Source organism: Chelonia mydas, chromosome 3 (genome assembly GCF_015237465.2).
Source record: "Chelonia mydas isolate rCheMyd1 chromosome 3, rCheMyd1.pri.v2, whole genome shotgun sequence".
Lineage (NCBI taxonomy): Eukaryota > Metazoa > Chordata > Testudines > Cheloniidae > Chelonia > Chelonia mydas.
Genome location: NC_057851.1, coordinates 59,298,845 through 59,836,366, shown reverse-complemented (window position 1 = coordinate 59,836,366; position 537,522 = coordinate 59,298,845). Strand labels below are relative to the sequence as shown.

General features: G+C 42.4%; 4 protein-coding genes across 15 annotated transcripts; 3 read left to right on the top strand and 1 right to left on the bottom strand.

Annotated features, from left to right (window-relative positions):
* Window positions 1–89,060: 89,060 nt before the first annotated feature.
* HMGN3 (high mobility group nucleosomal binding domain 3) lies at window positions 89,061–116,577 on the top strand. Of its 4 annotated transcripts, XM_027822332.2 has the most exons (7): window positions 89,072–89,306; window positions 108,149–108,199; window positions 111,257–111,286; window positions 112,077–112,124; window positions 114,596–114,709; window positions 114,830–114,929; window positions 115,240–116,577. In XM_027822332.2, the coding sequence occupies exons 1-7, from the start codon at window positions 89,292–89,294 to the stop codon at window positions 115,251–115,253; spliced, it is 372 nt and encodes a 123-aa protein (XP_027678133.1). In that variant the 5' UTR covers window positions 89,072–89,291; the 3' UTR covers window positions 115,254–116,577. The 4 variants fall into 4 exon arrangements, with proteins under 4 accessions (XP_037750292.1, XP_007059937.1, XP_027678133.1 ...); XM_007059875.4 differs by lacking the exon at window positions 114,830–114,929 and having other exon boundaries at window positions 89,071–89,306; XM_027822331.3 differs by having other exon boundaries at window positions 114,830–116,577.
* A 14,751-nt stretch (window positions 116,578–131,328) lies between these two features.
* LOC102939288 (pleckstrin homology domain interacting protein) lies at window positions 131,329–441,228 on the top strand. 5 transcript variants are annotated; one of them, XM_037894360.2, is made up of 40 exons: window positions 131,329–138,204; window positions 138,298–138,356; window positions 138,449–138,478; window positions 138,599–138,658; window positions 151,741–151,891; window positions 151,978–152,076; window positions 185,169–185,329; window positions 240,864–241,085; window positions 246,940–247,040; window positions 260,256–260,326; window positions 261,117–261,217; window positions 261,306–261,346; window positions 262,460–262,558; window positions 290,150–290,303; window positions 293,156–293,290; window positions 306,128–306,256; window positions 307,960–308,185; window positions 315,199–315,336; window positions 317,436–317,619; window positions 325,060–325,183; window positions 329,130–329,270; window positions 333,044–333,120; window positions 348,226–348,460; window positions 362,829–362,948; window positions 375,448–375,555; window positions 376,131–376,255; window positions 376,499–376,581; window positions 381,391–381,502; window positions 381,738–381,799; window positions 384,877–385,032; window positions 388,066–388,186; window positions 409,129–409,254; window positions 416,361–416,433; window positions 417,048–417,098; window positions 417,430–417,579; window positions 421,645–421,797; window positions 424,447–424,610; window positions 425,093–425,358; window positions 429,796–429,957; window positions 434,713–441,228. In XM_037894360.2, exons 1-40 carry the CDS (start codon window positions 138,162–138,164, stop codon window positions 435,354–435,356), a joined length of 5,457 nt encoding a protein of 1,818 aa, XP_037750288.1. In that variant the 5' UTR covers window positions 131,329–138,161; the 3' UTR covers window positions 435,357–441,228. The 5 variants fall into 5 exon arrangements, with proteins under 5 accessions (XP_037750288.1, XP_037750287.1, XP_043398490.1 ...); XM_037894359.2 differs by having other exon boundaries at window positions 434,710–441,228; XM_043542555.1 differs by lacking the exons at window positions 425,093–425,358; window positions 429,796–429,957; window positions 434,713–441,228 and adding an exon at window positions 424,724–424,769.
* A 21,786-nt stretch (window positions 441,229–463,014) lies between these two features.
* On the top strand, window positions 463,015–487,030 carry LOC114019506 (F-box only protein 21). 5 transcript variants are annotated; one of them, XM_043542553.1, is made up of 8 exons: window positions 463,278–463,358; window positions 465,399–465,493; window positions 466,843–467,004; window positions 468,297–468,386; window positions 470,765–470,835; window positions 471,674–471,837; window positions 486,013–486,123; window positions 486,791–487,030. In XM_043542553.1, exons 3-8 carry the CDS (start codon window positions 466,880–466,882, stop codon window positions 486,884–486,886), a joined length of 657 nt encoding a protein of 218 aa, XP_043398488.1. In that variant the 5' UTR covers window positions 463,278–463,358; window positions 465,399–465,493; window positions 466,843–466,879; the 3' UTR covers window positions 486,887–487,030. The 5 variants fall into 5 exon arrangements, with proteins under 5 accessions (XP_037750286.1, XP_043398487.1, XP_037750285.1 ...); XM_037894358.2 differs by lacking the exons at window positions 463,278–463,358; window positions 465,399–465,493 and adding an exon at window positions 463,015–463,178; XM_043542552.1 differs by lacking the exons at window positions 463,278–463,358; window positions 465,399–465,493 and adding an exon at window positions 463,019–463,174.
* On the bottom strand, window positions 485,491–513,693 carry IRAK1BP1 (interleukin 1 receptor associated kinase 1 binding protein 1). Its single transcript, XM_037894356.2, has 4 exons — window positions 513,316–513,693; window positions 501,521–501,586; window positions 489,358–489,488; window positions 485,491–488,288 (listed from the first exon to the last, which is right to left on the bottom strand). Exons 1-4 carry the CDS (start codon window positions 513,616–513,618, stop codon window positions 488,018–488,020), a joined length of 771 nt encoding a protein of 256 aa, XP_037750284.1. The 5' UTR covers window positions 513,619–513,693; the 3' UTR covers window positions 485,491–488,017.
* Window positions 513,694–537,522: the final 23,829 nt, after the last annotated feature.

Sequence of the window (537,522 nt, the reverse complement as noted above, 5' to 3'; positions counted from 1 at the left end):
TGAATGGGAGTTGCAAGAAATGGCATTAGAGAGTGAACAGAAGTATCTCTTACCTCTAGGTGAGTACTGACGGTATCTGCATGCTGTTAAAAGGCACTGTGCTGCAGATGTTTGTTTACAACTAAGACCTAAAACAATGATGTAACTGCTGTGATCATTAAAGAGCATATGGAACTTTTTGCTAATCCTTGGTCAATTCTAAATCTGTAATTATATGCTGCTGAACTGAATTTTCCTGTCATTTCAGTGGGACATCTGTGGTTCCTTTTCATGTTGGAGATCACTTCTTAAGATTGTGAACCTTTCATAGACATTCCCCTCTTTATTCTGATACAAAACTGGTGCTTAATTACGTGGAAAAAGTATTTTACATCGGTTTTAAGAAGATGAAAATACTGTACCCAGTACACTAAGGTGAGTCACTTAATAACATTTCCCTTCCTCCTGCCCACTTTTTATCTACAGTTCTTCCTCTTTCCATGCTACACCTTCCAATTTTAGTGTTACCTGCAAACAAATTTGAGTACAGTTGAAAGATCGGAAGCAGCCACTCAGGTGCAGAGCGGGCTTTTATTTTTAATTGACCAAAATGTCTCTGGAAACCCTAAAAGGTGACTTGGCTACCACCAAGCAAGAAGTGTCATTGTTTGAAGACTATCAGATGATCTACTACAGTAACAGAAACAGCTCTGCAGGGTCCGTAGAAGGGCTTTATGGAACATAATATTGTGTACCAGTGGTTCTTATTCTCATCTTCCCTTCATGGCTCATCTGCTGCGTAATGTTGTTGTGCTCTCCTAAGCAGAAACTGGGTGTTACTTTGGAGATGGCTGCATTTCACTGGTGCTGAAGTGATTGTTCTGCATATCATTTAAAGTTTGTAAAGCATTTTGATATATTTTGGGATAAAAAGCACTATATCCATGTAAGTTGTTAGTAGGGCAAGGGATAGCCTTTGTTTAAATAGACAAAAAATAATACGGAGATAAACACACAATGTAAATGATTGTGGACATATTGGAGAGAGTCTAGCGGAGGGCAGCAAAAAGATCAGGGGGCTGGGGCACATAACTTACAAGGAGAGGCTGAGGGAACTGGGCTTGTTTAGTCTGCAGAAGAGAAGAGGGAGGGAGGATTTGATAGCAGTCTTCAGCTACCTGAAGGGGAGTTCCAAAGAGGATGGTGCTCCGCTGTTATGAGTGGTGGCAGATGACAGAGAACAAGGAGCAATGGTCTCAAGTTGCAGTGGGGGAGGTTTAGGTTGGATATTAGGAAATACTGTTTCATTAGGAGGATGGTGAAGCACTGGAATGGGTTACCTAGGGAGGTGGTGGAATCTCCCTCCTTAGAGGTTTTGAAGTCCCAGCTTGACAAAGCCCTGGCTGGGATTTAGTTGGTGTTGGTCCTGCTTTGAGCAGGGGGTTGGACTAGATGACCTCCTGAGGTCTCTTCCAACCCTAATCTTCTATGATTCTTCTATAATTTCAGATAGGGCTTTGGTGGTACCTGTGTTTCAGTGTGTGGCTTGGGTCGTCCTGTGTTTAAAAAATAATAAATTTTAAAAATTACTATCACATATTCTGCAGCAAAGTTCCAAAATGGAGAACTGGCAATATGGAACCACAGAGTTTTGCACAGTACAATTGTGCTGTCTATTTTTAGAACAGGAGGTTTTGTTGCCAGAACTATCTGACCTTTGCTTTGTGCTGTTCCGACCTGTTCGTGTCCTGAGATGACGGCTCTGACCATAAGAAGTGTCTTGGTGATGTTATTCATTTATAAAATTCCCCTTTGTTAGCTCAAATTTAACTCGGTCTCATGTTTCAAATTATCTTCTTGATTAACTGCAAAGTTTTGATGACTGCACAAGTAGAACAATCACATCAGTGTACATTGTCAGCTGGGACTTTCCCTGGCTGTTGGGAAGTTGCTAGGATACTCTTAAAGTTACAATTCACTTGATTAACTGTGAACCAGTTTGTATAAGAAATGCTTTTATATATTGTTTTGTACCAACAGAGCTCAGCTATTTACATTCAGAGCAAGCTACAAGTTAACTTCAAACTAGTTTTGCCCATTTTTGGTATGCTATTCAACTCGCATTCTTTGCAAATATAGCAGCAAAAATTATGGTAACTTATCTGATGAGCACTAGTCCTTGTTTGCAATAGGAAGAGGCTGTTCCCAGTTCTCCACTGTAGCCAAGCTGTGCTTGGATATAGTGGAAAGGAGCAGCAGCAGAGAAGTGGTTGAGTTTCTCTGAACCTTGGCTGCCTACCCCCAGGATTCACTAGAGCAGGAGGGAGACTACGCCAACGTCTGCCACTGGCCTAAGGTTTGTGGAGACGCAGTAGAACTCTGCTTCACTATACCTATGTTCTGCCCCTTGAAGACCACTGACATACTGGCTCCATCCCCTTATGCCGGCCGAGTTTTCTGCCAGTTAAGTTCCCCTGCACAAGGCCATTTTGGGCTACTTGCTCAGCAGAAAGTGCCCTTAATGGAGTGGGGAATCCAGTCCTCTCTTTGGGTCATCTTCTGCTTCATATTCCTCCTTAAAATTAACTTTATCCATAAAACCCCTCCTATGTTTATTTCCTCACCATTAAGCTCTCTATACCCTCCCCCTCCCAGTTTTGCTGTGCTGTGCTTCTTCTCACCCATGTTATATTGTAAGGCTTTTGGGGGAATTTATAATGTGCTCTTCTGTGTTCTGCAAATATCATAAAAACTGGTGGCACTATGTTTGCTTAATAATCAGCCTCATAATTTTACACAAGGACATATAACAGTTGCTGTTCTTCATTAGAGACCAGCTAATTGTTAGTTCTGAGCGTGCAGAAATTGTGTCTGGATTGGCGAGTGTCTGAGCTTCCTATCACCATATAACAACTGCCAGGATCCAAACTCTCAAATGACTTAAATGAGTGCACAACTGATATTAAATTGGCTGAGTAGGGATGGGTCTAACTTCCAGGACTTCAGGTTTAGGCCCTTGGAGGAGTTTTGTTTTGGTTTTTTTTGACTGACAATTGTCACTTTGGTGGCTTCTAATTTTGCTGTTTTGATTATTGTATCCTGGGGACATTTTACATACCTAAATAATCTGTCCCAAAGGTCACCACAACTTTAAATAAATAATAATACTTAGGTTTTATAGAGCCTGTTTCATCTCCAAGTGCTTGATAAACGATCTCCCCATTTTACCGAAGGCTATTTTGAAGCACAGAGCGGTGCAGTGACTTTCCTCATCATCATGAGAGATGTGGGAATAGAAACCTCCTGATTCCTAGTCCAGAGTTCCATCCACTGGACAACATGCTTTCCTGTGCAAATATATCCGACATCACTGTGGGGAATTCATTCAACCAATCTTAAATCCCATAATACACTGCAATTTGCAGTATTGCCTCTAGAGGAGAGAAGCTTCTTAAGAAAAAGCATTCATGAAAACAGTGTGCATTTATCAGTACTTAAAGCAAACCAGACTCTTTTTAGCAGAAAATAAGTACTGTAATTATAAAATACATCCCACATATTTCATCCCAATTTTTTGCAGGTAGAGATTTCATATTAAAATTGATATTACATATCTCCCTAAGAATGCCTTACTATTTCTAACCACTACTTTCTAAAAGCCATGTCTCCTTTTAATTTGTTCAGGTTGATAAACCACATCTAGTTACACTGGCACAGGATCTAACCTTGCTTTGAGCACTATGACACTTTAACTGATAAAAAATGTCATCTTGATGACACTATACTGGCAGTCAGGGAAATATCGAAAGGGTATAGTTTACTAAAACAACATTAAAAATACACCTTTTAGTTAAAGTGTTTTAAATCTTATAAACTTTTGTAAGTGTTCAAGTTCTTTTTGCTTTTTTTTTTTTAACTGTTCTGTCTCTTTCAGAAATCCATATTTCCAAATATCAGTACATAAATTAGACATCAAAATCTAGACCTGATGCAAGCCCCATCTAAGTCAGTGGTAAAACTCCCCATTGGGCCCTCTATACCAAAATAATTGGGCTGAGCAGCACCCACCACAGCTCCTGTCAAGGTTCCTCCCCCACTCTGAACTCTAGGGTACAGATGTGGGGACCTGCATGAAAACCTCCTAACCTTACTTTTACCAGCTTAGGTTAAAACTTCCCCAAGGTACAAATTAATTTTATCCTTTGTCCTTGGAATAACCACTGCCACCACTAAACTCTAACTGGGTTTACTGGGAAACGTAGTTGAGACACGTCTTTCCCCCCAGAATCCTCCCAACCCTTGCACCCCACTTCCTGGGAAAGGTTTGGTAAAAATCCTCACCAATTTGCATAGGTGACCACAGACCCAAACTCTTGGATCTGAGAACAATGAAAAAGCATTCAGTTTTCTTACAAGAAGACTTTTAATAGAAATAAAAGTAAATAGGAGTAAAGGAATCACCCCTGTAAAATCAGGATGGCTGATACCTTACAGGTAATTAGATTCAAAACATAGAGAATCCCTCTAGGCAAAGCCTTAAGTTACAAAAAAAGACACACAGACAGAAATAGTCATTCTATTCAGCACAATTCTTTTCTCAGCCATTTAAAGAAATCATAATCTAACGCATACCTAGCTAGATTACTTACTAAAAGTTCTAAGACTCCATTCCTGTTCTATCCCCGGCAAAAACAGCATACCGACAGACACAGACCCTTTGTTTCTCTTCCTCCTCCCAGCTTTTGAAAGTATCTTGTCTCCTCATTGGTCATTTTGGTCAGGTGCCAGCGAGGTTACCTTTAGCTTCTTAACCCTTTACAGGTGAGAGGATTTTTCCTCTGGCCAGGAGGGATTTTAAAGGGGTTTACCCTTCCCTTTACATTTATGACAGCTCCTATTGAGGTTAGGAGAAGAATAATCTGTATGGATAGCAGAGCTATTTGTAAGACTACTGCTAAAATGAATATACATGCTCATTAGTTCTGCTTTGGTGGGGTAAATGTGCACCTAGTTTTGTGATAAACAGTGTATTTCAAGGATTTGGCCTAGTGTCTGCAATTTGGCGAATAGAATCAATGACAGCTCACACCTTTCGGGAACAGGCTCTTAAGTATATAGGAGTACTTTTAAAACTTGTTAATGTAAGGGTAGATCATTCTATCAATTTTTCAAGCAGAACTCCAACTGAAGTTAATGGGGAGTTCTGCTGAAAAACAAACTGTATGGTTGGAGTCTATGATACCTTAAGTGACATTTCTCAAAAGAAAATATGCTGAAGTCTATTAATGCATTGTGAAGTAACTGCAGCCTTTTGTTATGTCAGAACTGTTCCTTTTGAGACAAAAGAGACAAAATAGTTATAAATAAATTATTAGATTAGTATGTATTCATTCATCCATTATTCTTTTTGTGGCTGATATATTATAATACGCCAATCTATTTATACCTCATACAGTTATGTATTATCTAACTCTGGGATACAGTCTTATGAAAGATGTCATACAAAGTAAGGGCCTAACAATGCAACCCTAATTTATGCATGTAGTCCTTTAGGTTGATAATATTGCAGTTTTCCTATTTTATAATTAAGTATTGAAATGATCTTTCGTGACAAAAATGATGTGTAGCTTGGGGTAGGAATTTTTTATTACCTAACCAATAATCGTTTGACAAAGCCAATGCAGATCTCGGATATTCTTTCTCAAATTTGGATGAAGAGTAAATAGTCTCTATTTTACAAACTAACTGATTATCTAAATGAGTTTCCATAGATCAGGTTCTTTTGAGGATGCTAATTTTAAACAGAACAATCTGGAATAATTTTCCATAATGGAGTCTCTTTTTCAGTATTAGTTTATGGGCTGTACAGTATCTTGGCAGTAGGAACAATAGCTGTCAAGTGTCCTATATAACATACTAGTTTCCTTTAGAGGGCACCATTGATTTCCTTGAAAACTCTTTAACCATTTGATCTTGCTGTAAGGTTCACTATCCACATTTTGCTATTTTAAATGTATTTATTTTATGTTGTGTCAAAAAGCTTACAGTGCTTTGGGCTAATGGGCATTCTATATTGTATGCAGGTACTTCCCATACCTCTTACCCTGTATATGATTTCTTGGGGATTTGTTGCAACGACAATCTTTCCCATCACATGCTCCAAGGGCCAAAACCTTCAGAAAAAGTGGACAGGTCACATCACTGGGCTGTGCACTCAGATAAAAGAGTTCAACAGGATTAGAAGGCTCAACTTCCACCTGTAGAAGTGTTGTGCACCTGGGCCCTCATTTCCACTACAAAATATGGGGGAATTACAGGTTTTTCCACGCTACCTGCTGGGCTAGTGACTCCATACAGTGCACAGACACACTGGACAACCCCTATCACTTCCCCAACCTGTGCACTATGAATACAACTATGGGAGAGGGGTGGAAATAAGGGGATCTGTTCCCCTGCCGTCTCTCTCCCCTCAGCTCCCGCCTTTTTTTTTTTTTTAAGTGTTGCACCACTGCTGATCACACTACTGCCCCATGCACAGAGGGCTGCCATGGATCTTGTGTAAAGTCCTTCTGCATGGACATTCTCTTCTCTGTCTGGGCCCAAATAGAATCATTGAATTGACTGGAAGGGACCTCCAGAGGTCATCTAATCCAGTTCCCTGCACTCATGGCAGGACTGAGTATTATCTAGACCATCCCTCACAGGTGTTTATTTAACCTGCTCTTAAAAATCTCCAATGATGGAGATTTGGCAACCTCCCTAGGCAATAGTGTTTCCCTCAGTGGCCTTGGGTTTGCCTCCAAATTAGATATGAGCAAAATGGTTAGGATGCATTAAAAAGCTTCCCTTATCCTGAGCCCTTGTTCAAAATTCACACTGAGCCTGAGCTCAACCATCTCTGAGATCTGAAAACATTGAATTTTTCTTTTCACTTCTACATGCTGCTGTATTTCCAAGTGCTGGACAGGCCCAGTGGAAATCTTGTGAGAGGTCTAGTCCTGCCTGCAAGATTAATAAGCACCCAACACTTTGAATCTGAACTATCCCAACCTCTTGTTCCCCTGCACACCAAGATTAAGAGCATTTAACGTCACTTTGTCCTTCTAAAAGAGCAGTTTTGGCAGGAGAATGGGCAAAGCAATATTGTTTTCAAAAGTGAGTAGAGCCTCTTTTTGAGTCCCTTAATCTATTTTTTCATTTTTTAAATTTTATTCTTTTCATGTGGTGATGTAACTATTATATTACTGTAGCTATGCACAGTATTCTGTCTGTAAGAAACATGGACCAAGTTTTCAGAAGAGAGTGCACAAAATTGTGTGCCCTGCCCATTTATTAACCTAATTTGTCCATACAGTTATTGCGACTGATGGCTGATAAAATAATGCCCAAGAAAAAGTCCAGTTAGATGTCTGTCACTTACTTCACATTCATCGTGCTCATGCATTTTCCTATGTGCAACTGCATAGACAAAGCCCTGATAATCTGGATTTATATTTTAAACACGTATTTTACTGACTGTAACGTTGTCTTACTAGGTCCAATACTTCATGCAGGGAGGGATAGTTCAGCACATCTGCGCCCCACACCCCACTAGTAGAACCGCTTGTTTGTAATTAAAATGGCATGTTCTATTATTTTCTTTTGAAAAATCCATGCCACATAGAGTTAGGACAGGATGAACAGGGACAGGCAAAGGGGATATGGGACAGGTAGGGAAGGAAGATAGAGATGGGCACAGCCTAGTGAAGGGCTAGGGGAAAGGGATGCAGAATGAAGCAACCAAGAGGAAGCCCTGGGAGGGAGAAACCACAGCTAGAAGGGGAAGAGGCCTAGTGGAAGCTCCCAACTGGGAAGGTGGGAGAACACTGACTCCTACCAAACCAAACCATCAATTATCCCATGCCCCGCCCTTGCTTCCTCATGTCTGCTAACGGAGGTTTTCACCACTCTCAAATTTATCTAAATAGATCTACAATTTTGGCATGGGGGTATCAATAGGCTTTGATTCCCTGAGTACAGCACAGGCTTTTCTCACACTGATGTATGGCCTGGATGTTCCCTTTAGATCCCTGTCCCTAAAAGCTTACATTCTCACTAATGCAATATATTAAGATACCAAATGGCATTTTTTCTAGAGCCTTGCATACAGAAAGTTAACTTGGCTTGATTTTAAAGTCTCAGTTAAAAAAGCCAAGTTTGAAGAAAATTGGTTTAATAGTATTTTAAAGTATAAATGTTTACATTTGTATCACCCTGAACCTCAAGAAGTTGCAAATTTGAGACAATCTCAGTGTTAGCAAGTCTCACAATATTTGTAGTTTGTCTTAAAGCTTCAACCCCTCCAGTCATGGGATTACATAAAACTCTCTGCTTTAATTTTAAAAAGTAAGGTTTTAGGTACTCATGGAAGTGGAGAAAAGCTTGAAAATGTAAAATCTCTAAAGGCTCAAAACTAAGATGGCAAATAAAACCCCCCAAATATATATTTTTTGAATCCTCATGTGTTTTTAAAGCAATCTTGTGATTTTTGTGGGTCCTGTCTCATGATTTTTGAATACCTGGGGTTGGCAGTAATGTGATTCTTAACTTTTAGATAATCATGAGTTTGAGACTGGCCTGTTGGTAAATTGAACACCTTATTTTAATATATAGGGCCTGATTTCTTCAGTCATGCTGAGCATTTCTAGCTCCGAGGGACCTCACTGGGAGTTGGGGGTGCTTAGCTGCTCCGACAACATATCCAGAAGAGATGTAGAGCTGTGCTCTAAGGCATTTGGCATAGGATTAGGAGAGGTGAGTTACAGTCTTAGTTCTGATGCTGACCTGCTGTGTGATCTTGGACAAATGTCTCTGTACCCCAGTTTCTCCATCTGTTGAAGTGGTGATGACACTGACCTACTGCACAGAAGTGTCAGTTAGCTTGTTAATATTTGTTAAGCACTCGGAGATTCTTGAGTGGAAGAAACTAAATGAATATCATTCTTGTTATAAAGACACCTCAGAATTAAGGTAATTCCAGCTGAAGACAAGCCACAATAGAAGAAAATCAGTTCAATTGGACAATTAAGGCCTCGAAGCTGAAATGTTGTCATTCAGTCTGTTTCAGATCCACTTAGTAAAACACGTTGCTCAGAGGCTCTTAGCACTTTCTCAGAGGCTCTTAGCACTTTCTCATCGGAGAAGGGATAGGGCTGGTGGGAGTGGGGCCTGGAACAGGGCACACTTTGGCCACTGATACCATACCCATACTGAATGCTTACCTGACATGTTCATTGCCTGTGGTGCTTCGTCAGGAGAGCAGCGGGAGCCCATGCCTCCTGTAGAGAGCCAAACCCAGCAAAGGAGATGCCAAGGTCAGATGTGAATTAAACTTGCTTCCAGGTTCCTGCTGAGCCTTGGGCTAGTCCCCAGACTGGCTCTGTGTTAATAGCAGAAATGTTATATTCCTGAGCTACAGGTAGGGGACCCAGCACTAAGGAGAGGAAATCCTAGGAACGGGACTTATAGCCACAGCACAAAGGAGAAGAGGGAGGGCTGTAGGCAAGGGCAGCGCTGAGCAGAGGCCTAGCCCAGGCTTATCACCTCATTGCTGACGAGAGAGAGAGAGGCCTTCAGAAGGATGAGGAGCAAACTTTTCTTTACTAGGTGCAGTCATGCTCCGGTCTCTTCTCTTGCTGGAAGGTTTGTCCAAAATATAGTGACACTTCACCCGCTGCAGTCCCCAGGCAACTCCATTCCAATATGTCACAGGCTCTAAGGGACAGTCTGTTCCCTGTCCTTGCTACACATTTTGTCAGCCACTGATGTGTGTTGCTAATACTGTAAATGACAGTCAGTCCTGTGACTGTTGCCTAAGACTCCTGATGTCTTTCTTTTGAAATGCTGGCATTAACCATCAGTGGGCTGTGATCCACTCTGGTTCAATGCTTTGACACTGTTTTCCTGTTACTGCGACCACTGCAAACTCTGGAATATCATAATTTTATTTTTAAAGCTGACTTTCCCTACCCAAAACACAAAATCCCTGCCCTGCAACCATTCAAACACATTTCAGCCTTCATAGGTAAGATTTAGTTGATTCAGCATCAGACATGGCAGAGGGAGTAGATTGAGTGAGCACCTACTGTTATCAATGCCATGCCGGCCCCTGATTAATCCAACTTGGTTTCTGCTTGTTCTAATATTTTTTTAGGTGTTTTTATTGTCATTGTTTATTACAATTATTAAATGTTAACAGTTAGTACAGAGCCCTGACTGCTTATACTGGGGCTTATGTATAATATCATTACTAATAAAAGTGATCTTCTCTTGTCTCAGCCTGCTACTCCACCTGTGATGGCCAATGTATCTTGTTCACCCACACCTGTGTCTGTTGCCTTTTTCCTCCTTGCACTGTACTCGGGGAAAGTCCTCCCCCTCCTGATTCACCAAACCACCAACCTTCCCACTATCAAACACAGAAATAAGTTAGTTCTCTCTACTGCCAGTCTCTCCAGTTGCTGTGGCAGAGTTTAGCTGATGTAGTTAAGCCTGTGCTGAGGAGGGATACTGGGTAGTATTCTGTACACTTTTCTGAGGACTGAAGTTCTTTCCAACACATTTATGTTGCCACGTTTTGCTTCTGGTATATGTAAATATTTATGTTAGGAGATAAACTCCAGTTGAATTTTGTCCTGTACCTTTAAAAGAGTCACCATTTACTTGGTGTATTTCCAGTATCCCATCCTTTTCTCTTTTCAGATTCTTCTTCTCCTTCTCTCTCTTCATCACTCTGGAAATCTTCCGATGAACCTCAGTCCTAATCTGAATCACCCCGCTACTTTAGATTTGAGCCCTCACGCAGCCAAGTAATGCACCTCACTCATGACTTGCAAAACCTCATGATATTCCAGTCCCCTGGCCTTACACAGCTCTTTCAATGCACTTCCCTCTAATCTATTTCTAGGCCCACATATAACTCTCAAATACACTTCAACCCTAACCTGTAACATCCTCTATTATTTCAGTACTTGTACCCTCCCAGGTTGTATGTGGCCTGGTTCAAGCCTCTGTAGCTGCTAAGTCACACAAAGTAAAATGATTTGTTAGAATTGTTCCTAGCAATTGGGCTGAGCTACTGAGTTCAAATACAGATCGGGATCTGAGATCTTCAAAGTTCAGAGGGCTAGGCCACAGTGTTCTGGTTTGTGCCATCTCCATTATTTACTATTGATGACTACCAGTGTGCTCAAAACATACATGAAAATGTGGTCACAGCTCTAAGTAGCTGACAAATTGATTGGGATTGTCCTTAAATTTTTATGACAAATTCGAAAATATTTCAAAATGAAATTTATCAAACTTATAGCTGCTAACTAACAGGACCTATGAGTAAAGATGTGTGCATATATAGGAACTCTCCTAGAATTCCTCACATTCACAAACTAACTTCTCCTGACATTTCTAATCCAAGGTTTTTCCTATTAATTACTTTAAAAATCCTTCAGGTCTACGTAATATGAAAAAAAAAATGAACTGATTTGCAGATGGGACAAATTCCCCTTACCTCTCTTAGTCCAAGTTTGACTCTCAAGCTTGGGAGGTGGATGTGACTGGGTCCTGGCCAAATAAGTAAGAAGTGTTAATTACCTGAGAGAGGTGTGAATTGGTTGTGGGTTCAAGGTATAAACAAACTCAGTGTTGCAGTCAAGGAAGATAGAAGTATTATTACTCCTACCCTCACCACTGGATTATGCTCCTGTACTTGGCAGTGGGTGAGAGCATTTATTTTTAATCCTTGGGATTTCTCTTCCAGTTGGAGTGCAGTTCCTTTGCCAAGGGCATTTAGCCACAGCTACTAATTGAGATATTAAAGCACAGTTCATTTCTGCCCACCCAATGTTTGTTAACTAAGGGGAAGATGCCATGGTCCTCTGGACAAATCAAGGGATAGTCCCAATTTCCTGTCCACCATTCCTGCTTATGTGCAACCAATTTTAATTTCTTCCTGAGAACCATTACTGAGCACACATGGGCTGCTGCCTGCCAAAATGTTCTCTTGGTAGCTAATTCACTGACAAAAGGCACTTCAGAAAACTAAATTCTGACTCTGCCTCAGTTACCAGTGATCCCCAATTCCCAACTATGAGCAGAGTCTGTTTCAGGTGGCTATACCAAAGCTGTGCTCAGACACATCCAGTGTGTCCAAAAGAGGGGCTGCTAAACGTACCCTAATGAGAGGTATTCCACCTCCAATCATTTGAAAAGAAATGGCTGTTGATGCAACTTTCTAACCAGCCAGTATTCCTTCAGGGTCCCCACTGAATAGAAAGGTTTCAGAGTAACAGCCGTGTTAGTCTGTATTCGTAAAAAGAAAAGAAGTACTTGTGGCACCTTAGAGACTAACCAGTTTATTTGAGCATGAGCTTTCGTGAGATACAGCTCACTTCATCGGATGAAGCTATGCATCCGATGAAGTGAGCTGTATCTCACGAAAGCTCATGCTCAAATAAACTGGTTAGTCTCTAAGGTGCCACAAGTACTTCTTTTCTTTTTACTGAATAGAAAGTCATCCATAACTCAAGCTACAAATCAAAAGATGTTTTGTGCCAGTAAAGGCATGTGGCTGCCAAACTACAGCAGAGAGCCTGCAATACGCTGAGGACAGAACAGCCTGATGAATTATGTGTATCAAAAGCTTTAGCAAAGCTTTTGATATGGTCTCCCACAGTATTCTTGCCAGCAAGCTAAAGAAGCATGGATTGGATGAATGGACTGTAAGGTGGATAGAAAGCTGGCTAGATCATTGGGCTCAACGGGTAGTGATCAACGGCTCGATGTCTAGTTGGCAGCCAGTATCAAGTGGAGTGCCCCAGGGGCTGGTCCTGGGACTGGTTTTGTTCAACATCTTCATTAATGATCTGGCTGATGGGATGGATTGCACCATCAGCAAGTTTGCGGATGACACTAAGCTGCGGGGAGAGGTAGATATGCTGGAGGGTAGGGATAGGGTCCAGAGTGACCTACACAAATTGGCGGATTGGGCCAAAAGAATGATGAGGTTCAAGGATAAGTGCAGAGTCGTTCACTTAGGACAGAAGAATCCCATGCATTGCTACAGGCTGGGAACTGACTGGCTAAGCGGTAGTTCTGCAGAAAAGGACCTGGGGATTACATAGGACGAGAAGCTAGATATGAGTCAACAGTGTGCCCTTGTTGCCAAGGAAGCTAATGGCATATTGGGCTGCATTAGTAGGAGCATAATAATCTAATAATCTAATTCCAATAATAATCTAATTCCAAAGCCGGCAGATCGAGGGGAAGTGATTATTCCCCTCTATTCAGCACTAGCGAGGCCACATCTGGAGTATTGCGTCCAGTTTTTAGCCCTCCCACTACAGAGAGGATGTGAACAAATTGGAGAGAGTCCAGTGGAGGGCAACAAAAATGATTAGGGGGCTGGGGCACATGACTTACGAGGAGAGGCTGAGGGAGCGGGCCTTATTTAGTCTGCAGAAGAGAAGACTGAAGGGGGGATTTGACAGCAACCTTCAACTACCTAAAGGGAGGTTCCAAAGAGGATGGAGCTAGGCTGTTATCAATGGTGGCAAATAACAGAACAAGGAGCAATGGTCTCAAGTTGCAGTGGGGGAGGTCTAGGTTGAATATTAGGAAACACTATTTTACTAAGAGGGTGGTGAAGGGTGGAATGGGTTACCTAAGGAAGTGGTGGAATCTCCATCCTTAGAGGTTTTTAAGGCTCAGCTTGACAAAGCCCTGGCTGGGATGATTTAGTTGGGGTTGGTCCTGCTTTGAGTAGGGGGTTGTACTGGATGACCTCCTGAGGTCTCTTCCAACCCTAATCTTCTCTGAGTCTATGTGATCCTGAGAGTGTACAAAAAATGTGAGCACACATTTCCGCACTGAATCCTGGGTACGTTTTGTTCCTTTTGTTTAAGGACCACTGGGCACATTAATCTGTGCAGAAAGGTCTAAAAGAGTGAGACCACATCCTTGTTGCTGGATGGAGAGAGGATCCTCCAGGAACTGAGAGAGGGTGAGGGTTCAACAGCATCTGATATGGCATTTCCACATAAACTCTTCCTCTATAATTCCTCCCTTTTTCTTAACCTTAAGGGTAGGGCTCAGAGAGAGTTCAGACAAAACAAGAACCAACCTGAACCTTCATGCTTTGAAAAGATTTAGTTATAAATTAACTCATGTTATTTGTTGAGGAAGTGCTCAAACATTGTTCCCATGCTATTGCTGGCTGTCCAGAAATTGTATGGAAGCCTGTTTTCAGGAGAGTTCTAACTTTTCCTTTAAAAAAAAAAAAGACGAGGTTTGGACAATCATTTGAAAATGTAGGTATCTATCGCAGCCATTTGAAGCTTTCACCATAATTTCTGTTGGTTACTTTCATAGTCCTGGGTCATAACTTACCATGTGGTCAACTAGTTCATATCTATTCTCAGGGAATCTGCTTGAAATCTCTCAAAGTCTGGATCTATAGGTCTATATTAGATCCCAAGTAACTTGTTGAGGGAGCTGTGCAGCTGAGGATCAGAAGATTCTGGTATGATGTGACAGCCATGGAATTTTGAAGTGTGTATAATGCCTCTGATGATATTTTAAGGCAGTGGTTCCAGTAGTGGCCCATTCAGGAGCTGTAACCTATTCCTGGCACCTATTATACAATGAACCTTCCCTCTCCCTAGGGATATGGTACAGTTCATTATGTGAAGATCAACAGGAAACATGCTCCCACACCTAAATTTGTGTGTTTCCTCATGGTGGGGTCAGGCTTTTCCTCACTTACTCCTCTGCCTGCCTAGTTGGAAGCACATGCCTGAGCTGGGCAGTGTAGGTTAGCATGCTTTGAGCTCTGCTCTAATGAAGCCTATCTCTCTGATTCCATCCCACATCCTTACTTTGGCCTATCAGAAGCTTCCTTTTATTCATGCCCCTCAGTAGACAGAGGCACATTGTCTGAGTCTGTATTACTGTCATGTTTTTAATCACTCAGACTGGGCATAGGAGTGACATGGCCACTAAACCTTTTTCTTCTCTTCCCACTCCTCTTCCTTAAACAGGTCCTCTGAGCTCACGAAAGCAAAGTGATAAAATACAATCTTTATTGCTGTAAATCTGTTTCCTCCCATCCCTCCAGTTTGGATTGGGATGAGATTAGCAAACTCCTATCCTCAAGGGATCCTCAATGGTATTTAGGTGCCTACTTTCCCTTGATTCATTGACTTCAATGGGAGGTAGAAGCCTAAATACTTTTGAGGATCTGGGCTTAGGGTACATCTATACTGCAGTTAGACACTCATAGCCGGCCCATGCCAGCTGACTGAGGCTCCTCGGGCTGAGATTCACTGCACTGTTTAATTGGAGCCCAGGCTCTAAGAACCTGTAAGGCGGGAGGGTCCCAGTGTTTGGGCTGCAGCCAAAACCTGTATGTCTATACCACAATTAAACAGTCCTTTGCCCATGCCTGGCAAGCCTGAGTCAGCTGGCATGGGCCAGCCCTTGGTGTCTAATTGCAGTGTAGGCATACCCTTAGAGGCATCTCTAGCTGGGACTGAACTATTCACATGCACCTGGTTTATCCACTTCCCGAAGTGTCCTTTCAACAATGAGATCACTATCTTATTTTCATTTGGCCACTTCATTATGATCTTTGTGGCCTCCCCCTTGAGCTGATCCTTCCCCATACAGAGGATCTCTTCCTTTTCATTGGTTCTGACTTGCAGATGAGCTCGCCTCCCGAACCAGTTCTCAGCAGGCTTCTCATTCATGACAGAGTGGGAAAGTTGGTTCACTCTGTTGAGGCCTTATTTATTTTCGCAAGATCCATATGGTTTATTTGAGAATAGATTTGGGCTCCCTTTGCTTTTCTCAGTGACCCAAAGTGAGGTTCTGCTAAGGCCCTTAGTGTATAAGTACAACAACCTGATACCCTAGAGCTATTGTAACTTTAGTGTTCTTGGCCTGATGCTGCTCTAACACTGTCTGCACCAGGGAGAGTGCTTTAAGCATCTTCCTTTTCAGCCAGCAACCTAGCTTTGAGGTTGTGAGGTTAATGAGGTAGGTTAACACTCAAACACAAAGCTATATGCTCACAGCTGATGTGGCCCTACATTTGTGTGAAATACTGGCCCAATCTGTCTCGGATTCTAGCCCCTGGAGTTGGGCCAGTTGCTAAGCATGGCCAAGAGCGAGACAGGTCAGTGCTGTCTGAATCCATTATCCATGCCCTTCCATAGAACAGTACTCAGACATGCGCATGCAATAATCAGCACTTAACCTCTCTGAAGAACAGGTGCCTCCAGCTGGGTTTGAGAGTTGAGGTGAGTCTTCTGTGGCATATATATGTGCTGTCAAGGCACTAATGAAGGCTCCCTTTGAATAAGGTTGTCAAACGCCCCACCCAGATGAAGGTTACAGCTACTTGTCTGGAATCTTTCTGCTGCTATATATGGTAAGAAGGATATGTAGCTTCATACCTTTGCTATATGTGAGGACCTCTTTCCTCTGTTTACAGTCAGCTGAGCTTCTCATGGAAATCCCTTCTCTGCTTTCAAATCCTGCTTTATTAACATTATCTCTAAAATTCCAGCCTATGTATACTAGTCTTAAATCTCTTCCATTAACCCTACTAACTACATTTTAAAAAGTCCTCTTTCTACCATGTTTCCTGGCATCATTTTTGGAGATAATCTACTGTTCACTGCCTCTGATTTTAGTTCTTTAAACATAGCGAGGGTATATTAACCTCTTGCTAGGACTAACAGCATTTTTCCTTTAATGCCCTAAAATGCACAAGTGGTCTTAGCCACAGGATCCCCTTTGTGATGATGTCATAAAGTGGCTGCTCTGTTTCCCTATCAACTGATTAAAAACAAACAGAAGAGATCTAGAAGGTTCTGTGCTCTTCCTCCTTAGCACTCCCTCACATCCTGTTGAAGCTGCTTTTGATGTGGGTCTGGTAGGTGAGTTTCCCACATCCTAGCTGTCCTCAGGCCTAGATATTTGTCAGGGTGCACCTTTCTGTCCCTTGAGGCAAAGAAGGGACTTAGGGTAAAAATGTGAAAGATATTTTTATTACCAACTAAGCTAGCTTTGTATGCCCCGCCTACCTGACTGGGAATCACCGCTCTGTCTGAGAAGCTGTTGCCCAAGTCTCTGTTGTTACTGCTGAGCTCCTGCTCTCTATGAAGCACTACTACAGCTCAAGGTTTCATTTTTCAATGTTTGGCATACATTTTTGTTCATCTCTCCATGTCAATGCCCCCAACAAATCCAGAGTTCCTACATTTAAGAGTATTTCCATGAGGATATTGACTCATGAACCTAAGTAATTTCTTATTTATACTAATAATGAATGTTGTGCCATTTATACATTCCCAACTTGGTCCCTTTTCTTCTTTCCTTTATTAAGAATTTTAATTAAAAATTTGGGTCTAAGAAGTCTGTGAGGTAACACCCCAATAACTTACTTACCAAGTAGTAGGTGACTATTAGAGACTCCTAGAAGCCACTGGGTGGGTTGGGTGTACCCGAAAAGGGATTAGGACGGACTTTTCTTCATATGCATATGTGACTTATGAGAATGATTAGAATTAGGGACTCTCTTTTGGCTCAGGGATGCCTACAGCGTAGTAATGTAACTTTGGCATTTTTTCATTTCATTGACACATTGTGTCTGTGGTCTAAGAGCACTGCCTTTGAACTGACACGAGCTGATTTTGTTGCCATTGTTTTCAAGTGTTTCCTGCTCTCATGGCATTTATACTGTGCCCTAAGGGCAACTGCTGTCAGGGTTGTGTTCTGTTTGTGGAGTCTGTATGCTGTGAAAAGAATGCAATAGCAGTCCAGATGCATTGATGAAAGCCAGAGTTGCTGTGTTGTCAGAACAAACACACGTATCAAACGGGCTGTCTTAGCAGCCACAGATCTCCTCAGACTCTCTTCCTGCATCTACTTCTGTCTCTGCGCAGGACCTTGCAGATATTTTCCTAGAGAAAATTGACAAAATATGACATGACCTTCCCCCTCCCCTCATCTCACCTTCTCTTCCCTCTTCCCCTCCTATAGTTCTCTGCTCCTTCTCCCAATCACGGACACAAGTTTGTTTTTTTCTCCTGCTATTCTCCTCCTCTAACCTCTCCACTTGCCCCAGTGACCACATTCCAATCCATCTTCTGATCTCTCTCATACCTACTCTTATGTGCTCCCTTACTTTAACCCCTCAATACAAGCCTGCTTTAGTCTCTCCCATCATTTTTTTTTTTAAAAAAAAGCCACCCTTGATACCATAACCTCCCCAACTACTCCCCAATCCTCCTCTTATCGCTAATATCATTGATTGCATTGTTTACCATCTCTTTCTGGAGTTTCTCTCCTCCAATTCTATCCTATATCCTGTCCAATCCAGCTTCAAATCCATACACTCCACTGAAGCTGCTTTTATCAAAGTCTCTAATGACCTCTGTTATGCGGTTTGGAGTGGCTTCTGACTGTGAATGCCAGCCTCAGGGCAGTCTGTCAAGAAGTAGGGCAAAAGCCCCAAACTGGTTGTATGTTCTAGAATTAGATTTCACCAACCCAATAACAATCCTAAATCCCTATACCAGTCTTATCACGGAGTCACAGACAGTCCCCTTGGCACTCCAGTCTATCTTGCCACCCAGGCAACACGGACTTAGTGATAGTCACTTTACACCAAAGATCACAACCATATTCAGGTTACTCCCAGTCCCAAAGGACCAGTCACTTACCCCATGTCAACTGTATTCAGTTCTCAAACCAAAGACAACACTTCTAGCCAATCCAGTAACCAACTAACTAAAGGTTTATTAAATAGGAAAAAGAAATGAGTTATTTCCAAAGCTAAAGCAGGTAAATATACACACACAAATGAGTTAGGTTTCAAAAGGTAATAGAAACATCTATAGTAAGCAGGCTCTGTATATCCTTTAGGGCTAACCCAGGCAAAACAGTTGGAGACTCCTTGCTTATGCTTCAAGCAGCATAGGAATAATAAATTCTCCTTAACCAGCATTTTTATTCCCTTCCCCCAGCGTTCAAGCTGTGATGAGATGAAGGTTTGGGCACTTCCCTCTTCAGGGATGTGGGGGAAGCAATCAACAAAGTCTTTTGTCCACAATGGCTTGTCTGATGGCTGTAGACTTCTTTAGTTTGGGAGGAGATAACACCTCTGGTGGTGAACTAATATTTCATACCAGGTAATGCTTCTCTCCTGACTATGGGGGATTTACAGCCTTAGCAAACATTTAAACACTACCTTGTAACATGGGGTACAGATATTATAAGTAGGATTAATACATGCAGCATCCTACAAACACATTCTTATAACTCTAATATCTATTTTAACTGTACTAACACACAGGTGAGCCAGACTAGTTTCCAGCTATGTATTTGCCCAAGCTCGGTGAGGCCCAGGACCTTTGGCATCAGCTGGCACCTGGGCTGCCAGCATCATAACCTCTTCCTAGCCATGGTCCAGGACCAGTACACTCTCCTATGCAATGATGCCTACAGAAAAATTGACAATGGTTAGGCTGCTGGTGTGCTGAATCCGATGTCGGTCAAAATATATTGTGCATCTTGCATGGGCAAATTCCTGTATGAGTAGTTACCTTCTGTGAGAATATTTAATGTCTGAATACAATTGGAAAATGCAGTGCAAATGACAGGGTAATAAGCCAAGGAACTTCATTGTCACCTTCTAATTGAAATTAATTAGAAACTGATCCACCATGTGCGTTGCATAACAGAAGAGACTGCTTTCCCTAGCCATTACAGCAATTGGCTCAGGGATGTTTTAATTGAAAACAGGTTTGGGTGGACTCTCATCTTTTCGCACTCCAGACACCCATGTTTATTGCACAAAAATATTCTTTCTTTACCCATACAACAATGCTAGCCTTTCCCCAGCACCACTCCAGAAGTAGTTTTCCTCACTCTGTATCATATCCACAAGCAGGATGTTCTTCAATACTTGTTGAGAAGGAGCATTCAGAACAGATTCCTCCTCCATGACACCATTTCTTGCAGTATGTATTACGACTTGGCATTCATGCATCAAGGAGAGCAGCTCACATAAGGCTTTAACAGCCAAGATGTTGGGTCTCATTTTCAGTTATGCTGAGGCCATTTTATGCCACTCTGACAGCACAGAGGTGAAAATGGCATCATGGGAATTGTCCCTGTGCAATGGGCCTCACACACCAATGTAAAGCTGGTGAAAGGGCTCTGCTCCCAACCACTAGCATGGGAGGAGAATCATGGGCATAGCTAAAGTGAACTACACTATGATTATTCTCTGATATGTGGGGCCATAGGAAGTGAAGCAGAAGTTAGAGCAGCCCTGGAGCTGCTCTGATTTACAACAGGGGCCAGACAGGCCCTTGTCTGACCCCAGAATGTGAGCAGCAGATGGGGGGGCTGTAATGCTTTGTGGTTCACCCAGACCTGTAAGGGGTTCTGTCAATGCCTGCCTGTAGCCCTGGATGCCTCTGTGCTGTGCAGCTTTGTCTCAGAGCCCTGACACCAGCAGCATGCGCACAGCATAATGGTCTCACCTGGGCTTCCTTCAGCCCAGTTACTGCTTCCAGGGTGACCCCAACAACCTTTCCAGTCCCGAGTCTCGCCAAAACCATCTCCCCTGCATTGACCAGCCCCTCTTACTGGACACTCACAGAGGTAATGCGACAGATTTCTGTTACCAATCTGCCGCTGCATCAGGTGATCAGGCTGATGCCGCAGGATTGTTGGGGGGGAGATGACGAAACACACCAGGTGTCCAAATTTTAAAGCTTTATTAATAAATAATAACAGCAGAGTGCTGGGAATGCTCCCACATCACTCGGGGAAGAAAGAAAGCGCTAGCGCCCCAAGCCCTAACCCACTTTCATACTCTCACACGCACTACCCAAGACTGGCCAGGCCTGGATGTAATGTCAGAAGAAGTGGGGGAGAAGGATGGACAGGAATGGTGTCCTGGGCCCAGGTCATCCAAGGATCCGCTGTTGATCTCCGAGTTGCTCCAGCTCTCAGGAGGGTTTTAAGTCCTGGGCTCCTTGGGAGACCGGGGGGGTAATTCCACTCAGGGACCTCTGGTTCTGGTACTCTTTGTGCCAGTCCAAACTGGCTTGCTGTGGCCTCCCCGGTTTCCCAAAATGTCCCGGTTCCGGAGACTTTATTTTCCCTTCTATTGGCCTTCGCTGTCACTGTCTCATTTGCTCTCACTGTTCTCGCTGCTATCTCTGCAGCTCTGCTCAACTTAGTTCTCCTCTTCTCATGGCTGGGCAGCTGCTGACTTTTTGTTGAGCCCATGACCTTGGGCCGGGGCCAGCGTCTTATCTTCACACGAGCTAGCTGAAGTGTTGAGTTAACCCATTCTCTGCTCTTCTTCTTTCTCTCCCTCCCGCCCCCCGGCCTCTCATATTCTGCAAAGGAAACTTCCACTCTCCACTCACACACCTTTGACCCTCTCCAAAATGCTTTGCGATGCTTGCAACAGTGTTAGCCACATACAATGCTGATCTGCCTTCCCCAGAGACTCCCTGAGGGAGGGGGGCCACAGGGGTGTGACAGTAACACCAAGTTCACTGTCTTCAAAGAGTCAGTACACACAACAGTTTGTTAGCTCAGTTGGGGTTAGACATTCCACACACAACACTGAGAAGGTTTGTAGTAAAACTAAGAGTAAGTTTATTAACAAAGCTCATAGCTATAAGTGATTTCAAGCAAGAGGGAAAGAGATATCAAAGGGTTACAAACCAAACAAAAATAACCCACTTTCTATTGTCTAAAACTTAATTGTAGCAAGATATAGCTTGGCCTAATGTAATTTCTTACTCACACTGAGCTGTCAGCATGCTCCAGGTTGTTTGTAGATGATTCATCCTACTAGACTCCAAAACATGATGTCAGAGAGCATCCACAACTTCCCATACAGCGTTGTTACATATATTTCACACTGATATTAGTGACCAGTGTCACGATAGTTTTCCAGTGAGATATTACAAGACACCTTTTAAATAATTATCATGACCACAGTGTGTGAAGTGTATTGAGTTGGTCAGGCCAGCTGAGCTGTACAGTTACGTACCAGGGAGGCCCTTGCCATCTGGCATTGGGGTGCTCTTAGGTTTACAAGGGCTTAACAAGGAGCTTTATTAGATTAATTTTTCAGTTTGATCCTCAAAGGGATGGAATGCTCTTAGAACCCAGCCATTGTGTAACTAACAAGAAAGCCTCCCCTACCCAGGTTGTGGAGTACTTACCTGGGGTGTTGGTGGCTCTTTGTCCTCCATGTATAGATTCCTTCACTGTAAAAGAACGGTCAGCACATAACAGTACCTAGTGACAGATTTTACTTTTATTCTTTTAGATCCAATGACAGCAGTCTTCATCTGAACCAACCACTCTCCACTCCAATATGATGTCATAGACACTGTATGACCACAGTAGAGCATGAATGCCAAACCATAGGGCGTTCGGTAATTTAAAATAGTCTGCATTCCTCAGAGTTTATATCTTATTCTTGCTATTTAACTATAAAATGAGTTAAAGTAAAACTGAACTTTTTTACTATATTATATGGTTTAAAAAAATCTTTAACTTAATTAAAATCTTTGACCTGGCATTTGGGTCATTCAACATGTTATGTTACAGCTCTTTGCATTTAGACTATATATTTGCAGATAATCTTTTAAGAGGAATTGTTATGAAGTACTGTACTTCCCTAAAGGAGACACAAATCAGGAGAATTATATTTTGGAGATATATTGTTAAATGCAGGAAACAGATTTACAGGAGAAATTATTCTTCATATGTGAGATCAGTAAAGCATGACAATGTAGATAAACTATAAAGACCTGAATGAAAAGCCACTTAAGATAAGGCTTAGTATTCTGTTTTTTTCTCTTCCTTTGTCTCTCTTATTTTTCTATTTAATAATTCTTCATTTTTACCATCTTTTGGTTCCAGAATGTGTTTAGTGAGGAAAAACTACTCCCAAGATAGCTGGGGAAATATGATATTTAAATACTGTTAATACTTTGTAGAAATGTACTTCCAAAGATCTCAAAGCACTTGAAACTTTAAAACTACTGTGAGGCAACTGTGTAACTTGGAGTATGTCGTTATGAGCCACCATGATGTTGGGGCTGAAGAATGGATTTCAGTCCTCTCATCTGTTGCTCGTGATCTCATTGTTTTTCATAGCAATTCAGTACAGTATTTCTTGTCACATTGCATCTTCACAGTCTAGTACTGTCCTGGGCTTTCTGTCTATCTTTAGGACCTCCGGTATGCAGGAAGTGAGCCATTTAGTAGGCAGAATTAAAAACAAAGTGGGGTAGAAATTGTGACATTTTCTACATTTTTATCGCCATTTGAGAACATAAAGAATGAGGTTCCCATAAAGATTTTAAGGGCTCTCTTAAGTAAAATTTCTAAAATGTCATGTGCCTTAAATTCCTAGAACTTGACTGGAATGTCCTCAGATATTATGTATTTTTTTCCAAAGTATTTGCCATCTTGGTACTGAAAACTTCGTAGCAAAGGCATCACTTATGAAGCAATTTACTGTACAGTGGAGAAATACAGTTTCTGAGGCAATATGGTGGCATTTCTTTATAATAAGTGTACACGAACTAGGAACTAATCAATTTACATTGTAAGCTTGCTTAAAAATACAGGGGAGACACACGTCAATATCAGCAAACGAAATATTGATGAGAACCCTTTTACTTTACCTGGAGTGATTGGGCAGTTCCCAAAGGACTATTTATACTGCCATGTTTCCCTTTTGCATGACATCTAGTTAGTCTTTAGCCTCCACAGAAATAAGGAAACAATTCTTCTTAAACGGTACTAGATTCACTACTGATGAAACCTCTTTCGCTATATGAAATTCCAAATAGGGAAGGTGGGTTTATTTTCAGCCTTTAACAGACTGTTGCAGTTAATCATGTACATCAGGCAAGAGACTTGGTTGCTAAGAAAATCTTTGGCCTATCTCCATGGGGTTTATGTGTTGTTGACAGAAAAAGTACCAAATGGTGTGAAATGCATCTGTTAAAATGAACAGTGGAACTTTCTGAGTTAAACGTTTTTCTACAGCACTTTTGAGTCACTGCAAGCTTGGGACAAAAATAATGTACTTGCTGTCAGTTTGAAGCAGGGATGTTTCACTTTAGGAAGGCCACAGCCTAAGTAAGGATCAAAAAACTCTTTGGCAAACAAAGTGTAGGGGATTATTTGGTTCTTAACACACAGCTACTGCCAGTATCATTCGTTAGAGAGCTAAGATGGGGGAAGGTACTATCTTTTATTGGACCAACTTCTGTTGGTGAGAGAGACAAGCTTTTGAGTTCAGAGAGCTCTTCTTCAGGTCTGGGAAACGTACTCTGAGCATCATAGCCAAATGCAAAGTGGAACAGATTGTTTAGCATAAGTAGTTAGAATATTGTGCTAAGGGACCATTCCAGGTAGAAGAGCTCTGTGTGGCTTAAAACCTTGTCTTACTCACCAACAGAAGCTGGTTCAATAAAAGATATTACCTCACCTACCTTGTCTCTCTCATATCCTGGGACACAGCGACAACTACACTGCATACTATCCTTACCTGTGACAGATCCTTAAATACAGAAGGAGTTAAAGGCCACAATTTATAACATTGGATGTCTAAAGTCAGGGCCTCCTAAGTCCATATTTAGTGCACTTTTGAAAGTCAGGCCACTTATTTAAGTGCTTAAATATGGTCGTAAGTAGCCTGACTTTCAAAAGTCCTGGGCATCCAGAAACTTTTGGGGGAGCTTATTTAGGTGTCAAAAATTGGACTTAGTATCTCCTAACTTTAGGCAAATCTTGAAAATCTTGGCCAAATTCCAGACAAATAAGTGATTACACTGTCACGATTTTTGAAAATCCAGAGATCCTGCAGGTCTCTAGTCAAAACAGGAGGACATATTACTTACTGAAATTTGCTGTCCAGCTGCAGTGAAATACTGACCAATGAGTCTATGCGTAGCACATACTTTTCAGAACAACTACATGAAAATTTCAATCTACAACTTATATTTCAGAAAATTCCATCGAAAGAGAGTAGTACTTTTCCTGTGAGTGTGAATGACCATTTCAAACCAATTGTTAAATTTTGTTTAGAAGGATGACTACTTCTTCTTAAAAATTATATTTAAGAATCAGACTGGATTATATCTGAAGAAGGAAAATCCGTGTGGGCTCACAATACAGCTGGAGACCATATGTGTATATGGCACACACGTCAAGCAGCAATTGTCTCCTGCAGTGTTTTTCTGTAGCACAAAACTTGGAATTTGGCTTTCTTTCACGCAAATAGTCCTTTACAACTACAACCTTACTATGGGAAAGTCAATAAGTGGTTTCTACAGAAGATCAAATAGTATTTACTAGGAATGAAACAGGGCTCTCAAAGCATATTGGGCATAGCACTAAAATGAAATGCTATTGCATACAAAAAAGTTTAGAACCAGACTATCTTCATATCTTTGCAATGTGAATATGGTACAACATAAGGAAAATATGTTATCAACCTGACAGATGCATCCTCCTATCTAGAGAGTCTGTTCAACCCTAAACTGCTGCTAAATCCCCTTAAGCCTCCCTGAGAGAGGTTTCCTCACCCATTAAAGATGGCTGTGTAAAACTCAGAGCTTGTCTACATACAAAATGGAAGACCAACAAATTATGAAGTGTTTACCAATGAATGCTGCTACATGGCCGGCAATCACATGGTCACCAAAATCTTTGGTGAGGCAATAAGATCGCCAATGATGGACATAAACTGAATATCCAGTCAGACTGCTGTAAGGACCCAGCTAGAGATTGATTCAGGTAGCACTTGATCTGCAAGGAGGCTACATCCATTTGGGATTTGCCATGACAGTAGTAAAGATAGATAGTTAAAGTGGTACAACACCCCACTACTGTGGATGCTGTTATTCTGGTATAAATGTGCTTAAACTGGTATAGTTATGCTCATATGGAAAGGGGAACAAATTCTATCTTTGCAAGGCATGTTTATATCGTATGTCTGGGTCAATGCTAGGAGTTTTCTGGTTATAACAATATCAGTAAAATAATTGCACTGCTAACCAACACAGTTAGACTTTTACAAAATCTGGATAAACCAGCTTGATTTAGCCTCACGTGGCTGACTTTTTGTCTCTGAATAGGCTGGCCTTGTGTGCAGTAGGGTTACAGCTTTCTGTGTCTGCTCCATGCCAAAAAGCCATACAAGTATTCTGTTGAGTAAGACGATAAAGAATTCATAGTAAACTCTAAAGGGATCTCAAAATTTCCTGAAATTAGCCAGCCCTTTGTGGGAGGTTTGATGGCATTCACTCAGCTCCCACGACATCCCATGGAACCCTGTGCCAGGATATGAACTAGATTTGTAGCAATCTGTCACTGCACGTTGAACAGCCAAACCACATTAATCTCAGCTCTGGCATGGATTTGAGTCCAGGAGTACCTGGCTCTCAGTTGCTATCTGTCTGAAACAACAGGACAGCTAGCCTCTGCTGTCATATACAGTAGCCTCTGGATAGTTCTTATGTGGGCTCTTAACAGCAGCAATCATCTGAGCACCTACACCAGAAGCCAGGGCCATCCCTATGGGTATGTGGGGCCCGGGGTGGACGTGACGGACCCGTCACTTCCAGGACTGACTCATCACTTATGGGACAGACAACATGGGCCAATCTCGCCGGCCCATGGGGCCTCCCAAAGGGCAGGGCTCAGAGCAGTTGCCCTGATTTGCTGTACCCTAGGGACGGCTCTGCCAGATGCTAATATGGTCAATGCAAGATCATAGGTAAGAGCAGGTGACCCTGTTTGGATATGTCTACACGGCAACGTAAGCTCAGGGATAGTGGCACTCAAGTCATCTGATTCTGGGTTAGAGAACCCAGGGCTTGAGTGTCCACACTAATTGTTAGCCCCATGTTAAGAATTGTCTAACCCAGGCTTGAGCCTGAGGCTATGATATCCACACTTCAGCATGCAGACCTGAATCAAACCAACTATATCCCAGACTCCCTAGCGCTCAGCTGAAATGTGGCCGCTCTGGACTTTTGGACGTGATGTTCTGTGGGAAAACTTGACTGTCCATCGTGTACATTATAGGAAGTTTGAACAGCCTGCTGAGCAGTCATTTTGGTCAGTGTGCTCCCAGCTTCCAGTGCCAGCCACAGAGGAGGCACTTTAAAGAACTTCTCTTGCTTGCGTTTTCACTCCTGTGTCAGGAAATGAGCAGAGGTTCCATGAGACGCTAGTGAACATTTCAGTGGCATTTTCTGACCCATAAAAGGCAGCTAACACAGCTTAGGATGGAGCAGGAGGAGGAGGAGTACCCAGGCATGGCAGACTCAAACTGGCTGCTGTTTCTCAGTACACTTGGTACAGCCTCTGATGCTCTCTGTGTGGACTGGTGCTTCTGGAGCAGGGCCAAAAGCACAGGCTGATGGGATCACATCTTCATGCAGACCTGAGATGACCAGCAGTGAGGCCAGAACTTTTGCATGAAGAAAGCTATATTTCTGGAGCTTTGTGAGCTCCATTCAAACCTTTGTCCTGACCCTCCAGCATAAAGACAAACACATGAGGCCAGCCCTGCCAGTCAAGAAGTGGTTGCTATAGCTGTCTGCAAGCTGGCTACCCCAAATTGCTACTGGTCTGCTGCAAACCAATTTGGTGTTAGAAAGTCAATTGTGGGTAAAGTGGTGGTGGAGGTATCTGAGGCAATCAGGGATATGATTTACCCCAAAGTGTCAGGCATAAAAGATTCCAGAGGCAATTTCTGGCTTTGAGAGAATGGGGTTTCCACTGTCCTAAGGCTATTGATAGGACTTGTGTCCATAGTTTACCTTTTTCAGGGAGCACATGAGTACATAACCCGCAAAGGGTACTACTCCATTGTTATGCAGGTCCTCGTGGACCACAGAAGGTGATTTCTGAATGTCAACATGGGCTGCACTGGAAAAGTTCACAATGCTAGGGTTTTCCACCGATCAGGAGTCTATATTAATGGACCGGCTGGGACACTATTCCCAACAAATGACATTGTCATAAATGGAGTTACTGTCCCCACCATTATTCTGGGGAAACCTGCCTAAGTCCTTTTGCCTTGGCTTATGACACCATACCCTGATTTTAGAGGCCCTGGCAAAAGACGGTTTAATTACACTCTCAGCATGAATGGTTGTTGAATGTGTTTTTGGCAGATGGAAATCCCATTGGAGATGTTTGTGAATCCGTTTGGTGCCAGTGTCATCAATGCTGTCTGCACTACTGTGGCTTGCTATGTTCTTCATGATCTTTTTGAAGCTGGAGGTGAGCCATTTCTCCCTGACTGGCCCTAGAACAGCGAGGGGCCACTGAATCAGTACCTCAGCCAGAAAGCGCCCTGACCACAGCTGGATGCACCTGGGCAAGAGAAGTGGGAGCACACAGTATCCCTGACATTATGGACTTGCATGACCCAACGGAAAAGAGCAAAGAGCACCTTTATGACTATGCTTAGTGTGGGGGGGGGGGGCGTGATATGGAGGCTCATTGAATGTGGGGAGGGCTGGGGTGCTTGGGGAGGGGTGTGGAATTTTAGTGCCAAGCAATGTACTTATGAATAACATGACTACTTAGGAAATGTGAGGGTTATTCATGGAATGGATTGTTGTAAGGAAGTGACTGCAGTATGAATGGCTGTAGATAACAATACTGAGGGATAGTCTTTTTGCATACTAATTCCTAAGTGTCCCCGATCATGTGTTGTATTATTTTGAATACACTTCGTATGATGTGACGCAATGGTAGAAATAAACTTTCTTGATTAAGTTAAACTGTATTTATAAAGATATATTAGAAAAGTACAACATTCACCCATTCCTAGGCAGGCCAGCTGCCATTACCTCACCAAAACCCCAGTATCAACAGAACCTTCCGGGGGAAAAAAACAATAAAACCAAAGTGCATGAACAAGTGCAGACAATGAAAACCATGTACAAGACAGAAACCCCCTACCATGGCATGTGCCTTGGACACTTGCTCTCTTTTCCCTGTTTGCTGTCTACGTGAGCTGTGGGAGGGAGGTGGAAGCATCCACAGAGAAGGGAATCAATATGGAGGACTGCATGGGGTAAGGTTGCCCTGTCCAACTGCTCATGGAGTCCGATTGCATGGGCCAGCCAGCCACAGAGTCTTCCAAGCTGCTTCTGAACTGCAGCACAGGGTAGCACGCAGGAGACTCAGGCTGTGGAGTGGGTGACACAGCAGGAGCCACTACTCTTGGGTCATTACTGACATAAGCCAAACAAACAGCTCTTTCTGCTGAGCTTTGTCCTCCTCCCTTAGCTGCCATTCCTGTTCCAGGAACTGTGAAGCAGGTGCCTGCTGTCATGTTGAAATCCTGTCCTCAAGCTGTGCAGCCAGCCTGAGCCTTTCCTCTGGCCTCTCTCCATGCCTTTCCTCTGGCCGCAAGTCCCTCTGTCTTTGGAACTGGACCTGCTTGTGGGCCCTCTCCAGAACTTCAATGATAAGTTCATCATGGAAATGCTTCCTCTCAGAATGGTCCGTGATGGTACATTAGGCCAGACTTCTGCTGCAGCGTGGGTGAGCTAGAATCATAGAATAACAGAGTTGGAAGGGACCTCTGGAGGCCATCTAGTCCAACCCCCTGCCCAGAGCAGGACCAATCCCAACTAAATCATCCCAGCCAGGGCTTTGTCAAGCCTGACCTTAAAAACCCCTAAGGAAGGGGATTCCACCACCTCCCTAGGTAACGCATTCCAGTGTTTCACCACCCTCCTAGTGAAAAAGTTTTTCCTAATATCCAACCTAAACCTCCCCTACTGCAACTTGAGACCATTACTCCTTGTCCTGTCATCTGTTCTCACTGAGAATAGTCTAGATCCATCCTCTTTGGATCCACCTTTTAGGTAGTTAAAAGCAGCTATCAAATCCCCCCTCATTCTTCTCTTCTGTAGACTAAACAATCCCAGTTCCCTCAGCCTCTCCTCATAACTCATGTGTTCCAGTCCCCTAATCATTTTTGTTGCCCTTCGCTGGACTCTCTCCAATTTCTCCACATCCTTCTTGTAGTGTGGGGCCCAAAACTGGACACAGTATTCCAGATGAGGCCTCACCAATGTCGAATAGAGGGGAACGGTCACATCCCTCGATCTGCTGGCAATGCCCCTACTTATACACCCCAAAATGCCATTGGCCTTCTTGGCAACAAGGGCACACTGTTGACTCATACCCAGCTTCTCGTCCACTGTAACCCCTAGGTCCTTCTCTGCAGAACTGCTGCCGAGCCATTCGGTCCCTAGTCTGTAGCGGTGCATTGGATTCTTCCGTCCTAAGTGCAGGACTCTGCACTTGTCCTTGTTGAACCTCATCAGATTTCTTTTGGCCCAATCCTCCAATTTGTCTAGGTCCCTCTGTGTCCTATCCCTACCCTCCAGCGTATCTACCACTCCTCCCAGCTGTGGAGGTACTGCAGCCAGTAGTAGCCAAGCGGCCTGAAACAGGACAAGGTACAGAGGGTTAAGCCCAGTGCAGGAGCACAGAAAAAATCCTCGTGGAATTTAAAGGACGTAAAATGTTACTTTTACAAACTGAACTTCAATATATTATAAGAGGGATGCTTCAGACCACAGAACTTCCCCATTTGCCACTACAGGCGCAATGGTAAATTAAAAATATACAACTCCCTGGGTTTGGGTGTGGAGGGGCAGGGCTGCCATCAGCAGCCTTGCTACAAAAGTTTTTTGTCTGATTTCCAGCCTTCCACATTTTGGAGAACATAAGTGTTCTTGTGGTGCCTGACGGACAAAGGAAGATGTTATTCCAAGCTGCTGGTGAGGAAACCTGCAGTTTATGCAACAGACGTATTCATACTATAGTGACTGAACAGCGCATCTTTGAGTGGAGTGGGCTTGTCAACTACTGAGGTATCCCTGGAAAATAACTTCCCTTCAGTGTGACTACCTATCTGGAGTTCCTGCTTCAGGAAGTTTGCAGCTTTCAGCACCTGGGATTGGGTCAGAAATCATGAGGGAATCAACAGGATGCTCCATTAGCTTCCACATGGTTTACTCAGTTCTGCATGTCTGCATGCAGCCAGAACTCCCCACCTCCAGCACATTTTTGGACAAAATTTCAAACTGCAGTCATATTTGGGACAAATGATTTTGTCACCTGTGGACTGAAATGGACTAGATTTGTGAATGGAACACATTTTCCCAAACACATACACAGAGTTCACTGTTTCCAGGCAGCTGGATAGACCATAGAATGGTTACAGAGCAGCATACTTACAGGCATGGCAATGTAAGGTTATTAGTTTTAAGAAACAGGAATGGCCTTAGCAAAAATCTTTGCCTTGCCAGTAAAGATACACTTTAAGGGTGTTCTTTACTGTTTGCATGTCCTGGTCACCAGACACTGCTGGCATACAATCTGCCATGGGTGGATACATGCTGCTAGCTGGGCATCTCAAAACTTTTGCATTGGTTCATAGAGTGGAAATCCCTCCCATTACTGTATTAATAAACATTAAAATGGAACCAGAAACTTAGTGGGCTCAGGGGCAGCTTCTTTCTCATCTGCCTGCTGCAGGCTGCACTGTGGGCTGTTCCTCAGGGGAGCATCAAACAGCTCCTCCAAGTATGGACCCCAAATTTGCTGCTGCTTCTGCTTCAAAGCCTGCTCTGGAACCACTTTCTGCACAGACTGACTTCATTGTCCTCATTCAGTGCCTGCTGCTTGCCCCCATCAGTCCCCATGCTGGACTCTGGGGCCAGCAGGGCACCATCCCAGCTGGCCAGGTCATCATGCACCACCATTGGCTCCATGCTGGGAGCAGTGCCAAGTACCTGGTCAAACTCCTCATAAAATGGGCATGATTTTGGCAAGTTCTTCAAGGTGTGGTTCTGGTCCTTGGTTTTCTGGTACTGAGTCTTGAGCTGTTTAATGCTCTCCCTGAGCTGGTACCTAGTCTGGTAAATTTCAAAAGCTGCCAGCTCCTTCACTATTTGTTGGTATGTGTGGTCATTCCTGGTAAAAAATCCACAGTTTTTCTAGAGATTCACCGACATCTGGGTGTGCTCTCATGGCCATGAAGCTGTACACTTTGCAAAAGGCTTGTTCTGTTCAATCTCCACTGCAAACACAGACGATTCTGTGATGGTGTGTTTGCATCTCAGTGGTCAGAAAACAATGGAAGGATTAATGCTGACTAGCATTCCTGGGCTAGTGAGGACAAAGGAAGCTGACCCATGGGATTGTTTATGGGATACTTTTGGAGGACTCCCAGGACTAGACTCGAGTGGTGTGGGTCTACACTGCAAAGCAATAGGGCTCAAACCGTGGGTCAAGTCTTGACCAGGGCTCAGACCCTGAAGCCCCACGGGGTCTGAGCCCTGGGTTAGCACAATTTGTGTGTGGACATAAGAGGGTTAGGCTTGAGCCTGAGTCTGGGCCCAGGCTTACATTGCAGTGTAGACATACCTTTTGTGTGTTTCATGAAGATGGCTCTTATATAACCATTACAGCAACTCTAACTTGGAATATGGTACTATTCCATACCAACTATTTAAAATAGTTATCAAGCCCAAATTTAACCTATTAGAATTAATTATTTCCTGCTTATTATTCTCAACACTAGAAAATGGTGATCCAATGATAATTCAATATGTTCTCTGCTAGTTTGAAAGGCAAGGGCTGGATCTGATTCCCACTGAAGTCAACGACATACGTCCTATTAACTTAAATGGTGTAGGATCAAGTCCTGGGAGCACTAGGGAACACCTTGCATTGCCTGTATACCTCTGATCAGTTCAGGAGCAGAACCAGTACCCTTCGGAAAGAGCCATGTCCATTCATCCTTAGCCAGAAGGACAGTCGGTCATGGGGAAATGCTATCAGGATCACCTAGACGCATAGAAGATTAGAATTGGAAGAGACCTCAAGAGATCATCTAGTCCAACCCCCTGCTCAAAGCAGGACCAATCCCCAACTAAATCATCCTAGGCAGGGCTTTGTCAAGCCAAGCCTTAAAAACCTCTAAGGATGGAGATTCCAGCACCTCCCTAGATAACCCATTCCAGTGCTTCACCACCCCCCTAGTGAAATAGTTTTTCCTAATATCCAATCTAGACCTCCTCCACTACAACTTGAGGCCATTGCTCCTTGTTCTGTCATCTACCACCACGGAGAACAGCCTAGCTCCACCCTCTTTGGTACCCCCCTTCAGATAGTCGAAGGCTGCTATCAAATCCTCCCTCACTCTTCTCTTCTACAGACTATATAAGCCCAGTTCCCTCAGCCTCTCCTCATAAGTCATGTGCCTCAGCCCCCTAATCGTTTTCATTGCCCTCCGCTGGACTCTCTCCAATTTGTCCACATCCTTTCTGTTGTGGGGGGCCTAAAACTGGACTCAATACTCCAGATATGGCCTCACCAGTGCTGAATAGAGGGAAATAATCACTTCCCTTGACCTGCTGGCAGTGCTCCTACTAATGTCACACTGTATCAGCTAGTGGCATCAACCGCTTCAAAATTCTTTCAGATTTGGTTTTTAAAACAGCACTGCCAAGGTGCAAATTTTGTTAGTTTGTGTATCATTTTAGAGATGTCTGCTATACTTAAAATATATCTATGCTTTCTTTAAAGTTCCATTTACTGTTTTGTTTGGTTACTTGTTCTTTCGGGGGAGAGGGGAGAACCTGTATCTGCAAATATCTCCAACAGGAAATTCAACCCACACTTTTAAATTTGATTCTAGACAGTGTGTCTAATTTAAATAAATTAACCCAAAGCATAAGATAATGTAAAACAATGTATGTTGCTTTTTCATCATCCTTTTTCTGTAGGTGCTAGATTGCTTTTCATTAATATATTTACATGCCACAAGGCCATCATATATCTGGGCAAACTTTTTACATGATTTTGATTAAAGAACATTTAATTAAATGACATTTTCTTCCAAAATAGGAGGCAAAATTACAAAATACTCTAAAGCCCTACTTCTCAACTTTGGGGTTAGGTCCACAAGTTTCAATAGGTCATGAGAGATTGTCAGTGGGGATGCAACCAAAACTTCCATCTGTTCATTTGAAAGCTGCCCATTCCTCACTTTCCTCTGTTATTTTTCCCACACTGAGCTCATAGCCAGGGGAAGATACTATTTAAGTATGATGTTCAGCTTCTTCTTTTTTTAAAGGGTATAATAAAATGCCTAGTCAATAGAGGAATGATTGATGGAACTTTTTAGGTGTATTACAAAAGCAATCTAAGAAGATTTTTCCATCTATCTAAACTACACTTTCCAGTGAGCAGCATTTCTCAATATGATATTCTCTGAGAGGAGAACAAATGTTCTGCTACACTTTGCTACAAGAAAGGATTTCCCACTTGCCTAATTGCGGAACATCCTTGGTTCTGTGGCTTGGTTTAAAGTTAGGTATGGAGATGTTTGATCTGAATACCCCCAAAATGGTGGGAAGGTTTGTATCAAGAGCTAAAGTTACCATCTCAGGCTCCATCGATATTTTAATGCAGTATATTTTTTAATGTATTATTTCTTCCTCACAGTTAGGGTCTTGAGCATTCTTTCTTTCTCCCAGTTATGTCTAGATCCATCCAGAAATATCTGTACACAGGGCTGCAGATGCCCACAGTGACATACAGCCTTGTTCTGGTCCATCTGTTGGACAAAGACAAACATTGCTGGGGAAAAATGGATCCACATGCAGGAATTATGGAGCTCCTTAATAAGGAGAGATGTTGGAAATGAAGGTGCACCACAGCTCCCTCTTCTGGACTCCCAATGAGGCAACTGTATATCAAAATATTAGGAAAGGAGGCAACAGTATAAATGGATGTATCCTGCAGCTAAGGTTGCCAACTTTCTAACTGCAGAAAACTGAACTCCTTTCCTCTGCCCCTTTCATGAGGCCCTGCCCCTCCCCCACCCCTTCTCTGAGGCCCCACCCCCTGCTCACTCCATCCCCCCCTTCTTCCATCGCTCACTCTCCCCCACCTCGCTCCACTCGCTCATTTTCACTGAGCAGGGGTTGGGGGCGGGGGAGGGCTCCGGCTGGAGGTGCGGGCTCTGGGATGGGCCAGGGATGAGGGGGTTGGGAGACAGGAGGGAGCTCTGGGCTGGGGGTTGGAGTGAGGAAGGAGGTGTGGGCTCCGGGAGGGAGTTTGGCTGTGGGAGGGGGTTCTGAGCTGGGGCAGGGGGTAGGAGCGCAAGAGAGGGTTCGGGGTGTGAGCTCCAGGCGTCGCTGAACTCAGGCTCTCTCTTGATTACTTGTCAAAGGAAAGACTCATCTGTGCACTGGACCCCTCCCCTCTCCTGGGCTGAGCTCTGTTTTGGAGCAGTCAGCCAGGCAATCTTCTCCTTGAGGCAACACCACCCTTTTACAATATGTTTCCATTGCTCACCATGACAATTCTGTCTTAATTGTAGCGTTGTTGCCATGTCATTGGTCACTTAAGATCTGGTCCAAGATTTACTGAAGTCAATGAAAAGAAATACTGATTTCAGAGGGCTTTGGATCAGGCACTTAGATTGTAAGCTCTTTAGAAAGGGCATTCCTTTTTTTTTTTATCATGTGTGTTTATAGCATCCAGCACAATCACTAGAGACTTGACAAATACATAATAATACCAGGGAAGAACTTGCCCTCCATGGCTCTGTGCATTCCCTCTGAAGCATCTGGCACCAGCCACTGTCAGAAGACAGGATGCATGGCTAGATGGACCATTGGTCTGAACCAGCATGGCCATTCTTATGGATGGATGGATGGATGGATCTAGACTGTTCTCAGTGGTAGCAGATGATAGAACGAGGAGTAATGGTCTCAAGCTGCAGTGGGGGAGGTTTAGGTTGGATATTAGGAAAAACTTTTTCACTAGGAGGGTGGTGAAACACTGCAATGCGTTACCTAGGGAGGTGGTGGAATCTCCTTCCTTAGAAGTTTTTAAGGTCAGGCTTGACAAAGCCCTGGCTGGGATGATTTAGTTGGGGATTGGCCCTGCTTTGAGCAGGGGGTTGGACTAGATGACTTCCTGAGGTCCCTTCCAACCCTGATATTCTATGATTCTTACGTTCCTCCAAGTAAATGCTTCTATGTTGTCTTTTCTTCAATAAAATAAATATCAGTACCAGTACCATGCACTCATGAGAAACCTTAAAGTAGTAAGCTAGCTATCTACAGTGATGTGGAAGGAAAAATCAGCAAGGAAATGAACTGAAGTCAGTAGAAGTTCTGTGTGCTGATAGCTTGCAGGTTTAAACCGCTAAGCTGTAAATTTCCAACACACTTATAAACAGCTGGTGAAATTACTATTTTAAAAATCTGAATTATATTTTACAATATGTTTTATTTACTTGTTCTGTTAACTGCTTTACGTTTAGAGAATAATCATACAAAGGAATTGCTATACTGGATCAGAGCAATGGTCCACCTGGTCTGGAGTCCTGTCTCTGAGAGTTTGTCAGATATGTCACAGAAAGGTGAAGAATTTCATAAAAACTTCCCCACAGGGAAATTTTTTTCCCTAGCCCTCACCATTTAATAGTTAGGCACTGCCTGCTGTATTGGTGACATGTTACAAGCAAAGCTTCTTCACATGTCTGTTGTCCCACATGTTCCCTCGCCCTCCAAGAAGTTACTTTTTATTTTTCGCAAGCCAAGACTTCATTCCACTGCCCACCTCTACTGTCCTTCTGGTTTTCCTTGGTAACTGTGGGGACTTCAGAGCCCCTGTAAGGGAAACAGTTTATTATTACAGCAGAAAACACTGATGTCTACTGGGAGTTCTAATGCACTATAGTTCTACTCTGCTTAAGCCACCGCACAGAAAGCAGCAAGGGAGTTGGGAACTTAAAAGGGAGAGAAAATGTAATGTGAAATCTTTAGTGTAGCTCTGAGGACCTTAGGTATTTGGGATAATGAGGAATTATTGGTGAGTGTATTAGTTATAGAAGAAAAATGGCCTTAAATTAGTCAAAGCCTCTGTTCACCTACTGCACTATCTCAGTATATTCTCAATGTCTATTTTTGTTTCTTTTGTTTTTGTTTTTTTCTTTTTTTAGTGCAAGATTACTTGGCAAGAGCACAACATCAGTTGAAAATTTTTAAAGCTTTTAAACCTCTGAAAAGGCATCTAGTGTATATTTTGGGCATGTATTTCAGCAGATTTCTTTGATGCATCCTTTTCTCAGCTGGAGAACATGGGAAGTTTAGTTTAATATATAATGCAATTTCATCATCCTCACAATAAATCTATAACATTAATCAAACTATAAAAGGCAATTGCATCATTTAGACATGTGAATGTGATCTTGAAGTCCCTTAATTCTAGTAACGGGAGTCCCCATACTCCTGAAATCTATCTCACAGGAGGGAGAACAGTAGTATTGACTAGTCATTACCTATTCCTGAATATTCAGATACATACATACAACAGTAGAAGGCACTTTAATATTGTTGAACAGAAATAATGATTCTATTCCCTTTTTCTGCAAACCAAACTGATTATTTGTGCCAGGATACTAAAGAAATGCCCATTTTTAATGTTTGTAAAGCAATAATTATTGGCTTTATGCAGGTATTTATTGGGCTTCCATACATCTTGTAATGCTAATTGCTCACTATATCTTCCAGATGTTGCTTTTTCATTTGTTTTCTTGCAAAAGGGTTGTTTATTGGTTACTACTTGATCTGTTTGTGTTCTGAGTGAGTAGAGACCAGGGTCATCTTGGAATGGCTTTTGTCTCACCCTGCCCTGCTCAACAGCGGCAAAGGTGCATGGATTAGTTACTGTTGAAGGCTTTCACCCATATTTATTTCTGTGGGGTATAGGAAGGCTGGTCCTATGATTATAGGAAGGGCCTGGGACTCAGGAGATCCGGGTTCATATCCCAGGGTTGCTGCAGGATTCCTATGTTGTTGGAATTATTAATAACTAAGGCTATGTTTTGGTCACAGGTATTTTTAGTAAAAGTCATGGACAGGTCATGGGCAGTAAACAAAAATTCACAGCTTGTGACCTGTCTGTGACTTTTACTATAAACCCCTGACTAAAACGTGCGGGGGGGGGCCCTGGGGGCACTGCAGGTGCTGGGGGGTGGCCCTGGGGGCACCATGGGTGCTGTGGGGAGGAGTTGGCAGGGCTGGGGCAAACTCCATACCCAGCTTCTGGGAAACGGTGACCTCCAGCTCCTAGCTCCATATGCTGCCTCCGCTCTGCCCCAAGCCCTGGTTCTGCAGCTCCCATTGGTTGGGAACTGCAGCCAATGGGAGCTGCAGGGGCGGTGCCTGCAGGCAGGTGCAGCACATGGAGCTAGGAGCTGACCATTTGGGCAAGCAATCCCATCATGCTGAGCACCTAGGCAGGGTGGGTGTGCCCATGCAAATGAGATCAGCTCCTGAAGTTCTTTTCCACAGCTCACCACTAGAGGTCAAGGGAGAGCTCATCCAGACTCTGCTTACATACAAAATCAAGTATTCAAAAATAAGCATTCAGTGATTATGTTTGTTACTGAACATTGGCTGTGCAAGATATGTAATTGGGTACAGAAGGACCATCTATTGCTAGCAGACATCCCTTAGTTCTGAAAGTGTACTGATATGTATGAGAGAGGAGAGGGAAGGCATTGTGGGGGCATTTGATTAATGTAATTTTAATTGGACTTTCCTGCCTCATTGATTTGATTTTGCTCCATCAAGCTCAAGCTGCTTAAATACAGAAGTAGCCAATGCACCTACTATGACTGGCAAATACACTGTTTGCAAATTACAAGAATTGTCATCATGTGTATCAACAAATAATTATTACACAAATGCTTTTAACTTCTACAAAAATGAAAGCAGACAAGTGAAACCCAATGCTCAGTAATAAAAGCTCATCTTTGCATGCTTGTTTAGGATGCTTGATTTTGTATGGCTCATTTTGTACTGCAATTTTCACTTTGATTTATTCTTAAATTAAAGTTTGTATAATATTCTGCCAGTGATTTTCTAAGTTGGAATTTCAATGCACTGTACTATATTTCTCATGTGATGCCCTCTGGTCATGTAAACATTGTGTGATGCACTATTCGGTTTGAGTAGCAAAACTGAAAAACAACTATCCAGTGTATCAATACGGCCTGGAAGGGAAACAAAACAACAACAAAACTAGCTTATATTACTATTCATAACTTTGCAAAGATTCCAGAATGTTTAAGAATCCCATGATATATACAGGTTTCAGAGTAACAGCCGTGTTAGTCTGTATTCGCAAAAAGAAAAGGAGTACTTATGGCACCTTAGAGACTAACCAATTTATTTGAGCATAAGCTTTCGTGAGCTACAGCTCACTTCATCGGATGCATACTGTGGAAAATACAGAAGATGTTTTTATACACACAAACCATGAAAAAATGGGTGTTTATCACTACAAAAGGTTTTCTCTCCCCCCACCCTACTCTCCTGCTGGTAATAGCTTATCTAAAGCATTGTAAGGAGAGTGATCACTTTAGATAAGCTATTACCAGCAGGAGAGTAGGGTGGGGGGAGAGAAAACCTTTTGTAGTGATAAACACCCATTTTTTCATGGTTTGTGTGTATAAAAACATCTTCTGTATTTTCCACAGTATGCATCCGATGAAGTGGCTCACGAAAGCTTATGCTCAAATAAATTGGTTAGTCTCTAAGGTGCCATAAGTACTCCTTTTCTTTTTATGATATATACAGTAAATATAGAATTTAATTCTAAAAGAACATTGAAAGCTTAGAATGCTTAATAAAACAAATTAAATGTACTTAACTGTAGAAGTAATCATCTTGGTAATTTAGTCCTGATAGCTTTATTTTTAGCAAATATCAGTGAAATCTGGCAGATGTGACATTCTTATAGAATAATTTCATAACCATGCTATGAGTTGGAACTTATTTTCACATATAATTCATCATATGCATATCTGCTAGGGCTGTCAATTAACTGCAGTGAACTCACTCAATTAACTCTAAAAAATTAATCATGATTAAAAAAATTAATGGTGATTAATAACAGTTTTAATCACACTATTAATAATAGAATACCAATTGAAATGTATTATAAATATTTTGGATGTCTTTCTGCACTCAAATATATTGATTTCATTTACAACATAGAATACAAAGTGTACAGTGCTCATTTTATATTTGCACTGTAAAAAAGATAAACAAAAGAAATAGTCGGTTTCAGAGTAGTAGCTGTGTTAGTCTGTATTCGCAAAAAGAAAAGGAGTACTAGTGGCACCTTAGAGACTAACCAATTTATCTGAGCATAAGCTTTCATGAGCTACAGCTCACTTCAAAAGAAATAGTATTTTTCAATTCACCTCATACAAGTACTGTAGTGCAATCTCTTTAACGTGAAAATGCAACTTACAGATGTAGACTTTTTTTGTTACATAACAGCACTCAAAAATAAAACAATGTAAAATTTCATCGCTTACAAGTCCATTCAGTCCTACTTCTTGTTCAGCCAATCGCTAAGGCAAACAAATTCTACATTTGTAAATTCAACTTTCATGATAGAAATTGCACTACAGTATTTGTATTATGTGAATTGAAATACTATTTCTTTTGATTCTTTTTTACACTGCAAGTATTTGTAATCAAAAATAAATTTAAAGTGAGCACTATACACTTTGTAGTCTGTGTTGTAATTGAAATCAATATATTTGAAAATGTAGAAATAATCCAAAAATATTTAAATAAATGGTATTCTATTATTATTTAACAACATGATTAATCACATAATTAATCACGATTAATTTTTTTAATAACTTGACAGCCCTAATATCTGCAAAAATTAAATTTAAGAATTGTGTCTACAGAATACTATGCATGCATGAGTAGGTATGTAACTGTACAACATAAGTGTTACTTTATTGCTTCTTTATAGGCTTTCTTACTTTATGAAGCAGCTACCATACCAAAAACATGCTCAGATCTCCAGTAGCTGACTTTCTCTCTACAATTGGAACTGAATTTGTATGTTAGTTTATCTGAGTTTCTACCCCAGCACCACTACCTACAGGGAGCCCCTACCACTTCCCCACCACTGTCCATGGACACCTGCAAGGGCGGAGTCTCATGCAACAGGGATGAGGATTTTGTGGATGAGGAAGATGAGGAGGAGGAGGTTGAGGATAGCGCACAGCAGACAAGTGGAGAATCCCTTCTCCCCGGCAGCCAGGAACTGTTCATCACCCTGGAGCCAATACCCTCCCAACCCTCCCAAGGTGTGCTCCTGGACCATGAAGCCAGAGAAGGCACCTCTGGTGAGTGTACCTTTGTAAATATAATACAGGGTTTAAAAGCAAGCATGTTTAATGATTAATTTGCCCTGAAGACTTGAGATGCATTTGTGGCCAGTATAGCTACTGGAAAAGTCTGTTAACGTGTCTGGGGATGGAGCGGAAATCCTCCAGGGACATCTCCATGAAGTTCTCCTGGACATACTCTCTGTGTTAGCCTCAGGAGAGTGATATCATTCATGGTCACCTGGTTGAAATACGGGAAATTTTGTTTAAGGGGACATTCAGAGGTGCCCGTTCCTGCTGGGCTGTTTGCCTTTGGCTGAAAATAAATCATCCCCGCTGTTAGCCACACAGTGGGTGGAGGTCTGTTCATGCTGAGCTGTTCACGTTTGGTTGACAGGGATCTTCCCTGATACTAGCCACGCTGGGGGCGGGAGGGGTGAAGCGATCATCCCAGAGAATTGGGTTGTGCTGCACGTTCATCCTAAAACCACAGGCCCTCCTTTTAAATGGCCAACCCAACAGGCTTTGCTTAGTATGGAAAAGGAGGGTGCTGCTGTTTGAAACCGTTCCCACATGTTATGAAGGTTGAAGAAGCCGAAACCCTTTGCCTTACCATGGCTGCCTGCAAGCCGAATTCTGTTGCCCAGCTGAGCATGTGTGATGTCTCACACCAAACCGGCAGGCACTCAATATAAGAGGCAAAATGCGACCTTGTACCAAAAGCACATGTGCTATGTAATGTGAATCGCTTGATTCAGTGTGAAATAGTCTTCGCTTTGTTCTCTAAAATGTATATTTTTAAATACTACTCTCCCTTTTTTACCTCCCACAGCTGAAAATGTTTCTACGCTCTCCCTATCATCTCCGTCCCAGAGGCTAGTGCAGAGTAGAAGGCAAAAAAAATGTACTCATGATGAAATGTTCTCAGAGCTCATGCAATCCTCCCACACTGAAAGAGCTCAGCAGAATGCGTGGAGGCAAACAATGGCAGAGTCCAGGAAAGTGTTAAATGAATGTGATGAGAGGAGGCAGGATGCAATGCTGAGGCTAATAGGGGAGCAAAGTGACATGCTCAGGCATCTGGTGGAGCTGCAGGAAAGGAAGCAGGAGCACAGACCACTGCTGCAGCCCCTGTATAACCAGCTGCTCTCCTCCCCAAGTTCCATATCCTCCTCACCCAGATGCCCAAGAACAAGGGGGGGAGGCTATGGGCACCCAGCCACTCCACCCCAGAAGATTGCCCAAGCAACAGAAGGCTGGCATTCAATAAATTTTGAACTGTAGTGTGGCTTTGTCCCTCCTGCCTCCCCTCATCCACCACCCCACCTGGTGCTTCCCTCCTCACCCACCCCTCCCAGGCTGCCTTGCGAGTTTTCCCCCTATTTGTGTGATGAATTAATAAAGAATGCATGATTTTGAAACAATAATGACTTTATTGCATCTGAAAGCGTGATCGAAGGGGGGAGGACGGTTGGCTTACAGGGAAGTAGAGTCAAGCAAGGGGGCTGGTTTTCATCAAGGAGAAACAAACAGAACTGTCACACCGTAGCCTGGCCAGTCATGAAACTGGTTTTCAAAGCTTCTCTGATGCTCAGGGCATCCAGCTGTGCTCTTCTAATCGCCCTGGTGTCTGGCTGTGCGTAATGGGTCACCAGGTGATTTGCCTCAACCTCCCACCCTGCCATCTCCCCCTTACTCTCACAGATATTGTGGCGCACACAGTAAGCAGCAATAACAATGGGAATATTGGTTTCACTGAGGTCTAATCTAGTCAGTAAACTGCGCCAGCGAGCTTTTAAATGTCCAAATGCACATTCTACCATCATTCTGCACTTGCTCAGCCTATAGTTGAACTGCTCCTTACTACTGTCCAGGGTGCCTGTGTATGGCTTCATGAGCCATGGCATTTAGGGGGAGGCTGGGTCCCCAAGGATAACTATAGGCATTTCAACATCGCCAATGGTAATTTTCTGGTCTGGGAAGTAAGTTCCTTCCTGCAGCTGTTCAAACAGACCAGAGTTCCTGAAGATGCGAGCGTCATGCACCTTTCCCGGCCATCCCACGTTGATGGCGGTGAAATGTCCCTTGTGATCCACCAGTGCTTGCAGCATCATTGAAAGGTACCTCTTGAGGTTTACATACTGGCTGCCAAGGTGGTCCACTCTCAAGATAGGGATATGGGTTCCGTCTATCGCCTCACCACAATTAGGGAACCCCATTGCAGCAAAGCCATCCACTATGACCTGCACATTTCCCAGAGTCACTACCCTTGACAGCAGCAGCTCAGTGATTGCATTGGCTACTTGGATCACAGCAGCCCCCACAGTAGATTTACCCACTCCAAATTGATTCCTGACTGATCGGTAGCTGTCTGGCATTGCAAGCTTCCACAGGGCTATCACCACTCGCTTGTGACCTGGGAGGGCTGCTCTCATCTTGGTATTCTTGCACTTCAGGGCAGGGGAAAGCAAGTCACAAAGTTCCATGAAAGTGCCCTTACGCACGCGAAAGTTTCGCAGCCACTCGGAATCATCCCAGACCAGCAACACTATACAGTCCCACCAGTCTGTGCTTGTTTCCCAGGCCCAGAATCAGCGTTCCATGGCAGGAACCTGCCCCATTACCACCATGATGTCCAAATTGCCAGGGCCCGTGCTTTGAGAGAAGTGTGTGTCCATGTCCTCATCACTATCGTGAGTGCGCTGTCGTCGCCTCCTCGCCTGCTTTTGCAGGTTCTGCACATACTGCAGGATAATGTGCAAGGTGTTTACAATGCTCACAATAGCGGCGGTGAGCTGAGCAGGCTCCATGCTTGCTGTGGTATGTTGTCTGCAGGAGAGCAGAGTTGCAGTGGAAGCAGTGGATGACGACGGATGCCACGAGAATAGATATTTATACAGAACGACGAGAGGACCTGTGGGGTGGATTCATTGCACCAGGAGAGCAGAATTGCAACGGAAGCAGTGCATGATAATGACGGTTAGCAGTCCTACTGCACTGTCTGCTGACAGCAGTATGGCGTCTTCCCAGAAAAAAGGCGCGAAATGATTGTCTGCCGTTGCTTTCACGGAGGAAGGGACGACTGACAATATGTACCCAAAACCACTCGCAACAATTTTTTTGCCCCATCAGGCATTGGGAGCTCAACCCAGAATTCCAATGGGCAGCGGAGACTGAGGAAACTGTGGGATAGCTACCCACAGTGCAAAGCTCCAAAAGTCGATTCTAGCCATGGTACTGTGGATGCACTCCGCTGACTTAATGAGCTTAGTGGGGACACACACAATCAACTGTATAAAATCACTTCCTAAAAATCGACTTCTATAAATTCGACCTAATTTCGTAGTGTAGACATACCCTTAGAGACAGACAAATTTATTTGGGCATAAGCTTTCGTGGGCTAGAACCCACTTCATCAGATGTATAAAGTAAAAGATACAGAAGCAGGTATAAATACGTGAAAGGATGTTGGTTGCTTTACCAAGTCTAACGAGATAAATCAATTAACAGCAGGATACCAAGGGAGGAGAAATAACTTTTGAAGTGGTAAGAGAGTGGCCCATTACAGACAGTTGACAAGAAGGTGTGCGTAACAGTTGGGAGAAATTAGTATTGGGGAAACTAAGTTTAGGTTTTGTAATGACCCAAAGTGGCAATTCTGCAACAAAAAAACTTCAAAAACAGACTCCAACGTGAAGCTGCAGAACTGGAATTAATTTGCAAACTAGATACCATCAGATTAGGCCTGAATAAAGACTGGAAGTGGTTGGGTCATTACAAAACCTAAACTTAATTTCCCCAATACTAATTTCTCCCTACTGTTACTCACATCTTGTCTACTTCATACATCTGATGAAGTGGGTTCTAGCACAAAAGCTTATCCCAAATAAATTTGTTAGTATCTCAGGTGCCACAAGGACTCTTCAGTTTTTTTGCTGATACAGACTAAGACGGCTACCACTGAAACCTGTAGTCAAAAGAGTCCCCAGTTCAGCTCAGTGAGGGTGGCTAAGGCCATTTGAAGTCAGTGGGGTTTGAATTAGTACTGTGGTTCTCAAGCACGTGGCAGACACACAAACTCTTTATTTTTTTAAAAAGTAACAATACCAGCATGCCTTTAACCAGAGTATTTTATAAAGCTATGTTTTTTATTATTTAAAAAGCAAGGCATTTATTTCCATTAACTTTTACAAATATTTCAGCTTTTGTTGTAAAGCAGATCTCTTTTCTCAAAACCCCAGCCCCTCAAAACACTTGATTATTTAAAAGCCATACAAACTTTGACGATGCCATGGGGTCTCTGCAAACACTTCTATTTAAATCCAGGACAGGTCCTGACAACAAGATGGGCTACCCCCAAATGCTGTTTTATGTAAACCCCATGCAGACCAACAGACAGACACAAAGCTCCGTTACTGTTTAATAGCATTCACCCTTTCCCCAGCTATCCCATTTTTCCTCCAGCATTGATCCATGTAAATGTTCTACATGCACAGTATCATTTAATTTTACTCTTTTCACTGTATACAAACTTTTAGGTCATGTGTACACTAGTGGTACTGTACATTATGGTGCTGTAGCTATGCTGACATAACTCAGCCTACAGTGTCAGAAGGGGTTTTTCCATCAGTGTAGGACCATCACCTGCCTGAAAATGGTAGCTAGGTCAATGGGAGCGTTCTTCCTTCGACCTAGCTGCGCTTACACTGGGGGTTAGTTTGGCATAGCTACCATGCTCAGGAATGTGGATTTTTCACAGCCCGGAGTGCTAGACCTGTGTCAACCTAAATTTTAAGTGTAGTGCAGGCTTAGTGTTTGAGGTAGGTTGTCCACAGATTATACATGGTTGTAGAATACTATTGATGAATGTGCTGGACTATGACCTGTCCCAACCATGTTCACGTAACACACCCTCCTCAGACCACTGATCCATAAAAATCACACTTCACACAGAGTCATTATTAATTTGTAAATATATATTTGTAAATATGTAAATATTTGTAAATATTTGTAAAAGCTACCAGATTTATTATATTTTACATTACCAGTAGAGCTGGTTGGGAATTTTCCATCACCCTGATTTTTTTGATGAAATATGGAATTTCTGGAAAACTGAAATTTTCCTTGGGAAAACTGAAACAAAATATTTTGGACTGATGACCTGACCCAAACATACCGTTTGCTGAAATACAGTTTCTCCTCCAACTGAGTTGCATGGTGCCTCATGGGAGTCACAGGACTATGGCTGCATCATGGAAGATGTGGTCCAACCCAGGAGCCCAGCTCATAGGAGGGAATGGGGCATGAGATGCCCAAACTACAGCTCCCATAAGGCGATGCAGCCCCACAGCAAAATTCAGTTAAATGTTGGACTGACTAGAAGGAAAATATTTCAGATCAGTTCAACAAAACAAAATGAAACATCTTTTATTCAGGAATATAGAATTGTTTCATTTGGACCAAAAGTGCCAAAACAAAATGTTTCACTAAATTTTTTGGAACATTTCATTCATTCTGCAAAAATTTTTGGTATTTCAACTTTTTGTCCTGACTTGGGACAAAAACAAATGATGAAATATGGGAATTTTCCATGGGATAGAAATTCTGGTTTCTGCACAGATCTACTAATATTTTGTCAACTCATCATCCTCTTACTAAATCCTTTTAGATATCTGACAAGCAATACTTTTCTGAAGCAAGGTTTTGTAATTTCTTGTGCAGAGCATAGGGTCCACACACAACATTAAGTATTTAGCTTTTGGTCTGATTATCTTATTTAACATCCTAGCAGAATCTTTACAGAAACATTTTTCAAATTATTTATCAACAACAGTCCTTGAGTTAAATTTTCCTGGGTTTAGCACAGGCATTTGAGCACATACCCCATTGTAATAATAGCATTTAATACGCTTTCCATATGCAGTTCAAAACAAATGCCCATGATCTTGCAGATCTCATCCTTTGAAGTCCAGTTCACACTGTCATGATGGCTATGGCCCAGTGCAGCTAAGACACAGCCTTCACACTCCTCAAACATCTTCTCTATAAGCCCATGTCTACGCTACAGTCTTTGACCAAGGCAAGTTATGTTGGCATAAAGCCACTGCTGTTACTATATCACTCATGCATGTTCATACTTGACTATTTGCATTGGTGTTGCATGTATTGACCAGGAGTGCTTGTGTCAATGCACAGTGCTAGGCACTGTGGGTAGGTATCCCAACTCACCATTGTCCAGTGCACTCTTTTGGGAAGTTTTGACACTGGATGGTAGGGCAGAAATGAGTTGCATAGGGGTGACTGGGAGCAAGGGGTAAACTCTCTGCATCCCACAATGTCATCCATATCCCATAATCATAGAATCATAGAACTGGAAGGGACCTCAAGAGGTTATCTAGTCCAGTCCCCTGCACTCATGGCAGGACTAAGTATTATCCAGACCATTCCTGACAGGTGTTTGTCTAACCTGCTCTTAAAAATCTGCAGTGATGGAGATTCCACAACTTCCCTAGGCAATTTATTCCAGTGCTTAACCACCCTGACAGTTAGGAAGTTTTTCCTAATGTCCAACCTAAACCACCCTTGCTTCAATTTAAGCCCATTGCTTCTGTCCTATCCTCAGAGGTTAAGAAGAACAATTTTTCTCCCTCCTCCTTGTAACAACCTTTTCTGTACTTGAAAACTGTTATCATGTCCCCTCTCAGTCTTCTCTTCTCCAAACTAAGCAATCCAGTTTTTTCAATCTTCCCTCATAGGTCATGTTTTCTAGACCTTTAATAATTTTTGTTGTTCTTCTCTGGACTTTCTCCAGTTTATCCACATCTTTCTTGAAATGTGGCACCCAGAACTGGACGCGCTGATTAGGCAGTACTCCAGTTGAGGCCTAATCAGCGCGGAGTAGAGCAGAAGAATTCCTTCCCATGTTTTACTTACAACACTCCTGCTAATACATCCCAGAATGATATTTGCTTTTTTTGCAAGTGTTACACTGTTGACTCATATTTAGCTTGTGGTCCACTATGACCCCCAGATCCCTTTCCTCAGTACTCCTTCCTAGTCAGTCATTTCCCATTTTATATGTGTGCAACTGATTGTTCCTTCCTAAATGGAGTACTTTGCATTTGTCCTTATTGAATTTCATCCTATTTACTTCAGACCATTTCTCCAGTTTGTGCAGATCATTTTGAATTTTAATCTTATCCACCAAAGCACTTGCAACCCCTCTCAGCTTGGTATCATCCGCAAACTGCATAAGTGTACTCTCTATACCATTATCTAAATAATTGATGAAGATATTGAACAGAACCGGACCCAGAATTGATCCCTGCAGGACCCTACTTATTATGCCCTTCCAGCATGACTGTAACCACTTATAACTACTCTCTGGGAATGGTTTTCCAACTAGTTTTGCACCCACCTTATAGTAGCTCCATCTAGGTTGCATTTCCCTAGTTTGTTTATGAGAAGGTCATTTGAGACAATATCAAAAGCTTTCCTAATGTCAAGATATACCACGTCTACCACTTCCCCCCATCCACAAAGCTTGTTACCCTGTCAGAGAAAGCTATCAGGTTGGTTTGACGCGATTTGTTCTTGACTAATCCATGCTGACTGTTACTTATCACCTTATTATCTTCTAGATGTTTGCAAATTGATTGCTTATTTATTTGCTCCATTATCTTTACGGGTACAGAAGTTAAGATGACTGGTCTGCAATTCCCCGGGTTGTCCTTATTTCCCTTTTCATAGATGGGCACTATCCAGCAGCATATGTTGGTAATTGATAAAGATGAATTACTTTTCAAAAATATAGAATTTTATTGAATAACAAAACCAGGGCAAAAAAGATCTGTGCAATTTAAAAGCAAATACATTCAAAACTTCATAAATTAACAGAACAGAACTTAACAGGGGGAAAGAAAATTCATGTCCCTTTTGGCTACACATACAGCACCCATGGCTCTCACAGATCAGTGGATGTGAAGCTGTGGTTGTCCCTCTTGTCCCCTGGTGTGGAGTGGCAGGCAATGTGGCCCCTGAGGCCACATGCAATGTTGAGAGATGGTGTAGGGAAGTGCTAAAATGGAGTTCTCCGTAGACTGCAAAGGGAGGTGAGCCCATGACTGGTGAACTGGTAGGTGTCATGTATTTCTGTACCAGATATGGACTGGCTACAGAGCTTGCTTGTACACATCAGATGAGTTCATCACAAGATCCCTAATGCACTGCCAGGTATGGCTGGTATTTTACACACAGTGCCACCTAGTGGCTGAACACTATAATAATACAGTTTATCATTCCATTACAGTAGGTCAACAAGAGTCTGCAGTATCAGTGTTTGCTGCTGGAGAAACCCCCTTGTGTCCCGGTGCATCTCCCTCGCCTCTGCCTGCTGGGACTCCTGGGCCTTTGTCCTGTCTGCTCTTTCCTTCTCCATACAGTTTGCAGTATTCACCCTCCAGACCTTCTCCTCATGGTCTGATCTTCTTTCTCCACTGTATCTGGCTTAGGCGTTCCATAGGTGTGGAGGGGGAAACCCCTCGAGGCCACAACAGCAGCAGCTACACATAAAACACCCAGAGGTACCATTGTCAGTACAGTCACAATGGAAAGCAGAAGTTAAGGTTCAGAACTCCCTCCCTTGTTCCCCTGAAGTTTTAAACGAGACATGCTTATTGACACTTCTGCTTTGGAGTGCTTGTGCACAGCCCCATTCACAGCACCAGCCATGGTGAGTATGGCCCACCAGGGGTAAGGGAAATGAGGAGGGTTGCATTACTGTATGGGTGTAGGGCAATGGCACCGAATACTGTGAGATGGAACTACCACTATATGACTCACTCACTGTCCACAACGCATACTGCAGGAATTGGACTTGGAGGTGGAACAAGGGGCAAGGCTTCTGAGCTCCTGCCCCTAACAAACTTGCCATGCCTGCGGTCCTACAGCCTGAGTGGTGGTAGCAACATTGAATCAGGCCCATTTCCTGTATTTAAAAACAAAAAAACTTTCCTTTAGAAAATTGTCCAGTGCCACTTGATCTTCATTGCAATATATTTTTTCCCATTTTTGGCATAGATAGTTTTCACCGTATTTTAGCTGTTCACATGTAGAGAAAGTTTTCCTAAATTGGTCTTTTCTGAATCCTTTGATGCTGGGAAGCAAGATTTCAAGGTATAATTCAAAATGTACTTCTCAGTAACTCTTTGTCATCTATCCATTTCTTTCTTTACAGGACAGCATATAACTTAAGAAAATTATTCAAACCTTTCCCACCATATTTCATTTTATTCTAAAATATAAAGGCCAAATCTTGCCAATGTCACCAAATAGTCAGCCCTCTAAATAGAATCACAGAATCGCTGTAAGGTCTAGAGAGGTCATCTAGTCCAGTCCCCTGCACTTATAGCAGGGCTACATTTTACATTTTATTTGTATTATTTTAATGTGAATTTAGTATTTGTGGAGGTTGCTGGACTAACAGCACTGGAGGGAGTAGACTCCTTTTAATCCTCTGAATAAAAGCCAATGTGGCACAAGCTAACCTGGAAGGACAAAGTCCTGGACTGGAGAAGGCACTGGACTCATGAGCACACATTAGCATCTCTCATTCTATCTTTGTCCTTCCTGTTGCATATTTTTGATCTCTTTTTGATCACCCCCCACAAAAGACCTTAAACCTGCAAGTAGCTTCTTGTCCCCACGTGGAGCCCCAATTAAGTCAGTTGCAGAGTTGGGGATCGAAGTGTCTAGGACCTCGTGTTATTTATTCATTGATTTAGATTTATAAAATTCCAATCTATACTCATTCATTCCATGCTGTGCATGCTACTACATAAATACTACATAATGGACGGCCCATTTGAGGTTAATAAATACTAAGTGGCAATAATAAAAATGCAATAAAATAAAATATTCCAAAAGTAGTCTCAGTATGGAGTTTATATAAAGCCAAAGCTATTTATGTTAAAATAACAATGTACACTCTGCATCCTTAAGCGTATGCTGTTTGCATTTGTCTTAGCCATTTTCTTTTCTTATTTTCAAGTATTGCTAAACCTTTCACTATTAGTTTAGAGACATCTGACAACCCTTGTGAATAAACTATGTAAAAATACCCTTATGAGTTGTCCACAAATTTAGATCTTCATCCTGCAAACACTCATGTATATGACTAGTTCCACTGAGTTCAGAACAATTACTCATGTGGCTAAGTGTTTGCAGAATTAGAGTTCTAGGGTGAAATCCTGGCTCCATTGAAGTCAATTTACTTCAGTGGGCCAGCGATTTCACCCAGAGGTGATAAAATAGAGTGGGGTATTGTTATTTTTTCAACTAGTGGTCTAGGTAATTAATTGTCCTGCCCTGCAACGCAGATATGAGGAAAAGTAACATTTTTAACCAAGGAGTTAATTTGTATAATATGAAAGATGCAGAAAAATTGCTGTTTTATTTAATGGATTACAATAGCAATATCACAAGGTGTTAAAATTGCTTGCAATGCAATGCAATGAAATTAACAAAGCATCTCTGATGGAAAATCAATCATTTCCTGGTAGTTAACTGAGCACCCACCAATTAGAATTGTAAGAATGATCCTGTAGGGTTTTGTGTTGTAATGATGATTCATCTTATGCTGTATGCAGCTTTTTCTGTATCCATTGTTTCTTTTTCTGAATACTGTCTAAACATTCTGTCTGCTTCTCAATACAAAATTGCTTTAACATGTCTAAAAATGTCCTAATTTACCTGTCTCTGCTGCTGCTCTCATTCTAGCACTTTAAAACAGTTTTCAGCATAGTAGCTTCTGTAACACATTATATTGTCCCTCATGTCATGTGAGATAGCATTGTAGAACAAAGTATAATAGTTTCAACATTATGGAGTTTTTTAGTCTGAAATATTACAGAATGCTCCAGTCAGCCATATCTAGCCATTATTGTCAGACTCATTTTATCTTTCCTAGAAATGAAAGTTTAATCAATTTCCATGTACAATAAGGGTTGGCTTGTCAATGGGATTTGTAGGTGCTCAGCACCTCTGATAATCAATGAGTGTTGTGGGTACTGAGTACCTCTGAAAATCAGGCCATGAATGACTAGATAAAAGCATACTGTGGTATGAAATCATTTTTATCCAAATCGAAAGCAAAAACGCAGAATCAATAGGGAGTTATAAAATACTAGAGATATTTTAATAAAAAGTAATATTAATTTTTAAATTATGTATGCCCATGCCCAAAATCTGAGTGCAGTGCTAAACACTTAAAGTCATTCAAATTTAAGGGCATAATTCTGTGTTCCCTGTGCACTGTAGACTCCCAGTGATTTCAATGGGGACTTTGGAGTGTGTGATAAATGAAAGTTAAAGCCCTAAATTTACATATTTGCATTAAAAACATAAAGTAACCTGTCTTATTAGAAATCAAATAAGCTAACACTTTATCTAAAATTTATCAGCTATTTTGGCTCAGGGATGGTCATTTATTAGATGTTTGTACGACGCCTAGCACAAAGAGCCCTAACTTGGTTGTGGCTTTTAGATTCTATCACAGTATTAACATTAAATAATACATAAATTCCAGAATGAACAGTGAATTGTACCTTCATTTGTAATATTGTAAACTGGAATGATCTGCAGTCCAGATCACTGCAGACCACTGAAGAAATCTCAGATAGTTTTGAATAATTAATATTTTCAAGAACTTTAATCTCACTATGGATCAATTTTGGTGAAATCTGGTTAAAAAGGTGAAATCTGAAAACTGCATAAATTTTGCCAGGGGAACCTGAGGAATTTATCATTACCACATCCCATATTTCAGTTATAAATAAGTTAAAAGCTCCACTTTCATGCTGATGGCCTATGGGTTTACAAGCTCTGCTGACATGGTACTTTAGTGGTATATAATTTTCCAGCAGAGTTTTAGAGTTTAAAAGGCTTGAAACTTTTCACAATTAAAAATCCAGGGCTCCCAGTAAAACAACGAAGAGTTGCCCTTTTCAGCGTGGGCATGACAATTTGCACTACCCATGTACTCAGAAGAAAAGAGGGTCTGAAAGCAAGTAGGTAAAGCTAATGGTCCCATCCCCATGGGATCCGGTGAACGCTTAACAGGAGACGTTTATCAATTTTAAATATCAGCATGTCTTTGCTATTTTATTAACATTTTTATTATGGGGGCAAACCAGCAACAACTATGTTTAGGTTTCCTAGCATTTTTCATAAAATTATTCAGACCATTTTTTAAAGATCTCTAGTGTATCCTTGGTTTGCAGCCTGAAATGACACTTAGCAAAGGAATAGTCCTTAGGGCAGGAAGGTGCTTCTTTGCCTCTCCATGGACATTTTTTCAGATTTGGACAAGGTATGAGCTGATGAAAACTACATTTCCTGTCTGTGTTTTATTCACTACAGCTTACTCCCGACTTGCTGCTAAAAGTCCTGAATATTCGGTTAGCACCATATATGCACTATTCTGGTGTCTCATGCCCGCATGCCCTCTAAATAGTCCACAGACAAAACTGTGGAGGAGGAAGAGCAGTACATCAAAATATTCATTGTCCTACATGTAAATGCAGCAGGGTGGGAACAAGGATACCATGAGTTCAAGTTCCATGTCTTTTACGGATTGGTATTAATTCTTCACCCTTCACAACCCTCACTGAAAGGGAATCATAGAATTATAGAATATCAGGGTTGGAAGGGACCTCAGGAGGTCATCTAGTCCGACCCCCTGCTCAAAGCAGGACCAATCCCCAATTAAATCATCCCAACCAGGGCTTTGTCAAGCCTGACCTTAAAAACTTCTAAGGAAGGAGATTCTACCACCTCCCTAGGTAATGCATTCCAGTGTTTCACCACCCTCCTAGTGAAAAAGTTTTTCCTAATATCCAACCTAAATCTCCCCCACTGCAACTTGAGACCATTACTCCTTGTTCTGTCATCTGCTACCACTGAGAACAGTCTAGAGCCATCCTCTTTGGAACCCCCTTTCAGGTACTTGAAAGCAGCTATCAAATCGCCCCTCATTCTTCTCTTCCACAGACTAAACAATCCCAGTTCCCTCAGCCTCTCCTCATAAGTCATGTGTTCCAGTCCCCTAATCATTTTTGTTGTCCTCCGCTGGACTCTTTCCAGTTTTTCCACATCCTTCTTGTAGTGTGGGGCCCAAAACTGGACACAGTACTCCAGATGAGGCCTCACCAATGTCGAATAGAGGGGAACGATCACATCCCTCAATCAGCTGGCAATGCCCCTACTTATACATCCCAAAATGCCATTGGTCTTCTTGGCAACAAGGGCACACTGTTGACTCATATCCAGCTTCTCGTCCACTGTAACCCCTAGGTCCTTTTCTGCAGAACTGCTGCCGAGCCATTCGTCCCTAGTCTGTAGCGGTGCATTGGATTCTTCCATCCTAAGTGCAGGACTCTGCACTTGTCCTTGTTGAACCTCATCAGATTTCTTTTGGCCCAATCCTCCAATTTGTCTAGGGCCCTCTGTATCCTATCCCTACCCTCCAGCGTATCTATCTCTCCTCCCAGTTTAGTGTCATCTGCAAACTTGCTGAGGGTACAATCCACACCATCCTCCAAATCATTTATGAAGATATTGAACAAAACTGGCCCGAGGACCAACCCTTGGGGCGCTCCACTTGATACCGGCTGCCAACTAGACATGGAGCCATTGATCACTACCCGTTGAGCTCAACAATCTAGCCAGCTTTCTATCCACCTTATAGTCCATTCATCCAGCCCATACTTCTTTAACTTGCTGGCAAGAATACTGTGGGAGACCGTGTCAAAAGCTTTGCTAAAGTCAAGGAACAACACGTCCACTGCTTTCCCTTCATCCACAGAGCCAGTTATCTCGTCATAAAAGTCAATTAGATTAGTCAGGCATGACTTGCCCTTGGAGAATCCATGCTGACTGGCCTACTGTTTCCCAACTAATAGGGGGTGGGGACCAAACTAAGAAACAAAGGATTCCCGCCAAATGAAAATCCTATTTAAAGTAGGGAAGTGAGTTAATCTTGTTTGGTTCTTCACTGAATCCCCGCCCAAGATGACTGCTGAAAACACCTAAGACAGCTCTGGGGAAGAAAGGACTGGGCCCAGGCTAGAAGGTGTCTGGCCTGTGAAAGGAATATCTGGAGTTCTAAGCTGCAAGCAAGAGCAGTTTGTCTTCAAGAAACTCTGCAACCTGCTTAAAACAACATTTAGGGTGAAAAATTACTACTTGTAGCCAGTTTCTTTAGTCTATTAAGTTTAGTTTGCATGTTTGCTTTATTTGCTCAGTAATCTGCTTTGATCTGTTTGCAATCCCTTATAATCACTTAAAATCTATCTTTTGTAGTTAATAAATTTGTGTTTGTTTTCTCTAGACCAGTCTGTGGAATTCATAATGGGGAGGGGGGCAAAATGCTGTGCATATCTTCCTCCACATTGAGGGAGGGAGTAAATTTCATGAGCTTACACTGTACAGTTTTCTGTGCAGCCCAAGACAATACAGTTTTGGGTTTACACTTCAGAGGGGGTGTGCACTTGTGTGCTAGGCAATTCCCGAGCTGAGTCTTCTCACGCAGAGCTGATCTCAATGTCTGTGTCTTTCTGCAGCTGGGTGTGGCCCTACCTGTGTGTGTGCTGGAGGAGGCTTGAGGGTCTGGCTCAGCAGGGCAATGTAAGGGAACCCAGATTGGTGGAACCGGTGGGCTCAGTGGTACCCTAGTATATCAGGTGGCACACTGCAAATGAGGGGCAACCTGTCACAGTGAGGTAATATCTTTTATTGGATCAACTTCTATTGGTGAAAGAGTCAAGCTTTCAAGCTTATACAGAGCTCTTCTTCAGATCTGGGAAAGATAGAGTGTCACAGCTAAATACAAGGGGGAACAGATTGTTTAGCATAAGTAGTTAACACACATTTCCAGGGATCATTCAAGGTGAATGATCAGGTTAACACCCCCACAGTCACAAGACAAAAAAGGGGGGTTAGTGGGTTACAGATTGTTGTTATAAGCCATAAATCCAATGTCTTTATTAAGACCATGATTTTTAGTGTCTAGTAAAAGTTATGATTTAGCTCCCAGGCTCATCTTTTGAAGGTGTTGTGCAGGTTTCCTTTGAGGATGTGGACTCAGAGGTCAGATATGGAATTATCATTTTGTGAAAAGTGTTCACCCACAATGATATGGTGTTTCTGTCTTTTATCATTTTCCTGTGTGAGTTCATTCTAGAGCACAGTGACTGTCTGGTTTCACCCACATAGTTGTCATTGGGGCATTTACAGTACTAGATGAGGTATACCACATGGGAAAGGCAGGTGTAGGACCAATGGGTCTTGAAAGTTGTGTTGTGGGAGGTACTAATCATTGTACCAGTGAAGATATATCTGCAAGTTTTGCATGTGTTGTTCTGGCGAGGGTCTGGTGCCTCTTTGAGTTGGTGGGTCCTGATCTGTGAGGAAATTGCTTCTGATGATGAGCTTGGCGAGGTTTTGGGGGATTGTTTGAAGGCCCAAAGAGGGAGTTCAGGAAAGATTTCTTTCAGGATGTGGTCCTCATTGAGTATGGCTTGTAATTGTTTGATGATACCCCATATCGGTTTCAGTGTAGGGTTGTAGGTGATAACTAGGCATTGTGACAGGGTCAGGCCAGATGGCTACAGGAGAGTGATAGAAGGCAGATATATTAGCCCCAGATTAAGTAGGTCCCTTTTCCCTGGGTAAGGTAACAGGGAAGGTTCCAGAACAATTAGGAACTTTCTGGAAACAATTAAGGCAGACAGGCTGATTAGAACACCTGCAGCCAATCAAGAAGCTGCCAGAATCAATTAAGACAGGCAGGCTAATCATGGCACCTGGGTTTAAAAAGGAGCTCACTTCAGTTTGTGGTGTGCATGCAAGGAGTTGGGAGCAAGAGGTGCAAGAAGCTGAGAATGAGAAGGCGTACTACTGGAAGACTGAGAAGTACAAGCATTATCAGACATCAGGAGGAAGGTCCTGTGGTGAGAATAAAGAAGGTGTTGGGAGGAGGCCATGGGGAAGTAGCCCAGGGAGTTGTAGCTGTCACACAGCTGTTACAGGATCCACTGTAGATAGCTGCAATCCACAGGGCCCTGGGCTGGAACCCGGAGTAGAGGGCGGGCCCGGGTTCCCTCCATCCCTCCATCTCCCCAACTCCCCACTTGATACCAGAGGAGTTGACCTGGACTGTGGGTTCCACCAGAGGGGAAGGTCTCTGGCCTGTTCCCCGATCCACTAGGTGGATCAGCAGAGACTGCGGGGATTGTTCTTCTTCCTTTTCCCCATGCTGGCCAGGGATGAGGCTAACTGAGTGAACAGCAGATTTGAGCCATGAAAGTGGCCAAACTGAGGGCTGCCGTGAACCTCTGAGGCGAGCAAATCAGCCAATAAGCGCAGGACCCACCAAGGCAGAGGAGGAACTTTATCACAGCATGTACAATTGGTAGGGTGTTTTTTTTCTGTATTGAAGTAGGTTCTCTTGGCCTATTTGGGTGGCACATTCCATGATGCAATCTACTACTCTGGTGGAGTGTCCTTGTTTGGTAAAGACGATTGTAAGTGTGTTAAGGTGTATATCCTGTACTTTTCCTGAGAACATATTCTGCATTTTCTGAGGACTTGGATAACAGATTTCTTGGTGTGTTTGGGGTGGCTACTGGCTTTGTGAAGATAAGTATGGTGATCTGTGGGTTTCTTGTATATAGTTGTCTGGAGGCTTACACTGCTGAAGCTGATTGTGGTGTCCAGGAAGCTGATGCTGGTGCAGGAGTGTTCTCGAGAAAACTTGATGAATGGCTGGTGGTTGTTGATGGAATTTATGATAGCGTTTATGTTGTCTGTCCAGAGGATGAAAATATCATTGATATATCTCAGGTATATCATTTGAAATTGTTATGGAAATCTGAGGGACTTTAGGGTTGTTTGTCCTTTAAGCTTTGCTCACCAGGAATGCCTTGTGCGGTGCAGTGTAATGAGGCAGAGTGGCCTCCCTCTGAGCCTGAGCCCACAGGACAACTACACTTTCCCTGGTCAACAGAGCCAGGGCAGTTTCACACATGCGTGCGCACACACACACACACACACACACACACACACACACACACCCCAGAAGCAGAGGGACATGATGGAAAGAAGAAAAGGTGGACTGTGCAGCTCAGTTGAGCAGGACCCTGGGAAGGAGACAGACGTCTCCACCCTCCTTCAGAACTCCAGAGCTGAATCTGCACTGTGCCGAGCCCTGCCTCCAGAGCAGACTGACCCTGGAGAGAAGTTGCTGGGACTGCTGTCTGCAGTGTACCCCAAGGAGACGGAGTGTCCTTGGACTATGAACACCCCTCCACCCCGCCCAGACTGTGGTAGGAAATAACCCAAGGAAACCAGACTTTAGTCCAGTTTTGTTGCTGGAACACGGGTAAGTGTGTTTCAGTATGATCCCTTGTGGCACCTTAGAGACTAACCAATTTATTTGAGCATAAGCTTTCGTGAGCTACAGCTCACTTCATCGGATGCATACTGTGGAAAGTGTAGAAGATCTTTTATACACACAAAGCATGAAAAAATACCTCCCCCCACCCCACTCTCCTGCTGGTAATAGCTTATCTAAAGTGACCACTCTCCTTACAATGTGTATGATAATCAAGGTGGGCCATTTCCAGCACAAATCCAGGGTTTAACAAGAACGTCTGGGGGAGGGGGGTAGGAAAAAACAAGGGGAAATAGGTTACCTTGCATAATGACTTAGCCACTCCCAGTCTCTATTCAAGCCTAATGAATCAAATCAAATGTCAAGAATTATAACATTCATAAACCAGTCGGAGAACACTTCAATCTCTCTGGTCACGCGATTACAGACATGAAAGTTGCAATTCTTCAACAAAAAAACTTCAAATCCAGACTCCAGCGAGAAACTGTTGAATTGGAATTCATTTGCAAATTGGATACAATTAACTTAGGCTTGAATAGAGACTGGGAGTGGAATAGAGGGCCACAGCAACACAAAGTGGCTTCCCTCTGAGCCTGAGCCCAAGGAACCACTACATACAGCATGTCATTTTCATCAGCATCCTAGAGATCAGCTGGTAAATATTATTAATCATAGTGAAGCATTTGTTACTGACCAGCAATTTTCTCAGTAAGGACTATCTTTTTGTTCTGTGTTTGTATAGCACCTAACACATTCGGATCCTGACCCCTGACTCAGGCTCCTAGGCATTATCACAATACAAGTAATAATTATTATTATGTACACAAGATGGACAGTCCCTGTCCCAAAGAATTCACAATTTAAATATAGACACAATATATAGGACACAGTCCTGTCTAAGCAAAATAATCTTCCTGCATTTGACAATGGATCTACAATTTATCAATAGTAAAGACAAGGTTCTTTCAAATGTTCCCTAAATTGGCTTAATAATTATTATAATTGATATGAGTGTCTATTAGTTTGCTTCAAAAACAACAAGGAGACCTTGTGGAGTTTGCTTCAGTTAGTGGTGAAGAACTCAAATACATGCCTTCCTATGTCCTGCCTAAACTTCAGGAATTCTATAAGACAAGAAGACAGAAAAATCAGGCAAACAGAACAATGGCAATGAAGCAGAAGGTGACTGGAAACTGTACAGGAATTATGACTAAAGGAGATCTTGTGTTTTTAAAATGGAAACTTCATTCTACTAAGATAGAACATTCTCTCTCAGGCAGAAGGAGTAGGGAATGAGCCCCAGTCTGTTACTTCCTAGAATGACTCATTTTGAGGGTTCTTCTGTTTTCCCCCACAACAGTGATCTGAGAAAATCAACTTGATAAAATACTGCCCATCATTACATACTGACTTGTCACATCATATTTTGAAAACAACAGAGAATAATGTACTTCTTGGTGATCTAGTATCTAATGGTAAGTGAACAATTCACGAATAAATTAAAGTCCCACTGAACCCGAATTACTGTGTAAATTGAATGAACCATGAAAATATAATTGTCCTTTGGGAATTCAATAGGGCTTCCCAACAAGCCTAAATACTTATTCCACAAATACACTATCATTTTTTTTAATACTTCAGTTTTGGAAAGTAAAAGACAAATCAGAAGAATGCTATGTAACATCACACATGAAAGGTTGTAGTCTTTTTGTTGATATCTCTAGAAACGACATTCCAACACTTAAGACAATATCAGATCACCATTGCTGAGCATCTGTAATACAGAAGAATCCTGGTTATCTGAACAAGTTAAGTGACACAGAATATGTTTAGCTAATTGGGAACAAATAGAAAAGTGAGACATGCTGGGAGTTCATTAAAAAGGGAGGTTTGGGAGGGAGGGTTCAGATAAGAGGGTTCTATACTATAATTAATCTTTACAGTCCCTATTATAAAGTACACACCTGTGTGAAAAAAGTACTATCCATTTTCTCTTTAAAAAGAAAAGATGGTGAGTCATTAAGAGGTGCTGACAAGGCAGTTCACTGGGCTTTATTCAGAGCATTAAAATTCTTTCTTCTTGTGAAAATAAGAAACTTTTTCAGTTGGGTAACATCTGAGTTTCTAAAAATTTAGGTCCCAATTAAGCAATCTGATCAGCATGGGCAGACCTTTACACTCCCAAAGAGTGCCAGTGAAATCCACAGAGATGAGTTCAGGCACATATGTCCACTTGCATGGATCAGATTACAGGATCTGGGCCTAAATATTTTCTGGAGGGAAGAAGTGATTATGCTTGAGAACACTGTAGTCAGCCCTAAAACTTTAATAGTATTGTTTTTGTTGGTTCAAAAAGCAATGATTTGTAAACAAACAGAGACAATGTTTGAGCTGCTTACAAAAGCTAAGCGAACAGTCAGCGTCTCTCTACTTTTAATGCAGGCAGAGGTGCATTGCAGTTCAGTAGTGAAATACTTGTTTTCCGTTCGTGCCAAATTGATGTGCGGCTAGCGAGTGCTCAACACAAAGATGCGTAGCAGAGTAATAACTGTTACTTGGCAAAAGATGTAATCTCTTTTTCAGCTTCCCATAGAAGGGACACTGAAATACCCAAGAGCTGGAAATTTATCCAAATGAACTCTTTCTGTCTTTCTGTAACTCTCTACTTCAGAAAAGACATTTAAATTTGAATCTCTGTCTCTATTTTGTAGGCTGATTTCACTGTAGAATTTAGACAGTGAATATAATTTTTTCTTCTCACAATTTGCCCACTGATGTATTGGAAGGGGCTCGTGTTGGACCCCGAATTTAACTGAGGCAGACTTTGAGTCCCACACCAACTTTCATGTCTTACAAAAAAAAACAAAACACTTTCTAACTCTTTTCCTTGCACATATATCCTTGTAAATGTGAACTGATTTCTAGGGGTGAGAGATGAAAAGGTGAAGCAGCAGGGAAAAAGCTGGGTGTAGCAGGAGGGTTGGAAGCACCTACAGATTCTTTTTCTCCCCCTCTGACCCACTTTTCTATATCATGTTGCCAACTCTTGCGATTTTATGTGGTTTTTTTCTGAAAGCCCCAGCTGCTGGAATTAAGAGACCTCGTAAGAAACTCAGTTTACATTTAAAAAAAAAAAAAGTAAGTTTCTAGCCCTCATAGTTGTGGAGAAAAGCTAGAAAACATGGCCTGAGTGCATCCTAACAGCATCAGAAACCAGAAGGCAAATAATAAGAACCCAAAATTTATTTTTCTGAAAAAAATATCCTGGTTTTTAAAACCAATCTCATGATTTTGGGAGCTTGACTCATGATTTTTAAATGCTCTGGCTGGAAATGGTATGTATAAAATGAGTTCATTAAGTGTGTCCCAAAGAATCTGTTCACTATTCCACCCAGAAATCCTCAGACCCGCCCTCTCCATAATACTGTGATCGTAGTGGGCATGAACGGGTTAACTGAGTAAGAATTTTTTTCCATGGCCCACACAAAAATGTTAATAATGGCTGTTCTTTATTAAAATTTCCAAGCATCTCCAAAGCTGGGCCTGAACAGCTACTAAAGTGCTGCTGTACTGAGTGAGAGTCCTGTAGCTGCTGCAGCCTGCCTCTTTGCCTGTCAGCCTGTCTAGACTGTCATTTAAAGAGCTGGTACTGGGGCAAGAAGCCTGAAGTCTTATTTTCCTGCATACCAAGCCCTTCACCAGCCAGGGGGAACCCTCTCCCTCCAAGGACCAGCCGCCATCAACATACACAAAGTTAGGGGAATTGACCAACAGACTAGGGACATGCACCCAACCTCCTGGTCCACCAGAGGAGCCACTCCCCGCTCAGTGAACTACTCCACATTGAGAAACCACACAATGACTCACCGGAAACAACTACCTCCACTGCTGAGGAGGGTGCAGATCTACTGCCATAGCATCTGTTGGAAGGAGCAGCTGCCAGTCAAGCAAGTCACCTCGGTGGTCTAAGGAAAGGGAAGCCTGATGGGCTGATAAGGTTTGGAGTGAAAGGACTGATGGATTTGGGTGGTGGAATGGTGGTTGTTTAGGAAGAGGATGGAGTATAGAATGATGGAACACAAAGAGGTTGGAATTGCTGAGGAGTTTGCAACCGATGGGGCATTTTTGGTGGGGAGGAGAGTATATTTACTAAGGAAATATCATGAGTGTCACAGGCTGAGGCAAAATACTTGAGCAAGTCCCATGTTAAAATTTTGGCAGCACATTACTGAATCTGTCATATTGAATGTTTGAGCTACTGTGGGATGCACATCATAAATTCTGCCAGGGATATGCAGGGTTTTGTGACCTTCTTATTAATCTGTGGGCAAACCTTGTCCAATGGGCTGACTTTTCCTTTTCCCCTACTTCTTCAAGAAAGCCAGCCATGAAAGCTGCTTCAGATACTGAGGGAGGGCTAGGCCCTCAGCACCTGAAGCAGCCAGTGTTCCCTTCCCCTTCCCATGCTGTAGGAATGGAGCACTCCAGGGTCCTGCAGCTGGCTAGGGAGCAGCTGCTCCTTTGCTCTGCAGCTCGTGCTCTGGTTCCCAGCAATGAAGGAGGCTCCCATTGCTACCCCTTATTCCCAAGCCTGGGAGGGAGGCAGAGGTTAAAAGAACCTCCAGAAATGGCTCCCCCACTTCCTCCAGCTTACAAAGGTGAGTATACCATACTTTGAGGGGGAGTGGGAGGTTTAAATTGAAATGCCCGAGGGAGAAAAATAATTGAATGCTGGGGTCTCTCCTTCCTCTCAGCTCTTTCTCTCTCCTTTCCCCTCTCTTTCTTTTTCTTTGTATTCTTCTGTAAATCTATCTCCCCAGCTCTCAGTAGGGCACCTTACAGTAAGGAAAAGCCAGAATTAAGGTTGCCTGAGCATTTTTAATTTGGCCCTCTTGTGCATATGTATTTCGAGATAGTCTTTAATTCCATGATCACATGTAGTTTTTCCACAGGACCCCTGTCTCATTTAGTGTGCAAGCTGAATGCACAAGGGGCAGAATTAAGGTTCCACAGGCAGCCTTATATCTGACATTTCCTAACTTTTCGGTGCTCGATTTTGCAACTTAAATAACATTCTGGTAACATAGTGGGGGCGGATGTATGTAACTATATTATTTATATCATGGTAATGGCTACAGGCCCCTATGAGGGACTGAGGCTTCATTATGCTAGTCACTGTACACAGTTACAGACAGGCAGACACACACAGCAAAAAGACAGACTCTACCTCAAAGAGCTTTTACAATCTGAGTATAAGATGATAGACAGCTGGTGGACACAAGAAGACAGTGAGATTGCTCTACACCAAGGCAAAAAACATTAATTTTTTAAACAAAATTGTAGTGCATTTGGTTTCCTAAAGTAATATTTGATATAGCAACACTTTTGTGTACAAAACTGTTCAGTCCTTTCAGCAGATGCATTGTTTGCTCTGAAAATGCAAATGGTGCAGTAATTCTGTCTGATTTTAAAACTGATTATTTACATGATTTTTGGCTTGTACTCAAAACTACCAATACTTTTTCTAAATGTTGGACTCTTATGACAAATCAACAGCTCTAATCATGTGATAATACCTAACTCAAAATCAGGAGAAAGACCTAAATATATTAAATAGGTATTTCTACCCCGATTTACACTGGTACAAGATATCAGGTCAACAGCCATGATTTGTGAGAGTTTACACCTGTTTCTTCTCCTTCTCTGGCAAGGAACAGATTTTATACATATCTATTATATCTGAAATTTCCAACACCAGTAGAATATCCTATGCTATTGCTAATATACCAATGTACTTCAAACAAAAAAACAAGATTAGCATGTCCTCTTATATTGTTGTTTTAAGATTTAAGTACTCTTTGGCTAGTGCCTAGGATTGCCATCTCTGCCATACAATACAACAGAACATCCGGGATGATCCTGAGCCCATAAAACTGTACAGCTAGCAGTGTATGCTGAGCACCTTACAGATTTCCTAGGGCAGCGACCTCAGAAAAGGACAACCTGGGAAAACCTGGACAGGTGGCAATCCTACTAGTTTCTTACTCTGAAAGTAGGCCAATTGCTCAAATGGAGCTACTATGGAGTAAGGTCCTACACAGTGTGAGTAAGGGGATTAGAATCTATCCGTTAAACAATATTCATTCATATTTCAAGTGGCTGGTATTTGACAAAAATATTTTGTATTTAATCTGATAATGAAGTCTCTGCTCCCTTTACACATGGTCCCTGATGATTTACACAGATAAAATTAAGAGTGATAATGTACTTCCATGTCTGAGATTAGAGACAGCATTATTATAGAATTTTTTAATATGCCACAGAAGTTGGGAGAACTATCACAGTTGAATAAGGTTCACTGATTTATACTATTACCACCTCTCTCACTAGAAAGCACCAGATATCACAGGCTCTTTTCCAGCACAACATATGCCACTTACATTTTAGTTCATCAATTAGATACACTTGCAAGATAGTAATTGCTATTATCCCTTGACAGTCTTATGTATTTTGAATACAAAAGCAGCACTAGTTCAAAAAGAGAGGCTGGTGTGAACATTTGGTATTAAGTTATATTGTAGGTTTTGCACAGAGTAATATAAATTCTGTTGATCTATACCTTTGTTGGTACACAGTCTGAAGATGTATTTGCAAAAAGAAAAGGAGTACTTGTGGCACCCTAGAGACTGACCAATTTATTTGAGCATGAGCTTTCGTGAGCTACAGCTCACTTCATCGGATGCATACTGTGGAAACTGCAGAAGACATTATATACACACAGAGACCATGAAACAATACCTCCTCCCACCCCACTCTCCTGCTGGTAATAGCTTATCTAAAGTGATCATCAAGTGCAGGAAATGGCCCACCTTGATTATCATACACATTGTGAAGAGATGGTCACTTTGGATGGGCTATTACCAGCAGGAGAGTGAGTTTGTGGGGTGGGGAGGGGGGGCGGAGGGTGAGAAAACCTGGATTTGTGCGGGAAATGGCCCAACTTGATGATCACTTTAGATAAGCTATTACCAGCAAGAGAGTGGGGTGGGAGGAGGTATTGTTTCATGGTCTCTGTGTGTATATAATGTCTTCTGCAGTTTCCACAGTATGCATCCGATGAAGTGAGCTGTAGCTCACGAAAACTCATGCTCAAATAAATTGGTTAGTCTCTAAGGTGCCATAAGTACTCCTTTTCTTTTAGTCTGAAGATGATTGAAAGATGATCGTAAGAGGCTAATATGATGCTCTTTAATGACCTGAGAATCAAAAAGAAATCCAACAAAAACTAGAAATAAGGACAAATGGCTAAGGATGAGTACTAAAGAATAGTACAAGCATGTAGGGACAAAATCAGAAAAGCTAAGGCACAAAATGAGTTACGCCTAGCAAGGGACATAAAAGGCAATAAGAAGAGGTTCTTTAAATAAATTAGGAACAAGAGAAAGACAAAGGAAATTTTAGGTCCTCTGCTTAGCAGGGCAGGAGAGCTAATAACGGATGACTAAGCTAATAACTGTAAGCTAAAGGGTCGAATGCCTGTTTTGATTCAGGCTTCACTAAAAAAAGGGTGTGTGACCAGCTGCTTAACACAGTTAATATTAACAAGGGAGAAGGAACACAAGCCAGAGCAGGGGAAGCACAGGTGAAAGAATATTTAAATAAATTAGATTTATTCAAGTTGGCAGGGCCTGACAAAATTCATCTTAGGGTAGTTAAGGAACTAGCTGAAACAATCTTGGAACCATTAGTGATTATCTTTGAGAAGTCCTGGAGAACGGGTGAGGTCCCAGAGGACTAAAGAAGGGCAAACACAGTAACTATCTTTGAAAGGGAACAAAGAGGAGCCAGGGAATTATAGAATATCAGGGTTGGAAGGGACCTCAGGAGGTCATCTAGTCCAACCCCCTGGTCAAAGCAGAACCAATCCCTAATTTTTGGCCCAAATCCCTAAATAGCCCCCTCAAGGATTGAACTCACAACGGTAGGTTTAGCAGGCCAGTGGTCAAACCACTGAGCTATCCCTCCCCCCTCAGACCACTCAGCCTAATTTAGAGACCTGGAAAGATACTTGAACAAATTATTAAACAATCAATTGGTAAGCATTTAGAAGGTAATAGGGTGATAAGTAATAGCCAACAGGGATTAGTCAAGAACAAATAATGCGATACCAATTTAATTTTCTTCTTTGACAGGGTTACTGGCCTCGTGGATAGTGAAGAAGCAGTAGGCATGATATATCTTGATTTTAGTAAGGCTTTTGACACAGTCCCACATGACTTTCTCACAAGCAAACTAGGGATATGTGGTCCAGATGAAATTACTATAAGGTGCATGCACAACTGGTTGAAAGACCATACTCAAATTGCTGTCAGATTGGGAGGGCATATCTAGTGGAGTCCCGCAGCAGTCAGTCCTGGGTCTGATACTATTCACTATTTTCATTAATGACTTGATTAATGGAGTAGAGGGTATGCTTTTAAAATTTGAGGATGACATCAAGATGGGAGAGAGTACAAGCACTTTGGAGGACGGGATTAGAATTCAAAATTATCTTGACAAACTGGAGAATTAGTCTGAAATCAACAAGATGAAATTCAATAAAGACAAGTGCAAAGTACTTCACTTAGGAAGGAAAAATCAAATGCACAAATACAAAATGGGGAATAACAGGCTCGGAAGTAGTATTGCTGAAAAGGATCTGGGATATAATGGATCACAAATTGAATGCGAGTCAACAATGTGATGCGGTTGTGAAAAAGGCTCATATAATAATGGGGTGTATTAGCAGGAGTGTCATGCAAGACACAGGAGGTAATTGTTCTGGCACTGGTGAAGCCTCAGTTAGAGTACTGTGTCCAGTTTTGGATTCCACAATTTAAGAAAGACATGAACAAAATGAAGAGAGTCCAGAAGAGAGCAACAAAAACAATCAAAGTTTTTGAAAAGATGACCTGTGAGGAACAGGTTAAAAAACCTGGGCATGTTTAGTCTGGAAAAAAGACGACTGAGGGGGGCCATAAGTCTTCGAATATGTTAAGGGCTGTTCTAAAGAGGACACGATTAGTTGTTCTCTATGTCCACTGAATGTATGAGAAGGAATTGGCTTAATCTGCAGCAAGGGAGATTTAGTTTAGATATTAGGAAAAGCTTTCTAACTATAAGCTAGTTAAGCACTGCAGTAGGCTTCCAGGGGAGATTGTGGAATCACTCTCATTGGAGGTTTTTAAGAACAAAGTTAGATACACACTGTCAGGTATGATCTCGATAGAGTTGGTCCTGCTTCACTGGGGGGATGGACTAGATCAGTGGTCTCCAAACTGGGGTGTGCGCACCCCAGGTGGTGCGTGAGATGATCCCAGGGGGTGTGCGGCAGCAGGAGCCCTGCCGGTCGGCACTCTGCTGGGTTTTTTTCTTTGCCGGCAGCTCTGCACGTCCACGGCTGGTGTTCCCCTCCGGCGGCCCGCCTGCGGTAAGTCTTCCGGTCTTCTTCCGTCTGCGGCGCATCTGTGGCAGGTCTTCCGGTCTTCACCCTGGGGATGCGCGAGCCAAAAAGTTTGGAGACCACTGGACTAGATGACCTGTCTAGGTCCTTTCCGTTCCTATATTTGTATTATTCTAGGATTCTGTAGTGTAAATCAGCTGAAAATCTGATCCACAGTATCTGAATTTAGTCTACAAAAGTCTGGAACTGTCAAATGTATACATGTAGCAATTATGTTGCAGATATTATATGGCATTGGTCTGTGAGTGACCTGTGAAAATCAACCGTTCATGACACATGACAACTAGCCACATAAAGTTCAGTGATCAAATAGTATAGTGACAAGTTCCACAGAAATATCTGTAAAATAATTTTAAAAGAAAACACACTGGCATTGCTCTCATTGACACCATTGTTAATCAAAATAATTCCACTGACATTAATGGAGTTATTCTGGTTTAACATCCGTATAACAGAGAGCAGAATCTGGCCAATTATGGCCATGATTGCTAATCTGAAAAAGAAGCCCAAACACTTCAGAGAGTTTGTGGAACAACAAAGGAAAGACACAGTTTTATATGATATTTATATTTGATTTTATTTTGATTTACACTATATCAGTAATGCCCACACCAGGTTCTGGGGGCACCTTGCCAGTTATTTAAAAATTAAAAAACAAATAGCAAAACAATCAGCTCACACCATCTACCAAGCAGCAGCACATAACCAAATACTAACTCCCCCATACATCAGCCTGTATCTCTACCTTCCTACTGTCCTTCAAAAGCCAGGTGATAAAAACAGGCCCTCCATTTGTGCCATTTGGCCTTTGCCAGCATGCCCAGAAAGTTGGCAAATCTATTCTGCAATAGCCCAGAAGTGGGAGGGCATTCCAGAGAACTTAGGGAGAACATACTGCTAGACTTCTTTCTACAATGTCAAGGGAGATCTAGCATCAGCACCTCTGCCAACCGCAACTTAGACTCTCTTAACTTAATACCCAGTAGGTAAAATCTATGGGACTCTCAGTGCTTTTAATTCATCTTACTACACTAATTCAGTAAAGCTGCAATGAAGCGGCTTCATGGAATTAGCCCCAATAGTTTTAGTATAGGAAGGAATAATTGAATTCATAATTAGATATATGCCAGCTTCATTACTCCTGACCTCAGTATAGTACTTCTTGATAACAGAGCAATCATAGAACATGATAAAACTCCTGTATAAAAATGCATGTAGGGCAGCTCATGGAGGACCCTGGAACAAATTTGGTATACCTTCTTAGAGCCACAATAGTGGGGTGCAATTTATCACAACTGGCAGAACTTGGTAAATGCTACAAAATAACACCTTAAATGAGGGCCAGGAACCAAACTTTGTCTAATAATTGCTTGTTGCTGAAATCTTAACATGGTTCATTGATTCCCTCTCCACAAAAAAACCCTCACTAACATATTTTAAGCAGAGGAAGGGCAGCCTCAATTAGCTAGGAATGAAGCTTTCGAAGCTAGGACAACGTCCTGCATGTAGATTTCCATAAAAGCTTGAAGGACTTGACCCTGGTTAAAAGAGACAGACTTTCACCTGGTCTGGCAGTTTAGATTGGCTAAGATGTACCTACTATTGGTTCTTGGGACTGAACTTTTCAGGACCTGGAACAGGGCTTCTTTCCAAAGCTAGGAACTCTGCTCTGAATCTGCTATTCTTGGCAATCTCTCTGAGCCCAAATATAATGAGCTTTATAACACAAGACACATACATTTGATTTAGGTTTTGTTTGATTTTTAGTTCCTTGATAAAGTGGCTGTTATATATGGACAAGAAGGTCCAGTGTTTTGGGCACTAGCTTGGGACTTGTGAAACTTGGGTTCAATTCCCTGCTCTACCATGGACTTCCTCTGTGACTTTGGGCAGTCATTTAGAGTATATGTACAATGCAATGTAAGCCCAGGGTTAGTTGAACTTGAGTTAGCAGACCCTGGCTTTGTTAACCTGGGGCTTGAGTGTCTACACTCATTTGTAACACCAGATTAGGAATTGTTGAACCCTGGATCCTAACCTGAGGCTCCAGCACCTACAGTGCATTATGTGAGCCCGAGTCGACCCAACCATATCCCAGACTTCCTAGTGCCTTCCCAAAATGTGGCCGCTCTAGCCCTTAGTTTTTAGTACAGTGTGGGACAACTTGACTGTCTGCCAAACTTGGCTGTCCAGAAAATACTTTTGATGGACTCCCAGAGCATAAGTCCAGTGAGGTTGCATCCACACTGCAAACCAATAGGGCTTGAACCCTGGGTCTCAGCTTGACTCAGGTTTGCACTTACCAGCCCATGGGGTCCTGGGACCCTGGATCTGAGCCCTAGGTTAGTGCAATTTGTGTGTAGAGAGAAGGGGGGTTAGGCTTGATCCTGAGTCTGAACTCCGAGCTTACATTGCAGTGCAGATATACTCTCAGTCTCTCTGTGGCTCAATTCCCCATCTGTAAAATGGGAATAACACTGCACTATACCTAATGTAGGTGTTGTGAGGATAAATGTTAAAGATTGTAGTTACATGCTATGGTACTGGAGGCCATAAATACCTTAGACAGATAGAATATGACCACTAATGTTTCTGGTGGCAGGAGAAGAGGTTTCAATTAATATTAACAACTGTGGGGAACACCTAGCATCACAGCTCCTGCAGGACCATCTATAAGGGACCTTCAGCCTGGACTGCAGGTCTATGGGGCAATTGTAGTCCCAGTGTGGAGGTAGCATGTCTGCATTTTTCTTTTCAAAAATCATAGAACCATAGAATATCAGGGTTGGAAGGGACCTCAGGAGGTCATCTAGTCCAACCCCCTGCTCAAAGCAGGACCAATCCCCAATTAAATCATCCCAGCCAGGGCTTTGTCAAGCCTGACCTTAAAAACTTCTAAGGAGGGAGATTCTACCACCTCCCTAGGTAACGCATTCCAGTGTTTCACCACCCTCCTAGTGAAAAAGTTTTTCCTAATATCCAACCTAAACCTCCCCCTCTGCAACTTGAGACCATTACTCCTTGTCCTGTCCTCTTCTACCACTGAGAATAGTCTAGAACCATCCTCTCTGGAACCACCTCTCAGGTAGTTGAAAGCAGCTATCAAATCCCCCCTCATTCTTCTCTTCTGCAGACTAAACAATCCCAGTTCCCTCAGCCTCTCCTCATAAGTCATGTGTTCCAGACCCCTAATCATTTTTGTTGCCCTTCGTTGGACTCCCTCCAATTTATCCACATCCTTCTTGTAGTGTGGGGCCCAAAACTGGACACAGTACTCCAGATGAGGCCTCACCAATGTCGAATAGAGGGGAACGATCACGTCCCTCGATCTGCTCGCTATGCCCCTACTTATACATCCCAAAATGCCATTGGCCTTCTTGGAAACAAGGCACACTGCTGACTCATATCCAGCTTCTCGTCCACTGTCACCCCTAGGTCCTTTTCCGCAGGACTGCTGCCTAGCCATTCGGTCCCTAGTCTGTAGCTGTGCATTGGGTTCTTCTGTCCTAAGTGCAGGACCCTGCACTTATCCTTACTGAACCTCATCAGATTTCTTTTGGCCCAATCCTTCAATTTGTCTAGGTCCCTCTGTATCCTATCCCTGCCCTCCAGCGTATCTACCACTCCTCCCAGTTTAGTATCATCCGCAAATTTGCTGAGGGTGCAATCCACACCATCCTCCAGATCATTTATGAAGTAGTGGGGGCAAAAGATCTATCTTGCTTTAAGATTAAACTCGATAAGTTTATGGAGGAGATGGTATGATGGGATAACATGATTTTGGTAATTAAATATTCATGGTAAATAGGCCCAATGGCCTGTGATGGGTTTTTAGATGGGGTAAGATCCAAGTTACCCGGGAAAGAATTTTCTGTAGTATCTGGCTGATGAATCTTGCCCATATGCTCAGGGTTTAGCTGATTGCCATATTTGGGGTCGGGAAGGAATTTTCCTCCAGGGCAGATTGGAAGGCCCTGGAGGTTTTTCGCCTTACTCTGTAGCATGGGGCACGGGTCACTTGCTGGAGGATTCTCTGCTCCTTGAAGTCTTTAAACTACGATTTGAGGACTTCAATAGCACAGATATAGGTGTGAGGTTTTTTTGTAGGAGTGGTGGGTGAAATTCTGTGGCCTGCATTGTGCAGGAGGTCAGACTAGATGATCATAATGGTCCCTTCTGACCTAAATATCTATGAATCTATATTGAACAAAACCGGCCCCAAGACCGACCCCTGGGGCATTCCACTTGACACCGGCTGCCAACTGGACATGGAGCCATTGATCACTACCCGTTGAGCCCGACAATCTAGCCAACTTTCTACCCACCTTATAGTGCATTCATCCAGCCCATACTTCTTTAACTTACTGACAAGAATACTGTGGGAGACCGTGTCGAAAGCTTTGCTAAAGTCAAGAAACAATACATCCACTGCTTTCCCTTCATCCACAGAACCAGTAATCTCATCATAGAAGGCAATTAGATTAGTCAGGCATGACCTACCCTTGGTGAATCCATGCTGACTGTTCCTGATCACTTTCCTCTCATGTAAGTGCTTCAGGATTGATTCTTTGAGGACCTGCTCCATGATTTTTCCGGGGACTGAGGTGAGGCTGACTGGCCTGTAGTTCCCAGGATCCTCCTTCTTCCCTTTTTTAAAGATTGGCACTACATTAGCCTTTTTCCAGTCATCTGGGACTTCCCCCGTTCGCCACGAGTTTTCAAAGATAATGGCCAATGGCTCTGCAATCACATCCGCCAATTCCTTTAGCACTCTCGGATGCAACTCATCCGGCCCCATGGACTTGTGCACGTCCAGCTTTTCCAAATAGTCCCTAACCACCTCTTTCTCCACAGAGGGCTGGCCATCTACTCCCCATGTTGTGATGCCCAGCGCAGCAGCCTGGGAGCTGTCCTTGTTAGTGAAGACAGAGGCAAAAAAAGCATTGAGCACATTAGCTTTTTGCACATCCTCTGTCACTAGGTTGCCTCCCTCATTCAGTAAGGGGCCCACACTTTCCTTGGCTTTCTTCTTGTTGCCAACATACCTGAAGAAACCCTTCTTGTTACTCTTGACATCTCTTGCTAGCTGCAGTTCCAGGTGCGATTTGGCCCTCCTGATTTCATTCCTACATGCCCGAGCAATATTTTTATACTCTTCCCTGGTCATATTTCCAACCTTCCCAGTATTGTCCACATACTCCCAGTATTTACCATGTAGATGGGGACGCAAGCTTGGGAGCACCACCATCTGTGGTTCCCACACAGGTGCTGTCACTTCTGATCTGTTGCAGGAGCGTGGGACTGAAGGGGTGGGGCTGGCTGTATGCAGGGAGAACCTTTGGCAATGTTCAGAGGGGAAGCTGATCTTTTTCTCTCACCAGGAGTTGCAAGGGTCATGCTGCTCCAGCCAGTTGATGCCAAGAATCAGTGGGTAGTGTGGAGAGTAAATCACACTGAATTGGAGCAGTTCTTGATGAACCTGGAGTACAGACTCTAGGGGCACTGTTTCCTGTGTCACTGGCCCCAAGGACATGGCCCATCTATCATCTCTATGAGAACTGACATAGGGGGATTTGTAGGGCTCAAATGGCTTCAGAGTCTATAAAAATTATCAGCAGCCCAGAACTGATCAGGGCCCACTGAAGGGAAAACCATCTTGGCCCCATCTGTAGTACATAACTTTTATCTGTACTTGGAAGTGTGGAGAGGACCTGCGTGTCCTGGCTCAGGTTTCCCTTGAGGGCTGGGGGGGGAGTAGTTTTGGAGCATAGCACTCTGGTGGTCCAGGCTGTCCCCCCCATACAGCCTGGGCTTGTTTGTTTCCCAATTCCTTTCTGGTTGAGGTCCGCAATAGGCAAGAGGTGAGGGCATGTCCTGGTGCTTGGTAATATAAGCATGTTATTACGCCATCACCATTCCTTTTCCTCCAGGCTCAAGGATCGGTGGCCCAGATCAACCTGCATCAGGTCATGGTTGGGCCCTGGGGTTTTTGGCATGGAATGTGGGTGAGGTGATGGCTTGATTCCCCTCCTCTCCTCTTTTCACTCATGCAGCTGTTTGTTGATGCAGAGAGAGAGGTCAATAAAAGCATCCAAGCTGGTTGGGATCTCGAGGTGGGCTAGCTCATCCTTTATCTCCTCACAAGGTCTGTACCAAAACTGGTGTAGTTGGGCCACCTTGTTCCACTCAACATCAGCTGTGAGTCACCGGGCAGCGTGTGAGGACTTTGGCTCTCACCCTCGCTGGAGCCTTCATAGAGTGGCTTCTGCTGAGTGAGCATGATGAGCGTCAGATGTGATTGCAGAGCCATTGGCCATTATCTTTGAAAACTCATGGCGATCGGGGGAAGTCCCGGACAACTGGAAAAAGGCTAATGTAGTGCCCATCTTTAAAAAAGGGAAGAAGGAGGATCCTGGGAACTACAGGCCAGTCAGCCTCACCTCAGTCCCTGGAAAAATCATGGAGCAGGTCCTCAAGGAATCAATTCTGAAGCACGTAGAGGAGAGGAAAGTGATCAGGAACAGTCAGCATGGATTCGCCAAGGGCAAGTCATGCCTGACTAATCTAATTGCCTTCTATGACGAGATAACTGGCTCTGTGAATGAGGGGAAAGCAGTGGACTTGTTGTTCCTTGACTTTAGCAAAGCTTTTGATACAGTTTCCCACAGTATTCTTGCCAGCAAGTTAAAGAAGTATGGGCTGGATGAATGGACTATAAGGTGGATAGAAAGCTGGCTAGATTGTCAGGCTCAATGGGTAGTGATCAATGGCTCCATGTCTAGTTGGCAGCCGGTATCAAGTTGAGTGCCTCAAGTGTCGGCCCTCGGGCTGGTTTTGTTCAATATCTTCATAAATGATCTGGAGGATGGTGTGGATTGCACCCTCAGCAAGTTTGCAGATGACACTAAACTGGGAGGAGAGGTAGATATGCTGGAGGGTAGGGATAGGATACAGAGGGCCCTAGACAAATTAGAGGATTGGGCCGAAAGAAATCTGATGAGGTTCAACAAGGACAAGTGCAGAGTCCTTCACTTAGGATGGAAGAACCCCATGCACCTCTACAGACAAGGGACCGAATAGCTCGGCAGCAGTTCTGCAGAAAAGGACCTAGGGGTTACAGTGGACGAGAAGCGGGATATGAGTCAACAGTGTGCCCTTGTTTCCAAGAAGGCCAATGGCATTTTGGGATGTATAAGTAGGGGCATTGCCAGCAGATTGAGGGATGTGATCGTTCCCCTCTATTCAACATTGGTGAGGCCTCATCTGGAGTACTATGTCCAGTTTTGGGCCACGCACTACAAGAAGGATGTGGAAAAATTGGAAAGAGTCCAGCGGAGGGCAACAAAAATAATTAGGGGACTGGAACACATGACTTACGAGGAGAGGATGAGGGAACTGGGATTGTTTAGTCTGTGGAAGAGAAGAATGAGGGGGGATTTGATAGCTGCTTTCAACTACCTGAAAGGGGGTTCCAAAGAGGATGGCTCTAGACTGTTCTCAGTGGTAGCAGATGACAGAACAAGGAGTAATGGTCTCAAGTTGCAGAGGGGGAGGTTTAGGTTGCATATTAGGAAAAAATTTTTCACCAGGAGGGTGGTGAATCTCTGGAATGCATTACTTAGGGAGGTGGTGGAATCTCCTTCCTTAGATATTTTTAAGGTCAGGCTTGACAAAGCCCTGGCCAGGATGATTTAGTTGGGGATTGGTCCTGCTTTGAGCAGGGGGTTGGACTAGATGTCCTCCTAAGGTCCCTTCCAACCCTGATATTCTATGATTCTATGATTCTATGTCTCACTACTCTGCTTGACTCTTCTGTATTCTGTAGAACTTCAGTTGTTAACTTGCACATCTGTCATAAATTTACAAAAAAAATCCTGCATGCAATGTGATAATATGAATATGACTCATCTGAAAAGGAAAAACTGTTTTCTGTATCGTTATATAGCTAAAGCACCATACTCCTTATGCAAAAAAATTAAATAGTTAGCTTATTATAAATATAGATTTAAAGCATTTATGCACACAAATAGAGATCAGTCACAAAGTCATCCTAATTTGGATTTTTTTCCACACTGGAGCTCATGCTCTGTTTTTCTATCTTTCACCTCTCAGGGCAGTGTCTGTATATTGTGTACTGAATAGCGCTGAGCACTCTGATACTAAGGGCTCAATCATGCACCAGTGAAGTTAATGGGAGTTTGACCAGTGACTTCAGTGAGAGCTGGATCAGGCCCTAAATAAATAATAATTGCATATTCTGAATTTATTTCATTGAGCATAATGCTTCTGTATTTCCCATGAAATTCTGTGTAATTGATGGAGAGAAGTATATATTTTTGACTGATAATTCTAAAATATTGCTCAACATTTTTTTAAAAATTTAATTTAAATGTTTCTAAAGATACGTACTCTTTTTAGTTCCTGGGTTTGCATAACTGTTTGTATCCTTGTGGCTGTGGTGACTATTTATAAGAAAGTAGATTTTTATATGCTAACAAGCCTAATTTATGAGACAGTAGCTGGTTCATTTCTTTACAACTAGATAATATAGCAAGTTTATTTATGTTTTCCTTTTAAATTATACTGGATATTTAGGGGCCTTAGCTTGACAAGTTTTCTATTACACTGTCTTTTTTCCTTTTCTGTTCAATTAAGTATTTATTGGTGTATTAATCATGAAAATACATATAAATGGAAGGGGGAGAGTTTCAAACTGCAACAAGCAGAAGAAAACATATGCAAGGCTACTGGACAGACTTCATTAGGATATACAGTTTCCAGTTTGTAAGATCAACGAATGACCTGGTTTTCTCATATTGACAATAGTTCCTTACATTTACTTACCACAGTGAAAGATAACTGCCCAACTAACTCCTATATCAGTGGTCTACAATGTTTCATATCATGGACTTTGTGTAGTGGTCATTGTGTTGGTCATCTCCCATCCTAATTCCAACCCCAACATTTCTCTGCAGCAACTATAGCGGTAAATTACACAAAGATGGGATATTAGGATAGTGTTAAGGATGTAAGATGAAAAAAAGCTCACATTGATGTGAAGGGTGTATCCCTTTTTTATACCTGCTGGTTAAGGTCTGACTGTATGATTTAACATTTATTAGAGTGTGATTCCCAGCCAGGTAGACATACACATACTAGCTCTCATCAAGCTAATGTGCTAAAAATAGAAGTGCAGAGGTAGTGGCACAGGCAGAAGCTCAGGCTAGCCACGTGAGTACAACCCCATCCTAGGTACATACTCGACAGTTAACCTGAGCTGCTGCCTGTACTGCTGAAGCCACACTGCTACTGTAAATATGCTAGTATGAACAGAGCTATCATGTGTATATCTACCTGAGCTGGGAATCACACCTCCCAGTGCATATATGTAGCTTTAGATTCTAAGCCTTCAAAGCAGGGACTGTCTGCCTCTGTTGGTATCGTGTCTACCACAGTAGGGCCCCAAATTGGGGGGCCCTGGCAATTTAGCATGACCAGATGTCCCGATTTTATAGGGACAGTCCCAATATGTGAGGCTTTTTCTTACATAGAAGCCTATTACCTCCCACCCCGTCCCAATTTTTCACACTTGCTGTCTGGTCACCCTACCTGGCACTTGCTTTCTGGTCACCCAACCCTGTTTTTATGTATTAATTATTTGTTTCTGGAAGCACCCAAGATGTGCTAGGCACAGATATTACATAAAACAATAATACACCAACATGAACAAATGTACTCTGTGTAAATTTTTTGTGTCAAGAAGGCAAGAACTAGCAAAATAATGTACAGCCATCACTTTGTGGGGATATGTGTACTGGTTCTTTAAATCTGTACTAAAAATCAGAGACTACTGAAGACAGGGATACTTCAAGCAGAAGGGCTGAGGAAAAGACTACCAAGTGCTTGGGGCAGCACCTTTGCAGTGGTAGGTCCCCCACCTGTGGGACACCTTACAAGTGGAGATCAAATATTCCTTCCCTGACCATGTTCAGGCCTCAGTTCAAGATTCACCTTTTTGACAAAATCTTATCCTGGTGATGACATCTTCCCAGGACCAATCTCCATAAGTGGGGAGATTAGAGGAGAAGAAAGCAGCAAGATGGAGAAGAGAAAATACAAACAAACACCCCACATCTAAACATGCACACCAACGACATGGAAAACTGTGAGAATATTGCCAGTTGGAGCACACTTACTTAATATTAATTGTTGTATTAAAGGTATCACAGTGAAAGATGACTTGAGAAAAATCTAAAACAGAGAAAGGCCTTGTCATTCATGTTTACAAGCTATATAACTTGCCCTCAGGTGATAACCATGAGTTCTCGCAGGAATTGAAATGTCCCTAGCCTCTGTTTTCCAGAAACTGGGAATGGGTGACAGGGGATGGATCACTTGATGATTACCTATTTTGTTCATTCCCTCTGAAGCACCTGGCATTGGTCACTGTCAGAAGACAGGATACTGGGCTAGATGGACCATTGGTCTGATCTAGTATGGCTGGCCTTAATTTCTTATGAATTTGTGTAACAGGAAGAAAACCAGAACAGCAGGTGGATTTATGCTGTCCTACTCTGACAATGAACTGGATAACTATTGGGTGATTTTTTTGCTGCTTCCTTACAGTGCAGAGTGGTTTTACAGTATTGTACACTTGCACCATGACTTAGTAGAACTTTTTTGTCATCCTGGAGCCCAATTTCTCTTCATCTTCATTTTAATTACCTTTCTGTAATTTTATGTCAAATTTCATGCTTAAATCACAGTGAGTTTCAGGCAAATCTAACAGAACTGAACCTTCTTTACAGCAGATAGCTGCAGAGAGACAATTATTTAAGTTCTCCCCCCAACCCTTCAAAAATTAATGTGTTATGGTGTTTGTTCATTTTTGTAATTCTCAGGAATCAAAGAGGCTCCAGAAGCCTCTAAGGAACAATCCAAATATTGGGTTTGTATTGCTAGATGTTACCTTGATCACTTTGACCTCAGTTGCACCAGCTGATGATCTGACCATGGTACTGAGAGAGTCCAAGAATACCCCCAGCTCTCCCAATGTACACATTTTCGGCCAAATCCTGTTCTCAATTATATGAGTGTAGCTACAGTTGATTCATTAGCAGTTGGGTCCCTCTTCTTTACAACTAGCTGGGTGAAGGTTATGGCAAACAAACATCCATTAACATGGCAAATTAAATCCCTCTACAATGGGGGATGTGGGACTGATTGTACTTTTGACAAATGGATTGAATCTTTACACAAACTTTCTTCTCTGTAATAGCTACTAGTGCTTTGCCTTACTCCTTTTACTACTGTCCATTGTGGGACTTTTTCCAAGTGCCATTATGTTAATAGTGTCATTATCAGAGTGGAAGCAGGATTTTAAAAGGGTACAATGAAGATTTAGTGTGGCTCTGAGGGCACCTGTATCAATGATCACAGGGGGCCCCAACAAATCTCAGGCCTGTCCTCTCACTTTTAGAACCTGTAACATATTTTTGTATGTTGATCTGTAATCCTGACATTCATTAACACTTTTCCTATTTAGGGAGATACCAGTGCTGCCCTAATACCCATTTCTTTTTAAAAATATCCAAATCCTTATGTAAATTCCTTTATACTAATTGCCCTGTGATGCAGCCTTCTATTATAATGACCAGAACACTAGCAGTTCCTTTATTGTTAATGTTCATTGTTATTTACAGGTTTTGCTGTGTTCTGGACTGGTTAGTTGGAAGTAGAAAAGTGCTAACAATTGCTAGATTGTGGGATATTTGGGGTGAAGGGCCCATGTTTGGTCCATCCACCTGCAAACAGTCAGGGCACACCCTGACCGTTGTGAGGAGCAACACATTGCTCCGTCCAAGGACGAGGACCAGATATGAACCCTGGGAACTTGATTAAAGGTGGGAACTTGATTAAAGGACAGTAATCGTGGGAAGCTTCCTTGGCTTGGCCTTAAGGCCTGAGAATTAAGAATGTAGTAGATAGAGGCTGAAAAACAAGAATATTAATCAATGTCATGCATTCCTTTGCGGTGAAAGTAGGTAATGTGCAGGGGGGAGAAATATAATAAAGGAGAAGGTGGAAAGCTGACAAGCAGCAGCCCATTTTCAGCTGACCAGCTTGCTTGCTTGAATAAATCTGTGTTCTGTCTCATCATTGAACCGCCACAACTGGCGCCCAAACGTGGGGCCCTCAGCACTCACCTCGCCCGGCAAGGGTTTCAGACGCGTCACTCATCCACTTCGTGGATCCCGGTGAGTATTTTTCGTTGTGGTAAGTATGGGAAGTTCCCTCTCTGCTTTGCAAGTGCAACATCGCACTGAGCTACAGTATTTGCTGCGTAAGGCTCAGCATGTCTGCCCCACTCGAGAACTCACTCTCCTGTTACAGGAGGTGAGTGCCCAGTGCCCGTGGTACCCTGAAGCCGGAACCCTTAAGCTAGCGGACTGGGAGCGTTTGGGCCAGACATTGCATGAAGAACCTCGGGCGCCCGTGCAGGCTCTACATGCCTGGCACCTCTGCCGCGATGCGATACAGCGTGTCGCCTCGGACAGGCCCTCCGTCGCGAGGCTGGTGATCTCGCCACGCCCGTCGGCTCCTGCAGTCACCCCCCCTCCTACCGATGCAACACAGTGTGTCGCCTCGGAAGAACCTTCTCTCGCGCCAATAGAGGGACTGCCAATTCCGCCACCGCCGTCGGCTCCTGCAGCCATCCCTCTCCCTGCTTCGCCCCCAGTGCCTTTTTTACCACCGCCTCCCTTACCTTCCCCGCCGGAGCCGGTGTGTGATTACCCTCCCCCCCTAGGACCCCATGCTTCGGGGCCCCCCCACGGGGTCGTCTGCATCTGCTCAGAGGCTTTCGCTGGTGCAACAAATGGTTCACGCAGCGAAGACTCGCTCAGATCTTACAGCAGAGGAGCTGGCTGAGCTGGTCTCAGTTTGTCCGGTGACCTGGCAGAATGACGACCAGGGCAACCCGGTTGGAACCTGGGTTACATTGCCTTACTCGGTGGTTAGAGAGGTAAAGAAGGCGATTCGCGAGTTCGGTCTGACTAGCACGTTTGTGCGTGGTCTCATTGAAGGGCTAGGTAGTGGGTACTCCTTGATCCCTGAAGATTGGAAGGCGCTGTTGCGCATGATGTTGTCACCCAGTCAGTATGTTATTTGGGTCAGTGAGTATCGGCAGGAGGCGGACCGTCAGGCCCAGATTCATAGAGCAGCAGGTGTTAATGTTATTTATGAGCAATTGGCAGGGGAGGGACAGTTTGCTACCGTTGAGCAGCAGACCCAACTCCCTCAGGTCTTCTTCCCTATCATTTCCACCTGCGCCCAGCATGCTTTCCGGAGGGTCCCGGATTCAGGCAAGCCTACAAAAAGCTTTGTCAGTATCCGTCAGGGTGCATCAGAGTCCTTTCTGGATTTTACCAACAGATTGCAGGAGGCTATCCTCCGACAGGTGGATAATGCTGTGGCCGCTCAGGAGATCCTGTTAAAATTGGCGGTTGAGAATGCGAATGAGGATTGCCGCCGTGCTCTCCAGACGGCGCAAGTCTCTGGCATTTTAGAGCTCTCAGACATGCTACGGGCGTGCCAGAACATCGGCACACAAGCCCATAAGGCTGGAGTTCTGGCTGCCGCCCTGAGAAAAACCGGGAGGGCAGGGAAGCGTTGTTACCGCTGTGGTAAGGAGGGTCACTTTCAGCGGGAGTGCCGCTCATCAAAGGCACCCGCTCGACCCTCAAAGAAGTGCCCCAAGTGTGGGAAGGGCTATCACTGGGCTAATCAGTGTCGTAGCGGGTCGGGAAACCGCGCAGCGGGTACCCCCCGAACCCAGGGCCAAACGGGGGTGTTTCCCACTCAGACAACCGTTCCTCTGCCTTAAAATCCATAGACTCTATGAGGGCGGCGACTGCTGGAAGTGCAGGGCTTGATTTGATCATGCAGGAGGACACTGATTTTCGGCTGCCAGGGGAGGTCTGCGCCATACCTACTCAGGTGACGGGACCTCTCCCTGCCGGCTTTGTGGGTCTCGTTCTCCCTCGCTCTCATGCTGGGAAACAGGGCTTTTTTGTCATCCCCGGAGTCATTGATGCCGACTACACCGGCATTATTAAGGTTCAGGTGTGGACTCATCTTCCACAGTCGCTCCCGCGTGGACGGTCAATTGCACAATTGATTTTAGTCCCCTATCAGGTACCAGCTGCCGAGGATCGAGCTCGGGGCGGAGGCGGCTTTGGATCAACGTTGTCTCACTCGCCGTCTCACAGCACGTCCTCTCCACTTGTTGCTCTGACAATGTCAGTCCGCCCCTCGAAACCTCAGTTAACACTTCTCTTAAATGATGTTCCCTTCACAGGGCTGGTGGACACTGGAGCTGACGTTACGGTGATTCGTGATCCGGAGTGGCCGGTTAGTTGGCCTACGGTTCCTTCTAAAGAGTTGTGGGGGATCGGGGGTAGTAAACCCGGGCGACAGAGTTTGTCTTGGGTCACGGTCTCTAAACCGGGAGGCCGTGCCCTTGCTACTATCCGCCCTTTTGTGCTCCCTGTCCACCTCAATATTTGGGGCCGTGATTTACTTACAAAGCTGGACACCACCCTCGATATTAATATCTGATGGCTCAAAACCCTCCCTCACCCACATTGCCCTCCGCATTACCCTTGGTATGGCAATCCTTAGAGCCCGTCTGGATTGACCAGTGGCCCCTCCCTCTAGAAAAACTGAAAGTGCTTCATTCGCTTGTGCAGCAGCATTTGCAGGCACAGCGCTTGGAGTGCTCTACTAGTCCCTGGAACACCCCGGTGTTCGTTATTAAGAAAAAATCTGGTGCTTGGCGGCTGTTACATGATTTAAGGGAAATAAATAAACGCATCCAACCTATGGGCCCCTTGCAGTTTGGCTTGCCAAATCCAAATTTAATTCCTCAAACCGATCAGCTTTGTGTGTTAGATTTAAAAGATTGTTTTTTCACCATCCCCCTTTGCCCGCAAGATCGCGAAAAATTCGCGTTTACGGTGCCACAATATAATAATCAGCAACCCTCTCAAAGATATCAGTGGAAGGTCTTACCCCAGGGAATGCAAAATAGTCCAACCTTGTGTCAGCTTTTTGTGGATCGGGCCCTCGCCCCTTTTCGTGCCCGGTACCCTACGCTAAACGTCTACCATTATATGGATGACATTTTGCTTAGTGGTCCCCAGGTCACGGAACAACAGATTGAATCTTTGTCTCAAATTCTCGGCCAAAATGGCCTGTTGGTGGCACCAGAAAAAATCCAACACTCTTATCCCTACCACTACCTCGGCCATAAGGTTTTACAAACCTATGCTGCTCCGGTTCGTCCGGCACTAACTCTACCTCAACCCCTAACCCTTGTTAAATTACAACAGATTTTGGGTCATTTAAATTGGATTCGGCCCTATTTTCGTCTCCCCACCTCAATGCTGCAGCCGTTGTTCGAGCTCCTACGTGGAGCCCGAGCACCGGGTGCAGTTATTGCCATCACTGAAGAGCACATTGCCTGCATTCGACAAATTAATGCAGCATTGAGTCAGCAGTTTGTGGACAGACCCCCTGAGGTCCGTCCCCTACGGTTGATTCTTCTTGCCACCCCTCATACGCCCACTGCGGCTCTGTTTGTACCCCGTACGAATACAGCCGTCTCTATCATAGAGTGGCTGTACCTCTCCTCCACTCCTCCTCGGAATATTTACCCCTATCTAGATGCCCTGTCTGATCTTGTTCGTAAAGCCCGCCACCGTGCAGTGCAACTCACTGGCACTGATTTAGTTGATATTGTGTTCCCCTTGTCCCGTAGTGAATTTGATTCCTTGTGCCACACCTCTTTGGCTTGGCAGGTTGCTCTTTGTGATTATGTGGGAGAAATTTCTTATAACCCCCCAAAAGATCCTCGGTTGGTAATTACCCAAAAGGTGCCTCTAATTGTTCATCGTCTTAGCCACTCTCAACCCATTGTTTCTGCTGTTACTCTTTTTACTGATGGCTCTTCACATCGAGGTGTTGTCACCTATCAATCCGGTGACCCCCCTCGCTGGCATTCTCGTTTTACACTGCCTCAGCGTTCCGCGCAGCGCTCGGAACTGGCTGCTGTTATTTTGGCCTTTCAACTTTTTGCTGATTGTCCCTTTAATTTAATTGTGGACACCCATTATGTTTATCAAGTGATTGATCATTTACCCCTTGCCCTCATTACCCCTCAGGTCGATGCGGACCTCCTTCGCCTATTTTTGTCTTTGCAATATCTTATCTCCACTCGTAATTTTCCTTATTTTGTTGCTCACATTCGCAGTCATACCCCTTTGCCTGGGTCACTCACTGAGGGCAATGCGCGCGCCGATCGCGCGCTACGTGGTCAGGTAAATTCTCTTTTTTCTGACCCCATTGAAAGCCATGCCTTTTTTCATCAGTCTGCCTCAGTTTTGGCCCGGCAGTTTCACATTCCTACTGATCATGCACGTTCCATTGTTCGTTCCTGCCCCCACTGTGCCGCTGCTGCCCCTACCTTTTCTTATGCCGTTAACCCCAGAGGTACCGCAGCGAATCAGTTGTGGCAAATGGATGTCACTCACGTGCCACAATTCCGCCCCTATTCCTTTTTACATGTTTCTGTTGATACTTATTCAGGATTTCTCTGGGCAACCCCACAGCGTGGGGAAGCCACTGCCAAAGTGATTCACCATTTGCTAGCCTGTTTTTCTGTTATGGGTCGCCCAAGCCAGATTAAAACAGATAATGCCCCAGCCTACTGCTCCACAGCCCTCTCCACCTTTTGTGCCCGATGGGACGTCCGTCTTAAACACGGGATCCCTTATAATTCCACGGGCCAAGCCATTGTTGAACGTGCCAATCGCACGCTCAAAACCTTGCTTGATAAACAATTAAAACAAGGGGAGCTGCGTCTCCGAACCTTAGGAGACATTCAACAACAAATGCATATCCTTTTGTTTACTTTAAATAATTTAACGCTGAACGCAGATCAGCAGACCCCCGCGGATCGGCATTTTCACAAATCTGAGGTACTGGAAAGACCGCGTGTCTTTTACCGTCAGCTGCCTGATCCGCAGTGGCTGGGCCCAGTACCTCTAATCACTTGGGGTCGGGGATATGCTGCGGTGTCTCTCCCTGCAGGACCGTTGTGGGTTCCAGCCCGGTGTGTGCGACCGGCACTGAAACAGCATGGCATGGCGCCAGGGGCTGCCGAACCCCATACCGGAGTTTCAGCTGACCTTGGAGGAGAACGCGGTGCCTCCCGGGTCAACAACGGCGGGACGGAAACGGAAGAGGCGTAGCGCCCCAAGCCAGCCCGTGACATGGGGAGCAGTAAAAGCATTGGTCGCGGCGGCTCAACGAAGACTGGCAGCAAACCAACAGCCAGAGACTCCTGAGACTTTGTTTGTGGCGATTCTCGCCCAAATCACTGCTAATTCTGTACTGATTGTATGCTTTTTGTGCCTGCTGTTTCCTGTGGGGGTTGGCTCGGAAGCGCTTCCCCCGTTACGGGCCCGAATGACATATAACATATGGGAAAGATTGGCTTCAATAGCAAATGTTACCCACTTTTGCTTGTCTAATTTTGTAGAAGCCGGAGAATTGTTAGGTACATGCCTTATTCCAGTATGTCATCACCCTGAGGAGATAGGGAATGAGACGATGCTCGCTGCTTACGCGAATCTCTCTTCCCGGTACTCTGGCATGGCTAATTGGGGCCCGGCCCACTATACCTTGCCTCGCACGGCTATATCCCTCCACACACCGTACCCGGCCGGGGCCAACGATGTCACCTGTGCGCGTGTGGTTAACTGCACTAGTACAAGCCATCTCTAGGCTGGCTGCGACAATTTTTTGGTTATGCTGTGTTTATAATCATTGGGCTTATTTTTTGCTGCTGCTGTGTACAATGTATTCCCTCTTTGCTAAGGCTTTGTAGAGATACGCCCTGGCAAGCTCCCCGAGTTATGTCCTTGTCTGTTTGGGAGTTAAATTGCTCGCAAAAGCAAATTGACGGCTCCCATGAGAGGGCCGAGTATAATTAAACAAAAAGGGGGAGATGAAGGGCCCATGTTTGGTCCATCCACCTGCAAACAGTCAGGGCACACCCTGACCGTTGTGAGGAGCAACACATTGCTCCGTCCAAGGACGAGGACCAGATATGAACCCTGGGAACTTGATTAAAGGTGGGAACTTGATTAAAGGACAGTAATCGTGGGAAGCTTCCTTGGCTTGGCCTTAAGGCCTGAGAATTAAGAATGTAGTAGATAGAGGCTGAAAAACAAGAATATTAATCAATGTCATGCATTCCTTTGCGGTGAAAGTAGGTAATGTGCAGGGGGGAGAAATATAATAAAGGAGAAGGTGGAAAGCTGACAAGCAGCAGCCCATTTTCAGCTGACCAGCTTGCTTGCTTGAATAAATCTGTGTTCTGTCTCATCATTGAACCGCCACATTGGGGCTTAGTCATGTTTGAATATATGGAACTAATAGGATATGTGTTGATCACAACTGTATGTTGTACCCTGTTTCCCTCTGTCTTTTTAGGTTATAAGCTTTCTTTACATTATAAGCTGTTTGGGATAAGGCCTATTTCTACATATGTGTTTTATAAAGGTCTCAGTTAACAGGGCCCCAAGACTGATTGGGATCTTAGGGTTGTACCACAATGTAAATAATATTTAAGATGTACCTGGAACATGGAGGGCAGTGGAGATGTGGGATTGTAATACTTGTCTCTGCCTTCTTCCTAAACATGAAGATCCCCCTAAATATTCCAGAAAAGTGGCAATATAATACAGTTGTACCCCCCACTTCCAACTGCATGACTGATTCCCTATTAATCTCCATATAAATGGAGTATTGGAAACACAATTAATTTTCAGATCAGTGAAAACAATGGTTTTCAAAATGTGGTCAAAATGTGGCCTATGCTATTCTTCGTTGTGGCCAATAAATTGGTTAGTCTCTAAGGTGCCACAAGTACTCCTTTTCTTTTTGCGAATACAGACTAACACGGCTGTTACTCTGAAACTTTCACTTTTGTTTCTACTGCCTGTTCCTCCCTTCTCACATTTATCTCCAGATTTCTCCTTGTCCAGATCTATTCTGCCCCCAACAATCTTCTGTTTATTAAATTTTTTGAAACTTTGCACTTTCAGAGAGAGGTAAGGGATTGACTCTGTGTACACAAATTTGCAGAGGGATAATAGGGTTTAGGTCTGTTATTTCTCACTTCTATATATTATTTATTTATTTATTTATTTTAAACCATTTTTGCTGTTAACAAGCATGTTATCTCTGGAGACACAAATCCACAGTTTGAGAACTGCAAAACTAAGCATCTCTGCTGGTGTCTTCTAGACTGAGCACGGAGTCCCACTGGGTAGATAGAAAGTTTAACCTAAATAATCCATACAGAAGCCCCTGGAACCCCATAAGATTGAGTCCCTAATCCATGACCCATTGGAACTCATTTACAAAACTTTTCTTAAACATTCCATGACTATATTGTCTCATGTTACAGAATTAGAATTTATAATCCCTATTCCATGACGAGATATATTTGAGCTATATTGTATCTATCTTATAATTAGTTTATCTTATAATGTATCTTAAAACTATCTTTAGATAGTTTTTTCCTTAAAAAGCATTTTATCAAAAAAATCTGATTTTTTTTATTTAAAAAAAAATCATTTATTTTTATCCACCCTAGGCTTGCATCTTTAGTACAGTGTTACATACTGTTAGTCTATAAGATGCCACAGGACTCTTTGCCGCTTTTACAGATCCAGACTAACACGGCTACCCCTCTGATACTTGACACCTCCTTAACCCTAATTGAATCCCCCTTTACTTATCCCGTGCTCCTATTGCCCTCCCAGATTTACCCTCCTCTGGTAGCTGAGAATTAAATAGATTGGAGTAAAAGACAAAATGGAATAAATTTGTGGGGAGTAAGAATTGTGCAAAGGGCTGAAGGAAAGCCTGAGAACCAACTGATGAATAAAGAAGGCAAGAATTGAAGCAATTTGGAAGAAGAGGACAAACTGGGAATTGACAAGAGAGGTTATACATTGTTAAATTAATGAGAGGACAGAGAGGTGGGGCAAGTGGAGAATTTATGGGAGAGAATGGACAATTGGTCTATGGTGTGAAGGGCTGGAGACTGACCAACAGATGGATGTACAAAGCAAAAAGTAGGGAATAGAAAGGACAGTGGATATGAGGGGCAAATTTTGGGTGAATATTAGGGGCATGGGAAGGAGAAAAAAAGGAGGGAGAGGCTGAGGGAAGTGGGAGAGAGCAGCATTCAAGGGGAAAAGATAGCAAGGGGGAAGATTTAAAGACCGTCAAAGAAGGGGAACAATTGGAATAGAAGAGGGGAGAACCATTTTGTGTACATTTATGTAGGTGTCTGGCAAATCCAAAGATGCTTTTTTTGTGTGGGGGGTGGGGGTCCCTGTTGTTTGATGGGTGGCATTTGTTACTCGGAAGATAACTTGCCAGATACAGGTATAACTATGCTGTTTGTTGTGAAATGTTTAAAAATCTTATTAAATGTTGGACATAGCTCCAGACGGCTCCCCATGTGCCCCCCAGCCTCCCCACTTCTGTTTGGCTATTTGGGGGCCTGCTACTACCCAGTCAGCGCAGGCTACCTCACCCCAGCGTGCCCTGCATCTGAACCACACGGACGTCCCCTGATTAGTCTATTCCCTTCAGAGGAGGGCGGGGGCTACAGAATTGGGGAGCCAATCAGAAAGAAGAGCTGCCCCATTGTCGCCTCTCGGTAGCCGCGGTGGGCGCCTGTGGGCAGGGGGCTCTCGGGTGTCAGCGGCGCAGGGGCAGTGAGCGTGGAGCGTGCGCAGCGGAGCGGGTTAGAGATTGCCTTGCCACCGCCGCGGCGTTAGGAGGAGGGATCTGCGCTTGTGCAGAAGCCTGCTCGTTGCTTTACTTTTGCAGCCCGGGGCAGGGACATTATGCCGAAGAGAAAGGTAACGCGCCTGTGTTGATTGTGTTGTGGTGCATTCCTTTTGACGCCCGTTTGCAGTTAATAATCTCAGCCTCCGGTTGCCTGCAAGCCTGGGGCAATTTTTTTGGACTGCGCTGATTGAGTCTGGGTATTTGTACTGCCTGTTGCAAAGATCTTCCACCCTTCCCTCCGGTTGCTGATTTGTTGATTTGCTCCTTACTTCCTCTAACCTTGTAGTGAGGGCTGCAGTTGTCACCCCCTCCTCTCGAATGCGAACTCGCTGTCACAACTCCGATCTCCCCCCCCCCCCCCGCCACCGGAAAAAAATGCAGCAGCTGCAGCTTCGCCTTTTACCTCCCCCGGAGGAGTTTCCTGCTTGCAAACTCCAAGCCGTAGCTCATCAATCTCTGGAAAAATCCCCCATGTCCTGGCTGATTCTGCCCTGGGCTGATTCTGCGTTCTGCTTTGCATGGTGCCCCGGTGATGGCTCCAAGGTAAAAGGCGGAAGGGAGAGAAAAGCCATGTTTAAAACAAACTACACCCTTCTCCTTGCCTCCTGTGACAGACCCGTATGTACCAACTCTGGTGTCAATCAGGACAGGAGTCTGCACAGACAGGGCCCCGTGCAGCACAGGGGGGATCTGCTTACACATGGTATCAACAACAGCAGAGAGTTTAAAAACAGCACCATGGGAGACTCCTCTGTGCAACACAGCAGAGCGCTACACACCCCAGAGACGGGCAAGGGGGTGGGGATGGAGGGAGAGGGAGCTGCTTCTGCGGAGCCTCTGCCTTCTTGTGTGGCTTTGAGACTTATACTGAACGAGTGTATTTGCCTCCCTCCTCCCAGTCACTTCGCCTCCTCCCTTGTGCCTCAGTGTTTCCTTCCTTCCTTCCTCTGCAGGGCTGCTACAGCTGGGATTTACTTGCGTCCCTCATTTGCCTCCCTGGCTGTGCTGTACTTTACTTTTCCTTCTCACACACTGTCTCCCTACCCTTCATGGTGGAGGATCTGGTATTTTTGAGGGGGAAGGTGGGGAAATGATGCTTCACTTGCCTACCCGCCCCAGTGATCCCCATGCTGGAAATCAGTCCAGGCAAAAGTGCAATATGTGCTTCACTGATTTTACGCTATTGCCTACTATTTTCTGTCTGCCCACTGAAATACTATTCATAATGTTAACTTCCATAATTGTCTGTTATGGGGCTTCTTGCACCTCCTTTGAGTCATCTGATACTGGCCGCTTTTGGAGGCAGGACACAGGAGTAGATGAACCGCTGGTCTGATCCTGTATGAGAATTCATTTCTTTCTCTTAATTCAGGAAGTAAGGAATGTAAAGGATTACAAGCTTGCAAATTATTTATTACTGGTTGCATCTTTCACAAACTCAGTGCCTGAGCTTCAGGGAACATCTGTAGTATTTTGAAAATGCTCATTTGTTACAACTGTTAACAGACATTTCACTAGGGCTGGGTTTTCTAAGGGGCCTATGGAAGTTAGCCACCCAGATTGGAGTTGGGTAGCTAACATCCTTTGGCCCCCTTGAAAATCCTGGCCTGGAGCACTTTCTTTTTACTGCAATTACTAATGGAGTGTAATTGGAGACTTGACACTAATATACCGTGGTTTAAATAAAACCAACAGACAAACCAATGACCACAACAAAAAACTCGGCAGTCTTTTAATATTAAACTAGGTCAACTGAGGAGACGCAATTTTACTGTAATGGAGATGTCCAGAATGTCTGTCTGCCTATGACCTCCCCATAATGCAGATCATGGTTGAATCTGAAAACTGTTTTAATAGGGTAATCGTTAGATGTTAATTTCCACACACTTATGAGTTCCATTTTTGTCCTGTACTGATTCCTTGCTGCATTATGGGTACAGAAAAAATATTCAGTGCTCCACTGAAATATTTCCATTTTTAATTTTTTTTAACTTGAGTTGATATATTTCTCATGAAATTGAGGGACTAATAGCTCTGTACATAATACTTGGCTTACATTTAAAAGATACTGTATCATTTTCTTCATCATACTCTGTCATTGCATTCTTGTCCAGGCCTAAAATGCTCCTTCTCTTCCACAGCTATGCCTTTCATAAGTGAAGACTGATGGTTAGGCTGTGCTTTGAGGAAGCTCTTTGAAGCTAGGCCTACACAGTCCATTAGGAACCTTGCAGAGCTCTCTCATGCTTCCCTAACATTTTTACATTCTTGCCCTGCATGTAGTCTTCAATACTTCAAAAATATCTTGGTGGGCTGGGAAATTAAATGAGGTCTCTTCCCCCATGATTGAGGAGCACATTGTGGCTAAACAGTGGGCTTAGATTTTTGTTGTTGTGTGTTGTATCAGTTAGCTCTGGTCTACACTAAAACCTTAGGTTGGTATAACTATGTCACCCCGAGCGACGCAGTTATACCGACTGAACTCACAATGTAGACAGCACTAAGTTGACAAGAGGGCTCCTCTTGGGGAGGTGGAGTACCTATGCCGATGGGAGAAACTCACGCATTGGCATAGGTTGTGTCTTCAATAAGCACTACAGTGGCGAAGCTGCAGCGCTGTAAGCATAGATAAGCCCTTAGCCTTTGAGAAGTAAGTCTGTAAAAGGAGAACTTGGGTTTTTTTTCTTTTGTTTTCTGTCATAATTAGTCTTTTAAAATTACATCCACAACTGAAGTACTTAAAGAGAAGCTTATTAAGTAAAGTTAATGTATTTAGCTTTGTGAGTCTTTGTGTGACTTAGTCTTAAAGCTAAGTGTGTTTATTAATTCTGGTTCTTGAAAAGCCCAGAAACTCATAGGAAGTAGAGACTATAGGCTTGTCCACATGGGGAAATTGACTGGCATAACTACGGTGGAATAATTACTTCATCATTATTCTGGAATAAAGTCACTTTTATTCCGGAATAGCGTGTTCATATGGGGAAATTATACTGGCATAGCTATTGCAGAAAAATGATTTCACTGTAGCGTTGCCAGTACATTTCTCTGTGTAGAGAAATCCTACTTGTACATCTGTTACTGAAGTGGGTTTCCTAGTTAAAACAAATATTAACACAGAAAAATGTGATTTAATACTTGTTTAGTTGGGAAATTATAACGGTCTACTAAAAAAAAAAAAAATTACAGATCACCGATACTTCAGTTTGCATGTTTATGGGGCTATGTGTCCAACTAATAAATTTGCAGAAAGGGCGTGTGGGAAATGCAGAAGTAAAAACAGATTCATACCTGTCTTTATGCATGCTTTATTTATCTAACCAGATTGACCAGTCATGCTCCTTTTTCCTTTTGTCCCTTAACTCTTTCTTCTATGTGTAACTCAAGAAGCTATCCCTGGGGGACAGATAGCTCAGTGGTTTGAGCATTGGCCTGAGTTCAATCCTTCAATTGTGAGTTCAATCCTTGAGGGGGCCATTTAGGGATCTGGGCCAAAAACTGGGGATTGGTCCTGCTTTGTGCAGGGGGTTGGAGTAGATGATCTCCTGAGGTTTCTTCCAACCCTGATATTCTATGATGACTCTAAGTCAGCATCTGAATTGCTTCATTATCAAACAAAGGTTGGAAATTACTTTTTAATTTACTTTTCCACAGTATGCATCCGATGAAGTGAGCTGTAGCTCACAAAAGCTTATGCTCAAATAAATTGGTTAGTCTCTAAGGTGCCACAAGTACTCCTTTTCTTTTTGCAAATACAGACTAACACGGCTGTTACTCTGAAACCTTTTTAATTTAGTTTCCCCAACTCTGATGGGCCACTGGTTATGGGCGTGGAAGGGGCAAGTGAAAACATTTGTGCATTGAGATGATGTCAAATACCACCACAAAACAAAAAGAGGCTGAGCACTGGACTCTTCCAGTCAGACCTTCATATGTGTTACTGGTCGTTGTAACACCACATAATGAAGTGAATACAGTACAACCTTTCACAAAGAGACTAGTGTGCATGCATGGGATAAACTAGAACATATGTGTGATATTGTTAGCAGGAAACTTTTTTTGGAGTTTGTCCTTTTTTGTTTTTGTTTTTTGTTCTTCAGCCCCAGTTGAACTTATCTTTCAAAAATACAATATAAGCTGGTTTGGAAGGAGTACATTCTTTTATAGCTATGAAACAGGTACGTTAAAAATATCTTTGCATCAGCCATAGAAAAATGAGGAAGCAAAATCTGTCCTATGACAAACTCACAATAGCATGAAAAGTCTGGTTGCCAAAGAATTTTTTTTAAAATGGTTTTAACAAGATCACCATCAAATTGCAGTATTTGTGGGCCTGAGTATTTGTGCATGATGACTGAGAAATATAAAGAGGTCAGGTAACTTGTCCAAGGTCAGACAGGGAGCCTGTGATTTAGTTGGGATTACATTCCAGAGTGATCCTCTTTGTTCCTTCTGTCTAACCATAAGACAATACTGTCTGAACCTGTTGTCAAAACATTTTTCTGCCTTGGGGTTGAACCAAATGTGAGGACTAATTGCAGCTTGATTTTTTTTTTTAAATCTTTTTAACAACACTGTTGACCACTATAGTACTGTTTCAAAGCAAGAAAAATGACTTAGTGGATACATCTTTAATTAGTCACATGAGTAGGTCATTTGCACACTTATTGCAATCCCAAATCCCAAGTCTTGCAGTAGGGTTGATGGCAGATTGTGGTGTATGCTTAGCAGAGATAACAAGGGATTTTGGGTTAATATCTGTGGTAGGGTACTATAGAATTCTAAAAACTCACTTTAAAAAAAATCTGTGTACGCTGTTTTTTTTAACTATGCTAAAGGAGTATGAAGGTTGCAACATAAAGTATTTAGAAGTTATGAAATGCCTTAATTTGGCCTTATGAATTATGATATTCTGTTTAATAATATGATTACATATTACTCTTTCTACAGGACCTCATCTAGCACACAAGATGCACAGTGCTAGCTGAATGGGTATCTATTAAATATTTTGTTTACTCCTCCTCATTAAATGTGTGGCCCCAGACCTTATTCACTGCACATCATCCAAGCCCTGCACTAAATACAGAACTCGTTTCCTCATGGATTTTTCTGTGGTTCTCTCAGTGCCTCAGTCTCTTCAGGTTTCAGGGTAGCAGCCGTGTTAGTCTGTATCCGTAAAAAGAAAAGGAGAACTTGTGGCACCTTAGAGACTAACAAATTTATTAGAGCATAAGCTTTTGTGAGCTACAGCTGAAGCATCCGATGAAGTGAGCTGTAGCTCACGAAAGCTTATGCTCTAATAAATTTGTTAGTCTCTAAGGTGCCACAAGTACTCCTTTTCTTTTTTCAGTCCCTTCACAGATTCAGGCCATAGAGCTCCCCCTCGTCGCAAGTTACACATGAGCAGAACTTGTTTCGACTCTTCAAAGCTTGACAAGAAAATAATACTTTTTTTTATTTACGCCAAAAATTAAAGTTTACTACATTTAGGAATAGTGCAATGTAGAAGTGTTGAGTGCCAAAGAAACTGGTTGAGTGATGCTTCTTCTATATATATAGTTACAAGAAATTTTGTGTTCAGATGTCCAGATAAAAACAGATTGAAGTTACTTGCTTTATGTTGAAAGTGCAATTGTAAATATTTTATGAAGGGTTAATGATGTTATAAGTGTTTTACAGTCATGGGAATATTACACGTTTATAGGTGGCTGTAAAGACACCAATATAAGGTGCTAGAGGTGGCGATGAGCCAAAGGTACTGAAACAATTTGAATAGTGGGGGTGCTGAAAGCCAAAGTTTACCAAACTGTAAACCCTGCATGTGATGGAAACCACTTCAAGCCAGGGGTTGCGGCATCACCCCCGCTCTCCTACTTCTAACACCTGTGCTATAAGCCATGTTTATAATCAGCCTGTTCACACTAACAATTTGTAGCAATCATTTATTAAAACATGTATTCAGTTTATTAACTCATTGTTCCCCAGTGGTTCACACAGCAAGCTTCTGAGTGTAGCGCCCCTTATAAATTAAAGCACTTTTTAAAATATTTGTATATTTAACACTGTTATAAATGCTGGAGGTAAAGTAGGGTTTGGGGTGGAGGCTTCAGCTCGCGGCCCCCATGTAATAACCTCATGACCCCCAGTTTGAGAACCCCTGCTTTAGCCCATGTCACCCGTCCACTAACTCCAGTTGAATTTTGGCCTGAACACCAGGTGAATTATCAGTGAAAGGCCATTCACAACATTGTTCCATGTAGTAAAGTATAAAGCAAATTGTATTGTTAGCTACAGTTCATCAGGTATCACAAGTGATTATCTCCCAGTATAAAAATTAACAGGTGCAGATAATCCATTTTATAAAGGGATTTTAGAAAAAGAACTGCCTCTTCTCAATTGAGATAAAAATGGATTTGAAAGCAGAGCAGCAAGTCAATTGAAAAATGTTATTTCAGACTGTGGGATATCAGTTTTGTTGATGAGCTTCACAAAATTAGTCTACTGTGTGTAAGTGAAATAGATATGCCAAAAGATGTAGCTAACAAATGCTACACAATTAAAAGTTTGCTTTGATTAATAAATTACTGAGTTCTAATTTCTCCATTAAAATGTATCAGTTGTACCAAAAGCAATAGTTTTGTATAGGTTTGTCGGAGTCTGAGGTCTATGTTAATACCGTTGTAGCAAAGTAGTTTAACATTACATTTTACTGGAAATTGTCATAGTATCATTTGTGTAGGGTGAAGGCAAACCAGGTTATGATCTCTCTTAGAAATTGCATTTTGTAGGATTATATAGCTTCAATAAAATTGTCTTCTTTAATTCAGCATGCCTTCTAAGGTACTAAAGAAGGGTGGCTCATCCACATGCTTATGGTTAGAGAGGATTTTTCAAGTGCTAGACATATACCCCAAGTTGTGATCCTTTCTCCTGCAGACTAAGTGGGCTTTTTACTTCAGTATTCCCTAAAGGCCACTACCCAAGTGCAGCAGGACATAGTGTTGATTCAGTGGGTGACACTCAGATTAAGTCAGTACTGAAAAAGTGCCCTAGCATAATGAAAGAGGGCACTGATGTTTGAGGTGCCTCTTCTAAATGAGATAAAAGCCTACGTCCTATATAAAGATCCATGGCACTTTCCCTGAAGTAGGGGTATTTAATCTCTGTGTCCTGGCTAATGTGTATCTTGATTAATTGTATTCAGTCTTATAAATCATCCTATGACTTGAATTCATTTCCTGTTAGAAACAGTATTGTAATGTTCTGTGCTTCTTAAACAGTTGATGCATTTCTGTGGTCATAACAGTAGAAGATCATAGAACTATAGGACTGGAAGGGACTTCGAGAGGTCTACTAAGTCAGTCCCATGCACTCAAGGCAGGACTAAGTATTATCTAGACCATCCCTGACGGGTGTTTGTCTAACCTGCCCTTAAAATCCTCCAATGACAGATTCCAGAACCTCTCTGGGCAATGTATTGCAGTGCTTAACCGCCCTGACGGTTAGAAAGTTTTTCCTAATGTCCAACCTAAAATACCCTTGCTGCAATTAAAACCCATTGCTTCTTGTCCTATCCTCGGAGGTTAAGGAGAACAATTTTTCTCCCTCCTCCTTGTAACAACCTTTTTCTGTACTTGAAAACTGTTATCATGTCCCATTTCAGTCTTCTGTTCTCCAGACTAAACAAATCCAGTTTTTTCAATCTTTCCTCATAGGTCATGTTTTCTAGACCTTTAATTATTTTTGTTACTCTCCTTTAGACTTTCTCCAATTTGTCCACATCTTTCCTGAAATGTAGTGCTCAGAACTGGACATAACACTCCAATTGAGGCCTGATCAGCATGGAATAAAGTAGAAGAATTACTTCTTGTGTCTTGTTTACAACACTCCTGCTAAAACATCCCAGAATGATGTTTGCTTTTTTTTCCCCCCCCAACAGTTTTATACTGTTGACTCATATTTAGCTTGTGATCCACTATGACCCCCAGATCCCTTTCCGCAGTGCTCCTTCCTAGGCAGTCATTTCCCATTTTGTATGTGTGCAACTGATTGTTTCTTCCTAAGTGGAGTTCTTTGCACTTGTCCTTATTCAGTTTCATCCTGTTTACCTCAGACTATTTCTCCAGTTTATCTAGATCATTTTGAATTTTAATCCTATCCTCCAAAGCACTTGCAACCCCTCTCATCTTGGTCTTGTCCATAAACTCTCTATGCCATTGTCTAAACCACTAATGAAGATATTGAACAGAACCGGGACTGATATCTGTATAGTTTAAAATCTGTAATATTTTGAAAGCACTTTGAGATCCTTCTGGGTGAAAGGTATGATAGAATAGGTTGCATCAAAACTTATCGGGGGACTATTCAACTATGTCTGCTCTAGACTCTTTCCTTCTTCCCTCTCCCCTCTCTCCCTAGTCAGTCTCCCAGCGTTATCCTATCACTGGTGATGGCAGTAAAGGGAGTGCTAATATAGATGGGATTCAGATGGCTGACAGCATTTGTACCATTATATAGTCTAGACCTACTTGAGCAGAGTTTGAAGATGCTGTGAGGAAATATCTCTCTCTCTCGTCTCGAATGGACAGGGTCTTTTGAGAGCCATTTTTAAAGTTGGTTCACACTCAAATGGGTTCTAAAAAACTTTAAAGGCTAGTGTGGACAAGCCAGAACCTTGTTAGAATCATTTTTAAAATCTGCTTTCCAAGATATGAACTTGATATTAATTCTTAGATGGCTTTGGCCCCTCCATACTAGTTCTTTAAACCATGTTAGAACCCAGATTAGCAGGTAACATGTTTAAATGCAATTTGTAACAAGGGTAAATAGAACCAAATAAATGGAAGGTCACATTGTAAGGTAACATTTGGCTCTTAAGTCTTCACACATCAGTGCCTCTCCTCTCTGCCCCTCCCAACAGCCAACTTCAGTTGACAACACAAGAAGCTAGGGTTGGGGATACAGAGGATGTATTACTTGGAAAAATAGGGTTGGGGATACAGAGGATGTATTACTTGGAAAAATAGCCTCTTAAGGATATGTTGTACTCTTAGTCACAAATATAATTTTTAAAATAAGTGTTTCAAATACTAATTATCAGTCAAACTGTTAGAACGCATTTTGGGGACAGGAAAGGAAAGTTAGAGATGGACAGACAAGAGCCTGTGATCGTTGAACAGTCATCAAGGGAGAGACTTTTGAGTCATGGTTATTCTAAAAGGTGTGTGATCTGGTACACTGTACAGCATATCCAGGTGTGGCCCTATCAGAGGGGACAGAATTCCTGGCTGTCACCCCTCCAAGAAGCCTGCCCTACAGAATAAGGGTGAACCTATAACAGAAATAGAAGGGCCAAAACAGGAAATGGAGTCCCGTGTTCTGGGAGGTCTTTATGAGAGAACAGAACACCCCCCAGAGCTAAGGGGTAACCTAAGAGTGCAGAGACCCCACTGGCACAAGGGCTCTGTGTAGATTCATGCTGGATGTGAGGACGTGTCATGTGCCTTTTTCAAAGGGAAGCGGGTAGCATCATGAATCTTCTAAGCGAGAAACTACCATTCCCATAAGCCCATTTCCCACTGGCCTACAACCTTCCAGGGTGGACCTGGTCAGGAGGGGCTGGAAACTCTATGGATCACCCTAGTCCAGGAAGTAACCTTGTTTTGAGGGGAAGTGGTAGCCCCATGGCAAATTGGGAGCAGCAGGGAAGCTAAATGCAGGAGAAACTTTTGGGGAGCCTTATGCAGAGCTGGCTGCAGCAGCAGTGAGGGAACTGTGTGAAAAGGCTGTGACTCGCCGACGTCACAGTCAGGTTCAGGTCTGGGCACAGTCTGTGAGGAAGCAGCAGAGACTGGGCAGGGAACCAGTGTAGAGTGGCCCCAAGGAGAGAGACAACTAACTGATCCTGGCCTGGAAAGCTGCAAGCTCCTATTTCCCTGTAGCATAGACTGGATTGGAGAGGGAACTCCAGGCACTAGGCCTGAGGAACCCTAATTCTCATTGAAGTGTCCCCTGACCCCCGAAAGGGCCCAAATAGGAACCACTATTGTTTTACCTTAAATTGCAACTGTTTAAGCCACTGTTCATACGGTGTTTTGCAATCTTCCCATTTCTGCCAACCCTAGTAAAATACCCTTTCGCTTAGCCACGTGTCCGAGTCATTAGTGGGAGGACCCCAGGGCTAGCACTTTTAGGACCTAGTATCTGAAGTCCTTTCAGTGCTTGCTTCAGAGTCATGGCAGTCTGGTGGAATACTGGTCCAGTAAAGGTTTGGTGTGCCACAGCACTGAATAGCTGTAAGAGTTACAAAAATATAAAACTTTTTCTCACAGAAGAACATTCTTTAATATTACTTATTTGCTTTTTAGTCACAACTGCGTATTCTGTGGGTTTTGCACTCGTCTTTTTTTCTGTCTTTCCATCCCTGAAAGCTACCGTTAGATATTTGCTGGAGTAAATTATTTTCAAAACCAGAGCTAATGTTGTCAAAATGGTCGTCTAGGGTTAAGCGCCTAAATCTATATTTAGATACTGAAAATAGATCTGTCCTGATTTCAGAGAAGCTCATTCACCTTAGTGGGTGCAATGGTCGCTCTGAAAATCAGGCTAATTCTGTTTCATAGAATATCAGGGTTGGAAGGGACCTCAGGAGGTCTTCTAGTCCAACCCCCTGCTCAAAGCAGGACCAATCCCCAATTTTTGCCCCAGATCCCTAAATGGCCCCCTCAACGATTGAACTCACAACCCTGGGTTTAGCAGGCCAATGCTCAAACCACTGAGCTATCCCTCCCCCCGAATAGTTTAAATATGGATTTAAGTACTTTAAATATGGATTTAGGAGCCTCAGGTTTAATTGCTGGAAATGGATCTGCTGAGGTCCTTCTTCATGGTTCAATTTTCAGAACCAGAGCCCAATTTTGAAAAATTTGACTTAAAGGAATAATATTGAACAGTCTTTAGCTTCCACTACAGTTCTACCATGCTGTTTTGACGTTGCTGTTTAATTGTACAATAATAGTAAAACAAAGGAACAAATAATAAGAAAAGAATTTACTAACATCCTGGCTCGCATTTTGAAATGTGGGGTCCTAAAATTATTAGTCTAAGTGAGTTGTCTATTGTAGGTGCTCAGCATGTCTGACATCTCCCATAACTGATCTGTATCCCTGAAAATCAGGCTGTGTTTTTAGATGCCTAAATATGGAATTGGTTTCTAATTTTATACACCAAACCTGAAAATATTGGTTCTAGAAGATAGTGGAAACCTGAGCAACAAGTTTATGTAGGCTTAAACAGAACTGCTTTCAATTCAGGGATCGGTAACCTTTGGCATGCGGCTCGCTAGGGTAAGCTCCCTGAAGGGCCGGGCCGGCTTGTTTACCTGCCACATCTGCACGTTTGGCCGATCGCAGCTCCCACTGGGTGCAATTTGCTGCTCCAGGCCAATGGGGGCTGTGGGAAGTGGCGTGGGCCGAAGGATGTGTTGGCCGCTGCTTCCCGCAGCACCCATTGGCCTGGAGTGGTGAATCGCGGCCAGTGGGATCCGTGATCGACCGAACCTGCGGATGCAGCAGGTAAACAAACCAGCCTGGCCCACCATGAGGCTTACCCTAGCGGGCCATGTGCCAAAGGTTGCCGATCCCTGTTTTAATCCTTCATCCTACTGAATAAGGAAACTATTGTATTTTTAAGTGATTAAAAGGAGAAGCTTTGAATGTTTACCTATATATTCCTATAATGATAAAAACATAGGTTGCTTGTTCCACTCAGAATTGTATAGCGCAGTCAGGTGAACAGCATTAGTTGTAATTCAGAGTTTGTGAAATGCCCCATTAAATGCTCATGTGGCTTAAGTTATGCTGGCCAAACATCTAGATCTTTTCAAGCGGGAATTACAGAACATACATACACAATAAGAGCAGATTTAAATACATATATGGGAAAAACATTTACATGGAAAATAATCACACACTTTTCATTTTTTGATTTGTGGAAATATAATTTATACCAGAGGTATTTTTTTTTTTTTTAAAAAGAGGAAGGAATACAGTTAATGTTCTGAAAGAGTATGAAGCATGTTGGATTTACACGTTACAAACATTAATCTGTTAGGTTTAATAAAGAATTAGACTTTTCTTGTTTTCTGACTCGATGAAATTTCACTGTAATCTTGATATACGTCCCCTCTTTCTTTCTTGTTTGTGTTTATGCACACACGTGCGCGCACACAATCAAAGGACTTTCTTTGGTGGATGATTGGAGGATTTTTTATCTTTTTCATATTAGAACTTTAAGTATACTCTTCCCTTTCATCACATCATGATGTTGACATTATCCCCATAAAGGATTAGAAATTGATATATTCCTCTTCTAATAGATATTTTTAGAATTTAAATCCCTTAATCATTTCTAAGTCTTGCATTGTATTTTATTATCTGTAATTTCAGAAAATCAAAATGTTATATAGGTTTAGTTTAAAGAATAAATATTTCAGAAGCATTTCCTTTTACATTGAAGAATGTATGTGCTTAATGCAGGTAACTCTGTAGCTTCTAATTGATTAGGTAACTGGGAAAGGATAATTGCCTAGGAGATAGAGGGAGTTACTATATTATGCAGTTTTAGCATGTTTGTAAATACTCTTTGAAAAGGCCAAGAAGGTGTGGAAACTGTGGAGCTCTCTCTCCATGCTATCTCATAAGAATTAATGTTGAGATGTTTCTAATCTGTAAGTAAAGTTTAATGGAATACGCTGGATAAAAGTTTAATTAAAAAAGGACATGCCTTAAAACCTGATTATTTTTTTTTCTTGTTTTTGGGTGAGATTTAAAAAATTAGGCTGTGATTCTGCAAATATTTAAGCACATGAGTAACTTCATGTGCTTCAAATGTGAATTCAGTGGAATTGTTCATGTGCATGAAGTTACTGCCATGTTAAACATTTTTCAGGATTGCGTCCTTTGTGGATAAAAGAAATGCAATAGATATGTATCTGGCTTTTAGTAAAGCATTTGATGCAGTATCTGTTTTACTTGCACAGTTAATTCAGATTGGCTCGGCTATGAACACTGTTGCATCTGCTAAAAATTGGTCAAAGAAGCACAAAAAAAAAGTTTTAATGATAAATAAGGTATTGTACTGGGACAGGGTGGGGCAGAGGTGTCGAGAAGAGTGTCAGAGGAGTTGGTTGGTGTTTAAATAACATGGGATTGAATGTCTTTATTAAAAATCTGAAATGGGAAGTAAACAGCACCTTAATTAATTTAAAAAACCCAAAAAACGAGGAGTCCTTATGGCACCTTAGAGACTAACAAATTTATTTGGGCATAAACTTTCGTGGGCTAGAACCCACTTCATCAGATGCATGAAGTAAAAGGTACAGGAGCAGGTTTGCATTTGGAAAGGAAGATGATGTCTGTCTGTATCTGCACAAGTATTTTCATGAAGTTGATGGATTTCCACTTCATGCAAACCTGCTTCTGTATCTTTTACCTCATACATCTGATGAAGTGGGTTCTAGCCCATGAAAGCTTATGCCCAAATAAATTTGTTAGTCTCTAAGGTGCCACAAGGACTCCTTGGTTGGTTGTTTTTTTGTTTTTTTTTTTTTTTTGCTGATACAGACTAACATGGCTACCACTGAAACCTGTCACCATGCAAGGCACTTAATTAATTTAGTATCACTTTGTAAATTTCAGAGCTATTGTGAAGACAGAAATAATTAAAGGGACCTAAAGAAGTAGAAACACTACGGTGAGTTTGGCTCACCATCCATATAGCTCTACTGACTTAAATTTAATGACACTAGCAATGAACTTGGTCTGAGTTTTAGCTTGGGAAAACCTCAAGGTAATACATGTAGGGCAGTGGTTCTCAAACTTTTGTACTGATGACCCCTTTCACATCGCAGGCTTCTGAGTGCAGCCCCCTTATAAATTAACAACACTTTTTTATATATTTAACACCATTATAAATGCTGGAGGCAAAGTGGGGTTTGGGGTGGAGGCTGACAACTCGCAACCCCCCCCCATGTAATAACCTCATGACCCCTTGAGGGTTCCCGACCCCCAGTTTGAGAACTCCTGATGTAGGTGAAAACTGTCTGAGACGTATATATTCAAAGGGAAGAAAAAACCTGGACAGCAGTAATTCTGAAGTAGGCATATGGAATGATATGTCCTTTTGCTGATGGCTGAGTTTTGTTGCAAAGCGTATTTTGTTTGGTTTTTGGTGGAGGGGAAAATGGATTGGGAGTGGGAGGAGTAACAGGCACCAAATCAGGGAGCAGGGAAATGATGGTGAACTCAGAGACTGCACCTAAAATGCTGTGCCAGAATGATGTCTGGAGAAAATTCTTATTGCATGGAAAATTTTAAAATGTGACTAGATAAAACTCTAGAAAAAATACTTTAGCGAGTAATCCATGTACTGGTAGGGGTTTCAACTCAATGTCCTAAAGGGCCTCTTTTCCTCTAACTTCTAATGTAGTAGTTAGAATGAAATCGGTATGTGCTTTTTAAATTCACATGGGTATGATCCTGTAATTTCTGACCATACGGGCCCTTGGTATTTGGCATGATTTAATATTAACATCCTTTACAAGATGTTGTTTAATCAGTTTTACCATATCTTATCTTTCCATATTGGCTTTTTAATACATTGCTTACATTACTAAAACTAATCCATTCACCTGTAAAGATCAATATCTGTGCTGAAGTTGTAGCGCTTGGATACGATAGCCCCCTTCGGCTATCTAAATTGATTGATTGCCATTTGACCGATAAACAGTAACCTTGCTAATGTCGTTGCACTATTTTACTTAAGATACATCTTGTTTATATTTCAGCATTTTAATTACTAAAGTTTTGTCAGTTTGTCAACCTATAGCCACCTCTGTCAGATAACTCTTTAAAAATATGAAAATTATCTTAATTTTTTCAATTTAATGATTTCCCCTGTAGCGTTGGCAACCCAAATGCCATAGTATTGTGCTAATGTATGAGGACTAGAAAGTGAGATCAACCAGGGGGTCGCAGCTCATTCTCCAAAATGAGTGAAATGAAAAAATTAGCACATACAAATAAATAAACTTGGTTTTATAATCCACTGTTAATACAAAAACCTGATTTTTAACCTGTCACTTTTTAAAAAGCTCTTCCTCATCACTGATGGGCACAGGGAGTGTGTGTATAGCCATCCTGGTTAACCCAGAGATATAAAATATGTGGAACTGATTGATCGTCTAAAGTTTAACTGCTGCTTAATTTACAAAACTGTTAGCTCACAAAACTGATGATCCAGACACCAAATCTGCAATGGCACTTAAGGTACAATACATATCTGTGGTCTGCTGAGACTTAAAATGTACCATTAGTTATAATATTGAAAGCATAAGTCTTGCTGGCCAGGCAGCTGGTTTGCTGTGACCATTGCTTATGACACTGATCATAGTCCTCTCATTGTTTGGTGGTGGTTTTTTAAATCACCTGTTGTTGTCGGTCACCTTATTCTTCATGTCTGTCCCAAAGAGAGAACCTCTTTTTATGTGCTTGTACAGCACCTATCACAGTGGGCCTATAGATACTACTGTGATGATGATGATGATGATACAAGTAATCTGAAGAATTGCCGTACAGTTAGAAAGCTTATCTATGCTGGAGCAATGCCTTTTGAACAATTCAGTGCCAACAGTATGCTTGGTGGTATACAAGGCTTGTGATGCTAGTGGTCTCTTCTCTGAAGAGTTTACAATGTAAGCAAGACAGACATAGCAAGGATGCACTGCAACTTGACAGGTGACAGTGTCATGTTAAATACTGTGAGCCATTGCATTACCACATGGAAAAAACCTATGGGAGAGGATGAATTATTTAATAAACTCGGCTACTTTGAAATCAGTTCCTTAGGTGATATGATATCACAGTGGGAAGTCAAGGAATGTTAGCTTTCTGTGGAAGGGGTCAGGAGAAAGTCCTTCAAGCCTGTGAGGACTTCCAGGGGGGAAGTCTTGTGAATCTTGGGATATCCATGTAGAGAACTGCTGCTCATGCCATGTAGTTCACTGGAAATTATGCTCCTGTTGGGTCTATTTATGCCCAAACCTCTCTCCTCTCCACTAGTCCACCTCCTCTTGTGGAGGTAATGCTGCATAAAGCTGTATTCTTCTGCTTGGCTTAATTCTTGCCAGGTACTCTGAACTTGTGTTGCTTTGGGGAGCAGTTGGGTTTGGATGGGGATTATGACACTGAGGCTCCTGTTTCTCCACCACACCTCCAAGTTTATTTGTGTCTATTTCACCCCATCCATGCTAAAAGCAGACTGGATTGTTTGGCCCCTGAAATGTTCTAACTTTATAAAACTATACATTTTAGCGTAACAAGTGGATTATAAACTATTTTAATTGAAGTACACTACTTGCCAAGACACTGTCAGATAAAGACAAAATGGAGTGAGCTTAAAAAAACCTCACACATACAAGTTAAATGTTTTGTCAAGATAAGTCAATATATGGATTGTGATACTGTTAAAAAATATATATGTATTTCATGGCTTCCAAAGCCAGAGAGGACCATTGTGATTACCTAGTCTGACCTAATATATAATACAGACCATAGAATTTACCCAAAATAATGCCTAGGGCATATCTTTTAGAAAAAGTTCTTAGCGGGATTTAAAAATTGTCAGTGATGGAAAATTCCCCATGATCCTTGTTAAATTGGTCCAATGGTTAATTTCTGTCACTGTTTAAAAAAGTACAACTTACGGAAAGCCTGAATTTGTCCAGTTTCAACTTCCAACCATTAGATTGTATTGTACATTTCTCTGTTAGATTGTAGAGCCCATTATTAAGATTTGTTTAGCTTAACAAAAAGAAGGTTAAAGGCTGATGTAACAGTCTATAAGAAATAGAGCAAGGGACATCCCACTTTATCTCCCACACAGTACATAATGGGCCTAATTCTCAATTACACAAAGGCTCATTAGTATAAAGCCTGAGCTATGTGAAACAGCCTTCATGTAAATGAGGATCTGCTGCAAATTGCTTATGCTGTGGTGTTTTGCTTCTGAGCTCTCACCCAAGGAATGGCAGCTGAAACTGTTTTTGTGATTACAGAGATCATCATCCATTTTCTGAAAGTCTTGAAACTATCTCCGAACCCCACTGCCATGGGTTGGTGAGGGCCATAGTTGCTGAGAGAAATAGCCATACTCCATTTTAAAAGTCTAATTGTGTGGGTTTTCCTAGCTGCTTTGCTGTGTTCTGTGTAGTGCTGCCTAATTTCTTGCTAAGTCTCAGTCATTTAAATTACTGGCAGTAGTTATCTTTTTATGACCTGCTATTGTGGCACCTTCCCTTTCTATCAGGAGATTGTATGTTACAACTAGGAAGTCACATTCATTATCCATCCATACCCGGCTGGTAGGGCACAAATTGTTAGCACCCTTTCTATGAGCAATTCACAGTCCAGTGACCCTACAGAGTTACAGAAGAAGGTAACTCTGTGTCAAGGTTCCTTCCCCACTCTGAACTCTAGGATACAGATGTGGGGACCTGCAACGAAAACCCCCTAAGCTTATTTTTACCAGCTTAGGTTAAAACTTCCCCAAGGTACAAACTATTTTACCTTTTGAAAGCCTTTGTTTCTCCCCCACTCCAGCTTTGAAAATATCTTGTCTCCTCATTGGTCATTTTGGTCAGGTGCCAGCGAGATTATCCTAGCTTCTTAACCCGTTACAGGTGAAACGGTTTTTCCTCTGGCCAGGAGGGATTTTAAAGGTGTTTACCCTTCCCTTTATATTTATGACACTCTGTGTAGCAAATTAGCCTGTTTTCTTCTGTGCTCCGAGCAACATTGTTCTACTCTCTCAAATCCCTTCTCAAAATCAGTTTATTTTGGTTACCTTTCCACTGCTGATCTCCACTACATTCTTATCTACTCCTGTTCTTGTACCCGATCAGAAAACACAAAGAAAAAATATGTAAAACTGAACCATCTGCTCTTATTTTTTTTTAAAAAAATGCTCTCCTCAAAGCTGTGTTCTCTTCCCCTTCCATAGACCTCTTCCTTCCTTTCTGACTGAAAATACTGTTAGTCACTTTTCATTAGATTATCTCTTTAGATTGTAAGCACTTCACACTTTGAAGATGAGAGAGTCCCTGTCCTGAAGTGCTGTTGTGTAGGCTGATAAACATAATAGTTAATAATTGACATAACAGAGGCCTGATTTAACTGTAATTGGGATTATAATTAAATCGACTAACCCCTTCTGTACTTTTTAGATGACACAGGTAAGAGTAAGCAGGAGCAAACTTGACTTGAACTATTTTGATGGAGGCTATGAGGGAGGTTAAGCAATAATGAAAGCTGAATCTGAGGCATAAGAAGACTGAATTTAACTTTTTCAACTCATTTCAATATATTTGTGTTTTGTGGCTTGATATTGCTTAATTACTAGTGGAGTGTATGTGTGGGAGGAGAAGAGTTAAATTTCCCAGGGGTTCTCAAAATCCCTGTTAGAGCAAACCTCAGGGCTTCACTTCAAACCATTATCCTACCAACTGTTGACTAGCTGGTACTCCCATTGGAGCCTGTGGATGTTTTTTGTTAATTGGCTGGGATGGTCACTGTGTAATGCAAGGTGTTGTCTACCTGATGTGCTGCTCTGTAGCAGTCCCAGCTTTTTGCTGGTAATCAGTCCTGTGTTTCTTCCTTGAGAAATCTAGAATGATTTTACTTGATAGTGTTTGGTTTGCAAGCCTTAACTTGTAAGTCTGACAAACATCTCTTTTCAAGGGGAATTCAGTTATTGTGGCATATAGACAGGTAACTTTATTTTAATCCATGTCATAACCCCAATGCTTTTTTTTATAGATGCATAATAAAATAGCTGACTTTATTCAATATTTTCTCTTCAGTCTCCAGAGGGTGCTGAGGGCAAGGATGCAGCAAAAATAACTAAACAAGAGGCAAGTATAACTCCTGTTTTTCATCTGTTGTGGTTTTATATTATTAAATTGGAGATTCCCAGTTTTATAAGACTAAATAGTATTTGTTGCTTCATAGAGAGCCACTTATGATGAGGGGTTTTTATGGGAATTATGATATTGGTGTTAAAACTGCAAATGTACCACAGATTTGGTTTACTTGGTAAAATTTAATCCTTTGGTACTGAAGAATCAGAGGATGCATTGCTACATTAGGTATTTTCCAGTAGCACGTTAGTTGATGGGGAAGGATCCTGAATCCTAGTGCCAGGGGAATTTAGCTTGCCCCCCATCCCCCACTTCTTTTTAAATCCAGTAAGGAAGTTCACTGCTTTGATTTCAAAAACTGAGTAAACATTCAGGTGAATTAACAGTGAATTTCCTCTTTTTAAAGTTATGAACATTCTCCAAAGGGCATATTTGAACTGAAAACATGAGTAAGAACATAAATTATAGGTCTTTGGAAAATGTAAAAATTAGTGAGCCAAGACAAGGAAGCTGACTTGAGGCTCAGTCATTTAGGAAAAAATGGTGCAGTGGAAGGGGCAAAACAATAGCAATATTCAGTCATAACCCCTTGAAGGAATAAATGAGCTCTTTGGAAAAGGATGTCTTGGTTTTTGGATTCTTAGTAGCAATGTCTTCCTGTGACATTTCCTAGAAGATCAAGAAAAGAAGCATATGATTGCACAAATTAGTACAGTTGAGAGTTTTATGTAGTTTCTATTATATCTTATAAAATATTATTATTACAAAGGCAGGTTAAAAAGAATACCTTAGGCAAGTATTAAACTTTTAATGTGACTTACTTTGCGTAAAACAATACAGATTCTCCTCCTGTATACATGTTTAAATACTGTTTCCTCAAAATAAAATAATTTTGAAGGAGGGCAGTCCTAAGGTTCCCCCCTATGCCCCCAAAGATTTGACAGACATCACTGATGTCCATTGGTTACCAGTATAAAGAATGAACATTTCTAGCTTCTAACTAGGAGCTTGCAGATGCCTGCAAGGTTTCTAAACTGTTTCAAAAGAGCCTGTTCTCTCTCAAACACAAGAACACCCATCGTGGATGTGGAGTCAAGAATAGATATGATGGCTTTGTTCACAAGGGCATTATAGCTCTCTGTATGTAACTTCTGTTACCTATAAGGACTGAGGTGCAATCAGATAGCAGAGCTTCTAGGCAAAATGGGACAAGAGAATTAAATAACCTACCCTCTCCACTCAGGGATTTTTAAAGAATTGTGTTTAACTCACTGTGCTCCTGATGTTAGTGCAAACCCTTATGTGAAGCAGATCAGTGAGTAAAACCCTCTACTACATGACCAAAGCCGTTGTAGCCTCTTTATATATTTAAAAAAAAATCATTGTGATTTAGATGAGCGCTGTCTTATCTATACCTTCTATTGTTCAAATGCTTTCTGGAGAACCAGGGGATGTAAATGTAGATTTAAGTTGGGACTTGGGGTACAGGGGATCTACAATTCTGTACTTACAAACTAATTGAAATGCTGTCTTTTTAAACTGTTTAACAGTAGTGCTGGGAAAACTGTTAGTGCTCAACAAATAGATATCCCAAATCACTAAGAGAAGAGACATATAGATTTTAGAATGATGTATAAATACTAGAATCTGAAAATCAGTTTTGTTTTGGTTTTTTTTTCTTGGACAAAACCTTCCTCCTGCCAAGAACCGAGTTCAAGATTTTATTTACCCTGTAGGTATTTACTAGTAAGGGACAGTAAAATCATTACACGGAACACCGCTGACTGTACTCCTCCGGTGTTGATGGCCTCATCTGTTGCAGGAGAAATGCAGAACCTTTGACTCAGGTTTTTCAGGTCACCTTTGAAATGTATTTTTTATATATTGTTGGTGGGGTTTTTTTTTTTCTTTAAAGCCTTTCAGTTCATCTTTAGGTTCTGTTTTGTTGGGGGATGGGTTACAAATCAGGTAAGGGACATCTGAATATAAACGTGGTTCCAAAATTGTAGCATAGACCAAATTTTATCTGTTTTTCTTTTAACCAAGACAAAGCCTTGGCCAAATCAAAACAGTACAAATAGAGCTGAGTCAGGGACTAGTTACATGGTTTTGTCTTGACCCTGTTACAACACAATTCCCGTTTTTAATATACATGAGCTCTTTAGTCATGCTCTGTAACCAGCTTCATGAACTCATCTGTTGTTTTAATGAATTCAGGGGCCTGGGAGTGGAGAACAAGATAGTCTGGGAAATATTATTTAAAAACAAGTTTTCTCATCTTCCACACTTGACTTATGAAAAAAAGTAGAGACATTTAATTTTATTTGTGGGTGGGGGAGAGGAGTTCACATCTTTTATTTTTCCCTTAATAATTTTCTTTAAGTGGAAAAACAGTCAAATGCTTACCCTCTGCTCCTGCAACTGGCTCTGTGCAGGTGGACTCCTGTAACCACATGGTATCAGCTGCAGGACTGGTCCTTTAATTTACTTCTTTTAAATATCAGCACTGTACTAAGGGACACCATCAACTTAACTTGCATTTCTGTCAGAAATTCTTTTTACAGTGTTAAAAGTAACAGCTAAGAGATTAAAGAAACACTGTTCTCCTCAATATTTTCAGTTCACTTGCTTTGTGCTTTTGACAGTCCTCTGTAGAATCAGTTTCACTGTTTCCACTGTGTAGACAGTTGGTCTCTCCTATTTGCATAGGCCTTTCACACAGCAATAAGGGTGAGATAAACACTTATAAAATAGGTCACTGTTATTGTAAAACTGCACTTGCTCCCAAATCTGTCAATATTAGTAGTCACTGAAACTTCTGAACTTTGTGTGTGTGTGTGTGTAAGCAACTGGATTTGAAGTTCACTATGTCTCTTTAAAACTCAAAAAATCCAGTGGAGGAGGCACCCTTTATGTGTATTTGGAAGTAAGGACTTTTGTTGTCCTAATGGTATATTTTAAGTTATCATCAAATGAATGAGTGACATATTTTGCCTTGGTTTGACTATGATCTGCTGAAAGCCTACAAACATTTTTTCCCCCTTTTTATAGCCCACAAGACGATCGGCAAGATTGTCAGCTGTAAGTATTCCTAAAGAGCTGTTGGTCTATACCTTCCTAGGCACATGCTTTCTCATGCCAAGCAAACAGGATGTCATATTTTGTTGAATTCATTTATTCTTGAAGACCATTAAAGCTGTCTGGAGGGAAGGATGTTTATATTAATATAACCAAAGGCACACAGACTCCTAAAAAGAAGTGTGTTCTTTTCTTTCACTGGTCTGCCTGTTGCACACGAAATGTGACTTGGCACTTCTGGAAGCTCTGTCTCCTGGTAGGTCAACAGATCCTGGTTGTGAAGATGCAACTTCCTCTGTGAAAGACTGGGGGCCACTGTAGCAGGGCTCGATTTGATACTTTTTGGTTATTTTTCTTTGTTAGATATGGGTAGAAGGACAAGTAGGAGGGGGGAATCTCCCTTTTTCTTCCCAGTAAATTTGCTTAATATATGTGTGTTCATATATTAAAAACAATAATAATTAATAAATAGCCCACTTCAGGAGGAATAGAAGAGGAAGAACCTTCTAGCAATGTCACATTAGATAGGTTAAAGGGGAGGGTGAGTTCTGTTAATGGTTCACCCTAAACTCCCTGTTAAACTCTTAAAATGATTCCAAAACTACTTTCACTCCTGCATATGGTGAGCCAGTAGATACAGGCTAACTTAGTCTGTGGTGTCAGTTGAGGTATATCTGAACATGAAACTTTTCTGGTCTTTTAAGAGGCGCATAGTAGGAAGTAAGGGAAATGTCTGGGTGAGAGGCTAGTGGTGAATTATCTAATATATTGTGTAACTGGAAATGTTTTATAGAAACCTGCTCCACCAAAACCTGAACCCAAACCAAGGAAAACCACAAAGGTAAAATTCCTGTAATTTAAATCACTATAACCAAATAATCATGCATTTTTGTTTTTGCATTGCATATATCATTCTGTTTCAAATGTGCATGGACAACTTGTGAAGCATCCACATTTTTTCATGTTTTATCTTTAAAAGCAAAACAAAGACACACACACTTCTGTCCTAATTTAAATGTATTGCTGTCTGCCTGCAATGCATACTCTGTCAGCTGCATACTCTTGCTTCCTAAGCAGAGCTATTCACTGTAGCAACATCTTTTCCTTCCCCAGAGATGGCGCCCACCTTTCCTGGACTTGCAGGGTTGGTCAAGGTGGCTCCACTACCAACCTGGGGCCTAGCAGTTCCCACACTAGTGTGTCAGTTTATTCAGCATTGCCCTCCCTGCTTGACTAAATGGACAGTACTCCACCCACTAGTGAGACGCTCTTGTCTTATACATATTTTTCTTATGAAAATGCAGCTATTGCCAAGGATGCTGATTATAAATAAAGGTAGAATTAAAGATATGGCTAAATGAGGTGGTGTTGACTTTCTAGGCCAAATACAGTCAAAATAAAAATTCTATGGTACATACATAGGTTAGTAGTTTGACACTATTAAGAGAAGTTCTAGAAAGGTTCTTCAGAAAACAGATTTATTGGGGTCCAAGGAAGATGCAAAATAAGAACAATTGTTGTACCAGAAAAAGCATGTTGGGGGGGAAACTGTTTTAGCCCTCCCCAGTGTATATTTCTGATTGACAAATATTAGAATCTTAAGATCCAGTATATGAGTTTCTAATTCTGTGACTTGGCACATTTTGGGTGTAAACCTATCATATCTGATATTACTGACTAAATAATGTTAAGATTATTATGTTCTCTCAAAAAGTGATTTATAGTTTGGGGGAAACAGGTTTATATAAAAAAGAAGGAGGGAGGAGCTTATTAAAGAAGGGAATGTGGTAGGTTTTATATTTCGGTACAAGTAATGAAAATGTAGCTTCAATATATGTCCTTAACAAAAGAGGACATATTTGAGGCATATTTCCAGGACTTGATTCTTTGATAAGAACTAATTTAATATGCTGTTTTGTTTTTTTTTAACAACCACCTGTTTCCTCAAACTATAATTTGATTACATTTAAGGACAGGATTAAATTTGGTCTAGATACAGTTGAGCAAGTCTTACACAAAATGAGCAAGCTTATACTTTTGATCAACTAATAAGAAATTTCTGATTAACATTATGTTGTAAGTAATTTCAGATATGGTAATTTTTAGTGTTCAAAGCTAACATATAGCAGTTTTACAAACTCAAATATTTAACTGTTCCTTTTTTTATGTGAAAACTTACCTAGAATGTATACATTCTTGCTAAAAGATTAAAACTCAGAAAATAGTTTCTATGTAGATAAATGGAAGGAAGCTTGATCTTAATATATCATTTGACAGTAATAGTTGACTCTTTCTTTTTTGTGGGGGGAGGGAGGAGTAGAGAAGTGGGGAGCATGGAACATCTTCTAAATGTTTATCAGGATTAATCTCAATACTCAATGCCAAATCCTCAACCTTACCTTTGTAACCCCATAAAGACTTTACAAAATTGGGTAGCTAAGCATAGGCCTCTGCTGGCATTGCAGGTTTCAACAGGTACTCTTAAGTGGGTCTAGAACACATGGAGCGGTAGAACAGATACAAAAATAATAGGTCTTAGCCCATTGTTCTGCTATCTAACAACCTTGTTCTGCCCATTGTTCTTCTGTGTAAACCTCCAAATGAAAATGTAACTTCCCCCCCCACCCCCAACTGGGTTCCTGTTCATAGCTTCTTGCCTTTCTGTTACTGCTGACTGGTGAAATTCCCTGTGTGACAATTCTAGAATATTCGTTCATTAACATCTGGGGTGTTCTTTCCAAAGAGAAACATGCAAGCCTAAAATAGCAAAAATTACTTAATTTTTCTTCTCTGATGTAATAAGGATGTTACTAAATCAACCTGATATCCTTCAGACATGGGGGGGCTAGTTTCTCAGCCAGTGTAAGTTGGTGCATTTCTGTTGAATTCAAAAGTGCTGTGCCATCACATCAGCTGTTGTTCTGGTCCAGTTAATGTGCTTGACTGTATAAGACTTTAACAGACAGTACTTGTTCTGATATTTATGTCCATCCTGGTTCGTTTTTGTACAATGTATGGACTGTTTTCTTATTCTACTAGAGTAATAATTTTTTAAATCCCTGAAAATTAAGAGAAACAATAGAGTTTCAGTTAAATTTTGCTAGTGATGACAGCAGTTGCAGGAGAGTTTTAGAACACTCAGCTTTGGCACTTGTAGGTAAAAGCATTCCAGATCCTCTTTACAGAGGTAGCTGACATTTTGTACTAATTTGTCACACACAACTTACTCATACAGTAGATAGTTCATAGAGGGTAACAAGTATCCAACGTCTTCTAATGCACACTTTCTCCATGTTTTTGATCCTCTATCAGAAGGAACCTGGAACAAAGGCTAACAAAGGTGCTAAGGGGAAGAAGGATGAAAAGCAAGAAGCTGCAAAGGAAGGTACTACACCATCTGAAAATGGTGAAAATAAAGCTGAAGAGGTACTTTCCACACAGACCTCCCACTGATTGAAGCAGTATTTTTTTAAAAATTATTCAATCTTTCAGCCATTGATAGCATGTTCATAATGTTTCTTTTTATTGCCCATAATGTTATTGCAGATTCGCATCTCTCGCTCAACTGTTAGTGTTTCAACATCCAGAGGTGCCCCACCCAGCACACTGTCAGTAAAAGGGCAGATTGAAACAGTGAAAGTTAAGGGTACGGTAGAGCATTCTGCATGTGTGCAGTGAATAGAAACAGATAGTAGTGTGGTGCTTTTCATTATGAACAATGGAAGCTGGCAGGTAAGGCTTCTATGGCTTTTGAAAAGCAGGGATCAATAAATGAAGACAAGTGTGTGTGTACCTGTTGTGTCTGTAAACATAATACTAAAATAGTTTGAAATTGAGCCATTGCAAATAATGCATCAAAGGAGAAGGTGCTAGTGTGGGGGCTTTTTTTATGTGTGGAGCAGTAACTTTTTATAGTAATTGTTGTTTTTTTGTTTTTTTCCCCTTCCCCTTCGCAGGCACAGAGAACTGAATCTGTAGGTGACAAGAGCGAATGAATTGTCATGAAAATTTTGGGTTGATTTTATGTACCTCTTGGACAACTTTTAAAAGATATTTTTATCAAGTATTTTGTAAATGCTAATTTTTTTAGGACGATGATAGTTGACATATTAAACTGTATAGGAACATATCCCTTCTCATAACCATGCTCTTAGAAATTCCCACTGCTGCCAAGTAATATAAATATCAACTTAGCATTGGAAGGTGTGTGTCAAATTGGATCAGCATTCCATACACTTGCTTTAAGAAATTAAGTCTTGTGCATATGGTGATGGTTTTTACTGTGTGTATTTGAATTTTTCATGCAGTTTTTCTAGAGCAATAATCAGTGGTGCTTTTGTACTTAGGGTTTATGTGATTTTAATGAAACATGGATAGATGTGGCCACCTGCTGACTATTTTGGGTTCTATTAATGGATTAAAATAAAAGGTCTCCTTGCCTGCAAATCTACAGCCTCCTAATGTTTTCTCTAAATTTGAGGAATGCCTGACTCATTTTTTAACTATTGTGTGGAAGACTAAATGGTTTAGCAGCTATTGTGTTCTGCATGCACTACGTTTGATGCTTTTTGCTGGTCTCTAATAAACATATTTAAATGTCCACATATGAGTAACAGGTCAAGATTTTCAATGGTCCACATATTAATGGACTTCTCAATATGAACCAGTGTATTCGTATTTACTATCACAGCTGAATAGGCTTTGTATTACTGTACCAGTATAACATACAGTGAGATACCAAAACAGAATGAATTGCTTGATTGAAGCAAATGTACAGTAACTGAAAGGCATGCAGGAGTAGCTTTGCTTCCTCTCTCCCTGCCCCCTCACCCCCATCTAATACAGGAGTTTTTAATTTCAGCAGCTTATTACATGGGACTCTTGTTTCTATCTACAGCCCCAAATTTAACATAAAATAGTAATTGCTGTTCTGCTTCAGCAGACAACAGTTGTAAATGTAGTGCAATTGCTGTTAAACAGCACTATACTTGGTATGTGGTGGAGATGGAACAATTAAAGTATTTTTGAGGGGCTTGTGGTGGTGGTAAATTAGCTAATGATCTTTAGTACCTATACATTACACCTCTCCAGCTCATTATAAGCGCCTTTGATAGTTTTCTCTTTATCCTCTTCTGGAACTCTAGTATTTCTATTATTGTTTGTGGGGGGTTGGAAGGTGAGAAAGAAATGTTCCCTGTTCAGTAACATTTATTTGTATTGCTGAAGTGGTGGCCATTATATCTGGGGATACTTTTGTTTGTTTCAGTCAATAAATAAATGACTGTATTGCTTGACCTTAGTGTCTTCTTTATTATTTAGGAAGCAAGTTGTCATCTGCAGTAGCCTGGTGTTAATTTTTTAACCCCCCTCCCTTCAGTTATATTACATTTACATAATAGCATCCAATGCCGCAGTCAGGATCAGTGTTTCTATTCTGATAGGTCCTGTGCAATAGCATAAGGAGTTGCTGTCCCAACACCAAGGAGCTTACCATTTAAGAACAGGTTGAAAATAAGGGTAGTGATAGAAGGGGACACAATAAAGATGACAATCCAATTAGAAGGGAAGCGGTTACTCCTCTTCATAGAATGATTCCTGCACAACACTCTATGATTTGCTTGCTAAAGACAGGCCCTGCTGAGGTGGGTCTATCAATCTAAATACATATGGCCCCCCCATCACCATAATATCTGAGTCACTCCCAAACATTAATGAATTTATGCTTTCCCCACCGCCACGGGTTAGAAAGGTAGCATTACCCCCATTTTATAGATGGTAACCGAGATAGAGATTAAGTGATTTGGCCAGTGTCACACTGTAAGTCTATGGCAGAGCTAGGCTTTGAACCCTGATCTCCTAACTCCCACTAAGACCATCCATTTTCCCAGAAAATTCCACTCAGAAGAACTTCCATAAAATTCTAGATCCCTAAAATTCCTGTTTATTCACTTAAGACTTTTGATTTTCAGAAAAATTGAGACATTTGTGTATATGGTATTTTCTATTTTTTTCCCCTCTCTAGTCACTGACAACCCTTGTGTAAAATTTTCAAAGCACTCCATGGGATTTTAGGACACACTTCTTTTTAACCCTCAAAATGCAGGCACTTTGCATGCCTCTAACCAAACGAGTGCTTTAAAACTGTGGTCTGTAGTCAATTGGTGATCTGCAGACCACCTCCAAGTAATCTGGAGCTACTTCTGAAATTGCTTTAGCTATGAAATTCTAACTTAAAGTTGCCAGGTGTCTTAGAGTTCATGGCAAGTTAAATTTTTTGAACAAAATTAGCTTAGTAGTTTTAAAGCTTAGTTATCAAGCTTAAAATTTTTTACAAGTAGTCTTTTAAACTAATTCAAAGTTAGTGTGGTTTAAAATATTTAAAACTATTAAACAGATTGTCTTCAAATGTGACGTGTTCAGTAGCTATCACTGATTTCAAAATAAAGCCAAAATTGGAAGACTGTAGGTACTTATTGTAGGTCAGGTTACATAAAACCTTCAGTTTATTTTAGATGTTGTATTTCACAAATCCTTTATAATATAAAGAGACCATGTTTTAAGGCATAAGCACAACAGAGCTGAGTTAAGGTTGAACTTTCAACCTTAAATGTAGATTTCTCAATCCAACTGTTGTGTTCATGATGGTTTTACCATATATTAATTTTAAAATATATCACTGTTTATTGTAAATCAAACTCTTCTTCTAAATTATTACTAAATTACTAAAGTATTACTAAATTCCCATGGTCATAACTCTCCTTATTAAGCAGTCAGCCACTTTTATCCAGTGCTTACAATCTATTTAAAATTCTGCTTCTTATCTAATTGTCCCTTCCAAGTTATTCTATCCCTCTGCCAATTCAGTTGCATTGAATTACAACTGAATTTGAGATTCAGATTGAAAATCCTATTGCTGCCATTTTAAGGCTCTTGAAGCACTAATCACCAATATATTTAGAATTTGTAAAAATCTATTCTATTGTGCAGCCTTATGGTGTTTTAAAATTGTGTCATTTGCTTTTTGCACTGGTCTAGTAGAGTTCTGATTTTTTTCTCATATCTGATTTTTGTCATATTACGTTTAAAACCACCTAATTTTCAAAATATTTTTCCTTTTACTGTTAACTTTGTTTTGCTTTTTGCATTTTAAAGTTTACTTTTAAAGACTGTTATAGTAGTCATGAAAACTAAGTTCCAATCAAATGAAATGCAAAATAAAAAGGGAAATTACTTATTGCTATTTTTGTTTTGTAGTTCTCTTTTCTCATCTATGCTAATAATGCTTACACAAGTTATGGCTTTATTTACCAAGAACCAGGCTGGTTCCTATAAAGGGGACAGTTAGCCCATTTCCTGTGTCAGTTTTTCTTTCCCTTGCCTGTGAATACAATCATGTAACACAGTCGTCTAGCTCTAATACAAATACTCACTCACCCGAAATAGCTAGTGAGAAACATCAAGGCTTTCAACCCTTGGAACCACTGGGGATGTGAAGTTTGAGTTCTGTATAAACAGGGGAGTAGTAAGGAGAAAGAGAGTGGTGATTTTTTTTACCTCTGTCTATGGGATTGGTGAGACCAATACTGGAATATTATGTAGCATTCTGGTGTCAACATTTTTTAAAGGATGATGAAAAATTGGAGAGACTGCAGAATCATAGAATATCAGGTTGGAAGGGACTTCAGGAGGTCATCTAGTCCAACCCCCTGCTCAAAGCAGGACCAATCTCCAACTAAATCAAGCCTGACCTTAAAAATATCTAAGGAAGGATATTCCACCACCTCCCTAGGTAATGCATTCCAGTGTTTCACCACCCTCCTAGTGAAAAAGTTTTTCCTAATATCCAACCTAAATCTCCCCCACTGCAACTTGAGACCATTACTCCTTGTTCTGTCATCCGCTACCACTGAGAACAGTCTAGATCCATCCTCTTTGGAACCCCCTTTCAGGTAGTTGAAAGCAGCTATCAAATCCCCCCTCATTCTTCTCTTCCGCAGACTAAACAATCCCAGTTCCCTCAGCCTTTCCTCATAAGTCATGTGTTCCAGTCCCCTAATCATTTTTGTTGCCCTCTGCTGGACTCTTTCCAGTTTTTCCACATCCTTCTTGTAGTGTGGGGCCCAAAACTGGACATAGTACTCCAGATGAGGCCTCACCAATGTCGAACAGAGGGGAACGATCACGTCCCTCAGTCTGCTGGCAATGCCCCTACTTATACATCCCAAAATGCCATTGGCCTTGTTGGCAACAAGGGCACACTGTTGACTCATATCCAGCTTCTCGTCCACTGTAACCCCTAGGTCCTTTTCTGCAGAACTGCTGCCGAGCCATTCGGTCCCTAGTCTGTAGCGGTGCATGGGATTCTTCCGTCCGAAGTGCAGGACTCTGCACTTGTCCTTGTTGAACCTCATCAGATTTCTTTAGGCCCAATCCTCTAATTTGTCTAGGTCCCTCTGTATCCTATCCCTATCCTCCAGCGTATCTACCTCTCCTCCCAGTTTAGTGTCATCTGCAAACTTGCTGAGGGTGCAATCCACACCATCCTCCAGATCATTTATGAAGATACTGAACAAAACGGGCCCGAAGACCGACCCTTGGGGCACTCCACCTGATACCGGCTGCCAACTAGACATGGAGCCATTGATCACTAACCGTTGAGCCCGACAATCTTGCCAACTTCCTATCCACCTTATAGTCCATTCATCCAGCCCATACTTCTTTAACTTGCTGGCAAGAATACTGTGGGAGACGGTGTGAAAAGCTTTGCTAAAGTCAAGGAATTACACATCCACTGCTTTCCCCTGATCCACAGAGCCAGTTATCTTGTCATAGAAGGCAATTAGATTAGTCAGGCATGACTTTCCCTTGGTGAATCCATGCTGACTGTTCCTGATCACTTTCCTCTCTTCTAAGTGCTTCAGAATTGACTCCTTGAGGACCTGCTACATGATTTTTCCAGGGACTGAGGTGAGGCTGACTGGCCTGTAGTTCCCAGGATCCTCCTCCTCCCCTTTTTCCAGTCATCTGGGACTTCCCCCAATCACCATGAGTTTTCAAAGATAATGGCCAATAGCTCTGCAATCACATCCGCCAACTCCTTTAGCACTCTCGGATGCAGCGCATCTGGCCCCGTGGACTTGTGCTCGTCCAGCTTTTCTAAATAGTCCCGAACCACTTCTTTCTCCACAGAGGGCTGGTCACCTCCTCACCATGCTGTGCTGCCTAGTGCAGTAGTCTGGGAGCTGATCTTGTTCGTGAAGACAGAGGCAAAAAAAGCATTGAGTACATTAGCTTTTTCCACATACTCTGTCACTAGGTTGTCTCCCTCATTCAGTAAGGGACCCACACTTTCCTTGACTTTCTTCTTGTTGCCAACATACCTGAAGAAACCCTTCTTGTTACTCTTAACATCTCTTGCTAGCTGCAACTCCAGGTGTGATTTGGCCTTCCTGATTTCACTCCTGCATGCCCGAGCAATATTTTTATACTCTTCTCTGGTCCTCTGGTCATTTGTCCAATCTTCCACTTCTTGTAAGCTTCTTTTTTGTGTTTAAGATCAGCAAGGATTTCGCTGTGAAGCCAAGCTGGTCACCTGCCATATTTACTATTCTTTCTACACTTTGGGATGGTTTGTCCCTGTAACCTCAATAAGGAGTCTTTAAAATACAGCCAGCTCTCCTGGACTCCTTTCCCCCTCGTGTTATTCTCCCAGGGGATCCTGCCCATCAGTTCCCTGAGGGAGTCAAAGTCTGCTTTTCTGAAGTCCAGGGTCTGTATTCTGCTGCTCTCCATTCTTTCCTGTGTCAGGATCCTGAACTCGACCATCTCATGGTCACTGTCTCCCAGGTTCCCATCCACTTTTGCTTCCCCTACTAATTCTTCCTGGTTTGTGAGCAGCAGGTCAAGAAGAGCTCTGCCCCTAGATGGTTCCTCCAGCACTTGCACGAGGAAATTGTCCCCTACACTTTCCAAAAACTTCCTGGATTGTCTGTGCACCGCTGTATTGCTCTCCCAGCAGATATCAGGGTGATTGAAGTCTCCCATGAGAACCAGGGCCTGCGATCTAGTAACTTCCGTTAGTTGCCAGAAGAAAGCCTCGTCCACCTCATCCCCCTGATCCTGTTGTCTATAGCAGACTCCCACCACGACATCACCCATGTTGCTCACACTTCTAAACTTAATCCAGAGACTCTCAGGTTTTTCTGCAGTTTCATACCGGAGATCTGAGCAGTCATACTGCTCTTACATACAGTGCAACTCCCCCACCTTTTCTGCCCTGCCTGTCCTTCCTGAACAGTTTATATCCATCCATGACAGTACTCCAGTCATGTGAGTTATCCCACCAAGTCTCTGTTATTCCAATCACATCATAATTCCTTGACTGTGCCAGGACTTCCAGTTCTCCCTTCTTGTTTCCCAGGCTTCTTGCATTTGTGTATAGGCATTTGAGATAACTCGCTGATCATCCCTCTTTCTCAGTATGAGGCAGGAGCCCTCCCTCTCGTGCTCTCCTGCTCGTGCTTCCTCCCAGTATCCCACTTCCCCACTTACCTCAGGGCTTTGGTCTCTTTCCCCCGGTGAACCTAGTTTAAAGCCCTCCTCACTAGGTTAGCCAGCTTGCTTGCGAAGATGCTCTTCCCTCTCTTCGATAGATGGAGCCCGTCTCTGCCTAGCATTCCTCCTTCTTGGAACACCATCCCATGGTCAAAGAATCCAAAGCCTTCTCTCCGACACCACCTGCGTAGCCATTCGTTGACTTCCACGCTTCGACGTTCTCTACCCAGGCCTTTTCCTTCCACGGGAAGGATGGACAAGAAGACACTTGCGCCTCAAACTCCTTTATCCTTCTTCCCAGAGCCATGTAGTCTGCAGTGATCCGCTCAAGGTCATTCTTGGCAGTATCATTGGTGCCCACCTGGAGAAGCAGTAGGGGGTAGCGAGGGCTTGATGAGTCTCGGCAGTCTCTCCGTCACATCGTGAATCCTAGCTCCTGGCAAGCAGCAGACTTCTCGGTTTTCCCGGTCAGGGCGGCAGATTGATGACTCAGTCCCCCTGAGGAGAGAGTCCCCGACCACCACCACCTGCCTCCTTCTCTTGGGAGCAGTGGTCGTGGAACCCCCAACCCTAGGACAGTGCATCTCTTGCCTTCCAATCGGCGGAGTCTCCTTCTGTTCCCTTCCCTCAGATGTATCATCTAGTCCACTCTCCGCATGGGTACCTGTGGAGAGAACATGAAAACGGTTACTTACCTGTATCTGCGTTGTTGATACATGGACGCTCCTCTTTCTTCTTCTGGAGGTCACATGCTGCCAAATTTCTTCACTGTCCTCCTGTCCCCGCAGTGCGGCCTGCTCTGAATCTTCAGAACGTTGTGTCTGTAGAAGCATATCCTGACGTCTGTCCAGGAAATCTTCAGTTTCTCTTATGCAACACAGGGTCGATAGCTGTTGCTCCAGACCTTCAGTTTTCTCTTCGAATATGGAGACCAGCTTGCACTTTGTACAGACAAAGTCGCTCCTGTCGTGTGGAAGAAAGATAAACATGGCACATCCTGTGCAGGTCACAACAGCTGAACACTCCCCATCCATATTACCTTCCTTCTACGAGCTTCCTCAGGAGTTGTAGTAACTACTCAGTGAAGCCGGCAAGATGTAAGCCTCAGTGGGCTCTCCCCAGGCGAACTCCCAGACAAACTCCCTCTGTTAGCCCCTCTGCTGTTCGCTGCTCAGAAAATAGCCACAAACCTTATGTGAAAGTCTTACAGGGAGGGACTTGAAGAGCTCTATCTGATTCGCTTGTCAAAAAGATCAACAGGTGACTTGACTCTCCTCTTCATGGGGAGAAAAATACTGAGCGCTAAAGAGCTCTTCAGTCTAGAGGAGAAAGCCATAACAAGAACCAATGGCTACAAGCTGAAGCCAAAGTCAAATTAGAAATAAGGCACAATTTTTTTAAACAGTGAGCGTGGTTAACCATTTGAACAAACTACCAAGGAAAGTGGTGGATTCTCCACTCTTTGATGTCTTCAAATCAAGAACGGATGCCGTTCTGGAAGATATGCTTTAGTCACTCACAAGTTACTGAGTTCAGTAGAGGTGAGTGAGTGAAATCTTTGGTCGATGATATGCAGGAGGCCAGATAAGATGAACTAATGGTTCCTCCTGGCCTTACAAATAAATGAAGTACGATATTTCACATATTACTGTATTTGTTTTTTTTCAAGTTTAAAAGTCCACAGGTTGATGCCATAATTGCAGTAGATACAGGATTTCAATAATGAAAAGGAAAATGAAGGTCTAATTGACTGGATTTAGGCTAGAAAGACTAAATACAATTTTAAAGAAGTAACAAGTGAAAAAACAGACATTTGGAGCGGGTGAAATGTGTTTCACAAAAACTAGTAAGTGCAACATACTAAAAGCTGAGTGTTGAAGTTCATAATATATACAATAGAAATTAAAGTATATCCTTAAAGTGGTTCTGCCCTTAAATACAAAAGTAAAAATTCATGAAACAGGAACATAAAATTCTTCACATGTAGTAAGCTAATTATTGAGCAAGATGGCCATCTCAGTGAGAGACGAATGGATGATAGTGCTAGTAGATTTAAATGTCTTTTGTTGAAGAGATCAAAGTGATCTATAACATTTCCATGACAGACTGAAATCTATTTGGAGGGGAGGTAAGTGAATAGCAAGACATTAGCTTTGAATCAGACCACATATGGTTCTAAGTGTCTTGTTGGTTCTGCAGTTACGCAAGATTTTTTTAATTCTTTCAGCAGGGCTAATTGCCCCAACCTTCCTTTTTCCATTGCTCTTCCATCTTTTGCTTTACCAAGTTAGTCCCTTCTCAAAAATAAACCAGCAGTTTCTAACATTGTGTCAAAACCTATGTTGCCAACTTCAGTGATATTTGGTAGTAGTCTTAAATCTTGGTTCCTGTAGTCTTGCGTTTACATGAGAATCTCAGCTTTCATTTGAAAAAAATTCTAGTGCTCATGCTATGGAGAAAAGCTTGAAAATGTGAATCCTAATGACTCAAAAGCCAAAAGAACCCCAAATTTATTATTTCTTAAATCCTCATTAGGTTAGGGGCCTGGCAATATTGTGAAACGGAAAAGGGGGGAGATAACTAATTTCAAAATGAGGCTCATTTTGGGGAAGTAGGAGGGAACAGTCCCTCTTGTACAGCAAAAGTAAGCTAGCTTCCTTGAGTTTTCCCTAATCGCATCTCACTTCTTGTGCTGTTACTTCTCACCTGTTCCTTATTGCCTGTGGGAGCAAAGGGCAACTCTGGATGCTCAACTCTTCTAATGATGGCAGCAACAGTTCCCAAACATTTCTCCTGGACTGGCAAGACCAAAACATTACTGGGACAGCTGGTGGAAGACTTACGCCCTTGCGTTACAACAGTGAAAACTGAGGATGGACAAACTTGTTTTCCTGAACTTTGCACTCAAGTGTCACAGATTTGAAAATCTGACAGACGCTATTGGGTTTGCTTCTTTGGCAGCTGTGCAGAGAAAGTCTAATAGGGAGAGGTAGAGAGAAGTGAAACACCAGGAGAAGTGGAAAGAGACTTCATATTGGAAAAATAAAATACATGAATACACTTGTGAGAGTTTAGGTCTTTTTGGGTTAGGAGGGGTCTTGTATCCCTAATATAACCAGGCTCAGCTTTAGTTTGATTACATTTAAAAAAATCACAGAATCAGTGGGAAAGATGGCTTAAAATTATAAAATGGGGAGAAGGGGCATTGGTTTGCGAACTGAAAACAGTTTTACTGAAACCTGAAAATACAGTTCAAGGGACTTAAAATGTCAAATTCCACAAGTTTTATTCATCCCTGTTAATATTACACATGGAGCTGTGACCCTATCCTGAGGAGCATACAACTAAGGATGCTTTCCCAGAGGAGAATCAAGAAGCAATTTTATATTCTGTTAAGATAAAGGACCAACTTGTAAGAAAAGTTTTTTCTGGATTTTCAGACACTAAGTGTTTCTGCTGACCAATTCTGTTTTGAAGACCTGGCTACATCAGTGGATTTGGACTCTTAGGAAACACGCCTCTTTCAGATGTGCTATTTTAGCTGAAATACTGCTTTAAAGTTGGAACCGAGATCTGATTTTTGATATGTATACACTATGTGGTCTATCAAGGTGTTCTTTCATATTCACAGACAACTTTTTATTTTGTCTCATTTTAGGAAGTTTAGAAATTTATAGATAGTTCTGATGATAAAACATCATCCCTTAATTTGAGAATTTTCTGTATTTGTGTATCCATAAGAGAGGCCCCTGAGGTTTTGAGGGATGCTTTTAATGTTGGTTAAATTACTATGAACTTAACTGTTAAGGTGTTTGTATAACTACTCTTTCCATACCCTGTCCTCCATAATACAGAAGACAGTGCTGAAATATGATTTTTGTAACTCCATTCTTAATACTGAAACTTCTTTTAATTTTTGTTTTGGAGGAAGTATTTTTCTGAAATATGACATTACCTTCCATAACAGTGGTCCCCAAACTTTTCACACTGCCCTGGGAGCTGTGATCAGGAGCGGGCTGTGGTTCCCAGGAGGGCACAGACACGTGTAAGGGGACCAGGGCTGGAGCTGTGGCCGGGCTGGAGCCAGGGCCCAAGGCAGGGGCTGCAGCTGGGAGCGGAGCCACAGTCAGGGTTGGCAGCTGGGCCAGGGGCCAAGGCTAGGGCCAGGGCTGCAGCTGGGGGTGGGGCTGGGGCCAAGAGCTGTAGTAGCAGCTGGGACCGCAGCTGGAGGTGGGGCCAGAGCAGAGCTGGAGGTGGAGGGGGAACTGGCCCGGGCCCTGCCACACGCCCTCCCAAACATTCCTCCATGCTCTCCTAAAGGGGTGCACTGCACAGTTTAGGGATCACTGTTGTATAACCTCCAATTATGGATTTAACAATAGTTTAAAGTAAATAAAAATCAAATAAATTGATTATGACTAAGGCTGCATGTCTATCATGGAAGGCATGGATGCCGTGACTTCTGGGGCAGCTTAGGTGTGGGAGGGGACTCAGGGTTGGGGTGTGGGGTGGTGCTTACCTGGGGCGGGGGGGTTCCCTGGAAGCGGCCAGCATGTCCCTGCAGCTCCTAGATGGAGGGACCAAGGGCCTCTGTGCACTGCCCCCACTTGCAGGCACTACCCTCACAGCTCCCCTTGGCTGCAGTTCCCAGCCAAGGGGAGCTGCGGAGCTGGAGCTCATGGCAGGGGCAGCGCGGAGAGCCCTCCTGGCCTTCCCTTCCCCCTAGGAGCTGCAGGGACACTTGGAGTTGGATAGGGAGCCTACCAGCACTGCCAACTCTCCCCCAAACCAGCAGGGTCCTGGGCCTGCCCTCCCAGCACACGTGGCCTCACAGCCCGAGTTTTAGTTAGGGGTATATAGTACAAGTGACGGACAGGTCACGGGCTGTGAATTTTTGTTTACTGCCCATGATCTGTCCATGACTAAAACATAGCCTTAATTATGACCCGAACATTGAAAATGAACTGGCTAGTAAATATAGTTATTTGGATATTGAGTGTACAGTTTCTCAGCACGGAGTATTTGGAGATAAACCCATAAAAGGGTTATATGGACCCAACTGCCTCAGTTCCATCTGCTAAACCTCAGAACTAGAGGAGAAGAAGAATTCAGAAGAAATTAGGGTGAAAGTGTAGGGATAATCCATTAAAAAGAATGACATTTACTGGCAAGTAACCTTTCATCTTTGACAGGAGCCCCTGCATATTCTCACATGTGGAAATGTATGTGAAGTACACCGCCAGGAAAGTAGACTAAGGTGTTCCACTTAAGCCTACTGAACTGCCCTCCTAAGATGACCATAGGAGCTAAATGTCAAATGGAGAGGGTAACATGTAAACCAGGGGTGGGCAAACTACAGGCCGTATCTGGCCCGTTAGACCTTTTAATCTGGCTCTCAAGCTCCCAGTGGGGAGCGGGGCTGGGGTCTTGCGTGGCTCCTGGAAGCAGAAGCATGTCTCCCCCCGGCTCCTATGCTTAGGGTCAGCCAGGGGCCTCTGCACACTGTCCCTGTTCCAAGTGCCACCTCCACAGCTCCCATTGGCTGGGAACTGTGGCCAATGGGAGCTGCAGGGGTGACACCTGTGGATGAGGCAGTACACAGAGCTGCCTGGCTGGCGCCACGCCTCCACATAGGCTGAAGGGGGGACATGCTGCTGCTTCCAGGAGCTGCGGAGGCGGCGCCTGAGGACGGGGCAGCGTGCAGAGCTGCCTGGCTGCACCTCCACATAGGAGCTGGAAGGAGGCATGCCGCTGTTTCTGGGAGCTGCCTGAGGTAAGCGCCGCCTGGAGCCTGCACCCTTGACCTCCTCCCGCGCCCCTGCCCTGATCCCCCTCCCCGAAGCCGTGTCCCGTCCCCACTCCTCCCCTTTGCCCCCAGCACTTGCACATCTTGGAACAGTTGATCGCAGCGGGTAGGAGGCGCTGGGAGGTAGGAGGGAGCTGGCTGCTGGTGGTGCTAAGCACCCACTAATTTTTTTCCATGGATGCTCCAGGTCTGGAGCACCCATGGAGTTGGCACCTATGTTTCTGACCACCAGTGGAAAAGCCTTAAAAATCATATTTGCTTCAGTCTAACAAGAATGCATCTGTGATTCAATTCATAACAATCTTTGCTTTGGAACAAAACCAAGGATTTGTTGCATTCTTGATAATTGTAAATAGATCTAGCAAGAGACTGCTCCATTTCTTGAACAATAGGATTAGTACTGTTTTTAGAGGCTGTTTATGCTTGTCACATAATCTAAACTTTAGATTGTCTGGCTGCTAGTACTTTCTTTGTGGCCAAATATGGGGCTGAGGGATGTATTCTGTGTCATGGAACCTAATAATTTCAGTTTCTGGATTTTGGAGAGTCTTATTCTCTACAGGTCAGACTATGCCAATCCCTGTCATGACTGCTGCACGAAAAGACGGAATCACTTCTGTTCTCTCTGAGCCATAGAAGAGGCTCCTCTGTAGGTTGTGGGAAAAGGTTTTTATTCCAATTATTCCCTAATACCAAAGAAAAAGGACACTTATTCCCATCTTTTAATACCATCTAAGAGACTCACAAAAGGGTAGTTTTTCCTTCTAAAACACTCTCCAGCTAAAGGGGGAAAGAGAACAAAAAATGTTAAAAGGAAAGCCTTACTTAATACTTTACATTTCAAATGCTTTAATTGTTTTTCCTTCTTCTCTGTATCATTTTAATAAAAGGTTAAAAGGATTTTTAATAGTGTTTGTGCCATGGTACTAAGCAGGCTGACGTCTCTGTATACCAACACTAACCCTGTTTAACACTGTTTAATGTTGGACAGTCACCGGGTTAACACCATGGTCCCATATATTACATCTAAATTAATACAACAGGCAGCACTCTGTAGATGTTTGCAGGATTGTATTCCTTTATTTGTCAAGATCCAAAATTTTAGAGTTTCTCCAGGACTACTTGTATCATTTGCTGAGTGAATCAGACTACCCAAATGGATGTCAGATGTATTAGGGATTGTTATGAGCTAGATAGTTCAGATCCCCCAGCTCATATCAGGGCTCCCTCCACTAGGGCCCAGACAGTTTCTTCAGTTTCCTTGCAAAGCATACCAATTTCAGGCATCTGCAGGGCAGTTACTTGGGGTTCAGTCCACACATTTACTAAGCCTTTTTCTCTAGTGGAATCATCAATATCCACTGCTGCTTTAGCAGAGCGGCACTGCAGTCTTTAAGTAGACTCTTAGCATTCCCCTCCTTAATTTAGGTTACTACTTGCGAGTCACCAAAAGTCAAGAGTAGAATGAAATAAATGTATATGGACAAGCACTCGAAGAAAGAAAAGTTACTTACCTTAAACTGCAGGTCTTTGAGATGTTGTCCATATATATTTCATGACACCCCCTCTCTGCTACCATGGAGTCCTATATATAACAGCTGGATTCTGTGCTTGGAAAGGAACTGAATGGCAGCAGCTGGGCCTGTTTCACCCTTTATGTCCTTGGTACAGGAGGATGAGGACACTCAGCATGCCTGCATGGCCCAACAAACACTGCTGTTCAAAAGAATCCAATCTGTTGTGCATAGGGAGCGTGCACACCAAGAATGGAATATATATGGACAACATCTTGAACTAGTTACTGAAGTTAAGTAACCTTTCTTTTAGTTAAAAGACTTTCAGGACCACCAGTGGTGAATCTTACACCAAGAGGTGAAATTTTGAAATTTTGTTAAGCTTTTGTTCTTTTGGATTTGCTTACCAAAATTAGTTTAGACTGGCAGACCCTCTTGGAAGGACCATAACCCCAGGATAGACTGAGGTAGTTCTGGAATTTTAATTTGAACTTTGAGTTTTCCTTAGGTCTCCTGTTACCCCAGAATGAAAGCACTTTGTTGGATTCATCACAGGGCTAAATTATATTAACATACCAGTAAGAAGAGAAAACTGAGACAGGAGCCACACCCATCAGCAGAGGGGTAAGATGCTGTAATAAGGTCCCCTTTAGAACTTGATTGAAGTACTTTTGTCTGGGCTTACTTAGTCAGCTGAATACTTCCAATTTTTAGAATGTCCACCACTTTTTTTAAATACTGGTTTAAAAAAAAATGGAAAAGGTTTGTCAAGGCTCAATGATCAGATTTCTCCACAGGAGGTGGAGAACTCCCTCTATTCCACAAAAGGAACAAACAATAAGAAAAATTTCTGTGCCTCTGACTTTTTGATCCTCCTGTATCATCATCGTAACACTTTCAGGGGATAAAGATGAGCAGGATAAAGCTGAGTTTGAACTAAGGACATACTTTCTAGACTGCGTGGAGAGCCTGACAAGATGTATGAAAGCCTTCCCACTATCTGATTCCTCAGAGAGTGCTATGCCTTTCTCTTGGTGTGCTTTTTAACCAGAGAGGAAGAGGGGTATGGCTATAAATAAACAATGCTCTGCTGAGACTGGAATGGCTGCTGCAATCTGACTGTTAGTACTAAACAGGAATTTGAAATAGGTAACAACATTGGGCCAGATTTTTAATGTATGTTAGTTGCCTAATGGAATTTACAAAAAAAGCAGCTAGGCACCTAACTCATTGATTTCACACAAAGCACCTAAATATCTTTACAAATCTGGCCCATAGGGTTAATTATCTGATTGAAGATATTTCATTCCCAACAGCCAGAAATATAAATTTTAGAACTTCAGTTGGAAACCCTCTTATACCAAAAGGTATCGATAACTTTGGTATGGATGAAACGTTCCAAGGCTCAGATACTTACCAGAAGTCTTTTGACAGTTGTTATTCTTCTCCATGAATTTGGGGGCTATTTGCAAAGCCCTTTAAAATGGAAGTTTACCTTGTTCTGCGTTTGCTTTGGCAGTGGTCTGGCTTATCTTTGCCTTTAGCTGCTTTTCTGCCTTTTTCTCTCTCCTCCCCTGCATCTCCCCCGCACCTCACTTAATCATACTTAAAAGACAAAATGCAATTGCCAAATGGTCTATGTTCCACATTTAGTCAACTTGGAGCACAAATTAAAAGAGTAAAGTAAGTCTGCAGGCAAGACTTGCATTGTTTTTCCGAGCAGGTGCACCTACCTCCTCTCAGTAAAGGCAGAACAGCTAGTCCTGTGTTCTGAGAGTAGAAATATTGGCCCTCTTGGGTATCCAGCTGGTTTTTAGTTTTTCTTGAACTCTATGTTCACAAATCGCACATCAGTAAGGATTGTTAGCAATAAAAGCTAGTCAAAATGTTGATATTTTTCATGAAAAACTTTCACCATTTTCTGACCAGCTCTACTGCTGATGTATTTGGCAGATAAGACCCATACATTTTAATATAAAAGGGACACAATACTTTTGTCTTAAAAATTAGGTTCTGTTAACCTACTATGAAATAAGTATTCAGTCATTTTTTAAAAAGTCGTAACAATCAACTATTTAGATCAGTGATACTCAGACCTCAGTGGTTCAGGAGCCAAATCAGCAATCAAAATTACCCAAAAAAGCCACCAGTGTGAATTTATTGTTTCATTTACTGTTTTATTTCTATACATAATATTCTCACAGCAAAATAACTGTCCAAGTATTCTATAATTGGTTAATAACATAGTAAAAGCATCCTGATTGGTTAATAGCTTAGATTAGTTAATAATTAAATCACAGTGTTTTAATATCATGTGCTGCAAAGAGCAGCAGGAGACACATTAAAGAGCCACTTGCAGCTCCCAAACCTCAGTCTGAATATCACTAGTCGATATCTATCACTTAAATATCGATCAGGACTACTTCTATCACTTAGATCGAAGTAGTCCTCTGCAGTGTTGGCAATGAACAATAAATATTTCCTACAGGCATAGTGCCTCATGCTCTTTCTTCTGGTGCATCTTGCATAATAAATTGAGTCAGGCCTGGTCAGTATTTGAATGAGGAACATCTGATATTGTACAAAATATTGTTGGTATTCATTAAGCTGGTCTCTTCTCTCTGTTGTACTAAACAAATACTCCAGAATTCTGCTAGTGGTGACTGTGGTGCTTGGGAGCCCATCTTTCATTTGAGACATAAAATTAAGGTTTTGGAGTATTTGATTAATAAGACTCCCACAATTCCACAGCCCTTTTATAAGAGTAAGGATGTCACTCTCGCTGTCTTGTACAAATTTCAATTTGGGTAAAATCTCCTTGTATTTTGAAAAGTTAATTTCTCTTTGACTTGTATTTGTTATGTAGCTGTATTGCTGATTTATGCAATGTCTTGCTTATAGCCCAATTTCTGGAAGACAAGTGATTGTGCAGATCTCAGCTTTCATTAAAAATAAAAAACCCAAAAAAACAACCAACCAACTTCTAGCCTTCATGTTTGTGGATAAAATCCTGAAAATGTAACCTAAATGTAAGCTAAAGGTTCAAACATGAATGCGAATAAAGAACCCCAAATTTTACAAAATCTCATGACTTTTTGGGGCCTGATCATGATTTAACATTTGGAGTTGGCAGTACTGGTAATGTGTGCTGATTGACAATTGTTTCAACCCTGAGGTAGTTGCATATGAATAATGATTAAAATGATCCTTATGTAGACATTTGGGTAACTGTTCGAAAGCACTTTAGAGATAAAAGGGACTAGAAAAAGTTACGCTAGTGTCTGAGAACACTAAAGTGAAACAAACGATCCTAAAGTTGTATTTTTAAAAAAAGCTGCGTTTTTTTAAAGGGTTAGTATTGTTATTGTAAATCTCAAATGTAAAATGTAAAGTCAGGAATGCCCCTTGAACTTAATTACATGCAAGTCTGGACTTGAGCTTGGAGAACAGGTTGGATAAGTAATCATTACAACTGCATAAATATACTATATTAAAATGTTGTGTTCTATTTAAATTTGGCATTGATCTTCAAGTAACTATCAACTTTCAAGTAAAAAATTGCCACTTTAGAGTGTTAAAATATTATTTTTATTAAATGTTAGTTTGAGATCTTTTTTCACTCACCAAAACTTGCAGAAACATATTACACTAAAAGGGTCACTTTCTTACTTGAAGTTGTAACAGAACATACTTTAGAAAAGGTTTCTAGAAGCAATCATTTAAAAAAAGTAACTCCTCTTATAGAGCAATATAGTAACAGGTTTTCTTCTGGTACAATTCTCATTACACAGTAGCTCTGCCTAGAGTATATGGCGTACATAAGTTATCAGAACAATGCTATTAAAAAAACCTTTAAATGGTTAAAATTTACAAATTTGTATTACATTGTAAAGTAACCCTGGTGGCATTAAATGGACATGAAATTGAGTATGGCAGATATCCAAGCTTGTCTGCAAAGAACAATGCAGCAGCAACCAATAAAGCATAGCAGTTAAATTTTTTGCTTAAATTTATTTGGACAATTAGGGAATGTATTCAGCATACAAAGTCTTACTGTCAAGCTGATCCAGTAAACTAAACTGAAGAACATTTATGAAACTGATGGGGACAAATTACATGAATCACAGACAAAGCTTAAATAAAACAGTATTAGTCCTTTATTCTGAGGGAATTAAATAGCTCCAAGTCTTAAACTTTCCTAGTCAAGAAAAATTATATGAATGAGAATATAAGCAAAGATTTAATAGTGAAGCCAAAAATGTAATAGGTACAATTTATATGTGTAAATCTAAAGATGAAGAAGGTCCCCCAAGTGATTGGCTGAATTTGATTCAAACCTAAAACTTTGCAACTCATCGTATACATACGATATAATGGGTTGACTAGTGATGCATTTTATTTTTTATATTTTTACAAGTTAATCAGTTTTCATCGCTCTAGACTTCACTTTACTCTGAGATAACAGAGAACGTGTAGAAATAAATTTGTCAAAACTCAGCCCATTATATATTGTGTTTATTAAACTAGTTTTAGGCAGTATTGTTGGTGGTTTGTGTACTGCAAGCCTCCAGCTGCAGGAGCTAACTCCTACCAGCAGGGGAGAGGAGAGAGAGTGAAAGATGTGATAGAATGCTTCACTATAACAAGTGTTGCTATGAATGGGAAGAAAAAGGCATGTGGTGGAGAGAGTAGAATGATTAAAGGAATATAAATGGAGCACATAAATAGGTGTTCAAATAGTTAAGTATTTTTAAAATCTGATATTGGCATAACACATACTTGCCAGGAACTTGGAGAACAAATGTATACCTGAATGGGCAACTAAGTTACTAATTTAGAGAGTGCAAAAATAACTGATTAATGACCTAAAGTGTGAACAAATGGCTTTTAGCACTTTGACATGAAATTATTTTATCACTTTATAGATTGTTAAAACAACATTTGTCAGTTAGAATTTATTCAAACTAATGTTGTAAAAAAACACATACCCACATTTCACTCTTTCAAATGGTTAAAATACAATAAATAAGATAATGGGTTATTTCAGGAAAAAGAAATTTAATGAATGAAGCTTCTGATAAAAAAAGACAAATCTAGGAAGCTTAAGACTTAAGTTAATGTCTCCCAGCAAGCAGAGTTTGGTGCTTAAAAGAATTCTTCTATAAAAAAAATTTAATTAGACAATTTCATGTGTCATTTGTTAATTTATGAACCTCATTCATAAGGAAATGTTTATCACAGAAAAATAAGGCTGCGGATTAGATGTCACAAAAATAGAAATCACATTGATACAAAAATATAATAAACTACAGCCACCAAAACGTTTGATAATGCAACTGTCAAAAGCAGGAAATTAAGTTAAACCTGAATGAGAGTTAATACAGCTATGAAGCACGAAGGGGAGTAAAAACAAACTCCGCTCCATCAATATAACTAAAACTCATACAGAAATTGCATCACATAAAGACATACGTAAAAAAATGCAGACATGTGAACAAGATGTCCTAAAATATGCCAATATTTTCAAAGTGACTAGTGAGTTTGGGTACCCACATTATGAGGATGTAATTTTCAGAAAGTGTTTTGCTTCCAACCTTTGAAAGTTACACTAGTGTGTGAAGTTGGACACAAAAATTGAGGCTCAAGGGCTCAGAGCATAACTGATGTATGGATTTTACACTATAATTTTGTTAATTGCAACATATATAAACTTTACTCCTGCTTTTAAACAACTATTTCCTTGATGAAAACAGTAATTCATTTAAAAAAAAAGAACGAGAAAAATGGGTACTACAAGGTACAGTTTACATCTTCAAAAAGATATAGTATGTGGGTATAATAAGCTTTGATGTGTTTAAGTCCATCACATTACAAATCATGTTAAAGTAATCAAATTGAGAGTTTTTTTACTTTAATAACAATCTCAAACTGAAAAGGCAATAATCCAGACCTCAAAACAGAAAAAAAACCCAGAGCAGCACAGAATCTCAGTGACATAGCAGAACTAAAATATTTTTTGCTTAAGGATAATGTAAGTTGACAAGAACATACTCTGAAGTAGTCCTTTTTATTTTGCAGGTAAGCCACAGTGTGAAAATTCAGAGATAAGGATTTTTTTCCTCTATAGAAAACAAAAAAAAATCTCTGAGTTTAAGGAGAATGCACTGCAAAATTATCCTTGAAAATAAGTTAATGGAATGTTTATTACCACAGCAGATTTCTTAAAACTCATTCCAACATGCATCAGTAAACAGAAATAATTCCAAATCTTCTCATGACATGTGATTTACATGTGTAAAAAAAACAAAAAGAAAACCCAACTAACCCCCCCTGCATTTTATCTTACTGCATCTGCAATAAGAATTTTAAAATGCAATAGCACAAATGGATCTCGTGTTTATCAGATTGAATCCTTGGAATTTTGATAATAGCAGTAAGAAAATTTTGGTTCTCTGAACTGCATCAGAAAATTTATTACATAAGTTGTCAAAAAGAGGAACACAGTTTTCCTTCCAATATCATCAAAAACTCCCTCAGAATTCAAGTATTAAGATACCTGACATATAGGTACAGCAATATCATACACAAGGTATACTTCAGTATATACAGACATCATAGAATAATCAGAAAATGTTAATCTCATTACTCATGTAATCCTTTGCTGTTAACATCACTTACCATTAGAATTACAATAGATACTTTGCATTTCTAAAAAAGAAAACTCAAATAATTAAAAATAATATTTATTTAGTAGTAAGTGTGATTACACCATCATGACACTTATTTGAAGCGTTGATTAAGAGACAGAGGTTAAAAGGTAGGCCAGTTACTGTCCTAGGAAAATGGTAAAAGGGAGATACAGATATTTGGAAGAAAACATTAGATGACCGGAGTTACAGAAAAACTGATCAGCCCTGTTACAATACCTTTATTTTCAATACTTAGAGAAGTAAATATATAAAGAATTATTAGCTTACTTCATCATTATACTTTACAGTAATACACAGGTTACAATTTTAGTACTTAGGACATGATAAACCAACATACGCAATAATAATAAGTAGAATAGATGTTCAGTTGCCTGTTTAAGTATTTTTATTTATATTCACAGAGAATGTGACATATTAACTTCCTCTCTCATACAGATATTTATATACTAAAGCTAAAGAAAGGGTGGTTGCAACAAGCCTTCTCACCACATTAAGCACAAAGCAGCAGGGCCTAGGCAAGATTCTAGTCTTCCAAAGGCTGAGCTTGTGGGCCTTGGAGACTTATATATAAAACTCCACCTCTAAAGCCCCTTGGGTCAGTTTCACAGAAATATGGTTTAATTTGAAATGTTTAAAAGCTTACAGCAGTTGAAAGCTCCAAATTCTCTGATTACAGAAGACTTTTTTCCTGTCTAATTTTTACATTCTTTTAATTCAAGATGTGCTTTCTGAGGGGTAACATTAATCATTGTGTTTACTTAGAAATGACAATTTTCCTTGTTTACATCCATTGCTGCTGAATTTCATTTTCATTTTCTACAACTCTGTTAATTTTTACAAGGCCCAAACTCGATCTGAAAAGCATAGATACATGACAGATCATAAAGACCGATCATTATTTATCATTTATTTAAATCTGGTAGAAAACACAGTATTTATTAGAGGTCAGTTTGACCACGGCCGAATATTAGCTTTGTTTTTGTGCCCGACTATAAGCAGTAAGTAACAATAAACAAATCTTCTGCTCTAACATATAATCATTACTTAAAGTTAATGCAAGATAAATACACAATTTAAATTATTTAATCGCAAATCACGCTTGCTACTGTATAACAGTCTTTCAAGAACCTTCGCATGTTATTGATCCACCCATAAATTACCTCCAGTTCAGCCATAGGTTGCAAGTATCACCATCTTTCGCATGTCCTCATGTTCACGGCATTCCTCCTCCTCTTGCAAATATTCCTAGAAGCCTGAAGATTCACTGATTCAGGGTCTATGATGCGCCAGCAGCAGGAATAACGACTACAATGCGCATTAAGTAAAAAAAAGCCAGGTCTACGAGCAAAGCACTTTTTAAGATCCTTTCCCCCGGCTCCCAGCGAGGCGGTACCAACGAAGGATGCAGAGCGCTTTGCTCAGCTTTTACAAACCGGGGCATTATTGTTTCCCAAAAAGCAAGACGAGCCAGCCCCGAGCAGGACGTTGCACCGGGTCACGCCGGGCTGGCACATACGCCCCTGGGACATACACCCCGGCGCGCCGGGCGCTGCAACTTACAGACAGACGCGAAATCCGCAGCCTTCGCCCCAGGGAGCGTGCTGGGGCAGCGTCGCCCGGCAGTCCGTGGCCCCGCGGGGGCTGCCGCGCCCGCCTCGCCCAGGGCTCCCGCGGGGCATTTTCGCTTCATTTGCCGACTACCCTGACACTGGTAACTTCCAGCCCAGCCCGCTGCGAGCCGCCGCCGCCGCCCCCTCCCCCCGCGTACGTCGTATCCCTCCGCTGCGGCCTCCTCTCCTCCCAGCCCTCACAGAGAAAGCGCCTTTCAGCCAAGCTCCCCGCCCACCCTGCCTCTGCCGCTCCGACATCTTCTCGGCCGGCCGGGCGGCCGGCCTGCTCGTACCTGTGCCGCGCTCCCGCCTCTCTGGGCGTGTCAGCGGCGGGGGCCGCGGGGCAGGCCGCTGGGGAGCGGGTGTCGGGGCAGGGGGCGCGCGCGCGCTCGGCGCGAGGGGCCGAGGGAGGACGAGGAGGAGGGGGCAGGGACTCTTTCCCCGGGCGGAGGGATCGCGCTCGCTTGCGGTGCTTCGGCGGTGGCGGCAGCAGCGGCGGCGGCGTTGGCGGCGGGCTGCTGCTGCCTGCGAGTTGTTGTTTCCTCCTCCTCCTCCTCCCGGCCGCGGGTTGAATGGTGGAGCCGAGACTCTTCCTGCCGAGCGAACAGTGACAGCTACCGGGCGGGCGGACGCGTTCGCAGGGCCCCGCCGCCGCCGGGGAGCGCGGCCCGAGCGCCGCTCGCCATGTCCGGGGACGGCGGCAGGCACAGCGCGGAGCTGCGAGCGGGTAAGTGGAGGGCTCCGGCTGCTGGGCGCCGCGGAGCCGGAATGGCTGGTGCCCAGCCCGCCGCTCACCGTCTCTCTCTCCCTCCCCCCGCAGAGCTCTACTTCCTCATCGCCCGCTTTCTGGAGGACGGACCCTGCCAGCAAGCGGCTCAGGTAGGGATGGCGCCGCCGGGGCCTGGGGGGCCGGGCAGGGCGGGGTGTTCGCGGCGCACTCACAGCCGTTCCCCCTTTTGTTGTTGCTGCAGGTCCTGATCCGAGAAGTGGCGGAGAAGGAGGTAAGCGGCGCCGCACGCCCCGCGGTCGCCCCGCCTGCGGCCTCTCCCCGGCCCGGGCGCCGGGGGCTTTTCGGGGAGGGGGCGGCCGTGAGTGACTGAAAGGTGCTTTTTCTTCCCTAGCTGCTGCCCAAGCGCACGGACTGGACAGGCAAGGAGCATCCGCGGAGCTACGAGAACCTGGTGAGCCGAGCGGCCGGCCGGCGCGAGGCGGCGGGGAAACTTTCCGAGCAGCCCAATAAAAATTGAATTTCCCGCAAAAAATTTTTTTTTACAACTTAAAAAAAAAAGGGGGAAAAAAAACTTCAGGGAGCTTTGACCCCCCCCCCGTCAGTGACGGGGAGAGGGGGAGGGGAGGCGGCTGCCCCGGGGCAAGCCCCCCGCTGCGGGGGTCCGGGTGTGAGGGTAAATAACAACAATTGTCCTAATGGGAGAGCCCCAGAGTCACTGTGCTAGAAATAAAGGTACGTCATGGATGTTGTGCAGGGAGAGCAGGAGGCAGTGAGGGGAGGAGCGAGCGGAGAGAGCCTGCCGGAGCCAGCCAGGCCGGCAGGAGACGGGGGCGCTGTATTCTGTGCAATCCTGCTTCTCTCACACAAAGGCTCAGAGCTGCTGCATCACAATTCCACAACTTCCGAATATCACCCCACAGCCTCACCTGTGGCACACACATGTGGTGGGGAAGGAGGGTGGTCGCCAGCTGGCTGATTGGCCGGAGCAATACCCCGAGTTCAGAAAGCTTAAGTTTGCTTTCAGTACTGGCCTGGCTGTGTGTGAGACTCTCAGAATGGTATGTTGACTCCTTTTCCTTCCTGGTATGGCAACTTCATTGACAGGTGTCTGCTCTATCTCTTGACTCCATGCAACTTGTGCAACAGAATGTGGGCTTAGGAGCATTTATATTGTTTATAGGGCAACATTGTGTTGCCAGATTCATAGGATAGATCAGATTTTTTTATACTCTGCTCTCCCTGTAAGTTGCTTTCACTCTGATAGTGCATCTACAGTAGAAAAGTTAATAGCTGTAATACAGCTCAAGTGTAGGTGCATTGGTGCTAAGCTGCTATTGTGGATGGGCTCAAGCATTTTTTGCAACATGTCATGATCTGTAGGTTTTCATGAAACAGTAGCCAAAAGGCCTAAGCCTTGCCTGCATTAGCAGTTTATCCAGTAATAGTTGTTTTAATATGGGTCTACATTTCTAGACAACCTGAGAGGAAAACTTTGCCCTATGTGTTCTCATAATATTGTCATTCAGAAAGCAACATTGTCCTGTCAAACCTGTAAATTGATTAGACTAGCTGTAGGTCCCAGTCCTTCTGAGACTTATGTTGCTCATGGTTAACTTTACGTACAAGAATAATACTGTTGATTTGAGTGGGGCTATGGTCATAATGTTGAGCATTTCCATAATATCTCATTGATGCTTGTGGTAGAATAATTTGAAGAGAATAAGTCTTTGCAGGTTTTATTTATAAAAACTCACCCTGGGACAGAGTGAAGCGTTTAAAAAATGCTGTCAAGCTGCAGATTTATAATGTTTAAAAAACATTTTTGCTGTTCACATGTGCCTAGTAAATGTAAAACAAACAGATAATGTTCCTCTTATGCCTCTTTTCAAGGTTTTAAACTGAAACTGTTAGCCATTTAACTAATGTGGACCAGCAACCAGGATATTTTGCTTTTAAGGAAACTGTAAACAATTTATTTAGAAACTGCAGTTACTTGTTGTTTGTAGCTAGCAATTACAAGTTATTTCAACTTAAATTTCATAATGATTTTTAGCACATAGATTTGATGGATGTTTGTGGTAGCTGGAACAATATTGAATTAGTGAGTTTCTTCAGAGCATATATGGCAGTGGTTCCCAAACTGGGGTTCGCGTACCCTTGAGGGGTTTGCAGAACGTTACAGGGGGTTTGCCAGAAAAATTTCTCTAATGGCGGTCAGAGGACCCCTGGGCATTGGAGGCAACAGGTGGGACCCAGTTGCAGGGCAGACAGCCCGAGCCCCAGGGAGAGCGGGGCAGGGCAGTTGGGGCTGGCAGTCCGAGCCCTGTCCTTGTGAGCAGGGAAGCCGGCAGCCCGAACCCCAGTGCTCCGCGCGGGGCTGGCAGCCAAGCCCGAGGGAGAGCAGGGCTGGGCAGTTGGGGCTGGCAGCCCGAGCCCCGGCAGTCAGCAGAACCTGCAGCCTGAGCTCAGTGGAGCTAAGTTGACTGGGGCGGTCAACAGGGTCCAGCAGCAGGAGCCCTGCGGAGTGTGGAGGAAATTTAAACTTAAATCCCTGGAAATACTCATTTTTAGGAGGCGGTTCACGAGATTTCACAATTTAGCGAAAGGGGTTCGCGGGCTGTTAAAGTTTGGGAACCAGTGATCTATGGTATATTGGTCAGTAGTTTGTGTTAAATGTTGTTAGTGGTCATGAAGGAGCTTTTGCTGTTCAACTTATTAAATATATTCTCATACTTATGTGTATAAGCTTTTCCTAATCGTCCATAATGTTTTTTAAAACACGTTGAGAAAAATGTAACAAGGAAATTATGAGACACACAATATTTTAAACTGAGTTCATCACAGTATATAGGTTTTGAAATGCTGGTTCTGAGGTGGCAGGCTAGAGGGATAGGTATGGGGTTATGGAGGGGATAAGAGGACATCCTAAAAGATGTGACAACAGAAAAGAATGGAAAGGACTAGCAGAATTGATAAAGGAGCTAGCATTAGTAGGGCCATTGTAGAATTGCCACTGTAGAGACGTACTGAGGAATATATAGGGGCAGGGTACAGCCCCTGATTCACAGGCATCAGGGACATCTTGCTGTTGGAGTGCAGAGGGTTCCTGCAAAGGGAGATGAGAATAAATAAATACCAACTCAGCATTATTATTTTATAGTATATAATATGCAGTTTTTCATTGGGGAGGTTGAGGAGGAGTGGAATATGGTTCTCCAAAATCCATGAAATCCCAAATGTGTGCAGGACTTCCATGGATATGGAGAAATGCTACTACTTGTCTCTCCCACCTGTACATTCCTTACAGTGCCCTCTTACATTTTTGATAAGTATTTGCATGATTTTCTTTTGCTTTAAAGTAATGGGGGGAGGAGAAAGGAAAATACAGACAACTAATTGTTTGTGGCATTTTTTTCTTACGCTCTTGCTTTAATTAAGGAAGGTATGCCTTAACTGTATTGCTTGATCCTGTTTGTTTCTGAAACGTGGCATTGAGTATCAGCATGGAAGTATTTAAAAAAAAAAAAGAAAAAAAAGGATTTACTGAACTTACAGTTCCATTTAAGATTTTTTAAAAATCTTTTGATTTGTTGTTTGGGATGCTTTCTTTGCTTGCTTAACTCCTAAAATACCTTTAATATAAATATTTAGATTGGACGTCCATCTGTAATGTCAGCTCAGGTGTCTTTCTTTTAGTTTTGGTTCTTAAAAGTCTGAAATCTGAGCCCTGAAAAGGTTACTGATGCAAATGCTGTTGTTGGCATCCTTTGGCATCTGCCAGTTCGTGTCTTACCTGAATACCCTCGGCTCCCACTGAAGTCAGTAAAGGCAGGAGTTGAAAGAAGCTAAATAGGAACCCAAAGTTTCAAAAATATGATAAATTAGTGACTCCAGAAATCAAAGGTAATTGAGGTTACGCAGTACTTCATGGAATTTGACTTTAAACGTTGATTTATGTGGATTTGTAATTGTTAAAAGTTAGTGCAGATTTACCTATCTAAACAAGAATATTATAGCATCTTAATGCATTAGGTGTTCTGGTTTGAGTTTTATCAGATACTTGGATTTATTAAAAACTTTTCTTGGAGAATATGATTCTTTGTTAATTCTTAATTTTATTAAAATAAAATCATAATCTTAAAATATTACATATTTTATTGCTAAAATTTAAGATTATTCAAACAAGTTACAAAATTTAATGTACTGGTCACCATTTGTGCTTTTTATTTATTGTTTGCTCGAACAGTGAAACTACATTTGTCTGTTTCTGATAAACTAACATTGTGCTGTTTGGGTTTTCAACGCTATAGGAGAATATATAAATTCAAAAAACTCAACCTGTGTTCCTTTTTTATAATTCAAACAGATATTTTCCTATAATGCTATCTTTTCAAAAAACCACCTATTTGTGGCCTAAGCTACGTGAGTGTTCCTTGCTTGAGAGTCGCTTCCTTCCAAGTGTCAAACTGACTTTCCTAATATTAATGTTATAACTTTATTTGTATCATGGAAGTACACAAAAGCACATAAGCTTTAAATGAGCAGTTGGGTCCATCATGCCATTTGCTGTACAAACACTAAGGAAGAGAGAAATAGTTTTTCAGGAGAAAAACATCAAGACATGTTTATTAAAGTTCATAGCTCACTTTTGGTTAATATTTATGTTCTCTGTCTTCACTTCCATTTTCTATTGGAAGACTCGGATATTCTGGTGAAAAGAACAGAAACAGCTCTCGGTAAGATGCGCTGCCAGTTCCCCAAAGAATGCACTTGATAAGGAGCAAAAGGACATTGTTTCTTATTTTGTTTGTATGTGTAGCTAGCTGCTCAGCCATGGTAGCTAGCTACATGGTTCCAAGACGTGATTTTGGTCCCCTGTAGTTGAAGGGATACTTCCTTCTCTCTTGCCGCCTCCTGCTATTCTGTAGGTCTCCTCTTGGCAAAGGAGAAAGCAAGACTGTCACCCGCTCTTAGCAGATAGGGAACCTTCTGCTGCAAACTGGTGTGTGTGGAGCTGTGTTCAGTCTGTGACATGAGCATGTCGTTGCTATGTAAATATCAGGTTTTTTTGAATATATTGTGTTCTACAGTTAGACTTTAAAGCCTATTTCTGTTAGAGTCTGTCTTTATGTGGGGCAGGGACAGAACTCTTGGTTGAAGGCTGATTACAAGATCATAGATGTTGCAGCTTGCTCTCTTCACCCTCTAAGAGTGCCGTGAGGAAGCTGTTTAAGGCAAGTTTGGACTCATGGGGAGACTAGCTATCAGAAGGGTGTTAAAGATTCCTATATGCAGCTTACAAGATGTCATAGGAAGGAGACAGAAAGGGAGCTGTGCCACTGCTGCGGATCAGAATCTAGTACCTACCTCCTCATCTCATCTTTGAGACATTCAGGCAATTGTTCTCTCCCTTTCAGCTGCTTTCTTAGATATCTGACTTCCTTTCCCCAAATCAGCAGTGACATTGTGGGGTCCACACCAGCTTTGGGAGAGGATGCAGTAATGTAGCTGGGACTCTTGTGCCTTACTAACAGTCTTTCTGTCCTCAGTATTATCTGTATTGCCCTTGTTTTCAAAGCGAAAATGGGGAGATGTACACCTTAAGGCCCATAGAATAACCTTCTTAGGCACTGGGTCTGCAAAGATTTACCCCATGTGCTTAACTTTACACACTGTATATAATCTCACTTCAAAGGGACTTCTCACATTGCATCAAGTTAACATGTGTCTTGTCTTCATGGGGTGGGTTAGGGCATTAGTGCAATTTACGATCTATCGCGACACCGTATTTGATTTGTGTTTGTACAACACCTAGCACGATGGAGTTTGTCCCAGTGCTTACTGGGGCCTCTGGACAATATTGCAATTATTGTTTAATAACAATTTACCCCTTAATAAATGGCTGAGATGATAGTGGCTCGTTCAGGAAGTCTAGCACTGTACAGGTGTCTGCATGGTGTAAAGTGGACAAAAATGAAATTTTCAGAGAAATGAATCTAGAAGAACAAAAGAAAATATAGTTTGTTGCATCCCAGATAAATGTTGTCTAGGAAATATTATAAAGTTATCATTAATAGTTCTTTGAAGTCTCTATAAAGTTTTGAAAGTGGTTCTGAAAGGTGTAGGGGATTGGTAATAGGTCACTGGTTCAGATATCTCTTATTGATAGTGAGACTAAAAATCATAACCGTCTGGAGCTGCTGTTCAGTGTACGTGAATTTAGATGGCCTCAGTTTAGTTCTGCTAGACAGGTGTTCACATCATACAAATCACTCCCATACAGTCACTTTAGCTGGGGGTGTCAGAGAGTTACAGACTGTTATTTAATTTAGAGTAAATTTAGGACAAGGATATTTCCCATTTAATGACAACAACAGTTAAAGCTCCTAACACCTCTTTGTTGCTATATAAATGCTTAATGTCCATGGAAAGTAAACTACCCTTTTGCTCCTGTTTCCTTCTGGTCATGATTAAGGAGCATTGTTAGGACTTTGAATAAATAGACTTTAGTTTCCAAGATAATCTATCTAGTATTTCTTACCAGGACTTAATTAACTTTAAACATTTTAAAATTCCAAAATGTTTGAATAAGAAAATGTATATCAAAATTTTATAATTGTGGATGAAGCGAATTAAATTTATTTGGGTATCTTAAATAATTGGCTTAATTTGCAGCAGTGGAAATTTTAGGTTAGATATTAGGAAAAACTATCTAACTTTTAAGAAGAGTTAAGCACTGGAATAAGTTACCTTGGGCGGTTGTGAAATCCCTGTCACTGGAGATTTTAAGAACCGGTTAGACAAACATTGATCAGGGATGGTCTGGGTATACTTAATCCTGCCTCAGCACAGGGGGATGGATTAGATAGATGAATGCCTGAGATCCTTTTCAGTTCTACATTTGTATGACCTTTATGTAAACTCTGTATTTCTTGAAAATTTTCCCCAAGGCTGAACTGTAGGTACAGTAGTACCTTTTTTTCTGTTAGCCCCTTTACTGGTGTTTATATTCTTACGTTACAAATTTTTAAATACTCTGACTTTTTGCAAATTTCCTATGTTTGCAATAGGACAAAAATTATGTGATCTCATAACAGTTGGTTCTAGTTAGCTCTGTTTCATTAGCAGTAAAAGTAACCTCAAGTTAAAAGAAAATACATCCCTGTAGTGTCTTATAGCCAAATCCCCATCTTTGTTTAGCCTACATATAAATCAGAAGATACTTCAGATGTGGAAATGAATTCTTATAAAGAAGCATCTCAGAGGGAGAATAAGAACACTTTAAAATTAGGAGTTGCAATAACATGGTTATTTTTCTCTGAAGCAATTAGGCACTGGCCATTGGTTATAAGATACTGATGGTCTGGTCTGTTCCAGAATGACAATTGCTGTAATTCAATTCTTTGCCTTGTGTAACACTTGATACAGTGTGTGGCAATATACATATGGCTCAAAAGGTGGCTAAAGTTGGCTGGATTGAGTATTCCAGACTTTGAATATAGGTAACTGATTTATTTTTAAAAACAGTTTTCTGAGGAAATTCAGTCCACTAGCTCAGTGGTTCTCAAAGCCGGTCCACCGCTTGTTCAGGGAAAGCCCCGGCGCGCCGGGCTGGTTTGTTTACCTGCCGCGTCCGCAGGTTCGGCCGATCGTGGCTCCCACTGGCTGTGGTTCGCTGCTCCAGGCCAATGGGGGCTGCGGGAAGCGGTGCAGGCCAAGGGGCGTGCTGGCTGCCCTTCCCGCAGCCCCCATTGGCCTGGAGCAGCGAACCACGGCCAGTAGGAGCCGCGATCGGCCGAACCTGCGGACGCGGCAGGTAAACAAACCAGCCTGGCGCCCCGGGGCTTTCCCTGAACAAGCAGCAGACTGGCTTTGAGAACCACTGCACTAGATTCTTTCTGTGATGAAGTTCTTGTTGATAAAATTATAGTTAGCTCAGGTCACTGTTAGCATAGAAATAAATAACCCAGTATTTTGGAAAATGTTTCAGTACAGGTATTGCTTTGGAGGATGAGTTTATAATAACTTAATACTAGGGTCCTGGACATTTGAATGTCTGTGTAGCTGCATTTTATATATGTCCACAGTTGGTTCTAGATAGTTATTGGTAAATACAGGGCTGTCAATGGAACACTCTTTGTTTCTAGAAAATATTATTTTATTGTTATGGTCTGAAAACTGACACAAAATAGCTCTTATTACTTAACACCTCTGATTCCTGTTTGTGTTTGAGTCTGCTTAGTTTGGTGTTTAAACAAAACAAAACATGCTCTCTACTTCTACTAGCTTGGCAGAGCCAACACAGGTAAGAGTAAGAGTGCTGTATTCTATTTCTTGTTCATCATTAATATAGTAACATCACTTATATCTGTGCAAATCCTTTGAAAACAATGGGGGTGCAAGCAGGTATCACTGACAATCTAAGATGACTTGCAAGACCCTCTTATTGTGGTGATATGCAAGAAGGAAGGAATCCATCTAGAATCTCGTAATATAGATAGCATTTGTGGACCTGGCAGGAACCCTCCTTGCCCACCCAGATTATTTGTAGACTACATGTATTTTATGTTGAAATCATGATGCCAAATACTGAATCGTGCAATGCTCTCTTTTTAGAGCCATATTGTGTTGCACATCTAAATATTCATCCCTTGTTTTCTTTCCCCTTTTCCCCTCTGCTCTGTCAGACATCGGGATAGAGACAAGTTTCTATCTTCCTATCTCTTTACCTCCTTGTCTTGCTCTAACTTGTTTCTGACTTGGCTTCTTACAGCTAGGGTGACCAAATAATAAGTGTAGAAGAATTTGGACAGGGTGTGAGGGGTAATAGGTGCCTGTATATGAAAAAGCCCCAAATATCGGGACTGTCCCTATAAAATTGGGACATCTGGTCACCCTACTTACAGCTACCCTCTCCTTTAGTGTGGTGTTTTTTTTTCCTCACTTCTGCCTGCCCTGAGAGCAGCTTTACCAGGTTTCTCTTTGCACCTGTTTTTGTTGCTCTCAGCTTTTTGTTTCCCTGTTTGCATACCTTTTCCTTCAGCAGGCCACCTCATAGGCTTTTCTCTCCCTTTCTTTAGCTGTCACTTAGCTGCTCATTCTTCCTGATGTTTGTTTTTTACCCTTATAGTGAATGACTTCACTTCCCATATGGATAATCTGGCTGACTCCATCCAACTTCCCCTTCTTACTAGTTACCCTCACTTAATCTTCACAAATAATTGGTCCATTAAATTCCTCTTTTACTGCTGCCATACTTCATTTAATACTCTTCACTTTCTTGCTGTCTTCTGCACAATCACTTTTTTTTAAACTCCCACTCCATAAACTTCTTTCTCTTAGAAGACAACCCAACCTCTTGTTTCCATCTCTCACCTCCCTTCCATGGTTTTTACTTTCTGATCCACCTACTTCTCTGCGTTTGACTCATTTACTCCCCAAACTGTTAGTCTGTGTCAGATCCCCCCACATCCTGGCTCTGTGGTTGCATTTTTTACTCCTTTTCCCAATTTGCAAAGCAAGGAGTCCCAGTATATGCCTCCACTACAAATTTTGTTCCTTCAGCTACTTTTCCTAAGTAATATTAATTCCTGTAATTATAAGCTTACCACCTGAGGGGAAAGGAAGTGATTACAGTAACTCCCACTTCCATTCTTTTATAAGCTGAGGAGAAGGAAAAAGTAATCCAAAAATAAACAGCATCCCTTTAAGGTCTTTTAGGACAGTGGTTTTCAACCGGGGATCTGCGATTCCTTTCAGGGTTGGCCGTGGGCACCGCGGCTGAAGCTCAGAGTCCAAGCCCTAGTGCCCCCTGTGGGGCTGAAGCCCTGAGCTCTTGTGCTCCTTGCGGGGCAGAAGCCCTGAGCCTATGGGCAGAGTTGGGGACATGGGTGGCATTGCCCTCTCCACCCCCCAAACTGCAGTGCAAGAGCACGGCAATCCCGGGGGCTCCACACCTTCCCTCCCCCCCTCTGCCCTATCTCCTCTCCCCGCCTCCTGGCCAGGTCGGAGACCGGAAACCGGAGCTGGGCAGTGCAGGGCAGCTGCTGTTGTGGCTGGTGCCATGGAGTAGGCAGTGGCAGTGTTCCCTTGTCTCTTTCTGGTGCCCCAGATTGAAGCTGCTCCTCAGCTTTCAGCCCCCTTTGCTCCTGCAGAGGCAGCTAGTAAGAGCCACCTAGGTGGGGAGACCTGGCTCCATGGCTGGCAGACCCCTCTGGGAACAGGGACCGGAGGGGAGCCTTCCCAGCACACAGTCCCTAATGCGTCTCTCCCTGCACCCTGAGCTACAGCCTCTAGCCACCCCCCTCCCTGCACCCTGAGCTATCCCCTTGTCCGCACACAGCCCCTAGTCACCCCCCTCCCTTCACCCTGAGTACCCCCCTGCCTGCACACAGCCCAGTTTACCCCCTCCCTGCACCCTAAGCTGTTTTCAAACTTTCTGAGCTAAGCCCCCCACCTTTGAGTTATAATTTTTGATTGTGCCCCCGCCCCTCCCCCAACCCAGACAGGCTGGGTGGTCTTCTGAGGTGAGTCTGGCGTGGAGGTGGCACTCCCTCCCTGGACCCTGCCATAGGGAGGTGGCTTGAGCCCTGCTGGTCCCTGCCCTCCTTCCCCATAGAAGTCAAACTACTCTTATGCCCAGGCCCCTGCCTCTCTGCCCCTGCTGGGCCCTGGAGTTTTTATAGCATGTTGAGGGGTGCCTCCGAGAGAAACAGGTTGAGAACTCCTGTTTTAGGAGACTTCTGACTTAGTTGGCTAATATTACTAGTTTGTCCGAGAACTAGGTTAATTTACTGTTTTGGTAACCAATACAAATGATTATTCCTTAGCTGACATTTATCTACAGCATGAAACTGCTCCGTAATTTGGCATGATTAGCCATCTTTGCACAAAAGAGGTCTGGGATTTAGAGTAAAAGGCAATTTGCATGGTGGGCATGAGGTGTATTTGAAGAATGTACAGCACCTTCTTGCAGTGACTAGAGCCAAGGTTAATACAAATAGTCTTCATTTTCTAAAGTACTTCTGAAATGTCACTTCTAGAATCAAACATTTATAGACCTTGTTTTTGTTTACAGTTGTTTATAAAACAGATGCAGTTACATGACAAAAATCACAAAAGGAGAGCTGATGCAAGAAGTAGGCTGACTGGAGCTTAGGTATATTTCAAGGCTGACCTTGGACTCCAGGCTTCAATCTTCTATCTACTTCAGTTTTGTTTTGTTTTTATTCAGGCTGTTGAAGTTAAGGAGTTCCCGGGTGCTTAACTGTTTGAGTAAAATAATACTTTTAAACAAACCATATTCTGATGGGAGGAGTTGGCAAATCGGTAATTTAGTATACTGTATTAGTCTTTCTTCTCTGGAGACACAGGTTTAGATTTGACTTTCATTGCCAATGGAAAGTATTTGATTTCAAATACAGCTGCACAGTGGGCATTATTTACTTACAGTCTGGGTACAGTCCCTGGAAGGGAGAAAAGGGAATAAAAAACAAGGGAAACAAGATCGGGTTCCTTAGTTAGAACAAGCTGCACTCACCTCTAAACATTGCTCATAGCCAAGGTTGTGTAGCTTTTAAAAAGCACCCAAATTTATAATTTTCTTTGAGCTTTTACCCTTTTTATTGAAACAAATTCAGAGAGGTCTCAGAATACTAATTTCTTAAAAAGAAAAAAAAAAAAGGGTGGGGGGCGTTAGAATAACGAATCATGGCAAGTAAGTCCTTGAGTTCTCTGGTGTTTTTGCTGTCCTGTTGACACTAACTACGTGTGTCTGAAGTCATTTGTACTTTAAAAAAATGAATTTGAGATGAATTTATACAATGCTTTATTGTGCTTTGTATAACTACTTATATAGCTTTTAAATATGGATTTTTAAATTGCACGTTGTAAGTCATATCTCACCTCAAAGCTAGTCAGAATTCAAGTCATTCACAAGGGTTTTTTATAAATATGTGACAGATGACTCAAATGAGAACAACAAAAGAAAAATTCCTTCCTCCTCCATCAGAAGCTTAAGATGGTAAAAAAACTGTTCTGGTGTAAATAAGGCTTTTCCAGAGTCTCAGTTTTGTAGTTCAGCACCGGTATGTTAATAAATTACTGCAGTGCAAAGTAAGATAACGGCATGTTGGCAAGACAGTAGTACATTTGATGAAGAATAAGGTATGTTCCTCCTAATTGGGTACAGTGTAGGAATATGAGCAATGTTCATCCTCCTTAAAATGTCAGTCATGGCCTTCTGCAGTTATAGTATAACAAAACATCACAAGCTTTCATTGTGAGATAATATAGGATGATTTTTTGTCACAAAATAAATAAAAAACATGTTGCAGGATTAGTATTGAAACAAGGAATAAACCTGTATGCACTAGGTACTCTTATTAGAACGTATATATGCATTCTAATAATGCAAATACAATTGTGAGATTTTTCTTGATTTTTCAGATGCTTTAAGCTAGCAGTAGATTATGTATTGGAAGATATTATTTGTTAATAGCAGGATTAAAGGTTTGTAATAGGGTTTAATTGTGATCACTTATATAAGTATATTTTGAAGTTGATCCCGTAGCACTGAAAAGACCAATCTGACCCGTAACCTAAGCTGTTCAAAAGAATAGATAAGGACTTCGATTTGCCTTTTTTGGACAAAATCCAGTTTTTAACTGGTTTGATGTTAAAATCAAACTGCTGTCATAAAGCATGTGTGATCGATGTTAGAAATCTGCTTTGATGCCAGTGCCACACGGTTAACACGAAGTATAAGTAATCTCCAAATCAACCTGAAAAGGTTTTTTCCCCCTTATTGTACGAAAGGCGTGGATTTATTTGAATAAATAGTGTGTAATAGGGTTTTAAAAATTTATTTGACTCAAACTTTTTTGACTCATGAAAGTTATATTTAAAAGTGTAAATTATGGAGATACTGGTCGTGCCTCCATAGTTAAGGTTGAGTTGTTTTTTTTCACTAAACGTTGAGGTTGGCTCTCTGTTTTATGTATGAAGAATACAGTCAATCATCTCAAAAATTGCAGCACTTACTCTTTGAGTATAGAGTGACTTTTCTAAGAACTATATAAGTATCAGAGTATCTTACCATACTGTTTTCTCATTTTGGTTCAAAGTAATTTAAATTGATCAGAAGCATATTTAAATGTGAGTTTGGACACTTTTTTCTGCATTTTTCTATTAACTAAAATGATTTTAACTAAATCATTTAAGAGCTGCTTTATGCCTTCTGTCATTCATTTAAGTTACAAAATAGTAAACGTGAACTGTGTTTATAATACAGTTGATATACTTTGAACAGAGGAAATTAATTAGGACCAGTTGAAGTAAATTTACCATCTTAAAGGTTTTTATCTGTTTTGATCATTTGTTTAAAGTGATAAACTATTTTTTAGTTTGTTTGCTCATTTCTATTAAGAATTTTGGTAACGAACTTGACAAGAAAATGAGGATTAAAATAATCATTTTTGAAATATTACTGACTTCACCTTTATCACATGGGTTTTTTTTCCTATCACGTAATAGGTGAAGTATTATAGACACTTGGCACCTGATCACTTGCTGCAAATATGCCATCGACTAGGACCACTTCTAGAGCAAGAAATTCCTCAGAGTGTCCCTGGAGTGCAAACCTTATTAGGAGCTGGAAGACAGTCTTTGCTTCGCACAAATAAAAGTATGAAAATTCACAAGGGGGCTTAAAGACATCATTTTTATTATTTCATGCTATATTTTCATATGTTTGTAATTTTTTACAAATAGGTTGCAAACATGTTGTGTGGAAGGGATCTGCTCTTGCTGCATTACATTGTGGTAGGCCTCCAGAGTCACCAATAAACTATGGCAGCCCACCTAGTATAGGTAAGTCAGTTTCGTTATCACACTGAAAAGTATAACATTGCTAGTGCAACATTTGTAAATTCAGCAGAAATTGTTTATTGGCGTGACAGTTGGGTAACAGTGTATTTGTATTTACTTTCTTATGTGCTGTGTACCTTGTGCCTACCATGACTTCTGTTAGGATGGTCAATTATCCTGTTTTGAAAATGACAGGATGTACAATGTATGTCCAAATATTATCAATCCTGTTTTGAAGCTTTTGTTTTATTTGAGCCTTGTGGTATGAATTGGAATAAAATATTTCAAAATGATGAAAACAAGCAAACAATATTTGGCTAGCTGATAACGTGGTTGCAAAAATGAAGCTGCAGGTAGGATAGTCTATCATGTTAATGACTTATTTGGACTCAAGATGCTATAGTCTGCCTCCACTTCTGGAAAATACAATAGAATTCTTTTCTTTTGAAGAGATTGTTTTAGTGTAGGGCTGTCAGGGTTCCTTCCCCACTCTGAACTCTAGGGTACAGATGTGGGGACCCGCATGAAAGACCCCCTAAGCTTATTCTTACCAGCTTAGGTTAAAAACTTCCCCAAGGTAAAACTTTGCCTTGTCCTTGAACAGTATGCTGCCACCACCAAGCGTTTTAAACAAAGAATGGGGAAAGAGACCACTTGGAGAAGTCTTCCCCCCAAAATATCCCCCCAAGCCCTACACACCCCCTTTCCTGGGGAGGCTTGAGAATAATATCCTAATCAATTGGTTACAAAATCATCAAAGACCGAAACCCCTGGATCTTGGAACAATGGAAAAATCTGTCAGGTTCTTGAAGGATTTTATTAAATTATTAATTTAATTAATATAAATTTATTAAAAAAAAAAAGGTAAAAATCATCTCTGTAAAATCAGGATGGAAAATACTTTACAGGGTATTCAGATTCAAAACACAGAGGATCCCCCTCTGGGCAAAACCTTAAAGTTACAGAAAACAGGAATAAACCTTCCTCTTAACATGGGGAAAATTCACATAAAACAAAAGATAAACTAATCCGCCTTGCCTGGTTTACCTATACTGGTTGCAATATTGGATACTTGGATTAGGATGAGTTTGAGAAGATGGATTTCTGTCTGGCCTCTCCCAATCCCAAGAGAGAACAACTACGTAAACAAAGAGCACAAACAAAAGCCTCCCCCCCGCCAAGATTTGAAAGTATCTTGTTCCCTTATTGGTCCTTTGGGTCAGGTGCCAGCCAGGTTAGCTGAGCTTCTTAACCCTTTACAGGTAACAGGATGTTGCCTCTGTCCAGGAGGGATTTTATAGCACTGTATACAGAAAGGTGGTTACCCTTCCCTTTATATTTATGACAAGGACCTTGTAGCAGGGAATATTGTTTCTCTGCTTCAACTGTTTGGTTCCATTTGCTTATTTCTTAGTTTTGTCCAGATTTGCTTTGTGCTATAGCATGGAACATGCACACGTTCTCTCTGTTGGGCTGCAAAATGGCAGAACAACAGAAGTCTATTTCCTCCTCTTTTTTGTTCTTCCATGATTACCTTGAAGTTCTCACTCTGTCCGTGAGGAAGTGTTTCATTAGCCTTCAGCCTGTAATGAGGGACAGTTGTTTTGCTTTCTCTTTACCTCAAAGAGGGTAGTGATGAACATGATTTTGGAGAGAAGTCATTGAGTCTTAATCTCTTCCTGTCGTAGAAAGGATAGCAGTGAGCAGAAATCTCACATTTTGAGCTTCCATCCATGCAGTCCTGCCATAGTTCCCCTTTCCATAAGGACAGTAGCTGAGTGAAAATAGGTATGTCAGCAGTGAGTGAAAACTTACACAGCACCTCTTCAGGTTTAACACTGAGTTAAAAATATTTTAAGTAATTTAATGAGTTTTTGGATTCCTCTTTAAGAAATCAAGTTAGTCTCCTCTTCCTCCATTGTAAACTCTCCAGTAAACGTGATAGATGTCAACATAAGAGCAGTCTTCACATTGATTTTGCAATGATTACATGAATGGAAAGAGACTTGTTTAAATTTAATTTTTTCTTGAGGGAAACTGAATTTAAAACAGAATTTTTTTTCTCTTTTTTGGAACCTGCTGTGGGGAAGGACATGGGAGGCGGGGACAGATCAAAATAAAAATAAATCTGGGAAGCAAGTTCTACCAGATGTCTTCAATAGCTCTTCTTGGACTGAAATGGGGAGCGCTCTCAAATAGGTTTTCAGGCCTTATATATTAAGCAGCAGAAGGGTGGATTGATTTAACACTTATTTTAATTATGATTTAAATCAAGATTTCTTGCTTGCTGAGTTAAATAATTGGTGTTAATCTTGTTTTGGATTTACTTTTTAGTTATTTTCCTAAAGAAAGGTTCATTTTCATTGGTTAGTATAAGTATTAAAACATGCTGATGGAACAAGATATAGCCTATACATTAACTTTGGTACTTTCTGTTAACCAGGAGGATACATTATATTTATACATGCTTATTTAAGGACTCATATAACTTAAGATACATTTATTCAAATTCTTAATTTTTCCCTTTTTTAATTGTTAGAAAATGGTGAATAACAGTTAGCATTTGTGTTAAGTTGTGTGTGGATGCGAATTCAGTTCAATTTAAAATGTACAAAAACAGCACTGAAAAATTGCTTTTATTAAATAAGGCTACCTTAAATGTGTTGGATATTTTTTCTTACGTAAGCTTATCAAAACATGTTTTGCTTTTAAAATTAACTGATTTATTAAAGGAAGTATTAACTGTAGGTAGTGAATTGACAGATTGCTTCTGGTCTCTGTGGACCAGATTTCAAAGGTATTTAGGCACCTAAAGATGCAGTTGGGTGCTTTTGAAAAATTCCACTAGGCACCTAACTGCGCTTTTAGGTGCCTAAATACTTTTAAAAATCTAGCCCCAGGTCCTTAAGTTTTTTAGAATTAGATCTCATCTTCTCCCACCTGGTTTTTATTCATAGACTGGAAAAGGAAAACAAGCTTTCCTGCTTTTTCAACTCAGTTTCTCAGCTTTGAATGAACTAGCCCAAATGAAGAAAATATTTTCTCGACAGTTGCTAGCTAAACTGAAACCAAAAGTTGTTAATGCGACAGCTTTTCTGCACAACAGAAGCTGAATGTTCTTACATTGTAAATAATGTAAATACCAGCATTTGCACCATTGCAAGGACTAATAATGATATAGATCAGTGATTCTGAAACTTTTTTTCACTGACCACTTGAAAATTGCCGAGGGTCTTGATGGACCAATTAATGATCTTTCCAGATGTTTTTTGTACTATTAGCTAACTGTTGTAAAGCACTTTGGCTAAAAGTGCTATATACAAAAAAATTAATAATAATAAACTTTTTTTGTTCTACAAATAAAAACACACAACTCATATTTTAATATGAGTAATTTTACCTTTCTAATGCAATAGATGTGCCCTGTCTCTCCTGCTGCGGCAGCCCCTGAGCTGGGTCTGGGAAGGAGGACGGTCTCTCCCCTGCCCCAGCGGCCCCTGAGCTGGGACTGGGAAGGAGGGAGGTCTGTCCCCCACCACAGCAGCCACATAGCTGAAGCTGGGAAAGAGGGCCATCTCTCCCTGGCAGCCGCAGCCCTGGAGCCGGGGAAAGTCACCTCTTTCTCCGGCCACTGCAGCCCTTCACGTCCCAAATTCCCCCCACCCTTTCTTCTCACCCCACTGCCCCCTACCCCCTATTCCCCCAAGGCCACCACCTCATCTTACATGTGCATCTTCTCCAGGGTCCAGGCACCTAATTAGTGGAGCCATGCCTGTGCGGCTCCACTAATTAGGTGGGTGGCCCTTCGTTCTCTTGTGCTGCTGCCTATCTGCGCACATTAGAGGGAACTATCCGCGGACCACCTGAATGGAGCTCGCGGACCACTGATGGTCCGAGGACCACAGTTTGAGAACCTTTGATATAGATAATGCAGTATATGACATTGTGACATATTTAGAATGTTTGAGTTGACTGTTTTTCCCCTTACCTTGTGTTACTTAATAATTCAGCACCTTTTAAGAACATAAGAATGGCTGTGGTGCGTCAGTCCATCATCCACCTACCCCAGTATCCTATCTTCTGACAGTGGTTAGTGCCAGATGCTTTAGAGGGAGGGAACAGAACAGGGCAGTTACTGAGTGATCCATCCCCTGTTGTCCTGTCCCAGCTTTTGGCAGTCAGAGGCTTTGGGATACCTGGAGCATAGGATTGCATCCCTGACCATCTTGCCTAACAGCCATTGATGGACATGTCCTCCATGACTTTAATTCTTTTTTGAACCCAATTATATTTTGGCCTTCATAACATTCCCTGGCAGTGAGTTGCACAGGGTGACTGTTTGCTGTTTGAAATACATCCTTACGTTTGTTTTAAACCTGTCTATTAATTTCATGGATGACCACTGGTTCTTGTGTTATGTGAAGGGGTAAATAACATTTCCCTATTCATTTTCTCCACACTGTTCATGATTTATAGACCTCTATCATGTCCCCCCTTAGTCGTCTCTTTTCTAAGATGAACAGTCCCAGTCTCTTTAATCTCTTCTTGTATGGAAGCTGTTGCATAGCCCTAATAATTTTTGCTGCCCTTCTCTGTACCTGTTCCAATTCTAATGTATCATTTTTAAGATGGGACAACCAGAACTGGACACAGTATTCAAGGTGTGGGTGCACCCTGGATTTCTGTGGTGGCATTACGATATTTTCTTATGTTTCCTTTTCCTAATGGTTCCTAATATTGGTAGCTTTTTTTGACTGCCACTGTTCATTGGGCAGATGCTCTCAGAGAACTATCCACAGTGACTCCAAGATCTTTCTTGAGTGGTAATAGCTAATTTAGATCCCATTAGTTTGAATGTATAATTGGGATTAATTTCTCCAGTGTTCATTACTTTGCATTTATCAACATTGAATTTTATCTGCCATTTGGTTGCCCAGTTTTATGAGATTCCTTTGTAACTTCTTGTCAGCTTTGGACTGAGCTATCTTAATTAGTTCAGTATGCCACCTCGCTATTAACCCCTTTTCCAGATCATTTATGAATGTGTTGAACAGCAAAGGTCCCACTACAGATGCTTAGGGAACCTCGTTATTTACCTCTTTTTTTTTTTTTTTTTGGGTGAAAACTGACCATTTATTCTGACCTTTTGTGTCCTATTTTTTAACCAGTTACTGATCCTTAAGAGGTCATTCCTTCCTATCCCATGACTGCATGCTTTGCTTAAGAGTCTTTGGTGAGGGACCTGTCAAAGGCTTTCTGAAAGTCCAAGATCATTACATCCACTGGATCACCTTTGTTCACATGCTTGTTGACCCCCTCAAAGAATTCTACTAGATTGGTGAGGCATGGTTTCTGTTTACAGAACATGTGTTGACTCTTCCCCAACAAATTGTGTTAATCTGTGTGTCTGATAATTCTGTTCTTTACTATAGTTTCAACGAGTTTGCCTGGTACTGAAGTTAGGCTTACTGGTTGGCAATTGCCAAGATGGCCTCTGGAGCCTTTTTAAAAATTGATGTTATGTGAGCTATCCTTCAGTCTTCTGATATGGAGACTGATTTAAGTGATAGCTTACGTGCAGTTTCATATTTGAGTTCCTTCAGAACTGTTGGGGAAAAACCATCTGGTCCTGGTGACTTATTACTGTTTAATTTATCAATTTGTTCCAAAACTACCTCTTTTGACACCTCAGTCTGGGACAGTTCCTCAGATTTGTCACTTGGGCCATTCCTTTTAGGTGTGGGAATCTCCCTCACATCCTCTGCAGTGAAGATAGATGCAAAGAATTCATTTAGCTTTTCTGCAATGGCCTTGTCGTCTTTGAGTGCACTTTTAGCACCCTGATCATCCATTGGCCCCACTCATTGTTTGGCAGGCTACCTGCTTCTGATGTACCAGGGGCAGAACCATTTAGAGAGGGCAGGGGTGGCCCCTGCCTCTAGGCCCCCGCATTGGTGGAGATTGAAGGGGTATGGAGGGGGGACAGTGACCCCTGAAATGGATACATAGCAGAAGTGATATGTGGGGAGGGGCACCCAAATTTCTGCCTTCCATTTGGCCCTGCTCCCTCCCCAAGGGAGGAATGTTTGGTGTGGGAGTGGTGAGCTGGGTAATGGCTGCCGCGTCCTCCAGGTTCAGGTTGGTGTAGTCCTCCGTGCCTGGGAACCACTGGGTACTGGTGGCCATGGTGACCGTGTAGGACGGCATGGCCTGCTCCGATGTGCGCACAGCCACAAGGAGTGGAGCTGCCCCCCACTGTGCCAGCTAGGGACTGAGTGCACGGGTGGGCCCCCCAGCAAGCGCCTCCTTAGACATAGCTCCTCCCTGCACCCTGAGCTACACCCCCACCACAGCACACAGCCACTAGCTACCCCCTCCCTGCTTGCTCCCTGAGCTACACCCCTCTCTGCACAAAACCCCTCGCTATCCCTCTGCCAGCACCCTGAGCTACTCCCCTGCTTGCACACAGAGCCTAACTATCCCCTGCCTGGATCCTGAACAGTTTTCAAACTTTTTGAGCTGAGCCCTCCTTTGAGTTATAATTTTTGGTCTCTCTCCCCTCTTCTCCTCCCTCCCTCCTCCCCCCCCCCCCCCCATCTGCAAAAAAGCAAGAGTTTTCAAGTGCCTAAGTAGCCCCTGGAATCATGGTTAAAATTGCGCCCCCTCCTCCCCCACCTGAAATGGCACCCCTGTGATGTTCTTAAACATTTTTTTGCTGTCAGGTTTAGTGTCTTGCTAGTTGCTCTTCAGATTCTTTTTTGGCCTTTAAACTTTTAAACTTGACTTGCCAGAGTTTATTCTCCTTTCTGTTTACCTCAGTTGGATTTGACTTCCAATTTTTAAAGGATTTCTTTTTGCCTCTAGCTGTCTGTTTTTTACTCAGTTGTTTAGCCATGGTGGCATTTTTTTGGTCGTCTGACTAGTTTTAGGGCTTGGGGGGGGTGTGTGTCTAGTTTAGTTTGAGCCTCCATTATGGTGTTTTTAAATAGTTTCAGTGCAGTTTGCAGGCATTTCACTCTTGTGACGGTTTCTTTTGATTTCTGTTTAATTAGCTTCCTCATTTTTGTGTAGTTCCCTGTTTTGAAGTTAAATGCTGCTATGGTGGATTTCTCTAGTATTTTCCTCCCTACCAGGATGTTAAATGTAATTACCTTATGGTTGCTGTTACTGAGGAGTCTGCCACTTGGACCAGATCCTGTGCTCCACTTAGTACTAAATCAAGAGTTGCCTTTCCTCTGGTAGGTTCCAGGACTATCTGTTTCAAGAAGCAGTCATTTATGGTATCTAGATATTTTATCTCTGCATCCTGTCCTGAGGTGACATGTACCCAGTCAGTATGGGGATAGTTGAAATTCCCCATTATCATTGTGTTTTCTGGTAGCCTCTCTAATCTCCCTGAGCATTTTACCGTCTCTGTCAGCATTCAATCCATTTTTTTCCATTTGGGAAAAAAAAAGATTAGAACAATGTGACGTTGATACATATGGCCTAAAACGAAACAATTCAAGGCTATTTGATCTAGACTTTGCTGACGACATCGCTCTTATCAGTGAAGATGCCAACAGACTACAAAAATGCACAAACCAAGTAAAAGAAGTAACGGAGAGGATAGGTTTGAGATACAAAGCAAAGAAATGTAAAGTCATGTTAATGGGGACTATAGGGATAGAAATCAAAATTGAAGAGAAGCTGGAGAAGGTGGACAGTTTTATGTATCTTGGAAGTATCATCCGTCAAGATGGTATTACTTCTGAGGAGATAATAAGAATTGGGAAGGCAAACGCTGCATTTGGAAGACTCAAAAACATCTCCCTCAAGACAAAACTGAGCATGTACAAAGCAATTATCATCACCATCACAACGTATAGCAGTGAGACATGGCAACTTACCAAGAAAGATATGCAAAAGCTGGATGCATTTAATCACAAATGTCTGAGAAGAATATTGGAGAATAATATATAAAGATAGGAAGACGAATGAATATTACGTTTCACATTGATTATCAGGAAGTTTCTGTGATGCCTGTTATATCAATATCCTCATTTAATACCAGGCACTCAAGTTCATCCTTCTTAGTATATACACTTCTTGCATTTGTATATAAGCACTTACAAAATTTGTCAATGTTTAGTTGTCTGCCTTCATGTAATGTAATTAAATGGGACTATGTTTTTGTTTGACTCTTTCTCTTAAGTTCTGAACTGTACTTTATCAGCTTCTGTCTCCTGTCTTTAACTCATTAAAATTTGAAGGCTTGTCGATACAGCATATTTTTATTTAAATGATTATAGTAAGTTTAGGCCTTAATATAGGTTTTCCTAATTTCAAATTTAATTTTAAACACGTTTATTTTTTAAAGAAAAATGTATTTCAGTACACACAATCCAATTAAAATTGAATGTTATTCTTCTTCGAGTGCTTGTTCATGTCCATTCCATAGTGGGTGTATGTGCTCGCCACATGCACCGGTGCCGGATGCTTTTCACTTAGCGGTATCTGTAAGGGACTGGCTCTGGCGACCTTTGGAGTGGTGCCCGTATGGCTTGGTATAAGGGGCGCCGCTCACTGCCCCCTCCCTCAGTTCCTTCTTACCACCAGTGATGGTGCTTTAACATCTTCTTGGTTTGGCAAGCCTTCTCTTTCTCAATCAGCTGATATCTATTTATAGGGAAAAGGTCATAAGTTATTAGTTTCCCTTAATGTAGTTAGTTATTCTCGGATGGGACTCAGACTAGGGATGGAGCATGCCCTGGTCCCCAGGCTTCAAACCTTGCGATCACCGTAAAAAACGGATACCCATCAGCGACCCTCATAGTAATTGTCTGAGGTGCCTGGGCAAGACCCATATCAGCAACAAGTCTCTTATCTGTAAAGGGATCAAACCTTGGACCAAAAAGGAGCGATACATATGTCTCTGGGCGCTCCTGATGGAATCAGCACTGACACTGGCACTGGAGCTGTCCAGGTTGGACTCTGCTCTCAGTACTGCTGTGTTGGTATGGAGCTCTCCACCAGTGCTGTCTTCGGGCCGACGCTGATCCCCCCTCTCCGGCACTGTCCAGAAGGCAAAGAAAGGCTGGGAGGTTATGATCTCCTACATCCTGTAAAGGGAAGGAGAGGGCCGGAGGGGAGCAAGGACCCGAGAAGGGCAGCTCCTCACCCACAAGCAGGAGTCAGGCCCCGGCTCAGGTTGAGTGAGTTAGCCCATCCCAAGACGCGCCTGCCACGCCTGACAGCGACGTGGGTGTCCAGCACCTGGACATGCCATCAATGCCTCAGGCGGCGCAGGACATGTTAGTCTTACCGGTGCTGCTCACACTTGCCAGGGTGGTGTCCCGTTCTAAGGGCAAACCGCCCTGGGACCTTTCCAGCGGCCCCCATCTGTGTTGCCCTGTTCCTCTCCTCAGGAAGTGTCTCGCCAGTGGTCACCCTCACGGAGCTGCCAGACCTCGGTCATGGGGAGGCAGACCTGTCAAAGCCCCCACCTGTCTCGGGGCACCATTCACCAGGCTTGAGACACAGATTGCTGGTGACTTGGCGCAAACCCATGGAGGTGCGTCTGCCCCTACAGCCCCAGTATTGGAATCGACCTAGTGTTCAGCGCCGCTCCAGGAGCCTCGTTGCTGGAGCGCTGGTATGGATTGCCGTCAGGTCAGCGTTCCCCACCTCAGTGGTCGACTCGCTCCTGCTCCGCGGACTGGCACCGCTGAAGAAGCACAAGGTGTAGGTCACCTGGCTGCCATTGACAATCTGCCAAATGCCATCGGTCTCCGGGAGCTCAGCACAGGGACTTGTCACCCTCGGACAGATCCATGTTGCAGCACTGGGATCAGTAGCATCACTACTGGAATGAACAGTTGGCACCATCCTGGTCTCCCAGAAGCAGTCCCTCCTCTTCAGATTCCAGTACTGAGCAGGAGTCCATACCAGCGGGCCAGGGCCCCGCATCGGGGTACCTACGCTACCGGTGGCGCAGCCGTTGCACCGGGCTTCCCCATGGTACTCCCAGAATCCTTGGGGTTTCTGCAGCCCTCACATGGGTTCAGGTCAGACTCGAGGGCCTCGGACAAGCCATCAGCCACTGTCTCCTGCCTGCCCCAGGATGCAGAGGGCTCTGGGGAGAAGCTCCTCCTCCCCCCCCACCCCCCTCGATTCACCCAGCTCCTATGGAGGAACCAGTCGAGCAGCCTGTGGAGGCGTCAGTTCCTTCAGTGCCTGCTTCCTTCTCGTCCTTGCCTGACGAGGCGATTACAGGACTCCCTCATCCAGTCCCGCAGGATGATGCTAAGGCCCGTCAGGAGCCATTAAAGAGGATCGCCTTGAACTTGGAGCTTCATGCTGAGCAGCTGGAAGAACCCTCGGACTCACTATCCGATGTCCTCAGCTCAGCAGCCCCAGCCAGGGTGGCATTGCCCTTACATGAGGGGGTGGCAAAGATCACCAAGTCCTTATTGCAGACTCCCTCATCACTGCCTCCATCTCCAAAAGGGCAGAGTGAAAGTATTATGTGCCCGCTAAGGGATATGAATACCTTTATGTGCACCCTGCCCCAAGCTCCCTGGTGGTCTCGGCCGTTAATGAATGGGAAAGGCAGGGCCAGCCTGCAGCGACCCGCAAGAATAAAGACTTGAAGAGGCTCAATTTATTTGGGAGGGAAATTTATTCTTGAGCCTACAGCTGCGAGTGGCCAATTACCAGGCCCTGCTTGGCTGCTATGATTTCTACATGTGGCAGTCCATGGCCAAGTTCGGGGATTTGCTGCCTGAGGACCCCAAGAAGGAGTTCTATGCAGTCCTTGAAGAGGGCAAAGTGGTAGTCAGAGCGGCCCTCCACATGGCTTCAGATGTGGCGGACTCTGTGGCCAGAACCATGGCCTTGGCATCTCCATGAGGAGGGTATCCTGGCTGCAGTCTTCGGGCCTGTTGACGGAAGTCCAACAGTGAATACAGGACCTTCCGTTTGATGGCCAAGCTCTGTTTGTCGAACAAACAGACACAAAACTGCATGGGCTCAAGGACTCCTGGCCGACCTTACAGACCCTGGACCAGTACACCCTGCGCCCACAGCATTTCCAGGGCTCTGGGAGCCAACCCAGGTCGGAGCCTGCCTGTAAAAAGGGCAGAGGCTACAGATGCCTGCAAAGTTACCAGCCAGTGCCCTCTGCCCAGTCAACCTCCACCCACAACCATCCGGGTGGTAAGTGGGCATTTTGAGGGTGTTCCCGAGGGCGACCTACCAGCTTGTTTCCCGGATCGTGTTTCTTTGCATTTCTCCAACCACCTGTCTCCTTTCCTCCCTCTATGGGCTTCTATAACTTTGGACCGCTGGATCTTCAGCGCCGTGGCCCAGGGTTATACCCTCCAGTTTCTTTCTGTTCCTCCCTCCCACCCCTGTTCCCCGTCCCTCTTCAGAGACCCTTCTCACGAGCAACTGCTCGCCCAAGAGGTTCAGAGGCTTCTGCAAGTGGGGGCCATGGAGGAAATCCCTCAGGAGTACAGGGGCAAGGGATTCTACTCCTGGTACTTTCTGATCCCCAAAGCCAAAGGGAGTCTGAGACCCATTCTGGACGTGTGAGATCTCAATAAACATCTCAAGAAGTTAAAGTTCCGCTGGGCCTCCATCATTCCCGCGCTGGTATGCCTCTATTTGAAAGACGTTTACTTCCACATATCGATATTCCAAGGACACAGGCTATTCCTGCATTTCACGGTTGGCCCTGCTCACTACCAGCTTGTGATGCACCTGTTCGGCCTGGCTACAGTCCTGAGGGTGTTTACCAAATGCATGGTGGTGGCGGCCTACCTCAGGCGTCGAGGTATCCAGGTTTACCTGTACCTCGATGACTGGCTTATCAAGGGCCACTCCACGTCTCAAGTCCTGTGTGACGTCTTGGTGCTGCAGATCACATGCCGTGTCCTGGGCCTGTTGATAAACAAGTCAAAATCAACGTTCGTCGCGGTTCAAAGGATAGAATTAATCAGCGTGGTTCCTGACTTCACCCGTGCTAGAGTGTTTCTGCCGCAGAACAGGTTCAAGATGATGGTGAGTCTCATTGCCAGCGTCTCCATATGTCCCCTAACCATGACCTGGGTCTGCCTCATGTTCTTGGGCCACATGGCGGCGTGCACTTACGTTGTTTGTCATGCGAGGCTCAGGCTGCAACCCCTCCAGTGGTGGCTGTCAACAGTCTACATCCCGTCACGATTCCACCAAAAGTACTTAACTTCCCTGCAGTGGTGGGCCGATCCGAGGACAGTCCTGGAAGGAGTTCCATTCAAGAGTCCTCAGTCCTCGTTTTCTCTGTCGGAGGCCTCTGACCTTGGCTGGGGAGCATATCTCGGCACGTTGTGGACACAAGGGATGTGGTCCCCAGAGGAGCTGACATTGCACATAAACGTCCGGGAGCAGAGGGCAATCCCCCTAGCCTGCGGGGTCTTTCTGCTGCACCTTTCCGGTCTAAGTGTGCAGGTACTCTCGGACAGCACGGCCTCGATGTTTACATCAACAAGCAAGGGGGGGGCCCTGCTCTTTGGCTTTCAGGAAGCATTCCATTTGTGGGTCTTTTGCATCCAGCACAACATCCATCTCAAGGCATTGCACCTCCCTGGTGTCCGGAATGCGCTTGTGGATCGCCTCAGCAGGTCCTTCTCTCCCGACAAGTGGTTCCTCCGACCGGAGGTTGTCCAGATACTTTTCTGATGGTGGGGAGATCCCCGAGTGGACCTGTTCGCCACCAGACAGAACAGGAAGTGCCAGCAGTTCTGCTGTCTCCAGGGCTTAGGCAACAACACACTCTCTGATGCCCCCCTTCTGTTGTGGGAAGGGGATCTAATGTACACATTGCCGCTGATTCTGCTAGCTAGCAGGGTCCTAACAAAAGTCAAAAGAGAAGAGGTGAGAGTCATCGTGATCGCCCTGGGGTGGCCTCGCCAGCACTGGTTTGGCACACTCATGGACCTGGCCGTGGCTCCCTCATGGCTGCTGCCTAGCCGTCCAGATTTCCTCTCTCAAGACCACAGTCTGCTCCTGCACCCAAACCTTCCCTCTCTCCACCTCACGACTTGGTTGCTGAGTGGCTGAACCTGGCGGAAAGGGCCTGCTCCAGACAGGTACAGCAGATCCTTTTGGAAAGCAGAAAACCCTCCACCATGGCAACTTACTTGGCAAAGTGGAGGCGGTTCTCCTGCTGGGCAGAAATGCGTGGCATCTCCACGACACAGTCGTTTGTACAGTCCATCCTCGATTACTTGCTCCACCTTAAGCAGCGAGGCCTCGCATTTTTCTCCATCAAGGTGCACTTGGCAGCCATATTGGCTTTGCACCAGCAGGTTCAGGGCAAATTGGTGTGCCCACATGACATGTCTCTCTGGTTCCTGAAAGGACTAGAATGGCTCTTCCTACCTGTTCAGGACCTGATTCCACAATGGCACCTCAGCCTCGTCCTCTCGAGGATCACAGGGCCTCCCTTTGAGTCACTGACCTCTTGCTCCTTGTCACATCTGTCATGGAAGGTAGCTTTTCTTGTAGCCATTACTTTGGCGAGGTGAGGTTCCGAGATTAAAACTCTCACTTTGGAACCCCCATACACGGTTTTCTACAAGGACAAGGTCCAGCTGCGACCCCACCCGGCGTTCCAGCCTAAGGTGGTGACTCACTTCCATGTTAACCAGGATATCTTTCTCCTGGTTCTCTGTCTGAAGCGGCACTGAATTGTGGCGGAGAGGCAGCTGCACACCTTGAATGTCTGGCACGCCCTGACCTTCTACCTGGAGCACACCAAGGCCTTCTGCAAGTTCACCCAACTCTTTATTGCGACAGTGGACCGGATGAAAGGTTTACCGGTGTTCTTGCAGAGGATCTCTAATTGGATCACATAGTGCATCCGGATCTATTATGAGTTGGCATTGACTGACTCACCACCTATACTAAAGGCCCAGTTGACCAGGGCACAAGCGCCCTCGGCAGCCTTCCTATTGCATGTCCCCACCCACGACATCTGCAGTGCCCCAACGTGGTCATCGGTACACGTTCACGACACGTTACACCATTAACCAGCAGCACAGAGATGATGCTGGATTCGGTAGAGCTGTGTTCCAATAGACACATCCATGAACTCCTACCCGCCTCTGGTGGCACTGCTTGGGAGTCAACTACAATGGAATGGACATGAGCAAGCACTCGAAGAAGAAAAGACAGTTACCTGGTTCATAACTGGTGTTCTTCAAAATGTGTTGCTCATGTCCATTCCATGACCCGTCCTCCTTCCCCACTGTTGGAGTTTCCGGCAAGAAGGAACTGAAGGTCAGGGGGAGCCAGGGTGCCCCTTATACCACGCCATACGGGCACCACTCCATAGGGTGCCAGAGCTGGTCCTTACTGCTGAGGGGAAAACTTCCGGCACTGGTGCATGTGGCGAGCAGACACCACTACAATGGAATGGACATGACCAACACATCTCAAAGAACACCAGTTACAAAACCGGTAACTCTCATGTTCTTTAATCTACCCCGAGAAGTAGTTTCCAGCTAATTTCCTGTTTCAACCCCCCATGGACCCAGTATTGTTTCAAAAGTAACCAAGACACTGAATCCATCCAAAGCAGGAGGAAAAAAACATCCCTGGGAAAAACATTTTTTCTTTTGGATCTAAGGCGAGAAAGCTCATTAATTTGGTACTTTTTATATGGGTGTACTGCAGTCAGGAGTGGGAGCATTCTAGCAACAGCAGGCTATAGAAAAATGCATAGATTAAAAAAAAATTTAATGCACAAACAACAAAGGTAAATGTACAGGCACTATGCTTTCCACAGAAGAGTGAGAGGGGTTTGTTTTGCTAGAATAGCTGGTTGAAGCTGCTTTCTCCAGATGTCCTGTTGGTTTTACCAGAACAATTTTGACAAAATCTATTGAATTCAACTTCTTGATGTGTAAAGATAAAATCCCTATTCTACACAAATCTTTTCTGATTTTCTGATTCAAATCTGACTTCAACACCTGGAGGTTCTTCACTAAATCCTAAATTCTAGTCTTTAAATACATACACTAGATAAGCATTCTGGGGGAACGAAAACTGCACATCCCTTCTTGATGCAGGAAAGATACATATCCAGCTCTTAGTCTGACAACAAAAGGTGGTAATATATCTGTTTATTTCTTTATTCTGTATAGTGCTGTACTAATCTCTGATTAATCTTAGATTAAATCATTTAAATTGAGCCTGTTACTTCAACAGTCTCGAGTCGTTAACTCAGACACGCAACAAGTTTGACCAACATAAATGCTTTTAACACACTTTTAAAAAAACAAAACAAAACTGCACACAGCGTCAGCCAGCCTTCTAGGCAGACATTCGTATGGAATTAAAATACATTGTACAATTCCTGCTTCTCAAGGAAACTATAGAAATATGTACGGCATGTAAAAACCTGTATATTCATATGTACTGATCTAATTGTTGTCATATCACTAATTCCTTTCTATACAATTTAAGACTTTTTGTAAAAGCTGCCTAAAAGCTAGCTTAAGAACAAAAATAATTTAAAAAAATTGTGGGCTTTTAAACTTTTTTTTTTTTTAAAGTACACTTCCTCCAGGGAGGGGAGGATGCTGAAGCAAAAAATGGTGTTCCTTCAAACCTGAATTTCCACAGTTGAAAAGAGCTCTTGCACTTTTAAAGATTCTTGTAGACTCTCCTGAAAACAGTACTGTACTCTGTGCTTGGAGTCTTCGAGGACAGTTGGACCCACAGGCACGAGAACTTGAATTAGCCCTGCTGCCTCTCCTTGTGACCATGAAGAATATTTCTAGACTTTGTGGAGACCACCCACAGAAATAGGTCTCTCTGGAAAATAATAGTGATTATTTACTATGTCTTTTTCAACTGGTCCATTTTTGGCTATGTAAAAGTTTTCAGAGGTCTTGCCTGTTGTCCTGTTTCCCAAAGCCACTAAGGTTAATGGTGCTGCCATCTCAGCTGTGATTGAACCAGCGTTCTCTGGAGGTATAGTGTAACTATCTCCCTTCATAAATTCAGAGCTTTCAGAGGTGTGTGTGTGTGTGTGTGTGAGAGAGAGAGAATTGTACTTTCCAACATGAACAATTTTTTGATTTGGCATTGAATGTCTTGGGCCTTTCAGCATTTTTGAACTAGTTCTGTATGCTTGTCAACCACAGCATGGCCTCAGGGTTCTCTTGTTGAGTGATAGCAAAAAAAGCTTTGGCAATGAGCCAAAAAGATGACTTCTTTAAGTAAAATTTTGTATCGGAGGACCAACATAAAATGATCATCTTCTTCGAGTAGTGTCCACATGTGCTCCACTGTAGGTGTGTCTCTGTCCCTGCGCCTCTGATTGGTGCTCTTTGGTAGCAGTGCCCGTTTGGCCTGCACATACATACTCCCGCTCTTGTGCTCTTCCTCGAGGCTAACTAGTGCTGCCCTGGGGAACCACCCTCAGTTCCTTCTCAGCTGCCTCTGACTTGAGATGGAGTGAATAGCAGTCCACTTTCTCTTACCCTCAGAGTTTAGAATTCGGTTTTGTTCTGTAGCTTCTATTAGAGTTTCTCTTTGATTTTCATAGTCGTATAGGTTTTCTGTTAGTTTTCTTTCCCCTGTTTAAAAACCAACAACAAAAATCCCCCTCTGAGGATTACCCCCAGAAAGGGTTATTCCTGGATCCCCCGGGTTTAAAAGGTGCCTTTCCTGCGGGGAGGCAATACTGGTTACAGAGAGATGCTCCCGCTACGTCCAGTGCCTCTAAGAGGCTCACATTCCACAAAAGTGTACCACCTTCTTCGAGTTGTGTCCCTGCGGGTGCTCCACTTTAGGTGTCGATGCGCCCCTGTGCTTGTAGCCGGAGATTTATGGTAGCAGTGCCCGGTTAGGTCGCACATGCGCTGTCCCTGTCTTGCTCTGCTTCAGGTGGTTAACTGATGCTGTGCGACCGAACCCCCCCGCCCCAGTTCCTTCTCTTCCACTGTTGGCTCAAGTTGGAGCACTCAGCAGCACCTTGTAGCGTAGAAATACCCTTTTTTCCATTAGTCTTAGTTTATAGTTAGAATAAGTTAGTATACTTAACCTTCCTACTTATCCCCGTCCCTTTAAATTTTTTTAAAAATTCTTCCTCATAGGACTCTAAGTTTCTGTTCTGCTCTATCGAAGCAGCATGATAACCCTACCACTCTCCATCTTAGAGAGAATACGCTCTCTAAAGGGCATGCCTGGCTGCCCAGGGTTCAAATGCTGCACTGTCTGCAGGCTCTCGATACCCCTTTCAGACAGGTACTCTCAGTGCGTCAAGTGTCTCAGTGAGGCACATATACCTCAGAAGTGCTTGCACTCTCACAACTTGAAAGCCTGCACCAGAAAGGTAAGAGATCTTCAGCTAAAACTTCTCCTCATGGAAAAATCTCTTTGCCTGGCCTCTGAGCCTGAGGTACGCATCCCTCCCGGCCAGAAATTGTCAACTGCCTTGATCTCAACAACGCGGAACGGCCCTCAAGTGTCTGCCAGAACTTGCCTACGACTCCTAGGCCACATGGCCACCATGACCTTCATCCGACATGCAAGACTACACAGGCAGTGTCTACAAGCCTGGCTCCGGACAAATTACGTCGCACACAAGCACAGCATAAACAAGCTCATCACTATGCCCAGTACAGTCAAGGATTCCCTTTTATGGTGGACCAATCCAGACAACGTCAGCAGGGGGATGCCATTCCGACAGAATCCACCATTACTCACCATCATCACGAACGCATCCCTCCTAGGTTCAGGGGGCACATCTGCAAACACACTTCATACAGGGCCAATGGTCTATGGCGGAGTCCCATCTTTGTATCAACCTGCTGGAACTAAGAGCGGTTTGAAACAGCTGTTTTCACTTCCTACCACTAATCAAAACCAAAATGGTACAGATTCTCACGGGCAGTGTATGTTCTACATACACAGACGAGGGGGAGCACTATCGCACTCCCTATATGTAGAAGCCATGTGTCTTTGGCAATGGTGCATCAAACACAACATCCATGTTACAACATCATACCTACCTGGCTGCCAGAACATCATAACAGATACCCTGAGCAGGAAGTTTTATCAAGACCATGAATGGGAGCTGAATATGCGGGTAATCCTAGATAGTTTTCGGATGTGAGGGTTCCCAACAATAGACCTCTTTACAACCACACAAATCTCCAAATGCCCCCGTTCTGCTCCTGAGCAGGACTCAGTCAACACTCTCTGGGCGATGTCTTCCTCATCAAGTGGAATGTTACTTTCCTATAGGCCTTCTCTCCCAGCCCCCAGGAGTGATTTGACTCGTGGTGCCAATGCAAACAGACTACACCTGTGTCAGCCACCTTGCCTCTCATTTTAGATTACTTAGTGGAACGCAAACAAATGGGCCTTTTCCATGAGTTTGATTGGTGTACATTTGTCATCCATCACAACATTTCATCATAAAGTTGATGAATTTTCTGTTTTCATGCATCCGCTTCCTAAAGGGTTTCTTCAACTCCTATCCAGAAGTTAGGAACCCTTCCCTGCTATGGGACCTCAACTTAATCTTCCATGCCCTCACCGGGCCTCCTTTTGAGCCCATGGCTATAAGCTCATTACTACACCTCTCTATGAAGGTTGCATTCCTAGGGGCCATTACATCTGCCAGGAGGGTGGGGGAGCTAGCAGCTCTCCTGACAAACCCACATTATACAATCTTTTTCAAAGATAAAGTATCTCTCAGACCACATCCTAAGTTTTTACCTAAGGTTGTCTTATTTTTTCACCTTAATCAACTTATATACTTACTGACATTTTTTCCAAAACCACATACGAACAGGCGCTAATCTAGGCTATGCTCCTTGGATGTCTGCAGGGCTATAGCCTTTTACATTGATAGAACAAAATCTTTTCACAAGTCTCCAGAACTGTTGTTTCAATCACCAAATGATCAAAAGACGATGCCATTTCCAAACAGTGGCTATCCAAATGAATATCAGACTGTAGCAAATTGTGTTATCTCCAGCATGAATGACAACCCCCTACAGCAGAGGTGGGCAAACTACGGCCCGTGGGCCACATCTGGCCCGCGGGACCATCCTGCCCGGCCCTTGAGCTCTTGGCTGGGGAGGCTAGCACCCCCACCCCTTGAGCTACGCCACAATGCGGGCAGCAGGGCTGCGAGCTCCTGCTGCTCTGAGTGGCATGGTAAGGGGGCACCGGCACACGCGTGGTGGTGTAGGGGTTGGCTAGGGAGTCCTGGGGGGCAGTCAGGGGACAGGGAGTGGTTGGATGGGGCAGAGGTTCTGGGGCAGTTGGGGACAGGGAATGGGGGGTTGGATGGGAGTCCTGGGTGGCCTGGCAGGGGGCAGTCAGGGTACAGGGTGCGGGGGGGGTTGAATGGGGGTGGGATCCGGGGGGGATGGTTTGGGGCGGGGGGTCCTGGGAGGGGGCGGTCAGGGGACAAGGAGCTGGGGGGTTGGATGGGTTGAGGGTTCTGAGGGGGGCAGTTAGGGGGCAGATAGGGGGCGGGGACCAGACTGTTTGGGGGGCACAGCCTTCCCTACCTGGCCCTCCATACAGTTTTGCACCCCGATGTGGCCCTTGGGTCAAAAAGTTTGCCCACCCCAATACCGAGCACATCTCGATCCCTAAGATCACCGCTGGCACCAGGGCATTCACTTCCAGTCTCCTTGTCGCCTCCACCGCTTTCTAGCAAGGTTTCACATGGTGACCAAGGTGATATCCTCTCACTACCCTCACATCATGGCCCATCTCTATCCCAACCAGGGCCTCCCTAGTCACACACTCAGTTGGAGTCTCAACCTTCTTGGTATGACCACCTGTGGGTACTGCTGCCAATGCCCTTCCCCTCTGCCCCAGTGGCTGTTTTGGGGTCAGTGGGCAGCCTACAGGCACTATGGTTCTTGGGCACCTAGTGTCTCCTACCGAGAGTCAGTAAGACGATCTCCTTCAGTTTCTGTGTCCAGAGTCCCAGAACCTCAAGAGGAGCAGAAGGCCAGACTAGAAAAGGAGGTTACACCACCGACCAATATCTCCTTCTCCTCTCCAGGCAAGGTGGTGATACTCCGTCCACCTTCCATGGCTCACGATTTTAAGCTCTTTCAGGATCTCACAAAAAGGGTGACAGGCACACTGCAGATTCCCCTAGAGGAGGTCAAAGATACCCACCACAAGATGCTATGTATATTGCACACGTTCTTCTCACTAAGAATTATCCTCCCTGTTAACAAGGCGCTTCTGGGTCCTGCTAAGGTCATTTGGCAAACGCCAGCTTCTAACACGCCAGCATGCAAAAGGGCAGATAAAAAGTATTATGCACCTTCCAAGGATGCGGAATTCCTCTTTTAATGCCTGCCACGTAATTCCATCGTGGTGGACGCTGTGAAATCCCGTGGCCGACAGCATCATAGTAGAGCCACCCTTTATGACAGAGACTGGAAAATACTTGATTTATTTGATAGGAAAGCATACTCCATGGCAACTTTGCAATTCAGCAACGTGAATTACTAGGCCTTTTTGGTGAAGTATGACCACATGAACTTTGCCAAATTTCATGCATCTATTGACTGCTTGCCAGAAGCACAACAGGAACAGTTTCAGACCATCATACATGAGGAACGCTGAGTGGCAAGAACAGCTCGCCAGACTGCACTAGATGATGTGGATACAGCGAGCCGCTCTTTATCGATGGCAGTGGTGATGCATTGGGAATTGTGATTACACCTCTCAGGACTGCCAGAAGAAGTACAGATGATGGTCAAAGACCTCTCTTTTGAGGGCTCTAAACTGTTTCCAGGCAAGACCCAGAGCCAGCCGCTGAGGGTGGCCCGCCAAAGAGAGCACTGTGGGCAGGGTTTGCCTGAGTCCCACCAGACCTGCCGAGAGCCAGCTGGGAGAGGGTGGAGGGACCCTAGCTGCAGGGGGCAGTTGGACAATTACCAGCCAGGTGACTCTCCGGAAAAGGGGTTCCCATCCTTCCCCTTGCTCCACTGCCGTGTGCAGCCACTGCTGCTCCTGTTTTCCCCGCCTACCCCAGAGCCACCCCTGGCCATGCTGCTCTGGACAGGGAGCATCCTGTCTGCTGTGCGGGGGGGAATGGGGGAAGGCTGATTTTGGGGTGTCCCTCTTCCCCTGCCCATGTAGCCTGTCTCCACTGGGGTGGGGTGACAGGACGGGGATCTGTGGGTGCTGCTGCCTCTCTGGGTCTGGAGCTGCTGGCAGCTGCTTGTGTTGGAACAATCCTTCAGGCTTCTGATTGTGAGTATTTTCTTAGAGACAGCACACCACCCCCCCCCCCCCCCCCAATACACACAACACCAGTGTCCCTGCATCCAGGTCAGTTTCCCTACATGGGTGTAGGAGACGGACGCAGGGGTTGGGGCTCAGGAGGGAGGCAGGGTTTGGGGTGCAGGACGGGGCAGGGGTTAGGGTGAAGGGGACACTGCAGGGTTGGGGCGGGGGTTGGGGTGCAGGAGGGGGCACAGATTAGGATGAAGGCACAATACAGGGGCTAGGGCTGCTGGAGCAGGCAGGGGTTGGGATACAGGAGGGGGCAGGGATTAGGGTGAAGGGGGCACGGTGCAGGGGATAGAAGAGAAGGGATGCAGGGACTAGGGGCATAGGAGGGGAGTGCAGGGATTAGTGGTGAAAGGGTCACAGTGTAAGTGTTAGGACACAGGATGGGGGGAAGGGGTTAGGAGTGAAGGAGGTGTAGGATATATGGGATGCAGGAGGAGAGTGCAGGCATGAGGGGGCAGGTGTTAGGGGCGCAGGGGGCATAGTGCAGGGGTTAGGGGTGAAGGGAGAGTGTGGAGCCTGGGGAGCTCATGGGGGCCAGGGGCAATGGGGTGGGGGGGCACCACACCCACATTGGCACCAAAATGCAAGTTCGCCCAGGGTGCCATTTTCCCTAAGGCTGGCCCTGACAAGACCAACACATCACTTTACCCTCTTAAGGACTCCAGGACTGTACGACTCTTGCTAGGGATCTATACACAGGACAGAAAAGGAAATTCAGTCCTCAGTCATCCCATACATCCCGACTACCCCAGTATTCACCACTGCAGCATTACTATGAGCCACAGAGAAGGAGACCTAAGATTCAGAGACTTAAACCATTAGCCCCATAATCCCCGATATCCCAGACCTAGACTTGAAACAACAGTTTTGACGCGTGGGTTGAGGCCCTAAGAGACCACTCCCCACAATATAAGCTGCAACCTACAGATCTTCCACATCCCTTTGGATGCTGCCTAGCTCCTTTCTTCCAAAATTGGGAAAGCGTAGCTTCAGACAGATGGGTCCTGGAGATGATCTCTAGCTAGTATTCTATCCACTTCACCTCCCTCCCTCCTCTACACCCTCCCTGTCCCTTTTCAGGAACCTTTCTCACAAGAGTCTTTTAAGACAGGAAGTAGATCACCTGGTAAACCTAGGAGCCATAGAATCCTTTCTTGTCTATCTCAGAGGCAAAGGCTTTTATACCCGATACTTCCTGATCCCCAAGAAAAGTGGAGGGTGGAGACACATCCTAGATCTGAGAGCACTGAACAAATATGCGAAGGCACAAAAGTTCAAGATGGTCACACTAGTAGCAGTTATCCCATCTATAGAGCAGGGGGTTTGTTTCTTGGCCCTTGAGCTCCATAATGCCAACTTCCATATATCAATCCAGCCATCCCACAGATGATTCCTCAGGTGTACCTTTGATCAGGACCATTACCAGTACAGACTACTTCTCTTCGGCCTCTCACTGCACTCAGAGTATTCTCCAAAATCCTCTCCATAGTAGCAGCTCATCCACATAGCCTGGGGATCATGATTTACCCTTACTTGGATGACTGTCTCCTCAGAGCCCACTCCTTTGAAGATGTCCTATGGGCCATCCAGTTGACTGTGGATGTACGCTCGCATTTGGGCTTGCAAATAAATGCTCAAAAATCGACCTTGACTCCAGTATTGCGTTTGGAGTTCATAGGGGCTGATCTCGACTCAGTACAAGTGAGAGCACTCCTCCTGTGACACAGATTTCACACTCTGACCACTCTCATAAACACAGTTCAAGTCAGCCCACAAATGCCAGCCAGATATTGCCTCAAACTTCTCGGGCACATGGCGGAATTCATGTTTGTGAGCTCTCATGCTGGACTACACGTGAGGTGCCTGCGGGCATGGCTTAGGTCTGCCTACACACAGAGACAGATTAGACAAACCTGTCTTTATGCCTTCCAGAGTAAAACACTTCATGGAATGGTGGAAAGACCCTATGAATGTCTGTGCCAACCTCCCTCTCCCCCAACATTGCGTCTCACAACGGATACATCCCTAATAGGTTGGGATCTGAACAACCGCAAGGTTCAGGGCAAATGGTCCCGAATGGAGTCAACTCTCCATATCAACATCTTAGAAGTAAGAGCGGTCAGTAATGTTAGTGCTCATGTACTTCCACTAATCAGGGACGCTCTCACAAAAGTCATGACAGACAAACATAGTATGCATGTTTTATATCATCACGGGAGCGCCAGATCATCCTCCCTGTGCACAGAAGTGCTAAAACTATAGAATTGGTGCATTCACCATAATGTCCTCATATCAGCTACATACCTGCTAGGAGTACAGAATATAACAGTGGACAGCCTCAGCAGGAATTTCTCACATGACCACAAACGGGAAATGAACGCAACAGTACTCCGCTGCATATTCTGTCACTGGGGAACCCCCATGATAGACTTGTTTGGTACTTACCTGAACAGGAGGTGCTCATGCTATTGTTCCAGAGCCTGCCTTGGAAAACGCTCATTAGGGGATGCTTTCCTTCTTCCATGGGACACAGGCCTCCTATATGCTTTCCCTTGTTACCTCTGCTGCTGAAGGTCCTGATAAAAATAAAGAAGGAGAAAGCAAAAGTTGTACTGATTGTTCCCACCTGGCCTAATCCATAACTGACACAGCTAGTGACATGTCCTCCAATCTCTTGTTAGCTCATTCCTTACCTTCTTTCTCAGAACAATGGACAAACTTTCTATCCCAACTTACGGATCCTGTGGCCCAAGGCTTGGCTCCTTCATTATTCCGCCAGATAGAGAACTGCTGCTCTGAGGAGGTATAAGAAGTGTTCTTGCACAGTAGAAAATCAGTTACCCGTCGCATGGAAAAGGTTCCAGGTTTGGTGTATTTCCAAGCAAATTACCTCAATATCTTCCTCCCTCCCTGTCATGCTGGACTACGCACTAGGCTTCAAGAGGGCAGGACTATCTTTTGGCTTGCTCAAAGTACATCTTGCGGCCACAATGGCTTTCCACCAGCAGATAGAGGGGTACTTGGTTTTCACCCATCCAATGACAAAGAGATTTCTCAAGGGCATAGGAAACCTCTTTCCCCAATCCAGACACCCCTCTCTAACATGGGACCTGAATCAAACAGCCTGACTAGGCTGCTGTTTGAACCTATGGCCACCTGTTCCTTATGCATCTGTCAATGAAGACAGTATTCCTGGTAGCCATCACCGTGGCACGAAGAATAGGGGAAATAGCGGCATTAATGGCACACTCTTCCTTTATAATTTCCTTTAAAGACAAGGTTACTCTCAGACAATACCCAGAGTTCATCCCCAAGGTGACCCCGTCTTTTCACATGAACCAGCTTATTCACCTTCCTACCTTTTACCTAAAGCCTCACCATGATAACAGGTAGGCTATACTACATACACTGGATGTAAGGAGAGCCGTGGCCTTTTATTTGGATAAGACCAAGGCCTTTACAGAATCTCCCAACTTCTTCCTCTCAATTGCCGAAAGGTCAAAAGATGCAGGAATATCAGCCCAGAGACTCTCCAGATGGCTCTCAAACTGAATTAACTACTGCTGTCATACTTGTTCTTCGTTACCTCCGCCTGGAATCCCTAGGCATTCCACGAGATCAGTTTCCACCTCTATTGCATCCATTGAAAATGTTCCCATTTCAGAAATCTGCAGGGCAGCGACTTGGGCATGTGCTCATACTTTCGCAGAACACAATGTGGTTACTAGAGACTCTGCTTCCGATGTCAGGTTTGGTTTCACAGTATTGTAATCCATAAGGGACTCAGTTCTTAAGCCCCAACCCTCCTTCAGGGATACTGCTCGGAAGTCACCTACAATGGAGCACCCATAGGGACACTTCTCGAAGAAGAACCATCGTTACAGCACAAGGTGACTAACTTCCTCTTATTAAAAGTTTGAAAAATTTAGTTAAAGCCAAAAGGAATTGCATAAAAAAAGCACAATTAATGCATAATTTCTGATATAAGAAAATACTGTTTTCAAAAAACCATAAAATATCAGCACTTCAGTTTTCGTGTTTGAAATACAAATACTTAAAGTAGTTTTTTAAAAATCCAAAAAGTTCACTTGTAGCTGAAACCTACAGTCTCCTAGTTTTCTTAGATATGTATCTGAAATAAAAATATAAAGTTTTGTTTAACTGCTCTTTGGTATTGCGGTATAAACACTTAAAACCACATGCAGAACAATGCAAGTGCACAGTCTCCTGTGTGTAGTGCAGCCAGTCACTTAGGAATGGATGTTGCTGTATATAGGACAGATTGTAGCTGGTCACTAGTCACATTTGTTGTATACTAATTTAATATAGGTAATGTTGCTGCTGTGAATAATATTTAGCTCTTATAGTGCTTTATCTGTAGATTTCAAAGTATTTTATAAAGGAAGGTAGGTATCCTTACCCACATTTTACAGATTGGAAAACTAAGGCACGGAGATGAAGGGGAAGAGCTGGGAATAGAACTCAGTTTTTTTAACTCCCAGTAAAGCGTCCTAACCACTGGGTGATGCTGACTCTCATTAAGAAAAATACAAATTTTACTGTGAAAAGGAACTTAACTGTAACTGGACAATAGTTATCCAGAAGAGGTGTTTCTAGTGCAGTACTGCAGGGACCTTCTGTTATTGGCCCAATGCTTTTCAATATCTTTATCAATCATCTGTAAGAAAATATAAAATCATTGCTGGTAGAGTTTGCACTTGACATAAAAATTGGACTGGTAAATAATGATGGGGATAGGTCAGTTATACAGACTGACTTGGATCTCTTGTTAAAGTGGGTTTTTTTGAATAGGTGTTTTAACACTGAATGCAACATTATGCATCTAGGAACAAAGTATGACGGTCACTTTTATAAGATGGTGGTGGTGTGCGGGGTCTAGATCCTGAAAAACAGTGACAGTGAAAAGGAGTTAGGGGTAATGGCATATAATCAGTTTAATATGAGCTCTTATTTCGAGGCTTTAGCTAAGAGGGTAAAAGCTATTCTTGGATGCAAAAGCATGAGGATATTTAGAAGCAGTAGGGAGGGTTGTTATATGTGTGGATGGTATTATTGATACCATTATTGGAATACCATGTCGAACTCTATTGTCCACACTTCAAAAAAGATATTGAAAAATTATGTTAAGAAAAGAGCTAGGAGCCTGGATAACGAACAAGAGGAATTGGAATTGCTCGTTTTTTAGCATTAATTCATTCTAATCGATATTACTGAAACTTGGTGGGATGATTTGCATATTTGGAATATTAAAATAAATGTTTATAACCTATTTGGGAAGAATCAAGTGGGCAAAAGGGAAGGAGGAGTTGCACTCTGTCAAAATTGGCATTACCTGTTTCCGAGTCACTAATAACTCAGAAGAAAATGATGGGTTCTCCTGTCAGCGTAGGTAATCCACATCTCCAAGAGGTGGGAGCTATGTTGACTGAAGAATTCTTCCACTGACCTAGTGCTGTCTACACCGGGCATTAGGTTGGTATAGCTACATCTCTCGGGGATGTGGATTTTTCACGCCTCTGAGAGACGTAACTATGCCAATGCAAGTTTCTAGTGTAGACCGAGCCTCAAAGTGTCACAGCTAAATACAAGGTGGAATAGATTGTTTAGCATAAGTATTTCAGGGGACAATTTAAGCTAACTGGCCTGTTAACACCTCTCCAGTCATGTGAGAGTAGGGGGCAGGAGGCAGGTTTAGTGGGTTATAGATTGTTGTAATAAGCTATAAATCCATCTTGTCCATCTCAGTCCATGACATCTCAGTCCATGATGTTTATGCTAGCACTTTTGTCGATATAACTTACGTTACTCAGGAGTCTGAAAAAGTTCCACCGACAGAAGCGCCGGTGTGGACAGCTCTATGTTGGTGGGAGATGCTCTCCCACTTAAATAGCTACTGCTGTTCATTGGGGGTGGTTTAATTATGTCGACGGGAGAGTTCTCTCCCATTGGCATAGAGTGGCTACACGGGAAATCTTACAGTAGCGCAGCTGCAGCGGTACAGCTGTGCCGCTGTAAGGTCTCTAGTGGAGACATGGCCTTAGTGTCAAGCAGAATTTAAGCTCCCAGGTCCATCTTTTGAAGGTGGTGTGCAGCTTTTAGGTTTCCTTTTGAGAATGAGGACTGAGAGGTCAAATATAGAGTGATCACTTTGTGAAAAGTGTTCACCCACAGGTGAGAGGACGTTTTTGTCTTTTATCATTTTTCTGTGTGAATTCATTTGAGAGAGTAGTGATTGTCTGATTTTACCCACATAGATGATGATGGGGCATTTAGTGAACTGGATGAGGTACACCATGTTGATAGGCATGTGTTGGATCCTTGGATCTTGAGAGATGTGTGGAGCATGTTAAGCATCATAGAAGTGGAGCTATGTCTACCGGTTTTGCATCTGTTGTTCTGGTGCCACTTTCAGTTGGTGTGTCCTGGTTTTTGGGGATTTTGCTTCTGGTGGTGGGCTTGGTGAGGTTGGGAGGTTTGTTTGAATGCCAGAAGAGGGGGTTCGGGAAAATTTCTTGCAGGATGTGGTCCCCATTGAATATGGGTTATAATTGTTTGATACCCGGTATGGGTTCCACTGTCGGATAGTAGGGGACAACTAAAGGTGTGCGATCAGAGGGGGTTTTATTTCTGTCCCGAAGCAGGTTCTGTCGGGGTATTTGTGTGGCCTATTTCAATGATGTGATTTACTTCTCTGGTGGAGTGTTCTTGTTTGGTTAAGGCAGTTTTAAGTGTGTTAAGGTGTGTGTCCTGGACTTTCTCCTTGGAGCTTATTCTATGGTATTTGGCTGCCTGGCTATAGATAACCGCTTACTTGGTATGTTTACGGTGGTTATTGGATCTGTGAAGGTAGGTGTGGTGATTGGCTTTCTTAGATATAGTTGTCTGGAGGGTTCCATGGTTGAAGTTGATTGTGGTGTCTAGGAAGTTGATGCTAATGATAATGATAACTGGGAAGCAGTTGAGGCATGTAGTAAAGTATTCTTAAAAGCCCCAGTTCCACAACTGAGGAAGGAGGCTGTACTGGTTAAAAAATTGACCTGGTTTAAAGGGTAAGTGAAGGTAGCTATAAACAATTAAAAATAATATATAAGAAATGGACGTTGATACTAATGAATAAGGAGACGGTTTTGTCATGGAGGTCATGGATTCCACCTCCCATTCCACTAGTATTTCAGGAAGATGTTAAACAGCAGCTATTAAAGTTAGATTTTTTTTTCATTAGCAGGCCCAGATAATTTGCATCCAAGAGTTTTAAAAGAACTGTCTGAGGAGCTCTGGACTGTTAGTGTTGATTTTCAGTAAGTCCTGGAACACTGGGGGAGTTCCAGAAGACTGGAAGAAAGCTAATATTGTGCCAGTTTTTAAAAAGGGTGAACAGGATGACCTGGGTAACCAACGTCAGGACGACAGGCCTATATATGATCTCCGGCAAGATAATGGAGTGGCTGATACAGGACTTGATTCGTAAAGAATTAAAGGAGGGTAACTAATGCAAATTAGTATGGGTTAATAAGAAATATATCCTGTCTAGCTAGATATCTCTTTCTTTGGTGAGCTTATAAATGTGGTTGATAACGGTAATAGTGTTGACTGATGTTGATAAATTGGAGAGGGCTCAGAGAAGAGCCAGGAGCATGATGAAAGGATTGGAAAACACACCTTATAGAGATTGAGCTCCTTGAGTCTGTTTAATTTGACAAAGAGGTTAAAGAGTGTCTTGATTAAAATCTATAAGTATCTACCTTTGGAACAAATATTTAACGATGGGATCTTCAGTCTAGCCTAGCAGAGAATGGTGTAACATGATCCAATGACTGGAAGCTGAAGCTAGAGAAATTCAGACTGGAAATGGAGTGTAAATTTTTAACAGGGAGGGTAATTAACCATTGGAACAAATTAGCAAGGGTGGATTCTCCAGCATGGACAATTTTTAAATCCAGATTGGATGTTTTTCTAAAAAAATGCTCTAGGATTTATTTTGGGGAAGTTCTGTGGCCTGTTAAACAGGAAGTCAGAGTAGATAATCAAAATGGTCCCTTCTGTCCTTGGAATCTATGACTCTGAATGATTAGAGGTTTGGAAAACATGCCTAATAGTGAGAGACTTAAAAAGATCAGTTTATTTAAGATTAAGAGGTGACTTGGTCATGGTCTCCAAGTACTTCCCTGGAAGAGATTTTTGATAGTGGATAGCTCTTTAGTCTAGCGGAAAGGCATAATGAGATGCAATGGTTGGAAGATGAATTTAGGCAAATTCATACTAGAAATAAGATGCAAATTTTTAATAGTGAGGGTAAGTAACTATTGGATCAATTTCCTGGGGATGTGGTGGATCCTCCATCGCTTGAAATCATATCAAGACTGGATATCTTTCTAAAAGATATGCATGCTATAGCTCAAACTGAAGTTATAGATTTTATCCAGAAATTATTGGATGAGGCTCTTTGTCCTGGTTTTTCTTCTGCAGGAGGTCAGCCTAGATGATCAAAGTAGACCCTTAGGGCCTTAAAATCTGTGAAATTAACTTGGCATTCTATTGAGAGCCAATGTAATGCTCAGAACACAAGGATGTTGTGTGCTGGGCAACTGGTATTGCTCAGGATGACAGCTGGTGCATTTTGGATCAGCTGAAATGTTTTTTGTTTGTGTGTCTTTATGTACTCATTCTAAAGTATAGAGAATTGCAGTAACTTAGCCTAGAAATCAAACTAGCATAGATCGCTGTGGTCTGGTCATCGCTAGGAAAGTAGGGGGCACCACCTGCTTGGCAGTTTCAGGTGGAAATTTGTTATTTATTTGAGCGAAACAGCTTGGGAGTACTAAAATTCTCTCTGTATTGACAGACTGCCTCAGCAGTGGATGATGAAATTATGGTGGCTAGCACTTCAAAATTGTTTTCTTTCCCCACCAAGGTAACCTCAGCTTTATTTTTAGCTAGCTACTTTTTCATCTACTTGCTGATCTTTGCCAGACATTGATATAGTTGGGTCATAGCACTACCAGCAGTGCAAGTGAGAGAGACATCAAACTGATTGACATTTGACACTGTGATATCTCACTAGGTTCTCCAGTAGCCTGATACAGATATTGAACAGGATGGATGTAGGAATAGAGCTCTGAGGGACTCCACAGATGAGCAGATTGGTATGAGGGAAGTTGCCCATTGTGTGAGAGCCAAAAGGAAGGATTTCATCTGGCTTAGTACTTTCCTGGTCTTCCTCATCCATGAACACGTGGTCATCCATTTTCATGACTAATGAAACTTCGATTCCATGTTCTAAACCAGGGGTGGGCATATTTTGGCCTGGGGGCCACATCCAGCCCTTCAGATGTTTTAATCTGGCCCTCAAACTCTCGCTGGAGAGCGGGGTCCGGGGCTTGCCCCGCTCCACATGTGCCATGGCTCTGCATGGCTACTGGAAGCAGCGGCATGTCCCCACTTAGGCTTCTACATGTATGGGCATCCGGGGGCTCTGCACATTGCCCCCGCCCCAAGCGCTGTCCCCGCAGTTCTCATTGGCTGGGAACTGTGGCCAATGGGAGCTGCAGGGGCAGCGCCTGTGGACAGGGAAGCACGCAGAGCCGCTTGGCTGTGCCTCCGTGTAGGAGCCAGAGTGGGGACATGCCACTGCTTCCGGTAGCTGCTTAAGGTAATAGCTGCCAGGAGCCTGCATCCCTGGCCCCCCCGCGCCCCAACCCTGATCCCCCTCCCAATGTCTGAACACCTCGGTCCCAGCCTGGAGTACCCTTCTGCACCCCCAACCCCTCATTCCCAGTCCCACCCCAGAGCCTGCACACCTAGCTGGAGCCCCCTCCAACCTGCTGCCCCAGCCCAGAGCCCCCTCTTGCATCCTGAACTCCTCATTTCTAGCTCCACCCCAGAGCCCGCGCCCCCAGCTGGTGCTCTCACCCCCTCTTGCACCCCAATCCCCAATTTCGTGAGCATTCATGGCCCACCATACAGTTTCCATATCCAGATGTGGCTGTCGGTCCAAAAAGTTTGCCCATTTCTGTCCTAAACTGAAACCTGATGGGAGAAGTGCCCAGTATCTTGGTGGTGGATACTTGTATTCGAATGCTGCTCTTTTGCCTGTGTAGTCCTCTGTGTTCTGCTCTGTAGATAAGCGGTATTACATTAAAAGCATGTGCTTCGTATTTAATTTTGTAAAATAATGATCTTACTTATATGTTTTTGTTCTGTAAAACTATTATAAATTCCTAAATATCCTTGTAAGTTACATGTAATTGTAAAGTGAGGATTTTTTTTGGTGGTCTTCCCTTTTTCATATGCTAAATTGCACCGTCTGTTTCTAAGTGTATTGGCAGCGGAGAATCTCCCTGCAAACAAAAAGTTTTACGGTAAACATTTTTTTTCCCCACTGTTGATGGCTTTGGTACGATCAAATTAAAATCTTTCATTTTAAATGGATCAAGGTTTTTATGTAATGCAACTTTGTAGTTGATCTAAAAATGGGAAGTCCTGGATTCTTTTGCTTTAATCTACGTACAGTATTGATTTAATTATGCTTAGTGTAGGATGAATTGTTAAAAGCAGAAGCTTGGTTTTTTCCACTTCCAGGGCTAGAGACACTCTGGGTTAACTCTTGCCAAAAGGAGGCAAAATTGACCCACAACAGCTTTGCATGGAGGTCCATGGGTTCAGCGCAACATAAAAAGTGAAAGACCTGACAGAGAGGTGTAGCTGGGGGTTCAGCTCCTCTAATAAGCAGCTTGAATTAGTGGGACGCCAATGGATCCCTAGTTAAGTTTAAAGCTGCCTCTCCCTGGCAAGTGTGGGCCGTGGAAACACCATCTCTCTTCATGGGCGCAAATTTTGCCTTTTTTTTTTTTTTTTTTTAACTCTGCTCCCACAATCCTGCAGGCTCTGCTGGGGCAGTGAGGTGTAGCCTGTGCTAGCCAGAATGAATTTGAATAATAAATGAATTAAATTTTTAACCAGGAGTGTTCCTATAATGTGAATAATCGTTACTAAAACGTCTAATGTGTTTATGTGCAAATGAAAACGTGATGAAAAATCAGAGGCTGAATAAACTATAATCTGCATTATCACAATTTCAGTGTGTATAAAATACATTGCTCTTATCTTTCCCTTTGCTCTGCAACATAAATATTCTAAACACAGATTGAGAACTATTTGGTTAGTGTTAACCTGGGTGTATGTATGTCAAGTTTCATTATTGCTAAACCTGAGTTTATTGTGGGGTAAGTGATCTAAATATCACTATGCTGAGCTTTATTTACAATCTTTTTATTTTCTTGGAGGTTCTTGATCTAGCACTACTGACTTTTGTAACAAGAATCAAAACAGCAAACAAGGAGCAAACTTATTTCCTCCTCACAAACCTTTTTACCTTTTAACAGGATTGTTTAGAAAGTTTCACTAGTCAAAAATAGAGTTCACCTTAAGCAGACGAGAACTAGACTCATGCCAAACTTGTATGTAACCAGATGATTATTTTTCCTTTTGTATCTTTGAAAAGCAGAACGTAGATTTATGAGCATGTGATGGAAGCGCTAGACAAGATCATCTGAAGTATTTTTGCCCTATGTTTTTTTTTCCTGTTAAGTGTGCTATGGATTTTGATTAAACTGTGTGTTGTTGTTATAAAATTGGAGAATGATTGCAAAAGTTGCACATGCTATAAGTGGTCAAACACTGTGTGTAACTTTCCTTTTTTTGACATGCAGCTTAGCTGTAGTACAAAATATAATCACTGTTAATATTTTTTCCTTTGGTAGCAGACACCCTTTTTTCAAGAAAACTAAATGGAAAATACAGACTTGAACAACTTGTTCCAACTGCTGTGTATCAACATATGAAAATGCACAAACGAATCCTAGGACACTTATCTTCTGTATACTGTGTAACTTTTGATCGGACTGGCAGACGGATATTTACCGTAAGTACAAATTCCTTATTTTCATACTGCTGTTTTAAATATAGCTCAGAACATATGGTCAAATAACCACTGTTCTCAAGAATCCTAAACTGTACTCATTTTATGTACTAAGAGCAGATAAGTGATAACTAAATACATGACTTGTTGACTTTGACATTTAAAGTAGATTTCTTTAAAGAGACTATAACTGAATATCTGTCTTGACAGTCACACTTTTTCAGAATTACCATTTGAGACATATATGCAGGTTTTCCACAGCTACATTTAGAAGGTAATTTGTTTTAAGTAAATTTTGGTTGTTTTAATGAATGGTAAATCTTGGTTGTCCCCCATCTTTCCCCCCAAATTTTTCTGTATAGCATACACACAGGAAAAGTAATTGAATAGTGGTATAGATTAATAAAGAATTTAGAGGGTGTTATAATTAATGCCAATTGACAAGGGTTTATGGAAATAGCTCCTGTCAAACTAATTAGATACTTTTTTTTTTTTATTAAATTATAAATATGGCTGATAAAGTTAATAGTGGTGATGTGATAAACTTCTGTAAGGCATGACATTTTAATTTAAGAAACTGGAAGGATTCAAAATTAACATGGCACATTAAATGGATTAAAAAGTGGCTAACTGATGGGTCTCAGTGTAATCAGGAAATCATTGAGCAAGCATGTTTCAAATGTCCCACAAGGATTGATTTTTGGCCCTATGCTGTTTAATACTTTTGTCAGTGAGCTGGAAGAAAACATTACCTGATAAAGATTGCAGATTCATTGTGGGAGTGGTAAATAATGGAAAAAAGAATTAGCTGACACAGCGATCTGGATCGCTAGGTAAGCTGGCCACAGGCAAACATGTCCATGTCCATACCGTCCAATGTAATGTCATACATCTAGGAACAAAGAATATAGGTCACAGAGGATGAGGAACTCCTTTTGGGAAGCCCTTTTGGGAAGCAGCGACACTGAAAAAGACTTGAGGGTCATGTTGCATAATCAGCTGAATCTTAGCTTGCAGTGTGATGCTGTGGCTAAAAGGGCTAATGCAGATCTTGGGTCTATTAACGGGAATATCAAATAGAAGGGAAGTTTATTTTGCCTCTGTGTTTGGAATACTGTGTCCAGTTCTGGAGTCAACACTTCAAGAAGGATGTTGATAAATTGGAGAGGATTTAGAGAAGATCCATGAGAATGAATGAAGGATTAGAAAACGTGCTTTAATAGTGATAGACTCAAGGAGCTCAATTTGTTTAGATGTCAAAGAGGTGGCTAATATTTATTTGATCAGTCTGTAAGTACCTGTATGGAAAACAGAATTTGATAAGGGCTATTTATTCTAGCAGACAAAGGTATAAAAAGATCAAATAACTGGAAGTTGAAGCTAGACAAATTCAGACAAGAAATAAGGCATGCCTTTTTTAACATTGACAACAATTAATCGTTGGAAAACTTTATTAAAGATTAAAGATTCTGAATCACTGGAAATTTTTAAATCAACGGTGGATGCTTTTATAAAAGATATTTTCTAGTTCAAACGGGAGTTCAGGGAAGTTTTAGGACCTGTGTTAGTCAGGAGGTCAGACTAGATGATCACAATGGTCCTTTCTGGCCTTAGAATTTATCTCCCAATCTGAAACAGCTTGATATTAGTCTCTGAAACTCTGGGGCTTGCTTACATGCCAGGTATTATGGCAATACAAGCAGAGGGATGGGGCAGTGCTCCTGCTTTATCTATTACAATCTTAGCTTGTAAAACTTTTTGGTTTAAAAGCAGTGAACCTTATCTTTTCACTCCACATTCTCCACTTGCTTAGGGGATGAAAGTTTCCAGGTTTCTGACGAAACTTCTGTTCATTTTGCTCACCTGTCAGCTTCATGGCAGAGCAGGCAAAATGGAGAATCTCTTGGTCTTCCTTCAGCTTGCTCTGTTGATGAGCAGGCTCTGTCAGCAGCCACAGAGTTATTTCACAGTTGCTCCCATCCTCCAACCAATGCTCTGGATAGTGGAAGTAGCTCAGTCTGGATGGCTTGTGTTCTTCACATGCCACTCAGCAGACGCAATCCTTACTGATTAGCACTTCTTTAGGGGCAAGTCCCTAAATCCCCCCATGCTGGTCCAGTTCACCTCCAGAAGTGAAAAATGTCTGGTTCACTTTTTCCAGATTTTTAAGTGGGTAATCAAGTGGCAGGGAATCTCTTATTCGTTCTGACCATCTGTGGTGTTCTGGGTTGCAATCCACACCAGTGGAGTTTTTGTCACTGCCTGCCCTATAACCTGAGTGCTTCAAAGTGCTCTTCTGCTATAGCTCCCTCGTCTGGAAAGTTCCAGCCAGCATACAGTCATGTACTGTCTACGTGTTAAGCAGCTCTAACTAAGCAATTCTGATTCCAGAAGCCTGCTTGTTACACCATTGCCACACTCTGACCTCAGTTACCCTTGCAAAATGACTCCAACAATCCCCAGTGCCAGATTTTCCCCAAACCATGTGCTATGCAATGTCCACGCCTCTCCTGGACCATTAAAAGAGATATTAAGGTTCATTCGTTCTTCTAAAGATATAATACCCGACAGCTTGCCATATTAACTGGAGTTAATCAAACACAGCTCAGGGTTGATTTAGACTAAATGTAAAACAAGATTAAAAACAAAAGGAGGTAAGAACTCACTTAAAATCCTGTATAAAGGGTAGAGTTAGAAATGGTTACAAGCAAATAAAAGTGAAAAATGTTTTCTAGAGGCTGACTTAACAAAACAAGTACAAAACAAAACAGCTTTTGTTCAAGATAGTTTGCTTACCAGTCCAATTCCAGCAAGATGGCTTGACCACTCCTCTGATCAGGATCTCCCATAAAGTCCAAAGTGCTGGGTTCCTTTGTCGTCTTAAGTGAAAGATAACATAGGGTTCTTTGCTCCTCTCTTTTACAGTCTAATGCACCTTTGAAATGGATTCTTTTGAATATAATCCAACAATGTAAAGTTAGTTCAAGCTGTGAGGAAGGGGACATGTAGTCTGGTAGTGAAGGAGATTCCATGCTGGTTTCTTCCTCTGCTGATGTTTGTAGGAAACAGAGCAATCTGCATTTTAGCAGTCTCCTCTATCTGCTGTGATAAGGCGTGGTTATCTCATCACCTTGTTGCTTTGATTACCTTTTATGTAAACTGTATTCCCATTGTCTCTTAATGTACGTTGGAAATATCTTCAAGGTGGCAGAAACAATTTCTTTGTCTGGGTGGGGTAATTTCAGCTCTGCTGGGCAGATATATTTTAATGACATAATTTCCAGTATGTTTATAACTTTAAATTTGTCCTCTGTACATACACCACATAGTGTTATTAATGATCAGTATGTTGTTAGCTTTCTATTGCTATCTTACATGATACCTTTTAGATACAAATTATGATCTTATTGAGTTGAGATACACTGAACTGGTCAGGCCAGCTGAAACTTATTACCTGATACTATTGAGTCTCTTGCATTGTGATGCTGCTAGGGTCACACCCTCCATCTTCCAAAAATGAAGACTCAGACTCTTTCAGGGGTTTATCACTACATTTTTTCTCCAAGTACATATTGGATGAAGAATAACAGTGGGGCTCAAAACATCATGCCCTGCAACCCATGGTCCAAGGGGAGCCTCAGTTAATAAAAGGCAGTTCTCCTGCAGCAACCATCTTTTTGCCAAAAGGCAAAAGTAAAACACACAGACCAGAAAACACAAGGAGGAAAAACACCAATTACACAAGAATCCTCCTCATCACTGAGCTCTAGCTTTTCTCCTGATGAAGGGGACTTGGTGCTTTGGGTTATGATACCCTTGAATCTGAGAAGCAGGAGGCATTCTTTTACCCCAGGCTTGTTTGGAACTATTTGCAAATATCTTATTCAAAACCAAAAGTGTATCTACCATTGCCCTTCAGTCCTTCTTTGAGGAAATTGCTGATGAAGGGAAGAGGCTTATTTGTCAAATTTTAAAATTCCATGGGGTCTTAGAGTCAAAGATTCTCTCTTCACACTCCTCAAGGACAATTATAGTAACAATTTCCCTAGCAGCAGACTTTGTCATTTCTGCTGAGAATGTCATTTTCCAAAAAAACTGAACAGACAAGTAGACAGAAACTGCCTTTAGAAGGAACTTCAAAACACCTTTGGAAGCCCTAGAACTTCACTGGCAACCAAGTGCTCTGCTAATGGCAGTATTCTGCTGTGACAACCTGAAAAACTTTAACTATCAGACCATAGTCAATTCAAGTCTATATTAAATAAACTGCCCCTAGAAATGGCACTCTTGGAAGACAGATCCATGGATTTAAACCCTAGAGGTTGAGTGATAATTCAGAAGAAATACTCTGACGAATGTTGTTCTGGAAGAAGCTGTAATAAGTGGTGTCTCACTGATAAGCCAAAATCTTTCCTCTCCACACCAGTAAAACTCAAAGTGCTAGAGATAATGTGATGTGACTGCTGCTTATTACACTAATAACTGTCTCTGTCTTTATCCTGGTTCCTAGATGTTACTATAGTACTAATAATTAGGGCCCTACCAAATTCACAGCCATGAAAAATGCATCATGGACCGTGAAATCTGGTCTCCCCCCATAAAATCTGGTCTTTTGTATGCTTTTACCCTATACTATACAGATTTCATGAGGGAGACTAACGTTTCTCAGGTTGGGGGTCCTGACCCAAAAAGGAGTTGCGGGAGGAGTGGGGGGGGGTCGTCACAAGATTATTTTAGGGGGTCATGGTATTGCCACCCTTATTTCTGTGCTGACTTCAGGGCTGGGCGGCCAGAGAGTGGCAGCTGTTGGCCAGGAACCCAGCTCTGAAGGCAGCGCCGTGCCAGCAGCAATGCAGAAGTAAGGGTGGCAATTCCATAGCAGGCCAGCCTCACTTCTGTGCTGCTGCTGGCGGTGGCTCTGCTTTCAGAGCTGGGCCTCCTGGTCAGCAGCCCCCGCTCTCCAGATGCTCAGCTCTGAATGCAGCACCACCGCAAGCAGCAGCACAGAAATGTCGCAACCTCCCCTACAATAACCTTGCGACCCCCCCCCCCCCAACTCCTTTTTGGGTCAGGACCGTGACAATTACAACACTGTGAAATTTCAGTTTTAAATAGCTGAAATCATGAACTTACAATTTAAAAAATCCTATGACTGTGAAATTGACCAAAATGAACTGTGAGTTTGGTAGGGCCCCACTAGTGATAGAACCACATTGACGAGCAGAAGCTTTTTTTCCTACCCTGAAGCTAAGTTTCAGAAATGTCTCAGCTTTCACCCAGTGTGCAAGGACTTGGGGACTAGAACCTGGATCATCAGAGTCTGGGGCAGCTGATATTTCCACAGTGCCACTGGGAGGCCATGTAGAGTCACGGCAAGGGAGCACTGTTGAGAATAGGTGCCGCAGACGAACCCCCAAGAGATTGAGTGACAGTACCCTGTGGCCCTCTGATTAGCTAACTGTCCATACTCAACCACACAGACTTCAGCTTGCTGCAGTGCCAGACTTCGCCTTGTCTCCTGATCTCCGGTCTCGGTCTCTAGCCTGACTCTGACCCTGACTCTTGTTTTGGAATTAAACCTTGAGATTGCTCCAGTTCTGGCCCAGTGACTTCCATCCCTGCTGGACAGACCTCAGTCCAGCTGTGACTGCTAGACCAGACCACCTTATGCCCGGGTCCCTTACACAGTATCTTTGTTTCGGGTCTACATTATGTTTTAGGTAAGCCCAGACTTGTATACTTGTAACAGACTTGTCTACCATCAGCATAATGACAACTGTGCCTATTCCAAACCTGAAATAGGCCTATGACGCCACTTACATACATGGAGACAATCTGAGAGATGGGTGGGTCATGAAGTTAATGCAGAATACTATTCTTTGGAGTTTCAGGCCTTCCTACATCTTGTCCCTCATCCCCTTTCCTACCTTGAGAGAGACTGAGAAACATCAGATATTTCTAAAAGAAACCTTATACCTCTTAGAGATAGGAACAGTAATCTGTCCCTCAGAATCAAAGGCGCTCCAGGCCTACTTCATTTTCTTCACAGTAAGAAAAAATAACAGAATATTTGGGGTTTTTTAGACACAACAGAGCTGAGTGATCTTGATGGAAACCAGAGTCAGTCAGTCAGGTCTTGGAGACCTTTCAACCAAATGTGGATCTGTCAGAAACTTATCTGCATATTCCCCTCTGGGACTGTTATTAGCAATTTCTTTAATGAGTCTGTGGACAAATTCTTATCTTTTGGTCTGTCTTTTGCCCCTGGTAAAAACTGTCAGATTGAGGAATCTGGGGCTTATCCATAACCATTCTTAGCAAACTTATAATAGTCGTGTCGTTGAGAACCTGACAGGAAGCAACTTGGAAGATCCTCTCCATGCTCCAGGGATACAGATTTGTGATAAACGTAAAGAGCTCCTTGATCGCCTCTCAGATGATCACCCATAGGGGAGTCAAGGTAGAGAAAAAGGACTAGAAACTGTGATGTAGGAAAGGCTCAACAAGACACAAACACTGGTCGCCACGATGTTGCAGAACCAAGAGTCTTTCATCCATCTTTACATGCAGTTTTCCTTCGTTTTCTAGTAGCAGAGAGATTACCTGTGAGATTCAGAGATTTCTGTTATGAGATGGAAACCGTTCCTGCCAAGAGATGCAAAGAAAAGTAGATAGCATGTAGAATGATACAGACTTGATGTTGGTGGGTACAGGAAGTAGCACTTTATGGTATGATCCCATAACAATTCAGGTCCCACAAATCATGACAATGCCAGCACTGTAATAAATGCAGGTTTATCCTAGTTCTTGTGTTGGGAACCAGATGATATGGGTTCCTCTCTGATAACACATCTGTCCAGATCAGTAGTTTGACCTGTCTTTGCAATTTGAGACCTGCCACATGCTTATGTAGTCCATCCATTCAAATGGAAGGCATCAAATCTCCCATATGTTACTCTCTATAAAGACATGCTTTCTGTTCACAATTGCCTTAGAGAGAAGTGTGTCTGAAATCTGTGCTCTTAGAAGGTAGAAATCTGACTGAATAATTCACAAGGACATAGTGATTCTCCTTTAAGTGGCCTTTGCATAATTCCACTCATGAGTTGTGCTGACTGGTACAGCGTTGATGGTGCAACCTTAGCTAGCAGTGCCCTTTTGAGGGCTCATGCACCCCGTCCTGCCCTTCCCTTCTCTATTCCTGAATGTTTTAGGGACAATGCTATAAAAAGGGACATGGTGCTCTAGCCACTGCAATTCATTTTAAACCCCCCCACCCCCACCCCACCCCTTCCCCACAGCCACTGACTAGGAACCTTTTTGGACTTCTTATCTGGATCCTTCATAGATGGAATGCCAACTTTTTAATACTTTTATACTTAGTTGGTTTTTTTATTAGATGGTTCCTGGTATCCTGTTCTGTGGGAGAACATTTATATGGTGGATCTGAAGATCATGGTTTATATATTGTTCTTGCTACCCCACAGTCTCCCCACAGTAGCACCCATAGGATGCCTTGCCTACCTTGAAAAAGGTCATTCACTTTCTAGGTGTGCTGTATTTGTAGCACATTTACTCTAAAAGCAGGGAAAAAGTGGTAGAATAGACTGCAGGTCATTCTTCTTCAGGAGGCATTCTGGATCAATCAAAGCACCTGATTTTCTGAAATACGACACACACCAACCTCAGCTTCAACCATGTCTATAAAGAAGATTAAATAGAAGCATCACAAGATGTGGAAGTGCCTTCTGCATCATCTCCATTAGAGGATGCTTTTGTCTTCCAAGAATTGTTAGAGAGAATCGTGACTACTCTTAAGTTGCCAACTTCTTCCATAAAGGAGACTTCCCATCCAATATTTACCATCTTGGGTTCTTATTCTTGCAGTAAAGTTTCTTAGCTTTTATTGGATTGACTTAAAACCTGCAAAACTCATTTGGATGAATCCAGCCGCTGTCCAGGCAGTATCAAAAAGGTGGACGAATTTATATCATCTTCCTCAAAAAGGATTTTCCTATTTTCACATTCATCCTGCCCCAAATTCTCTATTGGTAGAAGCAGCCATTCAGAAATCAAAGGGAGCATGGACAAGGATGGGAAGAAGATAGAAATATTAGGAGGGAAAATCTTTTTTTCTCAATTCTAGGATTAAGGATAGCAAACTATCAAGTCTTAATGGCTTGCTACCAGTACCATCTGTGAGGGGAAAAAAAATTAAATTTCCCAGACGATCCAAGATAGTTGGCCTGTGTCATCATTGGAAAAATACAGCCAAGTAGAAAGGCATGCCCTAAAGACATCTTTTGATTCCTCAGATTCAGTAGCTAGTTCTGTGGCTTCTTCTATGTTGGTTTAGGTGGTTCAAATCTTCAGGTCTTCCTCAAGATACCAAGGCCTATTTCATGCTAGGACTCATGAGATTTTAGGAAAAATGGAAGAAACAAGAGAAACAGGTCTTTTGATGTATGTATCAACCTCCAAGGAGAAAACCAGGAGTTGCAGGTTTAGATATCAAAAAAACCCCAGTATCCCTCATCTTCTACCTCATATTAGTTTGCAAAAAGGAGACAGCATTGTTATCAACAGTATCTTCCCCAACACTCTTCTCAACAAAAGAGAGGTTTTTAAACAGAGGCTAAGGAGCAAGCAGTGCACCTTCAACATCTGTGGGCCAGGCCCTATATCCCAAGTCTGACAACTTACCCAAGAGCTGCAACCTGATTTTTCTTTAACAACTACTTGGAGACTATCTTGAACCAATTTTCCCACTGTTGGGCTTCTGTTACAACAGACAAGTGGATTCTGGCAATAGTTCAAAACAAGTATCTGGTACAATTCAAGGCTATTCCTTCCTAAACCCTTCTACCCCTTCCTTTCAGGGATCCCTTTTCATGAAAACCTGTTGAAATTAGAAATTGACGGCTCAAAATGAAGGCTATAGAGGAGGTCCCAAGGGAATTAAAAGCTAAAAGGTTTTATTGAAGATCTTTCCTAATTCCCAAGGAAGGTGGTAGTCTCTGTCCTATCTTAGATCTAAGAAGTTCAACGCTTCCATCACGAGGTTTCGCTTTGTATGCTGCAGTTCTTTTTAAATTTACTGGTTCATCTCTAGTAGGGCTGGCCACTTTCAAAATAAAGTTATCTGAAACACAAAAAAACCTTTAATGGCAAAAACCTTCCCCGTGTTTCCTGCCACAGTGGTTTTCCGTTCCTCCTCCCCAACTGGAAAGGAGACTGTCCACCCTTTTCCTCCTGGTGATTTTAAGGCTCACTGGCAAATAGATCCTTTTTATTTCCTCCCCACTTCAAATGGACCTTTTTGTGCTGTTCTTCCCTCCCCACAGATGGTTTTTATTGGTTTGGTGGTTGATTGTCACAAAGGGGACTCTTGCCCTACACTGCTATGCTCCTTGTTCTGGGGTCTTTATGAAACAGTGACCTGTTTATTTTTTTTTTTTTTTCCCCAAAACAGTAACTGTCTCTCCCCAGGAACACGACTCCTCTCCCAACACCTGCCATTTCCCAGGCCTTCATTTGCTTATTTTCATAGTTCCATGAGACATATCACAAATACCTCCAGTTCATAGTGGGAAACAATCATCATCAATAAAAGGTTCTCCCCTTTGATCTCTCTCTCTCTCTCCTCCAGGGTGTTCACAAAATGTCTACTTTTGGTGGCAGAGCACTTAAGAAGAGAAGGCATCTTTCTTTCTCTCCTGCCACTCCCATATGGATGGTTGGCTAATAAAAGCATCATCAAAAGAGAATCTTTTCAATGCCTTTTCTTGAACATGTGTTGTCTTTAAGAAGCTAAGTTTGATGATACACAGAAAGTCACTCTTGGAACCTACAGAGAGAATCCCTTTCATAAGGAACATCTTACATGCTCAAATAAGCAGAACACTTTTCCGTCAGGAAAGATTCGTAAGCATCCAGGCTGCTATAGCCCTGCTACATATTCAGCCTTCTCTAAGAGTGATCTTCTGCCTCAAACTATTGGGTCTTCTGGCTTTGACTTAAGTGACCCTGTATGCCTATCTAAAGATAAGATCCCTACAAAGCTGGCTGTCATCCAGCCACAGGGCATACATTGCATATATCAAAAGTTAACCATTCTTCAGAAGGTGTTAACATCACTGGGGTTGTATACTCAAGGAGTAACATTCAGTCTTCCAATACAATCTGTCACAGTGACAATGGTTGCATCCAGCTTGGGATGGTGAGCTCATTAAGGCAACCTTATAGCTTGGAGTCTGTGGTCCATGTAAGAGTCAAGGTTGCATGTAAACCTTTTGGAACTCAGAATGATTTGTCTAGCATTAAAAGCATTTCTTCAGGTTCGACCCAAAGTAGTCCAGGTAGTTATGGACAACACCGAAGCAACGTTCATGTGAACAAGCAAGGTGTGACACACACATTTCTCAGCTTTGCAGTGAAGCACCATCTCTGTTCTTCCCAACATGGAGTCCTACAGCGCTACATTTTGCAGGGGAAGACAGCAATCTGGTGGATCACCTAAGCAGTTTCATTGATATATGGACAACCGCAAGTCGGCTCAGCAAACAATAGTAGGCAAAATCTTTGCACAGTAGAATCAGCCAGACATAGAATTTTTTGCAACCAAACTGCATGCGAAGTATCAGGAAAACCCAGTCATCAGAACGCTACTCCAGACTTGGTTAATAGACTCTTTACTGATTACAGGTAAAACCCACAAGCCCAGAGAAGGGTTACTAGGATGATCCGAGGAATGAAAAGCCTGTTTTATGAAAGGATGCTCGAAGAACTTGGCTTGTTTAGCCTAACCAAAGAAGGCTGATGGGAGATATGATTGCTCTCTCTAAATATATCAGAGGGATAAATACCAGGGAGGCAGAGGAATTATTTAAGCTCAGTAGCAATGTGGACACAAGAACAAATGGATATAAACTGACCATCAGGAAGTTTAGACTTGAAATTAGACGAAGGTTTCTAACCATCAGAGGAGTGAAGTTCTGGAATAGCCTTCCAAGGGGAGCAGTGGAGGCAAAAGACATATCTGGCTTCAAGACTAAGCTTGGTAAGTTTATGGAGGGGATGGTATGATGCGATTGCTTAATTTTGGTAATTAATTGATCTTTCACTATTAGCGGTAAATATGCCCAATGGCCTGTGATGGGACACTAGATAGGGTGGCATCTGAGTTACTACAGAGAATTCTTTCCTGGGTGTCTGGCTGGTGAGTTTTGCCCACATGCTCAGGGTTTAGCTGATTGCCATATTTGGGGTCGGGAAAGAATTTTCCTCCAGGGCAAATTGGCAGAGGCCTGGGGTTTTTCGCCTTCCTCTGCAGCATGGGGCACGGGTCACTTGGTAGAGGATTCTCTGCATCTTGAAGTCTTTAAACCATGAGTTGAGGACTTCAGTAGCTCAGACATAGGTCAGGGGTTTTTACAGGACTGGATGGGTGAGATTCTGTGGCCTGCGTTGTGCAGGAGGTCAGACTAGATGGTCATAACGGTCCCTTCTCACCTTAAAGTCTATGAGTCTATGAACTCACTTACTGTTTAACTAGATGTGCTTTCTTTGCCTTTTTAAGCACAGGTTAGTCTTATTACAGTTCTCAATTCAGCTGTCATTCTCAGAAGGTGCTGCGTCCTGCGTACTCCGAACTTGGTCTCAGTGCTACCTTCTTGGTAACCCAAACTCCTGCTGTCTTCAGTGGATTAGTCTCTGGCATCTTGAGTCCTTCCAGATGTCCTTGGAAGAGGTGCAGGAACCACAACACAGACTAGTGGATATTCTTGATCATACCACCTCTCTTGGGGTGGGATTGCCTTTCCAATAAATGATGCCTTGCTGGAAACAGCAGTAACAGTATGGCAGGTCTGAGCCACTGTCCCTCCCACTTGCAAAAGAGCTGAAAAAATATTATAGAATTATGGAATCATAGGACTGGGAGGGATCTCGAGAGGTCATCTAGTCCAGTTCGCTGCACTCATGGCAGAACAAAGTATTATCTAGGTAGGACATCCCTGACAGGTGTTTGTCTAACCTGCTCTTAAAAATCTCCAATGACCGAGATTCCACAACTTCCTAGGCAATATATTCCAGTGCTTAACCACCCTGACAGGAAGTTTTTCCTAATGTCCAACCTAAACCTCCTTTGCTGCAATCTAAGCCCATTGCTTCTTGTCTTATCCTCAGTGGTTAAGAAGAACAATTTTTCTCCCTCCTCCTTGTAACAATCTTTTATGTACTTGGAAACTGTTATCATGTCCCCTCTGTCTTCTCTTTTCCAGACTAAACAAACCCAATTTTTTCCCTCATAGGTCATGTTTTCTAAACCTTTAATCATTTTTGTTGCACTTCTCTGGACTATCTCCAATTTGTCCACATCCTTCCTGAAGTGTGGTGCCCAGAACTGGACACACTACGCCAATTGAGGCCTAATCAGCGTGGAGTAGAGCGGAAGAATTACTTCTCGTGTCTTGCTTACAACACTCCTGTTAATATGCCCATCAGGGGTCCAGAATATATGTTCTCCTACGCAGGCCCAGATTCCCAAGTGATTGATATTGTGAATGAAAGGAACAAACAGTACCGTTCTGCACCACACAACAAGGAACTTAAGTGGCTGGACTGCCATGGCCATAAAAGTTATTCTTAGGTTGCTTTATAGTTTAGGGAAGTTAATTACCATGGCTTGATGGCCAAATGTGACTACACAAAGTTCAGCAAACTCACTCAGTACATTGGCTATTTACTACAGGAACAAAAGAATCAATTCCAGGCTCTCTCTACTCAAGACCAACTGGTTGCCAAAGGCTCCTTGCAGGGCTTGCTGGATGCAGGAGATGTGGCTTCCTGCTCTGTGGAAACAACCATGGTAATACACCGTGTATCACATTTGCAATGCTGGGATCCTCAGAGAGGTCCAGAACACAGTGGAGGACCTTTAATTTGAGGGTTCCGAGCTCTTCAGTGATGGAAATTATTTTCGGTTCCTACCTGAATATCATCATTGTTCAGATCTGTTCGGGAATTGGAAGACCAAATCAAGGCTGAATTAATAATCTTGTTCTGAAAGATATGTAAAGGCTACTGAAGAAACTGAAGCATTTGATGATGATAGAAGGGTAGAGTGCATGAGAAACTTGTATGCTCAGTAATTCCTCCATATGAATCTGTTTATTTTAGTAAATGACTCTCCCCTTGTACTCCTGCTTGAAGGAGCACACATACTTGGTTACACTAAGGAAAATTGCAGAAAAGATCATCCAACAGTATCCATCACAAGGGAAACAGATTCACTTGTACCCAGATGGTTCATCAGATAAATCCTTCAAGAATGGTGTCTTTATCCAGTGGCCTAATGATGAAAGTACAAGAAAGAGTATTAATTTGGGATATATCTTCTTAAACTATATGGCTGTAATAAAAGCTATTCTCACTGACCTGCAAGAAGAAAACAGAGCAGAAATAAAGGCAGATGTTGTAATGTTTGTTTACTCACAGGTGGCAATCCTTGGTTCCTTTTTGAAGAAACCAGAACATTATAAACAATGCAATTTGTTAGTAGGTTTGGAGGATCGAAGAGAGAAGCAATAAATAGACTCTTCAGTGGATTCTGTTGTACATTGGTATGTATGGGAATGAGGTAGCTAATGATGCGATTGAAGTTGGAAGATTGCCATCCCCACCTAAATTTTCAATGGTTGAGGATATTGAAGCCCTATCAAGGAAAATACTAGCTGAAGTAAATGGTTAAGATAAAAGATCCCCTGATATCAAAGCATCTTGGAAAATTACATCCACTATCATTTGTTGTTTTCCACTGAATGCATCCGATGAAGTGAGCTGTAGCTCACGAAAGCTTATGCTCAAATAAATTTGTTAGTTTCTAAGGTGCCACAAGTCCTCCTTTTCTTTCTATCCACTATCATGAAATTTTGGACAGGGCACGCTACAGGAATGAAAATCAGTAGAGATGGGATTCATATATCCAACTTTGCAAGTTGTGTTGTGGGGCGGGTTTTGACATCTGCCCATGCTTTTGAATGTAATATTATTGTATGGAAGGCGGTGCTTTTCAGATTTGATACCTTGGATCAAGCCCTTACCCATGACCCTGTGAAAGTCACCAAATTCATTCTTGAACTTCTTGGCCTAATATAATTATTGTGGGACAAAACGACGACAAGAGTGGAATCCATCTTGCAACTGGGGTTGATAGAACCAGTTCCCCCTTCATCATCCAGAAGGGGTTAGATTCCAGATATTTTTGATGCCCAAGAAGAAAGGAGTATGCAGAACTCTGAATGCATTCATCCAAACTCAGAGGTTCATGGTAGTAACCTTAGTGACAATACCATCTCTAGATCCAGGGCACTGGTGTGTGGCCCTTTACCTTCAGGATGTATACTTTCACGTAGTGATGCATCCAGCTCACAAAGGCTTTCTATGGTTTGTGGTCAGCCACAGACAATATCAGTATTGAATGCTTCCTTTTGACCTATTGGCTGTCCTGAGAGTGTTTACAAAGGTCCTTTTTATTGTCTGCCCAGCTAAGCCAATTGGGAGTAGTGGTCTTTCCCTACCTGGACAACTGGCTCATCAAGGATTGATCCTACTGTGACAGAATATACCCATGGACACTATTGCAATAATGTTTGTACAAGGTATGCCTTGTGAGGTATTGTTTTAAAAACTCATAATTTGCTGGTCAATATTATCCAGGCAAAATGTGTGGCAACGTTGTGTGTGAAGTTATAAGATTTCCCTCTGTGATGTTAACACCATGTTCCAAACCCCACAGCCAAGCAGAAGGTGGGTCTGTCCTAAACAAATGAAGGATTGTGTGCTTGCCTTAATTTGCACTTAAGCGGTAAACAGAGTCATCAAGCAGGGAAAGAAAACAAAGAAAGTTCAAATAGGTGGAAAAACCCATCAGGGTATATCGTTCCACATAGACTGTCTCTCCTGGGTCTCTGGTGGAAATGGTTTTCAAGAGGGGGATGGAAATTATAAAAAGGAGGGAGAAACATCCCATGATCCCTCTCTCTCTCCCTGCCCATTGCATTCACTGCACTTGAAAAGATGAAGCAGCTGTTGCACTCCGGGGGAGAGCTCCTGATCTAAAGAGTTTGGTCAGCAAGATTGTTGAAGGGTTGTGGTGAGAACTTTTGCTTTGAATCTAATGTAGTTTGTTAGATTAGACATTAGTAAGCGTTTTATCCTGTAACCATTTCTAACTTTTATGCCTCATTACCTGTACTCACTTAAGATCTCTCTCTTTGTAGTTAATAAACTTGTTTTATTGTTTTATCTAATCCAGTGTGTTCAAGTTGAAGTGTTTAGGTTAGTGGTTCTCAGCCTGCAGCCCGTGGGCCACTTGCAGCCCAATTAGCACACAGCTGTTGCTCAGCTGTGTGCTAAAAAAATTCAAGATTGCTGTGCCGATTACCTTGCTTCTAGGTCCCAGCCGGGTCCGGCTGAGGGGAAGATGGTACCACGGAGCCATACTGGAGCACTCCCTGCCAGCAGGGAAGGCAGGGGAAGAGCTTGGCCTGCAGCCAGCTGGCAGCCTGCTGCTTTCTCCCTCCCCGTGCTGCACAGACACACTGAGAATGCTGCTGCCATGGGGGATGCTGCCTCTTCACTTCTGGGTGTCTGTGCCAGAGGTGTGTGGATAAATGGGGGGGCATGTGACCCTCCCCAGAACCTTTCATTTGTGCCTCCACGCTAGCGACAGCTGCATGTTTCCTCCGGGGGGTGGGGGGATGTGCATGCTCCAGGCTGCAGCGTGCTCTGAGCTGCTACAGCAGACAGCACCCACCTGCCCATCCCCTGCTGGCTATGCCCAGACCCAGAGCTCACAGCCAGAGCAGGAGGCTGCTCTGGAAGTCATTACGTTAAAATTTGTACCATTATTTGTAAGCAACAGCTTATGTGGGGAGGAAATTTGTCTTGTGGGCAGCTTCCCAGCAAGGGTCCCCCCATGGCTTGGTGGGTGGGATCACCTCTGCCCCTGAGTGCATGGGAGCAGGCATGGAAGGACATGTGCCCGACCGGGAAGCCACAGCAGGCAGGGTGTGGAAGAGACCTCTCCACCTCCTGTGCAATCTCTGCTACAGGGTTCTAATGGCCTCTGCAGCAGTGACCCTCTTTGGCCTGGAGAGAGAGGCACTGTTGAGCCCCACATGGGGCTGAGTGCATGCTCCTTGTGCCTGCTGCACTGAGCTGGGCTTGAAGCAATACTTTCTATCCCAGCTGCACCTCCTACACAGTCACTACTTGTCTGTCAAAGGTCAGTGCCTGCTCATTCACTCATAGAGATAGCAGATAGGCAGCCTCCAGCAGGGCTGTGCCCCCTGCCTCAGCCAGTCTCCAGGTGTGAGGTGTCCAGGGCACAAAATTGCTCTGCACCCATATGCTCTCCCCTATACTACAGCACAGCAGCCTGGAGGAGACACTGCTGACACTGCAGCTGTTTTGTGGGCCTAGCTCAGGCAAGGCTTAAAGGGTGCAGAGTCGCAATGGGTCACATTCCTGGCACAAAAGAATTAAAAATGGAGTCTGGACACTGAGGGGTACACTTTAAGCGCTGCCCTACGAAAAGTAGGTATATTTATTTCAGGTGAGATTATCATAGACACCTCTGTCCCCTACCCCCCAAAGCGCGCACATGCGCGTTTTTGCAGTCTTGACTATTGTACAGAAACTGGTTGATTCACAGCCCTCCTGCCCAAATATTGTATATTATGGGCACTGGTATTATATATTCTGTGGATGTGGCCCATGTAACACACCAAGATCTGCATATATGGCCCACAAAGATAAATAGGTCGAGTACCACTGGTCTAGATAACTCCATTTGACATAACAAATTGTGTGCATATTATTTCCTTAAAGAAATAATGGACTCAGTATTTTTGTACTGTCCTAGAGAGGGCTAAACAGTACAGGATATAGGTTTCTGGGGGAAAATCTGGGACTGGGGTGTGTTGTGGTTACCCTGCAGCATAACAAAGGCTGGTAAGAGCCAAGGGCTGGCTGTAGCACACACACAGACATAGCTGGGAATGACCTACATGCTGGAGGCTGTTCGTGACTAACCCCACGTTACTCTTTAGTTTGGATCGTACCCTGGTGTGTCACACCTACCTCAGGGTACAGTTGGCAGTCAACAAGGCCCTATCCATTTTCCACTCACAGGGTCTAAGTCTCAATATAGAAAAAACCTACTCTGACACTCATCCAATGGATCTAATTTATAGAGGTTACCCTGAACTCCATGGCTGCCCGGGCTTACCTGCCGATGGACAGATTTGTCACAGTGTCCAGCCTTATTTCTCACCTTCAGTTAAGCCCCCAAACAATGGGAAGAACCTGCCTACAACTGCTGGGTCACATGATAGCATGTACATCTGTGACACCTCATGCCAGATTATATTCCTGTTGCCTTGAGGCCTGGCTCAGAACTGTCTATATACCCAAAAAGCACAACCCGAACAACTAAAAGGCCCTTAAGTCTCTTAATTGATGGAAGGATCCTCACAAAGCTTGTGTTGGGTGTCCCATTCAATCATCCACTCGCCACAGAGACCATAACAGATGCTTCCTTGATAGGCTGGGGTGCCTTACTACACAGGGCAAATGGACCCATCAAGAATCTGTCCTTCACACTGATCTACTCGACCTTAGAGCACATGTGCAGTCACTTCTTACCGATAATCAAGTGTTGTTAAGTCAGGATCGTGACTGACAAAGCAACTATGTATTTTACTGCGTCTGTACACAAGATAGCTATCCTTTTGCACAGAAGGAATAAAACTGTTACTCCTGAGGGAATTCTGCTTTGAAAAATTAAAATTCTGCACCCAGTATTTTAAAATTCTGCAAATTTTATTTGTCAATAAATGAATGTGGAGGCTCCAGCATGGCAGTGGAGAGCACAGGTGACTGGCTGCATGGAGGTGGGACATCACCTTGTGAATCCCCTGCCCCCGGACACGGACTTGGCAGTGAGGCTGCACCTGACGCTGCGCAAGGGCGGGCCCTGCCGGAGAGGTCTGTGGGGGGCGGGGTGGGGAAAGGCTGCAGGGTGATCTCCCACCTGCATGAAGCCAGTGTCCTGTGCTCCCCACTCCCCATTTATTTATTGACAAATAAAATTTGCAGAATTTTAAAATATTATGCATAGAATTTTTAATTTTTTAGTGCAGAATTCCCTCAGGAGTAGCAAATGAAGCAACTCCCCAGGGTTAGCAGCCCTGTGTCAGATGTGGGAGGACAGGCTCAGACGGGCAGGATCCTAGTGTGGGGGGATCCAGGTGTGGGCTGAGAGGGTTCTGTATGGGGCAGTCTGGATGCAGGCAGCTCAGTAGGGGGATCTAGATGCACAGGGTCTTGGTCGGGGGACAAGTTCCAGGTGCAGGGGCAATGGGACTCTGTATGGGGTTCCAGGTGAAGGTGGTGGTGGCCCATTGGGAGGGTCTGGGTGTGGGGGGATGGGACTAATCAGAGGGGCGTGGGTACTCGGGGAGTAGGGCTTGGTGGGATGGGGCTCTGGGTGCAGCTGGTTAGGGCTTAGTGGGGTGGGGGTCCAGGTGTGGGGGGCGCATGGGGTGGTCCAGGTGCATAGGGGGTAGGGATTGTCAGGGTGGGGGTTTGAGTGCACGGGTCTCAGGGTGGTGGTCTGGGTACAGAGGTGGGGCTCCAGATACAGGATGGTGGTGCTTGGCAGGATGCAGGGGCGGGAGTCCGGATGAAGAGGGAGTGGGGCTCGGCTGGGGGTTCTGGGTATTGTCAGGATGCACAGGGGTTGGGCAAATGGGGGGAGCAGCTCCCCATATAGTGTTGCCCTCTCCTGCAGCTGAGGAGCGATAGGGGCAGGGGTCAGGAAGCAGGGGTCAGGAAGCAGGGGTGGGGCCCCAGCTGTTCCGTGCAGGGGAAGTCCGCTACTTCTCCAGCCAGGACTAGCAGCTGAACCTGGTGCGGGGTAGGAGCCACCGGCTGGGGTGGGGTTGGGGAGGGAATCAGCGCTGGGTGTGTGTGTGTATGTGCTTCGGGTGCAGGGGGTGAGGCTTGACGGGATGGGGGTTTGGGTTTGGGGGGATTCTGCGGGCAGGGGGATAAGGTTTGGTGGGGGTGTCTGGGTATGGGTGGCTACTGATGCATGGGGGTTTGGTGGATGGGGTGCGGGGTAGTTCTGACCCACCCTCCTACAGTGATTTACCTTTCTGCTGATTGCTGTGGGTGCCGGAAATGACTCATTCGTGCTACTGGGGACTGGCGTGTGACCGCTCATAAGAACATAAGAATGGCCATACTGGGTAAGATCAAAGGTCCATCTAGCTCAGTATCCTGTCTTCCGACAGGGGCCAATGGCAGATGCTTCAGAGGGAATGAACAGAGCAGGTACTCATCAAGTGATACATCCCCCATTGCCCATTCCCAGCTTCTGGCAAACCGAGGCTACGGACACTTCAGAGCATGATTTTGTATCCCTGCCCATCCTGGAGAATGATTATTGAGGGTCCTATCCTCCACCAACTTATCCAGTTCTTTTTTGAACCCTATTATAGTCTTGGCCTTCACAACACCCTATGGCAAAGAGTTCCCACAGGTTGACTGTGCATTGTGTAAAGAAATACTTCCTTTTGTTTGTTTTAAACCTGCTGCCTATTAATTTCATTGGGTGGCCTTTTGTGGCTTCCCTTTGCTTCCCATCAGAAAGTCATTTTTCTGTGGGGAAGCAAAGAAATCAGCAGTTGACGTGAATTCTACGCACGCATAGTAGCATGGAATTCCCCCAGGAGTAAACTGTGGAATTTGTGCATACCTCAGTAGATCAACATCTCAGTGGCATACTTGCCTGGTTTACAGAACACTAGCAGAAATGGTGATCAGGCATTTTTGTCAGGGCCATGAATGGGAGCTTAGCAGTCTAATCCTGTGAGAAATATTCTGATCTGGGGCTTCCTGGAGATAAACCTCCTTGCGACAGTGTCCAACAAGAAATGTCGAAGTTCTGCTCTAAGGGAGGTTGCGGTCAGAATTCCCTAAGAGATGTCTTCCTCATTCTTTGGCCATGAACTCTGCTGTATGCATGCTTTCCCTTCCCCCACCCCTCCAGTTGGTTCTCACAGTCCTGCAAAAGATAAAACAGAGCTGGGTGGCTGATAGTGCCAGCCTGGTCGAGACAGATATGGTGCCCAGACCTGATTCGCCTGTCACTTTGCCCACCTTTTCGCTTGCCTCTGACAACAAACTTATTGACTCAAGATTCAGGGAAAACTATTCACCCTAGCCTTCCAACATGTCTTGGATGGTTTTCGGGTGTAGGAATTTGCATTGTAGAACTTACTATTGAGACCATCCACAGGAAAGACTTACCTGCAAAATAGGAAGCATTTCCACTCCTGGTGCATGCTGTGTGGGTTGTAGTCAACAATTTGCAACTAACTCACATACTTTACAACCTGTTGAATTTAAAGGTCTTAGGTTTATCACTGAGCTGTCTGTAACCTGTTATCAGCCTTCCACTCAGTGGAGTTCTCAGCCTACACCATCTTGGGACCTTAATCTAGTCCTCAGGAGACCACCCATTGAGCTCCTAGCAAATTGCTGATTTCTTCATTAGCCTTTTAAAGCATGCTTTCTTATAGCCATCATGTTCACTAGCAGAGTAGAGGAACTGGGAGCCCTACTGGGAGATCCACCCTAGATCATGTTCTTCTGGGACAAAGGGACTCTTCGCCCCCATCCTTGTTTTCTACCCAAGATCTCATCTGTCGTGTGTGTTAATCAAGACATACCATTGCCAATCTTCTACCCTAAACCATACAACTTTAGGGAAGAAGCTGTTCTATACACTCTGGACATTAGAAAGGCTCTCATATTGTACCTGGAAAGAACTAGATCCTTCAGGGCCTCCCCAAGACTTCTTGTTTCCTTTGCCGACAGAATGAAAGGAAACCCCTGTTTTCATCCAAAGACTATATAAATGGGTGTCAGGATGCATTTGTCTTGGTACAAGGTATCTAGTGTGCATCTTCCCTCTAGGGTGACTGCCCATGCTGCCATGACACAGTCCACCTCTATTGCCTTGCTTAAGAACATCCACTTCAAGAACGTTGGTAAAGCTGCCACCTGGTTGGCTTTCTCTATTTCTGCCATTGTATATATTTTCAGGGCAGATGCAGTTTTTGTGACAATAGTTCTTCGATCTATATTAGATATGACTCAGTGCCCAGCCCTGTAATTTGGGCACTACTTGGAAGTCATCTGAAGTGTAACTCCCATAGGGACAATTTCTCAGGGAAGGAGAGGTTACTTACTTGTACAGTAACCAGTGTTCTTTGATGTTTTGTCTGTATGAGTGCTCCACTACCTCGGTTCTTCCCCTCTACTTTGGAGTCTTTGCCTTTTGTGAGATTTCACACATGTCACCTTGAAGTGGAGCAGCCAGAGTGGCAAAACATCTCTAATAACTACAGTTACTGTACAGATAACCTCTCTCTCTTTGAGATGGGCTCTGCATGTTCACACTCCTCTTCCACAAAGTCCTAATTATAAACTCATGAATTTTAGAGTATGTCTACACTGCACATTAAGTCTGGGTCTGTGGGACCTGGGCTTGTGGACTTGGTGTTTCCAAGCTTCTGCTTGAATGTCCACATTACAGTGCGGTTCACATTCATGTTGGAGTGTCCATACTACAGTATGCAGACCCGAGTCAGAACTTCAGTTTCTGTGGGCATATACTATCATATCGCAGGGCTCCAAGCACCCTTGCCAGCTGAAGCTGCTCTAGGGCTTATTTTGTAGTGGGTTGTGGGAGAACTTGTCTGTCAGTTCCAGGGGAGTTGAGTGGAAGTGTTTTAGGTGCGTTTAACCCGTGAACACATCCAGTGGAACCATTTTGTGTCTGCATGCTCCAGCAGCCAGAGACAACATGGGTCCCAACCCTGTGTAAGAACTGCTCTCTGCCTCATGCTCATTCCTGTTTTGGGAATCAGGCGGAGCATCTGCAAGACAGTGGTGGACATTTCATTGGCAGTTTTGCCAAATGCACCTGTCTGAGGGAGATACTGGCATGTCAGCTGTGACCCAGGTGATGTAGCTCATACCTGTTGCCTTAGTGTCAGATTTGCCCTGTGTAGACTGGCACTTCTGGAGCAGGGCCCCAACTATGTACTGGTGAGATCACGTTGTCATGCAGACCTGGGATGACCAACAGTGGGTACTGAACATTTGCATAAATGATGTTCCTGGAGGTTTGTGATCAGCTAGTCCCTGTCCTTTAGCACTAAGCATGCTGGTCCAGAAGTGGGTTGCTATAGCCATCTGAACACTGGCTACCCTATACTGCTACTGGTCCGTGGCTAACCAGTTTGGAGTTGGAAAATAAACTGTGGGAGTTGTCGTAGCAGAGGTTTCTGAGGCAATCAGGACTAGGGTGACCAGATGTCCCAATTTTATAGGGACAGTCCCGATTTTTGGAGCTTTTTCTTACATAGGCACCTATTACTCACCACCCCTTGTCCCGATTTTTCACACTTACTATCTGGTCACCCTAATCAGGACTGTGATTTGCCCCAAAGAAGATAGGCATAAGAAATGTTCTTGAAATAATTGCTGCCTTTCCAAAGTGAATTGGCTTTCCAAACTGCCATGATGGGACTCATGTGCTTATAGATTGCCCACTGCAAGGAGCACATGAGTACATAAACCTTGGTGGATACTGCTCCATTATTATGCAGACCCTGGTCAACTACAGGGGCAGACACATGGATAGAAATGTGGGATGCAGTGGCCGAGTGCGTGATACCAGAGTGTTCCAGAGATCAGGACTATACCTTCATGCACAAGCTGGGACAGTTTTTCCCACTGCATGACATGGTTATAAATGGAGTCACTGTACCTGTACATGCGCATGCATCCGATGAAGTGAGCTGTAGCTCACGAAAGCTTATGCTCAAATAAATTTGTTAGTCTCTAAGGTGCCACAAGTACTCCTTTTCTTTTTACTGTACCTACTGTTCGGCTAAGGGATCCTGCTTACCCTCCGTTGCTATGACTTATGAATGTGAACTCCTGATTTTAGAGGTCCTGGTAAAAGATGCTTCAACTATACCTTCAGTAGCTGTAGGATGTGGTGGTGAAATGTGCATATGGCAGATTGAAATCCGGTTGTTGCTGCCTTCAAAACCATTTGGATGCTAGTGTTGACAGTGCACATTATTGTGGTCTGCTGTGTTCTTCACAATGTCTGTGAGGACAAGGCGAGCTTTTTTTCCAGGAGTGGACTCAGTACACTGCCTGATACCTGAACTGGTACACACAACCAGAAACTGCACCTGTCAAGGCTAGTGCTGGCATGTTGGCATTCAACAGAAGTCAGAGGTGCTTTGTGTGTCCACATAATGGGTTTGCACAGTCTGGTGGGAAGTGGAGGAATTAACTGGTATTTGAGGTTGTGCTGTGTATGGGTATGAGGCAGCTGTGTGAAAATTTTTGTAAATGTGTTGGTGTCATGAATTTTTTAAACACTTCCATGTAATTTATAGAGATGTATTATGCATTTTACAAAACTAGCAATGTACTGCAATTCATGGTTTGTGGATTACTATGATGAAAATTTGTAATTTTTCATTATTACTGTTAAATTATTGAGAATGGGCATATGATGATATTCAGTAAAGTTGGTGTTAATTCAACATGTTGTTTATGCAGGTATTTACCAGCTACTGTAAGAATCAGGCAGACCAGCTGCCATCAAAGCATGCAGTGCAATGAACAAACTCATCATACAGCCAAAGGTCCATGTGCCCAAATGACATGTTCAGCTATTCTTGTGTATCCCCCTGTTCTTCTGTTCTCCTTGATCTTTCTGCTGTGTTTTGCACACGTGGGCTGTGACTCAACTGGAGCAGGTGAATGCACAGGATACTTTTCACCATTCCATGTACTGTGTTTATGCCAGTGACATGGTCCAGCCACCCCCTGAATTGTCCAAAGGATGCATACTCTGCAGGTCACAATTGAGTGGAGGGGATTCAAGCCATGGGGCAGGAGCAGGAGTTGAAGGTGGCAGTGGAGTCTGCAGTCTGGAAGTCATGAGCATAAGTAATTGCCTGAACAGCTCCTTCTCCCCTGCTCTGTCTTGCTCCCTCAACTTGTGGTCATGCTCTCTGAATCTGTTTGCCAGTTTTTACTTGCTCTGTGCAGCCTCTGTCTTTCTTTCCAACCTGTGTGCATATTTATCTTTTGGTAATACATTTGGTCCTTCTGAAACTCTGTCTGCCAATTAGTTTTATCTGGTAGCTCTCCCATGAGCTCATCTCACACACTTTTCTTTCAGTGGGCTGGTCTGCACCCCCAAGCTCCTACTGCCATAGGTTTGCCCTGTGGAGGTGGAAGGCCCTTGAAAGGAGAAACAGAACATTGCTCTTTGAGCATGATAAAAAATTACATTTCCCATTCTATGAAAGGGGGCTGCTTTAAATCAAGGTCAAAAAATTATACTGTTTATCAGTGGGCTGTATTCTAGTCACACAAAAACATTCTTTCAGACATTCTTTGGAGAAAGCACTGAAAATCATCACACATCATGGTAAGGCACACACAAAAGTTTGTGGAAATTATTTCTGCATCCCCTTCATGTTTTCTGGGGGTAGGGAACTTATGACTGCTCTAAGTACTAGCTATGGTTTTTCAATCCTGTCAGGGAGGGCAATCTTTGAAGAACATTGATATTCTGGAGGTCCTAGGGTGGACATGTGAACTTCTGTTTCAAGCCAGTGGAGGACAGCCATCTGTGCATGCCAAGGATATATTTAGGCATCTAGCAACCAAACACATCGCTGAGTGGAGTGGGCTTGTGAGTTTTGGAGATGGCCATAATAAATATTCCCTGCCTTGGAATATAACTGAGCTGCTGGAGTTCCAACTCTGTGAGAAATTTGCTTTCCTCACCAACCATCAGTGGGTGAAAATTAGTGGAAAAATCAATAAGATGCTGATTTATCATGCAGATGCGGTACTGTCTCTTTACAACACCCTGCTTCCATGTATACAACTGAATCAATCAACCATGGGACTTCTAACAGACAGACTGTCATCCTCCGCTGTAATATGGACTCATATATTAAAGCCAGCAATGGACGAAATACACGCTCCGATTTTGTGTGGAATCATAGCAGCCAGGCTTTTGGGGGAGTCAGTCACAGGCAGTCTGGGACAATGTGGGCATCACCGGTGTATAAAGTGTGCTGCATTAGATGACTGGGGCATATGGGGCTCCACAATTAATAGCCTCAACCCAAACTCATATCAATCAGTAAGTAATAAAAAATATCTTGTTAACTTCTTGAACATTTCATGGTATCCATTTTGAATCCCATATTGCGGGAGGAGAGGGAAGGGGTGGTGCTAGGGGAATGGTGTGGGTTCTGCAGTGAACAGAAGCACAGAAAACCTTGGCTTGAATTAATAACTTAATAGCCCATAAGCTGGGAGTCTCTTCCATCCACATACTAATAAACACAAACATGGTGGTTGAAACTTACCAGGCTTAGAAGCTTGTTCTGATGCTGTTTCTTCAGTAGCCCGACCCTCCTCCAGAGCTGTTCCTAAATTGCTCCTTTGAGTATGGACCTAGAATGTGCTTTAGATGCTCCAGTGGCATAGCATCTTGGCTAACTGGCCTCAGTTACAGGATCACTTCTTGCCCTACATCTGGCTGACTCTGATGCCGGTGGAGGGGGAGGGAGGGATGTTTAAGGGCACCATTCCCATTCAGCTAGTTGTCATACACCACTATGGACCCAGCGCCTGCTGCAGTTCCCAGTACCTGGTTGAATTCATCATAAACGAGGCACGAAGATGTGTTGTTCCCCATTAGCACCCTTGATTTTGCAGTGGTCTCTTCAGCCACTTGATTTGCTCTCTGCGTTGTTCTGCTGTCTGGTCAATCCCATGCTTACAGCTGCTTGGATATAGTTTTGTAGGTATGATCATTTCTTATGTGCTTGTTCAAGTCGAACGTCTTGCTTGCCTCCCACCAAAGGTTAACCCGAATCTGTCTATATTCCTTTCATGAGCTAGCAGTACACTTGATGCAGAAGGACTGCTACTTGCTGGCCATAGTTAATACACATGAGCATTGATTGCATATCCAATTGAGCACTCCATGTAGAAGTGAAGGGCTCAATGATGAGAAGCTGCATTTGAACCAGAAGATTATTTCCAGTTCCAGTAGAGTAGATTGTTAGTCTGTTTCTGGACTTTTCTGTGCCTCCTCCCAAGACTCCAACAGGGTCTCTGTGACACTGACAGGCCAGGTGCCAGCTCATGCAAGGTTCCCGTATCTCAGCTGGACACAGACAGATACATAGTTGTAATCTGTCTGGCTCTCAGGAGTTAATATTGATGAAATAGGATTATAATGATAAAGTATTTAGTGTTAATTTAAAGCTTGTGAGTTGCTGCATGCATTAATCTTATTTGTAATATCCATGTTCCATATAGTAATGTAATATTTGCGTGGTTGTAGGGTGAGCCTCTGACTGTATGGATTGCCATATAGGAGAGGGACCTTAATTGTTGTAGAGAGCTGCTCTTCTGCAGAAATTGTTACATCTCTCCTGAAAGAGGAGATCCATTATATCAGACGGGCTCTAGTTGGATCTTACAATTGGAAACCCCCTGCATCTGGATTGAGAAACCATCAGCTGAAGGACTAAAGACTCCTTCTTTTCTGCTCTTGTGAAGACAAGTCATGCAAGTGGAGTGCTCCCATCAGCTGAATTTTCAGCTCAGAGTACTTGGCAGGAAGGGGGATAAAAAACCCCAAACAGAAGGAAATAGGTATCTCTATGCTGCTTGGACTCCAGGGGGAGGTGGGGTGCAAGGTATTTCTAAGCATAAGCAAGAGGTCCCCTAAAGGTCAAACAGAGGTTGCTGAATATGAAAGCCTATATTACCTTTTGAAACCTAAGATAACTCATTCCAGTATCTGTTTGCTTACTCTAACCTTGTAAATAATTCTCTAATCTCCTTTTCCTATTTAATAAATCTTCCTATAGTTTACTGTGGGATTCACAAGTGTTGTCTTTGGTGTGAGACCTAAAGCACAATGACCTAGGGTAAGTGACTGGTCCTTTGGGGTAAGTAGTAACCTGAATATTACTGTGAATTTGGTGTCTGGCACCATCTGTCACAGAGATACTCTCACCTGGATGGCAAGACAGACTGGAGCACTGTCAGTGAATCTGTGTTAAAGCTGTATAACTGCCCAAGGAGTTCGTACGTGGCGCAAATCGAATTTGAGAACTTGGATCCAATTTGGGGTTTGTGCCCTGGTTTTTAACCGTCTGCCCTGAGATTGATATTCATGCTCTTGCATCACCATTGAGAGCTTACAGTCTCCATGAAGATCTTTCTCATCCTTTGTATCTCTCCATTGTCTTCTTTCAAGGTTGTATCTGTCTGCAGAGGATAGAGGAAAAGTCAGGAGACCTATGTCATCCTGGGTTATGCTCTTTGCTGCTCCTCCCATGGATGTATTTTCAGATCCCACCTACTGGAAAGACTAGCAGCCACGGTCTTTGTGACCCTATTGGGTTCAGCCACAACAGTTTTTTGATTCTCCTCTTTATAGATGGAGATATAAAGTTTCCTCTGATAAGGATCTGGTAGATCATCAGTCCTTGGATGTGGTTTCTCTGGATCCATTGGTGCAGACAGTGGTATTGGATACAGTATCTGAGGAAGGCAAGAAAGAACTGGCTCTTCTTTTTGAACAGGAATAACTGGATGCAGATTTCTGTCCAGACTTGTTACCTGATGAGCATGAGGATGTGGCTTCAGCCTCCTCTCCTTCTGAGGATGCGTTACAATTCCGTGGTCTTATGGTAGCTGCACTGAATTTACCTTTGTTGACTCTGGAGGAGACCTCCCACCCTGTGTTTGACTTTTTGGGAGCTACCTCCAGAAATAGAAGTTTACTTCCAACTTTGGATGGACTTTTGCAGCCTGCAAAGGCTGTTTGGTGAACTCCTGCTTCCTGTCAGCCTGTATTGAAGAAAGCAGGCAAACTTTATCAGGTGCCACAGGTTTTTGTATTTTCACATGCATCCTATAATGAATTCATTGATGGTGGCGGCTGCTGCTAGGAGAAAGTTTAGATCTGGCCAGGCTCACTTCTACCCCAACAGATAGAGAATGGGGAAGATTGATGCAGTAGGGAGAAAGGTGTTTTATTCCTCTTCTCTGGGTGAATAATTATCAGGTAGTAATGGCCCATTATCATTTCCATCTGTGGGAGAAGATGGCTGTATTCTTGCAGCATTTGCCAGTGGACAAATGAAGATAAACTAATGCTCTTCTCACAGAAGGGCAGAATGTGTCAAAGTATGCCCTCAGGGTATCATTTGATGCTTCAGACTCTTTTAACAGAGGTTTGGCATCTGCAGTCTCATTGAGTAGGCATGCTTGTATCCTGTTATCTTCATTGGCAGTGGACATGAGAGTTCAAGTAGAGGATGTCCCTGTTGTGGGGGATGTTTTTTTTCAGTTCTAAGACCATTTCTTGGAAAAATTAAAGAAGAATAGATAGGCTTGCTCTCCGGGTCTGTGCTATGGACTGTGATGTAGGTGATCTGGCCTAGTAGTCAGAGCAGGAGTCAGATCTAGTGAGCGGAGTAGGAGTCCAGGTTGGGGAATGAAGCTAAGGGTCAGCAGCAGAGTCAACTGCCAATTACCAGAGCCAGGGATCAAATCAGAGTCAGAACCAGAAATCGAAGCAAAGGGTCAGAGCAGAGGTCAGATACCAAAGGCCACAGCCGAAGGGCAAGTCAGAATCAGGGTCTGAAGTCAGAGGCTGCGGTCGGAGCCAGGATTGGTAACTGATGATTGGGGGCAGGAACTGGAAGAGAGGCAAGGATCAAGCACAGAGCAGGAGCACACTGGGAACAAGAGCAAAGACAGGAGTGAGGCAGAAGTGGAGCAGGATTTCAGAACAGGGTTGTGTGCAGGAGACAGTCACAACAGGAAATCACCTTGTTGCTTGGACAAACTTGCTCTGCCACCTCCTGACTTAAATAGTGTGGTTGAACAAATTGCTAGAGCTGGGCAATTCTCCATTTGGGGCTCCCAATTGGCTGAGGCTACAGTGCTCCGAGCTTCTTGATCCACCAGCTTTCAGCAGATATTGGGTGGAAGCCAGGATAGAGCAGCTGTCTGGGAACTTTCAGGCCTCAGTTCAAGAACTGGGACATCAGAGTCTGTATCCATGGACCAGGAGGAGCCTTCTGCTTCATCCTTTAGATACCAGAGATAGTATTACCTGCAGTTGTCATCATCTGATTTTTCTCTATCCAGAGGCATCTGCAATGACACCAGCAACCGCAGACTTAATTTCAGTATCAACAGAAGAAGAAGTTTTTCAGATCTAGACCTGGGATGAAGCAACCAATTTCCTCTTCGTCTTCAGTGAACACCAGGCCTCAGACTTGATGGCAACGCTCGAGAGTTGTGGACCAATCAGTGAACGCTGTTATTTGAAGACAGGCTACCCCAATTTGTCAGCCCATGGAGGCTAATTACATCAGACACACGGATACTGAAAATTATAGAAAAGGGCTGTGCCATTCAGTTGAAACAATTGCCCTCTTCCAATTCCCCCGTCCTTTTCTTTTCAGGGACTCGTCTTATGAGGTGATTTTTACTTACAGATGTTCACAAGGTACTGCAGATAGGAGCTATCGAGGAGGTACGCTAATATCTTTAGAGTCACGGATTGTATTCAAGATATTTTACAATACAGAAAAAGATGTGGGTGTATGTTCAATATTTCAACTTAAGGAGTTTAAACAAGAACATCCAAAAATTCCAGTTGAGAATGTTAACTCCATAATTTCCTCACTTATATCTCTGTTTGGCACAGTCATTAAAAATACCTGAGGTTCATGGTAGCAGAATGCCATTTCCAGTACAAGGTGGTTACATGTGGTCTGTCAGCTGCATCAAGAGGTTTTTTCAAGTGCCATTCTGTGATAGTGACGCAGCTGAGAAAGTAAGGTATTTTTATTTACCCATACTTGGAGGATTGTCTGCTTAAAGCAGCTTAACACAATGTTCAGTTGTTTCACATCTGATTTACAATCTGCTTCATTTTGGACATGGGATGGTGTGATGGGGCGGCTGTCCCTCACTGGCAGAAAAGGGGTTAAAAACAGCCCTTAAGAGTCTGCACAGGAGGCCAATCAGAGAGGGGCTGCGAGGTGTGACCAGTCAGAGAGGGCTGCAGAGCAGCTTTAATCACTCCCTGGAGCTTGAGGAGGGAGGTGGACAGGCTGCCTTGCAGGCTGAAGGCAGCAAGCACCCTGGATAGAGCAGTGCTGCAGGAAGAGACCTGGGTAGCTAAAAGCTAAAGGATCTGCAAGCTGAGGCCCTGAGGCAAGGGTAAAGAGGGTGCTGGGGCTGCGGGGAAGTGGCCCAGGGCAACCTACTGAAGAGTTGGAGGGGGTGCCACAAGCAGCGGCCTTCTACAGGGTCCCTGGGCTAGGACCTGCAGTAGTGGGCAGGCCTGGGGTCCCCTCCCCCCTTTGCCACTGAGGAAGTGGGCCAGATAGTGGGCTGCAGTTGCCACTGAGGGAAGTGGCTGGATAGCGGACTGCAGGCCCCCTGGAATGGGGGAGCACGGAGTGAAGCACAGTCAGAGGGCTGTGTCACTGAAGAGGATGCTGCGGTTCTGGGAGTGATGTGGGTCCCAGAGCAGAAGTGACGGTGGCGAGGCATCACCAGAAGAGGGCGCACTGGCGAGAAGAGCTAATTCCTATGACAGCTGGCAACAGATGCCAGAGTGAAGAATTACACCCCATCACAGATGGCTTCTCAATCGCAAAAAGTCAAATCTCTGCCTGACTTAGAGGATTCCTTTTATAAGTTCCATACTGGACTCAGTGCAGGAAGAGCTTTTATTCCAGAAGAGAGGTTTCTAAAAATAAAAGAAATGATTTCCCAACTTTGTCTTTCATTACCAGAAGGTGATTCCCCTCTCTGGCATTAATTCAGAAAGTGATTAAGAAGACTCAGCAGGACAGAGCAAAAGTGATTTTGATTGTTCCAGCTTGGCCAAGACAGCAGTGTTACACAGACCTGCTACAGTTGTCATACAGAGCGTGCATCTTCCTCTGTCTCTGGATATTTTGTCACAGCAACAAGGCAAGATTGCCAATCCAGACCTGCAGTCTCTTCATCTGATAGCTTGGGCCGTTGGACTTCGATTAGTCTCAAACGGTCATGTTCTTCCTTGGTAGGGAATGTACAGTTCAGTTCTAGAAAATTATCCACAAGAGAATGGTACCAGTTAAAATGGACTAGATTTGTCACTTGGATGGAGGGAAAATCTGATTCTCCAGTGTCAACTTCTATGCCCTGTATTCTGGAGTATTTAATGTACTTAAAGTTTGAAGGATTGTCTCATTCTGGAAAAGAGAAGACTGAGAGGGGACCTGATAACAGTTTTCAAGTATATAAAAGGTTGTTACAAGGAGGAGAGAGAAAAATTGTTGTTCTTAACCACTGAGGAGAAGACAAGAAGCAATGGGCATAAATTGCAGGAAGGGAGGTTTAGGTTGGACATTAGGAAAAATATCCTAACTGTGAGGGTGGTTAAGCACTGCAATAAATTGCCTAGGGAGGTTGTGGAATCTCCATCATTGGAGATATTTAAGAGCAGGTTAGACAAACACCTGCCAGGAATGGTCTAGATAATACTTAGTTCAGCCATGAGTGCAGGGGACTGGACTAGATGACCTCTCGAGGTCCCTTCCAGTCCTATGATTCTATGATTATTCTTTAAGAGTTCACTTGAGTGCTGTTCAGCTTATCATGATTTGGTTGGGGGTAGGTCACTATTTGTATATGATTATGTCAAAAGGTTTATGAAGAGATTACCTAGCAGAGCATTTCTCAAATGCGGCCACTAGGGGTTTTTCGTGTGGCCACGACTGCTTCATGGGCAGAGATGGGGAGGGGGCAAAGCAGTGGCCCCTCCCTGCAGTGCTCAGGGGCTCTGGAAGAGGGCTTCAGCTGCGGGAGTCCAGGGGCAGGCTTCAGACCCCCCTTCCTGGCTTCAGCCATGGAACTCTGGGGCGGGGGGGGAGGGAGGGAAGGGATGGGGAAGGCATGGGGCTAGAGGGATCCCTGGGGGGCCCAGGGAAGGCAGCAGGACTAGAGGCGATTGGTGGGGGGCGGGGGCCAGAAGTGATGCGTGAGGGGGAGGCAGCAGGGGCCAGGGGCACCATAATACAACTACATTATTTTTATCGAGTCTGCAAAAAAAACCCTACATACATAAATTACAATGATTTGGATGTGTATATATGCATGTTTATTTGTTTTCCTCAAAGTTAATTAAGTATTTTAGGAAAATTTGTCAGAGCGGCGACCAGCAAGAGTTGGTGGCCACACTCTGAGGCCACCAAAAATTTTGTTGTGAGAACCCCTGATCTAACATATATCCTCCTTTTAAGGGATCCTGTCCCTTCTTGAGACCTTAACTTGGTATTGTTGTCTAGGCTTATGGGGTCACCGTTCAAACACATGGCAGACTGTTCATTATTTTATTCAGCTTTTAAAGAGGTCTTCATCACCGTTGTTACATCAGCCAGAAGGATGAGTGAATTGCATGTCCTGATGGCTGATCCTCCATTTAATAATTTTCACAAAGGTAAAGTGGTTCTTAGACCTGATCCCAGGATTTTAACAAAATTAATATCAGTTTCACATGATCATACAGTTAATTTACTGGTTTTCTTTCCCAAACCTCGTGCTTAGTAATGTTGAGTTTGCATTACATACTCTATAGGTGCTAGAAGAGCTCTTGCTTACTACTGAATTAGGAGTTTTAGGAAGTCATCTAGATTGTTTCTTATGCTAAGAATTGTATGGGTTATAGTGAGTCCACTCAGACTGTTTCAAGATGGGTTAAAACAATGCACTGAGTTATGAGTTAACTCAAATTCCTGAGCTGTCTAACGATCTCATTCTGCTGGAGCTGTAGCAATATTTTTTGCTTTATTTAAATGTGTTACTATTAGGGAAACATGCAAGGGTACTACATGGAAGTCAGTGTACGCATTCACTAAACATTATGTGCTGGATCTTGCTTCTAGAGTGGATGCCACATTTGGCAGAGCAGTGTTACAATCACTGTTCAGTTAGGACTCTGACCTCGTCTCCGGGGTTTTCAGCACTGCTTTTCAAACTACCCATGCAGCGCCACTCAAAGAAGAAATAAACATTACTTGTAACCAGAGTTCTTTGAAATGTCTCTGCATATTCACCCTTCCCTCCCGCCTTCTGCTCTTTCTCAGAGATCTATCATGGTCATCTGGGTTGGCAGTGAAAGCAGTTGAGACGGTAGAGGGTGCAGCGCCCCTTTATAGCCTCACCTTAGGAACATTCAGAGACACTGAACGGAGGGTTTAGAGTGTGTGTACGTGTACTCCACTAGGCACTGCTTGGAAAAGGTTCTACTGTAAAGTGCCACCAGGTGGCATAGTGCCTATAAGTGTAAATATGCAGTCATTGCAAAGAACTCTGGTTACAGGTAATCAACCTTCATTTACTAGTAAGTAACCTTTCAGTTCTTTGTACTTTAGGTTTGTTTGTTATCAAGATAAGTTCTTTCATATATCCATAGGAGACCATTCTTCCTTCAATTTTTACTCCAAAGCCTCAAATATGTGAAAGTGTAGCACAACCTAGATGTGAGAAGTGCTCTTAGGATTTATCTTTAGCACTGACCAATTGTAGAAGATGCATCACTGCCATTCTCGCCCCTCCCCCCCCCCTCCCCCCCCCAGTTTCAGTGCCTTAAAAGCATCTAAATCAGTGGTCCTCAACCCACGGCCCAAGCAGCACACAGCTGTGACCCATGTGACATCCTCAGGGCCATACAGGTAGTATCTATATTGTGTGGATGCGGCCCACATAACTCAGAGAGCTGCATATGTGGCCCACAGTGGTAAATAGGTTGAGAACCACTGATGTATATCAACTACTATATCAATGAAACATTCTGCTGCAGATAAACCAATTCTGTAAGTGATCAGAGTCTTCTTAGAACATTCTGCACAGATTAGCTCGTATGAAAGGTATTGCCTTCACCAGGGAAAAAAAGGTGTTCTTAACTCAAGTAAAATCCTAATGAAGATCACACAGTTTGTACTTTTTATATGAGTTAGCAGACTCTTGAGAAGAATAGCCTCAGTTCCTGACTGCTGCTATGTCTCCTGTGCTCACTGTGCTTTTCTCCCTGCCTTCATACATGTTGGGTGGTCCTTCCCAGGGCGTAATTCAGCTGATTGTTTGCTGCTGTTCATAGCTTTCCTAACCAGCAGTTAATTTGATGTTCTTTGCCCATCTCACTGCTGTACCCAGGATTCTGAATAATAGTGAAATGGATCATAATTTCACAATGTTGTAGTTATCATCAGGGCCCTGTTTATTATGCAAATGCTGAATTTGCCTCAGAATTCACTCCTTTTCCCAGAATTGTGTTTTTAAAATTTGTTTTTCTTTTTTAATGTTTCTAGTCTTGAAGGGTTGTGGAAATAATATTGAGAACGTGAACTGATTTGTGAGCCAATACAGTGAAGCCTGAATCTGTTGGCAGAGCCTGAAATAATACCTTAAGAGTTGTGACCTGTCCCATTCATTTCAGTCAGAATCACATGGACTCATTAGGTACTGAATTTGGCGTTTTTCCAAGGTGGCACAGAATTTGCCATTTTGCTGCAGCCAATGCCTGGCCATTTGTTGTGTCTCTCTGCAATGGTGAGACCTGCTTTCACTCCCTGTTGCTCTCTGCCTTTTTCCACAAGAGGTAGTTAATTGTTTTGCCATGTATGTTCCCTGAGCTATTCCACGCTCAAGCAGCCAAGGATCAGGGAGCCAGAGCGAGAGTTCAGCTTGCTGTCAGTAGGTGGAGAGAACCAGAAGCGTATTGTGGTGAGCTAGAGTATCTGGAGAACAGTTTAGCAATTTGAGGCCTACAGAGCCAAGAAGATGAGTATCTGAAGGTAGTTACAAGTTCTTGTCTCCTTCCCCACCTTGGCCCTGTATGATAGGTGAAAGGATTAGCTGGACCACTTGTACAACATTGTACAAATTGAATTGCAGGGTATGGGGCTGGGGTACCTTGAGAGCAAGATAAAAACCCCATTCTTGAAAATGAAGTCAGGTAATTAAACTACCTCCATTGAGTATTTTCAGCTACAAGCCATATTTATGTGGGTGTGGGAGAATTCAGGGTATTGTGTAGTGCTAGAATAAACTAATGCCGCCACTGAACCTAAGGGCAGCTGCTGCACGTTGCAGGGGCTTCTGCCTGTTAGCATCAGCAGAGATGCTAGAGCTGTCTTTTTGAAGAATTAGGAAGACAGCTTTTCATCATTTTACATTGATTCATGTTTAGTAGATTGTCTTCAGAATTTTAAGGGCTAGAAATTCATTTTTCTTTTTTCTATTCACAAGGTACTTGTGCTCTGTGTATTTTTAGAAGAATTTGTTCATAAAATTTATGTTGTTTTAAAGTTGGTTTATATTTTTACTACAAGTCATTTTATTGCAACCTGGTTTTTGGAAAGGTCGTGGTTGCACAGACCAGATGTTCGCTCTATGATACATAATAGAACTGTGCTTAGAATGGCAATGGCAACTCTACATAAATCCCATAGACTTCGAGAAGGCTTTTGATAGCATTCACAGGACCAGCCGGTGGCGCATTCTGTGGGCATATGGAATTCTTTCCCATATAATCAATGTCATCAAAAGCTTCTGTTTCAACTTTACATGCAGTGTTGATCACAGTGAGCTCAGTTTTGAAGTCAAAACAGGAGTATGTCAGGATTGTGTCATGTCTACAATCCTCTTCAACATTGCCATTAACTAGATAATGCGGCGTACAACAGAAGACGTGCCAAGAGGCATTAAATGGACACTCTTTTCATCCCTTGAAGACCTGGACTTCGCAGATGATGTCATTCTCCTATCACATACCTGACACCATATACAAGAAAAAACAACTTGACTCAACACATTCAGCCAGCAAACTGGACTGAAAATCCACCGCAATAAGACAGATATCATGACCTTTAATATTGCCTCACTGTCACCGGTACGGATAGAGGATTATGTTCTCACCAATGTAGAAACATTCACATACTTGGGCAGCACCATCAGCCAGGACAGTGGAACAAGCCAGGACATCCGGAACAAAATCAGTAAAGCCAGGAACACCTTCAGGAGCTTAAATACAGTCTGGAAATCATCAAAATACACCACCAAAAACAAACTTAAGATTTATCAGAGCTGCGTACTTTCAACACTACTTTATAGTGCAGAATGCTGGGGAATGAGAAAGTATGACATGTCCAAGCTATCTTTATTCCATACAACCTGCCTCAGAAAAATCCTCTGTATCTTTTGGCCCAGGACAATCTCAAACCAAGATCTATTGACACAGTGCAGCGAAGAGGATCTGAGCACCATCATTGCCAGGAGGCGTTGGAGATGGGTCGGTCATGTGTTTCAGATGGAAACTGATTCCATCTCCAGAGTAGCAATAACATGGACACCTGAAGGCAAGTGAAAATGAGGGTACCCGAAAACAACATGGCAAAGAGCAGTGGAAGCCGAGCTGAAAAACCTGGGGCACAGCTGGGGAACCATTGAAAGACTAGCCAGAAACAGACAGGAGTGGAGGAGCTTCATCACTGCCCTAAACGCCAGAGGCATAATCGGAACATAATGATAAGTCATTTGGTACTATATTCTTGCCTCTTATAGCACTCAGGGATGCTAATGCCTTTATGGAATGCTTTCAAAATAATTTGGTTTCCTTCTGATACTAAGTGACTTCTGCTCTGTAACTCTTTTGACCTTGGTGGAGCTGTTACTTGTAAACTCTTATTATTAAATATTTTGCGGAATTTTGACCTTGCAAAATTTCAGATGTGAGAGAGTCTGCAACACTGTGTTATCCTCAGCCATCACTATTTTAAATACTGGTACACCGTCTTTATTTAGTCTGTTGTGGATAAAACTGTTCAAGTGCTTGCACATGTCGATTCCATTCTAGGTGTGTCCATGCCCACATGCAGAGTTGTTGGAATTTTTTGCCTTAGCGGTATGCATAGAGCCAACTGTGGCAACCTCTGTAGTGCCATACTCATGCGCTGGTATATGAGGCACTGCTGTCCCTATGCCTCCTTACTGCCTGTGACGGTTGGTTGGAATACCTTCCTCTTGTCTCCCAAGTGGATAGCGGTTTTCTAACAATCTGTTGACTGTCCCTTTGTATATAGTTGCTAGTACTTGGTGTTTAAGTGTTAAGCGTTAGTAGCTGGGCTCCCAACAGGGACTCTGCCCTGGGTGGGGCATATACCAGTTCCTAGGGTTCAAACTGTGTTCACCCTGCAACAGCCTGTGCCTGTTAGAAACCCCCATAGCGGCTGCTTAAGTGCTTGGGAGAGTCGCACATAAAGGAGAAGTGCAGAATCTGTAAAAACTTTGGTCCTGGGACTCAGAAAGAGCGGGACATCTGCCTAAAGGCCGTCCTCAAGGAGGCTTCACTTCGCTTGGCGTCGGAGCCGTCCCGCTCCAATTCAATGCCCAGTACATCGGTATCGGTGTGGAGTGCCCTGTCAGTACTGGGTCCCTCCTGGCACCATTACCCCTTGCCAGTGCCCAAGAAACTCCACAAGAAGCAGCATGATTCCTTGGCACAGAATAAAGAGGGGAAGGAGGTGTTGGACAAAGGATGCAGTTAATGCCATAAGCCCACCCTGGGGCCCCAAAAGGGTATCGCTCTGTCTGGACCCCCCAACCCATCCAGGGATCCGCCTCTGACTCCTGGGAGTGGTAGGGGATCTTGGCACCTATTGGTGCCTTCAACTCCTGAGGGCTTCCAGGTGGCTAGGGATCGAATGACCCTTCTGGTGCTGCCCATGACGTGCCCAGCAGTAGATCTCGCTAAGGCTCCCCAACCCAAGGGCAAGCTGGCCATGGGGCCACCTCAAAGGACAGTGGAGCGCCATCAGTCCCTGGAGCAGAGGCGTAGTTCCCTGGCCACAAACCCCAGCATCGCAACCTCGGTCACCGGCCAGATGGCTCAGTTGGCTGGCACCGCGTTCACGGTCCCCACGAACACAGTGCACATCACCCACATCAAGGCACCGGTCTCTGCATTCCTAGTACCTGGTTGTCTCCCATCAGCTGACGCCCCAGCGTGGTCTATGTCCCTGTCGCCTCAGCGCCATTCCCTGGAAAGGCGTTGGTCGCCACTTTCCAGGCGCTGGTTCCCTGCACCCAAAGTGCGCTGCCAGACGCAAGCCTCCATGGCCCCACCTGGTCTGAGTTGGAATGGGAGTTTATCCCTTTGCTGAGGAAGCACTGGTCTCCTCTGGCATTGGAGGCCAGATCAGCACCCTCGATGACCACGTGGCAGTCGGGCCACTGGTCAGCCCAGTGGTCCTACTGGAACCCTGTGGGGCGTACCTATGATAACGATGCCTTATTCGTACCACTCCTCCTTGGCTGCCTTGGATAAGCAACCCCCTGTACCACTGGTACTGAGTCGGAACATGGCACAGACTTTGACACAGGGTTGGAAGAACAGATGCCGTCACAGAGGGAGCCCTCTCTCATGGTGCCATCATTGTCTTTGTCGCCGGACAAAGTGGTGGCGGGCCCCTCTCACGCCAGCCCTCCTGATGATTTCAAGGAGCACCAAGCCCTGCTTAGAAGATTGGCCTCTAATCTAGGCCTGGAGGACAAGGACCTGGCAAAGCAGTAGGACACACTCTTCGATGTGCTCACGGCAGCAACCCTGGCACAGGTTGTGCTGCCAATTGCTAAGGCCCTGTGGGAGACCTTCATCTATTCCTCCCACCTCCAAAGGAGCCAAAAAGAAATATTATGTCCCCGCTAATGGGTTTGAATACCTCTATACACACTCGCCACCTGGGTTGCTGGTTGTATCAGAAGCCAACGAGAGGGACAGGCAGGGTCAGGCGAGTGCCACACCTAAAAATAAGGATGCAAAAAGGCTAGACTTTTTCGGAAGAAAAGTTTATTCAGCTGCAAGTCTACAGTTTAGGGTGTCCAACCACCAGGCCTTGTTGGGGAGGTATAACTTCAATTTTTAGGACTCTCTCAACAAGGTTAAGGACACCTTGCCACAGGACCTCAGTCAGGAGTTTGCGTCCATCCTGGAGGAGTGCAAGGCGGTGGCAAGATGCTTCCTCCAGATGGCCTGGTACATGGCCGATTCAGCTGCCAGAGTTGTTGCCTCGGCTGTGGTAATGAGGAACAGTTCCTGGCTCCAATCCTCAGGTCTGTCCCAGGAGATGCAGTCCTCCATCCAGGCTTCTGTACAAAGGGAATGGACTGCTCTCAGGGCAGACAGAAGTGAGGCTGAATGGTCTAAAAAAGTCCTGGGCCACTCTGCACTCGCTGGGCTTCCACAAGCAACAAGGAGGCAGTTCAGATCTCCTCCACTGCCCAGGTCCTGGGGGCCTCCTCAGCAAAGCATCTTCAGGAGAAAAGACAGAGACATGGGGTTTAAGTACCATCTCCCTTCTTCCTTTCAGCATGGTTGTGTACTCAGTATAATCTCTTTGGGCTACACCCTGCAGTTCACCTCCTCCCTCCTACCCCCCTTCTCCATCCCTCTTCAGAGATCTTTCTCAGGAGCAACTCCTTGTTCTGGAGTTAGAGAACCTCCTACGACTGGGGGCGGTAGAGGAGGTCCCTCGAGACATGAGGGGGAAAGGTTTCTACTCCTGCTTTTTCTTAATCTTGAAAGCAAAAGGGGGCCTAAGACCCATACTGGATCTGTGCCACCTCAACAAATATCTCAAGAAGTTGACATTTCTCATGTCTCCATAGCCTCCATCGTTTCCTCCCTGGATCCAGGAGACAGGTACACCGCCCTTGATTTGAAGGACGCACGGGTTAACCATCCTCAATTCTTTCTCAGCTGCCCGTGCTAGAGACTGAGCCTTTAGCTGTGCACTTGCGTATAGTTAACTCTTTCATTTACTAAATTTTAGCTTCTTTAGAAGCCTCTCATGTTTCTTTTCCTTTTCCGTTTATTTGGCTGTGCCTTAAAGAAAAAAAGAAGATGAAGAAAGGACTTTGTTCTTTTGTCAAACCCCCTCCTCGAGAAGGGTATGCCCGGCTCTGCGGGTTTTAAGAAGTTTTGCACTTGCAGCAAGGTAATCCCGATCTTGGACAAGCACTCTCAGTGCATCCGCTGTCTCGGCCAGGGCGACACTGAACAGAAGTGTTTCCTTTGCCAAGCAATTCCTACCCACAAGGATAGAGAGCTTAGCCAAAAAGTCATCTTTATGTAGGCGGCTCTCTGACCTCAGCCCACAGGCAGGCATGAGTCTTCCCTTCGACTTTGAAGGCTAATAGATCGAAGAAATGGGCTGGGGACTCCTCTCACAAGTTAAAAAGGAGAGCAGGAAGTTCCCTCAACAAGTCCAGGGATAACCAAAAGCTATCACTATCTTTCTCTGTATCTCTGCACTGCCGGCACTGAGACCACAATCTGGTACGCATGCCTCATGGCGGTCATCAGTATCTGGTACTGTTGATAGGCTCACAGATCCTTTGGGTACAGGTACTGAGAAATAAGGGCAAAAGCCCTAAAATGCCCTTGGTATGTGAGTGGACTTCAGTACGTGAGTTGACATCAGTACCATGAGCTTTAATAGCCCGTTCAGTAATGGAGAGACAAGTACAGACGGGGTCTCCATCTCCCCTGGCACCAATGCTGGGGCACTTGGTATAGTGGAATTCCATCAGATCAGTGACCTAGGCATGACAGAAACACCCGACACCCTGCCCCTCGGTACTGAGATCATGACATCGAGCCATTGCCGGGCACAGGTTATCTCCCCACAGTCATGCCATGCTCCTTCACTATCAAGTGAGGGTTCAGAAAGTGAACTGGAAGGGATTTCACAGTACTCCTCCCAAGCTCCATAAGGGACCCGCTATCAACAGGGTTTGGGAATGTAGCAGCAGATGGGATCACCACCATCTTGGTACAGCCATCCATGGGCACCTCCACCAGGCCCTGTGCCACTGCAGTGGCCATACTGGGATCTCTGGGAGGCACATGGATAGACTGCCTCACAGGCTTCATGCATCACCTGACAACCCTCCAGGCCACATCATCGAGGGCCTCAGAGCCTCAAGAAATGGTGGATCAAGAAGAGGACACGGAGGAGGAGATAACACCAAAAGCTGTATCCCCCTCTTCCCTGAATGAAGCAGTTCTGCCTTCACCACCTTCCATGGCAGATGACTTCCACCTGTTTCAGGAGCTGGCGAAAAGAGTAGTGGACACCCTCCCCATACCATTGGAGGGAGTTCAAAGACACGCACCACCAGCTCATCGACATCCTCCACTCTTTGTCCTCCTCGAAAATGGTCCTCTCAATCAACAAGACTATCCTAGACCCGACTAAGGTGGTGTGACAAACTCTGGCATTGGTAGCCCCCAGGTGCAAGCAGGCAGACAAGAAATATTATGTTCCCCGCAAATGAATCAGAGTTCTTTTTCACTCACCCACCACCCAATTCCATCGTGGTGGGCACTTTAAACTCTCAAGGCTGACAACATCATTCCAGGACTACTCCCTATGACTGAGACTGGAAGTGCCTTGGTCTGTTTGGTAGGAAGGCGTATTCCTCAGGCACTTTACAATTTTATATTGCCAACTACCAGACACTCCTGGCAAAATACGGTTACATAAATTATAAGTTAAGTGACTTTACTGACAATCTGCCAGAGAGTTCTCAAGATTCCTTCAAGGTCATCATCTAGGAGGGGCAACTGGTGGCAAAAACATCATTGAAATCGGTCCTCAATGCCACTGACACGGCTGCCAGATCCATCTCCACTGTTGTGGTCATGAGATGGGAGTCATGGCTCTAACTCTTAGTATTCCCGAAGGAGATGCAGACTGCAGTGGAGGACTTCCACTTCGAGGGTGTGATGCTCTTTGCTGAGAAGACCTGTGCCACTCTCTGCTCCTTGAAGGATTCCAGGGCCACCCTCAGAACTCTGGGAATCTGCACACCACGGCAAAAGAGACATTTTAGCCTCCAATCCGAGCCCAGGCCTTATTCATCCCGATTCCCATCACAACATTGCTGTGCACCCCAAAGGACAACAGGAAAATTCACTAAACGGAAACCTGGTTCTCAATTGTCGAGCCAACCTCCGGCCCCTAAGAACAACTTTTGATGGGTAGGTTGAGGCACCACAAGACTATTCCTCACTACTTTCTGTGATCATGCACCCGTTTGACTGCCATTGTCAGTGCTCCGCAGTGCCTGGGAGCGCATAATGTTGGACAGATGAGTCCTAGAGATCGTTAGATCAGTGTACTCCATCCACTTCACCTCCTTACCCCCTCTGCCACAATCTTCCCTGTCGCTGTTCAGGGACCCTTCTTATGAGAGTCTACTTCGTCAGGAGATAGATCGACTCCTGCAGTTAGGAGCTATAGAACCAGTACCTCAACATCTATGAGGCAAGGGGTTCTACTCTCGTTAATTCCTAATACCAAAAAGGAAGGGAGGTTGGAAACCCATTTTGGACCTCACAACTCTCAAGAAGTTTGTCAAAGCTCAGAAGTTTAAGGTGTCATCTTATTGAATATCATTCCATCGTTGGGAAAGGGAGACTGGTTTTCAGTCTTGGACCTACAGGCTTCCTACTTTCATATTTCAATACTACCGACTCTCAGACAATTTCTCAGGTTTACGCTGGGATGCCACTATTACCAATAAGGAATCCTTCCCTTTGGACTTCCATTGGCCCCGAGAGTATTTTTCAAAGTTCTATAAGTGACAGCCGCTCATCTATGATCACAAAGGATAATGATCTACCTGTACCTGAATGATTGTCTCCTCTGAGCCTGATTGCTTCAGGAGGCTCATTGAGCCACCAAGACCATGATATGCTTCTTCACAGAACTGGGCCTACAGATCAGCATGGAGAAGTCGACTCTCAGACCAGTGCAAAGCCTGGAGTTCATAGGGACCGACCTAGATGTGCTACAGGCCAAAGTTTTCCTACCTCAAGACAGGTTCTTATTCCTGGTCTCACTCAGATGCTGCCCTCAGATACCAGCCAGTCTCTGCCTTCGACTCCTTGGGCATATGGCAGGAAGCACAGCGATGATACTGCACGCCAGACTCCACATGCAATGCCTCCAACTGTGGTTCAGTTCGGTTTACAGACTGAACAGGGACAGTCTGGACAAACCCTGTCACTACCTCCCAGGAGCAAAAACTGCCTGGAATGGTAGAAGAACCCAGCCAAAGCATGCAAAGGGATCCCTTTTTTACAGGTGTCAGCATCATCACTCCTTACCATGGATGCACCGCTCATAGGTTGGTACACACGTTTAAATGGCCTCACACCACAAGGCAAATGGTCATCTGTGGAGATATCCCTACACATCAATCTCCTTAAATTGAGAATGGTCAGGAATGCCTTCACCCATTTCCTCCCACTGATCACATATGAAGATCCTAACAGACAACATAGCCTGCATGTATTACATCAGCTGCCAGGGAGGGGCCAGGTTGCCCTTCCTATGCACAGAGTCTGTGGAGCTGGTGCATCTCTGGTCATCTTGTCCGTGGCTTACCTCCTGGGCACACAGAGTTCGATAACAGACAAGCTCAGTCACAAATTCCACATGATCACGAGTGGGAGCTGCACCCGTCAGTACTCTAAGACTTGGTCACATGGTGGGGAAGACCATCCACAGATCTGTTTGCCACTTACCAGAACAGGAAGTGCCCATGATACTGCTCCTGGGTGGGGATGGGACAGCACTATCTGGGTGTTGCTGTATTCCTCCACTGGGACAAGGACCTTCTTTATGCCTTCTCTCCATTTCCTCTTCTGCTAAAGGTCCTGCTAAAGGTAAAGGTGTACGGAACTTACGTAATCCTGATTGCTCCTACTTGGGCAAGACCGATCTGATACCCTTACCTGATGCAGCTCGTGATGTGCCTTCCAATCTCCCTTCCAGCCACTCCACACCTCCTCTCACAAGACAAAGGGCAAACCATACATCCAAACTTGGGGATTCTCTGCCTCAAAGCATAGCTCCTACGTGGTTCCAGCATCTAGAAAGCTCATGCTCAAAGGAAGTACAAGAGGTTCTACCACACGGTAGAAAGTCCTTCACGCGGCGCACTCACCTGCAGAAATGGTTCGGGTTTCAGATTTGGTGCATGTCCCAACAAATCTCTCCAGTGTTAGCAACTCCTCTACATATTCTGGAATATGTCCTAACCTTTAAAAATTGGGTTTATCCCTGAGCGCTCTCAGGGTCCATCTAGCAGCTGTTACAGCATTTCACCAACCCACAGAGGGGTACTCAGTGCTATCGCACCCAACTATCAAGCAATTCCTTAAAGGTCTAACAAACCTCTTCCCTCAGCCTCTACTTTCTACTCCCTCATTGGACCTAAACCTGGTGCTGAAAGGGCTAACCAGGCCCCTCTTTAAGCCTATGGCCACCTCTTCGCTACATACCTATCAATGAAAATGGCTTTTCTGATCATTAGCTCAGCTAGAAGAATAGGGGAGATAGCAGTTCTGATGGGTGCAACCCCTTACACAGTGTTCTTTCCAGATAAGGTTACGCTCAGGCCGCACCCAAAGTTCATTTCTAAAGTAACCTTCTCTTTTCACATGAACCAGTCAATCCACCTTCCCATCTTCTACACCAGGCCTCACCAAGACAGTAGGGAGGCTATACTACATACCAGAGATGTTAAGAGAGCCCTAGCATTCTACCTCAATAGGACAAAAGCCTTTATGAAGTCCCCTAGACTGTTCCTCTCCATGGTGTAAAGATCTAAGGGCTCAGCAATATCAGCCCAAAGACTCTCTAAGTGGGTCTCGAATTGCATTAGTCAGTGCTACCAGATTCATAACATCACCTCTGCAGACTCCATCTGTGCACATTCCACAAGATTGATCTCATCTGTTACCTTCTTTAAGGATGTTCCTATCTCAGAGATCTGCAGAGTGGTGGCATGGGCATCAGTCCACATCTTCTCAGAACATTATGCCATCACTGGGGACTCTGCCTCTGATGCCATCTTTGGCTCCACAGTACTGTCATCTGTGACTGACCCCAGAATCTGAAGTCCCAGCCCTCCAAAAAGCGTACTGGTCGGGAGTTGCCTACAGTGAAGCACCCAGAAAGTCACTACTCGAAAAAGAAGTTACCTTGTGCAGTAAAGATGGTTCTTTGAGAGGTGTGTCCATATGGGTGCCCCGCTACCTACCCTCCTCTCCTGTACTTTGGAGCTTTTGTCACTGCACAAAGTGAGTTATTTCTTCATAGGAGCTGAATAAAACTGTCCAGTGCGCTGTTAATACTTTTAGTAGGTGTTGGCACTTGGACATGGTGTTGACTGGTCCAATGTGAATTTGTATGCAGATGAGAAGATACTGAAAGATCAACATCATTGTGTTCTCTGCTGCATCATTTGACTGAAGCATTTCCTGTTTAAATCAGAAGGTGATGAACCTCCAGGGGCTTTTTCCCTCAGATTTCTTTTCTTTTTTGTGTTTATCTTCCTCCCTGGAATGGACATTGCTAAATAGACACCTACAGTTTGCGCTGGTGGCAACAAGTCCCAGAAATAATTTTTTCACTTGCTAGTTGTTTCCTGTGATTCAGTTACACCAGTGCAGATGAACCACAAGTTGGAACCTTTGTAAAGGATATTTATAAGTCCCTATACTTGTATTTGTAGAGCTAATTGACAGTTAATAAGTATTTTATTCAAAAGATGGTGGTTTTATAGATAGCTTTTAAAATGTCATATAACACGTAGTAGAAATTCCAATTTATAAGGCAGTCTCCTTAGACAGTAAGATGGGTGCAGTGTCAAACTGTAACTGTGGCAGAAAATGAAATGATAACTGACATCAATCATACACTGTAAGAATGGAAGTGAATACAAATTATATAGAGCACATAAGCTCTTTGGGGCGGGGAACTCTTTTGTGTTTATAGAGTGCCCACTAGCTTAAGGCCTTGGTCTGTGATTGGGATCCCTTTACATTACTGCACTACAAATAATGGTACTTTTCATAAATTTGCTGATAATCACTACTTTGCTTCATAGAAAGCTAGCTGTTGCATTTGTATACAGATGAGTGCATGATTTTCCTTGATTCTTACTATTAATTTGAGTCCAAAGCTCAGCAAAAAATGACAAGGATGCAAGTTTGTCTGATTTTTTTAAACCAGTCATTTTAATCACATTTCTCTTAATAAAAGCATTTAGTTGCATGTCTGTTTGACGAGGCTTGTAGTTTTGAGATCTTGTGAATGTTAGTTGCCTGAAAAGTAAGAAGCTAAACAATATGAAAGAAGAGAGTGTGTCTTACAAAAATTTGTGGTGTTGCTATAGCAACATTTTCATCTTTTTTCAAAAGAGAAAATTGCTAGTGAAGTACATGGTAGTGTAGTGGTAATGTGCGAAGAATGAAGCTCTAGGTTCAGCTATTGAAATATTTTAGGCATGAGACTATAAGTGGGCCTATACAACATGGAGTGGTGATGGAGGCTGGTTACAGCTAAATGGGATCCAATGATGAAGCCTTGTTAATGACCGTGTCTGAAGTCATGCCACGCTTTTAGAGAGAAACTGGTGGTGAGGTAGAAAGAAAGAGACTGAAGGAGGAAGCAAAATTGCTTAAAATGCGATTTTTGTGGTAATGGTTTCAATGTTCATTGTCACACTAATTTTAATATCAATTGCCCAGTTTATAAGTAACTTTTTCCCCAGTTCCATACAATGAAGTTGTTCCTTTCCCGTTGCTCTTTCCCGAGTCTTGCTTGTAATTAACAAGACAATAAAATGGAATGAATTGGTGTTGTATAGGGAATTAGATTATTTGTATGACAGCTACCTCATTTGTTGCAGAAAGTGAATTAGGCAGGGGACTACAAGAAGAGAAAGGATGGGTAGTGGTTAAGGCAACTGAATTCTATCCCTGCCTCTGTCATAGACTTTCTGTGCAATTCTGGGCAAGTCATTTAAACACATGTTCACAGCTGGCCACTATTTGGTGTATTTCATTCTAGGTGTCCAGTGTGAGACCTGGATCCTTATTTTCAGAAGTGCTGAGCATGGAGGACTGCAACTGAAGTTGGTGGGACCTGGAGGAAACATAAAATCATTTTTAATAAAGTTTGCAGGTGACACACAGACTGGGGAAGTTGTGAATAATGAAGAGGGCAGGTCACTTTTAGAGAAATCTGGATCATTTGGGTATACTGGGTACAATAAATGTGTTTTAATACAGCCAAATGTAGCTAGGAAGAAAGAATGCAGTTCATACTTACAGGATGGCAGACCCTTTTCTGGTAAGCAGTGACTCTGCAAGAGACCTTGGGGTCATAGTGGGTAATCATCTGAATGTGAGCTTGAAGTATGACTCTGTGTACATCGACACTGCAAAAACAGACCTGTGGCAGAGAGTCTCAGAGCCAGGATCAACTGATTTGGTGTTGCGGAGCTCGTACTACAGGGCTAAAAATATCAGTGTGGAAGTTTGGGCTCAGGCTTGAGCCTGGGCTCTGAAAACCAAGAATAGGGGAGGATCATGGAGCCCAGGCTCCAGCCCGAGCCCAAATATCTGCACTGCTATTTTTAGTCCTGGAGCTCAAGCCTGACTCAGTTGACCCAGGCTCTTAGACTTGCTGCCATGTGGTGTGTGTTTTTTTCCCTTCCATATATAGGCATATCCTCCATGGCTAAAAGGGCTAATGCAATCTTTGGATGTATAAATCGGAATATCAAGTAAGATACTTTTTAGCAGCCTTTGATTTTACAGCATCTATTATGAAGTTTGACCAAACCAATTTTCATGTGGATAGACCTGCTCAGTTAATACTGAGATGGCTGGAATAGGAGTGCAAATATTTTAAAATTTCCAAAATTTTGAATTCAGCTATCCTGTCTTCCATTATTTTATTTTTACAACATTCCAACATCTTGATGCAATAAGTTAACTGGGACAGAACATCTGTTAAAAACGTAGATTTCAGGTAGAAATCTAGATCTTCAATTCTTAATGCTAGAAAAGGAAGAAAACTGAAGATTATGATTTTTCAGCCTCATGTTGGTGAAGAAATGGGTTCCATAGTACCTCAAACATCTTTTGATTCGACTTGTGTCGATCCAGTTTTTTGTTTGTTTGTTTGTTAGATCAGCCAGACTTCCACTCTGACAGTGGTGTCATTAGTATGTAGTCTGTCATGTTCTCCTAAAAACATCTTCAATTATTCTGGTAAATTCTGAGCCCCTCAGTAGATTTCCTTGTGTAAATCAGGTAGTTTGTTTTAATCAAAGTTCTTCTCAATTCCAGCATATATATATATAGTAGACAGATGCAAGTGTAGAGACATTTCTCTTCCTCAGAATTCTACTGAGTATTGTTGATCTGAAGATGGGGCATCAGATACCCTTTTCAGTCAGCTAACCGGGAGGCAGCTGGTGGCTGCAGAAGAAATTTTGAACTTGTAAGTCACGCTGGAGGACGGTTAGGTCTTCTTTTTTCCCCATGAACTTTTAGTATGCTGAACAACCGTGCATGAGAAATCTGGAACACTTGTACAAAAGAAACTTTAATCTTCTTTTACATTAGTCTGAGCACTTGGCAAAATTTTCCATATGATACTTTTCTCTGCATTTTTGGGTGGTATCTTCAGCAACTTGGATACGGTATTCTGCAGTTATTTTACACTGTTTTTCTGTCACAGCAGCCTCTGGTTGCTGGAAGGAAAAACTACAGGAAAAGTTCTGCTTAGCTCCTGTAGCTCAGGGATGGAGTATGGTTAGTACAGATGGCATCTTTGGCTAAATTTTGCTGCCAAACTCTAACAAGTCTCTACTGAGCCTGTGAAAGCTGAGGTTTCTTAGAGAATTATAATTTGGCCAGATTTGGGTGGTTCTTCGTAGGGATGGAAAAAGGCACATCCCGTGACACCCAGGTGATTCTTCCCCACCACCACCCCCCTCTTGCCAAAATTCAGGCCCCTGCTCCAAATCATGGAGAGGCTAGAGCTTCTCAGCACAATAGTTAAAAAAATCAGTATGGGCAAAACTTGTTTTTCCCTAATTTCATTTCCAGAAGCTGCTGACCTGGTTTTGCTGAAAATTTTTTTTTAAAAAAAATTCAGCTTGAAGCAGATACCTGGCATAGAAAATTTCAGACTGAACAGTTTAATTTTGGGAAAGTTGATAAGAAACTGAAAACAAGGTTTTGTACAGTAACTCCTCACTTAACGTTGTCCCGGTTAATGTTGTTTCTTCATTGCTACGTTGCTGATCAATTAGAGAACATGCTCGTTTAAAGTTGTGCAGTGCTCTCTTATAATCTTGTTTGGCAGCCACCTGCTTTGTCCACTGCTTGCAGGAAGAGCAGCCCGTTGGAGCTAGCTGCTGGAGGCTTGGAACTAGGGTGGACCGGCAGCCCCCCATCAGCTCCCCTAAGTTCCCTGTGTGGCAGTCGCCCAGGAGGCTGTCACTTGCCAGGCAGTTCAGCTGTCCCTCCCCACACTGCCGTTTGCTGCTTTACCATATCTCGGGGCGGGGACCGGACAATAGAGGGCTCAGGATTGAGGGAGCTTGCTAGCAGCAGCTGTTGTCTCAACTTGCTGATTTACTTAAAAAGGCAGTGTACTTAAAGGAGCAATGCCACACACACACACACACACACACACACACACACACACACACACACACACACACACACACACACACACACACACACACAGTCTCTATCTCTCTTTGCCATGCTGTGTCTCCTCCCTCCATTTGTGCTCCCTTGTATTGTGTGAGGCTACATTAACAACAATGTGTTAACGCTTGAGAGCTCAGCCAAGTACTAGTTCATCATTTAGCAGTAAGGCATTCCCTGGGAAATATTCCACCCTCTGACTCCTCCACCTCAACCAAGCTTCACAATCATCATTGCTGTGTACAGTATTAAATTGTTTGTTTAAAACTTATACTGTGTATATATGTTTGTGTGTGTGTATACATATATAGTCTTTTGTCTGGTGAAAAAAATTTCCCTGGAACCTAACCCCCCCCTTTACATTAATTCTTATGGGGAAATCGGATTCGCTTAACATTGTTTCACTTAAAGTAGCATTTTTCAATAACATAACATCAATGTTTAGCGAGGAGTTACTGTAATTGAAAGTGTTAGGCAGCCTTAGCTATAGGCATCACTTCCAGCACTACCATGACACTAACTGTACATGACAGCAACTCTACATTACATAGATAAGAGTTACAAGAGATACCTTATGTGTGTAAATGAGAGGGAGAGACATCTCTGACATATGGTTAAATATTCTGAAAAGTAATTTCTCTATACACAGGCAGTGTTGATTTCAGTGTCTGTAAAGTTTAACAAGAGATAGCTACAAAGGAACAAACAAATGGTTCGAGTAGTATGTTCTCATGTCTTTGGCAGTGACCTATGCTCAGTGTTTCAAAGAAAAGTGAAATGCCCTTTCTTTCTGTTTTTATAATACCTCTAGTGAATTGTGCAGTACTTTCCTATTGGGCAGGGGTGAGTGGGCAATCTTTTCCTGACATTAGCTAAACAATCTGGTTCTTTCCTGAAGCATCAAAACTGATAACTCTAATTTTGTTCTAGCTGTAGTAGTGAACTGGGGATGGTATATTTATTTCATACGTCTAATCTTTTCTGAATATTACTAAGCTATTTACCGGAGTATCCTGTGGCAGTGAATTACTTTTGTTAATTGGGTTGTATTAGAGTTCATGTATTTGAACAGTGCTGCTGTTTCATTTTATAAAGTGCGCACAAGTGTGTATCCAAATGGTTTCTCTACCATTCATTTTTATATTCTTGTCTCCATGTTAAATATTTAGACTTCTTTAAAGATGGAGCCCCCATCACATGCACATCCCTGTGTTTTGTTGACCCTCTTTAGACTTTTCTGTTTGCTGTGGAGCTATAGTATTCTGCAGTAATGGGGGTATGAAACTGTACTGGAAAGACACATAAGTGGGGAAGTTCAGTACTACTGAAGTAAAACTTGAACTGAGGATAAAGCAATAGAATATATTGTGATTCAAATCCCAGTGCATAAAAAAGCAAACGATATGGTATGTTATAGCCCTCCAGATTAAAATACTACACAGTATTTAGAGAGATCACATGCCATCAAACTATTAAAACAGGAATGTACAATTGCAAATATTTACTGCCCTAATTTCACATTGGATCATAGTTTGGAGAAGCAACGCTGTAATAATTGAAAGTTTGTTTTTAAAAATACTTTTTTGTTTGCGCTGCTTTACTCTTTTCTCAGTGATTCATTCAGATTTTGCTACTTGTTTTTAGGTTGTCAGATTCCATCCTATTTAAATACTTTAGAGTGTATTTTGATAGGTTAATATCATCTTCATCTCTTTGTTTTGTTAGGGTAAAATCAAGCAGAGACTGTCTTAAACTTGTGCATGCAGCCTTTTACACTTAAACGTGTGTAACTGTGTTCTGTGACTTTCATTCTTCTTTAATTTAGTCTCGTAACCTCTCGTCTTTATTTTCCGTGTGTGTGTGTGCGTGACCTACATAGAATGTATTATAATAGTAATTTTTGTATTTAATGTACACAAATTCTATTTATAATAATAATTTGTATATACAGAATATGCATATTAGACTGCATCTTAGAATTGGAGCTCTGAGTGATACAAAATTTATATCTGCGGATAGAAAGCTGATATCTGCAGTGCTCTAGTGACAATGAATGAGGCCAGCAGGACTATGGCCAGTGACCGGGCCAGGAAGTGCAGTGGAGAAAGCAGCAGCATGTTGGGCCACCACTCGTAGGAGCCAGTGTCCAGCCTGGGTAGCTGCAGCATGGCTGTGCTTCCCCCAGCCCTGCCCACTGGGCCGGGCACCAGATTCAGTGGCAGCTGTCACTGGTCATGTGTGCAAGCGGCTCACAGACTCCAAGACAGGAATCTCACATCGCTGCGAGTCGCAACCCGACATGCTGCTGCTTTTGCCATTGCGGTTCCTGGCCCGGTCGCTTGCCATGGCCCAACCCTGCTAATCCCGCTCATTGTCTCAAGAGCTCTGTGGATATCCGCTTTATATCCGTGGATATACATTTTTTTATCCGCGCACGGCTTTACTTAGAATTTCACTACAATGCTAATTAGATATAATCAATACTTATAGTATCAGGAGCAATTTTTTTAGTATCTTTTTAATAGAACAACAGTATCTTGCTGGAAAGAAAGAGAAAATAAATATTTTAAGAACAGATATGAAAAGACTGTCTTTGCAAAACTAGTTTTGTAAAGAACAGAGCCTGTATATGTATTGGTTTTTTCAGATATTCTAGATGGCTCAATTCTGCCTTTTATGATAGTTAGAGAACCAGTATCAGACCAGTGTTACCAAATCTGAAGAATTTGTTCCCTCCATTGAAGTATCCTGAAAATCTTTCAGAATATCTTTCTTTATCCTCAAAATTTAGTATGTGACCCCAAGTTTTATTTATTTCACCACCTTCAAACTGGGCTCTGAATACAGAATTATTAATTTCCTTGTTGACATTTTAATGGTGGTCACCACCAGACTTTTTCACAAATGTAATAATTTTATCTTCAAAACACTGTTGTCAGATAAGATGATATAATCCCCATTTCACAGATGGGAAATAGAGGCACAGAGAGACTAACCAAATTTTTGGTGCCCAACTTGAGATATCTAGGGCCTGTTTTTTTCAGAATATTTAGTGTTATAAAACACTTCATATGTTCACAGCAGAGCTATCACTGACTTCATTTTGCTGTGAATGCTTAGTACTTCTGCAAGTCAGACCCCAGGGTCTCAATTTGGGCACCCAGAACATGAGGAATGTGAAAAAATTTGCTTAAATGACTTGTCCAGCATCACTTAGAATACTTTGGTAAAGGCGGAGATGGAATCCAGTTCTCCAAGGTGGCCATTCTTCTCCTGCAATCCCCTTAATTTACTACACGTCTTTCAACTTCTGCAAAGAGCCATCAGTTCCTACAGACAGCCTCATTGACTACAGTGGGATGAAGTTAAACACACTCAGCAGGATTGAAACCTTTAGACTTACAGACAGATGTCTGCCACTAAGCTCATAGTAACTGTTAACAGTTGTAGGTTGTCCACCTTTGTGAGTGGACTAGAGGGGGAGATAAAACCCACATTTTGCCTGCAATTTTTACAGCTATTTGCAGACCGCATCAGAAGAAGTTCAAGATTTTGAGAACCTTGCTTCAATTCCAGGTTCTGAGGGGGAGAGTGGGAGTTGGGTGACGCCAAGAGTCACAGGGCAGACAGCCTGGAGAATAGAATTTGTAGGAGAGCATCAAGTCAGGTTGGGGGTTCTCTGGCTTGAGAACCAGAAGGGAGACTGGTGGGCTGGGGAAGACTGCCTGAATCACAGTACAGCCCAAGGGGGGCTGTGAGGCCCCAGTACCAAGGGAAAGAAGTGCATGAGTTCAAGGACCAAGGGAGGCTGTGTGGAATGGGATTGGAATCTGGATACTGGTGGGGTGGGGAAGTATGCTTGAATCACAGCATGGTCCGATAAAGGAAGGCTGTGGAATCCCTCAAACAAGAAGAAGGAGTTGTGAATTTTAGGACCAGGGTATTCTAGTTATTTACTCATTGTAGACAGAGCTGCTCTCCCTGGTACTGCTGGTCTCTTTTGCACTCTCCTTTTTCTCTTCTTTAATTTTATCTCAGTTCCTTGACTAGATTCTTCTCAGACTTTCCCCTGCCCATATTAAACTTTCCTCCCTTGCCACCACTTCAAGGCCCTCTACTGTTGTTGTTACTGTAGCATCCTCTTTTTCTAAGTGTCAAGGAACTTTCTTACAATATTTCATCCCTTCTCCTCTATCTAGGACATCACCCAAATCATTCCAGTTTCTGCTTTAATAATAATAGAGAGAGAAAAAATCATCCCATATATATTATATTATACTTTGAATATTATTTGGATGGGAAGAGTGAGTAGGTTCTTTCTAGGCTGCTGTCATAAATCTAACTTGTAGGCATGGCACATAACATATGATACCAGGACTCAAGGCCCAGAATCCCCTCTTCTCCTGCAGTCCCTTTTAATTAATGAATTTTATCTATGTGCCAACATAAACCTGGGTCTCATAGTTGTGCTGTAACAAATTGGATTTTTTTTAGCTGAGTTAGAACTGGAACCTGTTCAGTTTTACAGAAAGTGGTGGTGACATATGTCTGACTCTCATCCATGGTCTCTGAATTAGAGCTCATAAAACATAAGTTAACTTTCTGGGGTGAAGTTTTTAACTTGCTGGGGTGTGTATCCCTATGGAGAGGAAGAATGGTCCCAGTGGTAAGGGCCTGTGACTCTGGAAGAATGGGCTCAATTCCCTGGTCTGTCACACGCTTCCTGTGTGACTTTAAGCAAGTCATATACAGTTTTTAAAAGTATTTAGGTTCCCAAATGTGCAGATAGGCACCTAGTGGGATTTTCAAAAGCACTGAGGTGTCTGACACTAGTCACCTATCTACATCTTTGTGCTCTCAGGGGGAACAAAGGACAAGCTACGGACAGACCTTTCACTTGTTCTTCCCAGGGTCTTGGATTTTATTTAAAACAAAACCAAAACATCTGTTATGGTTTCAAAGGAAACCGTCAAAATGTGAATTGACTGTAACTGGGACAGAAATGCCTGCCTGAGTTTGCAGAGAACCTGGAACAGCTCTGAGTGCTGTGAATTGCCCCATTCATCTTAATGGGCATTAATAAAGATTTTTTTTTATGCTTTAAAAGTTATCTGTTTCACTGCTTATTAAAGCATGCCGGAAAGGTGAGGAAATATATTCAGAAGATATATGCTAGCATTTCTTAAGTTGGGAGTGCATGAAGGACTAGCTGATGTGAGGAGAGAATAGAAATACGGGTATAACATAAAATATTAAATTTAACATAAAATAAATACAAGCAAAACTGTACTGATTCATTATTCATTTTCATATTCAATATAAACCTCAGTTTTAAAGTATAAATTAGGCTGTTTGCAGTATCTACAGTTTGTTGCCCTGGAGTTCTGCAGAAACTAAAAGGCCTTGCTAAAGAATTTAGATTCAGCTTGCTGTAGGGCTCGTGTGTACATTTATAGATGCATAATTTGTATATACTGTTGGCACTTAGCATACTTTGTATTCTGCTTGCACACTCTTCTGCAGCTTTCCTCAGTGTATTTAGACTGTAGTGAGAAGTGGTTTACAATGAATGTCACTAATTTTGTTGTTTTAGTTAAATAACATAGGTTTGGGACATCAGAAGAGATAATTATATGGTTGTGATGATTGCTGCCTTGTTTTTAGGGTTCTGATGATTGCCTTGTAAAAATCTGGGCAACAGATGATGGAAGGTTGTTGGCAACTTTAAGAGGACATGCAGCTGAAATATCTGACATGGCTGTGAACTATGAGAACACCATGATTGCTGCAGGGAGCTGTGATAAAATGATCAGAGTTTGGTGTCTTCGAACATGTGCACCCTTAGCAGTTTTGCAGGGTCACAGTGCATCCATAACATCACTACAGGTAACAATCTTTCTGTCTTTTTACATATCACAATAAGTGAGGAAGTGGATTGCAGCAATAACAGTTTTTTTCTGTGAAGTTTGTTTTAATAAGAAATGTGCAACAGGTAACTAAATTGTAAAGCATGAACAAGGAGCTTTTAAAAATTGAATGGTCCCTTTAGGTTCTTTTTAATGTCATAAATGTGTGACAGACTGAAGACATGATTTTTGTCCCGAAGATCTGATCCCGAAGATTCTGTTCTGATTCTGCAAAAACACATGCTTCCCTTTATGCACATGTGTAGTCCTGTTGAAGTCAGTGGGACTATTGTATATAAAGTTAGGTACGTAAGTCTTTGCAGGACCAACAGTTAAGTTATGCACAAATGACGATAAATATTGGGTGTGGTAGAGAGAAGATTGTGAAGCATTAAAAGAACGAATTCATTAGATGATTTGTTTAATATTTCACAACACTTGTCATTTATAAAAGAGAGCTTATTGTAAGGCTGTTTCTATTCCTTACATTTGTAAAGATCTTTCCTTGGGTGTTTGTCCCTATTGATGTTCCACTCTAGGTGTACATGCACCCAGGATTGGAGATTTTTTTGCTAGCAGTGTCTGTTTCATCTGTGCATACTTGGCCTGAGATGTAGTGCTCTCTCTCTTTTTTTTTTTTAATTAGTTTTCAGTTCAGATGGCACTGTATGCACAGTATCTTTGGACTGTATTTTTAAAAGAGAACTTAAATGTGTGTGCAAAATAAAATCCATACCCCTCCTTCTTTTGTTTAGTATTCTGGGAATTGATTATGCTAAAATCTTCCAGCTTCAAATATTGTAAAGTGAGCACTTCCCTCTCAGTGATGACTCTGCTTGCTGCCTTTTTTGTTTGAGGGGACATGAGACTCGCCCAAAGTGCAGTATCTGTAAGTTATTTTCCAGAAGAACAAACAATTGCAGGGAGATGAGGCTAAAAATGTCCCCCCCCATCCCCCGCAATGTGGTCAGCCTCAAATTTGGGCCCACCTGACTCCCCTGTACAATGGACAGAAGAGCCAAAGAGTGCTCCTTTCAGCTTGGCATTGGTTAGCTCCAGAACGCATGCAGTTAAGCTTACCTTGAAGGATAGGAGTATCCAGGGGAAAGTAGCAGCGAAAAGTTAAACACCCTCCCAAGGAAACGAGACAAAGCTCTGCTTATATCTTTTTTTTTTTTTTTAAGTTAAAATTGCCTCTTGATTCCAAGATGAGTGAGGCTCCACAACCTGGTGCAGGTACAGATGGAGCATTGAAGGAGTGTGGAACCAGCACTGCGGCACTGATGTCATAGAATCCTATGATCATGCCCAGTACTAAGTCTCTTATTACAGTACCCACCATCGGCACCAGCAGCCACACCATTGGTACCAATTGATGCATTGTAGAAAGCAGATCAGTACTGAGTGCTTTATCAACAGTAATGAGAATGATCCAGCTTCACAGTACTGATTCAATGCATGGTACTGGGGGACCTGCAAATGTCTGAGCCCAAATCCCCATTGCTGTCAGGAGGCTTACATTTATCTCCAGTACAGGACTCAGTTACTTCCTCAGGACCAGTCTCCTCCCTGCTACTAACTTTAAGAGAGGAACATCTTCATTTCAGTCCCATTCCCACTGTTCCTCCTCTGGAGTCAGATGTATCATATTCATTGTCTGACTCCCAGAACAGAGTAAATGATTCACTTACATATTTCCCTACAACCTGTTCATAAGACCATAAGAACAGCTATACTGGGTCAGACCAATGGTCCGTCTAGCCCAGTATCCTGTCTTCCGACAGTGGCCAGTGCCAGATGAACAGAAGAGGGCAATTCCATTTGATCCATCCCCTGTGGTCCAGTCCCAGCCTCAAATTTTGGCTCAGAAAGGTGGTCTAAGATATCCCATCATTCCAGATACAGGGATTATCAGGCTCCTCATATGAGCTGGTATCCATCTCTCTGAGGCCCTTTTTTATTTACTGGTACAGTGCCGTTCGGTGGCCATATTGGGGACCCAAGCCTTTCAAGGTATCCTCTCAAAGAGAGTGATGAAGAGAAAGAAGCAGAAGTCAGCGAAGCCTCATGGGTGGATCTTCTGTGCATACCCAATATCAGGAGGAGCTCTCTGAAGGGAAAGACCAGCTCAGAGAGGAAGACAGCTCAGCTTCTGTAGTCCTTTCCTTGTCTTCTGTGGATGAGGCAGTGATGCCAGCCTGACTGTTGTGTCCTGACTACTTTGAGCTTTTAAGAGCTCATGAAGAGGATAGTGAATTTGTTCCAAATCCTGTTAGAGGAAGTCCTGAGAGGCTCTTCATAAACTATTAGACATCCTTCATACTACTATGCTGGGGCAAATCATGCTTCTGATTAATGATGCTCACTTGGAGCCTGCAAAGACTGTATGGCATACTCCTGCTATTATTTCTAATTCTTCTAAAAAGACTGAGAAGAAATATTATTTTCTTGCAAAAGAAGCTGAATACTTGTACTTCCACTCAGTGCTATGCTATCTTGTGGTAGCTGCAGCTAATGAGAGAAATAAACAGCACCATTCTAAGAGAGCCCCATTTAATAAGAACGTAAAGCCTTTAGACCTTGTTGGACAAAAACTATTCTGCTGTAAGTCTGGAGTTTCAAATTGCTAATTATCAAGTTCTCATGGCAAAGTATGATTTTCTCAACTATAATAAATTCACAAATTTTGTTCACAAGTTGCCAAAGGAATACAGGGAGCCATCTCAGTCATTGATAACGGAAGTGAGTTAATAGCAAGACCTTCATTACAGGCTTCCTTATATGTGGCAGACACCACTTCATGCTCTTTGGTAACTTCTATTATGATGTGTTGGTCTTTGTGGCTTAAGTCTTTGAGTATTCTGAAAGAAGTCCAAACCATAGTGAATGACCTTCCATTAGGGCACCCTGATCTTTTCAGTGAGAGAACAGATGGGTCCCTCCACCCTTTTAAGGTTTCCCATGCTGCTTTATGTTCTTTAGGCATTTATACTCTAATAATAAAAAGGAAATATGGTAAACTTCAGTCTTACCCTAGACAGAGGACAACTCCGTCCTCCTTTTACTAGCTGAGGCCACCAGAGCCTCCAAGGAAAAGTCAGAAACTACAAAAGAGAAATCTGTCTGCTTTCTCTTTGCAGTCCGTGCTGACCAGCAAACATCCCTTTTGATGGGATTGTGGAGAGTGCAAAATAATCATTTCTCTAGATCTGGCTGCTGCTCCTCCTTCCCAGATTCCAATTGGAAACTTTCTTTTTTCCAGTATGGGAGAGCAAAGAATGCTGTAATAGACAAGGGGATGTTAAAAATATACAATTGTTCTTGCCATTCAATTCCATGCTTTTCCCTTTCTCCACCCACCTTCCGTATTCCTTTTCAGGAACCTCTCTCAAAGGAGACTTCTTGTCCAGAAGGAGGATTCTCTCTTCCCTTTCGGAGCAATAGAAACTGTTCCAAAGCAAAGAATTTTTACTTAAAATATTTTCTTCTACCCAAGAAGATGGGAAGTTGGAGGCCAATCCTGGACCTTAGAATGCTCAACACCTGCATTCACCATTTGAAATTTAAGCATGGTTACCTTTGCTACCATAATACCGTTGTTACATCTGGGAGATGGATTTACAGCTGTTGGCCTCCAGGATGCTTATTTCCACATAAATATATTATCTTGTACACAAGAGATTTGTGATTGGTCCAAATCACTACCTATTTAGGGTTCTTTCCCTTTGGCCTGACACTGGCACCAGGGGTATTTACCAAACGGTGGCTGCTTTCCTAAGATAACAGGGCACGATAGTCTGTTTATAACTGGGCTAGTAGCTTCTCAAGCTAAAGTCCTATCAAGAAGTTCAAAACTCTATGTGAGTGGTTCCCCAGCTTTTCCAGACTCTCAATTTGAGAGTAAAAGAAGAAAAGTCAGTTTTAAAACCAACAGAATGTATAGAATTTATTGGCCTGATACTGTATTCCAGGACAGCAAAAGAGTATTTACCTCACAACTTATTCCAGACTATATCCAGCCTCATCATCCAACTTCAGGTGACTCTGCAAATTACAGTAAGATCTTGTCTCAGTCTAATGGGTCACATGGCCTCTAGCGCTTCCATGACTGCATGTCATACTACATCTACTTTGCATGTAAGCTTGGTTGAGGACAGTGTATGCCCTGAGCAAACACAGTCTGGACATGATTGTATCAGTTCCACAAAAGATTCTCTTCCCTTTCAATTTGTGAAAACCTGAATGCAGTTTGTATAGAAGTTTCCTTTGTTCTACCCCTTCCGACAAGAACGATAGCAACAGATGCAAATGGAGTCTAGAAGGGTCACTGTTACATATATCAATATCCTGGAGCTCAGAAAAGTTTACAGCATATGCATACACTTCTTGCCAAGGTTTCAAGGTCAGCCTAGTCAGATCATGACCAACATGATTACAATATTTTACGTAAACAAGCAGAGAGCACAGTCATCTCTTCTGTGCTCATAGGCAATTCCTTTGAGCTCTAGGATATTGATATATATCAATATATATATAACTGGCCAGGTCTGAAGAGCACATTAACAGATAACCTCAGCAAATACTTTTCCACAGAGCATGAATGGGAGATTCAGAAGTCTGTTGTTCAGTTCATTTTCCACCAGTGGGGATGACCAGCAGTCGATTTGTTTGCAACAGACAGGAACAAGAAATGTCAAAAGTTTTTGTTCCAGAGGGGGTCAGAATCCAAACTCTCTGGTTGATATGTTTTTAATTTCAGGGTCACAGATCCTAATGTATGCTTATCCGCCAATTCTTCTACTTCTGAGGGCCTTAAGGAAAATCAAAAAGGACAAGGCAGTAATTATCTTAGTAGTTCCTACGTGGCTCATACAGTGTTGGTTCCCAGCTCTACTTTGCTTCTCCACTTATCCTCTTATTCAATTATTTCTGCTGTTGGACTTCTTGACTCAGAACATGGGAATCGTTAATAATCCTGATCCATCTCAACCTAACCACATGGTTTTTGGATGGATGTCAGAACTAGAAAAGATATGTTCTTCAGAGGAGCAAACTATTCTGATCAACAGTAGAAAAGATTCTGCAAGAAAAGAGTATAATACAAAAAGTGGTAGAGATTTGTGGCTTAGTGTGAACTTGTGCTTCTGGAGTCCTAAATACGTTGTATTTAGGACTATATCCTTTTGCCAAAGACCTTGGGGAACTCACACAGCTGTCTTGGGTACATCTGAATGCTATTAGTGCCTTCCACCCACATGTAGATAGCTCATTGTTCTTTGAGATGTGTGTATTCCATGATCGGCCTTTCTTCCTATCTGCTTTGGACTCTTCCTGTACTCTTTGGGATCTGTGGTAGAAAAGGTGCTCAAGTGACAGTTGGTCACACACTGAGTATGGGTGGGAGGACAGGATGCATGCACGACCAAACGGACACTGCTAGCAGAAATCTCTGGTGCATGCCCACCTAGAATGGAATACATATAGGACAAAACATCTTGAACTCTAGTTACTGTACAGGTAAGTAACTTTTTTTTATGTTTGGGTTTGCGTGTAGACTTGTAGGCCTAGGGGATTCATCCATGAGGATTGTTTTTGTGGGGGAAGATAATCCTTCTGACAAACTTTGCTATATTTTACCAGTTGGTGTTGTTACCATGTGATTTTCCCCCCCTGCTATGTGACTTTTCCTTTGGTAGTGTTGGGTACTACTTGAGTTTGCAATAAAGACTGAATAATTAGGGTCATTTGTTTCTGTTTGAGAGAATGGGACAGCAGTTGAACAAATATATTTTTTTTAACCTGTGGGGGTTTTTGTTTGTTTGTTTTTCCTCCAGTTTTCTCCATTGTGCAGTGGATCAAAGAGATATCTGTCTTCAACTGGAGCAGATGGAACAATATGTTTTTGGCTGTGGGATGCTGGCACCCTTAAAATAAAGTTAGTTGTATTTTACATGTTCTTAATTATATGTCATGAAAAAGTAGTGGTAATTAGTGTTAGAGAAATTTAGTTGGGTACTAACGTCAGCAAATTGAAAAAAGTTACTCATCAATTAACTTTCTATATGGTTACAGAATATAGTTTTTCTGATTGGTATAAAGTTATAAATTGACTGTCTGCCTCCTTTCAGGGTTAAGTTAATACAGCAATGTACTTAAGGTTTTGTAGGTGAAGCAAATAAAGCATCCAACCTCACTGTTTAATTTAATTTAATACATTTCTGTTCAGGTAGACTTTCTGTGGCCTGGCACAGAAGCTCGATTTTTTGATTGATTGATTGATAGATAGATCAATATCTGGCTCCTAATTCCAAGTGAAATGAGAGTAGTGCTAAAGAAAGCAGTAGGACTAGAAGGTTTTTAATTCCAAATGTTAGGTGGGAGAAGGTATCTGTGACGGGTTGGATCACAGAAACCCTCTGGGAGCTTCCACCTGATGTGCCAAGACTACTTCTGCTCCTGCTTTCCTGTCCTGCTAGCTTAGGACTCCAGCACCCTGCCTGGTTTGAGCCAGACCCACTAGCCTGCCGCAAACCCAGACCCAGGTCTGAACCACATCCCCTAACAGCTGTAGGCTTAACTGAAAGCAGCTTACAGAAGTGTTCTCGTCTTTAACACTCAGATTCCCAACTCCCAATGCGGTCCAAACCCAAAAGAAATCTGTTTTACCCTCTTTAAATGTTATACAGGGTAAACTCATAAATTGTTCGCCCTCTGTAACTGATAGAGAGATATGCACAGCTGTTTGCCCCTCCAAGTGTTAATACATACTCTGGGTTAATTAATAAGTAAAAAGTGATTTTATTAAATACAGAAAGTAGGATTTAAGTGGTTCCAAGTAGTAACAGAACAAAGTGAATTACCAAGCAAAATAAAATAAAACCTGCAAGTCTATGTCTAATAAAACTGAATACAAACAAAACCTCACCAGTTCCAGTAAGCTTCCTTTTACAGACTAATCTCCTTTTAGTCTGGGTCCAGCAATCACTCACACCCCTTGTAGTTACTGTCCTTTGTTCCAGTTTCTTTCAGGAATCCTTGGGGGTGGAGAGGCTATCTCCTTAGCCAGCTGAAGACAAAATGAAGGGGGTTTCCCATGGGCTTAAATAGACTTTCTCTTGTGGGCGGAGACCCGCTCCTCTCTCCTATGCAAAGTCCAGCTCCAAGATGGAGTTCTGGAGTCACCTGGGCAAGTCACATGTCCATGCATGACTCAAATGCTCTACTCAGGTTATTTAGAAATCAAGCCAGCACACGGCCAATATAACTTCAAATACAAAATGATACATGCATACAAATAGGATTAATAGATTCAGTAAATCATAACCGCTACATAGATATGTTACATGGCATATGTAGCATAGAACATATTCCAGTTATGTCATATATATTCATAAGCATATTTCCATAAAGCCTTATAGGGGGCACAGACACAGTATCATCCTACTAAAATTCTGAAATATCTTAAAGCATTTTAATGCTAAAATAAATGAAACTTCTTTCTCTCATCTTCCTCTAGACTTTTTGCCTATCAGAGTTATTTCCCCCCTGTCCCTCCCCCATTTTCCTACTTTAGTGAGGTGAGTTTGAGCTTTCTTTCCCTCCTGCTATGTGTCAGCACACAGGGGTATTTCTGGATGGTTATGTAGGTATGCTGGTGTCTAAAATGAATCTGACGAGTAACTTGAGGTGGGGTACATGACATCTTCTTGGAAGCATTGTCAGGATACAGTGTACACAACAGAATTAAATTTTGTGAAAACATTAATTTAGTCTATAAACATGAAATACTATTCATTCTCATTCTACTATCCTCACTCAAAATCTATGGCTCGGTCTTGAAAATATTCATTAACATAAAATTCATTGGGGTTGTTTTTGAGGATGGTATTTTTTTGCTGTGCTCTCTGGGTGGACTGGCTCCACTTCCGAAGCCTGGGCATTCATTATGTTGTCCAAGCAGTCTGGTTCAGACCCTTCTTTTCTTTTCTGTGTGGTAGGGAGCTTGTAGTCAGCTTCCTCATCTTATCTTCCAGGTGTTCCAGGCCTTGGCTGTTGCACTGTTCTCCAGGCAGTTCATTTTGCCAGTTTACATTTCTGGCTCCCCTGTTTCCTGGCTACAAGATGTACTAGTACAGCTCTCACTCTTGACTCTCTGCTGTGGGAGCATATACTAATCCAATTAACTCTGCCTTAGTAGGAAAACAGAAGAGCAAGAGGCTATCCCAATAGGCTAGAGAGACCAGTTCTTCCAACTTTCATGAAGTTTTTCTTAAAGCGTGAGCTTCTGGAGTCAAGTGTTTAGATGAGAATCTCAGCGTTTTCTTTTAAGAAACAAGGTTTCTAGCCCTCGTTGTGGAGAAAAGCTCAGAAATCTGACCTGAGCATACACTAATGGTTCAAAAACCAGAAGGCAAATAAAAAACTTGGAGAGAGTGTGTGTGTGGGTGGGTCAATAGGTTGAGAGTTACATCTTCTGAATTTTAAGACAATGATATGACGTTGGGGGGGGTCTACCCCATGATTTTTGAACACATTGGATTGCCAATACTGAGAGACAAAATAAAATGTGGGGTAGTTGGCTGCAGCAGAATTGCAGATTACATGGCAAGAATGCCTAATTCTGTGGTCCAGAAGATCCTGATCGAGATGAATTAAGCAATTCACTCCTCTGAGCTATTGTTTCTGGCTGTCTGCAGACTCAAGCAAACTTCTCTACATCAGTTTACAGTTATTCATGGTTTCCAATATGATTTCCTTGGTTACAAGGACTAGAAACATTTTTTTCCCTTATTAAACCTGAGATTATGGAGCTCTGTTTTGAAGCACATTCTGCAGTGACAGAATTGTGGAATATATGGGGCTCTGATTATTACATATATATATATATTAATGGGTGCTAGTAAAGAATCAGTCTTTTGAGGGGATGGAGATGTGGGAATGCTGAGGTAGAGGAACAAGGAGTCTATTGGCTGTAGAATAAAGTGTTAGTGGAGTGGGGATATTGAGGCTACTTAGGATACGGGATGTTTGACTATTTCTCGTTCATTCACATCTGCGGTACATATTGGTTTAGTCAGAATTTTTTTGTGAGATGGCATGGGCCTGGGGACAAGTATTGAAGGGAGTAAGTGTTTTTTTTTTTTTAGTTGGTTTAACTGTTTTTTGGATAGTATAAAGTAGTTATTAGTTGGCATGTCTTTTGGAGAGGAGGTATAAAGTATGTCTTGTAGTATTAGAAATTATGTTGTGGTCATGTCTAGAATACAGAAGTAGTGGGTCTCTGGGAAGAATAAATGGGAAATAGCTGGTAGGCTCATTATTGGGAAAGTCTCAGTGAATAGCCTCAGAGGAAGAAAAATCATAATCTCCTCTCCCATTTAATAGTTGAGATCCTCCATTTTAATTCTTTACATTGGAGATGGAATTGCAAGAATCAGTGGTTTTCCCTGGCCTCTTGTTTTTGTAGAAGATTCCTCTGCAGTACCTAAGCAGCATGATCTCAGCAGCACTCCAGCAGAGTAGAAGGTTTCCAGGGGTAGTTTAAAATAGAAGATATTCATTTACAACATGTAGTGCTGCTGTGGGAGTGTGCTGATCTTCACTTATGGGGAGTGTCACCTAGTGATCAGGGCTTAGGTAGTTCTGCTTGCAGAGGGGGTTTTGGTAGGGGAGCCTGTTCCCTTCCACTGCCCCAGGCTCTGGCCCAGGGCCCTTTGAGGGTAACAAAAGGGTCCAACACCCAAGAGTGCCTCCAGGCTGCTCTCTCTGAACCACTTCCTACCATCCCTCTGTTGTCCACAGTTTGCAGACTGAACAGGAAGGCATGAATGGGGTCAGCTCACCGCATGGCACCTCTTCGTGGTCAGGCATGGTGTGTTAACTCTTTCCCTGGGGCAGCAGCTGGCTCCTTGGCCCGCCAGTCAGTTTAGTTCCAGGTCTCTCCACTTCAGGGGTAGCTCATAAACAGGACAAGGAGAATTAGCACAAATAAACTGAGTACACATGAGAGAGGAGGAGGAATGCTTCCCTCTCACAGTGTACCTGAAGCAGGTCCTCAGGGAGGGATCCTGCTTTCTCTCAGCTCTTTTCTCAGGAGCTGCAAGTTGCAGTTCTAAAAATTCCCTGGTCTACCCCCAAGTGAGCTGTCCTGCTCCCTTTTAACTCCTCCTCCAGCCTGTGCATCTCTTGCATGTGTGGCAGGGCAGGGCTGGCTGAGCCCAGAGCAGCTCCTTAACCCCTTGTTGCTCAGTGTGGGGTTTGTATATTCCATCACAGGGGGAAACACACTACTTTGCAGAACCAACGGCAGGATCCTGCTACTTGGAAATCTATTTCTGCTGAAGGAAAGAGGGAGAGATTAATTAAATCTTCCAAACTTTTTTTCCCCCCTCTATCCCAAATTTGCACTGAGGGAAGAAGGCAGGGAGGATTACTTTGCAAGACAAATGTTATATCAAAAGTTCTAGGGGTATATAGGGCCTTATGGGTGGACATGATGTTGATGCATAGGGATTTTCTGGGTACGTAACAATGTAATCCATAATTATTTGACAAATATCACATTTAAAAACTGGTATATGCCTTGATTCTCTCATAGGGTATGTGTACATGGAGCTGGAGGTGTAATTTTAGACAGACATACCCATGCTTGCTTTGATTGAGCTAGCATGCTAAAAATAGCCATGTAGTTGTAGCTCCATGGTTGGTAGGATGGGCTAGTTGCCTTAACTAGAATCCTGTCTTCAATCCTAGGTATGTATTTGGGGCAGCTAATCCATCCCACTGCCGGTTGAGCCACAGCTATGCTGCTGTTTTTACACGCTAGCTCAATCAGTGCTTATACAGTTATATCAACCTGAGCTGGAAATTACACTTCCAGCTCCAGTAGACATACCTGTGGCTATATTATTGCAGTGGTTGCCTTACAGGTCTACTGTTCTAAATGAGACAAGGTGGTGGGATAATATCTTTTGTTGGACCAACTTCTGTTGGTGAGAGAGACAAGCTTTCAAGCCTGTTCTGAGTAATAGTCTACATAGATCTGTGCAACTTGCCTGATTTAAATTTTTGTTTGTCAATTTTTAAATAAATTTTCAGTCCCAGTTTCTCATGTATTTTAGATATCTGCAGCTAGTAAGCCTCCACCCTCGATATGTGTCAAGTTCAAAATGTCATCTGACATTAAGGTCCTTCCCTCTGATTTATCATTGTACTTGTATGATTTGATATTTATTTATATTGTTATTCACATATTATATTAACTATCTTGGTTATCTTTGGTGCCTTTTTTTCTGCTGTTTGCATTTAATATTGGGCCCTTACTCATGTTCCACTCTGTTGTTCTCTTCTTCCAAACATCCATACTGCTAATTCTTTAGTACAATTCAAAGTATACTCAAAAATCTTACTTTTTTTTCTCTTTTTTATGTATTTACTGTTATGTCTTATGATCTTTTGCTATTATTATGTCCCATGCCTCAACACTTAGAACAAATCGGTAGAAATCTGTTGACGTTATTACAGTGGGCTAAGTTTGCCCTCTAACTATCAAGGGACTAGATACTTGGCTGGCATAAATTGGATCGCTAAGATTCTGGACCCCAAGTAGTTTTTAAAAGCCTTAGTAGATAACATAAATTGATAGGGGTAGAGAGACAGTTGGGAACCCAGAAATGTCTTAATGCAGTTTTTTTCAACATAAGAACTTAAGTTCAAAAACTAATGCCCTTGAATTCTAATGGCTTCCATGAATTCTGGTTGAGGTCAAAGGGTCTTCTAAGCTGAAAAGTTTTTCCACCTTTTAAACTGTTGACTGAAATTGTACTAAGTATTTCCATGAGACTGGGAACTTGCATTGTACTTATTATTTGTACTGAAGTCCACAGATCCATGACATCAGACATATTTGTTTTAGGCAGCCAGATGTCTCTGCTCTAGGCAAGAGGGAGGCAGATCAGCTCCACCTTGTTACAGAGCAAATATATAGAATTTCTTTTCAATTGGCTTCAGACTTCCGGGTTTCTGCTCTCTGTCTTTATTGACATGGGGATTCATTTTCTCCTCATAATTACTGGGACTCTTCCTCTACCTCCCTGCTCAACCACACAGAGTGCAGCGTGGAGGAGACTAAGAAGGGGAAAGCCAGATGCAGTCTCCTGTACCTCCTAACTGATTGAGTGCCTATTCTGGAGATCTGTTCTGGTTCTCTGGAGACTCAGGTCTCTCCCATATGTTCAGATTGGGGCAGGGTTTCCTGCAGCCTCTCTCCCCCAAGTAGGAGAGTTCCCAGAGAGCAGCAAAGTCCTCTTGCTCTGGCACAGACAGCCATTCCCTCCTCCTCCCACCTTAAAGAAGGGAGGTTGAAGTGCAATATTAAAGGACCAGAGAAGCTTCTTGCCTAGCTGCCAAAGCCTGCCCAGCCCCACCCCCCTCATGCTAACCCCACCCATCCTGCTGTTACAGTTGGACAGCACTGACATGGAAACAGAACGCAGTCTGGAACATACATACAAGTAGCAACTTGGCCCAACTTTTAAGAAAATCAAACTGACTCTCAAAGCGTTATCAAACTGTCCAAAATAGAGAGACGGTCCTTGTTGGAGATTCAGAAGAAGCAGAAGAAATTTCTGCACAGGACAGTTGGACAACAGGATGGTACGAGACATCACTCTAAGATTGGATGGGCTTTTAAAGATGATGGGCAAGGATCCAGTGGTGATGGTTCATATTGGCACAAATGACATTGTGTCACGGGATATCTCACAGGTAGTAGATATGTGCTGAAGAAGAAAAATGTCCAAGCCATCTTCTCTGTGATCCTTGCTGTCCCTCAAGCAAAGGAAGACAGAAGGCAGAAGATTCTGGAAGAGAATCACTGGCTAGGTAAGTGATGTAGGATGGAGGGCTTTGGTTTTGTCGAACATGGGTCCATCTTCTATGGGAGAGGAGTTGTATAGTTTGGATGGCTTCCACCTCAGTAGAAGGGGGACCGATCTCCTGGGGGACAGGCTGGCTAGAATAGTCAGAAAGGGGGTAAACTAATAGCAAAAGGGGAGGGTAAAAAGAGGGGTGATATGAGCACTCAGTATAAAATGGAGATATTCAGAAGAAAATTAATCAAGGAACCAAAGGACACAAAGGAAAGAAATTCTTTAATTGCCTGTGCACCAATGCTAGGAGCCTGGGTAAACATGAGGAATTAGAGCTGTTCGTTTATAAGCCTAAATTTGATCTAGTTTGTATTACTGTAACCTGCTGGGATGACTCGCACAACTGGAATGTTAAATGGTTGTAACTTATTTTGGAAGGACTGTGTGAGCAAAAGGGAATGGGGAGCGGCACTGTTAAAAATTGCATTACCTGTTTCCGAGTCCCTAATAACTTGGAAGAAAATGATCTTGAATGCATATGGATCAATGTCCTAACAGATAAAGGACAGATGGGGTACTAGCTGTTGTCTGCTACAGACCACAAAATTACACTAAGGCGCAGTAGGACTGCCTTCTTGTGTGCCTACCTACAACATGTAGGGAAAAAATACTGCATGATCATGGGGGGGCCTTCAATTTGAGTGATGTATGCTGGAGGTCTCATGCTGCCAGTACTAAAACATCCTTGGAGTTTTTAAACATGATAGATGACAGTTTCCTAACTCAATAATTTGCAGCCAACACAGGGAAGTTCTATGTTAGACCTTGTCCTAACAGATAAAGAGGAACTGATCTCAGAACTAAAGCTTGATCACGTTTGTAATACGTAAGCAGAATAAAATCTAGACCAGTAATATATATACTTGGTGCTTTAATGGGGCCAATTTCACAAAGCTGAAAACAGTTATTATCCAAATCAGGTGCGAGAAAGATGAAATCAGAAAAATGTGAATAATAATTGGGAATCATTTAAGAATATCTTACTAGATGCCCCAAAAGTCACAATCCCACAATCAAGGAAGAAGGCTGTGGGGTTAAAAAAAGACCTGGTTTAAAGAGGAAGTGAAGTGAAGGCAGCTGTAAAAATAAAAATATAAGAATGGTGAATTTGTTAATAATGAATATAAATCAGTAGTTAGGAATTGTAGAAAACTGATAAGGGAAGCCGAGAGAGAAGGCGAAATCTTGGCCACCAGAGCTGAGGACAGCAAGGACAAGCTTTTTAAATATCTTAGGAACAAAAAGAATCCTGACAATGGTATTGATCCATTACTATATGGAAATAGTAGAATTGTCAATAATGCTGAAAAGGTAGAAGTGTTGATATATTTCTGTTCTGTATTTGGTGGAAAAACAGATGATACACTCTCATCATGTGGCGATGATAACACTCCTTCCATTCCACTGTTATCTCTGGAGCATGTTAAACAGCAGCTACTGAAGTCAGACATTTTAAAATCAGCAGGGCGAGAACTTGCGTCCAAGAGTGTTACAAGAGTTGGCTGAAGAGCTTACTGGACCATTAATGTTAGTTGTCAATAAGATTTGGAGCACTAGGGGTGTTCCAGAAGACTGAAAAAAAGCTAATGTTATGCTAATTTTTAAAAAGGGTAAATGGGATGACCCAGATAATTCTAGGTCTGTCAGTATGTTGTGGATCTTGGGCAAGTTAATGGGGCAGCTGCTATGTGACTAGATTAATAAAGAATTAAAGGAGAGTAGTGTAATTAATGCAAATCAGCATGGGTTTATGGAAAACGTATCCTGTCAGATTAACTTGATTTTTTGATGAGATTACAAGTTTGGTTGATAAAGGTAATAGTGTTGACATAACATACTTAGACTTCTGTCAGGTGTTTGACTTAGTACCACGCAACATTTTGATTATATTCTTCCAGTTGTTTTTTTTTTTTTTAAATTTAACATGGCACACATTAAATGGATTTGAAAACTGGCTGACTGATTTTAAAATGTAACTGTATATAGGGAGTTGTCATTAAGCAGATCTGTTTCCAGGAGTCTGTTGCAGGGATTTGTTCTTGGCTCTTGGCTATTTTATCAGTGAAGAAAACATAAAATCATCACTGACAAAGTTTGCAAAAAGAAAAGGAGTACTAGTGGCACCTTAGAGACTAACCACTTTGCAGATGACGCAAAAACTGGGGGCGTGGTAAATAATGAAGAGGACAGATCGCTGATTCAGGGTTATCTGGATCTCTTGGTAAAGTGGGCGCTAGCAAACAATATGTGTTTTAATACAGCTAAATGTAAATGTATGCATTTAGGAACAAAGAATGTAGACCATACTTACTGGATGGGGATCCTATCCTGGGGAGCAGTGACTTTCTGAAAAAGATTTGGGAGTCACGGTGAATAATCAGCTGAACACGAGCTCCCAGTGTGATACTGTGGCCAAAAGCTTATGCAATCCTGGGATGCGTAAAGAAGGCACAGATTTACCCCATCTCACTTGTCAAAGGATCCACAAAAGAGATTAAATGTGAAGACAGCCATCCTTCATTTTCCATGAATGGGAGTAACTGACCCTGTCCCTTTTTCCAGTAAAGAGTTGAGGCCTTTACTACATCTTGTTCTTAGTCAAAGCAGGTTACGAGTCAGTTCTTTATGTGTAATAACACAACAGAATAATGAAGAAATTAAAACTCAAGGTGGAGACTTTTAATATTCATATTAGCTTCCATGAGCATGGGACACCTGATGACATTGGTAGATCTGAAGGATTCCCAGCCCCCTATCCCAGTTCAGCAGTGTCACAGTTGCTTTGCTTTAGAAGCACAACAACTACTAGCACAGGTCCTTGTCTTTTTTGGTTTACCAACAGCCCTGCAAGTGTTTATGAAAGTGTTGATAGTGTTAATAGCAGCTCTCAGACAGGAGAGTTTCCATGTCTGTCCCTTCCTTGATAACCACCTTATTCAAGCCCCATCCAGAGGCAGGGCCATAGATGAATGATACTGGAGAGCCAGAGCTTTGATAAATTGTGTGTAGTTAGTTAATATCTCAGCAGTTTCCACACCTCAGAGTAGAGATAAATACGGCTCTCTAAAAAGCTTTCATTTACTAGGAAAGATGGGAGAAGCTGAGGAATCTTATCAAAATGGTCAACCCATGTTCACATGCTTCTGTGATCAGTAGATTCCAGTATAGATGTTCCTCAGTGGGCTTGTGTTCTTATGAAGTCAGTACAGACTTTATTCCTATTCCTCCCTCAGTCGCTTCACTCACTACTCCTGGGGGAATTCTGCACCACTGTGTGCACGCAGAATTCATGTTCCCCGCATATTTCTTTGCTTCCCCTCACAATCCCCATGCATCCAGACCTCCTCTGCACCCAGAACCCCGCACTGAACCCCCCACAACTGAACCCCCACCCCACTGAGCCTCACTTCCTATAGTCAGCCCCCCGAACCCCACCCTCCTTCACCCAGACCAGCCCCCACCCTGATGAGCCCCCTGCACCCAGACCCCCAACCAGTTGCACCTAAACCCCCACCCCACCAGCACCCGGACTCCCCGCTAAGCCCTCCAGACTCCCTGCTGAGTCCCATTCCCCCTCACCCAGATTCTGGAGAATGTGGTCCAAACAACAGCAAAGACAGTAAAAACTGGTTACAAGTCAGTACAATTCAATATGGTATCAAGGCTCAGCTCCTGTATCTAGACCCCCCTTATGTGCTGGTCATGAAAGGCAGTACCTCAGCCATGTCATACATCAACAGACAAGATGGAACAAGATGCACAGCACAGGTCAATAAAGAAAAACTCACTTTCTGATGCCTTGGGCGGAGGAGAGTTCACTGTCAGCCTGCTTCCTTCACATATAAAGGAAAATATTACAGGCGACTGGCTCAGCAGCTAGATAGATTACTCACAATGGAAACTACTTGTAGATTTATTCATTTTTCCTGTTGATCTGTGTTTTCTCCACCTGAATCACAGTGTTCACATGTTCTTCTCTCATTGGCAGGATCACAAAACCAAGGCAACAAGATGTCTTATCACAAAATTGGTCAAGAGGATTCTTGAACCCTTTCTTTCCTTTTCATCTTCCCACTAGAACACTATAAAAGATCATATAAGAACCGACATTGGTGATTTTGGTGGTTCCATTTTGGAGAACTAAATCTCTGCACAGTGCTCTTCCATAGGATCTTATCCTGGTTCTTCATGACCTTACTGGCCTCCACTGGAATCGTTCGTGAGGTTGTCTCAGTACTTCTTCACAACTGAAATGGCTTTTTGATAGCAGTCACTTCTGCTCACAGGGGATATTTCTCCTGGGAACCTTAATACTACGTTTTCCATAAAGATAAAGTGGTACTCAGAACCAATCTTCGCTTCATACCAAAGATTAACTCATAGTTGCATAGAGCACAGGAAATTGTCATTTAATCCTTACATCCAGCTCCCTCTCACCCCAAAAAGAAATTCTGGCATATATTGGATATCTGCATATCTCTCAAAATAAATATTAATTTTACAGACCAGAAATACGCTGTTTTTGCTCTGTGATTCAGTGTCAAAGGGAAAAGAAGATCTTAATCTTCCAATTCCAGCTGGCTAAGCATTGTATCTTGGAGGCCTGCAAGTCAAAGTATAACTTCCTCTTCCAAAATCAGAGTGTGCATGTATGCTTGCACACATGCTTTCTCTTTTTCAGGTCTGTGGTAACTCAATGGACAGAAAGATTCATTTCATATGAGAGAGTCAGTAAAGCTAGCCACCTGGTCCTCTGTGTAAATCTTCTCCAAGTTCTCCAAGCTGGGCATTTAATCATCAGTCGATACCACCTTTAGTAAATGGGTGCTCCATGCTGTAGTGTCCTAATAACAATTAAGAAGGGGTTATCCTATTTTGCATATGTATTTTTCCCACTCTGAGTGGATACTGTTATGAAAATCCCAGTGTCATGGATCTGTGGCCCTCATTACAAACAAGAATAGGAAAACACATACATGTTTTACTTTTGGAATAATGAGGTTCATAGTTTTAGTCCACCTTGAACGGGGTGTTTCTTTGGGAAAGATACAGGATTATTAGTTGGTACTTAAAATCTATTTCTTCATTGCAATCTTTGCTTAGTATGGGGACTGGTAGTATTGATATATAGCAATATATAGTGATTAGAGATTTTCTTGGCTGAGGAAGTGTCGCAGCTGGCATGCTTCTTGGAGGTGGAGCCACTGACTGACAGGTCTGGTTTGCCTCTAAGGCTGCATAAAGCAGAAACTTAATGTCAGAGATCTATGGACCTCATTACTCTTAGAAATGAAAATTTCAGTAAGGTATGAATACATTTTCGTATTTTCTTACGTGAAAGGAAAGCCTACATAATTTTAATGTAAGTATTTTTAGAGTTTAGTATAAATCAACTACAACAAGGACCACATGTATGTGTAAGTGCTGCTCTCCACTGAGCTCTCAGATTGCAGATGGTATAGTATGCAAAACCTACTGTTTTGAGGCTGCCGCAGTATATATGTAAAATCAGAGAGTAAGGATTAAAAGAACAAACATCTGGATTTTCTTGATTTTAATTTTTTTATTTTTATGCCACAGGATTAGACCATTAAAGTTCTAGTTGACATTTCTACTACTCATATCAGATACTGAAATGTCCAAAAGGGAACAAATATATGGAAGTTACATAGGAGATCATGATGCTTTTTGAAATTTTGGGGCAATGTGATGATAATGCTACCTACAAAGAATATAGATTTTCTGCAAAGTCTGGTCTATTTTTAATACCTGTTCCTTTATTCAACATATCTTTTTATTAAACAACTTCTAGCTTTCTTTTTTGTGTGCTGTGTAAAGGGGTTTTTGCTCTTTGAAAGCCGTGGAACAGCTGAGGTCACATGTATTCATTGGTTTAAAACACAGCGCTATTGAGGTCCACCTCTTTTTCTTGAAAGTGCCTTTGGGCATGGTTTTGTGTAAGAATGTAGTGCAACTCATTAAGTGTGCTAGAAATCTGTGATACATGCAGACTGTAGTCCATCTAGAGGTTCTGTAATTTCCACGAGATCAGATCATGAAGCATAGTGACATAAAATTGTTTATAAATGGCTAGCCATCTGTTACTTCATGTTTAATTTTGTTCTTCTGTACTTATTTTTGAGATACAGACTTGCTTCTGATTATGATAATATCCCTAAAGAAAAATATGATTTTTTATTTAATTATTTTCTTATTTGTAGTCAGAGGCCAACAAAGTTTATGGAACGTCCTCGCCCTGGAGTTCAAATGATCTGTTCTTCTTTTAGTGCTGGTAAAGGATTTTATTTTCTACCTCTTTAATATAAGGATTTGTAATAAGGCATTTAAGGAGCTTAGTAAAATATAGTACTACTACAGTGTGTGTACTTAGTTGGATGGGCTCTAATGAAGAAACATGCTATATAAGAGCTCAGAATTATTATTAATAATTTTCATATTGTGTGCATAGACAATTTGCTGTATAGGAATACTTGGGGTATCATTAGGTATAAAATCTAGTTAATGTGTTTTTGTGATTTAGTTTCCTCCAAGTGCAATGTGTACTGAGCATAAGGGAGAGCATCAAAGGATTTGTTTACACATCATGTACAGATGTTTTTATACGGGACTTGGACAAGTAGAGTTAAAAACTGGACCTAAGCTTCTAAGTATTTTTGAAATTCTGCTTCCAATGACCAGAGAGAATTCAAATCTTCTGTTGAGTTTGGAAACCAACTCCCTTTGTCCATGTCCTCTTTAAAAATAAATAAATACATAAAATCCTACATTTGTTTTGCTTATGAAAAGTTACTTTAAAAATAGAATGGCTTAATATTGTTTTGAGAAAAATTAGGAATATCTAATCATTTGTGTACATGTAAAAATTTTATAACATGTTTGGTGTCTCAGATTTTTCATGTAATTTTGAATATTAAATAAACAGACAATTAAAAATGAGTCAACATAGGTATAACTTTTTATGGTAATAAAAATAAACTTTAATACATTTAAGGTCATTGACAACTTCCAAATAATGTTACATTGCCTTTTAGCTATTGCTTATTTGTGCTTATCTTTCTTAGGTGGAATGTTTTTGGCCACTGGAAGTACAGATCACATCATTAGGGTTTATTTCTTTGGATCAGGTCAGCCAGAGAAGATATCAGAGTTGGAGTTTCATACTGTAAATACTATTTTAAAATTACATAAGTATTTGATTAAAATGTGTTGATAGATTGAATTCACTGGTAATTTCTGTATTCTTTATGTAGGACAAAGTTGACAGCATTCAGTTTTCTAACACTAGTAACAGGTAAGCAAGCGAATATTTGTATGTTTTTATTTCAGGACAATTTTTGCAACCTCACGAAAATAATTTCCAAATGTCAGTTGTTTTCTCGAGTTTGTTAGAAATATTTTGCTGTATGTTTTGAAGCATTCTATGTCAACTTATATTTAAAGGTAATCTGCAATATTTAGTAATTTTTATGGGTCATCATTAGATTTATTTAAAATAATTATATGGCTTCCTCTTTATCATCACTTTTGTTACAAGTCCCTAATGCTTAGTTACTTAATGACCAAATTTTTTGTGGATTATGAAGAGATGAAAGGTGCATTGGTACACTTTGGAAATATTTCTAGTATACTTTATCAGTTGTCCTAGAAGGCTATTTAAATAGCATTTTTAGTAAGTGGCAACTTGATTCACAGCAAAAATGATCAGGTAGGGTAAGAAAGAGCATTCTGGACAGTGTTTGCTTAAAATTCATGAGGAGTAGATATTTATTTATAAATACCACAATAATTTGTAAAGCTCTTCTGGATGGTTGACATGAAAGATAAGGAAAGAAATTTAAATTCATTAGGAAGGCAACCTTTTCCCCCACTGACAATTAGTGTTCCAATATGCAATTTTATCATGATATAAACTGCTCTAAACTGAGCTTGGGAGAGTTCCACTAGGTTTTTCCAACTTAAGCCATCAGGGAGAAAAAAGTTCAATTTAGATATCATAGCAACTACGACAAAATACACAGTTCCAAATTACTTCAGGGATAGGTTTTGCTTGTTGAAATAAGGTGTGTCTTTACCTTTAATTTCTGCTTTCCTGGCATCTTGGCCTTTTGTACCACTTAGCTTCTGCACTGGGACTGTATGAAGGGAGGGGGCATTAGTTTAGCATCTGTACAGAGTTACCCTGATGTCTCCACTGTGGTCCCACATTCACCAGAGCAAAGAGTGAAGTGCGTTTCACCCAAAATCAGCAGTGCAGAGTTTTTGAAATAACAGGTATATTGGTTCGTTTGTGTAGTACATTACAGAATAAAAACCTAATGATTAATAGCATTTTCTCTACATAATCAATTTTCATATGAACCGGCTTACCTCTGATTGATATTGAATGGTAATTTTTCTTTTGTAGGTTTGTGAGTGGAAGCCGTGATGGGACAGCACGCATATGGCAATTTAAGCGAAGGGAGTGGAAGAGTATTTTGTTAGATATGGCTACTCGTCCAACAGGGTAAGCAACATCAAATGGTTGGCTTTCAAATGGTCTGCATCAAATGGTGCAAATTTGAAGTGTGTTCAGCCCTAATGCTATTTACTGACATAGCACCTAATCACTTAAGAGGAGTTAAATATAAAGCATATTGTTCTGAAGCAGGGATTTCAACTTTATTTTTTAAATATATTTGTCTACATATTTAGCTGCTCAAGCTAGTTCTTCTTAGATGCACCTTAACTCCTGTTTGCACTACTGTTTCATTAAGAGGTCAAAGGAAAACTGCTCCTAAAATCTTCCAGCCACGGAGCTAGCAAAGCATATGGGTGATTTTCTAGAGACCCATGTTAAAGGACCTACATATGTTTCTGGAGCAAAGAGGCAAAGGCCAGGTCTGCACTTGAAACTTTTGCCGGAATAGTGATGTCAGTTTGGGGAGGGTGATTTTTTTTTAAAGACATTTTTTAAAACACTGTGCAAAAACCCTAGTGCAGATGCATTCATACTGGCAAAAAAGTGCTTTTGCCAGTGTAACTTGTTTTGTTCAGGGAACTGGTATAAGTTATACTGACAAAAAGCACTCTAGGAGGATTTGTTGGTGTAGTAATATCTGTATAGCTATCACTGGTAAACTTTTTGAACTGTAGACTAGGTCAAAGTTTAAGTAAAAGCATGAGATGGTACTACCAGACAGAAAGAAAAACAGGCTTTGTCTGCCTTTGTGACTTAAGATCTGTGACAACTGTGTGTCTGCACTTTGTCTCCAGGGTTATGACCAGGAAATACCAATGGTTCTAAGTAACCAAACAGCTCTTTCAAAACAGAGTACATTTATTTAAGGATAAAAATATACAGAAAAATGCATATAAGACAGTAAAAAGATCTAAATACTTCATCCAGCATCCCCCATCAGTCCTATGGAGATCCTGACAGATTCCAGACCTTTCAGCATGGTTGTGTCCTCCTTTGAACAAAACGCCTTGTTCATTTGTTGAATCAAAAGGAAGAAACCCCTGTTGGGTCAAGCTGGCCCTTTATACCCCAAGTTCTTTCTTTGTCTCCTGTGTTTCTTGAAGCCTAGCCTGAACCAGTATATGCAAATTACCCCAACAAGTGGTACTTCTCTGGTTTTGTTTGTAGTCCCGTGGACTGCAGTAGTTATTCTGCACAGTTTTTAGTTCCTGGAGAACATAGGATAACCCTGTCTCATTAAGTAGAATTCAGTCACTAGCCTACAATGATCCATATAACATTCATGAAGTTAATACTGTAGTCTGCAAAGATAGTGCATGTGGTTGCAATTTCTATCTCTGTCTCCTACCCTTTTGCAAAACTGCCAGCTTCCTCCTGGACATCTTCTAAGCTTTGTCTGTGCTGAGGAAGTTTAGAAATAAATTTTTCATCAGTTCAGCTTCACTGAATGGAGACCTCATGTAGACAAGATTCAGGTGGCTTCCAGTATTTTTACCCCCATAGGTTTAACTAATGCAGTGGTTTAAAAAAAAAAGCGAAAAAAAAAAAAGCCAGAAGCCTCCAGAACCTTGTTTATATTAACATGCCTTTTGGTGGAGCAGAATTAGTGAGATATAGCCTGTGATGCAGTCATACATTAATACAGAAATCAGCTGGACATAGAAAACTGAAAATGTGGGACTGTGAATAAAGCTTATTATCAAAATGCAAGCGTTTATAGTACTCTAGTACTGATTATTTTATTCATTTTCATATTTAATTTAAAAATCTCCATTTGGTAATTTTAAATTAAGTTTCTGCAGTTTTATCACATCTGCTCCACCAGAGTGCTGTAATGAGTCTTGCCACAAAATGTAGATTGTTTACTAGAGTATATAGGGCTTGTTCACTTCTGATTCTTGTTCTGTATATTGTGCTTCTACTTTTATACCAGCTGTCCTAACAAATTTGCAGAATTGTTTCTTTTCAACACACATTAGTACAGATTAGAATGATTGCTTCTCTTCTTGCTACTTCAGCTTCTTCTTTAGCATCCATACAGGCTTTGAGCTGAATGTTACCAGTATTCAGCTCAGCAGCACTATTACTAGGATTAGGTTGAGCAGTGTAATTAGTTTCTTTTCAAAATCACTAAAAGAACTGCAGAATTTCTTTCCTTGATGAAATGATCAGGTACTTCTCTTTGACAAGAGTGTTGGGAGAATTTATTGAAAACATCAAAAGAGATTGTCAGTCAAATTTGTTGAGGGTTTTCACACTTGAACAACTTTCATATTTGACTGAAGGAATATGTCATAGCCCCAGAAGTTGGAGTGCAAGGGACAGAATAAACCCTCTTCAGAACAATTTTCTAGTGGAATAAATCCACCCTCTTGCGTTCTGTAATGCTGGGGTTGTGCACCTGCTAGTGACTACTTGGAGCCAGCTTCTGAAGATTTTTGGGGTTTTTTAGTGGTAGGAAGACATGTCAAGGGTCGGTTGAGTAAAGCCTGAAGTTTTCTATACTCTCCCCATGGGGCCAAAATCTTTCCTTACCTACTGGATGTTTTCTTTCACATCCTTTTTCTCATTCTTTCACCTTCCTGTGTTGTCTTCTTTCGTCCTTAAAATTTTTTAATGTTGTTACTAGGACCCACAATGATGAAGGAAGCAGATCTGTTTAGGCATTTATATTGTACTCAACAGCATAGCATCTGAGCAACACATTGCTGGCATTCCTGAGTCATGGTTTGATTGCTGCCTGCTCTGATCGTACTATAGCCTAAACCATTGCCTTTGCTTTCTAGCTGGCCTTCCCTTGTTCTTTCTCCCACCAAGTCATTCAGTCAAGTTTCCTTCACTCTGACTCTTCCCCCTTTTCAGTCATACAACGGGCAAGACTAAACACATTTAGCCTTACCCCCGACCCCACTCTAGTCCCAAAATGTAGTAAATAAGCCCCTTAGAACAGGTAATAAAAGAAATCCTGACCTCTAAAGCAGTGGTTCTCAATTTTTTTGTTAGGTTTCAGAGTAACAGCCGTGTTAGTCTGTATTTGCAAAAAGAAAAGGAGTACTTATGGCACCTTAAAGACTAACCAATTTATTTGAGCATAAGCTTTCGTGAGCTACAGCTCACTTCATTGGATGCATCCGATGAAGTGAGCTGTAGCTCACGAAAGCTTATGCTCAAATAAATTGGTTAGTCTCTAAGGTGCCACAAGTACTCCTTTTCTTTTTGCGAATTTTTTTGTGATAGCAACTGCTTTCGCACAGTGAGTCTCTGAGTGCTACCCCCCTTATACATTAAAAACACATTTTTTATATTTAACACTATTTTAAATGCTAAATTTATAAGCCTATTGTTTAAAATGAATTTACCTTTTCTCACCGCCTTTAAATTAAGGCTAAAACATATTTTAATTAAATTATTGTTTTAAGCAGAAAAGTTATTTTTTAAAAATAGTTACTGTTTAATATTGTGGGGGGCATGAAGAAACTTTGTCAATATCACTTGATTTGCTAGTTAGCTTGGAAGGCTGTGAAAAGTGATATTAACAAACATACAAATATCACTTTTCACAGCAGACTTGCTAGCTAGTAAGTCTTCTGTGAAAAGTAATATTTGTATGTTTGTTAATACCACTTTTCACAGCCTCCCAGCTCTGAAGGCAGTACCATAGTCAGCAGCAGTGCAGAAGTATGGGTGACAATGGGGTGCTAGTAAGTCTGCTGTGAAAAGTGATATTAACAAACACACAAATATCACTTTTCACAGCAGGCTTACTGGCGCCCCATTGCCACCCTTACCTCTGCGCTGCTGCTGGTGGCAAGTGCTGTGTTCAGAGCTGAGCAGCTGGAGAGCAACGGCTGCGGGCCAGGCGCCCAACTCTGAAGGCAGTGCAGCCACCAACAGCAGTGCAGAACTGCAGAAGTAAGAATGGCAATGACATATGATGCTACCCTTACTTCTGCGTAACATTTGACCTTTGTGCTGGTAGGGGTGGCTACGGGGGGGCTAAGGCAAATTTTGGGGTGGCTATAGCCCCTGCAGACCCCCCTAGTGCCACCCCTGCCTGTGTGTCTGAGTATTGAAATTTTTTTTTTGGCCAGTCTCAGTGTTATGATTGGTCTGCTGTTTAATGCAGCTCTTCAGCTGCTGAACAATCGAGGCCTCTAATGTTGTCTCAGTCCCAGAGCTGTCCTTAGGGAAAATGGCACCCTGGGCAAACTTCTATTTTGGTGCCCTTTCTTTGGAGGTAGAGTGGGATTGGGGGTGGAGCTGGACTGGAGGGGCTTGGGCTGTCAGCCCCGTGCATGGTGGGGCTCGGGCTGTCAGCCATGCGTGGAGCTGTCAGCTCACAACCCCCTACATAATAACCTTGCGACCCCCAGTTTGAGTACCCCTGCTTTAAAGGGATAAATTATCTTCAGAGTAGGGCCAGAATCCTACTCTTATTCATTCTTTTCATCCTGTATGGAATGACTCTGGTTGTCTGATGAAGGCTAACTTGACTGCAATTTCGTAGTCATTAAGACATCAGACACTAAAAAGAAATCAAAATCTTCTATGGTTCTTCTTAAAAAGAAGCAACTTAAATGATACACTATATGTTATCAGTGACAATTTTTTTAAAAGTGGTGCACAGGGTGGATAAAAATCATAGAAAAACTGATCTTATTTTTTAATCTGATTTTTAAAATTTTAATTTTTTTCATTTACATTTTTTATTTATGTGTTGACAATTCTTTATAAAATGGGAATAAAGTAATCTTAAAATGCTAAAGTGGATGTTTTGTACTTGCTTCCTAATTATAAATAGAATTTCAGATTTTACATAGTGATATTTTTCTACTAAATTGCATATTCCGTAAGCTTAACCCATGTGGCAGCAAGTCTCAGAGCTGAATCAACTGACTCAGGCTTGCACTAAGGGGTGAAAAATAGTAGTGTAGATTTTTGTGCGTAGGCTGGAGCCCAGGCTCCAACCCAAGCCCAAACATATATCCTGCTATTTTTATTGCTGTTGTGCAAGGCCACTTCATTTGACCTGAACTCTGAAACTCGCTGCTGCATTGTTGTTTTTTCAGTGTAAACATACTGTTAGACACTTGGGTGCTTTTCAAAATTCTGCCCAACATTTTATTTTTCAATATTTTGTTTTCTATCTCTGGCAGTTTTGTCAAAAGTCAAAGAGGATACTCTGGCAGTGGCATTAAAAAAACAAAACAGAATGTATAACTTAATAACTGTTTATAAAATTTCAATCGCACAGATTTTCAAATTAGTTTTACAAAGCCTCAATCTGATTTAAATCAATTATTTTTTTTTAAATGATCCATTATTGTAAATGCCTTGATTTTTAAATAATTCAACCCTGATGGCTCACTGTTTCCTCCACCTATCCCTGCTTGCCTACAGTCTTAATACATATGTAGTACAAGGTGTAATTTTTAAAACTCCTCTCTTCCTAAGGTGAACCATTCAAGTTTTCAACAGATTAAAACCCAGTAATTCCAGCAAAAGATGCAACTTCCCTCAGGGTCAATGAACAAGCACATATACAACACAATTTGCATAGAGTTTATGAAAAAAGAAAAGGAGTACTTGTGGCACCTTAGAGACTAACCAATTTATTTGAGCATAAGCTTTCGTGAGCTACAGCTCACTTCATCGGATGCATTCAGTGGAAATGTAGCTCACGAAAGCTTATGCTCAGATAAATTGGTTAGTCTCTAAGGTGCCACAAGTACTCCTTTTCTTTTTGCGAATACAGACTAACACGGCTGCTACTCTGAAACCTGTCATTATGCAAGGCATAGCGTTTATGAAGTACCTGTTACTGCCTTTTGGGCCTGTGTCGTGTCAGTATGATTTGTGCATGTTATAAGGCCACAGTAGTTAGATTTGCCAGGACCTTTCTGTCAGTGTGGGTCCCCACACTCCCTGTTTTCTATCTGACTGTACCCCACTCAGTCACAGCTTCCAGAATATCATCATTATCGTCTTTCATTTGACTTACTTATTTCTCACACCTGGTAACAAACATCAAGACTGAGTAAATTGAAACTCATAAAATTGCAATCATTAGCTCCTTCATGTCAAAATATTTCATTCCAGAGGGAAAATCGCTCTCTTCTAATTCAGGAAATTTCTCCAAGATGTTTTTCTATGCTTGATAGATCTCAGAGAAGCATATATCTTTCTCACTTCAGTTATTTTTTGAGTAGATGCAGATGTGTATTCCAAGTAGGTGTGTGTGCGCCCCGCATGACAGAGCTGGAGACTTTCGCCTAGCAGAACCTGTAGATGAACAGCACTAGCGCCTCATGCCTGTAGCCTCTCCTCTGGCTAAATGAGTTGGTGCTGGCGCCGCGCCCCTCCCCCCCGTCCACCCCCAATTTGTTCCCACCACCAGTTGGCTGTAGTTGGAGCTCTGAGCAGTTGTTGCTTCACAGTCTTGCAAATTTATATTTTAGCCTAGTTTTGTTGTATATAGTTCATAGCTAGTTAGTTAGTAGTGGTAGTTAAAAGGTTATAGTGTATAGTATAATGGTAGAGGTAGTGCTCCCTGGTAATGTTCTCAGTAGGGTTCAAGCATTGCCCTTCATGTGGAGTAGTGATTCCTAACAGTGACCCCCAAAAATGGTCCTTATTCTGCCTTGGCGAAGCCCACCTTAAGGAGCACTGTTCAGTCTGCAGATTGTTCAAGAAGCGGACTCAGGTGGTGTGGGACCTTTGCCTTAAGCAGCACCTGCTTGAGCAGGCCATTAGGCTTGACCCCGTACCGAGGCCTTCCTCGGGCTACAGATTGCCCTCCAGCTGAGAAAGTGCTGCTGCTTTCCGTTCTGGGGCAAGGGCCTCTCTGAAGAAGCATGGGAACCTTTCTTCATCGTCAGCACCCAAAAAGAGGTTGCATAAGACAGATTGGGAGCACTCTAGATCCCGGGGTGACTCTTCTGCATCCCCTAAGAAAAATGTAGACTGGCAAGAGAGACCGGCTCCGATGCGCGGTATGGTGCTGGTGCTTGTGCTTCTGATCCTCCCTCAGTACAAGGTAGGGAAGGCATTGAGTCTGGTACTGATAGGAATGGTGCTGGTACTGACAGTATCAGTGGTGTCGCTGTACCAGGCTGTTCTACCTTTCAGTCCCATCCTTGCTGCTGGTTCAGGACTTCACTAGTCTGGTGGCTGTGATGGGTCCCCAGTTGGAGCATGCTGCTGAAGTCTCAGCACTGCACCAGAAAGCACTGCTTCTGGGGATTGGCGTGGATATGGTACTGAAGACAGTACAAGATTCTTTGGTACTGGGCCCTTCCTTGGCACCGACACAGTCAATGCCGCAAATGACATCGACGCACGTGGGTGCTCCAGTACCATTGTTTGCATTTGCCTTTGATGACCTGGCCTGCGACACTGATCTTCCAGTGGTGCTGACTTCAGCGTGGCTCCAATTCCAAACTCGTTCTGGGCTATGAATGAATTAGATCACCTGTTGGCTCCCTCTGGAGTCAACCCTCCCATGTCTCTGAGACTTCTCTTTTTTAGACTCGGGCTCCTCATTCTCCTGCTCCACTTCATCTGAGGGCATCCTGGGGACAACAGTAGACTAATACAGCTAGCATGCTTGGCGTGCACCTCAAGACCAGGATGGAGATCCCTGGCCCGGTGCCTACTGGGTACCAATGCCTTACTAATACCAGAGGCCACCTTGGGCTCAGTGGGAAGCTCCTTGGTCTCAGACATCTTACTTGTCATCAGGGTCGAGATCCTCTGCTTGTGCGCCAATGGTGGCTGAAGACCAGTTGTAAGACCAGATGCCTGCGGTTCCCCTTCCCATGAAGCCACTGGAGTTTCCTTATCCGGAGATGCTGCCCCAGGACAATGCAATGTCTTCCCCTTCCATCCCAGAGGACTTTAGGGTATACCAGGACCTATTATTTCAGGTGGCTTTGTCCGTGGGTATTCAGGCATCATTTCTCCAGAATACCCATAAACACATGGACATTCTCCAACCCTCTGTCCCTGGGAGAGTGGCCCTTCTGATTAACGAGTCACTCCTCAAGCCTGTGAAGGCTCTTTGGTGTACACTAGCCTTGGCTATGCACTTGGAGAAGTGTTGTTTTGTTCCGGTACAGGGATACGAGGGATTTTATTCCCACACATCCCCAAACTCACGACTGTGAATGACAGGGCACAGCAGGACAGATTTATGTCCTGCCCCAAAGACAGAGACTTGAAGTGCCTAGATCTTCTAGGCAGGAAGATACCCACCTCATCATCACTTCAGATGAGTATTGCAAACGAGCAAGCCAAACATGGCTAAATATGACTTCCTTAGCTGGTCGGCTATGGCTGTGTTTGAGCAACTGTTGCCTGAGGTGTTTGTCACTAAGGGCTGCATGGTGGCAAAAATGTTGTTGCAATCTGCCCTTGATGTGGTGGACACTTCAGACAGGGCTGGGGCCTTCGCAATTATTATGAGGATGGCTTCCTGGCTCCAGAACTTGGAGATTATGCTGGCAGTCCAGCAAACAATTGAGGACTTGCCCTTGGAGGTCCGAACCTTGTTTTTGGACAAGACTGATGAAACTCTGCATTCTTTCAAGGATTTGAGGGCTAGCTGGGGGTGTGTATGGCATCTATGAAGAGATACAGGCCACAGCAACCCTTTGTGTGTCCTTCCCCCGAGACAGCAGTGCTACCCAGAAAAGGGATAGATCTCACAAGATGAAGCTTGTGGACCGCAAGCTCAGGACCCAGTTGCTCTGCGCACCCTCCCTTGGCGTCTGCTAAGTGTCCATTTTGACGCATTGATCCAGAGCACAGGTCCAGTTGTTCTTTCTCCCTCGTCATCCCACCAATTCTTTTGTGGACAGACTGGCTTGCCTTTACAATGCCTGAGTCTTGTTAATGTCTGGCAGTTGGGTCCTAGACACTTTCAGATTGGGCTACGCCATCCAATTTCTCTCTATGCCTCCTCCTCATCCCTCTTCAGGGACCCCTCTCATGAAATACTGCTTTTTGAGCAGGTCAGCTCTCTGATAGCATTGGGAGCAGTGGAGGAGGTTCTGCAAGAACACTACGGTTGCAAGTTCAACTCCCGGTATTTCCTGATACTGAACTCCAAGGGCAGGATGAGGTCCATCCTTGACCTCCATGGACTCAATAAGTTAATCAAACATGTGTGGTTCTTCTTCGAGTGCTTGCTCATGTGCATTCTAATATGTGTGTGTGCGCGCACCCCATGCACGATCGCCAGAAGCTTTTCCCGTTGGTTCGGCTGTGGAGACCCCAGAGTGGTACCTTCGTGGCGGTGTATATATGTCCCTGCCGACCCGCCGCTTGCTCAGTTCCTTCTTACCGCCCGTGACGGTCGTTCGAACAGCTTAGTCTCTTGCTTTGCAAGTGCCTTACGTAGTGGTTCCCTTGTTTCTAATGTAAATAGTTTTTTGTTAGTTGTTAATAGTTGTAGATTAGATTAGTTTAGCTTACTTCGGGGGGTTTCCCCTCATTCTACTCTCCCCGGCGCCAGGGCACGCCTCGGTCGGAGGGGTTTAAAGCGTGCAAGAGGCGTGCAAAACCTATGCCAAAAAGTGATCCGCATGCCGCCTGTCTCAAGTGCCTTGGGGAGGGTCATCAGACAGATAAGTGCCCTATTTGCAGGAGCTTCGGACCCAGGACTAAGAGGGAGTGGGACTATCGCCTGAAGCTCCTCTTGATGGAGTCGGTCCTTCAGTAGGACCGCCATCCAGGAAGCCCTGTACACAGCGTACTCTGTGGCTAGAACCATGGCCACTGCCGTCGCTATGAGGCGCAGTGCATGCCTTCAGGTTTCAGGGATTCCACCTGAGGTCCAAAATACAATTCAGGACCTCCTCTTTGACTGTGAGGGCCTGTTTGCTCGAAGTACGGACATGCGCCTGTATAGCCTGAAGGACTCACTGGCAACTCTGAAGTCTCTGGGGCTACACACCCCTCCGCCTCAGAGAAAGCCCTTTAGACCTCAGCCCCCGTCCCGTTTCTACCCGGGGCCCCCTAGGCTGGATCCACCTAGGAGGAGGGGCAGAAATAACAGGAGGCGCCCACCGCAATCCTCCTCGGGCCAAGGCCAGGGTTCAACCAAACAGCCCCCCGACCCCAAGCCCAATTTTTGAAGATGCGCATGAGGACAGCGCACTAGTCGCCTTCTTGGGTCCTGCCCCCACCTTTGTGAATCGACTCTCCTGCTTCTACCGTGCTTGGTCTCAGATCATATCAGACCGCTGGGTCCTCAGCACGGTTGGGGTGGGATAGTCTATCCAATTATGTTCCCTCCCACTCTCCCACCCCCCATGCCTGTCCCTCTTCAGGGACCTCTCTCATGAGCAACTCCTTTTACAAGAGAAACAATCACTCCTAGCTCTAGGGGCGATAGAGGAGGTTCCTCAGGAATTCAGGGGCAAGGGGTTCTACTCCCGCTATTTCCTCATCCCCAAGGCCAAGGGCAGGCTTTGGCCTATCCTGGGCCTACGAGACCTCAACACATACATAAAAAAGGTGAAGTTCCGCATGGTCTCTCTGGCCGCCATCATTCCCTCCCTGGATCCAGGAGACTGGTACGCCGCCCTCGACTTGAAGGGATGCGTATTTTCACATTGCTATTATTCCAGCCCACACACGCTTTCTCAGATTCGTGGTCAGTGGCCAGCACTACCAGTTCAGGGTGCTCCCATTTGGCCCCTCGGGTGTTCACCAAATGTATGGCGGTAGTGGCAACTTTCCTCTGCAGGCACCAGGTGCAGGCATTCCCGTATTTGGGCGACTGGCTCATTGAGGCCAAGTCCCAAGCACAGGTGGTGGAGCACGTATCCCTGGCCTGGGCTAAGTTTCACAGGTTGGGGTTTGTACTGAATGAGCCCAAGTCCACATTGACCCCCACACAAACAATAGAGTTAATTGGCGCTCTCTTGGATTCCACGTGCGCGAGGTCGTTTCTTCTGGAACTGCATTTCAAAGTGCTCACAGACATTATCCAGACCCTCCTCCGCTTCCTCACAACTACGGCCAGGAATTCTATGAGACTACTGGGGCATATGGCGGCCTGTACATACGTGGTACAGCATGCCAGGCTGCACCTCCGGCCCCTCCAGACGTGGTTAGCACAGGTGCACAGACCGGGCAGGGACCCATTGGACTCAGTCGTAACCCTCCTGCCTCAAATTCTCCACTTTCTCCAATGGTGGCTGTAACCACAGGTGGTTTGTGCGGGAGTACCCTTCGCAAAACCCCAACCCACGCTTTCCCTTGTCACAAACGCCTCGGTGCTCGGTTGGGGAGCGCATGTGGGCAATATCAGAACCCAGGGCCTCTGGTCCCATGCAGAGCTATCGCTGCACATCAACGTGAGGGAGCTGAGGGCGGTTTGCGTGGCATGCCAAGCGTTTCAGGCCCATCTGCAGGGCATGTGCGTATCAGTGCTCACGGACAATACTGCAGCGATGTTCTATATAAACGAACAGGGTGGTGCTCGTTCCTCTCCCCTCTGTCGGAAAGCCCTCGCGCTGTGGGACTTTTGTATCGCCCACTCCATACACCTGTAGGCATCACACCTTCCAGCGGTGCAGAACGAGGTGGCACATGGCCTCAGTCACTCTTTCCATGGACATGAGTGGTCCCTCAGACCGGACATCACTTACTCAATTTTCCAGAGGTGGGGCTGTCCCCACATGGACCTGTTTGCGACGCGGAGCAACAGGAACTGTCAGAGGTTCTGCTCCTTCCTGAACCACAGCCCAGGCTCCACTGCGGACGCCTTTCATCTGTCATGGGTGGGTCGCCTGCTGTACGCATTCCTGCCATTCCCCCTCATACACAGAGTGGTCCTCAAGACTCGTCAGGACAGGGCTTCCTTAATCCTCATAGTGCCAGCGTGGCCCCATCAGCACTGGTTCACCATGTGACCAGTAGTGCTCCCTCTCTGTCCAACCAACCTGGAGTCACTCAACGTCATGGCATGGAAGCTCCATGGCTGAACCCTCTTGAGCTTCAGTGCTCGCACTCGGTTAGGGAGGTCCTGCTGGGGAGTAGGAAAACCTCCATTTGAGCCACATTCCTGGCTAAGTGGAAGCGTTTCTCCATTTGGTCTCGACTAAGGGGAACTGAGCTGCAATCAGCTCCAATTCCCCTTATTTTGGACTATCTTTTAGATCTCAGGCACCAAGGGTTAGTGACACCATCCCTAAGGGTACACCTCGCAGCCATTTCGGCCTTCTACCTGGGAACGGTGGGGGGTTCAGTGTTTGGTAATCCCATGGTGAGCAGGTTTCTTAAGGGCCTTGACAGATTTTATCCTCCAGTACGTCAGCCCATTTCCCCCCCCTCTCCCCCCCCGGACCTCAACCTGGTTCTGTCCTCACTCATGGGGCCCCCCTTTGAGCCCATGGCTTCCTGCCTTCTCTCCTACCTTTCCTGGAAGGTGGTTTTCCTGGTGGCTATAACCTCCGCTAGGAGGGTATCCGAACTCAGGGCACTGACCTCCAAACCTCCATACACGGTATTTTATAAAGACAAGGTGCAGGTACGCCCCCACCCTGTGTTCCTGCCCAAGGTTGTCTCCCAGTTTCATGTGAACCAGGACATATTTTTACCTGTGTTCTTCCCTAAACTCCTTGCCACTCGCAGGGAGTGCATGTTCCATTCCTTGGACGTTAGACGGGCCTTAGCATTTTACATTGAATGCACAAAGCCGTTTCGTAAGTCACCACAGCTCTTTATTGCTATTGCAGAAAGAATGAAGGGGCTCTCGATCTCATCACAGCGCATCTCGTCATGGATCACGTCCTGCATCAGGACTTGCTATGACCTAGTTAAAGTTCCAGCCCCGACGATTACAGTGCACTCTACCAGAGCGCAGGCAGTGTCCGCAGTTTTCCTGGTGCAGGTGCCTATCCAGGACATCTGCAAGGTGGCAAGTCCACACCTTCACTTCCCACTACGCCATTACCCAGCAGGCAAGGGATGATGCTGGGTTCGGTAGGGCAGTCCTGCACTCGGCAGTTAGGCGAACTCTGACCCCTTCCCCGGGATAACTGCTTGGAAGTCACGTATTGGAATACACATGAGCAATCACTTGAAGAAGAAAAAATGGTTACTTACCTCTTGTAACTGTTGTTCTTCGAGATGTGTTGCTCATGTCCATTCCAAATCCCGCCTGCCTCCCCACTTTCAGAGTATTCCGACAAGAGGGAACTGAGCAGGCGGTGGGTTGGCAGGTACATATATACATCGCCATGAAAGCACCACTCTAGGGGTCTCCACAGCTGACCGAACGGGTACCGTTAGGGAAAAGCTTCCGGCGATTGTGCATGTGCCGTGCGCGTACACACCTATTGGAATGGACATGAGCAACACATCTTGAAGAACAACAGTTACGAGAGGTAAGTAACCGTTTTTTCTGTATGATCACTCTGTCAGCTAGCCTCCCTGCTTTGTCTCAGAACGACTGGTTCTTCGAGTGCTTGCACATGACTACTCTACTTCAGGTGTCTGTGCACCATGGGCACAGTTGCTGGAAATTTTTCCCTCAGTCATACCCATTGGGTGGGCACTAGCACCCTACGGTGCCACTTGCTTAAGCTTCCATATAAGGAGTCTGGCCAACTCTGCATCTTCTCAGTTCCTTCTTTCCTACTATGACAGTTGTTGGAATTGCTCCTCTTGCTTCATCAAGCTCCCCTCCGTGGAAGACCCTTCTCTGTGGTCTTAGTTTACTACCTTCCTTTTGTTTCTTATGTCCCAGATCTTTATTTCTGATTTGGACAGAAGTGAAATTGTTGTACGTAGTAAGTTGCTGTTTTCGCTGTGTTAGCAGAGTCTTCATCCGCTCCCGGTACTGGACATGCCCGAGTCTCCATGTTTCAAGCCCTGTGCGTCCTGTGGCAACCGTATGCCGATGAGTGACCCAGAACTCCAGTTGTCTGAACTTCCTGGGAGAGACTCATATCAGGGATCACTGTCAGATCTGCTGGGACTTCAAGCCCCATACTCAGAAGTACCTGGAGACCAGGTTGAAGTCACACCTGACAGAGGCAGTACTCTGACCCTAGTTGGAGCTGAGCCAGTCAGACTTGGTATCGAGTACCTTGGAGTCGGTGCGGAGTGCTGCTCCCACCGTGAGAGTCTCTCAGCACCATTTCCTGTCATTGCTGCCAAAGAAAAGACATACGCAGCTGGCTTAGAGGGGGCATTCCGTGCCTGAAGAAAGCCAAGCAGGGGAGCACAGCAGAATGCGACCTGAGTCTGGCTACTCCTCAGTCACTGCTCCAAGGACAGTACAATTGACCATTGATGACAGTACCATCCTGTATACAGACTTTGCTGAGTCTGGTCCCGGGTCAACCTTCAGTACTGGAGGGACAATTGCAGGACCAGCGGGATCATGGTGCCGTCTACCCCGGAGGGTTCGGTGCAGTCAGGGACTTACTGGTGCTTTCGGTACCACCATTGGCGGTACAAGAGTTGGCAATGTCCGTGCTGGTGAGCAGAAGGGAGTCTGTTGCTCCAAGCTCCTGTTTGGTACCATTGAGAGAGAATCCAACCCTGCTGGCCACGACACAAGTCTCCCCACTGTGGCACCATTCCCCGGCACTGGGTGGTACCGCCCCTCCATTGTCCCCAGAGGAAGGCTCGTTGTCAGACTCGGAATTGGAATCATATCCCCAGCTGATGAACTGTTCCCAATACCCCCCTCCCCAGTCACCCTTATTTGGCAGTGGATCCAGGCATAGCAGTACCACCGAGCGCTTGGCACAGTGGGCATCATAGGTACTGGAGCTGGGGGTGCTGCTGCATCCCCTAGCTTGAAGTCATTTCCATTATATACAGGATTTACAGTTTGACTCAATGGCTCTCAGCACCCCCACTATCAAAATAGTTCCAGCACCCTTGGTGGGCACTGACCTATGCAGATGCAATGACCATTTTGGAACTCCTGGGGTTTTTCGCCGGATGCTGGGCCCCCTTCCAGGCTCTCATACTCGGTGGTCTTGGAGAGGAGAGCACCTCCGTCCCATTGAGCAGAATCCGATCCAGACTGCGGTACCAACCATGGTAGCGGTCCTCAGGACCGGATTGGTGCAGAAGGAGAAGAGGAGGACCCCCTGCCAGTGCAGGTCTCCTAGTCATCTTCCCTGGATGAAGCTGTGGCAGGGGCAGGCTTGTCACCTCCCCATGACGACTTCATAGCTCATCAGTAGCTGTTGAAAAGAGTGACCTTGAACCTTGGGCTGGAAGTGGATGTAGTTAAAGAATCCTCCCAGAGCCTGGTCGATATTTTGGCCCTGTTGAAGGTGGCTTTCTCTCTCTCAATGAGGCAATCATGGGACTGGTTAAAGCCCTGTAGCAAATTGCATCCTCCCTATCTCCCACATCAAAGAGAGCCAAAAAGCAGTATTTTGTTCGTACTCAAGAGTATAAGTACTTGTACTCCCAACCCCCTCCTGGGTCCCTGATGGTTTCAGTGGCCAACAAGAGGGACAGACAAGGGCAACAAGCAGTGACACCCCCCCCCCCCAAGGCAAAAGATTCAGTGACTAGAACTTTTCGGTAAAAAGGTTTATTCTACAGGGCGTCAACAGCTCTGCATCTCCAACCATCAGGCATTGCTGGGGACATAGGACTTAAACGTCTGGGACTTGATGTTGAAATTCAAGAACTTGCTTCCCCAGGAGTCCAGACAGGAGTTCTCTGCTCTGGTAGCTGAGGGGAAGTCTGTAGCCAGGGCTTCCCTGCAGGCCACCCTGGACGAGGCAGATTCAGCAGATAGATCCATGGCTTCTGTGGAGGTCATACACAGATGCTCTTGGCTCCAGTCCTCAGGACTGCCAACAGAGGTCCAGCAGTCCATTCCGAACCTTCCGTTCGAAGGCACTTTGCTCTCCTTAGAGCAAATGGATGGAAAGCTCCATGGCCTGAAAACTCCAGAGCCACCCCCAAGTGCTTGGGTCTTTATGCCCCAGCATTCCACGTGTTTCTCAGCTCTGATGCCCCATCGGGACCTGCAAAAGAAAAGAAACAGGAGTTCTAGATGCAGGCAGCTGCCTCCATCCACCTTAGCATCCCTACCTGGCCCACCCAAATACATGGAGGCAGCCAAGCAGAACTTTTGACATCCAAGGAATTGTACCAGTTCGTGTACCACAGCATCCTGTCCCCCTTTTGTTTTTGGACTGCCTGTTCCATTTCAGTTCAGTATCGTTTCTTACAATCACAGACTGCTGGGTGCTGACCACTGTGGAAAGGGGTTATACACTCCAGTTTATTTTCACCACCCCACAACTCCTCCCTCCACATCCCTCTTCCGGGACCCTTCTCAGGAGAAGCTTCTGGCCCAGGAGGTGCAAGCCCTCCTCCGAGTGGGACTCAAAAGGGAAGGGATTTTACTTATGGTATTTCCTAATTCTAAAGGCCAAGAGAGGCTCTCTGATCCATTTTAGACCCATTCCAGCTCAATGGCTGCCTCAAAAATTTGAAGTTCCACATGGTGTCCCTGGCCTCCATCATCTCCCTTGTACTGGTATGCCGCTCTCAACTTGTCAGATGCTTTCTTCCACATCTCAATTTTCCAAGGGACAGAAGGTTTCTCAAGTTCATTGTAAACCAGACTTGCTACCAATTTATGGTTCTTCTGTACAGCCTTTTGGCAGCACTGAGGGTTTTCATGAGAAGAAGGTTAAAAGTCTACCCGTACCTCCATGACTGGCTGGTCAAAGACTGGGCCTGGGCCCAGGTGGAGGCAAGTATCCACCTCATACAGTCAACCTTTCAGTCACTGGACCTGCTTATAAACGAGCATAAGTCTACCCATGTCCCTGTACAGAGGCCAGAGTTTATCGGGGTGATGTTTGATTCCTCTCAGGCCAGGGCTTTCCTCCAGAAGCTTATTTCCAGATAATGGTGTGATTAGTAGCACAGGTCAAGGCCCACCTGGTCATGATGGCCCATTTCTGCCTCATACTGTTAGGCCACGTGGCCGCATGCGTATAAGTGCATGCAGTATGTGAGGCTATGCCTCAGACCCCTTTAAGCATGGCTGGCCTGGGTGTTGCCATTAAAGAATCCGCCCAAAGAATCCATCAGGTCGCCTTTACCTGGATTCAGGGCAGGAACCGTGAGCACCGGTCTTTGACTCCCTCAACTGGTGGAGGGATTCTCTGTCGGTTTGCTCAGGCGTCCCCTTTGCCAGACCCCAACTCTCATTATCCCTAGTTTGCATTTGACAGATCTAAGGTTGCGGGGGTGGGGACTCTCCTAGGGCACCTCAGGATGCAGGGCCTGTGGTCTCAAGAGGAACTCTCCATACGTATAACTGTCAGGGAGCTAAGAGCGTTTCTCTTGGCCTATCAGGTGTTCTTGTCCCACATCATGAACAAGAATGTGCCTAGTGTGCATAGACAATACAGCAGCCATGTTCTACCTCAGTAGGAGGGAGGAGCTCACTCTTTCCCCTGTGTCAGAAAGCTGTCCATTTGTGGGAGTTCTGCATAATGCACTCGATCGACCTTAAAGCATCTCACTGTCCGGGACCTCAGACCGAGCTGGCAGATCACCTCAGCAGGTCTTTCTCCAGTCACCATGAGTGCTCCCTTTGGGCCGACATAGTAAAGGCAGTTTGCCAGCAGTGGGGGACTGCCTAGGTAGACCTGTTTGCGGCCAGGCAGAACAGGAAATGTCACCAGTTCTGCTCCCTGCGAGGCCACAGACCAGGCTCACTCACAGGCTCTTTTCCTACTCCCTTGGATTGGATACCTGCTCTATGCCTCCCCCCAGATTCCTCTAGTGCACAAGGTCCCACTGAAGATCAAGCAAGATGGAGTGAGGGTCATTCTTGTAGTCCCAGCCTATCCCTGCCAACACTGGTTCACCACACTACAAGGCTTTTCAGTAGCAACTCTGATGCCACTACCTCTCCTCCCCGGACCTGATACTGCAGACCACGGTCGAATACTCTACCCAAACCTGAACATACTCCACCTGACAGTTTGGAGGCTCTATGGCTAAATCCTGAGGAGCTGGCTTGTTCAGAGAAGTCTGCCAGGTTCTGCTAGGTAGTAGGAAGCGCTCTACCAGAGTTACATACCTTGTCAAGTGGAAGTGTTTTCCATTTATCTTCCCAGCAAGGTCTCTCGCCCACACAGTCATCTGTGCAGGCTGTTCTGGAGTATTTGCTGCATCTGAAACAGGAGTGTCTGGCAATTTCATCAGTTCAAGTACACCTGTCAGCGATTTCAACGTTCCATGCCCTGGTGGATGGCCAATCGGTTTTCTCCCATGAGATGACCATTCGTTTTCTCAAGGGCCTAGAAGAACGATACCCTCAGATTCGGGAGCTGGTTCTCCCATGGGACTTGAACCTCGTCTTGTCAAAACTCATGGGCCCCCCAGTTTGAGCCACTGGCAACATGCCCTATGCTGTATCTTTCTGGGAAGGTCGCCTTTCTGGAGGCTATCACTTCAGCCAGGAGAGTCTCAGTGATCAGGGCTCTTATGTCAGAACCCCCATACACTGTCTTCTTTAAGGACAAGGTATAGCTTCGCTCTCACCCTGTGTTCCCCCTGAAGGTGGTTTTGCAATTTCACAGTAATCAGGCTATTTTTCTGCAGTTTTCTTCCCGAAATCCCACGCAAACAGGGAGAAGCAACATCTCCACACCCTGGGTGTTAGATTCACCCTGGCATTCTACATTGAGAGGATAAAACCATTCCATAGATCCACACAGATCTTTGTGGCAATCGCAGACAGGATGAAAGGCCTTCCTGTTTCGGCTCAGAGGATCTCATCCTGGATCACATCATGCATTCGCATGTGCTATAAACAGGTGGGGGTCCTGTCACCGGCTATAGTGATGTCATGTTCTACTATGGTGCAAGCTTCCTCAGCAGTGTTCCTGGCCCAGGTGCTGATCTAGGACATCTGCAGAGTGTCAACTTGGTCATGGGTACATATATTTTCTTCCCACTACGCCATCAGCCAGCAAGCTAGAGATGATGCCGGGTTTGGTCAAGTCATGTTGCTGTAAGCATGTCCATGAACTCCGATCTCCCCTCCTGTAGTACTGCTTTGAAGTCACTTAATGTGGAATGGACATATGCAAGTACTCAAAGAAGGAAAAAACGATTACTAACCTTTCTGTAACTGTTGTTCTTCAAGATGTGTTGACATGTCCATTCCATGACCTACCCTCCTACCCCTCTGTTAGAGTTGGCTGGCAAGAAGGAACTTACAGGGTGTGGGGCTGGCCGGATCTCTTATACCAGTGCTTGAGTGTGTGGCACCAGAGGGCACTGGAGCTGACCCGACAGGTACCACTGAGGGAAAAATTTCCGCCAGCTGTGCTTGCGGTGCACACATACCTAACATGGCATGGACATGTGCAACACATCTCGAAGAACAACAGTTACTGAAAAGTTAGTAACTGTTTTTTCACTTCTCTGGTCTGTCAACATGCGTACGTCCATGTGGCCATTCTGCTGAGTCACAGGAATTATCTTCAGAGGCAGGAGATCACCACTTTTAGTACACAGTACTCCTGTTCGGCCTCTGTTATGCCCTCTGGGTCATCACGAAATGCATGGTGGTGGTCATGGCATACCTCAGGAAGAAGAGAATCCACATTTTTCCCTACCTTGATGACTGGTTGCTGACTGGTGGCTCCAGAGAGGAGGTGCTTGCCCACATTGACACAACAATACACTTACTCGAGCATTTGGGACTCATTCTAAAAACTGTCAAGTCGATGTTGGCCCCACTCACAAAATAGAGTTCATTATGGCCCAGTTAGATTCCACAACGTTGGGGGCGTTCCTGCCGACTGACCGCTTCCAGGCAATTTGACAACTGTGCCTCATTTTTCAATCACAAGTATCCAGAACAGTCTGCATGTGCTTGAGCCTGTTGGGCCACATGTCCGTGTGAACACTGGTGGTCCATCTTGCCAGGTTATGCGTTCGTTCTCTTCAGATGTGGCTCAGGATGGTTTACCTCCCTGCCCTACATTCTCTAGACAGATAGGTTCACCTCCTCCATCAGTCCTAGAGTCCTTGTTCTGGTGGGAGCCCCCACGCAACGTGTGCTGAAGTGTCCCCTTTGTTCCCTATCTCCGACCAACTTAGTGGTTACCAGTGTGTCCCTCCTGGGTTGGGGAGTGCATCTGGACTTGCTACGGGTGTAGGGTCTGTGGTCGGAACAGTAGGCCAAGCTCCATATCAACATGTTGGCGCTTCGGGGCCTCCACAACTTGTGTCATGCCTTCAGGACTGCAGACAGCGGTTTACATACTCACCAGCAATACTGTTTGTTCAATACTGTGAACAAACAAGGAGAGCTCACTCCAGAGCACTCTGCCTGGAAGCAATCAACCAGTAGCAGTTTCGAATTGAAGAGGGCATCACCACGGTAGCTGTCCACTTACCAGGGCACCCAGAACCGTCTTGCGGATCATCTCAGCAGGGTTTTCTCTCCAAGCCATGGGTGGTCCCTAAAGACAGAGGTCCTTTGGATGGTATTCACAACATGGGCATCCCCACGATAGCCCTTTTTCTGACAAAGGAAAACAGAAAGTGTCACTATTTTGCTCTGGGGAGCGGTCAGTCCAGGCTCCCTCTCTGACTTTCCACTGTAGCTGGATGTCACCTCTTCTGTATGCCTTCCTTCCTAAACCAGTCCTTTCCCAAGTCATTGCCAGACTCGAGGTGGATTGAGCTGGACTCATCCTCGTTGCCCCAGCATAGAATCATAGAAGATTAGGGTTGGAAGAGACCTCAGGAGGTCATATATTCCAACCCCGTGCTCAAAGCAGGACCAGCCAGGGCTTTGTCAAGCCGGGTCTTAAAAACCTCTAAGGATGGAGATTCCACCACCTCCCTAAGTAACCCATTCTAGTGCTTCACCACCTCCTAGTGAAATAGCTATTCCTAATATCAAACCTAGACCTCCTCTACTGCAACGAGAGACCATTGCTTCTTGTACTGTCATCTGCCACCACTAAGAACAACCTAGCTCCATCCTCTTTGGAACCCCCGTTCAGGTAGTTGAAGGCTGTTATCAAATCCCCCCTCACTCTTATTTTCTGCAGACTAAATAAGCCCAGTTCCCTCAGCCCCTCCTCATAAGTCATGTGCCCGAGGCCTCCCCCCAATCGTTACCTAAGCATGGCTGAGGCAGCACTGGTTCTCGGATCTCCCTACTCGGTCGGTTCAGCCTCTCATACCGCTTCCACTCTGTCTCGTCGTCCTCACACAGGACCATGGCTGCGCCCTGCATTCAGCGACCAGCTCCATACACCTTACGGTGTGACTGCTGCAAGGCTGAACAAGGAGGAAGGTCATTTGCCGGAGGCTGTCGAACAGGTCCTATTTAACAGTAGGAAGCCTTCCACTAGAATGGCCTAATTGGGGCCCATCTGGCAGAGGCATCCTGGAATACCTATTGCACCTTCAAGTCTCAGGCCTAGATCAGTTCTGATATCGCTGCCAAGTACATTCTCAGAGGATTTCATCCATCAATCCCAGGGAAATTGCTTTTATCCAACGCCATATTGATGAGATTTCTGAAAGGGCTCCTCTGCCTGCATGCCCCAGTCCGAGAGCTGGCCCTCTTGTTGGACCTGAACACAGTTTTAGCGGCTCTGATGGGGCCTTCATTTGAGCCCCTTGCTTTTTCTGTCTGCCACTCCTCCTGTCTCAGAAAACTGCATACTAGATAGCCATTACCTTTGCCAGGAGGATGTGAGAGTTGCAGGCTCTGATGGCTGGGCCTCTTTACACACAATTCTTCAGGGACAAGGTGACGCTTCGGCCACACCCGAAATCTGTATTCAAGGTGTTCTCAGTTTCATTTGAACCAGGCTGTTTGTTTGTCTGTATTTTTCTGCAAGCAGCATTCCTCCCTGGAGGAGCAATGCCTCCATACACTGGATGTTAGACTTTGTCTAATCTTCTATCAGAACTGAACAGTTTTGTGCTTTGCCTTGCCTGTTTGTATCATATACAGACCGCATGAAGGGACAAGTGGTCTCTGCCCAGACCATCTCTATATGGATAACGTCTTGCATCAAGATTGCTTATGAGATAGTGTCAGCCATACCTCCTCAGCACATATGGGTGCATTTGATGAGAGCACAGGCAACATCAGTGGCGTTTCTCAATGACATTTCCATATTGGACATTTGTAGGGTGGCCATGTGGTCGTCTGTACATACTTTTACAGATCATTATGCGATCCTTGCTTCTTCCAGAGCGGACGATAATGTCAGAAGAGCGGTCCTGCAGTCCTTACTCAAGTCGACTCCGAGCCCTACCTCTGAGTGGGAATACTGATTGCTAGTCACCTACTTGAAATACACGTCTGCATCTACTCGAGGAAAAAGAAATGGTTACTTACTGTAAATGTGGTTCTTTGAGATGTGATGCAGATCTGTCCCCTCTGCATCAGAGTCTTGCCCTGGATGTTCAGTGCAAAGGAACTGAGAGGGGGTTGGGGCAGCGCTGCCTCATATAGCTAGGGGAGGGGCAACAGGCTCAAGACATGAGCACCACCCCTCTCTAGGTACTGCTAGGCAAAAGCCTCCGGTTCCGGCACCCTCCCTTCCTCCCCCCCCCCACACACTTGGAATATAGTCTGCATCACATCTTGAAGAACCACAGTTAAAGTAACCGTTTCTTTCCTCTTATTACGTGTCTTAAAAACACTTTCTGTTCTTGGCACTTCCTTTTGACCTTCAGAGTACTTTCTGAGATTATTCTAGTGTTTTTTGGGTTTTTTTAATGGTCTGGCTACCATTTTTGTTCTCTGATCTGGATGGCTGATTTAAAAACATCCTATCACCAAACTTCAAAGGATAATCTCCATTTTACAGTTTCTTGACAGCATAATTTTGTAATTATTAAACAAACACCTTAATCTGCCACGCAGGACCAAGTTTATTTCTGATCCCCAGTTTTTGACCTGTTAAAGGGTAGTACTGTTAGCAGAGGGAGAGATGCTTGAAGATCAAAGCCTTCAAACTTAAAATATTCCAGGATCCAGTTAAATGAATCTGGTTCAGTTTATACCGCATACGTTTTGTGCTGACAGAGCACAGTTATGTTTTCTTCATGTGAAAAATCTGCAGGTATGGCCTGGTAATTTTACCCAGTGGGCAGCAATCCTTTCTAAATTCTGTCTAATCTGGTACTTGGCTTTTTCCAGTCATGGAAAAACATAACATTGTTAGGTGCATCCCTGGGTGGTAGCTTACCAACCAGGTTCATGATAGACCATAAGTCTTGTTCAGCTTGAAGAGTATATATGTGAAGAATTTCTCAGGTTGGGGAAACAGTAACAGATTGAAAGCTTGACTGTCCATTAGTCTTCTGGAACTGAGAGTAACAGGCCAAGCCATTCAAGTCTGTCTTAGTCCCACATTCTATCTAGCATGAGACAGCCAACTGCAATAGCATATATCAACATCCAGAGGGCCCAAAGAGCACCAGTTTTCAACCAAAAGCTCTAAATTTTCTACTTAACCTAGATAAATGTGATCACACATTACCTGAAACATATGTTTGAGGAAGACTCAACAGTCGGATGGACTGGCCGAGTTGTTAGTGTCTTCAGCCAGGAAAGATCAAAATTCCAGTGCTACAACAGACTTTCCTCATGTGACTTACTCCCAAGTTGGATGTCTTTGCACCAGCCATGAACAGATTTCCAAGCTTGTGCTCCAGACGCCCTATAAATACATGTACAGCTGGCTGTATTTAGTGGATTGGACTCTGGATTTACCTATTTTTTTCCTGCCACTAATAGCTGAGTTTAACCATTAAAATAGAGGACCAAGATAAGATAATTCTTATAACTCCTTCCTGGCTTAGGTGTCTTTCCTTACCTCATCTTCGAAGGTAACTATGTTATGGGATCATTAAGCAATTTTTGGACTTACTGTATCAAGGTATCCTCTGGGTGTGTTTCACTTAATCCTGCCATTGCAAGGGCCTTGGGCATTGATGGAACTTGGTGCCTCCTGTTCTCTGCCTGTGGGGCACACAATAATTTTGTCTCCTGAGGGCTGTAATCCTGTGGTCTAATTCTGATTGTTGGGTTTAGTGTGTGTGTGGCTGGATGGTGTTAGTGGCCTGTAATAAGCAGGGGGGCGGACTAGATGATATGGTGGTCCCTTCTGGCATTAGAGGCACAGAGTTTAAGGTCAGATTTAAACCCAAACCCATTTTGCCTCAAACTCACTGGAAGCTGAGTGGCTAAAGCTTGGGTTTGTTGCTACTCACCGGATCTTATACATGTATTTTTTAAATCTAGAAAAGAATCTACATCTAACAGTAGAATGCCCTGAAGGCAATCTCTTCCTGATGCCAAGCACTCAATCTTGATCTTCAGCAGGGATCCTAGAAATCCAATGCCACAGAAAAACACAGAATTTGCTTTTTTACAGAGAATCTTTAGTTTTTACATTTTGTGAAAAAATAAAAACACATATTAACAATTAACTAAATTTTACTGCCTATTCCTAACAAGAGATGCCATCAGGTATTCTGGACTCAAAATTGGTTAATATGCTTCTAAGAGAAGGTCACTTTATATAGTGTTTACTACATAAAATGTTGAAAGGCCTATGGAGCTTTCTACTTTCCATAGTTCTTTTGTGGCGTGGAATCCTAGGAGGAAAGACTAAGCTCTTCAAGGTCGGGGGCTGTCTTTTTGTAATGTTTACACAGTATCCCGATATGAGTAGGTCCTCTGGATGTTGTAATAAAGATTAAAAAATAAGTGTGAATCAATATTTGGAAGAACTCTTGCCAAATCCACTCAAGGTAAATTCTTAGAGTCACACTGCAAGAAATTTCTAAATAATAGGTAGCTGCCTAAAATTGGGAAAAAATAATAATTTGGTAAGGCTGTGAATTTATTACTTTAATATATCTGCCCCAGAGCTGTTGTTGGGGCAGGTGGAAAGATTCTAGTAATATTTTAAATTTTCTTCTCTGAGATGTAAATTTTTTTATGACCCAATTGGGTGGCTGGAACAGAGATGCTAGTACTATTTCCACAGCTTAAGGGTCTTTTAGAATTTTTTCCCATAATTCATTGGAAGGTAAAGAGATCTCAGTCTGTTTCATGAAACACATTTGAAAACTTGGCCCTGAGAGATTCTTAAGGTTTTTGTTGACTATGATTTTTCCAATAATTATCAAAAATACTGATTAAACTCCCCAGAGAAACTTCTAGCTAGAGCACCTGGTAAGAGCATGTGTTGCGTGACAAAATGAAAATCCAGGTAACTCTCCGTTTTTAATGCAAGTCCAAATTCAGCCCTAGTTACACCTGAGCAATCCTACTGAAGAAAATGGGATTATACAGTTGAAAAAGAGAGAATAATTAGGCCTGGAGAGCCTTTTTGCAAGGAATAAAGCACATTCTACTAGGAATCCAGTTTGACAGGCTCTCAAGTTGTCTGTACTAAATGAGTTGGTGATCCTTCTCTGTTCATTTTTTTTCATGGAGACGTATATGAATCATGCAAATATAATCACAAATGCTCAGTAGTTGACAGAGAAGCTAGTGATCAAATAGGCATGGTTTTGAGATAAATTGATGCAAGCCAAGAGTGCGCTACAGATTGTCAGGACGTTATTTGTCACATGAATACATATAGAAAATTTGTTTTCAAGATTCAGCACCTTTCACTATCACTGAAATCATTGTATTTTTATAAGGAAAGCTTAATAGGGCCAAAGTGCATCCTTCTCTTTTGAGTCCGCATAATGTCTTGTGACCTGTTGTAAACAAGAGTGATAGAGTTTAAGGCTAAACTCTCCAGAACAAAAACTTCAATGCTGAGTTTTTAAAAAATGGCCTTAACACTCCACTCGTAAGCTACTCTATAGTAATAAAGTATTGTGTGTACAATGAAGAAAGTGTTTTGTTGAGAAAACAGATTTCACTTTATTTAAGCTATTCTCTGGGAGTAGACAACATGATAGATCACTCAATAATTGCCTGTTCTATTCATTTCCTCTGATGCACCTGGCATTGGCCGCTGTCGGAAGACAGGATACTGGGCTAGATGGACTACTGGTCTGACCCAGTATGGCTGTTCTTACATGGAGTAAAGCATTAACAAATTGTGTGGCGTGATTAGATGTCACGTTATCAAGGGTAAGTTCTAGAGCTACAACTATGTGTTCCATTTTTTTTAAAGCTTGTTGTAAAAAATACTGAGGTATGGAGCACTTTTTACTTACTGAGGCATAATTTAATATTCTTAATTCATAGATGAAATATCCAGGGTGATGGCTTCAAAATTGGTCAAACCCGAAATATTAAGAAACTCATGCAAATCAAAATCATAAATGCTTAATAAATGTATTTCAGATCACAACATGACAGAATGTGTCTTCCCCCCCCTCCCCAGGAAGGGATTCGGGGGAAGGGGCATGTATTCTGGCAGGGTTTTTTTAATCTGCTTCCTATGAAGCATCAGGGATGCCCACGGCTGCGGATGTGACTTTGGGCGGAGTGAGCAAGGGCTCTGAGGTGGCACCAAGCAATCTCTCTCTGAGGTGCTTGGCTGGCTAATTCTTGCTTCTGGAATTGGGGTCTAATTGATAGCCATATGTGGGGTCCAGGAGGAATTTCCCCCCAAGTCAGATTGGCAGTATCCTTGAGTGTTTATTGCCTTTGTGATGTTTGGGTGCGGGTCACCAGGTGTATCTGGTATATATCTTAATTAATCATTTTCCTGCCGTTGTGGAGAGTGTTGGCAACTTGTCCTTCCTATTCTCTGCCTGTGGTACATAGTAGTCTCCTGTGGGCTGTAATATTTTGGTCTCATTTTGGTTCTTGGGTGTAGTGTGCAGGTGCTGGGTGGTGGTGGTGTCCTTGTGATACACAGGAAGTCAGTCTGAATGATCTACTGGTTCGTTCTAGCCTTAAACTCTGAACCTTTTTACAAGAAAAATTAGACAAGGCTCTCAACAGTGGGCAAAATCCTGGCCCCATTGAAGTCAATGTGCGTTTTGCCTTTGACATCAGGAGACTTTGGATTTCACCCATTGCCTTTAAAGTGAGGTTCTGTCCTAAAAATTACTCTATAAAAATGGTGTTACAGAGTACCATGTCTATTATCTCATAGATTTTCATATCAAATGGGCTCATTTGGAATAAGTTGTCTTTTTCCTAGCATCAGCCCTACAGTCTCACCCTAAAGTGTTGACGATCAGGCTATGTTCTTTCTGTATTCGTAACCAATAACATAGGCTCTGCAGGCCAGACTGTTTGTTGTCTACCTGTGCAACCACTTTGTCTTCATATTTTGCTGTCTGATATATGTGTTGCTCCATTAACCTTAAATGGGTTTGCACCAGTATCAGAGGTCATCTGAAGATGCAAATTGCCCAGGTGGGCTATGTATATAACATTTCCATCATGTACGTCTGATCTCTCATTTGTCCGTAGTATTGAAGAAACACATTACTTTTGATGATAAACCAAAACACAAAACACATTTTAAAATCTTTGATGAGTGAACCCTCTTTTTATCAGACAAGTTTCTTGATACACCAAAGATTTTGGCTAACTCAGACTCATTATTTTGAAAACTCTGTTTTTCTGTTTACTTTTAGACAAAGTGTACAAGGAGTAGAAGACAAAATCACAAAACTGAAAGTAACTATGGTGGCATGGGACCGCCATGACAATTCTGTTATAACTGCAGTTAATAACATGACTCTGAAGGTTTGGAATTCTTTCACTGGCCAGCTTATTCATGTCCTTATGGTAAGAAAAATAAGAGTGGCAGTTTTACTCAGTATACTGTAACTCACATATCCATCATAGATTTTTTTATAATATCTTTATAGATTTGCATAACAAGGCAGAAAGTTAAGGAAATAATTACATACAGAAAAATTTAAAGCTAGTTGAATTTCTTGTGACTGTCAACCTAAAGTAACATTGTCAATGAGGATGGAGCCAAAGTAGTTCTTCACGTGCCCTCCTTGCAGAGACATTGTTTGTTTTTGAAATGATAGTTTATAAATTTAAAATTTTAAATCTCTGTTATGTTTCTTTAAAATCATCTTTTGTAGGCAAGTATTAGCAGGCATCTGTTTGGATTAGATTTTAATTTGTGTAGACAGAGTGCCATTGGTTGTGTGTGTGTAGGTTTTTTTGTTTTTTGTTCTAAATTGGCAAGGCTTTTTATGGTGGCCTTTAAGTAGAAGGAAGATATGGGTGAGCTTTTGCTGACCTCCAGATATAGCATTCACTTCCAGGTTGAAAAATAAGATGGAAGACCCAGATATTCCTTGAATAGAAGATGCATAATTGAATTATTAATTAAGTACATTTTCATAGTAATGTACTTTTGTCTATATACAAATACAAGTTGTATAGGAAATCAAGGGGAGTTGCAAGTGATACTAAATTACAGATTAAAATGAATATAATTGAAACTTTGATAGGATGATTCCCATCATTAGAATGTCAGCATTAACCAGAATGTCTTCCTGAGGGTATGTGGGAAACCCCACAATCATGGCAACATTTTAGAAACTTAAGTTTTTTTTATTGAAGTAGTAGGAATGGCACCTACATAGAGAAATATTATATACCTTTAAATATAATTATTGAATTTAGACTTAAAATTCTGCAGTTATGTGGACACTTGTGGTTGAAGAATGAAGAAGATTGATAAATTTTAAGATTAAAATGAATGGTGCCTAATGCATTTTAGTCACAGGGTAACGTTAAGCAGGGGAAAAAAATGGGGACAATATGGGCTTTTCAGTTGCAAAAATACATGCGATTTGTGAACAGTGATATTTCCCTAGTCTGGTTGTAGGAGATTCAGAATAATAATCCAGATTAGGATCTCTGCTGCAGGGAGCCTTAACATTTTTGTTTGACCACATTTTTACTAGATTCTCTCATGGACCATCTGCTTTTCCAGCTATATTTGTATAACGTCCCTGTGGTAACTACAGCAATTGTGTATTTGAAAAACTATTAAGTAGTGTATTTATAGTTGTCTTTTAATGCATCTTTTTATCAGAAAATAAGGGGAGGTGAATACCATTGCTAGCTCTCCACTCACCACCAGTTACTAATATCTAAATACATACATAAAATATATATATGGGTATACAGACACATTCATAGAGACCATCAGAGCGCCTTCTATGTCAGCTGAACGAGCTTGCAGAACAACACAAGTTTGTTTCTCTCACCTAGAGTACTTGGGGCATCTGCTGTCCAAAGAGACTCTTGGACCCAGAAATTGAACCTGGGTTTCTAATGCAGTATTTCAGGGCACCAGTCACAGAGCCACCAATTTCCGTCTTTTCCTGCAGTGAAACATATCTTTTTCAGGTTCTAGACACCATTTGCCATAAAATAAAAAGTAGTTATGTAAAACACTGGGTCAACAGCTGCTCCTCAACCCAAAATTAAAAAATACAAAATTGAAATTCAAGATCAGTACCCCTATCTTAACACAAATATCAGTTCTTATCATGATCTTATCATTCCTTAGGCATGAAAAAATATGCATATATTTAATTTTACTACCTTCCTGTTCTGCATTAAAATTAGAGATTTTTAAAAAAATCTTAATTACAAAAGAAGTAGCTCCTGCATATAATTTCATGCCATTGTTGAAAGGAAATGCTTGGCACTTGTTAAATGGATTTCTACTTTTAGGGTAGGTTTCAGAGTAACAGCCGTGTTAGTCTGTATTCGCAAAAAGAAAAGGAGTACTTGTGGCACCTTAGAGACTAACCAATTTATTTGAGCATAAGCTTTCGTGAGCTACAGCTCACTTCATCGGATGCATACTGTGGAAAGTGTAGAAGATCTTTTTATATACACACAAAGCATGAAAAAATACCTCCTCCCACCCCACTCTCCTGCTGGTAATAGCTTATCTAAAGTGATCACTCTCCTTACACTTTAGATAAGCTATTACCAGCAGGAGAGTGGTGTGGGAGGAGGTATTTTTTCATGCTTTGTGTGTATATAAAAAGATCTTCTACACTTTCCACAGTATGCATCCGATGAAGTGAGCTGTAGCTCACGAAAGCTTATGCTCAAATAAATTGGTTAGTCTCTAAGGTGCCACAAGTACTCCTTTTCTTTTTACTTTTAGGGTACTAATTCTTTACATAGCCTAAAATCTTATCCTAATTACTGAACTAGTTCTTTACTAGATGTTTTTGGAGCAGTTGCACATATAATGTAGAATGAACCCTCAAAAGGTTAAAATTGCTAAAATATGAGTCAGAGTTTTTAAGAATGTCATTTCCAGCCCTCTGGGCTTCTAAATTCATTACAAAAATGTTGATAGTGATTTAACTGATAGTTACACATTTCTATTTAAAATTGTCACTGGAGAAAGAGAAGCATATAATATAAAGATACAACAAATTTATGAAAAGCCACCCAAGAGAGTTGCCAAAACTGCTGTTGTACATGAGACATTTGTACAGTTTCTCATCATTATATCATTATTCAGATGTGTATACTGCAGATAGTGTAATAGTAGTAAGTATTTCTGTATGTATTTGTGTAACAGTCTTCTCTAAACTCTCCTACCAAATCTTTTAAAAAAAGATATATATTTTTTATTTCAGGGACACGAGGATGAAGTGTTTGTACTTGAGCCTCACCCATTTGATCCTAGAGTTCTCTTCTCTGCTGGCCATGATGGAAATGTCATAGTTTGGGATTTGGCCAGAGGGGTCAAAATTCGGTCTTACTTCAACATGGTAATTTTTCTATGGTTATTTGCTATTCCTGCACAAATATAAAGTACATTGCATTTTGGTGGGTGTGTGGCCAGGAGAGGAGGGAGCAATCCTGGCTCCATTGATGTCAGTGGCCAAACTCCCATGGACTTCAGTAGGGTCAGGATTTCACTCATAACTTTTATATGAAGTTGCTTGAAATGATGATTACATTAACTGATGATTTTTCTTTGCATATATCAATGTGGATCCCACTGTATGTATGCATGTGCCTCGTGCACACAAGATCAGAGTCTTTTTGAATGCCAGTGTCTGTTGGTGCTGCACATGCAACCTGTGACTCCCAATGCTCCTGTATTGGGGCATAAAGGGGAGTATGGCTGTGACCTTCCCTCAGTTCCCTCTTACTATTCATGGCAGTGAGATGGAAACTGGGAAGCTTCCAACTCACTAGTTTTTAGCTCTAGCTAAATCTCTCAAAACTTTTCAAAATTCTTCAGAATGCTTCTGATATATGACCACCATGAACATCTTTGATCCATCTGGATTGAGTACTGATGATCAGAACTACCTGTATTCCCCACCCCCAGTACTGAACCACCTCAATATGGTAGATTCAAAACCTGTGGGCTTCAAGCCCTACAGGTCCTGTGATGGACTAATTACTTAGAAACATGGACACAGCAGTCTTCTCTTCTATTTAGGAGAGTCCCACATGTTCAGTACACCTCTCTTTCATCGCAAGAACAAGTCAGTCATGTGATGCGTGGCTAAAGCTTCCCCTCCTGGGGTAATCTGTGAAGGTCTCCTCAGATCCGAAGGAAATGGGCACCAGAGCACCAACAGCAGACAAACCAACTTAATCCAGTGCCCCATCCAGTAGACAAGCAACCCAAAAGGTCAGCGTAGAGAAGACAATGCTGAGAAAAGACCTAGCATTGGCAACAGCACAAGTGCTCTAGTTTTAAAGCATGCTCCACTAGTTCCGTAGCCAACCCCATGTTCTGAGTGTCCCTAAGATTCTGACTAACAGAAACCGGGACTGGATGATGGGATGGATTACTCAAAAATGGCCCTCTTCTGTTTATTTCCTCAGAAAATATCTGGCCCCATCCACTATCAGTAAGAAAGGTTACTAGGCTAGATCACTGGTCTGACCCAGTATGGCCACTCTTATGTCGGGGGCAACATTAAAAGCTCTGTCTTAGCCATGTTAAACTTGAACTAATGGCTGTACATTCACAAGGAGAAGTTGGAGAAAAACAGGCTGAGATTTTAATTTGGACAGGAGGAGACAGGTCAGAAGTAGAGAAGTAGATCTGGAAGTTGTCAGCATAGAGATGGTGGTTGAATTTATGTTTGTGGACAGGATTATCCAGAGACAAGGTGTAGAGGGAGACGAGAAGAGGACCAAGGAGTAAGTCCTGTGGAACTCCCACAGAAAGTTGAAGAAGGGATGAGGTGGATTTTCAGGACACACTGAAGAAGCGATTAGAGAGATAGGAGAAGAACCGGGAGAGGACAGTCATGGAAGACAAGATTTGAAGAAGAAAAGCATAGACAGCTGTGTTGAAGGAGGCTCACAGGTCAAGAAAATGAGGATGGAGTTACTGGTTCTGAGCTTTGGCTAAGCGGGAGAGATTATTATAAACTTTGGCAAGAGTGGTTTGGGTGGAGTTCAAGGGACAGAAGTACTGGAGAGGGTCTAGGTTGGTACTGGAACTCCAAATAGTGATTGTAGATATCATATTCAAAGGAAGAAGAGAGGTGGGGAAGTAGTGGAGGAGTAAATGGGGTCAAGGGTGGGTATTTTAAGATGGGAGAGACTAAACCATGCTTTTTTTGTGAGGAGAAAGAATAAGGGATGGAATGGGAATGGACCCAATGGAGATCAGGAGATGGGTTGGGATGAGGTCACGGCAGCAATTGAAAGGGTTAGATGAGAAGAATAGCTGAGACACTTCTGCATCTGTGACAGGGGAAAAGGCAGAGAGAGTTGCTGGTGGAAAGTGGAAAGTTCACGTTGTATTTTGTCACTTTTTTCTTGGAAGAAGTCTGTGAGGTCCTGTACGGAGAGAGAAGCAGAGGCAGGAGCAGGGAAGATTTGAGGAGTCAGTCAGTAATCAGATGAGAAGTAGTCAATGCTGAAGGACTGGAAGTCGTGGGAAGTCTGAGTGACGGGTGAAGGAGGTGATGGGTGATGCTGAAAGGAGCTAGGTGATTGGAGAGGGGGATTTCAGCAACAGAGGTTAGAGAGAGCACAGAGCTTGGTGGAGATCAAATTGAATGGGCCTTCTCATAAATGGAAGAGTTGAACCAGGGCTGCAGGTTGAATGAAGAGGTGAGAGTGAGGAAATGTGCAGCGAAGGGGTTGCATGGCTCATCAACATGAAAGTTGAACTCACTGGTGATGAGAATGGGAGTTTGTGAGGTGAGGAATCAAGAGAGCCAGGAGTTGAAATCAGAGAGGCTGAAACAGGTAGAGAAGCAGTAGTAAGTACCTCAAACAGGATTTGAGTACTTTTCACCTACCACCATCTGGGCTCCTTGCTTGTGATGACAATACAGAAAAAATTTAAATCCAGTAAGAGTAGCTCTAACGGCAATAATCCCAAAAGGCTCAAACTATTTGGGAAAAAATTGTTCTCCTCTGCTCCTTACAGCTGTGAGTGGCATATTGCCAGACTACTGGCCAAGTATGACTTTTTAACCTGGGACAGGGTTACTCCCTTTCTATTAAAGCTCCCACATGACAGCTGATGTTTCTTGCCAGAGATCACCTGCAGTCCTAATCGACCATGGCTGAGGTCAGTGTACTCCCCATCCAAGCCACAGTTCTGCCCCAGGACCTGCAAAAGCTCAGTGGCTGGACCAGGAGAATACAAGACCCCTTTCTTTCTCCCCTCCCCATTGGTGATGCTTATCACAGATGACTTAGGGACAGGTTGGGACTGCCCACCTGAACCATTTGTAGATGCAGATGATCTGGTTCCAGGATGATCTGAAACTGCATATGAACGTCTTGGGCTCAGGGCCATCTGTCTGGCTTGTGTGGCATAAATGCCTGTCCTGCAGGACTCTACAATGCAGATCTTGGTGGACAGTAAGTGCACAGCGCACTATATAAACAAGCAAGGAAGTGCTTGGTCATCTTCTCTGCCAGGAAGCCATCAAGGCTGTGGACTTGATGTCATCACCATGGGGTAACCCCACTCTCTCTACACCTTCTAGGAACCAGCAGCAACCTGAAACTTCTTAAGCATGTGCACTATAACCAACCACAAATGGCAGACATCTGTCATGGAGGTGATATTTTGCTAGTAGGGGACTCTCCCAATAAATCTGTTTGCTACAGAGGAGAAAACCAAGTTCCTGAACTTTTGCTCCAGTGGGGGTGTGTGTATGTGTGTGTATCTGAATTTCTTACCAGACTCCTTCCTGCTGCAGTGGTCTCCAGGCCTCCTACATGCCTTTCTTCTGATTCTCCTCCCTGGAGTGATCTCCAAATTCAGATGGGACAAGGCCACATTGATTCCAGTAGCTCCCTACTGGCTGAGACATTTCTGATTCTGAGACTTATTGCACATGTCTATTCAATCTCCAATCCATCTCCTTGTGTGGTTGTACTTGATATCTTAGTATCATGGTTAGATATTGCAGCCAGACTCAGACATTGCACTTGACAACTTGAATGTTGGATGTATGAAAGCTACTGTCAGAGATTGTTCTCAACAGATGCAAGAAATCCTCATACAAAACAGGGAACTGTCTCCTAGGATGATCTAGCTATTCCTCCAAATGGAAATGGCTCTCCTTATGGGCAATCCAGCCTTATCTGGGCGCAAATGAGGCCATGTGCCCAATGATCCTTGACTATATGCTGCACTTCCGTCAGGCTGGGTTGGCTCTTAGTTCTCTCAAGGTTCACCTTGCAGCTGTTTCATACTCGGTCTTTTCACATCCAATGGTATCCAGATTCCTCAATGGTCTCTGTAAAGCTGCAGCCTGGAGCCAACACACTGACATTAGTTGAACATTACACCTTTGACATGGCAGTTGGTTTGGGAGAATTTGTGTGCCAAGTCTGGGGGAGTTGTACTTTAATCTCTGTTCTGCTCATATGGCTCTTTCCCACTCTCCAGAGTGGACACTGCTTGATAGTCATCTAGAGTGAGATAAGCACTGACACACACTTGAAGAAAGAACTTTTACCCTTCAGTAATTGAAGTTCTTTGACATGTTGTAATCAGTGTGGATCCCACCACCCACCCTCTCATTCTTGCTTTTTGGCATCCTTAGCTACAATTGTCTTTGAATTGTGAGGAAACTGATAGAGGATCACAGCTGCCATGTCTTTATGTCATCATAGAGGGGCAAGAGGAGGTACAAGGTGCGTGGGCATCCCTGACAGATGCTACTATTCAGAAGACTCTGATCTTGCATGCGTGAGGTGCCTGTGCACCTATAGTAGGATCCACACTGACTACAATATTTCAAAGAACCTCAGTTACTGTAGAGTAAGTAACTTCTTTAATTTTCTAGGGCCTATGAAAATACATCCATAAGTATCCAAGAAATTGTTTGTGAGCACTTTCTGTGGTTTATAGTTTGAGTAAACAGTGATTGTGCCCACCACTTGGCAGTCTCCCACCGAACTGCATATATCCTAAGCAGAGCAATTAAGCTAGCTTCTGAAGATGAACCTGAGCTAGTGTTGTACCAAGAAGAGGGACACACTTTTGATATGCTGTGCATATGTTGAAAGAGGTTAAACCCTCTTCCTTCAAGGTATGGCTAGTCTGATAGATAAAAAGAAAACATCTATCATCATTAGATCTCACAGGAAATTCCTTATGTACACAGTTGAAGATGAAGTCAAACAAAACTACAGAAATTACATTGATGTAACATACAAGGTCACAAATATAAATGGTGGAAAGTTAAATTTATGCTTCTTACCATAAGATTAAAATTCAGCCCTGTTATACATTCTGTATTTTATCATTTGAATTTATTTCTCATAAGACGTAGGAAAAATTATATACATAAGCATTATTTCATAGGAAACATTGCATAAATCAAATAATGCTGCATGTTTGATTCTATATACCAAAAGACAGATATCAGTTCTGTATTTTTTAAGTCTAAGTTTAATGGCATAAATATGAATATATTGATAGATTCATGTATAAAGAAAAGTAATAGAAAATACAAAATACTTGTGACATGCCTCAGTTAATTTTGCTCTGTACATCTTAATGTTTTCATCCTCGCACTTAAGTGTTATAAGGGCCCGATCCTGTAAATGAGATTCATACTGGCTCAGACCTCTCCATCCTAATGGAACCTCATTGGCTTCTTCTTTACATTGCATTGCAAGATCAAGGCCTGCATTTGCTATTAAAGTTACATTAATGTAATGTTCAATTCTGTTTTTCTAGTTTATTCTGAGGGAAAAAAAATCTAGAGCTCTTGTCCGGAGGAACTTCGAAGGTCCTTAAATTTGAGCGGTTAAACGTGGAGAATTTACAAACGTAGTTACCTTTGCTAGTGGTGCTTGAGAGCATCTCATTTTTGCCTTTCAGTGATTATAAATGCTACAACAAGGAAGATGCTGCAGAGATTGTACCCTCCTCAGACAGGAATCCAACTTTGGAAGAGCATAAAGATTTCAATAGAAAATCTTTCTATGCTGAAATATGTCCATTAGTGTTGTCACTATCGGCATCAACAAATGTTATTGCTGTTTTTGCACAGCACTGGGTGTTTAATCACTTTATTTCTACTATCTTTCCAAATATTGCAAAGAGGCTAATACTAATTGTGGACTGGCATCTTTTTAACTATGGACTCAATTTTGATGCAGCAATATTTTTTTAGTTGAAATGTAAAATTAAACTAACTCAGCTATGTTAAAGGATTTTTGACTCCTAAACATAACTGAAAATCAGTCAGAAAATTAAAGGAAATAAAAAGTGGCAGTAGTTTATTCATACAACTTTTAGCCACACATTATAGGTAATATACCCTCCTTCCCCAGTCACTGCTCTTCTTTTGCAGAGAGGACCGCAATATTTTATAATGTATTCCAAATCTCCTTTTTAAAGTTTATAGTCTAATGACAGTAACTACATTTCAAGCAGGTAAATTTAGGACACTCAAATAAAAGGTGTAGACGTGTTACTGTATTGCTGTGGGTAGTACTATCTGGGTATTCCTTAAGTACTGTGTGAGAGTAAAGGAAAGATTTACTGCAGTAGGAGGCCCTCTTCTGGAAAAGATAAAAGGTTCCTCAGCATGCATTTTCACTCTTCTGTGAGGAATAGAGTCTGTGCGCATAATGAGTAGTTCCCTCTAAAGTTCAGATTAAAGTAAAGGCAGTGGAAGGGTCTAGTGTAGTGAAGAGAGCAGTGACAGTAGGGACTCCAGGGTGACAGTGACTCCAACTTATTTCCTTTCCAGAATGCTGGTGGAAATAGTATTTGTTAGAATATGTCTGTGGAGTGAAAAATATAATTACATTTTTGTTATGTAATTGACAGAATAAAACTTGATTGTGCAGATTCTTATATTTTAATTTATCTTCTTTCATGGTCAGCCTTGAAAAAGATTAGACTTCAGCTTTTTTGAATATGGTGTAGTAAAGAAAAAATATGAATTCTTTTGGTTCTTAGTTTGCTTTTTCTAGGATAAATTCTGTTACCAGACTCAAAAGTGGTAAAATACTTTCTGAGGCCAGGAGAAACAAATACAAAAAAACAGATCTGACACTGTTTTGAGCGGCTTTTTTAATAAAATGAGTACTTATTAAAGTGAGACTGGAGAACACTGATTGGATGGTAAGCAGATATTATTGTTCTCTGGAAAACTGCCCCATTCTAGATATGTAACTGCCATATTGTTTTATGCCTCTCTGTAGTTGAGGTAAATAATGTCAACTGTGTTGACATCTTAAACCAATAAGGCTTGACTTTTCAGAAAAATAGGTGCCAACAGCAGGTAATTCAGTGATATGTATTTTAAAAATGAACGAATATTTTAATCAAACATTTTAATTTAAAATACAGCTGACAATTTATGGAGTATGAGAAATGCATACCACCACAAGAACTTTCAAAAGATGTGCTGAATAAAATAAATACAGCTTTCTTTTCAATTTTGATTTATATTCACTATATGAAAGTTAGTGTGGAAAAACATTTTAAACCAGCTGTTTAATTAGCTGACTGCTTGCTAGTTTTTGTAAACACGTTAATGCAAATTACTAGTTTACATCTAATTCCATACAAAAATGATGTTAAATTAATGTCAGGTTGGCAGATCAAACAATCAAAGTCAGAATGCAGGCTAAGATTTTCAAAAGTGGGTGTGCAAAATTTGGCTCCTACATCCATATTTAGGCAACTAAACATGTGACGTGATTCTTGAAGGTGTTGGGCTCCCAAAGTCAATGTAATTGCCTGGTAGGCAGCATTTTTGAAAATCAGGCCAAATCTGTAAGTATCTATAGCTGGCTTTAGGAGCCTACCTTTAGGCACCCATTTTTGAAAATGTTACTTACAATAGTCAACAGTGAACACAAAATCTTCAGTATTTCCCATATACATTATCATTATGATAGCCTGTGTGTGCTCACATGCTATTTATAAAATAAAAATACATTATGCAGTTTTTTCTATAACCTTGATCACATAGCATCGTTATAGAGATTAATGCCATCTCTGTGAAGGTACTTCTTATACAAAGTAAATAGAGCATACTTAACCTATTTTAGGGAAAATGCAATAACATATGGAATTATGGGCTGGTATGTGTGTAATGTTAGTTTGTTTGCAGTAAAATCTCTCTCTCTCTCTCTCTCTCATATTAAATTATTTCAATAAATATGCTAGGATCTGTTGTACTTTAATACATCTTGCTATAATAAACAATTGGTATGTAAGACAGTTTAAATATTTAGTATCTGGAAATAAGTTTTTGTTCGCTAATAGAACGTCAGTTTTAAATTTACTTGTACTTCAATGAGAAGTATATGGATCAAAACAGTGGTGAACAAAGCTAAACTTCTGTACTCAAATTTGTACATGAATTTAAATTTTTTTAGAAATTTTATACAATACTTTGAGAAGGTGGTATCTGAAATATAAAACAGTTTCAGACTGTCACATGGAAAATACAATTAGCCACATCCCAATGATCAAAAGGACACTGTTAATATAATATTTAGTCAGTGTGTGAGAAAAAATGAGATAAGTGGTGAAGATACTACTCCTGTCCCTGGGCATCCCAAATTAATTTTTGAAGGTCTAAAATCTTTGTGTAGTTTTTTTAATGGCATTTATCTCCCCTTTTGTTCTGTTAAAAATCCACATACTCAGGACTAAGTATGATGCAGTTTCTATAGCAAAACAAATGAAACTGTACAAAAAGAAAACAAACTGGAAAAAATACATGATCAGTTAAAGTACTATAATTGTAACAATAGGATGGAAAAATTCCAGACAGCATAATTGTTAACGGTGTCCTTTTATACATTTTTTAAAATGTTTTTTAAATTAGAGTCCTTTCTGTGTCATAGGATGTCCCTTTGGTCTTGTATTTTTAATGGAGGTAATTAGGAGTGCTCAACTTAAATATATCTGTTCAGTGCCCCTAAATGCACGCACCAGCACCTAGAGGAAATGCACCATTTACTTTCATAGGTTGTGTGATGATTTTAATGCAGTTTTAAGTTTCAGTTTGTATCATTCTCCACCTCCTTGACTCCTCTTCCCCTTTTTTAATATTTAGAGTCAGATAAAATTTTTAAACCCCCACCCATATAAGATTAAGAATTTAAACATAAAAGTGAAGAAATTCAAACATTTTCTCAAAACTTCGTGAACTTGGTTGAACACATTAGATATATATTAGACATTAATTAACTGCATAAACAGCAACTGGCAATTTGCAAAATGTGGCCAAACTATGGATCTTATGGAAAACTTTAATGCTTGAATTTGGACTTCTTGATCTCTGCATGATATTTACATTTCAGAAAAAATTTCAGTTACATTTGCAGATGTTGTCCCTGATCATGCAACTGGAACTACATGGGTGGACCCCTGCTCCCACACAGAACCCCCATGAAGTCAGTGGGGCTCTACACAGGAGTAAGGTTCTGCCTGCACAGATGCAGTTGCAGAGTCATGGCTTTTGGGGGGATCTTTTCTCCCTCTTCCTTTTTCTTGTTACACCATTCAGAACAAAAGATTGGGAATTGACTTGGAGGTATTCTCCTTTATGGAATGTGATAAAAGTGGTTCTGCTAAAGCTGGTTCTGTTCAGTCATTTTCTCCTGGATGAATTAAAAAAAAAAATTACTCTGTTTAAAAATGATTATTTAAGAATTGTCTGACCCTTATTTTGCTTAGAAGAATCTACTTTGTCAGTGTTCTAACATCCACTAATTCAAATTAAATGGGTTTCTTCCTGGAAATTGTCAATCAAGCAGGGGCTGCCAGTTGCACTTGAGAATTTCTTCACTCTCGTTGTCCTTCAAGGAATCTGTTGTGGTTTCCAATCTTTCCTTATCCTTAGCAGCAACTGGACACTGCTGTATCACTGTACAGAAAATAGAAGTGAAGAGCACAGATGCATCCTTTCATCCCCTTATAGTATTATGCTGCTCTATCTATCTCCAGAAGTCCATCCATAGAACTGGAGGTATACCAGGCAACTTCACCTTTTTTGCAAAAACTCTGTTCCTTTAACAATCCTCTCAACATGACTCCCGGACTTTTAATGTTGCACTCTAGTATATCCTGTTTAATCTGATAAATTCTGCAGTTTCTCCAGTATCATCACTCCTATTTAATGCCTTTTGTTAATTAGGCATACCTTTTAATGGGAAGTCTATCCACTACCTGTTCTACTGAATTGTTCACTTGGATCTTTTCCTCTTTGCCTAGTAGCATTGATGATAAACTCTGAGAAGAATATTCTGAGCCCATGTGCAACACATCAACCATTATCAGACACAGAGATTTGAGTCCTTTTTAGAAGAAAGGTTGCAAAAAATCTGAGTCCATCTGGGACATCTCAGTGAGATTCTATATGCTTCTTATTTATGTCATATCTGAAGTAGTTCCTGTGGACCAAACTTTATGGGAGCTCACGCCAGTTGTTATCCGGACACTTGGATTTATACTGGAGCTTTAGAAAGCAAGGTTTTCTTTCCTCCCCAGTTGGGGTCACTTTTGTGGTAGTTGCACCGTAACTAAATTTTTCCTGGATTCTGCAGTCTAGGATCACACTGGACTGTTGTGACTTTGGATGCAGGTTTCGAAGTGCAGAATGACTTGGGATAAAGGTTTCAAAGAGAAACTGTATTTTTCATCAGTCCAGAGCAGGGTGGTCCTTCTTATCCTGGTTTTAAGTTTCAGGAAGTTCCTCCTCAGTCAACTGTGTAAGTGGATAAAGGCAGACATTCCTTTGTTGCTTTTAGAAACAGACAAGGGATCGTGGTGAGCAAGACTCTCCTAATGGCAGTCATAATAGTGCTCAGTTGGCTCAAGATAAAGCTAAAGCTGCACTTGGAAAAACTTACATTGACTAAACTGACTAGCTGAGAAGATGTGTCACATCCCAAAAAAATGGTGTTTGAATATCTTGCCATTAAAAGATCACATCCAAGCCTGAGGCCTCTCCTCTGTGGATCTGTTCATCTCTGAGAAGAACTGCAGCTTTCCCAAATATTACAGATGATATCCAGGCTAGCAAGCAAGCTTATTTTCAGTCCTGTTTTCCTTCCCCATTTCTTTCATTTCTTTGCCTCCTTTCCTTCACTTCAGCTTTTGTTAGGATCCTAGCAAACAGTTCAAACAAGACTGTAGTAACGTACAAATGGCCCAGGAAATGGCGTTTAATTGGTGCAATCAGATTAAGTGATGGTTCTCATAAACCTCCAAACTCACAGTTCACCAAACCTGACTTAGATGCAGGTCAGTCACAGTAGTCCAGAAAGAAGAGTATTGTATTTTCTTTGGGAGGGCAGGGGGAGGCTTGTAAGCAAAGCATTTTGAATAAATTATGCTGGCCAAAGACTGTCTGGAAACTCATTCAGGACAAACCTGGCCACATCTAGAGACTAAGCACTGGTACATATTGATCACCGGAGAAGCTGAGCATCTACAAGATAGGATCAGTGTTCTTTTTGTGGTGCATCCAGAAAAGAATGTCTTCAGCTATTGTATTCTGTTCTATAACTTTTGTAAGAGTTTCTTGAGAAGAATCCATCCAAGCTATTTTTCTACTAGAGTGGAAAACCTTAATCTAAGATTTCCTCTGAATTTCACCAGAGCCAGGAAATAATTCTGCCCAGTTACTGCCTTTCTCCAACAAGAAAAAAATCTTTAATGTGTTAGGCTGTAGGAGGACCCTGGAGTTGTATTTAAGGACTCTGCAAGGCTTATTTCTGTGCAGAAGTTACCTGCCTACTTTACCGGAATCATGACTTCCTCATCGAACAAAAAGGTGAGCCTCCTCAAAAGATACCAGTAAAGCTGACTGCTTTGTTGCATCTACACATTCACTAAGCTTAAATTAATTCTGCCTTCCTCAGTCAATTTGATGTTAGGATGGCTCTCTTGAAGGACTAATCTGTTTTATTTTCTGTCTTTTCTGTGGGATACTTCTATTAAGAGCCCTTTCATTGTGGAATAGCAAATGCCAAAAACAGAGAACATAATAACATAATTGTTTTCTGTGTTCCATTTTACTAATCCAGAAACCTGCCTCACTTTTCTTTGAAACCTCTGTAGTGAGAGGGAGTGTAAACTAGTGATTTAAAGGGACTGGGAGTAAAGAAGAGGTTTTGCCACTGATATATGTGACCCTGTGCCTCAGCTTCCTAATTGGTAATATGGATATATTAGTGCCTACCTTATAGGAATTTTGAGGCTTACTTCAGTAATGTTTGTAAAACACATTGATAGCCTTTGTTGGAAGGTACTGTGGAAGTGCAAATTATTATTGTGTGGAGTGAATTCCATTTTTTTTTGTAAGTTTACAGGCCTGCCATGGTTAAGGAAAGAATTTTTTTGTGTCTTTAAAAGACAATGCAAAAAGTTCTTGACTGGGGAGTGTAGAAAGGGACTATCTGAAGAGGTGCTAAAGACATGAAAACTCAGCGTGGTGATTGGTCACCTCTGCTTGATTGACAGGTTTCAGGGAAAAACAAAAACCCATTTGTTCTGGCTTAATGGAACTGGAGAACAGAAAATGAGTATCAGGTAAAAATTACTTTTTTAAAATCTTTGCAGTTCTCCTTTTAAAAACTGGAGTTAAGACCACACAAATCTAAATTCTCCGAAAAAAATATGGGTAGGAATTTTAGAAGAAAGCAATATATGGGTTGATTTATTCAGTGCATATCCTAGTGGATAAGTGGTGAAATCACAAAAATACCATTGCAGTTGATGCTGATTGACAAGTTTAACAGGCAGAAGATAGAATCAGTGTAGCGACTGAAACCCTGAACTGGATGCAGCTCTTTGTTTAATTTATCATCAGGACATCAAGGGGGAAGGTTTTGTTGTCTCTTCCTGTATTGTGCTTGCTCTGCGATTAAAGTCAGTCAGTTTCTACTGCTATTAATCTGGCATATTTCATGAGTACTACAGCAAAATTCACTGATAAGTAAATGGCTAAAAAGTAAAAGACATACTGGGTCTGTCATCTAACAGTATGCTGTCTTTGGATGTTTTATGTACATTTCAGCATCACAGTGTTGAGATTGTAATTTAGTATGATATGTCTCCCTAGTTTTTGATTACCGTTTTTTTGTTTGTTGGGGTTTTTTGCCTTAATGTATTTCAGATTGAAGGACAAGGACATGGGGCAGTTTTTGACTGCAAGTGCTCTCCTGATGGCCAGCATTTTGCATGTACAGACTCTCACGGGCACCTTCTCATTTTTGGCTTTGGCTCCAGTAGCAAATATGATAAGGTACAGTGCAAGGCATAAATCAAAATATCCTTTTCACTGTTTAAGTAAAAGTGTTTGTGCATGCATTTTGTTGGAAAAAAACATTGATGTTGAATTTATTTCACAGCTTTTAAAGCTTTTTGTCTTTTCAGTCATGTAAGGTATAGCTTTTATATTTGTATTGTTAGATTCCATTCTCCTTCCCTTTATTTTCTGTCTTTTTTTTCCAGCTCATACAATATGGTATGTTTCTGTAAGTTGCTACTGCTTTCTACCTCCTGTTCAGCTGCAGTCACTCCAAGTTTCCCTGCTTAAAACACAAGGAGTAGAAATACCTTTAATAATAAAAATAGATTGAAATGCATAGTACTTGTTAAGTAGGTGACATTAATATACTACAGTGAAATTCGTTCTAGATTTAACCCTGGCTTTCAGACATAATTTTGCAGGTTCCTGATTAATTCTAATTAATTGAAATCGATCTTTTTAAAAGATATTTTTGGATTATCACATTTATGGCTCTCCGTGTTTATATCGCTTGCTCCGGAAGTTATTTGGAGACAAATTCATTCTGTAAATTCATACTGTGGGGGCATCCCCCTAGGGGGGTGTTGAGGAACAGTTGGGGCGGGGGGACACGGCAGGGCCTGAGCCAACTCCCGCGGGGGTGGGGAGGGAGTTCGCACCATGCTTCTAGCCATGTTTCGCCCCCAGACCAGCTCCACTCCCAACCTTGCTCCTCCCCCAACCCCATTCAGCTCCCAGATCTGTTCTGCCTCCAGGCCAGATCCACCCCCATCCCACTCCACTCCCAAACCTGCTTTGCCTCCCGTTCCACTCAGCCCCCTCTTCTGCTCCCACCTCAGCTCTGTCCTCATTCCCTCTCTGCCCCCAGACCAGCTCTGCCTCTGGCCCCAGCTCCTCTCCCATCCCCAGCTCTGCCTCAGCCCAAGCTCTGCTGCTGAGGAAGCCTTGGCTGTACAACAATGGAGGGGGAGTTAATGGGGAGGGGGGTTGGCGTGGTTGGAGAAGTTTGTGCACCACTGCTGTAAATGTACTGTATGTTATATTAATGTAATTTTAAGTAGGGTAGGTTCATTTTGGTGATCCTAGATACTTCCTTATGCTTATACAGGCTCCCAGTAATGCTATATTGGCATTAAAACTTGACTCTAATATGGTGGAAATCAGTGTTTGTTTAATTACTTTTATAACAGACTTTTGGAAGTATCTGCTGTAATAGATAAAGATTTTTAAAATTTAGTTGTGTGTATTAACAGATAGTCCTAACAAAATATTAATACTAAAATGATATAAATGATTTCATGCTTATTTCCATTTCACCCCATATCTCCTAAAAATGCAGTAACATAACTGTAATAGTCAGATGTACAATACATCAGAGTTTGTAAATTACTTAACCCAAGCACAGTTGCTTTCTGCGAAGCAACTGTGTTTTTAGGGGGTAGTTATGGGTTTTATTCCCCAGTACAGTACAAAAATGACTATTAGATAGGAAAAACATTAGCCCATTATATACTTCTCTGGAAAGGAGGTAAAGTAGCTCATCTATGACCACCTCATTTTTACATAAGTGTCCATCAGTACAAATCACTTACTTGCTAGGAAAAGACATTAAATACTTACTACAGACATATTTCTTTGAATGTTTCTATTTTTAATCAGTTGCTTGTAATTAATCAAAAATTGGCTTTACGTTACAGATAGCAGATCAGATGTTCTTTCACAGTGATTATCGACCTCTTATCCGGGATGCCAACAACTTTGTCTTAGATGAACAGACACAGCAGGCTCCACATCTCATGCCTCCCCCTTTTTTGGTTGATGTTGATGGCAACCCTCATCCATCAAGATACCAGAGATTAGTTCCAGGTCGTGAGAACTGCAGGGATGAGCAGCTTATTCCACAGATGGGGGTGACTTCCTCAGGTACATAGAACTTAGGTCCGGTATGCTATAGTGCACATAGGCTTGAATATTAAATTCATCAGATGGAAAGTATAGTGCAGTGGTTCGTGTGTGGTCTAATACAATTGGAGTTAATAGGACTCTAGAATATTGCCACTATGTTTATCAGATTAATTAAGAAAAACCCCTTTTTTGTGTGTAATAAATCTTTATCTTAACTGGCAGCTAACAAGAGGAGCAGCAATGATGAGAGAAGATGTGATTTTGGCTTTGAGGGGAACTGCCTCTAGGAGCTGGGAGTCTAAACTTATATTCAGTTGAGGAGAGAAATATCAGATGAGATTAGGGATTTGACTTGCTTAGGAAAACGTCAGCTGGAAGCAAGGAAACAGCAGCTAGACATTCAGTAAAACTAATTCTTGATCTAACATAACTGCTACGTGCCATAATTGAAATGCATGTTTCTAAAAATTAAGAGGGTAATTTGCAGTGCTGATCTTGTACAATTTAGTAGGAGCCCCATTAGAATACAGTTTTTTTCCCCCCTGAGTGATTGTCTGTACAGATTCCACTGTTGGTGCACATGCATGTGACTCTTTTTAACTAGTGTGTGTCCAGTGGACTCTCACCAGCACCTGCAGCATGCCCTCCTCAACACCCCTCCTTCTCCAGATAAATTTGATGGAATAAAAGGTGTGGAACAGGCTAAACTGCCACTCACTTCCTTCTTGCCACCTGTGACTGTGATACAGTGCCATTTGCAGTGTTCACATCTCTGGCACTGTGCAAATTAGATCTTTAGGTTTACAATTAATGGTATTGTTTAATGTAGTTTAGTGTTAGCTAGTTTAGTTAAGTTTCCTTTGCCGGTGGCTTTAAACAAATAATCAAAAAGACAATATTCCTTTTTTCATAGTTTAGCCCACTATGTTTCCTTTCGTCTCGGTAGCCCCCAACACATGCACACTTGTACAGGAGTACTAAGAATATGGCAGACACCAAGTTACCAGGGTTTAAGATCTGTTCCTTATGTAACATCACTATGCCCATTAATGATGGGCATTCTCAATGCCTCATCTGTCTCTGAGAGACACATTTTGGAACATTTTTCCACGGGCCATTCCTTCTCGAATCTCACCCAGAAGGCGAGGGAGGCCTATACAAGCTTGCTCAGGCTCTGGGAGATCAGAGAAGCGTCAGCAGGCAGGTCAGTTTGTTATTGCTAGTGCCCTGCTGAGCCATGATTCCACTCCATGCTCCCAGGCTGATGCTGCTCACATGCCTTGTTTGTCTGCCACTGCAGGGTCAAGAAGGTGCATCTCTCCAGTGAAGAAACTAGGTGTAGGTTACATTCACCAATGCCGAGCAGGAGACCCAAGGGCCACATTTCTTCTTGGCCATCTTCTCTTAAGGGCCATAAAACTGAGTCTGGTTCTGGTACTTTGATATTGTAGACGAAGGCTGCATCAGTTCCTCCAGAATCTAATGACTGAGTTGCCCTGAGTACAGAACCTTGGCATTGAGCTTGGTACATTGAGCTTCAGTGGAGAGTGGTTCACTGACTGCAGAAGTATCAGCCACCAACATCTGAGACTACAGCACTGGATACTTCAGTGCTCTCCAGCTCAGCACTGAAGCAGTTCACAGTACTGAATGACTTTTCCATTGGCCCTATGTAGGAGTCACCCTTGCTAGAATGTAGATTGAGACATTATTGCTAACTCCTCAGCCGCCATGTCTTTCCAGAGGTGTCTCATTGGTACCAACGTCTTAAATAAGATACACCAGACAGGATCCTCCCTTAGAGGAGGTTTGCTCCTGCTCTTCCTCATCAGCAGAGATTCTTCCCTACTGATGGCCCATTACTCCCATGGGTGGCATAGTGAGACTCTGGAGCTTAGTCTATTAGAGGAGCTAGAAGATGATCAAGGTTGCATTGGGAACATCTCAGTGGGTATCCCCCCTTTGTCCTGTCCCCCATGATACCCATACCAGTCATCGCTGTATTGGTCCCCCTGGGATATGAATCCTTATTTCAGGAAACCAGCATTCTTCTTCTCTGTATCGAGGGATGGATCTCTCTCAGCCAGGAAGGAGAGTCATTCTCCCCAAACTTCTCAGTAGGTCCAGCCACAGCTACTAGAAGGTTAGAGGGAGAATGAGGGGATGACCTTCACTCTGCTGAGCAGAAGTACCCATCTCCTCTTCTTCCCCAGATAAGCCTATCAACCCTCCAACTACAGCCTCGATGGATCAGTTTAAGATCTTTCAAGAGCTAATGATAAGGATGATAGAAACAGTAGACATTCCTTTAGAGGTTATCCAGGAACAAAAGCATTAAGTTCTGAATATCTGGAAGGCCAATTATGCCTACAAATGATGCTTAGTTGAACCTGCCAAGTCAATTTGGCATATGCTTACATCAGTACCATCCAGCTCCAAGAGATTTGATGGAAGGTAGAAGGTCCGTGCCAAGTGGTTTGAGTTCTTTTACTGTCATCCTGCACCTGGCTCTCTGGTGGTGCAAGCTGTCCAAGAGAGGACAAAAACATCATGGTTCTCCAAAGTCCACACCTTACGGAAAGGACCCTAAAAACCTTGATTTTTTGGTCAAAAGGGCTATTCATTAGCCAGTCTGCAAATGAGGATAGCAAACTACCAAGTACTGCTCTCAAGTACAGTTTTTTTTTTAATTGGGACAAGCTTTCAGTGTTGTAGACAAACTATCCAACAGGCATCAGGAGGAGATGAAATCCCTCATGGCCCAGGGCTAGCTGACTGCCAGAGCCTCACTTTAGTCTGTGATTGGATTTCCTGGAAGGAAGAACAATAGCCACTGCAGTTATCACGAGGAGATACGTTATGGGGTCAGGCATTTGGAATTCAAAGGGAGGTCCAGGTAACAATTGAGATCCTACCACTTGAGGGCGGATAGCAATTGAGGAGCTCTCATTTGAGAGCATTAATGTGTTTAATAGTGGCACAGATGAAACATTCCATGCCCTGAAAGATTCCAGGGCAACCTTGCACTCCTTGGGACTCCGTCTTCTCTATGAAGAGAGAGCAGCAGAGACCATGGCCTCACTACAGGCAGTGGTCTCCATCCCGATGATATCCGCATCATTGGAGACTCCAAGGGAGAGGCAGAGATTTCACCAGGGGTGATTCTGCCTTCCCTTCAACTGCCTCCCAGTCTGGGGCTCCAAATACACAATAAATTTGATGCCATTGACATCTTGATTGTTGCACCACAAAACTCTTTCTGTTCAACTTGCCCCTCTCCCCATTTGGTAACCACTTGTTTTATTTTCAAGAATTGAGCTGGGATAACATTGGATAGGTGGGCCCCTGGGTTAATAAACAAGGGTATCCATTCCAGTTTCAGTCTCCTTCAACGTCCTCCCCCTTTTCAGGAGCCCTTTGATGAGAGACGTTTGAAGTAAGAGAGAGACCCCTTTTTACAAGTGGGAGCAATGGAGGAAGTGCCCTTAGAATTCAGGGACAAGAGTGTTTTGTTCCCACTACTACTTAATCCCAAAGAAGAAATGGAGTTGGAGACCCTTCCTCAATCTTTGATGTCTCAACACCTTCATCCATCATTTCAAATTCCTCATGGTGACCCTGACTTTTGTAATCAATTTTTTTTTTTGATCCTGTGGACTGGTTCATAGCTCTTGATTTGCAAGACACACATTTTCACATTTTGATACACCCAGTACACAGAAAGTACCTGAGATTCCTGGTAGGAACATCATACTCCCAATACAGAGTCCTACCCTTTGGCCACTCCACAACTCCCTGGGTCTTTACCCAAGTTCTGGCTGTAGTGGCAGCTAATCTTAAGGAGGCAGAATTCAGGTAGATCCCTATCTAGATAACTAGCTAGTTCGAGGAAGATCTCCACAGCAAGTTACTGGTTAACTTCATGTAATTCTAAAATTATTTGCTTCACTAGGACTCAGAATCCATATTGACTCTAACTCAGAGCATAGAATTCATAGGGGCAGTGTTAGACTGCAGGTCAGTGAGGGCATATCTTCCTCAATAGAGATTTTGGAGAATAATGGACTTCCTCATTCAACTTCAAACCCACACAAGAACACTGGTGAGGATGTGCCTGCGGCTCATGGGACATATGACTGCATACACTTACGTTACACAGCATGCCAGACTTCACCTTAGAAGTGGCAAGGGTGGATTAAATCAGTATATTTACTAAACAGGCATAGCATGGATTTGGTGATCACAGTCCCACAGGAAATCCTCTCCTTGTTAAACTGAGGGATAGAACCATTTAGGGTGACCAGATGTCCTGATTTTATAGGGACAGTCCCGATATTTGGTGCTTTGTCTTTTTTGGCACCTATTACCCCCTAGAACCATTTCAGGTGTGCAACAGAGTTTCTTCCTCCATGCCTTTACTTATAAAGCTTCTGGTAAAAGATGCCTCTAGTCTGGGTTTGTGCTGGTGCATCTTGAGCAGGTGAAAATTCAGGGGGCTACAGTTCCTCAGCAGGCCTGTATACACATAAAAATTTTAGGTCTCCACGTCATACACCTGGCATGTAAGGCTTTCTTACCTCTTCTGCAGTGCTCAGCAATCCAAGTACTGGCAGACAACCAGTGTTGCATAGACAACCAGCGTTATATAGTGTTGCACTATATAAACAGATAAGTGTGAGAGAGATTCTCTCCACTCTGCTAAGAAGCTGTACATCTATGGGAATGGTGCATCCGATATCGCTCCATCTGCCCAGTCTCCAGAACACCCTAGCAGACCAGCTCACCTGGAATTATTCTGAAAACTGAGTGGCCTCAAATACTCAATCCTGCTGAGCGTTTGCAGATGGGGACTCTCAAAAGTGCACTTGTTTGCAACATGTCACAACAAGTGTTGGATGCTTTGCACCAGAGGGAATACTAGGCCAGGCTCCCTAACAGATGTGTTCCTCATCCAGTGTACACTGGGATTAATGTATGCCTTTCCCCAGTACCCTTGATACCAAGGGTTCTGTAGAAACTGAGACCATATGCTGGTCAGATCCTCTTGATAGGCTCAGCATGGGCCAAGAGTTCTCCAAGTCTGAATACATCAGCACAGACGTCTTACCAGCTCTGCCTGACATAATCACTCAGATTCTGAACCTGGACCCAGCATCATTACACCTGACAGGCTGAATGGTATGCAAAGAGATAAGCTGTTCAGCTGAGATTCAGAACATTTTGCTTTAAAGCAAGGAGCCTTTGACCAGACTGACATACAAGACCAAATGGAAGAGGTTTTTTCTGAGCATGTCCGCACTGGCTTTCACCAGTGACCTCTCCAATTCCAGCAATAGTGGAGTATTTGTTAGCCTGGAGACCAGCCTGAACTTTCTGTCAGTTCAGTAAGAGTCCATTTAGCAGCAGTATCTGCACATTATTGTCCTATCCCAGGTGACGACGTGTTTTTTTCACACAGAGTGGCAAAATTATTGAAAATACATATTTATGTTTTCCACCTAGTTACAATACCCCCTTCTCCCTGGAATCTTAATATGGTACTAGCTGGATTTATTGGGGCTCCCCTTTCACCCTTGCCACCTCCTACTTTTCTCACCTGTCAGTGACAACAGCTTTCAGTGATCCTTAAGTAATCTAGGCGAGCAGGGGAAATTTGGACACTCATGACTGGTCCCCCATATGCAGTATTTCACAATGACACGATTACCCTTAGACTTCACCTGAAGTTCCTGCCTAAAATTATTTCAGAATCCCATATAAATTAGTTCACTTACCTTCTGGTTTTCTTTTCCAAGCTTCATATTAATCCAGGGGAAGTGAAGCTTTACACAATAGCCATAGTGAGAGATTTATTAGATAGGACAAGATCTTTAAAGAGCACATCTAGGCTATTTATAGCATTTGCAGACAGACTCAGAGGGCAACCTATATCCACATGGATCTCCGATTGCATAATGACATATCATCTACCTCAAAAGATCATATTAGAACTTTATTTCACTATGGCTCAAGCAGCCTTTATTGACTGTTTGGCTAATATTCCCTCTGAGATATGTAAAGTAGCTACATGGATCTCAATCCACACACTTATCACTCACTATTCCCTAGTGTAAGCTGCCAGATCAGATGCTAATTTTCAGTAGGGCTATTCCGCTGTCCTAATTCAAGTAGGACTCCTTTTATCCATCTCCAAGCAATTAAACAATTGTTTGTTAGTCCCCAAGAGTGAAATCTGTGTGGACAATCACTTGAAGAAAGAATGATTACTTTCCCTCTAGTATCTGGTTCTTTAAAATATGTTGTTCACGTAAATTCCACAACCTGTCCTCCATCCCCCACTAATTCACAATCCTGTTCCTGTGGCTTTCTGTATTGGTGGATAAGCCCACTCCACCCTTTATGCTTTCAGCTGGGGAGGCTTGGTGTGCTCCAGGGCTCCCAGGGTGCACGTGTGGCCCTAATGGATGCTACAAGTCAAAAAGGATCTGATCAAGGGTGCATGTGCGCCACAAGTGGAATCTGTGTGGATATGACATATTGAAGAACCATAGTTTCTGTAGAGTAAGTAATCATTCTTTTTGTGTTTGTCCAAGAAATGTTTACTACTGATTAAGCTGTGGCCTTAATCAAATACATAATTAAACTCCAATACAGGTATAAACTAAATGGAAACTACTATAATTGAATGCAGTTAGACTACAAAGTGTTATGTTTTGCTGATAATAGTTCTGTAACAAGATATTTACTTCTCTAAGAACTACCCAAGGTTATTTTGCATTACTTGTTGTGGCACTCATACAAGTTTGAGTATATGGTTCTGGCACTATGGAATTGACAATCTAATTAGTAGCAGGAAATCTAACAAAAAGTGGGTTAGATTTTTAAAACTAGAATTTCTGTGCTAACACTTACAAGACATGCAGTAACTTACATTGCACTTCGCAAATTTTACAGGTAGAACTTAGATAGTTTAGAATACTTGGCTTATCTTGTCAAGATGTAGTTTTGTTTCTTGTTTTTTTTCCCCACAGGACTGAACCAAGTACTGAGTCAACAAGCAAATCAGGAAGTTAGTCCTTTGGACAGTATGATACAAAGACTTCAGCAAGAACAAGATCAGAGACGTTCTGGGGAGGCAGGCACCAGCAATCCTAGCCGAATAGGAAGAAGTAAACAAACTTTTTTGTTTCTTTTCAAACAATTTACAATGAGGGTATGTCTACACTGCAGTTAGGCACCCACAGATGGCCCATGCCAGCTGACTTGGGCTCCCGGGGCTCAAGCTAAGGTACTGTTTAATTGCAGTGTGGACCTTTAAGCTCAGGCTGCAGCCCAAACTCTGGGACCTACCCACCTTGCATGCTCCTAGAGTCCAGGCTCCAATTAAACAGCTCATTAGCACAGGGCAGATGTGGATTTTTAATTGCAGTGTAGAAAGAATATGTGAAATGGAAAACAAATGGATATAATGAGATTGAGGAGGTATGAGAGTGGTGGAAAAGACAAACTTGGGGATAAATATTACTGCTGCTTTCCAGCCTTTTTATGAAATTTAATGAATTATTTAACTGAAAGGAATATAGATTGTAACTGTACAGTAGCTGTACAGCAAAGCTCAAAAAATTGTGCTGCAACCACATGATCTTTAGAAGAGAGCATTAACTTAATACTGTTGTGTAATCTGGAAACAGCTACCTGACTGATAAAATACTATAGGTGCCACAAAGGATGTGGGAGATATGAGGCAATACCTGAAAAAGGATGGCTCTGGAGCAGCTTTAGTAAGGACCTATGCAGTTAGCTTGCTGCACATCTGGTAATCTGCAGGTGAATAAAAAACAGATTAAAATAGTGAAGGTAAATCTGAAGAAGGAGCAAGACCCAGAACTGTCAGACCAAAGATAGCGATATTAAAATCTTACTGGGTGGAAATTTCTACGTGAAAGGTCCTTGAGGGGATGCCTAAGCTGTCAGCTCCTATTTGAGTGTTTGGAATATGTATGTTTGTTTGTTTGTTTATTTATTTGCATATTTGTTTTGTTTCCCCTTCATATACTATCAAAACCACTTTTATGAACTGGAAACCTAATCTCAAAGACTCCATCACTCCCCAAATTCTATGAATGTCACAATGGATCTGATTTTTTGAGGGTACTAGCTTTTTCACATTTCTTAAGGAGTGACTGGGTACAGTAGGAGATCCAGGTTCCTCATATGTTGTGGCTGCTATGGGTAGAGAAAGAGAGGGATACTTTGGGGTGTCTGTTCCCCATTCTTATACTTTTTCCTCTTCTTTGAGAATTATCTCCAGCTGTGGTTCAAGAGACAGAAAGTCTGTGGGGACAGGAATCTCCAGCTACAGTGAACCTAGAACCTGAGATCAGTGACAAGAGCCTACTTACCGTATACACTCGTTCATTAGCCCATTCGTTTATAAGCTGACCCCCTAAGATGGATAGATAAAAATAGTAAAAACTATATGACCTTTTCATAAGCTGACAGTACATTTCAGGGGTTGGCAAACTTTGGCTCCTGGCCCGTCAGGGTAAGCCCCTGGCGGGTCGCAACGTTTTGTTTACCTGGAGCTTTTGTAGGCACGGAGCCCCTTGGCTCCCTGTGGCCGCAGTTTGCCATTCCCAGCCAATGTGGAACTTCCCGCAGCTCCCATTGGCTGGGATTGGCGAACCGCGGCCAAAGGGAACTGAGGGGCTCCATGCCTGCAGACATTCCAGGTAAACAAAATGACAATGTATTAGATATTCAATTCAATGATTTCATAGAGTTTAAAATCATCAAATTTTGGTGTAGACCCGTTTATAAGCCAACCCCCGCTCTTTGATGTGTCACTTTTTTACCAAAAATATTCGGCTTATGAACGAGTATATACGGTAATTACTGTTAGCTTAAGGTAAGATATAACCCTTAATGTGCAAATGTTTTCAGAAGGTGGTTTTAAAGACCAACAGTTAACATATATTATATGGATTGAGAGAACCTACAGTAATGTTTTATCAGCTTGTCTTAAATTATTGAGATCTTTATACCTTTACTGCTTGTTGCCTGTGAACTGCATTCTTGTGCAGGAGAAATGTGCCTCTGGATAATATGGACATACAGCTGCACTTGGACATTTTCAATTAATGCTTTAATTTTCTTCTGAAGCAATAGATCAAGTAATGTATGTATTAAAATTGCTACTCTTGCTCTTTGTTTTTGCACGCCTTCCCTTAGAATTTAGATGACTACAATGACTATTTTAATTTCTCAGGCTCTGTAAGCTCTACCTCAGAAGTACATTCACCACCAAATATAGGATTAAGGCGCAGTGGCCAAATTGAGGGTGTGCGACAGATGCATAGCAACGCACCACGAAGTGAAATAGCCACTGAGCGGGACCTCGTGGCTTGGAGTCGAAGGGTTGTGGTACCTGAGCTGTCACTGGGGGTAGCCAGGTAAGAAATCTCCTCTGAAAGCTGATGGATTAATTCTCTTAAATTGTTACGTTTGAATTTGTGTCTTGTTGAAATAAGGTAACTCAGCTTTGGTATGTGTATATCTTGATGGATTTATAGTTTTTATAAACTGTACTTTTAAAAAATATCAACTTGCTATTTTTGCATCTTTTGGAAGAAATGGCATTTAGGTAGGAGCTGATTTGGAAAGTCGTAGTTTGGCAAATGGGGGATTAGGTTTTCATACTGTGCTGAGGGGACATAAATGCCTAGGATCAGTAGCCTACTTCATAAACACTACAACAGTATTGTTTGGCTGTTGGGAGCAATCATTTGGCTATGGCACCTTATTTTTACATCTTGATTTCTTTTTTGGTAGGGGTGGGACACTGACCCAGTTCATCATTTTTCTGAAATGAACCCAACATCTGGGTTCATTTCAGAAAAATGAAGAACTGGCTTAGTGTCCCACTGTGACATTACCCAGGGTACAATCTGGACTGTTGAACAGCTGTCCTCTCTCAATTTTCCAGCCTGCGAAAATTCTCTTTTACACTGCTTTGCTGTGAGAGCAACCACTCCTGGTCTACTTACCCACAGCCTCCATCATGTAAATTACTCCCAGCTACACTGCATGAGTGCTCTGGTCAGCCACTCTTGAATTATACTGCAGAGCAACACCAGCAAATTCATGATCCCAAACTTTCCCCCAGAAATGTGTATATTGTACTGCCCGCCCTTTCCTGGACAACACAACCTCTCATAAAGTCCATCATTTTATTTATAGAAAATTATATTCACAAATCCTGTTATCCCAAATGAAGTTTCCCAAACACTTAAATCCAAACATACAGGTTTAGATAAAACGATAAAAAAAGTTTATTAACTACGGAAGGATAGATTTTAACTGATTACAAGCAGTGAGACATAAAAGTCAGAATTGGTTACACAGAAATAAATGGTAAAACCCAACTAATACTTAACAACCTGAGTGAATGCAAAGCAAAAGTATCTCAGCATATACTCCAGCAGTCTCACTGTTTGATTTCCTTTCAGACAGGGTCCTCTCCCTCCGTCCAAAGCTGTTTTTTTTGTTCCTCGGGTGTTGTGGCTGCTGTGGGTAGAGAGAAAGGGAGGAATAACTGGGTGCATCTGTTCCCCATTCTTACTACTTACTTTTTCTCTTCTTCGAGAATCATCTCCTGCTTGGCTTCAAGAGACAAAGTCTGTGCAGACGGGAACCTCCAGCTATTTCTTTGGCAAGATGTAAATTTCTCACTCTAAAGCTTTTTCCTGCCAAAGAATGGCCACTTAGTTAGGTGGTAGTCCAGTTGATTTCGTTGATGCCTGCCTGTGGACTCAGTTTGCCTTTTGTCTCTGAAGAACTGGTTTGTGGCTGCTTCCCAAGATTTGGAATATGTCTAAGTAACATCAGACAGTGGAATCTTATAACTTTGCATACAATGTTGCCATACATATTTTACCAGGACAGTAATGATCAGCAAATTATGAGTTTTGAAATGATACCCCTTACAAGGCATAGTTTGTACAGAATTTATCATAGTCTTGAAAAAGGGGTGAACATAGTGTTACAGACTCTCACACCCACCTCTGCCAAAAAAGGGGTCAGGATGTTACAGTCGGTAGTAATTTTATTTCTGTGAATGGTAAAACTCCCGTAAGAAACAGATGTTGAGAATAAATATACTCAGGATTTTTGCCTTATTGATAAATATAAGTAAATTTACTATATGTCATTTCACAAATAAGTGAAATCCTATACTCATATCCACACAAGTGTCTCTGAAAATTGTTTTAACCTTTAGAAATATTAAGCCTGGATAACTAATATGTGGTTTCCAGCCCTAAAGCTCTGTTCCTGAGCAAACACCCAAGCTTTTGAGTGTATTTACCAACCTACAGCTGACTGCTTCTTGAAAATACCTACTTTCAAATATGTTTTACTCAGTTGCCTTAGATGCCATGTGGGTTCTTCTGAAGAATCTGTGACTCTTAAATCAAAATTAAAATCTTGGGGCTAGAAACTGGCTTAGTGCTTGTAATCAGATAAAAGCTCTTTTTATGAACTGAGCATACTTTAGAGTAGCCACAAATGCAAGGTACCTGCTGTTTGAACCCTGACTGTATCCAGGAAGTGCACTCATGAGTTCAGGTTCTCACTAGAATGAGAGAGAAATTAATGTTCTTTCAGTATATATCAGTGTGGATCTTTCTGTGGGTATGTGTACCTCTCATGTGCGCAAGCTTTGAATCTTTTGAGTAGCAGTGTCTGGTGGGCTTATGCATGTGCACCCTGTGCTGCCTCATTCTTCCAAGTGAGCGCATAAAGAGTAGAGTGGTCCTAACCTTCCCGCAGTTCCCACTGACTGTCTATGGCAGCCTGATAGAACCTGGACTGTTTGACCAGCTTTTTATTTTTCAGAAGTCTGTTACAATGAATCCTTCCCTTCTCCTTTTTTATAAGTTCCTTTAAAAAAAAAAAGAAAAGAAAGCAATTAGGATAGGCAGGAGGAGACCTCCCCGTACTGTGGGGTGAGGTGCTTAGCACAAATTATTATCACTGGGGTTAAACCCGCTCCTTCCTGTGATGGCTTAATGCATCTTATAGATAGACACAGAAGATGCCTGTTCTTCCTTGGGGAAGAACAGGCATCTTGCCCATGGCTGCATGAATCAGTTCACTTCCCTTCCCTCTTTAAGGATTCTTCTTGCGAAAGCCTTTTGCAATCAGAAGCAGCCTTGTTATTTCGTCTAGGAGCTGTAGAAGAGGTTCCACAAAAGTACAGGGGAAGAGGTTTCTGAAGAAGAAGAAGACGGGGGTCTTCAATTATCAAGACATGAGGAGACTAAACAAATACTTACATGGCTTCAGATTCAAGATTGTTAGGTTTGCCTCCATTATTCCCTTCCTCCAAGCTCTGGACTGATTTGTAGCTCTTAACTTACAGAGTAGGTACTTCCACGTTGCAATCCACCCAGCACACAGGAAATGCCTGTGATTCATAGAATCATAGAATATCAGGGTTGGAAGGGATCTCAGGAAGTCATCTAGTCCAACCCCCTGCTCAAAGCAGGACCAATCCCCAATTTTTGCCCCCGATCCCTAAATGGCCTCCTCAAGGATTGAACTCACAACCCTGGGTTTAGCCCGCCAGTGCTCAAACCACTGAGCTATCCCTCCCCCCAGTGCGGCCAAATCACTATCAGTACAAGGTACTGCTCTTAAGATGTTCCATGGCACTCAGAGTCTCTATGAAATACCTAGTTGTCAAGATGGCGTACCTAAGGAAGAAGGTGTCACACTGTCTTGAGTGGCTCACAACTGAGAGTGCCAAAATTCAGGGCAGAGACTCCACACTGGTTGCATGTTCTACAGTTAGATTTCACCAACCCAGTAGTCATATGGCACATGACTGAGATTTGTTGCTGAATTTTGTCACTGACTTACTTGGACAATGGACTACTGGCTCTTCACCTGGCTGATGATGATGCTATCAAAGGCTGAGCACACTGCGCATGCACTGAGAGAAGACCAACCCAGTAACAAATGTGAACTCCTGAAGCATCTAACATTCTTACCATGGAGTTACAGACAGTCCCCTTGGTCATTCCAGTCTGTCTTGCCACCCAGGCAAAATGGACTTAGGTCTGGTCTACACTACAGAGCTAGGTCAATGCAAGGCAGCTAGTGACCTAACTACACTTAAATTTTGTAGCTGCTGATGTAACTGCCCTGCTACGCTGACTTAATAACACTACCTGCTTGAGTGGCGTAGAGTCAAGTTTGATGTTGTTAGTTCAGCGCAGTGTTGGTGTAGACATTGCGTTGCTTACATCAACTGTTACTGGCTTTCACGAGCCATCCAGCAATGCCCCACACTGATAGTACTATCGATACAAGCACTTCTGATGAGGATGCACACCGCTGACACAAGGAGCAAAGTATAGACATACGCAAGGGATACAATTACTGCAGTGGCTGTATGCCAATGTAAGTCCCTGCAGCCTGCCGCTTCCCACAGCTTCCATTGGTTGGGAACTGCGAACCGCGGCGACTGGGAGCTGTGAAGGGCCATGCTTGCGGATGGTCAACATTCGCAAAATGTCTCATGGCCCGCGATCAACTTACCCTGATGGGCCGCATGTGGCCCGCGGGCCGCAGGTTGCCCACCACTGATCTAGAGCATTAGTATCAAACACATCTGCCTTGGATTGAGTACCCCTCCTGGACCATCTGGTGAAATTACACGGAAACATTTTAGGACTTACAGTCATCAGAGTGCTGATATCTGTGGCGTTGTTCCCAGTCCTGTGACACTCAGTAGCACAGATACTGAGAGACAATAAGTCTGAAGTGTACTACATAAAGAAACAAGGGGGAGCCTCCTTCCCCCCCCCCTCCCCCCGGCGCCTTAGCAAGAAAGTGATCGTGCTATGGAAGTGTTGCTCCCTGGATAGCATAACTTGAACAGCCCTGCGTCTTCCAAGAAACAACAACAACCAGACAGATTTCTAAACCATGCAGTCACCAACCACAAGTACTCACTGCTGAAATCTGGAATCCAGTGATAGACCTGTTAGCTACAAAGGACAGACTTCTGTTCTAGTGGAGGCATGGACACAGGATCTTTGTCAGGCACCTTCCACAGTGACTGGGAAAGATCTTGGGCTTCTTTATGTCTTTCCTCTAATCCCCAGAGCAATTGCCAAAGCCAGATATGATCAAGTGAGCCTCACCCTCATAGCTCTGTGCTGGCCAAAACAATTGTGGATGATGGACTTCCTGCAGATGTCCATGCAATACAGATCAGGTTCCCAGACCTGTTTTCTCAATATCAGAGTCAGGTATTCCATCCGTACGTGAAGTCACTGCAACTGACAGCCTGGATATTGGCTGGCTGAATGCCATGGAAAGGAAGTTCTCCTCACACGTTCAGGTGATCCTGTCACAGAGCAGGAAACTATCCAGGAGGAAAAATTATTCCTCTAGATGAAAAAGGTTCTCAATATAGGCAGCCCAACGTGGCTTAGACCCAGTGCAAGACCCGATCAGGAAGATTGTAGACTACTGTTGTATTAATTTGAATGTAATAAATAGGCCAAAATTGTTTAAGTTAACCCAACCACTGTCTTATATTAAATAGTGTCAAACATAAACAAGGTCCGGAGTTTGGTAACCAGAAACCTCATCCTGCTTAGCACTATGGCAAACACACCATTGCAAATTCTTTTAATCTTTTATTAAACATACAGAAAAGAAGGAAAAACAGTTAAGTCATTTGAAATGTAAAGTATTAAGGATTTTATTTTAACAACATTTCTTCTTCGCTTTTAGAAGGACAAACCCTCTTCTTTGACAGTCTTTTAGATGGTATCAAAGATGGTAACTGTCCTTTTGAGGAAAAGAGAAGTTAGTTGAGATGAACTGGAGCTCTTGTTGATTCTGTTAAAGTTTGATCCTGCTTCATCTCAGGTGATGTCTGGGATTCAGCTGGAGCTGGTAGGGGAGGTGTTGTTATTTGAGTCCCTCTCTGTTTAGCTTGGTCTGATCAGGTCATTTCTCAAGATCAAGGTGAAAAAGGGTAGATCTCAGTAAATGGTAGCTAGGGATTGCAGCCATAATGGTGAAGCTCGCTCTAGTAGCTTCCATTTGTTCTTTCATCTTTTCCCCCCAAAGTATTTTTTGTTAAGGACATAAAAAGAGAATGATTAGTGTTGTTTGTCCACCAGTTAGGCCTAACATATGTTCATCTGGTTCGTTCATTTTTGGTTCCACATCTCTGTTTTTACCAAGCATGATTTCAGGAAAGTCCTTGAGTTATAGTAGTAGGTGTTTTTGTTTAGACTAATTCAGTCTGTCTCCCTTTCCTACTTTTCCCCATCATCATTTATGTGTTGTTATAGGTTATTGTGGCATTTCTTGAACTTTTACATACTTTTTACAGTTGAGCTCATAATTAGAGTAAAGTTGTAGCCCCAGCTATCACAATGCTACTTACTGCAATTTTGCACTCTAAGCTCTCATTCAGTTTGATTTAAGGTTCATCTGGCAGCAATATCGGTGTATCACCCACTGATTCCGTTGGTTTTGGTCTTCTCTTAACCAGTGGTATCTAGATTTCTTAAACAAGCTTATACGTTGGTCAGAGGCCCTGCTCCAGAATGGGATCTCAATGTCATCTTTCACAAAATTAAGGAGCACCTCCTCTGAGCACTTCTTGGAGTGCTCCAGCCACTATTTTATTCTTAAATGTTATGCTTGGTCACCACCACTTCAGCCAGAAAAGTCAGCGAGCTTCAGGTACTCATGGCAGAACCTTCATGTATTTCATTTGATAGAGATAAAATGGTAGGGAGAGCTCATGCAATTTTCCCAAGGTGGTTTCGGAATTCCATTTGAATCAGTCAGTTTACTCTGTGTTCTTTGCAAAGCCATGTTATACGCAAGGGGAGAAGAAACTCCACACCTTCGATGTATCCAGAGCCTTTGATACTATATTGACAGGACCAAATCTTTCAGATAGTCCTCATGTCTCTTTGTAGCTATAGGTGGCTGCTCCAAAGGTGAAGCCATTTCATCCCCAAGACTTTCAAAATGGATAACTGTGTCTCTCACTGTGCTACCAACTGCTTGATGTTCCTCTCTGACCTACAGTTATGGCTCATTCTGCTAGAGTTCAAGCAGCATCCTCAGCATGTTTCTGGAACATACCAGTATCTAAAATCTGCAAGCCTGCTTTGTGGAGCCAGCCCACTCACTTTTGTCAAACAGCCCACTCACATTTGTCAAACTTGACTTGGCTGCTAGATCAAATGCAAAATTTGGGAGATCTGTACTCCAGTCTCTTTTTGACTGATGCAGTTGATATACTCCTCATGCCCATCATACTGAAGAGGATACTGCTTGCCAGTCACCTACAGTAGGAGCCATACTAACAGATACTTGAAGAAGAGAGCATGTATTTACCGTACAGTAACTATGGTTCTTATAGGTGATGTAGTCAATGTGGACCCTATGACCCACTCTCCACCCACACTTTGGAGTCCTAAGCTATCACTGGCTTTGAATTGTGAGGAAGCTGAGGAAGGGTTAGGGCCGCTCCACCCTCTGTGTCCTTGCATGGGACCTCAAGGAAGCACAAGGTGTATGTGTGGCCCTGCCAGACACTACTATTAAAAATATTCCAAGCTTGTGCAAGTGAGACACACATGCACCTATAATTGGATCCACACTGACAACAACATCTTGAAGAACTGCAGTTACTATAGGGTACGTAACCATTGTTTAATACAAGAATGTGATAAACATTCTATACTACTTCACACATAGAAATCATCAAGAAAAGGATCTCTGACTACAGGACTTTGACCTAAGCCCAGAAACTCTAAAATTAACATTTCTTAATTTCTCTCTTCCAGTAGACAGGAGGAATGGAGAACAGCAAAGGGAGAAGAAGAAATAAAGATTTATAGATCGGAAGAGAAAAGGAAGCACATTACAAGTCATGTTCCAAGAGAGAACAAAATACCTTCTTTTTCTAAGGTAAATAGTCATCCATATTTTATTACAGAAATTGCCATAAAACTTACTGTGGTATATTGAACCCACAGATGTCTCTAAACTTCTCACTTCAGTTTAAATTAAAACAGGAAACGGGGCATATTATGTTTTTTATTTATTTATAGCTATTGAGAGAGCTCCTGCCTATTCATGTTATATTATTAAATGGCAAATAACTTTAACACAGAGTTAGTACTGCCCAGTGATAGCTTATTGACCTTTCAGAATGCCTATGTCAGCAAAACTCAGAGATGTGAAAACTAGGAAATAGAGTTAAGGTGCTTAAAACAGAAATCTAGTCTTAACTATAGCAGAGCTGTCACTCTGCTATGATGTTCTTAACAAGCAATGAGTTGTGTTTCTGGAAGTCCTGTCAAGTGGAAATTACTGTAATTTTACATCTTGGTCATGAGGGGATGTATTGCTGTTTGAGGTTGTCACAGATGAATAAGAGTGCATATTGCTTAAGTTGCACAAGTGGAAGAAAACTTTGTCTAACATGTACATCACATGGCTTTTTGTGTTCAAAAGTTATGCCAAGATTAACTTCCAATCACATCCGCTATACAAACAGGGACACTAAATGTGACAAAATATTTTCCATAATAGTACCTCTCATAGCAGTTCTTTGAGGAATTTTTTAAAATATAGGTCTGATGGATCTGGCAATATCAAAACATCCTTCAGAGTAGACATGAGCAGCAGCAGGACTGTGGGAGGGGGAGTGGGCAGTGGTCTGAGACCCATACACACTGGGGACATACCATTGCTGGCCCCTTATGCCTTTTTAAAAAATATGTTTGTGAAATAGAGAGCTTGAAGGGGTGCTTGTATTTTTGAAGAGGCTGTGCGACTCTTTAAATGAGACTTTCTGGTCTTGTCAATCCTGGAACACGTTGGCTGGAGAAATAAAAATTGTGATAGCACAGGAGCCAAAAGTGCTGTCCCTTAGGGATTTGGAGGCAGTTAGAGCTAGGCAAGGGCCCATCAATGGTTTATCAGAACTCCAAACAGGGAATCAGTTGTTTTGAATGCTCCTGTTTTGTTTTCTACCAGGGTAATAGTGGAGTATCTTCACAAAATCAGAGTTTTTACAAAATGTCTTTCCTTACTAGAGGGGTAACTTTTTGTTCCCCTTTTACAGGCTTCATTTAATTTGCTTGGCTATCACAACACTGGGGCCCTTTCCGCTCCTTGAGTGCTGAGTAGCAGCTCAGAAAGCAGTCAAAGGATTCCTGCGTACGTGAGACCCTCCTCCAGTCATGTCCACTGTCCCTGCCTCCTTATACTTTTTGTTCATCCCACCAGGAGAGTGCAACTGTCTCTGCGCATATTGTTTTAACAAGAGATTTCCCATGGCCAAGCTGGATAGAATAGGGCTTATCTCCAATATTAGCCTCAAGGGATGGGAAACTCTCATAGTAAATTCAGTACAGGGCACTTAAACCAAACATGAGAGGAAACAGTATAAACTGATTAAGCGCTCAGGGCAATTCACTGTGGTCCCAAGGTATGCTCGTGTGTACTAATCATGACAGACACCACCAGTGCAATGGACTATATGAACAAACAGAATGCACTCATCATCCCTGCACAATGAGGTCTACCTTCTGATGTCCTGAGTGGAACAAAATCTCTAGTTCATCCAAACTCTACATAGTCAAATAAAAATAAAACATTGCTCCCAAATGGCTAAGCAGGGAAAAGCTAGATCATGCATAGTGGAATCTTCACACAAGTGTTTCAGTTCCTGCTGAGGAAATTTGGGGTTCTTCTGATGAAACCGTTTGCATCACACACAAATGGCAAAGTCCCCTCCTTTTTCTCTCAATGAGGAGGAATCCAAGGGCAATAGGATACAAATGCTCTTTCCCAGCACGGTGGTCAGTAGGCCTTCTGTATGTATCTCCTTTTTCTCTGTTACATAGAGCTAACCAGAATATAAAGAGGGAGAGGGCATTGATTGGTAATATTAGTGGCTTTGTATTGGCCCTAGTTCTCTGATCTCCTCAGTATGGTTCAGTTCAACTCCATTGTCCTTCCTTAAGATAGGACTGGCGTCCCACGGACCAATTTGTCACTGAAGTCAAGAGTACTTAAGACTAACTTGCCTGAATTCTGACCACTCTCCCATGAGAGAGAGGATACTCAGAAAGTATCCTCCACTCTTCTGATGTCTAGAAAAGTTTCCACAAATTCTTTATTCTAGGCCAGGTGGAAGTTCAAGCTGTGGTGCAAGAAACTTAGCTTCTCTCCTCCTTTGGCATCTATATCACAGATCTTGGGATAGTTACAGGAGGATCTGATCAAAGATCTTACAGTTTCAGCATTAAAAGATAAGTGGCTGCATTATCTAGGATACTTTTTTCCACAGGCAGGAAGAAATCTCTTTTTGCTGTGATGTCAGGCATTTCCTAGGATTAATTGAGCTCCCTCAAGGTCCCCCTCAGTTTAGCTCTTTATACCCTGATTCTGTGTCCTTCTGATCCCTTCAGGAAGGACTGCATATATTTCCTCCCCAGGAATATGGCTTTCCTAGTAGCCATCATCTCTGCCTGGAGGGTGTTGGAGCTTGGGGTTTAAAACTTTTTTCTGTTGAGGTACAGTACAGCATAGTCCACTATTATAAGGTGGTTCTTCGAACAGATCATCCTTTATCCCCAAAATTAACTCAGATTTTCACAGAACCCCCCAAATTGTATTTCCCTGTTTTTTCAAAACCATCTGACCCAAGAGAACTCTGACAGATGTTGGGTGTTCATAGAGGCCTCAAGATCTACATCTCTCACGCACAGATTATTCGTAAGTCCAGTGCTCTAATATTCTCTATTATTTGGCATCTAAAGGAAAGAGGGCATACAAATCTACTAATTCAAGATGGCTGAGTTTGAGGCTTAATGGATGCATTGTCTCTCTCCAGAAAACAGCAGCAAAGCTCACTTGCTGTGAATAGTAGCAGCTTCCTGGGCTGAAAGATCTTACAAACCATATGATGGAATCTGCAAAGCAGCTGCTTGATTGTCCATCCATACCTTCTCAAAAATGTATAAGCTAAATATTGAGGCATTGGTGGACGCTGACTTTGATAGGAGGGTACCCCAGGCTGTGATCTTCTAGAAGTAGAGGAGGAATTTTTAGCCCTGTGTGTAGTTCTGCTTGATGGCCAGCCTGAAGACACTGTGATAAAATCCCATTAGATTAACAGATCTGTGGACCTTATAAACAAAAAGAATAGGAAAATTTCTTGACTTACCAAAAATTTCCTTTCTCTGAGTTACAAGCTCCACAGATACTCCAAACAAGGAATGGTGGAATTTCATTGGCCAAATGAATACATCTTACTCTTTCAGTTCATTCAGATTGGTTCATAAAGAAATGCTCTGCAGTAGGAACTTACAGTTTGTTTTAGTGCATATAAGCTCATTAATACATTTCAGTCCACAAGGGATATCAGTTGCAATGGAACCTGTTTCAGTGGCAGGTTCTTCGGTGTAGCTGGTGGCACCCCCTTCTGTCAGTGGCTGACAGGTCTGACATAGATGTATGCAGGCTTAGAGGCCATTCTTTGGACTTTGTAATTAAAATCGAGGAAATTTTTGGTAAGTCAAGATACATTTTATTTTATGTCTATGAGAGAAATACAGTGGTCCAGGGATGTACTGAATGACAGTTACAGCCCTTAAGCGCATGTGCATAGGTTTTCATTGAGTTTCCGTTTATTAGCATTTGACTTTCTTGACCCTTGCTCTCAATTTTATGATTTTTGAACTGTTTGTAAAATATACATTTTTGCCACGACAAAATTCCAGAAAAAATCTAAGCCGTACTAGAACTTTATTCATTAACAGAACACTAATCTAAGGTTTTACAGAAAATCATTTGTGTTCAAGTATATATTGATTCTTATATAATTTTCATATCCTTATAGAACCATTCTCATGATCATATATTAGATACTGGAGACTCAAGAAAGCAACAGGCAAACCAGCACAATTACCGTACCAGATATGCATTGGAAGAAACTGCCAGGCCTGCTGAAGAGTTAGAAAATGGAAACAGTTCTTCAGATGTAAGACTCTGAATCAGTAGGCTGCATTATAAATTGTTTATGTTATGCTAAATATTGTTGCTCAAGTTCAAAAGCAAACGTTTATTGTTGATTACTTTTTATGGTTAAATTAGATACTGAGCTAACTTTTCACAAGTGTACAGGTAATAACAAGTGCATTGGCAATCTTTCAACAAAGCCAACAAATTTACTATAAAAAAGTGGAAAGGTGTTAATTTATATAAACTATTTGTATATATATTTGGAATGCTTATTTTCAAAAGAAATTTAAATTACACCTGCAAATGCTACTTCACATGTAACATGTACTTCATTCTCCACAGTGTATAGTGGATCAAATTGGGTCAAAATCTGTATTTAAAAAAATGCCCAGAGATGAAAACATTGACATAAACACAAAAGGTATTAATTTTAAGCATCTCAGCATACATTTCAGTCTACACAGGTCAGACTTTTTTTTTGTATATGGAGTTTACAAGTTTAGCAAGGTTTACATGGAAGGATTGAAGCATGAATAGCAGATTTCTGTAGGTTTCATACAACTGTAAATGAAACAGCAAAAACACAGGTGGAATCATATTATACACATTTTATATATAATAAAATAAAATGAAAGAGGTCTGAAATAAAAGCTTATCTGTAAGTGGGATAAGCTTCAGTAAGGGTAGAATTAATTATTTATAGCCAGAAGGATGTAATTTCTATCATTTCTAATATAAAAAGTTTTACTTTTGGCAAGGTTTAAATGAAAAAAAAACCATTAAAATGCATGCATCATTTAAATTTATGCCGATCAAAATTATAACTATATGTAAATTTTTATATTGCATTTTGGTAAAGACACCTCTTCCATATACAAATATTGTGTCTAAATAGATTTCCTAAAAATGCAGGTTCAGATTTCTAAGTGTGCACAAACATCTTTATGTGCCCAACCTGGACTCTCAAACCCAGATTTGGATATGCATAAATTATGTGTGTAGAGAGTTTTAAAAATATGTCCCTTGGTCATGGCACAAAAAGCTGACTGTTTAGGGAAAGGCATGCAAAATTGAGGGGAAATTACTTGTTTAGACATGCATATTGAGCTTGAATGTTTAAATTTTATCTTGGGTCTGTAGTGTTTTATAGGTAAGAATATGACCAAGTTCTTACACAAATTCAGAGACAAACCATCCCAGTATTAGCATGTGAGATTTACATGGCATAATAAAATTGTTTCAACATACCCAGGTAGTTAATCAGGGACCAGCATTATCAGTAGTTAAGGGAACTCTGCTCATAATTTTCCAACACAGAAGAAAGTTACTTTGCCTATGATAACATAAATGATTTAAAGAGAGATATTGTGGAAGGGGAAGGAGAAACAAGTGCAAAACTAAGGATATTCTTATTCATTGAACTAGTGTAACAAGGCACTTGCAATCTGCCTTGTTTTGTACTGCCATTGTGCCCACAATTTGTTCTAGAGGGGGCATCTTTGGAGAAAGAGTAGATTAGATATCACAGTGTTAGGTGCAATTCTAAGAACCAAGATGTGTGGACAGATAGCTGAACATTCAGTTGTGGGTCACTTAGTTGGTGTTGCAAACAAGTGGACCGGTGTTGTTTTTGTCTTAGATGTCCCTTGATCTTTGTTAAACCCTTTAAAATGACCTGCTCTGAAAGGTCACTGTGTAACAATGGCACCTTTTTACGGAGCAGTTCTTGTAAATGTTAGTCATATCAACTTACTTCAGTGACAGAAAAAAGGCTTTTGACTCATTACCACTGCAGATTCAGTGCAATGATGGGACATAAATCTGGATTTAATTTCTTCTCAAATTGTTAACCAAGTTCCAGTTGCAGGTTTTAAATCTCTTCTGTTACACCTGTGCAATACCCCTGAATACAAAGAGGTTGCACAAGTGTAACTTATGACAGAATGTGGTCTGCATGGGCTTTATTGCTAATAGTGTGTGAGAATGAAAGTATCCAGATTGTCTTACAAAACCCTATGGGAATGTACAGATCTGGCATTTTAAAAGACAAATCTTGTTTGTTCAGCATATTTTAACTGAAAATTAATGCAGCAAACACTGAACTCCACAGTGTATTTTAGCCACTTCATAGTAGAAACAAACTGAAAACATGATTAATATTTGTATACATTCTTATACTTCTTGTTCTTCATCTTTGAAATATTTCATCTACATAATTATGATACAGCATTAGAATTGGCTTTAATGGATTTAAGTCTCTTTTAAACTTTTCTTACCCAACATTCCAATTTAATTTAAAGTTCCCCAGCATGCTTGTATTTGTAATTTTTTTTAAACAATAGAATTGTATTTCCCTTCCAAAAAAGCCTTTTTGTAAATGAGCTATTCCAATATCGTGCACTGTTCTTGCGAATAGACAAGATATATTTTAGCTATTTCTGTGGGATTCAGTGTTTGCTTTCAATATGTGGTATGAATTTTATGCAGTGCATTATTTATGGTATACCTAAGCATTAAAGAAAAGTAGTTACGGTGGATGCTATGTAGCTAATTTCTACCTTAGGTCAGTAGACCATTAACTGGAAATATTTTTTTTTTAAATTAAAAACCAAGATATTTGGGTCCATAGTACAGACTAAAACTAAATGGATGCATATATTTTAGTTACAGAAACACAGAAACATTTGACAGAAAGCATTTATGCCACTGTTGTATATTAGCATTATAGTTGTGCATAGATGCCCCAACTGAGATCAGAGCTCCATTGTAGCAGGTACTGTCCATATGCAAAGTAAGAGATAGTCATTGCCCCAAAGAGCTAACAATCTAAATAGACAGAACAAAGTGTTAGAGGGGAAACAGAGACATAAAGAGAAGGGTTTGTCTACATGGGGACACTCAGGAAGAGTAATCCAAATTAACTAAAGGTGTGAATTTAAAGTGGATTAGTTACTCTGTGTTAAACCCTGTGTGGACACTCAGGGCTTGTCTACACTTACATTTTATATCGCTCTAACTTGCTGGCTCAGGTGGCCCCCCTGAGCTGAGCAAGTCCAAGCACTTTAAAGCGCTAGTGTGGACAGGCTCCGAGCTAATCCCCTTGTGGAGGTGGATTACCAGGAGCGCTGGGAGAGCTGTCTCCCAGTGCTCGCTCGCGACCACACTCGCACTTCAAAGCGCTGCCGTGGGAGCGGTCCCGCGGCAGCGCTTTGAAGTTTCCAGTGTAGCCATGCCCTCACATTCAGAATTGAAGTGGCTGTATTAACTGAATTAAGATAAACGAAATTATGGCCACTTCAATTCTGAATGAGTGTGTTCACACAAGGGTTTAATGCGTTTTAATTAATCCACTTTACATTCACACCTTTTGTTAATTCGGATTAATTTTCTTGATTGTTCCAAGGTAGAAAACCCTTAGTGACTTCTGAAGGTCACAGGAAATCAGTACCAGAACCAAGGACCTAAGTTTGGTCACAGGAAATCAATACCAGAACTAAGGACCTGGGTCACAGTCCAGTCCTCCATCCACTAGATGTCTGCCTTCCGTACATTATACATTTGTTGTTGTTGCTCTTATTTAAATAGCAAAGAATTCAACTAAATCATCTTAAAGAAAATAAGTACTTAAGTTGAAAATTTGTATTTAATGGTTGACTTATAAGCCCCTGAAAGATACAACTTCTAATGGAAAACTTCACAGACTTTGAATTATAATGATTCTGTCAAGTATTAACTGTAATTATAGTTTTCAGTTTAACACCACAAAGTAAATATCTATCATTTCCTTGTTAGGAAGGAGAAGCAGTTGTTGCCAGTGGTGGAACATCAGAAGATGAAGAGAAAGCATGGCACAGTGATGGCAGTTCTAGGTAAGTGACAGAATACAGTATTAAGTAAAATATTATAAGTTTTAAGGATTCTGTCCTCTCTGCATGTTTCATTATCATTAATGAGCATTATGCACATAGAAGAGAGAAAATGCTTAAGAACTTAAAAGATATGAAAACAGGGTCTCGCAGCTTTTGAGTGTTAAACAAATTCAGAGGAATCTGTGAAACTTAATTTTTCAGGACGTGTTTCCTAACCTTTTTGGGGCGGGTGGGAGGTATAATTTCAGGAGGCATTAGACCAGCGGTTCTCAAATTGTGGGTCGGGACCCCAAAATGGATCGTAGTCTCCTTTGAATGGGGTCGCTAGGGCTGGCTTAGATTTGCTGGGGCCCAGGGTCGAAGCCCAAGCCACACCGCCCAGGGCCGAAGCCAAAGCCTGAGGGTTTCAGCCCTGAGTGGCTGGGCTCAGGTTGCAGGTCCCTGGGGGTTGTAGGCCCTTGAGCTTCAGCTTTGGCCTCCCTGCCCAGAGCAGTGAGGCTTGGGCTTTGGTGTCCCCCCTCCCCCCCCCCCCGGCAGTGGGGCTGGGGCGGGCTCAGGCTTCGGTCTCCCTCCTGGGGTCGTTAAGTAATTTTTGTTGTCAGAAGGGGGTTGCGGTGCAATGAAGTTTGAGAACCCCTGCATTAGACTAATCTGAGGTGGCAGCTGGGGATGTGGAAAGGTGAAAAGGAACTGCTAATAGAAAGCTACCTAGTCGTCAGGTAAAGTTTTTGGCAGTTCCTTGAAAATTGCCTGCTTTCTCTCTCTATTCTGGCAGTAGCACATAATGCAGCCAGCTTTGTGAGCAGCTTTTTTATATATATTTTTATATATATATATATATAATTTACAGGTGTAGACAGTAGCCAACTGGTCAAAGATGGTCTACTCAGCCATGCAACTTAGTCCTATGAAACTTGAAATGGGCACTCGCTCCATGGCAGACAGCTTTCAGGTCTTTAGGGAAGTGAAGAGGAAGGAGTTAGCAGGGGAGATGGACCAGAAAAGCAAGAGAGCAAAACAGAGTTTAAGCCAAAAAAAAAAACAAAAAGGAGAAAAAACTAGAAGAAAGAGAAGACTGAAATGGATAACAAGAGAAAGTATAACTAATAATTTATATGAGAGAAAAGGTGGATCTTTTATTGGACCAACTTCTTTTGGTGAGAGAGACAAGCTTTTGACTTACCCAGAACTCTTCTTCGGGTCTAGGAAAGGTACTCTCAGCATGATAGCAAAATGCAAGGTGGAACAGATTGTTTAGCATATGTACAGTACTTAGCACATATTGTAAGGGACAGTTCAAGGTAATAGCCCAGGGGTTCTCAAACTGAGGGTTGGGACCCCTCAGGGGATCGCGAGGCTATTATATGGCGGGTTGCAAGCTGTCAGCCTCCACCCCAAATCCAGCTTTGCCTCCAACATTTATAATGGTGTTAAATATATAAAAGAATGTTTTTAATGTATAAGGGGGGGTCGCGCTCAGAGGCTTTCTGTGTGAAAGGGGTCACCAGTACAAAAGTCTGAGAACCCCTGCTGTACACAGACTCACTACCCTTACGAGTCTCATAGAGACAGTTCAGGCCAGCCGTTAAACATCAGCCAGGAACTGCCTTCAGCTAGGTCATATGGCAGCCTGCACCTTCGTCACCCCAAACACCTGGATATTCATGAGGTGTCTTCTGACGTGGGTCACTTCTGTCTATTCCTTGAACGGGGATAGACTAACCAAACTGATATCACTGCCCTCTATAGTAAAGCACTCCTGGGACTGGTGAAAAGACCCATCCAATATCCGAGCAGGCATTTCATTCGTGCAGCCACCACCGCCGCTGTCTCTAATGCTGTATGCCTCCCTAATAGGCTGGGGAGCTCACTTACACAACCGCAAGGTTCAAGGCAAGTGGTCTTCCACAAAAGTGACCCTCCATATCAGTGTTTTGGAGCTAAAGGCCATCAAGAACGCCTGGGCACACTTTTTGCCTTTCATCAAGAATATCCATTCAAAGATCATGATGGACAATCTGACCTGTATGTTTTATGTAAGTTGCCAGGGTGGCGCTAGATTTCCCTCCCTCTGCATGGAAGCACTCAAACTTTGGAACTGGTGCATCTGTCACAACATGCTCATCTCAGCTCTCTATCTACCAGGGATACAGAATGTGACAGCCAACAGTCTGTCGGAACTTTTCTCACAACCACAAATGGGAACTGAATTCAAAGATGCTTTGAGTCATATTCTCCCTTTGGGGAACCCCAACTACAGATCTCTTTGCTACTTACTGGGACAAGAAATGTTGTTGTTACTGCTTTAGGGCCGACCTGGGGAAACATTCACTGGGAGACGCCCTCATCCTCCCCTGGGACAGGGACCTCTTGTATGTCTTTCCCCCATTTCCTTTTCTATGCAAGGTCCTGTTGAAAATTCGATGAGACAAAGCAAGTTATTCTGAGTGCCCCCTCCTGGCCAGACAAGTCTGGTTCCCTTATCTGACACAGATGGCAATATGTTCTCTGGTTTCTCTGAGTCCCATTCTTCACCTTCTCTCTCAAAGCAATGGGCTGATCCTTCATTCCAACCTGCAGGTCCTCCACTTCCAGACTTGGCTCCTTCTGGTTCCAAGACATAGAGTTAGAATACTCTGATGAGGTGAAAGACGTGTTGCTGCACAGCCAGAATTCAACCACTCAATGTACTTTCCAACAAAAATGGAAAGGATTCCAAGTTTGGTGTCTTTGTAAGCACACAGACTCAATCTTGTCTTCCCTCCCGCTGATTTTAGACTACATTTTAGACTTCAAGAGATCAAAACTCTCACTCAGCTCCCTTAAGTTCCATATTGTATCCATAACGGCTTTTCACCATCAGGTAGACAGATAATCAGTGTTTGCTCATCCACTGACGCATAGATTCCTTAAGTGCGTTGGGAATCTCTTCCTGCATTTGATACCACCCACTCCGCCCTGGGATCTTAATCTGGTTCTCAAAGCTTTGACTAGACTTCCTTTTGAGCCCATGGCAACTTACTCTCTCTTACACCTGTCCGTGAAGACATCGTATCTAATTGCCATCATCTTAGCTAGGTGCATAGGAGAAATAGCTGACACACCCACCATACATGGTCTTTATTTTAAAGACAAAGTAACTCTGAGGCCGCATCCCAAGTTTCTCCCTAAAGTTGCCTCCTCTTTCCAAAACAGCAGATCCATCTTCCTGTTTTTTCCCCAAAACCATGTTGTGACTACAGGGAGGCAATTCTGCATATGCTAGATATTAGAAGAGCACTAGCCTTCTACTTGAACTGGACTAAGGACTTATTTTCATTCGTGGAAAGATCCAAAGGCTCCATAATATCGTCTCAAAGACTATGCAGATGGGTCTCTGGTTGCATTAATCACTGCTATCAAGGGCACAACTTGTTGCCTCCCTCTGGAATCTGTATACACTCCACGAGGTCAGTTTCTACCTCAGTCACATTTCTTAAAGATGTCCCTATCTCAGAAATCTGCAGAGCAGTGACATGGGCCTCTGCCCACACTTAAGCAGAATATTATGCGATCACTGGAGATTTGGCCTCTGGTGCCATCTTCAGCTACACAGTACTCTCTGTAGTAACAGACTCCAATCCAAAGCCCCAGCCCTCCATGAGGGATACTACTGTGAAGTCACCTATAGTGGAGCACCCATAGGGACGCTACTCAAAGAAGGGGAAGTTACTCACATTGGTTCTTTGAGATGTGTGTCCCTATGGATGCTCCACAAACCACCTTTCTCTCCTCTACTTTGGAGTTCTCCATAAGGGGCTCTGCGTTAGAGAATAAACGGAGTGAGGTTTGCCCATGTAGTGCTAAATAATCTCGAGGCAGACCACAAGGGAGGGAAAGTACGTGTGCGGGCTGAATGGACACTGCTAGTTAAAATCTCCATTAGAGGCGCAGGAGCACAGATACACCTATGGTGGAGCACCCATAGGGCATGTATCTCAAAGAACCCCCATTACTGCACAAGGTGAAGTCATTTCCTCATATGAAGAGAAGAAATATTTTAATTGCTAACTCTAGAAGCCTGGGTAACAAACAAGAGAAATTGGAATTGCTTGTTTGAGCATAAATTTGATCTAGTTGGCATAACTGAAACCTGGCATGATTTGAATGTTACAATAAATGGTTATAACTTATTTAGAAAGGATCAAGTGGGCAAAAGGGGAAGGGGAGTGGCACTCTGTCAAAAATGGCATTACCTATTTCTGAGTCAAATGTAACTTGAAAGAAAGTGATCCTGAATGCTTATGGATCTGTGCCCCAACAGATAAAGCACAATATGGGGTATTAGTTGGCGTCTGCTACAGACCACACTAGGGAACAGGATGGCCACCTCGTTATGCATCTATTTATATTGCATAGGGGAAAAAGTTGCATTATAATGGGGGACTTCAATTTGATTAGCATATGCTGGAGGTCTCATACTGCCAATACTAAAATATCCTTGGAATTTCTAAATATTACTGTTGACAATATCCTAATTTAAAAAGTATGGCAGCAAACACAAGGAAATTCTATATTAGAATTCATCTTGACAGATAAAGAGGAATTGACCACAGAACAAAAAATTAATGGTCGCTTAGGTACAAGTGATCACAACTTGGTCATAGTTATAATGTGCAAACTAAATAAAATCCAGACCAGTAATATATATATATACTTGGTGCTTTAATAGGGCCAGTTTCACAATGCTGAAAACAATTATGAGCCAAATCAGGAGGAAGAATGTAACCAGAAAAATGTCAGTGATAATTTGGAATTGTTTAAGAATGCTTCATTAGATGCTCCAAAAGTCAAAATCAAAAAAGGCCATATTGGTTAAAAAACTGACCTAATTTAGAGGGGAAGTGGAAGTAGCTATAAAATATGTACATATAACAAATGGAAGAAAGGGGAAGTTGGTAGTTATGAATATAAATCAGAAGCTAAGAATTGTGGAAAATTGGTAGGGGAAGTAAAGAGAGACAAAGAGAAAACTGTCCAGCAAAGATAAGGATAATAAGGAGGAGCATAAATATCTTAGGAACAAAACAAATCCTGACAATGGTTTTGGTCTATTACGAGATAGAAATGGTAGAATTATCGATGATAATGCAGAAAAGGCAGAAGTGTTCAATAAATATTTCTGCTCTGTATTTGGGAAAAAACCAGATTATGTAGTCTCTTCATATGATGATAACTTTTTCAATTCCACAAGTATCTCAGGAGGAAGTTAAACAGCAGCTACTAAAGTTGGAGATTTTTAAATCAGCAGATTGAGATAGTTTGCATCTACGAGTTTTAAAAGAGCTAGCTGAGGAGCTCACTGGACTGTTAATGTTAATTTTCAATAAGTCTTGGAGCACTAGGGAAGTTCCAGAAGACTGAAAGAAAGCTAATGTTGTGCCAATTTTTAAAAAGGGTCAATGGGATGACCCAGGTAAGGCCTGTCAGTATGTTGTGGATCCTAGGCCCGGTAATGGAGTGGCTGATATGGGACTGGAATAATAATGAATTAAAGGAGGATGATATGATTAATGCAAATCAATATTAATTTGTGGAAAATAGATCCTGACAAACTAACTTGATATCTTTTTTTAAATTAGATTACAAGCTTGGTTGATTAAGGTAATAGTGTTGATATAATACACTTAAACTTTTGAAAGACATTTGACTTGGTACTATGAGACATTTTGATTAAAGAAATTAGAATGATATAAAATTAACGTGGCACAAATTAAATAGATTAAAAACTGGCTAATTGATAGTTCTCAAAATGTAATTGTAAATATGGAATCATCATTGAGCAGGTATGTTTCTAGAGGGGTCCTGCAGAGATTTGTTCTTGGCCCTACTCTAGTTAACATTTTCATGAATGACTTGGAATAAAACATAAAGTAATCACTGATAAAGTTTGCAGATAACAGAAAATTGAGAGAGTGGTAAACAATGAAGAGGACAGGTCATTAATAGAAAGTGATCTTTTGGTAAGCTGAGTGCAAGCAAAAAATATACTTTTTAATATGGCTAAATATACATATCTAGAAATAAAGACTGTAGGCTGTACAGGATGGGGGATTCTATCCTGGGAAGTAGTGACTCTGGAAAAAGATTTGGGGAGGGTAGGTGGATAATCTGGTGAACATGAGCTCCCAATATGATGCTGAGGCCAAAAAGGCTAATGCGATCCTTAGATGCATACACAGGGGAATCGAGTAGTAGAGAGATTATTTTGCCTCTGCATTTGACACTGGTGCAACTGCTGCTGGAATACTGCATCCAGTTCTGGTGTCCACAATTCAAAAAAGAAGTTGATAAATTGGAGAGGGTTCAGAGAGGAGTCATGAGAATGATTAAAGGAGTAGACAACCTACCTTATAGACTAAAGGAGTTCAATCTATTTATTTTGATAAAGAGAAGGTTAAGGGCTGACTTGATTTCAACCTGTAAGTGCCTACATGGGAGACAAATATTTAATAATGGACTTTTCAGTCTTGTAGTAGAGTGGGGTATAACATGATCCAACGGCTGAAAGTTGAAGCTAGACAAATTCAGCCTGGAAGTGGGGTAAATTTTTAACAGTGAGTGTAATTAACCATTGGAAAAACTCAGTAAGGGTCGTTGTAGTGGATTCTTCATCACTGACAATTTTTAAATCAAAGTGAATGACGAATCTAAAGTATTGTCTGATGGAATACACCCCATGTTCACACCCTACACCCTATTGTAATAATCTTTGTACAAAGTATGCTTTGTAAGGTACCATTTGAAAACTCATAATTTGCAGGTCAGTATTGTCCTGGTAAAATATGTGTGGCAATACTTCATGTAAAGTTATAAGATTCCCCTGTATGATTTTATTAAAACATGTTCCAAACACCACAGCCCTGCCAAGGCAGAAATCAAAGGGGTGTCCTGCACAAAGGAAGGTATGTGTGCTTGCCTTTGGCCTTGTCTACACTGCAGAGTTTTGTTGGCATGTTCACGCTACACTCCCTTTGTTGGCAGAGCATGTCCACACTTGGGGCACTAGCATCGACAGTGAGAGCAGTGCACTGTGGGTAGCTATCCCACAATTCAACTTGCCACCTTCTGCTGCTAGATTTTGTGAGAAGGCGGATTGGATCACAGCACATCATGGGTCCTGGCTCAACCTCCCATGATGCATTGCTTTCCATCCCAGCATTCCATGTGATTCAATTTTTGGTTCATGGCATTTATCAACGGCCCTTGTTTGCTGTTCACCCTGCCATCTCTGTGTGAAAGGATGGATTCTGCACTGTTCTCCAATGCTCTGCTAGCTATCAGTAACACATCGCGAATGGCAGTGCAGGTAATCGTGAAGTTCCTAACTCAACAGGATTCACACTTGCCTGACGTGCTGTCTGACATGGATAGGAACAACATTAGATTACTTTTGGCATTCAAGGAACAGCTGAACACGGTGGACCGTTGCTTTTGGTCTCAGGAAACTAGCACTGAGTGGTGGGATCATAGTCCCATGAAGGTCTGGGATGACAAACAGTGGCTACAGAATTTTCAGATGAGGAAAGCAACTTTCCTGGAACTGCGTGCAGAGCTTGCCTTAGCCCTGTGGCACAAGGATACCTAAATAAGAGCTTCCCTCTCAGCAGAGAAGAGCATGGTGATTGCTGTATGGAAGCTGGCAACTCCAGACTGCTACCAGTCAGTCGCGAATCAGTTTGGAGTCAGGAAGTCTACCATAGGGTCTGCATTAACGCAAGTCTGCAGGACCATTAATCGCATCCTGCTATGAAGGACCATGACTCTTGGCAATGTGCATGAAATAGTGGATGGCTTTGAATAAATGGGTTTCCCTAACTGTGGAGGGACAATAGATGGCATGCATATTCCAATTTTGGAACCGGACCACCTTGCAATAGGAAGTGGTAGTTCTCCATATTGTTGCAGGGACTTCTGGATCACCGCAGGTGTTTGACTGGCATCAATGCGGGGTGGTCTGGAAAGGTGCATGATGCATGTATAATAAAATCATAGAAGATTAGGGTTGGAAGAGACCTCAAGAGGTCATCTAGTCCAACCCCCTGCTCAAAGCAGGACCAATCCCCAACTAAATCATCCCAGCCAGAGCTTTGTGAAGCTGGGCCTTATAAACCTTTAAGAATGGAGATTCCACCACTTCCCTAGGTAACCTATTCCAGTGCTTCACCACCCTCCTAGTGAAATAGTTTTTCCTAATATCCAACCTAGACTTCCTGCACTGCAACTTGAGTCCATTGCTCCTTGTTCTGTCATCTGCCACCATTGAGAACAGCCTAGCTCCATCTTCTTTGTGTTGGTAAGGGTGAAAAGTTTGCTCAGGGGTGCACTGCTGAGGCACGCTGCCGGAATGCTGATTTTGAGCAGCCAGATACCAGGGCTATTTGAAGGGCACAACAGGGGGCAGTTCGAATCAGGGAGGCTTTGAGGGAATACTTTGAAATTGAGAATTAGTGATGTATATTACTAAGCTTGGGACTGCAATGCTTAAGGAAATCGAGTTTTGCTAGGAAGCACTTGTGATTTTTGTGGCCTAGGATTCTATCTAAGCAAATAATTAAACTGTGTGTGTATGTGTTGCTGCCACCTGCTGTCACAATTTGCAGGAAACAAATAAAGATTACTTATCATTCAAAAACTTGGCTTTTATTACTTATCATTCAAAAACTTGGCTTTTATTGCACCGAAACCAACACACACACACACACACACACACACACACACACACACACACACACACACACACACACACACACACACACACACACACACACACACACACACACACACACACACACACACACACGCTTGGTGGGAGAGGAGACACCAGGGGAGGCTGACTTTCCGAGCTGAGTATGTTTCAGGTTGAGGGGCTGACTGGAAGTGAGGACAGCCAAGCCCTAAGATACAACCGCATTTGCTCCAATCCCTCAGACAGAGACAAACACCTACAGGATCTTTATCAATCATTTTCTAAACTACAATACCCACCTGGGGAAGTGAGGAAACAGATTGACAGAGCAAGATGGGTACCCATAAGTCACCTACTACAGGACAGGTCCAACAAGGAAAAAACAGAACACCACTGGCCATCACATACAGCCCGCAGCTAAAACCTCTCCAGCACATCAGCAACAATCTACAGCCTAACCTGGAAAACAATCCCTCACTCTCACAGACCTTGGGAGGCAGGCCAGTCCTCGCTTACAGACAGCCCCCCAACCTGAAACAAATACTCACCAGTGACTACACACCACACCACAGAAACACTAACCCAGGAACCAATCCCTGTAACAAACCCCATTGCCTTCTCTGTCCCCATATCTACTCTAGCGACACCATCATAGGACCCAACCACATCAGCCACACCATCAGGGGCTCATTCATCTGCACATCTACTAATGTGATATATGCCATTATGTGCCAGCAATGCCCCTCTGCCATGTACATTGGCCAAACCAGACAGTCTCTATGTAAAAGAATAAATGGACACAAATCAGACATCAGGAATGGTTACATACAAAAGCCAGTAGGAGAACACTTCAGTCTCGCTGGACATTCAATAACAGATTTAAAAGTAGCCATCCTTCAACAACAAAAACTTCATAAACAGACTTCAAACAGAAACTGCAGAGCTACAATTCATTTACAAACTTAACTCCATTAATTTGGGTTTGACTAGGGACTGGGAGTGGCTGGCTCACTACAAAAGCAATTTTCCCTTTCTTGGTATTGACACCTCCTCATCAGTTATTGGGAGTGGACCACATCCACCCTGACTGAATTGGCCTTCTCAACATTGGTTCTCCACTTGTAAGGAAACTCCCTTCTGCTCATGTGCCAGTATATTTATGCCTGTATCTGTAATTTTCACTCCATGCATCTGTAGAAGTGGGGTTTTCAACCCATGAAAGCTTATGCCCAAATAAATCTGTTAATCTTTAATGTTCCACTGGACTCCTCGTTGTTTTTGTAGAAAGTGGAAAGTAATGCACAGGCAGAGTTTGGGGAGGGCATGAGAAAGAGTTTTGAATCTGCTGAAGGGGAAGGCCACATCTGCAGAAGCACAAGGAACAAAACACAGAAGCATGATTGTTAAGTACACGCACACCTTTGAACCAGTCTATTAAAATACACCTTTAGTAACATATCAGTCACTTTCTCACTGACCCTTGACAAGCACACATGTTGGCGAACACCCCAAGCATGGTGAGTTTACTCCTGGGTGGGGGGCATTTTCCATGGGTAGAAAAGCAATATGAAAGGGCCACAGTGCAGTCAACTAGGAACAATATTCTAAATTTTCCTACCCTTTTCCACAGGCAAAACTTGTAGCAGATATCTCATTCTTGAGAGGAAACAACGAAGCAAGGGTGCATCTACTGCACTCTTGCAGCTTCCAACCGAGTCCCTATGCTTCTCACCTGTATGCCACTTTGGTCCCTGCTCAAATGATTGCAGAATGGCATGGGAAAGTTTCCTTCAATGAGGGAAGAAACAAAGGAGCTCTGCTAAGGAACCTTTGGCAGAGGATTGCCGAGTACCTCTAGGAAAGTTTCCTAGAGATCTCTCTAGAGGATTCCCATGAATTCTTGGTGTACATCAACACCCTGTTATGCCATACTGCTTAACTGCACAGGGAAATGTCCAGCACACAGAAACAGCCTGCCTTGTACATTTCTATGCCCTCAATCCACTTCCACCCTACACAAAGCAAAACAGCTTTTGTAAAGGGAAGTTATGCGTCACCAATGTATTAACGTTCTTTGAGGGTATCAGCAACTACGTGGATAGGGTGATCTAACCAGTTTAGTGTACTTGGCTTGATAAGGTCCCTCATCAAAGGCTGTTAAGAAAACTAAGTAGTCATGGGATTAGAAGGGAAGGTTCTCTCAGTGATCAGTAACTGGTTAAAAGATAGGAAACAAAGGGCAGGAATAAATGGTTATTGTTCACAATGGAAAGAGATGAGCAGTAGGCTCCCCTAAGGATCTGTACTGGGACCTGTGCTGTTCAGCCTATTCATGAATGATCTGGAAAAGGGAGTGAATAGTGAAGTGGCAAAGTTTGCAGATGATACAGAGTTTTTCAAGATAGTTAAGTCGAAATCTGACTGTGAAGAGCTACAGGGAGATCTCACAAAACTGGGTGCCTAGATAACAAAATGGCAGATGAAATTCAGCATTGATAAGTGCAGAGTAATGCGTATTAGAAAAAAATAATCCCAACTACACATATATAATGATAGGTTCTAAATTAGCTGTTACCCCTCAAGAAAGAGATCTAGTAGTTATCATGGATAGTTCTCTGAAAACTTCAGCTTAATGTGCTGCAACGATCACAAAAGCTAACATTGTGTTAGGAACTATTAGGAAAGGGATAGAAAAGACAGAAAATATCATTATGCCACTTAATAAATCCATGGTGCATGTATACCTTGAATACTGTGTCCAGTTTTGGTCATCCTATGTAAAAAAAGAATATACTGGGACTGGGAAAGTTTAGAGATGATCAAGAGTATGGAACGGCTTCCATATGAGGAAAAACTAAAAAGATTAGGGCCATTCAGTTTGAGTGGTGTGGAAAAACTGAAAAGAGAAGTTTTATTTACCCTTTCCCTCAGTACAAAAACCAGGGGTCATCTGGTGAAATTAATAGGCAGCAGATTACATACAAAGAATAAGAAGTTTATTTTTTCACACAATGCACAGTTAACCTGTGGAACTTGTTGCCCTATGATGTTGTGGTGGCCACAACTGTGACGGGGTTCAAAAAAGAATGGGGTAAGTTCATGGAGGATAGGTCCATCAGTGGCTATTAGCCAAGATGGTCAGGGATTCAACCCCATTCTCAGGATGAACCTAAACTTCTGATTGCCAGAAGGTGGGAGAGGAAGACGAGGTGGATCACTCCCAAATGCCCTGTTCTGTATACTCCCCCAACGTTGTGGTACTGGCTACTGTTGAAGACAGGATACTGGGCTAGATGGACCATCGGTCTGACCTAGTTTGGCAGTTCTTATGTTTGAAGATTGGATGTTTTTCTAAAAGATATGCTTCAGATATTCTGTTGGGGAAGTTCTATGGCCTGTGTCAGACTAGATGATCACAGTTGGTCCCTTCTGGCCTTGGAATCTCTGCATATATAGAGTCATCTTGAAGAACTCTGGTTACAAGTAAATATCTGTCATGTACTGGTGTACCTGATACATTCCAGGAGGATAGGTTCATGTTATGTAATTTATTTAACAAAATAGCAAGTTGTGTAATTCACATACACAACAGGGAGAAGTTCATGTAGCAACTACAAAATCAGCGAAGCACATATTAAATGAATTTTAAAAAGCTGGTTAACTTATAGGTTATAAAAAGGAATTTTAAATGGGGGGAGTCATCCAGTTTGGGTATGTCTGGTGGGGTCCACTGGGTATTATTTTTGGCGCAGTGCTATTACTTTATCATTGATCTGGAAGAAAAAATAAAATCCACTACTAGTAAAATTTGCAGATGACAAACAAATTGATGGGGTGGGGAATAATGATGGGACTATGTCAGTTATACAGACCAACCTGCATTGATTGGTGAGATGGGCTCATTTGAACCACGTGCATTTTGTCACAGCCAAATGTAAGGTTATGACATTCCAGGGTGCAGTGCAGACCGGTGAGGGGCTGTGTCACCCTTGCCCTGCAACCTGAAGTGCCTCACAATGCTTAGGTGCTGTAGCTCCCTCCTGGATTGGCCTGAGAATTTGGTCAGCAATGTTGCTTGGAACCTGTGGTAAGGGACCTCACCTTGAACCAAGTCTAATTTGTTAAATGTTAGTACTAGGAAGTGTTTTGTCTTTATTTCTCTTGTAACTATTTCTAACTTTGATGCATTATATGTGTACTTACTTAAAACTTCTCTCTGTAGTTAAATAAACTTGTTTTATTCTTTAATCAAAACTAATCCAGTATTGTGAACTGTGCGGGTAACTCCATTTAGGGCAGAAAACTGTTGTATATTGATCCCCTTAGAGGGGCAATGGACCTAATATATTTGGACTGTCCAGGAGAACACATTTGGCGGGGGGGGGGAATCTGGGACCGGGAATGTTGTGGGGTCATCCTGCAAGTAGTAACGAAGGCTACTGAAAGCCAGAGTGTGGCTGGTGTTTGCTGACAGGCTGCTGGGGTCAGAGTTGCTGGACAAGGGCTGTGGCTATACACAGACACTCAGGGTGTGATCTGCATGCTGTTTGGCTCCTCCTCCTTGCTGAAGAATGGCCACTTGACAGGTGATGCCCTTCAGCTTTGATGATACCTGGCTAGAGGCATCAGCTTGTCCTTCATCTTTGAGAAACAGATTTACCCACTCCCCAGACTTGTCTGGTAAATACATTTCAGTCATCATTTAATCTTATATTCATAATTTTGTGTATAGTGTTGCTACATTCATTTCACCATGATATTATTTACCAGCAAGTTATTAGTTTTCAAATGATACCCTACAAGGCATATTTTGCACACCAATTACTACAGTGGTGTGTAAGGTGTGAATACAGGAGTGCATTCTATCACAGAAGTATCGGAACAAAGAATGTAAGTCATATTTATGAGTTCATAGACTGTATACTGGAAAGGAGTGACTCTGAAAATAACTTAGGAGTCACGGTACTTCCCCATTTGTCTGTATCCATTTTTTGTCTCTTTTCTTAGACTATAAGACGCTTGGGGAGGGCTCTGGTTGGGGGTGTAGGCTCTGGGGTGGGGCCAGGGATGAGGGGTTTGGGGTGCAGAAAGGTTCTCTTGGGCTACAGCGGGGAGAGAGGACTTCCCCCAGTTTTCTCTCTCCGGGGCTGGGGCTGCAGGATAGTTGCCCCTTCCCCAGCCCCAGCAGGTCCAGGCTGGGGCTGGATTCAGGCCAGGGGAGGGGTGCCCTGACCATGCCTGGTGCTGGGCTAGGTGAGGGCTGGGGGAGAAGCGCCCCTCCCCCAGCCAGTCCCCGGGCACTAAATAAGCTGTTACGCAGCTGCACAGCTTACAGGGAACTTAAGTCCTCATCCAAAACTAAGGCTCAAAGGCTTTACTGTACTACTACTTCTAAAAATAATAATAAATAATGGTAGATAACCAATTGAACATTAGCTCCCAGTAATGATGTAGCTATAAGGTCAAATAGAATCCTTGGATATATAAACAGGCAAATATCAAGTAGGATTATGGAGGTGTATATGGCATTAATGATACCATTACTGGAATACTGTGTCCACTTCTGATGTCCAGTCTTTGGAAAGGATGTCAAAAAATTAGAAAGAGTTTAGAAAATGATTAGATGTCTGGAAAACATGCCTAATAGTGAGACTTAAGACGCTCAATCTATTTAGTTTATCTATGAAAAGCTTGAGAGGTGACTTGATTATAGTTTGTAAGTACCTGCGGGGAGATTTCGGACAGCAGACAACTCTTTAGTCTAGCAGAAAAAGACATAATGAGATGCACTAGTTGTAAACTGAAGCTAGTGAAGGTGATCAACCACTGAAATAATTTACGTAGGGATATGGTGGATTATCAGTCACTTGAAGTGCTTAAATCAAGAGTACAGATCTTTCTGAAAGATACGTTCTTCCTCATACTGTAGTTTTGGGCTTGATGTAGAAACTGAGTGAGGTTCTTTGTCTTGGGTTGTATGCCGTAGGTAAAACTAGATGATCAGTGATCCCTGTGACTTTAAAATCTGTGAATTTATGGGCAGTCCCACTGGTAAAAGAGGCTAAAAACCAGTAAAGGAACGGAGTTAAAATTGTTGGCAGAACCATAAATATGAATTTCCAGACATCCTAGAATGTTTTAAATTGCAGTCCTAATTTACGGTCTCTTAAAATATTATGGGTTTATATTCCTTTTTTAACTACAACTTTTTAATAGTGTTACTATTACAGCCTTAACTCCAATCTTAACGATCTTGTCTGGGTTTATATTAATATTGTATAAAGCAGTTTACTCTGAATTTGCTTTGCGAAGCAATTTGCTCTTTGCTTGATTTTTAATTCCCTTCCTTCCTTTGTCCCTTCATTCACCAACTCTAGTGAATACTCCAGTGATTACTCGGACTGGACCGCAGATGCAGGAATTAATCTGCAGCCACCAAAGAAAATTCCTAAACTTAAAACCAAGAAAGCAGAGAGCAGTTCAGAGGATGAAGAGGGGATTGAGAAACAGAAACAGAAGCAAATTAAAAAGGAAAGGAAAAAAGGGAATGAAGATAAAGATGGACCGACAACATCACCAAAGAAAAGGAAACCCAAAGAAAGGAAAAAAAAGGTTGGGTACATTTTATAGCTTATAGGGCACTTATTCCTAGTATTGTGAGAGGCATGAGTAGATTTGAACATGAGTTTATGCAAACCTAAAATACCTTTTAATAATTTGAGAACACATCTTACATTTTATTTATGCAAATATTGATTATCCCGAATGTTATCCCGAATTGATTATCCCAAATAGCCATTGTAAGGTCTCCACATAATGCTTTTTCTTTGCCTGAATTGGTTCTGTAATGGTTATTTTTATTATGATCTGAATTTGAGGTGTTTCACCTCTTGAATATATTGGTGTCCCTACAACCAGGAGTACAGTCTTTGCTGTGACTGTGCCACTTTATGACCATTTTATGATGCTCAAGAAGATAAAGCAGTGTTGCTATTAACTGGGAGTATAGAGGCCTTGTAGGACGGCGCTTAAGGAGCCTGGCAAGAAAATAGTATTAAGTGTGGATCCAGGTATAAAATGTTGAAGATCATTCTCAACAGGAGTCTGTGCTAGGGAGTGCAAGATATTAGGTGGCAGTCTCCTTGCTCTGCAGCAAGTTTGCATTAATCAGAATAAACCAATTTCTGTTGCTGATTTATCTAGGTATTTATATCACACTCCTCTTCTTGGCATAAAAACACATCTATGATATGATTGTGGATGAGACCTTGACTTCGCATATATTTGGGAAACTTGGCTGGATAACATTTTAACCAGGTATCTCCTATTGGGTACTCAGTTGAGTATGAATCAAAAGAGGGATAGAGAGATATAGCCACATTAGTTATATCTGGCTGCATGTAGGAGGGCTTCCATTCCAAAAGTATGTCCATCTGGTGTGTGACTCTTGGATGGAGTTAAGATAGGACTTGTGTTGCTGTATAAATTACCCCATTGCATCTCTGAGTTCTTTGTTGAGCTGACTGAGTTCCTCTCTGTGGTGATGGTGGAATTGTCAGAATTTTTTTTTAGGGTGACTAGTCTTCATATGGATAATGACTTTTCTCTGTTAGTTCAGGATTTCAGGACTTCTATGATTATGGGACTCTTAAGTAGCTTCTGGCATACATATGGCTGGTCACCTTCTGGATCTCAGTTTTGGGCTTGGGGAGGAGGGGAGTAAAGGCTATACATTTATCATGGACTAAACATTCTTCCATTTTGGGGCAAAGGACGTGTTTTATAGGTCACTCTTTAAATATTAACGGAACCAGTTCAGCTCTCTGACTGGAGCATACACTAAATAAGAGAGAACACTACACTGAGGGTTTGGTATAACACTGTAGTTTTTTTTTGTCCTCAGCTATTGGTTCAGTGGCCCTTTCCTCACCCTCTTTCCTGGCTTCATTTTCACAAGTTACCATGATGTATAGAAAATCTGTTACAAATGAAAAGGGTAAAGGACTAGTAGTTAGTAGTATTGTTCTGAATCGGACTGTGGTATAAAAGTATTTCTAATCTTACACCACAATTATTCAGGAGATGAGGAAATCTTCATTTCCACTGTAGTTTCTGTAAAGTTACAGTTGCAGGTCAATGGAACTGTTGCAGGGGCGAGCAGACTTGTTAATTCAGGTGATGTCATCTTGTTTACAGAGTGGAGCATTTTGGACAGTGAGGATTTTCACAATGGTTAGAAAATATCACTTAGACAACTCAGTCAGAATCTGCATTGGAAACATACCAAGTTGGGGATGAGGGACAGATGAAACTATTCTTCTCTGCTTGAATTTCAGACACTGTAGTTTATTGAGGTTCTGTTGGATGTTGCGTCCAAAACCCAGGTTATACACTGATATTTCTTGTCCGATGCAGGCTAGCAAAGGTGGAATGAATTATGATGCCCATTATTAGAGGAGATTGTCAGTGTCTCATAGGAGGGGAAAGTACTAGCATCTCTTAAAGAACCTAATGTTAAAATCATTTTTAAGAAACCATCTCCCAGCATGGCCAATCTCTCCAATTATTTTCCTCTCTCACATCTCCCTTTTATGAAGAGAAAGGATTGTTAAGGATACGTGGCTGATTTCACTGTTTGCTTTATCTTTGCTGATTGTTCAGTGATATTAGTCAGTTATTGCATCCAGGCAGATTCTTAGGCATGTTGACCCACCTTTCATACTGTTTACTGCACGTTGTGAAACCTAGCAGCAGTAGATGGAGTTGCTTGAGTGGCTCTAATACTTGGTTTTGAGGTCTCAGAAGGTAGTTTTCGTCATCTGACCCAAGAGCTCTCTCATATGCACGCACACACACATGCTGTTCATTGTGAGTAGAGACCCTTACGAGGAATTGGGTAGGTGGAGTGCGCAGTGCTGCTTTATATACAGAAGAGACAAAACTTAGTTTCCATTTTATCAGATTAGGTTATGGAGCTGTCATTTACCCAGTCTAGATAGAATTTGGGGCTTGCAGGAGAACTAACTTGGCTAGGACATGACCCAAATAAGACAATGAGGGTACATCTATGTGGCAAGCAGAATCCGCAGCAGCAAGTCTTAGAGCCTAGGTCTACAGAATTGGGCTTGAGCTATGGCACCAAAAATAGCTGTGTAGAAGTCCACCCCTCTAGGCTTTGGAGCCTAACCTCCAGCCTGAGTTTGAACCTCTACACAACTATTTTAGGTGCCGTATCACGAACCTGAGTCTGTAGAGCCAGGTTCTGGGACTCTCTGCCACAGGTTTCTGCTTGCCATGTAGACATATGCAGAGAAACTAAAATCTATCCTTATGCATATATAGTTTATTCAAGAAGTGGCTATCAGCAGGGCATATTCATTGAGGTGTCCTAACCTCTGGAATTTACTCCCTCTTCATCACCATCTTTTGTTTCTCAGAGCTGGGTTTTGTTAACTCTCAGAACCTGCTGCAAGACCTATATTTTCTCTGAAGCCTTTTCTGTGTGGGTTAGAGTAAACTGGATTAAATTTTCATATTTGATAGTAGGTTGAAAGGATCCTTATGTGAATATTGTTCTAATGCACGTGTTAATATAAATAACTTCAAGTTCATGGGCTTTATCAGATAAGTGCTTTTTTGAAAATTAAGTAGACATAAATTCTTCGATTATGGTCAATGTGTCTGTTAATCTGGGTGCACATGGACCCCATGCGTGCTAGACTGGATTTTTTTTTAATGTATTTTATTTTATAGAAATGTCCATTGAGGCCATGTATGCACCCTATATTGCCTTTTGCTCTCATATGAGGGCAAAAATGGCAGGGCACCTATGACCTTCCTGTAGCGAGGTTGAAGACTCACTGGCATGGCGCCTCCTGCTGGTCATCCTGGGAATTAGCTCTTTTCCAGCTCTGGAGCACCTTCTGTTCGCTGGTGTGTCGCCTGCCTCAGGCCCCCGTTCCCCTCGCGGACCCTGGTGCCCTTTACCTTGGTGTTCTTCCCCAGCAGTACCCCTTGCTCTAGGTCTCCCCTCCCAGGGGAACCCCCAGCCCTCTAAACCCACCTTACTTCAGTGGCTACTGCCAGTCGTCATCTAGGCCCCAGTCACTGGGGCAAACTGCAGTCTGTAAAGGCCACTCATCATGGGCAAAGGAGTCGGACCAGCTGCCCCTGCCTAACCTCAGGCTGCACCTCTGCAAGCCCAGTACCTGCTTTGGCCTTTAGCCAGGCCCACAGCCTGGGGATTTGCCAGGCTGGAGCTCCCCAGCTCCTCTTGCCTTTCCCCAGCACTGCTCTACTCCCGGTACCCTGAGCTCCCAGGCAGCTAGGCCCTTCCCACTCCAGGGCTGCAGTGAGACTCCACCAGCTTCTGGCCCACAGCCCTCTTATCAGGGCCAGCTGAGCCCTAATTAAGCTGGCCACAGCTGTGGCTGCTTCCCCAATCAGCCTAGCTTGGCTGCTTTTAACCCCTGCTTATTGGAGTGGGGCAGGCGCCCCACTACACTTCCCTCAGTTCTGTCTTGCTGTCCTTGGCATCAAGAAGGAATCTAGCTGGCGTTCAACCCATAGACTTAGCTTCAGCGAACTATCTCAAAATCGTATACAGATCTTCTGAGGTTCTTCAGTACCACGTTCTTTCTTTTATTTTTATTTCCCTACTCTGTTGTAGTGCTTGTCACACTGAAAGCTGTTTGCAGACTCCCCTGAACAGTGCTCCATCTCACATACAGACCCTCGTAAAAAGGTACTTATAATAGTGAGCTCAAAACCCACAGGCTTCAACCTTATCCATCTTATGATGGGCTAATTACATTAAAAGACATACGTAGCAGATGCCTGTTCTGCTTGGGAAAGTCTTGCCTCCTAAGCAGATGCTTGGTCTGCTGCTCCTTCTCTGCAAGAACCCAGAAGTAGAGGGATATGAGGCTGAAGCTCCACCTTCTGGAGAAGTCTATGAGAGTGGCATCCGATCCAGAAGAGCCGAGCTTGAAGACTTCTGCAGAGGAAGTGGCACAGAAGCCACACTTAATGTTGACATCAGCATTGGTGCCACCCCCAGCACTGAAACCGTTGACAGGCCAGAAGTTGAAGCCAGGTGCTAAAAAGGGCTGCCCCAAACACTGGGGCAAGAGCTCAAGAAGGTACCCTGGCACCTCCTGAGGCTATTGTGGGGACCATCTTTTCAGGCCTTAGAGTTGGTTCCAACCTTTGCAGAAGAGGAGTTTCACTAGCGAAACCTCAGTTGCTGAAATACAGAGAGGAACGAGATCCAAAGGCCAAAGATCCCTCTCACTGCTAGGTTTCACAACACTGTGTGTTAAACAGCATCACAGGCAGGTCAATATACATAAGAATCTACCAGGATGCAAAAATTGATCAATATCATCTAACAATCAGCAACCAACCCCAGATGAGACTGTAATCTCCACACCAGTACCAGCTCTGGAAAATTTCAGGGCCTTTCAAGAGCTGCTGGTGCAGATTGCGGACACCTAGGACACTGAGACTTTGGTCATCTGTGAGAAGACTCACAAGCTATTTAAAGTTTTGTCAGCCATTGGTCTCTCCAGGATTGCTCCTCCCCATAAATGTAGACCTCCTAGATCTGGCAAGAACTTTTGTGGCAAACACGAGCCACTATAAGACCCACAAAGCATGCTGAAAAACAGTACCAGGTACCAGGGTGGATTTGATTTAAATCAAATTGATAGTCAGGAAGACTCGATTTAATCATGGATTTCTACATAAAAGTGCATTCTTGTTGGTTGTTATAACCTTAATACATATTCTTCACAACTCAGAGTCAGATGTAGGTTTCATTTTTAGAAGGTACACACCATACATTTTTAAACAGTGGTTTATTCTGAAAACTTTTCAGATTAGTTTTACAGCTATATCAGAAAATGAATGATTGTTTGGTTATTTTATTTACCAAAGGTAATTGAAGCAGATATTTAGGAAGTCTTTGGGAGGTGAACTATCTCCTGTTCAACAGGCTAATCATTAATATTTGGAGGATTTTCTTGCCATGCTGTATTAGGAGAACATCACCAGCCAGACATTTAAATTGTTTTGTTTAACTAAAACAACAACGTTATGTATTCTGGATTTTTTTCAACAGAAAACATATAATATTTTAACAAAACAAGCATATGAATTTTTGCATTTAGTTAAATATTCAGGTGTTTTAAAATCAGGTTTGTTTTTGTTAAAATTGTTTTTAACTAATATAGTTAAATGAAATATTTTTCTTAAAAAAAAAAACAACAAAAATTAAATCAACTATGTTAGCCAGGTCAACATGAGAAACTTAAAATATTGGCTTTTGCAGCTAACTCAGTCGTCTTCAGCTTCATTTTCCTGTTTGTTCATAATCTGGAAAAGAAAAACAAGTCCCAAACGATTTCTCAGTTTGGAATGAATTAGTCCAAAGGAAGAAAATATTCTGTCTACACCAGCAGAAGAAGCTACTGCTGTTAAGTGAGATTATCATTTCAACAGTCTCTGAATCCAAGTGGTTAAGTGACTTCCACCAGTTCACTGGTGTGATGTTCTTTAAAACATCATCAGCAAACATATATTTCTTGAATGGTTCACCCTTAGCTCTGAAGTTTTTTATAATTGGCATTATGGAGAGGAGGGATAATTGCTGGATGTCCGTGTCATAGCCAGCTCCTCTTCTTCAGTAGTTAAGGTTTGACCCTGGTACAGAGTATTGAGAATATTTGCAAGAAAATTACCTGGAGATAGTGCTTGTCCCATTTGGTTTTTTAATGCTTGTAATTTAACTCTGTCATTGTATATTTCTCTTTTTAAGATCTCCCTCAGTTCCTTCCAAATTTCAACAGCATCAGCAATAAAACAGCTATTTCTCTGCATTTTGTTCAAGGCTTCAGGGTACTCAGCATGTGTTCAACATTTCTTTTAAGCCCAATGTTGAGAACTTTGGCTGTGACAGTGCCATCTATTTTTTCATGATTTTGTTTACAAACTGTTGTCAGATTAGGCCAGTTTTTGATATAGTGCACAGAACAGTCCACTACGTCTTGTGGGAGTTAACTTGGTTCCTCCCACTTTTTTCAGAGCCGCTGCTGCAAAGTGGTTGTTACGGAAGTATTTTGCAGTTTCAACAACATTAGTCTTTATTTCTGGAACACTGAAGTCTTTGGCTAGAAGGTGCATCAAATGAGCACTGCAACCGTTTGTTATTAGTTTGGGACTCTCTTTGCTCTTTTCTAAATAATTTCTTCTCATCTTGGATACATTTGCAACATTGTCTGTGACCAAGCTGCGTACTAAATATTTGAATTTTTTTTCACAGTTTATTATAACTTTTACTGCTGCTTCTTGTAAGTATTCTGCTATGTGTACATTTCCTGATGCAATTGTTTCTGTAAGGAAGACACTCCCTTCTTCTGTTGTCACACGAGCACAACACATACAACAGGATCATTGCGAACATTGCTCCACCCATCAAGACTCAGGTTAACAATTTTACCCTCTAGAACTTTTGCACACTGCTCAATTTCTCTTTCATACACTTTGTCCAGCAATTTGCCTGTGACATCTGCTCTGTTGGGTGGACTGTATCCTGGTCTTAATGACTGAACCATGTTAATGAAGTGTGGGTTCTCAGTCATACAGAAAGGAGAGCTTGTTGCGTAATCAAACCATTACCTCTTTTTTGTAATCTGCTGGTTCTTATCACAAACTTTTCTATGGTTGTTTCTGGATGATGGAGTTTTTTTTTTTCTTTTTGCAACAGGTGAGATATACTGTGGCTATGTGACATACATGATGTGACCGAAACACTGTCATTGGCAGATAACTCTGAAACTATGGAAAATGATGGTGATCTTGAAGGTGGATAGTTTTCAGAATCCTGTATGTTGAGGATGGATTCTCCTAAACAAAATAACTCAATGCAGTTATTTAATTATTATTACCATACTGCTTATTTAGTATTACTCATTGCATTCACTGCCACTCAGTACTACTTTAAAGGTGAAATTGTATAAGGAAGATCTGCCTATTTCAGCTATTTATTTTTTACCACAACTGCATCTAAAATGATAGTACCATAGAGTAACAACTATATTTTTTGCTCAAACATGAGAATTCAAGAATAGTCCAGAAGGAAGACAGGCAGTCCTTAAGAAAGAAGTATGAAATAAAAAAGTTTACCAGTCTGAAGATCCTGCATGTTCAGATGTTTCATCATTTTCAGCGCAGCTTCCTTCTGACAAGGAACACTTCTCATGATGTTGTTTCATTCGGGCTACCAGGCCTTGTATTTCTTTGTTGCACTGTTTGCATTTTGCACGCATGCCTCTTACCCACAGGTAGAGGAACTTCATTAAAATATTCTCAAACTGGGTCTCTTTTACGGCCTGCTGCCATTATGGGTTTTCCCTTCTAGTGAGAGAATGGCATGGTAGATCTCAAATCAATGAAGGCTGCACTTAAAAAGACCTCAAGACTTCTGGAATATGCTGCTCAGACAGTTTCACTTTTGTTTCTACTGCCTGTTCCTCCCTTCTCACATTTATCTCCGGACTTCTTCTCCTTGTCCAGATCTATTCTGCCCGCAACAATCTTCTATTCATTGAACTTTTTGAAACTTTGCACTTTTAGAGAGAGGTAAGGGATTGACTCTGTGTACAAAAATGTTCAGAGGGACAATAGGGGTGAGGTCTGTTATTTCTCACCTCTATATTTTATTTATTTATTTATTTATTTTTTCATTCATTCATTCATTTTAAAAACATTTTTGCTGTTAGCAAGCATGTTATCTCTGGAGACACATATCCAGTTGGAGAACTGTAAAACTAAGCATCTCTGATGGTATCTTCTAGACTGAGCACTGAGTCCCATTGGTAGATAGAAAGATTAACCTAAATAATCTATACAGAGGCCCCTGGAGCCCCATAAATTTGGGTCCCTAATCCATGAACTGTTGGAACACATTTACAAAACTTTTCTTAAATATTACATGAATATATTATCTCATACAATAGAATTAGAATTTATAATCCCTATTCCATGATGAGAGATGTATCTGAATTAAAACGATCTTTAGATAGGTTTTTTTAAAAAAACCTGATTTAAATAAAAAAATCTGTTTGTTTTTTTAATTAAAAAAAAAATCATTGATTTTTATCCACCCTGTCAGGTACCCCTCTCAGGATTCAAGCACTTTTTAACACCCATCCCAACTCTGGCTCCCTGCTGGTCTTGTTTGTCCAGGAGACATTGAGATCCACCTAGAACACACCTAACAACAAGGATCCCAAACACTTAGATCTGTTTGGAAGAAATGCATACTCATTGGCCTTGCTACAATTGAGGGTGGCCAAGTGCCAGGCATTTCTGGCCAAATGCAACTTTTTAACATGGGACAAGATTACACCTTTCCTGGCCAATGTCCATCATGAAAGCAGAGAGGAGCTGAAAGACATTATAATAGCAGGCCGACTTGTGGCCATAATGGCTCTACAGCAGTGGTTCCCAAACTTGGTCTGCCACTTGTGCAGGGAAAGCCCCTGCCGAGCCGGGCCGGTTTGTTTACCTGGCGCATCTGCAGGTTCGGCCGATCGCGACTCCCACTGGCCGCAATTCGCTGCTACAGGCCAGTGGGAGCTGCTGGAAGTGGCGCGGGCTGAGGGATGTAGTGGCCGCCACTTCCAGCAGCTCCATTGGCCTGGAGCATCGAATCGCAGCCAGTGGGAGCCACGATTGGCCGAACCTGCGGACGCGGCAGGTAAACAAACCAGCCCGGCCCGGCAGGGGTTTTCCCTGCAGAAGTGGCAGGACAAGTTTGGGAACCACTGCTCTACATGTAATGAATATGTCTGACATCACTGGCAGGTCTATGGCCACTGCAGTGACCATGCAGAGTGTGGCGTGACTCCAAGCCTCGGGTATCCCTCACAGGCACAAGCAATGGATTAGGACTTGCCCTTTTAGTGCTTGGAGCTGTTCAGCGAACTAACGATAGTTCCTTACACTTGCTGAAAGATTCCAAAGCAACTTTACACTTTCTGGGAATCTACATTCCCCCTCCCTATTGAAAGGCATCAACTATCACACCAGCAGAGACTGCATACTATATCTAAACACAGACACCTAGAGTACTTGTACTACAACATGGGGCGTCAGCTCCCCTCGACTTTAGCCCCACACTCTGCCGTAATGACCTGTCAGCATAATTGAGAGGATGGTCAAGAGCTGCATAAAGAAAAGGAGTACTTGTGGCACCTTAGAGACTAACCAATTTATTTGAGCATGCATAAGAACCAGTCCTCAGAGCATGATCTGCCTTGCCCCTCCACTGGACATGGTCTTGTTATAACCTCAGACAGATGGGTGCTGGAGATCATAGTCCATGGCTACCATATCTAATCCTTTTTGTCTGCCCCCTACCAACTCCCCTTCTTTGTCCCTCTTCAGGGACCTTCTTGTGAGAGCCTATTGCAAATTTAAGTGACCTCATGGCTTTGTCTAGGAGCCAAAGTGCAAGTAACTAGGCTGCTGGTGTACTGAGACCACAGCCTATTGTGCTGACCCATACTGAACCTCACTGGGCTTATTGTTTCTGTGTATTGGTCTGCTGTCTCTTAGATTGTGAGCTCTTTGGGGCAGGGATTGTCCGTTTTTTGTTCTGCACTTGTATAGCACCTAGCACTGTAGGGTCCTGATCCATGACAGGGGCTTTTAAATGCTACGATAATAATGAAATAATAATAATACAGAGAGAGATTCTTCTGCTCCTTTTATTTCCTTGTTCTGAAGAAGAAAAAAGGAGTTCTTTGTCCTATTCTATACTTAAGGAGACTCAACAAACATGCATGCAGTCTCAGATTCTATTCCTGGGGGAATTCTGCACCAAAAAATCTGCATATTTTATTTGTCAAAATAATGCGATATAATCACTCCCATTTCATTTAAATAAATTACCAAAATAAACTACCATACAGAAAAAAAAATCATCATAACTGTTCAGCATTTCCTAAACAAATGAAAGTTAAGTTCCAAATACTTGGTAGCCAAGACCCTGCATTCCAGTTATAATCCTGGATTTTCATTTAAATGACATTACTTTTATTTTGATGTTTGGTATTCTGTAAAGTAGACTGTTGCTTTAAATTGCTGAGACTTTCACACATGAAAGTCGTACAGTTTTGCTAATCATTGTCCTGTATTTTTTTAAATGGATAAGTAAAATAGATCCTGAGCTGTAATCTAACTCCATTGTGCCTCTTTGGCATAGGAAAAAAGGGAGAAAGCAGATAGACTTTCCTAGCTGAGGATTCCGTTACTGTCATTTACAATAAGGCTCCTTTACATCACTCTGGCAACGTAAAGGAGCCTTAATCGACTAAGAATGGGAACAATTAACTAACAATGGGAACATTAGCAGCCTGCCTGTTTAGTTGTTACAGGAGTAAGGTTTAGGAGGGTAATGCTTGCCTCTGTCAAGTTCATAACTGGTTTGCAGTTCTCAGCTTCCACCCCTGAGGAAATACCTAAGATTCACAGTGCGGCCTTACCATTACCCATACAGGGTTTTGCTTTTCAGATTCTCTCTGATGCTGACTGTTAACCAAGTTTCTGGCCTTAGTCTCTAAGGTGCCACAAATACTCCTTTTCTTTCTAAGGAAGGAACGAATCCCTGTCTGCCCCTGTCTAAATGACTGGCTGATCAGAGGCAGGTCCCAAGAAGAGACAGCCCTGGATTGCATTTTCTCCCTATTCTTTCCCTTAAAACTCCTGGTGAAGTATGTGAAATAATCTCTTGTACTAGCTCAGACAGTAGAGTTCATAGGCGCGGTGCTTAACTCCAGTTTGGTGAAAGCTTTTATGCCAGAGTACAGGTTCTGGTCCCTTCAGTCAACAGTGTATGATCTGCAGAACAGTGTGTGTGTGTGTTTGGGCCATTTTTGTCCTTGTGCACATACGTGTGATGCAGCTTGCCAGGCTTTGCCTGCAGCCATTACAATGGTGGCTGAGGATGGAGTATATCCCGTCCACGCACCTTATGACCAAACAAATCACAGCCTTCCTCCCCCCGCCCCCCCCCCATATTCTGCAGGAACTCAAGTGATGGCTATATCTTTTGAATGTAAGAAAAGGGATATCCTTCTTGTTCCCCTTCGCAATGGTGATGCTGGAGAGGTGCATCAGGGACAGACTGGGGTGCCCACTGGAGCCATCTGAAAATGCAAGGTTCAGGGTCTCAAGATGATCTAAAACTTCACATGAACAACTTGGAACTGAGAGCTATCAGACTGGCTTATATGGCATTCCTTCTCAGACTCTGAAACACCCACAGTGCAGATTGTGACAGGCAACACGTCGTCGATGCACTAAACAAACAGGGAGGCGCTTGATCATCTCCTCTCTGCCTGGAGGTGTTCAAGTTCCAAGAACAGTCCCATTGGCAAGGAGTGACTCTGATAGCTCTACACCTACCAGGGCTCAGCAATGACCTGGTGGACTTTCTGGGCAGGAATGTGGTAACCAGCCACAACTGTTCACTGTGGAAATATTTTGTTGATGGGAACTCCCACCATAGACCTCTTCACCATGGCAGATAATGCCAAATGCAGGGATTTCTGCTCCATGGGCAGTATAAGCCCCAGCTCCCTTTCTAGCACCTTTCTACTTCAGTGGTCTTGTATGCCTTCCCACTGATCACTCTGATCCCTAAGAGCATATCCAAGATCAAATGGGACAGAGCTACAGTCATCATGATATTGCCCTGCTGGCTGAGACGATTTTGGCTGTTGGATCTCCTGTATTTGTCCAGCCAGTCCCCCACCCCCACCCCCAATATGACTTCCCACCTGCCTTGAAATGCTGTCTCAGAACTAGGGACAAATTTTGCATCTGGACCCAGGGTCGTGCTTGGTGGCCTGAATGTTGGCTTATTGAGCAAGACACACAAAGACTGCTCCCGGCAGGTCCAGAAGATTCTTTTACAGAATGGCAAATATTTTCCATATGAGCAGCTCAAACAATGTGAATCCAACTCAGATCCTATACCAAAGATTCTGGACTATATGCTGCCTTTATCTTCCTTAAAATTCATCTGGAAGTCATATCAGCATGTCTTGCTCTGATACAGTCATACTCAGTCTTTTCATACCCTACAGTGTTGAAATTCCTCAAGGACCTTCTCCCTACCTTCCCTCAGACTAAGGACCCTACTCCCACATTGTAGTGTAGCGAAGCCTGGAGTCGCCATTTGTGCCATCAGTAGAATGTTCATTATACCACCTCACCATCAAGATGGTCTTTCTGATAGCCATCACATCAGCATGGAGAGTCAGTGAACTGCAAGTTCTCATGGCTGGACTGGGATATATATCCTTCCACAGGAACAAAGTGGTGATGAAACCAGACCCTAAATTCATCCCCACAGTGGTCTCAGAATTCACCTAAGCCAGTCTGTCACCTTACCATTCTTCTCAAAGCCGCACTCATCACCAGGAGAAAAGAAGCTTTATATTCTGGATGTTACTGGGGCCCTGCTATATGACATAAACAAGACTTTCAGACTTTCTCCCTGTCTCTTTGTGGCCATATCCAGTACATCAAAAGGCCAAGCTATGTCACCCCTGAGAATCTCAAAGAGAATTATTCAGTGCATTTTTACCTTCTTACTATCTGTTGTATGGCAAAGCTCTCCCTGCAAACACTCCACCTGGGGCATAGGCAGCATCTTCAGCCTGCTTTAGAACTATACTGGTAGCTGAGATCTGTAAGGTAGCCACATGGAGCAACTCAGTGACCTTGGTGAAATGCTGTGCATTTGACATGGCTGCCAGAGCAGATGTTGCATATGGAAGAGCAGTACTTCAATCCATGTTTGACTAATACAACTGAGACTCTTCACTCGCATCCAGGGAGGATTCTTCTTGACTGTCACCTAGAGTGGGACTTATACTAACACCATACTCGAACAAGAAAGTACAGTTATTTACCCTACAATAATTGAGGTTCTTCAAGATGTTGTAGCCCCACGACCCACCTTCCATCCTTATTTTTCGGAGTCCTCAGCTACATAGGCTTTAAAACGTGAGAGAATTGAGGGGAAGGTCATAGCCACTCCACGCTCTATGCCCTCGTATGGGAGGCTTTGCTGGACATTACTTGTAAAATAAAAAAAATGAAAAATTCAGTCTCCCAATGCATGGATCACATTCACACCTAGAGTAGGATCCACACTTACTACAACATTTCAAAGAACCACAGTTACTGTAGGTTTCAGAGTAGCAGCCGTGTTAGTCTGTAACTAACTGAACTTCCTAATGTGTATACATTATAGACAGGGCTGGTTGCACTGTCTATTATTCTGGCAACCTTTTCTTTGAGAAGCTCTAACACCTCCGTACTTTGACGTGGGCACTTAAAATTGGCAGGGGGAGTGGTATTTGTGTCAGGGATGTGTTTTTTGCTATTCCCATGAAAATGTATCCTAATTTGGCCTGCTTAGTAAAGACTTGCTAGAGCTTCACCTTTAAAATCTCCAAAGATCAGTCAGCACTGGATCTTTAATAATGTTCTTTTAACATAGGGTTTTTTTGCAATAGAATATAGAATTTGGGAAATTTCAATTGCTTATCTCTCAACCCTCAAAACTTGTCATATGGCTGGACGCTAATAAATTCATACTTTATGTACATCAGTCAAATGTTATTTGGTAAAAGAAAGTACCTGTATTAAATTCAAGTTTCATTGTTTTGATTATAAAAAGTCTCATTTTGCTGCTGCACTATAAAATTACCCTAAACTTTTCAATAGCATTTCTAATCTGGTTATGTCATTTATTTTCCTTTTTATGATAAAAATCAATCATTTTCACAAAAATCCAGTTGAGACTTTGACAAAAATAATAATATATTTTGGGGACAAATTGTGAGTTTTGGTAAAGGGTGAATTATTCTTATTAATATATTATTGTGTGCATTTTCTTTAGAGGTTGGCTGTAGGAGTTTTGGCAGAAAATGGCTTGACGTTGGAAGAATGGCTGCCTTCAGCATGGATTACAGATACTATTCCTCGTCGGTGTCCGTTTGTGCCACAAATGGGTGATGAGGTATTCTTGTTTTTCTCAAGATTCTTGCTTTCCATTTCCAGTTTTTCAACTTTTTTACATAACTTTTTTAGAAATGTATGTTAATTATTTTCGTCATTATTTTTCTGAACATTTTGGATTGATTAAAACACCCTTTATAGCTTAATTTTAATCAAGCCAAGATTACTTTCTTCCAGAATGAAAGTTTCTCTGTCAGCACGTTCTACCTTTCCACTGCGACCTTCAAAATCTTCTAAATGCTGTGTCACATTTGGGCTATCCCTTTTCTTTTTCCACACTATTGTGATGGGTTTTTTTATTGCACTGTATTTCTCCTGTGCCTTTCCTCATCTCTGTTACTTCAGTGGGGTATATGCCCCGTATACTAAAGTGAGAAGTAAAGCAGGAAGAACGGGAAATACTAGTTAATACACACAACTATGACATAGTTGGCATCACTGAGACTTGGTGGGATTATACACACGACTGGAATATTGGTATAGAAACGTACAGCTTGTTCAGGTAGGGGAAAAGGGAGGAGACGTTGCCTTATATATCAAAAATGTATAAACTTGGACTGAGGTTAGCTGGAAATAGGAGACAGACTTGTTGAAAGTCTCTGGGTAAGGATAAAAGAGGTAAAAAAGCAAGGGTGATATCATGGTAGGGGTCTACTACACCTAACCAGGAAGAAGAGGTGGATGAGGTTTTTTAAATAACTAACAAAACCATCCAAAGCACAGGATTTGGTGGTGATGGGGAACTTCAACTACCCAGATATCTGTTGGGAAAATAACACAGCAGGGCACAGATTATCCAACAAATTCTTGGAATATATTGGAGACAATTTTTTATTTTAGAAGATGGAGAAAGCTTCTAGGGGAGAGGCTGTGCTAGATTTAATTTTGACAAATAGGGAGGAATTGGTTAAGAATTTGAAAGTGGATCATGAAGTGATAGAGTTCATGATTCTAAGGAATGGTAAGAGGGTAAACAGCACAATAAAGATAATGGATTTCAAAAAGGCAGAGTTTAGCAAACTCAAGAGCTCAGGAGAGTTGGCAGTCTTTCAAAGAGACGTAATTAAGGACACAAGAGCAAACTATCATTGCATAGAAAGATAGGAAGTATGGCAAGAGACCGCCCTGGCTTAACCAGGAAATCTTCAGTGATCTCAAATTCACAAAAGTCCTCCGAAAAATGGAAACTCGGTCAAATTAGAAAAGATGAATGTACACAAATTACACAAGTATATAGAGACAAAATTAGAAAGGCCAAGGCACAAAACGAGATCAAACTAGCTGGAGATGTAAAGGATAACAAGAAAACATTCTATGAATACATTAGAAGTAAGAGGAGGACTAAGGACAGAGTATGCCCATTACTCAATGAGGGGGGAAAAACAATAACAGAAAATGTGGAAATGGCAGAAGTGCTAAATGACTTCTTTGTTTCAGTTTTCACCAAACAGGATAGTAGCGATTGGATGTCTAACATAGTGAATGATAGTGAAAATGAGGTAGAATCAGAGGCTAAAATAGGGAAAGAACAAGTAAAAAATTACTTTGACAAGTTAGATGTCTTGGTCACCAGGTCCTGATGAAATAAATTCTAGATTACTCAAGGAGCTGACTGAGGAGATATCTGAGCCATTAGCAATTATCTTCGAAAAGTCGTGGAAGATGGGATAGATTCCAGAGCATTGGAAAAGGGCATATAGTGCCAATCTATAAAAAGGGAAATAAGGACAACCTGGGGAATTACAGACCAGTCAGCTTGGCATCAGTACCCAGAAAGATAATGGAGCAAATAAGTAAGCAATCAATTTGCATAAACATCTAGAAGATAATAAGGTGATGACATATCCATGCTGACTGATACTTAAGAGAAAATCGTTCTCAGACCAGCCTAATAGCGATCTTTGACAGGGTAACAAGCCTTGTGGATAGGGGGGAAGTGGTAGATGTCCTATATCTTGACTTTAGTAAGGCTTTTGATACGGTCTTGCATGACCTTCTCATAAAAAGCTAGGGAGATGCAAGCTAGATGGAGCTACTATAAGGTGGGTGCATAACTGGTGGGAAAACCATTCCCAGGGAGTAGTTACTAGTAGTTCACAGTCAAGTGGGGTCCCACAGGCATCAGTTTGGGTCCAGTTTTGTTGAATATCTTCATCAAATGATTTAGATAATGGCATAGAGAGTACACTTATATGGTTTGCGGATGATACCAAGCTGGGAGGAGTTGCAAGTGCTTTAGAGAATAGATTTTAAATTGAAAATGATCTGGACAAACTGGAGAAATGGTCTGAAGTCAATAAGATAAAATTCAATAAGGACAAATGCAATGTATTCCTCTTATGAAGAACAATCAGTTGCACACATACATAATGGGAAATGACTGCCTGGGAAGGAGTAGTGGAGTAAGGTAGAGGGGGTCATAATGGATCACAAGCTAAATATGAGTGAACAGTGTAATACTGTTGCAAAAAAGCAAATGTCATTCTGGCATGGAGTGTTGTAAGCAAGCCATGAGAAGTAATTCTTCCACTGTACTCCGTGCTGATTAGGCCTGAACTGGAGTAGTGTCCAATTCTGGGTGCCACATTTCAGGAAAGATGTGGACAAATTGGAGAAAGTTCAGAGAAGAGCAACTAACATGATTAAAGGTCTAGAAAACATGACCTGTGAGGGAAGATTGAATAAATTGGGTTGTTTAGTCTGGAGAAGAGAAGACCAAGAGGGGACATGATAACAGTTTTCAAGTACACAAAATGTTGTTACAAGGAGGAGGGAGAAAAATTGTTTACCTTAACCTCTGAGGATAGGACAAAAAGCAATGGGCTTAAATTGCAGCAAGGGCGGTTTAGGTTGGACATTGGGAAAAACTTCCTGACTGTCAGAGTGGTTAAGCACTGGAATAAATTGCCCAGGAAGATTATGGAATCTCCATCATTGGAGATTTGTAGACAAAAACCTGTCAGGAATGGTCTAGATAATACTTAGTCCTACCATGAGTTCAGGAGACTGAACTAGATGACCTCTCGAGGTTCCTTCCAGTCCTACAATTCTGTGATTCAGTAGTTCAATTCCAGAAATGACAGATACATAAAACAATTTGTTTTTTAATTTATAAAATGTGCTTAGTACAATATATTGGGTGCATGAACAATACTTAAGATAATGTATGGCTTGAAAATCCAAGTCAAAAACAAGATTTTATGTACCCCGTCTTCCACAATCAATGACACACAAATTCACCCCTCAGGAAAAAGCCACAGGAAATAGTTGGGCCATACACTATAATCTGTACAGGCCTGAATCTTCAAAGAGCTGAGCATTTTTGGAGAGGTGTTGAGCACCCAGAGTGCTGAACTGAGTTCCCACATAGATTATCAACTTCAGCTTTCATTGAGAGCCTCTGTGGAGGTGCTCTGCTCCTCACAGAATCAAATCCAAGATGAACAAGTCTGGTCACTGGTGCCGTCTAGGTATTGTAGGGTTGTCAGTGATATGCCTGTACCATACTCTGAAGAGTCTTTAGCACCTTCTAGTATTGACATGTTTCACAAAAATCTCACATTTGGCCAGACAAAGCAGATGTTGCACTGTATACAGGGAATACTTAGGCATGCTCTCATCAGTCTGTTGTTCAGAAGAACCTTGACATTAATGAAGTTGACAATGCCACCTAGTCTGTACCTGGAAACATACGAATTGAGAAGTACAAGTAATACATCTAGTCCAGAAGCATATCGCTGACAGTGATTGTTCCCATATGTGTCCGAGAGGGTGCAAGAAATTCCACAGCTGGATAATTATTTTATTATAAGCACGGCTGGTAACATCACCTATTAAGGTTGCTCAGCACTTCCCTAAGGCTCCATTTTCTGTTGCTTATGACTTTGACATACGTTAATTATTTGGGCTGAAATTTTCCATACTGGGTGTCTGCCTTAGGCTGTGTTTTGGAAAATTTCAGCCAAAACAATTTAGGATGTGTCTACACTGCAGTGCAAGCTTGGGCTCATATCCACCTTTCATCTACACATAATTATGTCTGACTCAGGCCAGCAAGCCCTCCATGCGCAGGCCCCAGGACCCCATCAGTATGGGGAGAGATTTGAGCCTGAGTCCGACAGGCTCAAATTTTGCAGCATGGATGCAGCTCTGGCCATGCCTCCCATACTGGGGCCTGAGAGTTCACCAATGCTGTCCCACAATCCCATGGGCCTTTCTATCCCAAGGCCAGATGACTCCCAAGAAATGGAAATGGTCCCTCTGGTTCAAGTACAGCTGCTCAGAATTTAGCCCTTCCTTTTTATTCTGACTACTGAGCTGTAAGCAGTGTGAACCTTCTCTTATGTTTATAATGGCCACCAACAAAAAGAAATCCTTTGCCAAGTGCACTGCTAGCTGGTCATGAGAGCACAATCAGATTTTAGTTAAACTCTCGTGTGAGGCAAGCAAATAATTTGACTTCAGCAAGAGTTCCAGTAATGACCATGCATACAAAGCATGCCAGCTTTGTGGATGTACCAGACCAGTGCAGAGAGTGGATTAAGCATCCCAAGAACAACTACTGGAAAACTAAGGATGAGAACCACACCTCTGGAAACTCACCATCATCCTGTCCATTTTATGAGGAGTTTGACCATGTGCTGGGAATGGCACCAAATACTGAGCCATCAGCACTTCATGACAGTCTGGTTAGAAGAGATGGTGACCTTCTGACCCTGGAATCCAGTTTGATACTGGAGGGGAGCAAGCACCCGATGAGGCTGCTGAAGTGACTCTCGTGCTCAGACCAGTCTCCCAGGATGCTTTGCTACTGGAGCAGCTGCAGCACATCTTAGGTCTCTACTCAGAGGACCTTTCTGATGGCTTTTTGGAGGAGCAGCCCCTTGCAGAACTAGCAACAGACACACACGAAGCAGAAGTAGCCCCTCAACCTGGTGAGTTTCTGGTTCCATGTTTGTTGTTGTTATACGGATCGGAGGAATTTCTGCTTTATGATCCAGTGCAAAATTTATTACAAGCTGAGGGCAGCAGCGTGTATCTGCCAGTGGCAAACAGAATGCCAGCACCTTAGCAGCACCACCACGTGGAATTCAAAATGGAAACCAGGAAGCACAAACATCAATGAAACAAGCATTTAAAATTTAATTTTTACTAGAAACTTGCACATTCTTACCTTTACCTCTCCAGCACATCTTTGTAAGAACCATATATTGCCTTCCCTTTTAGTATGCCATGCAATACAAATTAGTCCCCCCACAGTGTAATGAGCTGCATGTAAATGGTAAACTATCTGGTGGGGAAGTTAAATGTAGTCCATGGGCAATGGACTCCACATCCAAAGTACAGCTGGGGGAATGTATATACACCAGAAATGTGTCGGGGGTGGGGGAAATGGTTGTGTAGTTTTTTGAGAGTCTGTGTTGTTGTATGTTTGCAAGTGGGCACTGGGTAGTTGAGGTCAGAGCAGCACGCATCGGACGCTGCAGGGAAGCAGTAATCCATGTGGATGCTAACACAGCATCCTGTTGATTTTCCCCCCATGAATTTTGGCTCAATCCCAGTGCTGTTAGCTGTAAACTTTTCCCATAGTAGGGAATTCAAGAGAGGTAGTCAAATTTCAGGAAAATGAGTACTTTCCAGTTCCAGCTCTATAGATCACCAGCCCACTCCATAGATGTGCATTCAGTCACCATAACTTTGAAAACCTCTGTGGCATACACAGCTGGCTTGCTGCTGGCAGCTTGGAATAAAATGTCCCTTTGACATTTTGGAACCTTTAGATTTGTGATGTCCTCCAGAAGGTGGAATCCCTGAAAGGATAGAGAGGGCTTAGTTAGTAAGCTGTCACTTCCCTGCCCACAAACCAAGCAGGTCTGCAATTTTTAAACAGAAAAATTTTAAATTTTAACTTACCATTGTTTCTGCATCGTTTCACTGTGATTCAGTTGTGTTAACACAGCTTTTGGGAACTGAAACGTTCCTCTCAGAACGTTCAGTTTTGAAAAGTATCATTTCTGGGCCTTGAGATTCCACAAGCCACTTTTGCCTGCAGAGGCCTGTTTTAAAGTACTGACACAATAATGCACTGTTCTATTCTACTCTTAGGCCTTTCTGCCTCTTCTGGTCCCTTCACCTTGACAGTGTGAGTATAGTCAAGCAGACCCCTGGGATGCAGAACTGTCACAGTCCAGTCCCAGCAGAAGTGTTTCTGTGATGAACTTATGGTGAACGTTCTGGACAGGGACAACAAGCAGGTGCAATACCAGAAGGAGAAGGATTCACGGCAAGTGGAAAGGCACAGATAGGCTACAGAGTAAGAGGACAGAATTGCAGTGTAGTGCAGTTTCTAGAGCAGGAACATTGGCTGAGAGAGGAAGATAGAGCACAGCAGAAAGACCTGTTTGAGAGGCTGTTTATGCTTATGACCCCAAGAGTACAGGCTCCTGCTGCGCCTGCACCGTGCCCTAAGTCCCCTCCACGGGACCATGGGCTGCAAAGCAGAAACAGTTTGGACAGTTGCATAGTTTGGGTGGCCCATGCAACCAAATCTTAACAGCAGCTGGGCAGGGCAAATCTACTACATACGATCCTCTAATTTTGTGCTGAGCCATCCCCTGTGCAGGCCTCCCACCCCTGTGCAGCGATGCCAAGAGCATACTAAACATGAAAGAAAGGGAAAGGAGGCCACAGGACATGCAACCTAAGGGGATTTATTTGTTGTCACTGTGTTCCCTGTTTAATGTTTGGTTTATGCACTTCGTTTTATTAATGGTTTTGGAGTTGGGTTATTATTGGTGTGTCAGTGGTAGCTGGCCTCCGTGGCAGTGGTTTAATCTATTTTTGTGTTTATTTTATTAAGAATGTCTATTACTATCACTGCATCACATCATATAATGTGTATTTTAAATAATAAAGATAAACGCATGATAAGGAACAGCTGGGAAGTTGTATTCGAACATAAGTATTCAATAATTTTCTCTACGTCAATCCCTACTGTAAATCCACAGTTCTTGCCACACTTCCCTGCCCCCAGTTCATAATCAGTCATGTCACCTGTAAGTACAGCACACAGCAGTCAACCTCCTACCCAGTTCATAATCAGTTATGTCACCTATAAGTTACAATGCTTGGCAATCAGCCCTCCCCATTTTGTTGCATGATATGGCAGTATCTCATTTACTGTAAACATTGTACAAGCACATTCATAAATATACTATTCTCCCTCTTCCATTGGCCTGTGCAAGCCCATAACGTGGGAGCACAGAGCATCCCTGATTTGTATTGCCCAGATGCATCCTGCTCCAGCTGTGATAGGCACACTTTCTGGTATAGTGTACCGATTCAGCGATCCATTACTGTTTTGGGTCCATTTGGGGAAAATGGCTCACCTTTGGCTTCACAGTAATGCAGACAGCATTGATGACACTGGAATCCTAACAGGTCTTCAGACTGCGCCAGCTGAATTTCAGTTTGCTGAACCCACCTTCAGCAACCATTCTGCACCTTCTGACAGTGTGATTAAACATTGTTTTGCCAGGTATTCTGGTATGGTTTCATAAGGCAAGGCAAAAGGGGGGTATATAGAGTCCTCCAAAATCACAGTGGGGACAGAAACTTCATTTATGACAGTGTCATTTGGTGGCAATAGTGTTGCATCTTGTCCATGGATGTAGACTCCCAATAGTTGGAAAACCCTGGCATCATGAACTTTCCTGGTGCAGCCAATGTTGGCATCCATAAAGTGGCCTCTGGGGTCCACAAGAGTCTGCATAACGGTGGAGTAGTAACCTTTGCTGTTTATGTTCTCATGCTCCTTGAGGAGGGCAAACTGTGGGCACATGAGTCACATCAGTGCCCCCAGCGTAGTTTGGAAACTCCATTCTCTCAAAAGTAGTAATTACTTTAGGGATATTGTATGCCAGGGATCAGCAACCTTTGGCACACGGCCCATCAGGGAAATCTGCTGGCGGGTCGGGATGATTTGTTTACCTGCAGCGTCCGCAGGTTCGGCCAGTTGCAGCTCCCACTGGCCACAGTTCGCTGTTCCCGGCCAGTGGGGGCTCCAGGAAGCAGCATGGGCCGAGGGATGTGCTGGCTGCCGAGGGATTTGCAAAGAGTCTGTGACAAGGAGCTGGGGGAGGTGAGGACACTGAGACTGGGTGGGAAACCCAGGAACTAAGACTGGGAATGGGAGCCAGTGGGCTCAGGGGAAGGGGGAAACAGGAAGCCAAGCAAGGGGAGGATATTGATATTGGCTAGGCAAGGAGATTGGGAACAAGGGAGTGGGGAAGATTAGGAGTGGCTGAAAGTGGGGGAGACTGGGCCTGGAATGGGGAGTCTAAAGAGGAGACAGTGGAACTCCCTGGGAAAGGGGACTGGGATCAGAAGCCTGAGACATGGGACTGGCTAGGTGAGTAGAGTGGGGCTGGGGCTGAGGAGCGAGTGGTGGGGTAGAGACAGGACTGGGACAGGTACAGGTTGTAGAGGATGAGGCAGAAAGAGTCAAACTTGGGGTGGGGGGAGGTCTGGGCAGAAGAGTCTGTGAGTACACTAGAGTACACTTCTCTCCAGAACCTGTAATGGCCAAAGATCCTAGGGTTTTATCATTCCTCTGCTGTCAGCCAATGTCAGCTCAAGTGGCAGAGTTATGTGCGGTGTATGTAAAGGTTCCAGCCCTGCAGATAACCCATGTGGATGTCAGTAAAATATCACATTATGGAATTTGTTTTTTTCACTTTGCTTAAAAACAAACAAACAAAAAACCCTAGAATTGCACACAAAAAACTACACTAAAATAATATTAAAGTTGTAAATTCAAGGGCTCAAAAGTTAAGAAATGCACAAGCAACCTTAATTCAGCCACCTTGTATGTAAGCATTATGATACAGTCGTTAATTACATGATCACATGCTATTTTTTCCACCCTGCTTTGGAAATGAATCAGGGTTGTGTACTGAAGAAGGCTGTTGTCTGTAGGACTCCTGCCTCATTTGTTACAGAAGTTGAAAGGTTGTGGTGAGTGAGGCAGAGGTTTGCAGGAAATAGAGGATGGTCTCATAGTTAAAGCAGTTGAATGCCACTCTGGGTAATTGGATTCTATCCCCGCCGCTGCACAGAGTTCCTTTGTGATTGTAAGTAACTCATATCCACCAAATTTTTCACATGCAGTCACTGTGTGTTCCATATTTTCTGGGTGCTCAACTTGAGACCCTGGGGTCTGATTTGCAAAAGTGCTAAGCACTCAGAACTACAATTGAAGTCAGTGGGAGCTGTGCTGTAAACATAAGTGCTATAATGCTGAAAAATCAGGCTCTGAGTGTCTAAAATTGGGCATCCAAAATTAGAGGATACTTTTCACCTTAATCTCTGCCTCAGTTTGCCATCTGTAAAATGGGGATAGTACCTACGTATTTCACAGAGGTGTTGTGAAAATACATTCATTAATGTTTGCTAAGCACTTGGATAGTGATGATCATCATAGCAAAAGGGTTTGAATAGTATGTAATAAATAAAGCATGAGCCACACTTTGAACAATAAGAAAAGGAGTACTTTTGGCACCTTAGAGACTAACAAATTTATTTGAGCATAACCTTTCGAAATATAGAATGGCTGGCTTATTAAGTGAACATTGTCCATTCTGTGCACTGAATGACATTGGGGTCTTGTGGAAATAATAGTATGTGATCGTGTAATTGATGACGGTATCATAATACATACATACAAGGAGGCCGAATTAAGGTTGCCTTAAGTCTGTTATTTCATGACTCCTAAGTGTTTGACTTTGCAACCACAATAATCTTCTTCATTACATGCAAAAAATCTCTAAGACTTACAGAGTAAAACTATTTGTGTAGTGGGAGATACATTTTGAGAGGGAGATATCTCATACTATTTTTGAATTATTTGGGGGGGAGATGGTATTAATGTAGTTTACAGCATTTGCCAGGAGAGGTTGATAACCCAAATAGGTCTATTTATTGTTTTGTGACTTGTTCTCCTAAAGCTGGCCAATTTCCTCTTTAGTTAAGCTAACCATATAAATAGCACTTAACTTTATTTCTTATTAGCACCACTTGCAAATCTTTGTTATATATTTTAAAGAAATGTAACTAAGAGAAATGACTGCCTGTTTATCTGCCTGAAGAGAACATTCTATAGTTTAGACTGCTTAAGTGTTCTTTAGTATGGTATCAGTAATATAGTATTGATACCACCCTGAAATTGTAGAATCTGTGAAATTTTCAAAAGACTAAAGTATATTTTTCTGTGAATAGGCATACTGTTTTTTCTAATGTTACTGTGCTCAGTCTTTTGATGGAAATCACATGAGATTTTTCCTTATTTGTAAAATGAAATATTTTATTAGTGTGTATAAATGGTTTCATTTCCATAGAGAAAGTTGGTAGGAGTGGCTGGTAAGTATGGAAGGATTTATCTGTAGTTTGTTCCAGTAGTTTGGATTTTGTTTCTGTTGCAAAAATATGGTGTAGTAGTAAATGGTTGTCACTAAATTTAAATAAGAATCTTTCAAAAATGTAGTTTAGCTCCAGCATTTAGTAGCATCTGCTACTCTTCCTACCAATTAGGTCATCATAATGTCTGGCAAAATCTCACAACTTCCACCTGATTCTGTAGCCCCAAAGATCACAGACACAAAATGGGGATTTAAGGGCTATGTCTCTAATATAATATTCTGCAAGGTTAGTTACTGGATGTTTCATTCTGTGACATAAATTAAATTAAATTAAATCTTCTGTAATATGGCATTAATTGCCTATAGGTTTTTCCTAACGTATCAGCTCAACAGGCAAAGACTTCACTGGGGTTATATATGTTTGTTGGTTCTTTTAGTTTTCCAAAATAAAAAGAGACTCTGGAGTTCCATACCTAACTTCCCATGTGTTACATGGGAATGGATAGTAAAACGTTTTTGATGGAAATAGTTGTTCTTTCATCTGAATTTGCAGAGCCACAGATTGCTGTCTTGGTCATTTCATAAAGAAAATTATTCTTTTAAAATTGGTATACATATATACAGTATGCTGTCTTAGTTGTTTATTCAAGCCTTGTGTTCTGATTAACTTGAGGGGGTCAGTTTTAATTTTATTACATATCCCTTGAGTACATTAAAGGTTTCTAGTAAGTTTGTTTCATCATTATGCCAGCAATGTTCATCAGCTGATAGTAAAAACTTCAGCACTCCCACAGAAATGTCTGTGTTAAGGAGTTCAAATCCCAGGTGTACAAGTTTGCTCTGATCTTAACTTTGTCATACGGGATGTCAGTGGAAGGAAATATTCTTTTAATAAAAAATTGTCTATTATAAAGTTACCTAAATGTTTTTTAAATAGTCTGTGTTTATTAATATATTCAGTCGCATGGAAGATATTATTTAGACCTTGTCCATCCCACATCTAATTATTTAATTTGCTCTATGACATTTGTGTTACTTAAAGAAAAATGATTAGCAATATAAGTAAATCGTTAATCTCTGTGATGTTCTAGCCACCCACTTGTACCCACCTGTGTAGTGTTGTGTTGATTGGGAGGGCCAGTGAAATTTGCTGCAGTGTGGAATTGTTTTAAACTATTGTGTGGACAGCGTGTGCAATTTTTTAAAATCCATGGAAGTTGTTTTGAACATGCAGGTGCATAATGTAAGATAAATAACTTCCAATGGGATGTGTGCTTCTAAATCACTTGGATGCTTTTGAAAATCCCACCCTTTGTCTTTTCACACTTTCCTTTTTCCTATGGCATAAATTGAGCAGAAAGTGTCTGCTTGAATTGTGAATTACCTGTCTTTGGCTAGTTAGTATTAAATTAGAGTAAACATTGCTAGTACGTTTGTAAACACCCATTACAGTTGTTTTATGGGAAACATAAGGTAAGAGTCAGACAATTATTTTAGTTCTCCCTTATTTTCACAACTGATTGTGCTAGAATATATTCATGCCATGCTGAGAGAAGCCATACGAGCCATACTCAGTCCACCAGGCCATATGCCTTCTTTAAGAGAGGAGGAATCTATTTTCTCAGAATATTAGTATAAAACTTGTATTTATGCATAAAGTTATTCTCCAGTTTCTTCTAATACACAAGCATGTGTGTTAGTATTATTTCCTCTAAATAAAAAAGTAGCAGATTCCCAATGCTGTAAAATGGAGTAATAGCTGTACTTTGTGCATTTGATTAATCTCTTTTATACAAACTAACAATTTATTCCTACTACAAACAATTGAACCAATACTTGATCCACTGTAATATTCAGTGTACCCATTGAGTGGTGCATTATCTTGATAACTTGGGAGTTCCTACTCTGACTAGTGCAGCTTATCACTATTTAAAATTAAAATAATAGTTTATAGATACTTTGAAAGACCTTATCTGCATGTACCTGTACCATCTTGGTTTGAAAGGGAACACACTGTGTATCAGCAATGTGCTAACATTTTGGGATTTTAAAATGTTGCTTAATTAATTTTTGTTTCATTCTTAGGTTTACTATTTCCGACAAGGTCATGAAGCGTATATTGTAATGGCTAAAAAGAATAAAATATATAGCATTAATCCAAAAAAACAGCCATGGCATAAAATGGAACTACGGGTATGATATTTCTTGCTTTTCCCATTTTTGTTGTCTTTAAAGTAAGTCATAGCAAATAACTTTTATGTACGTTATTTGACATAAAGTGTCCATAGTTTTGTTGACAGAATCTTTTTAAAACATATTTTTAACTTTGTTTTTAAAATGATTTATTAAGATTTAGAAATGTAATGATTGCACAGAAGTTTTAAACATTAATAAATAAATGTTTAAAAGTTATGATTGCAATAACTTAATTGATTACTGAGAAGGATGAAACAAAAAATCCTAGACCTGTGATTGATGTTCATGTATCAATCTGATTTTTTTTTTAAGCCTTGTTAAAAGTGTGTTGCAGTGAACAGTTAAGTTTTCAAACAATTCAATACAATGAGGTTATATGGGGAATTGCAACTTCTTGGTTTCAGGGAGTAAATTTGAAAGGTCTGTATTTGACCTATTAATTTTGTTTACACAGTTCACCACTGAAATCTGTTGTTCAACAGAAGTATATTCACTTTTTTCATTTCATACTTCTGTTACAGTCCTCTTATATTCAACCACCTTAAATAAGATTGTTGTTTTATTTACTTCAGGAACAAGAGCTGATGAAAATAGTTGGGATTAAATATGAAGTGGGATTGCCTACTCTCTGCTGTCTTAAACTTGCTTTTCTTGACCCAGATACTGGTAAACTGACTGGAGGATCATTCACCATGAAGTAAGGGAAGCATTATTTCGGTTCCAATAGGGAAACTGTTTTTTGTAATATTTAAAACCTTTTAAATTTGCTAAATTTTAAAGATAAGTTTTATTTTTAAACAGAAATTGCTGTGACATAAATTTAAGATGTTTATATTGAATTCAGATGCATTAAATGCATTTTGATATCTAACAATGTTTTCTGTATTCTCTTGCTGGTTTTTCACCTTAATCATTCTTGTTCCATTTTGATTGCAACTAGGTACCATGATATGCCAGATGTTATAGATTTCCTAGTCTTGCGGCAGCAGTTTGATGATGCAAAACATAGACGATGGAATATAGGTAGGTGGTGGGTTTTGTAAAAAGTTTAATAAATGCATCTGGTTTCATTCATGTTGCCTTATTTCATTAGGAAACGTGGCAAAGTGGGTGAAAATAAAGTATTATGCTGGAATCGGAGAGCAAGATCTGCTGATCTTCAGAGAGATGCAGTGCTTACTGCTCCTGCAGAATTAAACTTTGCCACTGAACACAATTACATGTGAGAAAAAATAAGAGTTTTTAAGGTGACCTGCAAAAGAAGATAACGTTTTCCTTTTATCTTATAAATATCATGAATATCACATCTTGTCTTCCCTTACTTGCTCAAGGACCCTTTGTAGGACTAAAGAACTAAGCTAGAGCTCTCTTCTCTCAATTGAAATTTTGACTTTCACAAAGAGAACTTTTGTTAGAAGTTTGAATTAAATAGGTATTTTAAGAAAATCAGACTTTTTAAAAGTATATAGCAAAAAGTCCCATCCTGCCTCAATTGCTCAGGTTTGAGTCTCTAGTGATGTCATAGTTCTACTAGTGTTTTAAGGAATCCTCCAGTAAAAATAGGGAAGACAAAATCTAATACTTGTTCGGTTTGGTTTGGTTTAGTTTTTAAAGCATGAAAAAGGGCTATTCCTGGTCTTTCCTTCTTTGAGGGCTTCTGTTCCGAGTTGTGAGATGGCACTCCCTGGCAGCAAGCTTGGGGGATTCTCTTCATAGAGGAGTCATTTGGGGGATGTGAACACACCTTGTAGTGTTGAATGTTGAGTGTTCGAGATTACATAAAGGAAGTGCACCCTCTTCCCCCAATCATTTCAGTTTCCTTCACCGTTGACACAGCGAGGAGAAGGGACTGTCAGTTATATGTGTTTTTTCTAGTCCCATTGGGTTTAGCTAGCCCAGTGGTTCTCAGTGTATTTATCATATGTCAGCAATATGATTCAAATCAATGTACTACCTTCCACTTCAGCACTGGCAAATGTCTGCCAAGAGCATTTTAAATTAGCAAAATAAGGCAAAACATTAACTGTTAACATTAGTTCATTTACTATAACGGTGGCATGGCATGGTGTATTGCCAGCCTCACTTCTGCGCTGCTGCTGGCAGTGTAGCTGGGCTGAGCGCCCAGAGAGCGTGGCTGTGGAGCCTGCCTTCAAAGATGGGGAGTCCTGCCCAGTGTGAGTTGCCCCCCCCCCCAGCCAGGGGCTGTCCCCCAAGCATCCAGTCCCCCCACCCAGGGGACTGCCTCCTAGCCTCTCTCCAGACTGCCCCCCCCAGCCAGGGAATGCCCCTTATCACCCAACCCCCCTGGGACTGTCCTTCCCAGCACCTGCACACACGCCCTAGCGCTCTGCACACACACACACCCTCGCTGGTCTCCTACCTCAGCTGCACGTAGGTCAGCTATGCAGCTCTCCTGCCACTGCAGTCCTAGTGCCTCCAGGGATCCTGCTCCAGCCTGAGTCACTAGACTCGTGATCCTGCAGGGTGGGGGTTGCTGAGTATCCTGGCTTCCTGATGCAGCTGGGCCTGATCCAGCGCTGCCCCATTTTTGCACCCTCCCGCCAGTTCTGCACCTAGGGCAGATCCCTTCCTGCCCCACCCTAATTACAGCCCTGGGGATGTCACATGGACCGCAGCTGTGTGCTGATGTGGGCGTAAATGGCCTACAGGCTGTGGGGCTGAGAATGACTGAGCTAGCCCAAATTGTACAATTTTTATAACTTTTGGTTTTTAATTCTTTCTTTCTTTCTTTCTCCCTCCCCCTTCCTTCCCCCCCCCCCCCCATGCGTGATGCATGGTTATTTCCAGTCACTGGGTGCTGGGATCAACCATGATGAGTATCCCGTCAGATAGATACACACACACATACTCCTACCTCTCTTCAGAGATCCTTCTCACAAAAAAGTACTTCTGGAAGAAGAGGATTCCCTTATCACAAAAGGAGCCTTAGAGAAAGTACTTCCATTTTCTGTACTTTCACATTCCCAAGGAGGTGGATGGTCTCAGACCTGACTTAGACCTCAGAAGGCTAAACAAATACCATAATATCTTAAGAATACAGGGTGTTCATGTTGGGAGTAATCTTTACCCTATTACAAGGCGATGGGTACATAACACCTCTGATCCTTCGGGAGTCTTTCTGAGTGCACCCCATCAGGTGTCAGTCCCTACACCTTCACCTCTCTTCTGGTGGAATATTGTGATTCTCCCTCTTAGATTGCATTCCTGGGCTCCAGCACCCTGTGTACCAACCATGATTTCACAACAGGCCTAATGGAGTTCAATGCCTGCAAGTCTTCCCTTTGGGAGTTATGGCCAGTGGTTAGCAGTGGTCACCAGACAGCCTTTTCTAAACAAAGTGTTGCTTAATCTTAACAGCAGGAACAAAGCATAACATAAAAGAAAAGGGCTTTTAACACAGTAACAGGTCTATATGCATCACTATAGTCCTAGACACTCTGGCCTCTGGAAACTGGCTTCACCTTAGTTTCTCTTCTTCAGGAGTGTCTGTTTTTAATTCCGTCCAAAGTCCTTTGTCTCTTGAGTGTGGTTAAACCAATTTAGACTCCTCAACTGGGGATCAGAGATAGACTTCAAAGTGGTTGGTTCTGCATTGTGTCTTAGCCCGTCCACTGTTTGCTGGAAGATGTGAATATCAGTGTCCATCCCTTTTCTGGGTGCATATCCTAACAAATCTGCTAGAGAATTATTTTAGGGTAGGAATAAAGTAAACAACACAATAACCAGTTGTAATCGTGCCTTAGTGGGCCACAACTGAGGATGCCAAACTTAGGACAAACTACTGAGAAATAGGGCAAACATAGCCCAAAACTGGTGGTTATTTTTCCATGAGATATACCAAACCAGCAACAAAAGTAAACTTCTTTTTCACCACACTGGCTAACAAGAAGTCATAAAAGCAGTTTTCTTGGACATTCCAGTTCTTACGTCACCACCAAAAATACTGGATTTAAAGGTGAGTGGTTCTTTACAACCAGTCTTATCAAATAAAAGATTTTTCTGATTCCAAAGGCCCAGCCACACACCCACGTCAATATATAACTTAGCTTTTACCCCAAAATCACACTGATACCAATCCTTTAGTATCTAAAATCTAAAGGTTTATTCATAGAAGGAGAGAAAGAAAGAAAGGTAAGAGTTAAAATTGGTTAAAGGAATCAAATACATACAATATATGCAAAGTTCTTGGTTCAGGCTTGTAGCAGCGATAGAATAAACTACTGCTTATGTCACGTCTCTGGCTGCTTCCAAATCATTGGAAGGACCTCAGTCCCTTGGTTAGAATGCTCCAGAGGTTTGAGGAGGACAGAGGCAAAATAGAGGTTTTTCCAGGGCCTTTTATAGCTTCTGCCATGTGGAGGGAATCCCGTTGTTTCTACTGTGGAAAATTACAGCAACAAGATGGCATTTGGAGTTATATGGGCAAATCACATGTCCATGCATTTCGCCTAGTCGCAGCAGAAAATTCCATGAAGTGTAAATAGGCGTCTCCCATGGTCCATTGTCGATTAAATGTTCTTTTGATGGGCACTTAATTTAAATAGTACCTCCAAGATGTGCTGGCTAGCTACCTTGTGGTTGTTACCCCAAAAGCAAACATTTAAAATCCAGGTATAAAGCCAATACTCATAACTTCAAATACAAAAATAATACATGCATACAAATAGTATAATCATAACCAGCAAATCATCACCTTTTCATAAACATTTTACATGCCACATTGTACAAATTGTGTTGCAAATATATGCAACAATATCTATATAGTAATATTTTAATCAAATAACGTCACACCAGTCAGGATACATTGGCCCCAAATTATTACAGATCAACTCCATGTTCTTCACACATGGCTCTTGACTTAAAGGACACCTATTTCCATGTAGCCATTAGGTTGACACACTGCAACTACCTTAAATTCTCTATGGGACGGAGACATTACCAGTACAAAGTACTTCCCTTTGATCTGTCCATTGCCCCATTTCCATTCACTCTGGATTAGGGCATGTATTGATTGAGTTTTGCTACAATCTAGCCAGGGTGTTATTACTTCCTGGGCTAAAACCCATTCCACCAGGTCCAATAAAGCTTTTGTGGCATGTTTTAGGCAGGTACCCATAATGGAGATTTGTATAGCAGCCACTTGAAGTTCAGTCTAAACTTTCATCTAGCACTACTCTTTGGAATCGGCATTGTGCTCTGATAGTCAATTTGGGAAAACTATGCTACAATCCATATTTCGTTGAGAACTTCTACCTTCCGCTGGGTAGACTGCTTGCCAGTCTCCTCGCAAGTGGGAATGCACAGAAGCCCTCAGAGAAGAGAGAGAGGTTGGTATACAAAGTTTGTTTGCTGGACTTTGAGGAAGTTTGTACGTGAGAGGAAGAAACATAGGAACCTTCTAAAGTAAGAAATCCTATTGAGAACAATATGTATTACATATGTGAGTTATATATATTAGAATTAAAGATATTAAAAAATTAAACTGTCTTCCACTGCTATAAGCTTGAAAAATGTTGCAACGTATTCTAATATACATGTAAATTATACTGATTGCTGATTTTTATATGCTCATTATCTATATTTTTTCTGATATCCTACACAACTTAATATAAGTTCTTTCTAAAGTGTGCCCTTTACTGTTGTTTTAAGGGTGTATCAGTCTGAATACTCTTTATATTTGTCCATTGACAACGACGTCTCCAAAGAAGGACTACCGTGAAGATTAGGCAAATGTAGTGTAGAAATTGGTAAAAGAATAAGACTATGACAACAAAGTACTTTTTATTAATGAGATTGTTTTGTATTGTCCAGGTGATCGTTTCAGGTCAGTAATAGATGATGCCTGGTGGTTTGGAACAATTGAAAGCCAGGAACCTCTACAGCCTGAATATCCTGACAGTTTATTTCAGTGCTACAATGTCTGGTTAGCAAATTTGTCTTTACTTCCGCTTTTAATAAATCATTTTAATTAAAATTTTAATCTTGCATAGCAAGCAGTGATTTAGGTGATTTGGTTCCTTTAATTGCAATAATAAAACTTATTATAAAGTGTGTTCATTATGTAATAAAATAAACATTACATATAAGAGTAATACATTTTTTACTGTTTAAACAGTACTAATTACTATAATTTAAACTTGGTTAATTTTTTCTTTAAGCTGGGACAATGGTGACACTGAGAAGATGAGTCCTTGGGATATGGAGCTCATACCAAATAATGGTGCGTAAGTGTGTAGATGTGTTATCTTGATTCATATGTATAGAAAGCCTATCTTATGCAAATAGTTTTTAAAAATTAAAGTTACCAAGTATGTTTCTCTGTAAAATGCCAGAAAAAAAGAAATAGCTAAGAATCATAAAAACAATTGCATTATAAATTTGTGCTTAAATCACCAAATTACAAATACACATCTATTAAAATGAGCCTGACCTGTGAATGGAGTAACTGGATATATAATCATGTCAATATCATTAATGGAACGATGAACCTGCTCCCCCACTAGGTTCAGTGGAAATTGCATGCTAGAGAGACCTGTTGTCTCTGCAATGCATTCACTAACTCTATACACACAAAGTGTTTGAGGGCAAATTGGCAAAGGGGACTTATTCCCTCTCTGGTCCAGCTATCCAAGGTAGGAATTGTGAAGTGCATGCTCTCCAGTGGGCCCACTAGCATTATTTCTTCTGTCCATCCACACCCTACTGGGCTACTGCACTCTGAGCTAGCTTTTTTTTAAATTAGTTAAAAACTGAATATAGTTTGGAATATTTTTTTGCTGTTTTCTGGGAGATTTATTGATGACTTTGCTTTGCTATCCATAAACTATTTGTTTTTTCTTTCTCTCTCCCTTAAAGTAGAACTGTGATTCAGTTCAGCCTACTGTACATATTCTGTTACAATTATTTATTATTTCAGTATGTTTATTCATTTCCTTATTATTTGGTTTTAAAGAATAAAGTACCTCTCCCAGGCTCTTCCTACTTCTTAGAAATAATTAAAAGTGCAGCAACACACAAGATAAAACCTGCAGCATCTCTAACACCAAAATCTAACAGGTTTCAGAGTGGTAACCGTGTTAGACTGTATAAGCAAAAACAACAAGGAGTTCTTGTGGCACCTTAGAGATTAACAAATGTATTTGGGCATAAGCTTTCGTGGGCTAAAACCCACTTCATCAGATGCATGGAGTGGAAAATGCAGTCGCACGTATATTTATACATAGTACATGAAAAGATGGAAGTTGCGTTATCAGGTCGGGGCTCAGTCTAATGAGACAATTTAATTATCAGTAGAATACCAAGGGAGGAAAAATCACTTTTGTAGTGGTAATGAGGGTGGCCCATTTCAAACAGTTGACAAGAAGTTGTGAGTAATAGTAGGGGGAAATTAGTATGGTAAAACCAGGTTTTGTACTGACTCATCCACTCCCAGTCTTTATTCAGGCCTAATTTGATGGTGTCCAGTTTGCAAATTAATTTCAGTTCTGCAGTTTCAGTTTTTTGTTGAAGAATTGCCACTTTTAAGTTTATTGAGTGACCAGGGAGGTTGAAGTGTTCTCCTACTAGTTTTTCAATGTTGTAATTCCTGATGTCAGATTTGTGTCTATTTATTCTTTTGCGTAGAGACTGTCCGGTCTGGCCAATGTCAGAGAGTTGTCTAGCAACAGAGTTGTCATATGAACGAGAGGCTGCTAGACAACTCTCTGACACCACATTCTACAGGCCACTATCCTCTGACCCCGTTGAGGATTATCAAAAGAAACTACACCATCTGCTCAGGAAACTCCCTTAAGATGCACAGGAACAAATCTACACTGACATAGCCCTAGAGCCCCGACCAGGGGTATTCTATCTGCTACCCAAAATCCATAAACCTGGGAATCCTGGACGCCCCATCATCTGAGGCACTGGCACCCTGACAGCAGGATTGTCTGGCTATGTAGACTCCCTCCTCAGGTCCTACGCTCCCAGCAATCTTCGAGACACCACTGACTTCCTGAGGAAACTACAGTCCTTTGGTAATCTTCCAGAAAACACCATCCTAGCCACTATGGATGTAGAAGCCCTCTGCTCCAACATTCCACACAAAGATGGACTACAAGCTGTCAGGAATAGTATCCCCGATAATGTCACGGCAAACCTGGTGGCTGAACTTTGTGACTTTGTGTCCTCACCCACAACTGTTTCAGATTTTGGGGACAATTTATACCTTCAAGTCAGCGGGTCTTCTACGGGTACCCGCATGGCCCCCTCTGATATGCCAACATTTTTATGGCTGACTTAGAACAACGCTTCCTCAGCTCTCATCCCCTAATGCCCCTACTCTACTTGCGCTATATTGATGCGCTACACTTGATATATATTTATGTATAAATATACCTGCTACTGTATTTTCCACTCCATGCATCTGATGAAGTGGATTTTAGCCCACAAAAGCTTATGCCCAAATACATTTGTTAGTCTTTAAGGTGCTACAAGGACTCCTCGTTGTTTTTACCAAAATGTAAGATATCCATCCAACCACAAACCCAAACATCCCAAGAATCTCTTGCTACACCTACAAATATATACCCTTATTGCACTTTCCCTGCCCAAAAGTCTGGGTAAAAAGATGGATCTTGCAGTGTGCCCTGAAAATCAACAGATTCTGGCTAATTTTGATCAAATCAGGGTATTAATTCCAAAGTTGAATGCCCTCAAGAGAATGCCCTGATGGTAGCATCTCTTCTGTGTCTCAGGGGCTCCAGTTCAAGAACCTCCACTTACCATAGCAATGGAAGAAGGAGAAAGGCAGTTTTCAAAATAGGCAGGTCTCAAGAGCTATATAGGTTAAAATCAATATCTATAAACTCCACCTGAAAACCTATAAAGCACCACTACAGTTCCCAGAACATAGTTAAATTATCAATTTATTTTAAAAATTTCACATGCTACAGAACTACCCTTGTTTACTGCAAAAATACATTCTCCCACAAACTGACTGTAAGTCTGCAAGTCTAGTAAATAGAAAATCCACAAAATTCTGTCAGGATCCAGCAATCTGCATTGTGGAAACACATTTGTTAGCTGGTAACAATAATACATGAAGCATGTAGGACTCCAGAACAGTATCAAAGCATTGTTGTCTTTTGCACAAAGAACTACACACCTTACACTTTCATTCACTAAAGCGATGTTATTGTATATACTGCCTATATTAATTGCTCTGTGTTTTTAATAGAAGTATGTCTGTCTTGAAATATAAAGAGATGAATATTTTGCAGTGATCATCTGGGTCTTTTTTATGGCATATTTCAGCTGTGTTTCCTGAAGAGCTGGGAACTAGTGTTCCTTTAACTGATGTTGAATGCCGAACATTGATCTACAAACCTCTGGATGGAGAATGGGGTTCCAGAACCCGAGATGAGGAATGTGACAGAATTATTGCAGGGATAAACCAGCTCATGACTCTAGGTAAACATTTGTGATTGAATAATTTAGGAAACATTCAGTATGCAAGCTAACTTTTTCGGAAGGGATGATATGCATTTTTATGAGAACACCACAATCCACAAAATTAGTAAATGCTGTCATTGATCAACTACAATAGTCATAAAATCACTACTTACATAAGAATGGCCATACTGGGTCAGACCAGAGGTCCATCCAGCCCAGTATCCTGTCTACTGACAGTGGCCAATGCCAGGTGCCCCAGAGGGAGTGAACCTAACAGGTAATGATCAGTGATCTCTCTCCTGCCATCCATCTCCACCCTCTGAGAAACAGAGGCTAGGGACACCATTCCTTACCCATCCTGGCTAATAGCCATGAATGGACTTAACCTCCGTGAATTTATCCAGTTCTCTTTTAAACCCTGTTATAGTCCTAGCCTTCACAACCTCCTCAGGCAAGGAGTTCCACAGGTTGACTGTGCACTCAGTGAAGAAGAACTTCCTTTTATTTGTTTTAAACCTGCTACCTATTAATTTCATTTGGTGGCCCCTAGTTCTTATATTATGGGAACAAATAAATAACTTTTCCTTATTCACTTTCCCACACCACTCACGATTTTATATACCTCTATCATATCCCCCCTTAGTCTCCTCTTTTCCAAGCTGAAAAGTCCTAGCCTCTTTAATCTCTCCTCATATGGGACCCCTAATGATTTTAGTTGCCCTTTTCTGAACCTTTTCTACTTGAATTATTACCTTATAAAAAAAAGAAAATATTTTGTTCACAACATGACATATCTACATTGTGCCTTTAATGTATAGTCTGACCCAAACTTTCAAAGGTGACTAGTGATTTTGAGTGTTTCAATTTTTGAACATGTAACTTGAAAGACCTTGAAGAGCTTGATTTTCAGAAAGTACTGAACACTTGCCCTTTGAAAATCAAGGCCTGTTTATGATATCTCAAACTGAGCACCCAAAATCACTTGCTAGTGTTGAAAATGGAGGCCCCTATGTTGAATACAAAAGCTGTAACTTCATTTTGAACAGACAGCAAAAAGTATGTATTTGTTTTGTTTTCCTAGAGAATGTTATGATAAATAGCTGTACTTGGGATTTTTCCTAACTAATCTGCTGTGTACTCCAGCCATCATTTTTCTTTTCTTTGGGTTGTGAGGAGAACGGACGTGTAATGTATTGGTTAGCAAATGGTTCACCATGAGTTTACCACTTGTGGGGACAATTGCTGATATATATTGGCAGTTTCTGAAAAGTACATTATAAATTCTTTCTACATACATATCACTAATTCTGTCATTAACATAGTCAAAGGTATGCATATATCATTGATGCATATGTTGAATAACTTTAGGTGTCTTGTGATAAGATGGCTGTTGAAATGTGCATAGTTAATTCTTGTGTGTCTGTATGGTACTTAAATGTGTGAACTATTATAAACAAAAATTTGGTTTAACAGGGATTAAGATTGGTTAAGTGTGATATCCCCCTAATGCAAAAAAACAAGGAAATGTGAAGTTGTGGGACACCTTGGTGGTACCTGAATGTTTATACAGCATGTTTTCTTTGATGGGGACACACTGCATCTTCACAAGAAACTACCTTCTGACCCCAACAAATAAGGAAACCCACTACACATAACTCATTAATCTCCCTCTTTCAGAATAATGTAAAACGTTAATTACAAAAGGAGTTAGCAGATACCAGCAGTGATATGTGTAGTATGTTATGTGCTTCTGGAGGAAGTATGAAGTTGTAATTAAGGTTTTCACTATTGTGCCTCCATAGTAAGAGTAATGGTATATTTAAATTATCTTAGCTGGTCCTTTCCATAGTCTGTGTGAGGTTTTGTTTTTTTAACTACTACTATTGTTGCTTGCTTTGTATAAAGGTTCAATTTACGGTAGCAATCTTAAGAGTAGATTTTTAACTGCAGTAGAGCATTCTGTTTCACCTTTTTCTTAGAAGATCAGTTCATCTAGCAACTAATTTTTGTCAATTCTTGTTTTTAAAAATATATTTTAAATATATTTTAGAGTTTAAAATGTTTGTACTAATTTTTTTCATTCCTTCCCCTATAAAATCAGGTATTGTAAGAACCATAAGTCCAGTTGGACAAGTGGAGGGAAAGAAAAATAAAGCCTATGAAGCCTTCACTTGTTTGAATTCCCTTATCTTCTGGCATATTGTTTTTCTGCTTGTATCATATTTGTCTTTGTCCTAAATTCCTTGTAAATTCCTCTGGGCAGGGACTACAGCTTTTATAGTAACAGTCTAAAGAATTGCTTTGCACATTAAAATTTGAGAACTTTGAAGATGAGGGAGTGATAATGCAGGGGTTCTCAACCTTTTTGTTGCCAAAGCCCCCCCTCAACAGGCTATAAAAACGCTGCAGTCCCCCACTGCTCCTGGCTTGGGGGGCGGCCGCTGGCTTCAGCCCTGCGACGCTCCCGACTGGGGAAGCGGGGGCGGCTTTAGCCCCACGTCGCTCCTGGCTTCAGCACTGGGGCTTGGGGCACCAACTTTTAGCTGTGGAGCTCCATGGCCTCCCTGAAAGGGCTCATGGACCCCCCCAGTTGAGAACCGCTGTGGTAATGTCAAGATTAATTAAGTGATATTTTTCCAAAGCAGAATGAGTCAGAAGTGCACCAATTAATATCTTGGAATTGCATGTTTTGAATTATATAACTTACAGATTTGTATCTGTAGCAAAAAGTAATTCTCTTTATATTTTGAATGCACACAGCATGCTTCTCAGAGTGCAGTCTTTCATGTCCAGAGGGATGGCTCTGATTAATCACTACAGTAATCATGCTTATGGCATGTGCTACAGCACGTGTGTGTGTATAAAATTTCACTAATATTTTAAAATATGTAATGTTGGCTTTTCTTGTTTGTTTCTGTCACTTACTATTTGTATTCTAAGCTTCAAGGAGTGTGTGGGTGGGGAGGGGTGTTGAAAATAAAAAAGATCTGAAACAGACTATTAAAGCGCTGGTTTTATGTGATATAACATTGAATTTTCATTTGTATTTAGATATTGCTTCTGCATTTGTGGCACCTGTGGATCTCCAAGCTTATCCAATGTATTGCACTGTTGTGGCATATCCCACAGATCTCAGTACCATTAAACAAAGACTGGAAAGCAGATTTTACAGGTTAGATCCAAGTCTCTGTTACTTCTATAAAGTAGTGCCAAACAGACCTTTTTGATTGCCTTTTTATGGGATAATGTCTAACAAAGAGATTGAAATAGGTAGACTGTGTCCATCTGTCTCATCATGCATCTATCCTTCATCTAGGTTTTCTTTTTATAAAATGTTAAAGTAGGGATTGACCAGCTGTTTTTCTTGGATGTGAATTTTAGAATATGCATTGTTCAAGTGCCTAGTGCTACAGTTGGCTCCATGTGTGTGGATCCAGCTGCCGGATCAGGATATATGTCTATAAAGTGATTTTCAAATCAAAATAATTGCATTTATGCTTTTAAAATTAAACAAAATGACTGAAAATATTTAGTTTACTGTTTAAAATTATAAATTGAAAAAATAGGCAGACTATACCTCACAGCATTTTAATGTATTTATTAGCAGTTTATAGTAAGAGTCTGCACATAACATGTACTTTTAAGACAGGTTTCAAAGTAGCAGCCGTGTTAGTCTGTATTCGCAAAAAGAAAAGGAGTACTTGTGGCACCTTAGAGACTAACAAATTTATTTGCGCATTTAAGAGAAACTGTTGGCTTGGCAGTTTAAGTCCCTTTATAAAAGTCTTATTGAATTAGGACACCATTTCATTGTAGTTGCAGACAATTTTTTGAATTTTGTTTTAACTTGTTAGCACAGTTTTCATCTCTTTTCCTAAATGACTGCTGTGTTCGGCAAATTGTCTTTAATATTCAGTATTTAATTATCTGAGATGAAGTAATTGTTCTATTAAAATACTTTGTGGAAGACTCCTTCTCTTGATTTACAGAAGATATTTGCTTTGAGAATTTACTCCCTCCCCCCCGTGCATATGGCATGTTGTTTTGCTACTTGGGCTGAATCTGAAGATTAATATGTAGTGCTCCTTTCATATTCATACATTACTAGGATGTCATTCTAATATAAAACTGTTTTTTCATTGTCAGAGAAAACGGACAGCAGAGGCTTTTGAACACAGATATTTACTTTTTCTCTTTCTTGCTTCTCTCTCTTCCCAGCCCATTTCTCTCTTTCTTTCTCTGGGTATTTTTACTGGAAAGTTTACTGAAATGCTATTTCGAAATTAGAAATTATTTACTAAAATTGCCAAATACACATATACTGTTCTGTTCTAAGATAATATGTTCCAAGACATATGTCTAATTTTTAAAAATAGTATTAATCATAAGACAATATTTATCTGCCCTAGGAATTTTATGCAAACTGAAGATTTGGTTCTTCTTCAAGTAATGTCCCTATAGATGCTCCACTTCAGGTGCATGTGCACCCCATGTGCTTTTGATCAGAAACCTTCGATAGCAGTGTCCATTCGGCCTGCACATGGGTCCCTTACCTCCCATACCGACATCAAGGCTATATAGGTCTGTGCAAGAGAACCACCCTCAGTTCCTTCTCAACTGCCTTGGTCTGAGACAGACCCTGAGTGTGTCTGCCTCAAGTGTGCCTCAGCTAAAAGAATTTTTCCTGATTGCTAGTTTAGTTCAGTTTAGTTCGTAAATTAGATTAGATTAGTGGTTGAGAGGATTTGTTTTGTTCCTCTCCCCTCCCTCTAGGGAGGGTTGCCCAAATGCACTGCCTCAGATACACAGTGTACCCCATCTTGATGACTGGATCCTCATGGGTCTCTCATAGCGGGAAGTCACCTCTGTGATCCTTGCCCTTCGCACGCTGCTGACGTCTCTGGGTATCTGCATCAACAAGGACAAGTTGGTGCTGACACCTACACAGAGAATGCACTTTATCGGACTGCATCTCAACTCCGTTGCAGCCAGGACTTTCCTCCCAGCAGACTGCTTCGCAATACTGACATCTGTCATCACGGACCTGTATCGCAGACCCTGTACCACAGTCCACCGCTGTCTCTCTCCCCTCAGCCATATGGCTGCCTAGACCTATGTGACACCTAATGCACATCTCCACATGCATTGGCTTCAGGTGTGGCTTCTTTCCATCTACAGACCCAGCATGGACCATATGCAGACCAGAGTTGTCCTTCCCCAGTCCATGCTATCTTACCTTGCATGATGGACCGATCCTTCCAAGGTCTTAAGCAGCAGCCCCTTCGCCACTCTCATACCACAAATCACCATTACGACAGATGCCTCCCTTACAGGTTGGGGAGCCCACCTGGACCACCACACAGCGCAGGGTCCCTGGATGGTCAAGGGAGGCCAGAATGGACATAAACGTGCTAGAGCTCTGGGCGGTCCATTTTGTATGTCCAGCCCTTCTCTCACTTGTCCAATCCTTCCACATTCAACTCCTTCCCAACAACATCACAGCAGTCGTGTATGTCAACAAGCAGAGCGGTACCAAGTCTCTCTCCCTCAGCTCCAAGTCCGTACACCTCTGGAACTGGTGCATCAAACACCACATAATTCTTCAAGCCATGTACCTCCCAGGCACCTAGAACTCCCAAGCTGACTAACTCAGCTAGGCACTCTACATCAGTCACGAGTGAGAGCTACACGGCACCACACTACACACTACACACTTCTTCAAGCTCTGGAGCATCACTTAATGGAACCTCTTTACCACGTCTGAGAACAGGAAACTGCCCCCTTTTGTTCCAGAGGGGCAATAAGGGAGGACTTGCATGGTGATGCTCTCCTCCTCCCCTGGAGCGGAGACCTTCGCTATGCCTTCCCTCCCATTCCCTTTCTTCCGCAAGTGCTATGCAAGATTTGCCGAGACAGAGTCACAGTACTACTCGTAGCGTCGTCAGTTCTGGTTCATGGACCTCCTTTGACTCTCCACCCACACACGGATCTGCCTTTGCACACTCCCAGATCTACTCTCACAAGATCGGGGGAGACTCGGGCATCCCAAACTGAATTCTCTTCACCTCATGGCCTGGTATTTGGATGGGTGTCAAGGGTAGACCGGGCATGCTCCACCCTGGTGCGGCGAATCCTTACTCAAAGTAGGAGAGAATCCACCAGGGCATTCTACCAAGCGAAATAGAGATGCTTTATGCTATGGGCTCACCATCACTCACTGAACATAGTATTTATACCAGTTGTCCTGAACTACCTTCTCACCCTCAAAATGTCCTACAGCCCCTCAACTCTGAATGGGTGCAGCAGTCAGTACCTTTCTTCCCCCTGTTGACAGCACCTTCGTCTTTACTCACCCCACCACCGTCTGCTTCATGAAGGGTTTACTCAATACCTTCCCACCAGTACTGAAGCCCACACCCATATAGGACCTTAATCTCATCCTCCCGCTTTCACAAAACCATCCTTTAAACTGTTGGCAACATGCTCTCTCTCCCACCTCTCAATGAAAGTGACATTCCTGGTAGCCATAACTTCAGCCAGGGGGGTCAGTGAGCTGGCAGCTATGATGGCAAATCCCCCTTACACCACATTCCAAAAGGACAAGGTGTCCCTGGGACTCCATGCAGAATTTTCCCAAAGATCGTGTAGGCATTCCACCTGAACCAGTGCATCAATCTACCTATTTTCTACCCAAACTGCACACCTCCCACACTGAAAGGGTCCTACACTCCCTCAGTGTCCATCATGCATTGGCTTTCTACCTTCACAGGACTCAGTCCTTTCGCGCATCGCCGAAGCTCTGCATGGCCATTGCCGAACGGTCGAAGGGTCAAGCCTTCTCTTCCTAACGAATCTCCAAATGAGTCTCGGGGTGCATCCAAGAATGCTACAACCAATCTGGTGTACCCTCACTTGATAGAGTCTACGTGAGCACAGGCCACCATATCGGCCTCACTAGCAGATGTGTCCTGGCAAGACTTCTGTCGTACAGCCACCGGGCGCTCCGTTCACACCTTCACAACACACTATGCCATCACACAAGCAGCAGTTGGCCAACCCGTTCTGAGGACCACGCTTCCATTAGTGTCCTCGCACCCACATCCACACTGATGGCTGCTCGCAAATCACCCACGTGTGGAATACGCATGGGGACCATCTCTCGAAGCAGAGGAGGAGGTTAATTACCTGTAATTGGAAGTTCTTCGAGATGTGCAGTCCTTATCTGTATTCCACTACCTGCCCTCCATCCTCTCTGCTTTAGACTACATTCTAAAATGGTAACAGGGAGACTGGAGATGCGTGGACCCGTACTATCTATTATACCCTCAGCAGGGAGAATGAGGGGACACAGATACACATGTGGGTCAACGGACACTGCTAAGAAATATTTTCAGACTCAAGTGCATGGTGTGCATGTGCATCCACATGTTGAAATACAGATAGGGACCACACACCTCAAAGAACCTCCAGTTACAGGTCAGCAACCTCCACATATTACCTCACCCATCCTGTCTCTCTAGTACCCTGGTACCAACACTGGTACAACATCACTGTATATACATTGTTAAGTAAATCCTATTTTTACTAGATTTGTCCATGGTGTTGGCAAACCCTGAAGGGGTAACAAGATTTTCTTCTTTGACTGATGTTCCCAATGTGTATTCCACACATAGATACGCATGCACACCATGTACTTAAGTCCAGAATTTTTTGCAATCAGTGTCCATTGGCCTGCACTTGCACTGTAGCTCTCCTCATGCTCTCAACCGAGGGCATATAGGGCTTTATGGGCGAATGCTTCTCCAGTTCAGACTGCAGCATGCCCTGAGTCAGAATCTGCAGTGTCCTCAGCTTCTTTTTACTGTGTTATTCCTGTAAGAATTGTTTGTAGTTAGTTTTTAGTAGTTTTCCCTTGAGAAGTCTGGGGTTATGCTTACGATCCCAGGGTTCAAAAAGTGTGTTTCCTGCCCTCTCTCCTTTTCTGTGAGCAACAAACATCAACGCTATCTCTGTTGCCTGGGTGAGGCTCACATTTCTGCCAACTGCAGCATCTGTTGCTCTTTTCCCCCTAGAACTCCTGAGGGTTGGGAACTGAGACTCAAAAAACACCTCATGGAGAAGGTAGTGAAGCCCCAATCCACTCCGGGCTGCAGACCCCTACCCGTACATCAGCCACAACAAGTGGGCAGCACTTCTCCAAGAACAAGCTCGGGAACAGAGGCTAAGTCTCTTAAGCCGAAAGAGAAGGCTTCACAGGATAGTAAAGGACATTCTCATAGACATACGGCCAACTCATTTGTGTCTAAGTCTATCCCAAAAAGAAGGGATCCCTCCCCAACCTCATCAGAGTTGGGAGAGCCAGTGCACACGAGTGCTAAAGTCTTATACCTGCTTAAATCTTCTTGACAAGATAAGGAGGTGCGCAAGGGTACAGATCCAACAGTTCTGACACCAGCTCCGGTGGTGAATACGTGAGACAGACAGCTCCTGGTGCTTCCATCTACTTCAGTACCAATATCAATGCGGCCTCAGAGAGAGCCAACAGCCAGGGTGACCAGAGAGGCTTCAGCTCAACCACTGGACTCTCATATTCCCAGACAGTCAGAGACATATGTCTCCCCAGAAGACATTTTTGCTCTCCCTTCTCTGCATTCACCATTCTTATTGGGTCCGTCTATATTCCAGGACATGGTTACACTGGAGGAGGAGTTTGTCACAAGGAGACAGTCATTCCCCTATTCCACCTGCCGGCCTTGAAGCATAGCCATTGGTACTGTCGGTCCCATGGGTAGTTAGGGATCCAGCCTTCTCTTCCAATGAGTTGGAGGCTCCCCAGGAGCCTCTGAGGCACCGAAGAGAGGCGACCCTGGACAGAAGCCCTAGAAGGTCAGGATTCCAGCCTCCAGTCCAACACAATTGGCACGGGACACATGGTACCCTATGCTGTGGGGTCCCTTCTGCTGGTGGATCCACCTTACTGGCAATATTGTGGACTGTGGGAGCCCTACCTCAGACACCCAGAATCAGTGCTTGAGTCCTGCTTGCCATCGCCTGGCCACATGCAACTAACCCCATATGAGTATTCAGAGAAGGAAGGTGAGCCAGATCCAACGGTTCTGGGAGCAATGTCAGCATCATCACCGGATGAATTGGTCACTCTATCTTCTCTGTCTCCACCAGATGAGTTTAAACAATACCAAAATCTCATGCACAAGGTGGCAGCAGAGATACAAATCTAGCTGGAGGAAATTCAGGAGTCCCAGCAAAGCTTACTAGTCACACTGCAGCCCTCTGGTCCCAGTAGAGTGGCCCTTCTCATCAACAAGGCCGTCACGGACCCAGCAAAGGTAGTTTAGCACACTCCTGCTTCTTGTGCTCCCACTCCTAAGAGGGCTGAGAAGTGCTATTTTGTCCCATCCAAGGGGGAGAGTTCTGGTTCTCTCACCCTTCGCCAAACTCCCTGGTGGTGAGGTGGCTACTGAGCAGTCTACGCAACAGCATCCAAATGCTGCTACTCCTGATAAGGGACACATGAGACTCGACCTTCTGCCTCCCTGCAGTTCAGGATCTCTAATTATCAGGTCCTCTTGGACAAATATGGTTTGATCAATTATACTAGATTTCTAGAGTTTAAGGACAAGCTCTCTGAGGAGGATAGAGCCTATTTCCAGGCCTTAGTGGATGCAGGCAAATCGGTGGCCAAAACTTCCCTCCAATCTGTAGTGGACTCAGCAAATACCACATTGAAGGGCATGGTTACGGCCATTGTCATTAGGAGAGACTCGTGTTTGCGATCCTCAGGTTTCCCTAGAGAGGTGCAGAGTGCCATCCAAGATCTGCCCTTCGATACTAAATTGTGACAGGGTCGGGACAGATGGCTACAGAAGAGTGATAGAAGGCAGATATATTAGCCCCAGGTTAAGTAGGTCCCTTTTCCCTGGGTAAGGTAAGAGGGAAGTTTCCAGAATAATCAGGAACTTTCTAGAATCAATTAAGGCAGGCAAATCAGGGTACCTGGGTTTAAAAAGGAGCTCACTTCAGTTTGTGGTGCGTTTGTGAGGAGCTGGGAGCAAGAGGCACGAGGAGCTGAGAGTGAGAAGGCGTACAGCTGGAGAACTGAGGAGTACAAGCATTTCAGACACCAGGAGGAGGGTGGTGAGAATAAAGATGATGTTGAGAGGAGGCCATGGGAGATGGAAGGGATAGCTCAGTGGTTTGAGCATTGGCCTGCTAAACCCAGGGTTGTGAGTTCAATCCTTGAGTGGGCCATTTAGGGATCTGGGGCAAAAATTAGGGATTGGTCCTGCTTTGAGCAGAGGGTTGGACTAGATGACCTCCTGAAGTCCCTTCCAACCCTGATATTCTATGATTCTATGGGAAATCTTAGGCCACCAGAGGTTATATGCTGGTTTTTTGGGCCAAAAGAAACCTGATGAGGTTCAATAAGGATAAGTGCAGGGTCCTGCACTTAGGACGGACGAACCCAATGCACAGCTACAGACTAGGGACCGAATGGCTAGGCAGCAGTTCTGCAGAAAAGGACCTAGGGGTGATAGTGGACGAGAAGCTGGATATGAGTCAGCAGTGTGCCCTTGTTGCCAAGAAGGCCAATGGCATTTTGGGATGTATAAGTAGGGGCATAGCGAGAGATTGTGGGTTTACAAAAACGTGATCGTTCCCCTCTATTCGACATTGGTGAGGCCTCATCTGGAGTACTGTGTCCAGTTTTGGGCCCCACACTACAAGAAGGATGTGGAGAAATTGGAGAGAGTCCAGCGAAGGGCAACAAAAATGATTAGGGGACTGGAACACATGACTTATGAGGAGAGGCTGAGGGAACTGGGACTGTTTAGTCTGCAGAAGAGAAGAATGAGGGGGGATTTGATAGCTGCTTTCAACTACCTGAGAGGTGGTTCCAGAGAGGATGGTTCTAGACTATTCTCAGTGGTAGAAGAGGACAGGATAAGGAGTAATGGTCTCAAGTTGCAGTGGGGGAGGTTTAGGTTGGATATTAGGAAAAACTTTTTCACTAGGAGGGTGGTGAAACACTGGAATGCGTTACCTAGGGAGGTGGTAGAATCTCCTTCCTTGGAAGTTTTTAAGGTCAGGCTTGACAAAGCCTTGGCTGGGATGATTTGATTGGGGATTGGTCCTGCTTTGAGCAGGGGGTTGGACTAGATGACCTCCTGAGGTCCCTTCCAACCCTGATATTCTATGATTCTAAGTAGTCCAGGGAGTTGTAGCTGTTGCACAGCTGTTCCAGAAGGCACTCTAGACAGCTGCATTCCACAGGGCCCTGGGCTGGAACCCAGACTGGAGTGCAGGCCTGGGTTCCCCCAAACCTCCCAACTCCTGGTCAGACACAGGAGGAGTTGACCTGTACTGTGGGTTTACAAAAATGGCCAAACTGAGGGCTGCCGTGAATCTCCGAGGTGAGCAAATCCACCAATAAGTTGAAGACCCACCAAGGTAGAGGAGGAACTTTGTCACAATGGTGTCAGGGGTGGGATTTGGTGTGCACAGCCTGGCGGAAGAAGGGTGGTGGTGTTACTTTTTTTTAAAAAAAAAAAGAGGGTTTTTTTTTTCCCCTCACCACATTGGAGGAGGTAGTGCGGGCACTACAAGCCATGGCTGTCCAGCAGGAGGCTACCCGTGTTCAGGCAGCCACCCAACAGGAGGCAGTGCGGCTGCAGCAAGAGACTAATCACCTGCTGATGGACCAGGCCGCACAAGACCTTGCTATGTTGCGGGAACTGGTAAATCAAGTGAAGGTCCTTATGGAGATGAACCATGGCCATGATGGGACGTGGATCATACGGGCCAGAATTGCCTGCAGAAAATGACGGGGGAGGATGATGTAGAGGCATATCTCCTGGCCTTTGAGAGGACAGCCCTACGGGAGGCCTGGCCTCGAGATCAGTGGTCTCGCATCCTCGCCCCATTCCTGTGTGGGGAGGCCCAGAAGGCCTACTATGATTTGCCTGAAGAGGCTACGGCAGACTTCCCCAGCTGAAAGCAGAGATCCTGGCCAGATCTGGGGTAACGACCGCAGTGCGGGCCCAGCGATATCATGAGTGGAGGTACCAGGAAAACAAAACCCTGCGGTCCCAATTATATGACCTCATCCATCTCGCACGAAAGTGGTTATGAACTGAGTCCCGGAGTGTGGAGGAGATACTAGAGGTTCTTGTCATCGACGGGTACATGAGAGGATTACCACCAGACCTTCACCCTGGGTAAGCCAGCACTAACCCTCCACCTACAACGAGGTTGTCGCACTGGTAGAGAGGCGAAGGACGGCGAGGGAGCTGACCTGACCAGTAAAGGAAGAAGCACCCCAGCTTAAACTAGCAGCACCAAGCCCTAGAGCTCGGGTGACTGGGCCACCAGGAGAGCCCAGGTGGAAAAAGAGAGGGGCTGAAGGCCCACCAGAAGCCACAAAGAGTCGGAGCACTGAGGGGGAAGAGGATCGTGATGTTAGACTGCCCAAACCAAGAGACTGGGGAATGCATAGGGCTCCATACAGATGTTACGCTTGCGGGGAGAGGGGACACATAGCTGGACAGTGTCCCAATGCCGAGGAGCCTATGCAGTGTAACCTGGGGAACTGGACAGACCCATGCTCCCTAATCCACCTTGTGGGGGGTCTCACTAACCCCCCTTGTGGGGGGTCTCACTAACCCCACATATGTACACCAGACCAGTGAAGCTAAATGGGGTAGAGACCACGGTACTGGTTGATTCGGGGAGTGCTATCACGCTTGTCTCGGGGAAGCTCGTGAAGCGTAGTCAGCTGCTGAGGGCTAAGCGTACGGGGATAACATGCGTCCATGGGACAGTTGGTTATTACCCCACCATCCCAGTAAAAATCGAGATTCAGAGGAACACTACTGAGGTAGCAGCAGGTGTAGTCCCTAAACTCCCACACCCAGTGCTCGTAGGGAGGGACTTCCCAGGGTTTGGAGACTTATTCCCAGTAGGGGAATTGGAGAAAGGGGGAAACCCTGAAGTTAGTGAGGCATCCACAGTAGACTGTCAACCCCCAATCTTCTCTGAAATATCCCCAGATTTGTTCTCCACTCCCAGACAGGGTAGGAAGTCGAAAAGGGAAAGGAGGGCAGCTAAGGCCTTGGGAACCCGAATACTGACCCAAAGCCAGAGGGTCCCTCTCATAGGTAGGTGGACCCGAGCAACTGAAAAGGAGGCCACCCAGGAGGGAGAAGCACCCGAGTCTGACCCACAGCCTAACGCCTCTGAACCAGTAGACGCAACAGAGACTGGCCCCCCAGATCTTGGGCAGATTAGCCCCGGGAGAGGAAATTTTGGACGGGAGCAGGCTGAAGACCCAAGGTACGACAACATTAGGAAGGAGATGACCGAAATAGATGGGGTCCCTGTGGAAGGGAAAACCCAGGGACCAGGACCCTACTTCATAATGAAGAAGAATCTCTTATACCGGGTCGCACCAGTACAGGGCAGAAGGTAGAGCAGATCCTAGTACCTCAAAAACACCAGAATGCTGTATTAAGTCTGGCCCATATTCATGTTTTTGGGGGACATTTGGGGGTAGAGAAGACCCTGGCACAGGTCCTGCGATGATTCTTCTGGCCCAGAGTACATGAAGAAGTGAGGAGGTACTGTGCGTCCTGCCCAGAGTGTCAGCTGCACAGTCCCCGTCCCCACTTGAGGACACCTTTAGTATGCCTTCCCATCATAGAGGTCCCCTTTGAGCGAATAGCCATGGACCTAGTGGGACCCCTGGAGAAGACAGCCCGGGGCCACCAATATATACTTGTCGTTCTGGATTATGCTACTCGCTACCCAGAAGCCATCCCCCTGTGGAACACAGCCTCTAAAATGATAGCTAAAGAGTTGGTGGGGATCTTTGCCCGAGTGGGGCTACGAAAGGAGATATTAACAGACCAAGGTACCCCATTTACGTCAAAGCTAGTGAAGGACCTCTGTACGCTGCTCCATATCCATACCCTGAGAACTCAGTCTATCATCCGCAGACCAATGGGCTGGTAGAAAGGTTTAACTGAACCCTCAAGGCAATGATAAGGAAAGTGGTAAATCGGGACAGGAAGGATTAGGACACCCTACTACCCTACCTTATGTTTGCAATCCGGGAGGTACCTCAGGCCTCAACTGGGTTTTTCCCCTTTGAGTTATTATACGGCGCCACCCCTGTGGCATACTAGATATCGTGAAAGAAATCTGGGAAGAGGAACCCAATGAGGGGAGAAATATAATTGACTGTGTGTTGCAGATGCGAGAACGGATAGCCCGGGTCACCCCTGTTGTACGGGAACATTTGGAAAAGGTGCAGGAGGCTCAGCAAACCCATTACAATTGCCAGGCAAAAGTCCGACAGTTCCAACCAGGGGATCAGGTGTTGGTGTTGGTACCCATGGCAGAAAGCAAGCTTTTGGCCCAATGGCAGGGGCCCTATGAGGTGGTTGAACCCGTAGGGGAAGTAACCTACAAGTTGCGGCAGCCAGGATGCCGGAAACAAGAGCAAATTTATCACATTAACCTCTTAAAGCCTTGTCACCAATGAGAGGCGTATGTAGTGGCCCAAGAGACCCCAATCCAGGGAAATAACATGCAGGAGCAGATCAGGATATCCACTGATCTGACACCAAACCAGAAGAAGGAGGTAACTGAGATGATCAGCCGATACCAGGACGTGTTTTCAACCAAACCAGGTCGGACCACCGAAACAAATCACCACATTATCACAGACCTTGGGACAAAGGTAACTTTAAGGCCCTATCAGGTCCCAGTGGCAAAAAGGGAGGAGATCAAGGCAGAGGTAAAAAGGATGTTGGAGCTGGGAGTCATCGAAGAGTCCCATAGTCAGTGGTCAAGCCCGATTGTGTTGGTGCCCAAACCTGATGGCACCACTAGGTTTTGTAATGACTTTCACCGGCTGAATAAGATATCCAAATTCGATGCATACCCCGTATCGATGAGTTAGTTGACCGCCTGGGCAACACCCGATTTTTGACCACCCTTGATTTAACGAAGGGATACTGGCAGATTCCCCTTGCCAAAGATACAAAAGAAAAAACGGCATTCTCTATCCCAGAGAGTCTGATTGAATATACTGTTCTTCCTTTTGGACTGCATGGGGCACCTGCCACCTTCCAGCATCTTATGGACAAGCTCCTATGACCCCATACCAGTTATGCAGCGGCATACCTGGATGATGTGATTATTCACACCTCCGACTGGGAAACCCACTTGGAAAAGGTGGAAGCGGTTCTGAACACACTAAGACAGGCTGGCCTCACAGCCAACCCAGCCAAGTGTGCTATAGGGCTAGCCGAGGCTAAATACCTTGGCTACATTGTAGGAAGGGGTATGGTCAAGCCCCAACTAAACAAACTAGAGGCTATCCAAAATTGACTCTGGCCGAATCGGAAAAAGCAAGTCCGGGCATTCCTGGGTGTGGTGGGGTACTACCGACGATTTATTCCCCATTTTGCTACCAGAGCGAGTCCCCTGACAGATCTGATAAAAGCCCGGGGTCCGGACATGGTGAAGTGGACAGATGCCACAGAGAAAGCATTCATGGATCTATGGACAGCCCTCTGCAGTAACCCTGTGCTTATAGCCCGAGACTTCAACAAAGAATTCATTTTACAGACAGATGCATCTGAAGTAGGATTGGGAGCTGTCCTATCGCAGATGGTCGGAGATGAAGAACACCCAATCCTCTACCTCAGCGGGAAACTCCTCCCGAGAGAGCAGAAGTATGCCGTAGTTGAAAGAGAGTGCCTTGCTATGAAATGGGCCATGGAAACACTTCATTAACACCTACTGGGACAACAGTTTTCCCTTGTGACCGACCATGCACCCCTCCAGTGGATGCAGCGAAATAAAGAGAAGAACGCAAGGGTGACCAGATGGTTCCTGTCCCTACAACCTTTCCAATTCACCATACAACACTGGGCTGGAAGCCACCATGGCAATGCAGATGGCTTGTCACGGGTACACTGCCTGACATCCCAAGTTGCCCAACCCCATGTTGTTGAGCAGAGGCGGGGGATATGTGACAGGGTCAGATGGCTACCGGAGAGTGATAGAAGGCAGATATATTAGCCCCAGGTTAAGTAGGTCCCTTTTCCCAGGGTAAGGTAACAGGGAAGGTTCCAGAAAAATCAGGAACCTTCTGGAGACAATTAAGACAGACAGGCTGATTAGAACACCTGCAGCCAATCAAGAAGCCGCTAGAATCAATTAAATCAGGCTAATCAGGGCACCTGGATTTAAAAAAAGGAGCTCACTTCAGTTTGTGGTGCACGTGTAAGGAGCTGGGAACAAGAGGCACTAGGAGATGGGAGTGAGAGCGCATACTGTTGGAGGACTGAGGAGTACAAGAACTATCAGACACCAGGAAGAAGGTCCTATGGTGAGGATAAAGAAGGTGTTGGGAGCAGGCCATGGGGAAGTAGCCCAGGGAGTTGTAGCTGTCGCACAGCTGTTCCAGGGGGCACTCTAGACAGCTGCATTCCACGGGGCCCTGGGCTGGAACCCGGAGTAGAGGGTGAGCCCGGGTTCCCCCCAAACCGCCCAACTCCTGATCGGACACAGGAGGAGTTGACCTGTACTGTGGGTTCACAAAAATGGCCAAACTGAGGGCTGCCGTGAATCTCCGAGGCGAGCAAATCCGCCAATAAGCGGAAGACCTACCAAGGTAGAGGAGGAACTTTGTCACACAACCTATTCCTTGAGAAAACAGATGAGTTTCTCCACTCCCTCAAAGATTCAGAAACAATGCTTTACTTGCTAAGCATTTATACCCCTGTTCCCAAGAGGAAGCATCATAGACAGGTATATATGTCAAAACCAACTTTTCAGCCCGTTTATCATTAAGTCCTTAGGAGCCACCATACAAGAGACAGATGGTGTATAGATTCAGGAATCCAGCCTTGGCAACATCCACTGCTGTTTCATGCCCTAATCCCCAGGGGAAAAGTTTCTTTTGATGGGACTGTTTAGACCTGTGTCCCTTTATTGGTGCCTTTCCTGTCTCCTATTTAGGTGTTTGGAGGCCGCCTTCCTCAATTAGTCAAAAACTGGACATCCCAAACGACAAACAAATCGCATTAGAGGTTATCCATGGTGACTATTCCAATTACTGACATTTCCTTCCCAGTTCTTCTTCAGGGATTTTACAACAGGAAGTGAACTCCCTGCACCTCAGGGGAGCCATAGAAAAAGTTCCATCTCAATACCATGGGAAGGGATTCTATTCCTGTTACTTCGGATTCCCAAGAATAATGGAGGCCAGTTCTCAGTCTATGTCAGTTAAGTTTATTCAAAATCTAAAATTCCACATGATCTCCTTGGCATCGATAATTATCTCATTAGAGGAGGACAAATGGTTCACGGCTCTCGATGTGAAAGATGCATATTTTCATATAGATATTCATCCAGTTCACAGGAGTTTCCTTGGGTTCCTCTTTGATCACGACCATTAACAATTCAGAGTCCTCCCCTTTGGTCTGGGTGCAGCACCCGGGGTGTTTACAACATTTTCTCAGTTATGGCTGCTGGGATGAAAAGAGAAGGATTTACAGTCTTCTCATACCTCAGTGACTGGCTTCTCAGAGGCAACTTTAAAAAGGGAAGAAGGGGAATCTGGGGAACTACAGACCTGTCAGCCTCACCATTTTGAAGCACTTGGAGGAGAGGAAGGTAATCAGGAACAGTCAACATGGATTCACCAAGGGCAAATCATGCCTGGCCAACCTGATTGCCTTCTATGATGAGATAACTGTCTCTGTGGCTATGGGGGAAACAGTGGACATGATTTACCTTGACTTTATCAAAGCTTTTGATACAGTCTCCCACAGTATTCTTGTCAGCAAGTTAAAGAAGTATGGGTTGGATGAATGGACTATAAGATGGATAGAAAGCTGGCTAGATCGTCAGGCTCAACGGGTAGTGATCAACGGCTCAGTGTCTAGTTGGCAGCTGGTATCAAGCAGAGTGCCCCAGGGGTCAGTCCTGGGACCAGTTTTGTTCAACATCTTCATTAATGATCTGGATGATGTGATGGATTGCACCCTCAACAAGTTCGCAGATGACTCTAAGCTGGGGGGAGAAGTAGATACGCTGGAGGGTAGGGATAAGGTCCAGAGTGACTTAGACAAATTGGAGGATTGGGCCAAAAGAAATCTGATGAGGTTCAGCAAGGACAAGTGTAGAGTCCTGCTCTTAGGACGGAAGAATCCCATGCACTGCTACAGGCTGGGGACCGACTGGCTAGGCGGCAGTTCTGTACAACAGGACCTGGGGATTACAGTGGACGAGAAGCTGGATATGAGTCAACAGTGTGCCCTTGTTGCCAACAAGACTAACGGCATATTGGGCTGCATTAGTAGGAGCCACTGCCAGCAGATGGAGGGAAGTGATTATTCCCCTCTATTCGGCACTGGTGAAGCCACAGCTGTAGTATTGCGTCCAGTTTTGGGCCCCCCACTACAGAAAGGATGTGGACAAATTGGAGAGAGTCCAGCGGAGGGCAACAAAAATGATTAGAGGGCTGGGGCACATGACTTATGAGGAGAGGCTGAGGGAACTGGGCTTATTTAGTCTGCAGAAAAGAAGAATGAGGGGGGATTTGAGAGCAGCCTTCAACTATCTGAAGGCAGGTTCCAAAAAGGATGGAGCTACGCTATTCTCAGTGGTGGCAGATGACAGAACAAGGAGCAGTGGTCACAAGTTGCAGTGGTGGAGGTCTAGGTTGGATATTAGGAAAAACTATTTCACTAGGAGGGTAGTGAAGCACTGGAATGGGTTACAATGGAGGTGGTGGAATCTCCATCCTTAGAGTTTTTAAGGCCCAGCTTTACAAATCCCTGTCTGGGATGATTTAGTTGGGGTTGATCCTGCTTAGAGCAGGGGGTTGGATTAGATGACCTCCTGAGGTCTCTTCCAACCCTAATCTTCTATGATCCTATAACTCCTAAAAGGAGGTCCACAGGGTAATCTGTGTTCTGCTCAATCTTTTACCTTCCTTAGGTGTCTGCATCAATCACGCAAAATCCATGTTGGCCCACATGAGGTGCATAGACTTCATAAGGGTGACATTAGACTCAACTACACAAGAGCGTATCTACCTCTCAAAAGGTTTCAGGCCACAAGCATTCTCATGCACCAGATCTCTGTTAGATCATCAGTCAGAACTTGCCTTTCCCTCCTTGGCCACATGACTTCATGCGCATTTGTGACACCGTTTGCCAGGCTACATCTACAATGCCTAGAAGCCATAAACAAGGTCCCAATTCCACTCATGTTACCAGGCTCTCTTGTCTGGTGGATACACCAACACCTGAAGCAACCGTCATTACTGGTGCCTCCCTTTTGAGTCACAGTGTACACCTGGGAGATCATATGGTACAGGTCGTCTGAACCTCCATCAGTCTAGAATGCATATCAGCTTACTAGAACTCAGTGTGGTCCATTGAGCCTGCAATGCCTTCCTCCCATGACTCATCCAATCCAAACACTTTCAGATAACATTGGACAATATGCAGCAATATCTTATATAAAGAAGCAAGGGGGAATGAGATCTCTCTCTTTGTGCATCATATCACATAACTCCATCAACACCATACTGACTAGGGATGCAAAATTCCCTAGCAGACTGCCTGAGCAGATGTTTTTCCACAAATCACGAATCAGAGTCATGATTTGGTTATCAGTGACATGTTTGCTCAGTGGGTAATGCCAGCCTGAGACCTTTTCGCCTCTCACGTGAACAGGAAGTTTCCTCAGTATTTCTCCAGAGCATCCCTGGGAAAGACTTATTGGGAGATGCCCTCATGTTGTGGAAGGGCCGCATGGGATATGCTTTCTCTCTAGTTCCTTTGATACCACATTTTTTCCTCTGAGCTCTGCTGAGATGGAGGACAGAGCTACACTAGAAGTGCTACATCGGCACAGAGAGGTCTGCATCGGCATATTTACTCCATTGCACCCAACTGGCCAAGACAGGTCCGCTTCACTGATGTAAGGAAGCTTTCGGTAGAGCCAACCATGAACATCCGCACATTGCCAGACCTTCTAACACAGCACAGGGGCAAGGTCACAGTCCAGGGCCACTGCAGTTCAGAGCCTGGTATTTGGATCGGCATCAGGGATAGAACGCTCATATTCCAAGAGGGCAATCCATCTTTAACCAAAGTGGAAGAGATTCTACGAGAAGCTGTTCCTCAGCTAATTGGAAGCTTTCCTCAGTTTGGGTTCATCAACACAATTTGTCTCTGGACTCTGTCGGAATCCTTGATATATTAGAATTATCTCTTTACCCTTAAGCCTTTGGGTCTTGCATTCAATTTCCTGTAGGTGTATTTAGCAGCAATCAGTGCTTTCCATCCTCTAGTGCAGGGGTGGCCAACCTGAGCCTAAGAAGGAGCCAGAATTTACCAATGTACATTGCCAAAGAGCCACAGTAATACATCAGCAGGCCTCCCATCAGCTCCCCCCGCGCCCAGCACTTCCCACCCACCGGCAGCCCTGCCGATCAGCACCTCTCCCTCCCTCCCTGCACCTCCCGATCAGCTGTTTTGTGGCGTGCAGGAGGCTCTGGGGGTGGGAGCGGAGGAGCGAGGGCACAGCAAGCTCAGGGGAAGGGGTGGAGTGGGGGCAGGACCTGTGTCAGAGCCAGGGGTTGAGCAGTGAGCACCCCCTTGCACATTGGAAAGTTGGCGCCTGTAGCTCCAGCCCCAGAGTCTGTGCCTATGCAAGGAGCTGCATATTAACTTCTGAAGAGCCACATGTGGCTCCGGAGTCACAGGTTGACCACCCCTGCTCCAGTGGATAACTATATGATTTTTCACATACCATCACAACTAGATTTTTTTAAGGGAATTCTCAGATCCTTTCCAGCAGTGATGAAGTCCGCACCACAGTGGGTCCTCAGTTTTGTTCAGTTGTCTCTCACTGAGACTCCCTTTGAGCCGCTGGCTCCATGCTCTATGATCCATCTGTCCATTAAGGTGGCCTTTCTGATAGCCATAATGTCCAGAAGAGTCAGAGAACTGGGAGCGCTTATGGCCATAAGTCATCTGGCTTGGATGTTTTAGACATAACAAATCCTGCATCTTGGCAGGGGGTTAGACTTGCTGAACCTTGCAGTCCCCTCTAATCCTAATCTAATCCAGGGATAGGATACAGACGGATCTAGACAAATTGGAGGATTGGGCCAAAAGAAATCTGATGAGATTCAATAAGGATAAGTGCAGGGTCCTGCACTTAGGACGGAAGAACCCAATGCACCGCTACAGACTAGGGACCGAATGGCTAGGCAGCAGTCCTGCGGAAAAGGACCTAGGGGTGATAGTGGACGAGAAGCTGGATATGAGTCAGCAGTGTGCCCTTGTTGCCAAGAAGGCCAATGGCATTTTGGGATGTATAAGTAGGGGCATAGCGAACAGATCGAGGGACGTGATCGTTCCCCTCTATTCGACATTGGTGAGGCCTCATCTGGAGTACTGTGTCCAGTTTTGGGCCCCACGCTACAAGAAGGACGTGGATAAATTGGAGAGAGTCCAGCGAAGGGCAACAAAAATGATTAGGGGTCTGGAACACATGACTTATGAGGAGAGGCTGAGGGAACTGGGATTGTTTAGTCTGCAGAAGAGAAGAATGAGGGGGGATTTGATAGCTACTTTCAGCTACCTGAGAGGTGGTTCCAGAGAGGATGGTTCTAGACTATTCTCAGTGGTAGAAGAGGGCAGGACAAGGAGTAATGGTCTCAAGTTGCAGTGGGGGAGGTTTAGGTTGGATATTAGGAAAAACTTTTTCACCAAGAGGGTGGTGAAACATTGGAATGTGTTACCTAGGGAGGTGGTAGAATCTCCTTCCTTGGAAGTTTTTAAGGTCAGGCTTGACAAAGCCCTGGCTGGGATGATTTAATTGGGGATTGGTCCTGCTTTGAGCAGGGGGTTGAACTAGGTGACCTCCTGAGGTCCCTTCCAACTCTGATATTCTATGATTCTATGGTGGGCCCACCATATAGTACTTTCTGTAAAGAAAAGGTCCCCCCACTCCAGATTCATACCTAAGGTAGTTTTCGAGTTTCATATGAGTCAGGTCATCCACTCCCCTGTATTTTTTCCTAAACCACGTGCCTTGGAAGAGGAGAGAGGACTGCAATCTCTGGACATCCGGAGAGCTTTGGCCTTTTATCTGCAGAGAACAAGGGACATTACAAAGACACCTAAACTATTTTTTTCCATAGAGGAATGATAGAGGTCAACCTATATTGATGCATAGGCTTTTGAAATGGATCTTGCGTTGTATTACTCTGTTACCAACTAGCTGGCATCCCCCCACCAGAAGGGGTAAAGGCTCATTCCACCAGGAGCAAGCTACTTCAGCTTCATCTCTGAGTGAGATACCCATACTAGATACATGTAAGGCAGTGTGATGGGGTATGCAAACCCCACACTGGTCAACAAGGGATTAAGGAGCTGGTCTGGGCTCAGCCAGCTCCACCCTGCCACACCTGCAAGCGATGCACAGACTAGAGGGGGAGTTTAAAGGAAGCAGAATAGCTCATTTGGGGGCAGACAAGAGAAGAGCGCAAATCTGCAATTCGCAGGTCCTGAGAAGAGCTGAGGGAAGGCAAGATGTCGCCCTACAACAACTGCCCAAAGGTCCCTCCCTGATAGAAGGGAGGACCTACTTCAGATACACCCCTAGAGGGAGGCATTCCTCTCTCTCTTGTATAGACTCAGTTTGTTTGTGTTAAGTCACCTAGTTTTGTTTATGGACTATCCCAGCAGAGGAGAGACCTGGAAGTGAGCTGGCTGAGGGCCAAGCAACAGGAGGAGGCAGCTGCCACCCTAAGGAAGAGGGAGCTATCACACCATGCACAGCCACAAGGAGCTACCAAGCAATGAGCTGATCCCCTGCACGTTTCCTTGCCACAGATGGTGAATTTTGGGCAATCGTGCAGTGGTAGGAAGTGGCCTTGGGAAGGCTGGCTTAAGGCACATGTGGCTGTCAGACCTTTGATAGTCCTCACAGGTCCCTGGGATAACTGCATCTCCCCTGGTGAAGTCTCTAATAATTTGCCATTAAATTTTACTTGGGACATGTCATTAGCCTTTGGAAACAAGAGACTGTTAAACTTAAGCCTAGCATATTACCACTATGTAAGGAAGAGCCTATCTTCCTTCACTTTATTTTTACACATTGTGGAATTGAGTACCATGTTCACAGAAAGCACAGTTACGTAGTCTTGGTGTGCATATGCACCCAGTAGAATATATTAATTGGTCTTCCAGTTCACTCTGTCTGGTTTCATAATTATTAGGGGGGAGAAAAGGTTAGGACATGCTTCTTAGAAATTTCTTCCATAGTGCTTTGCAATTGCAAAATAAATGGAAAGTTGGGCCTACTCTCAATTTCCATACCACTCTTAAGAATGAATTTAGTTTGAAATGGGGGGTGTCCTCATTTTTTGACAATCACACAACATGGAACATAGTAATAGTTGCATCCGTTTTTTAAAATGCTTTTACTTGTGTTGTGATGCAGGCAGGGACTACTGTTCTGTAACTGGGGGGCTGTATTCATCAGAACTACTCTAAGGGGTAAGGGAGAGAATTCTAGCTGTTGCTCTAGGACTCTGCCTATCAGAGGAAAAATTTTGTCCCCCTTACCCATCTGCTTTAGGAGGACAAGGACCAGGCCTGGGCAACAGAGAAGAGCTGTAGGTAGCCAGCTGAATTGTCTGGGAAGCATGGGAAGTACATTCCTCTGAGCCATCTTCTGATTGACTAGTGGTGAGGGTCTCAAAACTCTCCCCCCCGCCCCTTTCACTCACCAGCCACATACCCTCTCCGTGTACACCAGACACACATGTAGGAGCCGGAAGCAAGAGAAAGCTGCCTGCTGTTGTCCAGGTAGAGAGCTTTATAAGAGTATATGATTTCTTGCTCTAACCAAGAAATGTAATTTTTGGCTGTTATTCCTTTTTAAACTGCTTGAAGGAAGATATGGGAGACTTCTTTTAAAATTTTAACCTAGATATTATAATATGTAACTGTTCAATGTCTTCTATGTTTGTTTTTTTCCTTCCCCACAAAGGCGGCTTTCTTCACTTATGTGGGAAGTTCGGTACATAGAACATAATACACGCACGTTCAATGAACCAGGAAGCCCTATTGTTAAATCTGCAAAATTCGTTACAGATCTTCTGCTACACTTCATAAAGTGAGTTGATGAACAGATCTAATATTTTTGTTTTGTTTTCTAACAATAGATAAAAAGTGACTAGTAGCTAATTTTGCATGTTAATGTGAGCCTGCCATCTACTCTACAGAAGGTCAGAAGTGCAAAACATTTATGTTTAGAAAGGGAGAGGGGAAACTCAAAGGCTGTGTAAAGAACATTATGTCAGTTACTGCAAAATAGGATTCAGTTTAATGCACTGGAGTTTATAAAACAAAACATTTCAGAAACAAGGAATTGAATAATGACAAATTAGAAATTGAATCTGGACATTAACATCCTAAGGTTTTTTCCCTAGTAAGTATTTATATAGAGTATCAAGAAATATTTGAAACTTTCTAAAAGCAGAAGTGTACCAATTACTCTTGAAAGGGAAATTTCAATATTAAATTAATTATGATATATAGTCTGATTTTTCATTTCCTACATGAGCTTTCTGACAAGTGATAGATTTAGTGGTTTGTACAGGGCACAGATACGAAAACAATCTCTTGAACACAGTATTAAAACATGGAGCTAATAATACAATACTTGTAGGAATTTCATTCTAAAACCTTCCCATTTGGTGTAACTAGAGCTAGCTGGAAAATGGTAATTGTGTTTCATGAAAAATTGAAAAATGTGTGTGGTTTGCAAAACTTTTCATTTTTGATTATAATTTTAAATAAAATATTTTGAGAATTTTTGATGTAAAAACCTACTTTCAATTTATTTTCTTCCCCCTCCACTCCTTTCTCCAGTGGAAAAAAAGTAAATGGGAAGTTTAAAACAAAAAGGTAAGGGAGTGATTTTTCAGTAGCGCAGTCATGGCCTCTTAGACCAGATGGGCCCTTCCAGTATCATACTAAAATTCAGTAGAGAATAGGAATAAGAGTCTTTGTCAGCATTTTATTTGTTTAACAATTTATTAATATACCATGCCATCTCGATCAGACCTATTTAGTCATTCTACCTCATTCTATTGAGGGAGTAGATCAAAGAGCATTAGAGAATTTTTAGTGTGCGGCAGCAGGGTCCACACGAACAATTAGTGTGCAGCAGGGAAGTGCTAAGTAGATTTACATCCCAGCTTGTCACCAATTAAATGTTTGTGTAGACAAGTCCTTAGACACATTGTATAAGAGCTGTCTGGTGCTGAAATCACAGAAATGTTTACCCAGTTCTTGTTCGTTGTTAGGAGCCACACACAGGGTACATGTCTATACTGTAGTTAAACAGCCCTTAGCCTGAGCCCAAGCCAGCTGACTTGGGCCATCCACAGGCTTTTAATTGCAGTGTAGACATACCCATACTCAACCAAAGAGCTCAAACTGGGGGCAAGGCAGGTCCCTGATAGCACTAGTGAATTAAAGCGTCCACTAGGTAAAACTACCTCCATAAGCCTCTTGCACAAAAGAAGCAAAATGGGAGCTCAAGAACAAGATCCTGTAAAAATTTCAGTAAAAGATATTGTCTGTAATCCCACCTACCCTTTGTGAGGGGAGTCCTGCAGAGGTGCAAACATTTTAATTTGGCCAGCAATGGCAATACAAGTACATGTAGTTGACGCCAAACCAGTATCTTGGGGGCGAGAGGCGCTTGCCCCAAACCCTTCAGCTTGATATCATGTAATAACCATCCCTTTTTCTGTTTTGGATAGGTTCTTATACCATGCCTACCACCATAGTATATGAGCGCCTTCTAGTAGTACATTAAGCAACATGACTACATATCTGTCATGTGTTGTTTGTTCTCTCATCCTCTCCCCAGACAGAGAAGCGTGTGTAGTAGCATGTCTTGTTTTGGTCAGGTTTTTTTTTTTTTTTCTTGCTGGGATTGGTTCCACTCAGTCCCTCTTGTTCTTCATTCAGTTACATGTAGTTGCTCACTCACTGCTTGCTCTCTGCTACTAAGTCCGCTTTCCAGGCCTCTGCTTCTGTAACTGTGGGGGCTCATCACTCCCTCCCAGCGCTAGGGTGGCAGCTGCCTCCATTTGGGAGAGGAGCTGCCACTTCTACAGTCACAGCACAGAGTCTTCCCACCCTGCACATACCAGGCTCCCCACAGCCGAAAGGAGAGGATTGGGGTTGGGGCAGTGACCAGGTACTCTGCAGTGGGAGTTCCGCAAAATAAATCTTCGGATACCAGTAAGGGGTAGTAGGATCCCCTCTCTCCTGGCAGGGAGGAAGGTATTTCTCTCACACAAAACTGAGATGCTGCTAGTGTTGACGCCCCCAGTACCCAAAGCACCTGCATCTCCTCTCCCTGACACAAGACTTATTAATACACACACATTCTATGTTGTGTATCAGTTAAATATAATATACGTAATATTCCTAACACAAAAGCAAGGAAATTGTTTTAAGACATCAGCAGTATATACCCGCTATTCCTCCATCCACAGAGACACCACCCCTCATTACTAGAATAACCACTACACAATCTTAACTCTACCCGACTAGCAGTACCAGCCTTCCAAATTCACTGCCATTACTACCAGAAACAGGCCAGGCTTCTCTCTTTTCCCTTTCTCCATCTATCCCTTCTGTACAGTTCTGGAAAGTCACACAAACTCATGTTTTGGGAGGACAGTATAGAAAAGCTGGCATCCAAGCTGGTTCAGGCCTGAATGGTTTTACAGAGAATCCTGGTCATTGACAAAATTACTGGTCTTTGTCAAAGAACCTCTTTTCCAATACAACACAAATGCCTCTACATTAGCAAAAGCCGTTCCCCATGTACCATTTGCAGATGCAGGGAACATTGCTGGAGATGTATGACAAAAGGGAGTGTTGTATTCCTTTCTTAAGGTGTTCAAAAAGGCTTATACATACCTCATCAGAGAATGGAGATAGCAAATATACTTCATGTTCTCCATCTGTTAACTGCTGGGCATAAGGATTTGGTTATGAATAACACAATTAATTTTTTTCTTTTATTAATAAAATAATTGCATAACCTCAGAGAGACCCCCAGACTTTCACTATGCATTCATTTTTGACTTTGAACAGTATGTGGTTGAAACTGGAGAGGCCCAAAAAATTGAGAGACTCAGAATGTGAATTGTCTTAAGGCTCACTTGCAACTGGTTGCACTCAAATTAATGAACAGATTTACTTGAAAATTCCCAGAAAATTGAGGCTTTATTCAGATTATGCGCTGAAACTTTGGGGCAGACACATTGTGCTTTACATACACAATAAGGTTGAATTCCAGCTTTAAATATAATATAGAATACAGTGTTAACAATAACATCACTACTGCTCCTCCATAATTCTTTGGGAAAAAATAAACAAATGAAGGTCTTCCATTAGATAGGGATCTAGTCCTACTTTTTATAAGCATCAATTATCATATTAAATCATTAGAACACAGGGCTCTCGTATGACAGTTTTTCTTCTCAATCTTACCCTTCCTGTTGATCTTCAAAACAGAATTGTTTCAAGGAAAGTTCAGAAAAGCTGCAGCGGTTCTATATTTGTTTGACAAAGTCATCATATATGTTCAAATCTGTATTAATTAGCTGAGAGTGGGCAAATAATACTTATGAGCTATATCACAGAATGTTGATTAGCAAATGCATATTTAAATAATTTGAAAAGAAAACATCTACAGATTTATTTATCTAGTAAGCCATAATTGGCTCATAAGGAGATGATCTAGCGCAGCAGTTCTCAAACTATGGGTTGGGATCCCAAAGTGGGTCGGGACCCCGTTTTAATGGGGTCACCAGGGCTGGTGTTAGACTTGCTGGGCCCAGGGCTGAAGCCCAAGCCCCACCACCCAGGGCTGAAGCCCAAGCCTGGGAGCTTCAGCCCTGGGCAGCGAAACTCAGGCATTGTCTTCAGCCCTGAGCAGTGGGACTCAGGTTACAGGCTCCCTGCTTGAGGCTGAAGCCCTAGGGCTTCAGCTATGGCCCTCCCACCTGGGGCGGCAGGGCTCAGGTCGGCTCAGGCTTCAGTCCCCACCTCCTGGAGTCCTGTAGTAATTTTTGTTGTCAGAAGGGGGTCACAGTGCAATGACGTTTGAGAACCACTGTTTGATATGCATTTCTTAATATTGCCTCAATGTATATGTATTTACTGGAGTCACTGAAACTTATCATTTGTGACTTTGACGCAGGATGTATGCTCTGTAGTGAAGAGCCTCAAATATTTTAAAGTTATTGCACATGTGTAGCAACTTGCCTGGAAACATCAATGTTTCTGTTTATTTTGTTTTCAAAATAGTAAAGGTGATGTGTAAATTAATTCCAGTTTATAAGTCAGTGTTTTAAGCTACATAGTAAAGAAGCAATAAAATATCCCAAAACGGTAAATCTGTGTACTTTTAGGATTGGGAGGTTTTTTGGTAGCATTCCATGTATTTCTTATTTTTTTTAATCCATTGTTCCTACATGCTTTTTTGTTGAATAACATCTAAACACAAAAGTTGCCCTGGTTTAACTAAAGATACCTTTTTTAAAAACTGATTTAGCTAAGCTAGGGCAAAACACCACGTGGACATTCTTATTTTGGTTTAATAATAGCTTGTATTGTTTTAGTTTGTGCCCACTAAAACACACCTTTAAATCAGCCACTGCAGCTTCTTTGTGTAGATTAGGTCTGAGTCTGTAAGTTATATAATCACTGACCTGAAAAAGCAGAACATCTCGCAGATGTTGTGGTTGTCCTTTACTACTCTTGGCCCTAGGCAATTAACATTTTTATCAGTGACTTGGAAGAAAACAAAATCATTACCGATAAAGATCGGTAGATCACACAAAAATTGGGGAAGCAGTAAACAATCAAAAAAGGACAGGTCACTGACAGGGTGGATTTGATTTAAATCACTAGCCAGGAAGTCTTGATTTAATCATGGTTTTCTACATAAAAGTGCATTCTTGTTGGTTGTTATAGCCTTAATACATATTCTTCACAACTCAGAGATAGATGTAGGTTTCATTTTTAGAGGGTAAGCACTATACTATACATATATATACAATATATAAATCACATTTTTAAACAGTGATTTATTTTGAAAACTTTTCAGATTAGTTTTACAGAAAATGAATGATTGTTTGGTTATTTTATTTACCAAAGGTAATTGAAGCAGATATTTATGAAGTCACTGGGAGGTGAACTATCCCCAATTCAATAGGTTAATCATTAATATTTGGAAGATTTTCTTGCCTTGCTGTATTAGGAGGAGAACATCACTAGCCAGACATTTAAATTGTTTTATTTAACTAAAACAACAACGTTAAGTATTCTGGATTTTTTTCTTCAACCGCAAACATATTATATTTTAACAAAACAAGTATATGTCCCTCGCTTCTCACATTTATCTCCAGACTTCTTCTCCTTGTTCAGATCTGTTCCGCCCCCAACAATCTTCTATTCATTGAACTTTTTGAAACTTTGCACTTTTAGAGAGAGATAAGGAATTGATTCTGTGTACACAAATTTGCAGAGGGACAATAGAGTTAAAGTCTGCTATGTCTCACCTCTCTATATTATTTATTTATTTATTTATTTAAAAATATTTTTGCTGTTAAATTTTTAAACATTTTTAAACAGTGATTTATTTTGAAAACTTTTCAGATTAGTTTTACAGAAAATGAATGATTGTTTGGTTATTTTATTTACCAAAGGTAATTGAAGCAGATATTTATGAAGTCACTGGGAGGTGAACTATCCCCAATTCAATAGGTTAATCATTAATATTTGGAAGATTTTCTTGCCTTGCTGTATTAGGAGGAGAACATCACTAGCCAGACATTTAAATTGTTTTATTTAACTAAAACAACAACGTTAAGTATTCTGGATTTTTTTCTTCAACCGCAAACATATTATATTTTAACAAAACAAGTATATGTCCCTCGCTTCTCACATTTATCTCCAGACTTCTTCTCCTTGTTCAGATCTGTTCCGCCCCCAACAATCTTCTATTCATTGAACTTTTTGAAACTTTGCACTTTTAGAGAGAGATAAGGAATTGATTCTGTGTACACAAATTTGCAGAGGGACAATAGAGTTAAAGTCTGCTATGTCTCACCTCTCTATATTATTTATTTATTTATTTATTTAAAAATATTTTTGCTGTTAACAAGCATGTTACCTCTGGAGACAAATCCACAGTTTGAGAACTGCAAAACTAAGCATCTCTGATGGTATCTTCTAGACTGAGCACTGAGTCCCCTTGGGTAGATAGAAAGATTAACCTAAATAATCTATATAGAAGCCCCTGGAGTCCCATAAAATTGGGTCCCTAATCCATGAAATATTGGAACTCATCTACAAAACTTTTCTTAAACATTACATTTTAGGTTATGCTCCAAGGTTTTGTATTCTAAGAGGTTAAATCCCAAAATAATGTATTTGGGATAAAGTCTAGAATTTTTATAACTGATTATTTTATGCTGAAGGAGTGACATTTTTAATTTAAAAATATCTGTTACTGTAAAATAATTAGCCTTGGCAGGATTAGATTTTAGATTAGATTAGGATTAGATCGGTAAATGTTGATTTCACCGTACATACACACATGCCAACAAAAAATATTTCCGTTGATGATAACTAAAATTTACAACTCAGCAAAGTAAAAAAATGCTTATTAGTAACTTACTAGATTTTGATATAAGGATAGTTACTTCATGTATTCTGATGTGATGTTAAAACTTAATAATCGTTGAAACGCAAGTAAAGTTTTTGAATCTCAACATCTACTATCATTGAGTAATTATTGTCTGATCTCCCCATAATTTCTTGTAACTGTGAAAATTTAAATTGATAAAAATGAAAAAAAGCTTACAAATAAACATCGATATCAGCCATCGAATTAAAAGAAATCAAATTATGCCAACCCTAAAAGTAATCCGTTAATATTTCATATATTTTAAGAAATTTAGATAATCAGATTTGTGGAGGTTCCTTACAAATTCCAATGTAATAAACTAACTTTCTTATTGCTATATTTCTGCGTAGAATTAGTATGGCATTAATCAGTATTTCTGTAGTCATGATTATGTATGACTTGAAAAAATGTGTTCCACCTCTAAAAACAAGTTGATAATACACAAAGGGATGAAAATATACACCTGTTAACATACAATATTTCTTGCTATACAGAGACCAGGCTTGCTATGATATAATTCCATTATATAATACAATGAAGAAGAAAGTCTTGTCTGACTCTGATGAGGTAAGCTAACAAAATACCACCTGCATGTCAAAATTCCACTTTGATTTTTTTTTATTCCGTTTGAAAAATAATTGTTTAATGTGAAAATAGCTAAGCGTAACCCCACTATGATGGCTTAGTACACTGCACTGGTGTTCAAGAGAAATGGGGTTTTACTACCTGCCGCAGCTTCCTGCTGCAAAGGCAGTATATTCAGCCCATTGTGAGAGGATAGAGAGTGCCCTGTGCCATCCAACTGCAGTCCTTCAAACCAGTTGAGGAACAGTGGGTGAAATTCCCCCCACCCTCCAAACCAGAGGGCTTATGTGGTACATAAACTTTGTGCACATTGTCTGTATGGGAGTGAATTTCACTCCACATTTACAAACTCAGAGACGTTCTAAACTGCTTAAAAAAAAATGGTGGTCATCATGTTTCAGAAATTTTAGGGTTAGGCAGGAAAATGTAATTGAAAAAAACAGCAGGTTTCTCAGGGTTCTTATGTGGAGCACCTTCCAAAGTGACAGAGAGAGAAATACAAAGAACTGAAAGTATAAATACAGTATGTAAGGAAACAATTTCTCAAATGCGTTTTATATTTTAATGTTGTACGACTCATATTTTTTTGCTCAAAGGAAGAAGAGAAAGATACAAACGTACCAGGGACGTCCACTAGAAAAAGGAAGGTAATATTTTCCCTTACTTTGCTTCAGTGATTTATATCACTGTAAATAGCTCTAAAAAAGGATTATACAAGAAACATTAAAAACTGAAATACTCTAGGGAGGCATAATCCAGTCTTTAAAATATTATGTATCTTCCCCCGTGAATCAACTTTAACAGTAGTAGTTTCTTTATTAGCTGTAATGTTAAAAACATTTTTACCTGTTCCATTATGTATTACTGGTTTGCTAATGATGCGTCACACCTTAATTATTTTCATTTAATCACTTTACTCTTTAATTTGTGAAAACAGGTAGGCTGATTAATATACAGCAGTCACTATTGCCATTTCAGGATCATCAACCCAAGCGGAGGCTGCGCAACAGAGCACAGTCATACGATGTTCAGGCATGGAAGAGACAATGCCAGGAGTTGTTAAATCTTATTTTTCAGTGTGAGGACTCTGAACCTTTTCGCCAACCAGTGGATCTCCTGGAATATCCAGTGAGTATTTAGTGGGGGCAAGGCTGGTCATAGTTTGCATACTTGGGATGAGAAGGAGTTGCAGCTATCTTTTTCAACAGTGTTTTATCAAAATCACTGTAGTGGCTTTAGTCTTATCTAGGCAACCTGACTCAATTCCTGAGCCTTTGGTCAGCTGGAGTAATCAGGATAAACTTAATAATTTGAAGCTCATGATCATGCTCTTATGCTTCTGAGATAATTATATAGTTAGATTTTTACCAAAGCAAAATAGTTATTTTTTGGCATTGTTTTTCATGTCAATATTTTAATTATAGGCAGAGTTGGCAGCTGTGCTTATAAGACCCTGTTTTTAGTAGCTTATAACCTAGCTAAATTCTAACTGTTGAGGCTAGAATTTCCATACCAGTTGTCTGCCTTAGGCTGAATTACTTTTGTAAATTTCAGCAAAAAACCCAAAAACGTTTGGTTATTTCTGAGAACGAGCTGTGGGAAAAATACAAAATTTGGCAGGTGATAATCCTGGTGTCAAGGATGTGCCTTGTGTTGTCCTTGTGAAAATCCATCCAAGTTTGGCCATATTACAAACTTCTGAAAATTGCAGTTTGCACATACTCAGCAGAGGTTTGTTAGAGACCGGTAGCATTATTTTCCAAAGATATTGTCTTACTGAGTATGTTGCATCCCCTCACAGCTCCCACATACCAAAGAGATTGTGCATACACTATCACCGCAAAGTGACTAACCCCTGCTTAATCCCAGTACTTCTGGGAAGGAAGGGGGATGAGCAGGACTTTTCCTGAAATTTCTCATCCTGGCTGCTGGGGACCACTGTGGTACCTGTCTGGCACCAGAACTGGGAGCAGAGACTCTGTCCCCTCTTCTCTCTGTTCTTCCACTGCTGAAGCACAGGAAGTGAGGAGGAGGAGGAGAAAGCAGCCTGACTTGCTCAAATGCAGTTGAGCAAGAAGGATGGAAAGTTTGAGACAGACAGATGCAGGCTTAGTAGATGCAAGCTGGGGGCAGTAAGAAGAGTGACACACACTAGCAAGTTGTGTGTTTCCAATGCCTGATCAACCAAGAGGACAGCCTGCTGCTGCTGCTCCCAATACCCGATTAACTTGAATGGTGAAGGTCTGTGCTTTGGATTTAATGGTCCAAATCCCGCTGATGATCCATGTGACAGTCACTATGGTTCAATATGATGGATCTTCATTTTTATTTCAGTTTGCTTTTTTTAAAAAGTAGCAATTTACACTAAAAAAAACCCCTAGGCCATACACTCCCCCTTCACATCCCCACACCCCCGAGATGTGTAGTAAATGAGGCTGGGATTGCAGGTAGAGAAAGGATAGGTATCATGCTTAATGCAGATGAATTAGAATGCTGGAGTACAAGATTTTATCCCTGCCTCTTCCACATTTAAAATTTAAAATGGACACAAATCAGATGTCAAGAATTATAACATTCAAAAACCAGTCGGAGAACACTTCAATCTCTCTGGTCACTCGATGACAGACCTAAAAGTGGCAATTCTTCAACAAAAAAACTTCAAAAATAGACTCCAACGAGAGACTACTGAATTGGAATTAATTTGCAAACTGGATACAATTAACTTAGGCTTGAATAAAGACTGGGAGTGGATGTGTCATTACACAAAGTAAAACTATTTTCCCCTGTTTATTTCCCCTCCTACTGTTCTTGTCAACTGCTGGAAATGGCCCACCTTGATTATCACTACAAACGGTTACCCCTCCTCCCCATTACTGCACAGCCAGCCAAAGCTTCCTCAGCAGCAGAGCTTGGGCTGAAGGCAGAGCTGGGGGTGGGAAGGGATGGGGATGGAGCTAGGGCTAGAGGCAGAGCTGGTCCAGGGGTGGAGAGAGAATGAGGGCAGGGGGTGGAGTGGAGCTGGGGTTGGGAGAGAAGCGAGGCTGGGGATGGAGCAGGGCTGGAAGCATTGCGCTCTCTCCCTGCCCTTGGTGGGGGCTGGCCTGGGCCCTGCTGCGCCTCCCCTCCTACCTCTGAATGTTTCTTCACACCCCCATAAATGGGTGTGCCCCACAGTTTGGGGACCATTGCATTAGAAGCTAGGTTACTCCCTTGTATAAAATTTTCATACAAACAGAGAGCGGTATTCTCACTGACTATTTAAACTGTTAGGACAGGAAAATAGTAAAACATGGATTTTGATTTTAAAGGTTAATTAGGAGTCTTACTGTAGCCCACAGCAAGAATCAACATGCAGCCAAACTGCCCCAGAAGCAGAGTCATAATTCCTTCTTTGCCCTCATACACACACACACACCCACCCACCCTCTTTCTCTCTCTCTTACTTGCTGCAGGAGGAAAGTAACCTGCCACTGGATAGACCAGTAAAAGATTGGCAGAACAAGTGGTGTGGTGGTAAAAAATGAAGTGGGAAACTAACCTTAACTAAACTCCATATTCTCCAAATGAGAAGTGGGTTTACCTTCAACTGAGCTGAGCTAGCTGGTGCACTGAGCAGCAGAGTTGAGGCGCTGCCTATTCTGTGGGGCTGCCTGCCCTCTTGTACTGGAGGGGAAGAAGCAGTCCCAGGGAAGTTGCTTTCCCCGCCTCTGTGACATGATGCTGGCACGTAATTATGTGAGATCAGCGTACACCTACCTAGGAGGCATATTCTGCCACCCTTCCTCTCAGTGAGTAGTACTTTACTGCAGAAGTACAGTAGTCCCACTGATGTTTTTAACCTCTTTTGCCAGTTTTACCACAAAATTTCAAGTTTTGTAAACTTCCAACCAGCTCTAGTTACAATATTATATGGTTGCAAATGTTTGTGCACATCTTGATAGCATTGCTGTATTCTTTTCTTTAAATATAAATGTTTTAAAATATATTTTACTTGTTCCTCATTACCTCCTGCTTTCAAGGTATTAGTTGCATATTATCATGCATTGATAAGGTTTTCTTGTTGCTGTCTTCTTTGTTGTGAGCCATTGAGTTTTGCTTCAACTTGCACCTTTTTGAAGTGAATGTGATATTTAGCTGTAACTTACATATAAATACTATATAAGACTTACTGTGCTTAAAAAAACTAAATATAATTTTGATACAACATAATCTTTTGGGGATTAATTTCCAAATTATTTCATTTGGACCTGAGTTCAGAGACAGAAAGTTTTTCAAATGTTCACTTTAGCCATGATGATTTTCCCAAGGTCACACTCTATTTAGATGATTTTTCACTTACACTACATTTAAATAGGAATGAGCAGCTATTGTAACTGCAGAACGTTTGAGTGTCAAATTTAGTTGCCTTGGAAATCTTGGCTTCCTCAGCATTGCTCTGTATTTAACAGGATGGAGAGCACGTCATCAGCATACTCCTGCTTCCAGAATTTTCCTTAACTTAGATTTTTCTTCAGTGTTGATTAGGTTTCTCAAGGTAAGGTATTGAAAATTATTAAAAGGAAAATAAGTGCTTCTTTGTTCGGGAGACACTGAATAGGGTCTTTCTTGCCAAATCTCCAGCCATCATGCCTTTGAGGTAACCTAAACTCTCAACATCAGCCAGCAAGGAGCATACTTCTTTGGCTCAGATTTTGCAACAAGGTAGGCAATAGTAATAATAAAACAAGACTTATCCTTAAGAATCTGATACTTCCCCCTACATGCACATACATATGTGTCCTCCATTTGGACACAATCTGGTTCTGATGGTCTGATGCATGAACTTAATCCTCTGATGAGAGTGTCTGGGTCTTCAAAACCTTCTGACTAAATAGAGCTATGAATTTTCTTCTTGTTGGAGTTGATTTTGTACCAATGTTGCTTAAAATGCTCAAGCAACATTGGTACAAAATGCTCAAGTTTAAGGTCATCTCTGCCAGGAGCAACATTGCCTCTTTCAGATGAGGAGGCAGTGCTTCCCTAGAATAGATCTTGAAAGATGCTTTTGTGGTCTTCCATGCAGACTTTTAAAGTTGACATAGAATTTGGCAAAGCTATTCTAATTGACAAGTAATTTTGTCCTACTGAATGAGAGATGCTGGACCCAACAAAAATAATTTCTGTTACATGTTGATTTGCTAATCATTTTTATAGGATTACAGAGATATTATTGACACACCAATGGATTTTGCTACAGTTAGAGAAACTCTGGAAGCCGGCAATTATGAGTCTCCAATGGAATTATGTAAAGATGTGAGACTTATTTTCAGCAACTCTAAAGCTTACACACCAAGCAAAAGATCAAGGGTAAGGATATACAATTTATTCACCCAAATTCTTGATATGTATTTATTTAAGGGAAGTTCACATACCTCAGAAACATGCAAGATAGTAAATGATTTTTGTCAGAGATTAAATGTTAAAACAAAGCTGGGGTATTTCTTAACTCCAAAAAGTTTAAATGCTTATTCCATCATAAATATTATTCCTATTATGTGACAAACAGAAGAATGTTCAGCAAGCTACAGTATAAATAAGAAGAGTGTGCTTTGGTCATTAAAGGCTTGAAAGTTCTATGCTGCTACTACCTTGGATTTTCAGTTATCACCTTTGGGATGAGGTGTAAATGAATAACTATTTGAGACAAGGTTGAAAAAGTGATAAATTGTGTGGAGGGGGAGGGATGTGTGGAAAATGTGGTATGATTGGACACACTGTGACAAAAATATTTCCCAGATATTTGTAAGAGGATAATAATTGATTCTCCATAACTGAAACTGCCTCCAGAAATCCCCACACTAGGGATTACACAAATCTCAGAATTTTAGTTAGCCTAGGAGAGAACAGTGACATTCTGCACTGTTCAGTGGTGTTCACTGACATTGATAAGTGGCATTTCCCTGTTTTTTCCATCTGACAGTTGATTTTGGAACTGCTGGTCACTGAGATATTAGCTCTACATCAGTGGTTCTCAACCACGGGTATATGTATCCTTGGGGGTACGCAGAGGTCTTCCAAGGAATACATCAACTCATCTAGATATTTGCCTAGTTTTACAACAGGCTACATAAAAAGCACTAGCAAAATCAGTACAAACTAAAATGTCATACAATGACCTGTTTATACTGCTATATATACAATACACTGAAATGTAAGTACAATATTTATATTCCAATTGATTTATAATTATATGGTAAAAATGAGAAAGTACGCATTTTTTCGGTAATAGTGTGCTGTGACACTTCTGTATTTTTATGTCTGATTTTGTAAGCAAGTAGTTTTTAAGTGAGGTGAAACTTGGGGGTACATAAGACAAATCAGACTCCTGAAAGGGGCATAGTAGTCTGGAAAGGTTCAGAGCCACTGCTCTACATTTTCTCGTGAAAAAAAATTTCCTTCACTTTAGGTACTTAGTCTTCTGGTTTGAGAAATCCTATGGAAGTAAAGGCAGCACATAAATGTACTGGTGATGCAAACTTCAGCATGCTGCTAGTGGCCTTTCTTCTGCTCATCAAGGGCTAAGTACTAACAACTAATTCTGAGACTTAAGAGGAGTGCAGTCAAGTATGCTGTGCTTGAGGGTTTATTCACATGTGTGACTGGTGCATTCTCTCCAAATCTTCTCATTTACTGTTGTCCTAATACAGGAGACAAATTTCTTAGCAGACAACCTCAGTCCTCCCTACTTACGTCATCCACCAGAACTGGAATGCTGTTACCGCCTTACCTCTCATCAATTTATTTAGAAATTCAAATTGTAGGCTTTTATCTTCAGTAATTTTAAGGTTATCAAATAAGGTTATTCCAGGTGTTTGTGGAGTTCGGTGTTTTCTCCATACACAAGCTATATACAGCACAGTGGAAGTGGCTTCCAATCTGGTTCCAGCATTCATTGGTGTTTCAGTCCCATTCAGTACCTCTCATTTTGGATTACTTGTACTTTTCTCTGAAAAGTATACCTGATAGCTGCTTATGTCTGTCTCCTAGCAGGTCAGACATCAATCTTTATTTATCCATTTGTAAAGCAGGGTTTTAAGAGATTCCTTCACTTGCATCTTCTAGTGAGGTGTTTGGCAACTGTCACACCTAACTGTAATATCTAGGTGCTGGACTGGATGCTTGGTGCTTTTAGTGAGCTCTTAGCTGTTGTGTCTGCCTTCATTTGTCATTTTCCAGGTGCTTTGTTTCTCCTTCCCCCCGCAAAAAGATACTCTAGCCAGTCCATTTGTTTGTTTGTTTTCCCAGATCTATGGCAACTGTACTCTATTAACTAGGATATGAAACAAACTCTCATCTGCTAGGTGGCTAGGACCAGGTCTCTCCATGAATCATCCAAACTCTCTGTAGGCTTACGGGTAAAGACTAAGGGAATATCTGAGGTACCCAGGTAGTCCATTTAATTAGAGCTGTGGCAGTGCTTGCAGCCCACTTTCTCTCTCTTCTTGGGGTAGATTGCTACTGCTGAGTAATGTCCTGATATAGGGATATATGGACACAACTTAATGTGGGGAAAATGAAATTACTTAGCACTGGATTACTGTGGTTCTCAAAATGTATTCCCATCACAGATGCACGCTGATACTTGTTCCCTTTTACATCAAAGCCTGTAGTCTGGAAAGGCAGTCAGAAACTCGGAGAAGGCCATACACCTCTTTCTAACCTCTTTCTTTGTGCCAATCTGTATATTTTCATAGGGTCATGGCCCACTTTTGGGTAAACTGCTTTGATGGTTCAAGCTAGACCCTCAAGAGTACAGATCTGTGGAGTCTACTGTACATTTCATTTCGTTCTTACTTAGACATTAAAACATCTCTTCCCTATATTAATGTGTGTAGTTTTCTAAACAGATATTGTTATAGATATTCAGTAAAAACAAATGCTACTGGAAAACTGTGAACCTTAAAAGATTTTTTGTATTGTTTGCTTATTCCATCCATTGGCTTCTCTTTTTAATAGATTTACAGCATGAGTTTGCGCCTTTCTGCTTTCTTTGAGGAACATATAAGTTCCGTTCTATCAGATTATAAATCTGCTCTGCGCTTTCATAAAAGAAACACAATAAAGAAACGAAGGAGGAAAAGAAGAAGAAGCAGTTCTGTTTCCAGTAGTGCTGCATCAAGGTACATTAATTTCTATAAGATAATATGAAATGCTATATAAGTTTGAGATATCTAAATAGTAGAACTTGGTGTGGTGTTTTTTAATACTTCTTTTACTATTCCCTATATTGCAGAATGATATATTTGATATGCAAGTCCCTATGATGTGGAAGATTTTTAAACTTTAACTAAAGCTATCCTAGTGTAAGTGATTAAAATTCAAATAACAGCTAAACATACAGTAAATCACATTGTTAGGATAGTGATGGCATCATGCTTTGTCATACAACTAGCATTTACAGTGATTCTTCACTAAAGATTCACTTTTCAGGGGCTCACAACTACATGAAATTCCACTGTAAATGTCATATTTTAACGTATTTCATATAGAAACAATTGTTTTACTCCCACAGTCTTAGACACTACCTAGCATATTGTTTTATTTATCCTTGTAGAATATTAAATGTGGCCATCCAGATTACAAATCTTGCTTCTATTTACAGCCCTGAAAGGAAGAGAAGGTTAATAAAACCTCAGTTGAAGCCAGAAACCCCTGGTGCCTCCTCATCTTCAGTTCCTGTACGTTCAACAGCACTGAGACACATTGCTGCTCAGATGAATGGAAAAGCAGCTGAATCTTCCTCTTTGGTGCGGACCAGAAGTAATAGGGGGATAACAGATACAGCTGTTACAGAACAACCATCCACTTCTTCAGGAGGAAAACCTTCAATTACAAAACCTAATACTACTACAGTGTCAGGGAAAACAAGTAGGTTTGAAAAGCATTCGTAATTTTTGCAGCTTTTTAAATGTAAAAGTTTACTGTTTCTAAGGGTACGTCTACAGTACGAAATTATTTCGAAATTATTCTATTTGAATTTTCGGAAACAATTTTATACATTCGGTCTTCTGTGTCCCCACTAAAGCGCATGAATACGGCGGAGTGCGTCCACAGTACTGAGGCAAGCATTGAATGTCGGAGCGGTGCACTGTGGGTAGCTATCCCACAGTTCCTGCAGTCCCTGCCACCCATTGGAATTCTGGGTTAAGCTCCCAGTGCATGATGGGGCAAAAACATTCTCACGGGTGTTTCTGGGTGTGTGTCATCATTCGCTCCTCCCTCCGTGAAAGCTGCGGCAGACAATTGTTTCACGCCTTTTTGGCGTGCAGACGCCATACTGGTTTCAGTATACTTTCAGGTGCACCGCTGTTCTCCTGCTACTATGAATTCACCTCGCATTTCCTCTCATCTTCTTATGTAATCTCTAGTATCTACTCTTTCTCTTCCTCATCGAACGCTTCCGCTGCCAACTCTGCTCGGCCATTGTGAATCGAGCAGCACAGCTTCCACCACCAACTCTGCTCTCCCGCTCTTGCCGCGCTACCAAGCTTCTCCATGTTTCCTGGGGTCCCGCCTCCATGAAAGCTACAGAAGACAACCATTTCCTGCCTTTTTTTGGCTATCGTGAACCGAACAGCACCTCTTCCGCTGCCACTCTGCTCTCCTATGTTTCGCGCCCTTTTTCCAGGATTACCCATGCAGGCGCCATAGCCATGGAGCCCGCTGAGATCTCCGCTGCAGTTTTGACCATTGTAAATACCTCGCGCATTATCCAGCGTATGTGCAGTATCTGCAAAACTGGGCGAGGAAGCGACGACAGCGCGATTACTATACTGATGAAGACACGGACACAGACGTTCCTAGAAGCACAGCATGTGGTGATTGGGAGATCATGGTGGTGTCGGGCCAGGTTCATGCCGTGGAACGCTGATTCTGGGCCCGGGAAACAAGCACAGACTGGTGGGACCGCATAGTGTTGCAGGTATGGGATGATTCCCAGTGGCTGAGAAACTTCCGGATGCGTAGGGCCACTTTCATGGAACTTTGTGACTTGCTGTCCCCTGGCCTGAAGCGCAAAGACACCAAAATGAGAGCAGCCCTCAGAGTTGAGAAGCGAGTGGCCATAGCCCTGTGGAAGCTTGCAACGCCCAACAGCTACCGGTCAGGCGCGAATCAGTTTGGAGTGGGCAAATCTACTGTGGGGGCTGCAGTGCTGCAAGTAGCCAACGCAATCATTGACCAGCTGCTATCAAGGGTAGTGACTTTGGGAAATGTGCAGACCATTGTGGATGGCTTTAGTGCGCTGGGGTTCCCTAACTGTGGCGGGGCGATAGACAGAATGCATATCCCTATCTTGGCCCCGGAACACTGAGGCGGCCAGTACATAAACCGCAAGGGGTACTTTTCCATGGTGCTGCAAGCACCGGTGGATCACAAGGGACGTTTCACCAACATCAACGTGGGATGGCCGGGAAACGTGCATGACGCTCGCATCTTCAGTAACTCTGGTCTGTTTGAACAGCTGCAGGAAGAGACTTGCTTCCCAGACCAGAAAATTACTGTTGGGGATGTTGAAATGCCAATAGTTATTCTTGGGGACCCAGCCTACCCCTTAATGCCATGGCTCATGAAGCCATACACAGGCACCCTGGACAGTAGTAAGGAGCAGTTCAACTATAGGCTGAGCAAGTGCAGAATGGTGGTAGAATGTGCTTTTGGACGTTTGAAAGCACGCTGGCGCAGTTTACTGACTCGGTTAGATCTCAGCACAACGAATATTCCAATTGTAATTGCTGATTGTTGTGTGCTCCACAACATCTGTGAGAGTAAGAGGGAGACGTTTATGGCGGGGTGGGAGGTTGAGGCAACTCGCCTGGCGGCCAGTTTCACACAGCCAGACAACAGGGCAATTAGAAGAGCACAACAGGGCGCACTGCACATCAGAGAAGCTTTGAAAGCCAGTTTCATGACTGGCCAGGGTACGGTGTGACAGTTGTGTTTGTTTCTCTTAAAGTTACCCGCCTCCTATATATATGAAAGGAAATAAAGTCACAATTGTTTAAAAACCGTTATTATTGTTGCACAAAACATTGAGAGAAATCAGAAGCTAGATGGGGTGGGGGGTATGGGTTACGGCGGTGGAGGAGGAGGAAAGGACAAGTCCAGAAACCAAATCAAAATTTCAGATATGCCAGCTTTCTGCTGCTTGTGCAATCCTCTGGGGTTGACTGTGTGGGTCCCCGTAGCCTCCACCCCCCACCCCCGTATTCTTGGGTGTCTGGGTGAGGAGGGTATGGAACTTGGGGAGGCGGGAGGGTGGTTATACAGGGGCTGCAGCAGCAGTCTGTGGTCTTGCTGCCTTTCCCACATTAGATCCACCATACAGCGGAGCATGTCAGTTTGCTCCCCCATGAGCTTGACCATAGCATCCTGCCTGCTCTCATCGCACGCGTTCCTCCTCTCTTCGTATTCATGTAACGCTGTATGCAACTCCACAATTGTTTACCTCCACGCATTCAGCTGGGCCCTATCAGTGCAGGAGGACTGCATGAGCTCGGCGAACATGTCGTCCCAAGTTCGTTTTTTCCGCCTTCTAATCTGGACCAGCCTCTGGGACAGAGTAGATAGGGGCCACATTGAAACATTTGCACCTGAGGGAGGAGAAAAAGGGAGGGTAGTATTTTAAAAGATACATTTTAGAGAACAAAGGGGACACTCTTTCTCAGTGAAACAGGCAATTCATAGTACACAGCACTTGTTCTTTCTGTACAAGGTCGCATTTTGCCTCTTCTACTGAAGTGCCTGCCACTTTGGTGTGAGTAAGCCATCACATGTGGCCGGGCAACAGAATTCAGCTTGCAGGCAGCCATGGTAAGCCCTAGGGGCACGCGGGGTTCTGTTTCTTCTGCATTCATTTCAATGCTTTCAAACTGCTGGGCCCCCTTTCCCATAGCAAGCAATGCCTGGTGGGTTTGTCATATAAAAAGGAGGGCCTGCGGGCTCTCTGGGATGATCGCTTCACACCACACTCTCCTTCCCCCACTGTGTGGCTCCGATGAGGCTCTGAGCAGGGATGAGTCCTTTAAACTAAATGCGAACAGCCCAGCGTGGCTGGGTTTCCCCCCACCGCGTGGCTCCGATCAAGCTCTCACTTACCAGAAGTGCCTTCTCCAGGGTCATGGTCCGGGAGCATGCTTTGGGAGTGGGGGGAGGCTATTGGCTCCAGCATAAGAATAGTTTCTGGCTAGGGGGGAAAATGGATTCCCCATTTGCCGCCTGCGCACTGTCCTCCTCCTCCTCCTCGTCCTCCAAAAACTCATCCTCTTCGCTCCATGCTACTCACCCCTTGCAGGTGTCCACAGACAGTGGTGGGGTAGTGGTGGCGTCACCCCCGATAATTGCATGCAGCTCACGGTAGAAGTGGCATATATGGAGCTGTGACCCAGAGCACCCGTTCGCCTCCCTGGCTTTTTGGTATGCTTGCCTGAGCTCCTTGATTTTTGTACGACCCTGCTCTGTGTCCCTGGAGTAGCCTCTTTCTGTCATGGCCCTGGAGACTTTAGCATAGGTATTTGCGTTTCTTTTTTTGGAATGTAGTTCTGCCATAACAGATTTGTCTCCCCAACATGCAGTGAGATCCAGTACCTCCCGTTCGGACCATGCTGGAGCTCGTCTGTGAATCTGGGACTGCGTGGTCACCTGTGATGGTGGAGTGTGCTGATGGTCACCTGTGCTGACGGTGACCAAACAGGAAATTCAAAAGTTCCCGGGGCTTTTACTGCCTCCCTGCCTAGTGCATCGGAGTTGAGAATGTTGGCCAGAGCGGTCACAAGGGAGCATTCTGGGCTAGCTCCCGGAGGCCAATAACGTTGAATTGCATCCACAGTACCTGTAACCCAGAACTGCAATCTCAATTTTAGCGCTACTCTACTTGCCAAGGTGGAGTACAGAAATCGGATTAAAGAGCCCTTTAAATCGAAAAAACTGGTTTGGTCATGTGGACGGAATCAGTTTTATTTCGAAGTAACTCGGCTAATTCCGAAATAACGACGTACTGTAGACCAGGCCTTAGATACTAGTACATTTATAGCTGTTTCTTAGCACTGCAATTAGGATTAAGAATGGGTACTGTGTATTCAAGTTAACAGTCTCAGGAAAGCTCAAAGAGAGAGACTGAAAGGCTCAGGATTTTGGTAACAGAACATGGAGACATTCCCCTCGAGGTAATTGGTTCAAATATGGCACAGCTCAGTAGTGACTGAAAGCCATTACCTTCCTGCTGAGCCAGATAAGATTTACAAAAATAATATAAACCATTATAATGAATGATTCAGTATTGCTTATACAATGTTTCTCTCTTTTTAGTACTGGAGAATTCCACCAAACATTCCAAGAATCAGAATATTCTATCCATTCCTAGCCAATCCAGTTACAGCCACAACACTAGGAATAACTCTTCAAGAGAAAATGTGGAGAAAGATAAACAAATAAAACGTAAAATGAAATCATCCACTATTAATCAGCAAGGTAAGGGTTTTTCAAAATATTAGTTACATTTCATGTAATACAGTGGCTGTAGTTGCACTGCAATTGTCTTAAGTTCATAGGCTCAGACTCCATGGGTGCCCCGGGGCTGGAGTGCCAGTCAGCTCCTCCCCCTCCCTCCCAGTGCCTCTCAACCGCCATGGATCAGCTGTTTAGCGGTGTGCAGGAGGCACTGGGCGGGGGAGGAGGCAAAGCGCGGAGTGGGCGGAAAGAGGTGGGGCAGTGGGAGTGGGGACAGGAAGGAATGTGGTTTGGGGGAGGGGTGGAGTGGGGGTGGGGGTCAACCACCCATGGGAAAATTAGAAAGTCAGAACCTCTGTTTAAGTTCACTGTGGCTGTTTGTAATAACTATAATTAATTCACATAATCAGAAGGTTAACTACATGACTGAATTACTCCATTAAAATACTCCTTTGATTTCATAGTTAATATAAGTGTTTTAGAATCCAGGTATATTTACATAGTGTTTATACTGTAATTACATCATCATTTAGTCAACTTTCTGTTTATATTAATTGTAATTGCAGATATTAAGTCACATAACTGTGATGTGCAAATATAGTGCCTATCTATAAAAAGGGAAATAAGGACAACCTGGGGAATTACAGACCTGTCAAATTAACGTCAGTATCTGCAAAGATAATGGAGCAAATAATTAAGCAATCAATTTGCGAACACCTAGAAGATCATAAGGTGTTAAGTAACAGTCAGTATTGATTTGTCAAGAACGGATCACGTCATACCAACCTAATAGCTTTCTTTGACAGAGTAACAAACCTTGTGGATGGGGGGAAGCGGTAGATGTATATGAATATCGACTTTAGTAAGGCTTTTGATACTGTCTCTCATGGCCTTCTCATAAACTAGCAAAATACAACCTAGATGGAGCTTCTATAAAGTAGGTGCAAAACTGGTTGTAAAACTGGTCCCAGAGAGTAGTTTTCCGTCATCCACAGTCAAGCTGGAAGGGCATATCGAGTGGGGTCACACAGGGTCCAGTTCTATTGAATATCTTCATCAGTGATTTAGATAATGCGTAAAGAGTATACTTATAAAGTTTGCGGATGATACCAAGCTGAGAGGAGTTGCAAGTGCTTTGGAGGATAGGATTATAATTCAAAATGATCTGGACACACTGGAAAAATGGTCTGAAGTCAATAGGATGAAATTCAATATGGACAAATGCAAAGTACTCCACTTAGGAATGCACAATCATTTGCACATATATAAAATGGGAATGACTGCGGAGGCAGGAATACTGCAGAAAGGGATCTGGGGGCTTATTGTGGATCACAAGCTAAATATGAGTTCACAGTATAACACTGTTACAAAAAAAGCAAACATCATGCTGGGATGTATTAGCAGGAGTGTTGTAAGCAACACACGAGACCTAATTCTTCCGCTCTACTCCGTGCTGATTAGACCTCAGCTGGAGTATTGTGTCCAGTTCTGGGCGCCACATTTCAGGAAAGATGTGAACAAATTAGAGAGAGTCCAGAGAAGAGCAACAAAAATTATTAAAGGTCTAGAAAACATGACGTATGAATAGGGCTCCATATCTGTCATGGAAGTCACTGATGCTATGACTTCCGCAATCTCTCTGACTTCTGCAGCAGCTGGTGTGACTGTTCCCAGGGCCGCCCAGTAGTTGGCCCAGGGACAGCCACATTGAGCACTGATGGAGCGGCTCCACAGCTAGCTGCTCGGGCAGCCCCACAGCCAGCTGCACTGGCCGCTGCTCGGTGCCCCCACCTGCCTCACAGCGCCCTGCCTCCCCCTCCCCCAGCTAAGATGTAGTCCGGAGTATATAGTACAAGTCATGGACAGGTCACGAGCAGTAAATTTTTGTTTATTGCCCATGACTTTCACTAAAAATACCTATGACTAAATTGTAGCCTTACCTACGGGGGAAGATTGAAAACATTGGGTTTGTTTAGTCTGGGGAAGAGAAGACTGAGAGGGGACACAACAGTTTTCAAGTACATAAAAGACAAGGAGGAGGGAGGTAAATTGTTCTTCATAAACTCTTAAAGGTAGGACAAGAAGCAATGGGCTTAGATTGCAGCAAGGGCTGCTTAGGCCGGACATTAGGAAAAATTTCTTGTCAGGATGGCTAAGCACTGGGATAAATTGCCTAGGGGAATCTCCATCCTTGGAGATTTTTAATAGCAGCTTAGACAAACACCTGTCAGGGATGGTCTTGATCAGGGGTCGGCAACCTTTCAGAAGTGGTGTGCCAAGTCTTCATTTATTCACTCTAATTTGAGGGTTTGTGTGCCAGTAATACATTTTAAGGTCTCTTTCTATAAGTCTATAATCTATAACTAAACTATTGTTGTATGTAAAGTAAATAAGGTTTTTAAAATGTTTAAGAAGCTTCATTTAAAATAAAATTAAAATGCAGAGCCGCTGCCCCTCCCCCCCCCCCCCCGGTGGCCAGGACCCGGGCAGCGTGAGTGCTACTGAAAATCAGCTCGTGCCATAGGTTGCCTACCCCTGGTCTATGCTTAATCCTGCCATGAGTGCAGAGGACTGGACTAGATGACATCTTGGGTCCCTTCCAGTCCTAGGATTTTATGATTTTATCTGTGGTTCTAATACTATATGTAGCTCTTTGTGACCCTCCATGTGGCTCTCATGGAGTAGACTTCTGAACAGCAACTCCACTTGCCATTCTCAGAGAACACTGACCAAGATGTGGATACTGCTGAAATATTTTTCCCTTGCCCCTGAACAGCAGGAAAGAAAATGTGTTGCTTGGAACACAGTAAACACAAGTGGTACAACCACCTTCTCTAGAGCAGCTTCCAGTAGGAAGCTGTGAGGAGAATGAGAACACACGTTCCTCTCTCTCCTGCCTAATAATAGGGAGGAGGAGAAAAGGAAAAACAACTCTTTACCTCATCTCTTCTTGGAGAAATAGAGTTTTTTTCCCCATGAGGCAATGTTAACGTGTGGTGATTCTGAGTCACAGTGATGTAACATCACATATCTTGCTGCATTATTATATCATAAAGATTTTTGAATAATATGAGGATTGTTGTTATGAGTGGGCAATGTCATCTGATGCTTAATTTCTGGAGAGTCACTTTCAGATTGATTAATATTGACCTATTGTCAAATTGCTCTGCAATGAAAAAAGCCTGTTGTTTTTGACCTTGAACTTTGTCACATGGAGAGTGTTTCAGTGCCACGGGTGTTCATAAGTACTTCCTTTTCGATTTAGATTATTTCCTTAGATTTATTAAAAGTATTTATCCAAACTGTAGACACCTGTACAAATATGAAAAATATTAACAAAAGACACAATACAGACAAATATTCTCTCCAATAATCCATTTGGCAGTTAAGAACTCCTCATAAAAAATAACCCTTTCACTGTCTTCTACAACCCACTCCTAATTGAAAAGTGGAAGAGAACACATATGCTTTGCAGCATATCCTGGATTTCAGCCAATCTAGGCTCTTACGGTCTATCAAGGAAAGTGAACTCCAGACTTGTGAACCAACCCCTCAGAGAGAATGTCCAGCCCGTAGTTCCTGCCCTACAAAACCATTAATTATTATTTATTTCTGTTGTGGTAATATCTAGGAGCCCCAGTCGTGGACCATGACCTCATTGTACTAGGCACTGTACAAACACATAACAAAGAACAGTCCCTGTGCTAAAAAGCTTATTTAGCTCTACCACCTCTCCTCGATCACAACTGCTGTATTATTGTAAGAGAGACAAGGTTGGTGAGGTAACATCTTTTATTGAACCAACTTCTGTTGGTGAGAGAGACAAGCTTGCAACCTGACACACAGAAAGCTCAAAAGCTTGTCTCTCTCACCAACAGAAGTTGGTCCAATAAAATGTATTACTTCACCTACCTTGTCTCTCTCATATCCTGGTACCAATACAGCTACAACAACACTGCATACAACAGTGGAAGAATGTGATATTCTAAGGTGAGAGAGGTGGTCTCTGATATCCAAGGCCCAAACCATTTAGGGTTTTATAGGTCAAAACCAACAACTTAAAATTACACCCAAAAGCCAGTGCAGAACTCTGGCAATTGTGTAAACATACTTTGATGTACTCTTTAGCAAGGGGTGGACACATTCTGCAACAGCATACCTTTGTGAATGCTGGAACGCTCAAGGTGCTTCTCTAGTCTCCATTTAACAAAGACGTGGACAGATGTAGCCGCTCCACATCAGAAGAGAAGTGATGTTAATGAGTAACTGGTTTAAATTGAAAGATGTTATTGAACTGGAAAAGTTTTTCAGTTACACAGCAGAAGCAAGAGAAAATCCCAGGATTGGTGGCGTGGAAATCAGATATGAAAATCACACCTCTTAAATGTTCCTCATTGCCAGGATATCACTTCTTTTAGTCCCAAAGCTTCCTGCAGTCCACAAAAATTTGGCATCCAGACTTTTATTTTTGAAAACTATTTACATCAGAAATAAAGAATCATGGAGCCATAGTGACAGAAAGCTTACTTTTAAAATGCTGCTGGACTCATTGCTTTAGTATATTTCCTGCATGAATAATTATTTTTATTTCAGTTTTTGGGTCTCTGTCACACACGTCCCACATTTGGGCCTTCAGAGATGAAGGCAGTTACGGTATGTCATCCACTGAAACAGTATTTTATAAATAGTGAATGGAATAGTTTTATCAGGGCCATTGGAAAATAAAGAATGTAGAATTCTCTTACATATTATTACTCTGTTATTTCTTTACAGCAGACTGCAAAAATAATGCTTTGGCATCAGGAAGCATTCAGGTAAATGGACATGGAGGGCAACCTTCAAAACCTCCAGTTAAAAGAGGGCCTGTGCGGAAACTGAAGATGGAGGCTAATAGCAGTACATGTGAAGTGGTGCACAAGAAAAGAGGTAGAAAACCAAAAAAGTTACAAATTGCTGAACAGATGAATGCAGAGCAGAATTCAGTCCAGACCACCAGGGACATGGTAATAGAAGAACCCTCAGTTTCTAGTGCATGCAATTCTCTTTCTGAAAATAATGTGAAGGAAGCTGTATTACAAAAAAAAGGCCGTGGAGGCAGAAAGCCAAAAAGAAAGACACAGACACGTCAACCAGACTCAGACCTTATAGTCCCTGCAAATGTTAAGATGCAGACAAGAAGCAGGAGGAAAAAAACGGATGAACCTGTAGAAGAAGAAGGGTCTGAGGAACTGAAAGATTCTGAACCTCACATGAGAACTAGAAACCAGGGTAGGAGGACAGCCTTTTACAATGAAGATGACTCTGAAGAAGAGCAAAGGCAGCTATTATTTGAAGACACTTCTTTAACTTTTGGAACGTCTAGCAGAGGCAGAGTCCGAAAGTTGACTGAAAAAGCAAAGGCTAATTTGATTGGTTGGTAACTGTTACCAAACATATTCCTTAGAATGCTATGAAGCAGGTACAGTAAAGGAGTGAGCAGAACAAAGACTTCTGCTCCCCTGCTGCTATTATGGATTAGAAGAATATGTTGTGATTTGAAAAAATGAGCAAAAAAGAAAACTGAGAGAACACTTCTTTGAAAAAAATATATATTTTAAACTTTTGCTATTTATTGCCCTCCAGATAGGTTATGCATTTCAACAGTCATTTTGGTCATAGTTAAGAATAATTGAAGACCTGTAAATAAGCAATTACTGACATTTTAAAAGTGAGAACTCCTGAGCAGTGCAGAGTATTTCTGTGATTAAACAAAGTGATAGAACTTTTAATGCCACAAACTGAGAACAGAAGTCTATTTTTGACCAAGCAAGGTACATTTTTATTGATTGCAGAAGTCATGTCTCCCAGGAAGGCAGATGTTGGCAAAGAGTGGCAGTAAATTAAGGATTACATTTCCATTAAGGACAAATGCAAAATTACCAAATTTTGCTAATCTGAAAATGTTTAATTTGAGTAGTGATGGAACATTCAACTGCAAAAGAAGCCTAGCACAGGCTTTTGGTTTATCCAAGTTCTGCCAAACAGAGAGAAAATGTAATCACAATATATAAATATATATATAATATATCCACATTGGAAAAAGTTTGACTAATATGTCTAATTTTTCAGACCTTGATTCTTGTATCAATCACTAAATCTCTGTTTATTGTGCCAAAGACTGAGAATCAGTGCAGTGGAAAGCCTTCTTTTCTTTTCTCTCTCTCTCTCTCTCTCTTTTTTTTTTTTTTTTTTTTTTTTTGAGTGTCAGTCCTGCAAACACTTTTCAAAGACAAAAAAGACTGTGTATCATTCTATATAGCAAATTGTTATAAATTGTGCTGAGATGTATCCTCTTTTGGTACTTAAATAGAAAACAGTAATGCACTGGTGGGGTCCTTTGACAGAGATGTTTTAGACAAAATTTATAATTGGTTAAAGGATTCAAGGAAATTACAGGAAAAGGTATGGGCTTATGACGTTTACTTTTGGATCTGAATTGATGGTTTTCTACAACTTCTGATGTGTTTAGAAAGCTAAAAATGACTTACAAAGAAGTGTGTATGTGTAGATTGATATATACACAAACACATACATATACAATATTACCCAGGTATAGATTCTCTTTTTCAGGATTTTTTAGATAGCACTAGAATTAAAAAAAGAAAAGAAAGAAAAGAAAAAAGTAAATTTTAAATGTCATACTTTATAGTTTAATTTTAAGGGGAAGATTGGTTATTTTCAATTATTAAAGGTTAAAAAAGGCCAAATCACTTTTTATGCAATCATGTTTTATACAGTGGTCTCATTGCACATTGTATTTTTTCTGCACTTTTTATGGTATACTTATCACTCTGACATAAGTCAATATACACCCTAAAGAAAAATTACATTTAATGATTGTGCCTTGTATTCTATTATTTCTTGCATCCTTAGTAAAATTAAGTTGTCTATTGTAAATGATAACTATATGACTTAGGGGAATGTATTACTATATATACTGCTGTGGAAAAGAAAAGCAGTTATTTATTTGTTTATGGTACATTTAGTTATTTTATACCTTAAAAATAAACTTTAATACCATTTTCTATTGCTTAAAAGGTATTGTCCAGTTTAAAAAAAGTATAGAAATAGTAGTATTTTCTGAGATCTGGTATGGTACAAAAATGTAACCAAAAATTTCAGATACATTATTTTGGGATAGCACGAGACAGTGTGTCATGACCCTGATTTAGAAGAATAAAAATTGAAAATTAAATATTAAAAAGTAGAGCCTAGTGCTGAAAACCCTTACTCATACAAGAAGTCTTCATTTACAAGACAAGTCTGATGGACTTGAGTGCAACTGCTGAAGAAAGAATTTGCAGGATTTAGGACCTTTAAACTTGCACAGATTGTCTTTATTCATTCTGAGCCAAATCCTATACTCATTATTCTGTTAGAACAAAGTCTGTTTAAGAAATTCCTGAGCAAGGAAAACAGTAGTTGGCCCAAGAAGAGTAGATATTAGCTATCATTTACCTATTATGGATAAAAACTAGTAACCCATGTACTTGGCATTTTTAGTATTGATTTATGTAACTATATTCATTATACATCTTTATATGAAATTAAGTAAACTATTTTCCAGAGCCTGACTGGATTACTTTGACTCTGAGTTTGGGGGGCATGGATTTGATTAATTTTATTTTCATCTGTTTATTTATTTTTTCTAACATATGTTTCTTTACTATTAAAATACAGTTGCTAAACATATGGTAAGGTGGAAAATTATGGTTGTACAGTGAAAAATAGTGTATTACACAGTTCAAAACTAATTCATTTTAGTGTGAGACTTAACAGTTAATTTTAAGGATCTCACTGATGATGAAGGCAATCAGTTTCAAATGTGTAATTTCCTGATGTTATCTGCATTGTAATGTAAGAAATTAGAGTATATCTAAAATTCAACTTCTGTATTTACACTATTTGTAATGTTTTATATGGCATGATTATGTATATATTTATACACAGAAAATACTGTATGTAATGTTGGAGAATGGAATAGCACACATTCCCATTACATTATGTGGAAACTGTACACCTTAAAACCACAAGAATAGAAGGCCTTATCTGCAGAACATAGATACATTGTTCCCTTTCTATAGAGATCTGTGACATTAAGCTGCAGGGGGTTTTTTTAATTCACATTTAGAAATATTGACATTGTTTCCTTTTTAAATAGATTGTGAATGATTTGGGTCAGTTTTTTATAGAAACAACACTTTAAAAATTATGAGAAGTAATACCAGATTTATTAAAATATATATTTTTATAATTTATCTTCTTTAGGTTGTAAAAGTTTATTTATGAGAATTAATACCATACCATCATGCTGTATGTCCTTTTTTTTGTTTGGAAGAATGTATTTGAGATATTTGCAACATATTGTACCAACAAAGAAAAAGAGCTTTTGATAACTAAGTCTGAAGGTTTTAAATGTGAGCAATAAGCTGTGGTTCAGCAACCTGAAAGAATTTCAAAACTATAGTTACGTGCATGTAACGGATAATGCTATCTCAAGTATCTAACAAATAATTCAAAAATGGAATATTAAAATAATATGTGTTTGTTTCACATATAGATTGTAAATATTATATAAATGTGTTTTATTGATAGACAGTCACACTAATCTTACAAGTCTGGCAGCAATGAACACAACTTCATTCAAATCCATTGATATTTGTCTTTTGATATGAGGATATTCAATTGTTTTCTCTGTTGGTGGTTGTTAAAGTCAATATTTACCAACAATTACCACTGAGTGGTATCGAAAACCACAGTATTTTCTATCTTTAGATTAGGAAATAGTTGCTGTTTCTCAGATACCATTATATTCTAAAAGTTTACTTTAACAGCAGTCACTGTACCTTTGCCTGCATACTGAACAAGTATTTATCCTGTTTGTTTCCATTGTTATTTTGTTATCCAAGAATTGAACTTGAAGAACTTCATTACAATATTGTTCAGCATTGTGTCACTATTCAGCTAAGGTTCTTGTCATTGTGCTATAACCAGTGATCACAACTTTACAGAAAATGTCTCTTGTGATTAGACTGCTGTCATATATACTTGCACACATTTATTTAGTGTTTCAGATTGTTGTTAGACTTGTAAGATTAAGTGGGTTGAATTTAATATTGCTATTTTATATTTGTAAAATATTGATAAAAGGACCCTCATGCAGCATGTCAGATGTATTAACATCTATAAAAATAAACTATCACCTTTACGTTGTGTAGCAGATAGCTTATGGGCTGTATTGCTGTACCCAGTATTTCTCAAGTATCAACTCTGGACGCCTGGTCCAGAGCCTTTTGCCATATATTAAAATATTATGCAGACTAAATCAGTACATCTATTTGACAACTGGAAGTTTGATACAATTTGTACACCACACTATTAAATCTCTCTTGCTCACATTTACTTTTAGGCCCTGATCCAGCAAACACTTTAGCACATGCTTAAAGTTAAGCACATGTTAAACTGTTTGCCAGTCCTATAGAAGTTACACATACTTAACTGAATGAGCGCTGTAGGCCTCATATACAATAGACTCTTTTTAGCCCATCTTTAGTGGTCCTATGAACTCACTTTGAGCATGAATCTAGCTAAAGTCTTTTGATATATTGCTGTATTTCATCCTAAGTCCCTATCTTGTTCTTGCACACTTTAACTGTGTTCCACACTAGCTGGTCAAACTATTCTTTTCAGCTAAACACTGCTTTTCTCTTTAAAAGGAGTTTAAATGCAATTCTGTTACGCTGGTGAAAGCTGAAAGGACAGAGGACCTTAACCTCACCTGGAGACAACAAAAGCTCGTTTTCTCTGTTACCTTTTACTACCTAATGAAGGCAAAAATGTTAACTGTAAAATTATTTGATAATATATTTTGTCTATTTTCCCCAAAGTTCTTGCAGCTGATTAGTTTCCAGGGGCACCTAGGTATTGAACTGATAAAAGGGCTGTTACTTTTCTGCTGTACATTATTGTATAGAAATGTGTTTGTTTATATGCAGAAACAGTGTATTAAATTTCATATAAATTGGCCAAGTCTGAAAATTTATTTCTGATAGCAAATCTGACACTCTTGTTGTTTTAACTTTACATAATTTCATAGTTTTTAGACAGGAACGGGGCTCTTACTTTCTGGTATATTTGGGGGGAAATTTAGGTAGCTTTTAAATTGAAATTAACCTCTACATGTCTCACCTGTTTGTACTAACTAGTATGGGAACCATTTTTGCTATTTATTTTAACAGTATATTTGAGTGGAAAAACTACTTAAAGGTTAGCTTTTTATAATTTGTTTTATTTAAAAAGAATACCACAGAAGAGGGTAAAACTTCTTGTTCTGAAGACTACAACAGCATCAAGGCACTCCAGAGAATCTATGCGGCAATAAGATAAGGATAATTTTTAGGAATTAGCTATGACAGGCTATTTGGGGGAAATTATCGGGGGGAAGGGAGACAGTAGGTCTTTGGAACTCTTTAAATGCAGATAAATACATCAGGAAATTTGCTTAATGTGATACAAACAATACATTGTCGGAGTGGAGGTAATATTTTACTATGAGTTTCTACACTTAAAAAACAAAAAAGAATAAGTTCCTACAAACTGGGAGTAGAAAGGAATATTATCCTATCAGCATCTACTATGTACACATGCACATAAGGCACACCTACTGTTTTGTACGTAAAGTGCATGTTGAGTTACAGATATATTGAGAAACAATGCAAAGTTACATTTTTGGACCATATTAAAACTGCAAAACCATGACAGGCAACTTGTTAAAAGATCTTGAGTGAATTATTTATACCCTGTCATTTATAACGTTTAGACATGTGTAGAATGTAGCTCAATTTTAAGGAAGTGACCTAGAAGGGTTAATTTTGAAACTGACACATTTTCAGATTAAAAATTATAATGCTTATTTTGTACAGAATTATGTAAAACACAAATCTGGTGTACGTAATGAATAACAAACAGTTGAAAACAATAATTCTTTAGCTTTATCAAGGTCTTTTTCTTCCAGAAATCTGGATTATCATGTTATAACCTGCAGTATCACACCAGGATAAACAGTGCCCTTTCTTTTTGTACATATTGATTGGAACTTTCTTTACTGTTATGTGGACACTTTCTATGTTAGTTTTGATGCATAATACTTTGAATCCTTTTATACAAACTAGAATGTATGTGTAAGAATTACTGTCACTGCAATGTAGTAACTACAAACTTATTTTTAAATAAATAGAAAACTTGTTTTTCTAAGTGGTTCTGCAGTGGTTCTGTTATTTCTATGTAAAAGTCTGTTGATTTGTATAATGGGAGAAGTACATCACAGAACAGCCTAAAATCAAATTTGTTCTTGTTTTTTTCTGAGCATACAATTGAAAGGAGTGGAAGCACATCAGCTGGTGCTGCAGCATTTCAAATGTGATGTGTGGAGATGAATTTTTGACATCCTTAATATATTGTTCAGAGTTTGGCATTAATCAATGCAGAGCTGACACAAGAGCCTAACCTCTGCAACTGTTGTCTGATTGCTACACATCCTGTGGTTTAAAGATTCTGGGAAGTAGTGTGCGTCAGGATCAGCCTCTTCCTCCATGATGCAATCACATTCCTGTCAGAACTGTGCTTATAAGGGACAGAGAAACATAATATGTAAAATACCTACACATCAAGAAATATAGGGCATATATTTTCCAGCTGTGGACTCTTAAGTCTTTTGTACATCACCCCTTTCAAGGATGCCAAATCACAAGCACTCTACATATAGGGATATACACAGGCCTTCCATATCTGCAGCCCAACTTTTTAACTGTCAGGTTGGCTCAGGAAAAAAACAGTTTTTAAATGCAGCTCCCTGTGGATTACCTTTCTCCTGCCCTGTTCTCTGCTTTTCTATTTCTCTGTTCTTCATAGGAAGCTGCATCCCTTTTCATCTACATTACTTACCTGAAATCTCAGACAAACCATTTAATTACAAAAAGAACACCTGACAGACACCCACGCACAAAATAAATTTGAATCATCATGTTAGGTATGCTGCTGAGAACAAAATTTCCTTAATTGAATCACATGATGATTTTGGCATACTGAGACACATGCTAAGATCTGTCAGTGACCTGAGCTCCGCAGAGACAGTTCCACAGCAAGAGGAGATGTTTACAAACTCTTTTCAATAAAATGTGCTTGTATTTCAGAACATTACAATGTAAAAAATAAAGGCATCTGTGCTTCATTCAGTGTGTTTACATAAGTCCTAACAATGTTAGTGGACATTACATATTTATCAAAAGGAAAATACCCCCTAACTTGGTGTTAGCACTAAAAGATTTTTTAAAAACTTAAAAATGCTTTTTGGGGGGGGAGAAAGCAAATATAAGCTATAACGCTTAACAACATCACAAGAGATTAAAAAGAGTCTGTAACTTTTTCTGAGTTCTATTTTAAGACGCTCTTAAGAAGAGTAAAGAAAAACAAAAGCTATTCATGCAGGGTCTGATTTTCAGAAGTTTTATGTAACTGTACCTCCCACTGAGGTCAATATTTTTTCTTTTAGTAGCTGGCTCCTGAAGATGCTCACTGTGCAAGTACTGCACATGTGGAGACTTGCTAGCCAGTTTATTCTCAAATCAAAATGCCTATTTAAAAAGTAAGGATAACATCTGTAGGATGATTTCCGTAGTATTTTTGTTTTCAAAGTAGAATATTTCAGATTTTAAGAGCCTTTTGTGCCCTACATTCTATATTGTGCTGTTTAGAAAAATTCTCTTCAACTATTCAGTTGGTAGTGTGACAGCTGAAATTTACAAAAGAGAATATTAACAACTGTTTTCTATTTCCATGGAAACAGATATGGATTGGCAAAAGGGATTTGCTGTTAAAAATAATAGTTGAGTTTAAGGCATGAGTGTAAATAAAGCAAGTTTCAGTTGGAATTTTTTTTTTGTTCAGAAAACTAAAACAAAAATGTCCTTAAAATATAGGTGACTGGTATACAACATGGTCTAACTTGCGCTGTATTTTGAAAATGAATATATAAAATAGCTGAAATATTAAACTACTTTTGTAAAACTCTCTGCTCGGCATTTTTGCTGTATTTTAGAAATGTATGGGTCATTGGGTGGTTAGAACAGGAAACTGGGAGCTAGGAATCCAGGATTTTATCCCTAGCTCTCACTGACTTGCTTTGTGATGTGCAAATCAGTTAATCTCTCCACACCTCTGTTTACCCATCTCTAAAATAGATTTAATGCCATCTTCCTCCCAGGAGTGTTCTGGGACTAAACCGTTCTTAATTATATAACCTCAGCCAGACAAATGCCTTCCAGTTTTCTTTTCCTTCTCACCTCAGAAGCATGGAGGCTTTGTCCCTTCTCTGACTGAGCCTCACCCTTTCATTTTGGCTTGAAGAGACACTAAAGAGAGAGAGAGAGGAGACAAGAAAAAGGAAAGAAATGAGCAAGGTCACATAAGGAAGAAGCAAGACTGAGGAATCTGCTTCAGGCCAGGGGAAGAGGGAAGAGAGTATACCCCTTTGTGGGGGGTCTCAGCTGGGGCCAACCATTCAATTAAACATAAATGCCAGTCTCTCTCAAGGATTCTGGGATGGCCCAGTCTTTGTTCCACTTGCAAAAAGGGAGAAGGCTCCCCAGATGGTGGCATCCCTAACCCTTGCATGCTGCTCACCTGTCTGATCAGAATGGACACCCTACCTCAGCTTGCAGCTCTAATCCACATTATACCCTGTCTGTGGCAGCTTCTCAGTGTACACAAGTTCCAAGAGCTGCTGCCCCTGGGATCTCCCAGCCAACCACAGTTCTGGTTAACTCCCACTTGGGAAGGTATTTCTACTGCCACCTCCTCCTTTCTCAGTCCCACTGGCGGACTGCTCCTCCACACCAACACCCTTCCTCTGGAGGGTCCTCCACAGCTGCACTGCTCCCTGGCATCTTGACCTATCCCCTCCCTTGGCCTCGGATGGTTTCTGACCACTTCTGCCTCCCATGCAAGTAATGCAATTGTGGCCTGTCAATGGCCTAATTCCCAGAGTGGCCTAGTTTTTGCCACACGTTCATAGAAGTAAAGGGCTCTGCTAGCCAGTCTTTGCTGTACCAGTCCAACTTCTCAGCAGCCATCCACCCTTTCCAGACTCCAAGGGTGCCTAGACCTAAGGCTTCCCCGCCAGCGACAGCCTGGATAAACCCTGTTCTTGCAGGTAGTTTCTGGTACCTCCCTTCCCAAGGTTCCATTTCTCAATCAGGCTCAGAGGTGGAAGTCTCTCAAGATATTTGTTGGCTGTAATGAAAGGATTTTTTTTATGATGGTTACTGATGCAAATTTAACAAGCTGGAAACCCATGGAGGAAGAAAACAACTAAAAAGAGTTATTAAACTCATCTTGTAATTCAAAAAATCATTTTAAGGAAGTACACAGCAGACAAGACAGTGACAACTCATCAGCATCTCCTACCTCACCAGACAAGGGGAAATGAGAAATCTAAGGGAATAGATGGTATATATTACCGCGTCTCCTCCCACCTTACAGCATAGCGCCCTAATGAACAACAGTCTCTCAATGTACAAGGAAGAAAGGACAAGAAAATAATGGTCAGCTGTGGCCAAGTAAAAAGGCAGAACCCTGCACCCTTTACTGTATGTAAAATATTTCAATTTATTTAAAAAAAACACTTCCCATCTTTCCCCAGCCCCTGTAAGCAGGCGATAAGTGAAATGGGAGGAAGGGTGAACAGGACAATATGTTGCTCTGTCTCAACCAAAACACTTTTCTGACCACAAATAGGAGATATAAAATTATATTCTTAAAAAGTACAGGGATTTTTTAAAATTTTTAAGCAGTACTATTTAACGGCTACTCTATTACAATATTTAATTACAATATTTTTATTAATTTACTGTCATGTTAAGATATGCATGGATATGCAAATAAACAACCCTTTATAGGCACCATCTGTACCTTAGTCTCCTTGCCCTCTCCTTTTTGTTTTCTTTCTTTGTTATATTATGGCATTATCTAGATTGTTGGGAGGAGGACCATCTTTTTATGTATAAAATCCCTACCTAGCAACTAGGATCCAGTTAGGTTGCCAGCCCTCCAGTATTGTCCTGGAGTCTCCAGGAATTAAATATTAATACGTCCAACCAAAATTGTCAATCCTAGATGCATTTCAGAAATCTGTACAGGAGTCTAAAAATAGACAGAGTAATTTCTATGGTACGAAGTGGAGTGCTGAAAATGCTACATAACAGCATACGAATTGCACACCAGTGGTCCGTCTAGTTCAGTATCCTATTCCTCATGACAGCCAGAAACAGATGTTTTATGGGAAAATGCAAAGAACCTACTTATGGACCTTACTGGCCCTTTAGATGTGGCCTGAATGCCTCAGTTAGCTGTATAATGGCCCTGGACAATCTTCTGCTCTATATTTGTAATGTGTATTTGCACTGGTGCACTAGCTGAAAATTAAAACGGTGGTCATGAAAGTCAATATAGTAGCAGACAAAGCTTGCAATGCTAAGCTTAGTGGAGAGAATGGACATAGTTACTTTGTATGTATATAATATAGCTAAAGAAACAATAATAGCAGTTGCTGAAACCACTGATATAAACCACAGTCACATGTAAAATCACCTTGCATCAGTGGTCTTGCCATGATGATCCCAAAGCTGTGCAGGTAGTACCTACGCTGTACCTACTGGCATGTGTGCAAATTAATAAACTCATATCCATATTTCAGTTCTAGAAAGGAGATGAATACATGTTCAAATCACTGAGGATGTCAAGTTTCGAAACACGTGATAGTACTTTAAGCGTTGGTTGTCCTTATTTGGTACTGTGAGTATTAACAGTTAATTTGCACCTTTTGAGACAGATAGATAATTCAAAATGTCTAGTTGTGAATTATGAGAATTGTACGACCAGTCTGGAATATGACTGGGACACTGCAGAACTATTAGCAGAATAGAGAGAGTGATACAGCTTTCTACAGGAAAGCATTCTAGATATTTCTTCTGAATTGGTGCAAACCTAGGTAAGTAAATCATCAGGAGGGCCAAATTTTCTCACACAGCATGTCTAGAAGTCAACCTTCAGGCACACAATACAATTTTTAAAAATATCTGAATTTAGACTCTGATTTCCCAATTAAGTTTTAATATTGAAAAAATTCCTACCTAGCAAATCTGTCACGATGAACTGCACCTGCAAAGAAGCTCACATTCACCTAGGTTTTATTTTAGTTAATGAAAGGTATAGATCAAGATTATGGAAATAAGGACATTTATCTTAAATTCTGACTGTCAGCAACTTCACTACTTTTATTAGAAAAATTCTGTTCAGATTAGTCTATCTGCATTACTCTAATGCCTTCCCTGTGCAATGTACTTGAATTTGGATGGACTCAGAATACAGTACACAGATTTGACTCCATTTAATAGTTGTAGTGCACTTTGAAGATGTAAAGTGCTATATAAATGCTTAGTATTAAACTTGAAAATAAAGTTGTGTTGCACCAGTTTAAATTTTAAAGGAAAATAAAGATAAAAAAATTGAATATCCTTAGGTTTGTAGAAATCATAAAGTAAAGTAGTTTACAAACTTTTTTCATTTGTAAATGTATCAAATTACACTTTCCTTCTTGTATAAAAAACACTCCATGTGAACACTATCCGACTATATAGATTCTGCTTTAAATCCCACAGTCCTCATTTAGTCAAAATGTCCATCAGGCTCTATGAGAGCTGTTTCTGACTGAGGACTACAGCAAGCTTTGGCTTCCACTTTGTCACCTAGTAACATTCCCCTCTGTCCCCTCACATGGTTACGCCACTGTGTGAGAATCATGACAGAACCTGCCATCTGGAGCAGCTGCACCTCTCTACCACAATGTTCCATTCATTTCAACTACCTGTTGAAAATCCTCTTTTCTTCCTTCTCTGTGCCATTTCATTTCTTCCTTTTTTTTTTTTTTAAGGAAGTTGATTGTTGAATTAAGTCAATTTGACATAGAGTTTGTATGAAGGATACCATATACATTAAAGAGCGTTTCGCAGACTTTTATATTTCCGTATAAGACCACTTAGAAAAGCTGTCCCAGTTCTTCTTCAAGTAGTGTCCCTATGGGTGCTCCATGTCAGGATATGCTTGCGCCCATGCACTCTTGATTGCAGATTTTTGTCAGTAGTGTCCATGGGTCCGTGCCTGCATCTTGGACACCCTGGTGGTTTGATACAAGTGTACATGAGGAGGAGCAGACCCACTGCCACTTTAGTTCCTTCTCAACCAACTGCGGCTTGAAATGGAGTGTTGTGGTGTCCATTAGCCAGCCATGTGGCTTGCTGCACCTTTCTTTATTTTATATCTTTCCTCATAGTTGTTAGTTATTTTGTTTTTGTTTTCTGTTATTTAACACAGTTTGTGCGTTGGAGGGTTCCCCTTTTCTCCTTATCTGCCCATCTTGGGCTATTGTCCTGGGCCTCATCCATGGCCTCAAGTGTGGACTAAGCCCAAGACGCTGGGCTTCAAATCTTGCCAGATCTCCCACAGGTCCTTTCTTTGCACTGATGGACATTCGAGTTGCCTCCACTGGCTGGGAGAGATTCTCATCCCCACCAAAAGCAAGCTCTGCTTAGTATTTAAAAAAAAATCAAGAGAGGGCAGACAAACTCCTGCTTATAGAGCACTCCCTGACACCTATGGGGCCCAAACCACCCCGTGTACTTCAGAGCCACTAACCATCTCTGCTTTGCTGATGAGCAAAGACTGTGGTACTTCCCAGACCCTCCAAGAAGACAAGCCCCCCTTCTCCAGAACAAGAAAAGAAAAGGAGAAAGTCACGTCCTTAATCTGGGTCTCAGGAGACCTCACATCTCAATATGGGTACCTCCAAGGCTCCCATTCCCTCTGGTACCAAGACCACGGTACAGGCTAAGAAGACTACATGTCCCATATGAAGAAGTTGTCTAAAGCAACACTGACATCAGCGCCTCCAAAATCCAGAGCCAATGTAAAATCCTCATTGGTACCATCTTCCACAGCCAGAAACGAAAGGCATACTATTCCCGTTTCAGCACAGTCTTCAGTACCACCCAACATTCTCACACCTCAGAAGCCCCCATCCAGAGCTCTGGTACCATACAGGCTCCTATCTCACAAGGATATCCGAATCCTCAAAGAGCCCAAATCATCAATAATAAGAGGTACTGAGAAATACTTCCCAGTGGTACCGACCACCTCTCTGAGCCTACTTCAACAGTGACTTGCCCCCAACACAATCCCCATGCAGACTGTTCGAGGGTACCGAGAGGTGCTTCCAGCTGGTACCTATACATCCTCCAACACTGCCCCATCAACCTCCCTTTCTCATCTCAGTATCAAAGCCAGCACAGGTCTCTTCCCAAGGCCCAGTACCAACTCAACCACCGATATTAACAGCACTAGCCCTCCCTGTGGATACAGGGGATCATACAACTCAGACGTATCTGAACATGGTTCTTCTGCCTTCCAACCTCCCTCTTTCAAGGTTCACGCTGTCAGGGAAATGCCTAGTAAGAAGCATACCCAGCTACCCTGGCAAGAACAAACTTGGGGTCCTGCTCATTCCCTTTTGCCCCTCTATAATGGGATCACTTATGTTGACCCTTTCTACAGGGTGCCATCTGAAAAGAGGTCTTGTCAAGAGCATCAACCAATGCCCCCAGGTCCTTCCCCACAGGTACTTCTCTCAGAACAGGGACCAGCAGAAGAGTAAGAAACACCACTTTCTCACAAGTCTTCCTAATCACCAGATGAGGTGGTCATGCTTCTTTCCCACCATCTTTCCCCAGTGACTTCAAGGACTTTCAAGACCTTATAAAAAGTGCAACAGACATCTTACAAGACCTGCTGGAAGAGATACAGAAGAGCCCCAAAACATTCCTTGTTCAATATCCTTCATACACATTCTCAGGGGAAGACTGCCTTGCCCATCAATGACACTTTTCTCACCACAGCTCACATGGTGTAGCAAACCGCAGCTACTATCCCATCCACATGGGAAATAACTGACAAAAAGTACTACATCCCTCCCAGAGGCTCTGAGTATTTTTTCTTCCATCCTACTCCCAACTCCTGGGTTGTGGAGGCTTTCAACAACAACAAAAAAAGGCAATATTGGTCCCATTCAACACCATCTGATAAGAAGCTAAAATGACTAGACCTTCTGGGCTTCAAAAACTACTCCTCGGCCTCCCTGTCATTCAGAGTAGTCAATTATCAAGCCATCATGGCAAAATATGACTTCACAGTCTATTCAAAATTCTCATCTTTTATTGAATGCCTGCCTCAGGAGCAGAGAGAACAATTTCAGGCTTCATGACAAAGGGTCATACAGTTGCCAAGGCATCTCTCCAGACTCAGCTCAACATTGCCAACACAGCTGCATGTTCCATGACTACTACAGTTGTCATGCACCGAGCTTTCTGGCTGCAGTCTTCCGACCTCCCCTGGAAATACAAAATACTGTCAAGGACGTTTCCTTCGAGGGGCTAAGTTATTTAGTGATGCCATGGACAGGTCCCTTCATTCCCTGAAAGACTTTTGAGTGTCACTATGAACTTTTGGCATCAATACACCTGTGATGAAAAGAAAATACAGCAAATTGCGGATGGCTCAACAGTCTCGCCCGGTTCCCTACTGGCCCACCAGACCAGCTAAGACCCCCAGGAAGAAGCCCAGATTTACTAAGAAACGTTCTCTTCTACAACAACTCAGTTTGAAGCATCCTCAACACACCTGTTTTGACCTATTGGTTGAGGGTCACAAACTATCTATCCCAGATCCTACATTGCACCTATTTCACCCCCCTCCCTTATGGGGATCATCTCTCCCACTTCCTTCCTTTTGGGGAGCTCATTACCTCGGATAGGTGGATCCTAGAAGTGATTTCTACAGGCTGTTCCATCTAGTTCAGCTCTTTACCACCACCCCCGCCACACTCCGCCTTGTCCCTCTTCAAGGACCCCTCTCACAAAGATCTCTTAAGGCAGAAGGTACAATCCCTCCTAGCTCTGGGGTGATTGAACCTGCTCCACCAGACGTTGTCAAGAAAGGGTTCTATTCCTAGTACTTCCTTGTCCTTAAGGAAAACAGGGAGTGGAGACCAATTCTGGACTCAGGACTATAAACACCCTTGTCCACTCCCAACAATTCAGAATGGTAACCCTAGCACCTAGAATTCTCTCCCTGGATCTGGGAGACAGGTTTGTTTCCCTTGATCTTCAGGATGCTTATTTTCATTTTGCCATCCATCCCTCACACAAACAATTCCTACTATCTACAGTAGCATTACCAATATTGCATCTTACCCTTACCCCAAGGGTCTGTACCCAGGATCTATATGCCTCAGCAGCGTATTTTCATTAAATGGGCATAATCATCTTCCCCTACCTGGACAACTGTCTTCTGAAGCGCCATTCACTTCTCAAAGCGCAGAAAGCAACCAGCAAGGCTCTGTCTGTTCCACTCTCAGGGCCACCACCTCACCATGGAAAAGTCTATGCTAACACCCATGCAATGTATAGACTTCAGTGGGGCTACTCTGGACTCTTCTTCCACCACAGCATACTTACCCAAGGAGAGATTAACCACAATGAACAATCTTATCTCATCAATTCAACAGAGCCCACAAACCATTGCAAGGGCTAGCCTACAACTTCTGGGCTATATGGCAGCCTTTACATTCATGACTCCCTTAGCAAGGCTTCACTCTGTGTTATCAAACATGACTAAGACCTGTCTACACCCCGAACAGATCAATCTATCCAAGTGGTTGTTGGAAGATCCTGGCCTCTCTAAATTGGTGGAGGGATCCACAAAAAGTGTGCATGGGCGTTCCCTTCCTACAGCCTTGTCCTGCAAAAATTATCACCAGACATGCCTCCCAGATGGGTTGGGATGCACACTTCTGGAACCTTATAGCTCGGAGCAAATGGACCCCTCAAAGCAGTTTGTTACACTTGCCAACAGTTCCTACCACACATCAAGGGCCACCCAATCAGAATAATACTGGCCAGCAGAGCAGCAATGTATTATATCAATTAGCAAGGAGCAACAAGATCCACAATTCATAAAACAGTGGATATACATCTCAGTAGTTTATCAGGACTACAAAACAAAGTGGTGGAGTCCCTCACCAGACATTTCAGCATCAACCACGAATGGGAGAATAACAACGAGGTATTCTGAGAGAGATGTCTTACCTGCAATGTCCAATGCAAAGTTCAGGCAATTCTGCTTGAGGAATGTAGGGTGGCCACAACTCAGTGGGAGAGGCCCAAGTCACTACACTATACTATACACTTACTCCCCTATCCCCTTTAGTAACTAAAAACTAACGATTGATTAATATAAAAAGAAAAGAAGAGTTATTAATTGGTTAAAGGAATCATATACATTACAATTGATTTCAGAGTTTGCAGGTCCAGAATAATAGCAGTGATGTTAAATCTGCTAGGGTGTAATAAGTCTCTCTGGTTCTCCTGTTAGATTGGGGGTTATCAGACCATTGTCCACAGTTGTTCTTTGTTAGAAATCATGTCCAGAGATGTAGAGCAGGAATGAAGACAAAACAGTGATGTCACAGCCTCCTGGGTGTTAGCTAGGGTTATCATTCTGAATTGCTGGGAGTGGACAAGGGTGTTTACAGTCCTGAGTCCAGAACTGGTCTCCGCTCCCTGTTTTATACTTTCAGTCCAAGTATATGGAAAGTTACTGGGAAAAGATGGAGTCTTAGATCACATGTCCTTACATGCCTTGCTGAACCATTGCCTCAGTGCTTTCTGAAATGTCTTCAGGAGGAACTCACCGGGTTAGCTGATTGTCCTTAATGGGCGATCAAGCAGGCTGGCTAGCCTTGATGCAAATCTGCCTTGGGCGTCACTGAAGAACACCACAAGTTTGAGATACAAACCCATGGCCAATATTCATACCTTCATATACAAATTTGACACATGGATTTAAACAGGCTAATAATACTTAGCAGTCTTTAACTTTTCCATTGATACCTTACATAATGTACTTTGTGTAGGCGGCGAGTTATATGGGCCCGTGGTGCCTGTGCTCCACCAATATTCAGAAATGTGTGCCCGGCTCCACCAATGTTTGGGACTTCGGTGCTGGCCCCACGCCCGGGATCCCAGCTGCCAGTCCTGCGCCTGGGGTGCAAACTGCGGGCCCCACGCCTGGGATCCTGGCTGCCGTCCGAGTCTCCGCTGCCAGCCCTGCACCCGCCCCCAGCTGTGGCCCCAGCCTCTGCCCCCGTACTCCTGTCCGGATTTCCTTCCCCCACCCCCACCCCCGGAGACGTGGCCCTGCTCCCGTCCCCAGCTGGGGTGTATATGTGTGGACAGGGGTAAGGATATATATCGGCTTACAAGGCAGGTGTGCGGGGCGGGACTTGGACCCATTCTGCGCACCACCAAAAATTATACAAACCTGGTGCCCACAGTACTTTGTACAAGATTTATTGCAATTTTGTAACAGTGGTGACTGTGTTAGTGTAACTAGTTATCTTCCTTTTTATACAGCATCACAACAACTACTGTATGGAAGAAAGAATCCCAGAGATGCAAAGCCCACATATTCAGAAGACTGGAACAACCACTTTGGGAAAACTCATTCAGTTTGTATTATTGTTGCAATTCAATCAGGTCATTAGCAAAAAAGGATGGTACCTTTTTACCTGGACAGAAGACCAACTTGTTTAGTAGTGTTTTAAAGATATGTTCTAGCCCGGTCAGATCCATAGTCCAAAAACATGTTCTAATTTAGGTCTGTCGATTAATCACAGTTAACTCACGCAATTAACTAAAACAAATTAATTGTGATTAAAAAACTTTATCACTATAAATCATACTTTTAATCGCACTGTAAACAATAGAATACCAATTAAAACGTATTATATTTTTGGATGTTTTTCTACATTTTCAAATATGTTGATTTCAATTACAACACAGAATACAAAGTGCATAATGCTCACTTTATATTTTATTACATATATTTGCACTGTAAAAATGATCAACAAAAATAGTATTTTTCAATTCACCTCATACAAGTACTGTAGTGCAATCTCTTTATCATGAAAGTGCAACTTACAAATGTAGATTTTTTTTGTTACATAACTGTTTTGTTTTTTGAGAGCAACGTAAAACTTCAGAGCCTACAAGTCCACTCAGTCCTACTTCTTGTTCAGCCCATCGCTAAGGCAAACAAGTTTGTTTACATTTACGGGAGATAATGCTGCCCGCTTCTTATTTAATATGTCACCTGAAAGTGAGAACAGCCGTTTGCATGGCACTTTTGTGGCCGTCATTGCAAGGTATTTAAGTGCCAGATATGCTAAACATTCGTATGCCCCTTCATGCTTCGGCCACCATTCCAGAGGACATGCTTCTATGCTGCTGACGCTCATTAAAAAAAATAATGCGTCAATTAAATTTGTGACTGAACTCCTTGGGGGAGAATTGTATGTCTCCTGCTCTGTTTTACCCACATTCTGCCATATAGTCCATGTTATAGCAATCTCGGATGATGACCCAGCATATGTTGTTCATTTTAAGACCACTTTCACTGCAGATTTGATAAAACAAAAAGAAGGTACCAATGTGAGATTTCTAAAGATAGCTACAGCACTCGACCCAAGGTTTAAGAATCTGAAGTGCCTTCCAAAATCTGAGAGGGTTGATGTGTGGAGCATATTTTCAGAAGTCTCCAATGCGGAAACTATAGAACTGAACCACCAAAAAAGAAAACCAACCTTCTGCTGGTGGCATCTGATTCAGATGATGAAAATGAATATGCATCAATTCTCACTGCTTTGGATTGCTATCGAGCAGAACCCATCATTGGTATGGACGCATGTCCTGTGGAAGGGTGGTTCAAGAATGACAGGACATATGAATCTTTACTGCATCTGGCACATAAATATCTTGTGACGCCGGCTACAACAGTGCCATGCAAACACCTGTTATCACTTTCAAGTGACATTGTAAACAAGAAGGGGGCAGCATTCTCTCCTGAAAATGTAAACAAACTTGTTTGTCTGAGCGATTGGCTGAACAAGAAGTAGGACTGAGTGGACTTGTAGGCTCTGAAGTTTTACAATGTTGTATTTTTGAGTGCAGTTATATTTTTGTACATAATTCTACATTTCTAAGTTCAACTTTCATGTTAAAGAGATTGCACTACATTATTTGTATTAGGTGAATTGAAAAATACTATTTGTTTTGTTTTTTACTGTGCAAATATTTGTAATAAAAATATAAAGTGAGCACTGTACACTTGTATACTGTGTGGTAATTGAAATCAATATATTTGAAAATGTAGAAAACATCCAAAAACATTTAAATAAATGGTATTCTATTATTTTTTAACAGTGCGATTAATCACGATTAATTTTTTTAATTGCTTGACAGCCCTAGTTCTAACCTAGGTCTGTATTTATTCAGTTGGACTCTTTTATTGTGCCTATTCTATGCTCTAGCTGTATTACACAGATTAAAATGCAGTCACAACAAATTTATAAAAGAATAGGCACCCAGTTCCCTTCCCCACCCCAAAGCATAAGTTCCTTGCCTAGCCCCCCCACAAATTAAGCCTTGGAAAATGGGTGAGTCTTACAGCATGTCCTGAAGGTCACCACATGTGGAGCCAAGGTGAGAAGTGAGTTCCACAGAGAATGGAGGGTTCATAGAATCATAGAATATCAGGGTTGGAAGGGACTTCAGGAGATCATCTAGTCCAACCCCTTGCTCAAAGCACGACCAATCCCCAACTAAATCATCCCAGCCAGGGCTTTTGTCAAGCCTGACCTTAAAAATATCTAAGGAAGGAGATTCCACCACCTCCCTAGGTAACGCATTTCAGTGTTTCACCACCCTCCTATTGAAAAAGTTTTTCCTAATACCCAGCCTAAACCTCCCCCACTGCAACTTGAGACCATTACTCCTTGTTCTGTCATCAGCTACCACTGAGAACAGTCTAGATCCATCCTCTTTGGAACCCCCTTTCAGGTAGTTGAAAGCAGCTATCAAATCCCCCCTCATTCTTCTCTTCTGCAGACTAAACAATCCCAGTTCCCTCAGCCTCTCCTCATAAGTCATGTGTTCCAGTCCCCTAATCATTTTTGTTGCCCTCCGCTGGATGTTTTCCAATTTTTCCACATCCTTCTTGTAGTGTGGGGCCCAAAACTGGACACAGTACTCCAAATGAGGCCTCACCAATGTCGAATAGAGGGGAACGATCACGTCCCTCGATCTGCTGGCAATGCCCCTACTTATACATCCCAAAATGCCATTGGCCTTCTTGGCAACAAGGGCACACTGTTGACTCATATCCAGCTTCTTGTCCACTGTAACCCCTAGGTCCTTTTCTGCTGAACTGCTGCCGAGCCATTCGGTCCCTAGTCTGTAGCGTGCATGGGGTTCTTCCATCCTAAGTGCAGGACTCTGCACTTGTCCTTGTTGAACCTCATCAGATTTCTTTTGGCCCAATCCTCTAATTTGTCTAGGGCCCTCTGTATCCTATCCCTACCCTCCAGCGTATCTACCTCTCCTCCCAGTTTAGTGTCATCTGCAAACTTGCTGAGGGTGCAATCCACACCATCCTCCAGATCCTTAATGAAAATATTGAACAAAACCGGCCCGAGGACCGACCCTTGGGGCACTCCACTTGATACCGGCTGCCAACTAGACATGGAGCCATTGATCACTACCCGTTGAGCCCGACAATCTAGCCAACTTTCTATCCACCTTATAGTCCATTCATCCAGCCCATACTTCTTTAACTTGCTGGCAAGAATACTGTGGGAGACCATGTCAAAAGCTTTGCTAAAGTCAAGGAACAACACGTCTACCACTTTCCCCTCATCCACAGAGCCAGTTATCTCATCATAGAAGGCAATTAGATTAGTCAGGCATGACTTGTCCTTGGTGAATCCATGCTGACTGTTCCTGATCACTTTCCTCTCCTCTAAGTGCTTCAGAATTGATTCCTTGAGGACCTGCTCCATGATTTTTCCAGAGACTGAGGTGAGGCTGACTGGCCTGTAGTTCCCAGGATCCTCCTCCTCCCCTTTTTTAAAGATGGGGACTGCATTAGCCTTTTTCCAGTCGTCCGGGACTTCCCTGGATCGCCATGAGTTTTCAAAGATAATGGCCAATGGCTCTGCAATCACATCTGCCAACTCCTTTAGCACTCTCGGTTGCAGTGCATCCGACCCCATTGACTTGTGCTCGTCCAGCTTTTCTAAATAGTCCCGAACCACTTCTTTCTCCACAGAGGGCTGGTCACCTCCTCCCCATGCTGTGCTGCCCAGTGCAGAATTCTGGGAGCTGACCTTGTTCGTGAAGACAGAGGCAAAAAAAGCATTGAGTACATTAGCTTTTTCCACATCCTCTGTCACTAGGTTGCCTCCATCATTCAGTAAAGGACCCGCACTTTCCTTGACTTTCTTCTTGTTGCTAACACCTGAAGAAACCCTTCTTGTTACTCTTAACATCTCTTGCTAGCTGCAACTCCAGGTGTGATTTGGCCTTCCTGATTTCACTCCTGCATCCCCGAGCAATATTTTTATACTCTTCCCTGGTCATTTGTCCAATCTTCCAATTCTTGTAAGCTTCTTTTTTGTGTTCAAGATCAGCAAGGATTTCACTATTAAGTCAAGCTGGTCGCCTGCCATATTTACTATTCTTTCTACACATTGGGATGGTTTGTCCCTGTAACCTCAATAAAGATTCTTTAAAATACAGCCTGCTCTCCTGGACTCCTTTCCCTCTCATGTTATTCTCCCAGGGGATCCTGCCCATCAGTTCCCGGAGGGAGGCAAAGTCTGCTTTTCTGAAGTCCAGGGTCCGTATTCTGCTGCTCTCCTTTCTTCCCTGTGTCAGGATCCTGAACTCAACCATCTCATGGTCACTGCCTCCCAGGTTCCCATCCACTTTAGCTTCCCCTACTAATTCTTCCCAGTTTGTGAGCAGCAGATCAAGAAGAACTCTGCCCCTAGTTGGTTCCTCCAGCACTTGCACCAGGAAATTGTCCCCTACCCTTTCCAAAAACTTCCTGGATTGTCTGTGCACCGCTGTATTGCTCTCCCAGCAGATATCAGGGTGATTGAAGTCTCCCATGAGAACCAGGGCCTGCGATCTAGTAACTTCCTTGAGTTGCCAGAAGAAAGCCTTGTCCACTTCATCCCCCTGGTCCGGTGGTCTATAGCAGACTCCCACCACGACATCACCCTTGTTGCTCACACTTCTAAACTTAATCCAGAGACTCAGGTTTTTCTGCAGTTTCATACTTGAGCTCTGAGCAGTCATACTGCTCCCTTACATACAGTGCAACTCCCCAACCTTTTCTACCCTGCCTGTCCTTCCTGAGCAGTTTATATCCATCCATGACAGTACTCCAGTCATGTGAGTTATCCCACCAAGTCTCTGTTATTCCAATCACATCATAATTCTTTGACTGTGCCCGGACTTCCAGTTCTCCCTGCTTGTTTCCCAGGCTTCTTGCATTTGTGTATAGGCATTTGAGATAACTTGCTGATCGTCCCTCTTTCTCAGTATGAGGCAGGAGCCCTGCCCTCTCGCACGCTCCTGCTTCCTCCCGGTATCCCACTTCACCACTTACCTCAGGGCTTTGGTCTCCTTCCCCCGGTGAACCTAGTTTAAAGCCTTCCTCACTAGGTTAGCCAGCCTGCTTGCGAAGATGCTCTTCCCTCTCTTCAATAGGTGGAGCACGTCTCTGCCTAGCACTCCTCCTTCTTGGAACACCATCCCATGGTCAAAGAATCCAAAGCCTTCTCTCCGACACCACCTGCGTAGCCATTCGTTGACTTCCACGATTCGACAGTCTCTACCCAGGCCTTTTCCTTCCACGGGGAGGATGGACGAGAAGACCTCTTGTGCCTCAAACTCCTTTATTCTTCTTCCCAGAGCCATGTAGTCCACAGTGATCCACTCAACGTCATTCTTGGCAGTATCATTGGTGCCCACGTGGAGAAGCAGGAAGGGGTAGCGATCCGAGGGCCTGATGAGTCTCGGCAGTTTCTCTGTCACATTGTGAATCCTAGCTCCTGGCAAGCAGCAGACTTCTCGGTTTTCCCGGTTGGGGCGGCAGATAGATAACTCAGTCCCCCTGAGGAGAGAGTCCCCGACCACCACCACCCGCCTCCTTCTCTTGGGAGCGGTGGTCGTGGAACCCCCAACCCTAGGACAGTGCATCTCATGCCTTCGAATCGGCGGAGTCTCCTTCTGTTCCCTTCCCTCAGATGTATCATCTAGTCCACTCTCCGCATCAGTACCTGTGGAGAGAACATGAAAACAGTTACTTACCTGTATCTGCGTTGCTGGTACATGGACGCTCCCCTATTTTAGAAACTTATAGATCAAAAACAACACCTTACACCTGACCCAGAAATAATCTGGCAGCGAACACAGATCATGGAGCATGCATGTCATGTGTTCTCTGCATGAACCCCCCTCACTTAAGTAGGTAGCCAAATTCTGAACTAGCTGCAGTTTCTGAATGGTTTGACGCTATGACCCCATATACATCAGAGTGAAATATTCTAACCTTGAGGCATGAGTAACTGTACAGGATCCTAATCCAAAAGGTAAGCAAAAAACTATCTTACCACATGCAGTTAATAAAAATATACTTTAATTGACACTACCTGGGCATCCAGGAACAACTAGGGATCCAAGACCCTTAGGTTGTCAACCATCGATCTATAACCCTTCAGTGGAGGGTGCCAGTCTAATTTCTGCCAGCTCCGCTTTCTTCATCTTATAAACATTATTATTTATTACTTATCCAGTATCCAAAACTGCGCTAGGTACATCACAGAACATAGGAAAGATAGGTTCAAAGAGCTTTCAGTCTAAAGGAAACATGATACTACTGACAACACAAGCAATGGAGAGGGAAAGGAAAAGGACACTGCAACTGTTATCTTGTAGCAACTCTTTTTCATTTGCTGTACAGCTATGGCATAGGGTTTCAAAGACCGGGGTACTGCAAAATCGGAAGAGTAGCAAACAGAAGGTGACAGAGTGTAATTGCAAAGTGACTTGGAGAGATTAGAACAATGTGGGGTTACAGACAATGGGGGAGATTCAGTACCAATATATGTCGAGTCTTACATCTAGGGAGAGGAAACATTTTACCTCTCTCTTTCGTTTATACAATGTGCCTCTCCAAAACACAGAACTACGGGGAAAGGAAAATGTTACCAAACAGCTGCACCATTCCCATTAAAGTGAGTTAATTTTTATTGTCTCCTTAATGTTGTTCCAATATTTATATATATTTTTAATGTAGCCAAGCATACTTTGCTGTGGGAAAAGTGTGGAATCAACTTTGGAAGAGGAGATGGCCATTGGAGGAGAATCTTAATCTTAAAAAGTGTCTACAACATGAAAAAGTTTAAGGAGACTACACTGGCATAATTCAAGCAACTCTGCAGTCTCCGTTTTGTTTTGTATAGCATCAGCCAAACTTTTGTTCCTTAGAAGTGAGTGCATTTCAGTAGTAATGCATGCATCCATCTGTAAAGCACTTTGGTACCTCTCAGGACAAAAAGCGTTATAGAAATGTATATTATTATTAGACACCTAACTCAAGTCACTGTTGTGCCATTGTCTGTCTCTACTGGACACAGCAAAAAGCAGAGCAAGGAGTCTCCAAACCACATTTGGTAGAAAGTAAGAGACTGAAATTTCAGTTGTCACCTCTAAAATAAATAAATGTTAGAAAACCCAGTTACAATAGTGTTTGGTCATCTGCTCTGGATGCGTGTGAATCAATTTTTAACTGGGTTATGGAATCATGCTGGACATCATAGGCCATATCACGACGCAGTAACAAATAAACAGTTTGGTCTCATTTATATATTGAGATACTAACATATTATAAACTCCCTTTTGAACTCAAATCTTCCACTTCCCAAGTCCATAAGGCTGTCTATACTGGCCTTTGAACCAAGTTCATCAATTCATAGAGCCCAAGTTCAGAAGGGACCATTGTGATCATCTAGTCTGACCTCCAGTGTAACACAGGCCATAGAGCTTCCCCCCAAATAATTCCTAGAGCATATCTTCTAGAAAAATATCCAGCCTTGATTTAAATATTGTCAGTGATGCAGAATCCATCACGAGCCTTGGTAAGTTGTTCCAATAGTTAATTATTCTCATTGTTAAAAAATTACACCTTACTTCCAATCTGAACTTGTCTAGCTTCCAACTACCAGCCATTGTATCGTGTTGTATCTTTCTCTGCTAAATTGATGAGCCCATTATTAAATATTTGTTCCCCATGTAGTTACTTATAGTCTGTAATCAAGTCACCCCTTAAACTTCTTTTTGTTAAACTAAATAGATTGAGCTCCTTGAGTCTATCACTATAAGGCATGTTGTCTAATCCTGTAATCATTCTCATGACTCTTCCTTGAACCCTCTGAAATTTATCAATATCCTTCTTGAACTGTGGGCACCAGAACTGGACACAGTATTCCAGCAGTGGTGGAACCATGTTTAACATAGTGCCTGAAAATTGGTTTATAAGTCTGGCCCCTATGCACAGAATCTCCCTTCTCTTGCTGTTTGCTGTCAGCTTGCTCTCTTCATAACCATCCTAGCGGGTCTTTACATAAGTTTTTGGGGCAGGAAATATATATTTTTGTACTGGACATTGTGGGTGCTAAACAAATTATGTCAGCACACATTGGCCAGTCAATGCTTGATCTGAATTGAATTATTTAAGAGTCTTTGACAGAAGTACCGGAACTAAGAGTGCTGGGGGTACTTCCACACCCCCTGGCATGAAGTGGTTTCCATCAACAAATTTGATTGTGGATGAACTTACACCAAAGAAACACCTGACAAAGAAGAAACTTATTAACAGACTCCAATCCCTGTGCAGCAGCCCAAAAAACATAGGCACATAAGGGGGGCTCTCCTTGAAGTCTGACACATACACAATTGAAGTTGCATAGGAGGCTTTTGTTTCAGTTATGCATTTTTCACCATTGTGATAGACTCAACTCCACAGACCACCAGCAATGACTCTGTGAACCACCAATGGGAGTCATGAGCCACAGTCTGAGAACCACTGTACCACTAGGTTAAAAGTTTAGGTTAAGACAGGATCTCTTTTGCATAGTCTTCATACCAGAACCATTTCATTTTATTCCCATTTGCAAGGCTGCATCAGGTTGAAGACAGGCAAGTGCCCATACAGAAAAAATGGCCCTACGTGACCACTCAAAGGAGTAACAAAAATCACTTGCTTAAAACTAACCTGCTGGGCTTTTTATGTCTGTGTGCTTCTTTGTGATGTATTTAAAAGGGAGGAGGGAAGGATTCAGTTTGTTCTTTTAGATTAGAAATTCAGAATTTGTCTAGTCTGAGTGATTCTATAAGTGATTGGAGATCTGGTAAAATTATGACATCAGAAGGTGAAAAAAGAGACTGAGACCTGATAACTAAGAGGAGAAGGGATTTTTAATCTGAGCGTTTAAAACTCTGGGGTTATTTTGATTGATTTTTGTCAATATTCATTAAACTCCAATCACTAATGACTATTTTTGAGAAAGGATATCCTTGTTAAAGAGCCAACGTCTTCCCTCCTGCCCCCATTCCTTTCATTAAGATGTGAATGCTCATCACAATATACAAGCTCTGAGTTCCCCAATAAATCATCCAGTAAAACAGGAAAGATCAGATTTACATTCCTGGTATTTCTAGGGTTAAACAAGGCAGTGGGAAGGCGATGGGGAAGGAAATCAAAAAACCTTCAAGCTTTCAGGGGGTTTTTAATGCATAATAAAGATGCCAAAAAAGGGGATGAGACCAATTAAAAACAACATTATGTATGTTATCTTTAAGAGTGGTTTGTCTGCTAAAGGTGACACAGAATTATACTTAATATGTTTAGAGAGAAATTTTGGACTGGCATCTTAAGCAGGGATTGAACTGCTGTGCTCTACTGGAACTTTTACAGTTTCCCTGCGCAGACGTTATTACAGGCTATCTGTGTTACTGAGTCTGCCCGTAGGCGCCAATTCTGCAATAAGAAGTGTAAACCATGATCTCTGAAACCTAATAATGATACTTGAAAGCTCTGATCTTGCAGAAGTCTCAGTGTAGCTCTCATTAGTCTCATCCTAAATGCTGCAATGTCTAAAGAGATGCCATCAAAATAAAATCACGCGTATGTGGAAATTCTATTGTTTCAAGAAACATCAAACACTACAATATCTGAAAGGGAGTAGAGAAAAATGTATTTTTCTCTATTTTTTTCAGTTTACTTTGTGGTTTTGTCTACATTGTGTACAGTCAGTACCACTGTTTCCCTTTGTATATTGTTATTTATATTATAGTAGCACCTAAGGGAACCAATTAATATCAGGGCCACATGGTTTGAGGCATCCTATAAACACACAGTGATTGGTCTGAAATGCTTACACCACAAGCAGACAAGACTAGCAAAGGGGAGATGGGGAAACTGAAGAATGGAGCAATTAAGTGCTTTGCCCAAGGTTACCCAGCAAGTCAATGGAATAGAACTGTAATCTATTGAATTTCAGCCCAGTGCCTTATCTACTGCTGCCTAGTCAGTCAATTCCCCTGTGGGCCCTGATCTTGCAGGTGAGTATGAATAGAGTCCCACTGAGTTTTGCATTGACCATATGTGGGGTGTTTGTTTGCCTGTATCTTTCAGACAGCAATTGGGGGAAAGGAAGGGGGAATAATGTAGGCTGATGCCTTAATGTACATGTTTAGTAATAACTAATTTTCAGAAGAAGGGGACTCTGATTAAAATACCAGGATTAAAGTTAGGCACTGAAACCATCACACTTTCTTTTTTTTTTTCCACACTGACCCGATTTCAGCTGGGAAGGGTCCTTTCAAACATTTCACTGTTATCCCTCTGGTGAAAGGATCCAGCCCGGGGGGAAGGGAGCTGACGAGGGAGTCAACTCCCCTGCACGTGTCCCCAGCTGAGACGGCTGGTGGCGTCTCCTGCAGAGGTTTCGCTTCTCTTTCCCTGCGGTGCCGCACACGCAGCCCGGCCCCCCGTCAGGCAGGCCCCTCAAGCGAGGAGCCTTCCCGCCGCCGAGCGAGGCACCTCGGCAGCCTGCGGCCGCTTTCAGGCGCGTGAGTCTCTCGCGTGCAGCCCCTCCCCTGGCGGCGGCGGCGGCGGCGGGAAGGGCCGCGGGGGAGGGGAGGAGCCCCGGCTCGGAGGCGCACCAGGTAGCCGGGGCTCCCGGCACAGGCTGTTTGTGCCACGATAGCGGCTGTCAGTGGGGGCGCCTCCAGGGCGGAGCCAGTGGCCAGGTCTGTCCCCCACACGCCCCCGCTGCGGAGAGGGGCTGCCGAGGGGCTCTGGCACCTGTTGGCCGGGAAGGTGCCAGGGCGCCCGGAGCCAGCGAGGCGGGAGTGGCCGGCTGGGACGCGCGTGCTCCGGGGAGGGGGAGGGTCCCGGCTAGCTCTGGCGGCGCGGGCTGGGGAGACAAAGGGGTGGAGGCGACGTGTCAAGCTGCCTCCTCCCCGGGCATCTGGGCCGCGAGCGCGGCGTGGGCTGGGTGTGAATGGCGCGCAGGTGGCGCTGGAGGCCTGGAGCCGAAGTTGTCCGGCGGGATTAGCTGCCTCTCCCTTTGGGGCCAGCGCGCTCCAGCTAGCGGCGCCTCTCAGTTAGCTGGTTAGCGGGTCGACCTCTCTCTAGTTAGTCTCCGAGGCCGCCAGCTGGCTGAGATTGTGGAGCGGGGTCACAGTGGCACGTGGATAGTAGTTTCAGCAACACCCAGCATCTCCGAGCAGGGAATTTACAGATGGTCTGCAGCATCCCCATAATTTTTCGGGCTTTGAACTCATCTTTGTTAACAGGGAGAGACTCTTTCCCTCGCCACTCTAAATGTGGGGATTTGGAAGGAAGATTTTATTCCAGAGTCGTTTTGGCTACAAATCTTTTCCCCACAATTAAACTATTTACTCTTTTCGACGTCTATGTGCTCCCTTTTTTGACTGCATACTTTTCAACGTTTGTGCTCTTTGTTTTTCTTTTTGTCCAAGGTAAAGTACTAGTCTGGCTCCACGCCTTAGCACAATGCAGCGTTTGAGTCGCAATCGGTGCAGGAGGATACTGGGTTAGCCTTTAAAAACCTCAGTAGCTCTTTAAATCGGGGGGGAATCCAGTTAGGTTTTGTGGATTACTACTGTCTTTTAAATTACCTACATTTGGGGCTCAAACTATCTGACTGGCATGTTAAAGGCTTCTGCTGCAGAATTAAACAAATCTATCTTTTATATGTAAAATATGTCTTTGCTAAACTAAAAAAAGAGAGAGTGAGAGTCTTATTAACCAAGCTGCATGTGTTTCCATTCTATTTTTCATCTGTGGATTGTCTGTGTAATTGATTTTCTTCAAGAATCAGTGCAGCCATTTCCTTTTCATACAGGTATAACCCTGAGTTGTTGTACATGATCACATCCCCATAATTAAGGGTCCTAGGCCTCTGTACAATAGAGGCTGGTCTATATTTAATGAATCAGGCAAATTTTGTGGTTACTGGTAAGATGTATGAACATCTGCTGGGAACTAGGCTGAGACTGTTCTTCCTGTTTCACTTGTGAACAATTTTATATCTGAAACGGAGTCTTTTCCGTGGGCTAGTGCACAAAGCAGTGCAGCTATCAGGGCTTCTGTTGAGTTCCCCAACCCTCCACAAACATTTTCAGAAATTCCAGCTTTTATCTTTTGGGTCATAAATCAGTCTTTTGCCAGGTATTTCCACAATTCTAACTTCCCAAATTGTTAACGTAGTAGAGTAAATGAGTGCTAAAATATTTAATAAAAGGATACTTTAAATAGTGTGAACTGGAATAGGAGCAACGGAAATAATAACTTGCCTGGCAGTATGGCATGAAGAGTCAGAACAGGAGAATAATAAAACAGAAATGGAGTACATGTTATCAAAGTGACTCTCTTGAGGGGAAGAAGGGATGCTTAAAAGAAGGGAAGAAGCTGTAGGAGAAGTAAACCTGTACACTGGGTATCTTTCAGGCAATCTTTCCAAAATCTCAGCAAGGAAGTTCTAGTTCTGATATAGAAAATTGTGATAGATGTTTAAACATAGTGCAGGTGCTTGTTGGTTGCCAGGTGAAATCCATCTCAGCCTGGTAGCATCCAAAAACTAATTCTCCATGTATAAAGTACAGTCTTTAGGGAAAAAATGTTCCCGTCAGTGACTTATGGTTTTTCCTACAAAAGCAAAAGTGCATTTGTGGAGAGGGAGGGGGAATGTCTCTAAAATGAATTGATGGTGTCAGTCCTCTGTGTAATGCACTGATATGACCATGACAAAAACACCTTCACAGTTGGCATTCTTGTATGTCCATCTTGGCAAGTTACCATGTGTGTACACTCCAATGTCATCCTAAAAGAAGGCCTCTCCAGCAAACCATTAAGACAGGTGGGTGGCGTGCAATACTAAAGACCAGAGTTCCACTGTTCATGCCAGAAATGTTGTGTCTAAACAGGACTGTTTTTCAGGGCCGTCCATGCAGCACATCTCTCAAACATTAAATTCACTTAATTATCTTTAAGGTGGTTGTCATAAATATAAAGGGAAGGGTAACCACCTTTCTGTATACAGTGCTATAAAATCCCTCCTGGCCACAGGCAAGACCCTTTCACCTGTAAAGGGTTAAGAAGCTAAGGTAACCTCGCTGGCACCTGACCCAAAATGACCAATGGGGGGACAAGATACTTTCAAATCTGGAGCGGGGGGGCGGAACAAAGGGTTTGGTCTGTCTGTGTGATGCTTTTGCCGGGAACAGATCAGAAATGCAAGCTTTCCAACTCCTGTTAAATTAGTAAATAATCTAGATAGAAAATCCGTTAGATTTTCTTTTGTTTAATGGCTGGTAAAATAAACTGTGCTGGAGGGAAGGTATATTCCTGTTTTTGTATCTTTTTGTAACTTAAGGTTTTGCCTAGAGGGATTCTCTATGTTTTGAATCTGATTACCCTGTAAGGTATTTACCATCCTGATTTTACAGAGGTGATTCTTTTACTTTTTTTTCTTCAATTCAAATTCTTCTTTTAAGAACCTGATTGCTTTTTCATTGTTAAGATCCAAGGGTTTGGGTCTGTGTTCACCTGTACCAATTCGTGAGGATTATTATCAAGCCTTCCCCAGGAAAGGGGGTGTAGGGCTTGAGGGGATATTTTGAGGGAAGATGTCTCCAAGTGGTCTCTTTCCCTGTTCTTTGTTTAAAACGCTTGGTGGTGGCAGCATACTGTTCAAGGACAAGGCAAAGTGTGTACCTTGGGGAAGTTTTTAACCTAAGCTGGTAAGAATAAGCGTAGGGGGTCTTTCATGCAGGTCCCCACATCTGTACCCTAGAGTTCAGAGTGAGGAAGGAACCTGGACAGTGGTACAGGAAGCAGAGTGTATATTTCTGTCTTAGTTGGTACTGTAGATCAGGTTCTTGTTTCAAGTCTAGAGTGGATGAGAGGATATAACCTGCTGTTCTCTCATCTCAAACCCCACCCTCAAAAGGAGGAAAGGAATATATTCATATGTGACCCTTCACTAAATTTTTATTTACCTGGGGTGATGAGGCTAGATCACCTTATTAATAAACTTCATTGTGAGCCACCACCTCATGCAGGTAACAATCTTTGAGTGTAATTGAAGTGTAGTCCAAGGTGTGAAATATCTTGTGACTCAACAGTACCTAGTGAATGGAATTTAAACTGTGATGTTAGCAATCACTGATTTGTATTTATTTATTTTTTTAACTTTGCTGATGACAGAGAGGGGAAGCATCTCTGAAGAGGTTTCACTGTTGGAATGCCTCAGATTAATACAGCTACAGTTCTGCAGATTTGTGTGCTGCTATCTGCACTTCCTGCACAGTATTTCATATCCCAGTGGTATGGAACAGACTCTGCTCAGCGCCTCCAAGTGACACAAAGGTTGTAACACTTTTCCTCCCCACTACATTAATATATTCAAAGCTAGATTTCTCTCTCCCTCCTCCCTTATTACACTTTTGTCCCCAAGGCTTGGGGTGGGGATGCCCTCCTGCCATCCTTAGAAGAATCCATTCAGATCATATCTCATACATTTTTGTGTTTTAATATGAATGTATTAAGCAGTTTGATGTCCTACGGCATTTGAATAATAGCCTTTGTTTTTCTCCGTATAAAACCTTGTGTGTATGGTTAGCATGGCCATATCTCAATATGCTTCTGCCCCGGGAGATTCCAATAAGTGCTACTATGGGTTTAATCTCTTTGAAAGGTGCGAATGAAATGCTTGATCAATAACATTATTTTTGACTTTCCCTTGTCTTGTTGAAACTTACTATTCAAATGTATTTCCTTTTGGAGTATGATTTAGTGCATTGGCCTTAGCAATAAAAATCAATGTAGTAGAGTGTGAATAATGACTTAGAACAGCAATCAGAAAAGAATGAAATACATAGTGATTAGTACAATATTACTTATTTTAAAAAGTTGTTGTTTACAAACAGTCACCACAAATATTTTCATCCTAAATATAAAGAGAAGGCTATGCTAATTTCAGGTATCTGTGTATCCACTGATGTTTTAAAGGTGAGCAGCATAGAGAGAGAGATCTGTACAAGTGATACATAACCTGTTTGCAATTCAAATATTAAAATCTTACTATTATGTTGGCTATGATATTGTTGCAAAACATCACTGAAGCCAAAAACCTAGTTGAACTGAACAGATTAGACTGTCTATATGAATGAGAATACCCTGTCTTAAATTGATAGGAGAACAGAACACACCCTTATATTTTATAGCATGAGAAAACCACTAACTGTGAGATTTAGAAGAAACTGTGTACAGGAAAGTTATTCCATAATTGTCCATTTTGTCATTTCTTTGCCTTCCTCTGAAGTATCTGGTGCTGGCCACCCTCGAAGAGAGGACTCTGGACAGGATGAACCACCAATGGCAATTTCCTACAGTCTGAGTAAAGGCGGGAAGCATCTTGGCATAAAAATGGACATCTTCAAAAATTAGGTTGTTTTTGGAGCAAGTGACCATTGAAAAATTATCTGCTTATTTCTCAATGTGTCTAGAGAACAGAGTCTTTATCAAATAAATGTTCCGTCAGTGACTTTTCTCTTTAATTATATAAAAGCAATTTTTGTATGTTAATTTTATGTAAAGCAATTTTATACAGTATACTATCAAATGTTCACACCATGTGACAACCATCTTTATTACTAAAGGATAATTGGCTATTGGAACAGTTTTATAAAGTCCTACTTGAGTCTGGATGCATGGACAGATCATCTAAAGCTGTGGATACCAAAGACAAGGTAGGACATTACATATTTATGTTGTAGTAAGTTTTACATTGATCCTAAGATTAACTCCAGCTTCCCTATCTCTTGGCCTGTTTTAACTGAAGAGTGTGCTATAGAAGTGAAATAAGAGTGACAAGGAAAAAATCTGCCATGGAAAATTTCCTCCTTTTGAGAAGGACTGTCTTGGGGTATAATTTCTGTTTATAAAGACCTTTATGCGCATACTTTGTTTGAGCATTCAACTTGGGGTTGCCTGAAGATAAATCACAACATCAATTTAATGATTGTATTAATCTTCTAATTTAAATCTCTCTGAGTGAAGCCAATGGGATTATCCATGTTCATGAAGTTAAGCACATGCATAAATGTTTGCAGGATCAGGTTGGATCCATCTAAAATTCAGTGTGCATGGTCATCTTATGCTGGGTATAATATTTCTATGTGGTTTGATGGTAAATCAGGCAAAGCACCTGGGCAATATAAGGGTAAAAATGAGGGAAACTTGCTGCTTGGATATTGTATAATCTTTTCTGGATCATAATTTCAAAGTGACTTGGCCTAAAAACTTCATTTTTATGTCTTGGTGAAGATTGGTGCCTTTCATTAGTTTGGGACCACTGTGGGAATTTAGTTATTAAAACTGGTGTCCATGTTTGTTTGGAACCCTGCAGAGTTCTTAACTCGTGTATTTTGATGAAGGCTTTATAAAGGGTCTACGCAGAGTTCTAAAAAGCACTACTTAGACCCCATGAGGCCTAGAAAATTCACAGAATTAGAGCTTTGCCTCCCTGGAGGCTTCTAGGGGAAACAGTCTAAGGAGGAATGAGCTCTTTGCACAGCCTGCAAACGTCCACAAAGACCCCACTTCTCACCAACCTTCTCTGACCTTGTATAGGATTCCAGACACCCTATATCTAGGGTCTCCCACGGTCCCAAAAGGACCACATTGAGGATTATTTAGCCCCCATAAAATGGCTTTCTCTTCTTAATACCTTTTTTTAATGATCAGTTCTTAGTATTTTAAAAACTAATACTTCTGGACTTCCCAAACCTTCCATGCTGGACGCAATTTCACCAAGCAGATCAGAACACTTACACTTCAGTGTTTGCCTTAAGCCCTTACAGAGTTCATCCAGATGGAGATTTTCTAGGAATCTGGTAGAACTTGCTCCTACTTCCTGTCAAAGCAGGATCTGGGAGGGGCTTAGCAATGATATATGGAGAGGAGATGCTGTAACTAATGATAAGCACTTGGTATTGACAGAGAGCTGACTGACATACATGGGAAAAGATCCCAAGGGGTATCTGTTGTCACCACTTGTTAAAAGCTGCATACAAGGTGCCATTAGCTTATAGAGCATTCCTATCAACACCACTGACAAGGGCAGCAGAAAGATTTGAACCACCTCACTGCGCCCCCACCAAAGTGTGCATTGCAGTACGTCTCTGACTTCCTAGTCCTTCTCCCTTTCAACAGACAGCAGCAACAGTAAAAGGAGCCAGCTCTTCTTTTTTTAAAATACCATCCTCCAACCTAAAATTTAAATGAAAGCCACAACCCTTCTTGGGCTATGACTAAGATCTAGCATAAAAGGGAAGTTGCATTCATTGTAGCCCTAAAGCTGGGCTTTAATTGAATTCAGTTTTTGATTGTTCCTTTAAACCATGCTTTGTATGTTCAAAAACTTGTCCTATTGTGTTTATATAAACTTTTACAACTCAGCAGTATATCTTTGGTTTGAGCTGTAACTTGGCATTCAACTTAGTGTTGGTCAAGGTGAACTCTTTGTTCAAATATTTAAAAGGGGCAAAGGGCTCTTGTTTTAGCACATTTAATTTTAAGGATTTAAAGTTTTTGTGCTTATTTACTTAGAGGATGAGAACTATTAGACTAGAAAATGGTTTAACTCCATTTGGCATTTTTAGATAGCTTGCATCTTAATTTGCAAAAGTACAACACTGGGTATGGCAACTATTTGTAATACACATACCAACATGTCTTCAAACGTTTCCACATACAATTTACAATATGCACCACAGTGTGACTCCAAAGGAATTCTGTATCATATCGTCTCATCTATAGAATACCTGTTTGTCTTCTGTGTTTATAATGGGGAGATCTAACATGCAACTGTGGAATTACAGTGTCCAAAGTGGATTTCCAATGCATAATATTTATACTCTCCTGCCCTCTTTGAACAAATCACTTTGTCTTTTGCAATGTGCAATAAGACTGTCATTCTTTGCTTCAAACTGCATTGAATTTTGTATCAACCATTTTGCAACATCACCTTATTCAAACAACTCTTTATCCAGTTTTCTGATTATTATAAATCCAATCCAAATATTCAGACATTAACAAACTTGTTTGATCACACTCATTGTTTTAGGAATTGGTACTATGGAGAAAAGAGAACTCAAGGTGTTGAAGATGAAGAAGAAATCCATGCTTATTTTGCAGGTAGGGGAAACTTCATTTCTAAAAAAGACTGAAGTCTTCAATCCTTTTGAACAGTTTCAGAGTGTGAATGTATGTGTTGCTAGACTTATCTCCTAAATGACAAACAAGCAGAGGCTATCTCTCACGCTTTGCTAAAAGTGTTCATATGTGCTTGTTCAGGGAGCACTGGTGTATAAAGCATCTTTGATATTCTCGTAGTTGTTTGATTTATGACTGAAATAAAACAGAGAAAAGGTACCATTTTTATCAGTCTTCAAACTCAAATAGCTCTCATTTTCTTCAAAAATCACCTCTGAACAGAGACTGAATGGAAAAAATTTCAGGCAGAAAGAAGCTTTGTTTGTTTTCAGTTAAAAAGTAAAGGGTCACAATTAAACACAAAATAGATAAACTCATATAGCCTCAACTATGGAGTCAGAGCCAGTTCTCTGTAGTACTGTAAAATATTGCATTAATTAAGACTGAAGAAAACAAGTAGTTGTCAACATGTTTATTTTGTCTTAATGATTTCCCAAATCCCACTAATTTAATTGCAGGATACAACATAAAATATAAATGAATACATGTACCAAAATATTTTCCTTAATGAATGCTGCTTTATGAAATATTATTATAACATCCTTAACAAATGCTGTTTGGTTTTAATAGCAAACTATCTGTTTGTTTGTACTAAAGACTGTTAGCCTTCATACTCCCAGTTTTACTTTATTAAGTAATCTAATTGCCCAATCTGTTTACTTGTCACTGGATGTCCAACACAGTAAAGTCTATTAAATGTTTGCCATTGTACTGGATCAAACACTTTTTCCTTGCTAAACCTGTTTTCTTGTTTCACTAGAATCAACTCACATTCACAGTCCAAAGCCAGAATCTGTTCAGTTTAATGTGGGACAGGTGATAGTACACAGAAGATTTGGCTATTCAGGAGTCATTGTTGGCTGGGACATAAAAGCTAGAGCTCCAGAAGAATGGCTGCAGCACAAATATCCTCCAGAGAAACAGGTCTGAAAGTATTTAACTCTTGCTTTATTAATATTTATACAACATAATTCAGATAACTTGTTCCTAGTCTCCCTTCTTTATATACTGTGACTTTCTACTCCATGAAAGTGTCTCTAAGCAAGATTCCAGAAATGAACACTGGTTGGGACATTTATGCAAGTCAGGGAAGACTAAAGCCATTGCAGATGGTTGTCCAAGACAGTGGATTCTGGCTGACTAACTCTTAGTAGTTCCTACTATCAGATGTGTAGAATGTTTAGGAACTTCCTAGATAGCTATTGGTCTAGTGCCAGAGTAATGTCTAAATAGCAAAAGAAAGGGAAACACAAAAGCAGCTGATGCCATCATGGAATGGAAAAGGAAAATCCATTGTAAAATCCCTACAGATTAGATGGCAAACCCACTGGGCTCCAACATCAGTATTTTCCAATAGAATTAATCAAATTTTAAAAGCTGCTTGGAGAGCATAACATAACAAACGTATACTTCTCCAATATCTGACTGTTTTGAAACACATATTTCTCCCTGATTTCATTTGAATTGTTAGAGGAAGGAAGCCTGCATAACTTGGCAAACTACCATTAAGTGGACAGGTAATTGGTTAAACAACCTCAAATAAATAATAACTATTAATGGAACGATGTCAGATTGGAGGGACATCTCAAGTGGGGTTCTACAGGGATCTATTCTGGGTCTGGTGTTTAACATCTTTATTAATGACCTGGATTTAGGAGCAGAAAGCTTACTGATCAGATTTTCGGATGACACAAAGCTGGGGGCGGGGGAGTTGCAAACACTTGGGAGGATAGAGCTAAATTTCAGAGGGATCTTGATAAATTGGAGAACTGGGCTATAGATGACGAAATGAAATTCAATAAAAAGAAATGTAAGGTGCTACACTTAGGGAAGAAAAACCAAATGCACAAATACAGAATGGGATAACTGGCTTGGCAGCAGCACTGCTGAGAAGGATCTGGGAGTTGCGGTGGATCACAACCTCAACATGAGTCAGTAACGTGATGCTGTTACAAAAAAATAATAATGCAATTTTAGGTTGCATTAACAGAGGCATAGCATGCAAGTCATGGAAGGGGATAGTACTGCTCTACTAGGCGTTGGTTAGGCCTCAGCTGGAGTAGGTCACCAATGTATAGAAAGGATGTGAGAAACTGGAAAGAATCCAGAGGCAAGCAACAAAGATGATCAGATGGATGGAATGCAAGCCATACAAGCAAAGGCTGAAGGAACTAGGTATGTTTAATTTGGAAAAGAGGCGATTGGGGGGGGACATGATAGTAGTCTTCAGATACTTGAAAGGGTGCCATAAAAAAGATGGAGAAAAGTTGTTCTCTCTTGCCACAGAGGGCAGGACAAGAGGCAATGGGTTCAAACTACAGCATAGCAGATTTAGATTAAATCTCAGGAAAAACTTCCTAACTGTAGGAACAGTGGGACAATGGAACAGACTGCCTCGGGAGGTTGTGAAAGCTCCTTCACTGGAGATTTTCAAAAGGGGGCTGGATAGCCATCTGTCTTGGATGACTTAGATCCAATAAATCCTGCATCTTGGCAGGGCGTTAAACTAGTTGACCCTTGTAGTCCCTTCTAAACCCTATGGTTCTTTGATTGCATAACTACTCTTTTTTTTCATTAAGAGTAACGACGTAATCTTGACGTTACATACTCAAGCTACATAAATCTGCTTTCCTAGTACAAGTAATATGGCCTGGAGGATCAAGTACTTGACTAGGACTCTAGAGGACCTGAGTTCTAGTTCTATCTCTGCTATTACTAACCTAGGCCAATTACTCTTTGCCTCAGTTTCCATATATCAATGTCCTTCGTAAAGCACTTTGAGATCTACTGATGAAAACCATTATGTAAGTTGTTACTTGTCAGTTTTAAACCCTAGTAATTTGTTGATGCTTTTCTAATTAACTTTTTTTTTTGAAGTGTGTGTGGGGGGGAATATTTTTAAATCAAACAGCATAACTGTGAAAGAGTAACTAAGAATGTATAACGGCTGACTTCAGTAAAAACCAAGGGATTTAAAATGAGGTAAAAGAAAACTACTGAAAATTCACACATCGGAGTATGGATCTGAATATTAGTACTAGAGGTCACAACATCATAAGGATGTTTGACACTTCTTCTAGAACTGGCACAAAGTTTATTTTTGTAATGGATCACTTTATCAAAAAAAAAAAAAAAAAAAAGGAGGGGGTGCAGGAAGAAGGGAGAACACCCAGAATATTGTATCTTTGGACGTACCCCACTCTTTTGTCAAGAGCAGTGGTTTTCAGGCTGTGAAACAATCAAATGTTAAATAGAAATAGTTTTGTGTTGTTAATAACCATATTTGTTATGTCTAACTTCCTCCAGCAGTACACTGTGGTGCAGAGACATGCTGGTTCTGTGCTGCTTTTTGTTTGAGGTTGGGGGTAAGGGGAAAAGTGGTCCTGGGTGTGGAAAGGGGAGTAGAAGACAAGAACAGAATTACTTGCTAGCTTTTTTAGGAAAGCACCACAACTCTTGATATGGGATAAGGCTGGCTGTCTTGAGTGTCATAGCCAAACAAGTAGCTAAACTTTTCTGGTGATGAAAACCTTTCTTATATCAGCCTAGACTTATCTGGGCAGTCTGTACCCGTGGAACATGAGGAAATAGGGTTGCTCAGAATTCTTTAAGATGCTGATGTTCAGAAAAATTCTCACTATTTTCTAGCTTTCACTTTTAACCTGGTATTTCACAACAAAAAGAGGAATAAATGAGTCTTTTGGGAGATTTGGTATATTTTAAACTTACTTACCGAGACCACAAAAATAAACAAATAATTGAATTATGGAACTCTGATTGCAGAAGTGGAAATATAGCTCAACCACATAATTCACACATTTATTCCAAATTTGATATACTGAATCTTGTTTCCATGATCTGCACAAATGATATCCGTCCCTCTGCTCTTCTTTGTCTGCCACCAGAACAGAGCATGCTGCAGCAGTATTGATTGTTTAAACTTCAACAGTTAGGGATGTCATGACACACTAATGAATTACAATTCCTTTCTTTAATACACAGGAGTGTATTTAAAGGAACAGTGTAAACTTAACATGTTGTGACCTATTTCCTTGTGTTACTGATTATTAGAACTGACTAACTGAGAATTTTTCCAATCCAGTTTACCTATCACTGCTTACAGCTACTCTGAAACTGACTTCATTGTCCAAGCATAGATAACTGTGTTTATTCAGTTTTATTTTAAGTGCTACACTGTTTGGGTTTCAAAATTTTTTGTTGGAATTCTTAATATTGTGAAACATTTCTATTCAAATTTTTATATAGCCTGAGTCTTCTGGTATATTCTGAAATGGGAGGTCAAATTTAAGTTGATAGTGTTGCTGTAATAGTGCAACACTATGTAATCTGTGAGTTTGATGTTCAGCTGCACTGAGCTCACATTCTGCAAAGCTCAGGTGGCAGGGAGACAAAGATGATTTTACACCAAAGAGCACTGTAATTGGGAAGCTTTGCCCATAACACTTTGCCCAGAGAGCAGGGACTTGGCACCAGGCAGAGAGCGTACTTTCAGACCTATTTTTATTTTAATTGCAATCTTGTCCACCTGCCACTGACCCTGGCTTTCACCATACCCCTCTTCTGCCTCACAGTATCTGTCATCCTCCTTTCCTCCTCAGGTTCCATATCCTCTTTCAGGTTACCCTTAACCCTTTATAGTTCCTACCATTTCTACCTGTTCCTCTCTTTCCACCCCCACCCCCAATCTAAGTCCCACATCCTCCTTACCTCTGGGTAACATTTGCCCCAATCCTAACCCTCCTTTCCATCCCACCTTCTCCACCTCTGCCATCAGCTCTGCCCTTCTCGTGCCACTATTCTTAACCTCACACCATCCCCTCCTTCCACTTTTTCTTGCCGTCTCTGGAACACCCACTCCATCTCTAGTTCTTTGTATCTGACTCCCTCCAGTTCTTGGCTCTTGCAGAGATCTGGATCCCTTCATCTGACACTGCCTCTGCAGCTGCCCTCTCTTATGGAGACCTCTCCTGTCATACTCCCCACCCTAGATCAGACCATGGTGGTGCTAATGGGCTTTTCCCCTCCCTTTCCTGCCATTTCTAACCTCTCCCCCTTCCCGCTTTTGAAAGCACAGCATCCAACTCTTCTCTCCTTCCATGCTGCTGTTATCTACAGTTCCCCCAACTCCTCCTCCTCAGCCTTCCTTTCTGCTTGCGACTCCTGTCACTTGCTCTTCCTCTCTTCGCAGTCATCCACACTCATCCTCAGTGATATCAACTTCCACGTTGACAACCATTCGACCCCTAGCCACATGTCTTCTTGCTCTCATCTTTTCATTTGATCTGCAGCCCTGGTTCGACTTTCCTGCTCATCAAAAGGGTAATTCACTTGATTTGGTCTTCACAAAGCACTGCTCTCTCTCCAACTATCACTTGGGTCTCTTTCAATATTTCCCAGCAGTCCCTACCCCTCGCCTTGTCACTCGGCCTTTCCATGACTTCCAGTCCATCAGTGTTGACTTATTCTGCTCTCTTCCTTTTCTTCCATTGATTTCGTTGTTGATTTTCTTCATGCTTCATTCTTCTTTTCCTCAACTCTTTTGCCCCTCTCTTCCAGCACAAGGTCCACCCTGCCAACTCCCAGCCATGGGTCACCCTCAACATTCACTTCCTCCGCCTCTGCTCTCTTATGTGGAGCATCTCTGGCTCAAATCCTGTGACCAGACTTTCTCCCCAGCAAATTTATTCTCTCCTCTCTCAGTTCTTCCATGCTAAACAACTCTACTTCTCCAACTTAATTAAATTCCATGTCTGTAATCCCAGCGGTCTATTTGCCACGCTCCTTATACCCTCCATGGCTCTTTCCGCACAGTATCATGCCATTTTCCTCCAAGAGAAAACTGAAAATATTATGTGACTTTCCTCCTCCGCTTGACTTGCCTTCTCTTTCCCCTTCCCCTCCTACAACCTTCTGCTCCATCTCCCCTGTCACAGATGCAGTCATTTCTCAGCTGCTCTCCTCCACTTGCCCCATCTCATTTCCTGATCTCTCTCATACCCACTCTCATCTCCTTCCTTACTTTTCTCCTTAAGCTCCACTTTCCTCTGTCTCTTTCTTCTCACAATACAAGCATGCACAAGTCTCGCACACTCCGAAAACACACACCTAGGCCTACTACTGCCAATTCCCCTTCTAGCTTTCATCTCTAAGATCACTGAATGCACTGTCTGGAGTTCCTATCTTCCAAGTCTATCCTAGACCCTCTCCAATCTGGCTACTGCCTCTGGCACTCCACTGAAATCACTCACACAAAGTCTTTTACGGCCTCTTCTGAGCTTTGGCTAGGAATGAGTACTCCTTCCTCATTCTCCTTGGCCTGCCAGCTGCTTTCAACATGGTAAGCCGTACTGTTTATCTTGAAACCTTGTCCTCCCCTGGTTTCTGTAACTCTCATTCTCCTTTCGTTTCTCTGATCACTTTTTCAGTATCCTCATTCTCCTTCCAACTTTCGGGAGGGAGTGGGATCTACAGGGCTCTCTTTTTCCAGAAACCTTGGTCCCCTGGTCTTCTCCCTCTACACTTCATCTCTGGGTAATGTCATCTGTAAACAAATTTTTTTAGTGCTGATGACTCACAGATCTACCTCTCTACTCCAGACCTGTCTTTCTGTCCAAATTAAAACTTTGCCTGTCTCGGACATCTCCTTTATGGATGTCTAGCTGTCAACTCAAGCTCAACATGGCTAAAACAGAGCTGCCAATCTTACCCGCCAATCCTCCCCACTACCTCCCCTTTCTCAATCATTATGGAAAACACCCCCAGTCTGCTTGTCACCCAGTCCCATAAACTGGGCATCATCTGACTCAGACCTCTGTAGGTCCACACATCAAGGCTACATCTGTCTAAACCTTGCAGGTTCTTTCTGCATAACATATCAAATATATGACCTTTCCTTTCACAGTGCTGCAACATCCTTTTCTCTAGCTTTGACAAATGCAATCTTGTCCCACTCATATCCATTTAGAATGCTGCAGCAAAGATCGTTCTCCTAGCCTGCCCTTTTGACCACATCACCTCTCTCTTAATCCCTTCTCTGCCTCTCCTTTTCTGTTGCATCAAACATAGCTACTTGTCTTCATTTTTAAGGTCCTTCATAACCTATCATTTCTCATTCACTATCAAGATGTTGACTTCTGCCTACAATCAACCTATGATGCCATCCTCCATTTCCCACTTGTTAACTTTCAAATATGCACCTTCATGATTTCTTCTGTGCTGCCCTTCACACTTGGGAGGACCTCACTGTAGACATCCACAAAGCTACCTCATCATCATCCTTAAAAATCTCCTTAAAACTCTCTTTTGCGATGATGTCTACAAAAACTTGACAAGGATTAGGTGTGTATTAATGCACCAGCAGCCTATCATGTTGACCAATACCATCTCATTGTTTCTTGTACTTCCGGTCTGTACCTGTCTATTGTCTCATCTTATACTTAGATTGTAAGGTCTTTGGGGCAAGGACAAGCTAGTGCAATGGGGCCCTGGTTCATGACTGGAATTCCTAGATACTAAGATAATACAAATAGCCCACCTTTCTGCCTCGCTGAGCATGGGCTTGCTGGGAGCTGAGCTGGATGCTCTAAATGTATGCCCAGGACTGGAACCACAATCACTGGAGGAAAATAGTGTGTTCTTGCCTTGTCCCTTCCTTTGACACCCTGTGAAGGAGGGAGCTGGTGGTGCAAAGTTGTGCCATCATATGCTTTTGTTGCACAGCTTCTCCCATTTTTTACTAATGGGTTAATGATCCCACCTGTGGAATTCAGAAGCTGTTCAGTGTTGTTGCTGGAGACTCCAGGACTAAGCTCCACCCTGCAGCTCAGACCACCAGATTTTCTCTCTTTAGTGTTGCAAAAAGTTGGTGGTTCAGTTTCTCCCAGCCATTTTGCCTGGCCTTTTATTTTTGTTTTTGTGCAGTTGCAACTTGTAATCTTCCTCCCCCTACTTCTCACCCAAGACCAGGTAAATAGCAGTGTAGTGGTTTCAACCACCTGGATCTGCCAATGTGGCGGCGCCTCCCTGCCAGACTCTGCCCTTTCTCAGGCCTGATATGAGCTGTCCTGCAAACACCTGTCTGAATTCTAAGTGGGGTTCCCTATGTGAGGCAGCATTTACAGACTCTACAGAGGGTGAATTATGCCCTGCCTGTTCCCAGCTAGCTGACCCTCACACTGCCAGGGTATGGGGCTCAGAGGCGGACTGGTATGTTGGGTCCCCACCCTGCCTTGAGGAGCCACAACTCCAACACAGAAAAGTTCAGTCCAGAGTTACTGAGATTTCAGGGAGAGAGTCTAAGGATGAGGAGAAAGCTATTGGGCTTGCTCAGGGAGTAAGTCCCACAACAGACCTAGGGTTGGAAGGGAAAACTTCCTGAAAGGATCTAAGTAGTCTTCTCCCTGCCCCACCCACACATTGACATGGGGCCTCAGCTCCCTGGGGAAAGAAGTAGAGCTTCTGTATATTTCCCTTTCCCGTTCCTCCCATTGAGAGTCAGGGGATTCTCATGACACTCATGTAAATTCTGCAAATCCCAAAGACTTCAGGTTTCAGAAGAGCAAAAGTGAGTGTGTCCTTTGCAAGGCAGTAATTAGTATTTTTAATGAACAAGTGGGGTGAAAATCAGGTGTCTAGCCCTTCTTTTGCCTTCTCCCCTGGAGGGAGTGTTTGCTGGTGTTTTTCTCCTACATCAAGTCTCTGAGTGCTCTGTATCATGCTCCATGTCTGTCCTCCACTCTGCAGAGAAACCTCGCCCTGTGCAGCCCTGCCTCAGGATGCAGTTAATGCAAATTGTACCAGTGGCTTTCAGCCCAAGGACCCTCACTGTGGCAGGGAAAGGGACTGAGATTTGAGGCAGCAGTGGAATGGGAGTTGTGTCTTCTGATCATCACCATAAACACCTGCTCTGCCAGGGAAAGGGATCTCTCTTTCCACCCCTCCCCAGCTCCACAAGGTGGCTCCACATTAAAGCTGTAGGAGCACTTCAGGCAGTCTGTAACCAGAACACAAGCACATGAGGATTCTACACCCCACAAAGGTGCACATTCATGGGATTACAGAGGCGTACATGAGAAATCCCTTCCCATGTTCAAAATAATTCAGATTTACTGAGTAAAGCCCTGAGTGGTACTAAATTGCTCCTGTAATACTTAATTGGGTGCTAATTAAGCCTGTAGGAGCAGGTTGGCAGCCTTTCAGGCTTCCAGGAACATCCAGCCAGTTACTTCCACAATCCAGTAGGTTTACCAGTACTCCTCTTCTGTTGTGTGGGCCCTATGCCAAGATGAATAGCATACTACCTTCGCCCTGTAAACAGCCAGGGGAAGAAGTACCACTCGTACATTATGTACAAAAAACATCAAAACAACAAAACCAAACAAAAAAGCCCCACCAACAAAACCAAACACCAACAGCAACAACAAACCCCCAAAGCAACCTACAAGACTTTCTCAGAACAGAATGGCAGGGGCTTGCAAACTCATTAATATTAATAAAATAGCTTCCCTTTTAAGCATTATTAGAGATGTTGTTTTCTATTGATGCTTCTTTTGAGAGTATCTTAAGATGAAAATGAGGACATCTAATTAAACCAAATATTAAACTAAAACATTAATATAAATACAAAGAAATTTCAGAAATGTTGGGAGCCTATGGTTGGTGCGGCAGTAGTGCCACCAGTGAAAGACACAGTGAAAACTTCAGATGGGTACTTCTTTCCAAAAGACCCCATAGACCATAAGAGTGATGACAGACTGCCCAGTAATTTCAAAGCCTCACATATACCAAACATTTTTCATATATTTAGTAAGGAAAGCCAATTTAATGGCAAACAAGTGATTTATCTAGGGGTCTGATCCTTGATTGGAGTGAGATGTTTCAGGTTAAGAACATAAGAATGGTCATAGTGGGTCAAACCAAACGTCCATCTAGCCCAGTATCCTGTCTTCTGCAGTGGCCAATGCCAGGTGCTTTAGAGGGAATGAACAGAATAGGTTATGAAGTGATCCATCCCCTGTTGCCCATTCCCAGCTTCTAGCAATAGAGGATAGGGACACCATCCCTGCCCATCCTGGAAATGAATTCTAACTTGGTGGTTATACAAAAGCTATGTTTCACCCATAAATAGCCATCACTCATCCTAAACTGATATTTTGTGCATTCAGACTTACAGATGAGGCACTATTGGAGGAAACCTTAAATAAATTAGTAGCTGAGACTGTAGAGAGGCCACAACCCTCACTATCAAAGCCAGCACAACAATCTCTTGGTTGCTGCCAACATCAAGGGTATCCAAGAAGGAAGGAAAAATCTGGAGCAGAAGCTCCCAAAGAAACCTATATAGATTTTCCTCCAAACCAACAAAATCCTCAGCATGACAAAGAGAAAAAGAGTATTTGTGTGCAAAAGCTCACAATTCTTGTACAAAAGACTCTTCCTTCAGACCCACCTTCTACACCCAGAGTCTTAAGTGGCTAGTAATAATCACAGCAAGGAATAGGTTGCATGTTACGCACCTATACCCAGGCATAAACATGCCAATCAATCAGTACTCTGTCCAGAGAAATAGACCCATTCATAACTGGACTGCTGCTGGAAAGGATTCATAGCTACCAGTTCTTCAAAATAAAGAAAAGACTTTGCTACCAATGCAGAGAATTGCTCACCCAACAGTGAAAACAGACGTGGATGTGGCTGTAATTTTACCATAATGGTAAAGATTTGAGAAGACCCAAAACTTCATTGCATTAATCATTTCCTAAGGAGTCATCAGTAGCCAATTATTTCTAATGGTTAGGATTGTTGGTGCCATGCATCAGCTTAATCCTGAGTGGGTTTCTCAGAATGAACTTGCAGAAATTTCCTTCTGAGGACAGATTTCAGAGTAGCAGCCGTGTTAGTCTGTATTCGCAAAAAGAAAAGGAGTACTTGTGGCACCTTAGAGACTAACAAATTTATTTGAGCATAAGCTTTCATGAGCTACAGCTCACTTCATCGGATGCATTCAGTGGAAAATACAGTGGGGAGATTTATATACACAGAGAACATGAAACAATGGGTGTTACCATACACACTATAACGAAAGTGATCACTTAAGGTGAGCTATTACCAGCAGGAGAGTGGGGGGGACCTTTTGCAAATTAATTCCAATTCAGCAGTCTCTCATTGGAGTCTGTTTTTGAAGGTTTTTTGTTGAAGAATTGCAACTTTTAGGTCTGTAATTGAGTGACCAGAGAGATTGATGTGTTCTTGAACTGGTTTTTGAATGTTATAATTCTTGACATCTGATTTGTGTCCATTTATTCTTTTACGTAGAGACTGTCCAGTTTGACAAATGTACATGGCAGAGGGGCACTGCTGGCACATGATGGCATATATCACATTGGTAGATGTGCAGGTGAACGAGCCTCTGATAGTGTGGCTGATGTGATTAGGCCCTATGATGGTGTCCCCTGAATAGATATGTGGACACAGTTGGCAACGGGCTTTGTTGCAAGGATAGGTTCCTGGGTTAGTGGTTCTGTTGTGTGGTGTGTGGTTGCTGGTGTTTGCTTTAGGTTGGGGGGCTGTCTGTAAGCAAGGACTGGCCTGTCTCCCACGATCTGTGAGAGTGATGGGTCGTCCTTCAAGATAGGTTGTAGATCCTTGATGATGCGTTGGAGAGATTTTAGTTGGGGGCTGAAGGTGATGGCTAGTGGCATTCTGTTATTTTCTTTGTTGGGCCTGTCCTGTAGTAGGTGACTTCTGGGTACTCTTCTGGCTCTGTCATTCTGTTTCTTCACTTCAGCAGGCGGGTATGTAGTTGTAAGAATGCTTGATAGAGATCTTGTAGGTGTTTGTCTCTGTCTGAGGGGTTGGAGCAAATGCGGTTGTATCGTAGAGCTTGGCTGTAGAAAACGGATCGTGTGGTGTGGTCTGGATGAAAGCTGGAGGCATGTTGGTAAGTATAGCGGTCAGTAGGTTTCCGGTATAGGATGGTTTTTATGTGACCATTGCTTATTAGCACCATAGTGTCCAGGAAGTGGATCTCTTGTGTGGACTGCTCCAGGCTGAGGTTGATGGTGGGATGGAAATTGTTGAAATCATGGTGGAATTCCTCAAGGGCTTCTTTTCCATGGGTCCAGATGAGGAAGATGTCATCCATGTAGCACAAGTAGGGTAGGGGCATTAGGCGATGAGAGCTGAGGAAGCGTTGTTCTAAGTCAGCCATAAAAATGTTGGCATACTGTGGGGCCATGTGGGTACCCATAGCAGTGCCGCTGATTTGAAGGTATACATTGTCCCCAAATGTGAAATAGTTATGGGTGAGGACAAAGTCACAAAGTTCAGCCACCAGGTTTGCCGTGACATTATCGGGGATACTGTTCCTGACGGCTTGTAGTCCATCTTTGTGTGGAATGTTGGTGTAGAGGGCTTCTACATCCATAGTGGCCAGGATGGTGTTTTCAGGAAGATCACCGATGGATTGTAGTTTCCTCAGGAAGTCAGTGGTGTCTCAAGATAGCTGGGAGTGCTGGTAGCGTAGGGCCTGAGGAGGGAGTCTACACAGCCAGACAATCCTGCTGTCAGGGTGCCAATACCTGAGATGATGGGGCATCCAGGATTTCCGGATCTTGGGTAGCAGATAGAATACCTCAGGTCGGGGTTCCAGGGGTGTGTCTGTGCGGATTTGTTCTTGTGCTTTTTCAGGGAGTTTCTTGAGCAAATGCTGTAGTTTCTTTTGGTAACCCTCAGTGGGATCAGAGGGTAATGGCTTGTAGAAAGTGGTGTTGGAGAGATGCCTAGCAGGCTCTTGTTCATATTCCGACCTATTCATGATGATGTCGGCCTTTTTGATTATGAAGTCAGAGTTGTTTCTGAGGCTGTGGATGGCATTGTGTAATTAGGTGTCATTCTCAGATCACACCCAAATGTCCCTTTGTGGATAGGTACAACCATGTTGAAAAACCAATTTTCAGTTGACATTTTCATACTTGGAAGACAAACTTCCAAAATCTCTTTTAGTTGGTTTTGACATCTCTATCAGGATGTGTGTGGTTTTTTGTTGTTTTCTTTTTTAAAAAGCACCCCACAAACATGGCTATATAGGACTGAACCAGTGCTCCATCAAATCCAGTGTCCTGTCTGACAGTGGCCAGTATCAACTGTATCAGCAGAAGGTGAAAGAAACCCCTCAATTACAGGACTCACAGAGGAAGTCTCCTTTTACCTGCCATTAGAGGTTGGCTTTTGACTGAGGCATGAGTTTATAACCTTTCCAAAACCAGGGAGTAACCAGAGGTCAAAGTTTCTCTGTGGCAATGGACAGAAAATAATCTGCTACCTTTCCAGATGGTCCATATAAAGGGTATAGAAAGAAGGGAAAGGAAGAGTTGAAGTCCTCTTCCTAGTCCTTCATTAGCCCAGAAGGCATTTTGGACTTGCTAGATATCTAAGAATCCCACATTGTGTCTGCAGAAAACACTAGATCGCTTGAAGCAAGGACTTAGACCAGGAACACCTACAGTTAACAGCCTGGGCACCAAAATAGAAGTTTTCATCATAGATTTTCCATTAACCTCTGCTACAGTTTGGTAGCCATATAGAACTCAAACAAGATATTTCATTCATTGATCTGGTCAAATGTATGTTTCTGATGCAAGGGGAAACATAGATTCACAGATTCCAAGGCCAGAAGGGACTACTGTGATCATCTCATATCTGATGTCCTGTATAACACAGACCACAGAACTTCCCCAAAATAATTTCTAGAACATATCACTGAGAAAGCTCTTTTGGGGCAAGGACTGTCTCTGTTTGTGCAGTGCCCAGCACAATGGGGCCAGGACCTCTAGATGCTATTGTAATACAAATATAATAATCACCAAGTGCTAGTGGTCTCAGCTAGACAAAAGTTTCTCCAGGACATTTAGTTGGAACCTTACCAACCAAGCACTGTAGCAACATGGCTACGTGCTACTGGGCTGGTTCCCACATAACTCCTTAGTTTATCAAAAAGAAAAGGAGTATTTGTGGCACCTTAGAGATTAACCAATTTATTTGAGCATAAGCTTTCGTGAGCTACAGCTCAAATAAATTGGTTAGTCTCTAAGGTGCCACAAATACTCCTTTTCTTTTTGTGAATACAGACTAACACGGCTGTTACTCTGAAACTTGTCCTTAGTTTATAAAACACTACATGGAGGGAGGGATAGGGATTTTCATTCCTGCCTGTTGTTCTACTATAATTAACTCTGGTTATCCTTTCCTTCATCCCCCAACTTCTGTGATTCACTGTTCTCTGCGTCTTATTAGTAATAAATGAGGAGAAAAACTGTGCAACAGAATGAGAAATTTCTTACCAGATAATTTTTCTGTTAAAATTTAACCCACCCTGACAGTCTGGTAAATGACCAGAATTTAAATTGAAAATTTTCTCTGAAGTGAGACTTGTCTTAAGGTTAATTTAATACATTATCTCAAGTTGTCTTAATGCTAATAATGGGTTGCTGGAGCGTTGTTACAACTGTAGAACTCGTTTGGTGGCCCAAGCTGAAGGACGGAGCTTAGTCCTGAAGCTTCCAACAACCGCACTGGACTGTCTCCGAATTGCATAGGTGGGGGGCAGTAGCCCATTAGTAATGAATTTGGAGAGAAGCTGGTAACAGAAAATTGTCGGGTAAGAAATTTCTCTTTCCCTAGAAGTTCTAAGTCCCCTTTTCTCCACTTGAGGTGGCGCAGACGGGACTAATCAAAGTCTGAGGATCTTGTCCTTTGTGATCTTGACTTTTCAGAAGTGCTTCAGCTATGCCAAGGAGGGTTTTATCATATAGTTTTTAATAAGAAATGTATAACTATATAAATGTAAAACAGAAGTTAATGGTGATGAAACTTGCCACAAAATAAAAGCAGTTTGCCTGTGTAAAAGGTCGAATATTTCCAGAAGGCTAACTTGTTATAGGACTCTTTATTTTTTCTTAAATTTTGATTTAAGATGTTAGGGGGATAGGACTTTGTCTGTGTCTAAGGAAAATATTCCTGAAGTGTAACATGTTCATGTGAATACTTTCTTGTGGCTTATTTTTATTTGTTCTTTTACAGGGTCTAAGAGATACTCCTCACTACCGAATTCTTATTAACCAAGCCAACAGCTTTGGCAAGACTACAGTTTACATTCCTGAGGAGGAGATAACAATTATTACAGGATTAGAGGTAGTATCTTTGTTTGTAAGAGTGAAGTCTTTTTTAATTTTAAATTGTTTATTACCCTTTTGTAATCAAAAAGGTTTTTGACCTACTCAGTATAGACTAAATAGGTAAACATTCTGCAATGGTAGAGAAAGGTCATAGGAAAAGCAGATACGCAAATGTTACATAAATTGTACAGGTGCAAATGGAATGATTTTGCTATACTTTTTGTATATATATCTTAAGTCGGTATAGAATGCTAATAATCTTATTTAGGTGCTCCTACTTTCATCTTTCTAGGGTCCAGTTGTTTGACCTTGGGATTTTCTAAAATATCAATTTGGTGTCTGTTGTGAATAGGCTGTTGCAAAAGATGGGCTTTATTCCTGGATTTCACTGACTTAGTCCAATTTGGACAAATCACTTAGTCTTCTTATCTCTAACTACCTGACCGAAGTGAGGCTTATTTGTCAAAGTGCTTTGACCTCTTGAAAAACTAAAATATATACAGTGTACTTGTACATGCTTTTCTCAGTTTTAACTTCACGAGTTTGTGCCACAGAAACAATTACTAACAGCTATTCAAGAGTCTTTTTTTAAATTAATCTTAATAGCTACAGTACAGTTAAACCACCAAGCCTTTTTCAGTAATGTTGGTGTTACCAATCAATTTGTAAAATTCTTTCTGCAGATACACAATCCTGATCTGACAGCTTACTTCAGTAGATACGATGGATCTAAATACATTATGCAAGCATGGTTGAGAAAAATCTACCCTCATGACTGAAGTATTTAACATTATATGTAAATTGTGCATGTGATGTACAACTGCACAGTGCATTCCTTTTTTAAACTGGGACAAATGGAAACTAGGGTAAAACTGATTTGTAAATTATTTCATTAAAGAAATAAAATTGAACTCTATATGAAACATATGTTAATGGCTTATTTTGATGTGTATGTTAATAGCTTATTTCAGTTCCATTACATATTCAGTGATGCATTATGTTGAGGTTACTAAAGTAAAACATTTTCTCTCTGTCTATATATATAATCAGAATATTGTGAACTGAGGACAATGAATAATTTAGTTCTCACTAGCTTGGGATGAAAGCTTTAAATATAGCTGCATTGCAACTTGCAGCACCAAACATTCTGCACATCAAATATTTTAGCTTTTTGTGCAAGCTAAATAGTCTAGCATGCAGTGTTTCTTCAAAAGTAATATATTCACACTAGTTGAAGGGCACTGATCTAGATGGAGGCCAACTGGGACTAAATGTTAACAAGTTCTTGTGGATATTTGCAGTAAGTAAATCTGTAATGTGAATATCTACTTTTTTGAAGGAGTGTACACTGAGCTACTTATCTTTGCTTAGTATGTTTAGACCAACTCTTAGGACACAAATTAGTATCTAAGGAACCTGATATTTAATCAGTCTTTCTCCAGGTGTAAGAGAGAAAATAAATGTGCTGGAGGCCTTTTTACTTTAGCATACAAAAAAGCTGTATATATGAGCTTCCTACTGGTGTCCTACCCAACTCTACCCACTGTAAATAAGGGTGTAGAAAGGGGAGGAATACTAGTGATGGCATGAAGTATGTATAAAGCCTTTGAGCCTTCCTCTCCTCTCATGGAAACTGCCAATGATTTCAGTGTAGCTTGGGGTGTCCACCTTCAATTTGTTTGAAAAACCATGATAAAACTATTTGTGTGTCTCCAGGTAGTTCTGAGAACAATCTGGTCTTATTTTTTTGAGGGGGAAGGGGTCGGACAACTAATGTTATAATTAGTTTTTCCTGATCATTTATAGAGGAAGATGCAGGTCTGAAAAACTGAATAAATTTGTACTTTAAAGTACATATATTTATTCCACGATTTGTCAGAGACAAATAAGAAAAATCCTTTAACATGTGTCTAGATAAGCTTGTTTTTCCTCTTTTCTCTTCCCTTTATCTCAAAAATAGCAAATACTTTTGAAGAAGCATAAATAGTGGCACTTTGGATTCTCTGCTGCACAGTGAGTGTGTCTGAGGAGTTGGATGGGTGACTGTCTATTTGGCCTTCCCACTCTTTCATTTCCTCTTCTCTGATTAGCAGCGGCTTTCCCAGTGACTGGCCAAACAGTCGACAGACTTCTTGAGCTTTTCGACGTGTGTTCCCAACAGCAGCAAGACATACTTGACGCCTGGAAGGTAAAAAGCAAGGTAGCTTAACTGATCCAACTTTAGCACAGAAACTCCTGCCAAATCATTATTTTTTGTGACTACATAGATGCAAGGCACTTCTACTTCCCCACTTATATGCTTGATAGTTAAAAATGGGGAGCATGTGGAGGAGGAAGCTTGTAAGGGAAAACTCCAGTGTGCTAACAAACTCATGGCTAGACATTTAGAATACATATTACTCACAACCACACCTCTGTGGCAATTTCAACATTATTTTAAGCAGTGGATGACTGAGCTTGTTTCTTGGACATAGCCATGGCCATCTGCAGAGTGTGAACTTCGGATGAGATGGAGAAGGGTTTTTTTGGTGGCATCAATGGGAAAAGCAGGCTTTTGAATGCTCTTTTAGTTCATCTCAATGTGAATTGAAAAACTAGGGGAAGAGGAACAGATAAATGTAGTTAATCTCCCCAGGCGCCTTCCTTCATCAACCACTGAATGTTTGTCTCATGTCCTTCATGGCAAATTAACTCTCCCTCTATGGCTGGGGTGCTGTGGGAGGATGTTTTGATGTTAGAAAGCTCTTCTTTCTCCTCAAAGTAATTGAAATGTAGTTTCTTTAGAAAGGTGTATTTCAAAGTTTGTTGTCAGCAGCTAAGAGGACAGCAGCAGCACTTGGGGAAGTGGATGGAGCCTGTTAAATGCTTGTACCTTCCTGGACAAATCCCAAACTAAAATTAATTTGCTTTGATTTAACCCCATTGAAAAACCAGATATGCTGACTGAGCATGTTAAAGCAGATTGTTTTTCCTATTGAAATCATGGAAAAGCTTGTTACCTCCTGCCTTTATACAAGGACACTGCAGCCTCCCTGAAAGATTAAGCTTTACTATTTGCAAGCTAAATGGAATTGGATTTATAAAAACTGTATAACCTTTTTAAAGTTTCTTGAATTTTCCTTTAAGTATAAGGCAGGAGTGGACAACAGGGAGACTATCACTGCTTCCCATTTTAAACTGTGTGGATTATGTATTACGTAAATGCTTCCTGAGGCTGTGCATTTCTGTGGAAAGGAGAGGGAGAACTTACCGAAGGGTGTCTACAGCCTCTGCTGTATGGTAGAAGTGCGGTGGACTGATGATAACAGAACTACCCAGTTTCTCAACGAGTAAGTTGCAAATGTTCTGCATTTTTCCAAAATCACTAAATGTAATGCAGACCTGTAAGTAAACATAAGTGGATTAGAAAAGTGACTTTCCTTTCAGTGACTTAATTACAAGGGCAAATTGCAAACCTGATATGTAAGAACAACTGAGGGTATTAGTCCTATACCTCCACTACTACTTGCCTAGAAGATGCCTGTTAAATGATCATTGTTTTGCAGCAGAATGAAAATAATGGATTCAGAATATGCTCTTTGTGAGGAACTCTAGGATTTTTGGTATATTAGCAATTTGGAGAAAGAAAACGTGCCCTTAAGATTTCACGAGCCATGTGTCTCTAATTCTTACATTCTGAAGACAGCTTAGGCAAGTACAAATGCCAGTTACTACTTCATGAGTGATTATTCAGAAAACTAGGCAAATGGGGTGAAGAGGATATGCAGGAAGGAAAATTGCAGTGTAATTCTAGGCACTCTTACATGCACTTACAAGAAGACTAAACTTAATGTTTAGTGACTAATATTTTAGTAATATTAAATTTTAAGGTTAAAATCCAAGAAATATAACTTTTATATAAATCTGTGTTCCCCTGCTCCTCCCATCCAAAAAATAGTTATGGCTGAGAGTATATCTCAGTAATTTAAGGGTAAAAATAAAAATTACAGGAATGTTGTAATTATTCCAAAACCAAGCATTAAAACTCTGGGAATTTGAGTTACATTTAAAAAGTCAAAACATGTTAAGAAGTGCACAGTTAAGACACTAAAACAACCTTAGCAACCTTAAGACATCAAAACAACCCTGTAGTGATGTCATGCAAAAACTATATAATTATGATTCAAGCATTTTAGTGTTTAGGGCTCATGGTTAGATTTAACTGATTTTTTTAAAGACCTGATTTTTTTTTTCATATTTCTTCCCCACTGTGTCATCACTACAGGATAAAACGTTTTGTCCTCCAGTAACTGATGTATACTCTTAACTCTGTTGTAACATAGCTTTTTGTCTGGGAATTTCCTTAGTCTTTTTTAAAACTATTAGTTTCACACAAACACTAAACAAGAAACACAAAGAGAATGGTACCATGCAATATATCTTATGATATGGTATGCACTATCAACCTTAAATAATTCACTTAAGGACAGATTTATTGGTACACCAAAACCATGCAGTTAAACAGGGTTTACAGCTACTTTACATTTGCACGACTCTGGGAAGCATCCAAAAGGCATACTGGTGAATGTGACTGTCAAGGTTCCTTCCCCACTTTGAACTCTAGGGTACAGATGTGGGGAACTGCATGAAAACACCCCTAAGCTTATTTTTACCAGCTTAGGTTAAAACGTCCCCAAGGTACAAACTATTTTACCTTTTGTCCCTGGACTTTATTGCTGCCACCACCAAGCGTATAACAACTATAACAGGGAAAGAGCCCACTTGGAAACGTCTTTCTCCCCAAAATCCCCCCAAGTCCTACACCCCCTTTCCTGGGGAAGGCTTGATAAAAATCTTCACCAATTTGCATAGGTGACCACAGACCCAAACCCTTGGATCTTAAGAACAATGAAAAAGCAATCAGGTTCTTAAAAGAAGAATTTTAACTAAAGGAAAAGTAAAAGAATCACCTCTGTAAAATCAGGATGGTAAATACCTTACAGGGTAATCAGATCCAAAACATAGAGAATCCGTCTAGGCTAAACCTTAAGTTACAAAAAGACACAAAAACAGGTATATACATGCCATTCAGCAGAACTTATTTTATCAGCCATTTAAACAAAACAGAATCTAACGCATATCTAATCAGATTGCTTACTGACTTTTTACAGGAGTTCTGACCTGCATTCCTGCTCTGGTCCCGGCAAAAGCCAACACAGACAGAGAAAACCCTTTGTTCCCCCCCTCCAGCTCTGAAAGTATCTTGTCTCCTCATTGGTCATTTTGGTCAGGTGCCAGCGAGGCTGTCTTAGCTTCTTAACCCTTTACAGGTGAAAGGGTTCCTCCTCTGGCCAGGAGGGACTTAAAGGTGTTTACCCTTCCCTTTATATTTATGACGGTGACACTCAGTTTGCAAATTATTCATTTGTTTAGAGGGCTGTTACAGAGAGAACTCTACTTATGTAAATAGGGTGGGCCCAGGACCAGTGTGAATTTTGATGTCTGTGTGCTTTGTGGGTTCCCCCTGTGCTCCTGCTATAGCACTAACTCAACGCACAGTGGAGCCTAAGGAGCTATCACTGGTGCCCAAGCTAGTATGCTGTCATGACTCTTTAAACACAATAACAGCTGGGCCAAGTGACCTGCCAGTAGGAACTTACTGCATCTGTCCAGTCTTCCTCTTACCACTGAGCCATTACAATTCACAGAATTGTTGCATGAAATAGAAAAAAAATTAATTGATGATTTCCTTTCTGCTAGAAGCATCTTCCACAATTCTGCTATACACATGGCTGCTCTTCTCCTCTCTGCAGCTTTCAGTGGTGATTCAAAGCTGCAGTGCAGCTCATGCTGGCCACGCGCCCTTTTCCCCCTTGCTGCCAGGTGAGTCATTCCAAAGCTGTGTGAAAAACTCAGAGAAAAATATTTATAAGCATAACATCAACAGCCAATGCATTAACTGTAGACCAGGCCAACTCCCTGCATGATAAATATGCAAATAAAAGGCTGATCCTTGGCAGAAAGCCACCAAGGTGGGTAGAATTGTGGGAGGTGCTGCTAGCAGAAAGGAAATTATTGTAAGAAATTTTTCATTCTGCAGCCCAGTATCTCCCACAATTTTTGTTATACGTGGGAAGTCGTGAGTAGTATACAGGAGTGGGGAGGGACAAGAAAGGGTAAATAGAAAAAGAGTTAAATGGACCTCCTCCCCCTTGAGGACTGACCAAAAGGCAAGACTGTTACTGGACCACTGCATGGAGCACCTTTCAGCCGAAGGAGGCTTTTGCAGAGGACAGAATGTCCACTTTGTTATGTTTGACAATGCTATTAACCAATGACCAGGTGGCTGCTCTGCTCTATCTGTGGTAGAGGCACATGCTCATTCGGCCCACAAGGTTGCCGTGGATCTCGTGGAGTGTGCCTGGATAGCTTCCGAAAGAGAAGTGCCTGACCCTTTTTGTAAGTTTCAACAATACACAGTCTGACCCACCTAACAAGAGACAGCCTGGAGATTCTGAGCCTTTGACATTTTGTGTGAAAGAAGGCAAACAGGGCCTGACCTTGTGGATTCTGTGCACTTGATATAGATTTACAGTGCTTTTCTGACATCTAAATTGTGCCCCAGCTTCTTGGGTGGGTGCTGTGGCTTTGAGCAGAAAGAAGGAAGGATAATCTTCTGCAAGCTATGGAAAGCAGACTTCGCGCTGGGGAGAAACAACTGCAGTTCTCAGTACCCTCTTGTCTTCATGGAACACTCGGGGGTGCTTGCATAAATAGGACTGCCAGATCTGAAACTTGCCCAGAAAACATGATGGCAGCCAGAAAACAGATTTTGATGGAGAGACAAAATGCTGATATACAAGTCAGAGGCTTGAAAGGGTGAGTGGCTAGGGCCCTCAACACCAGTGGTGGGACCCATTTAGGGAAGACTGGTCTGACTGCCAGTTTGACTGCTCTGACAGATTCTGACTACCTTGGGATTCTGTGCCAAAGAACCTGAGGATCATGTGAATAGAATACTACCAGTGGCAGATACCTGGCCCGCTATGGTGCTGGACTGAAGACCTTTATCCATACCTTCTTTGAAAGAGTCCAGGATAGCTGGAGTTCCAGATCTCTTGGATTAGCATTGCTCTCCTGGCACCAAATGCTGAACTTGATCCAGATGGAGGAATAAGCTTTTATCATGGAGACTCTCCTGGACGCATACAAAGTCCTGATCACTTTGGAAGATAGGCCTAGTGCTATTAACACTTCCCTTTCAATAACCAGGCTCTCAGCTGAAGATGGTCTGGGTCTGGGTGGAGGAAAGAGCCATGGTCAAGGATGTCCCGTGGTCAAGGGTGGCAGCTGTAATGGCGATTTGCAGTTTCAGATCTATCAGATCAGAGAACCAGGGCTTCCTTGGCCAATACACAATTATCACCATCTCCTTTACTTGTTTTTCTGCATTATCTTTTAAATTATTTTTCTTATGAGAGGGAAGGGCAGGAATGCATATCACAAGCTTTCTTGGCCATCTGTATGACAGGACTCTGTTCCCCTGGACTTGGGATTCCCTGGTAAAGTATTTCAGCTGCTGGTCTTTTTGTAACTTGCAAATAGATCAACCAAGAGGAAACCAAGCATCTTTAAGATCAGATTGAAGACTTCTTGGTTCAGGCACTATTCTGCTGACTGTGCATTGGCTGAGCCAGTCTGCTTTCTGATTCAACTTCCTTTTTATGTGAATCACCTGTGAGGAGGGAGGTTCTTTTCTGCCCATTTTGTTATCTCCTATAGTATATTTGTAGTCTCTGATAGTTCAGAAGCCATTTTTACACCCACTTGTGCAGGATAGAGATGAGATGAGAAAGTTACCTTGTGCAGTAACATAGGTTCTTCGAGATGTGCGTCCCTGTGGGTGATCCACTTTAGGTGTTTGTGCGCCCCTGCGCTTGTAATTGGAGATTTATGGTAGCAGTTCCCAGTTGGGTCGCACATGTGCGATCCCCATCTCGCACTGCTTCAGGTGGTTATCTGGTGCTGTGCAACCAACCCCCGCACCATGCCTTCTCTACTGCAGATCATTAGTGTGAAACTCCAAAGTAGAAGGAAGGAGGAAGAGTAGTGGAGCACCCACAGGGACACACATCTCAAAGAACCTACGTTACTGCACAAGGTGTGTACCTTTCTCTTCTTCGAGTGGTGTCCCTGTGGGTGCTCCAATTTAGGTGACTTCAGAGCAGTTGCCCTCCGGTGGAAGGAGGGGGCTTCGGAGTTGAAGTTGTAGCAGATAAAACTACAGTGTGTCCGAACAGGGCATTGGAAGATGTGTGCTGTTGTACAGCATACAGCTAAGTAAATGTATGGGTTGCAGGTTGCAGCCCTACAGATATCTGTGATGGGAACATTGTTAAGAAAGGCTATGGAGGCTGATAAGGCCCTGGTAGAATGCGTGTGAATCCCTGTAGGCGGTTGTTGGTCATGCTGGAAATAACGCAGTTTTATGCAGTCCAATATCTATTTGGATAGCCGCTGTTTGGATATGGTGTTCTCTTTGGATTGTTCAGTGATGGAGATGAACAGTTTTGGAGACTTATGAAAAGATTTTGTTCTTTCAATGTAGAAGGCTATTGCCCTGCAGACATCCAAGGTGTGTAGTCTGGACTGTTGTCCAGCCTCATGGGGTTTGGGGAAAAATGTCACTAAGTGGATAGGTTGGTTGAGGTGAAAGGACGAGACAACTTTAGGGAGAATCTTGGGGTGTAGCCTGAGGGATACTTTATCTTTGAAAAAGATTATGTAAGGTGGGTCAACGATGAGAGTTCCCAGTTCTCCCACCCATCTGGAGGATATAAAGGCCACTAGGGAAAGGTGTAGCAGGGAGCATGTCGCCATGGTCTCAAATGGAGGTCCGGTGAAGATGTGGAGGACTAGGTTGAGATCCCATGGTGGGTTAGGATTTCGAATTTCTGGGAAGATGTTGGAGAGGCCTTTGAGAAAGTGTTGAGTAAGTGGGTGTACGAAGGTAGAGAATCTATCTACTTTGTGGTGAAATGCCGTGATGGCAGATAGGTGTACTCTTATGGAAAGGCCAGACTGTTTTAGTTCTAGCAAGCAGTCTAGTATTAGTGGTAATGGTGCTGAAATAGCTGCAGCCTGTTTATATTGGCACCGAATCTCTTCCATTTATGCATGTGCATGAGGCAGGTGGTTGTCCTATGACTGTTTAACAAAATGTTATGTATGTCTGTCATCCCGAGAGCCATGAAGTAACCACGCTTTGAGTTGGAGTCTTTGAGGATCTGGATGGAGGACGCATCCTGTGTCCTGAGACAGGAGCCAAGACTGAAGCGGGAGCGTGCGTGGTGGACACACAGCAATCTGTAGAAGATAAGGATACCACATTTATCAAGACCATATGGGGGCTATTAGGATCACTCTGGATCTGTCCTGTCTGATTTTGTGAACCACTTGGGCTAGGAGAGGGGTAGGAGGGAAGGCGTATAGGAGGGGAGCATTCCATTTGGTGAGGAAGGCATTGCTGAGAGAGTATGGACTGAGTCCTGCTCTGAAGCAAAACTGCAGGCATTTGGTGTTTTGTGTGGTTGCAAAGAGATCTATTTTTGGGAACCCGCAATTCCAAAAAATGTTTAGGAGCACACATGTATCCAGCTCCTACTCATGGTCCTGAGAGAAGTTTCTGCTCAGCCTATCTGGTGTGGTATTCTGGCATCCAGGTGGGTACGATGCTGTAATATGGACATTGTGCTTGGTGCACCATTGGCAGAGTTGCATGGGTTCCATGCATAGGGAGTGTGATCATGCTCCCCCTTGTCTGTTTATGTAAAACATACAAGCCATGTTGTCTGTAAGGATCTGTACAGTCTTGTTTTTGATGATCGGTAAGAAGTAGGAGCAGGCATTTCGGACAGCTTGTAGTTCTAAAAGGTTTATATGAAGACAGGATTCCACTGTGGACCACCGGCCCTGGATAGAGTGTGAGTTTAGATGCACCCCCCAACCCAGAAGGGATGCATCTATGATGATGGTAAGCGTTGGTGGATTCTGTGTGAAGGGCACTCCCCTCCAGATGTTTTATGGGTGTGTCCACTATAGAAGGGAGTCTTTTATTTTGTGCGGCACTGTGAGGCGCTTGTTTATATTGTTCCTGTGTGGGACATAGTTTGTCCAGAGCCAGGCTTGTAGACGCTGCAAATGTAACCTCACGTGTCTGATGATGAAGGTCATGACAGCCATGTGGCCTAGAAGTTGTAGGCAGGTTCTGGCACACACTTGTGGACTGTTTCACATCATGGAGATCAGGTTGGGTAAAGTCAGAAATCATTTTCTTGGTAGGGAGGCCATCGCTTCAGGAGAATTGAGGTATGCCCCAATAAACTGCGGTTGTTGTACTGATGTCAGAGTGGATTTTTCAATGTTTATCTGAAGGCCTAACCTCGTAAATAGAGTTATCACCTGTTCGGTGGACTCTAACACTGTCTGCAATGTTGGTGCTTTCAGCAGACAGTCATCCAAGTACGGAAATATCAGGATTCCTTTTCTGCGGAGGTAGGCAGCTACAACAGCTAGGACCTTTGAAAATACCCACGGGGCAGTGGATAGGCTGAAGGGTAGAACCTTGTCTTGGAAATGATCTTGCCCTATTGCAAAGCAGAGAAACCGCCGATGTGATGGATGGTTATATGAAAATACGCATCCTAGAGATCGAGGGCTGAGAACCAGTCTCCCCTTTCTAGTGCTGGAATTATGGTGCCTAGTGTGACCATTCTGAATCGTTGTGTTTTCAAATTTGTTGAGTCACCATAGGTTGAGGATGGGTTTCCACCCTCCTGTTTTTAGTGTGTGAGAAAGTAGTGTTAATAGAATCCCCTCCCTCTGTATTCCGTTGATAAGGGTTCCACTGCTCCTAGATGTATGAGGTGGGTTACCTCTTCTCACAGTAGATGTTTATGAGAGGGATCCCTGAAGAGGGACGGGGAGGTAGGGCGGGTAGGGGATTTGGAGGTTAAGCGGATGGAGTAACCAGTCTCGTTAATTTCCAATACCCATCTGTCTGTTGTAATATTTTTCCAGATTGGTAGAATGGAAGCAAGCGATCTCCAAGGGTTTTGCAAGTTGTAGATGGCTCCAGTGTTGAAAGATACAGGGTTCTCAGGCCCTCAACCAAGGCTTCAAATTTGTTGTCTGGAGGTCCCTGTCCATCCTGCCTAATAGCCATTGATGGACCTATCCTCCATGAACTTATCTAATTCTTTTTTGAACACTGTTATAGTATTGGCCTCCACAATATCCTCTGACAAGGAGTTCCACAGGTTAACTGCATTATGTGAAAAAAATACTTGCTTTTGTGTGTTTTAAAATCTGCTGCCTGTTAATTTCATTTGGTGACCCTTAGGTCTTGAGTGATGAGAAGGAGTAAATAACACTCCCTTATTTACTTTCTCCACACCAGTCATGGTTTTATAGACTTCTATCATATCCCCCCTTAGTCGCCTCTTTTCCAACCTGAAAAGTCCCAGTCTTATTAATCTCTCCTCATATGGCAGCCGTTCCATACTGCTAATTATTTTTGTTGCCCTTTTCTGAACCTTTTCCAATTCCAGTATATCTTTTTTGAGATGGGGTGACCACATCTGCATATAGTATTCAAGATGTGGGCATACCATGGATTTATACAGAGGCAATATGATATTTTCTGTATTATCTATCCCTTTCTTAATGATTCCCAACATTCTGTTCGCTTTTTTCACTGCTGCTGCACATCGAGTGGATGTTTTCAGAGAACTATCCACAATGATTCCAAGATCTCTTTCTTGAGTGGTAACAGCTAATTTAAACCCCATCATTTTATATGTATAGTTGGGATTATGTTTTCCAATGTGCATTACTTTGCATTTATCAACATTGAATAGGTTACATACCACATTAGTAGTTTTATAATTTCATATTTGAGTTCCATCTGGTCCTGGTGACTTATTACTGTTTAATTTATCAATTTGTTCCAAAACCTCCTCTATCAACACCTCAATCTGGGACAGTTCTTTACATCTGTCACCTAAAAAGAATGGCTCAGGTGTGGGAATCTCCCTCACATCCTCTGCAGTGAAGACAGATACAAAGAATTCATTTAGCTTCTCCGTATCAGTCTTGTCTTGCTTAAGGACTTCTTTAGCACTTTGATCATCCAGAGGCCTCACTGATTATATGGGCTTGTCTACACTGGCAACGTAAAAGGGCTGCTGCAGCAGCGCTTTAACGTGGCTTGTGTGGTCGCGGCAGAGCTCTGGGGGAGAGCTCTCCCGGCGCTCTAAAAAAACCACTTCCACCAGCGCTGGTGCACTGTCAACACTGGCGCTTTACAGCGCTGAAACTTGCTGCACTCAGAGGGGTGTTTTTTCACACCCCGAGCAAGAAAGTTGCCGTGCTGTAAATTGCCAGTGTAGACAAGTCCTTAGATAGGCTTCCTGCTTCTGAAGCACTTAATAAAATTTTTGCTGTTATTTTTTTGTCTTTTGCTAGTTGCTTTTCAAGTTGTTTTTTGGCCTGCCTAATTATACTTGACTTGCCAGAGTGTGGGTGGCCTCCACTTCGCTATCTGTGGGGTCCTTAGGAAAGAATTCCCCATCAGCCAGAATAATCATATATCTTGTTAAGGATGCTATTGCAGTATCTACTTTTGGAACCTCAGAAATAGAACTTTTAGGCTTTTGGAGTTTGTGAAAATCTAAGGTCATATATGTTAATGGTCTTACCCCTGCTGAATTTTTCACTTCTCTCTAATCATGCCTCCAAAAAAGAAGTGCAGGGGAATCAGAACCTTGAGGGAGGATTTTGAGGGGAGGTATTTACTTCGAGGCTTGTGCTCAGGAGCTTGCTGAGGTTGGATAAATATTGTGGACACAATCTTTTGCACATGGCCTCAAACTTTTTTGGGGGAAAATATTTTGCTACATTTTCCCTGAGTCCTGCTCAGATGCAGTTAGGGATGGGGGCCTCGGGAGGGAGCGGTCAGGGGACAAGGAGCGGGGGCGGTTGGATGGGTCGGGGGTTCCGGGGGGCCTGTCAGGGGGCGGGGGTGTAGATAGGGGTCAGGGCAGTTAGGGGTCAGGGAGCGGGGGGGGGTTGGATAGGGAGTGGGGTCCGGGGGGGGGGGTGGTTAGGGGCGGGGAGGTCCCAGGAGGGGGTAGTCAGGGGACAAGGAGCAGGGGGGGGTTGGATGGGTCAGGGGTTCTCAGGGGGGCAGTCAAGGGGCAAGAAGTGGGAGAGGGCAGGGGCCAGGCTGTTTGTGGAGGTACCCAGCCTCCCATACTATTTCTCAGGCCAAAAAGTTTGCCCACCCTGACCTGAACAGTAACTTTAAAGGATGTGAGTTTAGCAAACTGCTGCGGCAGACGCAGGATATCAGGGAAGGAGGAGGGTTAGCCAGCACAAGCTGTGCTGCTGCTCTGAACCCTCTCAGGAAATGGCAGCGAGGAGAGCAGTCCCATGCTTAGCAGAACTGCGGGAGATGGTGGGTTGCAGAAAATGGTACAGAAAAACTGGCGATTGGTTGAGTTCTCTTTATCAATATGACTCTATTTTAGAATTAGTTCAGGTGTTGACCTAATCATAGAATATCAGGGTTGGAAGGGACCTCAGGAGGTCATCTAGTCCAACCCCCTGCTCAAAGCAGGACCAATTCCCAATTTTTGCCCCAATCCCTAAATAGCTCCCTCAAGGATTGAACTCACAACCCTGGGTTTAGCAGGCCAATGCTCAAACCACTGAGCTATCCATCCACTCCCTCCCTCCCTCCCCCCGACTAAGTCTTGCTGTAGTCTATATAAAAACAGTTTGATGCCTCATTAATAGCTTACCTTAATTTTTCAAATATAGCCCATCCACAAGACTTCAATTACTTCCAACTACAGGGGAAGTTTAAAGCATCTGCACTATTCAATTAAAATAATTCAGGACCAAGGCAAAATACTGACATATTTCTTAAAGGACCCAGTTTAATTTTAACTCCTAAAAACAAATAAGTGTAATTCTCAACATTCTTCTCTACTCAGTGCTGTTAGTTTGAGGTGGATAAGCTATGTTCTTCATACAAACCAAAGAGGCTCTCTAAAGTGCAAAATAGAACTGTGCTTCAACTACGGAGTTGCAAGTAACTATCAGTGATGCAAACTTCCAGGCCCCCTCCACAAAACACATTATCAAGCTATTGGATAGTGGTCTAATTAGCATGCTGTATTGCAAAGATTCATAGACCAAAAAAGATGGTGTTTTTCCTTAGCTGGATTGACTCCCAGTACAGCACTTCCTGCTTGGTAAGGGCCTAGTCATGCAAAGCTCTATTCACATGAATAGTCACCTTGGTGTCAGCGGGATTACTCACGTAAGAGAAAGTTATTCACCTTGTGCAGTAACGATGGTTCTTCAAGATGTGTGTCTCTCTATGTGCTCCACTGTAGGTGTGTCTGCACCCTGTGCCTCTGATTGGAGATCTTTGGTAGCAGTGTCTGTTTGGTCCAGACATGCACTCTCCTCCCTCCCTTGTGCTCTGCCGCGAGGCTAATTAGCAATGTGCAGGTGAACCATCCTCAGTTCCTTCTCTACTGCAGAGCCCCTACTGAGAATTCTGAAGTAGACGGAGGGTGGGTTGGTTGTGGAGAACCATTGTTACACTTCACAAGGTGAGTAATTACTTCGAGTAGTGTCCCTATAGGTGCTCCACTATAGGTGACTCCCAAGCAGTATCCTCGATGGAGGGTTGGGACTTTGGAGTCAAATCCGTTATGGATTACAATACTGTGGAGCCAAAGAGGGCAACAAAAGTGGCGTCTCTAGTAATCAGATAGTGTTCTGCAAAAGTATGAGCAGACACCCAGGTTGCTGCCCTGCAGATTTCCAGAATAGGAATGTCTTTAATTCAGGCGACCAAGGTGGAAACCGACCTCGTGGAATGTAAGATTCCAGGTGGAGGTACCAAATTACGAGCATGATAGCAGTAGCTAATACAGCTCGAGACCCAATTAGAGAGCCTCAGAGCTGATATCGCTGTGCCTTTTGATCTTTCTGCAATTGATAGGAAGAGCTTGGGAGATTTCCTAAAGGCCTTCATCCCAACCAAATAGAAGGCCAAGGCTCTCCTAACATCCAGCGTATGTAATATAGCCTCCCCATTATCATGGGGTGAACGGGCTCCACTCTACAGCAAAGAATGAAGAAAATCTTGCTCTATCACCCCAGAACCTAGCTTACTTCTTGCAAAATTCTGTGGGGTGCCTTTTTAATTTTACTACTTCATACTGGCTCTTTTAGGAAAGTCTCAGTGCTGTACTGTATGTAACTGTCCCTTCCTAGTTTTGAGGAGAAAAGACTAAACCTACAAACTCATTATGTCTAGGTGCACGGTTATTCCTCTTGCTATGATTAATACATACCTCTGCTTCCATTTGATAAGCGTTTTCTACTCTCCTAAAATCCTTTGTCACAGTCACATTTTCTTCCTGAAACAAAGTACAAGAGTATAATTTTTAACCACAGCAATTAAGAATTTGTGTTCATATGCCACATGGTATTCTAACTTTCCCCATTGGCATGTTAATGGTAGCTCAGAAACACACGTGCGAAATTTGCTACACCACTCCCTTCAGTTAGAATCCAGATAGAAGTTAAAGATTGCAAGTTTCTTTTGAAAAGTAATAATAAGTCTAGTCTTTTGGACGATTCTTTCTTTAATAAGAGTCTAATCCTTTAATAAGTGGCAATTAGTCAAAGCTGTGTATCACTACATAACACTCCATCTGACTTACAAAACAATGAGTTTAAAGAGAACTAGTGTGTGAAAAGTGCTTTCCAAACCCCTATTCTAGATTTCAAAAGCAGCAGCTTGTAGTGAATAGGTGACTTAAATAATGATTGAGCAGTGGTTTTTTTGCTGTTTGGAGTAACCCTTTCAATAGTCTTTGCCCCAACAGCAGCTGTATTATTCACAGTGATGATCACACAAAGCACTAGGAATAGTTGCATGAGAAACACTATATAAATAAAATACATAGAGATTCTAGTTACACTTGAACATTGCAGTGGTTTGCTGCTTGTCTCGTATCAGATCCACTCCTTCATTCTACAGAGCCTCTAAATTATTCAGCTTCATCATTTAAAAGGGAAAAAACTCAGGATGCTTCAGAGAAAATGGTTGTTAGAAAAGAGAAGGATGTTCTATCTTTTTAAAAATACATAATTTACATAGATTTCCAGAGTGATTGCTTCAAAACACATGCCCGCATTTTTCTTTTTGAGATCACAAACTTCCATTCAGCATCTCTTCTTCCGCTTTCCCTGCCCCCACTTCATTCTGAATTGACACATTACAATCACTCCTTTATAAAATAACTGCATCACAATAAAAAGTTTAATTTATAACAAATCAAGAATTGTAAAAGAATTTAAATCTTTCTAAAACTCTAAAGTGTGGATGGCTCAGGGATTTGGTAATGGAGATAAGCAGATTTTCCATTTAAACTGTACTGAATTCCACCTTGAGTGGAAAAGAGCAGCACTCCTCTCCACTATTTATCTACTTCCCTTACTCATTCAAAAAAGAAGTTTGTGTCAATGTATTCCTTGAGTCAGGCACACATAAGGTAGCACGCACCCATCTATGGCACTATGTACTGACAAGCGTTTCAAGTTACCAGTTTGAGTCAGCTCCATAAATTACCATCGTTCGATGGCTTAAAAGTAGGCTCGGCAAAATTCTTTTTTTATATATATAATTGAGAATACCAAAATATTTATTTTAAAGCATTTTTATCAGTTTAAATTTTCAGTTACACAAAATTATGGGTGGGATTGTCAATTATTTAATGACAGACGTTGAGATTCAACAAGTTAAAGTTTTAGAACTGTTAAAACACAAATTGTGACAATCTACAAAGTAACTATCCTGAAATTAAACTCTAAGTTCTCAAGCAGCATTTTTCTTACCCTGCCTATTTGTAGGTTTTATTATCATCAACTGAAATATTTTTTCATTGTTTTGTATGTATATGGTGAAATTGGCATTTCATGACATTTATCGATAACCAGCTTTCCTATAAAAAATGAGTTTGGAAATCTCAGTACAATTCCCAATAGAAAACTCTCCATTGCAGTTAACTTTTTGGCAGTCTCTTCAGTTAAGGCAAAGGGATGATTTGACCACAGTGACCAAATTGTACTTCTCAGACAGAAACATCCTTGCCAGAACAGGGTTGAGGTACATTAACAGGGTGGCTGCCTGTGGGGTGGATAGAGAACTTGAGTCAATCCAACTCTAAAAATTTACTTGTTTTACAAAATAAATTCAAGATTTTTTTTAAAAACAAATCCTACAATATTTTTAATTTCAGTTGGCAAATGTAGTCGATTTATTTGGACCTTCATAGAAAACCCTTTTTCACTCTTCTCCCAACCTCCCTCAAACATTACATAGAAATAACCGGTTTCAGAGTAACAGCCGTGTTAGTCTGTATTCTCAAAAAGAAAAGGACTACTTGTGGCACCTTAGAGACTAACCAATTTATCTGAGCATAAGCTTTCGTGAGCTACAGCTCACTTCATCAGATGCATACTGTGGAAAATACAGAAGATGTTTATATACATACAAACCATGAAAAAATGGGTGTTTACCACTACAAAAGGTTTTCTCTCCCCCTACCCCACTCTCCTGTTGGTAATAGCTTATCTAAAGTGATCACTCTCCTTACAATGTGTATGATAATCAAGGTGGGCCATTTCCAGCACAAATCCAGGGTTTAACAAGAACGTCTGAGGAACGGGGGGGGGCGGGGTGAGGTGGTTCAGGTTCGGGGGCTGTCTGTAGGATCAACCTATCCTGAAGGATGACCCAACACTCTCACAAATCTTGGGAGACAGGCCAGTCCTTGCCTACAGATAGCCCCCCAACCTGAAGCGAATACTCACCAGCAACCACATACCACACAACAGAACCACTAACCCAGGAACCTATCCTTGCAACAAAGCCCGTTGCCAACTGTGCCCACATATCTATTCAGGGGACACCATCACAGGGCCTAATAACATCAGCCACACTATCAGAGGCTCGTTCACCTGCACATCTACCAATGTGATATATGCCCTCGTGCCAGCAATGCCCCTCTGCCATGTACATTGGTCAAACTGGACAGTCTCTACGTAAAAGAATAAATGGACACAAATCAGATGTCAAGAATTATAACATTCATAAACCAGTCAGAGAACACTTCAATCTCTCTGATTACACGCGATTACAGACATGAAAGTTGCGATATTACAACAGAAAAACTTAAAAACCAGACTCCAGCGAGAGACTGTTGAATTGGAATTCATTTTCGAATTGGATACAATTAACTTAGGCTTGAATAGAGACTGGGAGTGGCTAAGTCATTATGCAAGGTAACCTATTTCCCCTTGTTTATTCCTTCCTCCCACCCCTCCACTGTTCCTCAGACGTGCTTGTTAAACTCTGGATTTGCGCTGGAAATGGCCCACCATGATTATCATACACATTGTAAGGAGAGTGATCACTTTAGATAAGCTATTACCAGCAGGAGAGTGGGGTGGGGGAGAGAGAACCTTTTGTAGTGGTAAACACCCATTTTTTCATGGTTTGTATGTATATAAACATCTTCTGTATTTTCCACAGTATGCATCCGATGAAGTGAGCTGTAGCTCACGAAAGCTTATGCTCAAATAAATTGATTAGTCTCTAAGGTTCCACAAGTACTCCTTTTCTTTTATAGAAATAACCATGCTGACATGACTAATAATGAACAGATGGCTTGGTAATCTGAATATGGAGAAGGAAAATGTCCCCCAACCCCATTCAAAATGTTTTAAGCCTATCCTCTCTCCTCACAGATTGAAGTACAATTGTCTTATTTGATACTTTATATGTGCTGCACATGTATTTAAGGACACTGCCATCTTGTGGTTTTGGGTCCTACTACAACATAAATGATGGTAAGACATTTTGTGTGCACTATCTCTTTTGGTAATATTCCACAGGAAGTTAATTTTTATTCCATCACCCTCCAGATTTGAAATTAACAGTTTTCAGCAATAATCAATTCCAGATGAAGATTAGTGGAAGAAATGTCTGCTCTATTATTATTAACTTTTACAATAATCTTCCCATGGAGATTTTTTGCTCCTGTTTATGATGATCTTTCTTGACAGAAAGGAAGGTGAGGGAAGGATGGATGTTAGTGGAATTCTTAATTAAAATTATGACTGACTAGCTGAAAAGGAAAAGGTTTTTTGGTTTATTTTTAACTGCTTTTACGTCTGCTGTAAATTTTTTTTTTCTTCTTGAGGAGCTATCAATTCAATCACACTAGCCCCATAAAAAATTAGTTTTAGCAATACTTTAAGATGAGCTTTACATTTGATGCCATGTTCTTAGAACTTGTGCAACAGTCTGTTCCATTTTCTAAGTTTCAGTGGGCAAGAAATGGTTCATGGTAGGATAATTTTCCAGTTTAGAATTAATAATATATCACATGCAAGACATGTTATCTCATCCACTCCATCAGTCCATAAACCTATTCTCAAAAGAACCACACATGTAATTTGCTCACCCAATGTATTTTTGTAGTGTTACTGAAATAAAACACCGCTGTTCCAGAAAAAGGTCATTTTTATTTGTTTTGCAATAGCACGTAGGAATCTCAGTCATGGAAAAGAATCCCATTGTGTTAGACCAGCGGTCGGCAATATTCGGCACGCAGCCCAACAGGATAATCCGCTGGCGGACCGTGAGACATTTTGTTTACATTGATCATCCGCAGGCACGCGCCCCCCACAGCTCCCAGTGGCTACAGTTCGCTGTTCCCAGCCAATGGGAGCTGCGGGAAGCGGTGGGCCGCAGGGACATGCTGGCAGCTGCTTCCCGCAGCTCCCATTGGCTGGGAACAGAGAACCGCAGCCACTGGGAGCTGCAGCGGGGCTGTGCCTATGGATGGTCAATGTAAATAAAATGTCTCGCAGCCCACCAGCGGATTACCCTGATGCCGCATGCCCAAGGTTGCCAACCCCTGTACTAGACACTGTATAAACAAAATGAAAAGATTGTTCCTGTCCTAAAGAGCTATAAGTCTAAGGCTTACATGGTGGTGCTATGTCCTTCTCTGCTTTTCCATTTTCCCCTACTCTCAAAGCATGAAAATCCTACAAAATATGCTACCACCATAAGTCTGTTTTCAGAGTAGCAGCCATGTTAGTCTGTATCTGCAAAAAACAACAGGAGTACTTGTGGCACCTTGGAGACTAACAAATTTATTAGAGCATAAGCTTTCGTAGGCTACAGCCCACTTCACTGGATGATTAGAATGGAACATACAGTAAGTAAGCCTATGTTGTTTGTACATTTTCTTCTGTGAGGAGTAGCACTTTACAGCCACTGCTGGTTGCACCATAGATGCTAAAATGAATGACCACTCCTTCCTTCCTGAACATGGAAAAACAACCTAAAACAAAATGTGAAAGCTCAAGCCAATGTGAAGAGCAACCAATTATGAAAAAGGAAATGTCTGAAGGTAGTCAATAAGTTTTGCTCTACTCTACTTTGGTTCTTACTGAAAAGGAAACAACCCATTTTACTCAGCATGAAGGTAAGACAGAGGTCACAGTTGGGAGAAAAAACTTAGTTTGAAAATGTATGTTTTTAATATACAGTAGCAATTGGCTATACCATTATGCACATTTGTAAATTACCAATTAACATCTCAGGTGCAACTGCCTTTTAAAAATCTTTGGAGAAATGTACACAATGTAACTTTGCACTATGATAAACATTATATAGAAGGACAAACGAAAATAGCACAGGAAAAGTTCGCTCTACTTTTTAATTCTATGTTTATTTTTTCTCCTCCTTGGCATACGTTTTTTGTTTTGTTTTGTTGTGGTGATGAGGTCCCATCTATGTACTCATGGAAAATAGTGTATTCTAACACCTCTCAAGAACCCCAACTAATTAAAATATGACCTTGGACAGATAATCTGGAATTGAAGGCCATAAATACCTAGATAAAGTCAACTGGTATTCAAAGCATACTGCAATTACAAATGGTATTTGTGCTCCAACCCCTCCTTCTCCCTCACCCACCTTGTGATGGCATCTTGCATGGGGCTTATAATATTGGCAGCATACAAGTCAAATGTAAAGAAGTCTGTCTTACCTTAGTAGTATGAAACCTGTCTTTAGCAAACTCAAGAGATCAACAAAAGCTTACTTGCTTAACAGGTGTATTTTAATAGAGGTGGAGCAGAATTAGACTCAACAGATTTGAGAATACTTTGGGATTTCTTAGGGAATATGGTTCCCTAGTAAAGGTGGTGTCTTGTCCAGCCTTCAGTGTATACTTATTTAACAAATATATGTGAATAAATGTTGTTGTTAGAACAAACCTTTAACTGCTTTTCACATTAATGTCTAAACCAGAATTCAAGTAGGATGTAATTTCTGGGTTTTGTTTTGCTTTTTAAACAGCTTCTGATCCTGAATCTTCATGCTACCACTACAAAAGTCACTGCTTATTTTTAGCAATGTGGCCACTATTAACTGCCAGCTGCAATGTGTGTGAAAAAAAAAAAACGGGGGGGGGGGGGGTGGCAGGGGCCTTACTGGCTAAGTAAAAGACTATTTCCCCGAACAATTTACTTCTCTATAAGCCCTCAAAGCAGATTCTGTGCTTTGTGAAGTGCTGTGTACAGTTACAGCACTCTATAAATAAATGCTACGGTGTAGTTTATTTCTGATTTAAAATCCTATGTAAATATATATGGAAATTAGGTGCAGCCCTCAGGCTTCCTCGCAAACTGCTAATGCAGCTCTTGTTGCTGCAAAGGTTGTGCTGTACTGATCTAGCCCAACTCCCTAATACAACAAAAAAATGATTAAGGGGAATTGTGATATGGATTAACAAAAAGTGTAAATATTTATAGGTTGGTTTAGTGATTCCCATGACGGCTTAGATATCTTTACAAAGATTGGAAGGGTATAAACACCAGGAAAGGATATTAATTTTAGTGTGGTCATAATGAACATAAGAACGGCCATACTGGGTCAGACCAAAGGTCCATCAAGCCCAGTATCCTGTCCTCTGACAGTGGCCAATGGCAGGTGCCCCAAAGGGAATGAACAGAAAGGTTATCATCAAGTGATCCATGCCCTGTCATCCAATCCCAGCTTCTGGCAAACAGAGGCTAGGGACACCATTCCTGCCCATCCTGGCTAATAGCCATTGATGGACCTATCTTTCATGAATCTATCTAGCTCCCTTTTGAACCCTGTTATAGTATTAGCCTTCACAACACCCTCTGGCAAGGAGTTCCAGAGGTTGAAAGTGCATTGCATGAAAAAATACTTTCTTGTGTTTGATTTAAACCTGCTACCTATTAATTTTGTTTGGTGGCCCCTTGTTCTTGTATTATGAGAAGGAATAAATAACACTTTATTTACTTTCTCTATACCACTCATGATTTTACAGACCTCTATCATATCCCCCCTTAGTCGCCTCTTTTCCAACCTGAGAAGTCCCAGTCTTATTAATCTCTCCTCATACGGAAGCCGTTCTATACCCCTAATCATTTTTGTTGCCCTTTTCTGAACCTTTTCCAATTTCAATACATCTTTTTTGAGATGGGGCGACCACATCTGCACGCAGTATTCAAGGTGTGGGCATACCATGGATTTATATAGAGGCAATATGATATTTTCTGTTTTATTATCTATCCCTTTCTTGATGATTCCCAACATTCTGTTTGCTTGGTATTGGTATTAATTAGAAGTAATGAGATAAAAATCAGCAAAGTACAAATTGCTAGTAGTGAGAGTTGTTAGATGGTAGAATAATCTACAATGCAAATGGAAGAAGTCCCAGTGTTGGAGTGATTTGAAACAGAGTAAAATAATGCAATACAACTTATACCACAGGAAATAGCTTCAGGAAGAAAAAACAAACAACAAAAAACAGTGGGACTTCAGGTTGCTCTTCTGTAAGTTGCCTTGACCCTGTTACCTTACTGGTATTGAGGTACCCAGAACTGAATGTGGTAGTTGGTGGACTTTCCAGTAAGTATATGGGAGAAGTAACACTTCCCTTTTCCATGATCTGATGTGTCTACACCTGCAGTCCAAAACTGTATTGGCATTTTTTACGAGTGTATCACACTGAATGTTCAGATCTCAGTGGCAGTCTACCCTCACTCCGAGTTCTCATCAGCATTACTTTCTAAGACACAATTTCTTTAAATTTATTTCAGACTGGTTTTCCCAAGATATATAGCTTGGTTTGGTCCAGGTCAGACTTCATTTTGTAAAAAATTTTGCAGGCGTCATTGGTGTTTGCAACACCTCCTATTTGAGTAGTATCTTACTTTAATTTGCATCCATCTTCCATGTCATTCATGGAGGTGTTCTAGCACTTTGTGTCATCCTATTTTGAATTACCATAGTGGCAAGGCTGGAAGTCAGTTATTCACAACTTGGTCACCACAAGCTAGGCTTCCATGAGTCATTTTTTCGTGGTCTTCCCACATTTTTTAAAAGAACTATTTAGTTGTACCTAGCAATAAAATATGAGATGGTTGGACAATTTACTATGGTGGTTATTTTTGGTGTAGGAATGAAACCAGGAGTCAAGGGCTTCCCAATAATAAAGAACCTGTGCATGAAAAAACCAAACCACACCAAGCGTTCATCCACTGGATTTTGAGACTTCAGCAGATTTCATAATGGTGTAGTTGCCGAAAACACTATAAGCCCTTGGATAAAGTTGTTTGCTTTCAGATTATTCTTTTGGAGCTAAAGCTGCAGCCACCTCCCAAATAATGTATAAGACTCTGTTTTGAAACTGGGTTTGTGCAAATATGACTTCAAAGCTTCCTCATGGCCCAGCCCTGTACTTACTCAAAAATGCCATCCATATTTGAAAAGCCCACCAGTGTGGCTGTAACCTCTTGAAGCAGCTTACCTGGATTAATAATTAACCCACAAAAGTTTGGAGGTAAAAGGCATTTTCAATAGAAAAACTTTCTTGGTAAGGAACATAAATTTGTTAGTCTCTAAGGTGCCACAAGTACTCCTTTTCTTTTGACAGATGTTGTAACTCACTGAATATTTTTGGGTAAGACTATTCATTCTGTGTAAGCAGTGTATAGAGAGGGTCAATGCGGGGAGATTCCCCAGATGGATTTTAATATAAGTAGCCACACCATAGCAAGAGAAACAGAACTATGAACAATCTGGAGTCTAACTGGAGTCCTGTCTGTATGAATCATGTGCCAGCTGCATATATCTTAATAGGATTAGAAATATCTTGCTGGAGTGAATAAGTGTGAAGCATTTTTTACCCCAAATGTGAGCACTATATTCACACTTAGAAGCCACAGACGGCTGAATGCTGGAAACCTACAATCTTCTGCTTATCCATATAAGTACTGAATAGCACAGGCAGCAGCACAAGCTTCCTCTGTCACCATCTGCCTCATCCCTAATTTGAAGAGTCAGCTTCTAGGGGCAGAAAGACAATTCCGCTTCCATTCATTTTCAGTCTTTGGCTTCTCAGATGAGAATAGCAACAAGTTGTGATTATGACATGGATCTCTCACTACTAGAAAGTTGACTGATAACCAACTTAATATACATAAGTCACAGAACAGCTATTAGATGCAATCCACCTGGGCTAGATTCCTTCCAGCAATCTAGGGGTAAAGTGAGTTCTTCTTTGGGGAATGTATATAAGTGATTTAGTGGCAGTGTCTCATGTTTTGCTTCCTGCTATATTTTGCTAACATAAATATCAATGAGAAAAGTACCAGATTAATGTGTCCTAGCCTGTGGTGGAAGATCCCTGGTCTGTCTGCACTAGAGAGGTACAACTCCCACAACCAGTTCACTTTCCCTGTAGAGAAAGCACAATCATTGTCATCATTCCTCTGTAAAATTTTAATCACGGCGCTACCTCTTCTCTGAAAGAATTTAGAGGTATAACTCCCTGTTTTAGCCCATTTGTTTTGTGAGTGGGTCAGAACCATAGGCAGGGTTTTGGGAAGAAGAGAGAAGGGAGTGCCATGCTCTGTTGCTGCAAGGGAACAAATTAGCGCTGCAGACTGGACAGGGGCCAGCAAGCAAAGTGTTAGTGCCGCTCTTAACGTATTAGCTACACACTCTGTTGCTAACACAATGCAGCAGAATATCTATTAGTGCACAATGAGAATGAGGTGAATGTAAAGGAAGGCTGCATAATCCTCCTACTCAGCAAAGAAAGCAGCAACTACTTCACAGGAGAGAAAGAAAAGCACAGATATTAAGACAGGATTGGCTTAGATAGAGATCCTTAAGGCAGCCTTGCAAAATATTACCCACACCATGAAAATGAGTATGGGCAAGTAAAACTTTGACATGGATGTGCAAATTTTCATAAGTTTGTGAGCTGCATTTAAAGGCAAATTTCCTTCTAAATCTTCCACAAAGCAGTGCTCACTGTGCAAAGAAGCTCCTTCACAGGAGATTTCTAAGTCCTAGCCAGAAAAAAGGAGATATAAATTAAAGAGCTGTCAAAATTACCCTTCATATCTATAACCCCCTATATACACACTTCCAGTTTGTGGTAAGTTTGTGTTATTGATTTTGAAATAAAATGCCAAAAATAAAAAGCCTTGAAGAAATGAATGTAAGGATTAAAAATAAAATGTTTTAAATGCAGCAAAGTGCTGGCTTAGTTTTTGTTTGAGAATTTAAGAAGACATGTCTCACCCAACTCTCCACACATCAACAATGCCAGTGAAATGTCCTACAGTGGAACAAACAGTGCTGCACCTCATGGGGCTCTTAGAACATTTTGTTACATCTAACTGTAATGAACAATGGGACAATAAAATCAGTGATCCCTTGTTGGATTGAATATAGACAAATCTCTGATTTATAGCTCAATTTTGGCATTTAATGAATGTGTAGGTCTCCTCCAGGTCAGTAACACATACTCCAATCACTGCACTGTTTGCAATCCCTCACCAACTCTGCTTGTTGTCATTGCTGTTGTTTTTGTAAAGAGTATATTAAAGGAACATGAAGTCAATGGAAAGATCATACAACCACTGATATCAACTGGGTGCCCCAGGGGAAGTGAGCAGGTGGTGGGGTACAGAGCTCAGCACTCTGAGGGAGGGGAGGGTGTTGGGATTTAGGTAGTGTTGCCCGGCTTCCAGTTTTCAACTGGAATGCCTGGTCAAAACGGGACCCTGGCGGCTCTGTTCAGCACTGCTGACCGGTCTACTAAAAGTCCAGTCAGTGGCACAGCGAGGCTAAGGTCGGCTCCCTGCCTGCCCTGGCTCCGCACGGCTCCTAGACACAGGGGTGGCCACTGGGGCTCCATGCACTGGCCTCACCCCAAGCGCTGGCTCCATGGCTCCCATTGACTGGGGGCAGTGTCTGCGGACAGCACACAGAGCCCCCTTGCCCCTCCGCCTAAGAGCTGGGCATGCTGTCCGCTTCCAGGAGTCGCCTGAGATAAGTGCTGCCCAGACAGAGCCCACACCCCAAACCCCCTCCCACTCCCCACCCACTGCCCCAGCCCTGAACCCCCCCCCAAATCCCTCATCCCAAGCCCCACCCCAGAGCCCATACCCTGAGCCAGAGCCCACACCCCAACATCTCCTCCTGCACTCCAAACCCCTCAGCCCCAGCCCGGAGCCCCATCTCTCACCCTGAACTCCCCTTCCCCCAGCCCACCCCAGAGCCCGCACCACCCGCCACAGCCCTCACCCCCTCCAGGAGCCCCACCCCATGCCGCAGCCAGGTGAAGGTGAATGAGGCTGGGGGAAGAGCGAGTAACAGAGGAAGGGGGGATGGAGTGAGCGGGAGGCGGGGCCTCAGAGAAGGGGCCCGACAAGGGTACTGGGTTTTGTGCGATTACTAAATTGGCAACCGTAGGTGCTGGCATGGGCGCTCAGTGGGGTTTAGGGCTTGGGGTGGAGGAGGATTAGAGCTGAACTCTCTCGGATGGGGGTTGGGGGTTAGAGGGCGGGGCCAGTGGCGGCTTTAAGGCTGGGGACTCCGGAGGGGGGGGAATGACGGTGGGGTTTAGGGAGGGGCACTCCGAGGGGCTGAGATTTAAGGTTTGGGGCTGGAAGTGAGGAGCGCGGCGGGGAGGGGGTTGGAGTTTACAGCTCCGGGCCGAGCCGCTCTCACCTGCACCCCGCGCTGCCGGGCGCTCTGCGCGATGTACTCCAGCCGCCGGCTCACGCTGCTCCGCGCCTCCCCGGCCTCCCCCTTCCTGCTCCCCAGCCGGATGGAGACCCGCGCCCGGTCCGGGGCCGCACGCAGCTCTGCGCTGCCGCTCACATGAACCTCCCGCCCTGGCGGCACTGGGGCGCTGCGACCGCCGGGGAGCCCCGGCACCGGCTCGCTCTCCCGCCCGCGGCCCCCGAGCGGCGGGGCTAAAAGCTCCGCGAACACCCGCGCGGGAGATAGCGGCAGCGCGGCCAGCGACATTCCGCAGACCCGTTACGGCACCATGGCAACCAACGCCACGGTGGCCGAAAGGCCCCCGCCCGCCCAGGGCATGCTGGGAAGCATCATATGTCCGTTACTGAGGCGGAACTCACTGCCCGCGGCCCCAGAGCGAGGCGGAAGCTTCTCCGGGAGTCTCCCGGGCGCGCTCCGCCGTGATAGTTTGGGCGGCTCCGCCAGGAGAGACGCCCTGCCACTGACTCGGAGGTTCCTCCGCGGGGTGGAGCTCCGCCACCACACGGACCGAGGCGCTTGTGGCCCGCTCCGGAGCAGGGGGCCGAGCCGCAGCCTCGTCCAGGCCTGTGGTCTCGCCGCTGGCTTCTCCCACCGGATGACAGGCCCGCGGGCGTTCGCAGCCGTCCCGCTCCCGGCCACGGTGCCGCTCCACCGCCAAGCGCCCCGGCCACCAGGCGAAAGCTGCCTCTGCCTCAACACCCCCGCACGCAGAGTACCCGGAGGTTCCGCTGGGAGCCGGGATTTGCCCGGCCCCAGGGAACCGAACAGAGATGGGGCTAGTCGGGATTCATTCCGCGCCCTCCGGCCCCAACTTCCCTGCCCTTGGAATGCAGGGTGACTAGATTTTTTTTCTCTTAAGTTCTGAAACAGAAAACTCATGGGGAGGTTAGTTCTCAGCTTCTAGCTCACACCTGTGAATGGCCCTTGAAGTGTCAAATCAATTGCCTAGCCTGTCCTTATGGCTTTTCCACTGAGAAGTGGGGGGGGGGGGTTGCAGGCCTCAGGAAGGAGAGTGCCTATACCAGCCCCCTTTTACAGATTCAGAAGGTTTGGATAGTTTGCATAAGCTCTCAGTAGATGTTTGATTTTTTTGGATGCTTGTGTGACCTAACCGCAACCTTATCAAAATTTGTTCAGCACTAGAGGATGTGGTGCTAGCCTTTGGAAACAGACTGCAAGTGTGAGTGTTCTGGTGCTGGGGGAAAACATTACACAATCTGTCAGAGGTGTGGTGGGATCCGAAACAAGGAAACTTTCATGCCAACTTGCCTCAGTTCTGTTATGTTATTTTGGTGCTATCAGATCTCTGGGGATTTGTTTTGACTAGGAAAAGTGGTCAGGTTTAGGTTGGGTTTGACTAACTTATGCTAGCTAAACCCAATCTCCGCTCTACCTCTTTCTTTATGTAGATGCAGGGTATAGTTTAATTTAGCTGATCAAACTGTGTCCTAGACTCTTGCCTAGGAGCCAATGGAGGGCCCTTCAGTGGGTCTGGAGCAGGACTGCATCCTTTTCCTACAGACTCACCCATTCTTGGCAACCCCTGGCATCTCCTCCAGGATCCTCTATGTACTTCTCTGCTAGCAATTATTTCATCCCTGCTACAAAAATAAGCAATTATGTTGTTTGAGGAGACTCTGTCAAGGTGTAATGCCAAAGAATCCTTAATCTCTCCCAGGGGGTTTAGCCCTCCCCCTGGGTGGAGGTAGTTTCTGCCCCATGTAGCTGCTCCTGGAAGGGAGTTGCACTGTTTCATAGATTCTAATGCCATAAGGGATCATTGTGATCATCTAATCTGACTTCCCAATTTAGCACAGGCTATAGAACGTCTTCAAAATAATTCCTAGAGCATATCTTTTAGAAAAACATCCAGTCTTGATTTAAAAATTGTCAGTGATGGAGAATCTACCACAACCCTTGGTAAGTTGCTCCAGTGGTTAATGACTCACCATTAAAAATTTACACCTTATTTCCAGTATGATTTTTTTCTCGCTTGAACTTCCAGACATGAGATCCCGTTATACCTTTCTCTGCTAGTAAGAGTCCATTATTAAATATTGGTTCCCCATGTAGGTACTTATAGACTGTAATTAACAAAGAGAAGGCTAAGGGGTGACTTAAACAGGTAGAGCTCCTTGAATCTATTACTGTAAGGCTGGTTTTCTACTCCTTTAATCATTCTCCTGGCTTTTCTCCAAAGTCTCTCCAATTTATCAACATTATTTTTGAATTGTGGACACTGGAACTAGAATAATAGAATTGTGGATCTGGAAGGGACCTCAGGAGGTCATCTAGTCCAGTCTTCTGCGCTCATGGCAGGACTAAGTATTATCTAGACCAGTGGTGGGCAACCTGCAGGCTGCACGTGGCCTGTCAGGGTAATCTACTGGTGGGCTGCAAGACAGTTAGTTTACGTTGACCATCCGCAGGCACACCACCCGCAGCTCTCAGTGGTTGTGATTCGCTGTTTCTAGCCAATGTGAGGTGTGGGAAGCGGCGTGGGCTGCAGGTTACCCACCACAGATAGGTGTTTGTCTAACCTGTCCTTAAAAATCTGCAGTGATGGAGATTGTGGAATCTCCCTGGGCATTGTATTCCAGTGCTTAGCCATCCAGTCAGTTAGGACGTTTTTCCTTATGTCCAACCTAAACCACACTGGCTGCAATTTACCTCCCTCCATCTTGTAACAATCTTTTATGTACTTGGAAACTGTTATGTCCCTTCTGTCTTCTCTTTTGCAGACTAAACAAACCCATTTTTTTTCAATCTTCCCTCATAGATCATGTTTTCTAGATCTCTAATCATTTTTGTTGCTCTTCTCTGGACTTTTTCCAGTTTGTCCACATCTTTCCTGAAATGTGGCACACAGAATTGGACACAATACTCCAGTTGAGGTCTAATCAGCACAGAGTAGAGCGGAAGAATTACTTCTCGTGTCTTGCTTATAACTCTCCTGCTAATACATTCCAGCATGATGTTTGCTTCTTTTGTAACAGTGTTAGACTGTGAACTCATATTTAGCTTGTGATCCACAATAACCACCCAGATCCCTTTCTGCAGTACTGCTTCCTAGGCAGTCATTCCCATTTTATATATGTGCAGCTGATTGTGCATTCCTAAGTGGTGTACTTTGCATTTGTCCATATTGAATTTCTTCCTATTTACTTCAGATCATTTCTCCAGTCTGTGCAAATCATTTTGAATTTTAATCCTATCCTCTGAAGCACTTTTCTGCCCCTCACAGCTTGGTGTCATCTGCAAACTTTATAAGTGTACTCTCTATGCCATTATCGAAAGCATTGATGAAGCCGTTGAACAGAACTGGACCCAAAACTAATCCCTGTGGGACCCCACGAAATATGCACTTCCAGCTTGACTGTGAACCACTGATAACTATGCTCTGGGAAGGGTTTTCCAACAAGTTATGCACCCTCCTTATACTAGCTTGTATTTTCCTAGTTTGTTTATGAGGCGGTCATGGGAGACCATATCAAAAGCCTTACTAAAGTCAAGATATACAACATCTATCACTTCTCCCCCCCATCCACAAGGCTTGTTACCCTGTCAAAGAAAGCTATTAGGTTGGTTTGACATGATCAGTTCTTGACAAATCAGTGCTGACTGTTACTTATCACCTTATTATCTTCTAGGTGTTCACAAATTGATTGTTTAATTATTTGCTATGTTTTCTTTCCAGGTACTGAAGTTAAGCTGACTGGTCTGTAGTTCCCCAGGTTTTCCTTATTTCCTTTTTTATAGATTGGCACTATATTTGCTGTTTTCTAATCCTCTGGAATCTCTCCCATCTTCCCTGACTTTTCAAAGATAATTGCTAATGGCTCAGATATCTCCTCAGTCAGGTCTTTGAGTATTCTAGGATGTATTTCATCAGGCCCTGGTGACTTGAGTACATATAACTTGTCTAAGTACTTTTTAGCTTGTTCTGTGCCTGTTTTAGCCTCCGATTCTACCTCTCTTTCACTCGCATTCACTATGTTAGACTCCAGTTGCTACTAACCTTTTTGGTGAAAACTGAAACAAAAAAGTCATTTAGCACTTCTGTCATTTCCACATTTTCTGTTGTTGTTTTCCCCTCCTCCTTGAGTAATGGGCCTACCCAGTCCTTCCATCTTCCTTTTGTTTCTAATGTATTTGTAGAATGTTTTCTTGTTACCCTTTATGTTTCTAGCTAGTTTAATCTCGTTTTGTGCCTTGGCCTTTCTAATTTTGTCCGTATATACTTTATTTGTTTATATTCAAGCTTTGTAATATGACCTAGTTTCCACTTTTTGTAGGACACTTTTTTGAGTTTCAGCTCACACAGGCGTCTAGCAGTGTTCACACCAGTGCCAAATAAAGAAGTAAAATAACCTCTCTGCTACACAAGGTTCCCCCTGCTTATGCATTTCAGGATCACGTTAGCTCTTTTGGCCACAGTGTCACATTGGGTGCTCAGGTTCATCAGATTATCTACCATGACCCCCAAATCTTTTTCAGAGTCACTGTTTCCCAGGATAGAGTCCCCCATCTTATAAGAATGGCCTACATTCTTTGTTCCCAGATGTATATATTTATATTTAGTCATATTAAAACATGTTGTTTGCTTGTTCCCAATTTACCAAGCTCTGAATCAGTGATCTGTCTTCTTCATTATTTATAATTCCCCCAATTTTCAAGTCAACTGCAACCTTTGTCAGCGATGATTTTATATTTTCTTCTAGGTTATTAATAAAGATGTTAAATAGTGTAGGATCAAGAACTGATTCCTGAGGTATCCCAATGGAAACACACATGCTTTATGCTGATTCCCCTTTTCAATTACATTGAGTCCTATCAGCCCATCTTTAATCAATTTAATGTGTGTCGTGTTAATTTTATATTATACTATTTTTAATCAAACTGTGCAGCACCAAGTCAAACACCTTAGAGAAGTCTAAGTATATGATGTCAATGCTATTACTTCTATCAATCAAACTTCTAATCTCATCAAAAAAATATACTAAGTTAGTTTGACAGGATCTGTTTTCTATAAACCTGTGTTGATTTGCTTTAATTACATTATCCTCCTTTAGTTCATTACTAATTGAGTCCTGTATCAGCTGCTCCATTATCTTGCCCAGGATCAATGTCAGGCTGACAGGCCTATAATCTCCCAGGTCATCCTGTTTGTTCTTTTTTAAAATTGGCCCAACATTAGCTTTCAGTCTTCTGAAAGCCAATGCTCCATGACTTATTGAAAATCAACATTAATTGTCCAGTGTGCTACTCAGCCAGCTTATCCAAACTTCCTGGATACAAATTACCTGGACCTACTGATTTTAAAAATGGCTAAATTTAGTAGTTTCTGTTTCACATCCTCCAGAGACAAGTGGAATGGAAAGAGTGCTATCACCATCATGTGATGAGACTGCAACATCTGTTTTATCCCCAAATACAGAACATAAATATTTTTGAGCACCTCTGCCTTTCCTGCATTATTATTGATTCTACCATTTCCATCTAGCAATGGACCAATACCATTGTCAATATTCTTTTTGTTCCTAATATATTTAAAAAAAAAAACTCATTGTTAACTTTGCTGGCCAAAGATTTCTTCTTGTGTCCCTTGGCTTCCCTTATCTGTTTTCTACAACTCCTAACTACTGATTTATATTCATTATTATCAGCTTCCCCTTTCTTCCATTTGTTCTTTCCACTTTAATTTTTTTAAATTTCCCCTCTAAACCAGTTGTGTCGGTAGGTTTTTTTTTTTTTAACCTGTACAGCAATCTTCCTCAGCTGTGACTTTTGTGCATTTGGTAAGGTCTTTCTTTAACAATTCCCAATTATCATTCACATTTTTCTGGTTAAATTCTTCCTCCCAGCTCATTTGGCTCATTTCAGCTTTGTGAAATTGGCTCTATTAAAGCAACAAGTGTGTGTGTGTCTGTGTACATTGGAAGCTCATCTAGGGTGGAAGGTGAGGGTCATTGGCTTTGGGATCCAAACTGTTTGCTCTATAACTTTTCCTGCCCCATAATCACCCTAAAAAGCTATTCTTTCACCAAGGTTAGTCCAGGTAACTCATAGATTATTACCAAATGTAAGATCAGATATCCTTATCTCCAACATTAGAAAACCGTATAGCTAGAATTAATTAGCTAATGATTGTATACAGTGTATTTGTAGCCGTGTTGGTCCCAGGATATTAGAGAGACAAGGTGGTTGAGGTAAATAATTGTATGTTATGTACTCTGAAGAAGTGCTAAAAATTGTGTGTCAAATTAATGACATTTTAAGAACTTTAATTTTTCAAATGATGTTAAAATCATACTTGTAAAATGAAACTGGTGCTTAACACTTGATGATAAGGAGACAAGTACTTTTGAGATATCTTAAATAAATATCCAAAATCAGACAAATAGATAATCGCTCTCAAAATAATTTTCTTTTGTCTCAGTCACCAAAAGACATCGGTAAATTTGTGGAACAGAGGATACTATTTAATTTTACAGTCTTTTCTTTGCACAGGTATCCCGGATTGTAGCTTGTGAGTAATATGGTCACCAAAAGCATTTGTCAAATAATGAACAGATTTATAAAAATACTTATTCTGATTGTGGTAATTGTCAAACATCAAAAGGGGCTAAATTCAGCACCTAAATTGTTTTCTGCCAATAATTCATCCAGCTGTAGTAGTGGGAAAGTTGCATTACTTCAATTATAATATATATCTAAAAATTCAAATTCTAATCCGAGTTTATCCAACTTCTTTGATCTGTGGAATTGGGCTGGAATATTCTTTTTGAACTTTTTTTGGGGGGGGGGGGGGGGTTGGTGTGGTGTGTTTTTGTATATGTGACAATATTATTTTTAGTAGTCTTGAATCAAATTAAGGGAGGGATGGAAAAACCATAATAGTACTTTTTAATTTATGTAGACCCTGTTCAATCTAGGGAATTCAAATAATTTTACAAACATTAAATACTGCTCACAACACCCTTATCTCACACACAAATATTGTTAAAGCTACTTTATAAATAGAATATTTATTGATGCACAAAGATATTAAGACCCACATTTTTAGTATCAACCAATTTTGGTTACCTCAATTTTTGGGTGCCCATCTTGAGGTACCAAGGATCTGTTTTTCGGATTTGCTGAGCACCGACAACTCTGGTTGAAGTCAGTGGGAGATTTAGTGTTTAATACCTCTGAAAATTAGGCTCCAAGTTTTTCAGAAAAGGATACATCCAAAGTTAGTGGATACTTATAAAAAAAGAAATTTGGACCTAAGTGACTTGTGCCTGAAGTCACACAGCAAATCAGTGGAAGAGCTGGGAATAGAATCCAGCAGTCCTGAGGCCAAGTCACTTGTTTATATAATTGTCACTTTCTCTGTATCTCTCTGATGCCAAGAATGTCTGTTGAGTCAGTGTGTAATTATGGAAGCAATTACACACTTGGTTAAGAGCTCTCTTGTTCCAAATATCACCAGGTTCAGGCATCTTTGGGATTTGCAGGCTGTTGCCATCCAATATTTTAAGTTCTCAGCCATTTTAACTTTACAAATTATACATGTGGTGTTCACTACAGTAAAGCATGTCTCTATGCCATGCCAAGAGGCCTCGATCATTGTGATTTCAGATGTTACTCAACCAATCATCATCCATAATCTTCAGCTAATTTGCACACAACAATTTCCTTAGTTGTATGAGGGAGACTACACCGATGGTGGATTACTTGGCTAACTGCTGCACTCATGTGTCAGCACAGATTTTCAGGTACTGTTTCTAAATACGTTCAAGACACTACTGCCTCAAAGCAGAGAACTAATCAAAAGTGAAAGAAGAGTTGAAAATACAGAGTACAGTGGTAATTAGAAATGTATGTTCTTCATAATTAAACTCTTATGCCGGGACATCAAATCCAAAGTGATTTCTAAAGCACTCAGTGAAAACAGAACATTATTATTTTCAGTTAGCTGATATGTTTATAGAGGATTTATTTAAACCAATAGATGTGTAACTGGGCACATCTTAAATATTGAATGCTGCTCATCAAGGAATTGTCAGTGACACTTTTCAATAAGTGTTGGATAATCCCATGAAGCCAAATCACATACCGTTCAGGTTGGCTTTAATGTGTTAAGCACTATTCCTATTTGCCTAACTGTTGAGAAGATTGAAATTGATTTCTTTCTATGTTTGTTTTATTATGCCAGACAGATTATATTGGCAAAAGTCTGCTATGAATATTGGCCCTTGGACTCCTTATATATCTATAACCATACCCAAAATTAAATTCTTAATTATGTTTAGTTTTCTAGGAACATAGTATAACCTACTAGGAATACTTCAAGAATGTATCAGAGTGAAGAAATAATTCTTTATGTCCTGGAAAACCCTTTCTAAGGCTCATTACAAAGTCACATTATGTGCAAAACTGATTTGTGAAAATCTTTTTTTAATAAGGAAACCAAATTTCTCTGAATCACAAGATGTTCCCTGTTTAGTTAATGTGTTAGTAAAGTAGTGAGTGTGTGATACAGTAGGGTTGATGTGCTATCTAAACTGACTGATATTACTCAGCAATGTTTCTTTAATAATGCTTTCCAAAGACACCATTCTAAATATACATGGGTCATGACATTTTCTTATTGAGAAGCTGTCACTCAAGAACCTGGATATATGCCATATCCGTGTATAATAACCTTTTTTGATTGATGTTTTAGTTTTGTAGTACTCTTTAAAGAGAGAACTGTTGACCTGAAACTGCCAGTGTGACACTAGATATTGCCAGCTTTATTTTCAGTTGCGCCTGCCTGTAATTAACTTTTTTTAAAATGGAAAACCCAGTGACAGATTATGAGACAAGGGGATCTTGGAGAAGTGTGCTAAAAGCTGGCTCTTTTTCCTAGGTAAATGGTTTTTATTTTAAAAAAGTAGAAGACATTTCTATCTCTATGAAAGAAACATGCTTGGATAGGTGGATGAGATATAAAGAGTTTGACTTTAAAAAAAACAAAACAATGAAGTATGCATCATTTAACAGAAAACGTAAGATTTTCAAGGTTCCTTGAGTGGAAGAGAATAAGCCTTTGTCAAAGCTGTTTCCAAGTGTCCTCTGTGAAAGGAAAGGAAAGGTATTGAGGGCGTGGTGCTTGAAGTGTTGTTTTTCTCTGTCATTCCTTCAGCTACAGTTTGCAATAATTCCAAAGTCTTACTTTAACAGTGTCCTGTCAGGTTTCAGAGTAGCAGCCGTGTTAGTCTGTATCCGCAAAAAGAAAAGGAGGACTTGTGGCACCTCAAAGACTAACAAATTTATTTGAGCTTCAGCTCACTTCATCGTCAGTGGAAGTGTTATAAAGGCTATCTATATGTTGACGGGTTATACACTACAGTGGTTGCATGCAGAATTAGTCACCTATTTAGAACAACATCTATCACTTCATACAAACCTTGCAACTGAACATCCACTATAAGTTCAGTTTTGCCCACTTCATTCCAAATCACAACAGAGTCATATTGGACTCAGAATTGGTAGATGAGATCTGGGCCCAAAGGTAGAGTTGCAAAACTTTTAAAGTAAATTTGACAAGGAACTCATGAATTAGTTAAAAAGCAGTAATCACCAAAGTTGAAAAGGTCTCATTTCCACCGTTTTGTAGGGAAACAAATGCCACAACACCAGAAAGGGGAGAGAGAGAGAACCTAATTTAGTGGATTCCCATAGCTGAGCTCTTGTTCCCAGGACCAAAATTTAAGAGACTAAATTGTAAAATTGGGTCCAGCAAGTATACTATAGAGTGCCAGTTGACTGCTGGAGACCTAAACCTTTGGGTTTGGTTTGGTTTTGTTTTTTAAAAAGTGTCTAGCATTTTTCCTTGTAGAGATAGACCTTAAAACGTAAATAAATTATTAGGGAGGCTTGCCAGTGGAAGAAAAATTTCCAATCAGAAGGCTCATGAGGAAGGTTGATGAGCCCATTGAGTCTCTTGGGGGATGTGGAGAACCAACAATCCTCTTAAGGCTTAAGGGAGGGATGCTTATCTGGTGTCTGTTCGTCAGTCTTGATTAAAAGAGCTGATTGATTCATTCTGGTCCACAATCCAAAAGACTACCACAGTTGATCGTTATTGGTAGCATCTGCAAAGAGACTAAGGATTCAAGGCCTGATCCAGTTCCCACTGAAGTCAAAGGACAGACATCACTGACTTCCAGGGGAGCTGAATCAGACCCTAAATCATGAACCGAAGATCATGGTACATAATGACACAGATGATGTTGGAAGGTATAATACTCTTGGGGGAATTCTGTGTCACTGCGCATGCGCAGAATTCATGGCCCCTGCAGATTTCATTGCTTACCCATGGAAAAATGACTTCTGATGGGGAAGTAAAGGTAAGCCACAAGAGCAGTCATGCACCCACTCTCTGGCAGTGCAGACAGGTTGGTTTGGACACCCAGAGAAGCCGGTAGAGATGTAAATCGCTGCTGTGTGTGTGAGTGAGAGAGAGACAGACACACACACTCCCTCTTGCTTGCTATTGCAGAATGCTCAGCGTGGAGGGGCAGGGCTTTGGGGTATTTCTGAAGAGGTAGGTGTGGGGCAGGCTCTGTTCCCTCAGGCAGAGCAGAATGTAGCAGCCCGCCTCCTTAGTGAATTGTTTCCATTGTTCTTAGTGAATTCCCACAGGAGTATAAAATAGGTATAAAAATGTTAAGACTCCTTTATGTTGCCAGAGTGGGGTAAAGCCTTATTGTTAGGACAGTATGGCCTTATAAATGCTTATCATGCTTTAGTAATTATAACTGATAGGAAATTTTTTCAGTATAAAAATGTATATCAAAATTTTCCTCCATTAACTGTTTGCTACTCACTTTTTGAAGATGGTCAGTAGCCAGTATAAATTGTGAGTTTGAGTCCATAGCCCTCACTTGCTTTTCAGTTGCCTATGATATAACACTGAGCATATTGCTGCATATATTTGTTGACAATAACTAGACATAAAGGGTCAATACTAGCTGCATTACTATTAGACAGAGAGGGTTTGGTGATTTCCTCCAATGCTCTCCACTCCCATTCTCCATCCATAGTATTGTAGTTTAAATAAATTACCAAAATAATTGAAACTAGCTGGATTATATTACATTACTTTGACAAAACAATGCAGAATTTTGCAGTTTTTTAAAATATTGTATGCAGAATTTTTAATTTTTTTGTTGCAGAATTCCCCCAGGAGTAGCATAAGAGAGAGATTAAACTAAGATTATGGAAAAGACTTAAATGTGTGCCTTCTATAGTATCTTTTACTGAAATACTTCAAGTTCATGGTCTCACTGCAGAAAAACTAAATGTTTTTTGTAGTTGTCTTCACCACATCATCAGTGGGGAGATGCCTACCCATGAATGACACTTTGCAGGTATTAAATATGAGATAGTCAGAAATCAAGGTTTCAAAAGAGGAGTTAAAATAAACATAACTTTAAAATGCAGTTGGTCTCCAGGACTTGATGGTATTCATTAAAATATGACTAAACTGCTGTAAGCATCTTTCTTTTAAAAATTACATCTGTATAAGATCTTAAGTGCCACATTTCAATTTGATGCTATTAAAATGTCAGGCTGAGCTTTATGGATTAAGTAAATAAAATACTTCTCAACCCTGTAATTTTGTATTTTCTCAATAGCTGATAATGATGGTCAATGAGTACAAATGTAAACTTCTATTAGAGAAGGTACTATTTAAAAACGCAACATTAATTGCCCGTACATTTTCATATACTAAGAACAGTGGCATTGTTGCTCTTTACAGAGTATGGAGTATGCATTGATAAGTCCTTTGATGGCTGCTGAGTCCGTCCACAGGTAGGGTACACCCACACACTAGCATTGCTCTGAATCTGAGCAGCAGATTCTTTCCTCTGAGGCCGGTCATCATAAAGCTTGATCCAGTCTGCCTTGCAACATCTTGCTCCATCTACAAGCTGATTCTGTCCATCAGAGCAACATTCTGAACTCCTTTCCCAATCATCTACAGAGATTCCAAAGGATACTAAATAATTTTTGCAAGCATCCTGAAATCTGTGCAGTGGTCTGCTTCTATTTCTAGACCCTTCAGAAGCTTCAAAGTACAGCACACTCTTCAGGATCCTGTATTCTGGCATTTGCTTGACATTTCCAAGCCACCTGAGCCTTTTTTTTACTAATCAATGTTCCCATGAATGGCATACCAGCACAGTTTAACATTTCCACATGTCACCCTGTCTTGCCATCTTATTTGAAGAATTTTACATAAGCATCTGATATGAAAACTGTTTAGTCTTTTGGTATGTTTGACGTAAGTCATCCTTGTTTCTGAGCCATATAGAAGAGTGGATAAAACACATGTCTCATAAATACAAATTTTCACTTTAGTTGACAATTTGTTATTGTTCCAGGCTCTGTTTTGCAAAAGACCAAAGTGTAAAGTCTGAGGCCTTTTTCTGCAGCCATATTGGGAGAGCAGGAGCCAAAAAGCAGAAAGTCTCATCCTCTCATTCCATCTAAATTTCATGAAGATAATGTAATATTGGGCTGCTAAGAAGGAGATCCTGTCTTAATAGTACCCACCATCACCAGATAAAGAAACAGATCTTAAAATGTTGAAAGAAAACTTTGTTTGGCAGCGTTCTGTCTGGCAAGGAATGACTTACCTACAGTTGTGGGTGTGAAATCTCTACTTCATTACTGTTTTTCTTTTATGGTCACCACTTCTCTGTTTATCTGTATGGTTTCTGTCTGGTTCTTTGATTGTTTGTCTGTTGCATAATTAATTTGAAAAGATTTAAATCAACAGGTGGTGGGGTATGATTGGGTAAAGAATTGCTTCACAATATGTTAGGATTAGTCAAAGAATTATTTTGTAAAATTTTAGTTAAATGATTGGTTACGATATAGCTAAGCAGGACTCAAGTTTCACTATATAAACTGAGATCCAAGAAGGAGACCAGCTGGGAAGGAAAAAGAAGCATAAGAAGAAAAGACCCGGAAGAAGAAGAACTCCTCCCCATCAAGACACTGTCTGAGAACAGAGCTGCTAGAATCCTATGCACGACTATGACATGCAGAAACCAGATGAGACTGACCTTGCCTGGCCAACAGGGAAAGTCCGCCTACGTGATTAGGATTGGTGAGCATAGCATTGTATGCTTAGTGTGTGTATTCTGCTTAGTGGATGTTACTGTTGTGACAAAGTTCCTCCTCTACCTTGGTGGGTCCTGCGCTTATTGGCGGATTTTGCTCGCCTCAGAGATTCACGGCAGCCCTCGGTTTGGCCACTTTCATGGCTCAAATCTGCCGTTCACTCAGATAACCTCATCGCTGGCCAGCATGGGGAAAAAAGAGTAAGAACAATCCCCACAGTTTCTGCTGATCCACCATGTGGGTCGGGGACCAGCTCAGAGACCTTCACCTCCTCAGTCCTCCAGCAGCACGTCCTCTCACTCCCAGCTCCTTCGCGCACACCTCATTAACTCGAGTGACAGCCTTTTTAAACCAGGTGTCCTGATTAGCCTTAATTAATTCTAGCAGCTTCCCAATTGACTACAGGTGTCCTAATTAGCCTGCCTGCCTTAATTAGCTCTAGAAAATTCCTGAGTGTTCTGGAATAGTCCCTGTTATCTTTCCCAGGAAAAAGGGACCCACTCTCCTGTAGCCATCTGGCCTGACCCTGTCACACTATGTAAGGCTCTTTCACTGGTAAAAGGTCCTGCAAACCTGCAGAAGGTTATGCCATGAGCCCTAGGAATGGGGTAAGGGTGGATGTCTAAATTAAGAGGGTTACACCTTGAAACCTAGGAACTGGATAAAAGTGGGTGCCCCTAGAGCGTGCAGGTAACAGAATTTGATGGAGAGATTAGGGGCAGCCTAAGGTCATTTGGACTGAAAGAGCCTTACACAGTGAATAATAGTAGAAAGGTAATAGCGGCAGAATATTGGTGCTGTTTTGTCAAAAAGGGTTGCTACCTGCTTGACAGAGTGACCACTGAAGCTTCAGGAGTGAACAAAGCAAAGGGACCAGCACAGGTGGGGGTTTGCTGAAAAGCCCACTTTCCTTGCTAAATGGGTAGTGGAATGAGGTCCATGCCCATGGGGACAAGATTAATTAGGTTGTGTCCTCTACTCCTGGGTTTTGTTCCAGAACCATAGTGCTGTGATGGTAAGGAACCACCTAATTTCTAACTTAAATGTATTTGTGGCCAGTCCATACCTATTTCTTCTTGTGCCAACATTCTCTTTTAGCTTAAATGGCTCTTCTCCCTCTCTGGTGTTTACTCCCTGATGTATTTATAGAGAAGCATTTTATTCCCTCTCAACCTTTGTTACACTAGTAAAATCAAGCCAACGTCTTTTTAATCTTGTCTTGTAAAATGGGCTCTCCAGTCTCTTGATCATCATAGTAACCAATCTCTGTTCCTGTTCCAGTTTGAATTCAAAATTTCCTTTCCCCTATGCTATTCTTTGTACTGTGCTGAAGCTTACTCTGCCTCACAATACCTGGACATGGAGGAAAATATTTCTTCTTGATCCCTGCAGGTCATTTTATGTCCTGAAGCATAAGATTACTGTTGAGCATGCAGAGCTATAAATATTAATGGTCATAAAATTACCTGGCCACTTACTTTATTTGAATCAATAACCTTCTGCAGCACAGAATTCCACAGATTTGATTATATACTGTTTGAAGATTTCCTTTTATTATTTCTAAATATACCAGCCATCAACTTAAATGACACCTTTTTATCGTATAATGAGTTGGGAGAAGGAAAGTGATCATTTTTCACTTGCACCACTCATTATTTTGATTATTTTAATCAAATCTTCCTTTTAGTTTTCTCCTCTCTAGGATACACCATCCTAGGACCAGATCCTCAGGTAGTTTAATGGAACTACGCTGATTAATACCAAGGGAGCTATACCATTTCTTCCCCACCTCTTCCAAGGATCTGGCTCCTAATTTTTTTTATAATGGTGTACACCAAAGCTGTAGCTTTGGTTTACTCTGCCCCACCCCTTTTTTTAACACAATGATCCGCTGAAGATTTTGCTAACAATGTCTATTGATCTCCAAGTAATACATGTACTAAACAGTGTTAAGGTGGCCACTAAGCTTAAAACAGACTTTTTTTTTTCTTAAATTTATTCATGTTGGAAGATACCAAAGCCACAGGTGGTGGAAACATGAGATGTAAGAATAGTTGCAAGAAGTAGTGATAATTCAGAAGTTAGATAAGAAGTGACAAGTAACGGTTCTGAAGAGAAAAAAGCTGAAATGGCAGAGACAAACTGGTTAACTGTCAGAAAGATACTGCACGTGGTTATAAATGTGCTCAGGGGAAGGAAAATTAGAAATATTATTACAGTAGAAACAGTAAATGACACAATGACAATAGTAAAAGAATATGGAAAAAGAAATGAAACAATGTCATATAAATGTCTCCTTAACTCTTGTGCCATGATTTTTGCCCACACTTAAATAATATGTCTACAATTCCTTGGTAAATACAAGGAGAATTCTGCATTTTTTTCCTCTGTATTTTTGACAAACCTCATCAACATTGCCGCACATTGACCAAGATTAAAATTCAAGTTCTTAGTTCAAATTTGTGCTCTTTGTCCTCCTCTGGAAGGCACTGCATAATCTGGCTCCTAATCTCTTTCCATTGTCCTCCTTGCCCACTTCACTCTGTTTAACCTGGTTGACTAACCACTTCTTTATATGTTCTTTGCGTCCTCATCGCCAGACTTCTTTGTTTGACTGGCCCCTCTACTTGGAACCCCCACCTGACCAAGTCTGCAATGCTACCAGTGCCTCCTCCTTCAAGTCCTTCTTTAAAACAATGCATTTCCCCCCAAAGGCCTAGAAACCTTAGTCCTTCGTTCCAAGAAGTGTTAACAAGCTAGAATATGTACATTTTTTAAAAAAAAATCATACAAAAATCATGGAACAGAAAGATGTGTGTTAAAACCTCACACTCTGATCATACTGCTTTTTGTTGTACACTGTTTCCCCTTCCTGTACTCCTATGTTGTCATTTTACAGGAAATTTTCAAAGGCACAATTGGCAGCGAAGTGCCCTACTTCTATTGAAAATCAATGGGCGTTAAATACCTAACTGCCATTTGTACTTTTCTTCTTCAGTTGTAAGCACTTTGGAAGGGACATTGGCTGCAGCCAAGGATTTGGAGCAATGAGTACTCTGCACAGTTCTGGAATGGCAGTGATACTGCAAGGTGTGTGTTCCCCAGGTTCTGGGGTTGTACTATACTGGGACAGTCCCCTGGCATAAATTAGTATAGTTGCCAACAAACACAAGTGACGATTACAGCAGCCACGGATCACTGGGATGCTCTGGCGATGTCCCCTCTTTCCCCGGTCTTCCTCTTTGCTTCTTGATTATGTCTCGTGCAGCTGCTGTGAGGGGATCCTATGCCTCCCAGGGGCCAATCTAAACTGCGGTTAAGGTGATCAGATGTCCCGATTTTATAGGAACAATCCCCATATTCAGGCCTCTTTCTTATATAGGTGCCTATTTTCTCCCCCCCTTGCTTTGCCCCCCTCATCTCCTGTCCCAATTTTTTCACAGTTGCTGTCTGGTCACCCTAATGGATGATCCTGCTGTGGCCACCTGAGTTTGCTTTAGGGAAGGTGGGTGCTGCTACAAAGGCCTAGAGGAAAGTGTGGAAACCTTTAAAAAGGGTCTAAATGAACGAGCAGAGCAATGTGACTTGAAACAATAAGGGAGAACACAGTGATCATTTAGCAGCTGAGATTTTAAAAAAGGAACTTTCAGTAATATGGTTAATATCTGAGCTAATTCTGAAAAAGGCACTGCAACTGGGATGGCAATATGAGCTAGCATGGTGCAAAAAAGTGGCCAAGGAAAAATTTCCACTGGGAACCTGTATTTTAAACAAAGCCTTTAAAAAGGACTGAGTTTCCAAGGTAGAAATGCACAGGTGTAACCAGAAAGAAAACAACAGGTAAGAGTTGCCTGGACAATGGAATAATTGCCCAGGAAATATAAGAAAAAAGGATAGCAGAAGCATTTCTGTCAAGCAAAGGAATCGTGGGGTAGCTCAAGTGAGTATTGCCTATTTCCTGAAATCTGTATCTAAAAAGAGCATTTGTGAACATGCTTGGATTGTGGATCTGCAATACTCTTAAGTAAAATTGATTCAGAGGTAAAATGATTTATGAAGAAACTTTAAGCGTATGAGCTGTATCACTAACATAGAGCTGTCCAGTATACTGGTCAATAGCCCTGGGAGTCAGATACTTTGCCAAGGTCAATTTAAAGCCCATGCTAACTACAGTGGAAAGAGTTTTCTTCTAAACCAGAAATTTTATTAGAATATGGAAAATAGTATTATCCCACACACTAGTTTGTCTCTTCTTCTAGCTCACTGTAGAATTTCTACTGAAAATAGGGTGACCAGATGTCCTGATTTTATAGGGACAGTCCTGATATTTGGGGCTTTGTCTTATATAGGCACCTATTAACCCTCCCCCCCCACCATCTTCTGCCCTGATTTTTCACACTTGCTGTCTGGTCATCCTAACTAAAAACCTCCCCCATGCTCCCTGTTGTTTGGCTTTTTGATACAGATATAAAGAAATAGCACACTGTCTCACAATGATGCCTGTATTTATTTATTTATTTATGTACTGTGGACACCTGTTCCCTAAAAACTGAAATTAGACCACCAAATGATTCTATGTAGATCACCATTCTGTAGATGACTGTACTGACCTCAGACGCTAACAACATTCAGTGACTATTGATCTCATCTGAGTTTGAACCAATCCTCTGAATCATCCTGTTTCCCAGCACAGTTATGCGTAGAACTTGAAACCACATTTTATTAAAAAACAAAAACAAAATAAAACTTTATTGCCTTTTATTATTTTTATTATTTATTATTATAACTGTCCTACACTGCTTCTAGCTCCCCCTGCACTTGTGGTAACCTGGAAACTTGAGATGTAGGATAAGAAGTTATATAGGCTGGCCTCTTAATTCACAGAAACTTTACCTTTTTTGTTTTCAGTCATTCATGCTTAACAGTAATACCATTTTGAGGACCTTAGGATTTGCTAATTTTTAAACTTTGTAATTTTTTACATCCTTGGGCCTGATTCTAATCTCCGTTGATGTCAAAAGTCTTGTTCTACATCTGAAAGGTGAATCAGACCTCTTCTTTTTAATTATTTTCTCCTTTTGAAAAAAATAGACCTACTGGAAGTGCCTCAAATATAGAGAAAGTAGAGAATTGCAAGACAAATCAAATGTTTCTGTTTATATCAATTTGGGGAGTTTGGGGAAAGTTTCAAAGCCAGATCCTGTGCTCTGTTCCGCTTGCAAGTAGGCTTAAGGAAGTGATCAGGGAATTCCCCAGCACTGGAGAATCACCTAGTGGCAGAGAGCCAGCATACTGGGGTAATAGGGTATGACCTGTCCCAGGATAGGTGGAGAGAGGTGGGAAAGTGGTATAAAATCACCTTTCCCCTTCTCCTCCTCCTTAATTTGGCTGCACTTTCTTGTGATAGTCATGTAGATATTCTGAGATATTTTAACTTCTCTAGAAACTGGCAGCAGAAGGGTAAACTTCTGCTCTCAGATCCTAATGGTATATTACAACTCCATTTTTTGGTTCTCTTGAAAATACGGCATTAGATGAAATATAGCAGTTGTATTAGTGCTAAGAAAAGCAAAGTAAAATACCTGGTATGCAGCCCTCATTTGGTTGCACTATCATTTAGATTAGAATGATCACTGAAGTATGTTTAAAAAGAAGTTATTGTAGCACATATTGGAAAATCAATACAAAAGTCATCTTGCAGCATTGTGCTTTGGGATTAAGATGGTTGGGAGTGCTCAAAGTCAACACATAAGAAGAAAATTGAGTTTATAGTGCATAATACTTGATTGCCTGAAAACAATGACAACAAAGAAGGGACATTGCAGAATCTTCAATTAATTGGAAAGATTATTTAATTTTGCTGTATTGAGGAGCTGAGCTGTACTTCAATTTCTGCTTTAATTTTTATATAAACCAACATAGATGAAAGAGAGAGCAATGGATTCTATTCCTATTTGTTCATCATCAACAGGATATTATTAAATTCCAATCTGTTATATCTGAGCAAATCTATTGTATGCAGTGGTTTTGCACATGTATCTCTGGGGGAATAATTTGGCCTGTGGAACCTTTATTACAGTTGATGATGCATGAGAGGGAAAGAACCCTATACAGCTAGCTCTGAGTTTAGGTTGAGTTTGCAGGGATTGCTATTCGGGGGGGGGAAAAGCGTCTTTTCACTTGTAAATTAAGCAAATTCTATATGGAACCATTGAAAGGAGACAAACACGGAACCCCAGGACATCATTTTTAGGGTAACTTTCAAATCAGAGCTGCACTTTAAAATAATATATTGCAAAGCATCTTCACAAGGGGTCATGGTAAATATTGGACATGGAACTGTAACTTTGGCATTTCCTCACTTTTGATTAATTTAGCATTCTCTCAACGTAGTTTTATTGTATGGATAATCTACTATTCATATTTGTTCACATATACATCACTTTTTGTTATAAAACAATCGCAGGTTGCACTTGCCAAAAGGGTGACAGAGCTGTTACGATAGTGTGCACTTCCTGTGAGCCCCAAGAGGAGTTTTGGCTGGCGCTCCCACTGCAACTCAGTGACTTCTCATCATGTCCAAAGCAGGTTTGGACCAGGTTTTCATTTACAATAAAGCCTCTTTACACTGCCAGGGCAGTAAATGAGAATCAGTGCAAATTACTATAAATGCAAATTGGGCCCAATATTTGGAAAGTATTGAGCAACTGAAGAAATAGTTTAGAAAGGGACAAGTGAATGTAGTTTATTGTCAAGTAGTCCTTACATCATGATCCTCTGAGATGCTGTGTCCTCAATTCTCACCAACTTCAATAGGAGTTCAGAGCACACAGCATTTTGATAGGGAGTGCTTAGCATTGTAAAGGATAGGGCCCTAAAATGAGTTGTGAGGAAGTCAACTGCTTGTGTTGTAAAAACTTATAGAACAATTTTATATACAAATATGTTAGTCTTACCATATGTGATCTCTTGTGCAGTGGCAAAGAATGGCATAAGATGGCAGTAAGAGATTGCAAAATATTTAGTTCTTCAGAGTGACACAGTCCATTGAATCAACCATTGAATTGTAATAATCTTGATTATATAATCAGTGACAAAATGGGGTTGCTGGGCTGCATCTGTGTACTATTTGCCTGCTTCTTCTACCCCTCCCCTCCCCCAAAGGAGGAAAACCTCTGGTTTATTTGTCATTTATAATTTCTTGTCTTGTCACAGGAAATCATGAACTCAGGATAGTCACTCTACAGGTATTTCACACCACATTACCATCTGTGTCAGATTGTTTGAAATATATGTTTGTACCTTTTCACACTTTTGCATTCAAAGTATAACAACTCTCTAAATTTAGGATCCGACTGTCTGGCTTGGTGTATGGCACAAATGAGAATGATTAGGGTGCTTAGAAGACTTCTCAGCCACCCATTGACTTTGTCCTTACCCATAACTATTTTACATTTGAGGACAATGTATACCTTCAAATCAGCGGCACTGCTATGGGTACCCGCATAGCCCCACACTATGCCAACATTTTTATGGCTGACTTAGAACAACGCTTCCTCAGCTCTCGTCCCCTAACGCCCCTACTCTACTTGCGCTATATTGATGACATCTTCATCATCTGGACCCATGGAAAAGAAGCCCTTGAGGAATTCCACCATGATTTCAACAATTTCCATCCCACCATCAACCTCAGCCTGGTCCAGTTCACACAAGAGATTCACTTCCTGGACACTACAGAGCTAATAAACGATGGTCACACAAACACCACCCTATACCAGAAACCTACTGACCGCTATTCCTACCTACATGCCTCCAGCTTTCACCCTGACCACACCACACAATCCATTGTCTACAGCCAAGCTCTGCGATACAACCGCATTTGCTCCAACCCCTCAGACAGAGACAAACACCTACAAAATCTCTATCAAGCATTCTTACAACTACAATACCCACCTGCGGAAGTGAAGAAACAGATTGATAGAGCCAGAAGAGTTCCCAGAAGTCACCTACTACAGGACAGGCCTAACAAAGAAAATAACAGAACGCAACTAGCCGTCACCTTAAGCCCCCAACTAAAACCCCTCCAACGCATTATTAAGGATCTACAACCTATCCTGAAGGATGACCCAACACTCTCACAAATCTTGGGAGACAGGCCAGTCTTTGCCTACAGACAGCTCCCCAACTTGAAGCAAATACTCACCAGCAACCAAATACCACACAACAGAACCACTAACCCAGGAACCTATCCTTGCAACAAAGCCCATTGCCAACTGTGCCCACATATCTATTCAGGGGACACCATCACAGGGCCTAATAACATCAGCCACACTATCAGAGGCTCGTTCACCTGCACATCTACCAATGTGATATATGCCCTCATGTGCCAGCAATGCCCCTCTGCCATGTACATTGGTCAAACTGGACAGTCTCTATGTAAAAGAATAAATGGACACAAATCAGATGTCAAGAATTATAACATTCATAAACCAGTCGGAGAACACTACAATCTCTCTGTTCACGCGATTACAGACATGAAAGTTGCGATATTACAACAGAAAAACTTCAAAACCAGACTCCAACGAGAGACTGTTGAATTGGAATTTATTTTCAAATTGGATTCAGTTAACTTAGGCTTGAATAGAGACTGGGAGTGGCTAAGTCATTATGCAAGGTAACCTATTTCCTCTTGTTTTTTTCTACCCCCACCCCCCCTGTTCCTCAGATGTTCTTGTTAAACCCTGGATTTGTGCTGGAAATGGCCCACCTTGATTATCATACACATTGTAAGGAGAGTGATCACTTTAGATAAGCTATTACTAGCAGGAGAGTGGGGTGAGGGGAGAAAAAACCTTTTGTAGTGGTAAACACCCATTTTTTTCATGGTTTGTTTGTAAGAACATCTTCTGTATTTTCCACTGAATGCATCCGATGAGGTGAGCTGTAGCTCACGAAAGCTTATGCTCAAATAAATTGGTTAGTCTCTAAGGTGCCACAAGTATTCCTTTTCTTTTTGCGAATACAGACTAACACGGCTGTTACTCTGAAACCTGCCATTGATCTTCACGTCTCTGTTAATGGGCCAGATGCAATATGGCTTCTTGATAATAGTATTACTCCTGTCTAGCAGTGCTGCTTCTAGTCTCTTCAGATGGGAGGGGACTATGGCACATGGCCCTTTCTCCTCTGCCCCACTCAATAGCGCTAGCTGAGTGTGGGGAATCACAGATTGCACTTGTTGAAAAGGTGGCAGAGTTGTTCCTGTGGTGTGCATTGTCTGTAAGTACCAGGAGGCATTTTTGCTGGAGCTCCCACTGCTGTCCAGCACCTTCTCATCACCTCCAGTGCAGAATTATGACTTTAAAGCACAATCGTGTCCCTAACGGCGGACAGAATAATTTTTTGTAGTTGATTGCAATTATTAATTTTGTTTTAATTATCTGAAAAGTAGCTTGGGAAAAAGACAGTGACATATTTCTGGAGACTATTTAATGTAGATTTAGGTCACCATGAAGTACTTTTATCAATTATTAGATTACTGCAAAATGTTGATTATATTTTAAGTACAATATATAATTTCTAAGGGCCCTGTGATACTGTCAGATGCATCCTGTGGGTCTTCAATAATTGGCTTTATGTCTAGATTTAAAGAGATTTCTGTAGCTTCTGCATTATGTATTGGTTTTGCTTATCAATCTGAAAGTGTTTTACAAATATTGTTATCCAAAAGAGGCATTGTTTGATCAAAAGTGTGAAATCACTAAAAAACAACGCAGTGAGATATTGCTCATTCTAATCTATCTAAGGTTTTTCTATAATGCCAACCACTACATTCTAAAATCTCTCTCTTTAGGAAAAGATGGATTTGGAAGGAATATTTTCTTGCATAAATTAATGCTGACTTTTTTTCTTGAATAACCGATTCTCTTCAGCATCTGAATCTGTGTAGTCACTAGAGAGTTGTTTGGCTATGTGTGATTTTTATCTGTCATTTAAACCAGAGATCAGAATGCAAAATCTAGCTTTCATAAACATCATGTAGATTTGTCATACTCCCTGGAGGACTTTGGGTCTGTAAACCCCAGGATGGATTACAATGAGACATAAATATTTTCATCTCTGACAGATATAATCTTGCTCTAGTGTTGTTCATATTATGTAGAGGAAATCACTGCCTATTTTTCTCAGAACAATGCTTTAATGTTTCAAGAGATGAAAAGCGTGAATGAACTGAGATTTAATTCAGCATTGTCTTTTAAAACTTCCTGCTTCTGGGATTGTCAAAATGGCAACAGTTTTTTTTTTTTTCTGCATTCCTTTCACAGTGTGTATAATCACACACTGCATAAATTGTTTCCACATAATGTCAAAGGGTGTTGCAGCACTACATGGCTTGTGGCATGTGTGTCAGTGAAGCACAATGCATGTCACACACCATGCCTTTTGTCTGTGATATGCCATGCCATAAGCTAATGGTGTTTTGGAGCAAGACTGGCAGTGACCCATAGCCATAGTGTAAGTGTCACTCATGCTTTTCATTTCACTGATATGAAACAAAGTACTGTAACTCATGTGGTTGAAGAGTGCAGCGCAAAAATGTCAGCTTGTCGTATTGCTGTCTTATAAAATTCAACATACAGAAGCTTCTTTATAACCTAAAGGGGCACAGGATTGCTCTAGGGATAAAATCTGTGCAAGCCTCTGATAACTCTAGGTACGTAGTATAGTGTTGCCTCTAATATTTCACTTCCATAATTAGCCTCCTTATTAAAAAACAAAAACAAAGTACAAATGACTAACCAAGAACAGAGTCTACTTTTGTTTGTCTTATACATCCTTACTATGTTCAATATTTAGATAATACAGTGATTAGCATTCCATATATACTGTTGGTCCCTAAGTATGACATTTTGGTAGATATTATCTGAGGATAATTGTTCAGATAATCCTTTGGAACCCTCGTGTCTTGCACGCAGAAACGTG

Bases quoted from the DNA above. Each gene is read 5' to 3' on its own strand.
- HMGN3 (XM_027822331.3), top strand. The intron at 111,287-112,076 runs GTAAGTATTCCT...AATGTTTTATAG, and splicing joins GATCGGCAAGATTGTCAGCT to AAACCTGCTCCACCAAAACC. The intron at 114,710-114,829 runs GTACTTTCCACA...ATGTTATTGCAG, and splicing joins GTGAAAATAAAGCTGAAGAG to ATTCGCATCTCTCGCTCAAC.
- LOC102939288 (XM_037894359.2), top strand. From the start codon at position 138,162: ATGTCCGGGGACGGCGGCAGGCACAGCGCGGAGCTGCGAGCGG. The intron at 262,559-290,149 runs GTAAGCAACATC...GTTTACTTTTAG, and splicing joins ATGGCTACTCGTCCAACAGG to ACAAAGTGTACAAGGAGTAG. The intron at 306,257-307,959 runs GTACAGTGCAAG...TTTACGTTACAG, and splicing joins CCAGTAGCAAATATGATAAG to ATAGCAGATCAGATGTTCTT.
- LOC114019506 (XM_037894358.2), top strand. From the start codon at position 466,880: ATGCCTCAGATTAATACAGCTACAGTTCTGCAGATTTGTGTGCTGCTA. The intron at 468,387-470,764 runs GTAGGACATTAC...TCATTGTTTTAG, and splicing joins CTGTGGATACCAAAGACAAG to GAATTGGTACTATGGAGAAA. The intron at 471,838-486,012 runs GTCTGAAAGTAT...GTTCTTTTACAG, and splicing joins AATATCCTCCAGAGAAACAG to GGTCTAAGAGATACTCCTCA.
- IRAK1BP1 (XM_037894356.2), bottom strand. From the start codon at position 513,618: ATGTCGCTGGCCGCGCTGCCGCTATCTCCCGCGCGGGTGTTCGCGGAG. The intron at 501,587-513,315 runs GTGAGAGCGGCT...ACTTTGTTTCAG, and splicing joins CCCGGCAGCGCGGGGTGCAG to GAAGAAAATGTGACTGTGAC. The intron at 489,489-501,520 runs GTATGTATTAAT...GTTTACTTACAG, and splicing joins CTTATCAAATGGAAGCAGAG to GTCTGCATTACATTTAGTGA.